Source organism: Ambystoma mexicanum, chromosome 4q (genome assembly GCF_040938575.1).
Source record: "Ambystoma mexicanum isolate Mex_15411 chromosome 4q, UKY_AmexF1_1, whole genome shotgun sequence".
Lineage (NCBI taxonomy): Eukaryota > Metazoa > Chordata > Amphibia > Caudata > Ambystomatidae > Ambystoma > Ambystoma mexicanum.
This window is the reverse complement of record NC_090928.1, coordinates 106,392,732-106,969,447: the sequence shown is the minus strand read 5'-3', so window position 1 is coordinate 106,969,447 and position 576,716 is coordinate 106,392,732. Positions and strand designations below refer to the sequence as shown.

At 46.2% G+C, this 576,716-nt stretch overlaps 2 protein-coding genes across 11 annotated transcripts; one reads left to right on the top strand and one right to left on the bottom strand.

The window, feature by feature from the left end:
* Window positions 1–103,534: 103,534 nt before the first annotated feature.
* RRBP1 (ribosome binding protein 1) lies at window positions 103,535–545,383 on the bottom strand. Of its 10 annotated transcripts, none has more exons than XM_069607549.1 (32): window positions 545,199–545,355; window positions 507,629–508,403; window positions 478,801–478,949; window positions 440,064–440,186; window positions 422,475–422,627; window positions 414,241–414,359; window positions 412,987–413,140; window positions 401,203–401,341; window positions 373,754–373,941; window positions 363,385–363,422; window positions 336,490–336,580; window positions 322,773–322,810; window positions 322,575–322,665; window positions 307,342–307,379; window positions 293,891–293,981; window positions 293,730–293,764; window positions 286,964–287,054; window positions 274,296–274,333; window positions 264,193–264,283; window positions 253,831–253,923; window positions 228,945–229,037; window positions 203,328–203,408; window positions 186,558–186,647; window positions 184,647–184,739; window positions 180,437–180,508; window positions 180,133–180,228; window positions 142,608–142,691; window positions 140,294–140,386; window positions 115,307–115,390; window positions 108,636–108,731; window positions 108,270–108,455; window positions 103,535–104,027 (listed from the first exon to the last, which is right to left on the bottom strand). In XM_069607549.1, the coding sequence occupies exons 2-31, from the start codon at window positions 508,380–508,382 to the stop codon at window positions 108,303–108,305; spliced, it is 3,549 nt and encodes a 1,182-aa protein (XP_069463650.1). In that variant the 5' UTR covers window positions 508,383–508,403; window positions 545,199–545,355; the 3' UTR covers window positions 103,535–104,027; window positions 108,270–108,302. The 10 variants fall into 10 exon arrangements, with proteins under 10 accessions (XP_069463650.1, XP_069463654.1, XP_069463657.1 ...); XM_069607550.1 differs by lacking the exon at window positions 545,199–545,355 and adding an exon at window positions 544,148–544,229 and having other exon boundaries at window positions 103,844–104,027; XM_069607553.1 differs by lacking the exon at window positions 108,270–108,455.
* Window positions 231,648–237,545, top strand: LOC138468445 (octapeptide-repeat protein T2-like; the record flags this gene model as incomplete). The annotated part of the gene is made up of 4 exons (XM_069608997.1): window positions 231,648–231,716; window positions 234,029–234,356; window positions 235,550–235,632; window positions 237,525–237,545. Coding segments are annotated over 4 exons (501 nt in total), but the record flags the coding sequence as incomplete, so codon positions are not given.
* Window positions 545,384–576,716: the final 31,333 nt, after the last annotated feature.

Sequence of the window (576,716 nt, the reverse complement as noted above, 5' to 3'; positions counted from 1 at the left end):
CTTCTGAACCTCTGCCCCTCCAGGTCAGAGTTCAGAAATCCGTCTTAACAGTATCCATACCAAATTGGGAAGGTGTACTATTACAGCTAATTTAAAAACAAGTCCCAACAAGCCATGTTCTTCTTGCAATTCTAATATTTTTGACTCTAAAAACACAAAGTATTGGCCAATTTGTAATACTGATGTTTGCGGTATATAGCAGAACCGAATAAAAATAAGTGCCAACTCACCTGGTTCTCTGATGGAAAAATGTAGCTTTGTGGGAAAACATTAACTACTGTAGCCATAAAGTATCCTAGAGGTTTCCGTATCATGCCAGGCCATGTACACTGCTTACATAAATCAAACGTGGTTGATTATGACGTAATGATAAAATCATCACCCACAATGATCACAAGCTAACTTAAAAAATGCCTATTTTAAATGTTTGAAACCAAAGTTCCAATAAACAGGAGTTTGAATAAAACATTACACTAAAAGTGTAACCGTAATTCCCACTAAATGCTAGGTTAAAAATGATGGTGCATTGCAAGGTTTTATTATAGGCTATACCTTTCCTCCCTTTAAAAACGTGTACTTTAAAGAGCCCTTGAATTCCTATAGGAATTTCCTTCCAAAAGCATTACCAATCAGGTGTTACCTCAGTATCTATATAGCCACCATGAATATCTGAAATGTTCACTATGTAGACCTAATCAACTACCAACCAATTTCAAACATCCCATACTCTGCAAAACTCATAGAAATCTACGTCTACGAACAAATCCTGGAACATGTAGAAAACAACCACATTCTAGACCAAGCACAAGTCGGCTTCAGACCCATGAGAGAAATGGAAACAGCACTACTATCTATATGGGAGGATACTAATACCAATGCAGACTTCATCACCACTTTGGCACTAATAGTACTAGGCCTATCAGCATCGTTCGACACAGTTAACCATGAAACGCTCAACAAAAGAATCGAGGAACTAGTAATCAGCAATACATTCCTCTTGACAAGTTTACTTTATTGAAGAACCCCTGAGAGATAGTTTGCAAGAATGTACTTGCAGATTACTCCGTACCATTATATAGATCTGCCCCAAAAAGACATATTGGACAGAAACAGCATAAAATAGAGAATTTAGCAGATTACACAAAAATCCTCTCATTTGTTAGCAGGTCTGGGGTTTGGGTAGTTGCAAAATTGTACTAATTCGATCTCTAGCTTAATCTCTCTCAACAGCAGAGATATCAAGATAAATCTCTCTCACCAGTAGAGATAGCATGACTAAGATAGTGGACTTGGGTCTGACATAATTGAAGCTTTTCTTTTGAAGCTTCAGAGAGCGGGTACCAATAAAAGGGTGTCCGCACACTGAATCAAAATTACCCTTCCCCCCAATTTAAACACCAGCGGATAAAGATATTGTTGTAAAATTTAATTTGGGAAAAGGGAGTCTGACTTTCAACAGAGCACTGTGATAAACAAGTGAATTTATACTGTACCTTTTATATAAGTGAAGGCGAGTAAATGTTGACTGGCAGAATTTACAGACATAAAAAAGAAGGCAGAACATGAATCTACCATTGTGAAATGTGTATTTGCAGGAATGCAGTATACAATAGTTAAGGTATTGAGAACAAAGACAAGTTGGCTAAACTGCTGCTTTGACAGTGTAAGGGCATTATACAAACCTATATGTTTCTTTCCCAGCTTTCTTTACAGGTAACATACGAGTGTTGAAAGGGCTATGAATAGACACAATATTTCTGTGTTTGAGCAAGCATTCAATAACAGGTTTTATTCCATCTGCCACTTGTTTATATTGTGGAATACAGAGCAGAGGTTTAAGTGGGGTCAGAGTTATGCATGCAGGTTCAACATTCAATATACATCCAGCTTTGTTTGCATCTGTGGACCACAATTGCTGAGGAACGTGGTCCAACAATCCTTGTTGCTACATATTTGTAGTCCTGCAGCTCCTTTATGAAATGTGGAGACTTGTCACATAGATAAAATTATATTTCTCTATGCATGTTAACATACAAATACACACCATCATGGGAACAGTAAATAGTGCAATCCATTTTACGTAATAGATCCAGTCCTAATAAAGTCACTGGCATAGATAGGCTCAATAGAAAATCATAATCTTCAGAAATAGGACATCATCTAACAGTCCTTGGTCATGTAACTGGGTGAGGTGTCAGTCGACCTCCAATACCCACTGCATTTACCACTTCATCAGAACAAGACCATGTGGAAATTCAGAAGCTCTTAGAGTTGAGCGTGATGCCACAGTTTCAACTAAACAAGCCACCCTTTTCCCACTAAAGGAAAACTTTCATCAGGAGAAGGATCAAGTAGAAACAGTGATACCACAATATTACTGCCCCCCCGTCCCCCACCCGGCATTCGATTTTGTATTAAACAGAGCAGGAGGCAGTGGTGGTGGTTGTGGTAATTACTATAAAAAGGAGGGAGCTTCATCAGCCAAGCTGTCTGTTGAGGAAGTCACTTTAGCATTCATATTTCCAGTGTCCAAATTCTTTACAACAACATTGACAATTGTGCAGATTTGAGACCTACCTATTCTGAGCTCCACCTTGTCCTATGTTAGCAGGGATTCTTTTCCTACCCACTCTTGTCACCCAGGATTTGGAGCCTGCCTGACTCCCTGCCCTTCCATGTGAGGGTTGGAGCTGCTGCTGCTATCAGTCTAGCCGTGGTAGTCGCTTTCTGTCTCTGTGCTTTTTCATGGAAATGCTGCGCAACTGACACCCCTGTTAAATTCATGCCTTCCCAATCAAGAAGTACTCCTTTAATTCTCTTACAAATACTGCTTACCTCAGAGAACCTGTCCGTGCCCATAGAAATCATTATAGAACATGAATACTAGAATGTAAACGCCAACAAATGACATTAGTTTATGATTATTTGATTTTTAATGCATTGATCACCATGCAAACCTTTATTTTTACTCTCAGTATTGGAACATTAATTGTACAACGACCCAGGCAGAAGCATAATTGGAGTTGGCAACAAGTGGCCAGTAGATAAGAGGTACATTTATGTGTTTTATTCCTCCCTGAAAAAATAATGGGAGATTATTAGCAAATAAATACATGAAAATAATAATTGAATCATAGTTTGACCGAAAACAAGTAAACGCAAGGATGTGTTAGACAAAGTCAAACCTCTAAACCACATAGTTTAAAAAAGAAAAGGTTATGAACAGGGTACTTCACAGTATTAAATATGAATTTGCAAACCATTGATAAAAATCATAACTTAAGCCTATGCCCAGACAAACATCTCTAAATCAGGTCCACCGGAGAAGACTAATCTTTTGGAAAAATTGCGCGCCTAAGGAGGGAACGATATAGTTTTTGAGGGCTGATGAAAACCTGACTAAGTCGCGGATGACTTTGGGTCTAGAACAATGATTTGTCATCTAATTCGAAGCAGCAGATCACCTGACAAATAGCGGGTTTGTCATATTTGTCTAGGCAATAAGGGCCTTCGTGGGTAATCACTGGGCTTTTGAACAATTAGGGCCAACAAATATCGTAAAGGAAGTTTGTACCAAAATTATGTCCCTGATCACTTTTTGGGTGTCGCTAGACTATACAAGAGCGAGTAACACAGGGAGGATTCCCACTTCGTGGGTAACTGGAGAGTTTTGGAGAGTTGATTTGTGTTTATTGTTGGTCATTTTTGTTCAATCTTGTAAGTTAGTGTATCTTGATGTTTATGTTCCCCTTTGTCTAAATGATTGTGCAGTGGGTGTTAGTTTCTCTTTCTTGTGCCTTTCCTCATTTATTTCCATTTAAGGAATATTAAACAAAAAGACTGTTGTAGTTTAGCTTATAGTTGTGGCTGTAGAAGTATTTTCTTTTCCACTTATCTGGGGTTGAGCTTGTGGTTATTAGGGTTCTCGGCTTTACTTGGTTCACATGTTTTTAACCTTTGTGGCAATTTCAATGACTCGCTGGATGCCACTTGGAAGAGGGAAAAGGTGGGGCGGGGCAGGAGCTGCATTTCACCGCGAAGGAGGAAGAGGAGCCTGTACTCTTTGTGGATGCCGGATCACTGCCATGGCCAAGGAGTTCTTTGGGGTAGGTGGTGGTACTGGGAGAGGCCTCAGGAGTGTTCAAAAAGGTGGGAAATTGGGAGAGACTTTGCCTAGACAAGCAAATAAACAGGGCAGAGACTGCCTTATGTGGGTGCTGCCACTGAGGCAGGGGAGAGCAGGCAGTAATATCTGTCATGTGGGGGTCGGGGGTGTGGCTGCAGTAAGCACCCTCAGGAGATGTTTGGATAGGGCTCTGACTGAGTGGAGCAAAGATGAGGAAATTGTCTCCACCAATCAGCGCGAGGGTTCAGCTACAACCGAGGGGCAGAACTGTAGTAATGGCTCAGGAGGGAGGACCAGCCTGTGGTGGTGTTGCAACAGGAGGTGGACCCACTTGTAGGGTAAAGAAGGGGGGGGAGGTACAGGAAGAGGAGTCTCTGAATGCCATGGAGGTGGGGGTGCTACTTCAAGGAGAAGTGAGGTCAACTCCCAGACATGCGTCACACAGGATCCCGAGTGCGGGACTATTTTTCTCAAGTGACAAGGGTGCCCTCACCCAAGGAACAATGTCAATTATGGACAATGGCAAACAGGAACAATGTCCACCTCACAGGAGGATAACCAGGTGTACATGCCCTCGAGTCCAGCAAACATGCAGACATCAACATCACAACCTCGAGCGGTGGTGAGGAGCAGGGTCCAAGCACATGCCAGGGCTAGGGCACAGCACAGGCGTGATATCAGGCATGCCATGGCCAAAGGCCCACACCCATCCAGACTGTCTACTTATCAGTGGCAGTTGCAATTGTGGCCAGCAGCAAGCACCTTTTGCCAGCACAACCCCCAGAAGCAGGGTGGGGGGGTTGCGGTTGGGGATGCGCACTCCACAACAGTGCAAAATCTCAATGTGATAATGTGGCATAGGGGCACCTACTGCCTTTGCTGTGGGCTATCATGAGCGATGAACGGCAAAGTGAGACGGGCAACATAATGTGGCTCCATAACCCTTCCATTCTGTAGGGCATTCTGCAAAGGCGAAAGACTTGGGCGAGACTGGCATCGTATGGTGTGCTCCTCCACCCATGCCAGTGGCAGCAGTTTGAGGGAGAGCTGGAGAACTTTATTTAGTGTTCAATGGTAGAGCTTGAAATCTACAGTGGGAGGCTGAACCGTTTGAAAATACCCAAGAGCCTTCAGGGGTAGCTGTGCCCTGAGAGAAGAACCCAAGAATCTAGTGGGCAGCTACGTCCAAACCTTTGTCAAGTGTATGATTAGATTAATTCAGAAACATTACTTGGAGTATAGCCAATGCGATGGAACATGTAAAGGAGGAACTGGTCATTCACAGCTACTCAATCTCTACTAAAGATATCGGTTTCCCAACCACACATACCAGGAAACACACATGCTCCACTTTTCAGTGCCAGACATGTGCTGTGTAACAAATCATCATCTTTCAAGCTGGTGTGTTGGCTCTGGGTAGATAGCACTTCTCCTGGAACAAGCCTTCCCATAGATATAGTGTCGAGTAGCTAGCCATCAAGCATCTGTGCGGCCAATGGTCCACTGTCTGCTCCCAATGAGCACCTAGACGCCCATTTTGGGCCTTAGTTGCGCTTTATAAATTTTATATATAAATGAGCCATCTTTTGCAAGATGCTCGAGTCAAGTGTGTCCTACAGATTGTCCTCCCCATTGTACGCGGCTATTGCGCTGCTCTCAAATCTTTCAGCGGTGTAGGCGATGTACTGCCCATTGATGCTGCCATTATTTTTTACCTTTCCATGCCGGTCTCAATTGGCAACATTTGGGCTGGTTGGGGTTCTCCTGTTGTCTATATTATTGGACCAACTGATATTGCATGTGCTGCAGCAAAGCATCCTTGCATATTTGCAAAGTGTCTCTTTCTTGCGATGCTTGTTGTGAGACCTCAACTCCAGAGACATGTGGATGAACAAATCCCAGGTTTACTTTGAAACGTGGGTCCACAGAGGAAGCAGCAGGTGCTCCATGTGGTATTTAAATCCAACTACCCATCTATTACCATGCAAGGATGAAAGGCGGTCTCTCACTAACTGGTCAGCCTTAGGCAAGGTAGCAAGAGGAGCGACAGGGAGGCCTTTATGGGGAGAACCAGCAGGTGGCACAGACCATGAGGAGGCAGCCATGGTGGGACCTGATAAGCCGACACAGTACGCCAGCCAACATCCCATGTGTGGGAGTCTCCATATCACAGCAATACGCAGCTGGAGCTGAGAGCAAGGAGACAGGGCACCATCTGCGTCCGCCCAGAGGCATGAGATGTTCCGGCGAGTGCCTGACAGCACCTGGCATGTGAGCAGGGCTCGCGGATGAGAGCCTGCAGTCTGGGAAGCAACAAAGAAGCAGCCAGAGCCACAGAGGAGGAACGTCAGGACCAGTGAGTGATGGGAGGAGCCACTCTGAGACAGGGGCGTTCCCAACGGGCTGCACTTATGTTTTTTGAATACCAAACTATAAGAAACTTTGAATACTACGTAAATCATGCTTATTGAATACAGAATCATAAGAAACCTTGAATGCTATGTAAATCATGCAAAGTGAATACTGCATCATGAGAAACTCTGAAAACCATTTAAACCGTAAATAATGAATACCGCACTATAAGTTTGAAACTGTGTAAATTGAACTAACTGCAAAGTTGAAATTAAGCCGAGTTATGCAAAGCAAAATGACGAAAGAAGACACATTTGAAAATTAAGTACCTTGTATCCTAAGGGGAATAAAACTATGTGGGCCAAGCTTAAAAGTGATTAAATGGGAAAGTGCCCATTTGAAAGTAACCTGAGGAAAGGAGTGCAAGTGTGAAAGAGTACTAACAGGGGGTGGGCCAGGAAAGAATACCACCTTAAGTGACTGGTATGAACAAATGTAAAGTGGCTACACTTAAGGCTGTAAGGCCCATAAAAAGAGATTTAGGTTTATTTCATGGAAATAAATTGACCTTTTCCGAATTGACCTCATGTTTTTTTCATTTGTTTGAAAATGCAGGGGGAGACCCTGCGCCTCCCCCGCCACTTGCCCCTACCTTGACCTATTCCCTTACCTCACCCCACATCTATATTAAATCAAAATTGACCGAAATTCTAAACAAAAAAAAATTCTGTCAATTTAGAAAAGGTCGATTGGGCCACGATCAAGTATGCTAATACCTAAAAAGAGACTAAGCAAATCTGACTCGTTCCACAGGGGCCAGCACAGAAGAACCTGTGGAAACTACAGAGTCCAGGGATCCTGGATGCGCAACCTGTAATGAGTGGACTTTGTGGTCTGGCAACTGTGCCTAAACCAGTGAGTCCTACACTGTGAAAACCAAGAACATTGTGAAACAAGCCAAGACCTGGTTGCATGACCTGTGTGTTCTGACAACTGCGCCTGGACCAGCGAGTCTGAAATTTTGAACACAAAGAACATTGTGACACAAACCCAGGAACAAGTGGCTGAATTAACATCTTGGGGAAGGGACCCTGAGATTTGAGTCATTCCTAATATTGCCTTTAGGGCGAAGTCTGAAGCCCAGTTTCTTTTGACATATTGTGCTTGAAACTTGGGGAAGGGACCCCAGGGGACTGTGTGAACTATATTGCCTTGAACTGGAGAAAGGTAATCTTCAGACTTTGGGGAATTGTTTTGAACTTGGGGAAGGGGAACTGAAGAAGAGATTAAGAGCTGGAAGGAGCTCAGAACGTTATGTTGAACACTATTTCTTTGATTATTGACATCCCGACATGTTGCTTAACTTTAGTTGTGAGGGCAAGGATAGGTTTTGGACACAGACAATTTCTTAGTTGAACTGTTGGACTCAGATGGACCTTAGTTTCATTCAGGTAGGGCTATACGACCTTAGCATAGGACAAGTTAGGCCTTCTACCATCCTGACATTTACTTTAACAAATCAGTTTATTTTTAACATTGAACCAGTTGTCTGTTTTACTTCATGATGCCTTCACATGGTGGACTGCTAACAGAGCCTCTACAGCAAAGTAGAGTTCCAACAGGTGGCCACCAAGTCCTCCAGGTTTTGAAATGGCATCTAGTGTCACACTTGAAGTTGGCAGAGTGGATTATTGGCATGGTGGTAAGCACAGCTTAAATCGGAGCCGTGCATATGGGCCACAATGACCATTTCTTTGACAGGCTTACGATTGGTGATAAACCGTGGGACCAAGCAGCGGACAAGCTTTGTTTTGCCTATTTGTAAGAGAGCAAGATCAATTGAGCCATTGAATGCAATCACAAATCTCACGTGCAAAGTACAAGGCCTGAGCTACTGCACACAGAAGGTTGTTTTGGTACTGCATTGCACACACCTGCCATTCCCTGGAAATACTCCAGTGCCCATCTCGGCTATGGGGGAGGGGGTACATCCATTAAGCTGGGATAACCACTGGTCTGCCTGTCCAGGATGAAGTGGGCTTGTTGCCCACTGGCTACCACAGTGGTGCGCACTCCACTGTAGTCATACCCTCATTGTACAATGCTAGTGCCACTTTGTGAGAACAAGAAATATCATCCAGGAACATTCTAGCAGTGGTTGACTTTTCCTTAAAAAAGCATTGCAACCCAGCACTTTCCATAAATGAGCAGGGCAAGAGATCTATTGCAAACAATAAAAGCCACATTAACGTCAATAAGGTGCTGTCCGTCATGGCACCTATTTTATTTCTGGCCACACAAACAGTTCCACAGCAGTTCCTGACACAATGAAAAGGGGATGCTGCTGGAATTCAGGGGCTAAACCTTGGTGTGCTACTCTCAGTGTCAAGGTGACATTTTTAGAGGTAAAAGTGCAGACTGGTGGAAGTATGTTTCCGTATGACAGTACAAGGAGGCATGTACCTTTGACCTTTTGACTACTCAGTACTGTGCATGGTGTAGGGCCGCATAGATGTGGTACAGAGGGTTGTCCCGGCCTTTCCTTCGGCACACTGTTTTCCAGCAGAATGTGCATGTTGTCCGATTCAATTGAGCTTTATTTTCTGTGAAGTACTGCCATATTTGACTTTTATTGTGGGAGAGCAGCACAGAGGCTGTGGTCACGTGCTGGAGGTGGTGGATGCCACTTAATGCGATGCACTTCCCAATCTGCAACAAGAAATCTGCCTCATAAAGAGGCTATATTCAGGGAGGGAGGGGTGCTTCAATTAATACTGTAGATTATGTATCTGCGGCAGTGTAATTCCCCTCTCTGAACTCAGTATCACTGTTTTTCAACAGCAATGCTTGTTTCCACCTTGGCTCTGATGGAGCATGATCTCTTTCTAGGTCATCATCCATCTCATCATTATTATTCACTCACTGTGTGGAATGGGGCAGTAGAGATAGACCTAGGGTTTTAATTGTCCCAAACCGTTGAAGTATTGAGTCTGTCATTCTTCCATGATCTTCATTAGGGGAGATCACCACCTCTCGCCTTCTGCTGTGCAGATGCTGGGAAGAACTGAACGCTGTTCTTGGTCTTCCTCTTCCATACTGCTGACTTGCAGACTAGTCCTCCCACCCTCCCACTCTGAGATGTAAACACTCCAACTGAGTTGTCTAAAGCATCTGGACCATAAGTGGTGCTTCTTCCCAGCTGCATAGGGAACTAATAATTAATCCAGTATCAGGATCAGAGACAGAAGTAGTCGATCAGGGTAAATGCCAAAATCTGGTGAACTGAAGTAATCAGTAAAGGGGTGCATCTGATTAATAGTGGCATACGAACAAATTACATTGTGTGGGTCTCGCCAAAAACACACCCTCTGTAATTGTTGGTCTGGTCAACTGGAATTGAAGCGGGTTTGGTGCCGAGGACTGTTTTTATCCTTTTCAGGACCACTTAGTGGGGTCTCTGGAGTCCTAATTGTGAAATAGCAGGCAATGACATAATTAGTTATTGGTGGAGCGGAACCCAGAAATAATAATAACACATGTGTAGGGTACATCCTAAGGAAGTCCCGATAGCACCGAGGGTCTTGCCGGCATATTATAAATGCACCAAATATAATACACTCTCATGTAGAAGAACCAGCAACACCAGTCCCACTAGAGGGTACCTTTCACATTGACCAGTTGGCCAATTTAAAACATGCATTGGAATCTAAAAGAAGAGGGAGCCTATGGATAGGCATCAGAAAGACAAAAACCTAATTCACAGAAGTGTTTATAATGGCAAAGCCTCAATGGACAAGGTTCTGTGAATGCCTCCAGAATAAGGAGATTACAAGACGTAGACTTCTTCTTAGCTTCTCCTTCTTATGCCTTTAAACAAGAGACACGGGTTGAGCTCTCATTGCTGTGATCTGTGCTTGATCTGCGGCTTGCAGGTTCAAATTGCAGCAAGGTCAATTCCGCCTTTCATCGTTTAGTGGTTGATTTGTATTTGTATTTGTTTTATTTGTAACGCGCACCGTCAGGCCCGGAGGCATCAGGGCGCAATTTAGGACATGGTTACATAACGAGCATACATATATTCAAATTTAGATACAGTGCAAAGTATTCAGAACATACAGAAATATACATAATTTACAGAGTGGAGATTAGAGCAGGCGTTTTACTGGGACAGTGCTCCCATGTACATACGAAATCTGAGTTTCAAGGCTGATTGAAAAGCCAGGATTTCGTTTTGGACTTGAAGGCACTAAAGCATTCTTCTGATCTGATGGTGAGGGGAAGGACATTCCAAAGCTTGGAAGTTAAGACGGGGAAGCTTGATCCACCCGCTTTTTGTAATTTGAACCTAGAGATGGTTAAACAGTGGGTCTGGGCGGTTCTTTGAGGGCGGGTAGGCGCGTGGCGGGATAGCCGGCTGCAGAGATACGGGGGGGCTTGGTTGGCTAGGCATTTGTGGGTAAGGCCTAAGGCTTTCAGTGCAATTCTCTGTTTGACCGGTAGCCAGTGTAGATTGGATCTAGATTCCGAGATGTGGTGGTTTCGTGGGATGTTTAGGGCCGCTCTAATGGCGATGTTCTGGGAGATTCGCAATTTGTTCAGATTCTCTTGGCTGGTTCCTAGGTAGAGGGCACTACCATAGTCGATTTTAGCCATGATGAGGGTTCTGGCCAATGTGACCGAGTTTGGGGTGGTCAGAAATGGCCTGCAGGCTGCAATGAGTTTGCAGGTGTATGCTGAGGCAGATCTGACTGCATTTGTTTGTCGGGAAAGGGATAAGGTGGCGTCAAGGTAGACGCCTAAGGTTTTAGTGTCTTTCAAAACTTGGATGGTGTTGCCATCGATGACAAATGATTGGTAGGCCAGCTCAAGTTTACTAAGGCGTTGCGTGGTGCCCAAGATGAGGAGCTCAGTCTTGTCATCATTGAGGCATAGCTGTTGTTGTGCCATCCAAGCTTGGATGACCAGGTAGACATCATTCAGGGCCTTGGTGTCAGCCAAGTAGTCACCAGTGATGGGAATGAGTATCTGGGTCTCGTCAGCGTAATTCGTGTAAGAGACACCCAGGTAGTCAAGTACATCAAAGAGTGGTTTTGTAAAAACATTATTGAGTGTTGGTGACACGCAAGAGCCCTGGGGGACGCCGCAGTGAATAGGGGAAGGATCTGCAGCTGCAGATTGAGAAAAGACCCGCATAGATCTATTACTCAAGAATGATTTGATCCAGGGCGTAGCTGATGGAGAGAAATGGGCAGGAGAGTAAAAATGCTTGCATAAGATTTGGTGGTTGACCAAATCGAATGCCGCAGAAAGGTCAAGTAGAAGTAACAGGGCAAGTTTGCCATTGTCATTTAAGACTTCAATTTGAGTTTTTAGGTCTAGTAGAGCTGTCTCTGTTCCGTGTCTGGGGCAGAAGCCAGATTGTCTAAGACCTAGAAGATTATTGGCTTCCAAGTACTCTTGGATTTGCAAGTATGCTGCGCAGTCTAGGATTTTTAGCAGGAACGGGACAGTAGTAATAGGTCTGTAGTTGGTGGGTATGCTGGGGTCAAGGGAGGGTTTTTTGAGCAGCGGGATCACCCATGCGTCCTTAAGGTTGTCAGGGACAGTTCCGGTTTTAAAGGAGGCATTGATGAAGGAAGTGATAAATGGGGCCAAATCATGGGCAGATTCCTTAATGATTGGTGCAGGGCAGGGATCACCCTGGCAGGTGGACGGTTTGATCCTCAGGATAATGTTTTCCACCTCCGCAGTGGTAAGAAGGCGAACCGTTTGAGATTATGCAAATCAGGGGAGAGGGCCCCAGCTATGTTAGGGGGGCGATTGTCCAAATTCAGGGTGTCTTGTTTAGCTATGATTATAGCTTCAAGCGTGGTGATTTTATTCAGTAACGCTGCCTGAATGTTAGCACACCATTTGCTATCTTTAATTCAAGTGTCAGGAGGGGTAACGGGAGTTTCGAGCTCTTTTAGGATTTTAAAGAGTTCCTTATAGTTGGAGTCAGCTTGCAAGATGCGATTATTAAGGGACTTTTTTTTCGCCTCTATAATGGCTGCTTTGTAGGTGAGCGATGACAAGAAAAAAACGTCTTTGTGCGCGTCAGAAGGGTGACTTTTCCAATGATTTTCAGCACAGCGTTTGATTTTGCTGAGTACTCTTAACTGTGGAGTGAACCAAGAGTTAAGGTGTATCCGTGGTTTGGCCTTCCTCAGTTTAATGGGGGCAATAGAGTATATAGCTGTGAGCATGCTACAGTTATAGATGTCAGCTAGGGTGGTGGGGTCATTACAGGAGTCAGTGGACGCTTTAAGCGAAGGGAGTAGCAGAGGGAGAAGTTTCTCCTTGGTCATGTCCTTTTTATTTCTGGTCGGGAGAGCAGGCACTATCAAGGTTGGGATACGGAGGGAAGCTTCAATATTAAAAGTGATGATGTGGTGGTCTGACCATAAGCACGGGGTGTTGGCCAGGACGTTGATATTGCAGTTAGAGCTGGCTAGCCAGTCTAGGGTCCTGCCTTTAGAGTGCGTGGGCTCTTTGATGTGCACGGTGAAGCCAGAATTAGAAAGGGTGTTTTCCAAGTCTAGTGCAATGGAATCTTTGGGGTTGCCCAGTCCTAGGTTGAGGTCTCCAAGGATGATCATTTGTGAGTTTGTTTTTGCATTATCAAGGAGGAGGATAGAAATTTCGCTGACAAAGGAGAGTGCCGGGCCTGGGGGCCTGTAGATTAGGTGGAGTGTGGCTGTTTGATTATGTGTAAGTGCGAGTTTGACTGATAAAAGTTCAGCGGACTCGAGTTTAGTGTTGGTCGATACTCTTAAATCCAGAGTGGTTTTGTGGATGATGGCTAGGCCACCACCTCTGGTGTGAGAAGCAGAGGTGCGGTCACATCTCATGATGCCGAAGCCGGGTGGTATGGCAAGGGACAAGGAGGGACCAGATGTGGCATGAAGCCAAGTTTCAGCTATGGCAATGAAGTCAAGATCTGAAGATGTTATAAGGTCTGCTATATCTAGAACGTGCGCTGGGAGGGATCTGGCGTTGATGAGGGCGCCCTTGATAATCGGCAGTTTTGCCTCTGTAGAGGGGGGTTTGCCATTGGTGGGTGCAGTGGGTGAGCCCGGTGGTGTGTGTCGTGTTTGCTTGGGGAGGTTACTAAGGGTGGGGCGTATGCGGAATCTGGTGCCTAATCTTTTGTTTCTGAGAGATAAGGAACACGGTTGGTTCGGAGTGGGTTTACTGGTGATAAAGTGAGTACCAATTTCAATTGGGTAATAATAATGTATTATCTATGAGTTAATGCCCCACTTCACATGCGCATAATCAATAGATTATAAATCCATCGATTGGGGTTCATTGCGTGTCGAGAATGGCAATCTATTATATTCAATCCTCTTGAGAAAAAGACAACTTGTGTGTTCATTAGATTTGTCATAGAATGTAGGTTCTTAATGCCAATTCATGAACATCACATGCTCCAAGTGCCCTTTTGCTAATGCGTTTCAGCCTTTCTTTGATCTTCCTCAAAGCGGGGCTGGCTGCTGCTACTGTATTGTGAGGAGCAGTGCAAGCCCTCATTGAAGAGCTTGCCAAATAACCTCTTGTCCAAGTTATTACACCTGAATAATGTGCACTTGCTTGAACTCTCTACAGCATCCTCTGTTTTTGGTATAATAGTTAGATGAAACCTGAAAACTGCAGTATGCCTGAATGAGGCTTACTCCATGTTACAGTGGCCTGGCCAGGTTGGCCTCGGCGATCAAAAAATAATGTATGCACATTGGATAAAAAAAAATATATAAATAGGTTAATATTAACTTTCAAGGGACAAAAAGCTTCCACGCATAAAGTACAATCGTGTAGAGAAAGGGTAAATTATTTAGGGCACACCATCATGCAAGGACACGGTTTTAGAGCAAACTCGCACAGAGGCCATTTTAAAGGTACCCAAATCCCAGACAGTTACACAGATGAGGGCATTTTTGGGGATGATTGACTATTGTAGATAGTGGATATCGGGTGCTGCAGAAATAGTTAAACCAATACAACTGACTAGAAAACCCCAGAACCTTTGCACTGGGTGGGAGAAACAGAAAAAACACTGAAGTTGTTAAAATGTCAGTATTGAATATAACAGCATTGGGGCTGCCCAATTATACATTTTAAAAAAGAAATTCGTACTATGTTCCCACAACATAAATGGATTCGCCTCAGCTGTCCTTACACAGACCAATAGCTTACCACAGTATAGCACTAGACACACTTGCCGCCAGGTTGCCCCCATGCCTTAGGCCAGTAGCATATGCTGCCATAGCAGTACATCAATATGAATGCATGGTGTTCGGATCACCATGGCCAGTGGCTGTTCTGCATGCAATAACATCCCTAGTACTGACAACGAGAACATAGCACAGGTCCCCATCATGACGTACCAAATGCGAAATGTTAATGGTAAACTCAAACACCACACTCATATACTGCCCTGTCCAAAACCCAGCATCACTGTTACCCAATCCATTGGATGGAGAACCCCACTATTTGAGCCACATGACTGGGTTGCCGAATATTACTGCACAGACAGTACTGTTTGATCTGCCCATACAAAACACTGTCTTGGAGTATTTTGTAGACACATCTTGCCCTGGGGATAACAATGGCCAGCTAGTGGTTAGATATGATGGTTGCTTTGTTCACAGCAGGAAGTAGCACAGGTAGCAGTTAATTGCATCTACATGCGAGTGCCAATGAATTTGGTCAGCCGTGGAAGCAAAGACGCATCATTACATGCTGCGGTTACCCAATTTAAGAAAAAAACAATTATGTAGCAGCCCTTTTGGTCACCCTCATGTTGCCACGTCAGTTAGATATCATGAAGTATGCTGCACATCAACCTAAAAATAAGATTTCCCACAGGAACGCGTTATCCCATGATGCTGCTAAATCCATTTCCGACTCTCAGTCTGAATATGTTGTGATAACAAAACGTGACACACAAACTCCTCCCTTCAACATATTAGAAGAATGAACCTACACCCAAGGTTCTGCTCCAGGGCGGGAAAAGGACGAATAGTCAAGAAAGGGTTGCTGTCTGCACTTTGATAACCTTTGGCGAGACGAACCTTGTTGCCTTGTCACACCAAAGGTACTTTTGTCCTGTTTGGCTTGCATTTATCATGGATCCAGACCCATGATTGCTACACTGAGCGATGCCTGGTATGACACAGATCTTTCTGCTACAGCACACGTGTATTGCAATCTGTGTGCCATCGGTCAGCAAAGTCATGTGGCAACAGCTATATATGAAACACGAGGAGCACATGCGCAAACCTATGGTTCCTTAAAGAATCTGCAAAATTACATCATAGCATTCCAGAAATGCAACAATTGTCACTACATCTTAGTCTGTACTGACACCGTCTCGTCTCATGCTGGATCGAGGCCTACACATACAAGATAGCAGGCACTAGAACTGTAGTGTAACTGGTTATCAAAGCCTTCACACCATAATTGGGAGTGTCCATAAACCTAAATAGTGACAGTGCTACCCATTTTTCTGGGCAGTTATTAAAAGAACTTTGCACTGCACTACAGGTACAGCACAAGCTCCACTGCCCCCAGAGCCCCCGCCTTACACACACACTGAAGAGGGAAAATGGGACGATCCCTTCCCCCGATTCTCATCCAGACCATGGCCCTATGACGTCACGACGTAAGCACCCACCGCGTGAGGCGTTTGACCAGCCTACTGCTGCCCAGGATGTTAAGATCCACCGTGGCCACGCACCACACACCCAGATAGGCTGCCCGTCATCCCAACCTCAGGCTGGGACCTCGGGTGGAGCTGACACCAACCATATGGACCAACTCGATTAGACATCATCCACCAACATCGCCATCGTTAGAGATGCCATGACGACATAGCCAGCAGACGAGAACACATGTGCCACCAGGCACCTTGATCAGACACACACCCTCCCACACGAAGAACATACTCAGTACTATGACGTAGAGGACCACTCACACTCACATATGCATCGTTGTTATTTTTCACATAGGCCAACTACAGCACCGCAGAAACGCAAGACGCCAGAAGAGCTTGTGTACATGCTTGCAGATGCTTCCTCGCTACTAAAGCCATGAAAATGTAGCCCTAGATATGGACTAACGCATAAGAACACACGTCGCCCCCGTAACCCCCGTATTACGGATTGTATACCGCCACCCATGAGCTAGGCCAAGGTAGGCCACAAACCAGAGTCCCCAGACCGGAGCAGCTCAGACGAAGCTGCAAGATGCTGACCACGCAGAACAAACCCTAACGAGAGTCCACAGCCAAGGCCATGAAGTTACAATCTATGCGCCACACTCCCCGTGCCAAGGTTACACCTGCTACTGCTAAATGCTCCTCAGAGCCGAAACACAAATCAAATACTCGTAATTCTGCTCCAGCCATGGTCTCACCACACGTGACCAGGCTGACCTGATATGATGCCAAGCCCCAAGGATCAGAGAAGCTCTGGGGTCTCACGTCTGGGACACAGACTGCAACGATGAAGTGACAAATTAGACACCGACAGCGATGGGAAAGGGCCACCCAACAGCCCATAGTCAGACCTGTCCATTGTCCGCCACTGACACATAGTCATACATTGTTGCCAGCACCAGGTGCACCGCGAGCTGGGAACGGTGATGGTCCCAGGCTTGGGGGCTCACGGGTGAACCAATCAGAATACGAGGGGCTAACCACTGATGCCACTATAGTTTAGCCAATCACTAATTCTCCCCTTGTAGCAACTTTCTTGTAGCAACTATTAGGGACGACCCAAGCGTACCACCTGACCCTTTCTCCACCAATAACATCTTCTTCTATATGGGCTTATACTGACCCTACCACTCAGGGAGCCAACCCAAGATAGTGTTATAGGTTTTGGGGCTAGTCTTCCCAGGTGACGCACATAGCCGCGTCATACAGCTAGAAAAAGGGCCTGCAAGCCCACCATGGAGAGACGCTTCCTGGGTTCCTGTGATCCGAGAACTTGTCCCTGTCTGTTTGTGCAATAAACAGCAGTAACTCTTTTTGCTCTTGTGTGTGTCTCATACACCTTTGGGACGCGGGAGGAGTTGGGGCCTCCCCAATCCCGGAGGTCCGCGGACGGCCCTGCCAACCCACCGGGAAATTACTCTGAAAAGTTGGAGGCACTGCTGAGCTAGCGAAACAGACCACAGCGAGGCTGCTTGCGTCAAGGTGGCTGGGCAACGCAGCCCCCTCTGCCGTTGCCCCCTTTGGAGGACTCCAGGACCATCGCGGAACTGCGAGATGGCCGGACAGCGCAATCCAGAGATTGGCCGTCAGGAGTCGATTTCAGAAGTATCCCGCCCGCGGTTGGCGAGTGTCCAGACGTGGTCCATACGAAGGGAGGCGGCAAGCTGATTGGGAGGGGTGCCCGCAAACGAGCGGCGCGGGCAGGCGAGAGCCCGATGTGAGTATGGCACACATAACCAGCAGTGTAATGTTGTGCGGGTGGCGGGAGGCATTGTAAATAGGGTGGCGGGTGGCTTTCACAGTGTGAAAGGATTTTGGTCAGTGAGCAGCGATTGACATGTAAGGTGTAGCGGGGATCAGCACGAGGGCTGTCCCCGCTAGTGTTACAGAACAGCCTGGGTGGGGCTTCCAGCACCCAGGTGTGACTGGCGAATTGCGCGGATTGATTTAGATCGCGGACACTTGTATAAGGGGGTGTGGCATTCCTATGAGTTGGCGTTGTAGATCAATGAATAGATGAGGATCCCTATTGATTGAGTGTTTTAGCTCGGTGAATAGATGACGTATTCACGCAGGAGGTAGCTAGATTGTTTCTCAGTGCGGAAGACAGTTGTCTGGTTAAGTTCCCCTAGTGAGGGTGCGTATCACACGCGAGGCGCCGCAGCGTGCGCAGCTCAATTGTAATAACAAAGTGATTAATGAATATTCCACTCCAGGTGTAGTGGGAAGACAGCTACGGGGATTATGGGGAATAACCTTTTCGAAAACAGTGCGCATTTCATTTTCTGTTATAAATTGTACGTACCGCTAACCCATTGAAGTAGTTGGTGACGTCACCCATAGAGTTGCATAGGACACCGCGGTCTTTCCACACGTGATCGGGGCAGAGACACGTGGTAAAGGAGGGGCGCAGGAGGAGAGGCGGCCACGCACGGAGAACTCCCTCACGTCCTCCATCACGGGGGTTGCACTGAGAGGAGGGGCGACCAGTGGAGGGGGGGAAGAGAAGGGTATACACTGTGCAGGCAGTGAAGGTAGAGGGGAAAGAGGAAGAGTCAGAAGTACATTGCAGGTGCGCCGAGTAGCGGCGGCGCAGGAAAGGCTGGGCGGCTCAAAAGCACGCTGCGCAGGGCACGAAGCCACAGGGGGCTTTGCGCGCCACGGGTCAAAGGGGGCCCTAGCTCCAGAAGGAGTACACAGGAAAGTGATAGTGTTGTTAAGATCAAGAGGGTGGTGGCGCCCAGCACAAAGTATTGTAACAAAAGTTGCTTTTCCTTGCAGCGGAAAGTTGAAAGTCCCCAACGTACGGGGCCAGGTAACGGTGGTATTGAACAAGTGAAAATTTCAAAATGTCTATGTATTATGGGGCGGGATACAGAGCCACCACACTAACCACACCACTCCAGAAAATATGCGCGACATTAGCAACCCACAGAGATAGAATAGTAAAGTACAGTATTGAATGGACACAAGGGACAGATAACAAAATCAGGATACCATGGCCGCCCAACGGCAGCTTTGACATGTCCACTCAACATTCGTTGTTAGCATATTTACATAACACATATAAGGGGGAAAAGTTAGCGAGCCATCTAGAAGTTTTCAATCTTTGGAAGATGTTTCAAGGATTTGTACCAGGTGTACCAGGGATGTTCAGCATGCAGGGTGTAAAAGAGGAGAAAGTGAGCGAGGAGGCCGGGAGCAGCACACCCCAGCTCCTCCCAGCGCTAAAGGGAGTGAATAAGAGGCAGAAGGATCATACCCAGTCGCAGAGATAAAAATGGAGAGTGAGGAAGAGGTACCCATAACTAAAGATGTAAAGAAAGAAACAATAAGGGCTGTATCCAATAAGAGAATTGAGAGAAGCGACACGACAACAGTTAACAGCAGCTGAGGGATACTCAAACCCTACAGACAGCCCACCGCCATACGCGCCAGCAGACAACTACAAAAAGGGGATGGGTGCGGGGAGTGCAACAGACACAGAATTGGCACAGGTAAGCTCCAGGAGCATAAAAAAGGCACAGATAGATTTGGCAAGCATAGGGCCAGACGAATGGATCGCGGCACAGGTGTTACTGAAGCTTCGAGGGACGTTAACAGGAGAAGAGGAAGAAGCAGTAAAGAGGGTAGGTAAGGAAGAGACGGAACACACACACAGAGGGTGCGAGGTAAGTACAAGGGAGAAGGGAAGCATGACATGGGAAGAAGAGGAAGTTCTGGAGGAGAAATTAGCAGAGCTGAAGGAAGCGCGGAGCGTGTTGATTAGACAGCTGGAGCAGGAAGAGCAGGGAAGAGGAAAGAAGGTAAGGAGGATAGGGCGGGATTAAAACAGCAAGAGGAAGAACAAAGGAAACAAGAAGAAGATCGCATAAGGGGGATTGCAGAAAGAGTGGCCCGCATGGAGCAACGGGAGATAAGGAGGAAAGAAGAGGAACGAGAAGAGAACGACAGGGAAATGACACTATGGAAGAGGAAGATTATATCAGAGAGTGCACGAAAGTACGAGGAGGGGAAAATTATAGAGAGTATGCTGGCAAGAGAAGGCGGCATATGGAACGAAAAGGATCAAGATGCAAGGGTACTAGAACAGGTAAGTGACGCAATAATGAACAAACTTTGCAGAGCAAGAACGGGGTTAGAGGATGATGGGAGCAAAGAAAGCAATACAGGACTAAGAGGGACAAACAAGGAACATGGGGTCAAAACATACATACGTGGCAATAACCAGGCAACAACAACGCCGGCACAGGGAGACACAGGAAAGACATGCGAGTACACAGACATACACTTAGAAACTGTAATAGTAGGGGGAACACGCTCAAACACGAAACTGACATTCTCAGATGGATTTTGCAGTGAGGAGGAAGAGGGATCGTGCGAAGGACAAAGTGATGGAAGTGGGGAGGGGCTAAGTAAATTATGCATAACACGCACAGACTGCGGGTCATCATGGGAATGTAAGACACAAGAGGAAGGAATGACAGGAAGGGAGGGCGGAACAGAACAAAAGGCAGGAACACAACGACCACTAACACCACCAGCACAACACACGCCATATAGACTTAGAGACCTCCCAAGACGCAGAATGGAGGGAATAGCCACACCACACAAGAAGAGTCAGACTGGTCAACAGAAAGGACATAAAAACATAGGAGATAACAAAATCACACAACACCTTACAGACTTTCTTGAAGAACTTTCTGACATGGAAGAGAAGAGCAAATACACGCACACATCACTGTACAGACGCACGCCAGGGGAGATAAAAGAATGCACGCTAATGCCATTACTAGAGAGAGGGGGGGGGGCAAGGCCACAATATGTCCCATGGAAACATGCAGACAAAGAAAACATTAAATGCAGGCTACCATCTTTGAGTGGAGGGGGTGGGAAATGGATATATGAAATGGAAAAACAAACTGTAGGACAAAAGCTAACAGTGGGCGATTTCAAGGGGTCGTTAATTTCCATACTGGGTGACGCAGCTGATGATATTTGGAAGAGGGCGGGATTCCCAGGGGTGACAAACAGTGACAAGTCACATGATGGGGCATCATTTGCAAATTGCAGGCAGGCACTGAGGGTGCAATATCCAGACACTTCAGACAAAGGGGCAATAACGTCACGCAAAATGCGTGAGAATGAAGATCCCGTTGATTACATCCAGGAAATACAGGAGAAGTGGCGCCTGAAAACGCAGGAACCCTGGGACAAAACACTAGCAATATTTTACCACATACTGATGCAGGGACTCCCAGAACCAGTACAAAGGCAGTTGAAGAAACTGGTAGGAATGGATGCCAAGGCATGGCCAGAAATACAGCTGACAGTAGTCCATCATTGGTCCAAAAGAAATCAAAATATGCAATGGAAGGTGCGCTAAATAACAAGGCCAACCCAGGTCACTAACACCAGACACAACACAAGAACAACAACACACAGCAGCACCACCACAGCAAGCACAAATAATAACACAGCAAATGCCACCTCCGCCTCCGACACAACCCAAAACACATCTGCTCCTCCGATGGGGGGTGGGGACAGACAAGTGGGAAATGGCTAAACAAACAACTACAGGGTGAGGGGTGGGCAAGTAAGAAGGAGGGATTTGGACCAGTAGCACCACAGCAAGGAGGAGGGTTCTGAGGTAACAACCAATATGGACATCAGGGGTACTTAGACAGCACTGGAGTGTACCCATGGCAAGCACGAGAGCCACCAACGTGTTGGACATGTGGGCTAGTAGGACACGTATCACGCACCTGCAGAGCAAGGCTGGCAGAAGCAGGGTAGGGAGAGCAAGGGCATCAGGGTTACAATGGGGGACAACAGTACTACCAACAACCACAGCCACAAGTGACAGAAACACAAGCACAACAACAAGTGCCACCTCAGCAGCAACAGCAAACATACACAACACCCCCTGCACCACAAGTGCAGTACCAACCAGCACAACAAGCACAACAAGCAGCACAACAGCAAATAGCAACGGCACAACAACACCACGTCCAGACAGTACAACAGCTCACACAAATACAGGACAGTAAGCAAATACCTGCAGACACACCAATACAACAGACACAGTTGGGAAAGGTGACGATACTGGGTCACAACCCATACACAGGGAGCGGACAATCACTATACCCCCAAAAGGACAGCCCACAGATATCCTTGTTGTGTCCCATCCTATTGGTAACACCTAACTCTGCGGAGGAACCACGCATAAAGGTGGCGATAGGTGACAAAACATTCTCTTTCTTAGTTGACACGGGGGCCACTAGGTCCTGTATTAGGGAAGGGAAGTTCAACTTTTCAGGTGAGGCCATGCACACTCAAGGATTCTCTGGGGCTTGAGGGCTGGTTCCTTTCACTGATAACATCTCCTTATCTGTTGGAGATCACGATCTATCACTACCATTGTTGTTTTCAGAACAATCGCCAATAAATATACTTGGGAGAGATATTATGAGCAGACTGAACATGACCATATCCTTCACTGACAAAGGAATAGTGTGCTCCACACCAGGCATATATATGCTAACAGCACAACACATTCTCCAGGCTTACTGTGGTAAAACAGTGGCAAGGGCAGAACCAGTGGATGGAGACTTTTTCCAATATGGGACAGACATGTCAATAGCATGGCTACCAGGAATTGAGGGTAAGGTGTGGAGGAGACCAGCAGCATACCTTTACAGGCCAGAAACACCCACTAGTGAGGACGAAGGGGCAATAATATCAGTGGACATCGAAAGTATTGTGGCAACGGCAGATTACATTGCAGTTCACACCCAGGATGGGGGGAGAGAAAGCATGGAGAGCAGTAATAGCACTAGCAGAAGGGTGCAGGCTGACGCAGGTGTCAGATGAGGAGCTGTTCTCAGATGGAGCAGAAGATCGGGAAATGGTGTTCCAGATGAGCGTCTACATTTGGTTGAGAGTGACATAGAAGGAAGTAGCGCAGAAAATGGCAATGGCACTAGAAGCACCCACCACTACCCAAGTACCATTCTATGAGGAAGACTTAGCAGCTGTACCCGCCTCTCTATGGACTACTAGTCCCTATGATGTGGGTTGCATAAAAAGCATTGGAGGAGTATAAATAAAGCTAAAGAAAGGTGCAATGCTGCCTAGAGTGAAACAGTACCCACATCTAAGGAAGCTGATGAGGGGATCTACGGGACAATAACAGCCCTAATAGTTAGGGGAATATTGGTACCATCAGAGTCACCGTCCAACACTGCGGTGTATCCTGTGCGCAAGGCAAAGGGAGGGTCTTGGCGTTTCATACAAGATTTGAGGCCTTTTAATCATATTGTGGAGGCAGAGTACCCGATAGCAGCTAACCCAGCCACCATACTGTGCGTAATACTAGCAGAGGCGTCACAATTCACTGTGATTGACCTCAAAAATGCTTTTTTCTCAATACCACTACGCCCTGACTCACAAGATCTAACAAGCTTCACATATGGCAAACAAAAAGTAGAAACACACTAGACTACCCCAGGGGTACTGTGAATCACCATCGATCTTCAACAGGGTGATACAAATGGACTTAGGAAACAGAGATGGAAAGCACAGTTCTGCAGTGTGTAGATGATATTATCATCTGCAGCACCACTGACGACAATTGCAGGAGGGACTCTGTAAAGATGCTCACATAACTGGCTGAAAAAGGATACAAAGTGGACAGGGGGAAATTGCAGTACTGCCAAGAACAAGTACTTTACATTGGGCAGATCATTTCATAAAAAGGGAGGAACATTGCTCCACAGAGGGCATAAGCAATAAAAAACACACCACATCCGCAGACAGTAAGAGAATTGCAGAAATGTCTCGGCCTATGCAACTACTGCAGGGCATGGGCCTTTGATTACAGCTCATACATAGGACCACTGCTAGAAGCTCTCAGAGAAGCAGAGAGAGGGACAAAGAAGTTGGGATGGACAAGAGAGATGACAGATGCATTCAATGAACTAAAACACGCCATTTCAACTGCACCAGTACTAGCTACCCCTAATTACGAAGAGGAATTTTACATCTTCTCACATTGTGATAGCGCAGTAATGAAAGCAGTACTGACACAAAAGACAAGCATGGGACACAAACCAGTGGCCTTTTACAGTGGCCATTTGGATCCTGTAATGATGGGACACTTCCCATGCGAACAGAGCATAGCTGCAGCAGCATTTGCAGTAGAAAAATCATCCTCAATAACTATGGGATGCTCCACCACACTGTAATTGGAACAAGCCCTCTTTGCAATATTAAACAAGCCAAAGTCCACACTGACCAATCAAAGAGCAACAGGGTACGAAAGAATACTGTCCAGACCTAAGCTAAAGATAGGAAGGTGCAGTAACGTCAATCCAGCACGGTTCATAGCAGAAGAAGTGTAAAATGGAGAGTATGCACATGACTGTACACAAGCGATTGAAATTTACTCAGGCACCAGAAAAGTGGAAGAAAATGCCCTAGGGGGGTATAATGTACATCGATGGGACATCAACAATTGATCAAGGTGATGGAATAAGAAAAACAGGAACAGCAGTAGTGCGATTGAGGGAAGACTGGACTTACACTCCAGTAAAATGTGTCAAATTACCCCAACACTATTCAGCACAAGCAGCAGAACTAGTAGCACTTATTTTGGCCTTAGAAGAGAGCAATGGAAAAAGAGTAACAATATACTGTGACAGTGCATAAGTTATGTTACGTCAACAGTACACTCAGGATTGATAAAATGGCAAAGAAGAGGATTCAGAAGAGCTGATGGCACTCCTGTCCAACATGCTCTGCTACTGGGTGAACTAATAAAGGTTAATTACCCAGAAGAGGTAGCACTGGTAAAATGCCAAGCACACACTAATGGTGACAACCCCATATCAAGAGGTAACGAAACAGCAGACGCACATGCAAAATATGCTGCATACTTTGGCGACACATGGACCCTCCCAGAAAAACAAAAAGATAAGGGGGGCGAGGCAGATGTTAATGAAGGATGAGTACACACACATCCCAGAGACACAGATTATGGAGCTGCAAGCAGCAGCACCCATGGCAGAAAAAGAACTGTGGGTCAAAAGAGGATGCACCATGTCCCCAACAGATGCACTATGGAGACAGAACAACACAGGGAAGGTTGTGATACCTCTTGCCCCACTGCAAATAGTTCTGACCCAACTACACCATCCCACGCACACAAGGAAAGATGTAATTGCAGTAAGAATAAAAGAATCATGGTTCTGCCCCGAACTAAACTCACACGTTACAAATTTCATTATCAACTGCCTCACATGCGAACAATACACAGCCGGTCACACGCTGTAAGTGATCAAAGGTACAATACCCCGACCTGAAGGATCCTTTCTGCACCTACACATTGACTACGTTGACATGATCAATGTATGTCAGGGTTACAGATACATGATTGAAGTCGTGTGCCCATTTTCCAGGTGGATCGAGGCCAGTCCATGCTCTCATGCAGATGTATTCAGAGCTGGACATTTTTTGGTGAGGGAAGTATTCCTGAGGTGGGGAGTATGCAAAGTGCTGTGGCCAGACAACGGCCCACACTTTGCCAAAGACCTGTTCCAGCACGTAACTGCCCTTTTAGGATTTAAACACAAGTTTGCCTGTGCATACCACCCACAAGCCAATGGAATCTGCGAACGCCTCAACGGTCTCCTAAAAGGAGAAATAGCAAAGATCCAGCAAACAACCAAAAAGAGTTGGCTGTACTGCCTTCCCTTGGCCTTGTTTGAGGTGAGGAATAGACCAGGGTCGGACCGCCAACTCATACCCCACAAGGTGGTGACCGGACGTCAGATGCACCTCCCTCTCACACCAGCATCAAGGGCTATGACTGATTGTCACAATACAAGTACTGTTTTTGGTGAGGAAATGCACACGTATGTCTCTTCTTTGGCTACTAGTGCCGCTTTTATCTCTCAACAGATCCAACGGACACACGGTGGGTCGAAGAACAACCAACAGGGAGAAGCACCCACCGAGGAACAGGAACTGACTACACAGTGGACAGTGAAAGAAGGAGATAAGGTTCTTCTAAAGAACTATCGCAGGAAATGGAACGCCCCTAGATTCACTTGGCCCCATATTGTCCAAAGAATCGCACCTAGAGCCGTTAAGTTGCAAGATAAGGACGTGTGGACACACATCCACGACATCAAGCCCTACAAAGCACAGACCCCCCCACCTCTGCGAAGGGGCCAACGCTTCGGCAACAACTGACAACAACGACACAGCGCAAGAGCAAAATACCCCTAAAGACACAAATAATCAACCCCCCATAGGCCACCCAATGATCACGAGATCCCAGACTAAATAAATAAGCTTAGCTAAAATTTGCACTCACCAGTCACCAGTTAATGAAGAACTTTGTCGAAGGAACCTGCAATATACACCACGATGTGTAAACACGTGCATGCTCTCTTTTCTTTTTGTCTCGCACATGCAGGTATTGTACATTATTATTGCATATGTTAGTTGATAACAAAGAATACATGCCACTGCCCAGGGGCAAATGCTGCCCATAGACGATATACCAGAATCTCTTTCACACCAGTTTGTATACATTATCAAAAGGCCAAAATATTTAAAACCACGGAGGATACGCATCTATTATGACGCGTTTCTCCTGCTAATTGTACGATTGTTTCCACACCTCCACGCATCACTACCAGCCTTGAGAGAAAGGACGGTAAGGAAAGCGTGGGAAGAGCTTTTCGCCTGGGCATTGAACGACCACTTGATACGCAGGGCTTGAATATAAATACTAACAGCAATAATGCACCTTTTGAGAGATTTTCAGGCGGGCACCTATATCATCTAAAGTAAAGTAGCTGCATGACCGCAGCAAAGGTAAGAATAAAAATGCCAGTGGTAAGAGCAACTGTAATAAAGATAATAGGGATATTTTTCACCACTGTTCTGATTACTGCCGCTGTCTGGCAGGCCTACTATGCTTTTTATAGGCAGCATCTCCCACTACTAACATTTCCCCTACCATGGCTGCAAGGAGCACAGTGTCAGGTGGTACCAGTAGCACGGGGCAAAACATAAAGAGGAACAAACGTAGTGTTTCTATTGATATACATGAGGTGGACACATCTCACTGAATCAGTACACGTCTCCAACAACATGTGGAAAAAGCACATGTCCAAAATTGGTAAGGAAACGACAAAGGACAACTGCTATGTGTGCTCGTTGATCCCATATGCCATGAGTGCATCAAGAACATTTGTGGCAACTGAAGTACCTGCACCCACTGCAGAATGCCTATTATATTTAGCTTTATTTCAAACACGAGGATGATTTCAGGGGAAGAGAGCAACACTAAGATGGAAATCAAGATCGACATAGCCCTATGAAGATAACTCCTTCAAAACACTACCAATGTTTGACAATTACTGACAGCTAACAGAAGGACTTCAGTACATAACAGATGGACCCGACAAAGGAGAAACAAAAGAAGTTACACTGGGCGACCTGCCATGCCAGTGGAGCGCAAGAGAGATTGGGGGTGAACCAGGGGGCTGGGAAAGGCCACTAATATTAATATATGGCAAAGTATACACGAAGAATGGATGGGTGGATGGACTTGTGGGAAGTAAACCCTTGACGTTGACAAAATCATCAGTAGTAACAGTACAAGAAGAAAAAGACAAATGCTACGAAGAATGGACAAAGAGTGCAGCATTGGTAACATGGTTAGATAAAGAAGAAGAACCCATAACAATACTTCCCCTTACAGCACCCACACTATGTTACCAGCATGTTGGAGAAATTGATGTTGGAACGAACGAAGGATGCAAAAGAACAATCAAGCTTCCTGAGGGGGGTGCAGAAACAGCAGTATTGATGGACCACTATTGGGCCTACAGAGCCAAGGCACACAACAGCTTGCCACTGTTGTGGAAAGGAGTGTGCACTATGGTACACATCAACGTGCCATCACTAGTAGTACCACAAAAGCACGTCAACATGGACAACTTCCCTAAAATGGACGAAGGAAACAAAAGGAAGACGAGATCACTGAAGGTGATAGGAAGCAAGACACAAAGCGATACTTCACATTTATCCAGAGTAATAGACAAGGTGAACCACTGACAGGAAATTACTTGTGGGGAAAGACAGAAACAGCCCACCAGCACACAGACTATTTAGCAGAGCAGCAATGTTCTTTTCCTCCATCATACATCCAGGTGTACAGGCATATGCAAATGCAAAATGGTTACAGATCACATGACGGGAGCTAATGATGACAATTAGCTCCACAGTTAACGGATTCAACGCAATAAAGGAAGAATTGAGAGCAATTAGAATAGTGGCCCTACAAAACAGGTATGTACTGGACCTCTTGACAGCTATGGAAGGAGGTGTTTGCGCAAAGATTGGCAGCTCATGCTGCACGTTCATCCCTGCAAACGAAGAGGACAACAGTAGGTTATCTGAAGCGGTCTCACAGATGGCCAAGATGCATGCCAAGATGGAAGAAGAAGCAAAGGGAGTGAAAAAGGACGGTAGCTGGTTCTCATACATCTGGTCCTGGATGCCATCATGGCTCTCAGATGGCCTCAAAGTTGTAGCAGGATGTGTGATCTTGGGAATGGCTTCCCTGAAGGGAATCAAACTTTGGAAGGTAAGATCTAAGCGTACTACTGAGGAGATGATCGGCATGCACGTCCTTATGCCAGCTGAAGACTATAAACACACAGACGTCATCACCAAGGACTGTGAACGATTGTGCCAGCAGATAGTAGAGGCAGATTTGTACCCACCATGCATTAAAGTTGAGAATCCAAGGAACCCGAAAAGCTATGTTGGAAAATGGGTTTACTGCAAGCCCGGTGGTGGATGTGTATATATGTACTGGTCATTTGAAGACCATGTGGACCGGTATGGTCACTTGGCAGGAATAACAAAGGTATGGCGAGTACGAGGAGATAAGAGAGTGGATAATTTTTTGGTCGACAAGTCGACCAGAGGGGGGACTGAAGAGGGACAATAAGATGATCCCTTCCCTCGATTCTCGTCCAGACCATGGCCTATGACGACACGACCTAAGCATCCACCACGTGAGGAGTATGACCAGCCTACTGCTGCCGGGACGTTAAGATCCACTGTGGCCACACCCCACACACCCAGGCAGGCTGCCCGTCATCCCAACCTCGGGCTGGGACCGCGGGTGGAGCTGACACCAACCATATGGACCAACTCGATTAGACATCATCCACCAACATCGCCATTGTTAGAGATGCCATGACGACATAGCCAGCAGACGAGAACACACGTGCCACTAAGCACCTGAATCAGACACACACCAACCCACACAAAGAACATACTCAGTACTATGACGTAGAGGACCACTCACATATGCATCGTTGTTATTTTTAACATAGGCCAACTACAGCACTGCAGAAACGCAAGATGCCAGAAGAGCTTGTGTACATGCTTGCAGATGCTTCCTCGCTACTAAAGCCATGAAAATGTAGCCCTATAAATGGACTAACGCATAAGAACACATGTCGCCCCGCGACCCCCGTATTACAGACTATATACCGCCACCCATGAGCTAGGCCAAGGTAGGCCGCATACCAGAGTGTCAGGCTTCAGATCTTCTTCCCCATCCTCCTCACCTGAATCTTCAGAGGTGGACTCCTTAGGAACAGCCTCCGTCTTCCTATAGTCCTTCTTCCTAGGAGTCTTGTCCTTGGGTGTTCGGACCTTCCGTTCGTGTAAATAGGGTCTGGCCCCTCCGGAGGCCACCTTGGCAGAGAGGGAACCTTGTCTGCGGGGACCCCCAGGGGGCCAGCCCTAATTCCAGGGAAAAAGCACAAAGGCGGAAAAAACCCTGGTTTCCAGATGGGTTCAAATGGGTGAAAGTCTGTTCTCAGCTCAAATAGGTGAAAGTCTGTTTCCAGCTTAAATAGGTGAAATTCTGTTTCCAGCTCTGGATGTACAATGGAGAATGTACTGGATTCCAAAGTATAAGAATAATAGGAAATCCCACACCAAGCACTCAGTCGCAATAGGTATCACAAGGAAGTGCTGGAAAACTTGGGAGAGGATTGGGGTAAGGACACGGTTAAACAGAGATGTAGGAATAACTCAGACAGGGAAAAGTAATGAAAGAAAAGATAGGCAGAGCCAAAAGATGTCAGTATAAGGAAGAACAGAGGAAGGAACAAGGAAACAAAATACTGAGAACGAATAAAAACCAAACTATGATAAGAAGGGCTAAGAAAAAATGCTTACAGAGCGAGGGAATACTCTGCAAGCTTGTAAAGTGGCTGGTGCTGGGTAGCAGAATAACTTAAAGGTGCCGTAGACTCAATATGCTGTCCGTAACAGACAAACAGAAAAAGACAGAAATCAGAAAGGAACCAGTGTACTTCACAAGGGAAAAAGGCACTGAGCGGTTAAGCGGAAGAGAGGTTAAGAAATCCGTTATCAGGAAGAATAGTCAGAGAAAGTAAGACATGGACAGGAGGCGGGAGCAGTATGAATGGAGATAGGTAAACAAAGGAAGAGGCTACGTGTACACAAGAAAAGAAGTACTTGGGAGGCTGCAGGGGAAGATGGCCAAAGAAAGGAACACAAGGAAGGTAGGAAAAAATGGTACAGGGGAAACTAGCAGGAAGAATGAACGGACGTAGTAACAACACGATCCAGAGCACTGAAAATACAGGTACAACGCGTCGGAGTGTGGGAGGAGCCAACATTTAAAGAAACGTCCGCCATATTGGGTGAGGACTGGAATGCGCGCAAGGCAATTCAATGCCTCCAGCGCTTCCATTCACCGTTCCTGAAGCAGAGTCCCCAGGCCGGAGCAGCTCAGACGAGGATGCAAGATGCTGACCATGCAAAACAAACCCTAACGAGAGTCCACAGACAAGGCCATGAAGTTACAATCTATGCGCCACACTCCCCACTCCAAGGTTACACCTGCTACTGCTTAACGCTCCTCAGAGCCGAAACACAAATCAAATACTCGTAAGTCTGCTCCAGCCATGGTCTCACCACACGTGACCAGGCCGACCTGATACGATGCCAAGCCCCAAGGATCAGTGAAGCTCTGGGGTCTCACGTCTGGGACACAGACTGCAACAATAAAGTGACAAATTAGACACAGACAGCGATGGGAAAGGGCCACCCAACAGCCCATAGTCAGACCTGTCCATTGTCCGCCACTGACACAGTCAGACATTGTTACCAGCACAAGGTACACCACGAGCTGGGAACGGCGATGGTCCCAGGCTTGGGGGCTCACGGGTGAACCAATCAGAATACGAGGGGCTAACCACTGACGCCACTATAGTGTAGCCAATCACTAATTCTCCCCTTGTGGCAACTTTCTTGTAGCAACTATTAGGGATGACCCAAGCGTACCACCTGACCCTTTCTCTACCAATGACATCTTCTATATGGGCCTATACTGACCCTACCACTCGGGGAACCAACCCGAGATAGTCTTCCCTGGTGACACACGTAGCTGCATCATACAGCTAGAAAAAGGGCCTGCGAGCCCACCATGGAGAGAACTTGTCCCTGCCTGTTTGTGCAATAAACAGCAGTAACTTTTTTTTGCTCTTGTGTGTGTCTCATACTCCTTCGGGACACTGGAGGAGTTAGAGCCTCCCCAACCCCAGAGGTCCGTGGATGGCCCTGCCGACCAACCGGGAAATTACCCCGACAACACACACAATCCCAAGTGTGTTGGGGCAGTGGAGGAACAGAATGGCATACCAGAATTGCCTACTAAAGAACAGGCTAGCAGAATTGTGTGCAGATGTGGGCCTCCGGTGGCCAGAGGCACCTTCCTCAGTTATTTTCTCGTATGTGCAGCAGAGCCAAAAGGAAAACCAGGTTAAGGCAACACAAACATTTGTTTGGTTACCCAGGTCACCTCACTGCATCACTATCTGTTAAGCGCTTGTATAGTAATGTCCATCATACTGATAATAACCAACTCGACAATGGCAAGAAAACCTGTTTTACCCAAAGGACCTGAAGAACTGTCACTCCATCAAAACGGGGCAGTATGTGATGTGCAAGGAGCGGAAGACCACACTGAATCCTAGGTGGCGAGGAAAACACCAGGTATTGCTGGTTACCAACAATGCTGTGAAGGTCAGGGAATTGCTGCCTTGGTCCACACTAGTCACTGTAAAAGGAGCATGGTGCCCAGGAATGGAGGGCAAGTTGAAAGTGGTTAACCTACTATTAGGACTTTGGTATTTCACTATGTTTCTCAGAGAAGTTCAACATCGGGTCAAACGGAACTAGAGCATTTGATAAGGGAGGCTAAAGAAAATTAATCTGACCAAAATTTCAACACCTCTGAAATACAGGCTTGTATTTCTTAGATAAATAATATTTATTGGGTGGTATCAAAACACTGGACAGGTAATGGTGTGGGACAGAACACCTTATCAGGTATTCTGATCAGAGGCCCGGTGAAGAGTGAAATTAATTCAAGCATTGGGCATGGTGACCATACCAGGTTATTGCGTCAGATTGTGAAACAGATCATTATTACTGTCCCTTTTGTATTCAGTGATTTGTGTGACAACTAAGAATGACACGTTAACAGAAAGAATTTGTAACAACAAGCCACTGCTATGGTGCTTTTACACGTGTGGTCAAGTACATTTTTCATGCTCCTGTCTCAGGTCACAAGCCCATTAGAGTTTCAAAATCTCACCACCAAACCTGATCCAGAGTTGTGTTATAATGTAGTAACTAGAATAGATAAGTCTGGCTATATGATATGATGTGGCATTTATCATGCACCTGTACACAAGTGTTTCTAGGCGTGACAAGACAAGGAGGGGGAAACAAGGGAGGACAGAATAACAATCTTACTAGGCCTTGTGTCATTCAGATTGCACAAGTGCAGGGAAGGGGATTATTGCCAGGGGGAGGGGAAGTGCAGTTAACTCACAAGTGCATCCAGCGGTTGGCTCATAAGTGCAGGGAGAAGGGACTGTAGGGTTGCAGATACAGACCCTTAAATGCTGGGAGCCCTGAGACAATGCAAGCCAATAGGTATACTGTGCTTAATGCTTAAGAGATGACGACATTCTCATGCTCTATCTTCATGGCAGGTAATGTCACAATTTACAAATTAGTCCAGGGGTTGGGCAATACGTCAAATGCAACATCAGCAAGATTGTAGGTCCTGAAAGAGTATGTGGGATCTGGGAGATGGGGTTGGGTTGGGAAGAATAAAGCCCTGCAGCTTGAAACATTTATAGAGGCCAGTCTCTTAGTGATTGTTTAGGCCATCTGCAAAAGGGGACGGGACTCATCATTGGTGCGCAACTAACCAACACCAATGCAAATATCAGAGAACTAAAAGTAATCTCTGCCCTGAGGACTGTAACAAGGAACTTGTATTGAACCTCTGTCATGAGAGATGGGCCACAGGTTCATCCATACAAGGAGCAAAGTTATTTGGGGCCAACAAAACTTGCATATGGGTGAGTGGAACACCTTTTGTAAACCTATTTTCTACTTAGCACACATGTCTTTTGACCGATGGCAAGCTCCCTATATAGGTTTGTAATGCAAAACGTTCCTAAAGTGGCCAAATTTGATTCCACAAAGGTCTGAAAATCTTCTAGAATGTTTGCTCAATTTCCAAAGAATCATTGATGTAAAAAAGGGACCTCTTTGAAACAGCTTTTGATGAGGAAAAGTAAGCCACATTGTCATGCCACTTTCTGCACTCCTCCTTTTTTATGTATGGTAACTAAATAAACCTGCCATCGATGTAATGATATGTTTAATACTTATTTTTTCTTAACACGGCTGACAATTATTTGCTGTTAATGCATGGGTAATGTAATATTTATGCCACCAGACCTCCAATAACTGCAAAAGACAAACTGTTTTATTTTGATAATCACAAAGACACAACACTGACTGGCGTGTCACCCACCACCAAGTTGGCCCCCAAAAAAATTGATATAAATAAAATGTTGATATCAATTTTGATATAACATGGCTATCACTGTTATATGAACTGGACCTAAAGTCTGTATATAGCATTCCAGACAATCTACGGGGTCTAAAAAAAACCCCTCTAGAGTTGAGTTACCTTCATCGCCTAGTAACACTAGTATAGAATTTATATAGAATCTAAATTGAGGCTGGCAGCCAAAATACAAATGGCAGAGTGCAAAGTATTTGTCACAGAGTCTATACAAAAGTCAAACTATTTAGTTTGACACTGCATGTTTCTTTTAAATAATGAAAGCGGCTTGTTTATAAGTAAATTGTCTTCACCAGAGTTATATAAAAGTCCAAACTATTGCTATGGCAAAATATAAATGACAGAGTGTAAAGGGTCTTCCCTAGCGTTACACAAAAGTCTGCTGATCTGGACAGTATGTGCACACAGCCCGGTTCTCTTAGAATTAATGCTGTTTAAAAGGGCTGCAGGGCCATGTAGAGAGAAATGACAACGCTGTGTCAAGACACTTACATTTTTGCAAGATTGGAGCAGAAAAAGACAGACAGGCCTGATAAGGCTTGATAAGGCCTGTTGAGCGGGACGGAGCATATGGGGAGGGGTCCCGCAATAAACAATTATCAGTCATTATGTATGACTGATCATTTTAGTTTCTTTATAAAGGTCTGTTTTTGCAAAGTAGCCATAAATATATTTATGTGCTTGTGTATAAGGGATTTTCCAAAGAGATGGGCCCTACTTTTTAAATAATATATCAAGCTAGAGGTGCTGATAAAGCCCAAATTCACAGTGTCAGCATTGTCAATATTCTATAAAAACACAGCAAAGCATACAAACTGTCATAAGCTGCTGGTGCCCAATATCACCCACCTAACTCACAATTAACAAAGCACACATCAGCTTGCACGTGTAAAAATGGAGTCCTAGCACTCTGATCTTCCCTAGCACATAGAGAAAAGGCACACTTTTTTTTTGTTTTTACTGCTTTGCACCCAGTGCCAAAACTGTATCAATTGTGCAGTTTGCGTGCACAAAGCAAGCACGGTCTGTTATACTGCTTTGCTCCCCCAAACAAAAATTCATGTTGTAGCACATACTTAAAAATACATAGTGAGCCCATCACCAGGTATAGCATGCACTAACTGTCCTAAAAACTGTTGCAAAGACTCTGATCATGTCCTAATACCAACACAGCACACTAGCACTTGTACCATTTTAAAATAAAAACAACATTTTCATCCAATTGTGTGAAAGAAATCTTGCCTGCAGCACTGCACCAAATGTGGGATCTCGGACACATACTCAAACCCTGTTGTTCCCGGTCTGTCAAACTATACTCATATTGTCAGCACTGTAAATACTGTCATTTAAATTGCTAGCACACCCTATCACACTTCTAACTTGCAAATAGCAAAACACACATTACAGCTTTCACATGTAAAAATTGAGTCCTAACACTTTAAGCCTTTCCTAGCACACAGAGTTCTTTACTTGCACAAAACACAATAATGTCAATTGTAACGCTTTGTCCATGCCCCAAGTCTACATTGCAAATATATCTTTTATATTTTAGTGCTGGTTGATATATCAAAACAGGCTGACACTGCTCTCAACCTCTAGGATGTGAAACACTCTTTATAAAATTGCTTAAAACAAAGTGCCACTCATTTAAAATGTGAAAGAGCACACTGACTAAAGGTTACAAAAAAAATTCATAATAACTGCACAACATTTTAACACTGAAATCGTAAGCCCTGTTAATACAGAGCCCAATCCTAGTAACATATTTAAAGGTCTAAATACATTATCACAGAATTCTACAAATACTTTTTTAAACTACAAACTTGTCATTAAATGCCCACATTTGTTTAATTTTAAAGTAAATGCAACAGACCTTTTTTCTTTCTTTCTGGAAATAATCTTGCTAAAAAAGACTATTCCTGTTTTCAATCAAAAGCCTCCCAGGGGGTTCCGCTGGCCCAGGATCTCCGATACCAGGTTTCCATGCAAAGCCAGCAGCAATTCAAACCAATTATCTACACCGCAGGGAATCATCAGGTCCTGGAGATCTCCCGAAACTCCAAAGTGGTATTTCTTCTGGCGTCTAAAGTCTGCTTTCAAACATTAAGACTTACATTCACTCGCATGCTGCTTTGTTATCAGCACCACCAGCTTGATGTATTTCTAAATATGTTTGTCCCATCCCTGTTCAAAATCCCTTATCTACAAGCACAAATATATTTATGCTTACTTTTACAAAAATAGACCTGTATAAAGAAATAAAATGACCTAGCCACCACTGAGCAGTCATAGATAACAATATTGTTTATTGCAGGATCCCTCCCCATATGCTCTGTCTGGCTCACCAGGCAATATCAGGCCAGTCATATGTCTTTTCTGCTCCACTCAGCAAAAATTAGTTTGGCAGATAAAAACCCCTCCCCACAGCGGCCCTGTTTCACAGCTGATCAGTGTAATCATTTCTCTCTGCATGCCCTGCAAACTTTGTACTGTGTCATTTGTTTTTTGAGCCGTCAGCCTCTATTTAAGTCTATATAAAATCTACACCAGTCTTACTAGGCGGTGAAGCTAACTCAACTCAAAAGGGTTATTTTTAGACCCTGTCGATCATCTGGATTGCTATGACCTCATCTATACTATATATAGACTTAAGGTCCAGTTCATATAACATTGATATACATTTTAAATCAAAATTGATATCAAACATTTTTGATAAACATTTTTTGGGGGCCAACTTTATATACAATTGTTATATTCATTTTATATGAAACATTTATTTGTATATCCTAAAAATATTAATTTATATATTCATTTTATATAAATTTTATTAAAAAAAATATGGATTTTAATTTTAATTTACATATTCATAAAAAAAATATTAATGTATATAATTTGTAAATACATATTTATAATGATAATATTCATTTTATATAGATTTTATATAAAAAAAGATGGCAAAATGTGTTCATATAATGTTCCACTTCTTATCACACTAAAGGCCAAACCCCTCCCTGACATCATCGCCACATCACGCCGCAAAACCTGTCTTCAGAGCTCACTTCACCCTTCATAGTCGACCAAGCAACACTGTCGCTGACTGCTCCCATCTTTACATCATTTTTATATGAAATGTATATTCAGTTTATATCAAACTGATATAAATGATACCTGTTATGTCACACTCTTCAGGCACTGCCTGAGCCAGCTGAGCTAGCCACTTGGTACTGTGATGTCATGCAAGTGCCAAGTGGAATGTTGATGTATGAGTGAGAGAAGGCTGTGCTGTGTGTTCTGTTTATGGGTCAGTTGGTCCCTCCCTCCCTGGGTGATGGTTGCCGGTGATCTATCTTAGTGTCCATTTTAAGTCTTTATGTCCTGTGACATGTAACTGAAGAACTGGAAGTAAACTTACTTATAAGCAACCTATCTCAAGCATGGACATTGCTTTACTACAATACCCACTTAATAGCAAATATACATTTTATTTCAAATCGATATGTTTTGTATATAAAATGTATATTAACTTGATATCAAAGCCGTACCAAAATGAGGCAGGACTAAAGACAGAAAAGGGGCGTGGCCACCCATCAAAATGTACTTGATGTGGAAAGGCGGCCCCATTAACTACTGAGGGGAAAAACAATCTGAGCATTGTCCATAGAATCGTTGCCTGCCTAGAAAGCCCTGCCTAAGCTAGACAAAGAAGTTTTAATACTTTGAGCCCAGTGCTAGATGGCAATCTATGCATAACATATGAATTGAATACAGATCCACAGGCTATTATTAGTATAATGGACATTTATTGCGAGTGGTGCTGTTTGTTTTATTTTAAACATCATCACATTTTCAAAGGAACTGGTTTATACCCACTAAAAATATGCTGTCCACTGTGTGTTATTCAAAACTTCAGCCTGTTAAAAATTGTGCCTAAAGACAAACACATAAGCCAAAGCCATATTCAAACCTACCCCACTAAAAGACACACTATAACCAGAAGTCGCCGTTTTAATGTACTTGGTTATGAAAAAGTTCACGGTTCATAAATTGTAAAAGAAAATTCGATTTGGCTGCAGTTATCTGGCGTTGCTCAAGCATTCCATGTGAAATGTATTCATTACAAGAAAGGAACCCACACATCCAACCCAAACTCACTGCTGTACTGTCTTTAACCAACACGTTTAGATCATCAGTCTTGTACCACAGAAAAGTATTTAAACATGCAGTCTTTGTCTTCTATTAGCGCTTGCCCAGTGTTAATCCAAACATGAAGGCTGAAGGAAACAATCAGGAATGGGGCCTGGAATTTGGATATGCCCGACTACAGACTACTGCCAGTTAACTTTTGAGGAACACATCTTTCAATTCTGGAACTCTCTGCGATATAGCAGGGTATACACAGAATGTAAATTTAGAACCACATGACAAAAAATGAATGATATGTCTGCAGGTCCAGCTGGACTTGTATCGTTTTTTATTTCTCAAATGAGCCAATATTTAGACACCCATCACCTTGTAATTCTGAAGGCTACTTTTTTAAATGTTGAGCCTTGGTGTGCAAAGCTGCTGTTGGAAGTGTGCGATTACTGTGGCCTGCTTTTGGTGAGCGATCCAGTGCTGGCCCATCTACAAGCCTATGGTGCGTTCACTATTGTGGTAAAGGGAGGGAGAGGCATGCACAAAGATCATCCATCTGCAAACCTCATTCTGCCATTGTGTCTTCAGCAGGGACAACCACCCCAGAATCAAAATACAAGCAGAACCTTTATGCACTCAGATTTGTAGCTCCAGGCAAATCCTCAGAACAATGTCATAATCAGAGGCACTGGTAGCAGGATATATTGAAATACATTTGGCAATTTATTCCAGAAAGGCAACTATTTGGACACAGCATATCCAAGCATCCCCAACGTAAGACTCACCTGTAAAGGTAACACTAGATTTGCAGTCAGTGAGATGGAAGGCTCCTTCAGGGCCTTGTTGCGCTGCTCACACTTGTGGGAGATGAATGGCTGCCAACAAGACATTCGTCATCACTTAACACCAGTCCCGTGGCCCCATTGCAGAGAGGAGATGACCACCCCTCTTGATGAGGTAATGGAAAGCCAAGGTGTCGGAGGACAAACACACTTGCCCATCGCTGTTGGAAGTAAAGCTATGAGGGCCTCCCATTCACTGATGGAAGTAAAGCTATGAGGGCCTCCCATTCACTGATGGAAGTAAAGCTATGAGGGCCACCCGTACGGCTTGCAGTTCCAGGGGATTGATGGTCCAAGGGCCTTTGAAACGTTTTGGGCTTCAATTCGCACAGGATGATCAGTTGCTTCTTCGCTGCTATGGTCACAGCTTTTTGGAACCCCAACGCAACTAATAATTTCACTCAATTCGGTGAGCCTATTAAGAACAATACTTTCTCATTTGATTTTCTCTGATCCCGTTCTCTACCGGGCCCATTCTGTACATATTTCCCAGCACCAGTGTGAAAATATTTTCAGTTTAGGTGTCCTGTAGATATGCATATTGGCCTAAGCACATTCTCATCCCGCTACACACTTACTGCCAAACTAATGATGGCCACGCTGCCATTTTGTTCCATTCGCCATCTTAGATGCAAATATCAGTTCAATTCCCTGTTCATCTCGCCTTCCTCACTCTGAACACGATGGAAGGCTGCGACATGAACACTCTACTAATTGCTAAGCAGGAATGCACATTCTGCTGAGCGCTTTGGTTGTCTTACACTGTAGAACCTTGAAGTATCTGTGGAAGCATTGCTAATCTATAAGTTAGGTGCCTGCCTGTCTCAACCATGTTTTCTCCACCACTATACATTGTATTAGTACCCGGCGAGGGCGCAATCAGAATGAAACAATCATTCTGATTGGCCCTTGACAGAGTTTTACCCGGCAGAGAATCCATCGATTCTCGGCCGGGATTTCAGCCGTCTTTTCCATGACGGGGGGCTGGGCAGCCCCTCATCCAATGAGGAGGCTCGAAGCTGGGCCATCCCCCGCTCCGAGCCTCCCCACGGCTGAGAAGCTGCCTTCTCCCCCCGTCTGGGACTCAGGTATGTTTTTCTTTTGTATTCCCTTCCTGCCTACCTCACCCCACTTACCTTCAGCCTGCTGTGTCCCCGGTGGGGGACGATGGCAGCCTCCAGCCGTGTGGATACTCACGATGGAAGGCTGCGACATGAACTCTCTACTAATTGCTAAGCAGAAATGCACATTCTGCTGAGCGCTTTGTTTGTCTTACACTGTAGATCCTTGAAGTCTCTGTGGAAGCATTGCTAATCTATAAGTTAGGTGCTTGCCTGTCTCAACCATGTTTTCTCCACCACTATAAATTGTATTAGCACCCGGCGAGGGCGCAATCAGAACGAAACAAGCATTCTGATTGGCCCTCGCTGGGGCTTTACCCGGCCGAAAATCTGTCGATTCTCGGCTGGGAATTCAGCCGCCTTTTCCACAGCAGGGGGCGTGGCAGCCCCTCAGCCAATGAGGAAGCTCGAAGCTGGGCCATCCCATGCTACGAGCCTCCCCCCACAGCTGAGAAGCTGCCTTCGCCCCCCATCGGGGACTCGGGTATGTTTTTCTTTTGTATTCCCTTCCTGCCCACCTCACCTCACTTAGCTTCAGAGCCTGCTTTGTCCCCGGTGTTAAATAATGCTTAAATATTTGCTTAAATAATGTGCAGCTGCTACGTGCTCCTTTAGAGAAAATCCCTATTCCCAGGCTTTAGAGCAGACTGACCTCAGGCTTCAGGAGTAACACAGATAAGCTGTACAGCAAATTTTACCTTGTACCAGGGAATACGATATGCCCCCAAGCACTGTTTTGCCCCGCTCCCAGACAGTTAATTGTCAATAGGAGGACGGGGTTGAAAATGCAAACTCGTTGCTTTAGTAACATTACCTACGTGGAAAGGTCACAAACACTATGGACCCTGTCACATGAGGAGGCTGGTGAAGTGTTTCAAATGTGATTCTGTTCAGTATATATGTGTGTAACTTTGGTTGTTGGAGGCTCTCTCCCGCCACGGTGTCTGTACGCATGCGTCGTGGGGCGCCGAGACCCCAGTCCGGGCTGTAATAAATTAATCTGTAAAACCTTGTGACTTGCTATTTCCATTTCTTTGTAGTAAGCCTACTTTTGTGGTCTTTCACCAGAATCACTCTGGGTGTGTGCGTGTGGTTTAAATATGGCTTTCACATAACACAGACCATCAATTGTAAGTTCTTCCAGGTGTGCACACTGTTCCTGTTTGACCACTTTCTCCCCTCCCTCTGGACCTCCGAGTCCAGGGATGGCAAACAAAAAGGTTCTCGTTTGATCCCTGAGGGTGCACTACAGGGAAACCTCTGGCAGGTAGTTCAAGACCTCTGAAAGGTCTTGTCACCCGGGAATTCAGATCTCTATCATCGCAGCACCAACGCCCACTTGCACAAAAATACATGCAGGAGGCAATAAGGCCCAGAAGACACATAGGGCTGCTTCTGAACAATGCTGAACCAAAGAAGTAAACACGGTCGTCGAGGGGAAAATGCATTCCCGAAGAGCATGTCTAGAACCATCCCAATTAAATTTTGAAAGTGAGTGAAAGGCCCAAACTGCACTTCAAATGGCACGTGCTGACATTTTCTGAAACAGACACCGGGTAATGGGCCTGTGCCAGTCAACCCTCCAGGTAGTGAAAGACATGAATCAGTCCCCCCTGAGATGAACGCTGTTACTACAACTAATAGCTTGGTGAAAGCCCTGGAAACAGAAGATCGAACAGCAGGAGTGCATCTCACTACAACACACATCTTGTGCTCCTAATGGATAGGCACTTGGACATAGTGCTCCTGGTCGTCTAGGGATATGACCCAATTGTGAAAGACTTTTGCGTTTCTACCTATATTTTGAACTTTTTCTTGCAGAGGTACATGCTGACCAGTCAGAGAGGGCCTCACCAAACCCTCTTGGATGCAGCACAAGCTCTATGGGAGCCTGTGCTGTGAGTTAAGTAACGTCATCCAGTAGCGGGTATCCAGGGGCAAGGGAGAGAAGGAGGCGTGTCTGTGATGTGTTGAAGGAAAGCAGCAGTGTCCTTACGTGCAAGGCTCAGACAGATGTTTTTGATCTACTCTGGATAAATCTGGGAACTGTCAGGTCCCCACCAGTGAAAAATGGTAGAAGGGCAAATTAAAGAGTGATTGAGGGTGGGGTGGAGAAGGGGTAAGAGTGAGCATTACCTATGGGTACACATTACTCTTGAGGGTGAAAAGTGTAGCGTATCTGCTCGCCCTAGAGAGGCTGACGAAAGCCTCTGTTGGCAAAGTAAATGAAGGGGCGAAAGGAGTGGCCCCTTAAACAGAATTGTCAAAAGATGAGTAACTGCCAGAGCAACTGATTTGGCTGGGAGTTGAAAGGCCTTCAACTTCTCTAGAGACACATCCCTCATGATGACAAAAAAGGTTTGGACACAAACTGGTAAATACACTTGCACACCAAATTAATAACAATTCAAATTTGTAAAATGAGGACTGTTCCAAATAATGATTACAGAGTTCAAGGTGCAGGGGAGAAAATACACAGCCTTGGTATCTAGGCTGGAAACATATGCAAAAAAGAGAAAGCAATCCGTGAGGGATAGCCGCGTCCCCTGCACACTGTCTAACAGGCCGAACGGCCTAATGGAGTTGATAATCCGAAGATTATTTTGAAAGTTTATGAATTTCTTTATATTCAAAATACAGAAGATTTAGGAAAAACACATTCAATAGACAATTAGTGATCATCAACAGTAAATTCTGTTATTTATTTGTGTTTTCAAGTGCCCAACGCGTTTCGAGTCGAAAAAACTCTTCATCAGGGGCGACATATTCATCAAACAATTTCTATAAAAGGAAAATTATATACAATATATTAGTGCTTTAGATAGACTTAATGGTGAACAAAATCTAACAACAAAATCACATTTGTTATGAAGACAGTAATTAGCTTAAACATTTTAGCTGTATTGGTGGGTAACACATTCTATTGAAAAAAAGCCCAACATTACCCTAGTCTTTCCACATTCACCAAGTTAGTGTGATTATGCCACATATGTGTCTATATAGAAAATAGGTAGCTGCCCCTATATTTTGCCTTTGGCGCAGTGAATTTTGGGGGGATAATTTATTACTAAGGAGTGCAAATTATTGTGCTGCATTGATGCAAAATGACCTCTTACCTTGAGTTATGCTAATAACCAGCAAGGACTCAGAGGGTAGACGATTGTGTATTGTCCACTAGGCTCACGGTAACTAGTTCTTTTAAATCTGTGACCAATGGGGACCGATGGCAGAAGCGAATCTCTCAAGCCTAGAGAGAAGGAAAGATATTTTATAACAATGTATGTGAAAAGCTTTCTAAAAGAAAAAAATAGGCTTAGAGCCCAAAGTTAAGTGCGTTTACTAAGTAGTTTTAAAGTCCGGTCTAAATACTCACTTCGATTCACACCAGCAATCTAGGAGGAGTTCAGGAGCCGTAGAAAACGGCAGTTGAAGGAGCCTCTCTCACATTTTGCGTGTTTTTACATTGTTAAGTGTTATGACGTCACTCGCGCATGCGTTGGCGGCGTCACGCTTACGCATGACGTCACCCGCGCATGCGCGGAGTGATGTAAACAATCCCCCATGTTGTGTATGAATTAAAATGCAGCATTCTACCATAGGCGATCCATATGCGGAAGCAACGATATCGATTTTTAATTATATGGCGTTACTTAGTAAAAAGTGATGGCCGTAGATGTGTATTTCTAATCTAAAATTTGAAATAGCGGTAATCCGTGAACCTCGATATGGGCAAAAGTGGGTCAAACGGGCTAATGATTAGGCTTTTGTACTAGGGCAACTGAAGAGAGTAGGTTGCTCTCTGAATTGTGATGTTATGTAATTATAATTTGTGTATATATCATCAACAATACTGTCGTGGAAACTTTGTTTAACACATTTAGCATTTTTCAGACCTTTATAAACGTTTCTTAGTTAATCAGTGGAGCATAAGGAAAACACACATTTCAATCACAATGACATAGCAGAATCCAAAAAAGGATAAGGTTTTGAATGTAAAGAATTAAACCGAAAATAGCTTCTAAAAGACATGTCATTGGTTCGGAAAGTTATATCTAGTGTAAGGTTGACCTATGTGAGTGAGACTAAGATGGCTACCTCCTTGTAGTGGGAGTTCATAGGAATGGCCCTAGAAAATAGTCCTCATTAATTCCCAGGGGTGTCATAGCGTCCAATTTGTTGATCCAGAAGAGTTCTCTTTGTGCAAGCTTTTTAGGAAGATTTCCACCTCTACTTGATGGTCGTAGGACCTCCAAAACCACAAATCTCAACTGTGAGATATTGTGTTTTTTCTCTTCAAAATGTCTATAGACTGGGGATCTGCAATTTTTGGTCCTGATGCAGGATTTATGCTCCGTCCATCGGTCTTTAACTTTCCTGTTTGTTCTCCCCACGTAGTATATACCGCATGGGCAACGTATAGCATAAATTACATTCTTGGTATCACATGTTGCAAATTGTTTTAACGAGATTTTCTTGCCGTTGTAGGGGTGTCTGATATGGTCTCCTTTTATTACATTATTGCAATGTTGGCAATGTAGACATGCAAACGTACCAAGTTTTTGTTTACTGAGAGTTGTCTGTGATGGTTGTTTTGGTTTCTCTGCCTTAATCAGTTGATCTTTCAAATTTCGCCCTCTTTTGTAAGCCATCATAGGTGGATCCGGGAAAAGCTGAGCAAGCGTATTGTCTGATTTAATAATGTCCCAGTTTTTGTGTATAATTCTTTTGATCTGATAGCTTTGGCTTGAGTATTTAAGTGTATGGATTAATCCCTTCTCGTTCTTCTTTGGATGGCCTTCCAATAGTGCATTTCTTTCCTGGGTTTCTGTGCGTATTATGGCTCTTTCTACCACTTCCGATGGGAATCCTCTATCCAAAAATCTTTGTTTCATAGTGTTATATTCTCCCTGGAGTGTATCTGTTTCTGAGGTGATTCTTTTGAGCCGTAATAATTGGCTGTAGGGTAAATTGTCTTTCAAATGCTTTGGATGGTGGCTTGTGTGGTGAAGACAACTATTCACATCCGTCGGTTTTCTGTATAATTTAGTTTTAAGTGAAGTCCCTGTTATTTCAACAGTGACGTCAAGAAAGTTCACATGTGGTTTGCCGATATCCATAGTGAAACCTATTCTTGTATTACAGGTATTTAGAAATTTCCAAAACTCTTGTAGTTCTGTTTCTGTGCCTTTCCATATCCCGAAGACGTCATCTATATACCTCTGCCAGCATTTGATCTTATTCGTCCAGGTTGGATTGTCCAATACATAATGTTTTTCAAAATGATACATGAAGATATTGGCGTAAGATGGGGCCACGGAGGACCCCATTGAGGTACCAGAAATTTGTAGGTAGAACTGCCCATTGTGTCGAAAATAGTTATTGTAGAGTATGATGTTAATTAACTCCAGTGCCAGAATCTTGTGGATTTTTACTTGTCTATTGGATAATAAAAACCATTCTAGAGCTTCAATTCCCTCGGAGCTTCTAATATTTTATCTGAAGCTACAACCAGTGGATCCACAGTAGTCACTCCACAGATTCCTTTTTTAGGCGACGTAAAACCAGAAGAGGACAAAAGAAAACCCCGCCAGAAAAAGAAATAAAGAATAATTTGGTGATTAACATCTCTTCCAAACCTCTTACCTCGGCCCAAATAGATGCACTCAATTTGGGTATTTCATTTATACCAACTAACTCCACTACGTTCTTCGAAGAAGAAGTCAACCTCTTTACACTTATAAGGAAGATGGAATTAAAGGTCTTTTTTAATAACATTGAGGATAACATGCAAACCAGAACAAAATCAAAATACCTAGAAATGAAAAATAAAAGCAACTTCTACCCGCAGGTCAATCACCCATTGATTCATCTATTTAAACAAAAAACCATAAAAGACCTTAAAAGATTGAAGTACACCCAGCCTAAAAAACAGAACATCCGCAAGCACCAACTGAAACTAATTAAACAACTGGCAGAGGACAGCAGCTTGACTCTCAAACAAGCAGACAAAGGTGGAGCTCTGGTACTAATGGATACAACCCTCTATGATTTAGGCTGTTCCAAACTTTTACAAGATACTAGGACCTACACACCACTGGATAGTGACCCAATACTTGGGATAACTAACATTATCAATACAACTGTGGAGAAGGCTCTCATGATGGACTGGATAACAGATAAAACAGCTGACTTTTTGATACAGAAATATCCCATAACACCGGTCTTTTATGGACTGCCGAAAATACACAAAAACCTTCGAGATCCACCATTTCGTCCAATTGTGGCCGGGACAGAAAGTATATTTCAACCTCTTGCTATCTATCTAGATACAGCCCTACAACCATTGGTCCAAGCAACATCGACTTATCTTAAGGATACAACTCATTTTTTGAAAATTTTACAAACATTACAACTAACAGAAGACAACCTGATACTATTCACCATGGACGTGAACAGTCTATACACCTCTATTCCACACTCCGAGGGAATTGAAGCTCTAGAATGGTTTTTATTATCCAATAGACAAGTAAAAATCCACAAGATTCTGGCACTGGAGTTAATTAACATCATACTCTACAATAACTATTTTCGACACAATGGGCAGTTCTACCTACAAATTTCTGGTACCTCAATGGGGTCCTCCGTGGCCCCATCTTACGCCAATATCTTCATGTATCATTTTGAAAAACATTATGTATTGGACAATCCAACCTGGACGAATAAGATCAAATGCTGGCAGAGGTATATAGATGACGTCTTCGGGATATGGAAAGGCACAGAAACAGAACTACAAGAGTTTTGGAAATTTCTAAATACCTGTAATACAAGAATAGGTTTCACTATGGATATCGGCAAACCACATGTGAACTTTCTTGACGTCACTATTGAAATAACAGGGACTTCACTTAAAACTAAATTATACAGAAAACCGACGGATGTGAATAGTTGTCTTCACCACACAAGCCACCATCCAAAGCATTTGAAAGACAATTTACCCTACAGCCAATTATTACGGCTCAAAAGAATCACCTCAGAAACAGATACACTCCAGGGAGAATATAACACTATGAAACAAAGATTTTTGGATAGAGGATTCCCATCGGAAGTGGTAGAAAGAGCCATAATACGCACAGAAACCCAGGAAAGAAATGCACTATTGGAAGGCCATCCAAAGAAGAACGAGAAGGGATTAATCCATACACTTAAATACTCAAGCCAAAGCTATCAGATCAAAAGAATTATACACAAAAACTGGGACATTATTAAATCAGACAATACGCTTGCTCAGCTTTTCCCGGATCCACCTATGATGGCTTACAAAAGAGGGCGAAATTTGAAAGATCAACTGATTAAGGCAGAGAAACCAAAACAACCATCACAGACAACTCTCAGTAAACAAAAACATGGTACGTTTGCATGTCTACATTGCCAACATTGCAATAATGTAATAAAAGGAGACCATATCAGACACCCCTACAACGGCAAGAAAATCTCGTTAAAACAATTTGCAACATGTGATACCAAGAATGTAATTTATGCTATACGTTGCCCATGCGGTATATACTACGTGGGGAGAACAAACAGGAAAGTTAAAGACCGATGGACGGAGCATAAATCCTGCATCAGGACCAAAAATTGCAAATCCCCAGTCTATAGACATTTTGAAGAGAAAAAACACAATATCTCACAGTTGAGATTTGTGGTTTTGGAGGTCCTACGACCATCAAGTAGAGGTGGAAATCTTCCTAAAAAGCTTGCACAAAGAGAACTCTTCTGGATCAACAAATTGGACGCTATGACACCCCAGGGAATTAATGAGGACTATTTTCTAGGGCCATTCCTATGAACTCCCACTACAAGGAGGTAGCCATCTTAGTCTCACTCACATAGGTCAACCTTACACTAGATATAACTTTCCGAACCAATGACATGTCTTTTAGAAGCTATTTTCGGTTTAATTCTTTACATTCAAAACCTTATCCTTTTTTGGATTCTGCTATGTCATTGTGATTGAAATGTGTGTTTTCCTTATGCTCCACTGATTAACTAAGAAACGTTTATAAGGGTCTGAAAAATGCTAAATGTGTTAAACAAAGTTTCCACGACAGTATTGTTGATGATATATACACAAATTATAATTACATAACATCACAATTCAGAGAGCAACCTACTCTCTTCAGTTGCCCTAGTACAAAAGCCTAATCATTAGCCCGTTTGACCCACTTTTGCCCATATCGAGGTTCACGGATTACCGCTATTTCAAATTTTAGATTAGAAATACACATCTACGGCCATCACTTTTTACTAAGTAACGCCATATAATTAAAAATCGATATCGTTGCTTCCGCATATGGATCGCCTATGGTAGAATGCTGCATTTTAATTCATACACAACATGGGGGATTGTTTACATCACTCCGCGCATGCGCGGGTGACGTCATGCGTAAGCGTGACGCCGCCAACGCATGCGCGAGTGACGTCATAACACTTAACAATATAAAAACACGCAAAATGTGAGAGAGGCTCATTCAACTGCCGTTTTCTACGGCTCCTGAACTCCTCCTAGATTGCTGGTGTGAATCGAAGTGAGTATTTAGACCGGACTTTAAAACTACTTAGTAAACGCACTTAACTTTGGGCTCTAAGCCTATTTTTTTCTTTTAGAAAGCTTTTCACATACATTGTTATAAAATATCTTTCCTTCTCTCTAGGCTTGAGAGATTCGCTTCTGCCATCGGTCCCCATTGGTCACAGATTTAAAAGAACTAGTTACCGTGAGCCTAGTGGACAATACACAATCGTCTACCCTCTGAGTCCTTGCTGGTTATTAGCATAACTCAAGGTAAGAGGTCATTTTGCATCAATGCAGCACAATAATTTGCACTCCTTAGTAATAAATTATCCCCCCAAAATTCACTGCGCCAAAGGCAAAATATAGGGGCAGCTACCTATTTTTCTATATAGACACATATGTGGCATAATCACACTAACTTGGTGAATGTGGAAAGACTAGGGTAATGTTGGGCTTTTTTTCAATAGAATGTGTTACCCACCAATACAGCTAAAATGTTTAAGCTAATTACTGTCTTCATAACAAATGTGATTTTGTTGTTAGATTTTGTTCACCATTAAGTCTATCTAAAGCACTAATATATTGTATATAATTTTCCTTTTATAGAAATTGTTTGATGAATATGTCGCCCCTGATGAAGAGTTTTTTCGACTCGAAACGCGTTGGGCACTTGAAAACACAAATAAATAACAGAATTTACTGTTGATGATCACTAATTGTCTATTGAATGTGTTTTTCCTAAATCTTCTGTATTTTGAATATAAAGAAATTCATAAACTTTCAAAATAATCTTCGGATTATCAACTCCATTAGGCCGTTCGGCCTGTTAGACAGTGTGCAGGGGACGCGGCTATCCCTCACGGATTGCTTTCTCTTTTTTTTTAAAAAAGGTTTGGACATCAGGAGTGAACCCGGAGATGGAGTTTCATCCACCAGTTCTTGCTTATCAATGCAATTGTGTCACTGGATCTCACCACACAATGTGCCGTGGCTAAGCCTGCCTAGTAAGTTTGATTGCCCACCACTTTTCCATTCAAATCCAGTTGGTAAAAAGATCATTTAACTTGAGGCGCAAGTTCAGAGCTGCCTCCCCGACGACATCCCTACGGGTGTGGGGAAAGTGTGCCAGGTGAAGAAGACACATTCACAGACTGAAGACCGAATCTATTTGTGGCATCAGAAGGTACAGCAGTTTAGCAGGGAAGTAGAGTCTGTCTGGATTGCGGAACTGAGATCACAAGTGTGTGGTTTCAGGGTCACAAAGGTCTGCTACCAGCTTACAAGGCCTAGCGACTTGGGTTCTTCCACTGAAGCCTTTGTGACAATGTGGAGCAATTTCTGCCTGAATTCCTCATTGTTCTGTGTTGGTGTAGGTGGTAGGGAACAGGACCTAGATAAGCTAAAGTGGTGATTCCTTTGACTAAGTCTCCCGAACTGGAAAGTGGCTTGGTCTTCTCTGGAAGAGAGAGGTATGGTGCTCGGAGGATGAGGAGTTCTTCTAGTCCGACCTCCAACAACCCTTCCTCTTGTATCTTTCCCCTTAGAAGGTTGCAGCAGGGGCAAAGATTAATTTAGGCCATTAGCTCTGATGGGGCTGTTGTCTTAGTAGTAGGGTTGCTAGTCTTGTGATGTGTTTTAAAGACCTCCATAACACATTCCCTCACTACCTTAGGATGCATGGACTGGCAGGAGCCACACTTGATGTGATGATTTGGTCCCACACAAGAAAAGTAATTATGGATCTAGTGTCTACTTTCCAATGTGCAAAGTCTGAGGCATTATAGGGGATGCAGGGCACAGTGACCATTTATATGGCGTTGAGTTCCAAAAGCAGTGCTGGGAGCAGGATGAAAAAAAAGGTTCAGAGGTCTTTGGCTGCAGCCTGCGCCATCTATGCACCCATGAAATGCCACCCAGAGTCATGGGCACCAAAGGCACAGAGTACAGCTGAAGCAGAGCCAAGATATTGTCTGAAAGTGTCAGAGGCCAGCCTTACACCTGGGACAATATATACTGCAATATAGGACTATTATATAGTAGCCAGGGGCTGTAGCATCACTGCATTTGTGTCCCCCAAAAACATAAATCAAAACAGCAATGCCACTTGTAAGCACCAATATACATATATCTCTAATTGCTAGTTATTTATTATTATTGGTTATTGATAGGCCACAATGTCTTCTATCAGACGGTATGTCAGCATGAGGAAATGTGTGCAAATACAAACACACAACTCTGCCAAGGAATGAACATACAGTATACTTGCTGAAACATAATTACATGTCGTGCTGTTGGAACATGTTTCAGCTGGACAAAAAAATGCCTTTTTGCCACTGTAAGAACACTCATACTTTGTCAAATATTACCAGCATTTGCCCCTGTAAGGACACACCCATGATAGCTCTGTCCCAAAAGGCCAGTTTTTGTCACTTTAGAAATACTTGCGATGGCTTTACCCCAAAGCAATATCAATGGTCCTGTTAAGGGCGCAGCATATGAAAGGCAATGTGCCTTGAACTTCAATGTTGCCTCAACCAATAGACTGTTGTAAGGGTCCAGGTTCAATGCTGCCATGGGGGCCGCACATACCAATTGTGAAAGTAACGTGGCAGCATCGAAAGTGACATCAGTAGTGGGAACGTCATTGAACATGGCGCAGCTTTGTGAGGGGTCAGTAATGCGAGGCGGACAACTTTGTAAGCTTTCCTCAGGTTGCATCGTGAGTAAGTCTAAACAATAGGCACTGCGGAAGGCACAATGGTGCGGGCGACTAAACTGTAATGTGGCAAGAAGCGGTGAACAGGAACTCAGACCAGGGTGGAAGCTTGGAGACAGTTGATTGCGGAGCTGGCTACGTCCACATTGGATAACCGGGTATCAGAACACAGTCCTGCCCAGGAGTGTGCAGACAGCAGAGTGGGTGGGGGAGAGTAAGCAAGAGATCATAGAACTGTGAGGTGCAAGGTAGGCCGGGGTAAGGGAGGGCGGGTCTTGGGGGGTAAAGGGAACAAACAGACAAGATTTGTGTAGTGACATAAAGAAATGTATGTGGTAATGTCTGTAAGTTATTGTGGTGTAAAACAAAAATAAAAAATTGTTTTAAAAAAGAACTGCAGGCAACTAGAGCTTACTTTGGAATCAGGACAAATCAAAGCCAGGAAAAGGAGAAAATTCAAGAGTTCACCGAAAACTCATCTCACTCTAACCGGCACTAACCGGCTTAGTTGCGCCAGGCGCAGACGCGCCTGCAGCCAAAATAAAAAGTGCGACAAACTACAAAATATCTGGGAATTGTAGTTCTCACTCAAAGCGTGCAGCGCGACTCAAAGAACCACGCTGTTTTAAATCACCTTGTGCAAACAAATGTAAACAAAGCACTAACAGAGGTTGCACAATGTCCAAGGCAAATTTTAAAAGTATTACTAAAAGAAATGTAAAATGTTCATAAGTTGATAATTACAGTGATACAAATAGCAGTAGAATAAAAAGAAGACAAAAACAATGTGCACGCTAATGGAGCATGACTAAATCGATGTGGAATCGTGAATACTGCTATGGCCTTGCTACTGCAATGACTACTTGGTTTAATTGCCTGACTACTACATCTGCATGCCTCTTCAGCCCTCTTCCTCGTCTCAGTCATTCTAGGATTTTGTCAGTTAGTTTTGCCAATATTTTAATTACTTGCAAGAGTAGATTTTATTCCCCTAACATTTTTAAGACAGGGGCTTTGAGGATTAGATGTTACATTTCCATACTCCTTTACATTGTACCCTTGGGATTGAGGACAGTGTTTAATTTGTGATACCAAAAAAGATCTTCCTTTTAATAAAGTTTGCTCAGATTTTATAACCTTAGTGTTCACAACTTTAGATTTAGATTTAATGTGAGGTTTGGAAACATTAAAATGACAATAAGCCATTACCTCTTTAGGTACACTGGAAAGAGTCTTCCTGTCAGAGAAAAAATGATGTGTCTCATCCCATGGAATCTCCTCACCACCCTGGGCCCGGTCTCCTCCCAGGTGATCCTCCCGCAGTACACCACTGCCAGGGCTGGGATCAGGAAGCGTCTGCCTTCCCCTGGCCACCTGGAAGGAGGCTTTAGACAGGGTTTCAGTGGGGGATCGGTAGGATTCTTCACAACTTGCAGAGGGAAACAGTAGCAGGGCGAGAAGTCCCACAGGGGAATGCAATCCAGGGAGGGTGATTTGTTGTAATGATAGGGTAGTTCACACAGCGCAGGCACCGGGTGGGGGTGCAAGGTGCCTTAGGGGGTAATGTGGTAGGGGGCTTTGTCTGGGGCCAAGTTCGAAAGCATTTTTGCAGACAGCTCATAATAAAAGTGCTGCAGGTTTTTGTGACAGCAGTATGTATTTTTTTAACATTCAGCAGAAATAATGTGCAGAAATGTTGCAAGACTGAAGCTTCCCAGCGAACACAGTCCCATCGAAGTCACCTCCTGAGATACTTTCGAGGCCACCAAGCTTGGCGCCTGGGTGTCCAAGAAGAATTGGCAGAAAAACAGAAATCAAATACATTTAATTTAAATTTAGCCATGCTGTGGTCGTTTTTTCAGACATTTGGCAGCAAGGCGAAAGAAGGGAGCTGAGAGCCAGAGTGCTGGGGAAGGGCTGGAGGGTGTGTGACATGGAGCCAATCAATGAAGAGAGTTTCTGGTGTCCCCAGGGTGCAACATTATAAAGTGTCCTCACTGATGTCCGCAGGGCACATCATTGGTCAGATTTGGTGCGAGTGCCTCTCCCCTTACCATCTCAAGATGCCCTGTCCAATCAGTATGCAGCAGTTTATCCAATTGTATATTGGCCAATGGCAAACAAGTGTTTTTGACTGATTAGCACAATCACGTAATTGTGGAGCAGAGTGGGAAGGTTTGTGACATGACAAGGGGTGTCAATGTGATTTTCTTTTAAGAAATGTTTTACCCAATAAGGTTCATGTAATACATACATTCCTACAGTGGTCTGACGTAGTTCCGCCAATCAGCTCCTGTGATCTGCCCTCAAAATGTAACTAAAATGTTGTATGGGAATAAAGTAATTTTTGAATAAAATATTCAGCCACAGTGGTGGCATTGAGAGCTCATTTCATTCAGTTCCACAGGGCTATCTGAACCGTGTCTCACAGCTGTCTTGGGTCCAATAAATTTGCGTTACTTCTTGCTTGGTAAACACTCTTTTTTGGATTACTTTAATGCCAAATCCAACACCAAAGAGCTCTTCAATATCCTGAGAGACCTCGAGTCCCCCTCCCCAATCCCAGACACATGTACCAAAGACATCTCTTGGTGTACCAACATACAAGAAGCACTCCTTGGCAAAATTGCTGTTGCAAGCCAAAATTGAGTCAAAGAAAGTAAGTATCACCTTCGCTGATAACCCTATCCCTTACACCCACACCCCACAAATGGATGACAATAACCTATTTGAATTCTCCACCATAACTTCCAAAGAGGTTGAGGATATAATTAACTCTCTGAAACCCTCAAAATGCCAAGGTGATATCTGCCCTGCGCCAGTCATCAAAGAAGCAGCCAAATATCTTGCTCCTTTCATCACATCGCTTATAAACTCATCTTTCACATCCAGCATAGTACCTAACAACCTAAAGGATTGCTGGGTTTTACCCCTTCTCAAGAAACCCACCCTAAACTCTAGTGTCCTCACGAATAACAGACCTATTCCGACTGTGCCCTTCCTCCTAAAAATCCTTGACAGAGCTGCCTACCTGCAGATACAGAACCACCTTGAGAAAAACAACTTACTAGGACTAAGATAATCAGGCTTCCGCCCCAAACACGGCTCAGAGACTGCCTTGATTGACCTCAAGACACAAATGGACAACATCAAAGACAATGACAAACTAGCACTTCTTCTCCTCCTCGACTTGTCGGCCACCTTCGACTTGGTCAACCATGACATCCTCTGCAAACATGTAACCTCAGCAGCCAAATTCTCTGACAAGAATAATGCATGGATTTAGTCCTTCCTGAACAACAGATCCATGAGGGTCTTTGCTCCCACAGCCGCTGCCAAACCAGTCCCAGTCACATGTGGCGTCCCTCAGAGCTCCTGCGTTTCCCCCACACTATACAATGTGTTTACAAAACCCCTCTTCAACATAGTGGACAGTTTGGGTGTCATCTACATGAATTACACAGATGACATTCAAATACTCATCCCACTAACAGGTGACTATTCCACCGATAATACAGTATTCAACAACATTTATTCCATTATCCAAGAATGGATGGCCAAGCACGGCCTTTGCCTCAATGACGACAAGACTGAGCTTCTTCTCCTAGGCTCCCAATCCAGACTCAATAAACTCGACAAACTTTACCAGACATTCACCATCGACAGCAACAACATTTCCATCTCCAACAGCGTCAAAACTCTTGGGATTTACCTCGATTCCTCCCTTACACTGACAAGACAGATCAACGCCATCTCATCCGCCACCGCTTACACATGTAAGCTCATCAATGCCAGCAGACCTTACCTCTCGTCTTCCAACTGCACCACCTTAGCCAGAGCACTAGTTCTCTCCAAAGTCGACTATTGCAACGCTATCTACCTGGGTACCAGCCAAAGAACATCAACAAGCTGCAAGTTATCCAAAATAACGCACTAAGAGCAGCTCTGAACATACCGAAACGCGAACACATCTCTGACGCCAGACGATCCTGCCAATGGCTAGTTATACCTCAGAGAATTGAATACAAAACTCTCTCCCTCACTCACAAATGCTTATCCAACCAAGCACCCAGATACCTCTCAGACAACTTCACACGCCACACCCCATCTCGACCAACTAGATCAGCCCAAAAACACTGCCTAAATATCCCCAGATACAAACTCCAAAAAGCAGGAGGTTCAAGCTTCCCTGTGCTTGCCACTAAACTCTGGAACTCACTACCAGTCGATCTTAGATCCGACCCATCCTTTCACCAATTCAGACATAGTGCCAAAGCCTGGCTACTGGCCAAAGAAGCCTAGAATGGCAAGTATTACCTTGCAAATGTACCTACTGCCTGCACAATCTGCACAACTTCAACCCTTGCACATTGTGTCATACTATGTACATTACCAGTAACTGTTTTATAATGTCTATACTAACTGCATTGTTTACCTACTGACCATGTTTGCAATATATTGATACATTGTAACCATGCCAAGCGCCTGGATGCCCCAGGGCCAGGCGGGGTTATACAAATAATAAACTAAACTTCTTTGTGATTACTTTTGGCAGAGGTCCCCATGTAAATTGTGGAGGCTCCAGCGAGATCCTCTGTAAACTGAGGGTGTTCTTGCTGCACTCCTGCTGGCGAGCGGCAGGCAGGCTGAGACCAGTTCGAAGTGCACTAATGAGGAGGCCCTGCAGATGCCAAGTTTGAAAAGGTCTGCCTGGTCCCGAACGCTGCCCATGCTCAAGGGGAGGTGCAGGCCGTGGGGGAAGACTCAGCACAGAGAGGACCAGAAGATCTCTAGAGCATGCCATTGCACCCTTGCATGAACGCGTAGCACCGTGCATGGGCACACACTGTTTTTTGTAATGGTATATCAGATGCATCCATGCTGTCTGAAAGGCACATCTATAGTGGAACAGATGGTGCCAGAGTTCCATTAGAGTGGTGCATAGTGTAGGTGATTGTATAGTTGTGTCATTCTTTTTTACTATGGGGTTTGAGAGGAGGGGAAATTGAGATAAGTATTGATTATTGTTAAGGAGAATGCGCAGTAGAGTTGAAATATTGTGTTTGCGAGGTGGAAAGGATGGTACAAGAATGTTGGTGTAAAAAAAGTATCCTTATTGTTGTTATAGTTTATAATTTCATATCAGTATGACAAAATGTGTTCAATGCAGTTAATCTCAACCATAATCTCAAATTGTGCTATCGCCCAATTGTCTCATACATTCTCTATTGTAATCAGCAGTATTCATGACTAAGGCACCACCCTTATCTGCTGTAAAGATAGTCAAATCTGTGTTGAACAGGTATTTCCATGTCTGCACTGCTCTAACCGCAGGTCTGTAACCAAAGATAATGTGATCCTCTCCCCCGTCCCCCGAGATGAGGAGAAAAGATAAAAATTTGAAGTTTTGCAACTTGTGATGCAAGCAATGCAATATACACATTAAGATGTCCTTGCGGAAATTATTACGTGGGTCAATCCACGAGACAATGTAAGCTAAGATGGAATTAACATCGATCATGTAGTTGGACAAGAAATGCTAATTCAGCGGTGGCAAGACATTGTATTGAAAAGAGGCACGATATTTTACAGATTCGTGTCCAGGTTATGGAGGTGGTAACTAAGAGAGGACACTGATTTGGCTCTGAGATTGGACCAAAGAAAGACATTTTGAACTGAGCAATTGGATTCTATGGCCCTCAAACGGGATAAATGAAGAAATCAATTTCCTATGTTATTTGTGAAACTGACATTGTTTTTGATAGTGCTTTTGAGATTATGGTTGAGATTAACCGCATTGAACAACATGATGTCACATTGATATGACATAAACTGTTTGCAAGAACAATTGTGCAAGAAATGCTACATATAATAGCATACTTTGCTCTTCATTCGGCTAGATCTCCAAGAATGATTGGGCAAGACACGTTACATTAGCTCATGACTTTTAAGCTTTCTAATTGATTTGTTATACTGCTTTTATGGTTAATAATGCTGAATAAAGCTTGTTTGAACACATGGAACATTAAGGGCAGCAGGCTACGTTTGTCAACATGACCCAATAGATTGATGCAGGATGAAAAACCCTGTTGCACAGTGTGTGTTTACAACTTTTCTATAAGTGTTTAGGTTAAGAACATGCCTTGCCTTATACCACACCACACTCTGAATTTAGAAAAAGGTAGATGACAACATTGCCTCATATTTGATACCAGGATGCATGCAATACATTCAGCACTGTGCTGAAAGCATTTATGCGGGAGGTAGAGAGAATGGTTCGGTTAACTGCAAATTGAGGTTACTGCTCCCTCGAGAAATAAGGATACTGAATACATTTTGACAATAGTCTATCATCACTCAGTTGAAAAACGAGCACCGGCTTCCAACAATTTAGGCTAAGCTTCTGACCATAGCGTTCAGTTCCGAAATTTTATTCCAGTTTATTTACACAAATAAACTGGATAACACTTGCAAAAGCGTTCACTTTGGAAACGTTATTCCAGTATGCATATACAAACAGTAGTGATAGCATTGAAGTATTGATTACAAATGACGTGATGCCATTGCGCACATGATGTCGCACACATGATATCAATGGGAAACGAAGATAAACATGCACAGGTAGGTGCGGGACGCTAAAGGCTGCTGTCCTCGAACTCTGAGTGTTGACTTCTGCTGAGCCCGCATTACTATGGAACAAGAAGAGGTAAATTAGGAACTAAAGCAGAAAGGGATTATGTACGAGTGCCTATTCATTTGGAAACACGATGGCAAATAGAATCTGCTTTTATTTTATGTCTAGCAGGGAGACGAACATGTACACACTGGCTTCTAGCCACAACATGTGAAGCACAGGTGAACAGTAAATTAATGCGTTGTTCAATGTTTGTATGCATCATTCCACAGACCACTGACATATGGTTAACTTTGAATTCTGTATATTTTTGTTCACAGTTGACTCCAGGAAAGAGTTACACAAAGGTACCAGAGTGTTAGATTCGTTAGATTTAGAGTTCAGGAGGTTGGTAATGTATTAACAATATTTTTTATTTGTTTTCCTTTTATTCTTGCTTTGTTTTGGCTTATTGAACTAAGGGCCCTGGACATGCACAAATGTCTGAAATGCATTGGCCAAGACAGATGTGTATTGATACTGCTTCACCCATATTTATTTGCGATATAAAGGCACCAAATTGAAGAGTAGACAGAAAATGTTACGCTTATGGAAGTTATATGAAGAGAAAAAAAGAGGAACCCGCCAAAAAGGTGGGGAAAGGTAGTGATGCAGCAGTGCAGCTCACCGCACCACCCCGCACCACCCTCCTTCCTATGGGCTTTGCCCTACACTGAGCCTACAGCGGGGTACAGAAACCCATGACAGGTTTCCCCAAGTAGAGACAAGACAAAAAAAAGGGAAGGGGAAGTCAGAGGCTAGAACCACTACTACTACTGAGATAACAGCAGCAAGTAATAAAAGGTACTTAGCGGAAATAGAAGAAAAATTGCAGTGGCAATTATAAACTGTTTCTAGCAGCAGAGGATAAAATAGAGAAGGCGATCTGAAAAAAAGAGGAGCGAGGGTCGGCTGGAACACCAGGTGGCTGGATGTCCATAAAAATATTGATCAAATTATATAAAAAGACTCAGGAGGAGGAGGAAGAGGGCTCCGTGAGGTCCAAAGTGGACCCAGAGGGCACTGTTGAGGATGGAAGAGCAGGGCCTGACCAATGGGGATGTGGGACGATGGGGTATTAGACAAAGACTGCGAAAAGGAAAGGGCAGAAGAGAGAAGGTAGAGGAGAGAAAGAAGGAGAAAGAACAGGAGATAGATTGGGGAAGTAGGGACTGGTCCCAGATGCTCCAAAGTAGGGCAGTAAGGATGGCGGTAGCCAACGCTGCAAAGAGCAGGTCTGCCCCAGCACCGCAAACACAGATGCCCGTTACAGACAGGCAGGGGAGGAGCGCAGTATAGCATGGACAGAAAATCTGATGTGTACCTCGCAGAGGTTGTAGGCAAATGGATATATACTCTCGAGAAAGACAGCAGGGATCAACTTGGCAATATGAAGAGTCTATTTGAATGTTTATTAGGCGAACAAAGGTGCACAATATGGGAACAGGCAGGATATGACAGAGTTAAATGGAGTAGTAACATTCATGATGGGGTGACCTTTCAATAACTGCTGCACACATGTGTGGAAAGTATTGAAGACTATGTATCCAGAAACGTCAGACATGCAAGTCATTTTGGCACGCAAAATTAAACCAGACCAAGACCCTGCAGAATATATACAACAAATACAGGTGATATGGACATTAGAAACACAATCGTACAACATGAACATACCAATATTTTATCACATATTACTCCGGGTCCTCCCCTCAGATATTTAAAAATCCCTAGAGACGGTGGTTGGGATTGAGGCGAGAGGATGGCCAGATATGCAGACCCACATTGTACATTTTTGTAAAAGGAAACAGGAAAGACATGGCAGACAATGCAGTTAAGGCAGAGGCGAAATTAGTGCAAAAGAAATTTGAAAACATATCAATGGAAGGGGCTGTACTTGCATTGTCCCAGGGCAGCTTAAAGTAGCATCCGCCCAACAAGGAAGCGGTATGGGGGCAAATCCGCAGGGGGCATGCGACAGAGAGGAGTGGATCCAAAACCAGTGGCGGGGGTGCAGCAGCACGGAGGGTTATCCCCAACAGGGAGTGTATCAGCAACAAGGGGGTTATTACCAACAGACAGGATATGACTAATAGGGCAGAGAATACTCTCAGAGAGGGAAGGGCAATGGATATGGAGGAGCAGGACCCCCCAGATTTGGAGGGCCATGTTTTATAGGTGGGCAAAGGGGAAACTTTGCATGAATGAACCCACATGGACAACAGTGCAGTATGGTCAAGGGGTGCCCGAGGTATATGTTCAAAGATGCAGCCACAGATGCAACGCATACAACCACAGATGCAGCCACTGCAAGCACAGATGCTACCACAGCAAGTGCCGTCACACAGACAATGCAACCTGTAGGGCCCGTAGTTGCCCAGACACCACAGGCAAACATCCAGCAGCAGGTGACAGTACCACATAATGCCTTAAGGTCCAAGCACAAAAATACACACAGGGGGACAGCACATTTATAGCTCAAAATACAGTGCCACACTACATAGCAGTGACTATACTTGGACAAGGTCCAAATATCCAATAGGCCAGCCCACAGAGGACACATGTGTGCCCAATCCTTTCAGTAACTGAAGACCTCTAAGAGGAACCTGAGGTAGCAGTGAAGAGTGGACAAAAAGATTTATCATTTTTGGTTGATACAGGAGCCACCAAATCCTGCATTAAGGAGGGTGCTTTTTCCTTGTCGGACAAAGTAATGGCCAAAGGGATTTTCTGGCGCTGTGGTAATGGTTCCAATCACAGAAGAATTGACACTCACAATAGGCACACAGCAAATTGTAGAGCCCCTGTTGTATTCAAAAGACACGCCCAGCAACATATCAGGGAGAGACATAATGAGTACATTAAATATGACCATATACTTTTCAGGAAAAAGCCTTTTCTGCTTGATGCCCAGCATTTTTTATTATCGGGTCGCAGCAATCATGCAAGCATTTTGTGCATACATCACTTTGCGTGTGTCACACAGTTTTATTCCTCTATGGGCTACAAGTATTGCTAGGGTGGGTACCGAGAATGAAAGACAAGGTATTCCGATTGGCCACAGAATTCCTGTTTAGACCAGTAGTACACAGAGAAATTGCACCGGGTATGACACTCACAACACACTTAGCAGCAGCACTCACAAGAAAGGGCATGGTAATATTGTATGGGACAACGAAGAGTGTACAGAGTGGCACATTGTCTGATGTATTGACCAGACATTAAGAATGACAGACTTCATAGACAAACAACTGTTTTCAGAGAACGAAGAGGGGGAAATGGTGCTCCAGATATGCACCTCATGTTATGTGAACATAGAAGAGAGAGAGGTCCCCAGAAGATGCAGCTAGTGAGCACAGTATCGGGTTACTTGCGGAATGATTTGAAAAAAGTACAGAGATACTGTGGACCAGTGGGCCTCGTTATGTTGGGTTGCTGAAGGGAGTTGGGGTAGTCTGCATAAAATTGAAGGAAAGGGGCAGCAGCTTCCCAGGGTAAAAAAACAAACCACTAGGACATGAAGCAGATGAGGGTATATATAACGCACTCCTTGCACTATGGCGACAGGGCATAATAAAAACCTCGGAATCCCTGTGTAATATGGACATTTACTCTGTTAAGAAATAGAAAGGCGGGCGTGGAGCTTAATTAAAGATCTCTGCTTCCTGAACCAAGTAGTGGAAGCAGAGTTTCCACTCGTACCAAATCCAGTCACCATATTATTTAACATCCCCACAGAAGTGACATGCTTCACAGTTATTGATTTGAAGAATGCATTCTTTTCCATCCCATTGCACCCAGTTTCACAGTATCTCACTGCGTTCACATATTGTGGAGCATACACACTCATTTACCACAAGGGTCTTGAGAGTCACCCAGTGTGTTCAATAGTGTGATCCATATGAACCTAAGCAACTTGCAAATGCTCAGCACAGTCATCCAGTATGTGGATGACCTCCTACTGTGCAGCCCACCGGAGGACCAGTGCAGGAAAGATTCAGTGACACGCCTGACATTGCTGGCAGAGAAGGGATACAAGGTGGACAAGGAGAAATTACAGTACTTCAAAAAAGTAGTGTACCTAGGACCGATAACATCAGTAGACGGCAGCAGGATAATTCCAGAGAGGGGAGAAGCAATACACAGCACACCAATGCCATGCACAGTCAAGCAGATGCAGCATTTCTTAGGCCTGTGCAATTATTGCATGGCCTGGGTCTTCAGCTATTCCACATTTACAAAGCCTCTCCTTGAGGGATTAAAAGAAACACAGAAGGTAAAAGGCCCCATAATATGGACATCTGAAAGGATTGACTCATTTATAAAACTGAAGGAAGCGTTAGCACATGCATCAGTTTTAGCAACCCCAAACTACAAAGACAAATTCTATTTGTTTTCACATTCTGATGGCACAGTGATGACAGCTGTCCTCACACTAAAGAAGCCACAAGGACACAAGCCGCTGTTGTATTACAGTGGTCTTGTAGACCCAGTAATGCACGGCCACTTCCCATGTGACCAGGCACTTATAACAGTAACATTTGCCATGAAATTAGCTACAAGAACCATGGGCTGAGCAGTCACACTATGTAAAGCATTAGCTTTTCGCAATACTGGAAAAATAAATGTCCACACTGAAAACTCAGACGGCGTCCCGGTACCAGGTGATATTGTCCAACACAGCAATCGAGATAGTGAGGTGTCGAGTCGTCAATCCAGCAACATTCATAGCACAGCCGGCACATGTAGGGGAGTACGAGTATGATTGTGCCACATACATGAACTAGCTCAGGGGGGCGGGGGTTAGAGTACAGGAAGAGCCCATGAAATGGTCTTCATTGATGGGTCATCAACGATAGATTTAAGCAGGGGCTTTCGACATATAGGTGCAGTGGTGGTCTGTCATCATGACATAGAATTTAAGGTGTGAGCTCAGATGAGGTTACCACTACACTGTTCAGCACAGTCGGCTGAGTTGACAGCTCTGATAATGGCCATAGATATGTCAGAAGGGCATGCAGTCAACATATTCTCTAATTCCGCATACGTCACATCCACGGTGCACTTTGGATTAGCCCTATGGAAAAGGAGGGGTTTCCGGAGAAGCGATGACTCCCCGTACAACATGCAGAATTATTGTCCTGACTAATGGACATAGTGCACCTACCAGCAGAATTGGCGTTAATAAAATGCACCGGCATACCATCAGCACATGTGTGAATTCAAAAGGCAATGACAGGGCGGACACTACACACAACACTATTCATGCCCTTTAAAAAGCATCAAACGCCCTTGATGGCATTGCTGCAAGGGTAGCACCCCACACTGGCAGAGCCATTCAATGCATTACCCATAGTTCAAGTAATGGAGTGACAGTGGCGTGCACCCCAGCAGGAGTTTGTGGAAAAAGAGGGGTTATTCACGGCCATCAACTGATTTGGTGCCGAGACTGAACAGCACTGGGAAACCGGTGATGCCCCAGGGTTTGCTCAAAACAGCACTGGATCAGATGCATTACCAAGTCTTAAAAGAGCATGTTGCAGCAGAGATTAGCAAACAATGGTTTGTGCCCAATTTACAAGAATTAGTAACCGAGTTTGTAAATATTTGCGTGACCTGCCAGAGCTCGACAGCTGGTCATACACTCAAAACTGCCAAGGCAACATTACCACATGCACAGAGGCCCTTACAGCCTTTTCATATTGACTACGTCGATATGCAGGATCGACATAGCTCTTATAAGTACATAATTGTTGTTGCATGTCCTTTTTCATGTTTGCTTGAGGCTGACCCATTTGGTCATGACGATGCACAATCTGCAGCCACATTTTTAGAGCGTGAAGTATTTCCCAGGTGAGGAGTATGCAAAGTATTGAGGTTCAACAACAGACCACACCTTGCCAATGATCGTTTTAAGGAGGTAACCTTACTGGGCATCAAGCACAAAGTGTGCTCTGTGAATAACTCTTACCTGGTACTCTGCGGAAGCGCCTGGTCTCTCCGTTGCATATCCACACCACTTACCACCCAAAGCTTGTGCAGCGTTTAGCTGTGACACACTGCGGGACTTGGGGTGGAAGGGTTGGGGAGATTGGTGATTGAATGATGCCCCATGGCGAATGACTGGAGCCCGGTGGTGGAACGTGAGTTGAGGGTTGCCAGATGGAGATGATTGTTCCCTTTGACGGTTTTGTGCAGCGGAGTGTCAGGACGGAGGGCATCCGTCTGGAGGGATGGAGTGGAGGGGAAAGAAAAGGAAGGGGTGGGGGAAGGAAGTTGATGAGAGAAGACAGGAGCCAGTCAAATAGGAGGAGATTGGCCTGAGGGCCTTGAACCAAGAATGTGCCTGTGATGTAAACATTGACACAGCAGCAAGTAGAGGAGAAGCCTGCAAGGAGGACATCCCACTTGGTGCCGCCTTAATAGAAGTTGAAGAATAAGGTGGCAGAGTGGCAATGAGGTGAAAGGTCCATATGTCGGGAGATGGGACGGAAAAGAGGATGTCAGTGAAGATTTCTCTTGAGGATGCACGGATATAGGTGTCTGCAATTGGGAGCCCTGGGTTAGCAGCAAGGATGTCTTTTTTATGCTTTTTCCTCTGGGTGATTAGCGGTTTGAGGTGGTGAAGTAATTTGATGTGGTATGCTGATGCCACCACAATGCTGGATACGTGGAATTCCATGGATAGAGTTTGATCTAGCGTTACTCCCTGAATCTTAAGTTTTGAAACAGGGACAATGAGGTCCGTTCCTAGTCTAAACAAACCAAAGTTGCTGTGTAGTTCTTTTAGAGCAGCAGAACTTCCAACTATCATGAGTTCTGTTTTGCTTTTATTGAGGGCCAGGTTATTATTAAGCATCCAGGTCTCTATGATGTTAAAAGTTCTGTTCAGCTTCTGTTCATCCTGGGGGTGGCTACCTGAGAGTGGGACGACAAACTGTGGGTCGTCCTCATAGTTGCATAACATTATTCCCTCCACCTCTAGCTCGGAAAAAAACGGTGTCATAAATAGATTGTAGAGGCAAGGTGAGGTGCTAGCACCCTGCGGTACCCCAAAGTGAACTGTGATGGGCGAGGCTTCCGCTATTTCAGAGCAGACTCTACTTACTCTGTTCTGCAGAAAAGAAACTATCCATGAGACAGCCAGAGGAGAACAATTGGCAACCTCTATGAGTCTGTGCTTCAAGATAGAATTATCAACCAGGTCGAACGCTGCGGACTGGTCCAGCGAAACTAGCAGGGAAAGTGACCCATTATCAAGTCGCTTAAGCAAGTTCGATTTTCATTCTAAAAGTGAGGTTTCCATACCGAAACCCTGTCTGAACCGAGATTGATGATCATTCAAGATGGAGTACAAGTTTAAGTGTTATGATATTTGTCCATATACTACCTTATCTAAAATCTTAAGGAGAAAAGGTGTATTCGATATAGGGTGGTAGTTAAGAGGGTTGCCCCTGGCCAGTCCATTTTTTTTTTAATATAGGTGACTCCATAGTTTGTTTTAAGTGATCCGGGACTGCACCTTTGTCAAGTGACTCATTAACAAAAATGCAAATAGCTTTTATCAAGCGTGGAGGACAAGTTTTTATAATCAAGGAGGCACATGCTTTGGCTTTACATTGAGAGGGTTTTAGTTTCTCGATGACTTCCTGTAAAGTCTCTTCTGTTATGGGAGGAAAATTGAATTGGGGGATAGGCAATTGACAACTGGTTGGCTTCTGTGGTTCACTTATAATTTTAGTAGATAGGTTCTGCTCTCTTTCCCGGGCCCATAATCTAAGCCAGCACTGGCACAGCCAACAGACCTAGATTTCTACATATAGCATGTATGATTTGCGTTTTTATCAAGCCTGGCCGATATTGCACTGTACTTTAATGAAGCTATGACAGCTCTGCTCTGTTGGCAGATAAACTATGATATATGATATTTTATTTGTATTGCGCTCGTACACAAGTGTTTCAGAGCGTGACAAGGCAAGGGAGGGGAACAGGGGAAGAACACAACAACGATCTTACTAGGCCCAGTGATATTGAGAACGCGCAAGTGCATGAAAAGACAAGATGGACACCTAGCTCACATAAAAAGGTGTTGGTGTGGGGGGATGGCACAGTTGCCAAGGCAGAAAAGAGACAAGCTAGAACAGCATCCGACCACCACCTGCAGCATGTGACCCACGCTGTAACATGATCGACCGTATTACATGCTGCCAAGTGACCTGCACAACCGAGAGACATGTGAAGTGGGAGAATGGAACAAAAGGTGCCTGCGGCATGGATGAACTCGACTGAACCATTTAACAGTAAATGAACACATCGTTAGAGATGCCATGACGACCTAGCCAACGGTCAGCACACCCGTGCAAACATGCACACTGGACACTCCCACACGAAGAACATATTCAGTGCTATGACGTAGGTGACGGGCACACCCACTGACGTGCATCTTTATTATTTTTCACATAGCTTTTTCAAAATGCAGAAACGCAAGACGCACAACGAACTCATCTAAAACGCTTGCCGACGCTTCTCCTACCCCATGTCACACCTGCAAACTAAGCCAGGCACACAGTGGAAGATGCAATATTAAATGTGCATAATTCTGCCTCAACCACGGTCTCTCCTCACGTGACCAAGCCGAACCTGACAGGGTGCCAGGCCCAGGAGGAGGGAGGCGCCTGGATCCCACGTTTTGAGACACAGGCAGCAACAATTAAGCGACTCAATGGACATCTGCGGCAGTGGGAGTAGTCTGCCCTCCAGCATATGAACAAATCCTCGCATTGTCTGCACATACCCATAGTTATACATTGTTGCAAATGACAGGTGCACCGCGAGCTGGGAACAGCGATGGTCCCAGACTGGGGGGCTCGCGAGTGGACCAATCAGAACATGGGGCTCTTATCACCGACGCCATTAACATTAGCCAATCCTCAGGGGTCTTCATGTAACAATTTTCATGTATCTAATTGAAGGGACAACCCAAGTATACCACCTGACTGACCCTCAACCACTAACAACGTTCTCTATACGTATGCTATACTAACCCTACCACTCGAGGAACCAATCCAGAGTGGCAATAGGTTTTTTGCTAACTTTCCCAGGTGACGCAAGTAGCGCGTCATACTAAGGTAAAAAGGGCCTGCGAGCCCCACGAATAGAGAGAGTGTATCAGGACGGACGCGTACGATCCTTGACCCATCCCTGCCGTTTGTTTAATAAACAGCAGAATCACCTTGCTTCTTGCGTGTGCCTCATACTCATTTTTGGGATACGCGGGAGGAGTTGGGGCCTCCCTGCCCGGAGGTCCGCGGACGGCCCAGCCGGCCCCGGGAGAATTTAGCCCCGACAAGTTGGAGGCACTGCTGAGATCTGTTTAAGATGTGCTTTTATTTTATTTTTCCGAGTGCTCCCGTTGCGAGGAGGCCCGGCGGCGCGGCCCCCTCTGCCGCTGCCCCCTTTTGAGGACTACAGGACCATCGCGGAACTGCGAGACGACCGGACAGCGCAATCCGGATATTGGCCTTCGGGAGCCGGTTGAGAAATATCCCGCCCGCGGTTGGCGAGTGTCCAGACGTGGTCCAGACGAGGGGAGGTGGCGAGCCGCTTGGAGGGGTGCACGCAGTCGAGCGGCCCCGCATCAAGAGAACTTGGTGAGTATGCCACGCCCAACAAGCAATGTGAAATTGTGAGGGAGGAATAGAATACGGGAGGCAGGTGTTACACAGGTGCGCGGCGAAGGTTTGATATATTAGTGTTGACGGTGAAGTGAATGGTAGCTGGACAAGTGCGAGAGCAGTCCGCTACATTACGGAAGAGGAGGGGGCGGAGCACGAAAACATCACGTGCAGCCGCCCGTAGACACTGATTGGCCTAGGTCGCGACCACATGTAAGGGTGTGTGTGTGTGCGGTTTCCTACGATTTGGTGATTATTGATCAATGAGTAGATGAGGATCCCTATTGATCGAGCAGGAAACTCGATAGATAGATGACGTTTCCCTGTAGGCGGTAGCTAGCTGGTTGCCTAATACGGAAGATAATTGGCTGGTTAAGCCCTCCTGTCAAGGGGCGTATCACACGCGAGGCGACGCAGTGTGCGCAGTCCGATTATATTGTTGATTACCTTGTTCCAGGCGTGACAGGAAGACAGCTGTGGGGTTAACAGGGGTAGATTACAAGCGTATTTTGAACTTTTAAAAAAAACATGAAAAGAACTTACCAGTAGTTTTGGAAGAGATCGGTGACGTCACCAGTAGGGCCTTCATAGGATATCTAGAACGCGAGGAATTTTTCGGAGAGTGGTGGGGAACAGAATAATGGTAAGGGAGTGGAGACGGAGATAAACGGTAACGAGTAGATCGGGGCAAGGTGAAAAGGGGGATGTGGCCGCGCACGGAGAACGCCGGCCACGACAAGTGAAGAAAGAAGAGGAGGGGTAAAAGAAAGTGGGACGGCTGTAAAAGAACGTCACACGGGGCACGCAGCCGCAGGGGGCTACGTGCGCCTCGGCCGCAGGGGGCCGTAAAGGTGTTCGGTAAAGGAAGAAAGAAAAGAATATACAAATGCAAATGCTATATTTTACTATTTTGTTTTAGCGGACAATCGCACCCCCCAAAATTACGGGGCCAGGTAAGGATCTGAAATTGTATAGCGTACACTATTAGCAAGATAACCACTACTATATAGAGGGAGAACAACAATTGAAGTGCTACTATGTCACACGGGACAGGATCGGGAGGGTGGGGAAACACCCTCACTACCCCGCTGCAGCATATATGTAAAACACTGTCACCCCATAGGGAGAAACTGATCAAATACAGCATAGAATGGACACAGGGGACGGACAACAAAATGACGACACCATGGCCGCCTAATGGCAGTTTCGATCCATATACCCAACATCCACTATTAACCCATCTGCATAACACATACAAGGGGAAGAAGTTGACACACCACGTGGAGGTGTTTAACTTATGGAGGATGTTCCAAGGGTCCCGACCAGGACCAGACGGCATGTTCATTGTGGGGGAAACAACGGAAGAAAAGGAGATTAAGGAGGAAGGAGAGAATGGGGAAAAAGAGAGTGAAGGCACACAGAACACGGGGAACGGACAAGAGGGAGGAGAAAAGAGTAACAACTCCAAACGAAAATGAAATAAAAAAGGAACAGAGCAACGATATACCCCTAGCGAAGGTAGGGAAAAAGGAGGGAGGGTGGTTGTATCCTTTAAGAGAACTAGGAGAAATAGCAAGAGAACAATTAAGGGCGGCTGAGGGGTACTCGAACCCGGCATACAGCCCGCCACCATATACAGCTACAGGTGGCCACACGGGAGGGGAGCGGACTAGTACGACAGGATCAGCTCATAGGAAGATGCTCGCAGGGGAGGGGAGGACTGGAGAAGAGCAGATCGCGGAAATAGGACATGAGTGGGTAGCTGCGCAGGTACTATTAAAATTACGAGGTTCATTAACAGGAGAAGAGAAGGAGGTAGTAAGGAAAATGGACGAGGATAATACCAGGGAGAGTGAAATGAAAGGGGAAGAGGGGAAAAGGAAGGAGGAAGAGCTGTTACGACAAAAGGAAGAGATTTTGGAGGAACGATTAGCAGAATTAAGGGATGAGCAGAATGCACTGATCAAGCAGCTCGAGAGAGAGGAAAGAGAGAGAGCCCGGGAACGGAAAGAAAGTAAGAATGAGTTGGACAAAATGAGGGAACGAACTGAGGAGCAAAAGAGAGAAGCCGAAAGGGAAAAGGCAGTAGCAGAAAGGGTATCCAGAGCAGCACTGCGAGACAGGAAAAGAGAGGAAGAAGAGAAAGAAAAAGAAATGGCAATATGGAAGAGGAGATTACTATCAGAAACGACAAGGAAATACGAAGAAGGGAGGATGATAGAGAGTATATTAGAACGGGAAAGGGCGAGATGGGAAAGGAAGAAAGAAGATGAAAGGATATTGGAAAAAATGAGTAGTAAAGTAATGGAGGAATTAAAAAAGAAAAGAGGAAATTGGTAGAGTAATAGCTGAGAAAAATGAAGGGAAAAGAAGATAGGAGAGGGGAGAGTGAAGTAAGGAGGTATGTGCACAGAGACACAGAAGTAGCAACAACATCAGCACAAAGGGGAGCAATTGGTAAAAAAGAAACGGGAGGAACGGATCTAATAGACTTAAAAACAGTAAGGGGGGAAAAGACAGATTGGGGGTTGCCATTCACGAATGACTTTTGTAGTGAGGCAGAAGAAGGAATGGAGAAGGAAGGAAGAAATAGTGAAAGGGAAAGCCTAGATAAATTATACATCACCCGGACAAATAGAGACTCACCATGGGCCTGCAGGAGAAAGGAAGAACTGGAAGGAAGTGAGGGGGAAGAGCAAGGATTGGCGGGAAGGCAGACACGTGCAGCTACACCCTCATCATCCCGTCCAACATGCTCCACCACCCCACACTCATTACGTACAACATGCCCACCTAAACTCGCACCCTTCTCCCACGAACTGACACCCTATGCAAGCAGGCTTCGAGACCTCCCTGGACGCAGGCAGGGAGAACGAATACACTCCCACATTAAATAAAGGAAATGATGAAAGAAGGGGAAGAGATGGAGGAGAAACAGTTACGAGCAGGGGAAATATGGACACAATTGACGATGTAGAAGACACGGAAGAAGAGGAGGGGTGCGCGGACTCGATTTTGTGGAACCCAGGGGGTCGAACAGGACACAACTTAATGCCACTTCTGGAGAGGGGAGGGGTTAGACCACAATACGTCCCTTGGAAGCATGCAGACAAGGAAAATATAAAGTGCAGGCTCCCATCATTAAGTGGAGGTGCGGGAAAATGGATATATGAAATGGAAAAACATACCGCAGGACAGAAACTGGCAGTGGGGGATGTAAAGGGCCTTCTAATATCAATATTGGGGGATGCAGCAGATGACATCTGGAAGAGAGCAGGCTTCCCCGGGGTCACAATAACAAACACATCACACGATGGGGCACCATTCGCAAACTGCAGACATGCATTATGGCAAGCGCTGAGGGTACAGTACCCAGACACATCAGACATAGGAGCAATTACCTCACGCAAGATGCGTGAGAACGAAGATCCTGTTGATTATATCCAGGAAATTCAAGAGAAGTGGTGTATGGAAACTAGAGAACAATGGGACAAAACACCAGCAATATTTTACCATATACTAATACAAGGGCTCCCTGAAGCAGTTCAGAAACAACTGAAGGAGGTAGTGGGGATGGAAGCAAAAGCATGGCCAGAAATACAACTGACGATAGTACATCATTGTAGGACATGGCAAGAAAAAATGAAACAAAAGGAAGAGGATAGAAAATCGGAAGAGGCTAAATTGGTACAGAAAAAACTTACTAAATACACAATGGAAGGTGCACTAATAACTACACCTGCAACAATGACCCAAAACCCCACACAAGTAGTGGCTGCACAAGATCCCTCCCAAATACAATCATCACAGATTGTAGCACAACAGCTGCCACCACCCCAACCATACACGACTAACATGGGAGGAGGATACTCCACGCCAGGAGCTGGATATTATAATTGTAACAGGGGAAGGGGAGGAATGATGAGGGGGAGGGGATATGGCTATAACACACAACAGCAAGGGGGAGGATTCAGAAATGTCTACCCCTCCGGGCAACCAGTATACCAGGACAATTCAGGGAGCTTTCCATGGCAGAACAGGGAACCGCCGGTATGTTGGATTTGTGGATTACTAGGGCACATGTCACGCACATGTAGAATGAGACCAGGCACACCATCATGGGGAGAACAGGGACAACAAGGGCCTACAAGAGAACAGCAGGACACCCAACAACAGCAGGCACTGCCACCGGGAAATGTGCAGCAACAACTAGTAACACAACAACAGCCACAGACATAATCACTACCACAACAACAGGTAGCGATAACACAACAACATCAAGTGCAGCAAGTACAGCAACCTGCCCAAATTCAAGACCATAAAATAACCTCTACCAATACACAACTACAGCAAACACAACTGGGAAGGGTGACGGTCCTGGGACACAACCCTTACACAGGAAGTGGTCAATCATTATATCCACAATAGGACAGCCCACAGACGGCCTTGGTGTGTCCCATCCTGTCGGTAACACCTAATAGTGCGGAGGAACCACGCCTAGAGGTAACGATAGGTGACAAAAAATTGTCATTCCTTGTTGACACCGGGGCGACCCGGTCTTGCATAAGGGAAGGTAAATTTAAGATGTCAGGTGAAGCCATGAACACCCAAGGATTCCCTGGGGCTAGGGGGTTGGTTCCCTTTACTGATAACATTCCCTTATCAATAGGGGATTATGACATGTCCGTACCGCTTTTATATTCTAGGGCCTCACCAGTAAACATACTGGGGAGAGACATAATGAGCAGGTTGAATATGACAATCTCCTTTACGGAGGACGGCATAATTTGCTCCACTCCAGGAATAAACATGCTCACTGCACGACAAATTATGCAAGCCTATTGTGGACAGACAGTGATTAGGGCTGAGCCGGTAGATGGCGAACTATTCCAGTACGGAACAGACATGGCATTTGCATGGATGCCAGGAATAGAAGGAAAGATCTGGAGGAGGCCAACAGCCTATTTGTTTAAAACAGAAACACCAGCCAATGAACCAGAAGGAAAGGTGATCTCAGTGAGCATGGAGAGCATTATAGCAACTGCTGATTACATTGCAGTACATGCCCAAGACAGAGAAGGAAGAGCATGGAGGGCAGTGATAGCCCTAGCAGAGGGATGCAGGCTCACCCAGGTGTCAGACGAGGAGCTCTTTTCAGAAGAAAAGGAAGAAGGTGAAATGGTATTTATGATGAGTGTAGACATATGGCTAAGAATAACATACAAACAAGTGGCACAGAAAATTGCAATGGCACTTGAAGCACCCACATCCACCCAGTTCCCTTCTTTGAGGAGGACATGGCAAAAGTCCCAACATCATTATGGACTACTAGCCCCTATGACGTGGGGTGCATAAAGAGCATAGGGGGAGTAAGAATAAAATTGAAAAAAGGTGCAATACAGCCTAGAGTGAAGCAATACCCACTATCAAAAGAGGCAGATGAGGGCATATATGAAACAATAACGGCCCTTATAAACAATGGCATATTGGTACCATCAGAATCACCATGTAACACAGCTGTATATCCAGTGCGTAAAGCTAAACGAGGGTCTTGGCGCTTCATCCAGGACCTCAGGCCCTTGAACAACATAGTGGGAGCAGAATACCCCATAGCAGCAAACCCGGCCACAATTTTGTGTGGCATTCCAGCAGAGGCATCACGATTTACAGTGATCGACCTCAAAAATGCTTACCTCTGCACCCAGACTCACAAGATCTAACAAGCTTCACCTACAGAAACACAAAATGGAAACACACCAGATTGCCACAAGGGTACTGCGAGTCACCCTCAATTTTCAACAGAGTAATACAGATGGACTTTGGTAACATTGAAGTGGAAAGCACAGTGTTACAGTATGTTGATGAAATAATAATTTGCAGCACAAGCGAAAAAAGATGCAGAGAGGACTCATTAAAGATGCTGACAATATTGGCTGCAAAGGGTTACAAGGTAGACAAAGAAAAGTTACAGTACTGTCAGGAACAGGTACTATACATTGGTCAGCTCATATCCCAATACGGAAGAAAGATTGCACCACAAAGAGCACAGGCCATATCAAAAACGCCGTTGCCTCAAACAGTGAGGGAACTGCAGCAGCTCCTGGGACTGTGCAACTAGTGTAGAGCATGGGTATTTGATTACAGCTCATACATAGGACCCCTTCTGGAGGCATTAAAAGAAGCTAACAAAGGGGAGAAAAAATTGGGGTGGACAATGGAAATGAAAGAGGCCTTTGATGAACTGAAAGATGCAATATCAACTGCTCCGGTACTGGCCACCCCAGATTATGAACGACAATTCTTTATATTTTCACATTGTGACTCAGCAGTAATGAAAGCAGTGTTGGCTCAAAAAACAAGCATGGGTTACAAACCAGTAGCATTTTACAGTGGTCACTTGGATCCTGTGATGTTAGGACATTTCCCTTGCGAACAAGGTCTCGCCGCAGCTGCGGTAGAGAAAGCATCATCAATCACAATGGGGTGCCCAACCACACTATTTGTGGAACATGCACTATTTGCAATATTGAACAAGCCTAAGTCCACACTAACCACGCAGAGGGCGTCAGGTTATGAGATCATCTTATCTAGACCAGAATTATCAATTGTTAGATGCAGCACAGTTAATCCTGCAAGGTTTATAGCGGAAGTAATTGAGGAAGGAGACTATGCACATGATTGTACACAGACTACCGAAATGTACTCATGTACTAGAAAAGTTGAAGAGAACGCACTAGATGGAGGAGAGCTCTTGTTCATTGATGGATCATCTACAATAGACCAAAGTGATGGGATAAGGAGAACTGGGGCAGCAGTGGTAAAAATGACAGAGGAACCGGTGTGTGTGTGGCGGTGAAATGCGTACAATTACCACATTACTCTGCTCAAGCAGCAGAATTGGTTGCACTGATCTTGGCGTTAAAGGAAAGCTTTGACAAAAGAGTGACTATATATTCTGACAGCGCATATGTCACGTCTACTGTCCACTCAGGATTGTCCAAATGGAGGAGAAGAGGGTTTAGGAGAGCTGACGGCACCCCAGTGCAACATGCTCTCTTATTAGCTGAACTAATTGAAGTAATAAATGACCCACAAGAATTAGCTTTGGTTAAATGTACTGCACACACTAATGGAGAAGATCATATCTCAAAAGGAAATGCAGCAGCAGACGCACATGCGAAGTATGCTGCATATTTTGGTGAGATATGGAACCCCCCCAGAGTCAGAGAGAGGGAGAGGGAGGGGGAGGGGGATAGCTAAAGAGATGTTGATAAGAGAAGGGTACACCCATCTCCCAGCCACACAGATAATGGAGTTACAAGCGGCTGCACCAATGGCAGAAAAAGAAATATGGGTAAAAAGAGGATGTACAATGTCACCAACTGACGCACTATGGCGCCAGGGTAACACTGGAAAGATGGTAATGCCATTGGCACTATTGAACACCGCCCTGAGCCAACCCCACCACCCAGCCCACACAGGCAAGGAAGTTATTGCAGCACGAATTAGGGAAGATTGGTTCTGTCCCGAGTTAAATTCCCATGTGACAAATTTTATCAGCAATTGTCTCACATGTCAACAGTTTACGGCCGGTCACACGCTGAAAGTGATCAAAGGTACTATACCCCGGCCAGAGGGACCATTCCTGCTCATCCATATTGACTATGTTGATATGATCAACGTATGTCAAGGAAATAGGTATATGATTGTAGTAGTATGCCCATTCTCCAGGTGGATTGAGGCAGGACCCTGCTCACATCCAGACGCATTTAGAGCAGCTAAATTTCTAGTGAGGGAGGTTTTCCCCAGGTGGGGAGTGTGCGAGGTACTGCGGTCGGATAATGGCCCGCATTTCGCTAATGAAATGTTCCAGCACATCACATCCTTACTGAACATCAAGCATAAATTTGCATGTGCATATCACCCACAGGCCAACGGTATATGCGAACGCCTGAATGGCCTACTGAAGGAGGCAATTGCAAAGATACAGAAAACAACAAAGAAGAGTTGGTTGTATTGCCTTCCGCTAGCTCTATTTGAGCTGAGGAATAGACCAGGCTCCGACCACCACCTCACTCCTCATGAGGTGGTGACCGGACGACAAATGCGCCTTCCTCTAACGCCAACATCAAGGGCATTTACAGACTATGAAAACACTGCAACTGTTCTTGGTGATGAAATGTACCAATATGTGTCTTCTCTGGTTACTAGTGTAGTGTTTGTGTCTCAACAGCTCGAGCGCACGCGGGGCGGGTCTAAGAGTTACCAGCAAGAAGACGAGGACCAAGGACCGGAAAAGGAAAAACTGTGCAGAATTGCTAAAGGTGACCACGTGCTACTCCGCAATTTCAATAGGAAGTGGAACAGCCCACGCTTCACTGGTCCCCACCTTGTAGAGGAGGTATCTAGGAGAGCAGTAAAGTTGCAGGACAAACGTGCTTGGAATCACCTACACGACGTAAAGATCTGCAAACTCCAGACCCGCCCTAGCGTCACCGACAGGGCCATTGGAAGAACAACGACAGCGTCACCCACGGAGGAAGAGACTTCTACCACAGCTGATGACCTAAGTGTCTCCATACCCTGCCACCCCCCAGATTCCCCAGAGACAACTACTGAAACTGGTAATTCCTATACCGCCCACCCCATGGTCACACGATCAAAGAGTAAAGAGACTTCCGCCAGTTGAGCCCCAAACCCTCTGCCCATCAACCCCCTACCCACTACAGTAACCACCCAATTGAAGGACATTGTCTTGCACATATACACATGTAAACACTTGAATGTTCTCTTTTTTCTTTCTCGCACATGCAGGTGCCGCGTATTATTGTATTGCTAAGAAAACAGATAACTAACAAAGTTCATTGCCCAGGAGTAGATGCTACCCTCAGACGATAACTACCCTGAAGAGCTATCACACCAATTCGTCTATCACATAAAAAGGCCAAAGTACCTGAAAAGAAGGGGGGTACGTGTCTACTACACAGCATTTATCTTGGCCATAGAACAATCAATGCCCCATCTTCACCAACACTTGCCTGCCCTAAGAGACAGATCGCTTAGATTGGCGAGGGAACAGCTCTTCGCCTGGGCACTGAATGACTACTTGACAGGGAGAGCTTGAAAACAACACCAATAACAAGCCTATTGACAATTTTCAGGCGGGCAACTTTAACGTCGCAAGAATAAGCTGCCGGACTGCAGCAAGGTAAGAGCAAAATGCTGGTGAGACTAGCCTCTGTAATAAAGATGATAGGGATTTTGTTGATCACCGGGTTTTTGGCTGCCTCTGTATGGCAGTAAAGTTATGCTATCAATATTTTGGCTGTACCCAAACCTAATATGCCCCCACCCACGGCTGCAACAGGTGTCACGTCAGGTGGAACTAGCAAGATCACACATAAGGGAAATAGAGTTAAACGCAGCACATACTCAGATAATAAAGGTATTGATAACTACATAACAGAATCAGCACACGTCTCGAACAACATGTGGTACCAACACATGACCCAAATAGGTAAGCAGACAACAAAAGACAGCTGCTACGTCTGCTCATTGATCCCATACGCCATGAGCGCTTCTCGAACATTCGTTGCCACGGAAATAGATGAAAAGACAGCACGATGTATAATATACTTGGCACTGTTCCAAACGAAAGGGAGATTTCAAGGGACGGTGGTGAACCTGGTGTGGAAAAGGCGAGACACATATCCATACGAAAACAACTTCCTCAAGACTTATTTGAGTTACCACAAGAGCAGTTTGCATGCTGAAGCATTCAGATACATGACAAGTGGCCCTGAAAAGGGAGAAACAAAGAAAGTAACACTACAATACCTACCATGTGACTGGTACGCCACTGAAGTTCCTGGTAAACAAGGATGTTGGGAAAGACCACTGGTAACAATAACAGGGAAGGTGTACATGGACAACAAATGGGACATAGGAGTGGTTGGCAGCAACATGGTAACAAGAGAAAATATTACAACTATTAATGAACACAATGACAGATGTTGGACGATTTGGGTCAAGTATGTACCCATGCTAACGTGGATAGAGAAGGATGAAGACCCAATAACCATACTGCCGCTGTCTGCACCTAAGGTATGCTACCAACATAGAGGAGAAGTGGACGTGGGATACAACACCAACTGTGCAAGCGTGATGGTTACCTGAGGGGGGAGCAGGAACAGCAGTACTAATGGACCATTACTGGGCCTGCGGAGACAAGGCATACCACACACTGCCCCCTCTGTGGAATGGTATATGCACAATGGTACACGTTAATGTACCATCACTAGTGGTGCCCCAGAAACATGTGAACATGGCAAACTTCCCTAAAATGGATGAAGGAAACAAGAGGAAGAAGAGATCTGTAAAACCTCAGAAGGGGCCAGAGAACGAAGACGACAACAACAACAATGTCCTGAATAGAAAGAAAAGACAAGGAGAACCTCTGACAGGAAATTACCTATGGGGAAGGTCGGAAACAGCACTCACTTCAATCCCACCTGAACACAGACTATTCAGCAGAGCAGCAATGTTCTTCTCGTCAATAATACATCCAGGACTACAAGCTTACGCAAACGCAAAATGGCTCCAGATAACTCGATGGGAGCTAATGATGACAATTAATTCTACAGTAAATGGATTCAACGCAATAAAAGAGGAACTGCGAGCAGTGAGGATGGTAGCACTACAGAACAGATATGTATTGGATCTCCTTACAGCAATGGAAGGAGGAGTCTGCGCAAAGATAGGACAATCATGCTGCACATTTATTCCTGCTAACGATGCTGACAATGGTACACTGACAGAAGCAGTATCACAACTGGCCCAGATGCACTCCCAAATGATGAATGAAAGTAAAGGAGTGAAGAAGGAGGACAGCTGGTTTTCACTGTTATGGTCATGGATGCCATCTTGGCTGTCGGACGGACTGAAGATTATAGTTGGATGCATAATACTGGCTGGAGCTGTACTGATCATAATACGATTCTGGAAGGCCCGGAAGGCACGCACCACAGACGAGATGATCGAAATGGTTGGTATGCACCCCTTGATGCCGGCAGATGATGGCCAGCACACAGGCACAATAATAAAAGAGAGAGTGAAAAACTGTGCAAACAGATCATCACCAACAACCTGGACCCACCATCTGTGAAGCTCGAAAACCCAAGAAACCCAAGGAGCTACATAGGGAAATGGGTATACTGCACACCTGGAGGAACCTGTGTATATATGTACTGGTCATTTGAAGACCATGTCAACCACTATGGGCATTTGGGAAGAGTAACTAAAATATGGAGAGTAAGAGGAGATAAGGAAAAAGATATGTTTGTGGTCGACAAGTCGACCAGAGGGGGGACTGAAGTGGGAGAATGGAACAAAAGGCTGCCACCAATCCCCTCACGCCCCTGGCCTAGAGGATCGCGGCCCAGACACCCGCCACGAGAGGAGTTTGCCTATCTACCAGACGACCAAATACCCTGGTACAGGAACATACGGATGTGTCCACCAGCCTACCCTGCTCATGCCGACGCCTGCGGCATGGATGAACTCGACTGAACCATTTAACAGTAAATGAACACATCGTTAGAGTTGCCATGATGACCTAGCCAAAGGTCAACACACCCGTGCAAACATGCACACTGGACACTCCCACACCAATCCACACGAAGAACATATTCAGTGCTATGACGTAGGTGACGGGCACACCCACTGACGTGCATCTTTATTATTTTTCACATAGCTTTTTCAAAATGCAGAAACGCAAGACGCACAACAAACTCATCTAAAATGCTTGCTGACGCTTCTCCTACCCCATGCATTGCAATGAGAAATATAACAAAGACATGATACTGGGGATAAAGCAATATGATACCATAACCTAAAGCGCCGTGCCTCAAACGTCCCCACCTATGCACCAGGCCCAAGTAGGCCGCAAGCAAGAGCCTCCATGAACATTGAACGAGCAAGAGTACAATTGCTGACCCTGCAGAATGCGCCTGGCAAGAGCAGACAGTCAAGGGCACAATGTTGCAAACTCGCATGCCACAAGCCGAAGCCAAGGTCACACCTGCAAACTAAGCCAGGTACACAGTGGAAGATGCAATATTAAATGTGCATAATTCTGCCTCAACCACGGTCTCTCCTCACGTGACCAAGCCGAACCTGACAGGGTGCCAGGCCCAGGAGGAGGGAGGCACCTGGATCCCACGTTTTGAGACACAGGCAGCAACAATTAAGCAACTCAATGGACATCTGCGGCAGTGGGAGTAGTCTGCCCTCCAGCATATGAACAAATCCTCGCATTGTCTGCACATACCCATAGTTATACATTGTTGCAAATGACAGGTGCACCGCGAGCTGGGAACAGCGATGGTCCCAGACTGGGGGGCTCGCGAGTGGACCAATCAGAACATGGGGCTCTTATCACTGACGCCATTAACATTAGCCAATCCTCAGGGGTCTTCATGTAACAATTTTCATGTATCTAATTGAAGGGACAACCCAAGTATACCACCTGACTGACCCTCAACCACTAACAACGTTCTCTATACGTATGCTATACTAACCCTACCACTCGAGGAACCAATCCAGAGTGGCAATAGGTTTTTTGCTAACTTTCCCAGGTGACGCAAGTAGCGCGTCATACTAAGGTAAAAAGGGCCTGCAAGCCCCACGAATAGAGAGAGTGTGTCAGGACGGACGCGTACGATCCTTGACCCATCCCTGCCGTTTGTTTAATAAATAGCAGAATCACCTTGCTTCTTGCGTGTGCCTCATACTCATTTATGGGATACGCGGGAGGAGTTGGGGCCTCCCTGCCCGGAGGTCCGCGGACACCCCAGCAGGCCCCGGGAGAATTTTGCCTCGACACATGGATGGAAGCTTTTGAATTAATCATAACCAAGGCTCCCTGTTTTACGCGTTTACTGATTTTTACACAGAGGAAAATTAATCTGCTTTCTGTCTCCGTTTTAAAAAAAAGAGGAAGAAAATGGAAAAAACGGTCTTTCTACTTAGTCCCCAAGTTGTCAATCACACACTGCAAGTCAATGGTATTGCAGACTGGCGTCAAATACATTGTTAAAGTTGAGTGAAAAATAATTTTGAAGTACTTCTGTTTGCTGACAATATATATCTCAAGTCCGGGCCATCTGCTCTTATAATAATGGAGTGGGCATTGATGCAGGAATACCCAAGTTCAATTTCTGTCTTCTGTCTCTGAGTGTGTACTTTAATTAATGTTTTTTCTTTTCCTTCGAATAAATGCAGACAAATACTGGTTGCAAACTTTTTGTTTGTGTGATAAATAGTAAATGTGGATTAATACCGATAAAAATGGGAACGATACAGATGGAAAAATAAATTCTATAAAACCGGGAGCCTTAACCGTAACCACTGACTTTGCTCTGCTAAGCCCCCCCAAATCACTGTTTTGCATCCTGCATCACTGCTGAAGTGAAAAGAAAAGAAAAAAAACCACCTAAAAATCAGCGTTCGACCCAATCTAAAGTCAAGCTCAAAATGCTAGGTCCCATCTCTTCTATGTGATATGAAGGGCTGGGCTACCGCCAGGATGTGTTAGCCTCGAGCAATCTGGCGGCCCCACAATCGCCAAGCACATGTCAGACATTAATGACTGACATGCCATCCTCAGTCTCTATGTGAAAGTCAGGTCTAAAAGTCTGATTGATGGATGGTAAGGATCTTATTTTTATCCACACAAATGGTATGGTAATGTTTATTTGTAAAGCACCTATACACAAGGCCAGTGTTTCAGAGCGCTCAAGGAGGAAGGGAACAAGGGGAGAGACAACAGTCATTCAGAGCCCTCGAGTTTCTGAACGATACCAGTCTGCCCAGGCAGTGTAAGTGCACATGATACAATTAACAGTGTAGATTACAGCAAATAGGTTAGACAACGATTCTGCAGTTTTTCCAAGAGTACAGAGGCGCCACCATGCAGGAGGGGAGACGGGGAGGAAGACAGACTATCTTCAAGGCATGCAGACGGTAAAGGAGAGGGGGGGTAGTTGTGGTGGAGGACAAGTGCAGGGGGTAGGGAATCCAGGTGCACCCAGTTAGTCAGAACTTGGTAAGTCCTGAGATGCCATTCTCAATGTGTCATTGACCAGGTGCAGTGGCAGTGAGGCAAGTGCTGGAGGACTGGCGAGGGTGCCGGGGTCCTGTGAGACTGAGGTACGCCCAGTCGACATGCTGTGTGGAAAAAGAAGGGATAGGGCGGAGAGAGAGGTTAGGAGGGTAGAGAGGGAGAGAGGAGAAGAGGAATGTCTTAAGGAGTTTCTGGAACTTAATGAGATCAGGCTCAAGACGGAAGGGCGGCAGGGAGGCTATTCCAGAGGGAGGCCCCTGCTGAGGATAAAGATCTCCCTCCAAATCTCTGCTTAGAGAACCAGCTCACTTGCAAAAGATTGTAGGTGATGAGGAATGCATCAGTGTACATAGGTGGGTCCCAGGCTCCAGAAAGCCTTGTGGACAATGCAGACAGGGTTGGACTGGAACAAGAAATAGGCCCGGACACCCAAAGAAAGTGGCCCACCCCTCGCCTCAAAAAGGTGGCCCACCCCTCGCCTCAAAAAGGTGGCCCACCCCTCGCCTCAAAAAAAGTGGCCCTCAAACCATCATTCGTGAATTGCGTCAATTCACAACTTTACAGAAAATGCTACTTATGGAGGGTTCATGTGTCTGTTGCATGTTATGTTTTGTGTAAACGCATGAGAAAGTGATAACATTTTTTTTTTTTTTTCAAAAGGAATCACATAGCTAAATACCTAGCAGGCCACAGCAGTCCTGGGTAAACAGATCTTGTTCTAAGATGCAGCACCAGAGAACCCCCGCCTGGCCCAGTTTAACACTAGTGTATTTAATCTATTTACTTCATACAGAGGTATATTTATATAATTAATCGTTCATGTCTGCATTTATATTACTGTCCCAGAGTGCGGATTATGTCTTTTCCTTTCTAAAAATAAATGCAGCCAGCATCAAATCAGCATTTAGTGTCTATGAAAGGAGAAACATCATATACATCAAGCTCTGGTTAGAGGTTGTAGGAGGTTTGGGGAAGGACGGAGCCTTCCTCGATGGCCTGGTCTGCAGACAGCAAAAACATCAGTAGAAACCCCTTTTGTGCGCGGTTTGGCTTGAGGAACGGGTGACAATCTATTTTTATTGCTGTGACATTTTTTTCCCTGACATAACTCAATGTCACGCTGTTGTTCAATAACTTGTTTTTCTCCAATTTACAGGTATTGGAGGGAGGTAGAGCGATTTTACTATGTACAATACAAGCTGCAACATTTACAGGTCATGTGTACGACAGAAATAGCAAATCTGCATAGATGAGTGTCTTTGCGCGTCTTTACTGGTGGCAACGAGAGACCTGCCTTGAGTCTGGTTCTGAAAAATAGGTATTTAGCTATGTGATGTTGATTTTTTTTTTTAAAAGAACAAAAGGATCACTTTCTCAAGCATTTACACAAAATATAACATGCAAATGAAACCTCCATAAGTAGGATTTTCTGTAAAGTCGTGAATTTACGCGATTCACGGATGATGTTTGTGTGCCACTTTTTTTGAGGTGAGGGGTGGGCCACTATTTTGGGTTGGCCGGGCCCATTTCTTGTCCCAGTCCGACTCTGCTTATATAGCAGGTGTTTCCAGGTATTTTCTGCTACGTGCTTCTATTTTCTCCATTGTTTCTTTTTTTCACATGTGGACTCGGCTATTTTGCACCCAACTTAGGTTTTTAATATGTATCAGACAACATGGTTATAAAGGTAAGGCTATAAAACTTTCCCTACCTACAGCGTTCCCCGTTAGGAAAGATTCCCATTTATATGAAGTTTTCCCTCCAGTTGTGTACCCGCCAAATATTTGCTGCTGTTTTACACCATAGTCTGACTTTGCCAGTGGAGCACAGCCTTCTGCTACACTCCTCTGTGCATTTTGCTCACTTTGTTATGGGGAAACTGACATGCCCTTAAAGACAGTCAGTACTGAGAGACTTTGTTTCCCTTAGTCCTTGTCAATGTTGCACCTTTTCTGCAACATGTTACAAGTGCACAATGTACCTTACAGTACAGTGAACTTGGGTCTTCCTGTCATTTCTAAAAGGCCCTAGTCTCCCTCAAAGGATTCTTTAGGAGAAGTGCAGCAGTGCCTTGAAAAGGGCTGGTGGCAGCTTATCTTTTCATATATATTTTTCATATATTTTTAACCCTTTCCTGCCAGATAAAACGTGTTTACCACGTATGTCACAAATAGGTGGCCTGGCTCCAAAATGGCCATGCCACGAAGTTCTTTGTCCTGTCCTTTGGCCATTTTGCCCCTTCACCTTCCCCAGGTCGAGCCGACCCAGGTCAGTCCTTATTTGGGCATACATTCTCCCACGAAACACCAAGCTTTTGCAGGCTTCGGCATGCCTTGTGTGTGCGCTTCCAGGATGTGGGTTGGACTGTCAGGTTCCAATACACATCCTGGGTGCCAGAGTCGTGTGCTGCGAATGCCTGGGACCACCGTGGTCCGTGATTGGTCCACATATGGTGTGCTTGCATGTGAGAAGATCTCCCATTGGGTCCCCTTAGTTTTGGCACGAGGGAGATTCTGGATAAAAGAAGGCTCCAAACACCCATGCAATGTCGATCTCTTGAATTCTCACTGAACGAAGGATAGGATCCAAGTATCCTGAAACTAAGAAGCCAAGTCGAGGAACCGCTGGTGTCCCGCTGGAAGGTTTGGCACCCTGAGCACGCTGTCGTCCCGCTGGACCCCTCTGCATCTGATAGAAATAGAAGGTCTGCAAAGACGCTTGGACCCATTGGAAGTGGGACCAACTATTCTCAGCACATTCATCAAACCCTGCAAGTAAGCCTTCTCGGCAGTGTCCCTGGGCCAACCAGTGGGCTGACCAGCTTGCGCAGGACCTTTGCTCTGACACTGCCACCGTTTTGAGGAGACCCTTGAAACTTGGTACATCGCAAGCTCTGTGTTCACGACACTCTCACACTGAATTTCGTACACTTGGCGTTCCCAGGTCTGAAGTAAAGTGAGAGCGCCCGAACCAGAGTGCACACGGTTACCGTGTCGCCCAGCAGTGGTGACAAACTTGGCAGGTGCCTTTCTGCTGTGCCCCTCCACCCCCCGTGCCCTGAAGCCTGCTACAGTGAAACTAGCCCGATCCATCCACCAGGAGCAGAGAAATCGCCATAGTCCCATTTGAGAATCATTGATGTACCTTCGCTGCTGAAATCCGCAGAGCCACACAATTGCTGCATTTGAACCTGCAACCGAAGTGGACTCGACTGCCGAAGTTTGGTCCGGAGTGCGCCAGGGCTCGGTGAGTACTTGCAACCCTTACTGATGGCCCCTAGCGTATTCATCAATTTTTACGAACAAGTGGCCCCTGAGGGCCCCTCTCCTTTCCACAGATAGCCTGAGCGACCTAACTATTCCCAACTTCTGGAACCTGTTCTGTCCCATCAGGGAGGCCCTCCACAAATAGTGGGAACTTATTCTGCATCACCGCACCCACCTTCCTGAGCTGCTACAGAACCTACAAGAGACCGCGTTTACGCCCATCTGTACTACCGCATGCGCCAGCATTGCAAGTACATTTGAGCAATAGGCCCCTCTCTTAGGGACTGGACTGCCTTTCAGTTAGGATTATGATTACTGCAAAACTGCCTAAAGACTCTTTGCACTACCTGCTTCCTTCCCTTTTTAGGTTGTGGACCCATTCTGTGCATTTAACCCTTCAGGCAACTTGGTCTTGTATATGTATTTTAGTAGGATTGTGTTGGTTTGAAAGTGTTACTGTTAATAACTATTGTGTTGAAACTCAAAAGCCTTGAATAAATGTATTTGTATTTTTATTGTATATACACCTGACTGGCAGTGATTTGTAAGTGTCCTTTACTCTGTGTGCTCATTGAAGTCTTCCAGTCACCCTCACCCTTCCTGAGTCCTAGTCTTGACCACCCCCAATGCTACCTTGATTGGTCTGGCTTGTCCAGAAGGTTACCCTCTTTCAAGAAACTAGGATGGTCTTCGGAACCTCTGCCCACCATGTCAGAGTTCAGAAATCCATCTTAACATTCCCGCCATGCAACTGTCCACCATGAAGGCTAAGCCCCATATTCAATGCAACTTTAATACCCATGTCTCCAGGCTTAAAGAGACCTTCACCTGAAGTGCACAACCAAGGCATGCACATTCTAACCGTACTCCTCAATCCAACTGCAATATGCACACTGAATGTATTCCCTAAATAATTCCACCCACAATGCCCCAAAAAACCTTTAAAATGGCAGGGACATGGGATTTCTTGCTGAAACTGTTGCCCCACTCCAACCTCTCAGTGTTGGGTGGTGACCCTGAGGTGCAGGGGCCCACTACAAGCTTTCAAATGCAAGCAATGGTGATGTAGCATGATATTAGTCAAACATGAGCGACCTATCAGCACACTCCGTGAAATGACCGAGTGCAGCCACTCGCACCAGTATGACCAAGCACAGCCTACCAGTAAGCTTATCAGATCAGTTTGAGAAACGGGAGAGCTGCATATTTGCCAGAGCAAATCAGATTTAGGCCAATGTCTCATTCTTTGTGGTCAACATGCCAGAATTTGACCCTCTAAGGATGTTCTTAGAGGGGCAAATTCTGGCATGTTGACAACAAGGAATATGTGATTCCCCATCAGATCAGCAATTGCCCCTGTAAGAACATTGTAAGGAAATTGACCATCCTCACAGTCGGTGTGTGCTTGCTTAGGCTTTTTTTTGACATTTTAAATGAAATTGAATGATGGTAGATCAACCTCTAGAAATGATGTGGGGCTAATCTGCCCACATTTTCCTATGCTCACCGCATGACATACACAGACACGCGTACTCTGGATGGACACAGCCTACAGGCACAGTCCACTCTTCATTCAGCTGGGATCTGGCAGATGGAGTACACAATGCATCCCCAGAAGGGGGAGGGCCAAACCTTCCCTCTTCCATGGCCAGCCTAATTAGCAAAGGCTCCATTAATCCACCCGGTTCAGCCCTGTAGCTGGTGGCAGCATTCACATACTAACTAATCGGAGTTTAATTCAAACAGGCCCACATGGGGACTGGCTGCAGAGGCAAACAAAGGAAACCGCAACACCCTTTCCTATGCACTGTGCCAATCTGAAGCCAGCTCCCGCCCTCAGTATTGATAGACAGTGAAATGTCATGTCTGGGACTGCCCGTTTACAGTAGTTATCCCTGCAGAGAAACCCCATTCAGAAGGTACGAGTATGTGGTTTGATGGAGCCAGAAAGCCTGGTCTCGCCACAGTTTCAAGGGAGAACTCCCACTTTAATCAGAAACCACAGAGAGCTACATTTATCAGAGGGACCCTTTGATCCACAAAGGATAGGAAGGTGGGTCAGACTTAGTATTACATGTTATCACCACTTTACCTTTTCTGTTGCAAAGCTCTCTGGTTATGACTTCACAAAAGAGGGCCCAACCCTTCTTTTGGCAGATCTGAAGGCTTCACCAGAAGCAGAAATGAAGAACTCATCATTGCACCCTGGCTGAAAGTATAGTCCGCCTTCCATCTTCCACCAGTGAAGGAAGGCCAGGACCTCCAAGAGGGAAGAAAGATCCCCCCCCCTAATATCCCATGGAACAGAGGGAGATATCGAATCCAGAGGACCCTCCAGCAGCTCCAGAACCGGTAGCGAGCCAGCACACACTGTGCCCTGCTAGGTTCAGTAGCAAGCTTACTAGGTGGGATGTACCAGAGTCTCTCTGAACCAAACCAAGGCAGCTACCTGCAACACTCTCCTCAGCTTTGGGCCATCCACCTTAAAGGACCATACAAGCCCAGTGAAGAAGCTAGGAGTTAATCGATAAGCATCTACCGACTTCCGCCTTAAAGGAATTTTACGAGCCAGTCGAGACCCTCGAGCTACAAACTACTGCACCGCGGACTTTTATGCTGCAGTCGCTAAAGCAGTCCGAGACGCCTCGTCCAGTGCTTCAGAACCATCGACCAGCACAGATGATTACTGACACCGGCCGACGTGAAGGCCAGCCTGCAGCTGTCCGTTCAGCTTCGCTCACCGAACTGCCTGCCACCTGATGCCCGCAGCTTTCTCTCATCTTGAACTCTGTCACAGAAGCTGCAAAGTGCCCTGAAACAAACTCGACATGGTCGAACACCAAGTACTCCTACAGCACAAGGTACATTGTGGTTCTGTCCCTTTGGTCCTTTTGTGAAGACCCTTGTGAAATGTTTTGACCCATTGCTCCCTTTGTGTTGGGACCTATCATCCTTGAACTATTGTGATTAATTACTATACCGACTACCCTCCTGTCGGTATCCAGAGTGGGGAATGGCCCAAAATGTCACCCTCACAATTGCGACGGCCGAAATGCCACACTTTTCTTTTTAAACAACCCCTTATACATTAAAAATAAATCTGCATTTTCGGCCGTCGCAATTATGTGTGTTCGCAGTGATCACATAGATCCTCCAGAGTGCATCCCTTTTCATTCTTTGAAATGGTCTGTCCTCTGCATTCCTTTTCAGGGTAGGGTGTATTTTGTAGTGTACTAGAACTATCTTGTGATTTTATACAGCATTTACTAGACAGTCAAAATTCGGAACCGAGACGGCCCTCCTAGTAGTACAGGATGAATTACTGAAGGCCGCGTACCAGGGGGAGCTTACACTTTTGGTGATGCTGGACCCGTCTGTGGTCTTTGATACAGTGAATTACGAAATCCTCCTAGAACGACTACAGGACGTAGGAAGAGTCTCGGACTCAGCATTGAAATGGTTTAAGTCTTTTTTGACTAACCGTCAGCAGCGTGTGAGACTGGGAGAGTTTTTGTCAAACCTCATTTGTTTAAATTGTGGAGTCCCACAAGGATCCTCTTTGTCACCACTACTGTTTAATCTATATATTCGACCCCTCCTGGAAATCCTAAGACGCTATGGGTTGGATTTCCATTCATATGCCGATGGTACCCAGATATTCCTACGAATTACTAATTTCCAGGAAGCATTTAGCAAACTGGAGCAATGTTTGACAGAGGTAAGCAGCTGGATGTAAATAACTATTTACAGCTTAACGCTGCTAAGACCGAACTTATATTATTCAGTCCTAAACAACTGCTGACAGCTGCCAAAAAATTGCCTGTTCCAACATTGCTGGGTAAAAATGTACAATTTGTTTCAAAAATTAAAAATCTGGGATGTATGTGGCAAAATGATCTGGGTAGTGAAACACAGGTGGGAGCAAAGACTAAAGCAGTCTATTCTGTTCCGAGAATGCTACGTCAAGCACTTCCTTACGTTCCCAAAGAGGCTCACGCCGCTGTGGTAGGGGCGCTAACTAGTGCCCACCTCGACTACTGTAATAGCCAATTGATGGGCATCCCTACCAAACAACTTCAGAGAGCCCAGAATGCAGCCATCAGACTGATATTTAAATTAGGTAAATTCACCCATGTATCATTATATCGGCGAGAGATACATTGGCTCTCAATTGCTGACCGCATCTGATTTAAGACAGCCTGCATTATCTTCAAATGCATAAATGGCATTGCCCCTCTGTATCTGAGAGAGCTAATTCAGCCATATCATCCAGTAAGACAACTATGCTCTAGTGAGTCATCTTCTGATCATTCCCCATTCAACCTATACCTCTCGAGGTGACAGAAGATTTTCTGTCTTTGGTCCTAGGCTGTGGAACTCTCTACCTTTGCAACTTAGGACCATGAGCTCTCTTCTGCAATTTCGCTGAGCATTGAAAACCTCTCTCTTTCCGTAGATAGCCCCGTTTTTTTGGCAGACCTGCCTTGAGTTAAACAGTCAACCTTTGATGTTGTTGACTGCGCCAAAATATGATTAAGTTCGTCATGTGCGCGTTACAAATACAAAAAAATCAAAAATCAATCAGTCCCCTTTATCAATGGGTAATTACATTTTTGCTGTGTTGCAACTTACCAATGAATGATCCTTTCGGAGATGAGCCTGCCGTCCCGTCCACATTACCAAAATTGGACAAGGATGTTTATAATTTGCTTGTGTTTATGATCTGTTCGGATCCCTTCTGGAGTACTACAGGTGAGGGCTGATTGATGGTTTAGAACCCGATCATTCCTGGACCACTGGTGCCCCGGAAGTTGATTCAGCACAAACATACTGTGCTGGATTTGCCCAAACAAGTTAGCATTGACCCATGTAAGAATATGCAATGTGTTCCATTAGGCATAGACAAAATAAAAGACTTCCTTTCACAGAGATTAAAGGAAGACTTTCAATGTATATTCTTAATGCTACAGTATACAAACCCTAACTTGCACACGTTTTAGAGTTAAAAGATGTGCACTTAATACATGGGGTTTATTTAAAGTGTTCTGTGATAATGTGGCTTATTTGAGATGGTGACCTAACCATCGTGGGAGGATAGCTCAGATGCAACGCGCTCGCCTTGGAAGCAAGAGGACACGGAGCAACACAGGTTTGATCCCTGGATTCGCACTTAGAAACCTCTGGGTATTAAGCACTTCATACATAACCAAATATTTATTTATATATCATACATTACCTACCATAATGATATTTTTGATTCACATGCTTTGCATAGGATGACATCTAGTGGTAGGTGCAGAGAATTGCATGACTTGTTCTCAAAGTTCAAAAAAGGATGTTAACTGGGCGTGTTTTTAATACTATCCCTAGCAGGACTGTACTGTCTCCATGGTCCTTCACGCACCTCGAGGTCCCTCCGTTTCTGACATGTGGGAGCATGAAGTGTATGCATGTGTACAGGAAGTAAAGAAAGGTGTAAGATGTCTGTGTGCCTTCAACTCCAAGAGGGAATGAATGGAGGGCGCATGTGAATCTATGCAGATACAATCATCATAAATACGATCGCGTTAAGTAATGTATGCCTTCTGAGGCTTGTGGATCTGCTTAGAATCACAAGCTTTGCATAAACTAGCGTGCAGTACCTGAAGAAGGTGGTGGGTTGTTGGAAGGTACAGTGGCAAAAAGATGTTTTAACACTGCTTTGCAAACTTGTGAATCACCCCTTGAATGTGCATCCGATTAAGTAATGCTGTGTGAAAGTGTGAACTGAAATCCAAGTAGCTGCTTTGCAAATAGCATCTAAGGGCACCGCGAGGTAGTGTGCTCTAGCTGTGAACGGTTCTTTTCTCTTGGACATTGAATAACAGATTTGGATGCATTTGACAACCCATTTTAAAATGGACTTGGAGACAAGATCCCCGTCTCTTACTGCGGCAGGGGAAATAAAGAATTGATCTGTTTTCCTCAATGGTTTTGTTGTGTTTAGGTAATACATCACTGAATTTGGAGCATTTTTAAAAAATGCTAAGTTTGATGGATTGATTGACATGGAATTTTGGAAATACATATAGGAGAGAAACATGTATGTAACACAATCTTGTCTTTGTGAAGAATAATGTACAGATGTTCAACTGGGAGAGGTCGTAGTTCGCGAACCCTTCTAATTGAAGTAATAGCAACAAGAAAAGCAGTCTTATAAGTGAGATGTTTAAGACTGGGTTTATGAATTGGCTCAAAGGGGAACTCCATGAGTTTTGTGAGGATAAAATTAAGATCCCAACCAGGTGAAGGATTGGAAATTGGAGGGTATAGTCTCTTAACCCAGTCTATGAATGCTTTAACCACTGTTATTTTCCACCACAATATTTTACCTTGAGATGTTGTATATTTTATTGGTTACTTATATAGCGCCCTTTCCCAGTTTGTATGGCCTCAATGCGCTTTGTGGTTCAAACGCCCTCTGTGACCGCAGTACATGTGAAGGAGGTTTTAAGAGTTTAAATTTAGATGATGCATGTGTGCATTTTTGCCGGTTTAGGACTTGGGTGGTCTCACTAGGCTCCAGTAAGCAGCCCAGAGGTCACGGTCGTGGGTGGGTGCTGTTGGTAATTTAGGATAGAGTGCTAGTGCTGAACATTCAATGTGTGCCCAGCTAAACCAAATTTGTTTTAGTTGGTTGTCGCTGTTTGCTAATGGCAGAGGTGTAGAGGTACGTCAGTGGTTTCAGTGTGGACGGCTATGTGTGCTGCTGTACCGCAAATAGCACAACCATAGCTACATTCTTGGGTGCATGGATGGGTGGCCGTGCCCGTGGCATGTGTCCACAGATGTGGTGTAAGGTATACGTACCATCCACTTGGAAGTAGTTCGACTGCAGTGTTCTTTTTCTTGGTTCGATGCGATTGGCCGGTCTCACAATTCGTGGTCTACCTGGAACGAGTCTGAGCAGTGGGAGAGTGGTCCGGAGGGACATGGATTATAAGGGTAGAATGATGGTTTCTTACGGTGTGCTTCTGCAAATGCTGCCGGCGTCTGTGGGGTATTGGTGGATAGGAGTGTTGTTGAGTTTGGGTCTGCATTTCTGTGCGCCTATTGAGTGTAGAGTGCAAGAGGGTTTCAAGAGTAGGGAGGGGAAAAGCCAGGTTTTGAGGGCCTTCCTGAATGGCAGTTGACTGTCAATATTGCGAATGTGCAGCGGAAGGGAGTTCCAGATGATTGGCACTTGGACCGAGAAAGAGGATCCACTCAAGTCTGGAGGAGCTGTAATGTGGAACTGGGAGAGATGCTGTGCTTGATTTGAGTCCTTGAAGGGTGGTAGCGAATTACTGTCTTGAAGGAATTCTTGGCCGGTGTTGTGGATGGCCCAGTGGGTGATGCACATGGCTCTAAAGGTAGTGTGTCTAGCAATAGGGAGCCAATGGAGGACTCAGTGTAGGATTGATGTGTTCTCTGGGAAAGAGGTTAATGAGCAGGCAGGCTGCAGCGTTTTGGCTTCTTTGCAGTTTTCTTAGCTGAAACGCTGGTGTGCCTAGGTAAATGCAGTGTGCGTAGTCTAAAGGGGAAGAGGATTGTGGAGATGGCGGAGAAACAGTGAAGATAGCTGAGGTAAGGGAAAATATGCCAGAGGATGCATAGATGGAAGAAACAGGTTCTGGATACAGAGCTGATGTGTTGGGAGAGGGATTGTGTCCAGTGTGTATCCGAGGTTTTTCACCGAGGTGGAGGTTGCCGGTGGGCGGCATAGGGATTGAGGCCAGGATATTGGTTGGGGGAGAAATGCTGTTTTCCTGAAGACTAGGATTTCAGTTTTCCCAGGATTGAGGAGGTGTCTTCCAGAAGTCAATATCCAAGCTGCATGACGACAGATCTAGGCGTTTGGAGCCTGTCGATTTTGGGATTTTAATAATATCTGGGTGTCGTCTGCGTAGTTGTAGCAGGTAAGATTGTGGGAGCGGATCACTGCAGGCAGAGGGTTTAGAAGGATGTTGAAGAACAGGGGCGATATGGATAATCATTGTGGGACCTCTTTTGTTACTGGTCGGAGGTGGAGGTGAACGGGTGGAGGAGTATGAGTTGAGAGCGATTAGAGAGAGCAGTGTCTGATTCCAAATGAGTGTCGCCTGTCTAGGAGGATGGTGTGATCGAGGGTATTGAAGGCAGCAGAGAAGTCAAGAAGGAAGAGTACAGCGCAGCCTTCAGCATCAGCAGTACTCTTTAGGTCGTCCCAGACATTCTTGGAGCAGTCTGAAACCAGATTGTGCAGGGTCCAGGAGGTTGTTGGCTTCAGTGAAAAGGCCAAGCTGCGTGTAGGCTGTGCAGTCCATGAGTTTGACCTTGAAGCAGGTGGAGATTAGCCGGTAGTCCTGGGGAGCAGTGGGTCAAGCGTAGGTTTGAGGAGGGGTTTGATGTAGGAGGTTTTTAGGGCCTACGGAAAGGTTCCCGATGTTCGGGAGTGGTTGAGGATTGAGCGTGCGATACTGCCTACACAGGTCAAGGCTAGGATGTTTTTGAGGCAGGTAGGAGTCTTCACGGGATTCCGATGGGCGGCTTTGTGCTAGGAGTGAGACAAACTCCTGGTGTGAGATTGGAGAGAAAGAGGCGAAGGTTAGCTTCAAAGGAGGGGAAGAGGCAGGGGGTCGGCTCAGGGCGAGTAAGTGGCATGTGTTCAAATTTAGGGATGATGGTGTAATGTCTGTTGAGAGCGACTTTGTGGACGTCACACAGGTATTGGAGCTTGGTGGGGAGAGAAAAAAAAATGAAAAAGACATTCTCAATAGGTGTGAGAACCAAGTTTGATATGCCCACTTTGGTGCTATTAGGATCATGTTGACATGTTCCTGATGCATTTGGAACAAGTTACTTACCTGTAACTGTTGTTCTCCAGCATGGGTCTGGCATGGATTCACATGCTCATGAATAAAGAATACATAGCAGTACACACATGCACAACCACGGGAGGTGGCAAGGCACAACATTAAGCATCTCTTACCTCCTCACCAGGCTCACCTTCAAGCGAACAGGTTGCGCAGCACTTCTTGGCCTACTCTGGACTCCTCCCTGGAATCCCTGTTGATGCAGTAGAATTTCGTGAAGGTGTGTGTTGACCTCCACGTAGCAGCCCTGCAGATGTCCAGCAGGGGCAAACCAGATAGTAACGCCGTTGTAGCAGCGATCGCCCTGGTGGAAAGGGCTTTCGGATGGTCAGGCAGCGGTCAGTTGGCCAACCGGTGACAGTGGGTGATACAGCCAAAGAGCCACCTGGAAATGGAAGCCTTGGAGAGGTCCTTCCCATGATTCACAGGGCCAAAGTTCACAAAAAGTTGCAACGTCTTCCGGAATCCCTTTGTGCGGTCCACATAGAACTTCAGCGTTGTAGCCACATCCAGCGAGTGCAAAGTCCTTTCAGCCGGTGACAAAGGCATCGGATAAAACACAGGTAACACCAAGGGCTCGTTTAGATGAAAATCCGACGGCACCTTGGGCGTGAAGGAGGGCTGCGTCCACAGCACCACCCTCGTCTTGTTGAAAGTCAAGTACGGAGGCTTAAAGGGTAGGGCCTGGATCTGACCCACTCGTCGTGCAGAGGTGATGGCCACGAGAAAAGCAGTCTTCCACGACAGAAACTTAAGTGGAGCTGAACACATAGGCTCGAATGGAGACCCCATGAGCCTGGTCAGCACCACATTGAGTTCCCACGCCGGGGCCGGAAGCTTCACTGGCGGGAACGAGCGGAGCAGTCCTTTGATTAACTCCTTCACCAGACGGTGCTACCACAAAGAAGACCGTCCTGGAAATTTGGTGTAGAAGGAGATAGCTGCAAAATGTACCTTAATGGAGGCATGGGCCAGTCCCGATTTGGCCAATGACAACAAATATGGAAGTACTTGAGGAGCTGTGACCCGCAAGGGGTTAATCATCTGAGACTGACACCAAATCGCAAAACGCTTCCATTTGTGTCTGTAGCATTTCAGAATAGACGATGCTCTAGCCTTGGCGAGAACTTCCTTGCAGTCCACAGGGAGATCGTAACCACCGAAATCTAGCGCTGCAGGAGCCAGGCCTTCAGGTTCAGAGACCCTAGATCATGGTGAAGAATGGCACCACCTTCCCTGGCGAGAAGACCCGTGACCACTGGGGACGCTGACATGCTGAGTAGGTCGCCGGTGCAAAGAGAATCATCCGGGCACCGGCACCGTCTGAGTTGAATGATGACTGAAGTAACAACGGCAACAGAGGGAACACGTACAGAAAGAGGCCTTCTCAAGGGAATGAGAATGCATCCCCTTTGCTCCCCTGCTGGGGAAACCTGATGGCAAACCTCCGGCACTTGGTGTTCGTAGCCGTCACAAACAAGTCGATCTGGGGATTGCCCCATTTGACGAAAAGCTTCTCCACTAGGTCCTGCTGAAGTTCCCACTCGTGGCAAGAGCAAAGCTCGCCGCGGAGAGAGTCAGCGACTGTGTCCTTTACTCCTGCCAGATGAAAGGGAATGAGGAACATCCCCTGGGCGAAGTCCTGTGCCTCTTTGCAGAGCGCTGGGGATCTGGTGCCCCCCCCCCCAGTTTCCTGATGTAAAATATTATGGTGGTATTCCCTGTGAAGACCTGCACCACCTTGCCCTTGAAGGACAGCAGGAATGATTTGAGGGCCCAAAACACTGCTCGCAGCTCCAGAATGTTGAGGTGCAACTTCTTCTACTCAGACAGCCACAGGCCTCTGGCGTGAAGAATTCCGGTGTGGACGCCCATCCTTCCAGGAAAGCATCCATCGTGACCGTCTCCTGGTGCGGTGGGGCATGGAAATCCGCGCCTCCGGTCAGATGAGAGCGCACACCCCACCAACTTATTGCTCGACAGAACCCCTCGTCGAGCAAGATCCTGTCTTGGAAACTTCTGGACCCTTGGACCCAACGGGCGTCGAGGAACTCCTGCAGAGGGTGCACCCGTAACCTGAAGAGTTGGCTGCAGTAAATGCATGACATCATGCCGAGCAGAAACTTGATGGCCCTCATTGTGGCGATTTTCAGTGCTAGCAGCCGCTGCACCTTGCCCAGGATGGCTGCTATCCTCTCGTCCGACGGTGATGCCTGGCATGCCACTGTGTTGAGTTGGGACCCCAAGTACAGCGTGTCCTGCAATGGAGTCAAGCAGGACTTTGCATAATTCACCGAGAACCCCAGATCCGTCCGAAGGTGGACGGTCCTCGCCGTGTGGTTGACAGCGATTTCTCTTGTTCTGGCCCGGATGAGCCAGTTGTCCAAGTAAGGGTAGACGTGGATCCCCTGTAGCCATAGATGGGCTGCCACAGGTGCCAGGCACTTGAAGACTCTGGGCGCTGACTTCAGTCCAAAGGGAAGAGTCTTGAATTGGTAGTGCTTCCCTGGAATGACGAAGCGCAGAAACTTGCAGTGTCCTTTGTGAATGGGGATGTGGAAGTACGCATCTTCAAGGTCCAACGATGACAGATAGTCTCCCTCGTCCAGCTGTCCGAGCACGTGTTTAAGAGTGACCGTACAGAACTTATGGGACTTTATGTATTTGTTCAGTTCAGTGGTCGCAAGTGGAGGGCGGGCCTCCACCCCCTGTTCTTCTTTCGTACGAGGAAGTACCTAAAGTAAACTCATGAGCCCCAAAGCCGCTTTGGAACCAGCTCCATCGCCCCTTTCTTTATCATGGCCCGAACCTCCAGCAGCAGCTGAGGCACATGGTTTTCCTGCTGGGCCACAGGTGGTATTTGGGGACGCTGTCATTGGAACTCTAGAGTGTGTCTGTGGGCGAGAGCGTCCAGCATCCAACGATCAGTGGGGACGGTCTTTCACACGCTAAGTTTGCCAGCCAGCCTCCCACCGGGGTACACGGGTGGGGGCCAGACGTCCTGGCCAGTTAATTCCTGCTTGGAGGTCGACAGGCCGCCTTGCGGTTCCCGACGACGTCCTCCTCCGAAGGCGTTGGAGCAGCACCTGTTGGTTTCCTGGGCCGAGAAGCAGGAGAGTTGGTGGTAAGATCAGGATCAGGTATACTTGCCTCCCGAGGACCGAAAAGACGGGCGCCGCTGCTGTAGCGTGCCCAGGGTACCTGCTTTCTCCAAGTCTGCCTTGATTGCCTGTACGGACTCATCCACCGCTTTCACAAAAAGATTGTCCCAGTCGAAGGGCATGTACAGAACCCTGGAATGGACCTCCTGTCGGAAGTTGTTGGCCTTGAGCCAGCCACGACGGCAAAGGCAAACGCCATTGCCCATCTGGCAGAACCCCGTGTCCACGATGTCTGGCCACCGTGATGGCATGGTCTGACGCCACCTCGCCCTCTTGATGAATCTCCAAAGTCTCTGACCTCTTATCGTCGGGAAGGAAGTCCAGTAGAGGTGCAAGCTTGAACCACAGCTCCCGGTCGTAGCGCGCAACGATAGCTAGGGCCTTGGCGGCATCGATGGTCGTCGCCGCAGAGTAGATGACTCTCCTACCCATCGCATCCAACTTCTTCCCTCGTTTTCAGGAGGGGTGGACGCTGCAGAAGACGTCTATCCGGAAGACGACTTCTTGGCTGCTGCAGAAACCACTGAGTCCAGTGACGGTTGGGCCCGCAAGCACTTAGGCACAGAGTCCAGCACTGTGTACTTCTTCTCTAGGCGGTCCCTCTTTGCTGGGGCTGTAGAAGGGTGCTTCATAAGCGTCAGTCCTTCATCCCAAATGTCATCCAGGAGTGGTACTGAAAGGATGGTCCTCCTCTTCGCCTCGTGGCACTGGTATAAGAAACCCTCCTTCTCCTCCGGCGTGAGCTGGAAAAGTACTGATGCTCTGGAGATCATCGCATGGAACGATCCTATCTCGTCCGGCGGAAAGGATCAGGGCGGTGGCGACGGAAGGTCTCCCATTCCGCCGTCATCCGTGCCCATCATCGCCATGTCCGACTCAACCTAACCCGCGCGGGGCAGCAGAGAAGGAGGCAAAGGGTGACAGGGAGGCAGCGCGTGCCCCTTCCCCTTTGCTGGCGGTTCCCCCGTCGTCAGCGGGGCAGCCGGCACCGGTGCCGCTGGGTGGGTGGCAGCATCACTGGCATCCTCCTCTGTATCTCAGCTAACAAAGTATGCAGGGTAGAGAGAATGTCCACAGAAACATCTCTAGGTTGCAGATGAGGAGAAGGGATAGGCAGCTAGGGCGCAGGTGCCGGGCTATGGCCCTTGTCCTGTGGCTCCTCGGCGGTATCCTCGCTATCGCCCTCGTTGTAGGGCGAAACTCTGATGTCTCCCTCATCGTCATCGCCTTCCTGGATGTCTGGAGGTAAACAAGTTCCTCCTCCTCGGCAAAGGAGATGTCCATGCCCTGGAGGACCTAAACATCCCACCACTTTCTTTGCGTCCAGAGGGGACTGTCTCAGGGAGATGATCAGCATCCTCTTCTCCAGGGTCTTCTCAATGGGCTTAAACAAAGACTCCCTCCTGGGAGCAAGGGAAACCCTTGCAGTCAGGGGGAGGCACCCTGCGGTCTGCCCCTGCGGCCTTCAAAAAAGGACACAACCACCACCTCGATGAAAGGCACTACCTTAGTCTGGTGCACCTGGGCCTTCACGGTCAGGCCGGGCCCTTTGTCCTGCTTGGCTTTAACGGTTACTACGAATATCTTTTCCTTGGCCTTCTCCTTAGGGTTTGGGCTCTCACTCCCCCTTGCCCTTGTCCACTGCGGGTAGGCCAGACGCTGTACCCTGTGTGGTCTTCTCCTTGGTCATCTCCGGGGCCACCTTCAGCTTGCCCCGGTGATCAGACTTCCTCTTGGATGAAGATCCAGAGCGTTGACTGGAGACCGATGCGCACTGCCTGTTGAGGAGCCTGCCGCAGCAGCGCTCCTGACGGTAGCGGTCTAGCGATGCTTGGCCTTTTGTTGGACCCCCGCGGGAGGGGTTCCCTTAAAGGACTTAGAAGCCCACCCAGCTTTCCCAGATCCGGGGGAGGCATGCTCCTGGGAACCACCCGGTGCAGAGGCCTTGGCCTGCAGCCACTCTTCCGGCCATTTACGCCGACCCTTCAATGTGCGAGCAAAACGCACAATCCTCCTCCCTATGCGTTGGGTAAAGGCAGTACAGGCCTTGGGAATGCTCAATGTTTACATGGACGATGAATGCTCATCGTCCATGTAAACATTCTGCAAACCGCAGTCGGAACAAAGCTCGAAAAGGGAATGGGAATCCTCCTCGTCCGACATGATCCACGCTGTGAAGGCCTGAAGACTCTTCTGGAAGATTCTACAAAGAAATGTGATTAAATCCGCCCTTGAGGGACTCTGAAGAACCTGAAAAACGGGTCCCAGTTAATCAGAAGGAAGATCGATGGAGCAAACAGGCTCGATTGACCGAAAAATAGAGTAAACACTTCCAAAAAAGTGAAATACACAGTAACAGCTCGAGAGCTAAGCATGAGGTCTCCCAAAACTTGAACGTGCAGTACAAATCTGAAGATGGCTGCCTGAGGGGCTTAGATAGAGGGCAGTCATTGACTGTGGACAGTATGCCTCAGAGCTCAGTGATTGTTAGGAGAAAGAGTTCAGAAATTAAACTGAAACTGATTTTTTCTTTTACTGAGGATTCCCAGTCTGACGATGGGGAATATTCATGAGCATGTGAATCCATGCCAGACCCCATGCTGGAGAAGTATGCATCTTTCATGTCCAATGTTACCATGTAATCCCCTTGCATCAGAAGTTGAATTACCTCCTGCAGTGTGGTCATCCTGAATTTTTGCAGCTTGAAATATGTGTTTGTAGGGGGCAGGTCTAAGACACAGCACATGCTTAAATCTTTTTTGGAAACAAGGAAGTATATTGAATAAATATCTTTGTTGACCTTTAGAAGGAGAACCAGCGCGGCCTCTCCCTTCTGGGGTAGTGTTCCCATTTCTGCTTGTAGAATCAAGCTCATTCTTCTAGATCACAGCAGATGATGGCAAGGGGTTTCCAGGAATTTGATAGAATATCGTTTGGCCACTGTTGATAACACCCACTGGTCTGAAGTTACGTACTTGCATGTGTTGGTGAAATGAGTAATGCAACCCTCTACTGGGGAAACATGGGAGGTAATCTGTACTGGCATGTCATTTGCTGGAGGGGGCAGTGGAGCAATGGCTGCACTTCTACCGTGACATTTGCCTCACCTGCAACCTCTGCTGTGCACTTTAAAAAGAGGACATTTGGCCTTGAGAAATGTACCACAGAGAGGAGGTTGACCCAGACCCTGGCTGCACAGACATTGTAAACCATTGCCAGCGAAAGTAACGCCCGATTTTTAACACCCTGCATTGAACATAGGGTGTATTTCTAATCAGACCTAACGTTTTTAAGGCCTCATGTTCATTTGTAGTTGTTTCTAACGGGTCATCTACCACCTTGCCGAAGAAGACCGTCTTCTACAGGCATGTTGATGAGGGTGGCCTTTGTCTCAGGCTTCAAACCTGAATTGCAAAGCCAGGAATGGCTTTTCAGCAAGGTACCCTGTGCTATAATTCTGCCTGCAGTTTCAGCGAAATAAAGGGTTTTAAGGATTTTCTGGGCCACCCATTTCCCCTCTTCAACAATATTAAGTAATTGTGACTTAATTCGTTCAGGGACCGAATGTACATTTTTGCACCGAGTGCCATTGTGCACTGTTGTAACTGGCGAGCAACGTAGTGTTCGCTATGCGAGTAGAGAAAGCTGCACATGTGGATACTGTCTTCCCATGGGCGCAAAGCCTCTCGCACTCTTAATCAGGTGGTGCTTCATCATTAGACAACGGGACACCTGCCCGTTTCTGGTAGTAGTAATGACAAGAGAATGCTGTTTGACATGCCCCCTAATATGAAGAGGGTTTGTTGGAGCGCGTTTAATAACTTTTTCCACCCTGGGGTTAACTACAAGTGTAAGGGATGGTGTAGTTATTGATTGTTTAAATCTCTTTTTAATGCACTGAAGCAAAGATTGACACTCGGCTTTTTTCTCGTTTAAAATATCATCCACAAAGTCTGTCTTCAAGAGACTCCTGAGTTTGTATTTAAAATGATTAGCTGCAAGGTATTGACTAGCTTTTCTTCATTCTCCCTTAATCGTGATGTGTGTTTTTTTTTTGTTTTGGTGCCCTGAGACCTTTGGGTGTGTGGCGCCAAATATAAATATTGAAATCATTTCTTACGCAGTTCATTGAATAAAGGTTGGTTGTCAATTGGAGATGTGGATCCCAGTTCAGGGTCATAGTAGGTAGGATCACTAGGATCATCAACAACTTGATCTTGGAATAAGTCTTGCTGTGGCTGCGATGGTACGAGTGGGAATTGTGTGTAATGTGTGTAACCTAGGAGACTTTTCAGGTAGTTCTTCTGCTAGTAGAGACTTCTATCTTAAAGGTTAGCATTCCATAAAGGCTACAAAGGAGGAAACCGTGTCCATAGTCTCCTCAAAATGCGCCCTGTTCCGGGAGTTTTTGCAAGTGAGAAACGATAGCTTCCGTATCAACACTGTTTTTTCTTATGTAGAGACTGTGATAAAGGAGAGGTGCCCCCAGTATACTCCAGGGTTTTTTGTGTAGAGGATATTATTGAAGCACTTGTAACAGTTATAGAAGATAGGGTGTCTGTGGAGGGTTCTAAGAAGTTCCTGTGTGTTTTCCAGTGTTAATAGCAGGTTTTTGTGTTTTCAACAGTTGTTTCGACAGATGCAAATTATGTTCAGTCAAACGTTTTGCATGGCTGTCTGTGCTTGTTTTTCTTTACTGCCATGCACTGGACACGAGAGTGGAAGCGCACTGTGCTTATGGCAAGTGGAGTCAGAAGGCCTTGAAGGGACTTCTGTTGCCGGGCTGCCTTTTGCTTATGGATCCGTCGAAGAATGGCTAGTGGATGTGTATTTACGATGTTTGTGACCTCCATGAGGAGTGTGCTCATCTGTGTCTTTGTCACCAGGTGATGTCCCCATTGCAGTGCGCTGAGCCTGCCTACCGGGGTTGAGAAATGACAATCTGTTGACTCCTCTTGAATGGCTTTGGCATCCGAAACGTAGCCGTAGCTGCCTTGGTCTTCCTCATCTGATGCAAAGGCACCAGTGGGGCTCCAGCCTCAGCCTGGATGGCATAGTCCGTGCACAGTTTAGTATAGTCCGTGCAGAGTTTAGTACGTCTTCCTTTGAGTGTCTTGGGCCAAAGTTTACACGACGCACAATGCCTCTCTGAATGGTAACCGGGAAGACAGTGGTTACACACTATGTACGTCTTTCCACTGGAATTTCCTATTGGACGACAGACAACTTGAAGGAGTTCTTTCTATAATTATATGTAAAACTAAAGGCAGCTAGACAAATGAAGAAGAAAGAGGAAGTGAGAAGATGCATTCTCGAAGAGAAAAGAATAATGTTAATGTTCAGACCCCCACTCTCCATACTGTCAGGCCGAAGCCTGGTGTAGGCCGAAGCCAGTTGTCGAGATTGGAAGAAATACTAAATGTTTTCAGTCGATGGTGTTGAATATCTCTTGTCGAAACGTGCGTTGAGGATGTGTCTGTCGAAAAACACAAGAAAGTTAACCATTTACTTAATGAACAATATCAAAGTAGTGAAAGCTACAGACTCTGCATAAGAGTGACCAAACACGATGGTGGGAACAAAACTATGAGGGACCTCGACGCGTGAAGGACCATTGGTACAGTACACTTCGCACTAGGGATAGTTTCATAGATGTCGGCCTATGCAAAGCATGCGATTTTAAGCAGATCCGCAAGCCTAAAAAATGGTAATTGTTTTGAAAGCTGAAAAACATGTGCAATTTATAGATTACATACCATTTTTTTTCAAGCATAGACAGATTTCTGTTCACCACAGTGAACGGACATCTTTTACAATACTTGCTTTTGTATTTGTGGTCAAACAGTAACCTTTAGGCACCCTTCACATACCTCTGCCATGCATGACGGGCACACAGCAGCAGTCCCTACAGCAATCTCTCCATTCGGTACACAGCCTCCTCAAAAATTGTATCTGTCTGCCCATTGGATTCAATGTGGACAGGCAATTTTCCATGGAAACCAATGGCTTAGGGGTGTGGGGGAGGGAATCCAAAATTAGGCAGGGGGCAAGGGGTGTATGGAGAAAGCAGACCGCCAAATAAGGTTCGCTGTTGGCACCCAATAAAAAGTAAGCACAATACAGGAATGGCTACAATCAGGCTTTAATGGCATTAGACATCCATAAATTGAAAAGATGCTTGAAAAGTACCCTCTTAAAACAAGATTTTATGGGGTCACTTTAATTGCAGCAGTGTACCTTACATTCAGGTTTCCTTTCGCTCAAAAACAAACAAAAAAGAAACAATTGCACAGATTAATGTACATAAGTACATTGTATTCCCTTTTCACACATTCATGTATTGAGTTAATACATAAGGTAGCAGTTTGGATTTGGTTTACTGACACAGTCAGAGCTTTCTTACTGGAATGTCATTTAAAAAAACATTATCAAAAATTCATGCCTGCAGTGTTTTATTTTTGTAACAAATATTTTGGCTCACTAATAGCTTTATTACTTTTATCTACAGTCAGTTGAGCGTATGCTTCAGGAATGTGTAAGGCAATATGGTAAATTGATTGAGGCGTTCAGATTCCCAAAAGGATTAGACTGATGTTCCGTCCTTTGGCTTTTCATCCCCCTAGAAGAGAAACGTATTCAGGTTAATTTGAATGTCAGAGTCACTATACAGAAGCCATCAAGCTGGGGTTCATTGCATTTTGTAGAGAAACCAAACAGTCTTGCCCACGAGTGTCGTAATCTTCTGATTAGACATACCAAGCCAGCTACCCTTAACAAAACCACTTGTAGAGTGGGAGATGAATAAGCACATCCCCCCCCACCATGGTCAACAGCAATCTTCAAATAGCGGATATGGCATCTTAGTCAGTGGAGAGGGATGTGCCCCAGGGTGTAAATTGCTTTAAAAAAAGAATGGCCATGACTGTGGTGCGAGAATACGGTTGCAATACCAGACAGACATTCTTTTACTCATGGTGGGTTCAACATTTCTTAAGCGGCATTATATTTTACATCACATTTGGGTAGTAGATTCGACATAATTATGTTTATTTTATTTTATACTTCTCTTTGAAGAGAACAGGGTGGTGGTTTGACAAATCAAGGCACATAACAAGTAAACCTTGGTTTCACCTCTGAATGTGCATTACTTTGAAGGGAACTCATTAACCGGTCCATGGAATGCTTCAAAGAAATCATAATCAAAATTATTTTACACATCAGCAAGTCATCTATTGGATTTATTATTTCAAGAAGTATTTCTATGGCTCAGTTCCGGTGCTTGCCCACGGAAGCTGTGGATTACCGTATCCTGTACACAGCAGCTGGTACACATGTGCAGCACGTTCATTTTATGAGAACCCAAAGTAAAGCTTTGAAACCAGAGTTTTACAATGGGAGAAGTAACTACATTACGTAGTGTTAAAAAAATAAATTACAAAATTAAGGACTGGGTGCTACAGGTGTGCCAGTGTTTTACTCCTTTTCTTATTGACTACCAGCGACTAATCCACTCACACCTCCAGAATATCTTTCTTGAAAATACAAATGTCAGACGTTCAGAAAAAATATTCAAATTGATACTCTCCTTCTGTACTTCTTTCTCTCCATTTCAAGTCACCCCCCCTTCAGCTCTCCATCTTTCTCACTCTCTCCCTGTGTTTCCCCCACCCCTCCCTAGATCCACGCTTCCGTTTGTCAGATTGCAACTTCTGCATTTGTTTCCAGTACTAATCGGGTGCAGTTTACATTAATTCCAGAAACCAGTTAATGGGCCTCTCAAACTTTCTTCCTGAGATTTGGGGAAATTCCAGGTTGCTCGGAACCATATATACGTCCCTCAAATCCTCTCAAGACGTGGACCTCAAGAGAAGCTCACAGCAACTTAAGTACGAAAAGGGAAGCTCAAGGAACTCTGTGTGGGCCCAGTAAAACAGCCCATATGATCAATGCACCTACTTCAAGCTTTTGTGTCAGAGCGGGTGAATGCCGCTTTTCACTTTTCAAGTCAATCAAATTAGTATCCCTTTCTTGGGAACACCAAGAAACAATTCCTTTAAGGGGTATAATCAACGCAGCCTCCTCTTAACACTTTGAAGGTACAACACAAGCAATAAGGTACAAACAGGATCTGCATAAGAAACCAAGAATTCTCAAGATAAACACTAGTTATGAATCCCAAATAAATGTTGGGCTCTTTTACACTAGCCACCATGGTCAATTATAGTTGCAGATCTCTGGGAATTGGCTAGTAAAAGTTGGCTTGTGGAGGGGACATGCATATACAATTAATTTTCCCCCATTCTGCTGCCACATCTACTTCCCAAACAGGAGTTTTGGCAGCCTTTGTAGCTGTTCCAGCACAGGCGCTTAAGTAGCTATGCAAAGAGCAGAGGCCGGCTTTTGTAATCCGGCACCTTCTTTTCTTTGCAATATTTATTTACAAAGTTTCTCAGATCCTCCATGTTATGTTCTTGCCAGGGTTTCAAACTATAGTCCCTAAAAGAGCAGTGCCATTTTCTGGTTTTCTGTTTGAAAGTTGGTTTATGCAGGGGCAACCCAATGATTATGAAAGCCTCATAAGGGTTGAATACAGCATTTGTGCATGATTATTTAGTCTGCAAAGGGCTTTGACAAACTGTACATGTCCCCTTTCAACTCGGGGGATACTTTTCCAGTTGTGTTTATTTGCTGTATTGCGAGACATTTAGTCGTGGATACATTTTATAATGGTAAAAACAGAACTAAGGGTGGCAAAATGTTCTGAAAATAACAGGATTAGGAAAGCATCTGCTGAATGGAGTGGAGCATGCATCTGTAAAAACAGACGTAATTAGTCCACTTGCTTAGACCAACTGAACACCTGCTTGGACACTTTCCAACAATTTATGTACAGCATATATAACGGTCTCACAACCAGACACCTTTTAACAGGAACTTCCTAGAAAGTCTGAGTCATTGACCTGGTAGATACCACTGAAATTCTAGGGATTAGGGTTTTGCTCAAATCAGTCATCCCCCTACCAATGAGGAGACGGAAACTCAAAATCTATGAAAAATGTGATAAAATCTGTAGCCGTTATTTCAGTCCCTTGCCAGCCTGGATATAGACTGCTACCACCATACTTTCTAAATCTCTGCTAACTGAGCTCAGTCCTAATTAGGGTAGAACATGGAGGCCGGCACTAGATAGAAACAATCAATTTGGGAACCTAAGGTTAACAATGGCAGTTTGCGTTTATCCTGTCCAGTTTAAAACGTCATTGAACACAAATGGAGCACTAGACAAGTGGTTCTCTCCACAGTAATGCAGACTTTCTCTTGCTTGGCTCCCCTTGTGTAAGAAACCAGCATAGAGTCAATATTGGTTTATATGTATTAATTTGATGATTTTTAACATTAAACAATGGCAATTCCTATAGTGCACAATGGAGAGGGGAGGGTGAAGACGGCCACTTCCGAAAACCATGTTGGCCAGGTCACTCCTATACTCTCTAAAAAAACACTTCACCAAAGTGGCAAAAAAAAGGTAATCTTCCTCACTCTCAGTTGCCTCTTCGTCCCAGTACTGTTAGGTGTTATATGTGAAAGATTGTGGGAATTGGTTAGTAATAGCCCATAAAAGTCGGGGAAGGGTTAGGTTGACTGTTACAAGAGAAAGGGTGCCAATCCTCAAGGACCCTCCTCCCTGGTGATCCTCCCTTGCCTTTCCACCCCCACAGTCATGATCCAAGAGCAATGGCCTTTCCCTGGCCACCTGCGCAGAGGATCCCAGGGGCGAAGGAGTGAGAATATCCTCAGGTTTCTCACAGGAGCCACAGTGTAAAGTTTCAAAACAAAACTCAACCTCTAGATAGAACATCTTGGTCATTGACAAATCATGATTTCTGCATTCTATTTTGGGGAAGGTACTATCAACCAGGAGTCCTGGCACAGCATAGAATCAAAGTATTTTAGGACTTCTTCCAAAGGTCCGTCTGGTACAAGGAACATATCTGCAACAAAATGTATTAGATTTTGTTTAAAACGGGCCACACAATGCATTGCTAGCTCCTTTTTTAATTGTTATTAAATTTAGATGCGATTGTTGATTGTGCTTTTTTGTCTTTTGCCCACCACCTTCCGATTATATTTGACCTCTAAGTGAACAGAAATTACACAAACTGTCAGTTTGGAGCTAAATATCAATTTGACAGGGTTTGCAATTTGCAAATTCACATGTAGAGAACGGATTTTCCTCGGAAGCCAGTTGCTGCTCTATTTTTATTGGAACACAAAAAAGTGTTTATTAATGTATCAGAGGTCAAAGATCACCGGCTCACCTTAATCAACAGAAAGGTCGAAAAGAAATAACACACAAGAAATCCCAAGCCAAAATCTTAGAACAGTCGCCTTCTATACTTTAAGATGTTTCGGCAAGAAGTGTTTCAGAGTGAGAGGGGGTTGGGAGCAAAACATGTTATGCCAACATGTTTGTGTTAAAATGCTTTGTATTAAGCAGTCACCTTTTGGGTATGTGTTGGAAAAATTGTATGTGCTAAGACTCTGAATTATCATTAATAAAAATATTTCCTACAAAAATAAATGTGTTTAAAAAAAATAATAGGATGCATCTTGCCCAAAATACAATAGTTTCAATACTATTTGGGAATGATTCTGAAAATATCTGCCATACAGGGTTCTTTAGCAAAAAGCGAAATTGCTTTTGGAAACATCATTGGTTTCCTTTTTATATTTAAAGATGCTTTTGAATGTTCTGTTGTTATCCCCTTCTCTTGCGTTTTGACCTTCAAGCAATCACGTGGTTGGTTGCATGCAACACAAATGAGTTTTTGCAATTGTTTGTAGAGAAAATGACTTGTACCGTATATTGTGGGGGGAGGAGAACCGTAAAGAGCTAGCAGACTGTTTCTTGGAGTAGACCTTGAAGTTTCTTTACATTTTCTCTTTCCTTAGCTAATTGATCCTGAGTAGCTTTCAAAAGCTGTTGCAATTTGGTAGCGGCGTGCCCCAAGTCTTGGGTTAGTTTCTTTTCTTTTTCAAGTCTTTCCTATAAAATTGCAGAGTGGGGTATGTGGTTATTTTACACAATATAGCCACATGCTTGAAAAGGATCAAGTTACCACAGGAACACTAAAATGAAGAGTGGATAAGAATCCTTTTTGTTCCAGAATGAAAACAATCAAAAATGCCTATTGAGGCAATCATTCATTCAGCCAGTGACAATTACCTTTAGCTGGTTGGTCTCTTCCGCATCAGAAGTAAATTCTTGTTCAAACCTCAGTTTTGCCAACTCTGTTCTGACGCTTAAAGCAGATTCTGCAGCCTTCAATGTTTTGGAGAAATAAATATAAAAAAATAGTTTAACTTGTATAGCAAGTGCAAAACATTGTGTAAGAAAATAAAAATACAGTCAAAGCCACTGTCAATTAAATAAAACTTTCTGGATGCAGACATTGCTTGACCTTTAAAGTCGTTCAGTTGACTTTTGGTGAACATGCTACACTGGAGTAGCTACTGAACCAGGTCTCTGCCTAATACACATAAGTAATGTAAAAAGTTATGGCTCATTACGCCATTGCAATGTTGGATGCCTCATTCAGAACAATATCCTGGGGGCAGGCAGAAATTGATGCCCACATATTATGTTAGGTGATAACGCAGTCCTTTTATTACTACCATAAAGGATAAAAAAATCAGGTAGATATAAACAAATAAATACTTGTACTAGAAATCTAAACGGGTAAACTTATTTACAGTTGTCTGTGGTACCAAGTCAATTGTAATGCACCAACTGCTGAAAGCTATTAAAAAGCACTTAAATTATTAGGCAAGGGTTAACTTCATAAAACATTGCTGTAGAAAGGCAGGTAATTAGAACATTGGCAGGATGTTTTCTTTACAATAGAAATGCAATACTGTGTGAGGAACCCCTCCCCCAACCTGGGCAACATATAAGGAAAAGTTAAGGTGTACTTTATGTGTCTATTACAGCCCAGTCCAAATATGATCATTAATAGTCTGCTTCACTTTCTACAGAAACCACTACCCCAAAGTACCTGAGAAGCCACAGGAGAACTGTATCCAAGATAAATCTGGGACCCCTTGATGAATCCTGGGGATGGAAGATGCTTCCCTCATCACAGTACCTAGTGTGCCTTGGCAGGCAAAATTGTGGAGTTTATTGGCTTTACTCGACGAGACCCCTCGAGGACGGACCACCCTTTTAAGGAGGAGTCGATTGGATGTCAGTGTCGAGAATAAGAAGGGAACCAAGCAGTGTTGAAAAGGCAGCAATGCAGGTCTTTTGCAGTGGTCTCCAATGTCTGGTTGTTATGCCAGCTGTGGATGTGCCACGAAGGCGAAAGTTACTTCGGACCTCGACAAGGCCTGGCTGAAAAAGATAAGACCCTTTTGGGCCGTGGATAACCTTCGGTGGCAATGGTTGAAGTGGCAGAATTTGGTGTGTGGTTTCAGGATTTAAAATTTCCCCACCTTCCAGTTCTTCACTGGTGCAGTCACAGCACGGACCTCAGGATGGCTTCCTGGACAAGACCACTGAACTGGTCTGTAGACCATCCCCATGTCCGGATCCTCAGGACATCGTCTTTGGATTTTGGCGGCAAGAAATCCACCGGCGAACACTCCTCTGCAGGCAATGTCCCTGGATCTTCTCTGGTGTTGAAAAGTGGACAGATGTCATGGCAGAGGTGCCCCTTTCAGAATTCTTTAGATGGTTGAACCTTTCGCAGCTCCGGGTGTTAAGCAGCATGAGGGGACCGCCACCTCCCTTCTGGGCGATGCGATAGCAGCTTTGCTTCCAGCGATCACAAACACTCCTCCGGACACTGGGTGACACAGATGGACTTCTTGGTTTCAAGATGCCAAGGTACTCCTCTTCTAAACCCATGAAGATCCCTTCTCTGGATCATAGGCACACAGGATTGACTTCCAAGATACTTTGGATGAAGAGCAGCAGTTGCACGATGTCCCCTCATAACTACTGGAAGAGATTGCCTAACCAGGTCCTCTCTTGTTCAGTCATCGAGTCAGAAAGCAGCTTCTGGATTACTTGAATATTTGCAGCCACCGACTTCTTCCTCCAGTTGGATTCCATGATGCATGATTAAGTACACCAGATTGTGTGCGTTGCTTTAAATCGGGCCCGAGCGCCAGGAATATCCTCCGGACTTCCCTGAAGCCAGACTGACCAAGCCTGAGCCACCTCAACAGAGTACTAGACCCAAGATGCGAGGAAAGTCTGAAGTGGTATCCGAGATCCGCGGTGTTGCCATTTGCTGTCAGACGCGAGGAGCTGAAACACTGAAGGCACGCTGAATTTAAGTTTGCCCATTGCTGCCGCGGACCTTCCCATTGCAGAGCATGAGTCCCCAAATGTCCCCACGATTGAGTCTCATGAACAGGATCTGCAGAGCTGTACAGGAACAGAAGCCAGCTGGAACCATTTCTTCTAACCAGAGGTACTGTAAAGTCTAAGAGAACTTACCTCTTGTTGTGTAGCCTTGCTTGCTCTCAGTTGAGACCCGTCTTGGTTACCTTGCAGAGTTGCTATAGCTTTGCCCCTCACAAGCCTCTCAGTGTGTGGCTCCAGTGTTCTATTTTCAACAAACATTTCTAAAAACATTGTGCAAGACTTTTTACCTACCTGCAAAGATGATCTTCAGCTCCCCTAGACATTGTGCAATTAGCATTGGCTGCCCTGGCTTCCTGAGAAACTCTTCTTCCGCCTGACTCTGTGATTTATCTTTTCCTCAGGAAAAGGTTAAATATATTTGGCATTGGAAGGTTTTTAAAAGGTACTTACCTGTATGTGAATTATTTGTTAACCCTTGTTTAATTTCTCTCTATCTTTTACAAACTCAGTTTTGCCGCAAATATATCAGTGATAAATCAGTGTTCACAGTTGCCTAGCTATTTAAGTCACCTGAGGGTGTACAAAGTGTCTGTGTGTCATCCCCAATGGGTATCAGTGTGTTTTGAAGTGTATTATAAGTGTTACATATACATATGCTCAGCCACACTACCAACATGTGTAGTTCAGATTTGTACCAAAGGTTGGGTTCTTATTGCCAGGAGGTCAAGGTTATTGTAGTACACCCAAAAGGCACTGCACAGAATCTTGCCTAACAGGGGGTGAAGTCCCTTTACTCAATCCATGAAAGCCTTCACAGGGACTTCCCACCAGGACACCTTGTTTTGTGAAGTGGTGTACGTGGACAGAGCCGCTAGGTGAACATTGATGGAGTTGAATACTAGGCCAGAGTGTAGTAAGTGGAGCATGTAGTGAAGATGTGATGAGTACATTCAATAGGGTTAAACATTTTGGACTGGCACCATATAACAAATCTTTTCCATTTGTTGAATTAACAATGTCTGGTGTTATGTTTACGTGCCTCCTTGAGGATTTCCATACACCTATGAATAACCAAACTATGACTTCAGGAGCCAAGCTGGCAAGTTCATAGATTGAGGATGTGGGTACAACGTTGCCGCCCCCGCTCGCCCCTGTGTTGGGTGAGCATGTGGAAGGGGCACAGGAGCTTGATTGGGTCGCACATCAACAGTTTGAGCAGATGCGAAAACCAAGGTTGTCTGACCCACATTGGAGCAACCAGGATGTTAGGGAGAATTCTCTGTTTAGGCTGAATTTCCTAACCTAGTGAGTCCCCCAGCAGCTTTGCTGGATTTTTGGGGTTTATTTTTTTCTCCTGCCAAGAATGAGACTCTTTTACCCTCACTCTTGGGCATGATTTGAGTGTGTTTCTTTGAATCTAGATGTGTTTAATGGGCTATGGGGTCTTTTACTCCATAGGGCTTAATGTGTTTTTGTGATGTGTGTTTCACAGCACCCTCAGTGCAGTGACACAGGGGTGTCATAGTGGCCCCCCAGTATAGACTCCATTCCCTGGGACTGACTACTGTCTCCCAGGGTATGTAAAGTCACCATTGACTTTACTAGTCTTAAATTCTGAACAGAACCAGTACAAACCATCATATTGTGGACGTACTGGCTGGGGCAATTCGATTGCCCCGGGGTCTGTTAGTCGAGGTGGCACGTCTCCGTCCCCCCTGATCGAGTTTTGGCTGGTGGCAGTGGATACTACTTTTTATATTCAACCGCGAATATTTTCCTATGGGATTTCCCATGGTTTTAGGCTACTATCTTTATTTAATTATTTACGGTAGCCTCGAACATACCGCCGGTTTGTTTAATTAATATTAATTCTCCGGTTGGTATTTTTTGCCAAAACTTGATTCTAAAATGGCATTTGTGTTATCTTCTGTGACTCCAACCCAAGTCGAGCCCTTTGTTCCACTTTTTGGTGGGCTTCTCCACAGAAGCCCTCCAAAGTGTGCCACTCTGTCTGCCTAGGCAACTCAAGTCGCACTCCATCCTGATTGGCCCAAGTGGTGAGCCGGCCGGCTCACCACTTAGCATGTTTGAGTGACAGCTAAGCTGAGTGAATGGGGGTTTGCTGATTAAAAGCAGGGCTTTGGGGACTGGAACTTCAGAAGACGCCACAGGACCTAAGAATCCGACGAGGGAGAAGCTGAGCCGACCTGCCACAACACCACCACCGGTGGAGCCCTGCTGAACTGCCTCACCACTTTTCCCAACGACAGAGGAGATCTCCCGCCAGAGAGTCTTCTTCCTTTGTTGGGATAACCAGTTTCACCGTCTTTTTGCCTTCCCGACGTACCTCGTGGCCGCATTGTCCGTGCCAAGCACCCCGGCAACCGGGATACCACGTTTTACCACGACCGCGAAACAAAGGTACCACCTTTAACCGGAAAACTCTGCGGCTGGTTTCTGCCTTGGTAGTGCAACGACCTTCATCTTTCCTCCAAGTCGAGATCTTCTCTTCCCCTGGACGACGACGCAACTTGCACCCACTACCAGGAACAACTACCACCGCTGGAGGATCCTTCCCACTTAAGGTACCGTGTCCCGCCTGGCTTCCCTTGCTACCGACTGTACGGGGTAGATTTAGCCCCCAGCTTTCGAACCTGGGTTAGTCTGGGACACCCTGGCTAAACTTTCCTAAAGCCTCTCTAAACTCTTTTTGAACCCTCTGCAAGACTTTCTAAGTCTAGTGTAACTGTGATCGTGGGCGCATTTGTGCTCTGCTCTCTCTAAGAGTGGGCCCAGCCTTTGGACTTTGGCTCACCAGTGACTTTTGCTCTTCTGCCTTGCTAACAGTGTTCCTGAATCTTAGAGTGGTGTACCTTTCCATATTCTGTCTTTTTCCCTCCCTTTCTCACAAACTTATTGGAGTGCAATCTAGTTAAGCGCTCATCTCTGTATGAAAATGAGTGGTGTTTTACTGTGACTTATCTGATAAGGAAAAAGGGGTGTATATACTGTGTTTAGAATATTTTACAATAAGAGTGCTGGAGTGTTTCAACTGTGTGTTTTTAAATAAATAATTATATACTTTGATACCAAAGCTCTGGTCAGTGTTTGCTTGTATTATTGTATCGGAGTGCCTATTGTGTATACTCTGCATACTGCCTAACTCTTCTTGAGGGAAGTCTGACTGCTCAGCCACAGCTACCAGGTAAATCTGGGTGGTACAGACTGCTACCAAGTGGCTTTACTGCCAACACCTGTAGTCTTAAATCTTTTGCAGTGGTCCCAGAGGGAACTGCACAGGTTTCTGAGGTTTCTGCCTAACACAGGATTAGAGTGGCTTGTTTCCGCTGCATTCTGTACACTATCCTGCTCAGGAGCGGTGTCGGTGGTAAAGCGTAAGCATATTTCCCTGACCAGCTCATCCATAGGGCGTTCCCCTTGGCTCTGGGTTGGGGGAAACCTGGATGCAAAGGCTGGGCATTGTGCAGTTTGGCTTGTGGCGAACAAGCCTAGGATAGCCGGTGGGGGAACAGATATTGTCTAAAATTCCTCTGTTGAGTTGACACTCGTGTTCTTCGGGTAGCGGATCTCTGCTTAGAGAGAATTTAGTTCGCCTGGAATGTGTTGACACTAGGAACATATTCTGCTCGAGTAAGAACAAAAAAGGTAGCAGGCGCCCCTCTCTAGAAAGAACATGGCATGAGAACTTGTTCTGTTGTATTTTCCACTATGAGAGTCCGCAGACATCGCTATTTGCTCACTATACATTTTACAAAGGAGAAATGTCCATTTGCTTTTCAGTTTTTGTCCCGCCCACAATGGCAGTCCAGCACCGAAATGCCAGGCAAACCTCCTTTGAACAAGAGTACCAACAGCAACCCCAGACACAGGTTTCAGCCTTGTTTCACCACTCTCACACCAAGTCTATGCTTTGCTGCTCAGTCACACTAACTGGACAGAGTTTGGCCAGACAATAGTACTTCCCAGCTCACTAGAAGAGATTGACCTCATCTGTCCACAGGGCTAATTCTGTAATTCCATATGAATGCCTGGGAAAGCCTTCGTTTTACTGGAAGAAGGCCAAAGTACAAGATGGTCAAAGGACAGTTAAAAAAATCTCACGGCACAGCCGTTTTAGATTTACCAAAAAAAGAAAAAGTTAAGGGATACAATGCATCACTACTGCACTTCACTGTAAGGTGATGCGTGCAGTTTAAGACAAACAGGGAATTTTGTAATTGAGGACGGAGTCCCTTTGAACAGAAAGCCATAGGCACATATAAGTGCATCCAAAACGGAGGAGGACAGAGCTTTGCACCAAAATGCCAGGACATATCAGTGCAGCCAAAACAGATGTGATTTACAAGGTAAATTAAGTAGGAAGGCTCATTGCAAATGTGCCGTTAGACAGGTAATCCTTTCCACATAGCGGTAATACAATAAATCACGTATCATAGGCAATGTAATATACTTAATCTTTGTAGCAAAATAAATTCTAAAATATGCATAGGTTTTAAGGAAAATACCTCATCAAACTCGTCTGCCAATTTCTGCCTCAGCGTTTGCTCGTCATTCAGAGTTGCCTCTGTTTCTTCCAGCTGGGATTTCAACTACGCAAAAACAAACACAGAGGCAAAATTAAGGCTCAACGCACTGCTGCAGTGGCAGACCCAACGTTATTTTAGACAGCACAATAAACAGGTTTACCTCTTGTTAAAAGAAAAGAAAGCTTAAAGAAATAAAAGTAAGTCTGTATTTAGCGGTTTTCTGACCTGCAGACCAGAGAATAATACTGGTTAAAGTGCGGTTATCAGTAGGGTGCAGCTAAGGAACACAATGCATAATAGAATGTCTTAAGTGAGCAGTGTGAACAAAGGGAAGGATGTAGCAGTGTGCTGTGGTATCCAGAAGGATAGGAGTGCAGTCTCTAGTGGTCAATTAGTGCTCCCAGTCATGCAAGCAGCCCACAGAGTCGCTGTAAATACACAGTCACAGATGTGAAGGAAACCGGGACTGGTTTGATGAGTAATCTATACATGGCTACGACTAAACTATAATCCATTGGGAAGAATGCACGCATTTAGGAGGCTGCATCAATGACTGAACATTAGAGAGGCATAAGGGATTGCCTAGAGGACCACGTGTACTTCTAGAGTAAAAAAAAATAAAAAAAAATATGGGATGGGACCTTGGGTAGGGAGGTGGTTTGGGATGGGACACTGGTGTCGGCAGACAGTTACAAGGTGCGCATGCTTAACTTCAACTCTACAATGAGATGCAATACCTGCTCAATTGTGTGCAGGTGATGATCCCATACAGGGTACCAGCGACGCATGACTAATCATTCTTTAGATCAGACGGTCCCCAACTTGTAAAATAACTCCTAACATTTTTCTGAAGAGGTAGAAGAACGAATGTAATCTCCAGACCAAAACTTGGAATATGCACATAATCTTGACAAATTGCGACTATACTCTGGCATATCGCTTTACTTGACATAAAAACGTTCTACAGTAGCAAAGGTATTTTTCTAGGGAAAAAGTAGCATGGGTAGGCAAACTAATAAAAGATGGGACAGTAGCATTTACAAGTACCAAATTAAGAGAACAAAACCTGATAAAGAACCAAAGGTCCTAAACTGATGGGACTGCATGAATAAGACTGCTATAGCGTGACCGTAGCTGCAAGTGAGTACCTACACAAGAAAGGGGCATGGTGTAAGATTATTAACCGATCGAGGGAGAGCAGGTTAAAACCAGGACAGCAGAGCAAAGTGGCCCATCAGTGTTAGTAAGATTTTAACTTTGGTGCTAAATCTCCCTCACTTATAAATCCCCCAGAACTGTTTGCTGGACTTGTGGATTATTTTTCCCTATACCTCTGTGAGTGGGAACCTTTTTTATGGGTGAACCTTTTCCCACACTCGCAGATCCTTTTGCTCTTTTTATGGGTGTAATTTTTAAAGACTCTCGATAGTGTTCTTTTAATTGTATCCTCCGACAGTTTTTGGTATATACTTTATTGTTATAGGGTTGCCCTTTGGGCTCCCCTTTTACTTTCTCTGGCTAACCTCGTGAGACCTACAGTTCACCAGTGTAGAAAGGATAGTTGTATCCCTTATACATTTTGTTAGGTTAAACCAGCACACCACACCTTATGTGGAGTACTGGGGAGATACTATGTATCCTCTTTCTCACTAGCACAATTCTGTTAGAGGGACAAGCTTACCTTTAATGGCTGGTGGCAGTGAACCTTTTTATAAATTTCACAGCTGCGGTAAAGGTACGCATGTGTGCCCATTTTACCAAAATGCCCCCGTCTTCTTTGGTTGCCGTTTTCCCGCTTCTCGACCCTTCTTGCATCTTCCCCTGCCCTCCAGGCAGGGTAGCACATTTGTGTGATTTCTATATTCTTCGGGAGGCCTTAGTCAAGCGGTTAGGCAGAATTGAAAGCAGTATCCTCTGGGACCACTACACACAATTAGGACTACAGGTGTTAGCCAAACCAACGTTTGGTAGAAGTCTGTACCACACAGTTGGTAGCGAGCTGAGCAGCCAGGCTTATCTCGAGAATGAATGTGAGCAGTATAAGTAGTTACACAGAGGACTTTCAATCACAGGGGTTCAAGTAAACACTTATACTCAAGGTTTCTTTTCTTGGTAAAACACTTATTAATTTATTACACAATCATTTCGAAAACATTTCACTAGCAGAAGACCACTTAATATTATATACCAATACACTTTAATACAAAATTCTAAGGTTTTGAGACAGTTTGAGCTCCCCTGAAATAGGAGCCAAATGACAGTTCAGTTACTTAGAAGTGAGCAAAAGGAACAAGGTAAGTATAATAGATCACATACTGGTTAGACAGTGCAAATAGCTTCAGTTCACCAGAAGAGTTAAATTCAAGTCAATAGGCCACACCAAAGTCAATGGGATAGTGTTCTGGATAGGAAAGAGCAGTTCTGGAATCAAATGGTAAAGTCTTTGCAAAAGTTCTCAGAAGTAGTTTAGGTGAGAAATAATCATTTGTGGGGTCACAAGCTGATTAGGCCTGCAAGTTGGGAAAGTTTCACAAACTTTCACTGCGAGAGTGCCGTTCTCTCAATCGGGTGGGCACAGTACCTTTGTATGAAGAAACAAATGTTGCTGAAGTTGTGGTTCCTGCCAGTTCCTGCAGATCTCACTGTTCCTGAGCCTCAGTTGTGGGGACAAGAGGGAGGACATCGGGGGACTCCTGCACTGCACGGGGTCGTTGAAGAAGCAAACAAAATGGAGTCACTTCAGTTCCAGTAGCTGTAGATTCAAGAACACAAACTGGTGTCCCTCTCACTGGTTAATCCTAACCAGCCTTGAGAGTGGTATCCAGGTGTCTTATGAGTTGATTGGTCCCACCAACCCAAAGGAAGAAGCCGTCCTTGAAGGAGCTTCTCTGTCGATTGGAGTTTGGCAATTCAAACCTGCAGCAAGGCTTCACCGGGCAAACAAACCGTCCAGGAGTTGCAGCAGCCGTCCTCTTCCAGTTAGTCTTCGGTTCTTTTGTTACAGTGGTCGGCTCTGCTTTCCAGTCCAAGAGACTTGCCTTTTAAACAGTTTTCTCCCTTTCATTATAGCCTGTCACTCACCCAGCAGGGTGGCTGTCCTTGCCGGACAGTCAGCCAGCCAATCACATCACAGTGCATTTCGGTCTCCTAATAGAATAAGCACAGGGAGTTTCGGGCAACTCCCTCACTTCATGCCCACCCTAGACAGTCAGACGCTAGAGGCAGTCTTCAGTCATGAAGCCCCGCCAAAGGCACATGAACAAAAGGACCAAACCTGGTTTGGTGCGCAGAGACAAACACTAGAAGGACATTTCCAAAAGGAAACAGCGAAACAAAGAGGACCGGGACCTGTTTAAAGGGGTGTCATGATCTCTGCTTCCAAAAGATCAGGACTTGCCCGACTCCCTTGGAAGCAGACCCATAACCCCGGTTCCGAGTGCCAGCCAGTCCCAATTGGGACCTTTTGGACCCTGTCCTGGCGCCAGTGGCACCAGGCTCATAAAGATGCCCAGTCCCAGCGCTGGAAGCGCCGGGCTCATAATGCTTGGGTGGACTTACCTGCAGCAGACCATGCTGCTTACTTACCTGCCAGTTGAACCCCTGATCCTCTTCTGTTTGGGACTACTTTTCCTGTTGGGTGGGGCAGGAGCAACTCCCTAGGTTCAGAACACTGGAACTCTTCTGCAAAGCAGGAAGTCTTTTCTTAGGTGTGGCTGTGGAAGGAGACACCTAAGCACTACAGGAGGCTATTTAAACCACACCCGATGGATGAATCTTGCTTTGCGTTATTCTGCATTCTCTGCAGCAGAACGCTCATCGTGTCTTCTGCTTCTGATCCTGGGCCTAAGGGAACAAAGGCTTACCATCCTGGAATCCAGTCTTCAGCAGCACCTGTAAAGACAAAGAAAGAACAGGTTAGCACTACGGTCTTCAGTGGCAGCGCATCTCTTACCTGGTCCATCGGCTGTCACCAACGCCTCGCGCTGCATTCCGGCATCTGAAAGACAAAGGCTTACCTACTCTTCGCATGCTCCGGAGGTCTTCGCACTGCATTCCGGCATCTGAAAGACAAAAGCTTACCAGCTCTTCGCACGCTCCGGAGGCCTTCGGCGCTGCATCCCGCATCTGAAAGACAAAAGAAGGTGCGTTTAAAGACATTGGGCAACTTTATTACTCACGTGCCATTACTCCTTCCCACGCCGAATCCAGTGGGTATTCCAGCACGCTTCAGCTTCTCTAAAGCTCCGAAATTGTACCTGCAAGATAAAAGGGACAGTTAGTGCGCATCGTGAAGCAGGCTACAAGCGCTTACTTACGTGCTTCCAGGCGCTTCTATTCCTCACGCGGGTTCGATCCTCAACTCTCATCAGCCCGCCATCCGCCATCGTCGGAACCCTGCAAAACAAGAGATATCATTACAAAAGACTTTTGACATTTGAAGTGCCCAGAACTTACCGTTCGTGCAGTTAACGACGGACAGCAGTCCTCTGAGGTCAAGAGGCCTGCACCCTTAACCAGTGAAGAAACTGGTTACGGCACCCTGCCCCGAGGCAGATGGAGAGCTCGGCGTTCACTTACCTAAGGTGAGGGTGTTAACCTTTGGGGTTTTACAGGAGAAGAGAAAGGGAAGAGGAGAGAGGCACCCAATAACCCCAGTTCATTAATCCCATATTTTCTATCTGCAGACATCTTACTCTTCGAGTCAGACATACAGTGCACAGAGGTCCAGCCCAAAGAGCCAACCGTGTGTTACACATCAACTTTGAAGATACGGCATTCACCCAGTCAAGACCGGCGCCTCTGCGGGAATCAGGTGAGCGTTACAGAACGCAAAGCCTATTGCAAAACTCCCACCCAGGCGCTATGGAAACCTCGGATACCGACCAGCTAGCCCAGTTACTTGGGGAACTAAGAGCAGAAGTGCATGCAGCCCGTCAGGAAACAAATGCTCTAAGAAGGGAACTGATTATTTCCAAGGAGCGAACAGACGATCTCGCTAGACAATTGCTACAGTCACAAGCCGGACAAACTCCGTTACCCGCATCAGGGGCAAATCTTCCTTCAACATCCTCTACGAACCCAGTGCAGATCAACCTACCTGGGAATGTACCTCTGGCTCCGCCCGAACGATTTTCTGGTGACCCAAAGAGGTTTGCAGTATTTATTAATCAGTGCCGGTTGCACTTCTTATGCCGGCCAGCAGCCTTTCCAACTGATCAAGCTAAGGTAGCTTTCGTACCTTAGTGGCAATGCGGCAGACTGGTCGATCCCTCTAGTTAATCAAGATAATCCGGTTCTCCATGATTTTCAAGCTTTTCAGCTCAGTATGGAAAAACTGTTTGCAAGACATTCACAGGGGCAGGCCTTGGACAATGAGCTCCTTTCATTGCGACAGGGTAATCAAGACCTTTTGGCTTATATTGCGTCTTTCAACAGACTGATAGTGGAAACTCGATGGCCTGAGGACCAAAGGATTACACTGTTTTATAGAGGTCTACGTGGAGAGCTCAAAGATGTGTTAGCCCAAGTAGTGAATCCCCCGCAAGACTGTTCGGACTATATTGACTTAGTCGTTCAAATTGACCACAGACTGCAGAACAGGAAGGCCGATCGTTCCAAGTTTGATGCTCGAGTATTTTCCAAACCACCAACTCCTACCAAAGGAGTAGACTCCGGGAAACCCATGCAAATAGGGGGCCTGAAAGGACCACTAACACAAAAGGAGCGGGAAAGGAGAAAACAGCTGCAATTATGTCTCTTTTGCGGAAACCCGGGACACTTTCTTCGAGACTGTCCGGTGAAACCAGCCAAGAAGGCAGTAGGAGCTGCAGTTACCAGGGTCACAAACTCTGAGCAGGGAAACGACCTCGCCCGACAAGAATAGAGGTCCTCTTGCCGAGCGTTAAAACCAGTTCCGTGACCTCACATTTCGTGATACCTATGGTCCTCATTAGCCCTGAACATCCGGATCGATTACATGCGATTGAAGCTTACGTCGACAGCTGTGCCATCGGCAATTATGTGGATCATGAAATGGTTTTGAGGATGAATCTGACTCTTTGTCCAAAGGCTGTAAAGGACGTCATTACTACGGTGGATGGTACGGAGATAGCCTCCGGACCAGTAACGCATACCACCCAAGAAGTGACGCTAGTAAGTCAAGATGGACACCATGAGAAGATCGTGTTCGATGTGATCAAGGCCCCCCAGTTCCAGATTATTCTAGGAATTCCTTGGTTAGAGAAGCACAATCCTCAGATCGATTGGCGTGCAAGAACGGTTCAGTTTCCAGAATGTGTCTCCACTTGTCACCCTCGACCTGGTGTTGCACTGGCAGCAATTTCCTCAGAGGCTCCTCAGTTACCTCCTGAATACCTAGAATTCCAAGATGTTTTCCGGAAGGATCAGGCTAACTCTCTACCGCCTCATAGGTCTTATGACTGCCAGATAGACCTGATACCTGGATCTACTCCTCCTTGTAGTAGAATTTATGCCCTCACCAAGCCTGAGAATCTTCACCTCCGACAATACCTGGATCAATACCTAGCGAATGGGTTTATTCGTCCTTCCAAGTCCCCTGCTTCCTCAGCTTTGTTCTTCGCTCCAAAAAAAGAAGGGGACCTTAGGACTTGTATAGATTATCGCGCCCTGAACCAGATCACCGTTAAGAATAGATATCCGTTACCTTTGATCCCTGAACTCCTGGACCAAGTCAGAAAAGCATGCATATATACAAAGCTGGCTCTTAGAGGAGCCTACCACTTGGTACGAGTAAAAGAGGGCGATGAATGGAAGACGGCCTTCCGCACCAAGTATGGGCTATTTGAATATCAGGTCATGCCCTTCGGACTTTGCAATGCCCCGGCCGCCTTTCAATATTTTATGAACGATGTCCACAGAGAGCTCATAGATGTGTGTGTTGTTGTTTACATTGACGACATCCTTGTTTATTCTTCATCGGAAACTGAACATCGGAAACACGTGAAAATGGTCCTCGAGAGATTGCGTCAACACAAACTTTTCGCTAAGTTGGAAAAATGTGTTTTCAACGTGACTGAAGTTGAATTCTTGGGATTCATATTATCACCTAGCGGAGTGCGTATGGATTCAAAGAAGGTCGATGCAATTCTCAAATGGCCATCGCCATCCTCCGTAAAAGGTGTTCAAAGCATGTTAGGCTTCGCTAACTTTTACCGCAGGTTTATCCCCGAATTCTCTCGAATAGTCCAGCCCATCACCGCCTTGTTAAAGAAAAACAAACGTTTTGAATGGTCTACCGAGGCGGAACAAGCTTTCCAGAATTTGAAGACTAGATTTATCTCTGCACCGATCTTAAAACATCCTCGCCCAGAACTCCCCTACATCGTTGAAACTGATGCTTCGAGCCTTGCCATGGGGGCAGTTCTATCACAAAAGGACCCAGTAACCAATCAGTTGCATCCCGTGGCATTTTGGTCCCGCAAATTCTCGCCTCCTGAAATCAATTACACTATTACTGATAAGGAACTTCTAGCTATCAAGTCCGCCTTTAAGGCTTGGCGGCATTATCTTCTGGGGGCCCGACACACCGTTACTGTGATTACAGATCACCGAAACCTGCAATATTTGAAAACCGCAAAAGCTCAATCCTCTAGGCAACTCCGTTGGGCACTATTCTTTGCCGAGTTTGACTTCATAATTACCTATCGACCTGGTACAAAAAACGGTAAAGCTGATGCCCTTTCTCGGATGGGAGTGGAAGAACATTTGATCAATCCTAAACCTGTACCTATCATTCCCGAACAAAGAATTCTAGGTGTAATCGCCACACAATCCATAGAGGAAGTTAAGGATAAAGCCAGGCTACTGGTAACTCCAGCAGACATACAGAATTGGCATCTGCAGGGAAAGGACTTTACGGTGAAGGACAGCCTATTATATTTCCAAGAACGGTTATACCTGCCCAGCACAGATTTACAGAAAAAGGTAATCTCTTGTTATCACGATTCTTTAATGGAAGGACATCCCGGTATGACCAAAACCTCGGAAAAGATCAAGCGCTACTTCTGGTGGCCGTCTTGGAAAAAAGATATCAGAGACTTTATAATGTCCTGTGGAGTATGCGCCCAAAACAAGAGTCAAAAGGAAAAACCAGCCGGCCTCTTACGCCCTATTGACATCCCGCCTCGCCCTTAGCATACGCTTTCTATGGACTTCATCACCGATCTACCTCCATGCTCCGGATACAATACGATCCTAGTAATCGTGGACCTATTCTCCAAGATGGCGCATTTCCTTCCACTCAAAGGCTTACCAACAGCAGCAACTCTGGCCCGAGAATTTCTCGAAAACATCGTCCGACTGCACGGTTTTCCTTCAGTTCTAATTTCGGATCGAGGTAGTCAATTTATTTCTCATTTTTGGCGAAGTTGCGGTCGGTCGGCTCAAATTGATGTGAGACTTTCGACCAGCCACCACCCTCAAACCGACGGACAAACCGAGAGGACCAATCAAACTCTAGAACAGTATTTGCGCTGCATGCTACAACAAACGGAAAAAACCTGGAAAGATATCCTTTGGATAGCCGAATATGCCTACAATAACTCTGTCCACTCGGGAACTGGGAAGACCCCGTTTTTTCTTTTATACGGTAGTCACCCTCGAACCTCGGAGTTGGATCAACTCCAAGATCTTGGAACACCAGCAGTAGACCACCTGCATTCTACAATCACCCAAGCCTTTAAGGAAGCCGTTTCTCACCTTCAAAGGGCTAAAGAACAATACAAGAAAGGAGCAGACCAACATCGGAAGGAAGCCCCCCAATATCAAGTAGGAGATCAAGTCTGGTTATCCACCAAATATCTACCTCTAAAAGGACCACGCACATTCAACCCAAGATACCTTGGTCCCTATTCCATCACTACCATAGTAAATCCAGTAGCGGTCAAGTTGGACTTGCCCCCTCACATGAAGATACATCCGGTCTTCCACGTCTCTCTATTAAAACCTGTGCAACCTCAAACCCGACTAACTACATCTCCAAAACCTATTCTAGTTGATGGAGAACTCGAGTTTGAAGTCAAAAGCATCCTGGATTCCAAGATCTCCAAATCTAAACTATTTTACCTGATTGACTGGAAAGGCTACGGTCCCCAAGAAAGATCCTGGGAACCTGCAGAATATGTCCACGCGCCTCGTCTAATCAAAAGATTTCATCGAACATTTCCTAACAAGCCCAAACCCCCGGAGAAGCCCGGTTTGGGAGGGGCCTTGAGGGGGGGTGCTGTCATGATCTCTGCTTCCAAAAGATCAGGACTTGCCCGACTCCCTTGGAAGCAGACCCATAACCCCGGTTCCGAGTGCCAGCCAGTCCCAATTGGGACCTTTTGGACCCTGTCCTGGCGCCAGTGGCGCCAGGCTCATAAAGATGCCCAGTCCCAGCGCTGGAAGCGCCGGGCTCATAATGCTTGGGTGGACTTACCTGCAGCAGACCATGCTGCTTACTTACCTGCCAGTTGAACCCCTGATCCTCTTCTGTTTGGGACTACTTTTCCTGTTGGGTGGGGCAGGAGCGACTCCCTAGGTTCAGAACACTGGAACTCTTCTGGAAAGCAGGAACTCTTTTCTTAGGCGTGGCTGTGGAAGGAGACACCTAAGCACTACAGGAGGCTATTTAAACCCCACCCGATGGATGAATCTTGCTTTGCGTTATTCTGCATTCTCTGCAGCAGAACGCTCATCGTGTCTTCTGCTTCTGATCCTGGGCCTAAGGGAACAAAGGCTTACCATCCTGGAATCCAGTCTTCAGCAGCACCTGTAAAGACAAAGAAAGAACTTCAGTGGCAGCGCATCTCTTACCTGGTCCATCGGCTGTCACCAACGCCTCGCTCTGCATTCCGGCATCTGAAAGACAAAGGCTTACCTACTCTTCGCATGCTCCGGAGGTCTTCGCACTGCATTCCGGCATCTGAAAGACAAAGGCTTACCTACTCTTCGCATGCTCCGGAGGTCTTCGCACTGCATCCCGCATCTGAAAGACAAAAGAAGGTGCGTTTAAAGACATTGGGCAACTTTATTACTCACGTGCCATTACTCCTTCCCACGCCGAATCCAGTGGGTATTCCAGCACCCTTCAGCTTCTCTAAAGCTCCGAACTTGTACCTGCAAGATAAAAGGGACAGTTAGTGCGCATCGTGAAGCACGCTACAAGCGCTTACTTACGTTCTTCCAGGCGTTTCTATTCCTCACGCGGGTTCGATCCTCAACTCTCATCAGCCCGCCATCGCCGGAACCCTGCAAAACAAGAGATATCATTACAAAAGACTTTTGACATTTGAAGTGCCCAGAACTTACCGTTCGTGCAGTTAACGACGGACAGCAGTCCTCTGAGGTCAAGAGGCCTGCACCCTTATCCAGTGAAGAAACTGGTTACGGCACCCTGCCCCGAGGCAGATGGAGAGCTCGGCGTTCACTTACCTACGGTGAGGGTGTTAACCTTTGGGGTTCTACAGGAGAAGAGAAAGGGAAGAGGAGAGAGGCACCCAATAACCCCAGTTCATTAATCCCATATTTTCTATCGCAGACATCTTACTCTTCGAGTCAGACATACAGTGCACAGAGGTCCAGCCCAAAGAGCCAACCGTGTGTTACACATCACCTTTGAAGATACGGCATTCACCCAGTCAAGACCGGCGCCTCTGCGGGAATCATGTGAGCGTTACAAGGGGCTTAAGGTGCCATCTTGAAAAACATGACTGATTTTTAGCTACTGGTGTTCATGGTCGGGGAAAAATCATGGTAGTTTGTTGTAAAACCACATCCAGCATGACTGCGACTAACCAACTGGGAGGCTGGCTGTCCTGGAAGGACAGCAAACCCCTCAGGTTTGAATGTTGAACACCTGTTTGATTGGCTGGTTTCCTGCAGAAAAGTCAGATCCTGGAAGCTGAAGAGGTCTTCGACCACTGGACCTGAATTTGAATAGGAAGATTAAGAAAACATGGCTGAGACTATTTCCAGCGACCGGAGAGCCTGCTGTGTAACCAGAGCCTGTTTTACCCTTCTTTCCAATCGACCTGAGGACTCCGAAAACGACAACCCAGAGCCTGGTGAGATTCACTAGACTCAAGAAGACCTGCATTTTGAGCCATGCAGCGTCGTTCTGCGACTTTGCAAGGCTGCAATAACCCAATACCCTGGGACCATGAGCCATTGTGCAGTACATGATCTTCTGAATTGAGTTGAAACTTGGTGGCATCCTGCTGGACCTCTAGAGACGCGATTCCAGTCCTTGAAGTCCCCTCACCAGATTAGTGACGAGAATCCATTCAGCGATATTCTGTCTTGTTCAGGCTCCTGAAAAGGGCGCCAAAACTACAGAGCCGCATCCAGCTGCAAAGGAACCCTTGCCAAGAGCCTTCCCAGTTTATCCCTGCTGCAGAAGCCCTTGCAGTGTCCTATCTTCCATTTTCATGACAAAGGAATCAATTGATCAGGTTTTTGGTTGCAGATCCTGAAGTCTACCCCACTGCAACTCTTCTGCCGTGCGGACGTACTGTGCTGGATGGGGTATTTACTTACCTTAAGCCAGTATGATTTCTGTAAACATTTGGGGTGTTCCTTGTGATTGGGAGTGGGAGTACTCTCATCCACTTCACCCAAGCCCACTGCTGGAATCCTCCTAGGGCGTCTTCTCAGAAGTCCCTGGACCCTTTCATCAACCTCTCTAAAGTGAGATACTTACCCGTTTTAACAGTTTTCCTTAGGAACTCTGACTTTTCCTACTTCTGTGCCTATCCTGAACTGCCTGTTGGACACTAAAGTCCTAGTGAAACACCCCCCCCCCCACACTCCCCTCTCTGCCACTGAGACCAGTCATGCTCCAAGAATAATGGAAATACTTTCTAAGGATTGGACATGTTGCCTAGAAAAGAGAAAACGTGTTTAAAAGTGTACTTACTCGTAAATGAGTTGGTTGGTAAGTGTAAGCAGTTACAACGTATCTTGAATGTGTGTTGTGCCATCCTGAAAATTATATGCAAGTTTATTTTACTCACCAGTGAAGTGGTTGTGCATTTTCCTAAAAGTAATGCTGCTGGCTTCACTTAACTATTTCTTCAAGAAAATTAGTGTGTAAGTTCACCAAATGGGTCTCGTTGCCCCTGACCTGCTGTATAGCCTGTCTAAATTGAGTTTGCCTGGGGTTTTACCTACCTTGAATAACATTGGATCATTCTTAAAGTGTAAACTTGGGTTTTGCATTCCCAGGTCTGTTTTATACAGATTCTAAAATAGACTTTGGTTTATACCTGCCTCGAAGTTGCTGGTAGCGCCTTTAAAATGTATAGGGGCCTTACTTACCTTGAATAGCTGTGTGCAATTCTTAATAAGTTACTGTGAGTTTTACTACCCTGGCGCTGCCTTGTGCCATCCTGAAATAAGTTAGAAAGTTATAGCTTACCTTAGTCTGTGTTCCACTGACCCGAAAAGCACCTGTAATAGTATATTACAACATGCTGTGTGCCATTCTTAAAGTGTCCTGTATGTGTAGCAGACCTTGGTCTGCCTGGTGCAATCCTAAATTAGCGTAGAATTCTTGCTTACATTAGTCTGTGTTCCACTGAGCTGAAAATCAACTGTAATTGTATATTACACCAACATGTCTTACTCATCTAGTATAACTGTTATACTGAATGTGGTTATAGGTTTCTACTGATCCTTGAATGAGGGTTCCACTATTCAGAAAAGTATACTTGCAGGTTGGTTTACTAAGTGATTCCTTAACTGAGTGTCACTGCACAAATGATTGGGCCTACTACCCTTGACTTAACTGTAAAGTAATCTTAAAGTAACTCATTGTTTCACTCCCCATTAATAGTTGTGTCCTATACCAAATGTGCATAGGTCCTTTCTTGCCTAGAAATACTGTTAGTTTTCTAAACAAGGTGTATGCTTTGGTCTGTGTACCTTCAAACATTGTGTTGTTTTGTTTTTATAATGTGTTTATAACTGACAAAATTATGTAGCCAAGACTTAACTTTGCATAAATGTATTCATATTAAACCTTTATTTTTTTTAAAATGCTACTTCTGGTTATAAGTGTTTCTGTTGAACCCTTGGTATACAACACATTCTTTGTACCTTCTACAGCCCTCTCTCCCCCCACCCCAAGATAAGCCTGGCGACTGTCTACACTACCATATACTCAGGTGGTACAGCCTTATACTAAGAGTGGAGTCTTGTACTGTATCAGTTGAATGATTTTACTTAACCCTTAGCTGGACTTCAGAAAACCTTTCATAACAATCATCACTACGTGTTTATGGCAAATTAAATCGTTGATGCACAAAAACGTGTTAAAAAGTAGACCAGCTTAATAATGCACACCGAACTTAAAATAATCTACAATCTCTAAACTTAGTAGAAACTAAGGAACTCATTCTCTTAATAGGAGTCGCAGTGATAGCTTTTCTAGCCAATGACAGCAATTTATAATCTGGCCATCAACTAAGGACAAGTGATTTCTACAAAACTAACTTTGTGCAAGACTTTTATTAACTAAGAAGTGCCTCAGCTCCATAGACTACTCCAATTGACTTTGGCTGTCCTGGCTCCATGCAGACTCTGAGTCCATTGACTGATATTTCCGTCCCTCACAGGTTGCAACTCATTTTTAGACTGTTATTGCTGGGAAAGGATTGTCTAGATTTCATTGGTAGATTTAAGTATACTAACATGCCCTGAGAACCTGTTTAACCTTTTTCCTTCTTTTAACCTAGTGATATATAAATGCCTTTACTGTCCTTTTGAATGAAGTCACCTCCATGTGTAGGAAGCGAGTAAATAGCATCTATAAAGAGGATCAACTAACTTGTGCTGATTCTGGAAAAGTACTTTAAAGTATATTTGATGGTTACATATTTTGCCCTTTTTAAAGAACGCTTATTTAGAAATGGATGTTAAATAAAACATTATTTATAACTGAAGCCTTGAGTGTGTTATTTGGCTACTTGTATTTGCAAATTTCATTGTTACAGCTCACATTTACACCTCTCTGGCCGCTCAGTCACACTACCAACGTGTGTAGTACAAACCTATACCAAAAGGTGGGGTACCTAATACCAAGCAAATACGTGTTGTTTAGTCTCAACAGTGTTAATACATCAATTCTTACCCAACACAGACCAAAGCATAAACCTTCAGAATAACTAACAATATTCTTGGGATGTCAGACCTTCTGAAACACATTTAGTATAGGACACACCTATTCATGGAGAGTCAAACCAAAAGTCATTTTTCGATTAGTTTATAGTAAGTCAAGGGTAGTAGATTCTGTCAGTCATGCATTGGCACTTAGTTAAAGAATCACTTAATAAACCAACCCTGTTACTAGGATACTTTTCTGAATAGTGGAACACAAATTCAAGGAACAGTGGAAACCTATAACTACACTCAGCACAACACAGTTATACTAGGTTAGTGAGACCGTGTGGTGTAATATACAATTACAGTTGCTTTTCAGATAGGTGGAAAATCCAATAAGGTAAGCAATAACTAACTTATTTCAGGATGGCACACTATTCAAGGAGAGTAAAACCCAAGGCAGACTTATTCTAGATCAGCTATAAAGCAGGTCAGGGGAAACAAGACCCAGTTGTTAAATGTTTACACTAATATTCTGAAAGAAATAGTTAAGTGAAATCAACAGCATTACTTTTGGAAAAGAGGCATAACCAATTCACAGATGATTCAAATAAACCTTTCATTTACTTTTCAGAATGGCACAACACATTCAAGGTAAGTCAGAACTTTAACTGCTCACTCTCAGAGAGGCAGTTACCAACCAACTCTTTCCCAAGTAACTTTTAAACTTGTGTTATACTTTTCAAGGCAGAATCCTTTTCTTATCCAGTCCTTCCCTAGTCTATTGTATGAATTCGCTCAGAGGCAGAAGAGGGACCCTAGTGGTCTAGGAGCCAGAGGTAGGAAGAGTGATATAGGGTTCAGTTGCAGGGAAAGTCAGAGTTCCTGTGGAAGTCTCTGCAAACAAGTATTTCACTTTAGAGTTAGTTAGGGGCCAGGGACCTCTGTGAAGACACCCTAGGCGGATTCCAGCCGTGGGCCTTAGTGAACTGGATGAGAGGACTCCCAACCACAAGAAACACCCTAAAGCTATACAGAAATCACACAGGCTTAAGGTAAGTAAATACCCCATCCAACGCAGTGCCTCAGCAGAGAAGAAGTTTGCAGTGGGGGAAACTTCAGGATCTGCAACCAAAAACCCAGTCGATTAATTCCTTGTCATGAAGGCTGAAGACATTACACTGGTAGGGATTTTGCAGCAGGGATCAACGGGGAAGGCTCCAGGCAAGAGATTCTTCATGGGTGGATATGGCTCTGTGGTTTTGGCACCCTTTTTCAGAAGCCAGGAAAAGACTGAATATCGCGGGTCGGATTCTAGTCTCTAATCTGGTTCAGCACTCTGGTGAGGGGACTTTAAGGACTTAAAATCGTGTCTCTGGAGAGTCAGGAGGAGGCCACCAAGGTTTATAGTCATTAATTCGAAATCAATAAAGTCGAAAGTCATAAAGTCGAAAAAAAAATGTTGAAAAAAAAAAACGAATTTCTTTTTTATTATGTTTTTTTATTCGAAATGGGGGTGTTCACCCCCAAACCACCCCCCTTTTTTTGTTTTACCCGTTTTTCTTACTAGCGGAACCCAAAAAACACAAATAAAAAAATAAGAAATTAAATTTTTTTGTCTTTTTTTTTTAAGACATTATTATAATTCGACTTTATTAATTCGATGTTATGACTGCACACCGGCCACCAAAAGTTTCAGCTCGATTCGGAAGACCATGCACCGCATGATGGGCCGAGGTATTGGGATATTGCAGTTCTGCAAGGTCGCAGCATGATGTGGGATGGAGTTTGCCTAAAGTCCTACTGGTATTACAACTTAGTAAGCTAGCCCAGTGGTTTGTAGATCTCCAACTCTAAGTATCAGTCTGTACTAACTCATAACCTTGGTAGAGTGGTAGATCAGTCAGGCTCATCTTAAGAGGACGATGTGAGCTGTAGGTAAGTACACTGAACCTTAGACATGCACACCAAATAAACTTACACTTGTAATTTATATACAATTACATATTTATTATAAACACACCAGAATCACTTTAAATACTTCAGATGTTTACACTATAACACTTTAGAATACTTGAGACTACACTTCAAAGGACACTTTCACTTTTGTGTTTGTTCGAAGTTACATTTGTAACAATGTTAGAAAGGGAAAAGGCAATTGTCCTCATGCTGAATTTGCCGGCCTGGAAATAAGGGTGGCGGTAAGCTCACCGGCACCCTTGTTTACAGACCGGCAAATACGAGTTTGCCTGCCGGAGCCGCTGTGCCCGACAGGTCTAACCCTGCCAGGTACAGCTGTCACGTTAGGCAAAGCTGTCACGGAAGCACCGGCACTGTTAAATACGGTGCTGGTGCTTCTGTGTCCCCACTCCCATAGAGTCATGTGGGACTCTATGGGAACGGGGATTAACAAAATTACCGGTGCCTGACTTCCCGGCCGCCGGACTTGTAATTTATGTATTTCCATTTGTAAAGTGCACAATCGGCCGTTGGACATCGCGGCGCTGTTGCAGAGAGCTTGCTTAGTTACATGAACACAACATTGTATACATCCATTTGAGGAGGGACACGAATCGCAGGAGTGTTTCATTTGGTTAACAGGTTACAGTGTGTTCCTTGGTTACAGTGGAACAAGTGGTGCATGTTAATTAAACAGTTTAGTTTTAAGAACTTTTCGAAAGATTGTGTAGGATGCTTCACTTCTGAGCTCTGAAGGTAAGGTGTTCCAGTGTTTGGGTGCTAGATGTTGGAAGCTGGCTCCGCAAGCTTTAGCTCTTTTGAAAGTGGGGACAAACATGTTTACATGGTGTGACCAAATAGGTCTGGAGGAGGAGGGGTGTGGGGGCGGGGGGAGTGATATTTGCTGTTAAGTAGGGCGGTGCAGTGTGTGATATGCATTTATGTGTTATTGCCAAGGTTTTGAATAGAATCCGTTCCTTCACTGGTAGCCAGTGTGCTTCCCTCCTAGCTTGTGTGAGATGTCCCCTTTTAGGAACGCTAAGGACAGCTCCGAGAGCATTATTTTGGGTGACTTCTAGTCTGTGGATGTTTTTGTTAGCGGTGACAAGGAGTAGGGCATTACAATAGTCTAGTTTTGCACCAACTGTGGCTCTGGCTATTGGTAGTCGGTTAGTCTTGGACAAGTACGGTTTTACCGCATTGATTATTTTGGTAGACAACGCGGATGAGGAGGCAATGGCGCTCACATGGCGTGTCATGGATAAGGTAGAGTAAATGTAAACGCAAAAACAAAGGGGTGATGGCTGGAAGGTTTAGACTGAATCTTAACCACTGGCATTGCTCAGGGCAACCCTCCAGACCATCGTTCTTCGCCTGCCAAGCCATTACAGAAGGGGAAAGACCATATGCAAATCAGGCATGGCCCCACCCCAAAAGGGGCAGTCCCGCCGGAACTGCTAGGTCACATCCCTTCTGCACGAGACCACAAGCATCCCCAAACATGTTTCGCCCTTGTTGGGGCTCATCAGTGAGGAGCAGCTTGGGTCTCTAGGCCCAGCAGGCACAGGACACACGTCTGGGCATACCCGTCCCACTCGGGGTGACAAAGCAAAAACAAAGGGGTGATGGCTGGAAGGTTTAGACTGAATCTTAACCACTGGCATTGCTCGGGGCAACCCTCCAGACCAACCCAAGAGTTTTGACAGCAGGGGAGACCTTGATAGGTGTTTTGTCAATTGTGAAGGTCTGGTATAGGGGGTCCAGTTTGTTAAGCAGTTCTTTGGTACCTACAATAACGATCTCTGTTTTGTCTGCATTTAGACATAGCCCGTTTTCTGATATCCAGGTCTGGATGGCAGTACAGATGTTGTCAAAGGCTACAGAGTCTTGTGTCGTCAGCATAGTTGGTGTAGGCTATGCCACGCTGATCCAAGTCCTTGAAGAGGGGGAGGGTGAAAATATTGTACATCGTGGGGGCTGTGCAAGAGCCTTGCGGGACACCGCAGAGCAGTGTGGTTGATGCTGCTTGTGCTTGGTCTGAGAAGACCCTCATGAGTCGTCCTTTGAGAAATGAGGAGATCCATGCTTTGGCATCGGTAGAAAAATAACAGCGCTGGTGAGGTGTTTACAAAGGTTGTCATGGTCGACAAGGTCAAAGTCTGCCGATCGATCTAGAAGGAGGAGGAGTGCTGGTTGGCCTGTGTCCACTAGGTCGCTTTGTTGGATCTTTAGATCTAATAGGGCAGACTCAGTGCCATGGCCTGGGCGGAAGCCTGATTGGCGCATGCCTAGGATGTTTGCTGCTAGAAATTGTTGGATTTGGGTGTGGGCAACCTTGTCTAAGATTTTTTAGAAGGAAAGACGGTGGTGATAGGTCTGCGGTTATTGGGAGATTCAGGGTCTAGGTTGGGCTTTATTAGTAGAGGGCCAACCCACGCTTCTTTGAGGCAAGAGGGGACTGTATTAGTCCTGAAAGATACGTTAATGAAAGAGGTCAAGAAAGGTGCAAGGGAGTCTGCGGAGTCTTTGACTAGTCTTTGAGAAGCTGGGCAGGTATCGCCTTTGCAATTTGAGGGTTTGATTTTCCGGACAATATCTAGGACCTCTGGTTCCGTAACTTCCCTGAAGGAGAAGAGAATGTTAACAGCAGGTGGTGTGACAGGTGTATGGCAGGTAGCTGTCTGAGCTTTAGAAAGGAACTTATGGTGGTTGTTGATTTTCTTTTGCAGGAGTTCACTTTTGTGGATCATTGCTTTTTGTGTATTGGTGCACCAGGACTCAACTTTAATGACTGTTAAGACTGTTGGTGACCGGGGTGGCCAGTTCCTTGAATATGGCAGACAGCTCCTTGGATTCGGAGGTGGAATTGGCGATCCTTTCATTGTAGGATGCTGACTTAGCGAGAATGAACGCTTTTTTATATTGTTTTAGCCAGGGATTTGTAAATATCCAGAGAGAAAGTCTGCGGTTTCTTGTGCCAGTTCTTCAAGGCAGTACGTTTGCATGAACGAAGTTCCTTGAGTTCGGCAGAGAACCAAGAATTGGTGCATTTCTTATTTTTTGCTTTCTTAACCAGCAGTGGGGCAATGGCATCCACAGTTTTGCTGAGGGTGGTTTTGTAGATATCGGCTAGTACAAATGGGTCTGCCAAGAGTGGGAGTTGGAGGGAAGGGCATTCTAGAAATGGCAGTATCCTTTCTTTGGTTAGATTGCGCGCGCTTCCAGTCAAGGCAGGTGGGATAGTTGGCAGTGTGGCATTGAGTTTTTTGTTGGTGAGAATGAAGAAATTGATACAGTGATGGTCAGTCCACAGGGACGAAGTGATAGAACTAATGTCAACACCACAATTGTGGTCTGCAACCCAATCAAGGGTGCGCCCTTTACAGTGGGTAGGTTCTGCAATTTTTTGCTGGAAGCCTAGTTCAGCCTGGCCTTTGGCTAAGGCCTTGGCATGTGTGTCTTTTGGGTCATTGAAGCCCAGATTAAAATCTCCTAGAAGAATGGACTTAGTGGAAATTTTAATGTTATTGCCCAGGAGATGTATTAGGTTCTCATGGACGTCTACTAAAGGGCCAGGTGGGCGGTAGGCAAGGTGAATGTCAATGGTGGTGTTGGGAGAGATGGCGATTTTGACCGATATGGAGTTGACATTCTCACATGCAAGTGGTAAGGTTTGTCTGACTGTAAGGCTCTCTTTGATTAGAAGGGCTACTCCACCACCTTTGGAAATAGGTTGGTCTTTGGGGAGCAAGGTATACCCTGGCGGCAGTGCAAGGGAGATGGCTGGTCCTGAGGCCTCATGGAGCCAGCTTTCTGTTATGGTCAGAACATCTAAGTCTAGGTTTGTGATGAGGTAATTAATCTCTGTTGCGTGTGCCGAGAGTCACCTGGCATTGATGAGCGCACATTGTAGAGGGCAAGGTTCACCTTTAGGGAAGGAGGGCTGCTGTGGGGCCTGCAGGTTGGTTGAAGAGAGTTTGGGCTGCGAGTGTGGTCTGTGGAGGTGCTTCGTTAAAGGTGTATGGTTGAGGTTGAGATTGTGCCTGGCTGTGTGTCGAGAACGCTGGCCTAGACGTGTATTCCTGGTGGAGGTAGGTATGGGGCGATGGTTGAGATGAGCGGGTTGAGTGGAACTGCGAAGCCTGTCAAGTCTATGTGCTAGAGAGTATGTTGTGTGTGTGGTGGATGCAGTGAGAGTAGGTAGGTGGTGAAAGCTGTATTGAGTGTTGAGAGGGTGCGCGGGGCATGGTCGGGGGGGGGGCTGTTGACTTGGGTAGACCTGGGGTGGCCATGGTATGCATGTGAGGTGTGGTTGGAGGTGGTGTAGTCCTAGCAGTGAGAGTGGAGTGATGCTTGGGCTCAGAGAGTTAGGTTTTACACATTTTGTGTATACATATATATCAGCACAAGACAGGGCCTAATAAGTGGTATACATGCAGCTAAGAACAGTTTTTTTTACAGAACAATGTGGCCACATTACATAGATACTTCAGAGCTAGGATATACACAGTGATATGGATGACAATTGTCGAGTACGGGAGGGGGATAGTGATCCACCTGTAGAGGGCGTGCAGAACAATGCAGGGAACAATTATATATACATTTGCAAAGAAGGCCCGGTGGCACTGGGAAGTCAGGCGCCGGTAATTTTTAACGGGCCGGCTGCAACCCACCGGCAGGGTTACCGCCGGACCCGTAATGAGGGCAATGTTATCGTATTACCCGTTACTACGCGCACCTGCATTTTCTAACAGTTCATACGGTAATACATTTACTCTGTAAACACATATAGTAAAGTCACATTAATGGAGGAAAATAGTTAGTGTAACATTAGCATGGTTCAAGGTTCTAGAGGGTTTCTTCGTACAGCAAGTCTTTTAAGTCCAAAAACGCAACCCTAGCTAAAGGCAGTTCGGAGAGAGCTCAAAGTCGTGACAAGCAGCAGAATATGAAGAGTTCCAGAGGATTTCTTCCAGTCTCTAGTGTTGTAGAAGCAGCAAGTAAACAACTAACAAGGGAGACCTGTAAAAGGAATCGAAGGGACACAAGCAGTGGCGTGAGTTGAAGGTCAGAGGGGGGGGGGGGACCTTGGACACCTCTAGGTGTACTCCAACGCTCTGGGGCGATTTCTTGGAATCAGGTAAGTAATACCTTTTTCCCCACAGTACCTTAGGTTAGAACAACATTTTCGTGCAGGATGCTCTGACTTGTTGAAGCTCTGGACCCGACCTCCGGATTCCTTGGTCTGATGACTGAAGGCAGGACAATGGACAGGATCTCTCAGCATCAGTCTCGAGGGAGGACCTGGGGCACGCTTTCAGCAACTTCTTGGTTCACTCTGCGGTTTTGCTGCTTTTTCTGCAGCACCAACAAAGGACACAGTTTGCTCGGTCAATCTTCTTTGCTTTCTGCAGTCCCACACTCTGATGAGGAGATATAGGTCAGTTCGATAGGATCTCTGGAGTGTCCTTACAGATTCAGTGAAGATTTGGATGGATTCAGCCTTTCCACAATTATGCACTCGAAATGGGCAGCAGGTCTACTGGTATTGGGGCTCTGCAGCTCTGGAAACTCCTAGGACCTCGGCAGATGGATCAATTCAAGGTTTCTTGGGAATGGCTGTTCCCACCAGCCAAAGGAAAGGAGTCGTTCTCCACAGAGCTCTTCTGCCGCACAGAAAACAAGGTCAGGACAGCAGTGGTCACTTCACGGTGTTGCAAAGGGTCTGCAGGTGTCTCTGGTTGTCGTCTTCTTCAGTTACTTCAATTTCAGTGGTCGACTTGCTTTTCACTCCAGAAGCCTCACCTTTTATATGGTTCCAGCATACACTTCTGTAAAATGCTGAGAGATTTTGCAGAGAAAGGGGCGTTTGGCTGTCAAATCGGGACAGCCAGGCGCCCTGTCGGAGCTGGTCCTATTCAGGGACTGTAGCAGACAAAGGACAGGGGGTGGAAGACTCCTCCCCCACTTCCTGCCTTCCCACTCTGGAGCCTAGGCGGGGACACCCAAGGGATCCTGTCGCAGGCAAAACACACATACACCACCCTCTCCTGGTAGAAGAGCTAACAAAGGACAACCACGCTAGTAATGGCAAAAAAAGGGAGGTGCCAAGTTGGTACTTGGGTGCCCCTATTGTGCACTAGCGGGACTATGGGCATAGCCTGCAGAATACATATTACACAATAGTTGGTAGAACACGTCCACTGCCTCCAGCCATATCTAGGAGATTTTCTGTGTGACTAAAAAGTCACAGGAGTAGAGAGAAGGGGGAATACTAGGTATCAATCTCTCAAACTGTAGAGATATGAGAGATACTAACCTGAAGAACTGCAGTTACTCAAGGATATAGAAAAATTATCTTAAAGGAGGACCCAAGGGTCCCCAGAAACACTGCCCATAAGGAGTTGTGTGCTGCAGTAGTAAAACAGAGATGCCTTTAAGAGCTATGGAGCAGACAGACTCCATAGTACAAGTAGAATACAAAGAATAGAGTTCCAAAAACACAGCTCACACAAAATGAATGAGTGGAAAAAAGGCTCCACTTATTCAAGATTGAAAGAAAAAGGTACAGAAGTCCAGCAAAAAGTGTTGGGGGGGGTGGTCTCACTAGGAGAGGGAGTGTAGCATAAACATGATACATCTACCCAACACTGGGTTAGGGCTGTCGTTTTCAGGAACTCCGGAAGGAAGGCTAACAGCAGGCTCCGGTTACACTGCAGGCTACCCGGTCGCTGGAAATCGATAGTCGTATTTTCTTCATCTTCCTCTTTGGGCTTCAGCTCATGTGGTCGACTTGTCCGCAGCTTCCAGGTTCTGAGTATTTAACAGGAACTGTAGCACAACTTCTCTCTCCTTGCAATTTACAGAAAGGGGCGGTCGGGCTGTCCAATCAGGACAGCTAACCCCCCCCCATTGAGACAGAACTCCATTCAGACAAGGTGAAAGACAAAGGGCTGAAGAGTTTTGGACTCCTTCCTAGTGTCCTGCTTTGTCAGACATTCTGGAGCCTTGGCGGGGAATACAAAGGATTCATGCCAAAGACAAAACTCCCACTAAGGTGGTTCCTACCTAGAATAGCATCGCAAGGCCCCAGAAACTACAGACAAGCAAGAATGGTGAATAAAAGAAGGAACCCATCATTTTAGAGAAATGGTTGCCCTTCTGTGCATTACCGAGTAGAATAGCCTGCAAGTAAAAATTACTAATAAAGGTAAAACCACTGCCACCAGCCATTCCAGCAAACCTGCAGTCATAACATAAATGTTACAGGTAACTAAGAAAAGGGGATACATTGTATCCCCTCAGCACTCCACATAAGGTTGGGTGTGCTGGCTCATAAAATGTAAAGGGGGATGAAAATCCCTCTGTACTACTTGGGAACTATAGGTCACCAAAGTAAATGAAAAATTAATCGGGGAGCCCACCTAAGCTCCATAATTGTAGCAAACTAACTTCAACCATACACCACGGAGACACATAAAAAGGTCACCCATAAAAAGAGTAAAATACTAGGCGAGGGGGAAAAAGATTTCCCTTCACCTAGGGACAAGGTAAAATAATTACCTAGTCAAGGCAAAAGGTTCAGGGGTTGACACAGCTCCGGAAGATTCATCATAAATATGAAAATCTTCACCAACAGTGGCAAATGGCGAGGCGAACAGATTCGGAATCATCCATTTGCGATAAACTGATTGCGACAAACCGTATTGTATCATAGCTAAAATTTCTTCAGGCAAGCCAAAAAAGGTCCATGACGGATTTCCTCACATTGAACACAGCAGAGAAATCAATGTAGACCATGAAGAATTAACAGACTGATTTACAAACATTAAGGTGAACAATGAAGAAAGTTTTAAGAGATAGACCATAGTTATTTACTGACTCACAAATGTGTGATTTCTTGTGTACTTTGTAGGTTTCAGGAATAATTGGAAAGCTTTGTGAAATTTAATATTCTTATGGTAGTGTTGGATATTATTTAACCAGTATGATCTTGCCATATTTCTAATATATCTTCTGTATAACTTTTAGACCCAGTTAAAATAAATTGTGCAGCACATAATACATATTCTTTCCCATTATACTGCTGTGGACCTTGCATCGCTGAAAACAACAAAGTATATCTCGTAAGAACTTCAATAGGGCAATGAAAATAAGCCCCGAGGTCATTCAGAGAAACTATTGTCTTTTTGAGAGCGGCACTGGCAGAAGAGCGATTTTCAGCACAATGTGATCGAAACTGAAAACATGTTAAATTGTCAGCAGTTTCTGTCCCCAGAAAACATTACTGTACGTGAGTGAATGGCATGCGTATAGCAAAAACACAGCTAGAGAGAAGGCAGAGCGGAGGGGGAGTGGAGGCTGGGGATGGGGGTGGTGAAGTGCTTTTAGGGCCCTGGCTGTACTTTGTCTCCCTAGCATAACATTTGGCAATAAGAGTCTATCTACTTAGAATGCAAAGATATGGCTATGAAAGTGTACAGTGAATCAAAGATCAGTCAGTGAAATAGTTGAACACAAATTCTGCTCCTATTCTATTGACCTTTTAAATTCCAGTGACATTGTCATCGTGGGGACTAACGTCTCCAATGAGATTTACTTTCCACTTGGTTAATGACAGGCATGCCCCCACCACCAATTCCCAAAGTATTTAACATAAATTGCACGTGCTGTTAGTGAAGATGTTAGATGGCATTCCCTAATCTTAAAAACAATATGCACATTTTCACTTAAAAATCAAACATGCATAGGCCATGAAATAATTTAATGAAATGCATGAAATTGTGTTAAGGGTCAAGCTAAGATGCGTGCAGGTGCACAGTGGGAGACAAAGCAGATTTGTGAATGGAGAGTGACTTTGGGCAAACATGGTCTCACCGCCCTGACCTGGTTAGGTTCTTGCTCAGTTTGGTCAGCCTGTGACCCAACCACTTCTCCGTCATGTACGTGAATCTTCATCTCACTCAAATGCTTTCTGACCTGCAACAGGGACCAGCAAGCGGGGCTCAATATGTGAAACTGCCATGGGCAGGCTTAAAATTGCAGAGCCAACAAAGACCATCAGGGACAAAGGTATTGCATAGCCCAAGTGATGGTCAATGAACAGAGGAAATACAATTCTTACAATCAGTCCAGACATCAATTTACAGATTTAGTTGTTCATACATGAATACAATTATGCATAGGTACTAGTAGATTGGTTGCTTGGCCCATTACAATTGAGCAATAACAGATATTATAACCGGTGCATTCCTAGAGAACACGGTCATCCTCTACAGAGGTAACTTGACAAAAGAGACCAACAATCGATGCTTATTGTTAAGCTACTCCATGCCAATCATTGAATCAAATGATGGGCTGAGTCAACCTTCCGGGATTCGAACCCATGATCAGAAAGTCAAACACAGTTTGTAGTGTATGCATTAGTCCACGGAGCTACACACCACACTATTACAACACTAAGGAGATGGAGGAATCCCTCTTGAAGTGCTAAATACAAATCATCAGTCATAGGTTTTAAAACAAGAGGAGTGCACCCAAACAACGCTAGGAAACTCCAACAAGGAATGGTGTACCTTTAATGCTTATGGGGTTTGCACCTCTCATGGCAACACAGATGAGGCCACATATCAGGGAAAAGACCAGTTCAAGAGTCAGAACAAGTGCCCAGATTCACGCTCCCCTTGACAAAAAGGTGTACTTTAGGCCTTTTGACCTTACAGAGGGGATGGGAAGTAGCTTGAAAGAAGTTAGCTGGAAAGGGTGCACGGTTGAGAGGTAAGTTCACAGTGGCTTTAACTGTGGCTTTAACTAAAGGTAGACTGTATGTGCCACATTTGCAAAAATGGAAAATGGAGTTCATGATGAATTTGGGAGCATTGGAGACTACAATGGACACAAACAATAGGGGTTGGAGTGCAACTTCTTTTGTATGGAAGCAATACTCCTAGGTACAATTGAAATGTTCTATTTAAAAGTGGTAAGATATGGACTTGAGCCGAGAACTACTGATTGAAGGTCTCAAACTATTACACACCCCAAAGACCTTAATGAGAGTCCATTAAATCTTCATGGGCCGAAACCTCCACAGATGTCAGTCAACACCAGCTTTATTGGAAAGGATGTACAAGAATGTGCTGGGATTGGCTGGACAGGGTGCACTGCACCTATAGGCATTTATGGTGCAGTGCTTTAATAACAAAATAGAAAGGCGATGACTGGAGGGTTTTGAACTAAACCACTTCCATTGCTCTGGGCAACGGTCCAAAACTACTTTATTACAGCCTGCAATGCTATGAGAGAAGGCAAAGGATCATGTGCAAACCTGGCTTTGTCAGCACTCTTGTGTTGCCTGAACAGTTTCATTATGCAGATATATTGGCCCACTGTGTTTTGATGGATTAGAGAAATGGGAAAGGGCAGTACCTATTAATCCACTATGGGCCCTCTTCATTCTCCACACACCAGAGATGGGAGAGGGAGGAGATTACTCCATAGGTTCCTGGCAGGTAGGCCCGCGCAGCAGAAAATGGCAAATATCCCCACAAAAAGTATTTGTGGCTCATGAATGTTATGAGTGTTAATTGTATTGGAAGAATCAAAGTATAGGGTTATGAGGACGATATGAGCCCATAAAGGCTTTATCCAAATCCCCCTAAGGGGATTGCAATGTGTAGCAGGACTTGCTTGCATGGGGTGTGAATAATATGCCACATGCCAGAGGCAGTGCGTCGGTAGAGCTGTGCGATCTTCATTCTAGATCAAGGTTTCAATTTAAAATCTGCAGTCTAGCTTTTAAGGGTGAGGGGGGTTGATGGTGATACCTAATTTGATGGTTATAAGACTATGGTCACAGATGGGGCTTTAGTTTGAGGCTTGCCTGATCAGGAATACCTGAAGACTATTGATCAACTGCAATAGTCCACTAAAGTTTTACTTTTTGGAATTGTTTGTCCAAGGTTTTGCCTGTCTTCTTATACTTAATAAAGAATTTGGCAAAGAGTCAAGAATTTAAGAGGTTACATTTTATAGTTACTGATCATACCAAAACACCTTGAGATGACTATCAAACATGCCAATGTTTGACTGTATTACCACAGAAGCAGCTGAATTCCGTCAGCTTTGTCTTCACATCTTTTAAAATACAAACATTTAATAAAAATGTTTATTGAACATGCAATATACACAAAAATAAGGTTACCAGAGAAAGTTCATTGCTTTGCTTCCGTGCTTCATTTTTTGTTAATTGAAGCTGTTCTTGTGTTTCTTGTAAGAGCTGTTGCAACTACAAAAAAAATTACAAGTTAAGAAACGTTTATAAACTACAATCGATGCATATTTACAAACGGATGCGTCATATCCTTGTGACATTCATTGCAAATCTTAATATTCACAATTAAACACATAGAATTTTAAAAAGCAAAAAGTAATGCGATTTTATTTAATGGAGCACTGAGAAAAATCGGGTTGTCAAGGCGAGAGGCCACCTCCATGTTAACCAGGACCTGGGCTGCAGCTTGCAGGATGACTCTCCGGTGTATTGAGCGTGGCCAGATATGGACGGTTCAGGAGTCTGTATGCAAACTGTTTCCAGTGCCTGTAAGCCATGGTTTCATAATCAGATGGACTCCGTAACTTCAACAAAGTTTTGACCAGCCTCGACATTTACAGAGGGACTAGTTTTGCATTATGTATGTCCAAAGCATTCTCTTTGCAATCTGTAGCAGGCCAAAGGCCGAACAATGAGTTAGGAAGAATTCTCAAAATGTGCCAATTCCTCTCTACCTTAGAGACCCCCAGCTCTTTTGCTGGCCTTTGGGACTTTGTACTTTTAATTAATTAATCCAAACCAGCATCGAGAATGGTATCCAGGTGGCTTACGAGTCGATTGGTCATACCAACTCAAATGGAGAAGTCGTCCTTGAAGGGCTTCTCTGTCGAGATGAACTTGGCAATTCGGAACTGCAGCAGGGCTTCACCAATCAAATCAACGGTCCAGGAGTTGCAGCAGCCGTCCTCTTCCAGCTCGTCTTCGGTTCTTACATTCCAGTGGTCGACTCTGCCTTCCAAGCCAAGAGACTCACCTTTTAAACAGTTTTCTTCCATTAATTCCAGCCTAACTGCCACTCACCCAGCCAATCACGCCAGAGTCGATTTGGGTCTGCTAGGAGACTACAGCACAGGGAGTTTCGGGCACCTCCCTCACTTCCTGCCCACTCAGACAATTGAGCGCCAGAGGCAGTCTTCGGTCCTGAAGCCCAACAAAGGGACCAAACCTGGTTTGGTGCGCAGAGACAAACCCTAGAAGGACCTTTTCAAAAAGAAATGGCAAAAAAAGAAGACCGGGACCCGTTTAAACAAAGGGGGCTCATACGCCATCTTGAGAAACATGGCTCCCGCAAATTAACGCTACCGGTGTTCGCAGTCGGGAAAATCATGGTAGTTTGTTGTAAAACCACTGCCACCAGCCATTTCGAGGGGAAAAGGGTAGCATTTGACTGCTACATGAGTTTCTAGACATAGGGGATACTAAATAACCCCTTCAGCACTCTATTGTAAGATGGGGTGTGCTGGGTCTAGGAATTTGGAAACACTAGTAAAGTCAATTTCAATTTACTTTCTCTAGGAAACAGTAGTTTATCCCAGAGAAGGTATTTCAACCTTGGGACAGCTTAACAGGCTTCTCCAGTGTCACTGCACTGAGGGTGCTGCGTGACAAATGAAAAGATGATGCCTATGGAGTTGTCTAAAACTCCATAATCAAACACCACAAGAGTAAAACACACATCAAAATACATGAAAGAGTGGGAACGAAAAGGCTCGCACTCTTTCCAAGAAAAAAAATCAAGTCCTCAAAATTCAACAAAGTTGCTGGAGGTCTCTAAGGTGAAGGGAATAGCACATTTTTGAGAATTCTCCCTAACACTTTCTACAACTCAGAGTCTACATAAATGTATTGGTGTGATATATAAATGCAAATACTATCCTTGTGATTGAAGTCACCTCACGGTGTAGGAGTAGGGTATGAAGCATATCCAAAGATTATCCACTACCCTTGTTTGACTCGGAAAAGTAATTTTAAAGTATATTTTAATTGTTACAATGACTAGCCTTTTAAAGAATGCCTATTTAAAAGTGACGTTAAAGAAATAAATAACTATTTATAACTGAAACCTTGAGTGAAAATGTTACTTGGCTACTTGTATTTACGGATTTCAACTGTACAGCTTTACTACTCACATTTTTCCCCTCTTGAGATAGGCCTGGCTTCTCAGTCATGTTACAAACTTGTGTAGTACAGGCCTATACCAAAAGGTGGGTCACCTAATACCAAGCAGATAAGTGTAGTGTAGCCTCACACAGTGTGACTGCACCAATTCTTACCTAAAAACCTGGACAAATCAGAGTCAGGGGGTAAGTAATTGCAACACATTCACATCCCCTGGGTCTCTTTAGAACAAACCTCAGACTAAACTATGGTAATTCCATCGCTTTTTTATAGTCTGATCTAAAAGCTTGTATCTAAAAAGATAGGAATATCATTTTACTGACCTGTATCATTGTTGAAATATCTTCTGCAACCTTTTCACCACCACAAGAACACTTCCTACATCTGTCCCCTCTCCGAAGAAGCTTTGCGACTTTTGGGCATGAAGCACTATACATTATAGGGATTGGACTTTGAAACTCGTTCAGTGGTCGAAAAGTAGTGGAGCAATGTTCCCCTCTCTCCACAAACCAGATTGCCACGCCCCATCCCATGCACAATCCAAACCCCCCAAACAAACATTTATTTAAGAGAATGTTAGATGCAGTGAAACATTTAACTTCTTCCGAACTGTTCCTTTTTAAAATAAAAAGTATAGGAACAGTACACTTAACATAGAGGGGCATCTCTCCCGAGCGCACACGCCCACTTCGACCCCTGAACTAGGTTCACAAGAATTGTGGGCCAACTTTATTTCCACTGCTTACTTCTTACCGTCTTCTAGATGTCCAAGTAATTGTAGTCCAGGTTATTGTATACATTCCTAAAAACCTAAATGTGACGCATAAATGCTTGATAATGGGGTATTGTGTGATATTACTATCAGTTTGAATTATTTTATACTGTGCTTTCACGGGCTATAAGAGTATTTTTTACTTATCTGTCTAAATTTAATTATTGTGCCCTTCACTTTGTGGACCCCTAACCCCACTCAGAGTCTCCTGATACTAAGTCTTGAACACTCTCCATGCTTAACTTGATTGGGTTTGGCTAACCTCAAGAGTTCCCCATTTCACTATAACTAGGGTGACCTAAAATCTGTCCACCAGGCCAGATTCTAGAGATCCATCTTCCCAGCTGGCGATCACCGAAGTTCCAGACTTGAATGCGGAATGGCGATGCTTCTGGCGAGGTAGTCCATGAGAGAGCTGGTCAGTCCACTGAGCAGTCCAGGGCCATATCCGAAGGCTCAGAAGGGAAGGATCTTTGAGAAGGCACTGAGACTAGTTGGTCCCACTAGTCCAAGTGCTGGGTCATTGGAGATCAGGTAGTCACACAGGAACGGATGCTAGGCCCTTTCAGGAGTAGTCTTCAGATCTTCAGCAGGTTGTGTTTCTTCAAAGGATTCTTGGCTCCAACAATTGACAGAAATGGCTGCAGCGGTCTTTCTATTCAAGATCTGAGCTGGAAGCAAGTCCAAGCACACCAATGGTAAGGATCTGCACCAATCAAACTGCTCGTAGTTGCCCAATGAGGGACAACTACTGGTTTCACATTTGTCCCACACCTAGACTTTCTGGCACCATGTTCATGAGATTGTTACTTTTTATGACAAATCCTCTCTACCTGCGATACCCACAGTACATTTTGCTGGACTCCTGGATCTTTTGTCTGTTCCCCTGAATGAGTGGGACCCTTTTATTCCCTCATTCATTCTTTTGCTCCGACTATGGAAACCTGTGGTAAACTAAGCCTCCTTCATAGAACAGGAACCACAGAAGGTAAGTCGTTCAAATGTAGGTTTATTCTACAGTTAATAAGTAGAGAAAGCACTGGTACATCCATCTAGCCCAGCACATTAGGTTCAACTGACACCAGTAGAACCCAGCACTCCAAACCCCCACTAACACTCCACATTCTAGGTCAGTGACATCACTACACTCCAATAGCAACACAGCCATAATCAGTCCCCAGCACAGATTATGACACATCTCCCTCCTTACCACTGACTCAACACTAAAGCCATAATAGAGACCCAGCACAAACAAAGTTGCAAGAAAGGTTATGAACAACCACTAGAACACCACACTTCGGTTGCGACTGCTCAACAACTACAAAGATGAAGAAACGCCCCAGTCGTCATACAGAAATACCTAGCTCACGTCCGCTAAAAAACAACTACCAACCGAGCCAATCCACTACACCACAAAATCTAGCCAAGATCTTAAATGGAAAACACAAGAAACTAAACCCAAACCACAGGCCCTGCCCAAAGCCTGAACGCCACTCGGCTATAAACCCGCTGAAGAACAACAACAATGGAAGGAACCAAACAATAAATCCTTCCCCGGTGGAGACCCCACACACCATAATCAAACTAGCCCACTCGACTTCTAAGACCCACACAGACATGTGGCCACCATGTCCATGTCCAACTCAAAAACTCCAAACCAAACTCTGTTCCTACATCACATCAACATACTATCCCCATAGCTTAACTAGACAGCACCCAACTGCCCCTTAACCCCATAGACAGCACCCAACTGCCCCTTAACCCCATAGACAGCACCTCACTGCCCCTTACTACAACATAGACAGCACCTCCCTGCCCTTACTACAACATAGACAGCACCTCCCTGCCCTTACTACAACATAGACAGCACCTCACTGCCCTTAAAAATACCAGAGCACCTCACTGCCCTTAAAAACAGCACCTCACTGCCCTTAAAAACAGCACCTCACTGTCCTTAAAAATAACCAGACAGCACCTCACTGCCCTTACTACAACACAGGCAGCACCTCACTACCCTTAACCACACCATAGATGGCACCTCACTGCCCTTAACCACACCATAGATGGCACCTCACTGCCCTTAACCACACCATAGATGGCACCTCACTGCCCTTAACCACACCATAGATGGCACTTCACTGCCCTTACTACAACATAGTACAAGACACTCCTCTTCAGATAAGATCTCTAACGCTAGTGGCTGTCAGGTCTTCCATGCCAACTGTTTCGCGTCTCTTTATGCCTGCTTACTTCTCTTCTATGTTGTAATGTTCAAGCGCCCTGATGCCCTAGGGCTACCGGCGCTTTATAAAAATATATACATACATACATACATACATACATACATACATACATACATACATACATACATACATACATAGGCAGCACCTCACTGCCCTTAACCACACCATAGACAGCAACTCGCGGCCACTAAAAAAAAAAACAGACAACACCTCACTGCCCCTTAAAATGACAGACAGCTGCACTGCCCTTTAAAAATCACTGAGGGCACCCCAAAAATATGACCAATGGACATGCCCCTAAGAACAAACATAAAAGATCACAGGACAACACAAACCCCACAGTAGTCAATAACCAGATAAGGTCCATGGCGCCAAAGTCCCTGCGCCTACCCCAACCCACATGACCATGGAATGCAGGCAATAAATGCGAATAAAAAAAATATGACATGGCGCTAAAGACCCGTTGTGCCAAAATGTCCACAAAATGCAAGGCGAATAAATACAGGACAAGTAAAATTACATGGCGCCGAAGTCTCCGTGCCAACCCCACATGTCCATATCAACCCATCCTGCAAGTGAAAACATTGTATAAAATACAAAAACATTACCACTGCCAGTGTACCCCGCACCTACAAGTCCATACCTGAATGCAGTGGAAATATCCTAACAGCAGGCCACCGACATATACACAACAGTGAATAAAACTCCACAGGCCTTTAACAACTAAATTTACCCAGAGCCCAAACCAATAGCTGTACTAACACAGAGGCCACAACACGAAACAGCAATATTGACACCGGCCTCCCTGAACACCCACCTTACTTAGATCATTGATGGTCCTTCATAAGGATACATGAGCCCACTGATCTGGATACAGCGCTCGCCTCCTTGCCCGCCTCCTTGCCCACCTCCTCGCCAGATCGCCACGTCCTTGCAGCCTCTGCTTACTTCCATAACACGCCCAATAAATGGGCATACATCCAGGTACGCTCCCTGCACTATCCAACTGTGCAGAAAACCCTCCGGCGTCACCGTTTACACCCACGACAATCAACTTTCTATACTTCAACCTCCTCTCCAAAGCACAACAACTCTCACTGCCAGTGCCCGTGCTGTTCTCAAATAAAACGCTGCGTTCCAAATGAACACCGCCGAACGTCACCATGTTGGTTTCCATGATACCAATGCGGAACGTATGTTCAATGCCCGCACACATCATCATTTCTACCGCCAGCAGCACAAGGCAAACACTGCTGTCCCTCTGCCCGACTGCTGCAACCAAACCCTCCATGCCTTGTATCCTGCAGATATCCGTACCAATTTCTGCAGAAACAGCAAAGGCGGAATCCAGCAACATTCTTCGGCACCCGACCTGCACCAGGACAACAGCCAGCTCACAACAAACTGTCTTCAGCACTTGACAGCTCCTCATCTGACTCCACAAACCCCACTGTCCCGGCCCCTCCGCAACCACCGCGACGACCCGGCAGCCACACACAACAGCCGCACCACAGGATGCCTGGACTGAACTCCCGGGATCCTCCACCAAATCCAACGCACTCCTCTGTGCTCTCCTCCGTGGCGACCTAGCGAGAGCCAACACACGGACCTGGCCACCTCATTCCAGTGCCTCCTCAGCCCAACGCCTCGTGGCCGTCCCACCTTATGAACCCCGAATACGTGCTCCGCCAAAACAGGTCCCCAGCCTTGGACCTTCACTGCACCGCCTGGCCTGCAGCTTCCTGTTGCTAAATGGATGTCAAACTGGAAGGCAGCACTTCTCACCCACTGCCTCTTCCCGGCAGGACCATGCTCGTCGCCAGTGTGGTAAATTAAGCCTCCTTCACAGAACAGGAGCACCAGGAGGTAAGTAGTTTACATGTAGGTTTATTCTCTGTAGTTATACAGTAGAGAAAGCACTGGGACACCCATCCAGCCCAGCACATTAGGTCCAACTGACACCAGTAGAACCCAGTACTCCAAACATCCATCAACACTCCACATGGAATGTCGGTGACATCACCACACCATCATACCACACATAGCGATAATCAGGCCCAAGCACAGATTATGACAGAACCCCTGTTCATTATGTTTTTACTTTATTTTAAGGAGTCATGTTTTCCTCCATATTTTCCAAGGCATCTGTACTTTACTTTTGCAGAACACAGCACCTTATGTGCAGTGTTGCTGGGAGCTTTGGGATTTCCTTTTTTATATTCTTTTATTTTCCTTGTGAGAACTAATGTTCCCAGGATAAGGGATACTTTTTATCCTTCTTACTTTTTCTTTTGTAATGTCAGCACACACCACCTTAATGTGGCGTGCCGAGGGGTTACACTGTATCCCCTTTTCTCACTGCTCCTGTAACATTTCTGTTACAGTGACAATCATACATGAATAGTCAGTGGACATGTTCTACTGACTTGCGAGTAAAAATTATACACATGCTGTTATCACAGCTGCCATAATTCACAGAAAGATCACCATTGACCCAAAATTAAGGCTGTATTCAATTCTTGTGTGCTTGTCCTTTCTTGGTCCTTCTGCCATGCTGGGTGGGGGAGGTCCTGGTTTGACTCTTGTCTTCGGTGGAATCCTTTGTGAAGCCCGAGGCGCCAGTGTGTCTGTGGAAAGTAAGCGGTGGAGGTGTGCAAAACTCTTCTGTTCTTTGTCTTCCGGCATGTCTGCCTTGAACCAGTTCCAACTGGGAGACTGGCTGTCCTAAAAGGACAACCACCCCCCAAAGTTTTAATACAGCACGAGTGTTGACTGGATGAAAGGTGAGGATCCTGAGGCAGAAGGCAAGTCTACCACTGAAACTGAATAACCAAAGAAGACTACCACAGATGCCTGCAGCACTTTCCAGCGACCAGAGAAGTCTGCTGAAGTACCACTGCTGTTCTGACCCCATTTTCAAATCAACAGGGAAGCCCAGAAGAAGACAATTTCCTCCCTTGGATTGGTGAGCATTACCAGTCCTAAGACAACCTTTGATTTGGGCCATCCCTTGACATGCTATGACCTTCCTGGGCTGCAAACTGCCAATACCAGGGGACCTGCAACCACTTTGTGGTGCATCATATTGCCACAAACTAATCTTCCTGAAACTCTGGTGGAATCCGTCCGGATGTCGAGGCAAGATCCTCCTCCTCAAAGAACCCTCACTAAAGTGCAGGATAGAGCAAGCAGGGAAAATTGATCAGACTATAACCATTCTACATTGGTGTGTGAAAAGGCTCCAAAACCACAGATCTGCGTTGGAGCACAAAGAATCCTTTGCTGGGGGCCCCTTTACTTGACTGCTGCGACATTCCTTCAAGAGTCCCTCTTTTTGTCTTCACAACTAAGGAATAGGCAACCAGGTCTGAAGCTGCTGTGTCGAGAAGGCGTCCTGTTTCATCCTCTTCTTCATCACTCCTAAGGTACTGTGGGCCGCTCTGTAATACTTACCCTGTGTCGTCATATCGCTCCTTTTTCGCTGGAGTTCTGATTCCAGTGTTTGGCTGTTTGCTCATACATGTTCACCCAGGCCTAATGCTTGTGTGCCTTCAGGGAGCCTTTTCCGAGGTCCCTGAACCCTTTTTTTAACCAACAAATGCTTACTACTTGTACCTTACAAATCCTCTGGAACCTCGTCATTTTACAGCTGTGCCCGACCGGTTTAGGACCTTTTGATCTAAAACTGCTACCACCAAAGGTTTGAACACCAAAAGTTCGAACCTTTGGTGGTAGCATTATAAAAAAAAAAGAAATTAAAAAAGGGGTCTGTGGGGGTGTCCCCCACATCACCCTGCTCACTATACTTCATGTTATAGTGAGCGGGGCCTGCAAAAGGACCCTGCAGCGCCGGTTCCCGATCACAGAAGTGAAAGCGAATTGGCGCTGCAGGAACCTAGCGTGAAGACAAGGTAAGTGTGGTTTGTTTATGTTGGGGGTGTGGGTGGGAGGCGTGTAATGGGTGTGAGAATGTATGTGTGTTCGCATGACAAAGGTGCAAACCTTTGGTAGTTTGCACCTTTCTCATGCGAACGATTTGCCCGCGGTAATTTCAGCCGCGGGCAAACACTCGGATTCTGCCCTACCTGCTTTTCCCCTTCAATCTGGCTTTGAAGAACTCATACAGATAGGTTTGAAATCTTTCCCAACAGTAGCCATACTCAGTAATACCAGAAATAATGCAAAAATGAACAGAATTCAAGTGTGTAAGAATATGGGGTGATATGCAAATATCCCCTTTGCACTGCATAGTAAAATGCTGTGCATAATGTTAAAAATACAAGAATCGAAAAGTGAAACCATTTCTCAGCACTCAGTCTGAAGGACTGGTCACTTTCCCCACATGTCAGCAAAAGGCAAGAGAAGCTAAAGGCTTTACACTTATCTCCAAAAAGTCAGGACGGTATAAAAACAGAGCAAATAGAATGGGGTTCCTGTCTGGGAGTTTTGTAAAAATCCACCAAAGGTAGGACTTCAGAGGACTCGCACTTGGGGCAAGGGGGCTCCAACTCTTAGCATAGGTTTTCAAAAGATTTGCCAGTACTAAAAGCAACAAAAAGAAAATTACAAAATGTATGGGGAAAAAAAACCACAGTAGAGAACAAAGGAAAATGGAAGACTATAGAGTCAAGATATAAGAAAGATAACAGAGGCAAAAAACTGCACTACAATAATCAAATCACATTAGCGGGTAATGTCACAGGTAAACTATTTAGCATCCAGTCCATCGAGAAACCTTAGGGAATCTCCCGACTCTTCACTCTGTCTCAACAGGTTTGCGGGAATACACAAAAAGCTTTTTTCCCCCCCTGAAAATCGAAAAAGCTAGAGACATAATCATGAAGTCACAATTACACAATAAAAAACTTTTTTCAGGGATCAATTAGTCCCCCAGGATATAAACTATTAACTAAGAAACACTGTATTACTGTATCCTGCTAATTGACTAAGATTCCTGGTCTGGGTTACCTAACAATATCTGTGTAACGACCAGGCAAAATCGTGGTGACTGTCGCATGTTGTCCACTGGCCAAACTAGCAAACTGCACGCATATGTTATAGCAATGTTTATGCATACAACTGCAAAGATCTTAATGTGATAACTGTTTATTAGGCCATACTTGGATAACTGCCTAGAAAATACAAATCCTTATCATAACATCAGCCATTTGATGCCAATATTATTGCTTATGACAATTTACATTAACCAAATTACATGCATAGTCCACCAGCGATTGCCTCCGGCCACCTATAGTATCTAGCCTTACTTTATACAAAGATAGCACCGCTATTGTCTAACCTTTGCACCTCATATTGTACACTTTACCAATATGTACCTACGACCTAATCCACTTTACCTGTGTGCCACTCATGCTAATGATACCAACCAGGATAGCAGATATATTGGATAACCATACCTTGTCTCCAAACCTACCCTCGTATAAGTCCAAAATACCCTTCCTATCGACCCCTTGCAACACTATGCTTAGAAACGCTAGACTCCGAGCACGACTACCCAGAATATTTGACCCGCTCATCATACATGAGGCCATCTCTAACCTCCAGAGTAAAGTATCGTACAAACACTCATCTAAACTCAGTCACATTACTAATAGTAGCAATAACAAACCCCACACTAAAAGAACTAGAACCTATGTCTGCCCAACCGATCCAGACAGCTCCACCCTACCACCCCTAGATAAATCCACCCCTCAGCTTAAAGGAGCCTTTTTAAATGCTAGATCTTTAGTTGCTCATGCCACCGAAATAGCAGAGGCCATCATAACAGAAGACTACGATTTTATCGCAGTCACAGAATCCTGGCTTCACGGGGCAGCAGGCCTTCCACTGTCACCAGCTGTACTAAATAACTACACAGTCCTCAGAGTTGACAGCGGCTAAGAACGAGGTGGAGGACTAGCTATTATTGCCAAAGCCAATCCATCTATGAGAATTTCACCCTCACCTAATATTAACTCTTGTGAAGTTATGTCTATCAAAATACAGACAGCCAACTCGCAAACACTGAACATTCACCTTATATATAGCCCCCCTGGCCCTATTAATACTTTCACTGAAGACCTTTTTCACGATTTTATCAGAAAATCTAAAGGATAACTCCCAAACGCTACTGTTAGGAGACCTTAACATAGGCTTCAATGATGCTAATGACCAACATGCCACGGCAGCGGCCAACACCCTGTCAGAACTCGGCTTCACCCAGAGAGTGAACAAACCAACTAACAACAAAGGGAGAATTCTGGATTGGGTTGCAGATCATAACTAATATCTCCATTACCTCCATCTCACCCCAAATTTGGATGGACCACTACCTCACGACAGAAACTAAAAAGACCCACCCTACAGGCACCTCTTGCCCTTCCCGCACTTACGAGAAACAAGAAAAATATTACAGCAGATAAACTACTCTCTTGCATCCTGCCTACCCTCAACTCCCTACCGGACAATATGGATCCCAGCACCCTAGTCGAAGAGTATAACAAAGCTATAACCACAACTCTCGACAACATTGCCCTGCTAAAACTATAGTAAGCCTAAAAATCACCTCAACAATTTGTTTACTCCTCATCTAAAAATTCTAAGACTAGACAAAAGAAAATGCAAAACTGCCTGGAAACTCCATCCTACTGCAGAAAACAAATCAAAGTTAACAAAAATCGCATCCCAATACAAGAAGGATATACTTCTGGCAAAGCAAAACACCTACAATACTAGAATCTTGCAGGCAAACTCGAGCACGAAAGAACTCTTTACAATGCTAAAAGAATTAGAAAATCCCATCACAGCCCAAGACAACACATGGTGCTACGATATCCAGCATGCGTTCGCTAACAAAGTGGCTAACCTTCAAAACAAAATAGCACTAAAGAAAGCCTCACTAACTGTCACCACACCACTACCCAACAAAACAACTCCACCTACAATTAAGCATGCCAGCCAATTTCATTTCTCCAAAGTCTCCATTATAGAGGTTGAGAAAGTTATACTGGGTCTCAAACCATCTAACTGCAAAGGTGACCAATGCCCAGCACAATTTATCAAGGATGCTGCTAGGGACCTAGCACCTTTCATTACCAAACTTATTAATGCTTCCTTCACATCCGGCACGATACCTAGCAATCTTAAGGAATCTTGGGTACTCCCACTTCTTAAAAAACAAATCGATAGACCCCGCCATACCGACCAACTATAGGCCCATCACCACGGTGCCATTCCTTTTGAAAATCTTAGACAAGGTAGCATATATCCAAATCCAGAACTTCCTAGAACTCAACCAACTTTTAGGCTCTCATCAATCCGGTTTCGGGCCACTTCACGGCACAGAAACTGCTCTCATTGATCTTAAAGCCCAAATAGACAAATTAAGAGACAATGGAAATCTTGCATTACTCCTCCTCCTGGACCTGTCGGCGGCTTTGGACCTGGTGGACCACAACGTCTTATGTAGCCACCTGGACTCAGCTGCCCACTTCTCCAGCGAGGCTATAGTGTGGATACAATCCTTCCTCAGTGATCGAACCATGAGGGTCTTCTCAAACTCTGCAGCCGCGGACCGCATCCCCATCACTTGTGGGGTGCCCCAGGGCTCATGTGTCGCGCCAACCCTGTATAATATATTCACCAAGCCCCTGTTTGATGAGTTGGACCGTCTGTGTATCACCTACACTTACTATGCAGATGATACCCAGATCCTCCTACCACTTACCGGGGACTACTGCAAGGATTTAACATTGGTGAATAGAATTTACAGCATCATTCAGACATGGATAGCTACTCACAGCCTCTGTCTGAACGATGACAAAACAGATTCTCTTCCTGGGATCTGCATCTCTTCTTACTAGACGTGGCACAAACTAATCATCATTCATCATTGATGTGATCCTCATCAAGGTTGCTTAGGATGTAAAAACATTAGGTTTTTACTTAGACTCCACCTTAACATTCACTAAACAGGTAAACTCCCTAGCCTCCTCGACAGCATACACATGCAAACTAATCAGAGCTGGCAAGCACTTCCTCTCAGCCAACAGTTGTATGACCCTAGCTAGAGCTCTCATTTTATATAGACTAGACTATTGTAATGCCCTATACATTGGAGCGAATAAATATATTACCAACAAAATACAGACCCTCCAAAACAATGCCCTTAGAGCGACACTCTATCCTTAGGAAAAAACATTTCTGAAACAAGAAGAAAATACAAGTGGCTATCCACACTGGAGAAAATCCAACTAAAACAGCTTCCCTCATCCATAAAAGTCTGAACAAAGCACCATGATATCTAATAGAAATATTTTCTAGAAACATATCTACTAGACCCACAAGACTACTCAACTCTAACTGCCTTCAGGTGCCTCGCTTAAATCTATCCACTATTGGAGCACCAGTTTCCCAGTCAAAGCAGCTCAACTATGGAACTCACTACCTACCACACTCAGAATGGACCAAACCTTCACTAAATTCAGACAAATTTGATTATATGGCTCTTACAGAATGCTAACAAATGAACATGTAGAACTCGACCTCATATGTAAATAACTGTACATCTCTTCTGTATATTGACTATCTATGTTTGTCCCACCACTGCCTACTGTATGTACTATACACTAATAATTACTAGATTAGATGTTTTGCCATTACCTTGTAGCTAATGTAACCTGTATACCAAGCTGTATGACTTCTTATTGCCTGTGCCCTAATACCTTTGGGTCTGGCACACATAATAAATATCAAACAAAAAGGGTCACTGTCGCTCCTTTCGTCAAGAAACCAGGCTTGGATCCTACAGACCCCAGCAACCTCAGGCCCATTACCAATTGTAACTGCCTACTAGAAATCATGGATAGGATAGCTACCTCAAAACTACAGGCACATGTAGAAGTGTCAGAATCCCTTCATCCTCAACAGTCGGGTTTTAGACCTGCACATAGTACTGAGTCGGCTATGATAGATCTTCAAAGATGCCCAGTATTATGGACAAAGGGAAAGCATGCCTCCTTATCCTATTGGCTCTCAGTGATGCTTTCGATCTACTTGATCATAACCTCCTTGAAATCGCTCTGGGTAAAACGGCCAATTGCTCATCAGCAGCTAAGGGGTAGATAATGTCATTTTTAGAAATTCTCTGCGGGGTCCCACAGGGAGCCAGCATGTCACCCCTGCTGTTCAATCTATATCTTAGATTTCTCTGCCACGTACTAGATCAGATAAATATTTTTTTTTTTACAAATTACGTTGATGACACTCAGCTAGTGATGGAACTGTGGAGATCACAAAAAAGATAACGACAACCTACTTAATATCTATTCTAGTATAGAACAGTGGACGGACACAAATTGGATGTGCCTAAATGGAAAGAAGGCTGAGTTAATGGTCAATACACAGATTAAGGTTCTCGACAAAGTTAAAACACTGGGCATGATGATGGAAGCATCATTTGGAGCCGAAGCGCAGACGCAATATATAAAGAAAACTTGTAGCTACTATCTTAGACTCCTTAAAGCCATCAGACCATATCTATCCGAGGACAAATGTGCTACCGTGGCTAGGGCAACCATTTTGTCTTGTCTGGATTATGGCAACGCCCTGTTGGTAGGGGCAAATAACAAATGTCTCCAAGTTTACCAGATCATACAGAACAATGCAGTCAGAATCATTAAGCGCATACGCACATTTGATCACATTGGCAACTCTAGGAAAGAGCTGCATTGGCTTAGTGGAAAATAGAATTCAGTTTAAGGTCCTCACCATAACACACTGCTCTATCTATGGCAAGGCACCATGGTACCTGAAATCAAAAATACATATTTACGTACCTACCCACACTCTAAGATCAGCAGATCAAAACAAGGTTGCAATAGCCAAGCAAACACATGCTAGGTCTAGGTAAATCCTTTCCGACTGTCACAGCAGGATTATGGAATAACATGCCCATCAACATAAAAAAAGAAACAAACTACTTACGCTTCCGTAAGCAGGTGAAGACTCATCTTCAACTAAATGCCTCTTTAAAACCATCAAGAGGCCTCTTTCTGCTGTCTCGTTATATGTTATTGTACCATGGGTTCATGTCTCTGCGCCCCAAGACTTGCGAGTTACTGGCGCATTAGAAATGTATTAGAAATAGAAAATAGGCCAGAACCACACAAGTATTTTGGTAGCAACAGGCTTATCAGAGGAGGAAGCACACACACACACACACACACACACACACACACACTAATAAAAAAATAGTTCTTTAGAAAGATAAGTACTATAACATACAGGCGGTAGAACCTTTGGCCTGGGAGAACTCCAAAATGCACAAATCACTACTCCATCAACAACACAGGAGCAGCATAACAACTCTGGGTAAGTTCTACACAGAGTCTTACAGTACCTTAGGAGTGAAGACGATACAGCGGGATGCCCTCTCTGTGAAGCGGCAGCAGACCCAGTCGCCGGATTCTTGGTTGTGGTGACAAAAGAAGGGACAGTGGAAATGATCTTGCTGTAGCAGTCGTGTGGAGGACGTCCAGCAAAGGATTCTTTGATTTTGGCACCCTTTTCAAAGCATCAATGAAGTACAGTTACCGCCCGCTCGATTCGCCTCACTCTCTCAGTCCAGCATTCAGGTGAGGGGACTTCAAGCCATCCTGCCTCTTGAGGTCTGGAAGGAGCCCAATGTTTTGGGAGGATTTAATCTTCGAACGACGATGCACCACACAATAGTCCCAGGGTATTGCCAAATTGCAAGCTGAGAAGGTCAGAGCTCATCGTGGTATAGCTCAAAATGCATGTTGTCTCGAGACAGATTGGCCATACCAGTCCAAGGGAAGGAGTTGCCCTCTTTGAAGCTCCTCTATTCCATGGCATACTGGGTCAGGACAGCAGTGGTCACTTAGCAGGCTCCGGCAGTCACTAGAAGTTACTGCAGAAGTCTCTGGACATCTTCATTCCAGTGGTCCTCAGGATCCATGCCTAATATGCATTCAAATTATGGGTGCTGGCTGTCCTTCTAGGCCAGCCAGCCTGCCAGTTGGAACTGGTTCCAGGTAGGTACAGAAAAAGAGACTAGCAGAGTTTGTGCCCTACCCTGTTTCCATTCCTCAGAGACACACCGGCATCTTGGCGAACTTTCCCATGGAAACCCGCCGAAGACAAAAGTCAAACGAAGGCCTCCTTGAATTGGCGAAAAAGAACACTGTCACCATTTTGCGTAAATGGTGACCCTTCACTGTAGTACCACGGCTGTGAGTGCAGCCTGCGAGTAAAAACTACAGAAAAGGTCAGTAGGATTAACCATTGCCACCAGCCATTCAGATTAGCTTGTCACTGCAACCAAAATGTTACAGGAGCAGTGTGAAAGGGGATACATTGTGACCCCCTCAGCACTCCACATAAGGTGGGTGTGTGCTGATCTCACAATAGAAAAGATAGGAAGTATACAAAGTATCACCCCTGCCCTTGGGGACATGTGTTCTCACAAGGAGAAGAACAGAAAATAAGAAGCGAAGCCCAAGGGGCTCCCAGCAACACTGCACAGAGAATGCTGTATGCTGCAAAAGTCAATGACAGATGCCACAACACTTGGGAGGAAAGCAGGACTCCAAGAAAAAGGTATAAAAAGAAAAACTGTTCTCTGTAAGGCAGGATTGTATGCAGTACCCTGTGAGAGACTGCACCAGCCTTGTCCTCTTGGCAATAGGTCACCCAACCTTTGGTATGTCTGTACTACACACATTGGTGGAGTGACTGAGCAGCCAGAGCAGCCAGGCTTATCTCAAGAGGGGTCAATGTAAGCTGTAGGGTTACAACACAGTGACAAGTTTCCAAATAACACTTATACTCAAGGTTTCTTGATTAAATTATTTATCTAACAGTCCGTTTTAGAATAAGCCTTCTTTAGAAGGGAGCAAATATGTAACACTTAAAATACACACTCAGTTTTGATAAATCAGTAGATACCCTTTGGGGAGGGCACACATACACTTCCTACACCCCGAGGTGATTTCAATAGCTAGGACACTGTGGACATTGATATATCACTGGTACATTCATAGCATACATTCATAGCAATACAGAGTTTGGTCTCAAAAGGGAAAATAGGTTAATAAGGAATATAAGGAAGGGAATAGTTTCTTACCTGTAACTCCATTTCTCCAGCATTGGTATCTTTCATGGATTCAAATGCTTAGAATATTCCCCGTCAGACTGGGAACCCTTGGTACATTTATAAAGCCGTTTTTCCCTAGGAAAACCTCAACACGTTTGTGTCCTACCCACGTTGTTCCTGAGGCTGTCCACGCATGCCCCAATAGGTCTTGGCCGTATAAATGCCCCGTGCCCGCGGCTCCCTTCAGATTTTAACCCCTCCAAAGCAGCATGGGGGGGAAATACAGTGGGTACATTGCATTCAGGGGAGGCCAGCGGGCACATGTGAATCCATGAAAGATACCAATGCTGGAGAAATGGAGTTACAGGTAAGAAACTATTCCCTTCTCCAGCATTGGATCTTTCATGGATTCACATGCTTAGAATAGATTGCACAGCAGTAACTCTGATATGGCGGTGTGAAAGCAATTAACATCAATTTTAACACATTCTTTATATACCCACATATATATACATACATGTATAAAAATTATATATACATATATATACACACACACAACACTACCTGCGCTTAAGTACAAGCATATCTCTACATATCTTTACCCATATCTACACATATGGAAAGAAGCAAATACACATATACACACACATACACATACATTATATATATATATATATATATATATATATATATATATATATATATATATATATATATATATATATATATATATATATATATATATATAGTCATTCCCGCTGGACGGGGCTTACCTCACTGAAACAGATGGCGCAGGACTGCTCTTCCCATCTGCACATCGTCCGCATGCTGCCTTTCAAGGCAGTAATGGTGGGTAAACGTGTGGTGTGTGGCACTGACCAGGACGCCGCTTGGCAGACGTCCGTCAGCGGAATCCCTGCCCACAGTGCCGCCGAGGACGACGTTGATCTCGTGGAATGAGCCCTCGGACGTCGTTCCAGCGGTTTTCCCACCTTGGAGTGACAAAAAGCAATCGTCGTCGAGACCCATCTAGCTAGACCTTGTTTTGAGATTGCCTTTCCTCTCGTCGAGGGGCCATAAGCCACAAACAGTTGCTGCGTAGTTCTGAATTGCTGGGACCGATGAAGGCAGAATTTCAGAGCTCTCTTAACGTCCAAAGTATGGAGGGCTTTTTCCACAGATGATGAAGGAGTTGCGAAGAAGGTAGGTAGAACAATTGACGAATGTTTATGATAAACAGTAGGCACTTTCGGAATAAAACGAGGATTAGTCGACAGTACCACTTTGTCCTTAAAGACCCTCAAGTACGGTGGATCTATGACCAATGCTTGTATCTCTGAGAGCCGTCGAGCAGGCGTGATAGCTACTAGAAAAGCCAACTTCCAACTTCCACAATAAGAACTTCAAAGACGAGGAAGCCATTGGTTCGAAGGGAGCTTTCATTAGCCCCGCTAACACCAAGTTAAGACTCCATGTCGGTGGAAAGCGCTTAATCGGAGGGAATGTACGGAACATACCCCTCATGAAGTGCTTTATCAGCATATCACTAAACAAGGGAGACGACTGCCTTTTCCTCGTGAACCTTGAGATGGCCGCCAGGTGTACCTTTGTCGAAGAAAAAGACAATCCGCTCTCTGCCAAATGCAACAGATATGGTAGAAGTTGTCCCGGAGTTACATTCAAGGGATGCAATCCTGGCTGGCTTTGACAACACCCACAGAATCTTCTCCACTTGTATGCATACGATGTGTTCGTGGAAGGAGCTCGTGTGGCCTGCAGGATTCTCCGACAATCCGACGAAACGCTTAGGGCACCAAACTCGGAGAAGTCAGGAGCCAAGCTGTGAGATTGAGACTGTCCGGGTTGTGATGCCACACTGTCCCTTTGTCCCGGGACAGGAGGTCCGGGGTTTTCCGAAATGTTATCGGCTGCTCTACTGACATTTGGAGCAGGTCGGAAAACCACGCTTGCCTCAGCCAATGCAGAGCCACTAGGATGACCCGACAACTGTATCTGCGAATGCATTGTAGGGTCCTCCGTATGAGAGGAAACGGGGGAAAGGCATAGAGAAACTTGTCCGTCCACGGGAATGAGAAGGCTTCCCCTCCACCCCCCTTCGTTGCAAAGAGATCTGGGGGGGTTGCCCCACTTCTCGAAGATCTTCGATAACTGAAGGCTGTCTAACTCCCATTCGTATACCTGGTCCATTTTTCTGCTGAGGGAGTCCGCTTGTTTGTTCCTTACTCCAGGGAGATGGTGAGCTACGATGGTTATATCGTGCTTCAGAGCCCAAAGCCATACCTTCTGAGCCTCGGTGGAAAGGGTTCCGGACCGCGTGCCTCCTTGTTTTCTCAAGTAAAACATTGCTGTCGTGTTGTCTGTCAATATTCTCACTACTGAGCCTTTTATGTGTTACAGGAAAGATTTTAGGGCCCAGCGCACTGCCCTCAACTCCAGAACGTTGATGTGCAGGAGAGATTCCTTGGGAGACCACGACCTTGTGTTTGGAGAGTACCCATATGTGCTCCCCAGCCGGTCTGGGACGCGTCCGTTACTATGGTCACGTGAAATTCCGGTTCCTGCAGGGGTATCCCCTTGGATAGGTTCTGAAAGGTCTGCCACCATCGAAGAGCTCGTAGGAGCTTGTCGTCATCGACTATCAGTTTGTCCGACCAGTGACCTTGGGTCTGGGTCCACCGATCCACCAGGAACTCCTGGATTGGCCTCATGAACAGGCTGTGTTGTTCACCAGAGGAATGCAAGACGCCATAGCGCCCAGAATCGACATGTATTTCCTCGCCGACACTTGGTATTGAACCTCCACTGACCTGCCATCCGATTGAGTCTGTGGATTCTGTCGACGGATGGTTTCACTAACCCCGACTGGGTTTCAAACTGTGCATCCAAGAACACAGTTTCTCGACGGAGTCAACGAAGACATCTCGAAGTTTCCTGCAAATCCCAGCCGTCGTAGCAGCTGCATGGTGGCCTGCAAACTTCTTTGAGTTGCCATAGAAGAGGATCCTCTCACCAACCAGTCGTCGAGGTACAGGTACACGTGATGGCCTTGTTTTCTCAACCAAGCTGCAACTGGTGCTAAACATTTCGTGAACGGCCTGGGAGAGGATTTTAGTCCAAACGGGAGCACTGTGAACTGGTAGTGAGTTCCGTCCTACCACAAACCTTAGGAACTTTGTGTCGCCGAAGCATTGGTATGTGGAAGTACGCGTCCTGAAGATCCAGAAACGCCAGAAAGTCCCCTCCTTGGACAGACCGGATCACTTCCTGGAGTGTGAGCATCTTGAATTTTTGCCTTTTCAACGTTTTGTTGAGGTCGCGAAGGTCGAGAATGGGACGCCATTTTCCGTTTGGCTTTTTCTCTACGAAGTATCGGGAATAAACCCCCTGACCCCTCTGCGACCCAGGGACCAATTCTATAGCCCCTTTTTGTAGCATAAGCGCTACCTCCTGTTGCAACACGCTCAGGTGGGGTTGAGCCAAAAACGCTGGTGGAACATGCGGAGGGTTGCTCTTGAATTGCAGGGCGTGTCCAAGCCTTACGGTGTCCAGCACCCACTGATCTGTGGTTATTTGCTCCCATTCGTCAACACAATCCGATACCCTGCCTCCCAGGACGTTCTGACGCCCGTCATTGTTGGTCTTTGGGCTTATCTCTCGACGACGAGTAGGCAGTCTTCTTCCTGGATGTCTGGTAGTCTCGGCGTTGCTTCGCCGCTTGCGAGGCCCGTCTGTAGCCCTGCGACGAATACGTCGGCCTATTAAAAGGCCTGCCTCTTGATGCTGAGTATCGGGAGTTCCCTGATGCTCCCCTGAAGGGGCGAAAAGAACGAAAATGTATTCCTCTCTGGACGGCACCCAAAGAGCGTGCTGTGTCAGAGTCCTCCTTCATGCCCTTTAAGGCCTCATCCACCTTTTCGCCGAACAGGTGGTCTCCCTCAAAGGGCATATCCAGCACCTTGTATTGCACCTCAGGTCTAAAGTTGGTGCATTTTAGCCACGCTTGCCTCCGTAGAACCATCCCGTTGTTGACTGGTTTAAATCCTGATTCTGCGAGGTCCACAGCGATGTTAACAGAATGATTTGAGGCCTCCTCACCTTCTCGGACGAGTAACATCGCCACCTTCCTATGTTCTTCTGGAAGATGTTCTAATATAAGTGCCAACCGGTGCCACATCACTATCATATCTGGCCATTATAGCCAGAGAGTTTGCGGCCTTCACTGTCGTCGCCCCCACCGACAACACCTTCTTGCCAAAGGCATCCTGTCTTCTGGCCTCGTTCTCCAGGGGGGGAGGGAGGGGATCCTCGAGCATTTTTGTGCTGGGACCTAGCTTTTCTCGCCGCCGCCGTTGACCCTACCGAGTCTGGGGCTGGTTGGGAGGATAGACACTTGGGGGTGGATTCAGGAGCCTTACATTTCTTCTCCAGCCTACCTTTAATTGCGGGCTCCGAGAAAGGATGACACATCGTCTGTAAACCCTACTGCCACACATGATCCAGGATGGGCACAGAGAAAACCGACCTTCTCTTCCCCATGTGGTCGAATAGAAAACAGTCTTTTTTCTCTTCCTCCTGAGCTAATCCGAACTCGGTACACGCTTTGCTCATCATGGCATGAAACGACCCAATGTCGTCCGGGGGGGGACGGTTGAGCTGGGCTCCTTGGGGGTTCGAATTCTGCCTCTGACTCCCAGGTTGGATCCCTAGAGGGGGACAACGAAACATCCGATAAGGACCCTCCCTCTGAGTCTGACAGCTCCCCTTCCTCCTGGCGTGCATCTGCGAGGCCCTCACACGTCGGTACAGCCGTCGACATCGTCAGAGTTGGCTGACGGGAAGGGCCAGGTTCGTCGACGGTCGATTTCGGAGTTGCCACCTGATGTAATCTTTCATCCAATTTCTTTAACAAGGTCTGCAATGTGGATAGAACTTCTAGTGATAGCACAGACTGCGGGTTAAGAAGAGGGGTTGTAATTGGAATATTAGTTCCACTGGAAAGAGTTAACTTGCTAACCCCTTGTAACCCGAGCTCTGCAGGCCCAGCTATCCTCTCACACTCCTCTTCCAGAGAGGACACCGACAAGGCCGCCTCTTGCTGTAGCACAGACTCCGGTAAAACCGGGTCGAATACCTCCAGTCGCCAAGCTTCGTGCGGGATCTCGGTCGACGAGGCTAAGGTTGGGCAAGCCGTCGTCGTAGCCACTACCTGTGGCATAACAATCGATAAAACCAACTGCGTCATTGGTAGCGAGGGAGTCGACGATCTCCCCGCCGTCGTCGGTGGTGCCTGCGCAGTTCCTTGAGGCGTTCCCACCTTTTTTGAACTTGACCTGTGCTTCTCAGACTCTCTACTCGTGGATGATCTATGGTGATCACCTGAGGAGGAGGATTTTGACTTCTCCTTTCTCGCCTTAGACGATGGTGATGAGGTTTTCTTCAGCGAAGACTCCCTTGCGGAATGGCTTCCTGATGACCCTTTCTCCGTCGGGCGTGGTTTCTTCACCGGGTGTTCGGCCGATGCTGAACGGCGGGGGGCCCCTGAGGATATTGATGCTGAGGCCACGCTGCGCGTGGAGCCTACCTCCGAAGGCAGATACGCACCCAGCTCCATCTATCAACCAGGCCACTAACCGCCGACTCTGGTCTTTAAGAGTCTTTTGGGAGAAGCCCTTACATAGGTCGCACTTGTCTGCCGAATGGTGAGGGTGTAGCATATATGCAGTCCATATGTCCATCCCCCTCATACACTTTCTTTAGCCCGCATGTAGCGCACGGGCGGAACAGAGCTTTTCCAGACATTAGGAAAAATACAACGAACAACCTTGACAAAACAATAGATGACGCAAGGTGATCCCACTGCTTTGGAAGACGGTTGAAATCTAAAGGGAGCCGCGGGGGTAGGGTTGTAACGGTAAACCGGTATACCGGTATAAACACTGTTGTCAATTTCATTTTGCTTCAATAACCGTTACTGTGCTTGTAACGGTAAACCGAGTGAATACACTTCAATTAATGCATTGCAAATAGGGCTGGGCTGGCTGTGTGTTGTTCACTGACCCTGGGGGACTGGAGGAGGTGGAATTTGCCTGGGCCCAGGCTGGGCTGGCTTCAGCAAGCCTGTTTTTGTTTTCCATGTGTACTGCAGTGCACTTCAATTAATGCATTGCAAATAGGGCTGGGCTGGCTGTGTTGTTCACTGAACCTGGGGGACTGGAGGTGGTGGAGTTTGCCTGGGCCCAGGCTGGCTTCAGCAAGCCTGTTTTTGTTTTCCAAGTGTACTGCAGTGCACTTCAATTAATGCATTGCAAATAGGGCTGGGCTGGCTGTGTTGTTCACTGAACCTGGGGGACTGGAGGAGGTGGAGATTGCCCGGGCCCAGGCTGGGCTGGCTTCAGGGAGCCTGGACTCCCTGGAGGAGGTGGAGTTTGCCCGGGCCCAAGCTGGGCTGGGCTGGCTTCAGCAAGCATGGGAGTGGGAGGAGGTGGAGTTTGCCCAGGCCCAGGCTGGGCTGGCCTTAGCAGCCTGGGAGTGAAGGAGGTGGAGTTTGCCCGGGCCCAGGCCCAGGCTGGAACATTCCTGAATCATGCACGTGTCACTGTTTGGGCTGCATACCCTGCTGTCACACTTCCAAACTCTACGTGCTGTGACTGCCTGCGCCACGGATTTCCAAGGTTCCAGGAAGGTAAGCAGCCCCCAAACCAGGACCGCTATCCTCTTTTTCTTCTCTCCCTTCTCATGGCCTTCTTTCCCTCTGTCCTGCTTCTCCCCCTTTGTTCAAATCTAGTGCTGTATGATTAATGCCCCCTTAATACGTGTGATTGATACTTAAATGTGTTGTTATTATCTATCTACTATTATTTGAAATTCCATATTTTTAAACAATTGAACCGATTTGGGTGCATCACGCAAGGAAATTTGGCCGTCACACTAAGTTGTCGGCACCAGCTCGTAACAAACTGTCCCCTGAGCTGCACGCTCCACAGACTGATAATGAAGGACATGTTGTTTAATGAGCAGGTCGTAAATAGAGGAGGGTTCTACTAGTGCTGCGGGAGAAAAAAGAATGGCATTGCAGTTGGAAGCACGAGAAGGGGTGTGTGTGATAGTGTCCCAAACTGAGCTAAAGGAAATGTGCCTATTGAGTTGCAATTAAGTGGTACGAGGGTGGACTTCCTACTTTAGGGTTCATACATTCACCAATGTTCCCAATAGTTGGGGTGACTGAAAGTCTGTCAGGTTCTGAGACCTGTTGTCTGTACCACATGCAGTGGTCGAAGTGTGCAGGAGCAGTGCTCCCATGCTTTTCTTTTTTGCATTTCACTGTTCCTATACTTTTACTTTATAAAGAAACCGCTCCGGAATGGTTTCTTTTTTAAATAAAAGTATAGGAACTATTAGAAAGTCTGCGTCTGCTGTCTGACCCGGGTAAGGGTCGTGATGTCTCAGCTGTGCCTGTGCTTTTCTACATTAAATGCATACGACCACTAGTGCGCAGGTCGTGTTGGAGTAAAGCACTCACTTTATGTGCCTGAGTTTCCCTGAAGTCTGCAGAGTGACACAGAACCTCTTAAGATTCTGCTGCTAGTGTGCGATTTCAGCACACCCCAGGGCACCTCACACTTAAAGGTAAGCCTGCCTTATAATTAACCAGTCGTTTCATCCCTGGGCCTGGCCAAGTTCTATGGTAATCTGTCAGCAAACGCACGAATGTTAATTTTTATTTTTGCATTTCATTACCGTTGGGTCCCACATGGCATATGAACAGAGATCTTTGCATTGCCAATGCCAATTCTACGGTCATGAAATACAAAAGTTAAAAGCTCACTTTATATGTGTTTTTTTTCCATTCCATGAAAACCCGTGTTTCAATTCAGTTGTGTTGCTGTGGTGGGCGGGAGCGGTGCTCCTATACTTTATTTTAAATGTTTTACTTTTCCCATGCTTTTATCTTAAAAAGAAACCAATCCGGAATGGTTTCATCTTAAAATAAATGTTGTGGTAGAAGTTGAAATTTGCACCTCAATGCATGAATGCACTGCACTCAACATTCCCTTAAACAGCAGGTGTCTTGTTTGGGGTTTTGAATTGCGTGTGGGAGGGAGTGGGACGATGGGGTTTGGGGGAGCGTGGTTCAAGTCAGCAGGAAGCATAGCTCCACTACTTCTTTTCGCACACTTCGACCACTGATCCATCCTCCCTTACTTGTCTCTTGGGAATGGTTTTCGTTTAGAGACCTGTATTTATATAAGTGATTTGTTTTTGAATGAGCATCATGGTCACTTTTGGTGGTTAAGTGATTGCCGTGTGTGGCCTTGCAAGGCAGTAACAAGCCTGTGCAATAAATAGTATGTTCTAATTTCAATTATGTTGTATGACAAAAAGTGTTGTCGTCCAGTGTGTGGCCAGGCACTGCTCCTCGGTCTCTAATGGCAGAATGCAGTTGCTGGTGCTAGGCAGTACTTTGCATCCCAGCAACTAGTGTTCCTTCTGAACGTGTTTTTAGTAGCAGTGGCTACATATCACCTTTTAGGAGCAGGCTATCTACAGAACATGTAAAAATGCTGGTATTTCTGCATCATAATTTGTGAATTTTTTTATTTTTCTAAAAAAAAGTTTGTTTGCTGCTTACTCAGACTTGCGTTCTAATACTTAAAATCTTTTCAGACTTTGAATGTAAGCAGATATATGATCCTTTTGACAGTTTTACCTTGGTAGTGTTGCTAAAACATAATTCAGCAAACCAAAAAGGTTTGGCATAACTATGCCTGCAGTTAATTGATTTTAAAACCTTCCAGCTATCATACTTGAGACCCTACGGTCATATACGTCTTGGCCTCCTACTTCTTTAGTTAAACTTCTAAAAAGGTTGTATTGGTTTACAAAGTAAAATTGGACCTCCTGCTCCGTTGAGTTAAAACTAAAATAAATGTTTGTAAGAAGAACTAAGACAACTTCTTGGTGAGGTTTTCTTGTTTGTGTATTGTGTCTTGTTGAAAAAGTGACTTTTCCAGTCAAAATAATATTTAAAACCATGCTTATAAACACATGTGCACACTATACTGCAATAACCGCGGTATACCGTCATTTCAAATGAAGGTTATCATACCGTCAAAAAATCAATATCGTGACATCCCAACGCGGGGGCGGGGCATTTATACGGCCACGTCCTATTGGGGCATGCGTGGACAGCCTCAGGAACGACGTGGGTAGGACACAAAAGTGTTGAAGTTTTCCTAGGGAAAAACGGCTTTATAAAAGTACCGAGGGTTCGCAGTCTGACAACGGGGAATATTCTAAGCATGTGAATTCATGAAAGATCCAATGCTGGAGAAACAATGGTTAACACATTTCTCAAACAGGTAAGCACTTTTGAACCCCTCAATGCAATGTAGATTAACCCTTTCCCAGCTATACAAGTAAGATATGTATGACTTTTTGGAGCGATAGTTAAAACACAAATTCAAATTCAGAGCTTAGAATATTCTTTGGGGAGCCAGGAGAGCCAATGTCAATTGAGCAATGTCTAGGAGAGCTGAGGCACTCCTTGAAGGTAAGCATAAAGTCTTGCATAATGTTATAGTGAGTGTTTGTTGAAAAAGAAATTACTGTTGGGCCACAAGCTGGGAGGCTTGTGAAAGGCAAAGCTGCAAGCAACTCTGCAGAAGGCAGCAAATGCAAGTCTCAACTGAGAGCAAGCAAGCTACACAAGAAGAGGCAAGTACCCCTTGTTGGGGGATTGTTCTATACAGTAACCTTTGGGTGCACTACAACAACCCTGACCTCCTGGCAATAGGAACCCAACCTTTGGTATAAGTCTGTACTACACAGGTTGGTAGCGTGTTGAGCAGCCAGGAGCTAATCTCAAGAGGGGTCAATGTGAGCTGTAGGGGAGTTACACAGAGATTCACAGTGACAAGTATTCAAATAAACACTTACACACAAGGTTTCTTGAATAAACAAGTATTCATTTATCAGTCAGTTAGAAGCCTTCTTCAGAAGGGAGCAATATAAAAGCAACACACAAATACACTCCAAAACTACACACTCTTAGTTTCTAAATCATTAAAGACCCTTTTGGGACAGCAAACAGTTACAACCTACACCCTCAGGTGACTTCAATAGCTAGGGTGCTGGGGACATTAATACCTTACTGTAGCATTTAGAACATGCTTAGGAATTGGTCAAAGGAAAAGGTCATTAGAACAAACAAGAGATCATCTATATTCTTAAGCAGGCAAATACTTTTGGATCCCCTAAGCAGATTGCTTCAGTATAACAGGTTAAGCCAAAGTCAATGGGCAAAAGTCTATATGAGTTGAAGCACTTCTGGTAGTTAAGTAGAAAAGTCTTTGCACAATATTTTAGAAGTATTTGAATAAAAGAAGAATCAATGTAGGGCCACAAGCTGTTTAGGCTTGTGAGTAGTAGAAGATGCAAGCAACTCTACAACAAGAGGCAAGTTCGCACAAACTTTACAGTACCTTTGGATTGAAGAAAAAGTGCAGCAGATGACTCCTGTTCCTGTGCAGCTCTGCAGATCTCATTGTTCCTGGGCCTCAGTCGTGGGGAAAAGAGGGAGGACTTCTGGGTACTCCTGCACCGCAATGTGACGGTCACTGCTTGCAACTGGACATCTACAAACAAGTGGCACTTCGGTGTTGCAGCTCCTCGCGACTACCGCAAATAGCAACACTGCAGTTCCTGGCTGTCGATATGGACTTTCCCGGCTTCTGGGGTCCCACAATCTGTTGAGGGGGCTCGGTCAGTCCTGCTTCCTGGGAGTCCGGAGTATCTTTCTGGAGCTCTTGGCCAACTTAAAAGCGACACACAATCTGGTGTTCCTCTCCCTGGCAATTCGGTTTCCAGCAGCAACTCTGGAAATTCAACCAGCTCGGAGAAGATGTCCAGGTGTAATACTTTGGAGTTGATTGGCCCCACCAACTAAAGAGGAGAAGTCGTCCTTGCAGGGGATTCTCTGTCGATACGAATTTGGAGTTTCAGCACAGCAGCAGGGATTCACCAGGCAAACCAACGGTCGAGGAGTTGCAGCAGGCGTCCTCTTAAAGTTCTTCTTCAGTTCATTCGTCCAGTGGTCGACTGCCTTCCAAGCCAAAAGCCTTGCCTTTTATTCAGGTTTCTCCTATTCATTCCAGCGTAGCTGTCAGTCACCCAGCAGGGTGGCTGTTCTTGCCGCACAGTCAGCCGGGCAATCACCACAGAGTGCATTTGGGTCTCCTAGGAGACTAAGCAAAGAGTTCCGGGCACCTCTCTCACTTCCTGCCCCCGCTAGACACCCTGGAGCCAGAGGTGGGCTTCACTCGTGAATCCTGCCAAAGGCAAAGCAAACAAAGGGACCAAACCTAGTTTGGCACGCAGAGTAAATCTCAAGAAGGACCTTTCCACAAAGAAATAGTGAAAGAAAGACGACCAGGGCCATTTTGACAAAAATGGCCCCCTTGGGTGCTTTACTGCAGCTGCGAACGCAGCCCGCGGTAAATGCACACCACGATAGTTTAAAGTAAACCACGGCCACCAGCCATTCAGTGAGGAAAGGGTAACAAAAATATTACCTGAGGGAGCCACCAAGGGGCGCCGAGATGGCTTCACGCATCCGTCACTGGCTCCTCCGTGGGCTGAGAGTAAAGGGAACTAAGCCACCCCCCAAACTCCCCCCAGGAGTGAGACTGGGACTCGGGGTTGCCCCCCAGAAGGTGGGGTGCTGCCCAGGGGCGTTTCTCCGGCTGTTTTTGGTGTCTGGCAGCCCTGGATCCCGAGGAGTATCGGCTTGGGCGGGAAGGTTCCTGCCATTAGGCCCGCTCTGGGGCCATCGCTCCCAGGTTTGCGGAGCGGGGAAGCAGTGTGTGTCCGCTTCGGCTCTGGACAGTGGGGGTCCCTGTAGTAGGAAGACTGCGTGCCCCCAGTCCCTGGGGTCGGAGCGCCTGGGAGAGGTTTTGCTTGCTGTGGGACCCGCTGGACAGTAGGAGAGCGGCTAGCCGTGGTCTCTGGGGTGCCCCCACCCGGATCTCTGCCTGCGGCTGGAGCGTCCCCCACGGGTTGGGAGTCAGACGGGGGAGGAGTCGTCGGCATCCTTCAGTGAAGATCGGGAATGGTGGGGGACGCCCCCCACGGTAGACGGATGGTGTGAGCCCTGGACGCTTGCCTGGAGAGGGGGAGGTGGGGGGGGGGGGGAGCCGCAGGTCCTGCGGGGTGGGGGTGCCAGGGTCCTGTCTGGACGGCCTTGGCGCTCCGCTCAGGGTGGACCTGGCAGAGGAGTGGAGGCAGCCGTCACTTAGCCCATCTCTGCCTCCCCCTCGCCCCCTGCTCCTGGCGCTTGGTGCAGCGTCGGATTTGTGCCTCCAGTGAGCAATAATTTTGCTGGGTGGCTTGGAACCACCCACGCCAGGCTCCGGATTGTGGCACCTTTTTTGACGGCGCCTACTTAATGTGGTTTGTGAACTGGCTTCTTAAGTTCCAGTTTAATAATAACTGTTTCTTGGATGTGGAGCCTGGATGCACATGAACTGCTGTACTGTTCAGGAGAATCGTCACAGCCCTAAGTCGGAGGAGGACCACCAGGCCCCAGGTGTTTTCCTAGTGGGAGAGCGCTGCAGAGCGGGGTTGAGTGGCTCCGGAGTCATTGCTGCGTTGGGAAGTAAGTGGGTCGCTCCCTGCCTGTTCTGAGGGGAGTTGGGATCCTCCACGTGGAGCAAGAGTCGGAGCCTACGAGGGTGTGGAGGGCATAGGGGGGCCCACTTGCCACCCACCTGGCCCCTCCTCACCCTGTGGTCTCTTCTGTTGGTGAGCTGATCCTATGGGTGCGAGGGGACTCCCCTCCCCCTTCTGCAGCTAGTGTGTTTTTTCTTCTCCTTTTTTCTTTGGGGGGTGAGGCCGCCCAGTCTAGGAGGATTCCGTTGAGTGCCCCCGGAGCCGTGGCCCATGGAGGGGGTCTGTTGGGACAGATGTCCTGCTGTTGGCTCAGAGGGGGTATCTGGAGCCCCCCTTTAGTCGCTCCAGAGCTGAGGAGGGGTCCCTGTCGACGGTGGTCCTCGCCCCTTGGGAGCTTCCCTGGATGAGCTGGGCAAAGTCTCTCCAAAAGTACTGTTATTCTAACCCGCCATATCAGGTCTTGCCCGTCATGTCTTCCAAGGCGCCAACCGAGCCTCTAGACGCCCAGGAGATTAATAGGAACATGGCTGCTTTATTGGAGGAAATCTGTGGTTTCCAAGCGGATATATGTAGACCTCTGGAGTCTTTGGATAAAAAGGTGGACGCTGTGGATGAGCGGGTTGAGGCTCTGGAGGTGAATCAATCTTTGGTGGACATTTTGGAATCTCAGATCGACATGCGCCTGTTGGAGCTGGAGTGGAGAGAGGAGAAATGCTCCCTAAAGCTGGATGATCTGGAAAATAGGGAGTGTCCGAGTAATCGGAGGTTCCTCGGGGTTCCTGAGCGGGAGGGTGAGTCTAAGGGGGACATTCTAAGGATTGTCAACTCAGGGATCCGCAAATTGTTTGACGAGGGCAATATTGATGAACCGACTATTGACAGAGCCCACAGAGCGGGTAACCCTGGTTCAGGCCCCAGGTCTATTTTGGTGAAATGTCATTATTCAGAGAAGTCCAAGATCCTTGACCTGGCTAAGAAAAAGGGGCCCGTCACTTGGGAGGACTCTGAGGTGGCAATCTATCAGGGCCTCTTGGCCTTTACCCTTGCACGTCGTCGCCTGTGTGCTCCACTAACTAAATGGCTTCGGTCTAAGGGAGTGCGGTACAGATGGGGCCACCCCTTTGCTCTTACATTTGAGTTCGATGGGTATAAGTATTCTTTGGTCACTGAAGACGACATTCAGAGGGTCTCTGGTGAGATCATGGGAGATCTCAAGCAGGAGTCTGCCCAGGGGATGGACAATGTGGAGCTGCCTCAATCACGTGCCCCAAGTGGGCCCTCGGAGAGACGCCGAGTGCGAGGCCACAGGAAAGCCTCGCCGAGCACATCCACGGCCTGAACTTCAGTGCTTTTCCCTGCTATTGGTTGTGGGGCGGAGGGGCCGTGGTGATGTTGCGTTTATCAGTGCATCTGTACCGGCCCTGGGGTCAATTAGTCGGAGTGAGGGAGGTGGTTGAGTCATTGTTTGTGTTACTGTTTCGGGAGAGACGGGGGGGGGGGGCGAAGGGGTATCCTTGTGGTGGTATTATGGAGCATGGGGGGCTCATAATGAGTCAGGTTTGTTAGGTGTCTATGTCCATTGGAGGTGGACGCTGGTGGCCTGGATCTGGTGGCATTCACAATGTCTCAGGTATTCCAGGCGCTCAGGGGGAGGCAGTCGTTGGGGACTGTTGTAAAATTGGGGTTGTATTTGTGGTTTATTTATTTTTTATTTTTTTTTACAGAGTAGGGATCTCCTCTGTGTGGCGTTTATCAGACCTTTTCGAAGGCAGGTTTTTGAGTGTGGTCTGGGGAACTCGGTTTTTGAGTTCTTCCAGGTGAGAATTGGTGGTGCTACATGTTTCCCCGATGGTCGATTCCGATCAAGCGCTGACCCTGGGTTCATTGAATGTTCGGGGCTTGAATTCTCCCCATCAGAGATCCCCGGTGGTGCGAGAATTTAAGCGGTTGAAGTTCCATGTGTTATTCCTTCAGGAAACTCATTGGGTGAGGGGTAGGGAGATGGCCCTTAAAGCTAATAGTGTGCAGGAGGTATTTCATGCTTCGTGTCGGGCTAAGAAGAGGGGGGTGGCAATAGTGGTTTCTTGGAGTGCTCACCTTGTTCCACAATCCATGCGAAAGGACCCAGAGGGCTGTTTCTTAACGGTGAAGGGGGAAATTAATGGTAATAAACGGGACGTTGGTGTCCATCTATGCCCCGAATGAGGCCCAAGATAGGTTCTGGGAAGAGACCAAGTCTTAAATCATTGATTTCTCAGAAGGGGTTCTCTTGGTGGGTGGGGATTTTAATATGGTTCTTGACCCCGATGTGGATGGGAAGGCGGAGCACCCCAGTTTGGTTTCCAGCGCGCAAAGGAAGATTTTGGCTTTGTTTCGTAGTACGAACAATGTCTTGTGTATCTCTGATTCTCACTCCTCCAGGGAGGGATGTGAACCCCTTTTAACCTTCTTCTCAAGACATCATGCTTCCTTCTCCCGTATTGATTATATTTTGCTGGACAGCTCGTTGAGGGAGAGGTTTTCCTACTGTGGGGTGGAATTGGTCCCTTGGTCGGACAATGACCTGGTGCGTGTTCAGATAGGTATCCACCCCGCCCATCCGCGGAGCTTGAGGTGGTCTTGTAACGACCTTCTCCTGCAGGATAAGGTCCTGTATCAGGATCTCTTGACTGAGATTAAAACCTTCAACGTCAATGATAATGGGGAGGTGGGGGAAGCTGGAGTTTGGGAGGCGTTTAAGGCCACTATTAGGGGGGTACTCATTGGCATGGGATGGGAGTGAGAAGGAAGCGTGAGAGGGGTAGGGAGGAGAAAGTCCTTAGAATCAAAATCAAGGCTATTCAGCCGGATGGGGGGGGGGCAAGCTTAAGACTTAAGCTTAAGACCGGGCAAATGGGAGGAACTCCATCAGCTCAAAGCCAAATTGGCGGCCCTCCTGGTGGGTCAGACCGAGGGAAAATTTGCGTTTCTAAACCAAAGATTTATGGAGAGGGGAGAGAAAGCGGATAAGATTCTCGCTCAGAGGCTTAGGGAACTCAGAAATAGTAAGAGAGTTCATGTACTGTGCACTCAGGGGGTAGGTAGATGTACGGAAGATTCTTGTATTCCGCCTCTATTATGAACATCTCTATGCCTCAGAAAGCTGTGAGAGAGGTCTCTGAGGTTGATGCGTTTTTGGGTGATCTTCCGATTCCCTGCCTCTCGCCCGAACAAGCGGATTCCCTGGAAAACCCCATTGCGCCTCAAGAAATTGTGGATACGATCAGCTCAATGAAGGGTGGGACCACGCCGGGGGACAATGGATTCACTATCTCCTAAGTCTTTTGGGTCTTCTCTTGCTCCCTTTCTGGGTGAACTATTTAACTCCGCTCTCAATTCGGGGGCCCTGCCGCAATCTATGCTTTCAGCCCTCATTGTTGTTATCCCGAAGGAAGGGAAAGACCCCACTCTATGTCATTCTTACCGCCCCATTTTGTTCCTTAAAACCGATGTAAAAATGTTGGCAAAGCTCCTAGCTACCAGATTAGCCCAGTATCTCCCCTTCCTGGTTCACGGAGACCAGGTGGGCTTTATTCCAGATAGGCAAGGGACCGACAATATTAGGAAGACCCTGTACCTTATGCATGAGGCCTCGGTAGGAGGCCTGGATGCCTTTTTGCTTTCCATCGACTCGGAGAAAGCTTTTGACCGGGTCGAGTGGCCGTACATGGGGAGGGTGCTGCAGCGGATGGTGCTGGGGACTAGGTTTCGTCGGTGGATTGCTGCACTGTATAATGGCCCCTCAGCTAGGGTTTTGGTGAACGGTACCATCTCTGATTGGCTCTTTCTTTCTCAGGGGACTAGGCAGGGCTGCCCCATTTCCCCCCTGTTATATGCTCTTGCAATGGAATCCCTCGCCATAGCAATTAGGCAGCATCCGGTGATATCGGGGATAAAAGTGGGGGATCTGGATTTCAAACTTTCTCTCTTTGTGGATGACATCTTTGCATACTTAATATATCTGGACGTCTCCCTGCCCAACCTTCTTTCTTTGATCCGAGCCTTTGGGGTTTTCTCGGGTCTGAAGATTATTCCATCCAAATCTTGTTTAATGCCGATGGGGCGGAGTTCCTGGGACGTTGAAGAGGGGGCAATAGTGGAGGGTATCAGGGTGGTGCTCGCAGACATCCTCTATCTCGGGATTCACATCCCGAGAGATATGAACTACTTATTTGAAGCCAACTACATTCCGATTCTCTCCAAAGTTAGGGCTGACCTTGCTAGGTGGGCTCCCCTGACCCTCTCACGGTTTGGTCGGATGGTGTGTGTTAAGATGAACATTCTTCCCCGCTTGCTTTATCTCTTCTCCTCCCTTCCTATTACAATCCCAGAGTCGTTTTTTAGGTCTCTTCACTTCGCGATTCATCGGTTTGTATGGAGGGGCAAGAAATCGATGATTAGACACGATACTTTGACTCTCCCGAGGTGTTTTGGGGGTTTCGGGTTTCCTGACTTCTGCCTGTATTATAAGACAGCCCAGCTTAGAGTCTTGCTGGAACACATGAGAGAAGACCTGCGTACCAATTGGACGTATATGGAGGATAATCACACGCACCCTCGGAAAGTTAGAGACTGGTTGTGGGCTCCAGGAGGTGCGCTCCCGCGCTGGGTGAGGTCGCACCCTACGTTGGCAGTACTGTGGGAGCTATGGAGGTCCTCTGGGGAGAATCTTGCTCTTTCTTCGTGGCCTTCCCCCCCCTTTCTTCACTTTGGGGTCCCCCCCCTAGATCCGGGTAGTAGGGGGCTCCAACACTCAGAAATGGTCAGATATGGGCCTAGAGAGGGCAGTCCAATTATTTCAACAGGGATCCTTTGTGGACCATGACTCCTTGGTAGAGGTTATGGGGGATAGCCCAATGTCAATCTTTGAGTATCTATGGGTTAAAGGCATTCTCACCTCTCTCTCTGGGGTTGCCGACCTGGCGCGTCCACTTTCCGCCTTCGAGAGGGTGCTAATGGAGTTGCAATCTCGTAAGGGATCCCTTTCCAGAATGTATAGAGTCCTGATAATCGCCCGGCTTCAGGGTAGGCAGGGCTTCAAGCACTTTTGGAAAGAGAAGCTAGGGTCTACGATAGACTATTCTACCTGATCTAGAATATTTGACACCCTTTTCTCAGGCTCTCTGTATACAGCGGCATTGGAACATAACTTCAAGATCTTGCATACGTGGCATCTCCCCCCCGGCAAGATTGTCAAATCTGTATCAGGGTCTCTCTCACCTGTGCCCTAGCGAGTGTGGCTTCCGGGGTACGTGGTTCCCTATGTGGTGGGAGTGCCTGTGTGTTCAGGTCTATTGGTCCGAGCTCCTCAGTTTGATTAACGACATCATGGGTATCACTGTGGCTAACGGCCCCCTGGAGATTTTGTTTGGGGTTACGAGATCAGAGGATGATTCGGGGGTCCTCCCGCAGGCAATTGGGGGATGTTGAGAGCAGGGAGGTTAGCCCTGGCGCAAAATTGGAAAAGTAAACTGATTCCATCCAAACCTGAGTGGCTATCTAAACTGTGGGTGATATTTACATATGGGAAACTATCTGCAATGGCCCACGATAAAATGAGTTCCTTTCTGCAGGATTGGACTCCGGTACTGTTGCATGAGGACTGACTCGCTGAGCCTTTGAAGCCATTGTCTACCTATCCCAATTTCCTCGCCGTGGTTCAAGGGCCTAAGTTCTGGGTCTCCCTTTGAGTTTGTCTAGCTTCTCCTGTAACATTCAAAGGAGATACTAAGTAACCCTCCAGCACCCTATTGTAAGTTAGTGTGTGCTGGGTCTAGAAAGTTACAAATGTAAGTAAAGTCAATTTCACTTTACTGCTCTGGGAAACAGTAGATTATCCCAGAGAAGGTATTAAAATCTTTGGGAAATCTGGAAGACTTCCCTGTGCCACTGCACTGAAGGTGCTGTGTGACACAATGTAAAAGATGATGCCTATGGAGTTTGTCAGGCTCCATAACCAAAAGAAACACAATGTTCAAAATCACATTAAAATACATGAGAGAATGGGAAAATGGGGTCTCACTCTCTCCAGGTAAAAATCCAGCAGAGTTGCTGGGGGTCTCCAATGTGGAGGGAATTAGCACATTTCTGAGAATTCTCCCAAACACTTACCTTAGGTCAGTACCTTAGGTCTGAAGAAATTGATAGCTGGATTTTATTCCTGTTGTAGTATTGGCGATCCTATTGCTCCATGGCCTCAGTCATGGGGACAAGAGGGACTACATCTGGGGACACCTGCTCTACGATTCAAAGGTTAGCGGCAGCAATGGGCAAAGTTCAGATCAGCAGCACATCGCGGTTTCAGCTTCTCGCGAATAGCACCACTGCAGTTCTCGATACCCTGTTGGCTTTCCTTGCTTCTGGGGTCCAGCACTCTGTTGAGGTGGCTCAGGCTTGGTTAGTCCTGCTTCAAGGCAGTCCGGAGGATTTTCCTGGAGCTCGGGTCGGATTTACAAAACTATGCACTCAATTTTGGCGTTACTGTCCCCTGGCACTCAGTTCCTGCAGCGGCAATGGAAGTACGGCCAGCAGAGAGGGTTTCCAGTCGAGTTCGTCTTGGGGTCGATTGGTCCCACCAAGCCAATTGGAGAAGTCATCCTTTGCAGGGCTTCTCTAGTCGAGGCGAATTCGGAGCTTAAGAACTGCAGCAGGGCTTCACCGGGAAAACCAACAGTCCAGGAGTTGCAGCAAGCTTCTCTTCCAAGTTCTTCTTTGGATTATTTCGTCCAGTGGTCGACTGCCTTCCTTGCAAAAGACCTCGCCTTTTATGCAAGTCTCTCCCATTCACTCGCAGCCTAGCTGTCACTCACAGCAGGGTGGCTGTCCTCAAGGGACAGCCAGCCGGCCAATCACCTTTCGGTGCATTCCTGTAACCAAGACTAAGCACAGGGAGTTTCGGGCACCTCCCTTGCTTCCTGCCCTGCCAGACACGCTGGAGCCAGTGGCAGGCTTCAACAGTGAAACCCACCAAAGACAAAACGAACAAAGGGACCAAACCTGGTTTGGCGCGCAGTGTAAATCTCAAGAAGGACCTATACAACAAGAAATGGCGCAAAAAGAACACCCGGCGCCATTTTGACAGTAATATTATGGCCAGAGCTTGATCCACAATGAGGGACGCCCTTTTCCTTTATCAAGGTTTTATCGGAGCAAGCAGCTTTACTATAGTTTTTCTTGAGCATTTGGCTCACAAGTCCAGAGCAAGCTGTGCCTTCAACGAGAGCCATCTCATTCCATCTTCTTGACCCAATAGAAGTATTGTCAAACAAGATCTATACTGACCTCCAGGAGGGAGAGTTACAGAAAGAGGATAAGAGGACTTGTACCTATTGTTTCAATGGTAATTCTAGGTGACAGAGTGGTAAATAAATATGTGCCCAACTCAAATCTCATTGTGAGCCATTCAGTGATGGTTTGTCAACCACGTACAAAGATAATAAGTAATTCATACTTTCATCTAATAGACCACTTATAAAATTAACAAACAATTTGAGCTGAAGTTACATTTCTATTTTTATCCAAGTACCTCTAAGGGAGCACATTTAAAGACAATAATTCAGGTTTCCGCAGACCACAAAAGTTAAATGCTCCTGCATGTGCACAGGGCACCAATTTGTTACACAACAGAATTGAAATACTTACACTTTCCACCTCTTTTGAATAATTCTGGGATACTGCGTTTTCAGAGTTCATCTGTGCCTCTAGTTGTTGCTCCATAAGGGAAATGCATTCCCTCAACTAGGAGGAAAAAAAAAAAAACAAGACCTTTTTTAGCAGATTTTTTAAAACGAGATTAACGCAGACACAACAGAATGATGCAGGTGAGATTTAGGGGAGGTGTGTCCCAGATTGTGTAGATGTTCTTTGCCACCACTGAGAAATATGAAGAACAAGCTTTAGAGGCCAGAAGTCACATGTAGGGCACAAAATAAAATTACAGCTATACCTGATCAGAGTTTTGAACTTCCAACTTTAACTTTTCCACAGACTCCTCAAAATTTCGGATTTGAACATGTGCCTTCAAATAAGAGCATAATAACAAATGTTAAGAACAAATTCAGAACCTTTTAGCAATGTCCACTATTACCATTTAGCAAAATATTCAGTTGCAAACATAGAAAAAAGAACAACTGAGACAAGCTAAAAAAAGGTTCGGATTTATTTGAATATTAGACTTTGTTACGCATTTCATTATGAAGCTAAATCTTTGGCAAACGCTTTTCCTAAAATTTGATAAAGTAAGGGGATCATTGGGATTTATAAATGGCACTGTTGAGATAGATTTCCAAAGTCAACCCGCGGGAGGCCAACCTATTCTGGTGTACAGGAAAGACACTAAACTCTAGCCAAACCGAATAATGGTAGGTAACAGACCTTGGTCTGCCTGGTGCACCCTAAATCAGTGGTGCACCCTAAATCAGTGTAAAGAGTTCCTGCTTATCTTAGACTGTGTTCCAGTGCACTGAAAATCAACCGTAATTGTATATTACACCAAAAGATCTTACTCACCTGGGAGAACTGTGTTAACATAAATGTAGTTATAGGTATATACCGTTCCTTGAATTTGTGTTCCACTAATCAGAAAAGTATCCTGGTAACAGGGTTGGTTATGTGATTTATTTGCCGAGTGCCACAGCATAACTGACAGGGTCTACAACCCTTGTATTACTGAAAGTAATCAGAAAGTAACATGTGGTTTGTACTACCCATGAACAGGTGTGGCCTATACTAAATGTGTATGGTATGGTCTGATGTCCCTAGAATTACTGTTAGATGTTCTAAACAAGGTTTATGCTTTGGTCTGTGCACCTTCAAGCATTGGTTTGTGTTCTTATAATGTGTTTATGACTATAACCAGTACTCACCCCAATACTTAAATTAGGCTACTTATAATTATAATAAATCTTTATGTTTTAGAATAGTTCTGGTTGTCAGTGTTTCTATTGAATCCTTGGTACACTACAGATTAAACGTACTTTCCTACAGCCCCCTCTCCTTCCAAAGATAAGCCTGGCGGCTCTGTCTCCGCTACCATATATTCAAGTGGTACAGCCTTATACTAAGAGTGGAGTTTGAATCCTTGGTACACTACAGATTAAACTTACTTTCCTACAGCCCCCTCTCCTTCCAAAGATAAGCCTGGCGGCTCTGTCTCCGCTACCATATATTCAAGTGGTACAGCCTTATACTAAGAGTGGAGTTTTGTACTGTGTCAGTTGAATGGTTTTATTAAGCCCTTACTTGGACTTCAGAAAAACTGTCCTAAAACAGTGGCCTTTGGCCTTTGAAAAGTATTTCCAAGTATTTCCCACCATTTGGTATAGGTCTGTAATACGCAAGTTGGTAGTGGGACTGAGCAGCCAGGCCTATCTCAAGAGGGGTAAATGTGAGCTGTAGAGCTGTACAGCTGTATAATTGAAATCTGTAAATACAAGTAGCCAAGTAACACTTATACTCAAGGTTTCAGTTATAAATAATTTATTTAACGTCAGTTTTAAATAAGCATTCTTTAAAAAGGCAAAAGATTGTAACAATACAAATAAACTTTGAAATTACTTTTCAGAATCAAACAAGCCAGTGAATAATCTTTGGATACGCGGAACACATTTCTCCTACACCCGGAGGTGACTTCAATCACAAGGATGGCATTTGTATTTATATATCACGCTAGTATATTTTGCAGATTCCGAGTTGCAGAACGGATATGTTAAGGGAAGCAAAAGGGTTAGATCAGTTTCTCATAAAATGTGAGGACAACTAAATCCTCCAATGAAGTCTAAGCCTTTCCCAGCAGTACCAGTATACAACAAGCTGCCACCTATGAGGGACAAACACTATCAAAGTTAATGTATTTAGAAGAGTGCCTTTAGGGAGCCAGGACAGCTAAAGTAATTTGGACATCTCTGGGTCTGATGCAGTACTTGGATAAGTGTCTTGCACAAAGTTAGAGAGTTCAGAAAAATCACTTGTATGGTAACAAGCTGTTAAGCCTGTTTAAAGGGAGTTGAAATCTCAAGTAAGACAGTACGACTTAAAGCCCAGAGAGTACCTCTGGTTAGAAGAAAAAAAGTGGTCCAGCTGGATTCCGCCTTGCTACAGCCAAGCAGGTCCCGATCCTGAGCCTCTGTCGTGGGGACAAGTGGGAGGACGTCTGGCGGGCTCCTGCGGCAGTACTCGAGCTGGTAATTGGAAGCTACGGTTCTTTTCATTTCAGTGGCCCTTCGTGAACAGCACTGATGCAGAACGCTGGACACTGGTTGAACTTTACGTGCTCCCTCTGTCCTGTACTCTGGTGAGGTTACTCTGCGATCAGGATTTCCTGCTTCTGGAGGGTCCTTAGGAGGCTCCGAACTTTTGGCCGTATTCGTTCCACGGCATACAATACACTCGATTACGGATACTCGGGCATTGGGCCTTCTGCAGCAACAGAGAGGCACAGCAAGTTGGGGAGGACACCAAGTGGAGTTTGTCTCGGGGTTAGTTGGTTCTACCAAGTCGCTGCTGCAGAGCTTCTCTGTCGAGATGAAAAAGGAGGTCAGCACAGCAGCAGAGCTTCACCGGGCAATTGAAGGTCCAGGAGGTTGCAGCAAGCCTCGTTCACGGATTCTTCTTCGGATGTTTCTTCCAGTGGTCGACTCTGCCTGTAGTCCTAAAACCCTTGCCTTTTAAGCAAGATGTTGCATTCATGCACAGCCTAAGCTGTCAATCAGCTATTCGGGACTAGTTTCGTTCAGGCACTCCTACAGACAAAGGACACCCAAGAAAAGTTATTTAAACCTTTGCAGTGACACTGCACTGAAGGTGCTTTGCATCACCATACAAAAAGAAGATACCTATAGAGTTTGTCAGACTCCAATAAACTGAAAATACAAAATACAAATCAGGAAAAAAATACATGAGAGCATGAGAAGAAGGTCCCACTCACTTGAATGAATGAAAAAGTCCCAAGTCCAGCAAAAGAGCTGGGCCTCTCTAAGGTGGGATGATTTTTGCACAGAATGGAAAATTCTCCCTAACAGGGGTCGGCAGTCCTTTCAGTACAGCCAGCCTCCCAGTCTGAACTGAATTCTCACAGGCAGGCTGGAAAACTGGATTTTGGACTCCTCCCTCGTTTCCTGCCTTCACAGACACTCTGGAGCCTGGGCGGGCGTGACTGAGGTCTCCCGCGAAGACAAAAATCACAGAAAGGAATTTCTCACCCTGGAGGGGAGGGGAAGATCCAAGAAGGGACAAGAAGCACGAAAATGCCAGTGCCATTCTGGTAAAGTGGGCACACGTGAAAGTGCCTTAACACAGCTGTGAAAGCAGCCAGCGGTAAGGGTGCACTGAATTTGTAAAAAGGTTCACTGCCACCAGGCATTTAAGGTAAGCTTGTCCCTGTAACAGAATTGTTACAGTACCAGTGAGAAAGGGGATACATTGTATCTCCCCAGCACTCCACATAAGGTGGGGTGTGCTTGTTTCACCCATCAATATGTAGACTGGTTAGAAATATCCTTTCTACCTTTGGGAAATGTAGTCCTCACAAGGTTAGGCAGAGAAAGTAAAAGGTGAGTCCCACAGGGCAACCCTGTAACAATAAAAGGGTATAAACCAAAAGTTGCCAAAGAGGATACAATTAAAAGGACACTATGGAGAGTCTGTGGTAATAAATAACAATAGTTGGTAGAACACGTCCATTGCCACCAGCCATAACTGTAGGGTTGTCAATGACTAAAAAAGGCACAGAAGCAGGTGTAAGGGGTTCGCAGAAACACTGCACACAAGGTGCTGTGTGTTGCAGAAGTTGAACACAGATGACTTTAAAGGGTATGGAAGAAATCAGAGTCCATAGTAAAGATAAAACAGAGTTCCAAAAGTCAGTGAAAATAAGAATAATTGAGGGGGGAAAAAAGGTCTCAAGTCCAGAAAAAAAGTGCTGGGGTTCCCACTAGGAGAGGGGATGAAGCATGCAAATGATAAATTGTCTTAACAGACCATAACTCAAACATAATTTCATACAGTATTTTGTATAATACAATTCACTGACACATACAAATTCCTATGTAAGCTAGTAAACTAGTGTGGCTGCAATGTGAAATCTCCGAGCCCACTACTCAGTAAGATGTAACATGCATTACTGACTGGCAAAAATAACACCAGCACCTAAAACATACCTCCTTCAGTTCTCCCTCCGTTTTAGATAACTTTGCTTTCCACACTAGTTCTTCTTGTTCAACACTTCTCTGAAGATGTCTGAGCATTCCTTCCTGTGTTAACAAAACCGAACAACATTTTAAAATGTAGTTTCAAAAATTACATTTTGCAAACGTTAGACTGCTGCGGTGTTCTACAGGAGAAGAGTTTATAACATTTTACAAGAACGCCAACATTCAGGCATGTTCATGCTATTGCCAAAGTGAAAACTATTGGCCCTCCTTTTGGACAGTAACTTTCAATTAATAAAAACTAGGTGCTCGGGTGAGCACCTTCCTACCAATTTCTACAGGTCAGACGGCCATGGATGCTTGAACTGGAAAGATTTTCATAGAGCGCAATGCAGCCAATAGGGTACTCACTTCAACTTTGGATAACTACCACTCCTGCTCACAAAACAAGTTATTTGAAAATCATTATAGGCCCTAAACCCTCTTAAAAACATACTCCTTGCTCCTCCTTCCAGGTCAACAACTTACATAAAATTCTTTCTTGCAAAATGACATTAGCTTTCAAACTACTACAAAAGCCCTGTTCATCAACCATAGGGTTAATTCCACTGGTTGCCTTAAGAGGAAAAACAGATGCCAGACCAGTGCCTCCAAAAGAAAAAAAAATAAATGTAAAAATTCAGAAAACAGCACAAGCTCCTCCCCATCAAAGAAAGTGAGCAAGAAAGCACACAACCTAAGGTATAGTCATAATGTGCTCACATTAAAACCCATGACTGCCCAAATTTCTCCTACATATGCCAAAGAAGGCTGCATCTTTCCCAGTGATGGCTCACAGTTCTGTAATTAACCCAACACCCCATACATCCAATCCAACAGAATGAGGATAGCTTTTAAGTTAACAATATTGATATATACAATTCCTATTTTGAAAAATCCAAAATTATTTAAGATATTGTGTTGCTTTCCTCCTTAGTTTTGTCAATTTAAGGACACAAATTGCAGACCAGGAAAACCATGTTACAAGAATGAAATCGTGTTTTGATCTGTGTGCAAGTCCAACCTGTAAGCAAGAGGCAGTGCAATCTCTGCTTTGCAATCTGTGGCTAAGTGATTGCATTGCACTATTTCACTCAATTTATTTCGACAGGCACATTTCTGTATTTTTTTAAACAATATTGCCAAGGGAATGTTAAATGCAGGTATATGACTGTCTCTGGACTCTTGTATATTTACGTATAGGAGGTTGGAGGAAGTGCCATGCCCTGTATCCATTCCGTCACAATTTTGTCACCTTGCATTGATTTAAAGTGAAAAAATAATGTGAACAGGGTCATTAATAAAAGGAATGCTGCGTCAAATTCAATCTAGCCAGAGACTCCTTGCCATTATTGAAGACTTCACAGGAGCACACTGTGGTGTAGCAGACCACTGCCTGTGCCTGAAAGGACCATTGTGCTTCACATGTGTGCATTCATTCTGTACTAAATTGGTCGCAGGCTATAGATATGTTAGGGCCCAGTTACCAATTGCTGCCAGTGCATACTGTGTAGCACATTCAAACCCCATTTTTGATTAGTGCACTGCACTACTCAAGGGTAATGACATCAGCAAAGACAAAGGCCCTTTGAATAGACTACATAGCATGTTAGCATTTTAGTTGAAGCTTTTTTCTCCACCCCCGCCAATGCATTTGCACTTGGTCAAGAGGTGGTCTCCCAATCTGTCAAACCACTCATAACATCCGCTCTGCATACATACTGGCTTAAGTCATACCCACAACATGGCACTGCACTCTTCAGTTAAAAATACCTTTGCTAAGATAAAAATAAGTTTTAGGGCAACTGGAGCACGCACCATGTATGTATGATATTGTTTACTCTACACTGAAGTGAACTGAAATAGAATTTGCAAGCCTACCGTTTCTGCGAGAATGGTCCTGTACTGATCACATTCTGCCTGTAAAGTGCTGTGAGCTTCTTCCGCCTCTCGTAACTGGGACGACAGATCCTACAAGCAAGCAAACGTAGAGTTCAAACCCATAAAGAAAATTCAAGCAAGACAAAGAATAAAGGGAGAAACCACCTGTAGACAGATATGCGCATAGTACCATCACACAATTGTAGGATCTTGTACGTCCGGGTTAAGATGGATTTCTAGAATCTACCCTGGCGGACAGCTTTTAGGAGGACTCCCAAGTTATGATGACCCGGGAGAGCTCTGGGAGGTTGGCCAAAACCCAATCAAGGTACGTGGCTGAGCAGACTAGGCTTATCTCAGGAGAGTGAGAGTGGGCCCAGACACCCTCAATAAATTCACACAGTATGGCGCACAATAATTCAATTTAGACAGTCTTGTATAAAAATACACTTATTTATTATAAGCCTTCTAAACACACTGGAAACTGAATCTAACCGGTAGTATCGCAAAACACTACGAAACAAAAATATACAGAGCCTCATTACACGGTAGGCGGTAAGGGTTTACCGGTACCGGTAAATCCTTACCGCCTTACTACGAGGTCCCTTTGCGGGTTGGGGATTTTAACGCCTGCTTTTTGCAGGCGTTAAAAACCAACCCGCAAAGGGACCCAGGGAGCTAATTACGGTACCGCAATTTGCGGTGCCGTAATTAGCGCCTTCACCATTCCCATTATGCCCTATGGGGAAAAAATGGGGAAGGGCAATGGTGGAAGGGGGAATTACCGCCCCCCAAACCTTGGAATGGGGCGGTAATTCCCCTTTCCACCAAGGTGGTGCCGGTATTTTACCGGCATGAACCATGGCGCTGATTGCGCCATGGTTCACCGCCTACCGTGTAATGAGGCCCACAGTCACCGTAGCTTAAACTATACATCAGATTACTATATTAGCAAAGCTGGTAAGTATTTTATATGAAGTAAATGATCACAAGACGCCACATAAATTTGGTGGTATCCCACCGGTAAATCTGGCAGGATACCAACAAACAGTAATACCGTTACCGGCACTTCACTTGGTCTGCCGGAATTACCGGCGGATTTTAAGTGCCATGGAGTGTTTTAGGATTTTATGGGGGAGTAATCTGTATTACCAGCACAGAAGTTCCACTTCAATTTGAATGAAAATTCTTCTTGTGCAACCTATGCAGCGCCTTCAATACAATTTGTCAGGATGCTTCTTTTAAACGGGGGTTGCTTTTCCTGAGCTCAAATGGCACTGTGAAAGCAGGCTCCTTTGCCTCAGTCTACTATTACTTCAACTACATTTAACTAAAAATGTAGTGACAACATTATAGACAACTACATTTCGGCTGCAACTTGCTTTAAAAATGTATTCAGCCACTTTATACAAGACTCCTCAACCCCTACAGGTTGGCAAGGCACTCATCTCTGTTTTGTAAGAAAGGGCAGCCTCTTTTACTTTCCTTTCAGTCTTGCAGCTACCACACAAATCTGTCTGAGCTCCTGGACAGCTTCTGTCTCTGCTTTTCCAGTCTCAGCTTCACAGATTCTCGATTAATTTTTCAAACAAACAGCCAGCTCCCTTTCCCAGCTATAGATTCACCTTTGTGTCCAGTAGTTAATCCAAAACTGTACTACCACTCTTCCAGCCTTTGATATCCCTGTCACCCTTGTATCAGGGGACCCAGGGTTTACAACAGCTTCAACAACTCCAAAACCACAGTGTTCATTTCTTAATTGGGCTGGTTTAACCTTGGGAATGCTGTGTCTAAAAGGCTTGGGTAATGCTTGTCTTTTCCATGACTTCAACAATTATAAACAAAGTTTGTTCTGGAGCGTGCTTGCGGCGCGACTGTGCGGTCGCATCACTGATGGCCTCTGTGCAAAGCCAGAGTTCGCAGCAAAAACTCCCGTTCCCACCGGTAGTGAAGGAGGGGGCGACAGGCGGTGATGCAGACGGCGCACCAGGCCTGGGCACCGAAGCAGTAATAAGCCAGAGTGAGGAGTTATTGCAGGCATGGCAGTTTTCCAAGATGGCACCTACCCACTGAGGAAGATAGCCTTCCATTGCCCGACCTGCTCCTCCCAGAGTCCCGCGGAGCGGCAGTGGGGCTACAGCGACAGACAGCTCATCTTCCCTGTGATCAGGGAGCGTCTCCTGCACACAGTCTTGGAGCGGGTGATGCCGGCTCCTCAGACTTGGGAGGCTCGGGGATCCAGCCAGCAGCACCATCTAGCTGTGGAGTCCCCTAGTGGCCGGAATGCGGGAGAAACCCTCCGGGAGAACTGCGCTTATCGCGCGCCATAGCAGTGAGTCAGCACCATGATTGCAGAGTTAGGTGGATATCAGATTAACGCTGCCGGTTGGTCTGCAGGATTGGGGGAGAAATTGATAGTCGAGCCCAACGAAAAGCATTGGAGAGGGAGCAGTGACTGGAGGTGTGCCTGATGCAATCTTGTCCTCGCTGGTCCTCCGGATCGCAGGGTGCAACGGCCTGGGAGGAGGGAGTCCTGGGGAAGTGGGGAGCTCCTGCTCTTCACCATCTAGCCCTGGTGGTGCTGGGGCGGATTGGACCCCAGGGCTGTCGCCTGGGTAAACACAGCTGGACAACCACCGAAAGCCCAGTGGAGGGATCACTGTGGTGCAGGTACTGCTATATAGCCATGTCCAAGCAGCAGAAGTCACAAAAGACTGCCCTGATGTGGCAGCCACAGGATAGAGAGAAGAAGGTGGGGGCAGCGAAGGCTCAGGCTCAGGCTCAGTCTCCAGACCGTACGCTGCACAATTAGCCACAAAGGATGATTATACTCTCCATGACCAAAATCAAGGCAGAATTTCGAAATTGAATGGCAGTGCTTTCAACAAAGATGGATTGTTTGGATCATCAAGTCCCGGAGTCTGAGCGAAGGCTTGGGGAAGTGGAGGACCAGATGGTGGACCATTCATCAACGATAGAGATGCAGCACAGGATCCAGGCACAAGAAGAGAGAAGCAAAACCACGGAAAATAAGCAGGAGGTTATGGAAAACACAGCTTGCACACACAACCTAAGACTCAAAGGGGTGCCCTCCTCGGTCTCAGATCAATCATTGGTCGAATATATAGGTGACTTTTTCCAGACCCTTCTGCCGCACTTAGCAAGTCGATGCTGCTTTTGGACCGCACTCGTAGGCTACTAACCTGCAGGAGTTTGTCCTCGGATGCCCCGCCAGATGCCATAAGGCAAGTTCACTTTTTTACCGCAAAAGGAGAAATCCAGATGGCTAGCCATTCACGAGATGGAATAACTTTCCAGAGGACCTTTTTGCAAGTATTTACAGACCTGGCTGCGACGACAGTACAGAAGAGGTGGTCACTCAGACCACTGACTATTTCTGCAAGATCAAAACGTCGGTACCGATGGCTGTTCCCCCTCGACCCTGCAGTTCACGCTGGATATGAGAGTCGCAGGATTGGCTCCCTGGAAGAAGCAGAGTAGATTCTGATGGGGTAGGAGGGGCCTAGAAAAGGAGGAGGGGCAGTTAACAAAACCTTGCACATACCCTGGGAAAGACGTTCCTAAACCAAGATGCACTACATGGGCAAAGGTGACCAAAGGAAGGAAGCCCGGAAAGCCCCTTCCATAGACCTGACCAATGCCCAGCGGCCTTTAAGCGAGGTTCCCCTGCCCGGTAACCATCTAATGAGGAGCCGGCATCGTGCAGTACTTAAGTTACACAGGGACTCTGGCATCACATGGTCCATGCACGGCCACACGTGCAATGTCACTACAAAGCCACTGGGGCCTAATGCTCACGTTTTTGTTCAGTTGGCCCTCGACTGATGCCCCGTAGCCCATCGGAAGCTGAATTTCATATCTCTCTCAGCGTAAGAGGCCTGAACTCACAGATGAAACGTCAATAATCTACAGCGCCTGAAAGATTTGAAAAGCTCAGTGGTATTTTTACAGGAGATTCATCTGGTCCCAGTTGACTTTGTCCCCCTGCAGAGCAGAATCTTCCCAAGCCAGTTCCATGCCTCCAGCGGCTCGAAAAAAAAAGGGTTCTGCAATCCTCTTGGCCAGTGGGACCTTGTTTATGGAACTGGAAACCTTGCATGACCCAGAGGGCAGCAACACTGGGGTTAAGGGGCTGCTCGATGGTCAACTGTACACTCTGATCTCAGTATACACCCCCAAGGAGGGGCAAGAAACCTTCCTGCAAGAGCTGGAATCCACACGTCTCCCCTTTCTAGCAGGTCAGATAATTACGGGAGAATTCAATGGGGTCCCTGATCCTCATTGATCCAACGTCAAGAGACTTTAAAATCGCCTTGTGCCTGCTCCATTTCTTCGGTGCTTTTGGGGTGGTCGACACCTGGAGGGTGCTGCATCTGGGTGAAAGTGACTTTTCCTTTTTCTCACTCATGTCCCCTGCACTTCTTTCCGAATGTACCTTCTTAGCTACTCCTCAGCTTATTGCATATTTCGATGGAGTAACTATCGAACCTAGAATATTGTCGGACCACACTCCGGTTCTCCTAGGCATCCGTATCTGTGACCCTGCCCCTCGTCCCTGGCCTTCCCCCTCCCTTCCACACCCCCACACACACCCTGGGGCACCCACTACCCAATTCTAAATGACATGGCTCTTAGGGATGGGATAGCAAAAGCTATTTATGATCATTTCAGAGAGAATCCCACCAAACTCACATCAACGGCAGTCACATGGGATGCTATGAAACAGTAGTAAGGGGACAACTCCTAGCACACACTGCTGCTTACCGGCAGTGTAAACTGGGGATGCGAACCTGTTGGGGAGAATTCTCAGAAATGTGCCTATTCCCTTCTACCTTAGAGACCCCAAGCAACTTTGTTGTATTTTGAGGACTTTAATTTTTAACCTGGAGAGAGCGAGACCCTTTTCCCCTCTCTCTCATGTCTTTTAATGTGATTTTGAACTCTGTTTCTTTTGTTTGTGGAGTCTGACAAACTCCATAGGCATCATCTATTTACATTGTGTCACAGAGCACCTTCAGTGCAGTGGCACAGTGAAGTCCTAGATTTCCCAAGGTTTAAAAACCTTCTCTTGGATGAACTACTGTTTCCAAGAGCAGTGGAGTGAAATTGACTTCACTTATATTGTAACTTTCTAGACCCAGCACACACTATTTTACAATTACTTATTATCCCCTTTGTCTAGCTTCTCATAACATTTTTAGGTTACTCTTTCCTAAATTAATGGCTGGTGGCAGTGGTTTACTTTTAACTACTGTGGTGTGCTTTTACTGCAAGCTGCGTTCAGAGCTGTAGTAAAGTACCCAAGGGTGCAATTTTTGTCAAAATGGCCCTGGTCGTCTTTTTTTGCCATTTCTTTGTGGAAAGGTCCTTCTTGAAATTTACTCTGCGCGCCAAGGCAGGTTTGGTCCCTTTGTTAATTTTGTCTTTGGCGGGATTCATGCGTAAAGTCTGCCTCTGGCCCAGGGTGTCTGGCAGGGCAGGAAGCGAGGGAAGTGCCCGAAACTCCCTGTGCTTAGTCTACAAGGAAGCAGGAATGCACTCTTAGGTGATTGGCCGGCTGGCTGTCCGGCAAGGACAGCCACCCTTGCTGGGCGACTGACAGCTGGGCTGGAATGGATAGGAGAAACCTGCATAAAAGGCTTTTAGGCTTGGATGGCAGAGTTGACCACTGGATGAAGGAATCCAAAGAAGAACTTGAAGAGGATGCCTGCTGTAACTCCTGGACCGTTGGTGTGCCTGGTGAAGCCCTGCTGCAATGCTGAAACTCAATTTAGTTTTGACTGGAGAAGCCCTGCAAGGACGACTTCTCCCCTTGAGTTGGGACCAATCAGCTACAAAGTAAGCCACCTGGAAATCCTCTCGGAGCTGGTTGAAATTCCACTGTAGTTGCTGCTGGAACCGAATAGCCAGGTAGAGGAACACCAGATCGTGTGCGTTGATTTTAAGATGGCCAAGAGCTCCAGGAAGATCATCCGGACTCCAAGGAAGCAGGACTGACCGAGCCGGAGCCACCTCAACAGAGTGCTGGACCCCAGATGCAAGGAAAGCCCATCTCGACAGCCAGGAACCGCAGTGTTGCTATCAGCGGTAGACACAAGGAGCTGAAACGCCGAAGTGCCACTTGTTTGAGGCTTGCCGGTTGCGGTCGGTGACCATCCCATTGCAGTGCAGGAGTCCCCTGAAGTCCTCCCTCCTGTCCACACGACTGAGGTCCAGGAACACCAGGATCTGCAGAGCTGCACAGGAACAGAAGCCATCTGCTGCACTTTTCTTCAACCTAAAGATACTGTACAGTCTAAGAGAACTTGCCTCTGGTCGTGTAACTGCACGTGTCCTCAGAGACTTGTCTTGGTTACATCTTTAAAGTTGCTAACAGCATATTTACCTCACAAGCCTAATCGGCTACACTATTCTTAGAGAGGCGTAGCTCCTCCCTACTGATGAGGTCCAACCAGACCGAAACACGTGTCTGGGGATGCTGTTGGTACTCTTGTTCAGAGGAGAATTGCCTAGCATTTCGGTGCTGGACTGCCCCAGGGCAGGACAAAGACTGATATGTTTAGGATATTTCTGCTCTGTGAAGGATAGTGAGCTAAAGACTCTGGGTAAGTCTCTCGTAACCAGGACTAATGTCTGGCAGAGGGACTCCCAGGACCCCCCTTGTTAATTTGCCTACTTTGATTTCTTCTTATTCTACAAAGACTTCTAAAACATTGTGCAAGACTTTCTTACCTGCAAGAAGTGCTTCAGTTCACCTTTACTTTCGCTAACTTAACATTGGCTGTCCTGGCTTCCTGAATGGCTCTTCTCTCCTCTGCTTATGTGTTGTCTTACTTCCAGAAAGGCGTTAACTGACTTTGCATTGGGGGGTTATTTTAAAAGTACTTACCTGCTTAAGAATAATTGTGTGAATACTTGTCTTATACCTTTTCTTTTGACAATCCTCTCAATAATATTATAAATTGAACAGTGATCTATTATTGTCCCCAGCACCCTAACTATTGAAGTCACCTGAGGGGGTAGGTAGCGTCTGTGGGCCATCCCAAAAGGGTATTTACTGATTTAGAAAACTAAGAGTGTGTATCTAGAAGTATATTTGCGTGTTGCTTTATATTGCCCCCTTCTGAGGGAGGCTTACTCTGACTGTTTAATAATTGCTTAATCAAGAAACCTTGTGTGTGAGCTTATTTAAATACTGGTCACTGTGAATCTTTGTAACTCCCCTACAGCTCACATTGACCCCTCTTGAGATAAGCCTGGATGCTCAACACACCAACAACCTGTGTAGTACAGACTTATACCAAAGGTTGGGTTCCTATTGCCAGGGGGTCAGGGTTGTTGTAGTGCACCCAAAGGCATACAATCTTGCCTAACAAGGTCTTCAAGGGCTGAGACTGTTTGTGAAAAGAGACTTATCCAAGGAAGAACCTGATACTTGCAAGGGAGCCTTCAGCTCATGCTGGGAAAGCTCGAGCATGTGCTGTGCCCAGGAGTGCCACCTTAACCCGTGCTTAAAACTTGGGGAAAGGAGACCCCTGGCTAACCCCATCCTGACTTATTTGAGAACACTGCTTTCTTTATTGAAAACCCAATCCCATAGTCTTTCTATATTAATTGTAAGGACTGTCTATAGTTTTTTGTTTTTGCATAGGGCCTTTTACTTTGACCAGACGCCACAAGGACTGCCTTATTTTTCATTTGATGGTCGAAACTTCTTCCCATCTTAGATTTAGGTTAGATTAGTTGTTTTTCCAACCCGCCTACTGTTTAATAAACACCCTTTAATCATATTCACTTGTCTCTTTCCTGTTGCCACCATGAGTTCCTTACAGCAGTTACATTTGTAACAACGTTAGAAAGGTAAAAGACAAGGTTAGCGTATTATCAGTGACCTGCGGTTTTTAACAGTTCATACAGAAATACATTTACTCTGCAAACACCTACAGTAAAGTCACTTAAAGGGAGGAAAATGGTTAGTTGGTGTAACATTAGCCTGGTTCAAGGTTCTAAAGAGCGTTTCTTCGCACAGCAAGTCTTTTAGGTCCAAAATTGCAACCCTACTTAAAGGCCGTTTGGAGAGAGCCCCAAAGTCCTGACAAACAACAGAAAACAAAGCGTTCCTGTGGATTTCTTCCTGTTTCTAGTGCTATTGAAGCAGCAAGTTATCAACAAACAAGGGAGACCTTAAAACGGACTCGAGAAGGGGACACAAGCAGCGGCTTGGGTCTGAGGTAAAAGGGGGTTGCCCTGGACACCTCTACTTGCACTCCAACGCTCGGAGCAACTTCTTGGAATCCAGTAAGCAATGCCTTTTTCCCCACAGTACCTTAGGTTAGAAGAAAATGTTTGTGCTGGATGCTCTGCGATGTTGCTGCTCTGGACCCGACCTCCGGATTCGTTGGTCTGATGGTTGAAGGGAGGACAATGGACAGAATCTCTCAGCAGCAGCCTCGAGGAAGGACCTTTAGCACGACTTTCAACAACTTCTTAGTTCACTCTGCAGTTTTGGTGCCTTTTCTGCAGCACCAACAAAGGACACTGATCGTCCGGTCAATCTTCTTCGCTTCCTGCAGTCCCACACTCCGGTGAGGGGGTCTGGGTGAGTTGTATCGGATCACTGGAGTGTCCTTATGGGTTTAGCAAAGATTTGGATGATTTGGCCTTTCCATGATGATGCAATCGAAATGGGCAGCAGATCTCTTGGTATTAGGATTCCACAGCTCTGGAAACTCCTAGGACCTCGGGAGATGGCTCAATTCAAAGTTAGTCTTGGGACTGGTTGTTCCCACCAGCCAAAAGGGAAGGAGCCGACCTTTTCGGGGCTCCTCTGGCACACAGAAATTTGGGGTCAGGACAGCAGTGGTCACTTCACAGTGTTGCAAAGGGTCTGCAGGCGTCTCTGGTCGTCTTCTTCAGTTACTTCAGCCTCCAGTGGTCAACTTGCTTTTCACTACAGATGCCTCACCTTTTATACAGTTCCAGCACACTCCTCTGCAATCTCGCTCAGTAATTTACAGGACAGCCAGACCCCCAGTGGGAGCTGTTCTTATTCAGGCACTCTGGCAGACAAATGACAGGGGAGTGGAAAACTCATCACCCACTTCTTGCCTGCCCAGACACTCTGGAGTCGCTAAAGGCAAAACGGTAGAAGGGCTAACAAAGAAAAACCACGCTAGTAATGGCGAAAAAAGAAGGGAAGCACGGTCATAGCTTGCAGTATAAAAACTACACAATAGTTGGTAAAACACAGCCACTGCCACCAGCCATAATTAGGAGTTTGTCTATGTGACTAAAAAGTCACATGAGCTGAGAGAAGGGGCATACTAGGTATCCAGTTGGCACTCCACTGAAGGTGGTGTGTGCCAAGCTCTCAGACTATAGAGTTTTGGGTGAGATACTAAGTATCTCTCCATCCTTAAGAACGGTAGTTACTTGAGGATATAGAAAAAGGAGTCTTAAAGGAGGACCCTAAGTGTCCTCAGCAACATTGCCCATAAGGAGCTGTGTGCTGCAGTAGTAAAAAAAACAGATGCCTTTAAGAGCTATGGAGCAGGCAGACTCCATAGTACAGGTAAAATACAAATAGACTTCCAAAATAAAGAGCCCATAAGAATGCAGGAGTGTAAAAAGGCTCCACTCATTCAGGATATAAAGAAAAAGGCCCAGAAGTCCAGCAAAAAGTGCTGGGGGTCTCACTAGAAGAGGGGATGAAGCATAAAAAAGATAAATCTCCCTAACAGAAATAAACTACACTAAATCTGCAGCCCTGGGGGTGGGACTAACCACACGAGAGCTACTCTCTTTACAACCGATCTGCCCAATTACTTGGAGCAAGAAATCCATAGAATACCTGGTGGTCCATATCACAGCTTTCCCAGGTGAGTTGTATGCAGCCAATTTCCCTCCCCTCTTCAAGGAATTGGAAGCAGACCTTGAAAGGAGGTCCGTCCAGGAGATTTCATTGATGGGACGGATCACGGCTTGTAAAATTAATCTCCTCCCTCGATTCCTCTACTTCTGCTCGACCATACTGGTAGAGATTCCACAGAAACCTGTCTCACGCCTGCAACAAAATGTTTTCCAGTACATATGGCAAAGGAAAAAAAGCTAGGATACCCAAGAGGGTCTAGCCAACCCAATTACATGGCTTACAGGAAAACAGTAAAAATATAACAACAAAAGTGGTGGATGGAAGGTCTTATATGAATCAATCGCATTGCTTTGGACAACCTTCCACGCCACCGTTTTTTAGCCCATATGTGCCATTGCAAAAGGGGTCCAGCCATATGCAAATTAGTCCGGTACTGCTACCAATGGTAGCAACCCAGCCCGAACTGCTAGGCCAGGTCCCTTCTGCACGGAAATACAAGCAACCCCAGACACCTTCTGTGGTAGCGTAATGCTGTACTGCTATGTATTCATTATTCATGAGCATGTGAATCCATGCCAAACCCCATGCTGGAGAAGGAACAAGTTACTTACCTGTAACTATTGTTCTCCATGGGTCTGGCATGGATTCACATGCATACCCTCCCTCGTCGCCACTGCGGCTCTTCTTGGTCATACTGACTTTAACGTGCTTAGCAAATCTGAAGATGGCTGCCAGAGGAGGGGCTTAGGGAGAGGGCAGTCATTCGATGGGGGCAGTATGACCCAGAGACAGGGATTGGTTTAGAGAATACAGTTTGTAAGTGAAAGTCAAGCTGTTTTTTCTTTTACCAAGGATTCCCAGCCTGGCGACGAGGAATATTCATGAGCATCTGAGCGAAAAGACCACATTTCCATCATCCCTTTTGGTATACTTTTGGCATTGGGGAGGATATCTCTTTTTAGAGAGGCAAAAGACTTGTTCTTCAAATATGGTACTTTGTTGGGTTATACCTAGAGTTTATCTTTCCATCTCTAGCAGGAGTTTGAGATATTTTAAATTGACAATAAGCCAATTTCTCCTTTAACCCAGTGGCAAGAGTATCCCTCTCCAAGGAGAAATACTGCGTCTTACCCTGTGAAATCACCCCACCGCTCTGGGCCTAGTCTCCACCAAGGTGATCCACCCACAGTACACCACCCCCAGGATTGTGATCAGTTAGCGTTTGCCCACTCCTGGCCACTAGGCAGTGTTCTAGTGGGTCATCCACAGGATTCTCCACACCACCAACAGTAAGGATTTGAAGCATTCAAACAGCCAGTACTTGTCGAATTAGTGACAACTACTGCTTTCACATGTGTCAAATACCCAGACTTTCTGGCACCAATTGGAACTAGACCGTTACAGCCCACTTCCAGGTCCCCACACACAAATGCTCACTAGTCCATGAAGCTACAGCTTTCCTGGGCAAGTGCATGACCTTAGCTTTCCTGGGCTGAGAAGGCAAGAAGAAGGCCAAACTACAAAAAGGCCAAAAAACAAGCAAAATTATTGCAGCACAGCCATTTTAGAACACTAGCCACGTTTAGTAGCCAAAAACAGTAAACACAAATGTGCACACCAAAAATAATGCAAATGGTACAAATTTATTTGCTGCCATTAGCTTGTCTTTAGGCACTGTTAGAGTTTTAGAAAAGTTGATGTCTGTGAAAGCACTTGGAAAACACAACCTTTGGTGAACACTTCTTAGTTCAGGCCTGAACCACAGAAAGGTTTGGTAAAATGGCAAGCAGCCGTACTTATTCTAAGGAGGGAGGAGGAATGTAGTGAGGTACAAAGAACTTAAAACACGAATACACCTACGAGTTATATAAAAAAAATACATTAAAGGCAGAGGTGATAATTCACAAGTCAAGTAAGTACTTCAAAACATTAAGGTAATATAAGATCACTTTGGAGTTTTCTTTGGATAATAAATCACAGCTCTAGTAACTTTAGAATAACATTGGTAGTAACAAATCATTTAGTAAAACCATCTAAAACAGATGCAAACTGTTCCAAACTTGTATAACTTTTAATAACATTATTCCAGCATGCCTTAATGAGTCCAACCCCATCTTATGTGTGTCTCCCGGTGTTCAGCTGGGCCACTGAGCCACCAGTGGCCAGGGGTGGAGCAGGAAAGGCAGGGTAAAAAGGTTCAGTATGGCAAAGTCCAGCAGGAGTCTATTTCAATATTTCAGGTAAGTAAAGTTAGTTTTACAAAGGCAAGGGAATCAGGGTATTCCCTTGTAGGATTGCCCCAAGTACCAGTGTCCTAAGGGAGGGTTGTAGTACAATGGGTGGTCCACCCCAACATAACACTATGGGAGACCTGGATGATTGCGAGATACAATTATCTGAAGACCCCAGGACGACACAGGGTCAAGCAAGCAACCCACAGGTAAGATGTACCAGCGGTAGGACAGTACTTTTAGTTGAAGAAAGAGTTGCTGCAGGACGGTTCCAGCCGTGAAGCGAAAGCAGACCCACTCACTGGTTTCTCAGGTTTTGGCAACAGATGAAAGGCACTTCAGTGGATCTGGCAATAGCTCTCGTGCAGACGGATGCCAGTTAGGGAGAATTTTCAGATTATGTGCCAATTCCCTTTAACCTTAGAGACCCTGAGCTCTTTTGCTAGAATCTCAGATCTTTTTGATTTTTAACCTCCTGAGTTAATAGTACTTTTTGCTACTCAAGTGTTTTTCTCGGACTTAGATTTTTAACTGCATAGTCTGGTAAATTCAATAGGTAACTGTTTCTTGCATAGTGACACACAGCACCCTCTGTGCAGTGCCACTGAGAAATCCGTTGGACTTCTCTTCATGTTTAAATACATTTTCTTGTGTGAACTACAGTTCCCAAGAATAGTTAAAATAGCTTTTAATCGTACTTACCTTTTCCTTTTGTGGGTCCAGCACACACTACCCTATCTGGATTGCTGGGTGGTTACATAGTAATTCCTTATGCCACTTTTCATGCAACTTTTTGTTACTTTAACTAAACTTGAATGGCTGGTGGCAGTGGTTCCTTTTTACAACCTTTGCGCAGGGTACTAGCAGGCTGATTTCTCAGCTGCAGTACAGCGCCTATGAGTGACCAGTTTTCCAACTTGGCCCACGTATTCTTTTCTCGCCATTTCTGGGTTGTTTGTCCCTTCATGGCTTTACTCTGTTTAATCTAGGTTTGAGTTCTTTGTGTGTTTTGCCTTTGGTGGGCATGAGCCGTGAAGCCCGCCAAAGGCTCCAGTGTGCGTGGGAAGGCAGAAGTGAGGGAGGAGCCTGAAACTTCACTGGCCTTTGTTTGTAGGCATGTCTGACCGAAACCAGTTCCAACTGGCCGGGTGGCTGTCCTAGAGGACGACCCCCCCTGTGTGATTGACAGCTGTCGGGCTGTGAATCAATGGGACATTGCATAAACGGGGAGGCTTTTGGGACTACACGCAGAGTCAACCACTGGAACATCATACTCGAAGAAGGGGACGAGCAGAGACACCAGCAGCACCTGCCAGGGCGCTAGTGTAGCCTTGAAGCTGTGCTGATCCTTTTTTCTTTTTGACACAGAAGATCCGTGCAGGACGACTTCCTCCCTTGGGCTGGTGGGTCCAATTAGCCTTGAGACACGCTTCATTTTGGCTCATCCCCTGACTTACTGCGACAGCCAGACCGCCCCTTGCTGTAAAATGCAGGGAGGGAATGGCGAGGTTGTGCTGTAGTTCCTGATAAAAACTCATAACCTGGAAGCCGCTTACAAGTGGACCACGGGAACCGAAAAGGACAAGGAAGAAAATGCGGCTGAGGGGATTGCCACCAAACAGAGAGCATGCTGTGTAACCAGAGCCTGCCGTTATCCTTCCTTCCAATCGACCTGGGGATCCGGAAACAGACAATCCCTGACAGAGCCAAAGCTTGGTGAGACCCACTAGACTTCAGAAGACCAACATTTTGAGCCATCACACGTCGTGGTGTGACCATGCGGAGCTGCAATACCCCAATACCCTGGGACCTCAAGCCATTGTGCAGTCTTCTGAATCGTGCTGAAACTTTGTGGGCATCCTGCTGGACCTCCAAAGACATGAATCGAGTTCAATATAAAAGTCCCCTCATCAGAGTGCTGGACATTACAAATAACGAGAATCCTTCCAGCGATATTCAGTCTTCTTCTGGCTCTTGAAAAGGGCACCAAAACCAGAGCTGCATCTAGCCACAAAGAGAAATCTTGCCTGCTGCCTTCTCCATTGATCCCGGCTACCAAATCCCTTCCAAAGTCCTGTCTTCCATCTTCATGACAAAGTAATCCACTGACTGGGTTTTTTGGCTGCAGATCCCGAAGTCTTCCTGCTGCACCTCTTCTTCTGTGCTGAGGTACTGTGTTGGCTGGGGTATCTACTTACCTTAAGCCTGCGAGATTTCTGTAAAACTTTTGGGATTTTTTTTTGTGATTGGAGTCCTCTCATCCAGTTCACCTAGGCCCACTGCTGGACTTCTCGTAGGGGGTCTTCTCAGAAGACCCTGGACCCTATCTAACTTTAAAGTGAATTACTTGCTTGCTTGAACAGTCTTCCACAGGAACCCAATCTTTGGCCTGAAACAGAAGCCTGACTCACCGTGCCTACAGCTGGCTCCTAGACCACTAGGGTCCCTCTTCTAGCTCTGAGTGAACTCATGCAGTAGACTAGGGAAGGACTTGATAAGTAAAGGATTCTGTCTTGAAAAGTATAGCAAATGTTTAAAACTACTTACTTGTGAAAGAGTTGGTTGGTAACTGTCACTCAGTGAACAGTCACTAAAGTTCTTACTTACCTTCAATGTGTGTTGTGCCATTCTGAAAAGTATATATAAGGTTATATACTCACCTGTAAATTGGTTGCGCCTCTTTCCCAAAAGTAATGCTGTTGGCTTCACTAAGTATTTCTTTCAGAGAATAGGTTTATACGTTCCCCAACTGGGTCTTGCTTCCCCTAACTTGCTGCATAGTCAATTTAGAATGAGTCTGCCTTAGGTTTTACCTACCTAGAATAACATTGAATCATTCAATAACATTTAGAACAGGGTTTTGCTTTCCCTGGTCTGTTTTATACAGATTCCAACAGTCTTAGACCTATACAAATCTTTAAGTTGCTGATAGTTCCTTTAAAAAGTATACAGGTTTTACCTACCTTGTATTAGCTGTGTGCCATCCTACAATAAGTTAGTTATTGCTTACCTCAGTCTTTGTTCCACTGATCTGAAAAGCAACTGTAATAGTATATTACAACATTATGTTTTACCTGCCTAGAATAGCTGTGCGTCATTCATGAAATGTGTTCTTTAAGTGTAGCTGACATTGGTCTGCCTGGTGCATCCTAAATTAGTGTAAAGAGTTCTTGCTCATCTTAGACTGTGTTCCACTGAGCTGAAAAGCAACTGGAATTGTATATTACACAAAAAAGGTCTTACTCACCTAGTATAACTGCGTGTTAACATACATGTAGTTCTAGGTATATACTGTTACTTGAAGGAGTGTTCCACTATTCAGAAAAAGTATCCTGGTAACAAGGTTGGTTGATTATGTGATTCTGAGTGTCACTGCATAACAGACAGGGTCTACTACCCTTGGATTACTACCCTTGGATTACTGACTGTATTAAATAAGTATGTTTAACTTGGTGTTCCTCCCCAATAATAGCTGATTGCATTCTGAATGTGTTATAGGTTAACCCAACCTCGACTTCTTTTCTTAATGTAATACTTTGGGTTAAGTCCCTAAATTATTTTAAAAACAAATTATAATTGTGTTTATATATAATGTGATAGAAATTATTTACCCAAGATTCATCTTGGCCTACTTGTATTTAAATAAACCATTTACTTAGGGGTCCCCCATAGAGTACCCCATAAGGACAAAGCTGTTTCCGATCAGCAGGAGGAGGAGGGGAAGAAGCCAAAAAAGGGAAAGAGGATGGGACTACAGATAAAACATCCTCCTATAAGGGCCACACAATGTTTTAAAAAGATTGTGTCACATGAGCATGGAAAGGGTAGTGGACTCATCATCCCAGGCATGAGAGTGGCTGCTCTAACCCTCCCTACATTCACAGATACAGTGGATCATGTGTGACCTGTGCAGCAAGGGACCACGTGAAGGGGGACCCCAAATGGAAGGGTAAGACTTTACGGGTGCTCTTTGTGAATCTGGCTTTTTTCTTATGAAGACGAGATCATCACAGGGGTGTCCTTCTATTTAGATACCTTGCCCAATGGTGAGTTGGTTTCCTTGGAATCTAGCAATGCTAGAGCATCTGCTCCAATACCTGTTCAATCCCAAAACTATTTTCTTAAGGGTAGTATACTGGTCGCAGGTGTAAGTGCCTCTACTATTAGGAACACCGGGCCCTGTGCAAATGTGGTAGATTCAATTGAGGTACACCCCGAGGCTCTTGCAGAGCTCCTTTGAGGACTACTCGCTTGACGGTAGGGCCAGCTCTCACATTCACAGTACTGCCCGTAATTGTGAAGTGGATAGGGCATCTGCCAGTGAGAGGAGAAGGGTTCCTAGAAGAGTTCCGTCAGAAATCAAGACTTAGGTCTTGAGATGTATATAATAATTGGCTCAAGTGAAGATTGTACATGTACAAAGCTTACAAGGACTTTGCACAAGCATTACACAGGTGCTCACTATCACTCAAATAGAAAAATGCAACAAACAACATAGGTTTAATTTTGTAGCAGTTATTTTGACAACATGTCGGAACAATTAAAATGACAGGATCTGCTGAAATTACTGTTCATGTTTTAGGGTACAGCACTTCAAAAATTGGTTTACTTCTTTTGTGCCATCAGTAGATTTGACACAGTACTTACAGGATACTCTGTCTTCGCTGTCTGCTGGCTGAGAATTTCCTGGGCTTTTTCCTTGAATTCTTGCAACCATTCACTATACACCTGAGATCAAAGGAGAAGAATGAAAGTATTTATATGCCAATTACAACCAATTTACAGGTTACGAAAGCATTCATCTATGGTCTACAAAAGCTACAATGTATGATATAGCTACAAAGCCGTTACTGAACTTCGCTGGAAAATTTAAAGAAATGAAAAAAATTAAGCAATACGAATCCCTAAACATAATCAAAAAACTAAAATAATCACGCCAACCAAGCATTTGAAGAAGCACTTTAAAAAAGGATATATTTTTAGATTTTTACAAACCAAGTATCAAAAGAAGTTCAAATCCAACGATTTTCAATCCTAAAAGGGCATTTAAGTTTGAATTTAAAAATAAATTAATTTTTCTAAAATCAGTATAAGAGATTGAGGCCCAACAATTGGGTCCTTTTACCCTCACACATTATCTTACCACACAAAAAGGATGCACTTCATTGCAATATAACCCTCAACGTCACAGACTAGAATTGGGTGTTAAACACTCGTTGTTAGGCAAGATTGTATGCAGTACCTTTTGGGTGCACTACAATAACCTTGACCTCCTGGCAATAGGGACCCAACTTTTGGTATAAGTCTCAACTACACAGGTTGGTAGTGTGGCTGAGCAGCCAGGCTTATCTCAAGCGGGGTCCATGTGAGCAGTAATGTGACAGAGTTTCACAGTAGCAGTTATTCAAATGAACACTTACACTCAAGGTTTCTTGATAAAACAATTAGTTTATTTCACAGTCAGTTGTAGAAGCCTTCTTGAGAAGGGAGCATTATATGTAACAATTAAAATACACTTCAAAACACACTCTTAGTTTCTCTAAATCAGATGATAGCCATTGGAGATGACACACAGACACTTCCAAAAACAAAGATGTGATGGCTGGAAGGTTTAGAATGAATCTTAACCACTGGCATTGCTCTGAGCAACCCTCCAGACGACTGTTCTTCGCCTGCCAAGCCATTACAGAAGGGGAAAAACCATATGCAAATCAGGGGGGAACCACGCATGTAGGCTGAGTGAATCCGGTATCGGGTGGAGCACTAGATCCTCCGACTGGGTCAGGCGATCCGCAAGCCAAGGCAACCAGTGAGGTGGACAGATGGTTGGATCCAGGAGATCTGAGTACCACGTTCTCATCGCCCAATCCGAGGCAATCAAGATTATGATTGCTCCAAATCTATTCAACCTCCTGAGAACCCAAGGGATGATGGGTATCGGGGGAAGGCATAGTGGCGAGGGAAGCTCCAATCCACCAGAAACGTGTCCCCCAGTGCGCCGCTTGCTAGGACCTCCCTCAAGCAAAACTGTTTCCACTTCCCGTTGGACTTTGCGATGAACATGTCCACTGCGGAGGTGCAACAGAGAGCGATGACCTCCTCTAGGACTTCCTGGCGCACTTTCCCCTCGTGAGACAGTGCACTGCCTGCTCAGAGCATCCGCCAAGGTGCTCTCTGCCTCTGCCAGATGAGACCAAGATTTCGTTCTCTCGTAACCAGAACCACAGCTGAATTGTCTCTGTACAGAGTGGGCAGGAGTGCACACCGGCCTGCTTGTTGAGGTAGTATACGGCCACCGTGTTGTCCGTCAGGATGAGGACACGCTTCCCTCTGAGAAACGGGGTGTAAGCCCTCAGGGATAACCTGATGGCCCCCCACCCCAGCCTGTTGATGTGCCACCTGGCTTCTAATGGAGACGCATCCGTGACCACTCGGGCCAAGGAGGCCAGAAGGGTTCCACCGCTAAAAGATAGCTGCGCATGTTCCACCAGCCGAGTTTGCAGACTATCTGGCTGGACACTGAAAGGTGATCCATGAGCGCTCGCAGATACTGAGACCAATGGCTCCTCAGGAGCCACCGGAGGGATCTCATACGGAGCCTGACCTCTAGGCACAAAAAAATACAGGAGGCCATGAGACCCAAGGGGCGTAGGAAGGAAGCCGCTGGAAGGGTGATGTGGTTCTGAAACAAATGCACCATCTGGGCTAGGCTGCAGACTCTCCTCGGGAGGAAAAGCCTTCCCTACCAGTTTCTAGGAATGCTCAGATGAACTGCAGCTTCTGAACTGGTGCCAAGGGATTTCGTCAAGTTGAGCGAGAAGCCCAGCCTTTTCAGTAGGAGGCAGGTGTTCTCTAGTTGAGAAAAAGCCTGCCTGCCGACTTCCCTCGGACTAGCCAGTCATCCAGGTACGGATGCCTGGCTGCCGTAGCCCACGGTAAGACACTCGTTCGACTGCTTTTTGTTCAAACCCCAGCCCCATCCTACTCTCACCCCTACTGGCAAACTACCAACAACACCTACTACAAAGACACATGTGCCTGCATTTGTACTACGCATAAGCGGCTACACATGAGGCAACCAACATTAATTCACACATGTGTGCCTATCCCTCACCTCATACACTCTGAGCGAATGCCATGATTATTTGAACATGGTATGCCGACCTCCCTGTTTATGCTGATAGGTTATGGCGATATACTTCCAACACGCTGCCACACATTACTAGCCTGCATATACCACTGCTAGCCTATGCCCTATACAGCCTGTGTCCACTATGCCTGAATTTGAGCGTATATTAAATTGAATAAGTATATTCATGTACTGCATAGTTGTTGCCTATGCTCCTTACTTGCAAAACTGCTGATACTTATCTGTCTAGTATATTCATGTACTGCATTACCACGTGGTGTCCAGCCTCATTCATGCGCAACATGCATCACTATGTATAGCTTATTTATGCACCGCTTCTATATAGGGCGGAGACTTATAAGTGTCCTACCCGTTCAATGTTGCCCAGCTTACTGCGGTTGGATTTAGCCGATTAGTATAACTGTAGCACTATCCTACTTTAAGGTTTTTAGCATACCTAATGGTAGCCGGATCTCCCCCGCTAGATTGCCATCATTCACTCAAGTACATTATCGGAAATTAGTTTATTTTAGACTAATTATAACAGCCATTGCCTTGAGCCCACCTTAAATTAGTTTAACATATTCTATGCCTCACACTACCTCATACCTTGGTACTAGTAACTAAAATACTGTTTCCATTTCCAAGCGTAACTTTGGTCCACTTTTCAACAGTTCCTTCACCTAAAAATGCACACACTAAGGAATCTACGACCTTCCTTACTATCTTAATAGCTATTGCCTATTTAGTGATAATACTGATAGATCACCTCGACCATAACAACCAGAACGTCACTATGGCCATACCCCTTACTAACATGAGTACACAACGGCCATCAATACCCATCACACAAGGACCTCTACAGAATGCCCAACCTCGCTCCACCACTGATAGAAATGGAAGACTCCATTCAAGACTAACTAAACTCCATGAACCACTAGCTAGAACCCTTGCTACTAATAACAAAAGATCTAACCCTACCCTTCCTACTTGTATTACCAAAACTAAATGCCGGCCTACAATTACTGCCACTAACCACCATACCTCTAAAATCCAAACTGCAATAGGCTCCCCAATACTAGCCTCAGCTAACCCCAGTCTCAAGGGCGCTTTAATAAATGCAAGATCTCTGGTCGTACATGCAATTGAGATAGCAGATATCATACAATCAGAACACCTCGACTTCCTAGAAATCACTGAATCCTGGCTACATGCCGCTGCAGGACCAGCCCTTTCTCTGGATACTCCCAACGGATATACCATCTTAAGATCAGACAGGGTTGAAACTCGGGGAGGAGGTATTGCACTTATAGCAAGAGACAACCTACCGATTAGACTAGTGCCCTCCCTGGATATCGAATCATGTGAGAACCGGACAGCCAAGCTTAATATAAACAGCTCCCAGACTCTCACTATCCATCTGATATACAGACCCCCAGGCCTGATCGGAACGTATGAGGACGAATATTGTATCCAATAACCTAAAAAACTCATCTGAAGTCCTACTATTACGGGACCTGAACCTAGGCTACAATGACCCTAAAGAGACATGCAGTAAGTGTGGCCAATATCCTAATGGAACAAGGTTTTTCCCAAAGAGTGCTCCAACCCTCACATAATAAAAGGAAGAACACTGGACTGGGTAGCAGACCACAATTGCAAGGTCTTATCTCCTCCATATCCCCTCAGATATGGACGGATCACTAGCTCATAACCTTTACCTTAGACACCGAAAAACCCATCTCTGTGCCGGTATCGCCAGCTTCACCTATTCCTACCCGGAATAAAAAGAATATTACCTGCAATAACTTACTACCTCTTATCCTCCCTACACTCAATCCCAGAAAACCTGGTACCCGACGCAAGGATCTTGGTCAAGGAATATAATATGATCACTTCCCTAGACTCAATAGCACCACTTAAACTAAGACAAAGAAAACCTAAGGCCCATCTTAACTCCTGTGACACACCTTACTTAAAAACACTACTTACCAAAAAAAGGCAATGTGAGATATCTTGGAGATCACAACCGTCCAAGGAAAATAAAACCAATCTCAGCACCATCACAGCCCTATATAAAAAGGAAATACTCCTAGGTAAACGTGAAACCTATAATGCTAGAATATCTGAAGCTAACTCGAGTATGAAGGAACTCTTAGTTATCCTCAAAGAATTAGAAGCTCCCATCCCAGTGCCAGACAATTGTATTAAGGATAAACTTTGGTGCTCGAACATAAAGCAAGCACTAGCTAATAAAGTGACGACTTTGGAAGTAAAAATTGCTATAAAAAAAGCCTCATTAACCAGCTGCACACCGACCAAAAATCACCGAAGAACCTTCTAATAACACCACCAAACCTTCCCGCTTTAAGTTCTCCAATGTCACCGTAATTGAAATGGAAAAGATCATATCACTCAAACCCTCCAATTGTCAGGGTGACCAATGCCCTGCTCAACTCAAGGATGCAGCCAAGAGACCTGGCCCCCTTTATTACAAAACTCATCAATGCCTCATTCTCTTCAGGTTGGAAGGGATTTTACTTGAAGGAATCCTGGGTGCTCCCTTTATTGAAAAAACAGACTCTAGACCCTTTGATACCTACTAACTAACTACCTACCACTACACTGCCATTTCTTTTGAAAATCATAGATAAAATGTCCTACTCCCAAATACAAAAGCATCTGGACTCCAACTCTCTACTAGGAGCAAGGCAATCAGGTTTTCGACCCCAGCACGGGACCGATACAGCATTAATAGACCTGAAGGCCCAAATTGATGAACTCAGGGATAAAGGGGAATCAGCCCTTCTTCTCCTGGACCTATCGGCCGATTTTGACTTGGTCGACTACCGGGTCCTATGCAGTCAACTGGATTCTGCGGCATACTTCTCAGCAGAAGCCATAGCGTGGATACAATCTTTTCTAAGTAATCGAACAATGAGAGTCTTCTCACCTATGGCAGCTGCTGACCCTATTCCTATCACTTGCGGAGGGCCCCAAGGATCTTGCCTCTCACCTACCCTATACAACATCTTCACTAAGCCCCTTTTCGATGATCTGGATCATCTGGGTATCACCTACGTTAACTATGCAGATGATACTCAGATCCTCCTACCTCTCACGGGGGATTATGACAAGGATTTGGCCTTGGTGAATAGGGTATATCTCATCATTCAGGCATGGATGGCCACCCATGGCTATGCCTGAATGATGACAAGACAGATGATCCTGGGGACCCCCTCTACCCTAAAAAAACAGAGTCCCGAATACTCGGCCTTTAACATAGACCATAATATTATTACCGCTGCTAAGGAGGTAAAAATACTGGGGTTCTACCTGGACTCTACTCTCTCCTTCAACAAACAGGTTAACGCCATGGCCTCGGCATAAACCTGCAAACTGATTAGAGCAGGCAAAGCTTTCCTGTCGAATACTAGTTGTATCACCCTGGCCAGAGCACTCATTTTATCAAAGCTCGACTATTGTAATGCCTTGTACATAGGGGCCAACAAACAAATCATTAAGAAAATCCAATTTCTGCAAAACAATGCTCTTAGAGCAGCACTGGGTATTGCAAGGAGTGAACATATCTCCGAGACGAGAAGAACTAATAATTGGCTGTCCACATACGATAAAATCAAACTTAAAGTCGCCTCCCTCACATAGACATGCCTGAACAATGCGGCAACCCGTTACCTGTCAGACAGACTAACTACAAAACCTGCAATAAGAACAACCAGACTCTCTAATATGAATTGCCTCTTGGTCCTTAGATTCAAGTTATCTAGAGTTGGAGGTAGCAGTTTCCAGGTTAAGGCAGCCCAATTGTGGAACTCGCTACCCACCTCACTAAGAATAGATCAAATTTACCAAAATTTCCGTCGGAGCATAATAAACTGGCTCAAAGACGCTGGCCTATGACACCTTAGACTAACTGGCCTACCTTCCTTACATACTCTAGCCACCAGCGACTTCTATGATTTGTCTCCTGCATATCATATACTACCACTCCATGAAGCATGACTCCCTCAAGTTCTATATGTGCCTGCCTGCTGCCTGTAGTATGAATCGCATATGACAATGCATTACTTACCGTAAAAGCATTTCTGATGGTTGTATCTGCTTAGATTCACATGCTGTGCATAGGTCCGACATCCAGTGGTCACTGCGGAGTATTGCATTTTGTTTTTCGTAGTCGAAAAGGGGACGTTGACAAGGCGTGTCTGTAACACTATCCCTATAGTGACGTGCGTTGTACCCATAATCCCTCATGCGTCGAGGTCCCTCTGTTTGTATTTTTCTGCCCTGAGGGAGCCTTCTAGACGTGAGTGAGTACAGAAAAGAGAGAGATATAGAAAAGCATGTCTATGTTCCTTCCATCCGAGCGGGGAGGAAGGGTGGGCGCATGTGAATCTAAGCAGATACAAACATCAGAAATGCTTTTACGGTAAGTAATGCATTGTCTTCTGATGTTTGTTAATCTGCTTAGAATCACATGCTGTGCATAGACTAGCGAGCAGTACCCGGAGTTGGAGGTGGGTTGTGAGAAGGAACAGTAGAGAAAAGATGTCTTAATACTGCTTGTCCCACCTGGGAATCAGATCTAGAGTGGGCAGCTAGACAGTAGTGTTTTGTAAAGGTGTGTACAGAACTCCAGGTTGCCGCTTTGCAGATGGACTCAAGGGGAACATTTGCAATGAATGCTATGGGTGCCCCAGTGCCTCGAGTAGAGTGTGCTCTTGGCTTGAAGGATAGTTCTCTCTTAGCAAGAGAGAAACAGAGAGTGATGCATGTACAATCCATCTAGATATAGTGGATTTTGAAACTGCATCTCCTTCTCTTCCTGCTGCCACCGAGACAAAGAACTGATTAGTCTTTCTCAGTGGACTAGTTCTTTCCATGTAAAACATGACAGCTCTGCGTACATCAAGTGTATGCAGGCTTTTTTCTCCTAGATTTGAAGGATTTTGAAAGAACGTTGGTAGTTCTATAGACTGGTTGACATGGAATTTGGAGATGAATTTCGGTGCGAACCTTGGGTGTGTGCGTAGAACCACTTTATCTTTGTGAACTGTTACAAAGGGGTCTAAAACCGAAAGGGCCTGTAGTTCACATACTCTCCTAATGGAGGTAATAGCGATTAGGAAAGCAGTCTCAAGAGTGAGATCTTTAAGAGTTGCCTTGTGCATGAGTTCAAAGGGTGACCCCATGAGCCTGGTGAGTACCACATTTAGATCCCAGCCAGGAGCTGGGTTTGCTATTTAGGGTGTATTCTCTTTACCCCTTCCATGAAGGCTTTGATTACTGGGATCTTCCACCACGATACTTTGAGTTGTGAAGTGGTTTAAGCCGAAAGCGCTGCCAGGTGTACTTTAATAGAATTGAATAATAGACCAGAGTCCAGTAAATGGGTCAGGTACAGAATAATTTGTGTGGGAGAGCAGTCAACGGGGTTGATACTCTTCCCTCTACACCAGATGACAAATCTTTTCCATTTGCTAGAATAGCAGTGAAGAGTGTTAGGCTTTCTGGCCTCTCTGAGGATGTCCATGCACCTCTGTGGAAGTTGTAAATGTCCAAATTCTATGACCTTAGGAGCCAGGCTGCTAAGTTCATGGTCTGAGGGCATGGGTGCAGTGTCCTGCCCCTGTCTTGTGACACCATGTTGTACGGGCAGGGCAGTTTCACTGGAGGAGATAGAGACATCTTCAACAAGTGAGCGAACCATGGCTGTCGGGCCCACATAGGGGCCACCAGTATCATGGTAACTTGTTCCTGGTGCATCTTGTGCACTATCTTGTTGAGAAGGGTTTCGGGGGGGAAAAGCGTAAACAAATTTCCCTGACCATGGAATCGATAGGCCGTTCCCCTTGGACTGGTTCTGGGGGTACCTGGAGGCGTAATCTTGGCATTGAGAGTTTTCCAGAGTTGCAAACAGGTCTATTTCTGGGAAACCCCACTGTGTGAAGACGTCGAAGACGATGTCTTCTTGTAACCACCATTCGTACTCTACGGGCAGTGGGAAGTCTCTGCTGAGTTTGTCTGCTAGCAGATTGAGTTCCCCTGGTACATGTTGTGATAGTAGGAACATGTTGTGTTTAAGAGCCCACTTCCAGATGTTCTGGGACAGCTTGGACAGTCCTGGAGAGTGAGTGCCCCCTTGCTTGTTGAGGTAGTACATGGCTGTGGTGCTGTCTGTGAGGACCATCACTGTCTTTCCTTGTAGGTGTTCCTGAAAGGCTTTCAGTGCTTTGAACACCGCTAGTAGTTCCAGCAGGTTTATATGCTTGGATGCTAAGCTCGGAGTCCACGCTCCGTGATCAGTCTGATGGGATAGGTGAGCCCCCCATCCTGTAAGGGATGCGTCTGTGGTTAGAGTGGCTTCCACTGCGGGTGTGGCAAAAGTTTTCCCTAATAACAGGTTTTCTTTTGTCCACCACCGTAGCGAGAGAACCAAGGCCTGCAAGACCACCACTAGATCGTCCCATTGTCCGCTGGCCTGACACCACTAGCTGTTGAGCCACTCTTGCATTGGGCGCATGCGCAGACGCGCGTGAGGTACCAAATAAATACATGACGCCATCATTCCTAGCAAGCGCATTGCTTTGCGTACCGTCACCTCTCGACCTGCCACATAATGGGGGATCTGAAACAGCATGTTTTGGACCCTCTCGTTGGAGGGGAAGACGAGGCCGTCCTTTGTTCGAATTAGAGCCCCTAGGAATAGTTTGATTTGGCTGGGGTCTAAGCTGGACTTCTTTGCGATGGAGAAGCCCAGTTGGAACAAAAGGTCTACGGTCTTTTGGGTGTTGGAGAAGCAGGTTTCGTAAGAATCCCCTGTTATGAGCCAGTCGTCGAGGTAAGGGTATACCGGGATGGATAACCTGCGCAGGTGGGCCGCTGCCACTGCCAGTACCTTCGTGAATACCCTTGGTGCAGATGCTATCCCGAAGGGTAGTACTCTGAACTGGTAGTGTTTGTTCTCTATCTTGAACCTGAGGTATTTTCTGTGCGCTGGCAACATTAAAATATGAAAGTATGCATCTTTCATGTCCAGTGTTGTCATGTAATCCCCCTGTGATAACAGTGGGATTACTTCCTGCAAGGTCACCATACGAAACTTTTGGGGTTTGACAAACTTGTTCGCTGGGCGCAGATCTAATACAGGGCGCATGGTTAAGTCCTTTTTGGGTACAAGGAAGTACACTGAATAAATACCTTCTGTTACCTGAGATAGGGGGACAGCCTCTATAGCTTCTTTTTTCAGTAGCTCTTCTACTTCTTGTAGAAGAATGGTGAGGTGTTCCGGTGTCATGCGTCGGTTCCGTAGGGGTCTGTACTTCGGGGAACCGTTGAATTCGATGCAGTATCCTTGGGCTATGGTGGATAATACCCAGCGGTCTGACGATATTCCCTCCCATGCTGAAAGGAACGATGTTAGCCGGCCCCCGACCGGTGATGCATGGGAGGGGACCCGAATCTTCGGGTCATTTGTTGGTATTGGGCGTGGAACCTTTGGGGCTGGAGCCGCGACCTCTTCCCCTGCCACGGCGTTGGCCTCTTTGACTGAACTGGGTGTTGTTACCCTGGTTAGAGGGCCAGTTGGTAGCAGAGTAAAATTGCTGTTGGGTTTGCTGCTGGCGTTGGCCACGAAAGGAGCGTCTATTGCCATAGCCGCGTCTGTTAGGGGGCCTAGAAATTTGGTCAAGAGTTTTGATGGTATCAAACTCTTTCTTCGCATGTTCTAGGGCCTCATCAACTGCTTTCCCAAACAGATGTGTTTCTTCTAAGGGCTTATTTATCAGGGAAGCCTGGGTTTCCGGCTTAAATCCCGAATTGCGCAGCCAGACATGGCGTTTGAGAAGTGTTCCCTGAACCAGGGAACGGCCAGCCGTCTCTGCGGCATCTAAGGAGTTCTTTACGATGCCCTGGTTTACAAGAGTTCCCTCTGAGATTGTAGCTAACAGGCGTGAACGCAGGGGTTCTGGTGCGTCCTCTGCTTCGCTGTGCAGCTTGCTCCACTGTGCATCTGCGTAGCTAGCTAGTAGGGAATTGTTATTTGCAATCCTAGTTGAAAAGGCGGCGGACGTCGCGATTCTCTTCCCAAGTGCGTAGAGCTTTTTGCCCTCTTTGTCAGGTGGTGCCTCACTAGTGGATAGTGGTACCCCTGCTTTTTTCCTTGTATTAGTAACTACGAGGGAGTCCGGAATAGAATGGCCTCTGATGTACAACGGGTCAGAGGGCGAAGGGCTGAAAAGCTTTTCTATCCGAGGGTTGACCCCTTGACTAAGGCAGGATTGGAAAGGGAAGGAGTTATTCTTCTCTTTATAGAAGCCAGGAGCGGAATAGACTGACTAACAGGGGCTTTTTCTTTAATAACTTTCTCTACAAAGTCTATGTCAGGAAGAGTCTCCCCTGTGTCTATTTCAAAATGTGCTGCTGCCTTGCGCAATAGTGCATTAAGTGAAGGTTGGTCATCTATGGGAGAGGTGTTTCCAATAGGTGAATCCTTGGGAGGAGAAGGGTGAAAGACATCAGGGTCTGAGTGCACTGATGGGGATTGCCAAGGCTGTATCTTCTTCGAAAGCTCCTGCACTAGTGTAAGGATCTTCTGCAAACCCTTCTTCCTCATGTTCTTCCTCTCCACCCAAACACTCATCATCCTCCTGGAGGTATTGCTCCTCTTCCGTGAGGTCATATACGTCTGTAGAAGGGGGAAACAGCCTAGGAATTTTGACCCTAGGGTCATCCTGGGGCCATTCCCTTAGTCTTTTGGGTGTGGGTGGGTTTTGGTTTCCCAAAAACCTTTCCATTTTCTCCATACAAGAATGGAGTCTTTCAAGGGTCTCATGGGGGACCCCTGAATAGTCTAGAGGGGGGAAATCAGTGTTTTCACCTTCAAAATGCTTCGAACGCTCCCACAACGTCGAAGAAAGGTTTCCGTTGCCATCTGAAAAGCCCTCAGGTAGTTCCGAAGTGCCCTTAGATGAAAGGGGCAGTTCCTGGCTACTCTTATGCTTTTTCTGCGCTTCTATAGCTTTTTGTGCGGTATTCGACATTTGTTTCGTCGTCCGCTTACGTGTCTTCGGAAACAATTCTCGCCAGGCTCTCGACAATGAGTTTGTCAGTAGAGGACTCTGGTGTCGACGTTGCCTGCGTTACGCGTTGTTCCTCGACGGCCGCTCTATGGAGCGTTACGTCGGATGATTTTGGGGTAGCGCCCGAGTTTGATGAAAGCCCAATCGCTGGTCGCGGCTGCGTTTGCAGGTGGGGCTTGAGACCCTTACGGTCTGAGGTAGACGCCGGAGTGCCCTGTGTCCCCCTTCGGCGCTGATGGATCCTTCGTCTTCGACGAAGAAGAGCCGTGGGTTGTGTGCTTAGGCCTATGGGGTCTGTGTGCGTCCTTGTCGCCGGGGTGTTCATCCCCATGAGCAGGGCGTGAGCCGAGCCCGTCGGGGCCGGGGACGGACGCCAAGGAGCGCGAGCGCTCCTTCTGGGGGTTAATGACTTCCGTAACGGACGTCGAGTTATCACCCTCCTTGTCACTTTCTGTAACAGCGGCAGCGGGTGAGGAAACTGACTTCGACATAGCGTAGTCCGCCCACCTCTTAACTTTGCGTTCTTTAAGAGTTCTTGGTTTCAAGAGCTTACAAGGTGCGCAGCTGTCCTCCTTATGATCGAGGGGCAAGCAACGATTACAGAGCTTGTGTTTGTCCTTCCAAGTGTATTTGCCCCTACAGCGTGGGCAAAACTTAAAAGGTGTCCTCTCCATAGCTGAGGCAATAATAACTGGTGATAACAACCCCAAGGGAAAGATGGGGGAGAAAGAAAGACATTCTCAAAGAGAAGATAAAAGTTCGAACCCCCACTCTCCCTACTGTATGTTGGCCGGCGAGGCCAGGCCACGTGTTCGGCAGCGCCGAAGGATCTCCTCCGTCTCTTCCCCTCCGTCAAAAACTTGCTCGGCGGAGAAACAGCTTCACAGCTAACGTCGAGGGGAGGGATCTTTAACAATATAATAAGTATAATTAAGGACCGAGGTCCGTAGTAAGTATTTGCAATGTCTCTCTAGGAGCTCCGCGTAAGGCGACCAGAAGCTGGGCGGAAAAAAACAATCTGAGGGACCTCGACGCGTGAGGGATTATGGGTACAACGCACGTCACTATAGGGATAGTGTTACAGACAGGCCTTGTCGACGTCCCCTTTTCGACTACGAAAAACAAAATGCAATACTCCGCAGTGACCACTGGATGTCGGACCTATGCACAGCATGTGATTCTAAGCAGATTAACAAACATCAGAAATGTATATATCATGTATGTACATAATTTGCCTGTGTGTATATAACTTGCCCATGTGTAACCTAATTGCATTAGGTAAATGTACATTTGAGTGATCTTATGCAATGCACCCATATACCCACGGGTCTGGTGCGCAATACAAGTAATAAAACAAACAAATGCACGGATTCCGGATGTCCCGAGGTGAGCCGCAACTATCGCCATGAGCTTGGTGAAGACCCTTGGTGCAGAGGTCAACCCAAAGGGAAGCACTTTGAACTGACAGTGCTTGCCCCCTATGAGGAACCTTAAGAACTTCCTGTGCTTTTGGTGTATCAGCACATGGAAATAAGCATCTATTGACACTAGCCAGTCCTGAAGTTCGATAGCGTGGAGAAGCTATCTCAATGTCACCATCCTGAATTTGTCTTTCCTCAGGAACTTGTTCCAGGATGGGACGGAGACCTCCTCCCTTCTTGGGCACCAGAAAATACTAGGAGTACCAACCTGACCCTCTGATCGGGAGGTACCTCTTCCACGGCACCCTTTGACAACAGAGCACCTGTATCGATTGGATTGGGTGTCTGGAGGCCTCTTTAGAAAAGGCAAAACAACCCCACCAAATCAACTGCAGGACCCAAGCATCAGAAGTTATCTCCTACCGCTGGGGCCAATGCTCTGGCAAACATCCACCAACAGGTGCATTGTGGGAGGGGAAAATCAAAGGTGCTTAGAGGGTATGGGTGTCCCTGCCGCTGTTGACGCTTGTTGGTCGCTAGAGGTCTGTCTGCCACTTCAAGGACGTGAGAAGCGGCTGTGCCATTGCCTGGCTTGCGGGACCTGCGCCTTCCTGCCATAGGGTAGACAAAGATAAAGGCAGACTTGGCCGGCTGCGCCGCTAGGTCCAGTGTTTTAGCAGCCAACTTCTTGGATTCCTTAAACTTCTCCAAGGACACGTCTGCTTGCTGACAGAAAAGCATGTGCCCTTCAAAAGGGCATATCCAACCTTCGGAGAGAAGCCAAGAGGTTTTTAGGTAGGCTTGGCGTCTCATTAATACTGCTGAACCCATTGCTCTGCCAACACAGTCCGCTACATACAGGCCCGTTTGCAAGGACTGCTTGGCTACCTCCTTCCCATCCTCCACCAGCTGTAAAAATCTATCCTTTATGGCAGGGACATATTCAGCAGCATGTTCCACAGCCTTCCATAAGCCAAAGGAGTACTTGGCGAAACCACAGGCTATGTTGTTGGCTTTGCGCGCCCCATGCTGTCAGAACTGAACACCTTTACGGCCAATGCGTCCAATTTCTTTCCCGCTCTGTCCGTAGGCAGATTGGAAGTGGATGCTGCTAGTCTGCTGTAAATAGTGGCAGCCTGTATAACCAACCCTTCTGGGGAAGGGTGTGTGGCGAGGAATGAAGGGTCTCCTATTGCCGGTCTATACTTCCCTGCAAAGTTGGCATTCACAGGGGAATAGTACAAGGATGCTGCCATAAGGACGCTAAAGGGTCCACAATGGCTGGGTTGAATGGCATATTATGCTTAACTGAGGGACCCTCAACCAAAAGGACAGTGAGCTCATACTCCTGAAGAGGTGTGGTGGACGCCTTCAACCCAAGGTTGTCAACAACCCTGTGATCCAGATCCCTGAACTGGATATTTGCATGTGTATAGGGCTGTTATTATTGTAACTCAAGATCCATGGAAATATCCAGATCAATAAATTAGCCTGGTCATCGAAGAAATTGACGCCGCTGGCTCCCCTGTAAACGTAGCTGACTAGATCGGGGTCATTGCTGCTAAATATTCATTGCATCGAGTCGAACAAACTTGATCTCGGCAGTGGTACAAATGAACCGTCGCCGACTGACAGCGCAGAGGGCTTGAGAATAGGCTTTGAAGCCAAAGCTTTCTGTGCCGAAAGAGCCTTTGGCATTGAGTGACGCTCTGATGACCGATGGGTATCATGGGCCTCGGCCTTAAGGCGACTTATGCCTGGTAAGCGTGACACCCAAATGTGTTTTTGATGTCGACAGTGCGGCTGGCTTGGGAGTACTGAGCGCCGCTTTTGCTGCCAAAGCTTGCTGGTTGGGTGCCGGTGCCACACCTACAGCAGCTTGTTGCCTAGACATTTAAAGCATGGAAGTTTTAAAGCTTTTCTACTCTTCACGAGTGGTCGGCCCCGCCGAGGGCTTACCTCGTTCCAATGACTAGCTGGACTTCCCTCGATAGCGGTGGTGCCATTTCTTCTTCTGTGAAGACGAGGGATGGCTGTTGGAGTGCGACTGTTTTAGTCTTCTTGTGATGTTGTTCCATCCCTTTGTCGGGTGCGAGTTCCTCAGTCTCGGCATCCGAAGACCGGACAAGGGACCGCGCCAAAGTTTTGGCGACTGGGCGGCCCAAAATCTGTTTTCCAGCCTTCTCACAAAGGGACTTCGGAAGGATCTTTGAGCATGCCGCGCAGGCCTCTGTGTCGTGACCAACACCTAGGCAACACAGACACACATGGGGGTCGGTCATGGACATTTTGTCCTCGTAATTGTAGCATCGGTTGAAGCCTGAAACCCTGTGAGATGACATTGTGTCCAGGTTGTCTGAGAAAAAGTACAACTAGGTACAAAAATGTGTTGGGTAAACGCGAGTCGTCTTCCCGATGCAGCGCGCAAGCGCACGGATAAAAGGAACTGAAACATGGGGCATACTGACATGCTATATATACACGATGCCAGACTTCCGGAGCTGACGATCGAGAGCCGAGCAAGACGAATCGAAGGCCGAGTCGAGGTTCACTACGCCCCATGTCAAAATGTTTCCAAACAGCAGAGCTGGATAAAGGATATCTAGCAAAATGTGGAATCTTCGGGAGAAAAGCAAGCCATTGGAGTCGGATAAGGAGTTACCATGTAGCCCCCGCAGCACTCCACATAAGGTGGTATGTGCTGGATCCAAAAAGGAAAAAGTTAAGACAAAAGTTGTCTTACTATTCATGGGAAATGTAGTTCACACAAGAAAATGTATTTAAACATTTAGAGAAGTCCAAGGGACTCCTTAGTGGCACTGCACAAAGGGTGCAGTGTGTCAATATATAAAAAGCAGATGCCTATGGAGTTTCCCAGACTCATCAAATCATAAGGAACACAACATCTTTGTCAGAGGGAAAAGGCATGAGTGGTTGAGAAAAGGCTCACTCATTCAGGAGGTTGACAAATCAAAAAGCTCTCAGATTCCAACAAAGGGTTGGGGGTCTCCAAGGTTAAAGGGAATTAGCATAGAAACTGTAAATTCTCCCTAACAGGAGGCTATTGTGAAGATGCCTGGCAGCTTGCCCAGTTATTGCACTGGATGTCCTTTTCTGCATTTAATACATGCAGTAGCACAGAAAAATGCATATAAAGCTCAGCTAACCCTTGGAGCCAGAGATCCGAAAGTGTCTAGAGAACTTCAGGTCAAGGCAAATAAGACTATAAAGTGTCAATCTGACTAATGGCTGCAAGAGATCTATCTTACCTGGAGTCACAAAGTGGGACAGGTGGCTGATAACAGGAGTAAGATTTAACTGTTTGATGCTAAGGGCAAATAAGGTGAGTTGGGCTGGCTTTCCAGATACCCCAGGCGGTCCTTTATGCGGGTAATCTGTGGAAGAGATTTTGCATTTGGTACTGTTTTGTCCAGCCTACCAGCATATCACACAGGCTACAATCCTTCTTGTCCTTAGACATTTTAATTTTACACAATGCCGCCCAGCTTTATTTTATTTTGGCAGATTCTCGCTCCGTATGCAGCTTGGGCCTTGTTACATTTTTTAAAGAGGGGCAATCTCTGTCAGGAAAGCTGCGATCTGTAACAAGTCGTGAAATGTTAAGTGATTGGACATGGACTCATTTGTTTCTATTTTTTGACCAGAACCGAAGTTTGTTTAGAAAGTGGTCTAATGTATATCAATTTGAGAGTGGAATTCCTGGTCTATTGTGTATGTGAAGTATAGCCACTATAGGGGTACATCTGGCATAATTTGTATAATCTATAGGATGTTGTATTTTATGGATTGTATTTCATGTGATTTATATCTGTTCTGTATGGCTTTTATGACCATTGGTCGAAATAAAGTGGAATGATGATGCATTCATGTCTAATTTGAATTATTGTGTGCTTCACTGTGTGCACTCATTGTGGACTCTTTCCCCCCCTCACCCCCCACACACTTGATTGGATTTTGGCTACCCTCGCAGAGTTCCCCTGTTCACTATAACTAGAGTAGCCTCCTAAAATCTGGCCTCTGTTCTAGATTCCAGAAATCAATCTTGGCAAGCAGTACCCATGACACTATCTGGCCACACACATCCCACTCACTGTTACAAACACTATCTATATGTTGTTTTGCAAAGGTAGCGGGCGCCCCTCTCTCGAAAGAACAGACTTGATAACCTGTTCAGTGGTTATTAACCACTTGAGAGTTCGCAGCCACTGCTTTTACTCACTGTGCCTTTCACAGATGGGAAATAGCCATTTGCATATCAGTCTTTGTCCTGCCCAGGGGCAGTCCAGCACCGAAATGCAATGGCAATTCCAACCTGAACGAGAGTACCACCAGCAACCCCATACACGTGTTTCACCCTTGTTGGGGATCATCAGTGAGGTGAAGCTGATGCCTCTCTAAGCACAGTGAGAGGGAGACCACGTCTGGTTGCCCCCAGGAGACCTAGGGTTACCAATGCCAGGTTCCTTGAAAAATAGTTTTGCAAAGGTGGCGGGCGCCCCTCTCTCGAAATAACAGACTTGATAACCTGTTCAGTGGTTATTAACCACTTGAGAGTTCGCAGCCACTGCTTTTACTCACTGTGCCTTTCACAGATGGGAAATATCCATTTGCATATCAGTCTTTGTCCTGCCCAGGGGCAGTCGAGCACCGAAATGCAATGGCAATTCCAACCTGAACGAGAGTACCACCAGCAACCCCATACACATGTTTCACCCTTGTTGGGGATCATCAGTGAGGTGAAGCTGATGCCTCTCTAAGCACAGTGAGAGGGAGACCACATCTGGTTGCCCCCAGGAGACCTAGGGTTACCAATCCCATTTCGGTGCTGGACTGATTTGCAAATGGATATTTCCCATCTGTGAAAGGCACAGTGAGAAAAAGCAGTGGCTGCGAACTCTCAAGTGGTTAATAACCACTGAACAGGTTATCACGCCTTGTTCTATCGAGAGAGGGGCGCCCGCTACCTTTGCAAACCAAATTTCAAGGAACCTGGGATTGGTAACCCTGGGTCTCCTGGGGGCAACCAGACGTGGTCTCCCTCTCACTGTGCTTAGAGAGGCATCAGCTTCACCTCACTGATGATCCCCAACAAGGGTGAAACACGTGTATGGGGTTGCTGGTGGTACTCTCGTTCAGGTTGGAATTGCCATTGCATTTCGGTGCTGGACTGCCCCTGGGCAGGACAAAGACTGATATGCAAATGGATATTTCCTATCCTTGAAAGGCACAGTGAGAAAAGCAGTGGCTGCGAACTCTCAAGTGGTTAGTAACCACTGAACAGGTTATCACGCCTTGTTCTATCGAGAGAGGGGCGCCCGCTACCTTTGCAAACTATCTATATGTTGGTTTCATTTCTGAATTTACATAGAGGGTCCCACTATGAACATCCCCAGTGTATACCAGACAATAGCCCATAATAGTCATGTGAAGGCTGCCTCCAACCAGTAGAGCCTACCTCGATGGTGTGGCTTCTATAGAGAAGTGTACTTGGTGTAACACAACCATGAGGAACTTTAGGTTTCACAAGGGCAATTGTGAGTTTTTGCACCGCTGATCAAGCATTAGATGCAGTCTTATGGGGCAAGTTTGGTAAAAAAGGTAGGGTACATACAAAATGAGCAGGAAACCCCTTACAGTAGTAGGATGGAACTTATTTCACCTACACTTTTGGCACCAGCAGAGCATGGGTGCAGGGAACTTTGGACAAACACAGGAAGACTGAGCACAGAGAAGTTGCACGTCAATTACCCATTACCGGTCCTCACTAACAAATTTCATGTGTACCAACTGAAAGGACTCTTTGATGACAGACAGTGCGAGGTTCAAGTAAGAATTTAATTTGTATTAAATTGGGTCTAAGAGGGGAGAAGTAAGTATTTAATGCAAAACCGTGAATACAGTGACAAAAAAAAGCACACACTTGAGCGGTAGATCATAAATGCATCTTCATTTCCCGGGACCAACAGAGTACTTGTCTGAAAAAAATGAGCACTTGTTCTTGTGTCAATGAACATTTACTTAAATCTCTTCAATGTATTTATGAATATCTTTCTAGCAGCGATTACCACAACCATGGCGCTTGGAATATGCTCAAATGTCAGTGACTAGTTCTACAGGAATAACACTTAAAAATTCATAACGAAGGATCAAATGAACCTTCAAACTCCAGACCTAGAAAAACAGGGAATTACTCAGAATAGATCAATCTGCTCCTTGCTATTTTCTCGAGAGCCACTTGTCTGACATCTTAGACCTCCCCTTTACCTCATGCATCCCAAATGGAGAATACATTCATATGACATGCATTACTTACCGTAATAGCATTTCTGATGATTGTATTTGCTTAGATTCACATGCTGTGCATATAGTCCGACATCCAGTGGTAACCGCAGAGTATTCCATCTTGTCTTTCGGGGACCGAAAGGGGACGTCGGCATAGGCGTGTCTGTAACACTATCCCTATCGTGACGTGTAGTGTACCCAAAATCCCTCACGCGCCAAGGTCCCTCCGATTGTATTTCTTCTGCCATAAGGGAGCCCAAGGCTATTGTGAGTGAGTACATGAAGAAGAGAGAAGTAGTAAGACGTCTATGATCCTTCCACCCGAGCGGGGAGGTAGGGAAGGCGCATGTGAATCTAAGCAGATACAATCATCAGAAATGCTATAACGGTAAGTAATGCATGTATTCTAATGCTTGTTGATCTGCTTAGAATCACACGTTGTGCATAGACTAGCGAGCAGTACCCGGAGTTGGAGGTGGGTTGTGAGAAGTAACAGTAGAGAAAAGATGTCTTAGTACCGCTTGTCCCACCTGAGAATTAGACCTAGAATGAGTGTCTAGGCAATATTGTTTTGTAAAGGTGTGTACAGAACTCCAGGTTGCCGCTTTGCAAATGGACTCTAGGGGAACATTTGCAATGAATGCCATGGATGCCCCAGTGCCTCGAGTAGAGTGTACTCTAGGCTTGAAGGGCAGTTCTCTCTTAGCAAGAGTGTAACATAGTGTGATGCATTTGACAATCCACCTTGTGATAGCCGACTTAGAGACAGGATCTCCTTCTCTACCAGCTGCCACTGAAACAAAAAATTGGTTTGTTTTCCTCAGTGGTTTAGTTATTTCCAGGTAGAACATGACTGCCCTGCGCACATCTAGCTTCTTTCGGCCATGCTAGTGGGATTCTGGAAAAAGGTAGGTAGTTCAATCGACTGGTTCACATGGAACTTCGATATGAATTTAGGCGCAAATCTGGGATGCGTGCGTAGAACTACCTTATCCCTGTGGACTGTAACAAAGGGGTCTAGAACAGAAAGAGCCTGTAGTTCGCTAACCCTTCTGATAGGAGCGATAGCCACTAGAAAGGCTGTCTTATAAGTTAGGTCTTTTAGACTTGCTTTATGCATAGGCTCAAAGGGAGCTCCCATGAGCCTGGTCAAAACCACATTAGGTCCCACCCAGGAGCTGGGTGAGAAATAGGAGGATAAATCCTTCTAACCCCTTCCATAAAGGTTTTAATTACCAGTATTTTCCACCACAGCACTTTTTGTTGTGATGTGGTGTAGGCCGACAATGCAGCCAGGTGAACCTTTAGGGAATTGAAGACCAACCCAGTGTCCAACAGATGGGTTAGGTACAGCACAATGTGTGTGGGTGAGAAATCGATGGGATTGACACTCTTGGAATTAGACCAAAGAACAAAACGTTTCCATTTGCTGGCATAGCAATGACGTGTTTTCGGTTTCCTAGCTTCCCTGAGTATGTCCATGCACCTCTGAGGGAGCTGCAGGTGTCCAAACTATGACCTCAGGAGCCAAGCTGCTAAGTTCAGAGTTTGTGGGCATTGGTGTAGGGTCTCCCCCCTGTCTCGAGACAACATGTTGTACGGGCAGGGTAGTTTCACTGGTGGAGAGAGGGACATTTCCATCAGATGAGCGAACGAGGGTTGGCGGGCCCACATGGGGGCCACCTGTATCATGGTAACTGGTATCTTGTGCACTATTTTGTTGAGAAGGGGAGTCCGGGGGGGGGGGGGAGCGTAGACAAATTTCCCTGACCATGTTATCCATAGACCGTTCCCCTTGGAGCGGTTCTGGGAGTACCTGGAGGCGTAGTCTTGACATTGGGCATTCTCCTGAGTTGCGAACAAGTCTATCTCTGGGAAGCCCCATTCTGTGAAGACGTTGGCTACAATGTCTTTGTGTAGACGCCATTTGTATTCTTTGTGAAGAGGAATATCTCTGCTGAGTACGTCTACCAGAAATTGAGTTCCCCTGGAACATGCTGGGACAACAAAAACATCTTGTGTTTGAGAGTCCATATCCAAATGTTTTGGGACAGCTTGGATAGCCCTGGAGAGCGAGTGCTCCCCTGTTTGTTCAGGTAATACATTGCTGTAGTGCTGTCTGCTAGAACCAGCACTGTTTTCCCTTGTATTTGAACCTGAAAGGCCTTCAAATGCTTTGAACATCGCTAATAGCTCCAGTAAATTTATATATTGGATGCAACCTGAGGGGAGCACACTCCATGTGCTGTCTGGTGAAGCAGGTGAGCCCCCCCCCACCCCAAAAGAGATGCGTCTGCCGTGAGAGAGGCTTCCACTGCAGGGGTGGTGAAGGTCATCCCCTTCAAGAGGTTCTCTCTTGACCACCACTGCAGAGAGAGAGAACGAGGGCTGGCGAGACAACTACCAGATCTTCCCATTGTCCGCTGGCCTGACACCACTGGCTGTTGAGCCACTCTTGCATGGGACTCATGCGCAGCCGCGCATGGGGAACCAAGTATATGCACAATGCCATCATTCCTAGCAAGCGCATAGCTTTGCGTACCGTCACCTCGCGACTGGCTACATATTGAGGAATCTGAAAAAGCATGGTCTGAACCTTTTCGTTGGAGGGGAAGACGAGCCTGTCTTCCGTCCAAATTAGAGCTCACAGAAATTGTTTTGTTTGACTGTGGACTAGACGATTTCTTTTCGTTGATTGAGAAACCCACACTGAAAAGAAGATCTACTGTTTTTTGGGTGTACAAAAGACATGTGTTGTAAGAGTCCCCTGTGATGAGCCAGTCGTCGTATTGGGACTGATAGTCTGCGCAGGAGTGCTGTAGCAACTGCCAGGACTTTAGTAAACACCCTTGGCGCTTGGGTGATGCCGAAGGGGAGTACCGTGAATTGGTAATGCCTGTCCTCTATCATGAACCTTAGATATTTCCTGTGCGCTGGCAACATTGAAATATGAAAGTATGCATCTTTCATGTCCAATGTTGCCATGTAGTCCCCTTGTTTCAGCTGTGGGATCACTTCCTGAAGTGTTACCATGCAAAACTTTTGGGGTTTTATGAACTTGTTTGCTGGGCGCAGGTCTAGAACAGGGCGCATGGTGAGGTCCTTTTTGGGTACAAGGAAGTACACTGAATAAATACCCTTGTTTACCTGAAGAATAGGGACGGATTTTATGGCGTCCTTTCCCAGCAGTGCTTCCACCTCTTGCTTCAGGATCTCCAGATGGTCCAGTGAAAGGCACCGTGAGCGTGGCGGTCTGAACTGTGGAGGTCGGGCAAATTCCATGCAGTACCCTGTGGGCGACTGTCTTTAAGACCCACTGATCTGAAGTTATCCCCTCCAATGCAGTGAGGAAAGATGTCAATCGCCCCCCTCGACCAGTAGTTGTTGGACCTTCATGGGACTGCCCTTGAAAGGACCGTTGAGATGTTACCTCTCTTGGGGGGGTGGGGGGGAGGGGGTTGTGTGATCTGTTGCAGAGACTTAAGAGTGTCATGCTCCTCCTTGGCTGTTTCCAAGGCCTCATCAACCGCTTTCCCGAAGAGGTTAGCTTCTTCAATTGGCTTATTGATGAGAGACGCTTGCGTTTCGGGTTTAAACCCAGAAGTACGCAGCCAAGTGTGTCTTTTTAGTAGGGTCCCTTGGGCAAGAGACCTGCCTGCTGTTTCAGCCGTGTTCAGGGCGTTTTGGATCACATTCTGGTTCACTTGTCTTCGCTTGACAATGCTAGCAAGAAGCTTGGATTTGACGGGTTCGGGACCCTCTTGAACGCCTTCCTGGAGCAGGTTCCACTGAGCGCCAGCATAGCTTGCCAATAGCATGGTATTATTTGCTATCCGCATAGTGTATGCAGCTGCCGAGGTGACACGTTTGCCTAGCGAATACAGTTTCTTTGACTCCGTGTCCGGAGGTGCCTCCCCTGTGGCAAGGGGTACCCCTGCCCTTTTTCGGGTGGTAGTTACTACCAGCGAGTCGGGGATGGCGTGCCCTTTCAAGTATAGAGGGTCGGATGGAGACGGCCAAAATAATTTTTCGACTCTCGGGTTCACTGCTCGGTTTTGAGCTGGTGATATCAAGGAAGGGGCCAACCTTCTCTTGATGGAGTTAAGGAGGGGAATGGCCTGGCTAGATGGAGGTTTTTCCTTAAGGATATTTTCTACAAAATCCTGCTCAGGCACTGCCTCTTGAGCAGATATATGAAAATGTTCAGCGGCCTTTAACATCGAGTTGAAGGCCATTTGGTCATCTACAGGCGAGGCCCGACGAGCCGGAGTGGATGGAGGGGAGTCTTAACACAATACATCTGTGTCTTCAATTTGAAGTGGAAGTGTTTATGGTTCTGTAACCTCCTGTTGGGTTTCTTCCCAATTGTCTGTGGTATCCTACTATTCTTCATAAGCTTGTAGAAATTAAGCTTCTTCAGTGTAGATGTCCCTATAGGTGTCCAAGTGGCCAATGTCTTCAGATTGGACTGGGACAGAGGGCTGCTCCTCTTGATAGTGAGAAGAGAATTGAGGGACAGGGTCAGAAAAACTGATAATTCTTTCCAGCTGCACCCTTTGAATTTCTCTCTAGTCCATTTAAAGGACCCAGATGGCCCTATGGGAGGAAAAGCATAGTCTCCCACCCTACAGCGTCGAAAAGATTGTCTTAGGGTGTCTGAAAGAGTTTCTTGGCTATCCTCAAAAGTATTGTGAGAATCAGGGCCTGAATCCGCATCCGAAATGTTTTCGGCGGCATGGCCCATGTTTTTAGGCAGAACTGGGGTAAGACCCACCGCTGACGTAATCCTCTCAATGCGGTCTTCGATAACTGCCGAATCGGCGTGGGATAATTGTTCCGATGGTCTATCGGTGGGTATAGTACCTTCCGTGACGTTAGAGGGCCTAGCGGTCGGTTTTTCGACTAGATGCCTAGTCGTAGTTTTCAGGCGTACCGCGGCCTTCGGGACCGTCGGATTTCTGTGTTTCGACGTGTGAAGTTTTTGGAGTAATGCCCTTACTCGATTTAGATTGCCCAGTCGCAAGACGCTGTTGCGGATGCGGGAAAGGCTTTGGATCTGCGCAATCCGAGGAACCCGTTGAAAGTTTCGGCGGTCCTGCTGGTGCTTTCACCTTTTTCAATGCGGATGCCGAAACTGGTGTAGGGCTTGTATGCTTAGTGTGAGGCGTTTGTACGCCCCTCTCGCCGGGTGTTTTCCCTGCAGCGAGACCAGAGTCAGGCCTTAAAGGGTCGGGGACGAGCGTGGTGGACCTAGAAGTGTCCGCCTTGAGGTTTATCACATCCCCAATGGATGTTTGGTCATCTGCGGTGCCCCTGTCACTCTCAGCGGGTGTGACGGTGGGGGAAGGGGGTTCCACCCGCGACATACCGTATGCGGCCCACCGCTTTACACGGCGCTCCTTAAGGGTCTTGGGCCGAAGGAGTTTGCAAGCCACATACCGCTTTTCGTCGTGCTCTAAGGGGAGACAGGCGTTGCACGTCCTGTGTTAATCCTTCCAAGGATATCTAAGCCTACACTTAGGGCATAACCAAAAAGGAGTCCTTTCCATAGCCAAAGGGAAAGATGACCAGACCGAAAGAGTAAAGGGGGGGAAAGGAGGAAAGACATACCGAAAATATGGCCACCCGACCCCACTCTCCCTACTGTAAAGGTCGACCAGAGGGCCTGACCACGTGGAAAGTCCGGCCGCCGGATCTTATGCGCCGAAATCCACTGCCGTAGACGAATCCCCGAAATCTTTGTCGAAGGTGTTCTTGTAACCAAAGTGACTTAACGGGGAATAACCAACAAGTCGGTATAAGATAAACAATGACTCTTCTGAAAGAGCTCCGCTATAGGGCGACCAGTTATCTGGGTGGAAAAAACAATCTGAGTGACCTCGGCGCTTGAGGGATTTTAGGTACACGTCACGATAGGGATAGTGTTACAGACACGCCTATGCCGACGTCCCCTTTCGGTCCCCGAAGGACAAGATGCAATACTCTGCGATTAGCACTGGATGTCGGACTATATGCACAGCATGTGATTCTAAGCAGATTAACAAGCATCAGAAATGCATTAATTTATAAGGCATCAGTGCATATAATGCTTTGTGAAGCCTAAGCAACAGATCAGGGGACAGCAGAGGCTATGAAATCTGGCAGTCAAGATGAATATGGTGGTCTTGATCAGTCAAAATACAATAAGTGTCGTTTTCCATACTTTGGAAAAAATGCATTCATACAGATTACATAATAGGCTACCATTTTTTACATGAATCAATTTTGAGAAGCAATTAAATATTAGAGAAGCCAAAAGAAATATACGCCATACCTGGTCCGACACCAGAGTAACGTGTGGGAACAACGACTGCAACGCCTCCTTTGTCTGCGTCTGTAGTGCACCGAGCTTCTGCTCCGTCTCTTCCTGTGACATGGTCAAGAATTAAAAAGGATGTTAGAAGTACATTCCAAATTGTGCTCCACTATAACATGTGCCAAGTCAAATGAGCATTGTATTTTTTTTATTTTTATTTTATTTTTTTGGAGCATCCGCAAATGGTCTCTTCATAAAAATGTCAAAGGATCATACAAAACAATTGAATACAACGCAGAAAGTAACATCAAAATTGATTTGAATACATTTGTTTTCAGAAAAGTGCGCATTACTCTACATCTATGGGGAAGATTTTGATGGTTTCCACAGTTTCAACTGCTCCCCTACAACTACAACATAGAATACAATGGGCCTCATTCCGAGGCTGGAGCTATCCATGGAGTAAAGAGCACCATGGTAAGCAACCATGGAGCTATTTACTCCATGGAAATCCGGCATGGTGAATGGAGTAATTACCGGTCCATTCCAAGGTTGGAGGGACCGGTAAATCCCCATTCACCATACCGGTTCCTCATCCCCATTCCTGCCCCCATAGGGCTCAATGGGAAAGGGGAAGGAGTAAATTACGGCACCGTAAATTACGGTGCCGTAATTTACTCCAAGGTCCCTTTGCGGGTTGGATTTTTAACGCCTGCTAAAAGCAGGCGTTAAATGCCAACCCGCAAAAGGGAACTCGGAATATGGTGGTAAGTGTTAACGGTCACCGTTGCCATTAACGGTGACCGTTAACCCTTACCTCCAGCCTCGGAATGAGGCCCAATCTCTGTACAGGAATTCACCAGTTCAGAAGATTCAGCGTAACAAGTTCCCTAACCGACTAAAAATCTACGCATGAAAGCCAGTTTGCACTCATCCCAGATTTCGAATAAGGATTTATTTTTAACAGAAGCTAAACGATGGTCACGAGTACCCAGTTTCTCCCAATAAACCAGAGCTACAACGGGGACGAAGGAGCTTGTACATAGCTATTTGCAAATGTAACTTCCACATGAGAAGTAACATAACCTTTTGCCCATTATATAAGGCACATTAATAGTTAACTGTCTTCTATATGTGGTTTTAAAGTGATATTTATATGCAATGTATCAATTTCTAAATGATTGTTAATGGCTAACACTGAATACACTTTTTACTACTAGATGTGCCCTAATGCTCCTTAGACACATTCCCAAACACTAGAATTAGTGTCACGTTGATATGTTTCTATGGCACCAGTTGCCTTGGTCAGTGAAAACATTATTGGTATGGAGCGATTCAGGTTCTTCTTGGCACAGATTTACTACATACTGTAAAACTGCAAACCAGTTTGCATGAGTATTGAAGACTATGAAATATGTTCCCTTCTCTATGGAACCTGTTTTTAATCCTGTGAGGGGGGGGAGGGGGGGAGAAAGAGAGAGAGAGAGAAAGAGAAAGAGAGAGAGAAAGAGAGAAGAGCGAGAAAGAGAGAAAGAGGCGCGCGCGCGAGAGAGAGAGAAAGAGGCGCGCGCGCGAGAGAGAGAGAGAGGCGCGCGCGTGAGAGAGAGAGAGAGGGCGCGCGCGAGAGAGAGAGAGAGGGGGCGCGCGCGAGAGAGAGAGAGAGAGAGAGGGGGCGCGAGAGAGAGAGAGAGAGAGAGGGGGCGAGAGAGAGAGAGAGAGGGGGCGCGAGAGAGAGAGAGAGAGAGGGGGCGCGCGAGAGAGAGAGGGGGCGCGCGCGAGAGAGAGAGGGGGCGCGCGCGAGAGAGAGGGGGCGCGCGCGAGAGAGAGAGGGAGCGCGCGCGAGAGAGAGAGGGAGCGCGCGCGAGAGAGAGAGGGGGCGCGCGAGAGAGAGAGGGGGCGCGCGCGCGAGAGAGAGAGGGGGCGCGCGAGAGAGAGAGAGGGGGCGCGAGAGAGAGAGGGGGCGCGCGAGAGAGAGAGAGAGGGGGCGCGAGAGAGAGAGAGAGGGGCGCGCGAGAGAGAGGGGGCGCGAGAGAGAGAGAGAGAGGGGGCGCGCGAGAGAGAGAGAGAGAGGGGGCGCGCGAGAGAGAGAGAGAGAGGGGGCGCGGAGAGAGAGAGAGAGAGGGGGCGCGCGAGAGAGAGAGAGGGGGCGCGCGAGAGAGAGAGAGAGGGGGCGCGAGAGAGAGAGAGGGGGCGCGAGAGAGAGAGGGAGAGAGAGGGGGCGCGCGAGAGAGAGAGAGGGGGCGCGCGAGAGAGAGAGAGAGGGGGCGCGAGAGAGAGAGAGAGAGGGGGCGCGCAGAGAGAGAGAGAGGGGGCGCGCGCGAGAGAGAGAGAGAGGGGGGGGCGCGCGCGAGAGAGAAGGGGGGGCGCGCGCGAGAGAGAGGGGGCGTGCGCGAGAGAGAGAGAGGGGGCGCGCGCGAGAGAGAGAGAGGGGGCGCGCGCGAGAGAGAGAGGGGGCGCGCGCGAGAGAGAGAGAGGGGGCGCGCGCGAGAGAGAGAGGGGGCGCGCGCGAGAGAGAGAGGGGGGCACGCGAGAGAGAGAGAGAGGGGGCGCGCGCGAGAGAGAGAGAGAGGGGGCGCGCGCGAGAGAGAGAGAGGGGGCGCGCGCGAGAGAGAGAGAGAGGGGGCGCGCGCGAGAGAGAGAGGGGGCGCGCGCGAGAGAGAGAGAGAGGGGGCGCGCACGAGAGAGAGAGAGGGGGCGCGCGCGAGAGAGAGAGAGAGGGGGCGCGCGCGAGAGAGAGAGAGAGGGGGCGCGCGCGAGAGAGAGAGAGAGAGGGGGCGCGCGCGAGAGAGAGAGAGAGAGGGGGGCGCGCGCGAGAGAGAGAGAGAGAGGGGGCGCGCGCGAGAGAGAGAGAGGGGGCGCGCGCGAGAGAGAGAGAGGGGGCGCGCACGAGAGAGAGGGGGCGCGCGCGAGAGAGAGGGGGCGCTCGCGAGAGAGAGGGGGCGCTCGCGAGAGAGAGAGAGGGGGCGCGCGAGAGAGAGGGGGGCGCGCGAGAGAGGGGGGGGCGCGCGAGAGAGGGGGGCGCGCGCGAGAGAGGGGGGCGCGCGAGAGAGGGGGGCGCGAGAGAGAGAGGGGGCGCGCGAGAGAGAGAGAGGGGGCGCGCGAGAGAGAGAGAGGGGGCGCGCGAGAGAGAGAGAGGGGGCGCGCGAGAGAGAGAGAGGGGGCGCGCGCGAGAGAGAGAGAGGGGGCGCGCGAGAGAGAGAGAGGGGCGCGCGCGAGAGAGAGAGAGAGGGGGGCGCGCGACGTGGCAGAGAGAGAGGAGGCGCGAGAGGAGGGGGTGTGCGCGCGAGAGAGAGGGGGTGTGCGCGCGAGAGAGAGGGGGTGTGCGCGCGAGAGAGGGGGCGCGCGCGAGAGAGAGGGGCGCGCGGGGGCGCGCGCGAGAGAGAGAGAGGGCGCGCGAGAGAGAGAGAGGGGGCGCGCGCGAGAGAGAGAGGGGCGCGCGCGAGAGAGAGAGGGGGCGCGCGCGAGAGAGAGAGGGGGCGCGCGCGAGAGAGAGAGGGGGCGCGCGCGAGAGAGAGAGGGGGGCGCGCGAGAGAGAGAGGGGGGGCGCGCGAGAGAGAGAGGGGGGCGCGCGCGAGAGAGAGGGGGGCGCGCGAGAGAGAGAGGGGGGCGCGCGAGAGAGAGAGAGGGGGGGCGCGCGAGAGAGAGAGGGGGGGCGCGCCGAGAGAGGGGGGCGCGCGCGAGAGAGGGGGGGCGCGCGCGAGAGAGGGGGGGCGCGCGCGAGAGAGGGGGGCGCGCGCGAGAGAGAGGGGGGGCGCGCGCGAGAGAGGGGGGCGCGCGCGAGAGAGGGGGGCGCGCGCGAGAGAGGGGGGCGCGCGCGAGAGAGGGGGGCGCGCGAGAGAGAGGGGGCGCGCGAGAGAGAGGGGCGCGCGCGAGAGAGAGGGGGCGCGCGCGAGAGAGAGGGGGCGCGCGCGAGAGAGAGAGGGGGCGCGCGCGAGAGAGAGAGGGGGCGCGCGCGAGAGAGAGGGGGCGCGCGCGAGAGAGAGGGGGCGCGCGCGAGAGAGAGGGGGCGCGGAGAGAGAGGGGGCGCGCGCGAGAGAGAGGGGGCGCGCGCGAGAGAGGGGGCGCGCGCGAGAGAGAGGGGGCGCGCGCGAGAGAGAGGGGGCGCGCGCGAGAGAGAGGGGGCGCGCGCGAGAGAGGGGGCGCGCGCGAGAGAGAGGGGGCGCGCGCGAGAGAGAGGGGGCGCGCGAGAGAGAGAGAGGGGGCGCGCGAGAGAGAGAGAGAGAGGGGGACGAGAGAGAGAGAGAGGGGGCGCACGCGAGAGAGAGAGAGAGAGAGGGGGCGGGCGCGAGAGAGGGGGCGGGCGCGAGAGAGGGGGCGGGCGCGAGAGAGGGGGCAGGCGCGAGAGAGGGGGCGGGCGCGAGAGAGGGGGCGGGCGCGAGAGAGGGGGCGGGCGCGAGAGAGGAGGGGGGCGCGAGAGAGAGGGGGGGGGCGAGAGAGGGAGGGCGCGCACGAGAGAGAGAGGGCGCGCACGAGAGAGAGAGGGCGCGCACGAGAGAGAGAGGGCGCGCACGAGAGAGAGAGGGCGCGCACGAGAAGAGAGAGGGCGCGCACGAGAGAGAGAGGGCGTGAGAGAGAGAGAGAGGGCGCGCGAGAGAGAGAGGGCGCGCGAGAGAGAGAGGGCGCGCGAGAGAGAGAGGGGGGCGCGCGAGAGAGAGAGGGGGCGCGCGCGAGAGAGAGAGGGGGGCGCGCGCGAGAGAGAGAGGGGGCGCGCGCGCGAGAGAGAGAGGGGGCGCGCGCGAGAGAGAGAGAGGGGGCGCGCGCGAGAGAGAGAGGGGGCGCGAGAGAGAGAGGGGGCGCGCGCGAGAGAGAGAGGGGGCGCGCGCGAGAGAGAGAGGGGGCGCGCGCGAGAGAGAGAGGGGGCGCGCGCGAGAGAGAGAGGGGGCGCGCGCGAGAGAGAGAGGGGCGCGCGCGAGAGAGAGAGAGAGGGGGCGCGCGCGAGAGAGAGAGGGGGGCGCGCGCGAGAAGAGAGGGGGCGCGAGAGAGAGAGGGGGCGCGAGAGAGAGAGGGGGCGCGCGCGAGAGAGAGAGGGGGCGCGCGAGAGAGAGAGGGGGCGCGCGCGAGAGAGAGAGGGGGCGCGCGCAGAGAGAGAGGGGGCGCGCGCTAGAGAGGGGCGCGCGCGCGAGAGAGAGGGGGCGCGCGAGAGAGAGAGAGAGAGGGGCGCGAGAGAGAGAGAGAGGGGGCGCGAGAGAGAGAGAGAGGGGGCGCGAGAGAGAGAGAGAGGGGGCGCGAGAGAGAGAGAGAGGGGGCGTGAGAGAGAGAGAGAGGGGGCGCGAGAGAGAGAGGGGGCGAGAGAGAGAGAGAGAGGGGGCGCGCGAGAGAGAGAGAGAGAGAGGGGGCGCGCGAGAGAGAGAGGGGGGGCGCGAGAGAGAGAGAGGGGGGCGCGCGAGAGAGAGAGAGAGAGGGGGCGCGCGAGAGAGAGAGAGAGGGGGCGCGAGAGAGAGAGAGGGGGCGCGAGAGAGAGAGAGGGGGCGCGAGAGAGAGAGAGGGGGCGCGAGAGAGGGGGCGCGCGAGAGAGAGGGGGCGCGCGAGAGAGAGAGAGAGGGGGCGCGCGAGAGAGAGAGAGAGAGAGAGAGAGAGAGAGAGAGAGGGGGCGCGCGAGAGAGAGAGAGGGGGCGCGCGAGAGAGAGAGGGGGGGGGCGCGCGCGAGAGAGAGAGAGGGGGGCACGCGCGAGAGAGAGAGGGGGGCACGCGCGAGAGAGAGAGAGGGGGGCACGCGCGAGAGAGAGAGGGCGCGCGAGAGAGAGAGGGGCGCGCGCGAGAGAGAGGGGGGCGTGCGCGCGAGAGAGAGGGGGCGCGCGAGAGAGAGAGAGAGGGGGCGCGCGCGAGAGAGAGAGAGAGGGGGCGCGCGCGAGAGAGAGAGGGGGCGCGCGCGAGAGAGAGAGAGGGGGGGCGCGCGCGAGAGAGAGAGAGAGAGGGGGCGCGCGCGAGAGAGAGAGAGAGAGGGGGCGCGCGCGAGAGAGAGGGGGCGCGCGAGAGAGAGGGGGCGCGCGCGAGAGAGAGAGAGAGAGAGAGAGAGGGGGCGCGCGCGAGAGAGAGAGAGAGGGGCGCGCGCGAGAGAGAGAGAGGGGGCGCGCGCGAGAGAGAGAGAGAGGGGGCGCGCGCGAGAGAGAGAGAGAGGGGCGCGCGCGAGAGAGAGAGAGAGAGAGAGGGGGCGCGCGCGAGAGAGAGAGAGGGGGCGCGCGAGAGAGAGGGGGCGCGCGCGAGAGAGAGAGAGGGGGCGCGCGCGAGGGAGAGGGGGCGCGCGCGAGAGAGAGAGGGGGCGCGCGCGAGAGAGAGGGGGCGCGCGCGAGAGAGAGAGGGGGCGCTCGCGAGAGAGGGGGGCGCGCGCGAGAGAGGGGGGCGCGCGCGAGAGAGAGGGGCGCGCGCGAGAGAGAGGGGGCGCGCGCGAGAGAGAGGGGGCGCTCGCGAGAGAGGGGGGCGCGCGCGAGAGAGGGGGGCGCGCGCGAGAGAGAGGGGGGCGCGCGCGAGAGAGAGAGGGGGCGCGCGAGAGAGAGAGAGGGGGCGCGCGAGAGAGAGAGAGGGGGCGCGCGAGAGAGAGAGAGGGGGCGCGCGAGAGAGAGGGGGCGCGCGCGAGAGAGAGAGAGGGGGGTGCGCGAGAGAGGGGGTGTGCGCGCGGGGGCGCGCGCGAGAGAGAGAGAGGGGGCGCGAGAGAGAGGGGGCGCGAGAGAGAGAGAGAGGGGGCGCGCGCGAGAGAGAGAGAGGGGGCGCGAGAGAGAGAGGGGGGCGCGAGAGAGAGAGGGGGGCGCGCGCAAGAGAGAGGGGGGCGCGCGCGAGAGAGGGGGGGCGCGCGCGAGAGAGGGGGGGCGCGCGCGAGAGAGGGGGGCGCGCGCGAGAGAGGGGGGGGCGCGCGAGAGAGGGGGGGGCGCGCGCGAGAGAGGGGGGGCGCGCGCGAGAGGGGGGGGCGCGCGCGAGAGAGGGGGGCGCGCGCGAGAGAGGGGGCGCGCGCGAGAGAGAGGGGGGGCGCGCGCGAGAGAGAGGGGGGGCGCGCGCGAGAGAGGGGGGGCGCGCGCGAGAGAGGGGGGCGCGCGCGAGAGAGAGAGGGAGGGGCGCGCGCGAGAGAGAGAGAGGGGGGGGCGCACGCGAGAGAGAGAGAGAGGGGGGCGCACGCGAGAGAGAGAGAGAGAGAGAGGGGCGCACGCGAGAGAGAGAGAGGGGGCGCACGCGAGAGAGAGAGGGGGCGCACGCGAGAGAGAGAGAGGGGGCGCACGCGAGAGAGAGAGAGAGAGGGGCGCACGCGAGAGAGAGAGAGGGGGCGCACGCGAGAGAGAGAGAGGGGGCGCACGCGAGAGAGAGAGGGGGCGCACGCGAGAGAGAGAGAGGGGGCGCACGCGAGAGAGAGAGAGGGGGCGCACGCGAGAGAGAGAGAGGGGGCGCACGCGAGAGAGAGAGAGGGGGCGCACGCGAGAGAGAGAGAGGGGGCGCACGCGAGAGAGAGAGAGGGGGCGCACGCGAGAGAGAGAGGGGGCGCACGCGAGAGAGAGAGGGGGCGCACGCGAGAGAGAGAGGGGGCGCGCGAGAGAGAGAGGGGGCGCGCGAGAGAGAGGGGGCGCGCGCGAGAGAGGGGGCGGCGCGAGAGAGGGGGCGGGCGCGAGAGAGGGGGCGGGCGCGAGAGAGGGGGCGGGCGCGAGAGAGGGGGCGGGCGCGAGAGAGGGGGCGGGCGCAAGAGAGGGGGGGCGCGCACGAGAGAGAGGGGGGGCGCGCACGAGAGAGAGGGGGCGCGCACGAGAGAGAGAGGGCGTGCACGAGAGAGAGAGGGCGTGAGAGAGAGAGAGAGAGGGCGTGAGAGAGAGAGAGAGGGCGTGAGAGAGAGAGAGAGGGCGTGAGAGAGAGAGAGAGAGGGCGTGAGAGAGAGAGAGAGGGCGTGAGAGAGAGAGAGAGGGCGTGAGAGAGAGAGAGAGGGCGTGAGAGAGAGGGCACGCGCGAGAGTGAATTCCAAGCAACAGGGAAGATCTCTTAAAGAAGACTTCCTCCAATGGACTGGTGGGTCTAACCAGTCTCAAGACCACCTGCATTTTGCCCTATTCCATCAAGAGCTGTGACCTTCCTGAGCTGCAAACTCAATACCTGGGACATGTGCCATTTTGCGATGCAACTTCTTGTGAAGCGCAGTTTTGTCTGGAACCTTGTGGACATCCTCCTGCAGTGACTTTTCCGTTCCTATAGATTCCCTCAGCTGAGTCGTGGACCGAGAGTCAAAGAGGTCTACCGGATGACATGAAGGGCTCCAACACACCAGTTCCGCGAAGATCCACTGCTGGGTGTCCCACTGCTAAAGTGCATCTTTGTTTTCCTTCCAAAGTTCCTTAAGTAGCCCAGGCCCAGAAATCTGAACCTGGGGCAACTGTCGCCTCACCTTGGCGGCCAGTCTGCTACACCAAGTTCTTCATTGCAAAGGTACTGTTCCGAGCCAAGGTACTTACCTTGGTCTCGGTGCGTTGTTCTTAGAGGGCCGAAATTAAGCTGTTACTTGCAGCCCCCCTCCAGGACGCCACAAATTCCATTGGGCTCTAACTTAATAAACTGTTACTTCCCTGCAACCTGAAGAAACCTTCATAGACTCTTCTCTGTCTAACACTTATCCGTTTCCTTCCTCCTTAGCCGTTGGTCACTGGATCCTGAGTGCCCACCCCCCACTCCTGACTCTGAGAATCACCTAGTGTAGTGTTGGATTTTGTAAGATTGATGTAGCAGTGGTTAAATGAAGTAGAACAGTTCATATAGAATTTGCTGAGTTGGTATCAGCTTCTCTCATTTTATGTTGCTTTACATTAATTTAAAGTGTACTACCTTTTATTCTACTGTGATACTACTGTGTAAATAGTACTTAGCTGATTTAATGCTGAAGCCTTAGTCTATATAAAATAATTCACTACATTTATATAACTTCTAGCGTGTTAAATGTTTCCTTGAACTAAGCATATGCACCCCTCACTGCAGCCATTCTTCCTCCGTCTTAGACTAAGCCTGGCTGCTCAGCCATTGCTACCAAATCTTTGGGTAGTGCAGGCTAAAACCTAAGGGGTACAACTCTGTCACCTAAGCAACAAGTTACTTACCTATACCTATTGTTCTCCAGCATGGGTATGGCATGGATTCACATGCTCGTGAATATTGCCGGTCATAGGCTTGGAATTCTTGGTAAAAGAAAAACAGTTTCACTTTCAGTTACAAACTGTATTTCTCCTTTAAACCAATCACTGTCCTCTTGGTCATACTGCCCCCATTCAATGACAGTCCTCTCCCCAGCCCCCTCCTCTGGCAGCCATCTTCAGATTTGTTAAGAATGTAAGTGGCAGTATGACTAAGAAGACCCGCAGAGGGGTAGGAGGAAGGGTTTGCATGTGAATCCATGCCAGACCCATACTGGACAATATATACAGGTAAGTAACTTGTTCCTTCTCTAGCATGGGGTCTAGCATGGATTCACATGCTCATGAATAACGAATACATAGCAGTACAACATTTCACAACTACAGAGGTGGCAAGGCTCAACAGAAGCAAGTACACTTACCCCTGGAACAGACTCACCTCAAGCAAACAGGCGGCGTAGCATTGCTTGGCCGACTCTAGACTCCTCCCTGGAATCCCTCTCAACACAGTAGAATTTCATGAAGGTTTGAGTGGACCTTCACGTAGCAGCCCTGCAGATGTCTAGCAGGGGCACGCCAGACATGAACGCTGTTGTTGCAGTGATTTGGTGGATCAGGCTCTCGGACGGCCATGCGGCAGTCAGTTAGCCAACCAATGACAGTGCGTGATGCAACCAAAAAGCCACCTTGAAACAGAAGTCTTGGACAAGGCATTCCCATGGTTCACAGAACCAAAGTTTATGAACAGCTGTGAAGTCTTCCAAAGCTTGTTGTGCGTGTGATGTAGAACTTCAGGGCACGAGCAAAGTCCAGCAAGACCCTTTCTGCCGGCAACAAAGGTTTCGCAAAAAAAAAACAGGTAACACCAAAGGCTTGTTGAGGAAGAGTTCCGACAGGACAGTTGGCATAAAAGAGGGGTGCGTACGTAGCACCCTCAATTCGTGGAAAGTCAGGTAAGGCTGTTTGCAGGATAGGGCCTGGTTCTCACCTACCTGCCTGGCAGAGGTGATGGCCACTAGGAAAGCTGTCTTCCACGAGAGAAATTTGAGTGGAGCTTGATTCAGAGGCTCAAAAGGACGACTTCTTCCTTTGAGTTGGTGGGACCAATCAACTCGTAAGCCACCTGGATACCATTCTCTAAACTGGTTAGGATTAACCAGGGGGAAGGACACCAGCGTGTGTGCTTGAATTACAGCTACTGGAACTGAAGTGACTCCATTTGTCCATGTTTTCCAACGATCCCGTGCAGTGCAGGAGTCCCCCGACGTCCTCCCTCTTGTCCCCACGACTGAGGATCAGGAACAGTGAGATCTGCAGGAACTGCCTGGAACCAATGTCTTCAGCTGGATCTTTTGCTTCATACTAAGGTACTGCGACAACCTGATTGAGAGAATGCCTCTTTCGCAGTGAAAGTTTGTGAAACTTTTCCAACTCGCAGGCCTAATCGGCTTGTCACCCCACATCTGATTCCTTTTCGCACAAACTACTTCTGAGAACTTTCGCAAAGACTTTACTGTTTACTTCAAGAACTGCTCTTTCCTATCCAAGACACTAGTCCTTTGACTTTGGCCTAGGGCTATTGAACTGAATCGAGTCCTCTAGTGAACTTAAACTATGTGCACTACCTAAGAAAGTATTTGTGATCTATTCTGCTAACTTGTGCCTTTACTCCCATTGAAAGTAACTGAAATGCCATTATACTCCTATTTCAGGAGAGCCTAATTTGTTCAGAAACTCATTGGTTTGTTATTGAAGTGTGTTTGAGTATAATAAGTTGCCTCCTTCTAGTGAATGTTTTCTAAATGATTGTGTAAAAAAATAAATGTTTTACCAAGAAACCTTGAGTGCAAGTGTCTACTTGAACCACTGTGCTTGTAAGACCTCCGTGTAACCTCTTGTACTGCTCAGATTCCCTCTTGAGATAAACCTGGCTGCTCAGCTCGCTATCACAAAACTGTGAAGTACAGACTTATACCAAAGGTTGGTTTTGCTTACACCTGTAGTCCTAATTGTATGTGGTGGTCCCAGAGGGTACTGCATGCAATTCTGCCTAATACAAACCACTGCCACCAGCCATTCAAGTAAACTTGCAATTGTAACAGAAATGTTACAGGTAAAAATCAAGGGGATACAGTGTATCTCACCAGCATTCCACATAAGGTGGGGTGTGCTGGCTCACTGTAGAAAATGTAAAAGGAGATGAAAATCCCTCTTTACCCCTTGAGAACAGTAGTTCATCAAAGTACATTAAAGCAAAGTTAACAGGTAACCCCAAAGGGGCAACTCGGCCTAAGGCCAAAAGTTTTAGGAAACTATAACTCCAACCATATGCTATGGAGAGACATACAAATTCACCCATAAAGAATAAAAGACTAGGTGAGAAGTGAAAAAGATTCCCCTTGACCGAGAGACAAAGGAAATTAATCACACAGTCCAAGCAAAATGTTCTGGGCTTGACAGAGGTCAGCAAGACGTATCACAAATGAAAATCTTGGCCAACATAAGGTGAAACAAATTAACCATGGGCAACAATAGAAAGCCTAAGAGGCACCCCTGGGACTGGGCACATTTGGAGCGACGCAATATCATGTACATTAAGTAAGGTGTAAAGGGAGTTTAAGGGATTTTCATTTGACTAAACATGTGGGTTGGAATAAGGCCTAACTTGCCCTATGCTAAAGGTGGGATTTCCCTAGCTAAAGAAAGTGAAGGATAGTCCATGTAAGGAAGCACAAAGTAAATGTCTGGCCAAAACCTATACTTACCCTCACATCTAAATGTATACAATGTGTAGGGATGTCAGCATCAAAATAAGTAGTGTTCGAATAAGAGCTCAGAGCTTCTTCTAGCTCTTGGCTTGTAACCAGCTTCCCCTTGCCCAAGGTCAAGAGTTCACAAGGCACAGGGGTTCCCGTCTCCGTTATCTTTCACCACTTCACACATGCAGCTCAATCCCTTGACACTAAATCACATAAAGGTTCCTTTGTAATTCAGTCACAAGTTTCCTTCAGTGGCTTTTCCATATAGGGGTGCATTCGATCTAGGCGTAGATGTCGGACCACACGGTCCACCCATTTGAGGTCACGCAACCGATACACTATTTGACTCTTTTCCAACAACACATGGACACTGCCTCAGCTTGACAGTGGTGCTTAGCTAGCATCAAGTTTAGCAAAGGGTGAGGAACCTTTTTGGGTGGGTATTCCTTAATTTGGATCATGGGGGTGTAACCTGAGTGTCTGGTTCCTCAACTCCGTTGATTAGTAAGTGATTCCAGATGGTTACTTTAATATATTACCCATGTGCCCATATTCCGTTGAGAAAAAAAAAGACAAGTAGCTGTTTCCTCAATTTTTCAATGTAAATGGATTTAATTGTTCTTTTATTCAAATAAGAGTGCCCTCTGTGATTACACATGTTTCAACGGACCCACCGTCTTTCTCAAATCAGGGCTAATTGTAGTTCTCCACAATAATACTTTCTTACTTTCTCGAGAGGACGGATTAGCACGAGATTTGATTCAGGAAGGCTGGGATTTAACCCATGACTGGACACACATGACAGAAAGTATAATTTCTTTGCAGCTACATTGTGCTGCAGGAGTTGCTTCTTTTTGTGTGTGGATGTTGGGGTTTTGTATGTATTGGGGTTCATTTTTGGTCATGGTTCATTTTTTTGTTTATTGCCTGCTTCCAACTCACATTGTGTGCATACCTCATAGCCCATAGTTAGAAAGAGAAAGACAAGGGAAAGAAAGAAAAAGAAAGGAGAGAAAAAGGGAAAAAAAGAGGATAGAAAAAGAGAACGATTTCTCTAGTTGTTCTCTTCCTCGTCACAGTAACACACTGGTGTTTCTTGGGGAAGATTTTACAGGAAGAACAGGGAAAGGATTGACAATAGCCTGTAAAGGCTTGAGGGACAGAGGACTCATTATGATAGGGAAACAGGGGATACCATGTCTCACCCAAGGACGTCCTTCCCCCACTCCCCAAGCCTCCTCTACCCAGGTGATCCTCCCTCACATCTCCACCTCAAGGGTCAGGATCCAAGATTGATAGCCTTTTCCAGGCCACCTGAGAGGAGGACACATGGGTAAAAGAAGTGAGAAGGCCCTCAGGTTCCTCACAACAGGGACAAACGTTAATGTCTTGCAAAACTATCTGGGTAGGGTGACTGAACAGCAAGGCTTAAATTTAGGGGGGTAACAGTGGTGAAGAGCCCCGTTAATCACACACAGAGCACTCACAATACAAGTTAGGCCGAATGTATGAAAATGTAGTTATTTATTTAGTCCTTGGACACTGCTTATCAAAGAAAAACCGCAGGTAAGCTAAACACAAACATGCACCATTAATGTATACATCCACCTTGGTGTGCTCCGCCAAGAGCACTAACCCTTCGCTTTTAAATAGTTAAATATGTTTTTAATGTACTGTAAATGTAGTAAACCAAATGAATAAAGAAATAAGACAATGCAAGTAATCACAACTTTGAGAACGAACAGGTTGAAAAGAGAAAAGTGGGGAAACGCCACATACAACTTTAGAACTAAGGTTACAACCACAAGAAGACTGTCGATAGCAATACACAAAGGAGCCTACTGCAAATAAAGGCACAGGTACCAATACAAGTTTTCACAAGGCTACGAGTCTCTTTAAGAAGATTGAACAAGTGTGGCTTGAGCCAACAAGTAGTTTAAAGTATAAAGACAGGGTAGTATACCAGGCCAGAACTCCACTGTTCAGGGCTAGGCAAGGGAGAGCTAGGGATAGGACTTCATGACCATACAACACAGAGAAGAGGGGGGTACACAGGCATGCTTACCCCCATCCCCGTTAGGCAGAATCCTGTGCAGTGCCCTTAGGGACCACTAGGCACAATTAAGACCACAGGTGGCAATACAAGTTTTACCTTTGGTACAAGCCTGTACTACTATGTTAAAGTGGTAGCAGTAGCGGAGCAGCCAGGCTCATCTCAAGAGTATGAGCAGTAGCAGAGATTACACAAAGGGACCATAAACACTGACTCAAGCAAACACTGACTCAAAGTTTCAGGTAAAAAAAATATAAGTACATTTATTTTTAAACCATTTGTTATAAACACAACACCTCTATTAATTAAAAATCACACGTAAAATACACTACAACCAACCAATTCACTTTGGTACACTCTAACTCAAGGTAAGTACCCTATGTTTTAACAGACCGGTGTTGCGAAACAAAAGACGTTACCGGGAATACGTATGCGATCACTTTTTGACAGTAATGACAGTTCGATCTTACTAAAGAAACGCGTATCCGCGGCAAGAAGTGTTACTGGGGCAAAAACACACTTAGCACCCGAGTTAACCAGAGAGAGTTGAGGGCAAAAATCATAGGCAATACTTTTGTCAAGGCAGTCAGAATCAGAGAACACTCGTTGACCGAAATTCAAGAGTCAATAGGCCGGAGCCAGTTCAAGTGGAACCGGGTTCCTGTTGTCGAGGATCACACAGTCGGACAGTTCAAGATTCAACGTTGCCAGGAGTACTTAGATATTGTCAACAGGGGAAGCAAAAGTTATAAGAAGGAGGGAAAGACAAGGGCAAGCCTTGGAGGCGAAGAAAAGGGGTTCACCTAATTCTTCAAGCAGAACACAGTACCTTGTTCAATGAAGAAGCTGGTGCCACGGCAGTTATTCCTGGTAGTTTCCTGCAGACCCATGGTTCCTGGAGCTTCGGTGCAAAGGAGGACGTCTGGAGGGGTCTTCACCACACAGGGATGAGGCCGGCAGCAGCGACAGTGAATAAAAGGTGCACTCCTTAAAAACAAGAGAGGCTCTTCAGATGGCTATCCGGACCACTACAGCAGTGTGCAGTGATTTCGACCAAGAAGAGGATCCTCTGGCTGTGGAAGATGAGCTGGTTATCCCCACCAGGCTCAAGGGAAGAGGACTCCGGACTGGATCTTCTCTGGTCGTCGAAGGGTAGATAGCTCAGGACTGCAGCAGGGCTCCACCAGGACGGGGTAGTTGCAGCAGCCGTCTGCTTCTCCGCTTCTCTTCGGTTCCTTGTAGTTCCAGTGGCGACTGACTTCTAGCCCAAGAGACCTGCCTTTTATGCAAAAATCCCCCATTCACACAGCCTGGCTGTCAATCACGCAGCAGGGGGGTTGTCCAGCCCAGACAACCACCTCAGCCAATCATAGCAAAGTGCGACTTGGGTTTCCTAGGATACCCTGTGCAGGGGTGACTACACCCCTCCCTCACATTCAGCCCACCTAGACACCCAGGCACCTGGAGGAGGGCTTCTTGGCAGAAGCCTGCCAAAAGACAGTGAACAAAGAAGGAAAACCTGGTTTGGCACGCAAAGTAAAACACAAGAAGGACTTTAACAAAAAGAAATGGCGAATAAACCCGACCGAAGCCAAAAGAAAAAGTATTTGGTCAAGCTGTTTAAGTTTGAGGCTAATATAATAGCCTAAAACAATACATCGTTTATCTAGTATATTCGCGGTAGAAAAGTTAGGGTAGATTCCACTGCCACCAGCCAAGTCTAAATGTTAAAAGAGCGAAACAATGCTCTAGGAGGTACAGATAAAAAGGGCTAAGGATTAGCCCTTTCCAGTACTCCATGTAAGATGGGGTGTACTGGATCTGTGGTTAAATGACTAAGTAAAGTTAATGGCAACGTTACCCTTTTCTGAGGGACTGTAGTCTAAAAGACAACCCTGTGTCACTGCACCGAATGTGTTGTGCAACACACAAAGGAAGGGGGCTACTGATGTGGTGTACTCCAGAGTCCACAATCACAAAAACAGATACAATACACATGTCAAAACACAGGTCAGAGTGGGAAAAAAGAGGCACACTCTTACCAAGTGAAAAAAATAACACCAGAAATCCAGCAAAGCTGCTGGGGGACTCACTAGGTGAGGGAAATTAGCCATAAAATGAGAATTCTCACTAACAACCCCCAACCCCATATTTAAATTCACTCTGGGCCCCCAGTGACCGTTACATGATCCACAATGACATCTCCGAAACTCAGATTCGGGGGGGGTAAGTAAGCATCATTGAGCCTGTCACCCCCTCCTCACCCCGTCCTCCATAAAATAACATTGGGAACAAGTCCCTTTGTCTCCCATCTCCCTTCCACTTGCCTCTGTTCTTCAAACCTGGATCTGGTCTCCTGCCCCTTGACAGGGCTATTGCAGGGTTTTATGAGGCCCGAGGCAAGCCTATTAGTGAGGCCCCCTCGCTATTTTTTTCACTGGCCCAGCAGCTTCACAAAGGAGACTATGCCTTTCATTTTGTGTATGGAACAACCTGCATTCAAATGTTTGGACTATGAATACACACTTTTGTTAAGTGAAGCTGAGATTTCAGCCCAGTGTACAATTTTGACCCATGACTAAATTGTTTTATAGTTCTTGTCATACAGCAAACTCAATTATTTGTGAATGTTTGACATCCATAAACTAAAGTACCATGTTTTGTAGATCTGCCATAGAAAGTACACACATTACATGATCAACCAACATGGCAATGTGTTTAAAAATCCTTTTGGAAACATGTTATGCAAAAGGAGTGCAATTGTAGATTTATTCCTCCTTCATAAATGGAAGTGCACATGTGCCAAAGTCCTAAAAGCTGCTGTTGGATACGTTTTTCTAAAGTCTAATTATGGTAACTCTACCAGACTATCCCTTGGTTTCAGGGCCCCCAACTTCTAATAAAGGCCTGCACTACCTAAGGGTGGTAGAATTGCAGAGCAGCCAGGCTTACCGTATGAGGAATGTGAGTTGTAAATCAATACAAAGAGCTCAGAACATACATAGAGCCAAAGAAGCACTTAACACATTTCGTTATATCAAAAATAGTTATTTATTTTATATGAACACAAGGCTAGCAATAGAAATTCAGTATCAACTAATACTGTTAAACGCACACCAGGATAATAGGAAGAAATAAAACAGGTAAGAAACCAACATTAGTAAGTACGTGCCACTGTACCAATGCATATTAGCACTTGTAAGGCTTAAGCAGTCTTTCCCAAACTATAAAAGAGTTCTGCAATTGAGGTTTTGGAGGGAAACAAGCAATGCCAAAGTCAATAGGAATGGAAGGGTTTCCGTTTAACAAGCAATGACAAAGTCAATGGGTGTGCAGCAGTTCTGATGAAAATCATCTCTGCACAGGAAAGTAACCATTTAGTTGGATACAAAAAGGGCACAGGTGTCAGCAAAGCCTCCCTGTAGGTACTCAAGCTATCAGGCCTGGGTAACTGAATTTGGGCGAACCCCGCAAACAGCAGAAACAGCACTCCAACAACAAAGGAGCGATACAAATGGCTCATGATAAGTTTACCAAGAGCCCCACAGAACCTGGAGAGTGAGCGAGATGATGCAGCTGGACGCCTTTATGATGCACAGATGCTGACCCAGTCTCCTATTCCTTGGTTGTGGAACGGAAGGAGGGACTCTGAATGGGACATTGCAGCAGCAGCCGAGAGACTCGCCAACAAAGGATTCTTCTTACTCCCACGTCAGTTTGCAGTTTCAGCACCTTTTTTATCAGCACCAGCAGCGAATGATGACCGCCGGTTAGAATCCTCCCGTTTACTCGGCCCTGCACTCTGGTGAGATGACTGAGGAGAGGAGTCTTGCTTCTGGAGATCCACATGGATGCCACCGAAGTTCCAGCGAGATTCGATAATGGCAAGACGATTCACTTTAAGTTGGTCGAGGTACCCCGGCATTGGGATTCTGCAGTCCACGAAGGTCTCGGGACGTCGGGAGGGTGGGGGGGGTGAAAGGGGAGATGAGGGCTCAAAATGAAGATGGTTTGGAGGCTGGTTATATCCATCAGCCCAAAGGAGGAATTCATCCTTGGCAGAGCTTTCCCGACGATTCAAAAACTGGGTGCTTCTTCGGGTGCTGGAGGAGCTGCAGGCATCTCCAGTCATGGTCTTCTTCAGATCTTCAATTCCAGTGGTCGACTTAGCCTTCTGTCCCAAAGACCTCACCTTTTAAGCTGGAACCCATTCGTTCAGTCCTATGTCTCTGTCAATCACCTCGTTGTGGCTGTCCTTGCAGGACATCCAGCCTCCCAGTTCAAACTGGTCCCAGCCAGGGATACCATCAGACAAAGGCATACAAAGTTTCAGCTCCTCCCTCACTTCCTGCCTCAGCAGACACACAGGAGCCTTGGAGGGCATCACAAAGGAATCCCGTCAAAGGAAAACCTCAGAGTACCCACCCCAATCTGCAATGGTAGAAGAAGGGCCAAGAAGGAACACACAAATGAAAAATGTTGATAAAAGAAGGCTGGGGATATTTTGGGAAAATGGTCACGCAAGGGTGCTGTATTGCAGCTGTGTCAACAGCCTGCGAGTAACCTGCACACTAAGTTGTGTGCTCTGAGGCCTATGGCGCATAACAAGAAATAAAATAAGTGGTAGAAAAACGTATCCACTGCCACCAGTCATTTAAGCTTGTCTGTTACTGTAACTAACAAGTTACAGGAGCAGCGCGAAAGGAGTTTCTGTGGAGCACCTCAGCACCCCACATAAGATGGTGTGTGCCGATACTACAAAAGAAAAAAGTTAAGATAAAAATGTATCCTACTAACCTTGAGAACAGTAGTCCTCATGGACTCCCCGCAACACGGCACATAGGGTGCTGTGTGCTGCTCAATTACAGATGCCAGCAGTGAAATATATGGAGAAAGTATGACTTCATTAAAGTAAAAATGAACAGTAGCAGTAAAACAGGGTTCCCATGTCAGAGGAAAAAGAATGAGTGGGAAAAAGTTCCACACACTTAGGAGACAAGATTAAAAAAAATCCCAGATTCCAGAAAAAGTGCATGGGGTCTCACAGGTTGAGGGGGAATTGGAACAGAAACTGAATGAAAATTATCCCTAGCAGTTGCATTTTTTAGATGTAACCATACCACAAAAGAAACGAGTGATAATGACACTTGGTTATAGTCATTGATAATGCCTACTTGCAGCTTGCCATTAATGATATGAAGACCATTTGAAATGCTAGAAAAAGCTAAGAGTTTGTGCCATATAAGCTTACCAGAGGCCTTTACCATTTGGCTTATCATCCTGCATAGGACCCTTTTTCCTGAAATAGTATAGATGAAAGGACGGAGCAGGCAATGGGCCACATCATTCCACCAGAACGTGATTAGGCAAACCTTTTAGATGAAGATAGCCCACTACTATACAATAAAACCTTTTAGATGAAAATAGCCCACTACTATACAATCAATGAAGATCTGCTCATGGTCACTGTATTGTTTGGCGGACACTTGATTCTGCATGTTGGTTTATTTATCTCTAAATTCACTGCCTAACCACCTCTCCCAAATAATGCATTATGCTTTTCACAGTTGAAAGTAAATAGATGATGCTATTTTAGGTTACACTGGTGATGTTTTGTTTGTTTGCAGGTATGTTGTTTAGTAGCACAGCAAGTGCCATTATAAAAATGTATATACACAAATATCAAACTCGGCAAAGGAAAAGGTGGAGTTTCACTTATCAGGATTTGGTAGTGTGGAATGGCAAACAAACAGATCTCTACAACAAGTGCTCAACTCACCAAGCTATCTTCACCATAGTGAAACTGAAATGTATCAATATTAATTTAAACTTTCATTATTGCATTTTGTCAATCTGTTCTCCAAAGAAAGATGAAAACGCCACAAAGGTTGTGCTGTAGTGAATGGTGGGTGCACTACAGTAAACAGAGTGCATTAGAGGATCAGTTGATCTGAACTTAGTTATCAGCCTAATCAACACACTTTACATTATTATGACGCGTTTAAGTCTTAAAACACTGTGCAATAACGTCTCTGCCTCTGGTAGTAAGGTGGGGGCCCCTCCCAGGGTGTGACTTCCCAGTGTATGCAGACAAATAAACCAAACGTGTCCTGTTATTCACGCGCTTGGAGCAGCGGAGGCTCCAGGTAGCAAAGATGTGATTTCAGTGTGCAGAGCATAGCTCCACAGGGTGACCTGTAATTAATCTCCTTTTGTTGTCAGCCATCACTTCACCTTGGCCTTGCTTGACATTTACGAGTTGGTAATGTCACTAGAGTGTGGGTGCCATCCTGATGGCATGAAAGAGTAACCCCTGTAACCTGCTTGCTGCAAACAGCACGTACGTATTGAAGTACGTAGGACAGTGTTTTTCTTTTTTTAATATGACTGCCTAATGTTGAGCAGCAGGGAGGATTACTCCACCCCTGCAAGGCCCCGCTACCCAGTGGGGCGTGGGGCTCTGGCCCTCCCCCTTGTAACAGCCCTGCCCCTGGGTTAGTATTGGGTCTATAAGGAAGGAGCCAACTTACCAATCTTCTGGCAAATGGTTGTGCAACTTTTAATTCGTTTGAAACTAATCACTGCAAGCACATTTCATCCTTTTTAAAGAAACTAAATACTGCTGAAAAACATTGCGTTGGACCCTGTGACGTTTGGACACAAGGCCTCACTCATTTTGGCTGTGGACTTTTAACTTTAGGAGATTGTACTCATTTAATTGCATCTACATTACATACCTGCATTACTGGATTAACTCATTTGATGTCTATAAAGTGAACCTAATGGTGATTGTATATATTTATATTAGAATGTTGTGTGATCGTACTACCTGCTAGATGAATTTTTCAGTGTGTTCTAAAGGCCTAAAATAAATTGGAAAATTGTGTACAATACTGTGTGGAGTCATTGAACCAAACTCCACACACTCTTCAGAGACTACGCCTTGACTGCTCATTCACATACCTTGATTGGGTTTTGGCTAACTCTCGCAGCTCCCGGTTCATCTTAACTTGGGTGGCCTCCTGATATAAAAATACATCTGAACAGAGGTGAAGACTTCTGCAGAGCAGGTGACCTCAGGGGACATTCCGGGAGCGAAGAAGACCGATTACAATGGGAGGCAGCGACAGACGATTGACAATGGACGGACAAAGGAGCAGGTCCTGCACAGCCTCCATTGATGCAAGAAGGCTGAAAATCCAGGAACAGGCGTCTTGTAGTACAAGCTGAAAACCCTCCAATTTCCAAGGAAGCACAGGGAACAGTGACGGCTTCAGCAAAGTAGCCCTGGGGATAGCTTGTCAGTCCACAGGTTGGTCCAGGAACACCTCTGAAGGCATGGATCCTCGAGCAGGGGTTGACACTGGTTGTTTCACCTGTCCAGGTATCATATCAAGGTAAAGGGTCTTCTTGAGATCAAGCAGAGGAGCAGGGCTTCACTTGAGTTGATGCTGGCTAGCTGCAAAGGTCGTCCTCGGGTCGTCAGCGGCTGCACTTCTTTGTAAGGGTCTTGGCTCCAGCGATCTGTGGAATGGCTACAGGAGTCCTCTACTGTGCCAAGATTGTGATTGGAAGCTTGTCCAGGTTCACCAATGGTATGAATCTGCACCATTCAAACTGGCAGTGGCTATCCATCCAAAAATGGATGGCCACCAGCCACACAATCTGCCTAGCAACAGAGATTAAGCAAGCAAGATGTGGACTGGGACATATATATATATATATATATGTATATCCCTTAGCCCATGGAAACATCAGTTTTCCATGGGAAAGGGCATTCGATATATGGCAATTCCAGCCCTGAGAGGGCAGGCGGAAGGCCAGACAAGAATTTGTCCAAAGGACAGGCAAGCATCTTGTGGCACTGCCATCTGGGAGTACTATCCACTCTTACACTCTTAGTAGCTGTCTGCGGTAAATGCAAAGGTGCACAAGTAAACAGTTCAAAGCACGGTAGGAACATCTTTGCTACCACCATCCCATTCTGGACATAGTGCATGTTAGGGAGAATTCTCAGAAATGTGCCAATTCCCGTCTACCTTAGAGACCCCTGTTTTGCTGGACTTTATCTCTCATGTAATTTTAATGTGATTTCATTTGTGTTCTTTTTAACTTTGTCAGACTCCAAACTCCATAGGCATCGTCTTTACGTTGTGTCACAAGAGCAGTGAAGTGAATACTTACATTTTATAACTTTCTAAACCAAGCACACACTATCTTACCATAGGGTGCTAGAGGGGTTACTTAGTATCCCTTTTGTCTAGTTTCTCATGTAACATTTATGTTACCCTTCCTACAATTAATGGCTGGTGGCAGTGGTTTACTACCATTGTGTGTCATTACCGCGGGCTGGGTTCGCAGCCACGGTAAAGCACCCATGGGTGCCCATTGTGTAAAAATGGCCCTGGTCTTTTTTTGCCATTTCTTGTCAGGAAGCTCCTTCTTGAGATTTACTCTGCGCACCAAACTAAGTTTGGCCTCTCTGTTCGTTTTGTCTTTGGTGGGATTCAAGAGCGAAGCCCACCTCTGGCTCCAGAATGTCTGGCAGGGGCAGGAAGTGAGGGAGGGGCCTGAAACTCCCCATGCCTAATCCACTTGGTAACAGGAATGCACCCAAAGGGGATTGGCCGGCTGGCTGTCCGGCAAGGACAGCCACCATGTTGTGTGATTGACAGCTAGGCTTGAATGAAAGGGAGAAACCTGCATAAACGGCAGGGCTTTTTGGCTTGGAAGGCAGAGTCGACCAATGGACGAAGAAATCCGAAGAAGAACTTGGAAGAGACGCCTGCTGCAACTCCTGGACCGTTGGTTTGCCTGGTGAAGCCCTGCTGCTGTGCTGAAGCTCCAAATTCACCTCGACTAATGAAGCCCTGCAAGGACGACTTCTCCCTTTTGAGTTGGTGGGACCAAATCAACTCCAAAGTAAGCCACCTGGACATCCTTCTCAGAGCTGGTTGAATTTCCACTTGCTGCTGGAATCGAAGAGCCAGGGAGAGGAACACCAGATTGTGTGTGTTGCTTTTAAGTCGGACCCGAGCTCCAGGAAGATCCTCCGACTTCCCTGTTGCTGGACTGACCAAGCCTGAGCCACCTCAACAGAGTGCTGGATCCAAGATGTGAGGAAAGTCTGAAGTGGTATCGAGACCCGCAGTGTTGCCATTTGCTGTCAGACACGAGGAGCTGAAACACCGAAGGACCGCTGAACTGAAGTTTGCCCATTGCTGCCGCCGACTGTCCTATTGTAGAGCAGGGGGTCCCCAGACGTCCTCCCTCTTGTCCCCACGACTGAGGCTCAGGAACAGGATCTGCAGAGCTGCACAGGAACAGAAACCAGCTGGAACCATTTCCTCTAACCAGAGGTAATCTAAAGTCTAAGAGAACTTACATCTTGTTGTGTATCCTTACTTGCTCTCAGTTGAGACCTCCCAGCTTGTGGCCCTTCAAGTGTTTTATTTTTCAACAAACATTTCTAGAAACATTGTGCAAGACTTTTCACCTACCTACAAAGTAGATCTTCAGCTCCCCTTGACATTGTGCAATTAACATTGGCTGTCCTGGCTCCCTGAGAGACTCCTCTTTACCTCGGACTTTGTGCTTTGAAGGTGTTTAAAAGTACTTGGCTGTTTACGAGTTATTTGTTACCCTTTGTTTATTCCTCTTTTCTATCTTTTTCACCTAACTCAGTACTGCTCTAAATGTACCAGTGATAAATCAATGCCCACAGTGTCCTAGCTATTTAAGTCACCTGAGGGTGTAGAAGTGTCTACCTGCCATCTCCGATGGGCGTCATCTGATTTAGATAAACTAATAGTGTGTTTTGAAGTATATTTAAGTGTTACATGTTTTGCTCCCTTTCTGAAGGCGGCTTACATAACCGACTGTGAAATAAATGAATAATTGTTTTATCAAGTAACCTTGAGTGTAAGTGTTTATTTGGATAACCGTATTGTCAAACTCCGTCACAACATTACTGCTCACTTTGAACCCTCTTGAGATAAGCCTGGCGCTCGACCACACTACCAACCTGTGTACTTCAGACTTATACCAAAGGTTGGGTCTCTACTGCCAGGGGGTCAAGGTTATTGTAGTGCACCCAAAGGGTACTGCATACAATCGAACACGGAAAAGAAGAAAAAAAGGATACTAAGTACCCCCGGTACACTTTACTTTAAGGTGATGTGTGCATCTTATAAACCAGGAATTGCGTAAATCGGGGAGAGAAAACCCCACAGCACTGACAGTCATAGGAACTGATCAGTCTGCCAAAATAGAGTAGGTAAGCAACCAAAGTAAAGTAAACGCTTTACTCATCTTCAAAAGGTCAGCTCAGGTTCCAGACAAAAGCAAACCGTGATGGGGTCCCATAGAGGGAAAGCAGCAAGAAGCGGCTTCCCCAGCAAAAAAACAAAAAGCCACAAATGTATGGAGGTACGGGATCTACTTAAGGGAGCAAAAGGACACCCACACATGAAATTCTGACTTAATACTGACACTTCAGGGTGGTCCTTGTAAACCCTCAGCAGAGGACACTTAAAAATGCCAGATTACTCCAGCTCCAGAGCACTATAATGATAGCAGTTATTACTCAACTAAATGTTGGAAGGGTGAAGGGCTGCGTGGGATGTTTTGGCAGTCGAAACGGTTACTGTAGACTTGACACTTTAAGTGTTTAATGTGTTCAGCTATCTTTTTGCGGCTTAGCAATAATCCTTTATCATGGGGACAGGGTGCAAACGCAGGGGGCGCAACTACACTCAGAATTAGGTTGTCAAAGGTTTCCAGCGGAGCAGACTAGCAATGTGTAATCAGGGGCACGACGTAGTGGGGCAAAGGGCTTTCTTCTGACAGTCCCAGACAGGTTTCAAAACAGGCAGTGCAAATTCAAAACTTCCATAAAGATGGGAAAGCCACAATAACATTTACTAGTAAAGGCAACATGGAGATGTTTAAAGTCAATGTATAACTGGTAACAAAGCACATTGAAACACAGGAAATGCACAAACCTGAGCTTTTTTACAAGATGCCACTTTTTCTGCACAGGTTTTTTCAGCTAACCCTAAAGCTTCCATAGCTTGCCAGTTTTTCTCACGCAGATCCTGGGAAAAATAGATTGATACCACATATGGATTGCGTCCCTCAACTACATACACTGCAGGAATTAAAAACAAGGAGTGCACAATGGACCTGCAAAGCGTTTTAAAACAGTACACACTGAATGGGTTACTTACCTTTAGCAATTGTTTTACAGCTTAATCTTAACGATTCACACGCCTCGTTTCTTCTGCTTCCACTTTGTGGCTACATTGCAAGCAGCCATTTGAAAAAACAAATGAGGCGTCATCAGTAGAAATTGGGTAACTGAGTCCACAGTGCTCTTGGACTAAATGGTGTGACCAAATCATTGGTTAAAGGGTTGTGTTTTAAATCAGAGAGATTCCCCAGAGTTCCTCTGGGGAGGACATGGGAAGACCAATCTGTGGTTTCATGCGCAGGGGGTCTCACAGTTGCTAGGCGTGCAATCATGGCTACACCCTCAGGCAGGGAGACGGGTGGTAGTGAGGAGCAGTGAGCGCACACACCAAAGAATGTCTACACAGTGTGCATATTCATAAAGGTGAGCATAGAAAAATATCCATGTGATTTCAAAAGGTTAATACACATTTTATATAATTTGGCAAAGTTCAGATAGTTAGAAAGTGTGGTCCATGGAAACAAAACCGGTAGCTCCCAATTACAAAACAAAAAAGCAGGTTACATGTTACCAAGTTCTAGGGGGAGCTACAGAAGAGGCAACCTTCGGGCTGGTGATGAGCCTCAAGTCTGCATGCAAGAGGATGCAGAGGAAGTGGCAGTATTGCAGCCATGTGCCCGTTTGCAGTGAATGTTGCAGTTCAAAGGCCGTGGAGAAAGGACTGTATGCTTAACTGCACTGTACAAAAGAACAGGACCACGTATGGTCCAGGAGTCACAAAACCCCCTACATTTTGCAAAGACTACTGAAAGGCATTGGTGAAGTCGAGGACCTGTGCGCGCAGGGGCGAGTTCAGACATTGTGACTGAGTCAAGCATGGGGGGTGGGTAGGGATCTGCTAAGAGTGCAAGGTTGGGGAGAAACTGTTCCTAAAAGGGTGGGCACCCCCACAAATTGGTGGCCTACAGTAACAACGAGCTACCATGGAGCTGGAACTTTGAATCAAATAAGTGGATGCTCCAGTCAGGACTTGGAGCTTAGAGACAGGCCGATGAAGGCTCCCATGGACAAAGGACAGCAGAAGGGTCTGGCCAGAATAGTCCAGTGATGGAGCAGAGCTAATGGACATCAATGATGTACTGTCACCAGCAGTTCAGTATGCCACCCCGCCCCCTCACTTATGCGTCAGTGATGTGTATGGTCAAGGAGCTTCAGGAGAGAACACATACTGCAGGACGATGACGATCAATCTACACCCATTGGATCAACGCAAGAGAACCTGAAGGATGTGTGACAAATCCAAGGAGAGCCACCCCATTTGGTACAAGTGAGGTGAGCTGGCTATGCTTAGCATTCCATCCGGGACAGTATGCAGGATCACTCTAGAGGAGGCTCCCCTTTAGGGGACAGTAAAACCCCAGTGAGGGACTTTAATAAACATCCCTTTTCGCCTAGACACTAACAACTTTGTGAGGTATTTAGGAATAAAGGGGTATGCTAATAGCCAAAAGGGCTTCTGTTCCCAACCAATGCAGATCTCCTCATGGAAAACTGAAGGATGGACAAACCAGCCTCCTGGAACACGTCAAACTAGGAACCAATAAGGGAAAATTATCAGAGCATCCAACTGAGTTCAAGACTACTGCAGTAAACATTGGGTATCCTTACCTACACTCTCCTACCCCCTTAGAATCCCGGCTGATCTTCCCAAGGGTCGCAATGGATAGTCTGGGGTTTGCTAGAATTGCAGTCATTCGTCTTTGGTTCGGTGGCATCAGTTCAGGGAATGGAGGTTCGAGTTCCTCCGCACAGGTGCCACTGCAAGATGCAAACCCAGTTAATCAATAAATGCAGACTTTCGCAATAGAGACCCGTTAGGGAGAATTCTCAGAAATGTGCTAATTCCTCTTTACCTTGGAGACCCCCAGCAACTCTGCTGGATTTTGAGGACTTGAATTTTTAACCTGAAGAGAGCAAGACCCTTTTTCCCCACTCTTGTGTATTTTAATGTGATTTTGTACACTGTTTCATTTGGTTGTGGAGTCTGACAAACTCCACATGCATCATCGTTTACATTGTGTGTGTCACGACACTTTCAGTGCAGTGGCACAGGGAACTCTTTCAGATTTCCCCAAGGTTTAAATACATTCTCTTGGATAAACTACTGTTTCTAAGAGCAGTGAAGTGAAATTAACTTTACTTACATTTGTAACTTTCTAGACCCAGCACACAATATCTTACAATATGGTGCTGGAGGGGTTACTTAGAATCCCCTTAGACTAGCTTCTCATGTAATAATTTATGTTACCCTTTCCTCGGTGAATGGCTGGTGGCAGTGGTTTACTTTTAACTACCGTGGTGTGCTTTTACTGCGGGCTGCGTTCGCAGCTACAGTAAAGCACCCAAGGGTGCCATTTTTGTCAAAATGGCCCAGGTCTTCTTTTTTCACCATTTCTTTGTGGAAAGGTCCTTCTTGAGATTTACTATGCGTGCCAAACCAATTTTGGTCCCTTTGTTTGTTTTGTCTTTGGCAGGATTCACGAGTGAAGCCCGCCTCTGGCTCCAGGGTGTCTGGCTGGGGCAGGAAGCGAGGGAGGTGCCCGAAACGTCCTGTGCTTAGTCTCCTAGGAGACAGGAATGCAGTCTTACGGGAATGGCCAGCTGGCTGTCCGGCAAGGACAGCCATCCTCCTGGGTGACTGACAGCTAGGCTGGAATGAATAGGAGAAACCTGCATAAAAAGCAAGGCTTTTTGGCTTGGAAGGCAGAGTCGACCACTGGATGAAGGAATCCGAAGAACTTCTTGAAGAGGACACCTGTTACAACTCCTGGACAGTTGGTTTGCCCGGTGAAGCCCTGCAGCAGTGCTGAAACTCAATTTTGTATCGACTAGAGAAGCCCTGCAAGGACGACTTCTCCCCTTGAGTTGGTGGGACCAATCAACTCCAAAGTAAGCCACCTGGACATCCTCTTGGAGCTGGTTGAAATGCCACTTGCTGCTGGAACTGAATAGCCAGGGAGAGGAACACCAGATCGTGTGCATTGCTTTTAAGCTAGCCAAGAGCTTCAGGAAGATCCTCCGGACTCCCAGGAAGCAGGACTGACCGAGCCTGAGCCACCTCAACAGAGTGCTGGACCCTAGATGCAAGGAAAGCCCATCTCGACTATCCAGGAACCACAGTGTTGCTATTTGCGGTAAACGCGAGGAGCTGAAACACCAAAGTGCCACTTGTTTGAAGATTGCCGGTTGCAGTCGGTGACCGTTCCATTGCAGTGCAGCAGTCCCCAGAAGTCCTCCCTCTTGTCCCTACTACTGAGGCCCAGGAACACCAGGCTCTGCAGAGCTGCACAGGAACAGAAGCCATCTGCTGCACTTTTCTTCAACCTAAAGGTACTGTTAAGTCCGACGGAACTTACCTCTTGTTGGGCCACCTTGCTTGTCCTCGGAACCTGTCTCGGTTTCCTATGTAGAGTTGCTAACAGCTTCTTTACCTCACAAGCCTAATCAGCTTGTGGCCCTACTTTGAATTTCTTCTCATTCTACAAAGACTTCTAAAACAATGTGCAAGGCTTACTTACCGGTTCATAGTGATAATACCGAATACATAAATCTCGAAAACAAAAATCTCGAAAACAAAAGGCTGAAAAAAAAAATATCGAATTTTTTTTTCAATGCGTTTTTTTTCAAAATAGGGGGGTTCCCCCCCCCCCCACTCCCCTTTTTTTCATTTTTTTTATTTTACCCCTTTTTTTTACTTACCTGACCCCAAAAACATATATAAATAAATAAATAAAAAATTCGATATTTTTTTTTCCGAGATTTTTGTTTCGTGCTTTTTGTCATTCGAGATTTTGTTTTCGGCCTTTTGACTGACCACCTTACTTACCAGCAAGAAGTGCTTCAGTTCACCTTGACATTTGCTAACTTAACATTGGCTGGCCTGGCTCCCTGAATGACTCTTCTCTCCGCTGCTTAGGTGTTGTGTCTTCCTTCCAGGAAGGGGTTAACTAACTTTGCATTGGGGGTTACCAAAAGTACTTACCTGCTGCAGAATAATTTTGTGATCTCTTGTTTTGTTCTAAATAACTTTTTCCTTTGACATATTCCTAAATCTGATTCTAAATGCAACAGTGATACATTAATGTCCCCAGCACCATAACTATTGAAGTCACCTGATGGTGCAGGTAGTGTCTGTGGGCCATCCCAAACGGGTACTTTCTGATTTAGAAATCTTAAGTGTGTATTTTTGAAGTGTATTTGAGATGTTCCTGTTATATTGCCCCTTCTGAAGGCGGCTTATTCTAACTGACTAATAAATAAATTAATAAAATTTTTTTCAAGAAACCTTGTGTGTAAGAGTTTATTTGAATACTTGTCACTGTGAATCTCTGCAACTCCCCTACAGCTCACACGGACCCCTCTTGAGATAAGCCTGGCTGCTCAACACGCTACCAACCTGTGTGTAACAGACTTATACCAAAGGTTGGATTCCTATTGCCAGGAGGTCAGGGTTGTTGTAGTGCACCCAGAGTACTGCATACGTTAGTGAGAATTCTCATAAAAGTGCCAATTTCTCCCACCTTAGAGCCCTGCAGCTCTTTTGCTAAACTTTGGGACTTTGAACTTTTTAATTCTGTTTGTTTTCAGTGTTTATTTCCTTCGGTTATGGAGTTTAAACAACTCTTTAGGCATCATCTTTTCGTTTGTGTCACACAGCACCCTCAGTGCAGTGGCACAGGGAAGACTTTCAGGCTTTCCCCAGGTTTAAAAACCTTCTCTGGGATAAACTACCTTTTCCCAGAGTAAGTTAAGTGAAATTGACTTTATTAGTCATTTAAATTCCTAGACCCAGCAGACCCTATCTTACAATAGAGTGCTGGAGGGGTTACTTAGTATCCCATATGTCTAGATACTTGTGTAGCAGTCAAATGCTACCCTTTCCTCTCAGAATGGCTGGTGGCAGTGGTTTTACAATGAGCTACCATGATTTTTCCCGACCGCAAACTATTCGTAGCTCCGGTAACGTTAAATCACGGGAGCCATGTTTTTCAATGTCCACAATGTCCTAGTTATTTAAGTCACCTCAGGGTGTAGGAATTGTCTGTGTGCCATCCCAAATGGGTATCTACTCATTTAAAGAAACTGATAGTGTTTATTTTGAAGTATATTTTTGTGTTACATATATTTGCTCCCTTCTAAAGAAGGCTTATACAACTGACTGTTAAATTAATAAATAATTGTTTAATCAAGAAACTTTGAATGTAAGTGTTTATTTGAAGAACTGTCACTGTGAAACTGTCACAACCCTATAGCTCACATTGAACCCTCTTGAGATAAGCCTGGCTGCTCAATCACTACCAACTTGTGTAGTACATGCTTATACCAAAGTGTGGGTTAACTATTGCCAAGAGGACAAGGCTGGTGCAGTCTCCTACAGGGTACTGCATACAATCTTGCCCAACACAGGCCCTGCAGTAAGAGTCCCTGGAGACAGCTGGGTGAAGAAAATTGTGCGATTGAGGTTTGACAAACGCTCTGCTCGCCCCCCCTCCCTTTTACCCCCAAATGAGATGTCCCACAAGGAACTAGCTCAACAGTTCGTCCTCAGCAGTGAGGACGAACACTTTAAAACAGGTCACACGATGGTGTTGTCAGAACAAGACTGCAGGAGGGTCCTTAAAGGAAGAAAAGCTTTAGACATCAGTGCAAAACATTTGAGAACAGTAAATAGCATTCTGTTAGGACAGTTTTTCTGAAGTTCTACCCAACTTCATCAAAACCATTCAACTGAGGCAGTACAAGACTCCACTCTTATTATAAGGCTATACCAACTGAGAACATGGTAGCGTAGACAGAGCAGCCAGGCCTAGCTTAGGAGGGAGAGAGGGTTGTAGAATCAGTACAAGTGAAATTTTCATACAAATGGTCCAAAGAAACACTATGTATTGTAAAAAATAAAGGATTTATTTAAATACAGGTAGGCCCAGATAAATCTAGGGGTAAATAAGTACCAACAATTATATGCAATCACAAATATAAAAACACAACACTATACTTAAGGTACACAGACCAAAGTATAAACCTTATTTGGAATACCAAACTGTAGTTCTAGGGAAGTCAAAACCTTTTCATACACATTCAGTATAGGTCAAACCTATTCTTGGGGAGTAAAAACCAACGGTTACTTTCACAATTACATTCACTAATGCAAGGGCAGTAGACTCTACCAGTTGTACAGTGACTCTCAGTACAAATCACATAATCAGTCAACTGGGTAATCTACTTTTTGTGAATAGTGGTACACTTATTCCAGGTACAGTAAAAACCTGTAAATACTTATGTGATAACACAGTTATACTAGGTGAGTAAAATCTAAGGATGCAATATTCAATTACACGTGCTTTTGAGATCAGTGAGAAACAGATTGAGATAAGCAGTAACTCTTGTAACTTATTTTTGGGGTGGCACACAACTAACTCAAGGTAAGTAAAACCCATGTGCTTTTTATATCTCACAAGGAGTCCAGGTTGGATCTTTCCCAACTATACAAGTGACTGATGTAGGACTTATAAGGGACAGTTAGAACCACATACTCTGGGTTAGATGGCACAGGGACAGTAAACCCTAATGTTACACTTTACTGAATGACTCAGTTATTCTAGGTAGGCAACAACCTAATACAGACTTACTCTGGACAGGCTAGCAGCAAGTCAGGGGAAGCAAGGCCCAGTTGGGGCACACTCATACAATTATCCTAACAGGAACAATCTGGTGATAGCAGCAGTTGGAGGACACTCATACAATTATCCTGCAGGAATAATCTGGTGAAACCCAACACCTTACTTTTGAGAAGAGGCACAACCTAATCACAGGAGAGTAATATACCTTCACACCTACTTTCTATTAGAATGGCAAAACGGTTTCTAAGGAAAGAAAAGATGTTAACCATACTTTTAAGAATAGTGCATTACACATCCAAGGTAAGTAAGAACTTTTACTGTTCACTCTTAAGAGTTAAAATTACCAACCAACTATAAGTAAGTAACTTTTAAACACTTCATTTCTTTTCTAGTTAATAGTCCCAATCCCTTAAAAGTCTTTCCCTTATTCTTACAGCATGAGTGTTCTCAGTGGCAGGGGGGGAGAGGGGGGATCACTGGATCTAGTGTCCAACTGGCAGTGTCAAGTCAGAGTTCCTTAGGCAGACTGGGTGAACAGTTAGAAGAGGGTCCAGGGGTTTTGCAGAAGACACCCTAGCAGGATTCTAGCAGTGGGTCTGGGTGCACTAGATGAGAGGCCTCCCCATCACAGAAAACAGCCCACAGCTACACAGAAATCCGGAGAGACAAAGTACATACCCAAGCCACCACAGTACCTCAGCATTGAAGAAGATTTTGCAGCAGGAGAACTTCAGGATCTGCTGCCTAATACCCTGTCGGTGTATTCCTTGTCGTGGTGACTGAAAACAAAAGGAACTTTGCAGCAGGGATCGATGAAGGCTCTAAGCAAGGTTTTCCTTGCGGTTGAATGTGGTTCTGCGGATTTGGCGCCTTTACTAGGAGCCAGAAGACAGAAAATCGTGGTTGAATTCTCGTTGTTACAAAGGTCCAGCACTCTGTTGAGGGGACTTTTCGGACTCAATTCGTGTCTCTGGAGATCCACCAGGATGCCCACGAAGTTTCAGCGAGATTCGGAAGACTGCACTGCACAGTGGCTCAAGGTCCCAGGGTATTGGAGCAACGCAAGGTTGCAGCAACGGGTGGCATGGCTCAAAATGCAGGTCTCCTTGAGTCTAGTGGGTCTCACCAGGCTCTGGGTCAGGGTTTTCGGATTCCCCAGGGCGATGGGAAGGAAGGGCTACAGCAGGCTCTGGTTACACAGCACGCTCTCTGGTCGCTGGAAATGGTTTCTTCCACTTTTCCTTCATCATCCCCTTTGGTTTCGGTTCCAGTGGTCGACTGGTCTTCAGATTCCAGGCTCGCAGTATTTATCGGGAATTACAAACACAGCTTCTGCATTCTCTCCCTGCATTTTACAAGCAGGGGCGGTCTGGTTGTCCCATCAGGACAGCCAGCCCCCCACTGGGATTTATCCCCATTCAGGCAAGGAAGAAGACAAAGGGCTGTGGAGTTTTGGACTCCCCCTCACTTCCTGCCCTCAGACTGGAGCCTGGGCGGGGAGTCCAGGGAACTCCTGCCGAAGATAAAAAATCACCCAAAGGAATTTCCCACCCTGGATGTCAGGGAAGGAACTATTATGGACAAGAAACACTAAAATGAGCACCCTTAGGTGCCTGTACTGCAGCTGTGAACACAGCCCGCAGTAAAGGTGCACCAAATTAATAGAAGTTATCACTGCCACCAGCCATTGAAGGTAAGCTTGCTCCTGTAACAGAATTGTTACAGTTTTAATGTGAAAGGGGACACATTGCATCTCCCCAGCATTCCACATAAGGTGGGGTGTGCTGGCTTCACAGAATAAAATGTAAAAAGGGATCCAAAGATCCTTTCTACCCTTGGGAGCTGTAGTTCTCTCAAGGTTAGCCAAGGAAAGTTAAAAGGGGAGCCCATAGGGCAACCCAGCAACAACAGGAACGTATTGCCAACATTTTCTTAAAGAGGATAACTTTAAAAAGACACTATGGAGAATCAAAAAATGACACCCATAAAAAGAGTAAAAGATTCTGTGAATGTGGAAAAAGATTCCCACTCACAGAGGTATTAAGGAAAAATATCCCACTAGTAAAGCAAAACGTTCTGGGGTTGACCCAGGTCGGGAAGATTTACCAGTTCTGTGAAAATCGTACCTAACACACACTTGAGAACAGTAAATAGCAAGCCATTCGTTTCCAGCCGAACACAGGTCTGGTTTCTGTACCAGTGTAGCACACAGTTTAGAGGCTTCTAGAAGAGGAAGCTGGAATGTGGGTTCAGAAAATCCAGCGGTCCCATCAGATCAGAAGGAGACACCCTCAGGAGACTCACGTGTCTACAGCACAGCTTCAGCAATGAGTCTCCAGTGAGGCTTTTATCCCTTCAGTTACAACACATAATTACAGGGAGGTTCTTTCAATTGGCTATGGGTCCCAAAAAGATAACTATCACCATCTATGGACCATTCAAAATGTCTGCAACCGCACAATTTGAGGAAGCAAGTGAAACTCAGGCCTACGCAATGTTCTTTGAGGTTTACGGTTGGCTCACAGTCATTTCTGAACAGGGGTCAGGTAGGCAAAAACAGCCAAAAACTGGTCCAGCAGTGAAACACGCACAAATGGTGACTAAGAAGAAAACTGCCAGGTCATAGGACTTCAAAATTACTTGTCAGCCATATTGCTCCTGTTTAGGTAGCAAGTTAGTGGCTACCAATATAATGCAGCACACACACAGGAAACTCACCCAGGGACCAAATGGTGCACTTTACAGCACCCCTGTACAGCTTGCTGTGTGGGCCACTTAAGGCGGCAGACCAAAATAATTCAGTTGCAGATTACAGAGGAACTTTGGAAAAAATAAATCTGTTTTGCATATTAAGTAGCTTTGGGTTTCACCCTAAGTTACCAGAGGAATCCAGACGTGGACCCCTTGCTCACTGTTCTTAGAGAGACACAGCTCCACCTCACTGATGAGGCCCAACTAGGCCGAAACACGTGTCCGGGGTTGCTGTTGGTAATCTTGTTCAGAGGAGTATTGCCTAGCATTTCGGTGCTGGACTGCCCCTGGGCAGGACAAAGACTGATCTGCAGGGATATTTCGCCTCTGTGAAAGGGATAGTGAGCTAGAGACTTGGTTGAGACTCTCCCAGGGGCCATCCACCCAAGAAAAGGTCAATGGGCCGTGTTTGTGCCGGTAGAGGGACTCCCAGAACCCCTCCATTGTTCAGCTATTTAGTTGCCTAACAAAAATAGCAGAAGGAGACCCAGGAAATGTAGGTCTGGCCTAACAAATACCATATACATTAGTGAAATGCACAGTAGCAGCAGAAAAGAAAATGACTTAACAGCAACCCAACATGTTGTGAAGAAAGTAAAATGAGTCATCCCAACCATGCTAAATGATGCTTCATGCTAATGCACCGGAAACCAACATCCTTTCCCCATCCTTTAGAACATTTGCTATTGTGCTACAAAGCCTACAAGAGCTTCCCTGGATAAAAGGGCTACAGTGTCACTTACATTATTTTTTGATCTTTGCTGTTCCACAGTTCCTTTGAGCTCCGCAGTTTCCCTTTCCAATGACGAAATAAAGTCTTCCCTCTCTTGAAGCCTGAAGCAAAAACATTGACTTGATTTTACAACATTCAAAATATACTTCCAGGTTGCAATAACATTTTAAATGGGTGACCAACATACAATACACCCTTTTAAAGAGCAGAATTGGTAACAAGACCCATTTACTGAATTGGGTGTGTATGAAGATGGATTTCCAAAATCAGCCCTGTGGGGAGATTATGGGAGGTCACTGTGGTAAGTCAGAATCGTGAGACTGACCAGGTGGCATTTTGGGTCGATTCTTTATTAGAACCACCATAACATAATATGTCCCCCCAAGTTTCTCATCCCTACTCTGAAAATAATGGTGTCAGGAAGTCCTAAAAATAAGCAGTTAAGCAAAGTTCCACTCTCAGAAACCTGTTCCAACTTGATTTTTGTCCCTTACACACAAAAAAAGAAAATACCCAACTTTAACTAAGTTTTGCCCAAAGGAAAGGATGGTGGATGGTTTCTGACCACACCCTGAAGTCCATCAGAAAAAGAGGCTCCTTGCCCCATTGCACAGCAAGTTAGAACACCAAATGTCTTTTCAAGCTTCCCCCACTCAGGTTGTGTGTTAGTCCCTCTGTTTTGTCTTTGGCGGGATACACGGGATTCACGAGTGAAGCCCGCCTCTGGCACCACTATGTCTGGCAGGGGAAGGAAGTGAGGGAGGTGCCCGAAAGTCCCTGTGCTTAATCCCCTTAGTTACAGGAATGCACCCGGCTGGCTGTCCAGCAAGGACAGCCACCCTGCTGTCTGATTGGCAGCTAGGATGGAATGAATGGGAGAAACCTGTATAAAAGGTTAGGCTTTTTGGCTTGGAAGGCAGACCACTGCCTTCTACACCCTCATGTGACTTAAATAGCTAGGACACTGTGAACACTAGCACTGGTACATTTAGAGCAATACTGAGATTGGTATAAAAGATAAAATAGAGGAATAAAACAAAGGTTAACAAATCATTCACAAACTGGTAAGTAATTTTAAAAATCTTCCAATGCAGAGGAAATTAACCTTTTCCTGGGGGAAAGGCCAAATCACAAAGTCAGAGGTAAAGAAGAGTCTCTCAGGGAGCCTGGACAGCCAAATTTGACTGCACAATGTCAATGGGAGCTGAAGATCTTATTTGCAGGTAGGTAAAAAGTCTTGCACAATAATGTTATTAGAAATGTTTGTAGAAAATAGAACACTTGGAAGGGCCACAAGCTGGGAGGCTTGTGAGGGGCAAAGCTGTAGCAACTGTGCAAGGTAACCAAGACAGGTCTCAACTGAGAGCAAGTAAGGATATACAACAAGAGGTAAGTTCTTAGACTTTACAGTACCTCTGGTTTGAAGAAATGGTTCCAACTGGCTTTTGTTCCTGTGCAGCTCTGCAGATGCTGTTGTTCCTGAGCCTTAGTTGTGGGGACAAGAGGGAGGACGTCTGGGACTACTGCTCTGCAATGGGAAGGTCAGCGTCAGCAATGGGCATACTTCGATTCAGCGGTTCTTCAGTGTTTCAGTTCCTCGCGTCTCACAGCAAATAGCAATTCAGCGGTTCTCGGATACCACTTCAGACTTTCCTTGCTTCTGGGGTCCAGCACTCTGTTGAGGTGGCTCTGGCTTGCTCAGTCCTGCATGTGGGAAGTCTGGAGGATCTTCCTAAAGCTCGGGTTCGACTTAAATGCAACACACACAATCTGGTGTTCCTCGACCTGGCACTTCGGTAGCAGCAGCAGTGGCAATACAACCATCTTCGAGAGGATGTCCAGAGGGGCTTACTTTGGAGTTGATTGGTCCCTCCAACTCAAAGGGAGAAGTCGTCCTTGCAGGGCTTCTCTAGTCAAAGTGAATTCGGAGCTTCAGAAAAACAGCAGGACTTCATAGGGCAAACCAACGGTCCAGGAGTTGCAGCAAGCTTCTCTTCCAAGTTCTTCAGATTCCTTCGTCCAGTGGGCGACTCTGCCTTCCTTGCAAATGACCTTGCCTTTTATGAAAGTCCCTCCCATTCATTCGCAGCCTAGCTCTCACTCACAGCAGGGTGGCTGTCCTCCAAGGACAGCCAGCCAATCACCTTTGGGTGCATTCCTGTAACCAAGTGGATTAAGCACAGGTCGGGCACCTCCCTCACTTCCTGCCCGTGACAGACACGCTGGAGCCAGAGGTGGCTTCACCAGTGACTCCTGCCAATAACAAAATGAACAAAGGGACCAAACCTGGTTTGGCACGCAGAGTAAACCTCAAGAAGGACCTTTTCAATAAGAAATGGTGAAAAAAGAAGACCGGGACATTTTAACGAAATGGGCACCCATGGGTGTCTTACTGCAGCTGCAATTACAGCCTGTGGTAAAAACCCACAATGGTAGGAAAAAGTAAACCACTGCCACCAGCCATTAATTGTAGAAAGGGTAACAAAAATGTTACATGAAAAACAGACAAAGGGGATACTAAGCAATCCCCCCAGCACCCTATTGTAAGATAGTGTGTGCTGGGTCTAAAAAGCTACAAAATGTAAGTAAAGTCAATTTCACTTCACTGCTCTTGGAAACAGTAGTTTCACCAAGAGAAGGTATTTAAACCTTTGGGAAATCTAAGACTTTCCTGTGTCACTGCACTGAAGGTGCGATGTGTCAATGTAAAGATGATGCCTATGGAGTTTGTCAGGTTCCAACGTCAAAAGAAACAGACCAAATCACAGAAAAATACGAGAGTGGGGAAAAGGTCTTGCTCTCTCCAGGTTAGAAATGAACAGTCCTAAAGTCCAGCAAAGAGAGCTAGGGGTCTCTAAGGTAGAAGGGAATTAGCACATTTCTGAGAATTCTCCCCAACAACCTGTATAAATCTTTTTGGTGCCGAGGCGATGCCAAAAGGGAGTACTTTGAACTGGTAGTGTACTCCCGCCAACCTGAAACGTAGGTTTTTCTGTGCGCAGGGTGCATTGAATTGTGAAAGTATACATCTTTCATGTCCAACGTCGCGTCGCCCTGTAGTCTCCCCATTTCAGGAGTGGAATCAATTCCTAGAGCGTGGTCATGCAAAACTTTTGTGGTTTCACATATTTTTTCTTAGTGCGTAGATCTAAAACTGGGCGCATGGTAAGGTCTTTTGGCACAAGGAAGTACATTGAATAAATCCCCTTGTTTACCAGGAGGATTTCTAAGGCGTCCTTCTCGAGCAGCGCCTTTATTTCCTCATGCAGTATATTTTCTACTGTCATTTTCTTCTGTCTTGGCAGGCGGTAAGGGGTTTTTTGAAATAACTCTGCAGTACCCGCCTGTCGCGGTAGACAACACGCACTTGTCTGACGTTATCCCCTCACATGCGTGGGTGAAGTGACAAATTCGGGATCAGCATCGGAGGAGACCTCAAACTGTGCGTCATTGTTTGGGAGGGATTGAGCATCTCCCAGGTGAGGTTCTGCCCCATCCTCTGCCCCTTTGATTTAGTCTTTGAAAATAGGATGAGGAACATTGGCCTTGTGACTTGCCCGAGGGCGAGGACTGTCCTCCTTGAGAGCAGCCCGAGGAGCGTTGCACACCCTGACCCCAGAATCTCCTAGTTTGGGGAACCCAGTTAGGAATAGGATTTGTTAGTTAACTTCCCAAGGGATTCAAGAGTGTTGTACTTGTTAGGTAAGAATTGATGCAGTCACAGTGTGAGACTACACAACACTTATCTGCTTGGTATTAGATAACCCACCTTTTGGTATAGGTATGTACTACACAAGTTAGTAATGTGACTGAGCAGCCAGGCCTATCTCAAGAGGAGTAAATGTTAGTTGTAGAGCTGTACAAATGAAATCCGCAAATACAAGCACCCAAGACGTCTTTAACAGACATTTCCCACGACTTATCAATTTCCTCTCCTCTCCTGCTATGCCCTCCCTCCCTTCTTTAGCTTCCATGCCTCCACCCTCTGCCACCCTCTTCCTCCTCCCCGGCTACCTATCCCTCTCCTCCTACCTCCTCCGCCCCCTACAGGCTCCATCACCTCTGCAGGGAGTACCTCTAATTTGTACCCCTCCCGGAAATCTTTCAAGGATGGCAACCTTCTCCACCTCGCCACTCAGCTGTCAAACACTCCTCTGACATCTGCGGTCTCTTGGAAGAATTGGACCTCGAGGTCATTGGTCTCATTGAGACATGGTTCTCTCTCTCTCGTTCTCTCTCTCTCTCTCGTTCTCTCTCTCTCGTTCTCTCTCTCTCTCGTTCTCTCTCTCTCTCGTTCTCTCTCTCTCTCTCTCTCGTTCTCTCTCTCGTTCTCTCTCTCGTTCTCTCTCTCTCGTTCTCTCTCTCCCTCCCTCCCTCCCTCCCTCCCTCCCCCCCCTCCACCCCCCTCTCCCTCCCCCCTCCCCCTCAGGCCCAGCCCTCCCCTACACTGCCACCCAACTTCCCAGTCATTCGACCCATGAAGCGAGTGTCAGTTGAGGCTTTCACTGCCTTTCTCTCACCCCTCCTGCAACCCTGGCTGACTTGCAACCTGACACAGCACTTTCCATGCTCCACTCGCCCCTGTCATGATGATCTGCATGAAGCCTAAAGGCAAGTACGACTCAGACCTTGTCACCCCTTAAACGCAAGTAAAGGGTAGCTGAGAGGAAATGGCTGGCATCTTGTACATCCTCCAACAAACTGGCGTGCCGCCTGCCTCAAAGGAAATACTGACTCTGTCCTCACTAAGAAGAGAGCTCAAATACAAACCTGCATTTCTGTGGCATCTAACAACTTGGCCAAATTCTTTAAAATCGGCAAGGAGCTGGCCAATCCTGCTGCAGTCTTTACCTCTCCTGTTACTTCCCGGGCCCTCTCTATGGCCCTGGCTTCTCACTTCATTTCTAAAGCCGAGGCCATCCGGTCCACCCCCTCCGCTTCTCCTGCTTCTCCCTCCAGTCTCTACTCTTCCTCCAGCCCCCCCTGCGGCCTGCCCCCCCCCTCTGCTCTCTGCCTTTCCTCTCTTCTCCCCCGACGAGGTTTCTAGACAAGTTAGATCAATGAAAACCTCATCAAAAACAGTTCTTCCAAAAGCAGCAAGGGCCACATTGACACCCTCGCTCCGGCCCTGGCTGACTTCTGCAACCAGTATTTCGCCTCTGGAACCTTCCCCTCCCCCTGAAGCACTCTCTTGTGCACCATCTTCTCAAGAAAACCTCAGCCAACCCCTCCCTTCCGGCTTATTATCGCCCAATCTCCATCACTCCTTTATTGGGCAAACTCCTGGAAAAGCTGGCCATCTCCCAGCTTAATCTTCACACTGAATCTGTTGGTTGTCTCCATGACCATCAGTCTGGCTTCAGAGCAGCCGGAAGCATGGAAACTGCCTTCCTGAACATCTGTAAAGACCTGCTCTAACCTCTATCCCAATCTCCCCTCTGTCCTCATCCTACTTGATCTCTTCTCTGCCTTCGACACGGTCAACCATGCCATCCTGCTCAACCGGCTCTGTGACAACAGCTCTGGCCTGGCTGACTTTTCTCCTCCCTGACCGATCCTCCCAGGTCCAACTTGGGTCCTTCCTCTCCTCTATCTCTCACCACCTGTGGTGTTCCCCAGGGGTCTAACCTTTCTCCCTGGTTGTTCAACCAATACCTGCTACCTCTCCCCCACTGCATTGCTGCTCTCCGCGCTAACTTCCAGTGCAATGCAGATGATACCCAGTTCGCCTTCAGGCTCCCCTCTACTGTCTCTTCTCCTCTCATCCCTGAGTGACTGTCTGCAATCCAGGACTGGTGCACCACCAATGATCTCTGCCTGAATGCCAGTAAGACCGAGATCCTCCTCATCGGCACATCTGCACCGCTCTTTGCCCCTACTCTCTGACCGGCCTCCCTTCGCCCTCTTCCCCTCCCACATTTGAGGCTAAGAACCTCTGAGTTATCTTTGTCTCGCTCTCCTCACATTTCTGATGTCTCGAAGAAATCAAATTACCAACTGCACCTCCTCCTACTGTAACAGCCGCTTTCAATCTACCCACCTCTACACACCATCCTCTGCGACTCATCCAGAACAGGACTGCAAGACTTGTCCTTGGCTTTAAGCCCAGAGATCGCATCTCTCCAGCACTTAAATCTCTCCATTGGCTCCCCTTGCAGCAAGGATCAAATTCAAGACCCTTTGCATTGTCCACAAGGCCTTCTGGGGCCTGGGGCCAAAATATCTCCAGCTTTCTCTTCAGAAATAACTTCCTTTTCAAGCTCTTTGCTCCGCCCCCTACTTGCACTTATCTAACCCCTGTCGTCTGCACTTAACCCCTTCAATGCCACTGTCGGCCGCACTTCTTTTTTTATGTCTCCTATGACTTGCACTTCTCCCCTTCCCCCAGTGCTTTTTTTCCCCTTCCTCTCCCCTGCACTTGCGATCTCAATGTCACTTGGCCTAGTAAGAATGTTGTCTTATCCTCCCTTGTTCCTCTCCCTTGCCTTGTCGCACCTTGAAACACTCGTCTATAGGCACCCTATAAATAAAATATATCATATAACACTGTTAGTTATTTAATTAACATACATTTTTAAATAAACATTCTCTAAAAAGGCAATTCATGTAACAAGGTAAATATACTTTAAAATTACTTTTCAGAGTCAGAACATGTTAGTAGATAATCTTTGGATATGCTTCTTACACAATTCCTACACCCTGAGGTGACGGCAATCACAAGGATAGTAATGGGCTTTATATATCACACTAGTTCTGAGTGTGCAGAAAGGAAAGGTTTAAGGAAGGAAAAAGGTTAAACAGGTTTTCAGTAAATGTGAGGGCAACTAAATCTTCCAATGAAGTCTAGCCAAGTTTTTCCCAGCAGTATCAGTTCACAACAAGCCTACCACCTATGAGGGACAAACAATATTAGAGTCAATGGACTAGAAGAGTTGTCAGGGAGCCAGGACAGCCAAGGTCAATCTGAACACAGTCAATGGAGGACAGGCACTTCTTAAATCAGAAACAGTCTTGCACAGAGTTAGAGAGTTTTTTAGAAATTCACTTGTAGGATCACAAGCTGGTAAGCCTGTGAAAGGGAGTTGGAATCAACTTTAAAAAGGAAAGCCACTGCAAATTCCCACCTGAGAAAAGCACAGCTATAAGACAATGAGGTTAAGTACCCCCAAGTCTAAACAGTACCTCTCGTTTGAAGAAAAGTGGTCCAGCTGGATCCTGTCCTGTTACAGTGTTGCAGACCCCTTGTTCCTGAGAGGTAGGATGTCTGGAGGGCTCCTGCAGTGGTAGTTGGGAGGTCGTCGGCAGCTACGGCCTCTTTCCGATTCAGCAGCACTTTGTGGTTTCAGCGCTTGGTAAACAGCACCGTCGCAGATCGTAGATACTGGTTGGGCTTCCATCATTCCTTGGGTCCTGTACTCTGATGAGGGGACTCAAGCTCCGGTCGTCCTGCTCCTCTAGGGTCCTTGGGAGACTCTTGGAGCTACTTGCCAGATTTCAGACGTTGGACTAGACTATGGATTTTGCGACCCCTGGCACTCAGTTCTCGCAGCAGTGAGGAAATACAGCCAGTCAGAGAAGGTGGTCCAGTGGAGTCCGTCTCGGGGTTAGTTGGTCCCACTAACCCAAGGAAAGAAGTAGTCCCCCGCAGGAGCTTCTCTGGCCAATTGAAAAAGGAGTTTCAGCACAGCAGCAGGGCTTCACTGGGCAATTCAAAGGTCCAGGAGGTTGCAGCAAGCTTAGTTTCACGGTTTCTTCATTGGGTACTTCTCCCAGTGGTTGACTGCCTCTAGTCCCAAAACCCTTGCCTTTTAAGCAGGTTTCTCCCATTCATGCAAAGCCTAGGCTGTCAATCACACAGCAGGGCGGCTGTCCTAAAAGGACAGCCAACCAATTAGGACTGGTTGCGTTCAGGCATTCCTAGAAACAAAGGACAGGGGAGTATCAGGAGCCTCCTTCACATCCTGCCTTTCCCGACACACTGGAGCCAGAGACGGGTTTCTGGGCTGAAGCCTGCCAAAGGCAAAATGAACAAATGGCTCAAACTGGGCTCAACGCACAGAGTAAATGCCAAGAAAGACCTCAAACAGAAAATGGTGAAAAAGGAAGACCAGGGCCATTTTGATGAATAGTCAACCATGGGTGCTGTACTGCAACTGAGGATTCAGCCGGCGGTAGAAAAGCACAATGGTTGGAAAATTAAACCATTGCCACCAGCCATTAAAAGTAGTGCAGGTAACAAAAAAATGTTACATGAGAATGTAGTGTAAGGGGCTACTAGGTAACCCCCCCAGCACTCCACATAAGATGGGGTGTGCTGGACCTACGAAGTAAGGTCAATTTCACTTTACTATTCTTGGGAACAGTAGTTCACACAAGTAAAGGTATTTAAAACTTATGCGAAATCTAATAGATTTCTCTCTGACACTGCACTGAATGTGCTGTGTGTCGTCATACAAAAAGTAGATGCCTATGGAGTTTGGCAGACTCCAAAAATAGTGGAAGCACAAAATCCAAATCAGATAAAAACACGAGAGTGAGAAAAGGGTCTCACTCACTCATGGGTTAAAATTAAAAAGTCCTAAATCCAGCAAAAGAGCTGGAGGTTTCAAGGGTTCAAATGAATTAGCACAGAAATGAGAATTCTACTTAACAGTTGTCGTTGAAGAAAAGGTTCCAAATCCACAAAGCCGCTGAATCGACAGAAATCCATTGCTGCCGAGTCCCACTCTCGAGTGCTGCAGCATGAGCCTGCCAGACATCCTCCCTTTCGTCACCATGATCAAGGACCAGAAACAAGGGTCCACTGCATTGCATCGTGAAGGCAACCAGCTGGAAAACTTTCTTCATTTTCAAGGTACTGTGGGGCTTGGTGTGATTTATCCTTTTGCCATTGTGTGTGCTTCGTATCTTTGAGAGTGCGATTTAACCCTACACTAAGTTGACCTCAACTTACATGCACTGGTCTTACAGCTTGTGCTTACTGAAGTTGACTGCTCATGAGTTGATGTGATTTTTCTTTTGAACACTGACTATTTAAGAATATATTTCAGACGAGCATCAGAACTTGACTTTGTCCATTGACTTTGCCTGTCCTGGCTCCCTAAAGGCCTTCTTCTGAACCTATTGGCTTTGGTAGTGCTTGTTCCCTTACAGGTTTTAAATGCTGAACACTAATGCTGAGATAATGGACTGCCTGCATCCCTTTGGGAGAATCTAACTGTTCTTATAACCTATCAGTCTCTTCTCATCGAACCCTAACCTTTCCTACCTTGAAGCTAAATATTGCAAAGGTGCTACTATATAAATGCGATACTGACCTAAAATGTCACCTGTATGCCATATGAATTAATTACTCACCTGCTTTATTGTTCACTGTTTGAATTGAATGCCAATTTGGGATTCATGTTACAACTAATTGCTGCTTTTTAAAGAATGCTTTAAATATCTTTGTACATAAATAATTAATTTATTAGAACTTTAGTAAGTAAGTGTTCACTTGAATACTTGCGTTTACTGATTTCATTGTACAGCTCACAATACCCCCTCTTAAGATAAGCCTGGCTGCTCAGTCACACTGCCAACGTGTGTACTGCAGGCCTATATTAAAAGATGGGTTACCCAATAGCTAATACTTGTGTAGTCATGTACCAGTTGGACTGCATTAATTCTTAACTTACAGTATGTAAAAAATCAAATAAAAAAGGAAGCGTGGCATAGATAATCTTGCTATAAAAGCTACTCGTCACATCTAATAGATGCTTACAAAAAATGAATAGCTGACATACAAGTTGATTGTGCCATGTTTACATATAAAGCTGAATCAATGACAAATAAATAAAAAGGGGTTTCTCTGTGTTAAATCATTAGGGTGCTTCTAGCCACTGCTGTCAAGTAGATGTTACAATGGGGAGGTACACGCGACTGCAGAGGAAGAATTCAGAAAGACTAACATGATGAAAGGACTTGAGAATAATCATTCAGTTTGCTTACAAGACAGGCACAGCAACACATTGTTGCTGCTCACATAACTGAGCTATCAGCTTTTCAATTGATCACCTTTCAAACAATTTGCATCAATAATGTAACCTTCGGTATTCAATAAGCGAAACTTACCTTGTTTGAAGTTGATTAATTTCTGCTTGTTCTGCTGCCTAAAACAAACACAAAATGGAAGACACTAAGAAAGGCAATTTACATTTTCACCAGATACCAAAAATACAATGTTTTAAGAGGAGTGAACCAGTATCCTATAAGCACAGAAAGAGCTACTGAAGTTGAATTGGAACGCTACACTTTGGAGGTCTCCTACTGAAAGTCACTCATTTGCATACTGGGCGAGAACACCTCCAAGTCAAATCAGAATACTCATTCTGTGCTGGTGGAGGGAGCATAAGAAGGCAAACACCATATTTAAACTCCCAATATATTGTTATGTGATGTTATTTGTATAGCATCCACTGCCATTTGTATGACTAATGGCCTTTAAGAAAACTATATTCTGTGCAAACACAAAAATAAAAAAAAGGGGAATAATACATTGCATGCACATAGTAATTAGGTGACTATTCAATAACTAGCAGAGCTGACTAGTTTAAGACATAAAAATCAAGCAGAGCATTGTGTTAAGAGACAGTCAAGAACGAGAATCCCAAACCCAACAGAACAGAGCCAAGTTTAGATATTTTGGGTATTTTTTTGTGTCTCCAAGATGTAAGAGGATACAACCAACAATAGAGACCCTGGTAAAGGACTTGCTAAAGGGACACAACCAGTGGCTTGGGCACAAAGGGGTTGAACTGGACAGCTCTACGTGCACTGCAATGCTTTGGAGTGACCTTTCGGATTAAGGTAAGCAATACCAATACTTTTTTCCCCTCACAGTACCTTTGGTTTGAAGAAATGCTCATGGCTGGTTCTCCTCGATGTGGCAGCGCTGGACCCGACCTCCAGATTGCTTGGTCTGGTGATGAAAGGCAGGACAATGGACGGGATCTCAGCGGCAGGCTCGAGGGAGGACCTCTGCCACGGGTTTCAGCAACTTCTCTGGTGTCACTGCGGTTTGGTGCCTTTTCTTCAGCACCAACAAAGGATGTGATTTGCCCGGTCAATCTTCAGTTGCTGAAGTCCTGCACTCTGCTGAGGGGACTTGGACAGGTCAGATTGTGTCTCTGAAGGTTCACCTGGAGGTTAGCAACGTCTTGGGCAGATTCGACCTTTCCACAACAATGCACTTCAATTCGGTGAGAGGTCTCCTGGTATTGGGGTTCTGCAGCTCTGGAAGCACACAGGACCTCGGGAGATGGCTCTGATTAAAGTTAGTCTTGGGACTGGTTGTTCCCGACAGACAAAAGGAAGGAGTCGTCTTCAGAGTTACTTTGTAGCACAGAAAACAGAGGACAACAATGGTCGATTCACAGTGATGCAAGGGTCTGCAGGAGTCTCTGGTAGTCCTCTTCGGTTAATTCTGCTTCCAGTGGTCGACTTGCCCTTCACCTTTTTATTCAGTTTCAGCACACACTCCTCTGCAATCCCTCACTTCACAGAAAGGAGCGGGTGGCTGTCCAATCAGGACACCAAGACACCCAGTGGGAGCTCATTCCACTAAGGTAGACAAAGGGCACGCGAGTGAAAATCTCCTACTCAACAACATCCAGCCTGCCCAGACAAACGGGAGCCTAGGCAGGGATACCCCGAGGAATCCCACCAAAGGCAAAAGAGACACAGACCTACCCCTTCCAGAATGGTAGAAGGGCTAACAAAGAACAACCATACCTAGAAATGGTGAAAAAAGAAAGGAGCCACCAAGTTGGTACTCAGGTGCTCCTATTGTGCCTATCCTAGCCTGCGGTAGAAAAATCACAATAGTTGGTAGAACATGCCCACTACCACGAGCCATAACTAGGAGGATGTCTATGTGACATAAAAGTCACAGGAAGAGAGAGAGAGTGAGTGGTGGGGTGACCAAGTAACTGTAGTTACTCTGTAGGATATAGAAAATGGTCTCCAAGGAGAACCCAAAGGGTGCCCAGCAACACTGCCCCTATGGGGCAGTGTGCTGCAATAGTAAAATACAGATGCCATAAAGAGATATGAAGTCTACTTTCCTCCATAGGACAGGTAAAACAGAACAGAGTTCCAAAACACAGAGCCCATCAGAATGAATGAGTGGAAAAAGGCTCCACTCATTCGGGATATAAAGAAAAAGGTCCAGAAGTCCAGCAAGAAGTGCTGGGGGTATCACTAGGAGAGGGGAGGGGATGAAGCATACAAATGATAAATCTCCCTAACAATGACCGTATTGGGCAAATACAAAAGAAAGACCACTGAGTGCTATTCTTATTCTACCATAAAAAAGGTATAGACCCCCGACTTGAGCATCTTGTATCTTTGTAGATTTTAGGAGTCTCAACACATCCACCATTTCCAGAACTCTGACAAATTAAGGGAGCAAGCGTTCGGTAAGAATTAGTGCAGTCCCACTGGTGTGGGACTACACAGGACATTAGGTAACACCTTTTAATATAGGCCTGTAATACACAAGTTGGTAGTGTGACTGAGCAGTCAGACCTATCCTAAGAGGGTAATGTGAGTGTTAGAGCAGTGCAATGAAACCAGTAAATACAAGTATCCAATTAATCACTTAAAGTTATAGGATACATTCATTATTTATACTCAAACTTATTTAAAGCCCTCTTTAAAAAGCAGTAATAAGCTGTAACATTAATCCCGAGGTACGTTTTAATTCAAACCGTAAACAATAAAGCAGGTGAGTAAGTCATTCATATGTTAAACATGTTCCAGCAGCCGGAGGTGATGTCATTTGAGATCAGTATAGCATTTATATAGTTTCACTTGTGCAATATTGGTTTTTCAAGGAAGGAACGGTTAGGGTTAGATCTGAACAGACTGATAGGTTGTAAGAACAGTTAGATTCTCCCAAAGGGATGCAGGCAGTCAATTATCCTAGCACTAAAGTGTTAAATATTTAAAACCTTTAATGGGAACAAGCACTGCCAAAGCCAATGGGTTCAGAAGGCAGCCCTTATGGAGCCAGGACAGCCAAAGTCAATGGACAAAGTCAAAGTTCTGATGCTCCTCTTCCTAAAAACATGTTCTGAAATAATCAATGTTAAAAAGAGAAATCACAGCAACTCAAGAGGAGTCACCTTTAGAAAGCACAAGTGTAAGGCCAGTGCAGGTAAGTTGAGATCAACTTAGTGTAGGGTTAAATCACACTCCCAAAGATAGGAGGCACCCCCAATGGCAAAAGGATAAAGCACCCCAAGCCCCACAGTACCTTGAAAATGAAGAAAGTGTTCCAGCTGGTTGCCTTCACGGTGTAATGCAGTAGACCCTTGTTCCTGGTCCTTGGTTGTGGGGACGAAAGGGAGGACGTCTGGCGGGCTCCTGAGGCAACGGCAGCACTCGAGAGAGGGACTCTGCAGTGATGGATTTACGTCGATTCAGCAGCTCTTTGTGATTTTGGCACCTTTTTCTCAGCACCAATGAACGACGAAAAGCTCTGGTTAGGATTTCCTTGATCCCTCGGTCATGGACTCTGGTGAGGGGACTTTGGCTGTGGATTTCTTGCTTCTGTAGGGCCCTCTGGATGCCCACTAAGATCTGGCAGGATTTTGACTTCGGAAAACAATGCACTCACAAGTGGTTGAGGTACCCCGGGTATTGGGCTTCTGCAGCCTTGGAAATTTGCAGCAAGTCAGAGGTTATGCCAAATTGAGTTTGTCTCGAGGCTAGTTGGTCCCACCAGCCTAAGGGAGGAAGTCGTCCTTTACGGGTCTTCCCTGACGATTCGAAAAAAGGGTCAGCATAGCTGCGGGGCTTCCCCAGGCACTTTGCGGTCCACAAGGGTGCTGCTGGCATCTTCTGCTTCGAATGTTGTCCTCCAGTGGTCAAGTCAAGTTCCCATTCATTCACAGCCCTAGGGTGTCAATCACACCTCAGGGTGGCTGTCCTCCCGGACAACCAGACAGCCAATTGGAACTGGTTTCACTCAGACCCTCCATCACTTCCTGCCTTTTTAGACACGCTGGAGCCTGGGTGGGCTTCGGGGCTGAAGCCCGCCAAAGGCAAACTACACAAAGGACTCAAACCTAATGCAAAGAGAGTAAAAGCCTAGAAGAAACTAACAAGAACTGGCAAAAAAGAAGATGGGGGGCCATTTTGAGACAATAGTCACTGTTGTGTGCAACACTGCAGCTGAGTTATCAGCCTGCAGATGCATGTCATTAGCTAGTAAAAAAAAGAAAGAAAAACAAGAAAAAAAAACAGCACTGCAACCAGCCATTCAAGTGAGGTCATGTGACAAAAATGTTACATGAGGAATGGGTTAAAGGAATAACTATGTAACGCCCCCAGCACCAGCACTACACAGAGTGGTGTGTGCTGGGCCCATTAAATAAAGTAAGTAAGTCAGGGGTGATCTTACTATTCTTGGGAACGGTAGTTCACCCAAGGATATGTAGTTAAACATCAGGAGAAGGCCAAAGGACTGCTCAGTGGCACTGCACAAAAAGGTGCTTTGTGTCTCAATGCAAAAGCAGATGCCTACGGAGTATACCAGACTTGTAAGGAACATAGAAAATCATACTCTGGAAAACACATGAGGGAGCGAGAAAAAGGTCCCACTCACTCAGGAGTCAAAATTAAAAAGCCTTCAGTATAGCAAAAAAAGAGCGGGGGATCTCAAAGGTTAAAGGTAATTGGCACAGAAATGAACAGCAAGCCCCGTCTAGCGTGATAAATCGCAGTTTAGGATTGCAAGGGGAGGGGTGTCAGACAAGTAGGTGACTCCAGCTAACTAAACCCCTTTGGACACAGACTGTCCTTGCAAAATCCAATAACAAGCCAACAAGGCACTTTTTGATTGGAAGAACACAGTTTTCCTTTTCAATGTCCATTAGCTATATTTGTTTCTATAGGTAGAGCACCTTAAGCACTTTCAGAAGGCCATTCCAGGGCTATGCACTAAAGGTGTCAGACCCTGTTAAGTAGAATTCTCAAAAATGTGCTAATTCCCTTCACCTTAGAGACCCCCAGTAACGTTGCTGGATTTTTGAGGACTTGATTTTTACCTGGAAAGAGTGAGCCTTTTTTCTCACTCTCATGTATTTTGATGTATGTTTTACTCTTGTGTTCTTAAATTATGGAGTTTTAAGATAACTCTAGGCATCTTTTCATGTGTGTTACACAGCACCATCAGTGCAGTGACACAGGGATGTCTTTTTAGACTTCCCAACGGTTTAAATACCTTCTCTGGGATAAACTACTGTTTCCCAGAGAAGGGAATAGTTTCTTACCTTTAACTCCATTTCTCCAGCATTGGTATCTTTCATGGATTCGCATGCTTAGAATATTCACACTCGACAGACTGGGAACCCTCGGTAAGCTTACAAAGCCATTTCCCATAGGAAAACGTTCAACACGGTGCCACCAGGATGACTCGGCACCTGTACCTGCGTATCCACTGCAGAGTTCTCTGTATCAGAGGAAACGGAGGAAAGGCGTAGAGGAACTTGTCCGTCCAGGGGAAGGAGAACGCTTCCCCCAGCGAACCTTCCTGTGGCCACCTGCTGGCATACATCTCGCACTTCTTGTTCTTGTTCCTCTTCGTGGAGAAGAGATCCAGCGGAGGCCGCCCCCATTTCTCAAAGACCTTCGACAATTGACCAGTGTCTATTTCCCACTCGTGAATCTGGTCCATATTTCTGCTGAGCGAGTCCGCCTGTTCGCGCCTTACTCCTGGAAGGTGATGAGCTACAATGGATATATTGTGTTTCAGAGCCCAGTGCCACACCTTCTGAGCCTCGATGGAAAGGGTTCTGGATCGTGTGCCGCCCCGCTTCCTCAAGTAAAACATCGCCGTGGTGTTGTCTGTCAAAACTCTCACTGTGGACCCTCTGATGTGAGGCAGGAACGCCCTCAGGGCCCAGCGCACTGCTCTCAGTTCCAGAACGTTGATGTGCAGGAGAGATTCCCTCTGAGACCAACGGTCTTGTGTTTGCAGAGTGCCCATGTGTGCCACCCAGCCAGTTAGGGACGAGTCCGTCACTGTCGTTAACCGAAACTCCGGCTCCTGTAGGGGTACTCCTTTGGATAGATTCTGGACACTTTTCCACCACTGAAGAGCTAGTAGGAGCTCATCGTCGTCGTCGACGGTCAGTTTGTCTGACCAGAGGCCTTGAGCCTGCGTCCATCGGTCCGCCACAAACTGTTGCACTGGCCTCATGAACAGGCGGCAGTTGGCCACCAGAGGAACGCAGGACGCCATAGCGCCCAGAATCGACATATATTTTCTCACTGACAGTCTGGTATTGATTTTCAACTGACCTGCCAATCGACTGAGTCTGGTGATCCTGTCGAAGGAATGGCCTCACTAACCCTGACTGGGTCTCGAACTGTGCGCCCAGGAACACCAATTTTCTTGACAGTGTTCACGAGGATTTCTAAAGTTTATCGCAAACCCCAGCCGTTGTAAGAGGTTCATGGTGGCCTGCAGACTTCTGTGCGTCGACATAGGGGAGGACCCCCCTCACCAACCAGTCGTCGAGATACGGGTATACATGATGGCCTTGCCTTCTCAGCCAGGCTGCCACCGGGGCCAAACATTTCGTGAACGTTCTGGGGGAAGATTTCAGCCTAAAGGGAAGTACTGTGAACTGGTAGTGAGTCCGTCCTACCACAAACCTTAGGAACTTCTTGTGTCGCCGACACATCGGTATGTGGAAGTACGCGTCGTTTAGGTCCAGAGACGCCAGAAAATCTCCTTCTTGAACTGACCGGATCACTTCTTGGAGCGTGAGCATCTTGAATTTTATGCTTTTCAACAATTTGTTTAGCTCGCACAGATCTAGGATGGGATGCCACTTTCCGTTTGGCTTTTTCACCATAAAGTATCGGGAATAAACCCCTTGACCCCTTTGTGACGACGGAACCAATTCTATAGCACCTTTTTGTAGCTTAAGTGCTACTTCCTGCTGCAACACGCTCAGATGGGATTGAGCTACAAACGCTGGTGGAATGTGCGGAGGGTTGCTTTTGAATTGCAGGGAATGTCCGTATCTTACAGTGTCCAACACCCATTGATCCGTTATTTGCTCCCATTCGTTGATGTAACATGATACTCTGCCCCCCAGAACGTTCTGATGCCCGTCATTGATGGTCCTTGGTCTGCTTATCCCTCGTTGACGAGTAACCTGCTCTCTCCTTGGGGGCCTGGTAGTCCCGGCGACGTTTAGCTGCTTGCGAAGCCCGTCTGTATCCCTGGGAGGGGTATGCTGGCCTACAGAAGGATCTATCCCTCGATGCTGAGAATCTGGAATTTCCCGATGCTCCCCTGAAGGGACGAAAAGACCGGAAACTCCGACCACTCTGGAGGGCCCCCCAAGGAACGTGCCATGCCAGAGTCCTCTTTCATGCCCTTCAGGGCTTCGTCCACCTTCTCGCCAAAGAGGAGGTCTCCTTCAAAAGGCATATCCAGTACCTTGTACTGCACCTCCGGTCAGAAGTTGGTGCATTTTAGCCATGCCTGCCGCCTGAGAACCACACCGTTATTCACCTGCTTAAACCCCGACTCTGTGGTCCACTGCGATGTCTATGGCATGATTGGAAGCCTCTTCACCTTCCCTGACCAGCAACATTGCCGCTTTGCGATGTTCATCCGGAAGGTGTTCCAGTATAGGAGCCAGCCGGTGCCACATCTCCCTGCCATATCTGGCAACTATGGCTAGAGAATTGGCCGCTTTTACTGTGGTAGCACCTACCGACAGCACTTTTTTGCCAAAAGCATCCTGTCGTCTGGCATCACTTTTCGGGGGCGGTCGTGCACTTGTGCTAGGCCCTCGCCTTCCTCGCCGCCGCCGATAGCACTGAGTCAGGAGTTGGTTGGGAGGAAAGGCACTTGGGAGTAGAGTCCGGGGCCTTACATTTTTTCTCTAGATGACCCTTTATCGCTGGTTCCGAGAAAGGGTGGTGCATGGTCTGCAATCCTTCCTTCCACACATGATCCAGGATGGGTACTGAAAACATCGACCGTCTCCTTTTCCCCCCATGTGGTCGAAAAGAAAACCGTCCTTTTTCTCTTCTTCCTGGGCCAGCACGAATTCTGTACAGGCCCTGGCCATCATGGTGTGAAATGACCCAATATCGTCTGGGGGAGACGGCTGAGCCGGGCTTCTCAGGGTTTCCAATTCTGCTTCGGACTCCCAGGTTGGATCCCTGGAGGGGGAAAGGGAGACAACTGACGAGGCTCTGCTGTCCGAGTCCAAATCCATCAGCTCCCCTTCCTCGCTGCCTGGGGCCGAGAGGTTTGCATCCGGCGGCACTGCCGCAGGGGTGGACGGCGATGGTCGACGAGATGGGCCCGGGTCGTCGATGACCGACCTAGCCACAGTTGTTCGAAGTAGTCTGTCATCCAGTGTCTTCAGCAACGTGGATAAAACTTCCAATGACAAAAGTGAGAGGGGTAGAACCCGGAATGCTCCCTGAGAGAGGCCTGGTAACCCTACTTCTGCAGGGCCAGCTATTCTCACATCCTCGTCTCCCGAGGACACAGGCAAGGCCTCTTGCTGCAGGAGTGTCTCTGGCAAAATTGGGTCGTATACCTCTGGACGCCAGGCCTCTTGCGGGATCTCTGTCGACGAAACGATAGTCGGCTCCGTCATCAACGTCGTCGTCTGCGGTCCAGGAACGGTTGAGGCCAACTGCGTCAGCGGCAGAGAAGTAGTCGACGGCTGCCCTACCGTCGACGACGTTGGTGGTCGTGCAGGCCTATGAGGCGTTCGCGCCTTTTCCGAACTCTACCAGCGTTTTTCTGCATCTCGACCTGAGGCCGATCTATGATGATCGCCCGAGGAGGATTTAGATTTTTCTTTTCTGTCTTTCCTCGTTGAAGATGAGGATGACGAGGCCTTCTTCGATGAAGAGTCCTTGGAATGGCCTTCTGATGATTCTCTCTCCGCCGGTTGCGATTTCTTCACCGGGGGTTCTGACGACGTTGAGCGGCGCAGAGCCCCTGAAGATTTTGACACGGAGGCCGCGCTGCGCATGGAGCCCACCTCCGAAGGCGGGTATGCCCCCGCTCCGTCGTTCAACCATGCCACAAGTCTTCGACTCCGATCCAAGCGTGGATGGCCCAACACGGCCTCTGCCTAAATGATGAAAAGACAGAGCTCCTCATTCTTGGTTCACCACAAAAACTCACTAAACTTGACCCTGCTTTCAAGTCTTTCACCATTGATGGGAACACCATCCCTATTGCCAAGGACACGAAAACCCTAGGGATTTACATCGACTCAACCCTATCCTTGACTAGACAGTCCAACGCAGTCTCATCTGCAGCAGCGTATACTTGCAAGCTCATCACCGCCTGTCGCTCGTTCCTAACCACTGCCAACTGCGTAACCTTGGCCAGGACCCTCGTACTATCCAAGGTCGACTACTGTAATGCCCTCTATCTAGGTACTAATCTCCGCAACTTAAACAAGCTACAAATTGTCCAAAACAATGCGATCAGAGCGGCCCTTAACATTCCTAGGCGCCAGCATATATCTGACACCAGGCGCAACCTGCACTGGCTCTCTATCCCTCATCGCATCTCCTTGAAGTCCTTGGCTCTCACACACAAATGCCTCCACAACCAAGCCCCTCGTTACCTGGCAAACAGATTCTCTTTCCACAATTCCACCAGACCTCGCAGAGCGGCCCAAGCCAACTGCCTTGTCATCCCGCGTTTTAATCTCCAAAGATCAGGTGGAACCAGCTTCCCCATCCTGGCAGCCAAACTTTGGAACTCACTCCCCAATGACCTTAGAGCAGAACCTTCCTTCCTGAAATTCAAACACCTTACCAAAGCTTGGCTATCCGCCCAAGACAGCTAACACCAGCTTACTGCCCTACTTGCACTTTGACCTACTCTGCATCCATTATTAACTATCCTGTAAATCACTGCCTTATCTATATTCGCTTGAATGTATATTTTGTAAATTTTGTAAATCTTCTTGTAATACTCCTGTAATACTCTGTCACATGCCTTGTCATGCCTTCATCTTGTTGTAACTAAGTTAAGCGCCCGGTTGCCCCTGGGCCTGGTGCGCTATAGAAATAAATAAAATACTAAATACTAAAGAGTCTTCTGGGAGAAACCCTTACATATGTCGCACTTGGCTGCCGAATGATGAGGGTGTAGACAGTATATGCAATCCATATGTCCGTCCCACTCGTACACCTTCAACCCGCACGTAGCGCACGGGCAGAACAGCGCTTTTCCCGACATCAGGAGAAAACTGCAACAGCACAACCTAAACAAAATAGTAGACTGCACGAGGTGCTCCCACTACTTTGGAAACGGTTGAAACCTGAAGGGAGCCGCGGGGGTGGGGCATTTCTACCGCTACGTCCTAGTGGGGCATGTGTGCGCGGCCCAAAACGACCTAGATAGGACACGAAAGTGTCGAACGTTTTCCTATGGGAAACGGCTTTATAAGCTTACCGAGGGTTCCCAGTCTGTCGACGGGGAATATTCTAAGCATGTGAATCCATGAAAGATCCAATGCTGGAGAATGTAAGGTTAAATTGACTTTACTAGTCTTTTTAAATTCCTAGACCCAGCACACACTATCTTCCTATAGAGTGCTGGAGGGTTTACCTAGTATCCCCTGTGTCTAGAAACTCACGTAGCAGTCAAATGCCACCCTTTTACATCGAAATGGCTGGTGGCAGCTAGGCTGGAATGAATGGGAGAAAACAGTTTAAAAGGAGAGTCTCCTGGACTGGAATGCAGAGTCGACCAGTGGAACGAAAGAACCGAAGACAAGCTGGAAGAGGATGGCTGCTGCAACTCCTGGACCGTTGGTTTGCACTGTCAAGCCATGGTTCAGGTCCGAATTGCCAAGTTCATCTCGACAGAGAAGCCCCTTCAAGGACAACTTCTCCCTTTGAGTTGGTTGGACCAATCAACCCGTAAGCCACCTGCATACCATTCTCGAAGCTGGTTAGGATTAACCAGGGGGAATGACACCAGCTTGTGTGCTTGATGAACAGCTACTCGAACTGAAGTGACTCCATTTTGTTAGCGTTTTGACAATCCCGTGCAATGCAGGAGTCCCCCCGACGTCCTCCCTCTTGTCCCCACGACTGAGGCTCAGGATAGTGAGATCTGCAGGAACTGCCAGGAACCAATGTCTTCAGCTGCATCTTTTGCTTCATACTAAAGCTAGCGTGCCAACCCGATTGAGAGAACGCTTCTCTCACAGTGAAAGTTTGTGGAAATTTCCCAACTTGCAGGCCTAATCAGCTTGTGACCCAACATATGATTCTTTTTCATACAAACTACTTTTGAGAACTTTGGCAAAGACTTTACCGTTTACTTCAAGAACTGCTCTTTCCTATCCAAGACACTAGTGCATTGACTTTGGCCTATGCCTATTGAACTGAATCGAGTGCTCTAGTGAACTTTAACTATTTGCACTGCCCAAGAAAGTATTTGTGATCTATTCTGCTAACTTGTGCCTTTCTGCTCCCATTGAAAGCAACTGAAATGCCATTTTGCTCCTATTTCAGGGGAGCCTAATTTCTACAGAAACTTATTGGTTTGCTTTTGGAGTGTTTGTGTATAATATTAAGTTGCCTACTTCTAGTGAAGGTTTTCTAAATGATTGTGTAATAAATTAACAAGCGTTTTACCGAGAAACCTTGAGTATAAGTGTCTACTTGAACCACTGTGACTGTAAGAACTCTGCGTAACCTTGTGTACTGCTCACATTCCCTCTTGAGATAAGCCTGGATGCTCGGCTCGCTACCACAAAACTGTAGCACACACTTATAGCAAAGGCTGGATTTTGCTTATACCTGTAGTCCTAATTGTATGTGGTGGTCCCAGAGGGTACTGCATGCAATTCTGCCTAACAGAGCCATAATAGAAAAGGGTCAGATCACACCTCTGCCAGTTCACAGCATAGAAAGATCAGCCAAAGTTACATATTTCTTGGGTTCTTTCTGTACATTTAAATATGTACCCCGACAACAAAAAACAGAATAAAAAACCATCACTTCCCGGAAATTGTAAATCTTCAGAACTACACAGCAAGCCATCAGGTGAACTCTCAAGTTTTAATAGCTGACCTTTGTACATCCTATGAAATGAACACTCCAGACTTCAATTCTGTATAGATTAATGAAGTGCATCTGTCCACACTATGACTGACACCAATGCCTGTGATCTCCAATGTGTGTGGAGGAGAGAGGGGTGGGGAACGGGAGATCGATCAGAGGCTTAACCACCAATAAATAAACTTTCTATAGAACTATTGGACAAGTGGCAACCAAGTGTGCATTCAAATCTATCGGGATTCAGACTATATTGAATACATTCTGTTCAAAAAGATCAACCACCCCAGTAGTGGTTGAGGGTGAAATAGTAACATTTCAAATCTGGGAGGAGGAGAAAATGCAATATATGAAAATAAGGTTTGCGGTTTATGCCCCGAGCACTGGAAGGTGGATACATCCCATAACTTGAGGAAAAGGGTATTGAAGTGCCCTCCTTGAGACCCTTAAATAGGAGGGCTGGGAAAAACCCCATCATACTGCTATCAAAACATTTTACACAACAAATGAAATCTGTGTACAAAGCGCTTTGCATTGGATTTCACACTTCTTAAAATGGAAATCCACAGCCACCCGCCATCACTTCTGCTTGAGTAATTTAGCATATTTAATATTCATTCTGTAATGTCATTCCTACTGCGAAAATACAACTTTCTTACATGATTTGTTATCCTTTGCTGTTCCATTGTTTCTTTGAGTGTGGCAGCTTCCTTCTCTAATGACAAAATTAAATGTTCTTTTTCTTGAAGCCTGAAAAAAATGACATCCAGTTAGAAAAATCGAACCTTGTGCTACTAACATCCACTGTATTCAAAAACAACAGAAGATTTCAAAGTGCCACAAAATTGACATTATGTGTCGAAATATGCTTTTCCTAGAGCAATTTCAAAAAGGAAAACATTACTCATCTGTACTCCTCTGTAACTATAGTCCTGCAGCTTGAGGTCTGAAGAGATCAAGATGCTGTACATACTTCTGCCCCCCTAGGAGTTTGATACAAGTTAGGTAAAAGATTTTTGGAAAGCAAAATAATGGGAGCCAGCCTGACGGCAGATCTATTTGGACCTCACATCAACAGTTCCATGTCATTTCGCCGACCCCCTTTTTTCCCACTGGTGTTTTGCCGCGGGAGTTTTGTCAAAACACATAATCGACATTGTTTTTACATTATTTTTGCGGGATACCCCACCTATCCCCTTCCTCTAATTTGTTTGATTTACCTTCCCCCAAACCCTTTATTTAACCTTTCCCACCCCCCCCAAAACATTTCAGCAAAACTCCAGCGGCAAAAGACCAGTCGGAAAATCTGTTGTCGGCAAAAGGACGCAATACCACATCAACTGTAACGCCACTACGATTCTGTTATGCAAGATCTGATGCAGGAGACTACACCAGTCTTGTCCTCTTGGTATAAGGTAACCCACTTATTAGTACATGTTCGTACTACACAAGTTAGTAGAGTCACTGCTAGGACAGTTTTTCTGAAGTCCAACTGTTAGGGAGAATTCTCAAAAATGTGTTAATTCCCTCCACCTTAGCGACCCCCAGCAACTTTGCTGGATTTTGAGGACTTGATTTATTTTTACCTGGAGAGAGCGAAACCCTTTTTCCCCACTATCTCGTTTATTTTGAATGTGATTTTATACACTGGTTCTTTTGGTTATGGAGTCTAACCAACTCCATAGGCATCATATTTTACAACTGTCTCACACTGCACCTTCAGTGCAGTGCCTCAGGGAAGTCTTCCAGATTTCCCAATACCTTCTCTGGGATCAACTACTGTTTCCCAGAGCAGTAAAGTGAAATTGACATTACTTAGCATTGTAACTTTCTAGATCCAGCACACACTACCTTACAATAGAGTGCTGGAGGGGTTACTTAGTATCCCCTGGGTCTAGCTTCTTATGTAGCATATTATATGTTAGCCTTTCTGCAATTGACTGGCTGGTGGCAGTGGTTTCGTTTTGAACTACCTTGGTTTACATTTACCGCGACCGTCGCGGCTCCGGTAAAGTAACTGCGGGAGCCATCTTTTTCAAAATGGAGAACAGCCATCTTTGCTAAAAATGGTGCCCAGTCTTTTTTCGCCAGGTCTTTGTGGGAAGGTCCTTTTAGAGAGTTTGTCTGCGCACCAAACCAAGTTTGGTCTCTTTGTTCATTTCGCCTTTGGCAGGGTTTCTGAGAGAAACCCGCCTCTGGCTCCAGGGTGTCTGGGATGAGCAGGAAGTGAGGGAGGTGCCTGAAACTCCCTGTGCTTAGTCTCCTTGGAGACCCAAATGTACTCTGTAGCGATTGGCCAGCTGACTGTCTGGCAAGGACAGTCACTCAGCTGGGTGACTGACAGCTAGGCTGAAATGAATGGGAGAGAACTGAATAAAAGGCGAAGCTTTTGGCTTGGAAGGCAGAGTGGACCACTGGACGAAGGAACCGAAGAATAGGACGCCTGCTGCAACTGCTGGACCGTTGGTTTCCCCGGTGAAGCCCTGCCGCTGTGCTGAAACTCCAAATTCGTATCGACAGAGAAGCCACTGCAAGGACGACTTCTCCCCTTGAGTTGGTGGGACCAATCAACTCCAAAGTAAGCCACCTGGACATCCTTCTCGGAGCTGGTTGAATTTCCACAGAGTTGCTGCTGGAAACCATATAGCCAGGGAGAGGAACACCAGATTGTGTGTGTTGCTTTTAAGCTGGCCTAGAACTCCAGGAAGATCCTCTGGACTCCCAGGAAGCAGGACTAACCGAGCCTGAGCCCCCTCAACAGAGTGCGGGACCCCAGAAGCAAGGAAAGCCCATCTCGACAGCCAGGAACCACTGTGTTGCTATTTGCGGTAGATGCGAAGAGCTGAAACAAAAACACAAAACAGCCACTGATTTGAAGATTGCCGGTTGTGAGCAGTGACCATCCCATTGCAGGAGTCCCAAGAAGTACTCCCTCTTTTCCCCATGACTTAGGCCCAGGAACAGTGAGATCTGCCGAGCTGCTCAGGAACCAAAGTCACCTGCTGCACTTTTTTTTCAATACAAAGGTACTGTAAAAAGTCTGAGAGAACTTACTTCTTGCTGTACAGTTGCTTGCATCTTCTACCACTCACAAGTCTATCGGCTTGCGGCCCTACATTTGATTCTTCTTTTCTTCACAGACTTCTAAAACATTGTGCAAAGACTTTTCTACTGTGCTCCATCCTATATAAGACTTTTGCCAATTGACTTTGGTTTAGCCTATTATACTAAATGACTATGCTTAGGGGATCCAAAAGTCTTTGCCTGATTTAGAATATTTGTGGTCGCTGGTTTGTTCTAATAACAATAAAAACTTCTAACAGTATTCTAATGCAAACAGTAAGATATTAATGTCCCCAGCACCCTAGCTACTGAAGTCACCTGAGGGTGTAAGTTGTGTCTGGGGGCCATGCCAAAAGGGTCTTTACTGATTTAGAAACTAAGAGTGAATAATATTGAAGTGGGTTTGTGTGTGACTTTTTATATTGCTCCCTTCTGAAGAAGGCTTACTCTAATTGACGGATAAATATATTAATAATTGTTTATTCAAGAAACCTTGTGTGTAAGAGTTTATTTGAATAATTGTCACTGTGAATCACTAACTCCCCTACAGTTCACATTGAACCCTCTTGAGAGAAGCCTGGCTGCTCAACACGCTACCAAAACTGTGTAGTACAAGCTTATACCAAAGATTGGGTTTCCTATACCTGTAGTTAGAGTTGTTGTAGTGTTCCCAAAGGGTACTGCATACAAACTTTGCCTAACACGAAGCTATAGAAGAGGGACCCTGTGTTTAAATGGTTTACCCTGTTAGGCAGGAAGATCGCCGTGTGCGTGACATGTATATCATTGCCTTTTTTGTGATTAAGAGAGGACATACATATTGAAGGATCAGGTGTTAGGACAGATTTTCTGAAGTAGTAAAACCATTCAACTGAGACAGTACAAGACTCCACTCTTAGTACAAGACTGTACCACCTGAGTATATGGTAGCGTGGACAGAGCATCCAGGATTATCTTAGTAAAGAGGGCTGTAGAATCAGTACAAAGAAATTGTAATACAAAATGGTCCAATGAAACACTAGGTATTGTAAAAATAAATGATTTATTTAATTACAATTAGGCCCAGATACATCTTGGGGGAATTAAGTACTATCACATTATATACAACTAAAATTATAAAAACACAACACTATGCTTGAAGGTGCACAGACCAAAGCATATAACCTTATTTAGAACACCTAACAGTAGTTCTAGGGAAGTCCAAACCAATAGCTACTTTTGGATAACTTACAGTAATACAAGGGTAGTAGACCCTACCGGTTGGAATGTGATGCTCAGCAAGAAATTTCATAGTAAGTCAACGGGACAATATAGTTTCCTGAATAGTGGAACGTTTATTCCAGAACAGTATAAACCTATAACTCGGATTCAGAATAACAGTTATTCTAGGGCAGTTGACCCTTGGGTGTAATGTTCAATTACAGTTGCTTTTTAGTTCACAGACTAAGTGAAGCAATAACTCTTACTTATTTTAGGATAAGACATTTATACTCAAGGTAAGTAAAACCTATATACTTTTCTAAGGAGTTACAATCAACCTAAAAGGCAAATATGACCTAGGCAGACCTATTCGGCACAGGCTAACAGCAAGTCAGTGGAATCAAGACCCAATTGAGGACACTTGTACAATTATCCTAACAGGAATAATAAAGTGAAACCAACAGCATTACTTTTGGGAAGATGGGAACACAATTCACAGGTGAGTAATTTAACCCATCTACTCTGTTAGAATGGCGAGACAGTTTCTGAGGAAAGTTAGACTTTAGAATACCTTTTTAAGAAGGAACACAGCTTATTCAAGATAAGTAAATGCTTTATACACTTTTCAGAATGGCAGAACATATATAAGGTAGGTAATAACTTTGTGCAACTATTCACTCAGAGTTTAAAGTTACCAACCAACTCCTTTAACAGTAAGTACTTTTCAGCACCTATTCTACTTTTCAAGGCAGACCCTTTAAATTATCTAGCATTTCCCAATTCTAGTACGTGAGTTCTTTCAAGGGCAGAAGATGGACCCTAGTGGTCTAAGAGCCAGCAGTAGGCAGGGTGAGCGAGGGCTCAGTTTGGCAAAGTGAGTACCTGAGGAAGACTGGGCAAACAAATGAGTAGTTCACTTCGAAAGTTATTCAAGGTCCAGGGACTTCAGAGAAGACATCCTAGGAGGATTCCAGGAGTGGGCCTGGGTGAACTGGACGAGAGAACTCCAAATCACAGTAGCACCCCAAGAATACACAGGAATCACACGAGACTGAAGACAAGTAAAAACCCCAGCCAACACAGTAACTCAGCATAGAAGAGGTGTTGCAGCAGGAAGACGTCAGGATATGCAGCCAAAAACCTGGTTTATGGATTCGGTTTATCTAGAAGATGGAAGACAGGACTTTGGAAAGACCTTTGCAGGGATCACGGAAGAAGGGTCCAGGCAAGATGTACCTCACGGCTGGATGTGACTGTGGATTTGGCGTGTTTTTCAGGAGCACAGAAAGCGCCAGAATATCGCTGCTCGGATTCTCGTCATTTGCAAGGTCCAGCACCTGATGAGGGGACATTATGGACTCGATTCAAGTCTCTGGAGGTCCAGCAGGATGCCCATGAGGTTTCAGCAAGATTCAGAATTTGGAAGACTGCACTGCACAATGGATCACCGTCCCAGGGTATTGGGGTATTGCAGCGCGCAAGGTTGCAGCATGATGTGGGATGGCTCATAATGCAGGTCTTCTTGAGTCTAGTGGGTCTCACCAGGATCTGGCTCATCCGTTTCATGATACCGAAGTCGACTGGAAGCAAGGGCTACAGCAGGCTCTGGTTACACAGCAGGCTCCCTGGTCACTGGAAATCTTCTCAGCTGCGTTTCCTTAATCATCCTCTTCAGTTTTGGTTCCATTGGTCGACTTGTCAGCAGCTTCATTTTCAGAGTTTTTATCAGGAACTACAGCACAACCTCTGCATTTGCTCCCTGCATTTTACAGAAAGGGGCGGTCTGGCTGGCTGTTTAATCGGGATAGCCAGCCCCCTTAACCCCCCCACTGGCAGTTCTCTTTCAGGAAAAGTGGAAGACAAAGGGCTGCAGAGTTTTCGGCTCCACCCTTGCTTCCTGCCTTTCCAGACACTCTGCAGTCTGGGCAGGGAATCCACAGGATTCCCGCCGAAGACAAAACAGCCACTAAGGTCGTTCCCACCTAGAATGGCAGGGGAAGACCTCAGAAACAGCAAACACACAAGAAATGGCAAAAAAAGAAGGATCCCACCATTTTTAGAAAAACAGTGGCCCTTCTGTGCATTACTGAGGCTGAATTAACACAGCCTGCGAGTAAAATTGACTAAAAGTCATGCAGATAAACACACTGGGCCCAGATGCCCCTGGGCAGGGTGCGCACTATAAATAAACAAAATACTGCCAACAGCCATTCATGTAAGTTTGCAATTGTAACAAAAATGTTAAGAACTAAGAAAGAAAGGGGGTACATGGTTAGGGAGAATTCTCAAAATGTGCTAATTCTTCTCTACCTTAGAGACCTCCCCGCTCGTTTGCTGAACTTTGGGACTCTCTACTTTGACGATCCCATGCAGTGCAGGAGTTTATCCCAGAGAAGGTATTTAAACCTTTGGGAAGTCTAAAAAGACATCCCTGTGTCACTGCACAGAGGGTGCTGTGTAACACACATGAAAAGATGCCTATGGCGTTATCTTAAAACTCCATAATCAAAGAACACAATAGTAAAACACACATCAAAATGCATGAAAGAGTGGGAAAAAAGGCTCACACTGTTTCCAGGTAAAATAAATCAAGTCCTCAAAATCCAGCAAAGTTGCTGGGGGTCTCTAAGGTGAAGGGCATTAGCACATTTATGAGAATTCTCCCCAACATCCCCATTGCACTGTACTGTACTACATAGGTGCTGTGTGCAATGTAAAATTACAAGAATTAAAGCGACTGTTTCCCAGTACTGACAGTGTGAAGGACTATTCAGTTTCCCCATAACAAATTATCAAACGGGAAGGCAAAATTAAGCTGAAACTTTACTTTGCATCAAAAGTAAGGTCAGGGTTAAAAACAAAGCAATAAGAATAGGGTTCCATTGCAAACTATGGAGGGAAAGTTGTAAAAAGAAAACCTTTCCCCAACAATGAGCAGTAAAAGACTGGTTGCCAGATGCGATTAGGGCTACATTTGAATGGTTGACAGATATGCAGTTACACAAATTTCCAAGGGATCCTCTCAGAAGACTATTATCAGAGAATTATAATAAATGAGCATAAACACACTTTGTGGTTCTAGGAGAAATAAATATAACTTTCCCCTTTGAAAATAGATGTTCTTATTAATGTGACTTGTGATCTCGCATTCACTAAACTTACCTTGTTTGCAGCCGAACTTCGGCATCTTCTGTTGCCTGAAATTAAAAGCATTTTTTTTTAAAAGTGTTGCTATTAAGATAGCTAATAAATACAAAAAGTATTTTCTTCAGCAATCATTTTTATAGTGCCTCCCTCCAGAGAATAATAACAGTTTCACTTACATTCTTTGTTAATTGTTGCTGTTCAGCAGCTTCTTTGAGCTCCAAAACTTGTTTTTCCAATAAGGAAATAAAGTCCTCCTTCTGTTGTAGCCTGAAAGAGGAAATATCAGTTTGTGATTATCAGCATTCAAAATCCATTGCTTATTGTACTTATATTTTGTCATCCTTGTGCGAAAGACGTCAAGTGCACCAGTTTTTCAAGACCGACTTTGACAAAAGCACCACTACTACATACATTTGCCACGCAGCTCCCTCATGTGGCAACAGACAGGAGAAAATGAAAAACAAAAAAAAAGGATCCCCGATATAGGCGTGCTTAATTGTTTTGATCAGCATTCCTAAATTAGAATTCAGAAGCATCACTCATCTCAAATTAGCACCCTCGATATGGCAGCCAGCCAATCAGGTGGCTGGGAACACAGGCTCGCCCCGCCACCTTCTTCACCACCCCCCCCCCACCTTCTGCCCAGTTTTTCTTGTTTTTGTTCTTTACGAACGCCACGCGTGTCCCGTTGGAAGATGGGGAAATCCTTTTTTTTTGGTAACCCAGGGTGCTAATGGCCTTCATCCCCCCCGTTCCAGCCACTATAATGGGGGATAACGGCCCAGGGCCCTTACTATCCTCCCTCACTTAGCTTGGGGCCAATAACTTAGGCTGCCGGGCTGTTATCCCCCATTCCAGCCCCTGGAACGGAAGATGAACGCCACACCAACATGGCCAATAGACATATGCTTAAAGGGTTTTAAAATCTGTGAGCTGCACTTTAAAGATACATTGCGCTTATTACCCCTACTGCAAAGATAACTTACATTTTGCACTATGCCCGTTAAGATGGATTTTCAAAATCAACAGTCGGGTGGAGGGGCTTTAAGAGGCACCCCATTGTGGTGAACAAGAAAGACACTGGCAAACCCAGTTGGGGTAGGTAGTAGAGCAGTAAGGCTTCGACAGAGGAGGGTGTGTGAGTGGTCTAGGTCTACAAGGCCACAGAGAGCACCAACAATTCCAGTTAGACAGTGAAGTACAAAAATATATAATGATGTATTAAGCCTTTAAAATAAAAGAACACCAAGCAAATGAAAGATTTAGGCAAATATAGTCACACTGACTATATAACAGTTTTATACACATTCACCCTTAGGATAAAAGTACTCTGATGCTTAAAAGTCTTTGGGGCAACACCAAATCAATTTCTTGTCACTTGGGACCTTGTGCCTTAAAGTCATCGGGTCCCAAGTTATACTTTTCAGTTAGCTTTACTGTGTGTTAGGAAAACGTTCTCTTTTGACAACTTTCCCTCCATAGGTTCTATGGACCCACATTTTCTTTGCTTTGTTTTCGAGGAGAGGGACACTTCAGAAGGCTGAAAAAGGCACAGATCCTGCTGCAGGGGGTTGAGATTGGTAGTCGAAGCGCAGACCAGGGTCTCGTTGAGATCAGGCAGAGGAGCAGAACTTCACTGGAGTTGGTGCAGGTCAACTGCATAGGTCATGCTGGGGTCATCAGCAGCAGCACTTCTTTATAGGGGCATTGGCTTCAATGCTCATCTCTGAGCTGGTTGCAGGGGTCCTCCTTTTATCACAGGAATGGACGCTTGGCCAGGTCCACCATTAATAAGTATCTGCACCATTAAAACTAGCAGTGGCTATCCAATCATGGATAATCTGAAAAGCAACAGACATTGAGGCAGCAGGATGGGGACTGGGACAAGACAGTCCCAACCTCGACATCCAGCCACACATACAGATCACCCTTTAGCCCTTGAAAGCAGCAACCTTCCCAAAGAATTGCATTCCAAATAAGGTAATTCTGGCCCGGAGAGGGCAGCAAGAAGGCCAAAGAAAAATATGGCCAAAGGACAGGTGTTAGGGGAGTTTTCCTAAAGTCCCACTTGAAGGTAAGCTATTCCAGTAGTTTGTAGATCCCAAACTCTTAGTATCAGTCTGTACTACTCAAGGACCTTGGTAGAGTGGCAGAGCATCAGGCTTATCTTAAGAGGAAGATGTGAGCTGTAGGTAAGTACACTGAACCCAGTTAGTAAAGCATATTCAAAGAAACACAAACTTACATAAAAATATAGATGTACACACAAATCACTGTTGAATACTTTACACAATAAACCAACATACATAGGTATACCTCAATACTTTCAAAGGGTCACTTCTTAGTTGGTAGTTGCTGAACACATACAATTGTTACATGAGTTTGATAGTTCTATTGGTAATACTGGGAACCCACAAAATAAAATAGTAATTGTATTTAGTCTGCACACACATACAACAGTCATTTCTGGGAAGGAAAACTGTTGGGTGGGGTTATCCTAGTAGAGCTTCATGTTATAGAGGCAGTGTCACAGCACAGCAAGTCTTTCAAAGTCAAAAACAGAACCCTAGCTAAAAAGGCAGTTCACAGCTTCTTAAAGTCTTGCAAAGCAGAAGAATTCAAAAGTATCTGTGGATACGTTCTAGTCTCTAGGAAAAGAGATACAAGAAGGCATAACCAACTTTTGAGACCCAGTTAAAGGACTCACTAACGAGACACCGGCATTAGCTTGAGTTGGTGGGTTGCCCTGGACACCTCTACGTGTACTCCAATGCTCCAGAGTAACTTTCCGGAATCAGGTAAGCAATACCGTTTTGCCCACAGTACCTTTTGTTAGAATAAAATGTTTGTGGTGGATGCTCCAAGATGTTGCAGCTCTGGAACCAACCTCCAGATTCCTTAGTCTGATGACGAAAGGCAGGACAATGGACAGGATCTCTCAGCAGCAGTCTCGAGGGTGGATCTCTGGCAGGACTTTCAGCAACTTCTCCGATAACTGCAGTTTTGGCACCTTTTCTGCAGCACCAACAAAGGACGTGGTTTCGCCCGGTCAATCTTCTCCGCTTCCTGCAGTCCTGCACTGTGATGAGGGGGTCTGTGCGAGTTGGATCGGATCTCTGGAGTGTCCTTGAAGGCTCAGCAAAGATTTGGATGGATTCAGCCTTTCCACGATGAAGCACTCGTAATGGGCAGCAGGCCTCCTGGTATAGGGGTTCCACAGCTCTGGAAACTCACATGACCTCGGGAGATGGACCAAATCCATTCAACTGAGACTACCCAAAATTCCATTCTTAGTATAAGGCTGTACCACCTGAGTATGTGGTAGCATAGACAGAGCAGTCAGGCTTATTTTAGGAGGCAGAGAGGGCTGTGGGGGAGTACAATGGATCTGTAGTACACAAAGGATTCAATAGAAACACAATCAGAAGTATTATACAAAATAAAGATTATTATTTTAAATACAAGTAGGCCAAGTTAAGTCTTGGGGTAAGTACTAGTCAGTCATAAACGCATATATAAAAAACACACCACTATGCTTGCAGGTACACAGGCCAAAGCATATAACCTTATTTAGAACACCTAACAGTAGTTCTAGGTCAGTCAAAACTAATAGTTACTTTTAGATCACCTTCAGTAATACAAGGGTACTGGACCTAACAGTTGTACCATGACACTCATCCAGAAATCACATACTAAGTTAACTGGGCAATATACTTTCAGACTAGTGGAACACTTATTACAGGAACAGTATATACCTATAACTCTGATTTAGAATAACAGTCATTCTAGGGGAGTTGGACCTTGGGGTGTAATATACAATTACACTTTCCAGCTCAGTGGAACACAGTCTAAAATCAGTAAGAAAGTATTACACTATTTTTGGATGGCTCAATGCAGACCTAGGTTAGCTACACTTAAGAACACTTTTCAAGAATGGCACACAGCTATTCTAGGCTGGTACAGCCTAATGTTGTAATATACTATTACAGTTTGCTTTTTTGATCAGTTCAACACAGATTAAGACAAGCAATAACATGTTTTAGGATGGCACACAGCCAACACTGGGTAACTAAAACCTGTATACTTTTTAAAGGGCCTATCAGCAATTTAAGAGGCAAGTATAACCTAAGGCAGACTTATTGTGGACAGGCTAACAGCAAGTCAGGGTAATCAAGACCCAATTGGGGACACTCATACATTTATATCCGAACAGGCACAGTACAGTGGAACCGACCAAATTACATTTGGGAAGAGAGGGACCCAACTAACAGGTGAGTAAATTAACCTATCTACTTTGTTAGAATGGCGAGACAGTTTCTAAGGGAAGTAAAACCTTATACTTTTCAGAATGGCAGAACATTTCTAAGGTCACTGGAAATCATCTCAGCCGTGTTTCCTTCATCATCCTCTTCAGTTTTGGTTCCAGTGGTTGTTACGAGTGGCCGTTAGGGAGATTTTTCATGCCTGTGCTAATTCCCTTCAACCTTGGAGACCCCCAGCTCTTTTACTGTATTTAGGCCTTTTTAATTTTAACCCTGGAACGAGTGAGATCTTTTTCCTCACCCTCATTTGTTTTGACCCGATTTGGATTATGTGTTTCCACTGTTTTTGGAGTCTGACAAACTCCATAGGCATCTACTTTTTGTATGATGACGCACAGCACCTTCAGTGCAGTGTCAGAAATCCTTTAGGTTTCTCATAAGGTTCAAATACCTTTTCTTGAACTACTGTTCCCAAGAATAGTAAAGTGAAATTGACTTTACTTACCGTTTCTCTTTGTAGGTCCAGCACAAACCATCTTATGTGGAGTGCTGGGGGGGTAACCTAGTAGCCCCTCAGCCTACGTTGTACTGGAACATTTTTTATGTTACTATCACTACTTTAAATGGCTGGTGGCAGTGGTTTAGTTTTCCTACCATTTTGCTTTTTTACCACAGGCTGAATCCTCAGCTGCAGTATAGCACCCATGGGTGACCATTTTGTTAAAATGGCCCTAGTCTTCTTTTTTCACCATTTTCTGTTTGTGAGGTCTTTCTTGGGTTTTACTCTGCGCACCAAACCAAGTTTGAACCCTTTGTTTGTTTTGCCTTTGGCGGGCTTTAGTCCTGAAACCCGCCTCTGGCTTCAGTGGTGTCTGGAAGGACAGTAAGTGAGGGAGGTTCCCGAAACTCTTCCTTTGTCTCTAGGAGTGCACCCAGTCCTGATTGGCTGGCAGTCCTTTTAGGACAGCCCCCGTTCTGTTTGAGTGACAGCCTAGGCTGTGCATGAATGGGTGGAACCCTCTTAAAAAGGTGAGGGGTTCAGGACTAGAGGCAGTCTCAACTACTGGGAAGAACACCCGAAGAAACCGTCAACGAAGCTTGCTGCATCCTCCTGGACCTTTCAATTGCCCGGTGAAGCCATGCTGCTGAGCTGGAACTCCTTTTGCTGATCGACAAGAGAAGCGCCGGAAGGGACGACTTTTTCCCTTGGGTTAGAGGGAAGAACTAACCCTGAGACGAACTCCATTGGATTCTGCCCCTCTACGAGGTTTCCATGAATAATACAGACTGATAGAGTTGGGCAGGCGTATGCCATTGGGAAGGTTTTATAAAGTCGTACCTCAAGTGGAATTTAGGATACCTCCCCCAACACCTGTTAGAGGAATAGTTGATGACCAATCAGGTTTTACTCACCTTGAATAGCTTCTGCCCTTCTAAATGTGTATTCCGAGTTCTTATCTATGATTTGCATACTGCCCCTCTGAAAAGTAATTCACAAGTTATTGCTTACCTTAGAATTATGTTCCACTATTCTGAAAAGTATTGCTAATATAACTATCATTCCTGAGAGAAGAATGTTGTATTTGTTGCAAGGGGTTTACTTATAGAAATAATTTGTCATTTAATATAGTGCTTTTATCCAAAGCACTTTACATAGCACATATTTACATACATTATCTTAGACTGTATTCCGCTGATCTGAAAAGCCACTGTGATTGTATATTACACCAGACTCGGAATGGTATGCCGGCCAATCTTCGCACAGAACAGTCTTGCTGTGTTTTGCAAGAGGCTCAAGACCCTGATATTTGATTAATTAGTTCTGTATTTACCTTGCGATCTCCCACCGGCTCTGCGTCATTTTATTTTTGTTGTTGTCTTTCTATTCCTGCGCTTTGATGCCTGTGGGCTTAAGCGCCATATACATTTGTAAACAAACATAAAAAGGTCTTCTTCACCTAGTATAACTGTTCTCCTCAAAGTAGTGATAGGTATATATTGTCCCTTGAATCTGTGTTCCACTATTCAGAAATGTATCCTTGTAACAGTGTTGGTTGATTATGTGATGTATTTGCTGAGTGTCACTACATAACTGACAGGGTCTACTACCCTTGTATTACTGAAAGAAATCAAAATGTAACAATTGGTTTTACTCCCCATGCATAGGTGTAACCTACACTAAATGTGTATGAAAAGGTCTGACTTTCCTAGAGTTACTGTTGGGTATCCCGAAGAAGGTTTATGCTTTCATCTGTGTATCTTCAAGCATTGTGTTTTGTTTTTCGAAATGTGTTTAGGACTATGACTAATACTTACCCCAAGACTTAACTTGGCCTACTTGTATGTATAATAAACCTTTATGTTTTATAGTACTTCTGGTTTTAAGTGTTTCTATTGAATCCTTGGTATACTACAGGTTCTATGTACTTTCCTACAGCCCTCTCTCCCTCCTAAAATAAAACTTGCTGCTCTGTCTACACTACCATATACTCAGGTGGTACAGCCTTACACTAAGAGTGGAGTCGTGTACTGTCTCAGTTGAATGGTTTTAATAAGCCCTTATTTGGACTTCAGAAAAACTGTCCTAACATAAGGCAAGCAAAAACTCCATCAAACTTTTCAGTAAGGTAGAAAGCAGTTCAAGGTAAGTAAGACCCTAGTAACATTTTGTAATGTATTCGGTTTCAGGAATCAAAGTTACACACTAACACCTTTACAAGTAGTCAGAGGCCTTATACCGAGTCCTTCCCTATTCTAAGGCATGAGTGATATCCGAGGCAGAAGAGGGACCGTGGTGGCCCAGGAGCCAACAGTCGGCAGGTCAGTATAGGGCTCAGTTGCAGGAAAGTCAAGAGTTCCAGAGGATTTCCTAATAAGCAAGTACAGACTTCAGAGTTAGTAGCAAGCATTCAGGGACTTCGTAGAAGGCTCCTTAGATGCGTTTCAGCGTTGGGCCTGGGTGAACTCCCAAACACACTAATCACCCACTCGGCTAAACAGGCGCAGCACAAGAATTTAGGTAATTATTACCCTCAGCCACAGTACCTCAGCAGTGAAGAAGAGATTGCAGACGGAAGCCTTCACAATGTAGCAGCACAGGACCCATTCTCTGGATTTGTGGGGCCGAAAGAAAGGACACTGGATGGAACTTGCAGCAGCAGTCAGCAGAAAAGGCTCCCACAAAGGATTCTTTGGTGCTTCTCGCGACTCTGGATTTGATGACCTTTTCAGGGTACCGGATGAAGGATGGTCGTCGTCAATCAGATACACCTCGCTATTTAGGTTCAGCACTTTGGTGAGAGGTAGGAGTCCACCTAAGCATCACCAGAATTCATTCTTCGGAAGACGTTGCCCAGCACACAGGCTTGAGGTCCCAGGGCGTTAGGGAGAATTCTCAGAAATGTGCTAATTCCTTTCTATCTTAGGGACCCCCTGGTCTTTTGCTTGACTTTAGGACTTTTAATTTTCATCCTGGAGAGAGTGAGACTTTTTTCCTACTCTCTCATGTATTTTCCTGTGATTTTGAACTCTTTCTTTTGGTTTTGGAGTCCGACAAACTCCATAGGCATCCTCTGTTTACATTGTGACACAAAGCACTGTCAGTGCAGTGGCACAGGGAAGTCTTATATTTCCCAAAGGTTTAAATACCTTCTCTTGGTAAAACTACTGTTTCCAAGAGCCCGGAAGTAAAATTGACTTACTTATATTTTGTAACGTTCCAGACCCAGCAAACACTATCCTACAATCTGGTGCTATAGGGGTTACTTAGTATCCCCTTTGTCTAGTTTCTCATGTAACATTTTTAGGTTACCCTTTCTACAATTAATGGCTGGTGGCAGTGGTCTACTTTTTCTTCCATTGTGTGTGTTTACCGCGGTCTGTAGCTGCAGTAAGGCACCCATGGGTGCCAATTTTGTCAATAATGGCCCCGGTCGTCTTTTTTCACCATTTCTTGTTGGAAAGGTCCTTCTTGAGATTAACTCTGCGCACCAAATCAGGTTTCTTCTCTTTGTTAGTTTTGTCTTTGGCGGGATTCACAAGTAAAGCCCGCTTTGGGCTCCAGCATGTCTGGCAGGGGCAGGAAGTGAGGGAGGTGCCCTAGACTCTGTGCTTAGTCTCCTAGGAGACCCAAATGCACTCTGGCGTGATTGGCTGGCTGACTGTCCGGCAAGAACAGCCACCCTGCTGGGTGAGTGGCAGCTATGCTGGAATGAATGGGAGAAAATTGGATAAAAGGCGAGTCTCTTGACTTGGAAGGCAGAGTGGACCACCGGACAAAGGAATCCGAAGATGAACTTGGAAGAGACGCCTGCTGCAACTCCTGGACCGTTGGTTTGCCTGGTGAAGCCATTGATGCTGTGCTGAAGCTCCGAATTCGTCTCAACTAGAGAAGCCCTGCAAGGACGACTTCTCCCTTTTTGAATTGGTGGGACCAATAAACTCCAAAGTAAACCCATCTGGACCAGTGGTCGAAGTGTAAGAAAAGAAGTAGTGGAACTATGTTCCCTGATGGCCTGACCCGCTCCCAACAAACCCCATTGCCATGTCCCCTCCCACGCACAATAAAACCCCCCAAACACATGCGCCTGCTGTTTAGGGGAACGTTCAGTGCAATGCACTAAAAGGGAAAGTTTCAAACTCTTCCTACACTGTTATTTTAAAATGAAACCTTTCCGGAACGGTTTCTTTTTAAAATAAAAGTATGGGAGCTGTAAAACTTAATTTTAAAAAGTAGAGGAGCACCGCTCCCGACCGCTCCCGCTCACTTCGACCACTGATCTGGACATCCTATCGAAGCTAGCTGTACTTCCACTGCACTGCTGCTGGAACCAAAGTGCCAGGGAGAGGAACACCAGATTGTGTGTGTTGCTTTTAAGTTGGACCCAAGTGCCAGGAAGATCCTCCAGACCTCCCTGATGCAGGACTGACCAAGCCTGAGCCACCTCAACAGAGTGCTGGACCCCAGATGCGAGGAAAGTCCAGAGTGGTATCCGAGAACCGCAGAGTTACCATTTGCTGTCGGACGCGAGGAGCTGAAACACTGAAGAGCCACTGATCCGAAGTTTGCCCATTGCTGCCGCGGACGTTCCCAATGCAGAGCAGGAGTCCCCAGACGTCCTCCTTGTCCCCACGACTGAGGCTCAGGAACAGGATCTGCAGAGCTGTACAGGAACAGAAGCCAGCTGGAACCATTTCTTCTAACCAGACGTACTGTAAAGTCTAAGAGAACTACCTCTTGTTGTGTAGCCTTGCTTGCTCTCAGTTGAGACCGGTCTTGGTTACCTTGCAGAGTTGCTATAGCCTTGTCCCTCACAAGCCTCCCAGCTTGTGGCCCTTCAAGTGTTCCATTTTCTACAAACATTTCTAAAAATATTGTGCAAGACTTTTTACCTACCTGCAAAGAAGATCTTCAGCTCCCCTTGACATTGTGCAATTAACATTGGCTGTCCTGGCTCCCTCAGAGACTCATCTTTACCTCTGATTTTGTGCTTTGGCCTTTCGCCCAGGAAAGGGTTAATTTACTCTGCATTGGAAGGTATCAAAAGTACTTACCGGTTTGTGAATTATTTGTTGACCATTATTTTATTCCTCTATTCTATCTTTTACACCAAATTGCTCTAAATGCACCAGTGATCAATCAATGTCCACAGTGTCCTAGCTATTTAAGTCACCTGAGGGTGTAGGAAGTGTCTGTGTGCCATCCCCAATGGGTATCATCTGCTTAAGAGAAACTAAGATTGTGCTTGGAAGTGTATTTTAATTGTTAAATATATTGCTCCCTTCTGAAGAAGGCTTACACAACTGACTGTGACGTGTTTATTTGAATACCTGTTATTGTGAAACTGTGTCACAACCTTACTGATCACATTGACCCCTCTTGAGGTAAGCTTGGCTCCTCCGCCACACTACCAACCTGTGTAGTTCAGACTTCTACCAAAGGTTGGGTCCCTATTGCCATAAGGTCAAGGTTATTGATGTGCACCCAAAAGGGTACTGCATACAATCTTTCCTAACCCTAACACAACCCTATATTTATGACTGGTGGCAGTGGACGTGTTCTACTGACTTGTGATATTGTTTCTCGCACGCTGTATGCGGCTATGCACATGTGGGCTCCTTTGATTTTTTGCCGTTTGTGTGGTTGTTCTTTCTTAGTCCTTCACTATCCTGGCAGGGTAACCAAAGGGATTATGCACAGGGAGTTCCTGGCACCTCCCTCACTGCCTGCCCCTGCCAGACATACTGGAGCCAGAGTCGGGCTTCACTCGTGAATCCCGCCAAAGAGAAAACAAACAGAGACCAAACCTGGTTTGGCACGCAAAGTAAATCTCAAGAAGGACCATTCCAACAAGAAATGGTGAAAAATGAAGGCCGGGGCCATTTTGACGAAATGGGCACCCATTGGTGCCTTGCCGTGACTGCGAATGCAGCCTGCAGCAAAAACACACAATGGTAGTAAAAAGTAAACCACTGCCATCAGCCATTAATTGTAGAAAGGGTAACAAACATGTTACATGAGAAACTAGACAAAGGGGATACTAAATAACCCCATCAGCACCCTAGGGCAAGATCGTGTGTGCTGGGTCTAGAAAGTTACAAAATGCAAGTAAAGTCAATTTCACTTCACTGCTCTTGGATATAATAGTTTATCCAGGAGAAGGAATTTAACCCTTGGGGAAATCTAAGACTTCCCCTGAGCCACTGCAATGAAGGTGCTGTGTGTCACAACATAAAGATGATGCCTATGGAGTTTGTCAAACTCCAAAGTCAAAAGAAACATAATAAATCGCATTAAAATTACATGAGAGATAAAAAGTCCTAAAGTCCAGCAAAAGAGCTGGGGGTCTCCAAAGTAGAAGGGAATTAACACATTTCTGAGAATTCTCCCCAACAGGTTGTTACTTTAAAATGTTACAGGAGCGGAGAGAAAGGGGATACTAGGTAACCCCCTCAGCACTCCACTTTTTGTGGTGTGGTGTGTGCAGATTGTTAGGTAAGAATTGATGCAGTCACACTGTGCGAGACTACACAACACTTATCTGCTTGGTATTAGGTAACCCACCCTTTGGTATAGGGCTGTACTACACAAGTTGGTAGTGTGACTGAGCAGGCAGGCCTATCTCAAGAGGGAAAAATGTGAGTAGTAGAGCTGTACAGTTGAAATCCGTAAATACAAGTAGCCAAGTAACACTTACACTCAAGATTTTAGTTATAAATATTTAATTATCAATTTTTAAATGAGCATTCTTTAAAAAGGCAATTTGTTGTAACCATGTAAATATACTGTAAAAATCACTTTTCAGAATCAAAACAAGTTAGTGGATAATCTTTGGATAAGCTGCTTACACAATTCCTACACCTTGAGGTGACTTCAATCACAAGGACAGTAATGGCATGTATATATCGCACTAGTTCTACTTTGCCAATTCTGAGGTTGTGGAAAGGAAAGTTTAGGGAAGGAAAAAGGTTAGACAGTTTCTCAGTAGATGCAAGGACAACTAAATCTTACAATGAAATCTAAATAAGCCTTTGCCAGCAGTAACATTATACAACACGCTACCACCTATAAAGGACAAACAGCATCAAAGTCAATGGACTAGATAGAAGAGTCTTCAGTAAGCCAGGACAGCCAAAGTCAATTGGGACACAGTCTATGTATCTGTTGCACTTCTTAGATCAAAGTCCTGCACAAAGTTTGTTAGAAAAATACTTGCAGGGTCACAAGCTGTTAAGCCTGTGAAAAAAGTTGGAATCAACTCTAAAAAGGCAAGCCAATGCAGTTCCCAACTGAAAAGAGAACGGCTACAAGGCAATAAAAGGTAAGTACACCAAGCCTAAACAGTACCTCTGATTTGAAGAAGAGTGGTCCAGCTGGATTCTGTCTTGCTACAGCAGTGCAGACCTTTGTTCCTGAGCCTCAGTCGTGGGGACAAGACGGAGGACCTCTGGAGGGCTACTGAGGCGGTACTCGGGAGGTCGTTGGTAGCTGCCGGGTCTTTTGGGTTCAGCAGCACTCAGTCTGTAGTCCCAAAACCCTCGCCTTTTAAGCAGGTCTCTTCCATTCATGCACAGCCTAGGCTGTCAATCACACAGCAGGGTGGCTGTCCTAAAAGGCCAGCCAGCCAGCCAATCAGGACTGGTTGCATTCAGGCATTCCTAGAGACGAAGGACAGGGGATTTCGGGACCCTCCCTCACATCCTGTCCTTCCAGACACACTGGAGCCAGGGGTGGGCTTCAGGGCTGAAGCCCGCCAAAGGCAAGACAAACAAAGGGCTCAAACCGGTCTGAACGCACAGAGTAAAACCCAAGAAAGACCTCACAAAATCAACTGCGAAAAAAGACGTCCAGGGCCATTTTGACAAAATGGGCACCCATGGGTGCTGTACTGTAGCCGAGGGTTCAGCCTGTGGTAGAAGAGCATAATGGTAGGAAAAAGTAAACCACTGCCACAAGCCATTTAAAGTAGTAAGGGTAATATAAAAATGTTACACGAGAATGTAGGACAAGGAGCTACTAGGTAACCCCCGCAGCACTCCACATAAGATGGTGTGTGCTGGACCTACAAAGAAAAAAGGCTAAGTAAAGTCAATTTCACTTTACTATCCTTGGGAACTGTAGTTCACCCAAGAAAAGGTATTTCAACCTTATGAGAAATCTAAGGGATTTCTCGGTGACACTGCACTGAAGGTGATGTGGGTCACCAGACAAAAAGGCAGATGCCCAAGGAGTTTTTCAGACTCAAAAAACAGTGAAACCACAAAGCACACGAGAGCATGAAAAAAGGTCTCACTCACTGCAGGGTTAAAATTAAAAAGTCCCTAATCCAGCAAAAGGGCTGGGGTTCTCAGGTTGAAGGGAATTAGCACAGAAATGAGAATTCTTCCTAACACTGATCTCGCTAGAGAAAAAGATAAGAAGGATAAAAGGGGGATCCAAAGGACTCCCAGCAACACTGCAAATAGTGTGCTACAAAAGTGAAACAGATGCCTTAAAAAGGTATGGAGGAAAGCATGACTCCATAAAATAAAGTAAAACACAATGAACGGGGTTCCCATGGTCAGAGCAAAAAGGGGGAAAGAATCCCCTCATTCAGGAGAGCAAGAAAAAGGTCCAGAAGTCCAATAAAAGGTGCTGGGGGTCTCACTAGAAGAGGGGACAAAGCATAAAACTGAAGTCTCCCCAACATAAATATTCTTATAGTTCCCCCATTAAGAATGCATCTTTCTTCGCACATGCAAATCAACCATGCTATAGTTTCACTTTTGTATAGAACAAAATGTATCTTTTGATTTCAGATAATCTCCTGTAAACAATACAACTGTTTCATGGATGAAACCTTTCAGGTATAACATACTGGTCTTACCTTTCTTGCAGCTGTACAACATTTGCATGTTCTGTTGCCTAAAATGAAAACATAACAGTTCCTTCAAGGTATGCAATAAAATACAGCGCCGGAACACTATGTTCCTTTTTATGAAGATACCATAAAACATGATTACATATAATTATAGCAGAACGTGACAACACTTTCTGATGATATGCATTACTTACCATAAAAGCTTTTCTGATGGTTGTATCTGCTTAGATTCACATGCTGTGCATATGGTCCGACAACCAGTGGTAACCGCAGGTTGCCAGTCATTTGGTCGAAATCAATTGGTCGACTGGACAACTGGTCGAATCAATTTGGTCGAAAACCAAATGGTCGAATTTTTTTTTTTTTTTTTTTTTACCCCTTTTTTTTTTTTTTTGGGGGGGGTCCCCCCCCCAACCCCCTTTTTTTTCTTTCTTTTTTTTTTTTTAACACGAAAACCCACAAAACACATATATAAATAAAAAAAAAAAAATTCGACCATTTGGTTTTCGACCAAATGACGTCGACCAAATTGCAGTCGACCAGTTTGTAGTCGACCAAATGACTGGACACCGTAACCGCAGAGTATTGCATCTCATCTTTAGAGAATTGAAAGGGGACGTCGACATGGGCGTGCCTGTAACACTCCCAACGTGACGTGTAGTGTACCCAAGATCCCTCACACGTCGAGGTCCCTCCGATTGTATTTTTTCTGCTGAGAGGGAGCCTTATGACTATCGTGAGTGAGTACAGAAAAGAGAGAAAATAGTAGATGTCTATGTTCCTTCCATCAGAGCGGGGACGAAGGGTGGGAGCATGTGAATCTAAGCAGATTCAACCATCAGAAATGTTTTTACGGTAAGTAATGCATATCTTCTGATGTTTGTTAATCTGCTTAGAATCACATGCTGTTGATAGACTAGCGAGCAATACCCAGAGTTGGAGGTGGGTTGTGAGAAGGAACAGTAGTGAAAAGATATCTTCGTACTGCCTGTCCCACCTGATAATCAGACCTAGAATGAATGTCTAGGCAATCGCGTTTTGTAAAGGTGTATACAGAACTCCAGGTTGCTGCTTTGCAAATGGACTCAAGGGGAACATTTGCAATGAATGCTATGGACGCTCCGGTGCCTCAAGTAGTATGTGCTCTAGGCTTGAAGGGCAGCTCTCTCTTAGCAAGACTGTAGCAGAGTGTGATGCATTTGACAATCCATCTAGATATAGTGGATTTGGAGACTCCGTCTCTTTGCCTGCTGCCGCCACTGAAACGAAAAACTGATTAGTTTTCCTTAGTGGTCGAGTTTGTTCTATGTAGAACATGACAGCTCTGCGTACATCCAGCGTGTGCAGGGTTCTTTCTCCCAGGCTTGAAGGGTTTTGAAAGAACGTTGGTAGTTCCATCGACTGGTTCAAATGGAACTTGGAAATTAATTTTGGCGTGACCCTAGGGCGAGTGCGTAGAACCACCTTATCTTTGTGAACTGTTACAAAGGGATCTAGGATTGAGAGCGCTTGTAGTTCACTTACTCTCCTAATGGAGGCAATAGCTATTAAGAAAGCAGTCTTATAGGTGAGGTCTTTAAGACTTGCTTTGTGCATGGGCTCGAAAGGAGCCCCCATAAGCCTAGTCAACACCACGTTTGTGGCTGAGGGGGAGTGTAGACAAATTTCCCTGATCATGTTATCCAGAGTCCGTTCCCCTTGGAACAGTTCTGGGGGTACCTGGAGGCGTAATCTTGGCATTGAGCGTTCTCCAGAGTTGGGAACAGATCGATTTCTGGGAAGCCCCATTCTGCGAAAATGTTGGAGACAATGTCTCTGTGTAATCACCATTCGTACTCCATGGGCAACAGAAAGTCTCTGCCGAGTATATCTGCCAGAAGGTTGAGTTCCTCTGGAACATGTTGCGTTTGAGAGCGCCCTTCCAAATGTTCTGACAGTCCTGGAGAGTGAGCGCCCCCTTGTTTGTTCAGATAGTACATGGCCGTGATGCTGTCTGAGGATCAGGACCGTCTTCCTCTGCAGTTGTGTCTGGAAAGCTTTTAGTGCTTTAAACACTGCCAACCGTTCCAAAATGTTTATGTGGTTGGATGCTATGTCTGACGACCAAACTCTGTGCGCTGTTTGTTGAAGCAGGGATCTCCTCACCCTGTGAGAGGAGTCTGTAGTCAGAGTGGCTTCCACTGCGGGGGTGGTGAAGGATTTCCCCTTCAAGAGGTTGTCCCTCAACCACCACTGCAGCGAGAGAACGAGGACCGGCGAGACAACCACTAGATCGTCCCAGTGTCTGCTGGCCTGACACCACTGGCTGTTGAGCCACTCTTGCAATGGGCACAAGCGGGCGCGAGGAACCAAGAAGATACAGGACGCCATCATTCCTAGCAGTCGCATAGCCTTGCGTACCGTCACCTCTCGACCGGCTACATACTGAGGGATTTGAAACATGTTTTGAACCCTCTCAGAGGGGAAGACGAGGCTGTCCTTTGTTCGAATTAGAGCCCCTAGGAACTGTTTGACCTGACTGGGATCTAGGCTGGATTTTTTCTCATTGATAGAGGTTCCCAGACTGAATAAAAGATCTATTGTCTTTTGGGTATTTGACAGACATGTTTCGTAAGAGTCCCCTGTATGAGCCAGTCGTCGAGATAAGGATAGACCAGGATGGATTGCCTGCGCAGATGTGCTGCTGCCACCACTAGTACCTTCGTAAATACCCTTGGTGCAGATGCTATGCCGAAGGGTAGTACCTTGAACTGATAATGCTGGTCTTGTATCATAAATCTGAGGTATTTTCAGTGCCCTGGCAACATTGAAATATGAAAGTATGCATCTTTCATGTTTAGTGTTGGCATGCAATTCCCCCTGTACTAGCAGGGGAATTACTTCCTGCAGAGTGAGTATGCAGAACTTTTGTGGCTTTACAAATGTGTTCGCTGGGTGCAGATCTAAAACAGGGCGCATGGTAAAATCCTTTTTGGGTACAAGGAAGTACACTGAATAAATACCTTCTTTTACCCGTCACAGAGATACGATTTCTATGGCTTCTTTCTCTTGTAGCGTCTCGACTTCCTGGTGAAGTATGCAAAGATGGTCTGGTGTCCGTCTTGCTCGTGGAGGTCTGAATGTTGGGGACCGGTTGAACTCTATACAGTACCCATGGGCCACGGTCTTCAGCAACCAATTGTCTGTAGTTATCCCCTCCCATGCCTGAAGGAACGATGTTAGCCGGCCCCCGACCGGGGAGGAACGGGAGGGGACCCGAATCTTCGGGTCATTTTGAACTTGAGGCCGGGGAGCCTCTAGGGGTAGAGACCCGGCCACTTCCTTTCCCATGACGCTGATCCCTTTGGGGATACAGGGTGTTGTAACCGGTGGTTCCCTGTGGAGAGTTCCAATTGTTTCCCGAGGAGTATTGTTGTTGCGGAAAACGTTGGCTACGAGAAAGCCGTTTGGACCCAGATCCTCGTCTTGTAGAGGGTTTTGTGTAATTTGGTCCAGTGTTTTCAGGGTATCATGTTCCGTTTTTGCAGTCTGGAGGGCCTCATCGACCGCCTTCTCAAACAGGTTGGATTCTTCCACGGGTTTGTTTATAAGTGACACTTGCGTCTCTGGCTTGAATCCAGAGTTCCGTAGCCACGCATGTCTCTTCAGAAGTGTGCCCTGAGCCATGGATTGACCAGCCGTCTCGGCAGAAGCCAAAGTGTTCTTAAGTATGCTTTGGTTCACTTGTCTGCCCTCAGTGACTGGTCAGGAGACGAGTTCGTAGAGGTTCGGGAACCTCCTGTAGGTCTTCTTGTAGTAAGGCCCATTGAACATCCCCGTAGCTGGCCAATAAAGTTGTGTTGGCAATACGTGTTGAAAACACTGCTGCGGTCCTAACCCTCTTCCCAAGGGCTCTTTTACCTTCCTTATCCGGGGGTGCCTCGCCAGTTGACAGAGGGGACCCCCTCCCCTCTTTCTCACAGTAGTCACCACCAGAGAGACCTCTTGTGAGAGCAGGTGTTAAGGAGGGAGCCAGATGTTGTTTATTTGAATTGAGGAGAGGAATAGCCTGGCTGGCCGGCGGCTTCTCTTTGAGGATGTCCTCCACAAAGTCAGCTTCAGGGACTGTTTCATCTGTGACAATTTTAAAGTGTTCATCTGCTTTACCAACATGACGTTAAATGTCAATTGATCATCCACCGGCGAGGGTTGTCTAGTGGGGGTATTTGGTGGGGGAATCCAAAAGATAGGGCATCCGGATCTTCTGGAGACTGCCATGGTTGAGGGTCACCCATATCCGGGTTCTCCTCCCATCCCTCGGTGGGATCATGCATGTCCTCAGGATGACGACCAATTCTCTAATCCCGAGTGTCCGCAGGAATGTCTTCTTCAGTTAGGTCATAGTTGTATATATCCTCTTCTAAAGAGGGGTCAAAAAGTCTTGTGAATTTTGCTTTGGGTTCCACAGGGCTCTACTCCCGTGGCCTTCTTGGTGTGTGATGTTCTGAACGGGAAACAAACCTGCCCAGCCTTTCCATGCAGTTTTCAAGTTTCTCCCTAGTCCAAACCGAAGACCTAGAATGGTCTTGGGGTGGAAAGGGTTCTTGTACACGCTCTTCCATCAAAAAACGGCGAGAATGTTGTCTCAGTGTCGAAGATAGCCTTTCTTTGCCCTCGGAGAACTCCTCCTGAGGGACGGACAGAGGTGGGACGTGCCTGTGCCTCTCTTTCGGCTTACGAATGGGCTCCGGTCCTCCCGTTAGGCCATCCTTGGACAGACCTTGGCGAATCCTTGGCCTTTTCCGTAAGCCTCGAAGTATCCTTTGACTGCCTTTTCTGAGAATCGACGGAAACAATCCTCGCTATACTATCGGCGACGTCCTCCACAGACGGGAGGCACGTAGCTTCAGCCTGTATTTGCGACAGAGTCTTTTTCAGCTGAACTGTGGCCTTATCTTTGGCGGCAGCCTTCTTTGGCGGTGCCGTTTTTTCGGCGGAACCGGAACCCTATCGTCGGACGCCTTCTTGTGATGCGTCTCAATGGAACTTGGCATATTAGGAGTAGCGCTCTTTGTTTTTGATGACCTGGTCGCTAGGCGCATATGCGGCTGCGGGGAGGGCTGCCGAAACAGACAGTCGGCGTGAGCCGCCACAACCTCTGGTGTACCCATTGGCGCAGAAGTCTTTTTCGACTTGGCCAAGGATAGACTTGGGGTTGTGTGTTTAGTGCTCTGTACATGTTCATCTTTGTCGCCGGGGTGTGACTTCCCCATAGCAGTGCCTAAGCCATGCCTAGCGGGGCCGGGGATAGACGATGCGGAACACGAGCGTTACGTCGAAAGGTCAACAACCTCCGGGTCGGAGGTCTGATCGTCACTCTCGCCGTCGTCACATTCGGTGGCTGCGGCAGCGGGAGAAAACTCGGCCTTCGAAATACTGTAGGCTGCCCACTGCTTGACTTTACGCTCCTTTAAGGTCTTAGGACGGAGGAGCTTACAAGCCGCGCATCCTTCCTTCTGACCGTCTGTGCTCATCTTTCCAAGGGAATTTGCTTTTACAAATGGGGCAAAACCTGAATGGAGTCCTCTACACAGCTGAGGATGGGTAGGGTGACGAAGACCAAAAGGGAAAGAGGAAGGAAAGGGAAAGATATTCTCAGATAGTATAGAAATGTCCACCCTGACCCCACTCTCCCTACTGTGTAGGCCGGCGGAAGGCCAGGCCACGTGGTCGGCAGCGCCGACTGGATCACCGTCTGTCGAAGTTCTGAAGGTCTTCAGCGGAGATCTGGAACAACCGTCGAAATAAGGACGGGTAGGGTGATCTGAATTATTTTATATAACTATTCGACCAAAGGTCGAGGGGACAATAAGCAATATCTTTGACAAGCTCTGCATAAGGCAACCAGTATGCTGGGCGTAAAAAAACAATCTGAGGGACCTCGAAGCGTGAGGGATCTTGGGTATACTACACATCACGTAGGGATAGTGTTACAGGCACATCCATGTCGACGTTTCCTTTCGATTCTCAAAAGACAAGATGCAATACTCTGCGGTTACCACTGGATGTCGGACCATATGCACAGCATGTGATTCTAAGCAGATTAACAAACATCGGAAAAAGACATACTGGTAGGGCAAGCAGGGTGTACCACAGTTACCCATACACAGTGTATGATTAAGTGCAAATATTCTAATTAGTCCAGTTCTAGAATCTGTATTAATGAATATGACGAAGTACTAAATAAAAAGTATTTATCCAAATGGACATTACAAATAATGAATCCAACCCCGGGACAGCAAATATTGAAGCATTTCCCTGGATCTCAGAGCTCTCTATAGTGAACAGCGTCGGGTTACCATCATAGTGTTACCGTCAGAAGTGGCCGACATCTGGCCCTCTTCTGTGGGCTGTCCTTCCTGCCCTAGTGCATACTGTTAAAAACATAGGTCTCAAAATTGTCTCATCTCTTTCAGTTGAGCCCCAGATTAAGGCCAGATGTAGTGCTGCCAATTTTAAGATGAAAATACTCAGAAAGATTATTCTATTTGTGCCGGATAATCTGCATGGGCTGGTGGTTTCCACCTCTGATTGAAATGTTGGACTACTGTAACGGCACTGCTAGCGCAAACAAAAGCCTTTCATTGTCTGCAGGTGGTACAAAATTCAGCAGCCCGCTTGCTTATGGGGCTTGCTACACCGGCCTTTCATGGATGTGGAGCCACCTACATTTGTCAAAAAATCATGCCCCTTTCATAACCTTCACTCCACCAACTTGTATCTGCTCAGTGTTCCCCAGTTTCGTAAATCCACTGTGGGTGGCAGAGTCTTTTCGACTACTGCTACACATTTGTGGAATTCTCTTCCGCTGCCCAGTAGAACCATTGTTCTTCTATGCTTTAGAAAAGCTCAGGAAACATTTGTTTAATTTTGTGAACTTACTTGGCTGTTTGCTCTTCTCTCTGGCCTTCTCCTTTCTCTTCTTGTCAGTTTTCGGGCCTACTCTCCAAAAGGCATTAGCTCAGGGATACCTTTTGGTCACAGCAGCGCTTTACATATTTCATTAGCAGAACAATATCTTGACCTTGGTCTCGCTTGTCAAATATGCTTGAAAAATTAGGGGTTTGCCAGTATATGTTTTCTTAATTGATTTTATTTCAGCATTCAACACCGTACTATGGCATGAGCTTTGCGAAAAATTGGTAGCGTGGGGTATTCCACCTTGTTTATTAGCCATAATTTTACATCTTTATTCGGATACTAGAGTGATAATTCAGCTACATGGGCATAGCAGGGTTACAGACTAGATGCCAACTACTAGGGGAGTGAAGCAAGGCTGCATTTTGGCCCCCAAACTTATTGGTTTAGATTTGACTAACTTCGACAAGGTAAATTGTGTTGTGTGTCAGGTGAAATATGGCAGTTTGAAAGTAGGTTGGTTGGGCTATGCCAATGATTCGTTAATCCTCGATTTTACTCCACATGGCTTACAGATTAAACTAAATGCTTTAGGCAACTTTTCAAAGGAAAACGTCCCGAGAATCAACATAAATGAAACAAAATCTAGGGTTTTCAACCCCTCTGGGAAAATCAGTAAGAAGCATGTTTAGTGGCTGAATGGCAGTCAACTTAAACAAGTGTTTATTCACAAATATTTGGGAGAGCTGATAGATGATAAATTACAGTGGGCAAAGTGTTGTGAAAATGTAATTCTATGCAGCAAGCCACATTATTAGTAAATTCATCAGACGGCAAGAAGGGTTCTCTCCACACAGGATATTGTTATAGAACTCAAAAATTGCATGTGTCATCCATTATGGAATGGAGGTATGGGTTGACAAACACTGAAAGAGATTAGAGATCCTGGAATGGAAAACTGTAAAATTATTCAGATTAGCCAAATCATTACCACTGGCCTACTTGTGTTTGAAATTTGGTTTTATGGGTTCTGAGATAACCCGTCAAACATTAAAATGGAAAGTTAAAAACATCTGCAAGATCTATGGTAATGAGGTTAACATAGTAAATCTGGATACTAAGGTGAATAGTGCCAGTTGCGTTCAATGTATATCAATGCATTTCCCACTAGCTACACATTAGGATATTATTTTAGAATTCCATTTAATGATGCCCAGTCCCTTGAAATAGTGGGGGCCAGATTAAATATCCCCCACTCTGATAGATTGTGCCTACTGTTTGGGAACCATTGTATAGAATCAATTGAACCTTCGTTACTATGTTGCGTGAGTTTAGATTCTATTTGTGGGAACATTTGGAGAAAGTATGACAAGTGTGACTTATGGATGATAATTATCTTTATTCTATTTATTATATGGTGAAACTGTCTAATGCATTTATGCACATTTTAGATGTTTCAACTGAAGGAATATCTTTTTTAATTGGACTTGTTTTAATCTTCATCTATTTTGCGATTTGACAACTAGTTTTCATCTTGATTTTTTGGAAAACTCCTGTCTCATATGACTCCCAGACCTGCTCTATAGTCAAGACGGTCTACACATCCTAAGAGGGGAGCTCAACCTAAATCTGGAAACTGAGAAGCTGCTCCCTGTGCTGTGCGACATGGAGGGGCATCATTGTGGCTCTGCCTGATGGCCATAAGCAGCATCAGAGTTAGCCCACCAGAGTTGAAGTCCTTTATCTCCTCCTCATTGCCAGCAGGCTCTTTTTGGGTCAGTTGAAGATTGCTCACTGCTAGTTGCATCCTATCTTCTTCTCCAGCATCCTGGGTGTCCTGCAGAAGTCTTCCTATGTGGGGAACCTGAAGTCATGCTACAGGGAAAATCTGTAACCATATGATCTGAAATAGAGATGGGAACCATTTCAACCAGACCCAATTCCCAACTCCAAAACCCACTGCTGCACATACGACCCCCAAGACCTTTGTTTTTACGAATGCCTCGTACAGTTCGCCCAGCTCAGAGGACGATGGTTCAATGAGTGAGCCCAACTCGAGGAAACTACCATGGGGCACTGGAAGAAGTAGAGGCAATGGTAATAATAGACAGACAACAGTTCCAATGTATTTATTTTTTAGACAGGGACATGATGATGTGGGATTACAAACCTAGACACACACGAAGCAAGACAGCCTATTGATTAACTTGTCTTCATATATACCAACTAAAGAGGAAATGGCTGTATTGGACAAAGGGTTCAGGTTTGTTGCCACTTCAATTTATGACAGCTTTAATTCCCGTCTCAAAAATGCAACATTTTCAGAAGATTCACCTAAAACAATACTTTAAAGATAATCCTTTCAAGATGGAATCAAGCAATAGTGGCCTCCATAACCCATCGAACATTTGCCCCCCCTGTAGCCAGCCACAGTCCGGAATCAATTGTATTTGAGTGGAGGGTACTATCCAAACTTAATCTATTAGAGAAGACTAATAAAGATAGTCTCCCAGAATTGCTCCAGGTTGCAATGACAAGCTATTTTCACACAAGAACACCACATCTACAGTCATAAGGAGCCATTGTACTCCTGGACCGTTTAGACTATATCACAGAGTGTGACAGACAACTAGCAGAGACAACTTTCTACAAAATTGCTAGATGGTGACCCCACCATCCGTCTTAAATCACTTACAGCAAATAAAGTAGAAAAAGCAAGGGAGCAGAATTGGATAACCAAAAAGGAAGCAGAATATCTGGTGAAGATTGATCCCAGCAATCCAAAATTCTACATAAAATGCATAAAACCTTGGTTTATCCACCTGGGAGACCCACAGTTTCAGATACTAACTCAGTGTTGGAACCGATGGCAAAGTTTGCTAATCACTTTCTCAAAGAGTATGTGAAGGGCATGGTGACATATGTACAAGATTCCATCAGTGTTATCAATTTAATTGAGAATATTTCGTTCAACGATGAACATGATATATTGGTGACTCTTGATATAGTCTCCTTATATACGAAGATCCTCCAAATGGCTACCCTGGAGATGAGAGGAACTGTTACTCAATACAAGGAAGTGGGTTTGACACCAAATTCTTTTATACTGTGGTGCACAACTATGTCATTGATAGAGAACTACTTCATGTTCAACAAAGATCTGCGGCACACCATGGGGTCAGCAGTGACACCTACATTAGCCAACCTCTATGTTGATTGTGTTGAAAAGAGTAGGATTTTCAATAACACCAAACCGTTTCTACATCAGACCTTTTGGAAGAAGTACATCGATGATGTGCTGATGATCCTGCACGGAGAAGAAAAAGACCTACTATCCTTCTTTGATTGGTTGAATGAGATCATCCAGTTTTTAAAAGTTCACTATTGCTCATAGTAAAACCCAGATTGATTTATCTTTGTGCACACAGATAGGAACATTCTGGAGGTTAAACCATTCCATAAATCCACATATCGAAACTCACTGCTCATGTACGATAGCTTCCATCCTAAAGCCTTAAGAGATCATTTGCCCTTTGGGCAGTTCTTAAGGCTTAAACGGAACAATCAGCAAGAATGTTTTTTTGAAAGAATCAGACATTGAGCGATAATTTAATTTGCAGAGGGTACCCGAGAAAAGTTGTGAAACAATCATTAAATCGGGCATCAAATAATCATTGTGGAGCCCTGTTGGAATACAAGAGGAAAATGCCAACAGATGAAGCAGACCGTTTAGTTTTCGTTAGCACTTACAAAGCCTTATCTAACTAAATTAATACGCTTGTTAAAAGAAATTGGCACATCCTTTCTACAAAGTACAAATGCGGTTCCGATCCGCAGATGTGCCTTCAAGAGAGGGAAAAGTCTGAAATAATGACTGACCACCAACAATATCTTTAATGCATTCACTCAACAGCTCACCTTTATGGAACAATGGGTCCTAAAAAAAATAAATAAACTCAGACGGACATGCCCCATATGGCATGTGTAGATGTTGCCCACAGACCCTTAGACCTTAAAGTGTAGACCTTGGTCTACCGAAGGCATGGTAACAGAATGGGCTTACAAATTGCAACACCAGTGGGGTAGTTTATACCATTTGGTGTCTCTGCCGGAAGATATACATAGGGAAAACAGAACAAAAAATCTAAATCAGAATCAATGAGCATAAAAGCTGCATTAGAAATAAAATGAGGACCGGCCCTATGGTTGGACATTTTGTCTCCAATGACCACAGATGTGATCAACTCATTTGGTCAGTACTGAAAATTAGTCTGTACTACCAACAATACCAATACAGAAAAAAAAAACACTAATGAGGGAAGAGATGAGGCTGATTTTCTTTTTTTTTACTAAAAGCCTTCTCACTGGTCTTAATGAGCAGCTAGATTGGCATATTGATACCAGCTGAATTAGAAGGCTAAATTTTTTGATCACTGAAATTTATGGAATCATGATATTATGGTGGCTACCGAGTTTGTCACTCTCGTCAGTTTTGAAGGAAAATTGAAATTAAGAACCCTTGGGGCATTATATTAATTGTAGAAGACGATCTACAGCCTTTCTGTTACTTCAGAAATGAGTGTAGTTCCTCTCTTTAAAATACGGCTACAATTCACTGGCTAGCATATAAGCTGCTCTAGTAGTGGCTTAATTATAATGCTTATTGTTGAAGGCATTTAAAGATGTCTGCCGTGGATTTCATCTGATCAGCAGAACATGTGTTGATAGAGGAAGGACTACTATTTAATGGGCATCAGTATGTCCACTAAGGTTCAGTGGAGAGAATCATTACGAGTCTCGGTGCTGACGAAAATTCTGCTAAGAATACTAAAGGGGAGTGCTCCCGATGGTTGGGATTTACGCGGAATTACTGTTATATATGAAGGCCGTGATGAAGGCGGTTTATGAATTCAGTGGCTTATCGTCACTGGCGGCCTGAATTCTTGTAGCAGAAGTGTAGAACAGTCTCGAGACCAATGTTTTGGGATTATACGTGTTGGAGAGCACAGCAGCAACACCAATATCGAGACCAGTGTTTTGGGATTATACGTGTTGGAGAGCACAGCAGCAACACCAATATCGTAACTACGTTGAACAGTAGTAATTACGAATTACCCCCGTGGGGTTGCATTATATGATGCGGTTCAGCTATTAGGTACAAGTAAAGTTTCATGACACTCCATCACTGACGGAGAATGAGTGTTGCTCAAAATGAACATAACGAGAAATCTGAACGGCTGCCTGCATATGAAGAGAGGGTTTGCAGCTCAGGAGGTTTATTACTGAGGAGTAGTCATTTCACGAGTGTTAGCCATTTAAACAATCTATTGGTTAAACCCCATGCTTGATGAGATTATGTATAACGAACTTGACTGATTCCAGGCTTGCGAGTGGCAGTCTAAATTTGTGTTTACACTTACAGCTTTGATGAAGCTGTAGTGGAATCGAGCCCAGAAGAGAGTATCCATTATCTTTTCTGAGAGAGGTGGGGGCTACTGAGACTGTTTTTTCACCCCAGGAGCCCTAACATTAAGTAAGCATTTTCTAATATGACATTAGTGATGCTATATTGCAGAGGTTATACTGACCTGATGGGATTGGATAATTAGATTGACAGATGTCTTATTCCCCTGCATCTGTAGGACTGGCTGAATAAAGATATATACCTGTGAAGGTTGATTACCTTCATGCTTGGGTGTGTATACGCTGAACCTCATGGGATTTGAAAAAATGAATACAATTTCACCTGTGGTGATTAAGGTGTAAGTATCTGTTCCGAAGAGATTATCTTATAACATGTTTAGTCATCGTGTGGCATTTATTAAACAGAACTGCCCTCGTAAACTTCCCCAGTACTTTCTTCTTCTTGCTTTTTTTCCTGTTTTGTCCCTTTATGGTCCTTCTTGTCTCTTGTTTTTTTTGACACAGTCCCAGCCTAATGAGGAAATTGATATTCCTGCTAAATTGCCTTAATTGATTAATTGTCAATAGGGTAAGTGTGAGTCTCTTCTACTTGGTCGAATTTGTCTTGATCTGTACGTGACTCATTATGTCACGTCTAGTAACTTGAACTATGAATGATACAAGTTCAGTAATGATGTGCATCTCTATGTGTAGGTGAACTCAAGGAGCAATACTACCAATGAATAATTGTTATCAAGTGTCATACCAGCAAGACCCCCAATGCTATTAAACCCCTGAAGAATTTCCATATAGCAGAAAACTTTGGTTTAATGGAAAGAAACATGTTGTTATCTTATGGGTCCTATTTAGTGTGACCTGGCTATATACACCAGCTAGACTTTGTTAGTTAGGTAGCCATTACATTTAACAGTTTTCAATTGTGTTACTTTTTTGTTATTTTTCCTCTCTTTTTCATAGTGGGAAATAGATTAATCTGATTATTGGTATCATTTATGTTTGATTTAATTTTTAGGTATGTTATACACTTGTTGAGGTGTGTCCAGTTTATTTTCTTTGAATGTTTGATTTAGTTGAGGGTAGTTTTGTCTGATATGCGTATCACTCATGAATTGCTTTGGTGAATTTGAGTTTTTTTACTGTTTAAATTGAGATTTCGATGTCGGTTATACATATTTCTTATTGTTATTGTTATTTTGCATTTATATAGCGCCTTATATACCATTGGTATGGTCTGAAGGCGCTGGTAGATTGAACGGCCTTGGGAACCGAAGTTCAGATCAGTAGAGGGAGTAGAGAGAGTCAAAGGTGCGTGTGGGCACCATGTATGTGTGCAGCTTGTGCGGTATTCATGTAATAGCTGCTTCTTAGCGGTAGGTGTGGTGGTTGAGGGGTCAGGAGTATATGTTCGTTCTGGCAGGATTTATCCAGTCCGGATGTGGCTGCGTTAGGCCTGAGGAGAACGCCTGGCTGGGGGTGTGTAACCAGCAGTGTTTACATAGAGTGATGTGGAGTATGTGACGGATGTTGGTATGTGAACAGTTATACCGAATGGTGTCATAGTATCTCTGTGTTCTAGTTGAGTGGTGGTGTAAAGGAGAGAGTAAGTATATGGTGGGTTATATGGTCATTCAAATGTTTTCTAAAATGTTCTAAAGAGGCTATTGTGAACACTTCTAAATTCTACTTTCTCAGAGAGGCTATTGGGGACACTTCTAAATTCAACTTTCACAGAGAGGCTATTGGGCACATTTCTAAATTCTACTTTCACAGAGAGGCTATTGGGCACACTTCTAAATTCGACTTTTCACAGAGGCTATTGAGGACACTTCTAAATTCAACTTTCCACAGAGGCTATTGGGCACACTTCTAAATTCGACTTTCACAGAGGCTATTGGGCACACTTCCAAATTCAACTTTCCACAGAGGCTATTGGGCACACTTCTAAATTCAACTTTCACAGGGGCTATTGGGCAACTTGGCTATTGGGCACACTTCTAAATTCAACTTTCTCAGAGAGGCTATTGTATCAATACCAGACTGTGCAGGAAGGAAAGAACCAGAAGACAGGCATTCTCCGTCTACACTCCTAGACTCTGAAAGCTCTTCCCCATCAACATCAGACTTGCCTATCACTTCTACAATTTACAAAAGAGCTCAATACCTTCATCTTTAAGGAATGGCTCCTCCACACCATCTAGGTCCACACATCCTGCACGCCCCACCCTACCTGACACTCCATGATCTGCTCCCCGCTGTCCCCACCCTGGTTGCTTGTAGATCTCTTGTGGCAAATTGTCCACCCTCGCCCCCCTGATCCCCTAGTTCCCTGCTCCTTTTTTCTCAGCTTCTCTCACCGTGTTCTTCCCCCTATGATTGCAAAGCGTTATGTTGCTTCCTGAAGTCAGGTCTGCGTTCAATAAATACCCTAAAAATGATGAGATGTCTTAAAGTAGCACCCCTGCACATCTCGCTCTTTAACAACTAAATTCTTCAAAGTATTTCACTGCTGTACATGTGGTTTCAAAATAGGACAAGTGAAAAAATAAAGTACTGTGCACTGCCATTCTTCAGGAGTAGAGAGCAACCAGCAAGAGAAAAAATATAAAAAGGGATATCCAAGGAATTACTGAAAATCTAGCCCAATTCTGCAGGACTCCTCCTCTAGCTCTCCAGGTCATCTATTAATGTGGCAGCATGGCTAGAGAATATGTTCCCACACTCACTACAAAGAGTGGTGATGTGAGGAGTGATAAAAGCAGCAACAATCCGCACAGCTCACGGCAGGGCAGGGGAGGTGTTAGGGGGGGTTGAGAAAAAGGCCAGTCAAGCCCTTCCTGTATTAGACGGCTTACACTTGCATATGCTGAAGACTACCACTGACACTACTTTAAAGGTACAACACAACTGGCTGAACTTACATTATTTTGAACTGTTTGATGCTCCACAGTGGATTTCAGTTCAAGGGCTTCTTTCTCCATTGAGGAAATCTGTGCCTCTTTCTCTTGAATTCTAAGAAGGAACACCATGAATGTGAATTATTATCCTCTTCTCACCACAAGTGGAATTATTTGACAAAGATTAGGCCAAAACAGCAGTACCTCCCGAACTCCATTTACCTGGTTTGCAGCTGAACAATTTCCTCGTGTTGTGCTGCCTGCAGAAAATAAAGATGTGGCGAGTTATAAGGTGCACAATAAAAACAGCACAAATGAAACATTACAAATTAAACACTCCATATGGATCTACAAGGTAATGGGCACTTACGCCTAGCCAAGCTAACAAGATAAGTGAGCTAAGCAGTAAGACAAACTTCATGAGCTAGTGGTGGAGTAATGGAACAGTGAGACACAGAGCACTCTACACAAAGTCATAAAAATACTATATTAGGCTAGGAAAGCTAAGCTGTAAAAGTTGCAACTATTTATTTTTGGTATTGCAAATTGACACTTTGTCCAAGGTGCTGTACAAGGTACAAAAGTACAAAAAGGCATATGCAAACTGGCATGAATGCATGAGGAAGAAAGGCCTTTACCAAATGATCGGATCAAATAATCAAAGAGATGAATGACTATAAACATGATAAAGCGTTCCGGTATACACAAGAGGGCTACATCCCTAACCAACAACATGACGGAGCCCAGAGAACAGCTAAGAAAAATGTCCGTTTTGCTAATACATCCTATAGCTCACACAGTTCAGAGGAGGATGGCTTTCAACAAGATTCTAATTACAGATTCCAAAGACGCGGTCCAGGTCGAGGTAGGGGCAACGGTAACAATAGACGAAGAGCTCAGAACTTCCGTTCCACACAATGAGGACGGGGTCCCTCTACTGGTTTTTTAGACCAGGACGTGCCAACATGGGACTACGAACCCAGGGTGACAAGGAGCAACACAGCTTACTAATTAACCTCTCCATGTACATACCCACTAACGTGGAGACATCAGTGCTTGAAAAGGGGTTTGGTTTTGTACCCACTGCCATTTATGATAAGTTTAATACACGTCTTGAAGTACACAACCTTTTCAGAAAAATACATCTGAAACAATATTTCAAGGAGAACGCGTTTGATTTGGAACAGGTTAATAGTGGACTCCACAACCCTTCCACTTTCTGTCCTCCGAGCTCCAGCCATAGCCCCGAGTCTGTGGTCTTTGAACGGAGAGTCAAGTCAGAATTAGATAAGTTAGACGCCACAGCTATGACACGTACCTATCAGAATTGCTCCCATTTACAACGTCTAGCCATTAATGGCCTTAAAAACAACAATAAATCAGTTGTTATTCGCAGTGCTGATAAATGGGGTGCCATTGTTTTACTTGATCGCATTGACTATATATCTGAATGTGATAAGACAGTTGGCTGATACTAGTTTCTACAAACCTTTGAGTATCGATCCTACGACCTGCCTTAAAGCCATAATTACAACGAAGGTAGAGAAGGCAAGGGATAGGAAATGGATTACTAACAAAGAGGCGGCATACTTGGTCAAAAGTGACCCGAGAGTCCCCGAATTTTATATTTTACCTAAGGTTCATAAGACTTTGGTTAATCCACCCGGAAGACCAATAGTTTCAGGTACCAATTCTCTTCTAGAACCTCTGGCCAAGTTTGCGGATTCCTTCTTAAAAGGTTATGTGCCAAAGATGCAATCATTCATACAAGATTCTACCAGTGTTATTAATCTTATTGAAAATGTTCCTTTCAACAGCAGTGAAGTGAATATTGGTGACTTTAGATATAGTCTCCTTATATACCAAGATCCCACAATCATCTACTCTAGATATGATTGAAGAATTGCTGTTGTCCACACACACATCTGGCATCACTCCAAATTCTTTTATACTTTGGTGTACTGCACTAGCCCTCACGGAGAATTATTTTAAATTCAACAATATTTTTTTCCAACAGATCCATGGGACAGCCATGGGCTCAGCTGTGGCCCCTACCCTAGCTAATCTGTATGTGAACTCAGTAGAACTTCAAAGTATCTGTAGTGAGACTAACATTTTCCGTCGGCACCAGACTTTATGGAAAAGGTATATTGATGACATGCTTATGATCTGGCATGGAGACGAACACCAACTGTTGGCCTTTTTTGATTGGCTCAATGGCATCAATCCTTTTCTGCAGTTCACGATTCATCATGACAGACACAAAATTCATTTTTTTGAAGTGAATACCAGCAACAACACATTACAGGTTAAACCGTTTCATAAACCCACTGACCGTAACTCTTTATTAAGGTATGACAGTTTCCATCCTAAAACACTCCGTGACAATCTTCCTTTTGGCCAATTTTTGAGGCTGAAGAGGAACAGTACCAATCCCGAAACATTCCGGGAAGAAGCGGCTATTTTAAGTGAGAATCTCATCCAAAGAAGTTACCCTCGCAAAATTGTAAAACGTTCTCTTAAAAGGGCTTCTAACAACCATCGACAAGCCCTTTTAGAGTATAAGAACAAATCTTCTGCATCAGATCCTGACAGTTTGGTGTTTGTGAGTACTTACAGTCCTATGTCACACAAGATTGTGAGTATAGTCAGGAAGAACTGGCATCTTTTATCTAAGGGCGAAAACCCTATTCCGGCACCCAGATGTGCGTTGAAACGCGGACGTAACCTCAACGAACTTGTAACCAGGAATGACATCAGCAACCAGTCCGAACCACAACTTACCATCACTGAACAATGGGGTCTAACTAGACCAAGAGATCATGCCCCGTGTGGCACTTGCAAATGTTGTTCATCGACTAAACGTACCACATCTGTGGATATAGGTCTTGCAACAACTTGGCAACAAGATTCCTTCACCAATTGCAATACCAATGGAGTGATATATGCCATTTGGTGTTCTTGTCCTAAATTGTATATTGGACAAACTGAACGTAAAGTGAAGACCCGTATCACTGAACACAAGAGCTGTATCAGGAATAAAAACATTACAGCTCCCATGGTCGGTCACTTTCTGTTGAACAACCATGACTGTGAAGATCTAGAATGGACAATTTTAAAGAAGATACGCACTGCAAATGGCGGCAATACAAGCAGAAGTATCTTGGCGAAAGAGGAAATGAGGTTAATATTTTTAACTAAAAGCCACTTGATTGGTCTGAATGAACAACTAGACCTTATACTGTGAATCTAGTTCTGTGGTTATTACATTACAACAGGCACCACTCTTTTTCACCGTTCCCCCGTGCTCCATTGTTTATTCCGGAAGCGTATAACTAATTTTTTGGTTTATTCCGAATTCCTTCTGGTTCACTTTAGCATGCCATGAAACGGTTTAGTTTATTCCATTATGTTACCAGAATATGTTTCGTACACTGATTTTTACTTTCCGTGTCTTTCTATCATCCTTTTTACAATATACCACTGCGTTTGGTTTCACCTTTTCGTAATGGCCGCCCGCATTTCATTTCTACTAGTTGTTCTATTCGTTTGATACCAGGATGCTGTGCGGTTTGTATTGAGCAGGCGCATCGAGGTTTACTAGTCCCTCTTTTATTTCCGAGATGTTGTTTTCACTCGCAGAATGGACGGGAGTCGAACGCTAGCTTTCGGTAAGTACGTGATCTCAGACCAGCGGTAGAGCACACGGGTACGCTTAACATACTTACGGTGTTAGACGTGTTATGCACTCTTCTTGCACAGTTGCATCATGGGGACTAGGGCACATATTTGCTCGTTTTGTTTTTTTACTACCTCGATACACGTCATATGGTCCATATTCCACACGGGCTAATGAGTCTTGCCGCTTTCATGGTGTTGAGACATTTTCTTTCCCATAGCATGCGTTTCACTATTGCTTGCATTATTTTGACACTCTTCGTTACGTTAGGTGCATATACCTTTGCTGGCGACATGTTGCGCATGATGCAACGTCTTGATGATTTTTTTAATTTTTCAATCTAGTGATGGCATTTTTTGCCATGGATTTATCTACTTATTAGGCACAATGAACAGCCGGATTGGATATACGTCTATAGCAGCATCTTTCTCCCGTATGAATTTCCCATAATTATGGGATTGGACACATTACGGTTCCACTTTAAACCACGCCTTTGCTGATACTGATTTAGCTAGTAAGTGTTTTTGGTCTTCATCATTTTTTCATCCGTTACTGATGATATTCGAGTGTTACCATTCTCTGGTTTCAATATGATGCTTGGTACTAGTTTGTGGCATTTTACTTGGACATCATATATATCTAATACCTGCAATCCTTTTGTTTGTTGTTGTGCTCTCTTCCCTTGTAGGGTGAGCCTTTCCAGGAATTGGGCTTGGTGTTGCAGTGCGCGGTTTAACACTATACGACTGACTCACTGTTTTGCACAGTTGAATCCGGATCACAGCATAGTAAGTCCCATTCGATGGAATTTCTACTCTGCTGTGATTACTACACAGATTCGTGGTACTTTTTCAGACGTTTCTATGCCTGTTTTTTCTCAGTTTATAGCATCTTTCTGACATTCCCCTCTCCCTTACCCATGTCCATGGGGATTTGTTACATTAGTAGATCGATTTTCACTTTCAATGTGCTACTTGTGTTCGGATTGTATTATTTTGAATACAATCGAAGCAATTCCCTTCCATCCTATGCGGTTTGGTATTATTAGATTGCGTTTGATTTGTGGTGCATTTGAACCTGATGGTCTTCCAACATGTTCCAGACCATTCATGGGATATTTTTAATTGTTTTTCGCTCTCTTACAATGTACATTGGGCTGGAACTGTATTGATTTAGTTTCCATGCCCTGTTGGTCTGCTCATTCTTTGCATTTGACCACTTATAGGTGAATTTTCTCTCAATATGGTCATTTGATCTTGCATTTACGCCCATTGACTGAGCGTTATAGATGCATTTACTGAACCTATTGAATTGATTGATATGAGAACAGTAATTGTTACTCCTTTGTTTAGGTGCTAGGTCAAGACTGGTATACACAGAGTTGTGTAACTGCCCAGTACCATTCACCACTGAAGACTTCAGACCTCAGCTTACCCTGATGAATTTCCACTCAATTATTTCAATCATGAAGATGGAAACATGTCGGTTCTTTGATTGGTCTTTCTCTGTGTTGATCCTATTGTCAATTAATATGACATACTAAGGTCTCCTATTTCCGGACACTATCTTCTAGTATCACAGTACCTGTTACTGACCAGAATTCATTTATGGTGCTAGAATATTTTGTATAAGTTGTTTGCTGATGTTGATGCACTTCTTGTGTATTTTTGAGATCATTACTGTTTTTGAAGTATGCACTTTAGTTTTGTATGAGTTTAGTATGAATGGAGTGATTGGTGATGTGATTGGCTCTGGTTGTGTTGCACATTATTTCGAGTGAATATCATTTGATATTTATGTATCAGTATGTTTTGAATTGTATTTTATTATCTCAATGTTTTTGATATATTATAAGATTTTATAATCCTTATGGTATATTTTATCCAATTATTAAATCTATTTTCTATTTTGTAGAGGATGTGAATTGAATCCTTTCACCTCCCAGCTTGCGGTGTGTTTTATGTATATTTAGCTGTATTAGCAACCGTATATGTCTAAACTTTATCCAGTCTTGTCCCTTTACCTATACTAGGTTCCATATCCCGGCCTTTGGTAGATTTCTTGCTTGGAGTCCCTCCCTTTTTTTTGTGAAGAAAGAACATGAGACAGCCAAAAATCAAATACAGAATGCAAGAGATGTAGTTAACATTTTTTGTAAAAGAGCAAGATTAGAATAAGATCGAATGTCGGGAGGAAATCGCATTATTTAGGGGCAAGTAATTGATAGGAACGAAAGCGTGATGAAGCACAGGGAGGACAAAGAACAGAAAGCAGAAACAGATGAGGAGCGAAGAAAAATAGGGGGACAAAGGGAAATTAGGGAAGCCAGATAGTCAGGAGCCATTTAAAAACAAAGCAAATTAAATTCAAACCTACATCCAATAGGAAGCCATAGAAGTTGAGTCAGAAACAGATTAGAGGAATACTGCAGTCCAAACAGAAGTCTGATGGCTGAATGGAGAACACAACTAAGTGGGAAAAGGGCATATGCCGGTAATCAAATATACAAGGAACAGCAATATTTAAAAAGAGCGAGAACATCGTTAGAGGAAAAAGCTAAGAGACGGCAATTTTTCCTGATATTAAGATAGAACTGGCAATATTGAGAAATTAGAATGCAGAAGCAAAATTAAATACTAAATTCCAAGCGTAACGAGAAATAGAAATATCATTGGGGGGGCAGAGCGGGGGAATAAATAGAAAGCAGCAAGATAACAAAAGGAGAAGCAGGAAAGAATTTCAAATTTTCTTTGGGTCAAGACATAAGAACCGAGAAGCCATCCAGTTTTTCACAGTCAGGAGGTAATAAAAGGCACTGATGAATAGTGTTTTCAAAAGGAGGTAAGAGAAAAGGATGGGGGTGACTGTGGCATAAAGGTGCATCAAACATACAAGAAGAAATCTAGGAAGACATGGGGTGAAGTGTAAAGAGAAGGGACCCAAGAACAGACTCTTGCGAACACCAAAGGACCAACTATCTACCCAAAAAACCTATAAACATGTAAACACTAACACAGATGGTCTCGGAGCGAGATTGCTGCCTATACGTTCCACTAAAAGTTTAAAATTAATGAGCAAATAAAAACTACAGGCGGTAAGGTGAAGAAACAGTGCAAAGCCATCAGAAATCGAACACCCCGCCTTATACCTGTAAGTTCTCATCACTTAAGACGACCTTCCCTGCTAGGCAAGTAGGCTTTGTGCCTCAGCAAGAGTCAAAGTCCCAGGTAAGTATGTGTTGCCAATCAAGACGTACAGGATTCTCTGGCAAGGTGCGAGCATAGTCCATACACCACTAGAATACACGGAGAAGGGTAAGAAGCAGGCCGCTTGTTGGCATGGCTTATAAAGCAGGAGCACCCAATGTTAGGGAAGATTGGCTGAAGTAGCCCTGTGGGAGACTACACCAGCCTTGTCATCTTGGCAATTGATACACAACTACTGGCATAGGTCTGTACTACACAGGTTGGTAGAGTGACTGAACAGCCAGACCTCTCTCAAGAGGGGAAATTGTGAGCTGTAGAGATTTAACAGATGACGGGTATTCGAATAACACATACTCAAGTTTTTCTAGTAAAATATGTATTCATTTAACAGTCAGTTTTAAAATAAGCCTTCTTTGGAAAGTGCAATATGCAACAATGAAATACACTTCAAAATACACTTCCGCAGCTTTAAGTTAAGTAGATACCCTTTTGGGACGTCACACACACACTTCTTACACCCTGAGGGGACTTCATTTGCTAGGACTATGTGGGCATTGATATATCACTTAACACTTAAAGCAAACTTGAGCTTATGGGAAAAATCAAAAAGGTTAGGGAAGGAAACAAAGTGTTAACAAGTTCTCTGAACAGGTGAGTACTTTACAATGCCCCAAAGAAGTATAGGTTAACCCGTTCCCAGCAATACAAGTAACTTATGTACCACCTATGAGCGACAGATAACACAAAGTCAGAAGGTCAGAAGAGTCTGCAGGAAGCCAGGACATCCAGTGTCAATTGAACATTTCTAGGGACCTGAGGCACCTCTGGAAGATGGCACAAAGGTTTTGCACAATGTTATATAGAGAGTTTGTAGAAAAGAATCACTGTTGGGCCTCAAGCTGTAAGGCTTGTGAAAACTGTGCAGAAAAAGAAGCTACTGCAAGTCTCAAGTGAGAACAAGCAAGCTACAGATAACAAGCGGTAAGTACCTCTTAGTTAACACAGTACCTTAGGTCTGACGAAAAGGATCCAGCTGGCCTATGTTCTGGTTGCAGTTCTACAGATCCTGGGTTCCTGGGCCTCAGTCATGGGAACAAGAGGGAGGACGTTGAGAGCACTCCCGCACTGCAGCTTGAAGGTCCGCGGCAGCAATGGGCTTACTTCAGATCAGCGTCACTTCACGGTTTCATCTACCTGTCAATAGCACCACTGCGGTTCTTGGACACTTGATGGGTTTCCCTTGCTTCTGGGGTTCAACTTTGTTGAGGTGGCTCAGGCTTGGGTCATCCTGCTTCAGGAGGGCCCTTTGGAGCTTCCTGAATGTCTGGTCCGGTTTAAAGACTATGTACTTGTTCCTGGTGTACCCGACCCCTGGCACTCGGTTCCAGCAGCAGTAAGGAAATACAGCCAGCAGGGAGAGGAGTTCCAGTAAAGTTCGTCTTGGGGTCAGTTGGCCCCACCAACCCAAGGGAATAAGTTGTCAGTTACAGGCTTCTCTAGTCGATACGAAATTTGGAGCTTCAGCACTGCAGCAAAGCTTCACTGGGCAAGCCAACGGTCCAGGAGGGTGCAGCAACCTTCTCTTCCAGTTTCTTTCTTCGGGTCCTTCGTTTAGTGGTCGACTTTGCCTTCTCTCCAAGAGACCTCGCCTTTTATGCTGGGTTCTCCCATTCATTCGCAACCTAGCTGTCACTCACACAGCAGGCGAGCCAGCCAGCACTGGGTGCATTCAGGTTACCATGGGGACTAAGGGCATGGAGTCTTCGGGCACCTCCCTCGCTTCCTGCCCTGTCAGACACACTGGAGCCAGAGGCGGGTTTCAGCACTGAAGCCAGCCAAAAACAAAATGAACAAAGGGACCAAACCTGGTTTGGCGCGCAGAGTAAAACCCAAGACCGACCTCACAAGCAAGAAATGGCAAAAAAGAAGACCGTCAATTTTGACAAAATGGGCACACATGGTTGCAATACTGCAGCTGAGGATTCAGCCTGCGGTAAAAACGCACAACGGTAGGGAAAATAAACCACTGCCACCAGCCATTAATTGTAGTGAGGGTAACATAACATGTTAAATGAGTAAATAGCAAAAGGGGCTACTAAGTAACCCCCCCAGTACTTCCACATAAAATGGCCAGTACTGGACCTAAATATGAAAAACTGGTAAGTGAATTTCATTTTACTATTCTTGGGAACAGTAGTTTACCCAAGAGAAGGTATTTAAACCGGAAGAGAAATTCAAAGGACTTTTCTGCGACACTCCACTGATGGTGCACTGTGTCACAAGACAAAAAGATGATGCCTATGGAGTTTGTCAGACTCCAAAACCAAAAGAAACACAAAGTCCAAACCAGATAAAAATACATAAGTGAGAATAAGGTCCGACGCACTCCAGGATAAAAATTAAAAGTCCTAAAGTCCAGCAAAAGAGCTCGGGGTCTCTAAGGTAGAAGGGGAATTGGCAGAGAAAGGAGAATTTTCTCTAACACCCAAGGACATGAATTACACAAATCCATGATGGTGATGGTAATACAGTAGTGTTGCAACAGGGAATAAATGAAGTACTTCAATTGTATTACCAAACACTATATTCCAGTGAAGGGACTTATTCAGAGCTGGAAGCTACAGACTTAGTGTCTTTGGTGAAGCCACCAAGATTAACTGGAGATTTGAAAGACGACATAGATGCACCTATTGAGGAGGCAGACATTTTGCGGGCTGTTCAATCCTTGAAACATAATAATGCACCCGAGAGGGATGGGTTTATGGTAAAGTTTTATCAGACGTGTGAAGACATTTTAGTACCACAATTGAAGAGAATCTATGATAATGTTTTTCAAATGGGTATATTGCCAGAAACTGAGGGAAGCAGTGATTATGGTCCTTCTAAAGGCAAAGGAAAGGACCCAGTTGAATGTGATTCATATAGACCCATCATTGCTGAATGCAGATGCTAAGAATTTGTAGAAAGTGTTAGCCACGAGTTCAACTAAGATGGCACCTAGTTTGGTACATTCGGACCAATGTGGTGTCATAGGAGGGAGTAACATGATCATTAACATATGCCCTCTACATAATATAATGGATCAGATGAATGGTTGGGTGAGGACCTTACAATCACATCATTAGATGCGGTTAAAGTGTTCGACTCACTGGAATGGCTGTGATTATTCAGAGTCAGAGGGTTTCGGATAGGAGGCAGGTGTGTTGGGTTGTCTTTAACTTCCCTATAATGCCCACATGGCAAGAGTGAAGAATCGCGAGTGAGTTTTCCTAACGTCCACTTGGAGGTAAGGCTCACCATCCCTTGGTGTACAGGTCCCCAACTCTTCGTATACGTCTGTACTACCGAAAGAATTGGTAGAATGGCAGAGCAGCCAGTCTCATTTTATGAGGAAGTTGTGAGCTGTAGGTAAGTGCAAAGAACCCAGTCAATACAGTAGCCCAAAGAAACTCTTACACACTGAAAGTTCTAATAACATATACATTCATTTTATATACACAAGGCAGGTAAGTAAATACTATTTTAAACTAAATCAATACAAATAGGAAATATCAACAATACTTTTCAAAAGGTGACTGCTTCAATAGTAACTACTTGTGCTTACAATGGTTACAGAAAATGACAGTATTGACAGTTCAACTGTTCAAAAGTAGAGCTTCGCACCCACATTTGTTACAGAGAAGTGACAGTTTCATTAATTTACAAAGTCACACAGTCTGTCTTAAGGATAAGGAGGGTTATCCAACACTTTCAGTAGAGATTTACTTTCTAACAAAACTTTCAAGGCACTTAATGCTTTAGCAGTCGAATCCCTAGCTATTCAAGAGTTCATCGAAAGTCATTGTATGATGGGAGCAAAATTCTTATGCAACAGCAGAAAAGGCAATGTTCATACTTTAGTAGGATAACTTATCACACTTAGGGACCCTGCAAAGGACTCCCTAAAAGAGCACAAACTGCTAAGCCTGGGCAAGAGGTATGGGTGGACGACACCCAAACACCTTGTAACTCACTCCTGTCCCACTGGAGCGACTATTGGGCTTGAGGCAAGTTCTAACTTGAGCCCCACAGTATCTTAGGGCTGTTGGCGAAAATTCAGCTGGATTCTTTCCTGTGCAGCAGCGACGGATGCGGTCTCCAGATTCCTGGGTCTGGTGGTGAAAGGAACGACTCCGAATGGGATGTCACAGCAGCAGTCGCAGGAAATGACCCACAGCAAGGCGTTCTTCGGTCTCCCACGTCGGCCTGTGGTTTTGGCACCTTTATCAGTGCCAAAAAGTGAATAGTCCCCGCTGGTCGATCTTCCTCGATTCTATAGTCCTGCACTCTGGTGAGGGAACCTGAATGAGTGGGATTGTGCCTCTGGAGGTCCAACTGGATCACACCAAGATTCTGCAAGGATTAATTCACGCAAAGATGTTGCACTACAAATGGGTCAGAGGTCCCCTTGTATTTGCGGTTTACAGCTCTGGAAGGTCACAGCATGGGGGATGGCTCGATCTGCAGTTCGCCTCAGTGGTTGTTGGTCCCCACCAGCCAAAAGGGAAGGAGTCTTCTTCAGAGCTCCTCAGTCGATAGGAAAACAGGGTCAGGACAGCAGTGGTCACTTCACGGTTACTGGAAGAGTCTGCAGACATATCTGTTGGTCTTCAGCTTCAGATCAACGGTTCTAGTGGTCGACTTGCCTTCTGCCTTAGGAACCTCGCCTTTTATTTGGTTTTCCCATTCACTCCTCTGCAAACCCTCACAGCAGTTTACAAAAAGGGGTGGGTGGCTGAGGAAACATTTGTTACCAACGGCAAAGCATTATCGGGTATAGGGGATGCAATACATGTCTGGAGTACCTTGCCTCTTTCTTTAAAAGGATGGGTGGCTCTATGCAAAGTGGTGGTACTTCCTAGGCCATTATATTTTTTTTTTTACAAATAGTCCTTACTTAATCAAGAGGGTGTTTTTTAAGATGCTGTATGAAAAGATAGGTGCACAAATGTGGAAAACTGAGGCATATAGTAGCTATAAGTACCTTGAGATGTAAATGTGAAGGGGGTGCGGGGTTGAACCTTCCTGATTTGGAGTTGTATTATGGCATCACAGCTTAAGTCGGTAGCCAAATGGGATACCTCGCCAGAAGGAGAGTTTGTAGGTTTATTAGGTGGGATACCGGCCCATAGGCAAGAGATTGTAATACTGCTTCATCCCGCAGGGATGAAGGGCACCTCCAATATATTTACAGAGGTGCCGGAAGAATGGAGGTAATTGCTAGTTAAGTTAGGAGTAAAGGGCTTATATAGCACTGAACTGCCCATGGGGTTTGATGTGCAGATACTGGAAGCAGGGAAGTATTGAACTGGCTAACTTGGAGAGACGACAGACCCTGGGGGGGGGGGGGGTTCCTTTTTGAGGGAGGACAATTGATGTCATTTGATAAATGGAAGACTACATATGGTATCACAACTGATCATTTCCCTGCATATGCCAGCACAGTTAAGAGGTTGGCTGAGTTGTGGGGAAATCTACCAGAGGAACCGGAACCAACCTGGAAGCAAACCCTACTTGAGAAGGGAAGATCGGGGATTTCTAGGGTATACAGGGCTTTAAAAACTGTTCAATTGCAGGAGGATTTAGTAGTAAAGGACAAATGGGAGAAGGACGTGTGACACTTAATAGCAGATCAACAATGATTTAAGATATGGATACAGGTGAAGGAATCTCCTAATGCTCGATTTCAATTGATTCAGTTTAATTATTTACATAAGGTGTATAGGACTGCGGCACAATTACATAAAATGAATCCTGCCCTGAAGAAGAGGATCAGCAGATTTCTGGAACATGATTTGGGAAAGTGTGGTAATTGTTTGATATTGCGAGGGGGTGGTGGAACACTTAAATACCTTGTTGAATGACTATTACACCCGCACTCTGGCAATTTGTTTGTTGGTGTGGATTCCGGGAGGAAGCCGCATAAAATCTAAAGAAAAGATGGCTCAATTTATGTTGGCATTGGCCAAACGAAGTGTAGAGATATCCTGGAACAGCGCTGCTGTTCCATCTATGAGGAAATGGCTGAAGGACCTACAACGATGGCGGGTGGCAGAGGTGGAATGGCTGAAGAAATGTAGGATTTCGGAGGAGGGAGATGGACCAGAATTGGACTGGGGACAATTGCTGAACAAACTGGACTCCGCCTCAGACTTGAAACCTCTGTGAAATGGAGGGAATGGTGTAGTCATCAAGATGGGGTGTGATGTACGGTTTAAAGCTCAAGGATTGTCATATGAGAAGGATTTATGCCAGGAGTTCCGAATTTAGGGCCGGGAATATGAATAATGGGTGTGCGTTAACAGTTTGGTTGATTGGAGGGAGAAAAGTTATGGTGGGCTGGATGTGGAAACTAGGGAAATGGTACGTTTCCATGTTTTGGCAAGCACTGGAGATATCTTAGTCGGACCGCTCATGTTGTGGCACTTCATGTAATTAATGGATACGATAGGTTTTGTTTTTTTAAACATGTATTTGTTGCTAGGAGTTGGAAAACTTGAAAGATACAGGGCAAATATTTGTAAAGCAAATCAGTGAGTAAATGATCCAACAACAAAGCACTTGACAGGATATGAAGGTAAGTAAAGCAGTTCAGGGATAAGCTCCCAAAACCACCAGAGTAGGTGATACCTTGGAGGAGTGGGGTATTAGGAGAGATTAGGAAGTGGGCTTTACACCCATTCACATTGTTCAGATGGATTTTCAGAATCAACACCGGGATGGATTCTGAGAGGCCCCATTATTAAAGCGAACAGGGAGAAGGCATTGATGTCTAGCCAAACTCAATCAAGGTAGGGTAGCGGAGCAGTAAGACGGACTCAGCAGGATGTGAGCGGTAACGAGCTACAGTAACATACTTGCAGAGTTCATACTCCCGGAATGGACAATGTACAACAATACACAATTATTTATTAGGCATGTGATTAAACTCGAAGCAATAAAAACCTTGTGTCAATGTTGTCACAAAACGTCTACTGATACACGAACCCTGGAATATATGATGTATAAAACTTACGTGATTGTGAATGGTCTGCTGTTCCAGGGTGGATTGAAGTTCAAGAGCCTTCTTCTCCAGCGAGGAAATCTCTGCATCTTTTTCTTGAAGCCTAAAATGAGGATTGTACATTTGTGTTAATGCTAAATGGCATCAGAAGATGTTTGAGATAAAATGCTAGACATTGCCAAACAGCAAGACTAACTTGAGCAGTGGAGTAATGAGTGTCGGCCCTTGCTTAAGAGATAGATTTTTGCCCTCATTACAAGTACTCTGTTCCTTGGTGAACAGTAATTCCATCCACAGAGTGGAAATACCCAGGTAGAGATCACAAAAAGTAATTCCACACAGTCCTGTTTGGAGACTGCCTATTTGCCCGCCTGTCCAGCTACATCCGTACAACGGTACACAGGACCACGCAGCAGTGTAATAACCAGATTTGGGGAGGATGCCTCACTGGCCCCTCCATTTGGGTGGCATGAATACTGCTGTGCCCCCCCACTCCTTGCAAAATCAAATTAATTTTAGGGGAGCCAATTGCTGGCACACAGCTGGGAATTTTTCTTATTGCACAGTCTGCTACATGGCTCCAAACCAGCTATTGGAGGCGTAGCGGCGTGGGATGAGTTAGCATGTCACATGTTGCCAACTGGCATAGCCATGCTTATATAATACGTGGTATCAAAACCCCAACCCCATCAACCTATCAAGTTCAGGCCATCACCACCATTTATAAAAGGATGCCCTTTGCCGATAAACTGTTCCACGGTAAGAATGACCAATATATAAAAAAACATTTTAAGTCAGTATTTTGTGCGTTTCTCCTACGAGTAAGGAGGTTTCACTGCTGCAGTCAAGCCTGCCAACCTTATACATTGAGTCAGGAGCACTTGTCGTGCCCTTTAGTTCTCCCCCCACTTTGACCCCTGTGTAATGTGTGTGTGAATGATGGGGCTGGAAGTGCATGTAAACGAGTGAGTGTATGGTCAATGGGATGTTTAAATGAGTGAGTGAATGTGTAATTGTGTGTGTGTGTGTGTAAATGTGTCCGCTCATGTGTAATCCTGGGCCGAGTAGCGGATTCTGGGGGTAGAGGGTTGGAGGTGGCGAGAGTGGGGTCGTTGGTGGTAAAGGGACGGGTGGAAATGTACATCTGGGCTCCGCGCCAGACAACCCTTTGGGTAGAACAGAGGTGGCGTAGCCTCCAAGTATGCCCCACCCACTTTTTGAAGTGGCCCTACCCATCACCAGCTAGCCCCTCCCTCAGAAGTGTAGGTTTCGTAAATCACTTCAACTCCTTGCAAGACTAAAGTGTTACTTTCGAGACCACAAAAAAAAAAAGTAGAAACAAATAACGGGTGGTGGGCAGAAGACATGCATTACTCACCGTAATAGGAGGCGAGTAATGCACATAATGCAATAGGTCGATCGAAGCACCAGTCGCCAAACAGTAGCAGATGTCTAAGGCGTAGGGGTCCACGAAGCAGTCAAAGACTAGACGACCATCGGCCGTGGGACATCGAAAGAACTATTTTGCAATATCTACTCTTGTGAGCTCCGCATAAGGCGACCAACTAGTTGGGCAGGAAAACAAATCTGAGGAACATTGACACGCGAGGGATTTTGGGTACACTACACGTCACGTTAGGGATAGCGTTACAGTCACGCCCGTGTCGACGTCCCCCTTTCGATCCTCGAAAGAAAGATGAAAATCTGCAATTACAACTAGAAGTTGGACTATATGCACAGCATGTGAATCTAACCAGATTAAGCATCAGAAAGTAAGGTTACCAGATGTACCCGTTTTGCCGGCAATGTCCCAGCATTTGGTGCTCTGTCCCCCTTTCTAAAGATTATGTTCCCATTGGAAACGGCATGGGTCCCGGTTTTTTGGTAGTAGGTCTTCATAGCTGGCAGGCAGGAATGCACAATCTCGCACAGAAGAAATGCTGCATTTTACAACTTAAGATAGTGTTAGTTTGTGATGAATTCAATATTATATGCGTTTCTTTAAACAGTAAGGAACAAGTTACTTACCTGTAACTGCTGTTCTCCAGCATGGGTCTGGCATGGATTTGCATGCTCATGAATATTCCCCGTCGTCATGCTGGGAATACTCAGTAAAGAAAAAATCAGTTTCAGTTTCGTTTCTGAACTGTCTTTCTACTAGTAACTAATCACTGGTCTCTGGGTCATACTGCCCCCAGCCAATGACTGCCCTCTACCTAAGCCCCTCCTCTGGCAGCCATCTTCAGATTTGGTAGCACGTAAAGTGGCAGTAGGACCAAGAGAAGAGCTGCAGAGGGGTAGGAGGGAGGGTTTGCATGTCAATCTATGCCAGACCCATGCTGGAGAACAACAGTTACAGGTAAGTAACTTGTTCCTTCTTCAGCATGGGGTCTGAAATTGATTCACATGTTCATGAATACGAGAATACATAGCAGTACACACATACACAACCACGGGAGGTGGCAAGGCTCAACATTTAGCATTTCAACAACTCAACATTAAGCATCTCTTACCTCCTCACCAGGCTCACCTTCAAGCGAACAGGTTGCGCAGCACTGCCTGGCCGACTGACTCCTCCCCGGAATCCCGGTCGACGCAGTAGAATCTCGTGACGGTGTGCATCGACCGCCACGTAGCAGCCCTGCAGATGTCCAGCAGGGACACACAAGACAAGAACGCCGTGGCAGCAGCGATCGCTCTGGTTGAATGGGCTCTCGGACGGCCGGGCAATGGTCAGTTTGCCTACCGGTGACAGAGCATGATGTGGCCGGAGAGCCATCTGGAAATGGAAGCCTTCGAGAGGGCCTTCCTTTGGTTCACAGGTCCAAAGTTTAAAAACAGCTGTGATGTCTTCCGAAGACTCTTCGTGCGGTCCACGTAGAACTACAGTGCTCTAGCCACATCCAGCGAGTGCAAAGTCCTCTCAGCCGGCAACGAAGGCGACAGGAAGAAAACAGGTAACACCAAGGGCTCGTTGAGATGGAAGCCCGACGGCACCTTGGGCATGAAGGAGGGGTGCATCCTTAGCACTACCCTCGTCTCGTGGAATGTCTACAGGAGAGGGCCTGGATCTCTCCCACTCATCATGCGGAGGTGATGGCCACACAAAACGCTGTCTTCCACGACAGGAACTTCAACAGTGCCGAATGCAGAGGCTCAAATGGCAGCCCCATGAGCCTGGTCAGCACCACGTTGAGCTCCCAAGCCGGGGCCGGAGCCTTCACCGGTGGGAACAATCGGAAAAGTCCTTTCATGAACTCGTTCACCAGGCGACGAGACCACAGAGATGACCGCCCCGGAGTCCTGGTGTAGCGGGAGATAGCCGCCAGATGGATCTTGATGGAGGCATGTGCCAGCCCCGCCTTGGCCAGCGATAGCAAGTACGGCAGCACTTGAGGGGCCGTAATCCGCAAAGGGTTAATCTTCTGTGCATGGCACCAGACAGAAAACCTCTTCCATTTGTGTCCATAGCACTTGAAAGTCGAGGACACCCTGGCCTTTGCAAGCACCTGGATCATCCTGCACCGGGATCGTCCGAGTTGACTGATGAGTCGCAGCAGCAACGAGGGGGGTGGTGCATACAGGAACAGGCCGTCCCAGGGGAATGAGAAGGCATCACCCATGCTGCCCGGCTGGGGAAACCTGCTGGCGAACCTCTGGCGCTTGGCGTTCATCGCCATCGCAAATAGGTCGATCTGGGGATTGCCCTACCGTCGGAATAGGAGATCCACTTGATCCTGCCGAAGTTCCCACTCGTGGCAAGAGCGCAGCTCCCTGCTAAGTGAGTCTGCGATGGTGTTCTTTATTCCTGCCAGATGGAAGGGCACCAGGAGCATCCCTTGGGCAACGGCCCAGTGCCACAGATCCTGCGCTTCCTTGGATAGGGCTGGGGACCTGGATCCCCCCTGCTTCCTGATGTAGAACATTGTGGTGGTGTTGTCGGTGAAGACCCTTACCACCTTGCCCTTAAGGGACAGAAGGAATGACCTGAGGGCCCAGAATACGGCTCAGAGCTAAAGATATTTATGTGTAGTGACGTCTCCTCCGGGAGCCAAAGGCCTCTTGCGTGGAGATCTCTGGTGTGCGCTCCAAATCCTTCCACGGTTTCCTGATGTGTCGGGGTCTGGAAGTCCATCCTTGCCGCTAGATGCGCGCGGGTGCCCCACCATCAGATCGCTTGGCGGAAAGTCTCGTTGAGTGAGATCCCGTCTTCGAAGCTGCCTGCTGCTTGCATCCAACGGGCGTCAGCGAACTCCTGCAGTGGTTGCATCCGCAACCTGCATAGGCACACGAGGTAGATGCACGAGGACATCATGCTGAGTAGGGACTTGATGGACCTCACCCTGGCCACGTCCATGGTCAACATCCGTTGTACCTTGCCCAGGATGGCCTTCGTCCTTTTCTCCGACGGCGAAGCCAATCGCGCCACTATGTCGAGTCTGGCTCCCAGGAACAGGGCATCTTGCGATGGTACCAATTGGGATTTTGTTAATTTGATCGAGAATCCCAGATCCGTGAGCAGTTGGACGGTCTTCACTGTGTGATTGACAGCGAGTTCCCTGGACTTTGCTCAAATGAGCCAATCATCCAGTTAGGGGTAAAAGTGGATCCCCTGCAGGCACAGCCGCGCCGCCACTGGTGCCAGGCACTTGAAGACCCTGGGCGCCGACTTCAATCTGAAGGGAAGGGCCTTGAACTGATAGTGTCGCCCTTGGACCACGAATCGTAGGAACTTTCGATGTCCTTTGAGAATGGGGATGTGGAAGTAGGCATCCTCCAATTCCAGCGACGATAGGAAGTCTCCTTCCACCAGCTGTCCCAGCACGTGCTGGAGGGTGACCATCTGGAATTTCTGGGACTTGATGTATTTGTTAAGACGACGAAGGTCTAGGATGGGTCGCCAACCACCGGTCTTTTTTCGTACGAGGAAGTACCGTGAGTACACCCCGGAGCGTCTTAAGGACGAGTTCTATCGTGCACTTTTTCAGCATTGCTCGTACCTCCAGAAGTAGCTGTGGGACATGGTTTTCCTTCCTGGCCACAGGCAGTAAACAGGGACACTTTCTTTGGCATTCCAGAGTGTGCCCGTGGGCCAGCACCCGACGGTCAGTGGAGAGGGACTCCCACACGCCGACAAACTTCACCAGCCAGTCTCCGACCGGGGTGCGTCGGTGGGGGCCCAACGCTGCAGCCGGTTCAATCCTGCTTCGCCGAGGCCTTGGCACCCTGGCCTCCTTGGCGACGACGTCCTCCGGCCTTGCTGCGGCCTCTGTAGGCCTCCTGCGACGATGAACGGGACACTTGGCGGGACAACTAGGAACCACCACCAAATCTGGAGGCACCTTGAGACTTGCCTCTGGGGGTCCGAAAGGGCGGCCGTCGTTGGTGGAGATAACCCAAGGCCCGGGCCATCTCGAAGTCCAGGAGGGGAGCAATCTTGAACCACAGCTCCCTGTCATAGCGCGCCACGATCGCGAGGGCGTTGGTCGCTTTGATGGTCGTCGCTGCCGACGAGATGACTCGTCGCCCAATGGTGTCCAGCTCCTTCCCCTCGCCGTCCAGTGGGGAAGTGGAAGTTCATCCTGTCTCCCATGCCGATTTCTTCTTGGCCGCTATGGAGACCACCGAATCCGGGGACGGCTGAGCTCTGAAGCACATCGGGGCGGAATCCGGTACTACTTCTCATACCGGTCCTTCTTCGCAGGAGCCGTGGACTGGTTCTTGAGTAGCGATAGTCCTTCGTCCAAGATGTTGTCTAGGAACGGTACTGAGAGGACGGTCTTCCTCTTGGCCTCCCGTCGTCGGTAGAGGAAACCTTCCTTCTTCTGTTCTTTGGGACAAAGTTAAAAAAGCTCTGAAAGCCCTGGCGATCATGGTATGAAAAGAGCCAATTTCGTCAGGGGTGCGGGGGCCCGGCAGGAGGTGATGGGAGATCCATCCGGTCGTCCCCACCGTCGTTGTCCGTCCCCGTCGTCTCCGTTCCCGTCTCGTCCCTCGGTGAAGGGGAAGGAGGTGAGGGCTGGAAAGGAGTGGGAGGATGGATTCACCTATGCTTGTTCGGTGGGCTTCGCGATGGTCCAGGCGCCCATGGATCGTCCGCTGGCGTTAAGGGCAACCTTGTCCTCATCTCCGTACACAGAGCCTGGATAGCCAACAAGATTGCTCCAGAGTTGTTCTGTGGCATAGGCACCGGTTGCGACGGGAGCAACGGCTGAGGAGTAGGGTCCTCTGTCTCCTCCACGATTTGCGGCTCCTCGTCGGCTCCACTGTCTTTCTACATCCGCCTCGTCGGAATCCCTCCCGTAGGACCGGGCTTCCTCGAACTTCTCGTCCAGGATCTTTGCAACGCCAACCAGCTCATCTTCAGTAGGTGGTATCAGTGTCTGTTATGGCTACCGTGCCCCACCCCTTTCTCCAACCAGGGTTTCATGGGGGTCTTATCGATGGGCTGAAAAGAGGATTCCCTCCGGGGTGGCAGGGAAACTATAGGTCCAGAAGTCGTCTCCACCGGAGTAGCCTCCACAGGCTTCGCCAGGGCCACCATGACTCCTTCGATCGAGGCCTTAGCCGGGTGAATCAGGGCCTTCACGACTTTGGGCGCGCCTGAGGCCTTCACCTTGGGGGAGGAGGGTCGCTGCCTCGCTCCCACTCTGCTGTCATCGGGATCGACCAGGGCTCCTCCCGAAGCTTACCCGGGATCTCCGACTTCCTCTTCACCGAGCCAGAGCGTTGGCTCATGGTTGATGGCGTCAGTGACATCGCACCCTGCCTTGCAGCCAAGGAGCCAGAACCATCAGCGCTCCCAGTTCCCGCGGTGATTTGCCTTTTGTTGGGCCCTCGTCGCCGTAGCACCCTCAAAGGTCTTTGAAGGGTGTCCAGTGAATAAGTCGAAAACATTATGTCGAAAGATGTCAAAAAAAAGTCGGAAAAATTAAAAAAAAATAACATTAGAAAATTTTAAAAAATGAATTTTTTTTTTTTATTATGTTTTTTTTTGGGTTCCGGAGGTAAAAAAAAATAAAAAAAAAAAAAAAAAAGGGGTAAAACAAAAAAGGGTTGGGGGACTGCTCGGACTTCCTCTTCTTATCATCTGCTGCTGGGCCTTTCCCCTCCAGCCAGTTGGTGAGTCGAACGTGACGATCCTCCATTGTCCGTTCGGACATTCCTCCAAAACGCACAGTCCTTCTCCACGTGCGATCTGTCATCGTGAAGGCAGTAGAGGCACCACGAGTGCTCATTGTTAGGGAGAATTCTCTGTTTAGGCTGAATTTCCTAACCTAGTGAGTCCCCCAGCAGCTTTGCTGGATTTTTGGGGTTTATTTTTTCTCCTGCCAAGAGTAAGACTCTTTTACCCTCACTCTTGGACATGATTTGAGAGTGTTTCTGTGACTTGCTATGTGCTTATGGGCTAGGGGGTATTTTTTCCCCATAGGCTATCATTGGTTTTTGAATGTGTGTTACACAGCACCCTCAGTGTAGTAACACAGGGGTGTCATAGAGACCCCCAAACATAGACTCCACACCCTGGCACTGACTACTGTCTCCCTGGGTCTGTAAAGCCACCATTGACTTTACTAGTCTTAATTTAGGAACTTAACCAGTACAAACCCCCTTACTGTGGAAGTACTGGTAGGGGCAATTAGATTGCCCCTGGGTCTGTTGTCGAGGGGGTACTGTCCCGTCCCCCCTCGCCGAGTTCTGGCTGGTGGCAGTGGATACCACGGAAATATTCCACCGGAATATTTCCCAATGGGATTTCCCATTGTTTTTAATGCACCACTTTTTGGTGCAATGTTTAAGATACCGCCGGTTTATTTATTTAATATAAATTCACCGGTTGGGATTTTTTGCCAGAACTCGCCGCCAAAATGGCGTCTAGGTTCACTTCAGTAACCCTGAACCCGAGTCGAGCCTTTGTTCCACTTTTTGGCGGGCTTCTGCACAGAAGCCCTCCACAGTGGTGCCATTCTGTCTGGGTACCACAGGGGGTGTGGGAGGGGGTTTAGGCACCCTGGACTGAGTTGCCTTGCCAACTCATGTCACACTCTGGTGTGATTGGCCCAAGTGGTGAGCCACCCCACTCACCACTTAGCATGTTTGAGTGACAGCTAGGCTGTATGAATGGGGGTTTGCTGCATAAAAGCAGGGTTTTTGGGACTGGTTCTTCAGAAGTCGCCACAGGACCTAAGAAGCCGAAGAGGGAGAAGCCGAGACGACCTGCCAAGACGACACCACCGGTGAAGCCCTGCGGAACCGTCTCACCACTTTTTCCGACGACAGAGGAGATCTCCCGCCGGAGAGTCTCCTTCCCTTAACTGGTGGGGACAACCAGTTGCTGCCTTCTTTTCGCCGTCCCGAAGCATCTCGTGGCCGCCTTTCCTGTGCCAAGCACCCCGGCAACCGGGATACCACTTTTTACCTCAACCGCGAAAGAGGGGCAAACTCCTTTGTGACCGGAAAACTCCACGGCTGGCCTCATCCCTGGTAGTGCAACGACCTGCAGCTTTCCTCCACGTCGAGATCACCTCTTCCTCTGGACGACGCCGCGACTTGCACCCACTACCAGGAACAACTACCACCGCTGGAGGATCCTTTCCACTTTTAAGGTACTGTGTTCCGCCCGGCTTCCCTGGCCACTGATTGTACGGGGTAGATTTAGCCCTCGGCTCTCGAACCTGGGTAAGCCTGGGACAACCTAACTAAACTTTTTCTAAACTCAGTAAAACCTTTTCTACTCACCTGCAAAGACTTGTGACATTGTGTGATCTTGGGCATATTTTCGCCTGGCTCCCTCTAAAGCGGGCCACAAACCAATTCTCCTTGTTCCACAGTTGACTGCCTTTGCTAACCTTATGTGAAAAGTGTTTTACCTTGCTGCTTTCATTACTCCTGCTTTTTCCCTCCCTTTTCTAATAACTTGTTGGAGTGCCATCTGATGTTAAGCGCTCACCTCTGTTTGGAAATAAGTGGTGTTAACTTAGACTTGTCCAACAAATGACTAGGGATGTACACATAAGTAATAGTGACTGTTTTGACTTACTTACCTTTTTCTGTGCTAGTGTAATTTATGAGTGTGCCTTTAAAATAAATAAGTATATACTTTTACACCTAGCTCTGGTCAGTGTTTGCTTGTACTACTGTGCCTCTGTAACTATCCTGTATCCTCTATATACTGCCTAACTCTTCTTGAGGGAAGTCTGACTGCTCAGCCACAGCTACCACAGTGAATCTGTGTGGTACAGACTGCTACCAAGTGGGTTTACTGCCAACACCTGTAATCTTAAATCTTTTGCAGTGGTCCCAGAGGGAACTGCACAGGTTTCTGCTTAACACTCATCTTCCTTGAAGACATTCTGTAATCCGCATCTAGGGCAGCTCCTGAACAGCTCGGATCCAGGCGGCGCGTTTCCTTTGTCCTGGACCATTTCCACGTGGCGTAGGCCTCAAAGATCTTCCGAAATCCTCCAAGAAGCGAAATCTCAACAAAAATTCGCCCTTGAGGGTGTCATGATTCCTGCCCCTCATGTCCCCAGCCCTCCAAGATGTCAGACTGGAGCCAGGCCACAATCACCTACATGGCCCTCAAGGGCCTCTCCATCCCTCCAAAGACCCACTTGGAGTCAGACTTGGTGCTTGTGGCACCAGACTCACTCACTCCCATATGATAACATTGAGGATTGGACTTGTAATGCTTTGATGGGGACAAGATGGATGCCCCCCACATATTTCGGTTCCCAGAACTACATGTGCAGTCTAGTCTTTTGGGTGTGGTTCAGCCCAGAGAAACCTGGGATATCCAGAGACTATTTAAGCCACGCACAGGCTGAGAAACATGCTTTGTGTCTTCTGCACCTGCAGCGTGACACTCATTGTGTTCGGATCGGTCTCCAGTAGGCCTGCATCTTTCTTCTGCACTCAGCTCCTGCAAGAACAAGAACGCCATTAGGAACAGCCTTACCTTGCGGCGCTTCTGCCCATCATTCATCACTTCTGTTCCGCGGGCATCTTCGGCGGGGTCATTCCCATCCCGGCACGCCGCTTCCTAAGGAAAAGGGAAAAGAACAGAAAAAAGGCATTAGTAAGCATTCAGCAAATCTTCGCTTATTTTTAAAGACTGTACTAACTTCTAACGCTTACCTGAATCCCAGCCGCTCTGGGGGAACTCTGTCTTCGGAACTTCTCATCCATCTGCAAGAGGGAAAAGACACTCCAGGTTAACGTTGAAACATCTAGAGGCGCTGCATACCGCGCTTACTCACCGCATTTCTTCTTCATAACCGGCATCCACGCTGAAAACGTCGCGGCACCTAAAAGACACAGGAAAAGAACTCCGTTCAATACAAATACGAAAGGGTCGCATCACGCTCACTCACCTTCAGCGCTACTCATCTCAGCAGCACGTCGCCATCCCCGGACGCCGGCCATCATGTAAGGAAGGAAAGGAACGAAGTTAGAGAACTGTTCAAAAGACTCATACTTACCTGTCAGACTCTTGCCAGTGAAGTAACTAGGCAGCAACGAGCATGCATCAATCAACGCGCCCCTGCGCTGAAAGCAGGATGGAGAGCACACTTTCCAAGAAAACAAGGTGAGCTGTGGATCAAAGGGAAGGGTTGGACCCCGGGGAAGAAGGGGTTCAAGCACACAGAGACAATAGGGAGTTAAACTCTACCAATCCTGTGTTTTAGGCCCAGTGTCCAGTCGAGTAGACTCCAGGGAAGGGTTTGAGGTCATAAGAGGTCAGAACAGGCCGAGTGACGTCCCCGTGGATACCAGGTGAGCGTTACAGAGGGGCGTAGAAAATTCCAAAACGGGTCCCCGTTGATCGGAAGTAGAATCGGTGGAGCTTGAGGCTCGATTGACCGAAACAATAAGAGTAACTTCAACAAAAAAATAATAATAAATATCGCAAAACGCAGTAAAAGCTCGAGAGCTATAGCACGAGGATCCCAACACTTGAATGTGCGGTAAAAATCTGAAGATGGCTGCCAGAGGAGGGGCTTAGGTAGAGGGCAGTCATTGGCTGGGGGCAGTATGACCCGGAGACCAGTGATTGGTTACTAGTAGACAGACAATTCAGAAACGAAACTAAAACTGATTTTTTCTTTACCGAGGATTCCCAGCCTGGCGACGGGGAATATTCATGAGCATGCGAATCCATGCCAGCCCCCATGCTGGAGAACACAAACTCCCTTCTCCTCCAAATGCTACTGAAGTGTACTGCTTCGACAGTCACTTTCAAAAGTTAATTTTTTAATTTGTTGACCCTAGCAGAAAGTCATGTGCTGCACCGCTAGAAACAGTTCAACAACCCATAGCTCTCAACTCACTGCTATTGCCCCCCCCCCCCCCCCCGGGCCACCCTGCTAGGTACGCCACTGGCGACAACGCACTATGCAACACCTGCCACAGGCCTCCTGGTCCTTGTTGGCCATACAGAAACTATTCCATAGATCCCAAGTGCTGCTTGCATAACATCACAATTTCCATCCCCATTGCTACTAGTGGCAAAAATGCCCTATGTCCACGGCTTCAGCACCCTCTTACACAGAGATTGACATACTGCCTCTGTGCCACTATTTCGAGTTTAAACATCATATGAGCACAGTTGGTTTCTTGCGACAGTTGTGCATTTATTTTTAGGCAGGTGCACTTTTTGGGGGAAAAAAACTGTACAGAATGAACATGCATTTGTATTTTTTTTAAACTGCGTTTACTTGGTACAATGGTTGCATGCAAAAGGGCCTAGGGTTGAGGCACGCTAGTTGGTTAACATTGTTATTTTTTGCGCACACCTTTGTGATGTCACTTCCTCTAACGCTGGACGCCACCTCCAGTGTCCAACACAGGCTCTCACCCTCCAAGGAGTTGCGAAAGGTTGAGAGCTAGGACAACCCTTTTTAAAATATTGTGTCAAAATGTGAGACCTCCATAGGGGCATGACTTATCAGATCCTTCCTGAGAGACCTTAAGCCACTCGGGAGCGGTACGGTACCCCAAGATGCGCTCTTTCGGGGAGGTGGGGTAGGGGGTGAGGGATCGGTGGGGGGGGCAACGTGCCCAGTTCGATGCGCGGACTCAACAGCACCACTTGGTAACAAGGAATTCTGAATGTGCTTACTTACAGTTGGGGGGGGGGACAGACTTGTTCCCTGTAAAAGAGCCACTTAATGGTGCTCTTTCGGTTGGAAATGCCGGTTTCCTTCAATAAAAGGATATGCCTTGGTCAGGCAGGGAAGATGAGGTAGGGGTGGCCTCGATATGCCCAGTGACTGAACAGGGTGTCTTGGATTCAAGACTGAAAATGACATCCTTGAATCCTTCATCTATTCCAGAAACTGCCACCAACCAGCGACCCTCAAACACTAAACTATCATCCCCTCTACAACAAAACCTGGATTCATAAACTAACCTCTAGATGGCAGGGTAATGCAAAGCAAGAGAATGTGTTAGATTCACGACACAAAAACAGCTTCACCCTGCACTTCTGCAAATCAATGAGAAGAAAACAAAATGTTGCAGATCATATGGGTGAACGCCTCAATCTGCATAGAGCGTGCAGTACTTTGCACTTGAAGTTTAATAGAGAAAAAAAAATACCCGAATGGAGAAAAAATATATATATATACCATTGCAACCCGAAAGGAAACAAATATCGGAATTGTCTTAGGAAAACTCGTAGAAAAGGAATTCCGATGGGTCCGATTTATGAACCAAATGGTGAACTCAACCAAGGAAGGTCTCTCCATTTCAGCGACGGCAATATCTAGACTGGAGTTAAATCGTGGGTCTTGCTTCCCAAACCAAACCGGTTGAAGGCATTGAAGGCTGACGCGGCGGCACAGGAGGGTGCAGTGCCCTTTATCGACCGCAGAGGCATAGGATAGGGCAGCAAAGAAGCCACGACAGGGACACCCACACTTATTCCAGCACCGGAACAAAGTTACTCGGGGTATGCCACCGCAAACATAGATAATGTATAAGACTGCGGTCAAAAGGCGACATAAGCAGCCCCGCTTCCATATCCAGGACGACAAACTCGAGCAGCGTCACTGGAGAATGATGCGCCGTGACTGGGAGAAATCATTGAAGCGCTTCGGGAGGTGTGGACCCAACACCTACGTTCAAAAATATGGTCCTAATTTTATTTTTAATCGCATATTTGTATTAACAATTTAAACTCGGTAGGCTCATTATGATACAAATTACTCATTCCACATGCAAAGCCATATGCTGAGAAATATACTTTGAGATAATGCGAAGGAAAAAGTCCAACAAATGAACCGGAAAAACTGAACACATTCTCTGTGCGTTGTCCAGGGGTGAGATTGGGTTTGTACCTGTCTGGGGTGACAGATGAGGACTTATTCCGTTTGGGAAAAGGTCCCGGGATGATAACTCAGCGGCAACGTGCTCGCCTTGGAAACAAGACGACAAGAAGCAACAAAGGTTTGATCCCCGGGTCCGCGCTTAGAAATCTTATAAATACACAACTAAGAAACATTCCTGTAACAGCGCATCGATGCCCCCGGGCTGTGCGAGCGCTTTAAAAATGCAAAATACAACAAGATATACACTTGAAGGAGTGTGTGGCAATGCAGGAGGTGATGGTGGCGAGAGGGTTTGGAGTTGGGATTGGGATCAGATTTTGAAAACCATGTGTGTCATCTGCATATTAGTTGAAATGGATAGTGTGTGTGTGTGTGTGTGTGTGTGTTAAGTGTCTGTTCAAGCAAATCTACATATAGCTTGAAGAGGAGTGAAGACAGGAAGGAGCCTTGCAGGACCCTCTAATTGACCAGGGTGGGTGGGGTCTGATAGATAAGGGGGCATGGAAACAAAGTGTGTCCTGTCAGTGAGGAAGACTAAACCAGAGGAGGACAGTGCCTGAGGGTTTCATTCTGTGGTATAGCATGTTCAGAAGAATGATGGGGTCAATGGTGTCTACAGCTGCAGAGGTTGACGCGTACGAGTGGTGGTGTGTGCTCTTTGGCAGTGATGTTGGAGGTCACCAAGGATGTGAAGTGTAACAGTCTCAGTCCCGTGTCAATGTCAGAAGTCAAAACTGCAAGGGGCTGAGGAGGTTGTTTTTGGCGATGGGTTGTTTAAGTTGGGCATTGGCATGTTCCAGGATTCGGACGAGATTTGGCAGGATAATAATGGGGCAGTAGTTTTCAGGGCATGTGAGCGGGCAGGTCGAGGTGAAGAGGGGCGAGATTTATCCAGTTTTTAGTGCAGAGTAGATAGTACCATGTGAGAGAGAGGAGTTGCCGTTGAGTCTGTGTGGAGAGAGGGTTTTGATGCAACTGGGTGCGGCTTCACGTGGGCATGCGTCATCCAGGAAGTGTGCAGGTTTTGACAGTAACAGATGCAGGTGTCTGTTGATGGGGTGGAAGGTGTCCCAGATTTTGGAATGGGAGAGGGGTGTGTGGGGAGCAGAGAGGTGGGCTTGCCCGATGTGCATTATCGAGTTGAAGTCATCCATGAGTGAGTTGCATATTGAAGTAAATGGGGATTTGGAGAGGAATTGTATAAGGTTGAATAGTCTGTGTACGATTGCTGGTAGATTGTAGGTCTTGAGGGTAGTGGGTGTCTTTGACATTGCTTATGGCTGTTTTTCATTTGTACTGCTAGTGTTCGAGAGTTGCCCTGGTGGCAGGGCATGAGTTCTTTATTGTTAAGGAGTTTTAAAAAAGTCCACTCTAGGTATGACTAGAGAAGATTCACCCTTGGGATACAGGGCTCCAACTCTTAGTATAGGTCTAACCACACAGGTATGTTGGTAGCAATGGCCGAGCAGCCAAGCTCATCTTGGCTGTAGGTGGTACAAAGAACCTAGGGAATACACATAGGCCCAAATAAATACTGACACATTAAGAGTTATACATAAATTGTTCATTTTATGTATATACTAAGGTAAAGGCAAAGGGTACATAAAACCAATGCATTATTCACAATAAGTAAAACACTTTGGTAATACTTTTACAACAGCAGTATACAATTCAAAAGGAAAGTACAATTTTCTAATACCAACTTTTCAGAATATCGGTTTCCGGTCAGAACAGAGGAAACAAAACCAACACAAGGTAAGTAAATACTAAACAATAATTACACAGAGGTCGAACACTTTAGAACTCCATCCCCAAAGAGTTAGGAGTGTCCTAGAGTCCGTTTGGAGGACAGGGCAAAACAGGCAAGGCACAGCTGTAGAAAGGTCAAATGTTCCAGAGGAAGACTTCTGTAGCAAGTAGCTATTTTGGTTGGAAAAGGGGTCAGGGACTTTGGAGAATTCTCCCTGAAGGGTTACAGGCGTTAGGCCTGGGTGAAAGCATATGGGCAAACTCCGAAAAATCGCCACTCAAGCAACACATGAGCATCTAGACAATGCTAGTTAAGTTCTACCTTCAGTTTCATACTAAGTTATGAGTGAAGAAAAAAGAAAAAGTTGCAGCACAATGCCTCTACGATACAGCAGCAGCAGACCCGGTCACCTGATTTTTGGTCAGGCAGACAAAAGGAGGGACACTGGAGTGGATCTCGCAGCAGCAGTCAAGGGAATAGGCTTCCAGCAAAGGATTCTTTGTTTCTTCTCACAGCTCTGATATTGGAGCCCTTTTCAGGATACCAGATTATCACCTGATCGATTCACCGTGCTTTCTTGGTCCAGCACTCTGTTAAGGGGACTACAAGGAGTGGAATCTTGCCTCTGGAGGCCCTGAAGGAGTCCAATGTTTTGGGAGGATTTGATCTTTGTAAGACGATTCACTGCACAATGGTTGCAGGTCCCAGGGTATTGGCAGTTTGCAGCCCAGGAAGGCCGCAGTTTGTCGTGGGATGGCTCAAAATGCAGGTCATCTGAAGAATGATTGGTCCTACCAGTCTAAAGGGGCGAGTCATCATCTTCAGAGTTCTGCAGATGCTTCGAAGAAGGGGTCAGACAGCAGCGGTTAATCCAAGGGCTTCTCCGTTCAAATGGAAGTGGCTGCGGATGCTTCTCTTCTTTCACGTTAGTGCTTCTGTTTCAGGGGTCAGCTCGTCTTCAGCCAATCAGCACCCATGCACCATTCAAACTGTGGGTAGTGGCTATCCTTTCAGGACAGCCACCCCTCAAATCCCCCACCCAGTTGGAACTGGTTCTAGACAGGCACACCAGAAGAGACAGAACAGCAGAGCGAGTCCTCAACCATTTCCTGTCCTCACGACATACTGGAGCCTTGGAGGGTTTCACAAGGGATTCCCGCTGAAGACAAAGGTTTAACCAGGAACTTCGCCATCCATGATGGCGGAAGGACCAAGAAGGGACAAGAAAACCATAAATGGGGAAAAAAGAATAGAGTCCCCATTTTGGGTCAATGCTGACCCTTATGTTCACTACCGTGACTGAATACAGACTGGAAGTAAAACATTGCACAAAAGTAGGTAGGAGAACACCACTGCCACCTTCCATCCAGGTTAGCTTGCAACCAACTAAAAAGTTACACAAGCAGTGAGAAAGGGGATACTATGTAGCACCTCAACACTCCACAAAGGGTGGGATGTGCGAATCTCAATATAAAAAAGGTAGGAAGGATACTAAATATCACCCTGCCAATGAGAACATTAGTTCTCACAAGGAAAAAAAGCAGAATAAAAACGTGAAGCACAAGGGGGTCTCAGCCACACTGCACAGAGGGTGCTGTGTGTAGCAAAGTCAATGACATATGCTATGGAACTTGGAGGAAAGTATTTCTCCAAGAAAGAGTTACTAAATAAATACAAAGTATCCCAAAAGATAGAGTAAAAAAGAGGAGTGTGGAAAAAGGTTCCAACTCATTCAAGGGAACAGACCAAAAATCCACAAGTCCAGCAAAAAGTGCTGGAAGACTCGCATGTAGAGGAGATTGCGTCAGGTGTCTGGCTGTCTGCTTGATAGAGAGGAGGGAATTGTTGTATTACTTGGTTGTAGACCCTAAGTGTAAGTGGAAGAAATTCCATAGAACAGGTTTTTTAAACCATGTTCGTTCTCAGTAAAGGGGGCTCCCACACTCGTTATAAAATGTGTAAAACCTGGTTCCCAGGGTGGTCCAGACGTGCAGCCCTTGCTCACTGTCCCTTAGACACTCTCAGCTTCACCTCACTGAGGAGGCCCAAAAAGCCTGAAAAACATGCATCTGGGTTTGCTGATGGTACTCTTGTTCAGGAGGATTGCCTAGCATTTCAGTGCTGGACTGCCCTTGTAGATGGGACCAGACTGTTTTGCAAATTGATAGTTCTCCTCCATCAGAGTGCTAAAACGTGGTTGCAGACTCTCACATGTATAAGAAATTCTGTAGAAAGTTTATTTAAACCAAGTTCGTTCTCAGTAGAAGGGCTCCCACACTCCTGTTAAACAGGGTTTATGGTGCAAGTTGCTTTTTTGTTTTTATTTGAGGGGCCACATTTTTGTCAAGTGCCTGTGTAATTTTTTTAAAATGTATTTTATTGGTCATTTGTAAGCGCCCTGGTGTTGCAATTCTAGAGGCGAATGGAGGGATGCGTTTGTGTCGTTTGAGTGGTGCTGAGGCTGTGTCTAATGTGTTTGTATTGACTGGCCGAATGGGCAGGGGGTGTGTGGCATGTGGAGCAGATGTTGTCTCGAAGAGTGAGCATTAAGGGATTGCAAAATGGTCAGACCACACCCAGATTACGTTCTTTCAGAGATGCACGACTTTTGCTTGAAATAAAAAAGTCCAGGGTGTAGCAAGATGTGTGGTGGCTAGATTATGGGTTGTGTGAGGTTCTAGGGGACAAGTGGAGTGAGGATAGTGTTTAATATGGGGTGTTGTGTGAATGAGCACTACCAGGTTTGAAGGGGCCAAGGTAGATAATGATACAGTAGCAGATGAGGTTAGCTGTGTGTTGGGCGGTAAACAAAGTGAAGTGTGGTTTGTGGGTGTGATGGATGGGAGCAAGGAAAAGGGTGCTTTAAAGGGAGTGTATGGCAGTGTGTGTCTGGGGTAGCGAAGTGTGGATTACTTTATATAGGATGGGGGGTGAACCCTGCTCCTTTGTCCGATCTCTGAATACCACCATTGATGCTTCAACCCCATGACCAGTGGGAACAAGCAGTTTAGACCCCTGCTCCACGATCCAGCCCTTGGAAGCCTTCAGAAGTGTCCTAGGACCACCCTGTGGACTGACCAGCCTACAGCTGAGCTTCCTTGCTGCAACGGTCAGCGTCCCAAGTTCGAACTTGGGAGTCTGATGACCCTCGACTAGTGAAACAAGTGAACTTCCCCTACAGTTACAGCTCTCCAGCATGAGGGCCCACGGGACCAGCTTCTTTGTTTCCACAAAGATGGTCATCTTTTGCATTATGGTCAAGGTGACCATCGCTTTATCATGCCTGAATCATGTCTTGGGGGGCCCATCCACAACAATCAGCATTGTTGTTGTCCTTTCTTCATGCCAGGATTATCCAGCGCCAGGAACGGTCTTGTCAGAGCACAAACTGCTGACTAACCAGACCTAAATCCAGACGCCGTAAGTGACCTCTGCACCAGCAACCCCTGACCTCCTCCAGCGGAACCAAGACATGTAAGTGGGGCCAAATGATTCCGAAGCCTCTGAAGTGGTTACTAGCAGAATCGGAGTACAAGAGGTGAGTTAACATACCCGTTTCGACCGCCCCACCTCCATATGGCAGAATATCTACAAAGTCCTTTCCCTTGCTTAATGGTGATCGGTGGCCAAATATCCCTCCCCCTGAGCTTCCCCTATGGTGGTGAGATGGGGAGAGGACTTGGATTGCTTTGGTCTTCACAACTCAAGACAATGACTGTTAGGTAGATGTTTAATTTCTATGCCAAATCTCCCTCACCTCTGAGACCCCAGCACTTTTTGATTTTTTGGTATGTTCTCCCGAGTAAGTGGGACCCCTTTTCCCACTCACTCATCTTTTGCTCTGTCTATAGGGACCCAAGTTATTAGTTGTACTTCATTTTATAGAGTCATGTTTGCCTCCATATTTTTAAAGCATCTGTAATTTACTTTTGTAAAACACAGCAACTTGTGTGCAGTGCTACTGGGGGCCCTTTGCATTTTCTTTTATTCTCCTTGTGTGAGCTACTGTTCCCAAGGGTAGAGGGATACTTTTTATCCCCTTTATATGTTCTCTTGTGAGATCAGCACACCCCACCTTATGGGAACTGCTGAGGATCTACATAGTATCCCATTTCTCACTGCTCCTGTAACATTTGTTACAGTGGCAAGCATACCTGAATGGTTGGTGGCACTACTTGTGCGATTTTTACCCACGGGCTGCGTTTACAGCCGGTTATGCACAGAAGGATCACCATTGACCCAAAATGGTGGCTGTATTATTTCAACCATTTTTTTTTCAAACAAATTTTATTTAAGTCAACAGGTTGTGAGTACAGAAACATGCTTAATTTCAGGTATGGTACAGTGTAACCAATTTTGGGGAAAGGCCCCTGGATCGCCAGGCTTGCTAGACATCAATGCAGTACAGGCATGGATTAGATTCACTCAAATCCGGTTGTCCCTCCCCATGCCTTCTGGATCCAACCACTCCCTCCCTGCATCTTGGGGCGGGTGGGATGACAGAAGAGAAAAATGTTGCAACATTGGGGGCCTAGCAGCCACTGCAGGGAATCTCTCAGGAAATCAATGAATGAGGCCCACACCGAAACATACCTTGGGTAACGCCCCTCGCACAGTGCCATGATTTTGTCGGCCACCAAAATGTCCCAGGCCCTAACCCACCACATCCGGGCCCCCAGTTGCCTTCCAAGTACGGGCGATGACAAGCTTTGCTGCCAGTAGGAGATGACCGATTAAGGTAGCCAATGGACCGGTAAGGGGAAACGCCCCGCCACCCGTATCCCCCAAAATCACAACATGTGGGTCCATGGGAAGGCCCAACTCTGATCTCTTTTATTCTAGACCCACCTTGGAACATACCCACACCATGTGGAACAGGGGAGCCCACTTCTTCGCAGCCCCACCAGTAAGTGGCAGGGTAACTACTGTCCATGTGGTGTAGTCTCTCAGGGGTGGGATACCACCTGTAGCAAAACTTATGAGACCATTCCCCGTCTGTGACACACCAGGAGGACTTGAGCATCCGACCCCATATTCTCAGCCACGCCTTATCCTTAATGGGGCTCCCCAAATCGTCTTCCCATTTAGACATATGGCAAGCCCGTGACAGGGTCTCCCATATCTAGAAGCTTATTAGATCTGTTCCCCCATTGTCCCCTCCTGTAGTGTCAACTCAAGTGGCAACTTCCCTGCTTCGTGTTGGGAAGGAGGCCCAATGCCTTAATTGAGTATCTGAAACACTCCGACTCTTGTATGTTGAAAGGTAAGCTGGCATTTTTCAAATGTCATTGGCCTATTGGCTTTATAAAGCCAACATAGGCATTCCAGGCCTCCTTCCAGCCCTTTACGAAAGCCACCCCTCCCCCTCCACACCCTGGACGGAAGCCTGGGTTATTCCACACAGATGAGCAGGGTCCCAACCCTCTAGATATTCCCCATCTGCAGAAAGCCCTCCCCAAGTAATAAAGTGTACTTTTGGTTGTTGCAAGGAGAATCCCAATTGCTGCACCAAGTGTCTCCCCTCGATGTAAGGTAACCGTGATAGGTCGACTAACGAATGCACCAGTTCAATGAATTTCCACTTCGGCGGTGAGGTGGCCCACCCCATGTGAAAGCATGCGAGAGTTGAGCTGAGAGATTATAGCAGGACACACACCCCCTCACCCCCACCCTTGCTGGCTTTAGCAAGACCCTCCACAATAGTCTAGCATGTCAGTTCCCCCAGATGAAACCAAGAATCCTCCCCAGAAGTGTATAACGGTCCGAGTCCAGGGCCCTCACTTCCTGTGCTGAACTCAGGTAGAGCAAACATGGAATTAAATAAATGTTGACTGCTGCGATGCGGGCAAACCAGGAAATCTCTTGATGTCCCCCACCTCCCCAAATCCCGAATCCAGTTCTGCGAACAGCAGGGGAAAGTTGTTCAGTATATTTCTGATGTCTTGCTCGGGATCCAAACTCCCCCCTCTAGCCTCCCCCTCACCCCAAGTAAAGGATAGAGTCCTGGGTCCATTGTATAGGGGCAAACGCTTCTATAGTTGCTTTTTCCTGGGGCCTGAGGGACACATCCAGTACGTGTCACTTGCCATAGTTCACCTTAAAGCCCGAGGACCAGCCAAACCCATCCGGCTCTTCCAACACCGCTGCCAGGGAGGAGGCAGAGTTGCTTAGAGTAAGCAGGAGGTCGTCCGCATAGAGGGACACCTTATAGTCTGTGTCCCCCACCCTCACACCCTCGATTGCCTCTGTAGACCTAATGCAGATGGCAAATGGTTCCATGCATCTGCACGGTTCTTTCCTCATCCTTCTGACATCCTGGGTGGGGGAGGTCCTGGTTTGATTTTTGTCTTCAGTGGGAATCCTTTGTGCAACCCTCCGAGGCTCCAGAGTGTCTGAAGACAGGAAACGAGGACAGAGCCTTAAACTTCATTCCTTTGTCTTCAGGCATGCCTACATGGAACCAGTTCTAACTGGGAGGCTGGCTGTCCTAAAAGGACAGCCACACCCAAAGTTTGATTGTAGCATGTGTGCCGATTGGCTGGGTTCCTAGTTAAATGGTCTGATCTGGACGCTGAAGACAAGTCTACCACTGGGGCTGAATCCGATGAGGAAGAAGAGAAGACGCCTGTAGCTGACTCCAGCTACCAGCGAGGCCTGCTGTGTAACTGCTGCCTGTGCTGATCCCTTCTTCCATGCAACTGAGGCCCGAATATGACTCAGACCCTTATACTGGTGGGACCAATCAGTTTTAAGACATGCATTTCGAGCCATACCACAACAACATGTGACCTTCCTGGGTTGACAACCGCCAATACCCTGGGACTTTGTGGCTGAATGCAGTGCATCGTCTTCCGGCAAAAAAATCACGCTGAGTGCTGGACCAAGAAAGCGAAGCAAATCAGACAACCGTTCTTCATCTGGTACCTTGAAAAGGGTGCCACAACCACAGAGCTGCATAAATCACATGTAAACTCCTCTTCTTGTGGGGTTAGTATGAATGAGCATGGCAACCCTGTTTATTGGGCCATGGTTTATTTCCAAGTCTATTTTGTGCCTTTCACGTCACTGTGCGCTTCTGGCGCAAGGCAGTGTTTGTCAGGCATGGTATGATCCACCAGCAAGCGGAGCGGGCCGGTCTTTGAGGATAAATCACCTCAGGTGCGGCTGTAGATCCCCTGCAGGCTATCTTGAGTGGAAAGGCCCTGGGGGAACATAAAGCCGGCAGGAAGCCTCGGACAAGAGAGCACCGGGGAGAACACGAGAGGGAGAGACAAGGACACTGGGATAGCAGCGACGCTACCCCTAAAGAGAAAAAGAAACAAAAACAAAATGAGATGTCCCCATCGGAGGTCCCACACCAGGGCCGGCAGCTCGCTCTGCCTTCCACAAGGTTGAGGGCTCGAGCGGTGCTGATGCTGGGAACCGAAGTAGCGAGAAAGTGTAGCGGTGTCTATCCCAATAAGCCGGCGCGGCTGTGAAGGACTGGCTCAGGCCTCTACTCCGAAGTTCGGGGTACGGCTGAGGTAGGAGTGGGAAAAGTGTGGAAGGTGCACGCCAGCCACCACACACACACACACGTGTTGTGTTTGTTTTTCCTCTCTCACCGCTGCGGACAGACTTGACTGCGGTTCAGCCTAAGACACTCTGAGGCAGTGTTTAACAGGGTTCGCTTATGGGGGTAGGGAGGGCGATACAGAGGCGATTCCCCAGTCAGTCAGATGTTGGGTGCCTTTTCCGAGGTCCCTGTGGTGACCAGGGTGTTTTGGGTGTTTTCTTCAACGGCACCCTACCTTACACGGTACACCCACTCCATGATACAGGTCCTCACCCCTCCTCGGGGATAGCGAAGTGGTGAATGCAGGGTTAAGAGTGTTATATAAAGGAAGGCGAAGCCCCTGGCGGTGTGCCTGGTTGGGTTACCGCTCACAACCCTTTTTGGTTATGGTGTTAGGGCGGGCTCGGTGCCCGTTTTGTACTACCTTCATTCACTGTGATTATCATGCGCGGTGTGAGGGATGTTTTAGGGAGCGTATTACAAGCCCCACATGAAAAAAGAGTAACTGAGCAAATATTTATTGGCATAAGCTAACTGTATGGGTGCACCTGTGGCCAGAGTGAGGTGAATATAGGTGGTAGTCTGCAGCTACCAGGAACGTAGAGAGTTGACATTGTTTACGTATTCTTTTACCAAAGGTTATGTACCATTTCTCTCATGTGGCACAATGGATTCTATTTAATTAGCTAGTTACCAAGTGTGAGTTACTATGCTCCCAAGTGAACCAATTGATGCTGGTTAAATATTTGTTTACCAAATGTGAGTTACCTTGCCCCAAATGGCTCAATGGACGTCGTGTAATCAGTGATTTACTAAATCTGATTTTATTGGCGCCCAGGTGCCCATTTAAGTGTTTGTTACCGGAGTTATTGGAAAAGGGACATTTAAGTATGTAATAATCCATGAACTGACCGAGAGTGCCTCAAACAGGGGCCCTGTGATGTAATATTACTCTGGCATACCGAAAATTAGTTTTTTTTCATCTTTTGGTTACATAAATACAGCTGCTAAAGGGCCAAATGAAATAAGACTGACTGGTTATTTTACCTGGTGCTTCACCGATTACTGCTAGTCACCAAGGCAGATTAGCCATTAGGAGAGGGCCGACTCTCCCCACTGGGGCTCCCGCACACAGGGGTCTGCCACAGGCCCGCTTATGAGGATACAGCAATCATCCCCCTGGGTTTTCATTTGAACATGTAGTAAGGTGTCTGTATCCCTGACTCAGGACTCCTACAGGTTGCTGCTGCTTACGCTTTCTTTCAGAAACACAGGTAAGAACACCTTACACACAGAAGAATCCTTTGCTGGTGCAATCTCCCAAACTAGTGTCCTTTCTTTTGTGTGAAACCATCCAGAGACCAGGTCATGTAGCTGCTGCATCGTGAAGGCATCAGTCTGCAACATCATCTTCACTGCTGAGGTAGTGTGTGGCTTGAGGTAATACTTGCCTAAAGTATTTGCGCCAGTCCTGTGTGGCTACAGTGGTAATTTGTGTAGTTGGGAGTTCGCCCATACTGTAAGCCCAGGCCTAATGCTGGAACATGCAGGGGTTCTTCTACGAAGTCCCTGAACACTTCTACTGACTATAAAGTACTGTGCTTACTTGTTCTAAGACGATATCCTCTGGAGCTTGGATTTACTACAGTTTGCCTGTTCCTGTTCTGCCTACTGGGCCACCAGAGTCCCCTTCTGCCTCTGAAAACACTCATGCCCTAGATTAGGGAAGGACTGCTAAAGTACAAGGCCTACGTGGAGGAATTCTTCTTTGAAGTGTCTTCACTTACCTGTGTGATACTTTTTAGAACGGCAGTTTACACTTGAAGGTTATTACTTACCTTTCAATTGTGTTTCACTATTCTGGAAAGTAACAGTTATATTAACAAGTATTCCTGATACGTAATCCATTAGCGTTTACTCACCTTGAATTGCATACTGCTATTCTAAATATGTTTTATACTTAGGTTTACTTACCAGAAGTATTGTGTTGGCTTTTATAATTGTGTTCTCTTTGCCTGATTAGATCTAAAATAAAGCATTATGTGTACAATATATCAGTGTTTCTTTGGACCAAAGTTCTTTGTACCTCTCTCTCCTTCCTAAAATAAGCCTGTTTGCTCTGCCATACTATCATTGCCTTGAGTGGCACAGACTTGTACGAAGAGTTGGAGTTACTGTTTTGCTCAAGGTCTTATAAAGTCCTTTGGATGACCATTCGAAAATCTCCCTAACCAGGACACCTACACATTGGCTTTGCTAACACTTGTTCAGCCTTCAGATCCAACTATCTGCAAAGGGGTTACTGTGGGACTTCTGCCTCTTAGTGTACTGGTCCCATCTCCTTTAGCAAGAGACAGACTTTTTGCCTATAGGGCGCTATTCTTATGAGGCTGCGCATTGCACAAATCTCTTGGAATGGCTCGCCTGTTCTCAAATTGCTTTATTATTTACTTTATCTTCATTTGCTTCACCATTTTACAGTGCTCTATCAAACGGATATACATTCACAAAAAATTAGCTAGAGCACCCCAAAGTGGATGTACATGAGTTAATAGTGTACGATAAGTCGTGTTTCTTGCCTTTCGTCTTAATTGATAAGAGTTTGTCCAAGGTCCAATAAATGTTCATGTATTTGTATCCATTCTGCCTACCTTGAATTATTAAGTATGCCCTGTGTGTGCTTAACTGAATGCTTCTCTGGTTCACAGCAATTTGACTTTACAGGTGCAGCACACCTCCCTATCCATTTGGCCTATGGGGCGGGGGTGGTAGTTCCTATGCGGATTGTTCCTGGCCTGGGGCAGGGATTGCGCAGTACCTGGCCCAGGTTGAAGCCAGAAACAGGAGCTACATTTGTCACTTTCCTTCCCTCGGCTTCCACTTGCTGCCCAGGCTTCACCTTCCACATGTCCTCCTGCACTGTGGGGTCTTCTGGGAATTCTCCTCGCCTAGCACTCCTCTGCCCGTCTCCACTCTGGCTTCTCTGCTCTTCACATTGACTAACCCCATCCTCTGGCCTTCTTCCCCATGCATCCCTGGCGCAAACCCGCATTTCTTATTTATCACATCTGTAAAGTGTTACCTGTACTATGCAAGAGTACCCCCATCCAGCCATAGTTCAACCTGACTGCTCAGCCTTGCTACCATCAAGAGAGCAGTTGTGTTTAACTCTGGCTGAAGAACCTGCTTTCCCAAGTTGGCTTCCCCAAGTGCTACCCCAGGTAGAGACTTTGAAAAAAACTTTCTAACACAGCTTGCCGTAACTCAACATGCAACATAAGCTGGAATTTACCAATGCATTGGTGTTGGCAAAAATTGATAATTTCAACATTTTTTACTTGGATCTCCCCAAGTGCCTTATGCACATCTTGCAACCAACACCTCATAAGGCAGAACGGCGTGTTGAGTGGCTAGCACCCCATGATCACATCTCCCCAGCACTGAAGGCCATGCACTGGTTTCTTTTGAAGAAAATAGAAGTTTTCAAAGTAGGGTGCACCATAGGCCATTTTCTAGGGGCCGCTCCCCTCATATCCAGAAACAAAAACACATCCCCTCCCACTGAATCCAGCATGGGCAGAAGACTATCCACTACCGGAAATAGAAACTGGGATTGTTGCCAATCAGCTCAGGAGGCTCTGCTCTCAGGTACAACCTACCTTTAGATATCAAGTCTAGAGAAAACCAGACGAAATGTTGAAATATGCTATAAATGTACCTATACAACCAGCTTTTACAATGCAACCTAATGGAGGTAACCCCAGACACGAAGTTGGTGGATTTATAACTGAGGTTTCAAGCTGACCTCAATGCCCACTTCTGTGCTTAATTGAGTGGTTGCACTTACAACTACTTGGCCACTTGCCTATTCTTGCGTCATCCTGTCTTTACTATCTTCCGCCCTTCTACACCGTTCTCAGCCATGGATATTTTATGTTCTGAATGCTGCAATAACAATTTCCTTCATCTCCCCTACACCATTCTATTTATCTTACTGCCCCTCCTCCTATTGGAGCATCAGGTAGCTTTCCATGGCATAAGGTAATGAGTCACTAGAAGGTGGACATAGGTGGACACTAGTAATCCTAGACTTTGTTAATCTACAAGTACCACCCACATGAAAAATAAACATTTTAATCTCTTCAATCAAGTGCAACCAGCTAGATCATGCACCATTTCTCTGCCCTTTCTCTTTCAGGTACCAGCTAGATAACATTTACCAAAGCTAGACGATTTCATCAGGCCTTCAGTATCTGGTTAATAATGCGTACCTGTTTTGAAGATGAATTATTTCTGCCTCTTTCGCTGCCTAAAAAAAAAAAAAAGAAAATGTGATTACATTTATTAGGAATATTCAATTTAGCAGAGCTTCATTTTTGTTAAACCCATTGGAGAAAAACAAACATGTATCTCAATTTATTTTAGGGTTGTAACATTTCACTACAGCACTTGATGGGACCACAGTAAATATAAGTAGCACTTCAGTATTCCAACAGGTATCTAAACTGTATACAGCAAAATGCAGTGTGAGTAGGGGGTGTTAGTTTTGTCTTTGGCAGGATTCACAAGTGAAGCCCGCCTCTGGCTCCAGTATGTCTGGCAAGGGCACGAAGTGAGGGAGGAGCCCCAAAACTCCCTGTGCTTAATCCCCTTGGTTACAGTAATGCACCCAAAGGTGATTGGCTGGCTCGCTGTCCGTCAAGGACAGCCACCCTGCTGAGTGATTGACAGATAGGCTGGAATGAATGGGAGAAACCTGCATAAAAGGCAAGGCTTTTTGGCTTGGAAGGCAGAGTCGACCACTGGACGAAGGAATCTGAAGAAGAACTTGGAAGGAGGCGCCTGCAACTCCTGGACCGTTGGTTTGCCCGGTGAAGCGCTGCTGCTGCGCTGAAGCTCCGAACTGGCCTCGACTAGAGAAATCCTGCAAGGAGGACTTCTCCCTTTGAGTTGGTGGGACCAATCAACTCCAAAGTAAGCCCGTCTGGACATCCTCTTGAAGCTGGTTGTATTTTCACTGCAGCTGCTGCTGGAACCGAAGTGCCAGGGAGAGGGACACCAGATTGTGTGCGTTGGACCCGAGCACTAGGAAGATCCTCCAGACTTCCCTGATGCAGGACTGACCAAGCCTGAGCCACCTCAACAAAGTGCTGGACACAAGATGCGAGGAAAGTCTGAAGTGGTATCTGAGAACCGCAGCGTTGCTATTGGCTGTCAGACGCGAGGAGCTGAAACACTGAAGAACCGCTGAATCGAAATTTGCCCATTGCTGCCGCTGACCTTCCCATTGCAGAGCAGGAGTCTCCAAACGTCCTCCCTCTTGTCCCAATGACTGAGGCGCAGGAACAACAGGATCTGCATAGCTGCACAGGAATAGAAGTCAGCTGGAACAATTTATTTTAACCAGAGGTACTGTAAAGTCTGAGAGAACTTACCTCTTGTTGTGTAGCCTTACTTGCTCTCAGTCGAGACCTGTCTTGGTTACCTTGCAGAGTTGCTAAAGCTTTGCCCCTCAAAAGCCTCCCAGCTAGTGGTCCTTCAAATGTTCTACTTTTCTACAACCATTTCTAAAAACATTGTGCAAGACTTTTTACCTACCTGCAAAGAAGATCTTCAGCTCCCCTTGACATTGTGCAATTAACATTGGCTGTCCTGGATCCCTGAGATTCCTCTTTACCTCTGACTTTGTGCTTTGGCCTTTCCCCCAGGAAAGGGTTAATTTACTCTGCTTTGGAAAGTTCCTAAAATACTTACCCGTTTATGAATTTGTTAACCTTTGCTTTATTCCTCTATTCTATCTTTTACACCAAACTCAGTATTGCTCAAAATGTAGCAGTGATAAATCAATGTCCAGTGTCCTAGCTATTTAAGTCACCCGAGGGTGTAGGAAGTGTCTGTGTGTCAGACTTATACCAAAGGTTGGGTCCCTATTGCCAGGAGGTCAGGGTCATTGGAGTGCGCCGCAAAGTTACTGCATAAAATCTTGCTAAACAGTCTTCGGGCAGGAAATCCAGAACCGGGTCCAGTTTGTACTAGAGTTCTCAGTCGTTACGGTCCGGGATCGCCAGTGCGTTGGCCGCCTTGAATGTCGATGCTGCAGAGTAGATGACCCTTCTCCCCATGGCATCCAACTTCTTCCCCTCGCTGTCCGGAGGGACGGAGGACAAAAATGAGGGGTTAGATCTTGTCCTTGCAACCGCCAATACCACAGATCTGGCGACGATTGCCACCGTAGGCAGCTGGGTGTGGACTCCATCACCTGGTATTTTTTCTCTAGCCTATCCTGCTTGGATGGACCGGGAACCGGTTTCTTCATCAGGGCCAGGCCCTCTTCCCAAACGTTGCCCAGGAGGAGCTCCGCCAGGATAGTCTTCCATTTTGCCTCGCGCCTCTGGTAGAGGAAACCCTCCTTGGTCTTCGGGCATCAGCTGAAAGAGCTCAGACACTCTGGCAACCATGGCATGAAACGACCCCAACCTCATCCGGTGTGGACGCCCTTGGCTGTGGAGAGCCGCCCGCCATGACAATATTGTTGTCGTGGCCTTGTACGTCCCAGTGTCCTGGTCCCTTGGGGAGGGGACGGGGGGAGGAATGGGGTGTAGGTGCGGAAGTTGATGAGGTAGTGCTGGTTGGCGCATCCTCTTTTTCGCCAGAGGTTGATCCTTGGCCATGGGCATCATTTTCTGAATTTCCGACACCAACGTGTGCAGGGTCGAGAAGATGTCCAGCAATACATGTCTTGGAGTTGGGGCGGTAGGCCTACTAGGACCTGCGCCGGCGGCATTTCCACCGCTGTCATTTCCCCCCTCCTCCCTCCCAATGTCCTCGTGGATCATGTATATTGACTCCTGGTCCTCTGGTCCTATCGTCCAAGCAAGTAACATTGGTTCCTTGGAGCATGACTTGCCCAGAGGACTCGCATGACTTGCCCCGAGGACTCCTTGTGCCCCCCCCCCTTTTTGCATCCTGAGGGGTAGGGTTCGTCTTTGCTACAGCATTCTCTTTTCTGGTGCCTCATGGTCAGGGACACTCTGGGCGCAGCCGGTGATACCTTGACCGGGTCAGCCACTTTGGCTTTCGAGAGAGCGGCCCCTACTATCTCGATCATCAACTATTTTTCCCGCTCTGCCCGGATCTTCTTAGGCCAGTCGGTCACCTTTTCTTGCACCTTAAGCTTCTCTGGCTTCTCCCGCAGCTTAGCCGAGTTGGCCGATTTCCTCTTTGAGGAGGAGGTGGATTGATGGCTGGAGACGGAGGCAGATGGTGAGGTTGATCACGCCCTGCCCATCGTGGGACCCACTTGCGCAGCGACCCCAACAGAAATTGACTTGCGGTGCTTGACCTGGTCTTGGGCCCATACGGATGGGGTGCACTCAAAGGACTTAGAAGCCCACTTCTCGGACTGGCCGATCCTGGATGAGGTATGCCCCTGCTTGGGGCACGGGGTAGAGGCCTTGGCAAAGAGCCAGGTCTACTGCAACTATCTTTCATGGTTCTCTTGCTGAACCCAAGGTAGATATCGCAATCACCTACTCTGTGGTCTGGGTGGAGACACTAGAGGCACTGAAGGGGTCTGTCCTCTACAAACACGTTCTGCAGTTGGAACAGAGCCTGAAAAGGGAGCTTCCCTCTTTCTTCTCTTCCGACATAGTCCGACGATCCTTGAGGGGTGCCGAAATTCACCAATAATCGGATCCCCGCTTGTCAGCTGTTGGAGAGAAAGAGCACACAGGCTCTGTTTGACAAAATAGGACTTTCTTGAAAAAGTGCAAAAAAACGTAGAATAGATCACGGAGCAAATCTTGAGGACTATAACATTTGAACGTGCGATAAAAACCTGAATATGGCTGCCAGAAGAGGGTTTTAGGGAGAGGGCAGTCATTGGCTGGGGGCACTATGACCCAGAGTGCAGTGATTGGTTTAGATGAGAAAGGCAGTTTGTAAGTGAAAGTGAAACTGTTAATTTCACCGATGATTCCCGGCCTGACAACGGGGAAAAAGCATGTGAATCCATGCCAGATCCCATGCTGGAGGAAGAGCAGCTAGTCACTTTTTTTGATTCAATGTAGTTTTAAGAATTCACTTGGCTTAACATCAGCACATCACACATGGCAATCTAGAATAGAGTGCAAAGCATAATGAGCCAAAAGATCAGTTTGAAGAATTGTGTGTGCGGATTGTTTTGACATGGAATTAGGGAAAGGCTATTCTCGTTCCTCGTTCCATGATTGAGTATTCACTAAAATACACTAAATATCTAGTCCATTGTTAGGACAGTTTTTCCAAGTCCAACTAAGGGCTTCATAAAATCATACATCTAAGGCAGTACCTAAGCTCCACTCATCTTAGAAGGGAGAGAGGGCTGTAGCATGGTACAAAGAAATTGTAGCATTCATATGGTCCAGAGAAACACTGAAACATTATGTATTGGAAAAATAAATGGTAGGCCCAGATAAATCTTGGGGAAATGAGTACTATAACATGATCAGATAAACACAATTATAAAAACCAACACAATACTTAAGGGATACAACCCAAAGTATAACTTTATTAAGAATAGCAATCAGCAGTTTAAGGTTCAACACCACACTAGAAGACCACTCGTAATCTCACGCCCCCACGCGCGCTGTGCTGAACTAAAGATTTTATAACAGTTCAGGCGAAAGGTGCACACAGGTTCTGCCTTCCAAGAAGTAATTACGGAAAAAAGACCATCACCAACACCACACCAGAAGACCACCCATCTTCCCACTCTGCGCCTTCCCACAGCCCTTACATTGAACTTTGGCTAATCCTGGAAAGATGCTCGTTTTGCGGCTTCCCTCCCATAGACTTCTATGGCACACCCTTTCCTTTTTCTTTACTTTGGCTGCCTTCACTTTTTGGAAGTAATTTACTTCTCTAGCTTTGTGCTCATTTTTATGATGACACTGATCTGTCCCCAAGACTATTAATACTGGGAGGATGTCTCCCTTCGTGAATTTCTTGTATTTTAAAAGTTGTGCACGTCACCTCCTTAAAGTGAAAAGCGGTAAGGATACTTGGCATTTGTAACCACGCAGTTGCAAAATAACAAGTTGTAAGGTTACAAAGTGTCCAGGATGGGCTGGTGGCAGCGGATATTTTTCTAGCATGTTTTTGACTTTTTACTTTTGTTCTATAGTGAGGATGAGGGGGACAAACCTGCTACTACGCTGTAGGAGTAAAGGAAGAGTAGTGGCTAAAGTACCTACTCCTCCCCATGCTACAACAAAACCAGTAGGTATTCACAACCATAAACAGGTACAGCACAACAAGTACACATTCTTTGCCTCTTTGGGTTACGTGCTCTTCAGGTGGGGCGTGAGCAGCCATAAAATCAACAGAAACCAATAGTGTGGGGGTTCCAAAACAAAAGCAAGTCCAGCAAACATCTCATGAACATAGGACCTTTATTTAAACTACCAAAAATGCTAACTACTAAAAAAGGAAATGTAAAAAAATACATTAATGGGTTCCCCCCGTTTAAATGAAGATACAGAGAACCCAGACTTTAAAAACAAAGGGTCAGTCTGGGTTTGTAGACTGGGGTGCTCAGGCAGCGGGAAGGAGGATTAAGAGTTACTAAGGTCCTTTAAGATCGAACAAGGAGACAGCCTCTTCCAATACCTTTGGTTTCTGGTATTTGGGTCTTAACAGTGTCGAGCCCGCGGCTGGGGATGTCAGACAGCCCCAGCAAGATACATGTGTGCATTATGCTTTTTGGCATTAAACATAAAAGTGGGGTCTGTTTAGCAGAACCTGCTTCCAGAAACATTACCAGAATAATTTTACTACAAAAAAAAACAAACATTTCACCCTCGCAGGTTGCAAAAACATATAGTGTTCTCCATTAGCTTCCCATACACCTGTTCAATTTTCACAACAGCCATCAGGATTCAATCATTGAATTATTTGATAAAATGTGGTGATCTCCAGAGCTTGAAACTGCAGGAAAGCATTAATTCACATACACTTTTCCCCAAGCTGCCATGATTAAAGTTCATAAAAGGCATTATGTTTGAATTAGACATGTGGCAAGATCCATATCATACTGTTGACATTCGTGAGCAGACCTGAAGCAAGCAGCGAAGGGCTGGCTCTTATGCGAATGCATGAAAAGATGCAGAGTATATAGCTACTCAATAGATGTAGGGCACTTATCGTTCATGGAGGGTCTTTAGACAACACGAGTGGCTTCTAGAATTTGGTTTGCAAAACATTGATCCGGTGCATTGCCTCTAGCCAATTTTTCATCTCGGTATTAAGCAAACAGATTTTGCGCTTACTTTGTTCATCCAAGGGAAATGTAATTTATTTGAGGATTTAGTTTGCTCTGTGACAGAAAGATTGTAAAGTTATGACCATTATGGTGCAACTTGGGCATGAGATTGATAAATGATGGGCGCCAAGCTGCTAAATCCTCACAACCACCATAAGTAATAGTTGGGGTATCAAATCTATAACACAAGGGTTGGTTGGTGAGGAGGAAATATTTAAAAGCTTGTTTCAATACAGGACAGTATACAGATTGGAAAAGTAAAGGAGATAAAAGCGGATTTAATATGCAAATGACTGATTTTGATAGTATTGGGAAACATATGGCCCAGCTGGATTATATATTAGTTAACCATAGGACACAGACACAAAGACTTGTTAAGAGATTAATATTACTATATTAAAAAGGAAAGACGTGCACATCCAGGTCCTACTGCTAGTGCTACCCTATGCTAAGAAAATAATAAAGAAGGTTCTTGTCAGGAGGTCTTTGAAATAACCATCGTCCTCTGTCCAAAGCCTACTCCATCCTATTGCCTGTCCTACCACTAACAATGAAACACAAATCAGCCTACAAAAGTGTTCTGCGCTCCCCTCTTAACTTAAGATGACTGGTGCTAGACCCCCACCCTGTTAGTATCTCAAGTTCTACTGCCCTTGTGGGTTTCAGTCTCAGTCTCTGAAGACGCTTAAGCTTTTCCTAACATGATTAATATCAGAGACAAATCTCTAAGTGCAGGACCGGGACTCGAACCTGTGCTGCTCTGCGTTGTCTTGCTTCTAAGAAAAACGTGTTCACCCTGAGCTATCCAGATAGTCCAAAGATCAAATGTGTGTTCCTCAGGTATTCTAAAAAGGACTCCCATCCCCCCGCCCCTCCCCCATGAATACCCCTACCCAATCAAGCTGGAAGGCAGTTCCAAAAATCCAACGTCTGTATTCTCTTGACACACTGTTAAAAAAGGATGAACACCCTTTCCCTAATTCAAGAATCTTTTCCTTTAGGTGATCGCTATCCTGCGTTCCCATTACTCTCAGCCTCTCGTGGGCTATTGGCCCTTATGTGCAATACTGGTCTCACCCCTCCATGTGTCCTCCAATCTCAAGACTCTCCCTGGCTTCTTGCAACTCCAATAAGGCCAAACAAGACCAACCTTGTCCCCTTCAGCGCTTCTGATTCACTCAGCCTCTCGCGGGCAGCTTGCCCTCCTAGGCTGTGTGTGAGTTGCAATGTTACTATAGGGCTTCCGATTCCTCCAACCTCATGTGAGCTGCTGGGCCTCGTCAGCCTTATGCGAATTGGTGTCTCTAACCTTCAGGGATTTTAGTTCTCCCTGCCTCTCGTGGGCTGTATGGGCTCAGTGGCCATATGCGAGTTGCAATGCAACTACCCGTCCAGGACTCTGGTTCACTCCACCTCTTATGGGCTGCTTGGCCTCTTCGGCCATATGTAAGTGGTAGTGTCCAACTACTTCAGGGCTTCTGTTTCGTTCAGCCTCTCCTGGGCTGCTGTATATAAGTTGCAGTATCTCTAATCCCTTCAAGGTTCCCTCAAAGTCCAACTACATGCCTCACCTTTCTCTGTGCTGGTCACATAGATACTAACCCATAAACAATGGAGATTTTATCTCAGAGGAAGGTGTAAACACATCCCTGCTTATGACCTCTTTGTCGTCTTAGGGGTGGTGTCACTTTCCCTGTCCCCAGGGGAGTGTCTTGCATAGCAGTCTCACCTCCCTAGTCCCAAAGAGGGTAGCTCCCTCTAGGACAAGGGATACATTCCCTGGATGCGTCACAAATGTCGCTGTAGGAATGTGTATGCACCCCTTTTCTTGCTCATTCACATGTTTTATTTAAATTGTTAATTGCTGGAACAGTAGAATATTCAACCAACCTGATATAAAAAATAAAATGAAATGTTTTTACTCATTCTGAAAGCATACTTTGAAACTGTCTCAATGTACTAAATGGTGGATGGTCATTTTTTGTATTGTGATACATGTTTTAAAGGATTTGTAATTCCAAATAAACTTAGTGTGAGGATTGTTTCTCACACACTCCACTTAACCCACAAAGGAAAATCACATTAATGGCTACTTCTATTGTTTAATAGTCGCACCAACACGTAGAGTTTAAATGTGGTTTCATTATTTGGCCAAGAAATTCTTCTCCGCAACAATATATTTTTTAAAACACCACACAGGGAGATGGTCTCAATTGTGTGCAATGTAAATGGCTAACAGACTTTACTGTACCTCTGCTTAGAACAAATGGTTCTAGCAGGCTTCTATTCCTGTGCAGCTCTGCAGATCCTGTTATTCCTGAGCCTCAGTCCTGGCGACAATAGGGAGGACGTCTGGGGACTCCTGCTCTGCAATGGGACAGGCAGCGGCAGCAATGGGCAAACTTCAGTGTTTCAGCTCCTCGCGTCTGACAGCAAATAGAAACACTGCGGTTCTCGGATAGCACTTCAGATTTTCCTTGCTTCTGGGGGTCCAGCACTCTGGTGAGGTGGCTCAGGTTTGTGGTCAGTCCTGCATAAGGGAAGTCCAGAGGATCTTCCTAGCGCTCGGGTCTGACTTAAAAGCAACGCACACAATCTGGTGTTCCTCTCCCTGGGTCTTCGGTTCCAGAAGCATCTGCAGTGAAATGCAACCAGCTTCGAGAGGATGTCCGGATGGGCTTACTTTGGAGTTGATTGGTCCCACCAACTCAAAAGGGAGAAGTCGTCCTTGCAGGGCTTCTCTAGTCGAGGCGAATTCGGAGCTTCAGGACAGCATCAGGGCTTCACCGGGCAAACGAATGGTCCAGTAGTTGCAGCAGGGGTCTCTTCCAAGTTCTTCTTCAGATTCCTTTGTCCAGTGGTCAACTCTGCCTTCCTATCCAAAAAGCTGTGCCTTTTATGCAGGTTTCTCCAATTCATTCCAGCCTAGCTGTCAATCACACAGCAGGGTGGCTGTCCTTGCCGGACAGCCAGCCGGCCAATCACCTTTGGGTGAATTCCTGTAACCAAGGGGATTAAGCACAGGGAGTTTCAGGCTCCTCCCTCACTTCCTGCCAGACATACTGGAGCCAGAGGCGGGCTTCACTCGTGAATCGCGCCAAATACAAAATGAACAAAGGGACCAAACCTGGTTGGGCGCGCAGAGTAAATTCCAGGTAGGACCTTCCCGACAAGAAATGGCGAAAAAAAAAAAACAGGACCATTTTGACTAAATGGGCACCCATTGGTGCCTCAATGTGGCTGCGAATGCAGCCCGCGGTAAAAACACACAATGGTAGTAAAAAGTAAACCACTGCCACCAGCCATTAATTGTAGGAAGGGTAACATAAAATTGTTACATGAGAAACTAGACAAAGGGGATACTAAGTAACCCCTCCAGCACCCTATTGTAAGATATTGTGTGCTGGGTCTAGAAAGTTACAAAATGTAAGTATAGTCAATTTCACTTCACTGCTCTTGGAAATGGTAGTTTTACCAAGAGAAGGTACTTAAACCTTTGGGAAGTCTAAGAGACTTCCCTGTGCCACTGCACTGAAGGTGCTGTGTGACACAATGTAAAGATGATGACTATGAAGTTGGTCAGACTCCAAAGTCAAAAAGAATACAGAAATTAAATCACATTAAAGTTACATGAGAGATAAGAGTACTAAAGTCCAGCAAAAGAGCTGGGGGTCTCTAAGGTAGAAGGGAATCGACACATTTCTGAGAATTCTCCCTAACAGCAACCAACACAACCAAATACCATTTGTGTCACCAACTACAACTTCTAACAGGACTTGTGCAGGGCTCGAAATTAAGGATGGATAAGCAGGAGCTAAAAGCAGCTCCTCGGCAGTCAGCATTAATCAGTGCTCAGGAGCTATCGCTGGGGTACGAGGAGCTAACCGCGTTCCACAAATGTAACTTACACATAAGAAGCAAACATTTCACTCTGTCCATCATGTACGACCCCTTATGTTGCAAATGTCACAGATGTGTCATAATGTGTATTTGTAGGTTGTTCCAAATGAAGAGTTAACTTCACATATGTGGGTTTGTTCTGCATCAGTGGGATTGGGGAGCCAAAAGTAGCTTCTGCTAGCTGTTGGTGTCAAGCCAACCAGGCTCTTCTAAGCTAAGAGCAGGAATCTAAGTTAAGAGCAGAAGCTAAATAGCTCCCCTCAATTTCGAACCCTGCTTGTGCCACCATTTTTCAAGGACAGCCCCATAAATATCGAAGAACCTTGGCTCGCCTTTGATTTTGAGCAGTCACAAAACCATTCTACCCACCAACACAAACTACACAAGTTCTTGTGTATGATTTGAATTATAAAGTTTGGTTGAGATGTATGCAATCTGACCTGCAGCTCTTTATTGTGCTCCGCTTCGGAGTTCGCACTGGCTTCCAGTAGGGTTTCAATAGTTTTTATTCTCTCTGTGAGCCGTTCCTTCTCAGTGGTCACTGCCTGCAGTTGATCTTTGAAGTGGCCCAGCTCCTCCGTTTTATGTTTGTTTTCTTCTTCGGAACACAACAGTTTTATCTGTAGATCTATATAAAAGAAAAAATAAGTATTCAAAAATAAAAAAAAGTGCAGGAATGTTGTGCATTTCTTTAACAAAATGATTTCCATTCATGGGTTCCACCCTTGCATTAGAAAATCTTTTGGAGAATTGGGGTGGTGTGTACTGCCTTTCTTTTTTACAATAAGCCCCTTCCTACTTAAGTGCGAAGAAAAGGAGGGGGTCCTAGACACAGTAGACTAAAACATTAATAGTCCTACCCAGAATCGCATGTGCCCACATAAAACAAAGCCACAGTATTCCTAAACCTCTTCGACATAGTATTAGAAATAATGAAAATGTGCAACGTATTGTGAATGTAGGACAAAGAAGCAGGAAAACGAGGACACGAGATAAAGCTGGGGACCGCCAAAAGGCTTTACCAACTGTTAGGGGAGTTTTCCTAAAGTCCACTTTGGAGGTAGACTTTCCAAAATAAACACAATGGTTTGTAGATCCCTCCTCCCCCCACGCCAAATCTTAATATGAGTCTGTACTACTCATGGAACCTTCGTAGAGTGGAGGAGCAGTCAGGCTTATCAGAGGACAAAGTGCGCTGTACGCAAGTACACAACCTAGTTAGTAATGCACTTCAAAAAAACACTTCCACATAAATGTATATTAAAACACTTTAGCATACTTGCAGGCCACCACACGCAGGCCACACACACACACAAACACACACACACACACACACACGCGCCCCCCCCCACCCCCCCCCCCTTTTTTTGGAAGAAAAGCAGTTGGTTAGTGTAATACTAGCAGAGCTTAAGGTTCTAGAGACAGTTTCTTCACACAGCAAGACTTTTAACGTCCAATACGCAACCGTAGCTAAAAGGCAGTTCGGAGAGGGTCAAAGTCTTGTAAAGCAGCAGAACTTCTGTAGATATGTTCTAGTCTATACTCTTAAAGATGCAGAAGATCAAACCTAAAGGGACACAGACAGCAGCTTCGGTCAGATGTAAAAAGGGGGGGGTACCCTGGACACCTCCAACGTGCAATCCAATGCACTGGAGAGACTTTTCGGATTAAGTTAATACCTTTTTCCCCACAGTACCGTTGCTTTGAAGAAATGTTTGTGGCTGGATTCTCCTTGATGTGGCGGCGCTGGACCAGACCTCTGGATTCCTTGGTCTGGTGACGAAAGACATGGCAATGGAAGGGATCTCAGCAGCTGTCTCGAGGGAGAACCTCCGCCATGGATTTCATCAGATTCTGTCAGTCTGGGGATTTGGTGCCTTTTCTGCAGCACCAACAAAGGACACGATTCGCCCAGTCAATCTTCTTCGATTCCTGGAGTCTGTGCACTCAGGTGGGGGGACTTGGACGAGTTGGATTGTGTCTCTGCAGGTTCACCCAGAGCTCAGCAAAGACTTGGACGGATTCGGCCGTGGCAAGACTTTGCACTACAATTGGGTCAGAGGTCTCCTGGTATTTACAGTTTGCAGCTCTGGAAAGCCACAGCACCTCAGGAGATGGCTCAGATTGTAGTTTGTCTCAGGGTTGGTTGGTCCCACCAGCCAAAAGAAAGGAGTCATCCTCTTAGGAGTTCCTATGTTGCATAAAAAACTGGTTCAGGACAGCAGTGTTTGCTCACAAAGTTGCAAAGGGTCTGCAGGAGTCTCTGGTTGTCTTCTGGTAGACTTGCCCTTCACCTCCGGAATCTCATGTTTTATTCAATTTCAGCACACACTCCTCTGCCATCTCTCTCAGCAGTTTACAGAAAGGGGTGGGTGGCTGTCCAATTAGGACAGCCAGCCCTCCAGTGGGAGCTGGTTCCATTCTGGCACTCACACAGAGCAGGGGAGTGAAAAAATCCTCCCCCACCTCCTGCCGGTCCAGACACACTAGAGCTTAGGCGGGGACACCCAAGGGTTACCACCAAAGGGAAAACAATCACGCAGACCTCCCACTCCCATAATGGTAGAAGGGTTAACAAAGAATAACCATGCTAGAAATGGCGAAAAAAGAAAGAAGCCCTCCCCCCCTAAGTTAGCACTTAAGTGCCTGTATTGTGCACAACCGGGACTGTGAATACAATCTGCGGTAAAAAGAAATTGCACAATAGTCAGTAGAACCCGTCCACTGTCACCAGCCATAACTAGAAGGTTGTCTATGTGACTAAAAAGTCACATAAGCAGAGAGAAGGGGGCTATGAAGTATCTCCTTTGCACTCCACATAAGGTGATGTGTGCCAATCTCTCAGAATTTAATGTTTTAGGAAAGATACAAAGCCTCTAAGAACTGTAGTTACTTGACGATAAAGAAAAGAATCTCAAAGGAGAACCCAACGGGAATCATTCCCCATTGGGGTCTGTGAAAAGGCAGCAAAACTGCGGACAGACGTTGGAACATGAAGAATCCTTTGCTGGGAGTTCTATCTCTCGACTACTGCTGCGGCATCCCTTTCAGAATCCCTCCATTTGTCACCTCAACCAAGGACCCGTAGACCGGGTCCAACGCAGCTGCATCGGGAAAGAATCCAGCTGCATCTTCAACACTCCTCAGGTATTGTAGGACTGATGGTAGTACAAACCTCTGATCATTCTGTCACTCCTTTGTTGCTTGCTAGCGTCCGGATACTGGTGTTTGGGTGTTCGCCCAGGCCCAATTCTAGAGTGCCCATAGGGAGACTTTCCCAAGGTTCCTGACCATACAGCCCTTTACTTACTTGTAATTGAAGAATCCTCTGGAGCTTTGCCTTTTCTGCATCTGTGCCTTATCTGCTTTACCTCAAATCTGGCTCTGAAGAACTCATACCTAGATAGGGATGGACTGCTAAAGCCTTAAGACCTCTGAAAAGTAATACAAGTCTGGATAATGAAGGACTTTCTATTGTTGGTGTTGCTTAATCTTTTTATTCCTATAACAGAAAATGTTCTAGGTTGCTATAACCGGTGATTTTACTTACCCTTAAACGGTGTTCAATTAACTGTATAATGCTTAACTTATGGCTTCCTCACCTGAAGTATTGAATTGGTTTTCTATTGTGTTTAGAAGTTCGGAATAGTACTTACTTACCTGAATACAACTTAACCTTGTGTATTTAAAATAAATAACTATTTTACTATAATGACACGTGTGTAAGAGTTTATTTGGGCCTATATATTTACTGAGTTCATTGTATTTGCCTACAGCTCACATCCTCCTAAGATAAGTCTGGCTGCTCTGCCGTACTACCAAAACCTTGAGTAGTGCAGATGTATACTAGTAGTTGGGTCTCTGTACACCAAGGGATAGTTTTATAAAGTTTTAGAAAAACTGCCCTAACAAGGAGCGTGAGGTAAGAAAAGAGGTGAAGGAGATGATTGGGAACGTTACAGCAGGCTGAGGGAGAAGGGAGGGATTTGGGCACAGAAGGTTTGAGTTGGTGGTGAATGTAAGTGGGAGAATGGGTGTGAGGAAGGTAGTAAGTACAAGAGGTTTTCCAAGCGATGGTAGGGGGAGTCAAAGCTTAATATGCAAGGGGGGGTACATGTTAGGCAAGAATGTATGCAGTACCCCGTGGGAGACTGCGCCAGCCTTGTCCTCTTGGCAATAGTTAACCCAACCTTTGGTATACGTCTGTACTACACAAGTTGGTAGAGTGACTTAACAGCCAGGCTTATCTCAAGAGGGGTCAATGTGAGCTGTAGGGTTGCAACTAGAGTTTCACAGTGACAAGTATCCAAATAACAAGTACACTCAAGGTTTCTCGATCAAACTGACTGTTAAATTAATAAATATTGTTTAAATAAGCCTTCTTTAGAAGGGAGCAGATATGTAACACTTAAATATACTTCAAAATACACTACGTTTCATAGATACCCTTTTGGAATGGCACAGACACTTCCTTGACCCTGAGGTGACTTCAATAACTAGGACACTGTGGACATTGATATATCACTGGTTTATTTAGAGCAATACAGAGTTTGGTGTCAAAAGGAAAAGGTTAGAGGAAGAAACAATGGTTAACAAGTTTCTCAACCCTTTCTAAGCTATACAAATAAAGAATGTATGACTTTTGGCGGGACAGATCAAAACACAAAGTCAGAGGTTGGAAGAATCTTCAGGGAGCCAGGACAGCCAATGTCAATTGAGCAAAGTCTAGGGGAGCTGAGGCACTTCTTGAAGGTAAGTAAAAAGTCTTGCACAATGTTATAAAGAGTTTTGTAGAAAATGAAATCACTGTTGGGCCACAAGCTGGGAGGCTTGTGATGGACAAAGCTGCAAGCAACTCTGCAAAATGCAACAACTGCAGGCCTCAATTGAGAGCAAGCAAGCTACCCAACACAAGGTCACCTTAGGTCTGAAGAAATTGGTTCCAGCTGGCTTCTGTTCTTGTGGTAGTATGGCAGATCCTGTTCCTGGGCAGATCAAGGGCACTTCGCCGTTTCAGCTTCTCGCAAATAGCACCACTGTGGTTCTTGGACACCTTGTGGACCTTCCTTGCTTCTGGGGTCCAGCGCTCTGTTAAGGTGGCTCAGGCTTGGTCAGTCCTGCTTCGAGGGTGTCCGGTGGATCTTCCTGTAGCTCTGGTCTGGCTTACAGACGATGCACTTGATTCTGGTGTTCCTCTCCCTGACACTCGGTTCCTGCAGCAGCAATGGAAGTACAGCCAGCAATGAAAGGACTGCCAGAGGAGATAGTCTTGGGGTCGATTGGTCCCACCAACCCAAGGGGAGTAGTCTACCTTTGCAGGGATTCTCTAGTCGAGGCGAATTCGGAGCTTCAGCACTGCAGCGGGGCTACACCAGGCAAACCAACGGTCAAGGAGTTGCAGAAAGCGTCTCTTCCAAGGTCTTCAGATTCCTTCACCCAGCGGTCGCCTCTGCCTTCTGTCTAAAAGACCTTGCCTTTAATGCAGGTTTCTCCCATTCACTCAAAGCCTAGCTGTCACTCACAGCAGGGTGGCTGTCCTCGAAGGACAGCCAGCCGGCCAATCACCTCTGGGTGCATTCCTGTAACCAAGGAGACTAAGCACAGGGAGTTTTGGGTTCCGCCCTCGCATCCTGCCCTGCCAGACACACTGGAGCCAGAGACAGGCTTAAGCAGTGAACCCCGCCAAAGATAAAATGAACAAAGGGACCAAACCTGGTTTGGCGCACAGAATAAATCTCAAGAAGGACCTTTCCAACAAGAAATGGCGAAAAAAGACGACTGGGCAATTGCAGCCTGCAGTAAAAGCACACAATGGTAGGAAAAGGTAAACCAATGACAGCAGCCATTAATTGTAGAAAGGGTGACATAAAAATGTTACATGAAAAAGTAGACAAAGGGGATAATAAGTAACACCTCCAGCACTTTATGTAAGACAATGTGTGCTGGGTCTACAAAGTTACAAAATGTAAGTAAAGTCAATTTTACTTTACTGCTCTTGGAAACAGTCTGCTGCAGAGTCTTTTGGTCTTTGGGCTCTGCAGGCTCCGCAGACCCGCTCCGCTCATAACCACCAACAAAGGTCCCTCGCAAAGGAGAAATCCCAGCTGCCAAGACCGGACCAGCACATCATTGGTCTTCTGCTTCAGCGGTGAGTGACAACACGACCGCCCTCGGTCTAACCGGCCGCAGCCTCGGCGACGCTCCCTCACCCACCTGCAGGTCCCGCCGTGTGACCTGCTGTCAGCAGCAGCGAGATTCCTTTCCTCCCCGCCGCCTCCCACGTCACGTCTCCTAAAACAGCACCGGCACCCTCCCATCCCACTCCCCCTCCCCCTCCCCCTCCCTGCCCCTCCCCTGTGCTGCCACCGTCCCCCTCCCCCTTCAACCTTCCTTGCCTGCAAAATCTGTCCAGAATCCCTGCAGCGGTAAAGAATCAACACTGGGCCACCAGCGCCCTCCGCAGAGGGGCGTGTTCCCTGCTATACGCCTCCGAAGCACTGAGCCGCTCGCGCACACCGGCTCCTGTTAATTCCGCTAGCTACTGTGTAACCTCGAGGCCCACGGGACTCATCCACACCTCCTGGACCGCCTGTGGATGTAACAGGCAAACACGGGACTCCCTCCGACTCGCGTAGCGAACCGTGAGCAACATAGCATCAGCGTCCCATTAGAAGCGTGAGCCTCACCCCTCACCCCTACTCTGCCTCATCGTTGCCGGAACAGATACTACCCAGAGGCAACCCGCCAACATCAGCGAACCCACCTCCAACTCTTTCAGTTCATCCAATCATACAGTGCCACTAACAAGACTGCCTGGCTTTACCAGCGTATCGATCCTCAAGTGCTGCAATCTAAGAACAACGGTCAGTCATAGCACAAGACTCTACATTTCACGTCCACTCACCAACACTATCCAGGTCTTGTATAAAGAAAATTTCCCTCAATCAAGGAAAAATTGAACTCCAGATAAGACGGGATTTATCGGGACTTTCTCCTTGTGATCACGCCCACCTTGGCCTTCCACGGGCCCCGCAAAGAAAACGACACCCAACAAAAGAAAAATTGAAGCTCAAACAAGGCAGGAGACTGTTGGGGCTCTCTCCCCTTTGATCCCGCTTTCCACTACCCCCTTTTACCGCCCAAAGAAAACAACGTACAACAAAAGAAAACTTGACCTCCAAAACAAGCAGGAGACTGCTTGGGCTTTCTCACCTTTGATCCTGCTTCCCACTACTCGCTGGTGCTGCACAAAGAAAAACACTCTCGGCAAAAGATATATTGCATCTAAAATAAGGCAGGAGATTGCTTGGGCACCTTCCCCGTTGATCCTGCTCTTCATTATCTTCCGGTGCCTCTCAAAGAACATTGCAAGAACATCTGAAACAATCACAACACAGGAGACTGCAGGGGCTTGCTCCTCTTTGATCCTTATCAGCACTGACCTCTCAGTGCTGCACCAAAGACGATCTCGTGCACAAGTACGTTGAAGCACCCAAGAGAGATTCAGTACCACAGTGAGAAATCAGACCTGGACAGGAGACTATAGGGGCCCTCCCCCTTTGATCCTGCTTCCTCTAGTGCAACACCAAGAAACTGATCGCCCTTGAAAGGCAAACCGATACTTTCCCAAAACAGAAACTGGCGCAAAATCTAGTCCGAATGCAAAAAAAAACAGTCAACAGGGCCCAATACAAGACTCAGAGGAAAGCTTCATGCCGACCCCTCTCAACCAACGATGGAACAAGTATTTCAAAAGAAGAAGACAAATAAACACATCACTGAAAATGGAATCTTCGGAAACACATCTCTGAACATGAACTACACAATGAACCTGAAGAAATGACACAGATTTCCTCAGCAAGCCAAAGCGACCCTCTATCCCACTCAATATGCGAACAAATCAAAAACCTGGATGGAACAAACCAAAGTAATACACCCCCGTGACCAGAAAAGCAAACCATCCAACAACCACAGATACCAACCAACTGGGATCAAAATGAAAACCACTCAATAACAGGAACAAACGACCAAAAACATCAACTGATCCCTAAACCTCATACAGAGAGAAACGAAATTCAACTAGAGGGAAAACATCCGCAAATGCAACAGTAGCTGAAAGACATCCACAGACAACAGTGCAAGACAAATAGTCAACAACCTCGCAAAACCCCCACCAAATCAACTGGCGCCTGCCACCAAGGATCCCACCAGAGATACACGATTAAACACAAATACGGACCCGCCGATCACAGAAGCAATACCAAACCTCAAACACCAAATTGCGACTTCTAATAACGAAGAATCACGAAAACATTCAAGCCGAACGCATACTCCAGGCCCAACAACGAATGGCTAACCAAAAAAGAAAAAGTGAAACACGCCAAACTACAATGGCTACAAACCCACACAGCCCAAAAACTATTGAAGGAACCTCTGAAACTCCATTCGAACACAACAATAGGCAAAGCAGCCCGTCTATCTTTAGACATTACCGAAATAGAATCCATCATTAATAGTACGGAAAGAAGGAAAGAAATCTTCAGCGAACCAACAAACCTGACAACACCAACCTGCACTTCGACGCCCCTGCCAAAAAACACTATGCACCAGAACTCTGAAAATGGCAAAGATCTTAGATCACACAGAGAACCATCCTACCAACTGCACCCTAAAATAAAAAAAGAACAAAAAAACATGCAATTTGAGTATGAAGCCGAAGAATCTTTCCATACGCCAGCACAAGGAAATGAACCTCACCATCCTATCTCGTCCATTGGCGACACAGGAAAACACATTTCAACAAACGATGACAACCAAAATCAGAGATTACCAACAACATTGTTAGAACCGCAAAACATGCTGCTGGCAGTGGTATCCCAATCCATGATACCCTTCCTCAAATTACACGAAGCAATAAAGACAATATACGAGATCAAGCTACACTCCTTGCAATGATCCATACCAAACAAACACACACAGAGGAGTTCATAACCACGATAGAAAAACGCTTAGACTTCGAAGCTGAACAATCCTGTAACTGGCAACAAAGACTGTTTGAGATAGCACGAGGAGACAGAGAAGAAAAAACCCAACTCACTAAAGAACTTATGACAATGCTCAAATACCAACAACAAAAGGCGCCTCAGAGTTCACCTAAAGTAACGCCATTATGCATGATACCAGAAAAATTGAAACTCTATCAACGAAGATCTACACCACCCGGAGCGGCAACCTCCTCACCGACTCACACAACAAATCCACCTAACACATGCAAAGAAAAAACAAGGCCAACAAATGACCAAACAAACACGCCCGCCGACGACATCTTCGAGATCTTTGGCGTGGCAAAAAAACCCAACAAAGTAGTACCAAAAAAAACAAACAGGGTCACGTGCCTTTCTACGAAATCTGACAACACCAAAGCCGGCCACAGAAAAAACACTGAAAAACCAACCGAAGAAGCTCACATCAAACCAAACCAAATAATCGGTTATACTTTCAAAAATCACAAGCAAAAAACCGGTTCTTGAAATAGCGACAATACACAAGGAACAAAGTCTAGAAACAGACGACCTACTCGACCTAACGACACATGAGGACCCACCAATACATGAAAGAATAAATCCGAAATCACAAATGAACGATTCAAGCCTAATAGTAATTGATGAATATCATTCAAACTACTCTACCAGCTACATGATCTCGTGTGAAGAAATCTCAGAAACACCAATGACCGATCCAACATACGATTCAATCAACCACTCAATATAGGAAGAAATATCCTCAACCTCACTAGCCAATGAAACAAGATGTAACATCGAAACAACCTATTCCACCACTCATACAGCACAAGAAATCTCCCACACGAAAAGGCCAAGTGAACCATCTCAACCAATATTCCTGAATCCATTCCAGGCAACTGAAAATTACACAGTGCAAATAGAAAACATCATCAACAGACCCTCCCAACTAGTCCTAAACAGGACGAACATTCGAATACTCTTCCAGGCAATCCCGAACCTGAATCAACTCTGCTCCAGAGACATCGAGCTAGTCATCTTCGCAGACACAAAATTTAACGACAAAATATCGTTAAAACTATATAACAAAACAACCATGGATCAAATCCTTACTGCAAGCGATGCGCTATTTAAACTTGGATTCAGTTGCACGTATGGCACAAAAATCTACGTAGGAAGACATCACCCTAAAAGAAAATCACAGGGACACTTTCAGATCAACCAAAATCCATGATCCCCTTAAGAATCAGCAAAAAGAGCAATATGCAGCGAACATTTTTGCAACCGCACCCGCTAACCACCTTAAGAAGCCTCTGAACTACAACTCGGAAACCAAACATAGTGACAATCCACAACAACGAGGACCTCACACCAGACGACAGTACACTTCAGAAGACAGTCTAAACCATCCAGATGAAACAAAGGTGAGCTACGACAATGATTGCCCGATCAGACGTCAATACGCATCGGAGGACAGTCTAAACTATTCTGATGAAAAGGGGCTGAGCAACACCTCATAACCACCAACCGATCCAATAAACATCTGGACCCCTGTGCTCATGGAATACACGGGGCAATTCTCACCTGTTTAACAAACCATCACCTGAATTCGATTCGTACCAGATCTGCTTCCAAGAAACTTGGTTTACCAACACCCCATGTTGTGACGGTTTCCTGACCTTCCTCAATCCCGCCCCCACAAGAGCAAAAGGAAGACCAACTTCGGGTCTACTAACGTTGATCAAGATCGACCCAGCATGGTCCATACTGCAAGCCACAAACATCAACCCATGGATACAAAACACAATCATAAAAATAAACAGAAGCTCAAACTCTGCCTCCTTAAACCTTCATCACGAAAGACAAATTTCAATTACGAACATGTACTGGAATCCTGCTGCAATCAACGACGAAGCTTTCTTAGATGGGGTCTTCCTAACATTTGATAACCTCATCCTCAGGCATCCAAGAATTGAATTCATATTATGCTGCGATCTAAACCTACATCTGTGGCATAAAGACGGACAACCTACTCCTAATGGAAAACTAACAATCCGAGCTAAAAAATTGACAAAAGAAACTAACATCCGTAACCTTCTAATTATCGATTACCCGATGGACAAGACAAGCAAACACATACCAACCTGGTCCAGAGGCAAATCGTCTGCCATAATTGACTACATCTATCTCTCGAAAGAACTGAGATCCACAGTAGAAACAGCCAGTATAATTATAACGACAAAGAGTGATCACAACCAGCTAGTGATACATAGGCAAAACATCTTACGGAAACCTCAACCCATTTGACCCACTCCGCTAGAAGTCTGCACAGCTGGCAGAAAGCTTTGTACAACTGAACAAGCAACAACCTCACTCACAACTCAATTTCTCCAAACCACTCTACCCGACGAGCAGAAACTAAACTATCAATGGCTACTCCAACCATTCTACAAACCTGCTAGCCAGCAAATCACAAAGACCCATCGACACTGCTACAACAAGGAACTTACAGAAAGGAAAAGAGCCCTGAGAAATACTGTTCGACAACTAAAGAAAACGATTCGTTGAGTAAAATAAAAGCGGCCAAACAAGACTAACAACTGGATCAAAACACATCGTATGACACTACTACAAGCAGAGGCAATTCTAGAAACGTATAAAATACACAACCTTCGAGATTTATGGAATCTGCTGAACAACAACTCAGCACACCAACAAAAACTCACAGGAAATGTCACAGAGCAGCGTTGGATTCAACATTATACAAACATATACAAAGCCCGGCCAACAGAAACTAAAAAAAAAAAAACATCAACACAGAAGACAAAGTGGACAGTAATCTGTAACCACCAAGACATTCTTGACATGATACAAAAGCTTAATATATCCTGTGCTCCAGGCCTTGACGGGACTTCAACGCGATGATCAAAAAAAACCCACACGCTTGGGCAAACCTCATGAGTAATATCATCACACTTGTTAACAAGCTAAACCGAATACTGTCATGGAAAACCGCAACCATCATGCCCATCCACAAACAAGGACTGAGAGACGATCCGACAAATTTCTGCCCAATCGCGCTACTTGACCCCCTTGGGAAGCTGTTCTCATCGATCAAACTGAACCAATGGGCAAACAACACACAACGATTTTCTGCAAGACAAACTGGTTTCACCCCAAATGTGGGCACAAACATCAATCTACTTCTCCTAAATCTGATCAAACACGAAGCGATTCACAACAAAACAAGCATCTTCGTGGCTTTTATAGACCTTCACATGGCCTTCGATGGAATATCTCGGCAAAAAACTGTGGAATAAACTTGAAAAGTGGAAATGCCCCATTGACATCTTGGGTCCTATCAGACAACTTTACTCAAATACATCAATAACAATAAGATTCACAAGAGAAGGCCACACCACACCAAAAATATCAGATGAAAATGGACTAAAACAAGGATTCCCCCTAGCGGCCATATTATACAACCTCTTTACCGCAGACATTGATATTCACCTACAACCGGATGCCCTCAACCCTCCAAAGCTCAACTCAATACCAGTCAAAACCATGATATATGCGGATGACATCATCCTGGATAAGACCCCTTCAGGTCTACAAAACAGTCTCACTCAGCTAAATCACTACGTGAATCTCAACGAACCTACCATCAATACAAAGAAGACAAAAATCATGCAACCAAGTAGAACAACTAAAAACAATGAGAAACAACTAAAAATCAATCTAAAAGGAAACCAACTTGAGGAAGTCACAACATTCAAATACTTGAGAATCCATATTAATCAATCCAAATCAGAAAAAGAATGGACAGCGAACCTAGAACAAAAGATCCAATCTCTCGCAAGACAAGGATGCATGATCCATCGAAAATAGGGTAAATACTCACTTAAACCGATATTAACCTATTACAAACAAAAAGCAATAGCAACAATAGTCTATGGAACAGAAGCCATGCTAAACGCAACGAATTACGGCTGGACAAAACTGGAAGCCTCCTTCTGGCGCAAAATATTACACTTGCCACCCTCCTTCCCTATGACCAGAATCAGACATGAAGTTGCAATACAGTCCATCAGCTCCATTATTTTATGGAAACAACTAGACCTATACCGCAAGATACTCACCGACGAGAAAACACCGGCAATTCAAATCCTAAGGTCTCATGAAGGAGCAACGAACAAAATCCTTACCAAGTGGAAAGACAATCTTGAGCAACTCATGAAAACAGAAGAAATTTCACACGAAATGCTCACACTGCGTCCACAACATGCAAAAATAAAAATAATGAGAAATGACTGGATGAAAAACCATCGAAGAGAAAACAAAATACAACTTGAATATACAATGTAAAACAGACATCAGATCCATCAACGAACTGCCAGCTTGACTTTATTTCCAGATCCCAAAATGCGAGCAATCTACCTGAAAATCCAAATGAACACAATACCAACGCGCTTCTATCTGACCAAAACCAGCCAAATCCCACCGACGGAACACTTCCGTTCAGACGAACAAAAGTCAGAAACGCTTTTCCACCTACTAATGGAATGCATTGAACTTTCCGAACAAAGATCCAGACTCGGCACCTACTATAAGATTAGAGAACAGATGATGGAGACTGAAGAAAGATGGACGGAGATGCTAAACGGCACCTCAAACTAATTTTCACAATATGCCAATTCCTACAGGAAATTCTAAAAATTGGCACACACGCAGCAAATTGAAAGGAATCTTGGCAAGTCTGGGGACAAATGAAGTTTAAAATTAAACTAACATTTTATAAAAAAAACAAAACCGTAGTTTAACCAAGAGAAGGTATGTAAACCTTTGGGACATCTGGAAGACTAACCTGTGCCACTGCACTGAAGGTGCTGTGTGTCACTATGTAAAAAGATGATGCCTATAGAGTTTGTCAGACTTCAAAACCAAACGAGAAACAGTTCCAATAAAATAAATTTTAAAACAAAGTGAGGCAAAAGGTCTCTCTCTCTCCAGGGTAAAAATTAAAAGTCCTAAAAGTCCAGCAAAAGAGCTGGAGTTCTCCAAGGTAGAAGGGAATTAGCATATTTCTGATAATTCTCCCTAACAGTACACAAAGAACATTTCTTGGGAGAGGTGAATAAGAGGAGCGTGAGGTGCATTGGGGCAGGGGGCCTGAAACCTTTGGCTCTCCAGATGTTTGCAGTACAACTCCCATTCATTCTTGCAATCATGCTCAATGGTGAGGGGACATGGGAGTCATAGCCCAAAACATCTGGAAAACACAAGTAGCAGACCCCAGCAACAGGGGCCAAGGAGGTTAAGAGTGTAGGTTTATGTGAGAGAGATGATTGAAAAAGCATGGGAACAGGAGAGCAAGAGGAAGTTAAGTGGAAAGGGCACGAATAAGGCAGGAGGAAGTAGAGGCCAGTTTAGTCAAAGATATGGCAAAGAGTGATAAGAGAAGGAGGAAAAGAGACATGAGAAGGAAATATTGAAAGTCCAATTAGGGAGAACTGGCAGAATAGACATTGAGGGCGAGAGTAGAGGTAAAGGATGAGACTAGAGAGAGAAGATTTACTGAGTATCAAAAGTAATGGGTGGGAGGGAGTGGCCCATTTTGTGCATCTGCCTTGGCAGTCTGATAACAGGCAGATTCAGTATCCAGTGATTTTAACGATACTGAAATAGAAAAGAAGAACAGGTTACTTACCTGTAACTAGTGTTCTCCAGCATGGGCCTGGCATGGATTCACATGCTCATTCCCCCGTCAGGCTGGGAATCCTCAGTAAAAGGAAAAAACGGTTTCACTTTCAAACTGTATTTCCCCTCTAAACCAATCACTGTACGCTGGGTCATACTGCCCCCAGCCAATGACTGCCCTCTCCCTAGGCCCCTCCTCTGGCAGCCATCTTCATATTTGGTAAGTACATACAGTGGCAGTATGACCAAGAAGAGCCAGAGAGGGGTAGCGGGAGGGTACTGATGAATCCATGCCAGACCCATGCTGGAGAACAATAGTTACAGTTAAGTAACTTGTTACTTCTATTCACATGCTCATGAATAAAGAATACATAGCAGTACCACATTACACACCCACTGGAGGTGGCAAGGCTCAACAGAAGAAACACTCTTGCCTATGGAACATATTTCCCCCAAGCCAACAGGTTGTGTAGCACAGCTTAGGCGACCAGACTCCTCTCTGGAATCCCGGTCGATGCAGTAGAACCTCATGAAGGTATGTGTAGACCTCCACGTAGCAGCGCTGCATATATCCAGCAGGGGCACAGCAGACAGGAACGCCGTCATTGCTCTGGTGGAATGGGCTCTCAGACGGCCAAGCAGCGGTTGGTTGGCCAACCGATAACAGTGTGTGATACAGTCAGAGAGCCACCTGAAGATGGAAGCCTTGGACAAGGCCTTCCCATGGTTCACAGGACCAAAGTTCAGACAGTCAGATGTCTTCCGAAAACTCTTCTGTGCATGCCACGTAGAACTTCTGAGCCTGAGCAACGTCCACCGAGTGCAAGGCCCTTTCAGGCAGTGACGAAGGCTTTGGGAAAAAACACAGGTAACACCAAAGGCTCATTGAGGTCGAATTCCAACTGAACCTTTAGCATGAAGGAGAGGTGAGTCCATAGCACCACCCTCGAATCATGGGATGTCAGATATGGTCGATTGCAGCATAGGGCCTGGATTTCACCCACCCTCCTAGCAGAGGTGATGGCCACAAAGAAAGCCGTTTTCCACGGAAGGAACAAGAGTGGCCTGATGCATAGGCCCGAAGGGGCTCCCATGAGCCTCGACCAACATAACGTTGAGTTCCCACGCCGGGACAGGAGCCTTCACCAGTGGGAAAGACCGAAACAGTCCTTTAAGGAACTCCTTGGTGGGACCAAAGAGAAGATCTTCCAGGAGACCTGGTGTAGCGGTAGATAGCCACCAGATGCACCTTGAGAGAGGCCTGCACCAGCCCCACATTGGCCAAGGACAACAAGTATGGAAGAATCTGTGGGGCCGTGACCCTCAGAGGGATGATCTTCTGCAACCGGCACCACGTAGTGAAAAGCTTCCACTTGTGAGCGTAGCACTTAAGAGCTGTCGACGCTCTGGCTTTGGCAAGCATGTACCCGCAGTCCGCCGGCAACTCATATCCTCCAAACACTAGGGCTGCAGGAGCCAAGACCTCAGGTTCAGTGATCCTGGGTTATGATGCAGGATGCACCTCCTTGACAGTCTAGTTACCAAATCTGCCTCGGCCACGCAAGTATCATCCTGCATTGGCACCGTTTGAGTGGACTGATGACTCGCAGCAGGAGAGGCAACGGGGGGGAAACGTGTACAGAAACAGGCCTTCCCACGGGAAGGAGAATGCAACCCCCATGCTCCTCCGCCGGTGGAACCGTCTGGCAAATTTCTGGCATTTGGAGTTAAACGCCGTTGCAAACAGATCAATCTGGGGCCTGCCCCACTCAAAGATGTGGTCCACCTGGTCCTGCCGAAGTTCCAACCCAATTGTGGCAGGAGCACAACTCCCTGCTAAGGGAGTCGGCGATGGTGTTCTTGACTTCCGGCAAGTGAAAGGGGATGAGGATCATCGCTTGTCCGACGGCCCAGGGCCTCAAGTTCTGCGCCTCTTTGCAGAGCTCTGGGGATCGGGTGGCCCACTGCTTCCTGATGTTGAACATTGTAGTGGTGTTGTCCATGAAGATCCTCACCATGACTCGATGGCCCAGGACACTGTCCGCAGCTCCAGGATATTGATGTGGAGATCCTTCTCCTCCGGCAGTCACAGACCTCTGGCTTACAGATGTCTGGTGTGGGCTCCCCAGCCCTCCAGAGAAGAGTCTGTGGTGACGGTCTGTTGGTATGGGGGGTTTTGAAACCCTGTGCCCCAGGTGATGTTGGAGTGTACACCCCATCACCTTACCACCCAACAGCACTCCTCGTTGACAGGGATCTTGTCTGCAAAGCTTACAGACACTTGTATCAAGCGAGCATCCAGAAACTCCTGAAGAGGCTGCATCCTCAACCTGCATAGCCGGATAAGGTAGATGTACAACATGCCGAGCAACAATTTGATGGTCTTTCAACACAGCAGTTGTACCTTCCCCAGCACGGTCAATATCCTCTCCTCTGAGGGAGACTGTCGAGCCTGGCTCCTAGGAACAGAACGTTCTGCGATGGCGTCAAGCAGGACTTTGGATAATTGACAGAGAACCCCAGATCCGTCAGCAGCTGGACGTCATCTCCATGTGTTTGACTGCTACCTCTCTTAAACTGGCCCGGATGAGCCAGTCGCGGCACGGGTGTGAGCCAGTCATCGAGGTAGGGTGCATTTGTATCCCTAGTAGAGGTAGATGGGTCGCCACTGGTGAACCCTGGGTGCTGACTTTAGGCCAAAAGGGAGGGCCTTGAACTGGTAGTTCCTTCCCTGCACCACGAAGCATAGGAACTTTCGATGCTTCCTTTGAATGGGGATGTGGAAGTAGGTGTACTCCAGATCCAGCAATGTCAAGAAGCTGCCTTCCTCCAGTTGGCTGAGCACATGCTGCAATGTGAATTTTTGGTAATTGAGGTACTCGAGATGTTGCAGGTCTAAAATGGGTCTCCAGCCCCCCAGTCTTCTGTTTGACTAAGAAGTATCTGGAGTAGAATCTGGAGCCCCAGAGTCATCTTGGAACTAGCTCCATCACCCCTTTGTTTAGCATGGCCGGTACCCCCTGCAGGAGCTGAGGGATGTGCTGCTCCTGCCGGGTCCCCAAAGGGATCCATGGACACTTTTGCTGAAACTCCAGGGTATGTCCATGGGCGAGAGGATCCAGCACCCATCTGTTGGTGGAGAATCGCTGACATATCCAGTCAGCTGGCCTCCCACCGGGGTGCATAGGTGGGGGCCTGACGTCCTGGCGGGTTCAGTCCTGCTTTGGTGCCTGCGTCCCGCCTTGGGGGCGACGACGGCGCGGACCATCGCAACCGAAAGCCTTGGAACCGCCTCTGTAGGCCTCCTTGGTCATGGACCTGGAAGGCTGATGGTACGACAAGGAGCCTTTTGTCGATCTGCCCGACTTTCCAGTGGAGGAACGAAAGGAAGAGTGGTGCTGTTGTAAATTACTGGAGGGCATGAGCCCTATCCATCTTGACTCATCGACGGCCTTCCCGAAGACGTAATCCCTGTCGAAGGGCATCACCAGTACCCTCGTCTGGACCTCCTGGTGGAAATTGGTTGTATTCAGCCAGCCTCAACGACAGAGGGAGACACTGTTTCCCATCTGCCGGAAACCTGTGTCAGGGCGATGTCCAGGGCCACCATGATGGCATGGTCCGACGCCACTTCACCTTCCTGGAGGAGTGCGATCTCCTCCACCCGCTTGTCGTCGGGTAGGAACTACAGAATCAGGGCCAGCTTGTACCACATTTCCTTTTGTACCTGGCCAGGATCGCCAATGCGTTGGCTGCCTTGATGGTCGAGGCCGCCGAGTAAATTACCTTCCTCCCCATGGCGTCCAACTTCTTCCCCTCACTGTCCAGAAGGACAGAAGATAAGGGGTTAGATGACTCTTCCTCGCAGCTTCCAAGACCAATGAATCTGGTGACGGTTGCAACCGTAGGCACTTGGGTGCGGACTCCCGCACCCAGTAACTTTTCTCCTTACTCTTGGCCTCGTGCCTCGGTATAGGAAACCCTCCATCTTGGTCCCTTCAGTCAGCTGGAGAAGCTTGGATGCTTTGGCGGCCATGGCATGAAACGACCCCATCTCATCCAGTGGGGACGTCCTTGGTAGCAGCAATCCGCCCACCGTGATGATGGTGTCATCGTAGTCGCAGTGGCCATGTCCATCGGGGGGAAGGCACCTGGCGTGGGTGTGGTTGTTGAAGCGTGGCCGTCGGATGGCGCTTCCTCTTTTTAGCTGGAGGCTGATCCGGACCCACCAGGGGCCTCCCGAATCCTTTTATGGATTGCTGACACCAGCATGTGTAGGGTCGAAAGGATGTCCAGGGATACATCTAGAGGCTGAGCAGGCGTGGTGGGCACTCTAGGCCCAGCTCAGTCATTGCAGCCTTCATCCTCAACGTCCTCATGGACTGTGTGGAGGGACTCCCAGTCCTTGTCGTCCAAAGACAAAATATCCATGTCTTGGGGTACTGCCTGTGGCTGGCCTGGGACTAATCGCCCCTCCTCCTTTTTGCACCTTGAGGGGTCCGAGCCGTGCTTAGCGACTGCATCCTCTTCTCCGGTGTACCAACAGACTTTACCACTGCCCCGGCTGACGCCTCCCGCCTCGGGGGCAGGGACACCCTGGGCACAGTAGGGGCTTACCTTCACGGGGTCAGCCCCTTTGGCTTTCGAGAGAGCGGCCGCCACCACCTCAATCGTGGATGAAGGTTTCTCCTGCGCCGCCTGGGCCTTCTTGGGCAGGTCACACGTCTTTTCCTCCACCCTAGGCTTCTTGGGCCTCTCCCGCAGCTTAGCTGGGTTGGGAGACTCCTTTTTGAGGAGGAGCTCGATCGAGACCGATGGCGACGTTAATCACACCCTGGCCATTGAAAGACATGCTTGCGCAGCAACCATGACGGAAGCAGACTCGCAGTGCTAGGCCTCATCTTCGGCCCTCACGAATGGAGTGCCATAAAAGGACTTAGAATCCTGCCCTTCACACCGGCCGGTCCTAGGTGAGGCATGACCCTGCTTGGGGCAGAGGCCTTGGCGCTTAGCCACATCGACAGTCTACTGTGTCAATCCTTCATCGTTCTCTTGGAGAAGCCGAGGCAGATATCGCAATCTCCTTTGTGGTCTGGGTGAATGCAATAGAGGCATGGAAGGTGTTTGTCCTCCACAAACACGTTGCGCAGTCTGCATCTGGTGCAGATCTTGAAAAGGGAACTTCTTTCCCTCTTCTCTGTCATGATCAGAGGTGGGGAGTGGGCCTGATGGCCTTTCTGGAAACTTTGATGAAAGCTCAGTGATCCTTGCCCTTGAGGGGCATTGAATTTCACCGACAAACGGGTCCCTGTTTGTCAGCAGATGGAGAGAAGAGCACACAGGCTCTTTTGGACAAAAATGTGTCTAAAGTGGGAAAACCGTAGAATAGCTCACAGAGTAAAACTCTGACTTCCCAACATTTTAATGTACAGTCAAAATCTGAAGATGGCTGTCGGAGGAGGGGCTTAGGGAGAGGGCAGTCATTGGTTGGGGGGCAGTAGGACCCAGAGTACAGCGATTGGTTTAGAGAAGAAATACAGTTTGTAAGTGAAAGTGAAACTGCTCTTTCCTTTACCGAGGATTCTGTTAGGCAGAATCCTGTGCAGTGCCCTTAGGGACCACTACACACAAATAAGACTACAGGTGGCAATACAAGTTTTACCTTTGGTACAAGCCTGTACTACTATGTCAGAGTGGTAGCAGGGGCGTAGCAGCCAGGCTTATCTCAAGAGTATATGAGCAGTAGCAGGGATTACACAAAGGGACCACAATTACTGTGACTGAAGCAAACACTGACTCAAGGTTTCAGGTAAAAAAAAAAATATAAGTACATTTATTTTGAAACAATTCGTTATAAACACAACACTTCTATTAAACTCAAATAAAAACCACACGTTAAATATACTACAATTAGCCAATTCACTTTGTACAGTAAGTCTCAAGGTAAGTACCCTGTGTTTGAATGAACCGGTGGTACGAACAAAACAAGTTACCGCGAATACGATTGCGATCACTTTTTGACAGTTCGGTCTACTTATTAAACGCGTATCCGTGACATGAAATGCTACCGGGTAAAAACACACTGAGCACCTGAGATACCCAGAGGGAGTTGGAGGCAAAAATCCCAGGCAATATTTTGGTTAGGCAGGCAGAATCAAGAAACACTCAGAGACAGGAGTTCAAAAATCAAAGGGCCGGAGCCAGGGTCGAAAGACACCGGGGCCTGTTGCCGAAGATCACAGACAGTTCATGATTCAACGTAGCCAAAAGTACTTCGATATTGTCAATGTTCGGAAGCAAAAGTTATAAAGAGGGAAGACAAAAGGCAAGCCTTGGAAATTAACAAAAGGGTTCACCCAGTTTCTTCGAGTAGAACACAGTACCTTGTTCCCATGGTGCAGCTGGTGCCCTGGCAGTTGTTCCTGTTGGTTTCCCGCAGACCCACGATTCCTGGAGCTTCATTGTGAAGGAGGATGTCTGAAGGGGGTCTGCACCACACAAGGATGAGGCCGGCAGCAGCGACGAGGAATAAAAGGTGCGCGCCTTAAAAACAGGAGAGGCACTTCATGTGGCTATCCGGACCACTACAGCAGCGTGCAGCGATTTCGACCAAGGAAGAGGATCCTCTGGCTGTGGAAGATGAGCTGGTTATCCCCACCAAGCTCAAGGGACGAAGACTCCAGACTGGATCCTCTGAGTTGTTGAAGGGAAGATCGCTCAGGACTGCAGCAGGGCTTCACCGGGACGGGGTAGCTGCAGCAGCTGACGTTATCTCTACTTCTGTTCGGTTCCTTGTAGTTCCAGTGGCGACTCTCTGACTTCTAGCCCAAGAGACCTGCCTTTTATGCGAAAATCCCCCATTCACACTGCCTGGCTGTCAATCACCCAGCAAGGGGGTTGTCCAGCCCGGACAACTACCCTGGCCAATCATGACAAAGTGCGACTTGGGTTTCCTAGGATACCCTGTGCAGGGGGGGGGGGGGGACTACACCCCTCCCTCACATGCAGCCCACCTAGACAACCAGATGCCTTGAGGAGGGCTTCTGAGCAGAAGCCCGCCAAAAGACAGTGAACAAAGAAGGCAAACCTAGTTTGCAGCGCAAAGTAAGACACAAGAAGGACTTTAACAAAAAGAAATGGCGAATAAACCCAACCAAAGCCAAAAGACAGACAATTTGGTCAAGCGGGTTTATGTTCGAGGCTAATATAATAGCCAAGAACAGTACCACGTTTATCTAATATAATTGCGGTAGAAATGTTAGGGTACATACCACTGCCACCAGCCAAGTCTAAATGTTAAAAGAGCGAAACAATGCTCTAGGAGATACAGAAAAAGGGATACGAATTAACCCTTTCCAGTACTCCATGGAAGATGGGGTGTACTGGATCTGTGGTAGATTGACCAAGTAAAGTTAATGGTAACTTTACCCTTTTCTGGGGGACGGTAGTCGCCTCAGAAATGGAGTCGAGGGAATTCTCAAAGACAACCCTGTGCCACAGTACTGAAGGTGCTGTGTGACACACAAAAAGAAGGGGGCTACTGAAGTGGTGTACTTCAGAGTCCACAATCACAAAAACAGGTAGAAACGCATAGCAAAACACGGGTTAGATTGGGGGAAAAAGCTCTCACTCTAAGTGGAAGAAAAACTCCAGAAGTCCAGCAAAACTGCTCGGGGACTCACCAGGTGAGGGAAATTAGCCATAGATGAGAGCTCTCACCAACAGATTCCCAACCTGACAACTGGGAATATTCATGTGCATGTGAATCCATGCCAGACCCCATGCTGGAGAACTTATTTAACAAACCTACAATACCGCAAACTGCATGTTTATTAAAAATATATATATATATGGGGGTGGGGTATTTGCAAAGCACATCATGTGAATCACTCTCGCTTCTAAGCACTGTAACAATAGCGGTTATTGTTACCTAAAAGACAATTTCCAAAACTGACTGAGTCTGCATGCTGGGAATCAAACATGCCTATTGCAGGCAAGCCCCATGTCAGGGGTGAATGTCTTGCCTACAAGCTATTCATTGCAGAGTCAGACAGTCAGTGTGTCAGATCTTCCAGATTTAAAGAACCACACCCCTGCCCAGAAGGACTTCCAACTTCTAGATGCTAGTATGCAATCATTTACAGAGCTGTAAACCATGAATTTTTCCAGGAAATGAAACTCGTATGTCAGAGTTAGCCATGCGAGAGAGAGGAATATGCTGGTTACTATAGATAGGGTGCTTTCAAGGTCATATTCAAGAGTCACTGATGGAACTAAATTGACCAGCATAAATAAAGCACATGGGTCATGTAAAGTGCAATCTGGAAGGTATTAAAGGGTACTAATGACCAAAGAGTCCAACGAGTAAACAGTGCTGAGAAAACAATGCCACAATTTACAAAGCATTTTACTCTAGGTAGGACGAGATTATAGAAACCCTGTCACTTTATTGTTAATGAGATACAATGTTCCAGTTACTCGCATTTAGGAAGAAGTCCAGAAACACCCGCCAGTCATTGTCATTCACACCATCTCATGTCCCAACTGACACTTTTAGAACACACCAGTCGGACATTAATCGAACGGTCATGTAGTACAATCACCACTGCAACGCCGCCTGGGAGGCCATACTCCCGTTTGCCCAGATCACTGTGGCCGTGCAGCAGGTTCTCCTCCCACTGGTTTCCTTCCTTCGTTTGTGTTGTGTGTGCTTACTGGACCTCTTATCCCCCCCTTCTTGCCTCCCTCAGATCCCCTTGCCCATTCCCCTCTCTACCCACCTCCCTTCCCACGCAGCACTTCCCATTGGCCCGTGTGGCCCTCTGAAGAGCCCTCCCATGGAAGCCCCCTGCCCAGCAGTCCCCACGGCTAAGGGCCCCTAGGCTAAGGGCGGCTCCCATCTTGGCAGCTCCTGGTTGTGTCCGCAGGGGACGCCTGTTGCCAGTCACTATCCTTCAGGCTTCCCTGCTTACCCCCTTCCACCTGCAGGTGTGGACCCTCCCCCCTGCGTTTACAACTTGCACAGTATCAATAACTAAAATTGCACTGTGAAACAGTCCTTTCTCCCTCTATTCAGGATTCTCCTCCTGTCTTAAAGCGTACATTTGGATAGTTCATTTAAATCCAGAGTGTTGTCATCTTGTCCTATTGCTCAACCTTCTTGCCTCTCGCTGTCTCGTCTGCCTGCACCCTGCCCAGTGTCCTTCTCTAGTGTCCCCACCCCCCCTTCCCCTCTCCCTTCTTCTCTCCTCCACATACCTACTCCATGGTGCTCTCGGTCTTTACCATCTTTTCTAACTTTTTCTCTATTGACTATCCTGCTCTCCTCAATAAATCTGGTAGGAAAAAGTTTAAAAAGAACATCCTGGTCTCCAACCCAGGCCTCCCCATCGCCGACACCTGTACCAGTGCCTCCTCCAAGGAAACTCTCACCGACATCCTCTGTCATTCCCTCGTCAGACCTATGGACCCTGCATATGGTCTCTGTGCTCTCTCCTTTCTCCTCCTCTCCCATTAATGGGGGCACCTGGTGGGATGCCCTCCTGCCCTCCTTCCGTTCCTCTAAGGTCATCATTAAGTTTTATTCGATTGGGACCGTCCTGGTCCAAGGCCCTCAGGCCACCCTTCACCTCTTTCTAGACGCTTCCAGTGCCTCATCAAGTTCCTTTCTTCTCCTGCTGTCCCCTCTCCACAGCCTCCACAGCCTCCTCACTTCCCCCTGTTGCCTCCTCCTCGGCTACCTTGCCCTCTCATTCGCTCACTCACTCAGCCCCCTCTCGTGCTACCTCCACACCTCCGCAGGGCGTACCTCTGATCTGTACCCTTCCCCGGAAGTCCTTCAAGGATGGCAACCTTCTCCACATTGCTACTCTTAACTCTCGCTCAGATGTCAAACACTCTTCCGACATCTGCCGCCTTCCTTAAGAACTTTACCTCAATGTCCTCATGCTCACCGAGACATGGTTCCCGGCCAGCTCTGCCACAAGCTTTGACACTCTCCTCCCTGACGGCTACAAGATCCTCTCCGCGCCCAGGTCCAACCACTCCGGAGGGGGTGTAGCCCTGATCTTCCCCAAGTAGATTCCTGCCTCTGTCATTCCCAAGCAGGCCTACTCCTCTTTTGAATGCCTCGTCTACAGGCTCGCTCTCCCCATTCCCTTACTGTGGCTACTATCTATCGGCCACCTGGTCAGATTTCCTCCTCCCTCTCTGAGTGGGCTGACCTATCCTCCTCACTTCTGGCTTCGACCACTCAACTCCTCCTTCTTGGAGACTTCAACATCCACCTGGATGCCTCCTGTCCTCCCTCTGGACTCTTTCTAGACATCCGCGCCTCTCTCACTCACAATTCTCCTCTCTGGCCCGACTCACTCTGCAGGGCACACTCTAGATGTTCTGATCGCTTCACACCCTTCCCTTTCGGTCCCTCTTGCCACTCCACTCTGCTATACCTGACACTCTGGACATCCTTGCCCGCGTTATGAGAATCCGCCTGAAGCCCAAAGTCAAGTGCAACTCCTGGTATGACTCAGACTTCATCAACCTTAAATGCAAGTGCAGGGTGGCCGAGAGGAAATGGAGTGCTTCTTGTACATCCTCTGACAAACTGGTCTGCCGCCTGCTCCAAAAGGCAATACCGGCTCTCGGACCTCACCAAGAAGAGAGCTCATATCCAAGCCCACGTCTCAGCGTCATCTAACGACTCGGCTGAACGCTAAAATCTGCAAGGAACTGGCCAATCCTGCCGCAGTCTCTACCTCACCTGTCCCTTCCCAGGCCCTCTGCACGGCACTGGCTTCTCACTTCATGTTTAAAACTCAGGACATCCTGTCCTCACTCACCTCTCTCCTCCGTCACTCACTCCCTCCCCCCTCCCTCCCTCCCTCCGTCCGTCTACTCCCTGCTCGTCTTCTGGCCCTTCTGCAGCCACCTCTCCTCCCTGCTTCTCTGCCTTTCCCCTGTTCTCCGCAGACAAGGTTTCTAGACAAGTCCGATCTATGAAAGTGTTGTCAAAACAGGTTCACCCCTGTTCCTCCAAAACCGTCAAGGACCACATTGACACCGTAGCTCCTGCCCTGGCTGACTTCTGCTACAATCCTTCACCACTGGAGTCTTCCCATCCCCTCTGAAGCACTCCTTTGCGCACCCTCTTGAAAAACCCTTTGCCGATCCCTCCTGCCGAGCTAACTATCGTCCAATCTCCATCACTCCCTTCCTGGGCAGGCTCGTGGAGAACCTGGCCATCTCCCAGCTTAATCTCCACACTGAGTCTGTGGGTTGTCTTCATGACCATCAGTCTGGCTTCAGAGTTGCCATAAGCACGGAAACTGCTCTTCTGAACATCTGTGAAGCCCTGCTCTCCAACCTCGACTCTAACACCCCCTGTCTCCTCATATAGCTTGATCTCTCTTCTGCCTTTGACACCGTCAACCATTCCATCCTGCTAGATTGTCTCTGTGATAACCTGGGCACCGGTCAGGCCCTGGCGTGGCCGACTTCCTTCCTCTGACTGACCCTCCCAGGTCCAACTTGGGTCCGTCCTCTCTGCTATCCTTTTATCTACCCGTGGTGTCCCCCAGGGGTCTAACATCTCTCCCTGGTCGTTCAACCAATACCTGGCACTCCTTGCCCACCGCATTGCCGCTCTCTGCCCCAACTTTTAAAGCTATGCAGATGAAAATCCACTCATTTTCAGGCTTCCTTCGGCCACCTCTTCTCCGTCCCTCATCTCCGACTGTCTGCTATCCAGGAGTGGTGTACCGCCAATGACCTCTGCCTTAATGCCAGTGAGACAGATTCTCCTCATCGGCACACCCACTCCCTCCTTTCCTGTAACTCTCTGGCCGGCCTCTCTTGGCCCTCTTCCTGCTCCCACCTGAAAGGCTAAAAACCTCGGGGTCATCTTTGACTCCACACTCTTTTTCTCTCCTCACATCTCTGATGTCTGAACTACCAGCTGCACCTCAGAGGTATTCTTCCTTTCCTCTCCTTCCCCCAGAAGCTCATGGTCTCCAGAGTTCTGGTTCTCTCTAGGCTGGACTATTGCAACAGCCCCTTTCTAAATCTGTCTGCTTATACTCTCCGCCCTCTGCAACTCATCCAGAACAGGACTGTGAACCTTGTCCTTGGCCTCAAGCCCAGGGATTGTATCTCTCCAGGACTGAAATCTCTGCACTGGCTCCCAGTGGCTGCAAGGATTAAATTCAAAACACTCTGCATCGTCCACAAGGCCTTCTGGAGCCTCAATACCTTCAACTCTCTCTTCCTAAACATCTTCCTTCTCGAGCTCTTCGCTCATCCACCTCCAACTGCCTCAGGGTCAGTCGCTTCTCAGGGTCAGTCACTTCTCCAAGCAAAGAGTTGGAGGTAGGTCTCTCTCTTCGGCTGGGGCCTCCCTCTGGAACAGCCTCCCTGAAACTTGAGGAGAACCACCGTTGGTTCTGGAAGCACCTTAAAACCTTCCCCTTAGCTTCAGATTTCTCTCCCCTGCTGAATTCCTGGCTGATACAGAGACTGCACTGGCAACCCTTCTGATCTCTCGGCAAAGCCCTACAAGTTGCACGCCTGCACTGCCTCCCTGGCAACCCGTGCACCTGGTGACTGTTTTCTGTATCCCTACAGTCTCCCCACCAGCACTTATGTCTGCACTCACCTTGCACTTGCCACCTGCTGGACGTTCTTTTATTTATCTTGTTTATTTATTATCCCATGCACTGCACTTTCAACTCTCCCTCCCCCCTCGCACTTTTTCTTTTCCCCCCTCCCTTGCACTTGCACAATCTGAATGACACCTGGCCTAGTAAGATCGTGGTCTGTCTTCCCTCTGTTCCCGCTGCCTTTGCCTCGTCGCGCCTTGAAACACCCGTCCATAGGCGCGTTATAAATGCCATATCATTCTAACATGCTGCAGGGGTGACCAGGAGTACACCTGCAAAAGACACATGATAAATGTACATCACTATCATGTTAAACAAGGACACTCGGGGGACAATGGTCGTGAACTGGATCCATAAAATCCAGTAATTCAGGTTTTGTTAGAATGCCATGGATAGATTAGCTTCACTCTGGTCCCATACCAAGGCAGTACAGCGAGCTACTTGGCAAGAGGGTTAAGAGGTAACAAACAAATGCAACTTTGTTGCATTAATAACAATTAAGGCCCTGCTTACCCGCCAAGCTCTCCTGTTCTCCTTTGGATTTTTCGGTTTCTGCCTGCAAAATATTGTAGCTGCTTTGAGATCGGCGTAGTTCTTCAGTCATTTCTTCAATTCTTTTCTGCAAGGTATCTTCCGTTTCTCTTTGAGAGACCTAAAAGAAGATAAGGAAATACAAGAGCCGGTCAGGGAGATGGTGACATTAACTTTGATGCCCTTTTGGGGCGTCATCTTATTAGTACTCAACTATCACAAAAGTGCATGCATGCCTTCCAATCAAACACCAGGGCTTTGCCAAGGTCCATTTTAACCACTCTCCCCATGCCAAAATGGGAAAACTGCCAGAAAGACATTCAGATCTGCTAGTTGTTAGGGAGATTTATCAGGGTTAGCTGAATCGCCCCCCCCCCCCCTGGTGAGACCCCCAGCACTTTTTGCTGGACTTCTGGACCTTTCTTGTTCTCCTGAATGAGAGGAGCCAGTTTCCTCCCATTCATTCTTATTTGCAGTGATGTTTGGGAACTCTTCTTTATGCTTTACCTTACTCTATGGAGTTTTGCATTCCTCTATATCTCTTAAAGGCATCTGTGTTTTGCTGCACAAAGCACCCTCTGTGTAGTCTTGCTGGGTACCCTTTGGGTTCTCCTTTTTATATTCGTTCGTTTTCCCTAAGAAATACTGTTCTTAAGGAAAGAGGGATACTTTGTAGCCTTCCTAAAACGTTTACTTATGAGAGATTAGCACAACCAACCTTATGTGGAGTCCTAAGAGGATAGCTAGTATGCCCCTTCTCTCTGCTCCTGTAACGTTTTGGTTAGTGACAACCCTATAGTCGTGGCTGGTGGCAGTGGACTTGTTCTACAGACTTGGCTATTTTCTACTGCAGACTGCATTCAATTATGCACTAAACGGTCACGTATGTTTTGACATGCTGGTTCCTTCCTTTTTTTTGCTATTTCTGGTCTGGTTAGCCCTTCTAGCATTGTGGGAGGGGGAGGTGTGAATGGGAGTTTTGCCTTTGGCTGGAACCCTTTGTGTCCCCGCCTAGGCTCCAGTGCATCTGTGAGGACAGGAAGCAGGGGAGGAGTTTGACACTCCCCGGTGCTTTGGCTGCCAATGTGCCTGAATGGAACCAGTTCCTTCTGGGGCGCTGGCTGTCCTGATTGGACAGCCACCCATCCCTTCTGTAAACTGCCGGTAGAGTTTGCAGAGGGGTGAATGGGAAATCCCAATAAAAGGTGAGTTTCCTGAGGCAGAAGGCAAGTAGACCACTGAAATGGAAGATCCGAAGCAGAAGACTACCAGAGACGCCAGCAGACCCTTCCAGTAACCGTGAAGAGGCCACTGCTCTCCTGACCTTGTTTTCTTATCAACAGAGGACCTCCGAAGAAGACCCCTTTGCTTTGGCTGGTGAGACCAACTAGCCCCAAGGCAAGATGTAGAACAAGCCCTCCCCTGCCATGCTGTGACCTTCCAGGGTTTCAAACCGCAAATACCAGGGGACCTCCGACCCAATTGTAGTACATCATCTTCCAGTGCACAAATCCTCCCAGAACTTGAGCTCCAGTTGGACCTCCAGAGACATGATCCACTCTTCAAAGTCCCCTCACCAGAGTACAGGACTGCAGAATCGAGACAGATCAACCGGGCAGTAACCATTCACTGTTGGAGCCGATAAAGGCACCAAAACCGCAGCCAGACATTGGAAATCGAAGAAGTCCTTGCCAAGGGTCCTTTCTCACGACTGCTGCTGGGATATCCTTTCCAGAGTTCCTCCCTTCGTCACCAGACAAAGGAAACAGGAGACCGGGTCAGTCGCTGATGCACCAGAAAGAATCCATCTGCATTTTCTTCAAACATCCTAAGGTACTGTAGGGCTCAAGGTAGTACTTGCCTCCGGCCAAATAGTCGCGCCAGTGTGACTGGAGTGCATTAATAGGTGTTTGTGTGGCCACCTATATTCTTTGACCAGACCCAACAGCTTGTGCACCCATAGGGAGTCCTTTCCAAGGTCCCTACTATATTTTTATTCCACAACAGCATTCTACCTAGAAATAATTAAGTATCCTGTGGAACATTTGCCTTTTCTGCTGTTACATGACTTTTGCATCCCTCCTCAACTGACCTTGGAGAACTCTTAAGTTAGGTATTGAACAGGGTAAGGAAAGATTCCTCTCTACTGCACCTTTCCTTCCATTTCTATGGGGCCCCAAACTTTTTGTTCTTTTTTATCAGAGCTGTTCTTTTTACAGTGCAGTGAGCCTTAGGCTTCACTACACTGTCTTTTGCTCATCTGTTACGGGGAAACCGACATGTCCTTCAGGCTGTCAGTACTGGGAAACATTGTTTGTCTTTTAGTCGAGTTACGTTGCTACTACTTTTAGTAACTTTTTACAATGCAGTACAATAGGTTACACTTTCTTTTGCCCTAGACTAAAACTAGCTGGTTAGTCTAGGTGTGCTAAATGGACAAGCTGGTGGCAGCAGTGAGGCACTTTTTACCATTTTTTGGTGCATTTCGTTTTAGCCTGACCACGTTTGGCTACCAACTGGGGCAATCGGTCAAACATGGTCATGCTTTAGGGAGAATTTTCATTTCTGTGCCAATTCCCTTTAACCTTAAAGACCCCTAGCTCTTTTGCTGGACTCCGGGCTTATTCATGTTAACTCCTGAGTGAGTGGGACTTGACTCCCTCATGTGTTTTTCTGACTAGGATTTTTGTGTTTCTTATTATTTTATGGAGTCTTGTAAACTCCATAGGCATCTGCTTTTTACATTGTGACGCACAGCACCTTTTGGGCAATGCCACTGAGAAGTCCAACGTTTAATTACATTTTCTTAGGTGAACTACTGTTCCCAAGAATAGTAAGATGACCCCTGTCTAACTTACTGTTACTTTATGGGTCCAGCACACACCGCACTATGTGGAGTGGTGGGGGATTACTTAGTAACTCCTTTATCCCACTCCTCATGTAACAATCTGTTACACTAACTCACTTGAATGGCTGGTGGCAGTGGTTTCTTTTTTACTACCTTGTGCCATGCATCTGCAGCCGATACCTCAGCTGCAGTACAGCACCCAGGGGCCGACCATTTCCCCAAAATGGCCTCCATCTTTTTTCACCATTTCTTGTCCCAAAATGGCAGTCTTCTTTATTCGCCATTTCTTGGCAGTTTGTTTATTCTGGGCTTTTACCCAGTTTGATTTGTGCTCGAGTCCTTTGTGTGTTTTGCCTTTGGCAGGCTTCAGCCCTGAAGCCCAACCAGGCTGCAGTGTGTATGGCAAGGCAGGAAGTGGGGGGAGGGTCCCGAAACGTCCCTGTCCTTTGTCTCTAGGTGGGCCTGAGTGAAACCAGTTCTGATTGGCCAGCTGGCTGTCCTGAAGGACAGCTACCCTGCTGGGTGATTGACATCCTAGGGCTGTGAACAAATGGGAACTTGCTTAAAAGCCAAGGTTTTTGGGGCTAAAGGCAGATTCGACCACTGAAGAACAAAATCCGAGGAAAAAGTGAAGAGACACCAGCAGCCCCCCTCCTGGGCCACGAAGTGCCCGGGGAAAGCCCTGCAGCCATTTTCATTTCGACTGGGAAGACCCATACGGGACGACTTCCTCCCTTAGGCTAGTGGGACCAACTAGCCTGAAGACAAACTATTTTAGTGCAACCCCCAATTTACTCTGACTTTGCAAGGCTGCAGAATCCCAATAACCGTGGACCCCTCACCATCTGCGAGTGCAAGGTCTTCCGAATTGCGAATCCGGCTAAAACTGTGTGCACCCAGAGGACCCTACAGAAGCAGGAATTCTTTGTCCAGAGTCCTGTTACCAGAGTCCAGGACCGAGAAACATCTAACCAGAGCTGTTCATTCTTCCTGAGAAAAGGGTGCCAAAACCACAAAGCCGCTGAATCAAGAACAATCAATTGCTGCCGAGTCCTTCTCTCTCTCTCTCTCATGTTGCCGCAGGAGCCCGCCAGACGTCCTCCCTTTCGTCACCACGACCAAGAACAGGAACATGGGTCTGCTGCACTGCAACCAAAAGGCATCCAGCTGGAACAAATTCTTCAGTTCACAGGTACTGTGGGACTTGGGGTACATCAACCTTTTGCCATTTGGGGTGCATCCTACCTTGGCGAGTGCTATTTTACCCTATCCTGAGTTGACCTCAACTCACTTGCACTGGCCTTTCAGCTTGTGCTTCTTCAAGGAGACTCGTCTTGAGTTGTTGTGATTTTCTATTTGAGCTACTGACTATCTGAGAACATTTCCTAAGAAGAGAGCATCAGAACTTTGAAATGGCCCATTGACTTTGGCTGTCCTGGCTCCCTAAAGGCCCCCCTCTGAACCGATTTTGGCAGTGCTTGTTACCTTTCATGTTTTCATTGTTAAACACTATTATTGCTCGGCTAAAAAGACTCCCTGCATCCCTTTGGGAGAATCTAACTTTTTTTAATAGAATACCAGTGTGTTCTGATCTAACCCCAACCGTTCACTCACGCAATACTGCAAAGGTGAAGTGTTATTACGGACCTCAAATGACATCACCCTTGGTGCTGGAAAATGTATAACATATGAAAGAATTACTCACCTGCTTTATTGTTCCCTTTTTTAATCTTAACTTGGGATTAATGTTACTGCTTTTTAAAGAATGCTTTAAATATCTTTGTGTATACATAAATAAATGTGTTACATAACTAAGTATGCAAGTGTTTACTTGGATACCTGTATTTACTGACTTTGTTGTACAGCTCACATTACCAGTCTTGATAAGCCTGGCTGCTCAGTCTCACTACCAACTTGTGTAGTATAGGCCTGTATTAAAAGGTGGGTTACCTAATACCAAGAGATAAGTTGTGTATTCTCACACCAGTTGGACTGCGCCAATTCTTACCACAACACCATGCCACAAGATTTTCTGCTTGTCCTTTGGCCATCTTGTCTTTAGCCTCCTCCGGGCGTGTGAGGCCCGGGAAATCCTTATAGAGTTCCAGTGCCCAGAAAAGCAGAGGCTTTTGGCGGGCTGCTGGAGGGCTGTGTGTGTTTGCTGCCAGGAAGTGGACTGGGACGGTCTGATCCCAATCCACAAACTGGTGCCAGTGTGTCTGAGTGCTATGCATGAGTTTTGCCACCAGTGGTCCCGACTGGACGTGCGTGTATGTGCGTGTGCGTGTATCTGTCATTGGCTAGTGGGAGCTGCTGCTCTTACCTGACTTTTAGGAGAAGAATACCCCTGCACCCACTGGAGGGATCCTGGAAGAAACAGAAGGAAGCATGTCCCCTGTCGAGCTACAAGACTTGCGAGGAGACCGTGGACCCATCAGAAGTAGTCTTGGACACCAACATCTGCTGCCCTGGTAGACCCCTGTCTTTGGAACATCGCCAGCAGTCCTGTGAAGGAGCTGCGATCCTTGGAGTGGAAGGAACATCCCTTGTCAACGTCGGCTCGGAGTCCTCCTACAAAGAAGAACATTCTGAAGTGCCCCAGGACCACCCTGTTGCTTACCAGCTCTGAGTTTGGCCTACCGGGCTGCAGATGTCGCTGTTCTGAGTTGATGTTTGGAACTTGGAGGGGCTCTTCAGCTTGTACAACAAGACTTACCTCTGCGAAATGTCGTGGTCCTAGCATCAAGGGGACCAGAGATAGGAGGGAAAAGTCTGACTGCAGTAAGTGAATCCCTTTGCATCGTAGTGCATTGGTGGCCATCATCCGAAACTGCTTACCCGTGTCCATTCCAGTCCTGAGAGGGGGCCTGTATCGGGGTCTGCTGCATTCCTCAACTGGGAGACCTTGCACCAGCATTAGACACGGACGCATGGCTGCTCGAACCTGCAACCCCTGGGAACCAAGGGCTGAGGATGATGGTGGGATAACTGACCTTGGACCCTCTTCAATCGACATGCCAAGTCCTGTGAAGAATACGAGTATGGGCAAGTTGTAGAAATACTTACCTGAACCTCTTTACTCCCTTTCAAAAGTTTGGTAACTTTTTTTGGTTTTGCCATTGCTTGTTCACACAAGCACTACGAAAGTTGGGAACACATTTGTTAGCTAGTTTACCTCGTCCCCTGACACTTGGAACTGTTCACTGTACCCCAGAGGCCCCATCTCATAATTTTCCAGCTTCACCAAACTGTATGGAACTTAGCTGAACTTTTGGGCACAAGGCCTCATACGTCTTAGGGATGGACTTCTGAAGTTCGGATTGAATCACTGTGGACTAGTACTGCTAATCCTAATCTGTACCTTCCTTTTCAGGGGTTTGATATGTATTTTGCCCTACTCCAGTGATTGTATATATGTATCTAATGTTTAGTATTGAGTGATAATATTACCTGTTCGTAGTCATTTTTCACTGTGTTTGGTGATAAGTAAAGTAGTATTTTAATACCGGATTGTCTAAGAAGTATTCCTGATCTATTTCACTGTGTGTGCTCATTGTGGACCCCTTACAAGCTCACCACATCTTAAGACTTAGCCTAGACCACACACCTTGCTACCTTGAACTGGTTTGGCTACAGCTCCCAGATTTGTCCCAGTCACAATACTAGTTTGTCCTTCAATACATCTGTCCACCAGTCCAGAGTACAGAAGGTCAGTCCTAACTGCTAAAGTGCTAGAAACCTCTAAAAGTATTACTGAGTAGTATATTGCTGATGCCAGTGCTGCATAACCCTTTTTCCTTCCAACAGACCTGTGTCTGAGTGACTTTACAAATGTATGGAACTGTAAGAATTGCTGGTGCAAGCCACTGCTAGATAAACAGTGGAACTATCATCACTGTCATTTCTCTGTAACAATTGCGGGTGCGAGCCACTACTGCTGAAGCAGTCACCTGAAAAAATGTTGCTATTGTTTTATTTTTATGTTAGTCTAAAATAGTATTTACTCTGTGTATCACATAAATGAATATTTTACTATAGCTTCAATTGTGTAAGAGTTTCTTTGGGCTAATGTATTGACTGGGTTTATTGTACTTACATACAGCTCACATCCTCCTCATAAGATGAGCATGGCTGCTCTGCCATTCTACCAAACCTTTGGGTAGCACAGACTTCTACAAAGAGTTGGGGCCTGTATACCAAGGGATAGTTTTATAGAGTCTCACACTCAGGTAGATTTTAGCAACCCCCCCACCCCCCAACACCAGCACCAGCACAACCCAATTTCCCTTTACAACTTTTGAGGCAACATTCCGAGATGTCTGAACTTTTTTCACATGAAAGGCATCTGAGGGAACATTTAGCATGGACAGATTTGTGGACAAAAAAGATACCAGCAGAAAAGATATATAAAAAATAAGGACACTTTTTGTGCAGCCAGTGCATGTTCAGTGAAACTGGAGAAAAAACACCTATGCGTTTGTCACACCAAAGTGCTATGAAGTTTGGGGAAAGAAGCCCTGCTAGGGACAGCGCATTACCAAATAACCCAAATGCAAAATTTGAGTTTAGACAGAGCACGTTTGGCAGGCCTATTATTGGTTATCTGGCAGACTGTGCCCTAAACGCAACCAGGACTGGCACAGACAATAGGTCTGCCTTTTTGAAATGGCAAAGTGTTTGTGTGTTGTAAAAGATGCAGTGTTCTTGGGATGAGACTGAAAAGGGTATACTAAGACTGACAGACCAAGGAGATCGCCAATCACAACCCATCCTTTACTCTTCCAAGCAGATAAAATGCATGTTGTTGGGGAGCAAGGACAGTCCGCAGCATTTCTCAGCAGGCTGGATTTACATTTTATTGAATACTGCTGTACGATGTAGAGATGTGGGTGGGCATCTAGTCTGAACTTCCCGTTTACATTCTGACACAGATATAAGTGGGATGTTACTTAAAGAAAAATAAAAGGGAAACCAAGAACTCTTGCAGCACCTCACTGAGCCAGTGTACTACTCTGTTAAAAAAGGGGGCAGGGTGGTGAGGGGAGGGGGGGTGAGAGCACACAAACAAATCTTTAATGCAAAAAGGAAACACTAGCCATAGGTATGGACCACTAAACCCCATAATAAAATCAGGCGAGTGAAGCAAAAGGGTCTCGCTCACTACAAAAATCAGCCCAAATCCAGGCAAAAAGCAGATATGTTGGAGGAGCAATTGAAGTAAAAAGTGTAAAGTTGAAAAAAGAAAACACTTTTCTAACAAGTATGTTACAGCGAGTACAGCTTATTAGGCAGTTTTTGGATGAGGGGGCAGCTATGCAGAGGGTTAACTTCTAGTCCCTTGGGTGATGGTAGAGGAGACATGACCCATGCTCGACTGTCTACGACCCATTAAGTTAGATACTTTTTAAGTTAGAATGTTATGCCTAATGCAAGTCAATCGGGGGGGGGGGGGGGCGTGCTTGGAGACACAAGCTAGCTATCACGCCTCACAGAATCAGACTTGGATAACCGGGAACACAACAGAACAAGGAAGCTGTGGGCACAACATGCATCACTGTAAAGATAGTTGCAGAAGCCTCACAGGGTCTAGATTTGAGGATCTCTCCGATGGTTAGTGCAGGCCCTTGGACTCACAATAGCAGGGTGAAGTGTTCAAGATTTTGGTACAAGCAGTAACAGAGGAACCCACATGAGCAGCAGACTGACCCAGGACAGGGTCGGCAGGCCCTTTGCAGCAATGCAGATCGAATGAAAGTCCCAGCAGGACCTTCCATGTGGTGGGAAATGGCAGCAGCATGTTGGCAAGGCCCCAGTACAGCAGCAAGGAGGCAAGCAAACTTTCCAGCAATGACACAAATAGGTGCTCATGTAACAGGTCAGACCAGTGCCCTGTGGATGCATGAGTGATGTCTCCCACCTCAGATGTGGTGAATGCAGAGCAGGGTTCGGATTGGTTGGTCCTCTAAGTCCAGAGTAGGTAGGAGCCTGGTTCAGGTCATCCCTGTCAACTTGGCGGATGGAGGTCCGTTATGTGCTGGTTAGCTTTTCTGGTTGCTGCAACAGTCCTCAGAGTATCTGGTGGTCCTTCGGCTTCAGATGGTTGGTTCCTGTGGTCGACAATCTTAAAAAGGCTCCAGGCACTTGGCTAGGAACAGTTTTCTTTTTGCTGCTTCCATTCCATATACGACTCAGGACAATCAGGAGGCTACAAGAGATCTTCCAGAGACGAAAAAGGAGCAGTTCCTGCAGGGCAACCATTAATGCAAGAAAGCCGACAGTGCAGGAACAGGCATCTTGTTATACAGGATGAAGATACTCCAAGGTCTAAGGATGCACTTGGAACAGCATTGGCTGCAGCAAGGTAGTCCAGGAAAGAGCCATCAGTGGTGCAATTATTTTGTTTTTTAAATGCACTTTTGTTTCCGAAAAGTATCAAATTAAATATGGAACAAACTGGCCACACCAGACCTAAATGTCACTAAAGGCATTCTCAAGGGAAAAACAAAAAATTAACATGAAATATTGTAGTCAGCACAAAAAATTGACACATCACCACAGTATGGTATGTGACAAACCAGTGTCAAGCTAGCACCTTTCTATTTTAAGTAAAAACCCATTTGTCTCCCCCTGTCCGCCATAGAACAACATTGGGAGCCAGTCCCCTTGTTTCCTAACCTTCCATTGCAGTGCCTTTTGGTCGTCATACGACGGTAGTACCATCTGAAAGATTACACATTTTACTAACCTACTAACTTTGTTGCATCTCTTGTTATGAACAATCACCAACACAAGTAACATACCTGCAACAGATGCATTCTGGGGAAGAGGCAGTGTGGCTTCTCTGACTTTTTGGCACTAGGCCCTATTCCAAGGGATCTGACTGCTAAAGTTAGGGAAAAATCACTTGTGACGTGGTTCCATCTTTAGTCCATTACTTTACCTCTTTCTTGTGCTGCATAAGCTATTTTAATGCATTTTAAGAACCTATGGTGCATGTTTATATGCTTATTGAGCATTGTGTGATATCGCCTGCTAGTTTCATTTTTTAGTGTGTGTTCCAAACCTAGAATAAACATTGTATTTTTACATATTTCTGTCTAAAGTGAATGTTTCATTATATTGCCATGAGCATCAGAAATTTGGTGGCTGAAGTGCCCATTTAACCCAATCACTTTCCCCCTTTTTAAGATGCACTTGAAGGACCGGGAGATGGACAATGTATCATTCTAAAATCCACACAGAGGGTGGGTATTTATTGCACTAAAATGTGACATTAAGCACTGCTCTTTGTACCTAAATGGAACCTAGGTGGCAGACAATGCTGAATGTACAGCTAACCCATTTATTCCTTTCGCACTACGCACCTTAACTGAAGGTGCGGCCTCACTCCCACACACATCTTCTCTCGCATAACTGAAACACTGTTGCACAACATCCCTTCCATAAGAATGCAACTACCTTTCATGAAAAAAAAAACAAAAACTGAACTGTAGCTACTGGCATAATGTTGTAATATGCACGGGCTCGTGCATAGGCACACTGGTGGAATGTTGATGCATGTTCAGCAGACAACATTCCACAGTGGCCGTTGAGTTGAGGAAGCCGTAGCAGCAGGCAGCGGGGTCTCGCAATAAAGATACTTTATTCTACATACCTGTGTTGGAGAGATTGTGTCATTGGCGACGAGGATTTCGGCGAGACCCCGTCCCACGTGTGCGGGCCAGCTGTCCTGGCTCCCTGCTCATCTCCAGTGTTGTTCGGCGAGGACGTGGGTTGACCAACGCTGGATCCGTCGGGAGCTGTCTGCTGTACGCTCTGCCCAACATTGAGGGCAACGCTGGCCACAGGTGGGCTCTCTTGACGGGCGTGCGGTTGTGCAGCGGAAAAAAACTGTCTGGGTGCCCAGTCGGGGCATTTCAACAGGCCAGTTCACGGCCGGCTCGCCGCGAGCAGCTGGAAGTGCCAGGGAGTCCGCGTTGCCGGCTGCCTTTCATCAGTGTTCCCAGCGGTGGCATCGACGGTGGCAGGTGGGCTCTATTTGTTGCGGGGAGTCTTTGGCTGCTCTGGTCCAGTCGAGGCCTCGGAGGGAGAGCAGCCGTTGGGCAATACGGAGGCCTGCACACCGGTACACGCTTGCATCCGTCTAACAAGCAGAGCGCCGGCTGCTAGCCCCGCCCCCGACAGCGTCTCTACATCACGCTGCTCACTGCGGTCCCGAGTCTCATCAGGGAAGGAGGAGGGGCAACATTCCACAGTGGCCGTTGAGTTGAGGAAGCCATAGCAGCAGGGTCTCGCAATAAAGATACTTTATTCTACATACCTGTGTTGGAGATATTGTGTCACATAACCTCTATCCTCTTACACACACCCTCCTGCTTAGCTCCTAGTAGACCTCCTTCCACCCATCCACAGGACATTCAGACATGGGTGACTAGCAGCTTCATGGTCACCCTCTCACTTTAATAGCCAAAATGCACAATGCATAATAGCACCTCCCAATTTCCCTCCATATTTTGAACCCTCCGAGGGCGTTGCACCACCAGCTCATTGAGACCATAATTATGGTGAAAGGCGCTATACAAATGATAAAATGAATGGCTGAATCATGAAAAGCTTCAGTCATCAACTTAAGCCGAAATCTAGACTTTCTATCTGTTTACCACTTTTAGACTGTATACAGTTGTATAGAATCCCTTACTGAAAATAAGTTTCAATTACCTACTTCTCACCCAGAATTGTACAGGGTTTATGTTAGACAAAATTGAGAGTAACAACGCTTAGTGACAATTTATAAACATGAGGAAATTTGCACCGAAAGTTTAGCATTCATAAATGCAGTAGTGAAGTGAAAACGAATGAGAACAGATGTCTGGTGGTGTGTGTTCTGAAGTGTCACAAGCTAGGTTAGTCCCACTGACCTGGAGCTGGCCGACTTGTTTCTCAAAGGCCACCACCTTTATGTCAAGGCTCTTCCTCTGTTGCTCCTCTTGCTGCAAAGTCTCAGATTTCTCAATCAGTTCTTTTGTAAGCTTTGCACATTCCTGCCGCAGTTTCGCCAACTCTGCATTCTGCCTGAAAATGCACATAGTAGATTTGAATTAATAAAGTCAAGTACAAATAAACTGTATCCTGTTGTACTGAACCTCAGAAGTGGAGTGTCCTGATAATTCCATCAACTAGATTGATTGTCCTGGACAAAGGTACTAAAAACAAGGCCATGCTAACTAAGGTGGAAATGTACAAAAAAAAGATTTGTTACCTCTAGGCAAACTACAGAAAATGTTACTTTTCTCTGGCAGCAGACCACTTCTTCCATGGTTCAAACAATAAATCTAGGTTTATACCCTTTTCCACCAAAAACTCAAGTGTCTCAGAAAGGAAACCCATCCATACAGTTTTAATCCTTGCACAGCTTGGGCTAATTGTTACTACTTCTGTTATAAAAATCTGTGCCCCACCTTTTGCACATCACTACGCCATCCTCCGCATCACCTGACTTAGTTGGTTCTCGGTTTAGCTATTTAATGTTCTCCAGTCACCACTGACCCATAAATCATGCAAAGCACTACCTCTATTGCAAATTTTAAGATGATGCGTTACTCAATTTTACAGCATAGGTTTTGCAGAGTGGGTGCAACAGATATTGGCCGAAGGAGAAATACAGTTTGTTTTTAAAGAGATACATAATCGATGTGGAGAAATGTCTTCGGTGGAGAGTTACTACTGCTACCGTTTTTGTAAGTGTGCATATCCACATTTGCGGACCAGGATTACTGGTACTTCTGTACTAATGTACATTTAGAAGAATATATGTAATTAGCGCAAAAATACAAAAAAAATATAGCTATTAACTGGGCTATACAAAATTCAAGCAACCTGATCCTATGACCATTTCATAAAGCATTCAATGTTCGGGTGATCATGTTCAGTTTTAATAGTGCCATGAATAAGTGTGTAAATTCAATTTGTAGTCCTGAAAAAAATCAACAAAAGAAAAAAGTAGCTCTACTCCGCCACCTCCCATCCCCCCCATTTAAACATTCTTTAGGATTTATGATGTACCTTTAATCAAAAATCATTTGACAGATTTTATAGTGGGCCATCAAGAAGATTAAATTGGCTATTCTCAATGCAATGTGGGGTTTTAACAATAGGTGACCATGTGCTCTTACTTGCTCTCCATTTGGCTGGTTGCCTGGTTCAAGGCATCTCTTAAAATTGAGTTTTCTTGCTGCAATCTGGTAAGCTGGGCATTAGGGCCATTCTCAAGCTGCTCTTGCAGTGATCGTATCTGAAAGTACAAATATATTTAGTTTCATATGAACAGGTTACAGCTATATAGCATATTTCCAATATGTATGCTCAGAATAAAGGCAAACATATCAAGATACATACATTCGGGGGGGGGAGAAGGGGGTTAGGTTTAATTTGAGTCAAAGTTATGGGTCCTGCATGTTTCCACCCTTAGTATTAGCGAATGCTCTTGCTTCTGGGGTTAGTTGAAATTCCAGTCAGTTCTTGCCCTCAACAGCTGCAGTTTAATCGGCCCTGCAAGACTGCACTAGAGCAGCTAGACACTGCAAATTGCTTATTGTCAGCACCCGGGGAATCATTGAATAAAATATTGTTTGCTTACTGGTGCTTATTCTCAAGATGTATGTGTGATGGGATCATCAATTCCTCAATAATTCCTAGTGCATTACAACAGCAATGATTGGTTCGGCTGCAAATGGGCCACCAAAGAGAGGTAGTACTGGGTACTGTGGTGTTCACCGTCGGACTTTAAAGACTTCAGAACTTTGGACAACAATTGGAAGAGAAACCAGATTTGTAATGTCCCGTTTTGGACTAGGAAATCATTTTGGGATTGAATTCATCTACCTTAATAAGAAACGCACCGGCAAATGAAAAAAAACAGCAGTAGAGCCTTCTTAATTAGCATAACAAAAAAGCGCATAATTCAGTTTGCTTGGCCATAATCCCATGTCTGTTTCATAGCTCAGCGTCGTGTAATTTACAAGAGCCATTATTTTGTGACAAGGCCAAGACAACAAGAAAAAAAGAAATGCAATAGCAAAGACGTTGACATCATAGCAACATACAGCACTTTATATATACAAGGAAACCACAAATTCCAAATTATATGCAAATTGGTTTTCAACATACTTCAGGCCACGCTCGCTAGTTCTGAAAATGAAATTAAATGTAAAATATAGGAGCAATCAAAAGAAAGATTGTATCATACACTTTTGGAAATGTATAAGAGAACCATCTGTCAGTTAAAAATGGCCATTGGTTAACCTTTTTTGTCCAACATGTCCAAAAAGCTAAATGAGACCACTTTAAGATAACACATGTTCTATGTGCCAAGGAGGAGCAGTTAGTAGGATGAATAATATGAGTCATCGTTAGGGGGATTTATCAGTTTTAGGCTTAATCCCCTCTTAGTGTTACTCCCAGCACTTTTTGCTGGACTTCTGGATCTTGTTCTCCTGAATGAGGGGAGCCTTTAACCCCTCATTCGTCCTTATTTGCTCTAACCATGGGAACTCTGTTTTACCTTATTGTATGGAGTCTTGCTATCCTGCATATTTCTTAAAAGGTATCCGTTTCACTTTTTCAGCACACAGCACCATATGTGCAGTGTTGCTGAGGGCCCTTTGGGTTCTCCTTTTAGATCCTTTCATGTTCTTTCAAAGCTACTGTTCTTAAGGAAAAAGGGATACTTTTCACCCTTCCTTCTCTCTGATCCTGTAAATTTTTCATTACATTAACAACCCTATAGGTATGGCTGGTGGCAGTGGACGCGTTCTACAATATTTTGCACAACTTTCCACCGCAGGTTGTATTCACAGCCTGCGGTTATGCACCAAAGTGTTACCTATGTTCCAACATGGTGGCTTTGTTCTTTTTTTTACCATTTGTGTGGTTGTCCTTTGTTAGCCCTTCCAGCATTCTGGGATGGGATGGGATGGGAGGAGGTGCTTGATGGAAAGTTTGGTCTTAGGCAGGAACCCTGTGGGTAGTCTGACAAGGCTCCAGTGTGCCTGAGGACAGTAAGCAGGGGAGGAGTTCAAAACTCTCCTGTCCTTTGTCTGCTGATGTACCTGAATGGAATTAGTTCCCACTGAGGGAGGGAGGGGGGTGCTCACTGCCCTGATTGGACAGCCACCCACCCCTTTCTGTAAACTGCAAGGAGAGTTTGCAGAGTAAAAAATGGGAAATCTTAATAAAAGACAAGGATCCTGCGGCAGAAGGCAAGTCGACCACTGGAACAGAAGATCCAAAGCAGAAAACAACCAGAGATGCTGGCAAATTTTTCAGTAACCACTGGTGTCTTAACTCCATTTTTGAATCGGCAGATGACCTTCGAAGAGGACGACTCCTTCCCTTTGGCTGGTGGGACCAACTAGCCATATGATGACCTGCAGAACAAGCCATTCCCTGACATACTGTGACCTTCGAGGGCTGCAAACCACCAATACCAGGGGACCTTCGACCCACTTGCAGTGCATAGTCTTCCCGTGAACTGATCCTCCCAGAACTTTAGTGGGCTCCTGTTGAACCTCCAGAGGCAAGATTCCCCTCAAGAGAGTACAGGACGGCAGAATCGAGGCAAATCTGTTAGATGAGATTTTCATAGTAATGATAAACCTTCCTGACCTCTGTCAACCCCAGAACTTTTTTGATTTTATGGTGGATTATTTTTCTTTATACCTCTGGGAGTAGGAACCTTTTTTCCACACTCCCAGAATCTTTTACTCTTTTTATGGGTGTCATAAGACTCTCCATAGTGCCTAATAAAAGTTATCCTCTGACAATTTGGCAATAAGTGCCTATTATTATTGGGCTGCCGTAGGGGCTCCCGTTTTAACTTTCTCTGGCTAACTTTGTGAGAACCTCAGTTCACAAGGGTAGAAAGGATATTTGCATGCCTTTTACATTTTATTAGGCGAGACCAGCATCACCCCGCCACCACCTTATGTGGAGTGCTGCGGAGCTACCGAGTATCTCCTTTTCTCCTTTTAAATGTAGCAAACCTACCTTTAATGGCTGGTGGCAGTGAACCTTTTTATTAATTCGGTGCACCTTTACCACTGGCTGTTTCACAACCCTCGTAAAGGGACCCATGGGTGCTCATTCTCCCAAAATGGCCCCAGTCTTGTTTCTTCTCATTTTAGTGTTCCTTGTCCTTTCTTGTTATTTCCCCCGACATCCAGGGCGAGAAATTCCTTTGTGTGATTTCTATCTTCGGCGGGAGTCCTCTGCACTCCCCGCCCAGGCTCCAGAGTTCCTGTGAAGGCAGGAAGTGAGAGAGGAGACCAAAACTAAGCAGCCCTTTGTCTTCCAGCCTGACTGCGAGATTCTAGTTCAAACTTGGAGGCTGGCTGACCTGAAAGTGTGATGGTACTTATTTCCCCCAAGATGCATCTGGGCCTACTTGTATTTAAATAAACCGTTTATTTTTTACAACACAGTGTTTCAGTGTTTCTCTGGACTATTTGTACTACAATTTCATTTGTACTGATTCTACAGCCCTTTCCCCCTGCTAGGATGAGCCTGGCTGCTGTCTACACTAGCATTAACTCAGGTGGTACAGCCTTATACTAAGAGCGGAGTCTTGTATTGTCTGTTGAATTTTTTTACTAAGCCCTTAGTTGGACTTCAGAAAAACTGTTATAACAGAATTGACCGGGCGGTAATCGTTCACTGTTGGAGCTTTAAAAAGAAAAAAAAGATTCTCTTAAAAAAAAGGCAGCAAAACTACAGACCAACCTGGGAGTCCAAAGAATTCCTTGTTGAGGGTCCGTTCCCACGACTGCTGCTGAGACATCCCTTCCAGAGTTCCTCCTTTCATCAACACGACCGAGGAACAGGAGACCAGGTCTACCACTACTGAACAAGCAAGAATCCAGCTGCATTTTCTTCAATACTCCTAAGGTACTGTGTGACTCAAGGTAGTACTTGCCTCAAGCCGAATTGTCAGTCCTGTGTCACTAGATTGTTATATCCAGGAGGTTGGGTGTTCACCTATACCCAGGCCTAACAGCTTGTGCACCTATAGGGAGTCCTTTCAAAAAGGTCCTCATCAACTTTATTATTCCACTAAAGCATTCTACTTGTAGGACTGTGCCTTTTCTGCTGCTGCACATGACTTTGCACCCCTCCTTAAATGGCTTTGAAGAACTCTGGACTGCTAAAGTATTAAAACATTGAAAAGTATTACAAAAGTAGTAGATTACTGTTGCCAGTGCTGAATAACCCGGTTTTCCTTACAGCAGAACATTGTCTGAGTGACATTACAAGTGAACTGAACTGCTACTGAACTGTGCTCACTAATTGTTGGTGTAATCCAATACTATTGAAGCTGTCACCTGAAAAAGTGTTGCTTAGGTTTTCCAATTGGTGTTTGTTAGTCTAAATATTATTTACTTTCCTTGCCTTGTGTATGAAAAATACATCTATATTTTACTATAACTGAAAGTGTGCGAGTTTCTTTGGGCCTATGTGTTTATGGAGTTCATTGTACTTGCATACATCTCACATCCTCCTAATAATATCAGCCTGGCTGCTCGGCCATTCTACCAAACCTTTGGGTAGTAAAGACTTATACTAAGAGTTAGGGCCTGTATACTAAAGGGATAGTTTTATAAAATCTCACCTGCTGATAAACTTTAGGAAAAATCGCCCAACAGTAGTGTCCTCCAAAAAGTAAAGATTTTAGCTTTCCCTCTTACTTCAGTGGAGCCACAGGATATCTTTCAACTGTTTCTGTGACCCCCCCCCCACCCACCGCCAGACTGATTTATGGGAGTAGAGTCTTGATCACCCACTCCCTGGCACACCTCTTGTTTTGAGGGCACTAGTCATTGTTTTGGTGTAACAGTATGTTAGGAAAGTAGGAAAGATTCCTCTTTATTCAAAAACTCCCTCCCCTCTATTCACCCCAGTACCTTTTGCTTTTGAACCAGTCCTGACTTATTACAGGAAGTGAAGCCTTCAGCTTCACTCCCCTGGCATTTTGCTAATTGTGTCAGGGCGAAACCAACAGTCCGTCAGACTATCAGTACTAGGAAACTGGGTTTCCCTTTTGTCTTTTCACCTTTTTGGTAACTTCCAGTGAGCAATGTCTGGTTTCCAGTGCAAGTTTTGGTCCTGTAAGGAAGGCATGGTACGATATCAAACGGTGGTATGGTATCAAACAGTGAAGACAGACACAAGTGATCACAGTTCTGGGGTGTTGATTGAACTTCTCTGGGTTGGTTGAATGTCTTCTAACCCTAAATCTAAGGATGGAAGCAAGCTACAACCATCAAATAATAATAACAGTCCTAGTCGAGTCTCTGTGAAAATAAAAGGGCCTATACGAATAAACCCATTGCCAATCCCTTCTTCTAAATACAAAATGGTGTGGGACAACAATGTATGCAAAAAGAAAAAAAAGTGTTCAAGAAATATGTCAGGATAGTTGAGCAGTTGGCTTCTCTTCCCCACGTTTTCAGCACAGGGCAAGGCGGCATGTTCGAGCTTCACATACACTCTGGCTTCTCTGCCACAAGGATACAGTTCAAAGCATGGGTATCAAGGCCGTCTGCCAAAGCCTCTTTCCCAGTTACAGCCGCTTACTTTAGAGGGCCCGTCTTAACAAACGAGCACTAAAGTTCCTTTCTTATCAGGGTTTTCACATTCAAGTTTTTGCTTTCAGTGTTCATCATGGGTCTCCCTCAATCAGGCTTGGACCCCTTTTGTATCACAATGTTCATAATCGGTCTCCCCCTTTCGGTCTCGGACCCCTTTAGCACAATATTCACATTTGGTTTCCCCCATTGGGTCTCGGACCATGGATCTCCCTCGTTCGGGCTCGGACCATGTAATCTCACTTTCCATGTTTTCCTCTTGATATGAAAAATTGAAGAGTTTCGAATGTGCGATGGGTTTTGCTTAAACCGTTACAGGACCACTTCAATTCACACAATGTTCTTGCCAATCTTCTACATTTGTTTCTGCCACTTCTTGGCTGGATACCTTAGAAGCATTCGCTTGAGCACCCTTATGGTGCCGGATCATTCCTTCATCGGTATTGCATCTTTTCCTTTAATGTTCAAACATTTATCAGCAATTAACTTTTCCTCGTGTCTTTCATCACACACATTTCAATCTTCGTTCTTTCGCTCTTTATACAATGTTGCCACTTACAACCTTGACTACAACACGGACCGGCCTTGCATCAGTCTCCACAACTCACAGGCTGTGTTGATTCCTCTGGCACTGCTTTAATCTTGGAGCCAAAGACGGTGCCTGGCTGCTGCTGTTCCTCCCAGACTCGATTAGCTGTGTAGAAGGGCCCCGAGTATCTCCATCAGACCATACAGGATTCCTCAGTCGGTTTCCTGGCCTTATACTTTCCAGAACCCTTCAGATACGAAAGAAAGTCTCTCGCCGAAAAGGTCAAGGGCATTTCCCTTCCTGCATACCTTTCTTGGTTTGCCGTCTTCCCTCCTTCATTCAGCTGCCGTCGGGAAAGCGGTGTTCCTTCGTGTACTTTGCCTCGCTGAGAGTGTGCTCTTGTGCTCTGCCTTTTATCCTTATGGGGAAGTTTAATCGAAGTAAGTGTGAGTGATTACCAGTAACTGCCTGACCATAGTAGTGGGACATGTCAAATACATTACTCAGGTTGGAACATTACTCAGGTTGGAGTCTGTTTTCTCTCAGAGTGGGCTGTCTGTGAAAGTGTTCACGAGGGAAAGGGGAGGGCAAGGGTAGAGTTTCTAAATACCCTATTGGGGTAGGATGGGGCAAAGGTGTTACAAGGAGCGGCTACCACGTCTCACCATCCAGTGTCACACTGCCACTCCCTGAAGACCCTCACCCAGGTGATTCTCCCGCACTGTGCCACCCCCAGGAAACTCGATCCAAAAGCGATGGCCGTGTCCCAGCCACCTGGATGACAGATCCCTGGGGACTAGCGGGTGAGACACCTTCTGGTTTCTCAGTCGACAGAATCGTCACCTCCAAATGTTCCTCTGGGATGTTTGAGAAAATGAGCTTGCAATATTCCTGGGGTGCCTGTGGTCTTCACCTCTCTGGCAGAAGAATGACTAGTCCCAACCAGATTACAGTAAATCCTTCCTTCAAGAGACCAAAAATGATCAACTAAGGGGAGGGTCTGCCCTCCTTATGTGGGAAAAATGCCATAGCGGATCAATTCCCTTCTACTCTTCTGTAAGGGAACCAATTAGGGCTGCAGTCTCAAATGTCCTTTTGCCCTGTAAGGTCATACCCAGAGTGCTCTGTCTGCAGGAAGTGGAGACGGGACAGGATGTTTTGGAAGTCCCAGCAATCTCCATGATAATGGAAATCTTCGGTGGGCTAACTCTCTCCTCTGCTATGCTAGCATTTCCCCTTCCCTCTGACTACTTCAAAGAGTCTTCTGTTATCAGAATACGATATTAATAAAAGGAAGGATTACAGCAAAAAAAGTAAAAAACACGCACAGCTGTGCATGGGGAAAAATATTTTAAAAATGGTTCAATGGCACTGCCCTATTTGGTGCACATCACAACATTAACTGGCTTGTTCCTTAAAGAAAAATAAAAGTAACAAAAGGTGTTCCTGCAGCACTACACTTAAGGTAGCTTGTGCTACAGCGTACAATAGTGAAAAACTAAGGGGGACACATAGGGACTGGTCAGTGCTCCCCAAATGAAATGAGTGAGAAGAAAGGGAGGCGAAAGGGCTTCACTCACCCCAAAAATCTGCAGGGATCCAGAAAAAACGCCGATATGCTGAGTCAATCAAGAGAAGTTGTGAAAAGAAAAAAATAAGAGGAAAATCTTCCCAAGATAGGCATGTGTTATATACAAGTTTTTACTTATCAGTAGTGTGTTTTACTTCTTGTCTGTGTCAATTAACAGTATATTTTTGGTTCTTACCTATGTGGATCTCGGTTACTTAACTGACTTTGCTCTTGTTAACTGTACTTAACACAAAGCCTACCTCCTCTTGAGTATAAGCCTAACTGCTCAACCACTCAACTATTGAAAGTTTGGTCAATGACTTTAGTACGAAACGGCCTGGGCCTCTGGGTTGGCTTTTCACAACTCCTCAAGAGAGCTCTGAAAAACCCACTTCACACACAAAAAATGAAATGTTTCTATAGGCATGTTTTCAGAAATATCTACAAAGTTATGAGATTACACAGAACGATGGCCAAACCCCAAACCCCATGTCAACAATGCAGTTATCTGCAATATGTGAAGTAATTGCAAGTTGCGATTGCTCCCTCTCCCCGACATGCCATTGAACACAACATAAGCAATTATTTTAAATACATTTTGGTCAAGTTTATTTTTAAGTAGGATGCCAGCATAGACACGTTGATGGTAAGAGTCAATGTGCAACATACCTTGCCCTGCAGCTGCTGAGTCTCATCAATATGGTCCTGGTATGTTGCCTGCATTCGAGCCTGTACAGCATTTATTTCTTGATCGCGAGACAGAAGTTGTTCTTTAAGATTTGTTTCAACACCAACGGCTTTAAGCTTCTCTGAGGCAAGTTCCTTAGGAAAGAGAAAAAGGAGGGTTGCCTACAATTAGGTATATTTCCATACAGCCACAATACGGCATTTAAATGTCACAGGGTAAAAAGCAAACTTCATGCTGCCATGGTCTTTTGGTATAGTCTGGTATTGTCGGAACAATACAAAAAACAAAAAAACTCAAACAGTGCCATATGAAGCCCTTAGCCAATAGGCGAAAAGCCTTTGAGATATTTACAATTGCCCAGCAGAACATTTTAAGCCAGGTTATTTTATATAATTGGACAAAAAGGAGACCTGTAGTCCTGTAAAGCAAAAACAGGTTTGGGACATGCCAAAAATGAATTACATAAGCTGTTTTTGCAGGATAGTAGTTTAATTCCTATAGTGCTCTTTCCAAATGGTCCACACTTCTATAAAGTGAAGGCTACTACGTTTCTGTGCTTGTAAAATGAAGACAGTACAGTGATCAGCCCCCCCCCCTCTCCCATCCCCAATGTGGACTCGCCCAGAGTAAGGGGGCGGAAAGGTGAGTAGTGCATTACATATGCATGGCATTTACATAAATTATTGCAAGCATTTCTGGGTGACTGTGGGAAGTAACTGACATGCCTGATCAGCCTATATATTTTGTCCCGTTTCCTATGGGGCAACATTTAACTCTAACAAGTGATACTAGAAGGTACTTACCTGGACTCCTGCATGTGTCTAGCGCCCCACCCCCCTAGAATTCTTGTAATTCTTCACCAAGCCCTGTATTTTTAGAGACCGATTGTTAGGTAACATTTTCATAGCAATGATACATCTTCTTGACCTGTGTCAACACCAGAACATTTCGCTTTTACTGGTGAATTATTTTTCCTGATACCTCCGAGTGGGAACCTTTCTCCACACTCACAGAATGTTTTACTCTTTTTTATGGGTGTTATTGTTAAGACTCTCCATAGTATCTTAAAAGTTACGCTCTTTGACAACTTCTTGGCACAAAAGGCCTATTGTTGCTGGGTTGCCCTAGTGGCTCCCCTTTCAACTTTCCCTGGCAAAGCTTGTGAGAACTCAGTTCCCAAAGGTAGAAAGGATCTTCAGATTCCTTTAACATTTTATTACGTGAGACCAGCACCCTGCACCTTGTGTTGAGTGCTGTGGAGAGACCGAGTAGTCCCTCTCTCATTTTAAATGTAACATTTACGTTACAAAGAAAAACGTACCTTTAATGGCTGGCGGCAATGAACCTTTTTATTAATATCAGTTCACCTTTACCGTGGGCTGTTTGCACAGCCCCGGTAAAGGCACCCATGGACGCTGATTTTACCAAAATGGCCCCTCCAAACCCCAGTCTTCTTTTTTGCCATTTTAGTGTCTCTTGTTCCTTCCCCTGACCTCCAGGGTGGCAAATTCCTTTGTGTAATTTTTATCTTCAGCGTGAGTCCTGTGGACTCCCCGCCGAGGCCCCAGAGTGTCTGAAGGCAGGAAACTAGGGAGGAGTCCAAAACTCTGCAGTCCTTGGTCTTCCAGTCGGAGTGTGGGAATCCAGTTCAAACTGGGAGGCTGGCTGTCCAGAAAGTATTTCCAACCTCCCCCCCCCCCGCCTCCCAAGTTCGAATGTTGCAAGGCTGTTCGGTTGGCCGAGTTCCTGCAAAAAAAGTACAATCCTGGAAGCTCAAGAGGTAGTCAACCACTGGAACCAAAACCGAAGATGAAGAATTCACGGCAGAAACTTACGATATTCTGTCTTCTTCTGTGCTCCTGAAAGGCACCAAATCCACAGAGACGCATCCAGCTGCAAGCATAACTTTGCCTACAGCCTTCCTCGCGATCCTTGCTGCAAAAGTCCTTCCAGTGTCCTGTGTTCTGTCTTCTTGATGAAGGAATTCAATAACCAGGTTTTTGGCTGCAGATCCTGAAGTCCTCCTGCTGCAAAATCTTCTGTGCTGAGGTACTGTGCTGGCTTGGGTATTTACTGACCTTAAGTCTCTTGTGATTCCTGTATAGTCCTCATGTCCAGTGCACCCAGGCCCGTTAGGGAGAATTTTCATTTTAGTGCTCAATTCTTCCTCCCATCTTAGAGACCCCCAGCTCTTTTGCTGGACTTTAGAAGTCTTTAATTTTAACCCTTGAGTGAGCGAGACCTTTTGCTCACGCTCTCGCATGTTTTGACCTGATTTGGATTGTGTGTTTCCTCTGTTTTTGGAGGCTGACAAACACCATAGACATCTACATTTTGTATGGCGACACATAGCACCTTCAGTGCGGTATCACTGAGAAATCCTTTAGATTCCTCATGAGGTTTAAATACCTTTTCTTGTGTGACTACTGTTCCGAAGAAGAGTAAAGTGAAATTGACTTTACTTACCCTTTCTATTTGTGGGTCCAGTACACACCATCTTATGTGGAGTACTGGGGGGTAACCTAGTGTCAGGGCAAGATTGTATGCAGTACTCTTTGAGTGCACTACAAAAACCATGACCTACTGGCAATAGAACCCAAATGTTGGTACAAGTCTGTACTACATAGGTTGGTAGTGTGGCCGAGTAGCCAGGCTGATCTCAAGAGGGGTCAATGTGATCTGTAGGGGGGTGGGGGGGTACACAGAGATTCACAGTGACAAGTGTCCAAATAAACTCTTACACGCAAGGTTTCTTGATTAAACAATTATTTATTTACCAGTCAGTTATAGTAAGCCTTCTTTAGAAGGGAGCAATGTTAAGCAACACAAAAATACACTCTTAGTTTTCTAAATCAGCAGATCCCCATTTGGGATGGCTTACAGACACTACCTACACCCTCAGGTGACATCAATTGCTAGGGTGTTGTGGGCATTAATATATCACGGTTTGCATTCAGACTTTGAGAGTCAAAGAAAAGAGGGATCAGAATAAAACAAGTATTCACACAATTATTCTTAAGCAGGCAAGTACTTTCAATACCCCCCAATGCAAAGTCAGTTAACCCTTTCTTTTAAAAACACTAAACACAGGAGAAAAGAGTCATTCAGGGAGGCAGCCAGCCAATGTTTAAGCTAGCAAAAGTCAAGGTGAACTGAAGCGCTTCTTGCAGGTAAGTAGAAAGTCTTTCACAATGTTTTAAAAGTCTTGGTAGAATAGAATAAATCAAAGTAGGGGCACAAGATGATTAGGCTTGTGAGGTAAAGAAGCAGATAGCAACTCTACAAATGCAACCCAGCAAGTCTCCAACGAGGGCAAGTGGCTACACAATGAGTTCTTAGGCTTTAGGTTGAAGAAAAAGTGCAGCAGATGACTTCTGTCCCTGTGCAGCTCTGCAGATCTCGCTGTTCGTGGGCCTCAGTCGTGGTGACAAGAGGGAGGCCTTCTGGGGACTCCTGCACTGCAATGGGACGGTCAGCGCTTGCAACCGGCAATCAGGCAATCATACTACAAGTGGCACTTCGGTGTGTTTCAGCTCCTCGCGTCTACCGCAAATAGCAACACCGCGGTTCTTGGCTGTCGAGATGGGCTTTCCTTGCATCTGGGGTCCCGCAATCTGTTGAGGGGCTCAGGCTCGGTCAGTCCTGCTTCCTGGGAGTCCGGAGGATCTTAATAGGGCTTTTGGCCATCTTAAAAGCAACACACATGAACTGGTGTTCCTCTCCCTGGCTATCAGGTTCCAGCAGCGACCGCAGTGGAAACTCAACCAGCTTCGAGAGGATGTCCAGGTGGCTTACTTTGGACTTGATTGGTCCCACCAACTCAAGGGAGAAGTCGTCCTTGCAGGGGCTTCTCTGTCGATACGGATTTGGAGTTTCGGCACAGCAGCAGGGCCTCACCGGGCAAACCAACGGTCCAGGAGTTGCAGCAGGTGTCCTCTTCAAGGTCCTTGGGATTCCTTCGTCCAGTGGTCGACTCTGCCTTCCAAGCCAAAAAGCCTGGTCTTTTATGCAGCTCACCCCCATTCATTCCAGCCTAGCTGTCGGTCACCCAGCAGGGTGGCTGTCATTGCAGGACAGCCAGCCGGCCAATCACCTAAGGGTGCATTCCTGTCTCCTAGGAGACTAAGCACAGGGAGTTCCGGGCACCACCCTTGCTTCCTGCCCCCACCAGACACCCTGGAGCCAGAGGTGGGCTTCACTCCTGAATCCCACCAAAGGCAAAATTAACAAAAGGGACCAAACCTAATTTGGCGCGCAGAGTATATCTCAAGAAGGACCTTTCCACAAAGAAATGGTGAGAAAAAGACCTCAAGCGCCATTTTGACAAGGCAGCCCTACGAAGGCAGCCCGCAGTGAAATCCCATAATGGTAGCAAAAAGTAAACCACTGCCACCAGCAATTCAGTGAGGAAAGGGCAACATAAAAATGTTACATGAGAAGCGAAACAAGGGGATACTAAGTAACCCCTCCTGCACCCTATTGTAAGATAGTGTGTGCTGGGTCTATAAAGTTACAAATGTTAGGTAAAGTCAATTTCACTTTACTGCTCTTAGAAACAGTAGTTTATCCAAGAGAATGTATTTAAACCTTTGGCAAATCTGTAAGGCTTCCCTTTGTCACTACACTGAAGGTACTGTGTGAAAATGTAAATGATGATGCCTATGGAGTTTGTCAGACTCCACAACCAAAAAGAAAGTGTACAAAGCGGGAAAAAGGGTCTCACTCTCTCCAGGTTAAAAAAATCAAGTCCTCAAAATCCAGCAAAGTTGCTGGGGGTCTCTAAGGTAGAGGGCATTAGCACATTTCAGAGAATTCTCCATAACACCTAGTAGCCCCTTAGTCTACATTCTCACGTAACATTTCTTATGTTACCCTCACTACTTTAATGGCTGGTGGCAATGGTTTCATTTTCCTACCATTGGGCTTTTCTACCGCAGGCTGAATCCTCAGCTGCAGTATAACAACCATGGGTGATCATTCTGTGAAAACGGCACGTGTATTTTCGTCGCCATTTTCTGTTTCGGAGGTCTGTCTTGGGTTTTACTCTGTGCGTCAAGGTCAGGGTGAGCCCTATGTTCGTTTTGCCTTTGGCAGGCTTCAGCCCTGAAGCCAGCTTCTGGCTCAAGAGTGTCTAGCAAGGTAGGAAAAATACACAAAAGTTGGTATAACACGTCCACTGTCAATTGCCATTCCAGTATACTCGTCACTGTAACATAAATGTTACATGAGGAGTGACAAAGGGGATACTATGTAACCCCTCAGCACTTCATACAAGGTGGTTGTGTGCTGATCTCACAAAAGAAAAAGGTAAGAAGGATAAAAAGAATCTCCCCCATCTTTGGGAACAGTAGTCCTCACAAGGATAATAAAAAAATATAAAACGGAAAGCCAAAAGGGCTCCCAGCAACACTGCACAAAAAGGTGCAGTGTGCTGCAAAAGTGAATCATAGATGCCTTAGAAAATGTGGAGGAAAGTGGGACTCCATTAAAAAAAAAAAACAGTTTAAAAAAAAAAGGTTGCTATGGTCAGAGCAAAAACAATGAATGAGGGGGGGGGGGGGATACCCTCATTCGGGATAACAGACAAAAAATCCAGGAGTCCCGCAAAAAGGGCAAAAAATAAGGCCGGGCGCATTCACTAAACTAAAAAACCTGTCCCTGCAGCCCCAAGTTGAGCTATAAGGGTCCATCTGGAGACATCTAGCTACAACCACACCCCAAGTAATGGATGTAACTTGGTCTTGGACAGTGTTCTGCCGACACCAAGCCAGGCCAGAGGCTCATTAAGAAGCCCATTTTCTCCCAGTCCCTGCATATGGCTGAGAGCGTGGGGCGGCTAACCCTTGTAAGATCAGATCACATTGCATTGGAAGAGTGGACCCCTCTGGCCCCCATTTCCCTACCCATGGGTTCCCTGAAAGGCTAATGAATCTGCAGGCTTACATTGGAAGTGCACAGTAGTCCCAGTGATTAAGGCTATTCTCCAAATGGCCACCATTTGTTTGGTTGTGTAGGTGCATCACAGTCATTGACAGGAGTGTCAGGTCATGGTCACATACTCTACATGGATTAGTCAACAGCAGTTTGCCTTAATGATGGGTTGGCCTCCAGGTCAAACATCAGGTGGTTATAAGGCTCCTCAGGGTCAATGAACATACATGGGTAGTAGAACTTTAAGGAAAGTTTTGGTTCACCCAAGTTCCTTCATAGATGTGGGGTGTACGATCGGCTGAGCGACACTTTGTTGAAGCGATCTGGTGTGCAGATCCTCTCCTGGTGAGAGGGTTACTGGCACTTCTTCAGCTGGAAGAGCAGTTCACCTCTGCAGTTTGCCTGGGCTAACAGTGTAGGTTGTTCCGCTAATGTGTTTGCCTACTGCCGACAGCATAGGGCAAAAACAGTGCCAGCTCAGGTGCTCTGGACTAAAATGGATCCCCTCGTGAACTAGGTGACATGGGGTGGGGGGGGCAAGGGGAGGAACGGTCATCCACCTTGCAAGAAGCAAGTTGGGGGAGAATGCGCAGTAGTGGCACATAACCTCTACTGTACATATTTGGTATGCTCAAAAGGGTCATTTCTGGTGAGGGAGGATTGCGAGAGTCCCGTTATGTAAGATTTTCATATCAATGATAAATCTTCCTGACCTGTGTCAACCCCAGAACGTTTTACTTAATTGGTTGATTATTTTTCCCTATACCTCAGTGGGTGTCATTTTTACGACTCTCCATAGTATCTTTTAAAAGTTAGCCTCCGACAACCTTTTGGCAATAAGTGCCTGTTGTTGCTGGGTGGCCCTAGGGGCTCCCCTTTTAACCTTCTCTGGCTAACCTTGAGAGAAATACAGTTCCCAAGGGTAGAAGGGATCTTTGGATCCCTTTTACACTTTATTTAGTGAAACCAGCACACCCACCCTATTTGGAGTGCTGGGGAGATAGAGTGTTATTGTGAAAGGTGTGAACGCGGATACATTGTACAATTATGTAACAGGGACAAGTTTACCTTTAAGGGCTGGTGGCAGTGATACGGTTTCCAAATTCAGTCCACCTTTACTGCGGGCTGTTGTCACAGCTGCGGTCAAGGATCCCATGTGTTCCCATTTTACCAAAATTGCATGGTCATCTTTTTTTGCCATTTAATTGGTCCTTGTCCTTTCTTGTTCGCTCTCCCAACGTCCAGGTTTAGAAATTAATGTGTGTGATTTTTTTTTTCATCTTCGGTGGGAATCACTTTGATTCCCCGCCCAGGCCCCAGAGTCTCTGTGAAGGCAGGTAGCGAGGGTGTAGTCCAAACCTCCACATCCCTTTGTCTTCTACCTTGCCTGAATGGAGACAAATCCCAGTGGGGGGCTGGCTATCCCGATTGCACAACCAGACCGCTCCTTGAGGTAAAGTGCAGGGAGAAAATGCAGGATTTGTGCTGTAGTTCCTGTTAAATACTCCAAACCTGGAAGCTGAAGACAAGTTGACCATTGGAACCAAAACCGAAGAGGAAGATGAAGAATTTGCGCTGAGATTATTTCCTGCTGTAGCCCATCCTTCCAATCAACCTGGAAATTCTGGAAACAAAAAGCCCAAACCAGAGCCTGGCGAGACCCACTAGACTCAAGACCTGCATTTTAAACCATCCCGTGCCGGGCTGCGCCCTTTTGGGGCAGCAGTACCCCAATACTCTGGGACCTCGGGCCATTGTGCAGTGCACTGTAATCCGAATTCCAAATCTCGCAGAGATTTCGTAGGATCTCCAGGGACACGATTCCAGTTTGAAAAGTCCCCTCACCAGAGTAATAGACTTTGCAAACGATACGTATCTGACCAGCGATATTCTGTCTTCTGTGCTCCTTAGAAAAGGTGCCAAATCCAGAGCCACATCCAGCCACGAGAAAAACTTTGCCTACAGCCTTCCTCGTGATCCTTGCTGTAGAAATCCTTCCAGTGTCCCGTCTTCAGTCTTCTTGATGAAGGAATTCAGCAAACAGGTATTTGGCTGCAGATCCTGAAGTCCTCCTGCTTTAAAATTTTCTACTGTGCTGGCTTGGGTATTTACTTCCCCCCCAAGTTTCTTATGATTCCTGTGTAGTTTTTGATTGTTTTCTACGATTGGTAGTCCTCTCATCCAGTGCACCCAGACCCCCGGTGGAATCCTTCTAGGGTGTCTTCTATGAAGCCCCTGGACTATCAACTAACTCTAAAAGTAAAGTACTTACTTCTTCTAACAGTCTGCCGTAGGAGCTCTGACTTTTGCTTGCTACAAAATAACCTATCCTGACCTGTCAGTTGGACACTACACCCTAGTGACCACCCCCTTCTGTCACAGAATACTCATGCTCCAAGAAGAAGGGAAGGACTTCTAAGGTTGGGGACTTTTGCCTAGAAAAGAGAGTAAGTGTTTAAAAGTGAGTTACTTGCAAAAGAAGTTGGTTGGTAACTAACACTAAGTTAACAGTCACAAAAGTTGTTCCGAAAAGTATATGTAAGGCTATTACTTACCTTAGAAACGTTCAGCCATTCTGAAAAGCATATGTAACATCTTTCTTTCCTTAGAAACTGTTTCCCCATTCTAATAGAACGTAGATGCAAGTTTATTTTACTCACCTGTAAATTGGATGTGCCTCTTTCTCAAAAGTAATGTGGTTGGTTTCACTAACTATTTCTTTCAGAGAATAGGTACATAAGTTTCCCAACTGGGCCTCGCTTCCCCTGACTTGCTGTCAGCCTGTCCAGAATAAGTCTGCATTAGGTTTTACCTACCTAGAATAACCTTAAGTCATTCATAAAGTGTAACACTGGGTTTTGCTTTCCTTGGTCTGCTGTAGACAGACACAAAAACAGTCTGAGGTTTATACCTGCCTTGAAGTTGATGATAGCTCCTTTAAAAAGTGTATAGACTTTACTTACCTTACCTTGGGGTAGCCATTTATATCCTGAAATACGTTACAAGAATGATTGCTTATATCAATCTGTGTTTTACTAATTTCAAAAGCACCTGTAATTAGAATAGAACATCCTTAAGTTTTACTCACCTAGTATAACTGTGGGTTATCACAGAGGTTCTAGGTTTTTACTAGTCCTGAAATAAGTGTTCCACTATTCTGAAAGTATATTGCCCAGTTGACTTGCTATGTGATTTCTTGCAGAGTTTGACAGTAAACCTGACAATATCTACTCCCCTTGAATTACTGTAAAGTAATCAGTAATTTATGGCTTTAATCCCCAAGAATAAGTGTGACCTATACTGAATAGGTTGGATAAGGACCGACTTACCTAGAAATACTGATTGTTTTCTAAATAAGGTCTATGATTTGGTCTGTGTACATTGAAGCATAGTGTTGTGTTTTTATAATTGTGGTTATATATGTGACAGTACTCATTTCCCCACCCCCCAGATCAATCTGGGCCTACTTGTATTTAAATAAACCATTTATTTTTACAATACATAGTGTTTCAGTGTTTCTTTGGACCAGTTGTATTACAATCTCTTTGTACCGATTCTAAAGCCCTTTCTCTCTCCGATGATTAAGCCTGGCTGCTCCGTCTGCACTCCCCTGAACTCAGATGGTACAGCCATATACTAAGATATATGATATGATGTGGCATTTGTAACGCGCCTATACACAAGTATTTCGAGGCGCAATGAGGCAAGGGGGGGGAACAGAGGGAGGGCAGACAACGATCCTACTAGGCCAGGTGTCATTTAGATCGCGCAAGTGCATGGGAAGGGGAAAGGGTTAAGTGCAGGGGAAAGGGGGTGGAGAAAGTGCAGTACATGGGAGAGTAGAATAAATAAGATAATAGAATGGCTGGATGAAGGCAAGTGCAGGTAAGAGCAGACATAAGTGCTGGTAGGGGACTGTAGGGATACAGAACAACAGTCCCCAGGTGCGGGGTTGCCAGGGAGGCAGTGCAGGTGTGCAATAGGCAGGGCCAGGGCCCGAAGATCAGAAGGGTGGCCAGGTAGCCAGTGCAATTAAAGACAGGAATTCAGCAAGGGAGAAGGGGAGAGAAAGCAGAAACAAAGAGGAAGGTTTTGAGGTGCTTCCAGAACCGGAGATGGTTCTCCTCAGGTTTCAGGGAGGCAGGAAGGCTGTTCCAGTGGGAGGCCCCTGCCGAAGAGAGAGATCTACCACCAACTCGTTTTTTGGAGAAACAACGGACTGAGGTAGTTGGAGACTGATGAGCGAAGAGCTCGAATAGGAAGATATTTGGGAAGAGAGTGTTGAAGGTATTGCGGCCCCAGAACGCCTTGTGGACAATGCAGAGGGTTTTGAACTTAATCCTCGCAGACACTGGGAGCCAGTGCAGAGATTTCAGTTCTGGAGAGATACGGTCCCTGGGCTTGTGGCCAAGGACAAGTCTCGCAGTCCTGTTCTGGATAAGGGCGGAGAGCAGAAGCAGGCAGATTTAGATAAAGGATGTTACAATAGCCCAGTCTAGAGAGAACCAGAGCTCTGGAGACGGTGAGCTTCTGGGGGAAGAAGAGGAAGGGAAGAATACCTCTGAGGCGATGTAGCTGGTAGTGTGACTTCTTAGAGATGTCGGAGATGTGAGGAGAGAAGGAGAGTGTGTAGTCGAAGGTGACCCCAAGGTTTTTTGCCTTGCAGGTGGGAGCAGGAAGAGGGCCAAGGGAAGTCGGCCAGAGAGCTGCAGGGAAGGAGGGAGTGGGTGTGCCAATGAGTAAAATCTCAGTCTTACTGGCATTAAGGCAGAGGTCATTGGTGGCACACCACTCCTAGATTGCAAACAGACAGTCAGAGATGAGGGAAGGAGAGGTGGAGGAGGAGGAGGAGGCGGCGGCGGCTGAGGGTAGCCTGAAAATTAGCTGGGCCTCTGTTAGGGAGAATTCTCTCTTTAGGCTGAATTTCCTAACCTAGTGAGTCCCCCAGCAGCTTTGCTGGATTTCTGGAGTTTGTTTTTTTCTCCTGCCAAGAGTGAGACTCTTTTTCTCCCACTCTTGGACATGATTTATGGTGTTCCTTTGACAGTTAATGTGTTTTATGGGCTATGGGGTCCTTTACTCCATAGGGTCTCATGTGTTTTTACTATGTGTGTTACACAGCACCCTCCGTGCAGTAACACAGGGGTGTCATAGTGACACCACACCATAGACTCCATACTCTGGGACTGACTACTGTCTCCCAGGGCATGTAAAGTCACCATTGGCTTTACTAGTCCCAAATTATTAACAGAAACCAGTACAAACCATCCTATTGTGGACGTACTGGTCGGGACAATTCGATTGCCCCAGGGTCTGTTAGTCGAGGGGGCACGTCTCCGTCCCCCCTGATCGGGTTTTGGCTGGTGGCAGTGGATACTACTTTTTATATTCCGCCGCGAATATATCCCTATGGGATTTTCCCATTATTCGAGGCTACCAACTTTAATTATTTAATTCTCATAGCCTCGAACATACCGCCGGTTTATTTATTTAATATTAATTCGCCAGTTGGTATTTTTTGCCAGGACTCGATTCTAAAATGACGTTTGTGTTCTCTTCTGTGACTCCAACCCAAGTCGAGCCCTTTGTTCTACTTTTTGGCGGGCTTCTCCACAGAAGCCTCCAAAACGGGTGCCACTCTGTCTGGGTACCACAGGGGGTGTGGGAGGGGGTTTAGGCACCCTGGACTGAGTTACCTTGGTAACTCAAGTCGCACTCTTGTGCGATTGGCCCAAGTGGTGAGCCGGCCGGCTCACCACTTAGCATGTTTGATTGACAGCTAGGCTGAGTGAATGGGGGTGTGCTGCATAAAAGCAGGGCTTTGGGGACTGGAACTTCAGAAGTCGCCACAGGACCTGAGAATCCGTCGAGGGAGAAGCTGAGCCGACCTACCACGACGACACCACCGGTGGAGCCCTGCGGAACAGACTCACCACTTCCCGACGACAGAGAAGATCTCCCGGCTGGAGAGGCTTCTTCCCCTGACTCGTGGGCACAACCAGTTTACCTTCTTCTCTTCGCATCCCAGACCGTCTTGTGGTCGAATTGCCCGTGCCAAGCACCCCGGCAACTGGATAGCCACTTACCACTGGACCGCGAATAAAAGGACCCCTCCTTTTACCTGAGAACTCCGCGGCTGGTTTCTTCCCTGGCAGTGCAACGGACTCCCGTCTTCCTCCCCGATGAGATCCTCTCTTCCCCCGGACGAAGCACCGACTTGCATCCGCTGCCAGGAACAACTGCCCCCGCTGGAGTATTCTCCCCACTTTAAGGTACCATGTCCGCCAGGCCTCCCTTTCTAAAGATTGCTACAAGGTAATAATAACCCCTTAACCTTCTGGACTGGGCTGTCCGCCTTGACCCTCTAACTGGTCCCTTTCTTTTGGTCCAACTCTTTTTGAACCTTTGCAAGACTCTTGTGCACTGCAACCGTGTGACCTTGGACACATTTTGTTTTGATCCCCTTAAAGTGGATCCGGCCTACTGACTCTAAACTCACAGTGTTACTTTGCCTTCCTCTCTTGTTGTGTTCGTGAAAAAGTGTTGGGATCTGTTTCAATTTATTGTCTGCTTTTCTCTCCCTTTTAAAACGAATTATTAGCGTGCCATCTACGTTAAGCGCTCACCGCTGTCTGAAAATAAGTGGGGCTTTACTTAAGACTTGTCTAATATTCTTCTAAGGGAGTGTATATCTTTTAGTGGCCATGTTTTTGAATTGCTTACTATTAGTGCATGTCTGTTTTTCTAGATGTGGTTTTAAATAAATAATTATCTCTCTTTTACAACAAGCCCTGGTCAGTGTTTACTTGTTCTACTGTGTTCTTTTGACCTATTGTGAACACTCTGTATACTGCCTAACTCTTCTTGAGGGAAGTCTGACTGCTCAGCCACAGCTACCAAGTGAATCTGTGTGGTACAGGCTGCTAAAAGTGGGTTTACTGCCAAACACCGGTAGTCTTAAATCTTTTGCAGTGGTCCCAGAGGGAACTGCACAGGTTTCTGCCTAACAGCATCATCTGCATAGCACTGAAAATTAGGGCAGAGAGCGGCAATCCGGTGGGCTAGGAGTGCCAGGTATTGGTTGAACAGCCAGGGAGGGAGGTTCGATTCCTGGGGGACACCACAGGTAGAGAAAAAGATATCAGAGAGGAAGGACCCCAGGATGGCATGGTTGACAGTATCGAAGGCAGAAGAGAGAGATCAAGCAAGATGAGGACACAGGATGTTGGAGTCAAGGCTGGAGAGCAGGTCTTCACAGATGTTCAGGAGAGCAGTTTCCATACTTCTGGCAGCTCTGAAGCCAGACTGATGGTCGTGAAGACAACCAACAGATTTAGTGTGGCGATTCAGCTGGGAGATGACCAGTTTCTCCAGGAGCCTGCCCAGGAAGGGAGTAATGGAAATTGGACGATAGTTGGCCGGGCAGGAGGGGTCCGCAGAGGGGTTTCGTAAGGAGGGGGGTGCACAAGGGAGTGCTTCAAGGGGATGGGAAGACTCCAGAGAAGAAGGAGTGATTGCAGAAATCAGCCAGGGCAGGGGCCAGGGAGTCAATATGGTTCTTGATAGTTTTGGAGGAACAGGGGTGAACCTGTTTCGACGAGACTTTCATAGACGGATTGGTTCTAGAAACCTTGTCAGCAGGGAAAAGGGGAAAGGCAGAGAAGGAGGGGGGGTGGCTGCAGAAGCACCAGAGGAAGAGCAAGGGATGGAGGGAGTGAGGCGATAGGAGGAGAGTGAGGACAGGATGTTCTGAGTTTTTTACATGAAGAGAGAAGCCAGTGCTGTGCAGAAGGCCTGGAAAGATACAGGAGAGGTAGAGACTGTGGTAGGATTAGCTAGTTCCATGTAGATTTTTAAGAGTTCAGCCGAGTTGTTAGATGCTGCAGAGATGCGGGCTTGGATATACGCTCTCTTCTTGGTGAGGATGGAGAGCCGGTACTGCCTTTGTAGCAGGCGACAGGCCAGTTTGTTAGAGGATGAACATGAAGCACACCATTTCCTCTCGGCCACCCTGCACTTGCGTTTTAGGGTGTAGAGATCAGAGTCATACCAGGAGTTAAAATTGGCTTTGGGCTTCAGGCGGATTCTCATGACAGGGGCAAGGATATCGAGAGTATCAGATATAGAAGAGTGGCGCAGGATAGAGACAGCCAAAGGGGGAGGAGGGGGTGAGAAGGTGGTGGCGAAAGCCTCAACTGACACGCGCTTTATAGGTCGAATGAGGGGAGAATGGTGAGTGAGAGAATCGCAAAGGTCGTGAAAGAGTCCAGGGGTGGGTGAGGAGGGGGAGGGGGGACAGGAGGCATCCAGGTGGATGGTGAAATCTCCAAGTAGAGTCAGTCTCCCTCTCCCTTCCTCCCTCCCTCCCTCCCTCCCCATGATGGTCTACTGTCTACATACAACTCTGGCCAACAGAGCATGGAGAGGGTCAAGTAATGGGCTTTGCACAATGTGCAATTAAGGGGGTGTTTATCAAAGAATTGGTGATTGGGACATGGGGACAAGGAAAGGGGTGCGTGCAAGTTAATGGAAAGGGGATTGAGGTAAGTGTTAATGTATAGAGGGGGAACGGAGGTCTGAAAGTTAATCGTAAGTAACAGGAGGGCACTGAGAATGTGGTGCAAGGGAAGGACACAAGGAGGATAGGAAAGGTAACTAGGGTAAATTAGACAGAGGAACACATCTGAAAAGGTCAGCAAGTTGATTGACTGTTGATTGTTGCATAACCTACATGCCACTGCTCCAGATTGTGATGCTGGCTCAATCGCTTTCTGATGAAGTGATGTATATTTGCTTTATGAACATTGGTTTCAATTAAGACTTCCCTTATATTTTGCTTTACCACATGATTTGGTCCTTTTAAAATACACACAAGTGTACAGACTAAGATTATCATTTTAGTGCATTTTCATTAGAGTAATAATCTTAGTCTGTACAACTGCATGTACTCTCATAAGTATTTGCCTCAGAATTCAGATAATTAATTGGCTTCCCTCTTGTAAATACATTGGTTCTTTGAAAGCTAGATGTATTGGACTGTGATAGTTTAGCCCTTGAATAATTAGCCCTTGAATAATATCTTTGCTGAACGTGTTTTGTTGTTTCTAATATTGAAGATGGAATAGGAGAAGACAGTCTCCCCTGCTCACTAAATTGCAAACAGGAAGACAGGGCTTGAAGCCTCGCCTTCCACCCTTCATGCATTGTGATCCTGAGCAAATCACTTTCTATCACTGTGCTTTATTTTCCTTCACTACATGTAGAGAAAGTCTCACTTGGGTTTGTAGTCTATAGTGTTAATTTATAAATAATTATAATTGTAACCGTTTAGAGAATGTATTCTGGTGGGGACGCAGAATGCCATGTGAAGGTATTATGTTGTGTGGGTTGGGTAGACAGGGTGCCAGCTATTGGTTTCGTGTTCGGGGCTGGGGAGGAAGGAAGCCAGGTAGGGGTCTTTTGCCATGCCAGCTCGTTTTCGGCAGTTCAAGCCAAATCAGAAACCCTGGTTCAGCAATGGCTCGGCTGTAACAATGAATTATGTAGCTTCGGCATTGCTTTACATTTTCTAAAACCATAGAGATCGGATGGGAAAAGATGCAGCATGGTTTCAAATTTCAAACTGTGTCACGATGAAACCTGGGCTCAAAATCCAACTTTCAATTTCACCAATTACAATATCCTGGTGAAATCATGTTGCTATGTTTGGTGTGTGGGAGAGTTTCCTGGGGTCTGGGGCTCGTTGCATAAAAGGAAAATAATGTGGAGTATACATACTAGAGAACGTGTGGGAGGAGGAGAGGTTGGAATTGAGTGTATTTGTTGTGGAAGTTGGGGCTGTTGCATTGTGGGTGTGCGCCACTGCACTATTGCTAAGCAAATTACACTTGCCACCTCCCCCCAGGCGAAATGTTGCCAGTCCTCCTCTGCTAGAAGGGTTCAAAGTGTACCTCACTTTGGCCACCCCCTGCAGATAAGCTACAAATCAGAAGTAAGAGGCCCACAAGGGGAGTTGTGCCCACTTTCAAAAAGCACTCCTAACGGCTCTCGCACACATTTAGCGCTAATGGGACTCTGAGGAGACACTTGTGATAGAGAACAGGGTGCCTTCAGTATTTGCAAGCCACACAGTTCAAATGGCCGTAACAAGCATTTCATTTATTTATATTTCTTACAAAGTAGATTATACCCTGGTCAATGTGCTTGTATGTACACTTTGGCGAAGAAAAGGAGCGTCAATGCTTCAAGAAGAGGAAATGACTTTGGGCATTAGCCCTATATACCAGTAAGGGTGTAATATGTGCGAGTGTCTCATAGTTTATAAACTTCACATAGTCCGGTCTAGTGCCCCTTTCTTAAACCGGCCTGGTCACACATGGGGATTATTTGCATCAAAATAATTTGGCGGTGCAGGTCCTGACTTGTCTGGGGAAGAGACTAGTGTCTGAACTGACATTTGATGCTCATGTTAGGTTGCAGTTTAGGAGTGCAATCCAGCACTCAATAGATCAGGCAGCAGTAGTTCAATTATGTTAATTTCTACAGCTGGAGAGTGCTTTCAAGCTATTTCGGAAAGAACAAGGACTCCTTCACAATCGGTGGCCCAAATGACTAGGCTGGACTACACAGCAGACTGTTGCAAATTAGTTGAGGGCACAAGTAATGTTGACTCTTAGTGTGTGGTGGGGCTACCGAATTAGAATATGGACATGTTTCATTTGTACCTAAACTGCTAGTTGAATCAAGTTTGATATATGGGGAAGCGGGGTGAAATAAAAATATATATATATATATATATATATTAATAAATTTAAAAAAAAAGACTCCCTCCCACCCTCCAAAGAGCTCCTGTTAGAATTTCAGAAAGTAAAAAGGGGGACGGAAGGTGGTTGTCAGTCTGTGGCAAAGACTCACATTGACAGGCGTTACAGAAGATACAACCCGCCTAACACATTTTACCAAGTATTTCATCTAGGAAGGTTCTGATGGGCAACCAGTATAGAAATTGCAGTGTGGGGGACACTTAGCCGGTCCGATAGCACAGCGAGTAGCGCGCCCGCTTTGACATCCGTGCAGAGCCTGCTGACGCAGGTTCGAATCCCGGCGGGGCCAAACTCAGCCTTTCATCCTTCCAAGGTCGATAAATGAGCACCACAAACTGTGGGAAATAAGCAGCGCTCAGATACCAGAGGGTCCGTAGCGCTATATAAATGCAAAAAGAAATTTATGGGTATGTGAGGATCTCCGAGACTAGTTTCTGCTGCGTTTTACACTAGCTAGAGGATGGGAGGGTCAGCCTTGTTGAAGCAGGCATGTAGAGAAGGGGATGTACCTTGCGGAACACTCACGGGGCCAGATCACTCATTTATTGGATGAGGGCATCAAAGAAATCAAGTCACAGAGGATGCCTCGGGATTACTTGCTCCACAACACGCTGAACCCTTCGGGTGGATTCTAACAACATTTCATCAGGACGCATGACATTGCCATCAGTCTCAGGGAATGATGATCCGTTATTGAAGGAGAGGCAGCAAGACAAAACACAGCGTGAGTTTCCATAGATACAAAGGAATAATTGAAGTAGCCATGGGAAGCAATTACAAGCATTGCACAGGCTCAGATGACGAAAAATAGACTACCTTGCTAAGTTCCCTCAGTTTATTCTTGGCAGCTGCAGTGTCCTCTTGTTCCGCAGAAAGTAGCTTCTCCTTCTCCTCCAACTGGCGCTTCAGCGTGGATACTAGGTCACCTTTCTGTGAAGCCTGCATTGAAAAAGTACCATTAGTATGCAGGCACACTATGCAGCAATTAGGTAACATGTAATAGAAGGCGACCCTGCAACCATGTATCATAATGCAAAAGAAGACTGAGAATTGCATGAGGGGACCGATTGCTGGTCGGGGATGAAGGCGGTCACCTACCTTCATGGAAGGCATCTGCAGCCATTGGCCTTCCGGAGTTTTGGACTCGGGATACCCCCTTAGCCCCTGGCCACAAAAAACAATGGTGACCGACTGTAGGAGTCTTAATCCAAAACATTTGGAGGACCGCGAGTTGTAGACACCTTGATTTTGGTAAAACCACATGGAATGTGGCAAAGTGTATGCTTAAAACAGGACATTTGAAATTCATTGAAAGCGCACGTATACTAAGTGTACGTCTCCTTTCAGAACACTTGTTTTAAAAGGGTAATAATTTAACATAGAATTGTTTTTAATAGTTAATTCCACTAGTGATACAGCCGTACACTGTTCCGATTCTTGCGCTTGGTCTTGAGCCATTTAAAAACGTGCAGCTAAGGGCAAATCACTTCACAGATGTAACCAAACCGGGACCTCTAACCCGGAAAAACACTCAATAGGTGCGCGACATACCCCAGAATTGCTGTCGGAACATGAGTAGCAGAGCTGGACGAGAACAGTTAAGAGTAGCTTTATGTAACAGATATACGGTTTCCCATAATCTACCATGTAGCTGCTCACGGCAATTTTGACGAGGCCTCCACTCAACAGCTGTTTTAGCACTAGTGGAATTCGCTATTAAAAACAATTCTAGGTTAAACAGGTGTTCTTAAAAGGAAGACGTACACGTGTACGTGCGTTTTTAATGATTTTCAAATGTCCTATTTTAGGCATACACTGCCGGAAATGCAAATCGTAGTGAGATAAATAATTTAGAATGTTGTGAGGATCTTCTAGGGGCAGCCACATCCATGGCCAATAAGAATAAGAACTCAGACCTACAGCCCCTGTCTACATTGATGGGAAACCCATCACCATGATAGTAGACTCTGGAGCCAAGTATCACCTATAGCCAAAGTCAACCAGTGATGCTACCTTTGTCGTCAGAACCCTAAGAAAAGTAGACAACCCTGTTGAATCAAGTGCATTGTGCATCATCCTACTAGGCTGGGTCCATGCAGAGTTGGAATTCAAAAGGAAGACTTGCAGAGGGGAAGATATACGCATCTAGGAAAGGTTCCACGGCACTTTCGAGTTGGATACATCAAAAGAGCCTGCAAATAAAACGGAAATCAAATGCTGTCGAAACCAGTGATAGGCTGCAACAAGATAACCTGCTGCTGCAACAAGATTGCCAGCTGCAACAATAAGGAAAGCAATCTCAGAGAAGGCCCTTTTCAGGCAGGGCGTGGCTGGTCTCAAATGATTCATGCAACAAATCAGGGTGCACGCAAAGTCAAAATTAGCAGTACAGAAGTTAAAACACGTTCCAGTTACCATGAAAGCTGAAGCGAAACTTGAGTGAGAGTACCCGAAAAACAAACAATCATATAAAAGAAGCAATGATCAACCAGGAAAGACTATTGATCAGTCTCAGGGCCCTGAACAAATAGGTTAAACTGAATCATCATCCCCGTCCAAACATACAAGAACTATTATTCTCAATGTGGTCATCTAAGCTATTTGCAAGTCTGGATCCCACCTCTGTATACCACCAGGTTAAAATACCCAGGTCCTCATGACATTTGATGGCCACCATTATTCCAGAAGCTTCATACTAATACACTTTGGCCTTGTGTCAGCTTATCTGCATTTCAATACATTGGTACACACTGTTCAGAGACAAGAGAGTCCTCTTCTTCCAATAGATTAGAATATGGTGAGAAAAAAATAGCACAATGAGAGTCTCAAAGGTGTGCTTAAAAAATTAGCAGTGGCTGGTAGGACACTCCAAGGCACTACATGAAATATCTTGGTCACATAATTGCAGAGAATGGCATCGAGCCTTGGTCAACACAATAGAATGGGCACCCCTTCTGGCTAATGTTAATTCTAGGCATGCCAAATTCGTACAGGTTCAAACCAAATTTCGAAGACAACAACATTGCTATGAAGCCTGGCCACGTCTAGTGCCACGTTCGAGTGGGACGATAAGTACAACCGAGAATTCAGAGCGGTTAAAACTGTGTTCATTAAGGTGTTAGATAATTACAAAAAAGGAAGGTGTACTGCAATTGCAAAAGATGGTAGCAACGTTGACTTAAGGGTAGCACTTCTCCAAAACAGACGACGAAAGGGAAGGAAACACCATTGCCTTTAGTTTTATATTACTTTAAAGGAGCACAGATGCCCTATGCAACCAATGAGAAAGAAATGAGGACAATAAAATGAGCAGTGGAAACATTCAGATAATTTGTGTGGGAGTTCCAATTTAGAATGTGTATCAAACACAAACCACTGAAGAAAAGTTTGGCTTTAAAGGCCTGCACAAAGTGTCCTCTAAAATAAGAAGATGTGTCATTGCCATGCAAGAACACACTCTCAAAGTGATGTACGTTTCTGGGGTAAATTATTAAACAATGGACTGCATCACAGTTAAAGGGGTAGTCCACTCAAACATTTTATGCTTTAAAAATTTGGCCATAATAAAAAAAAGATATATTGGCATGGTTTAAACAAAAAAAATAAAAAAAAAGTTCAAGTGGAAAATAATTTTAATGACTTTTAAAGTCTTGATTTTCGAACACTTGGGGCAGCTATTTTCTAAGCTGAAGCAGTTTCATATGGAAAAGTTAATGCTGTGCTCTCCCGGCAGCAATCAAGTAAAAGCCCCCTATTGGGAACTTTTGCTTATTGCCGCTGATGAACAGAGCATTTTTCAATATGAAAACATGGAGACAGCTCCAGCAGTAGTAATAAAGGCAGGCAGCTCGGGAGAAGTGTGCCCACTTGAACTTCCCCCTCCATTTTTTAAAATCGTTTTGCTGTAGTTTTCTGCACTGCATGCCTTGTGTACGTCAACTCTGTGCATGGTGAGGCCACGTTCTTCCCGGCAGATTTAACTCTTAAAATTACGTTTTCTCTGCACCACAGACATCGGAGGTAACTAGGTTAAGAGCTGAAAAATCCTAGTGCCCGCAACCTACACCAGATCCAGGAGACTATGCACTCTACTACCCGACCTTGCTGGTGTGGTTACCCTTTCCCTCATGCTGGAGCACCACTTAGAGCTAAACTTTTTGGTAGCATTTAACGCTATCTTTTTCCTGGCATTTCTCCTCTTGGGTGAGAGACTCAACTTTGGTGCACTCTGCAGCACTCTGTAACCAACCAGGTAGGTGCTGTGCGGTCAGGGGGAAGCAATCATTGCACCCCACTAAAATGGCACACTCCTCAAATGACTATTTCGCTTAGCGCACCTCCCATAAGCATTTCAATTGTTTTGTTTAGCCATCCCTTTCATCTCCCTAGGAAAGTTGCATTATTTTGCATTGCTGCTGTGTTTAAAACCAGGCCTTATTCCCTCTTCTGGGAGGGTTTAATCTGGGTGTTCTCGCAGTGTGTTGTCCCCCCCCTACCTGTCCTCACTGATCCTGCATTCCCCTGTGGTGTGTTCCAGCTTGTGTCTCCTGTGCGCCTCCTTCTGTGTAAACCCTCCCTCTCTGGTGCTTCCTGTGGTGGATGGCTCTGGGCTGTGCTTCTCCCCCCTCACTCACTCGCTTTCCCATCTGGCCTCCTTGCACCGATGGTGCTCTCAATCTCTCCCATCTTCTCAAACTGCTACTCTATCTCCTATCCTATCGCTCTCAATAAGTCTGGAAAAAAGAAGTTCAAGAGGGATATCCTGGTCTCCAACCCAGGCCTTCCCATTGCCGATACCTACACCAGCGCTTCTGCCAAAAAGACACTCACCGACAGCCTCTTTGTTGTTCCCTCTCCAGACCTCTGGACACTCATATGGTCTCTGTTCTCTCTGCTCCTCTCCCATTAATGGTGGGACCTGCTTGGAGGCCCTCTTGGCCTACTTCCAATCCTCCAAGACCATCATCAAGGTCCATCTAAATGGTCCTGTCATGGTCTAGGGCCCTCAGCCCAATCTTCTTAGTAGGCGTCTCCCATGTCTCATCAACTTCCTCCCTTCTCAGGCTACTCCTTCCTCCTCTCTGGCTCCTCTGCTTTTGCTCTGGCACCCCCCCCCTCTCTGGCCCCTATGCCTCCTTGGTCTACTGCCTCTGCCCACTCTCTGGCCCCTCTGCCGCTTCCGCTGGGTGCACCTCAATCCTGTACCCCACCCCAGAAGTCTCAAAAGTGGCAACCTGCTCCACATTGCTACCCTCAACTCTCGCTCTGCTGTCAAACACTTCTCTGACATCTGCCACCTCCTCGAAGACCTTGACCTGTATGTCGTCCTCCTCCTCCTCCTCCTCCTCCTCCTCCTCCTCCACCTCCTACTCCTCCTACTCCTCCTACTCCTCCTCACAAGTCTGATCTATGAAAGTGTTGTTAAAACAGGTGCTCCCATTGTCCTCCAGAACTATTAAAGACCATGTTTCCTGCCTCGCATCAGCTTTGGCACATTTCTGCAATAATTCTTTCACAACTGGATCTTTCCCCTCTCTCCGCAAGCACTCCCATGTGCACCACTCCTAAAAAAAAGCCTTCTGCCAATCCTACCTGTACGGCAAACTATCGCCCGATTTCTATCACTCCTTTCCTGGGCAAACTCCAGGAAAAGCTGGCCATCTCCCGGCTTACTCTACACACTGAATCTGTTGGTAGTCTGCATGACCATTAGTCTGGCTTCAGAGCAGCCAGAGGAACAGAAACATGACGATCTGCTCTGCAATCTGGATTCCATCTCGACCTCTGTCTTCATCTGCCTTCATCTGCCTTCACCTTTCCTCTGCTTTTGATATGGTCAATCACACCACCCTGATCAATCAACTGATTATCGACCTGGGCAACACGGATCAGGCCCTGGCGTGGCGGACCTCCTTCCTCTGGGACCGACCCTCCCAGGTTCAACTTGGGTCCTTTCTCTCCATCACCTCTCTCCACATGTGGTGTCCACCAGGGCTCTATCGTCTCACCCTGGCTCTTCAACGTCCATCTGGCCCCCTTTGACTCACCTGATCTCCACCTTCTCTTCTAACCTTTAGTGTTATGCGGATGACACTCCGCTCTCTTTCAGGCTTCCCTCAGCCTCCTCTCCTTCCTCGCTCATTCCTGATGTCTATCCGCGATTCAGGTTTGGTGCGCCTCCAATGATCTCTGCCTGAATGCCAGTAAGACAGAGATCCTTCTCATTGAGACCCCTGCTCCCGCTTTCCCTCCCTCACTCACTCTGACCACCCTCCTTGGGCCCTCTTCCCTCACCTTCCTGGGAGGCAAAAAACCTTGGCGTCAGCTTAGACTCCACGCTCTCCTTCTCTCCTCACATCACGGACCTTGTCAAGAAGGCCCACTTCCAACTGCACATCCTCAGGAGATTCTACTTTTTCTCAACTTCCTCCTCCAGAGCTCTGGCTCTCTCCAGCGTGCAACAGCCTCTTTCTCAATCTTCCTAACTCTACTCTTCGCCCCCCTGCAACTAATCCAGAACAGGACTGCAAGACTTATTCTTGGCCTCAAGCCCAGGTACTGCATCTCTCCTGCCCCGAATACTCTCCACTGGCTCCCGGTGGTGACAAGGTTCAAGTTCAAGACCCTATGCATCATCTACAAGGCTTTCTGGGGACAGGGCCCTCACTATATCCAACTCTCTCTGCCAAAATAGCTTCCTTTTAGAGCCCTTTGCTCAGCTACCTCCAACTCTGAGGGTCAGACGCTTCTGCAAGCAGAGAGTGGGGGTTAGATCTCTCGCCTCTGCAGGTGCCTCCCTCTGGAACGGTCTCTCTGCCCCTCACAAACTTGAGCCAGACCACCTTAAGTTCTGGAAGCAACTCAAGCCCTTTTTCTCCTCTATCTTCTCTCTTGCTTCCTTGCTAACTTGCCCGTCTGCTGCGCCGACTGGTTGCTTGGGATCATTTGTCTTGCCCCCCTCTCTCGTCTTACGGCATCTAGAAACACTTGTGTACAGGCGCGTTATAATATATATCATATCTCCATTTTGTTTTTCCTTAAGAGTTAAACACTCGGGTTGGAGCTGCATTCACAAAACAGGGTCCTGACCTAATCACACTTTAAACGTAAAATGTGTATCCTTTCTAATGCGCTGTGGCTAGCCAAGTCCAGTCCAAGGAGCTGTCTGCAGGCCTGACACATTTCCGAGCTAAAACCATAATCAGTCGTAAACGGAAACAAATGGAAAAAGGCTCCTGCACCCTATTTGGCGCTTGGGAGCAATGCATCGATCTCTGCGAGAGGGCGGGATGGGTGGGATTTAACACTTCCAGCAGTGCCCTGGGAAGGGTTTCCACAAATCCTTAACAAGGTGCCCCGCGGGCAATGCAACGCTCACCACACCCACCATGCAAACTACCCCTCCACACCACATCCCCATTGCCCGCTAAGCCGGACAATGAGGATGTGGCACCACCCTTCACCGCCTGCACTCGCTGCACACCAACCCCCCCCCCCCCTGAACACCCTGCACTGCCCCACAGGGGGAAACACTCCTCTCAAACTGCACTGTCCGCGCACTCCGCATTTGTAGCAAGAGGGGCAAGGAGGAGCGCAATACTATTTCTGGTAACTGGATGTTGGCATGGGAAGCAACAACTTTACAACGTTAGGGACATATTAGGTTCAGGTGTGTAATCTGGAACCCGGAGAATTGATTTCTGAACACAGCTTCTCTGTTGTGCCAAACAGTGTATGTCTGGGCAAATCGCTGTTTTCTGTATGTTACCTCAGTCCATAACAGCAAACTTAATTTACTAGTAGGGGTTATGTAAAATAAAAACATTTTGTTATGCTCACCTGGTATCCACGGGGACGCCACACGATACTGGATGGAGGTCTAAGCGCTATCCCGGACCCCTCTCTGGTTGGTTATGTGCCAGACGTTGGGTAGCGCCTTAGGTTTTTGTGTGTTGAACTCTCCATCCTGTGTCTGTGCAGGGGCATGTGGTTGGTGCTGGCGTTCCATGGACCTAGTTGCTTCACTGGTCCGTGTGCCCTTATCTCGGGTCCAGACCGGCTGTTACTCCAACTCTGCTTGCTGTCTTCCAGGTGAGTTATAATATCTTTTCCGTCTTTATTCTGTCTCTCTCTTTCCCTCCGTTTTCTCTTGTCTTCTCGGCGTCTTGCTCCACTACGCTGTACCCTAACAATGTCTCTTGTTTTCACAGGGATGGTTGCGATTTCGGAGTTGCCATGCCGATGGCGAAGACAACGGTGAGTCATTGTTGCGCAGAGCACTGCGCTGTGTATTGGTGTTAATTGCTAACCTGTGTTCTCTTCTCTTCTTTGTACAAGTTGCGGTGATGTTCCGGAGTGATGAGCGATCGAAGTGCTGCTTGCCCAGGTAATTGCTTTGTTAATGCCGACTTTGTTCCTTCTTCCTTGCAGTGAAACCCGGAGATGGGTGAGGTAAGAAGCACAGGGTGCTGCCAGGACTTGCTGCTTGCCCAGGTAAGAATTGCTATTAATGCTGTACATGTTTCTTTACCTTTGCAGGTTGCGGCGAACTCCGGAGATGGGTGAGGTAAGCGAAGCGCAGGATGGATTCAAGGCCGGTTACTTCACAGGTAAGCGTTCTTGCTCGCTAATGCGGTTCTTGTTCTTCCAGGTTATTAATGGAATCCAGATCTAGGGCTTCAGGATTGGGCCGCCGGAGAAGCAGATGAGCAGGAGCTGGACACAGTGAGCGTTACGCTGCAGGAGTGCAGAATAACGTGAAGCGTATTGTGCTGTTTGGGTGTGGTTTAAATAGCCCAGGCCAAGTAGTTCCAGGCCAAGTAGTTCCAGGCCCAGCCACACCCAAAACACTAGCCGCATGGCTTGGTTCTAAAGAACTGAGCTGTGTAATAGGCCTCCATGTTGGATTAAGGTCCAAAACTGATATTGCTTTATTCCTGATAATGAGCCTGGCACCAAAGACGCCAGGACTGACTCCATGTATGTTTTTGATGGAGTTTTAAAGGCCCTTGGGGCCAGTGTGAGCAGCTTTAGCCCCACTGCTGCCAGAGGGCTGTTATACCTGAGGGGGTCAAGGGCATGGATCGTGATGCATTTTTAAAACTGCCAATTTTTCAGAGTGGGGTGGCTGCAGTGGCATTTTTAAAAGAAATTCTGGAATGAGAAATCTGGCACACTCCTACGAGGAACAGACTGACTGTAGGGTCCCCCCCCACCCTCCCAGCCTCCCGTACCTCCCGAGGATAAAAGACAGAACTGCTCCCCCTCGTCTTTTACTGCCTTACTGAATGAAGCATTGCCTACATATCGTGCAATCCCCAATCTACATCACCTCATTCCACTCCTGCCAGAATTAAACTTGGGGCTGAAATCTCAATCCTCGGACGTATGTACAGGGCTTTAAGTGGGCCGGGGCCAGGCCTGTGGCAGTCTACAGAAAGGGCGCCTGAGCTGGCGCCCACCCCCGACTAGCCCCAGCCAGCCGACACCTCAGGCAGCGCGTGTAGAGGCTGCACGATTACACGAGCTGCCTGCAGGTGTCAGCACTTCCGTTTAGAAAAAAGAAAAGGCACCCGCTTTTCTTTTTTCTAACCTGAAGTGCTGACACCTCCAGACAGCTTGTGTAACCGTGCAGTGCGGGCTGCCTGATGTCTACATACTTGAAACAGAAGGAGGGATAGAGGGCCCAGTCTCTCCCTTTGTTTCCGAGTAACTAGTCATCACCTTTGGGTGAGGACTTGTTACTCGGAAACAAAAGGAGAGACTGGGCCCTCCAGCCCTCCTCCTGTTGCAAGTACAGAGACACTTTTATTCAAGGAGCCCGTGGTTAAAGCGGACTCCTTAAATGAAAGGGCTGTATGCTGGGTGCGAACTGGGGCACACTGGTGTCACACCTTCTGGTGCGGCCAGCCTTTTTTTTTTTTCAAAGGAAGGGCTGGGCACATTAAAGAAGATCATGCCAGTGTGCCAGAGCTCCACCTCTTACCAGCCGCCGCTCCCCCCCCTTAATCGAAAGAAGGCTCTCATTAGGCCACACACCCCCAACCGGTGCCCTCGACTCGATTTCCAATCCCACTTAAAGCTGTGTATGTTACATTGCCCCCATTTCACATTTATCCTATTTATTATTATTTTAATACATTTTCCCGTTACATCCTCTCCTTCTTAGCTGTTCTTAGAAGCACATGCCTGGCCAACAACTAGTTAAGATTACTGAACTTACAGAACAGAGGCATCGCCATTACCACAGTAGTTGAAATGCAGAGCAAAAGCAAAGTCTAGTGAGACCAAGCCATCTCAGCAAAACACACCATGTATTTCACAACTTATTAATGCTCTCCACCAAATTAAGGAGACAAATGAACCTTCTGGGGTAAACTTTGCAAGGGCTTGAGACTATCCAACTTCATGTTAACAAAATGGAAGATCTTTGCTTCATTTTAATAGCCTTGCGTTCTTTAACAATTATATTGCAAAATAATACGCTCACCATTTTCCCTGCAGATTTTCGATACATGGACAGATTACGTTGCAGACATCCAGCAAAACACATTACGCTGCCAACATCATAACCAAGCAACCTATTGTGCTGCAAACAACAAAGCTCTTCTATTGTTCATGTCTGCCCTCGGGACCTTCTTCACCCTTAACCACTCATTGTGTTGTTCACAAAAACAGGGAGGGTGTGGGAAGCTGCAACCCGACCAAGATGATACACCCAGTCACACTGTGGGTCTCACCCCAGCCCACCAAAATGAAATGTGCTAGAAAAGCGTGACCGCACAAACATGTCCGTGCAACACAAATGTATGCTGAGAACAGAGAGCCCGGCCCCACCAACTCCAGGCCCCTCTGGCCCGCTGCACAACCACAACGGCTGCAAATCCGTGCACACATGGCCAGCATACCTGCCTAACCTCCGGGTTTAACCCGAAGACTCTGGGTTTTTACGCTCTTCTCTGGGTCTCTGGGGAATAGCGTAGAGTCTTTGGGTTTTCCGGCCGTCCCCGAGTCTCCACTAGATGTGTGCTTTGATCCCTTTCCTGCCATGCGTGCAATATCAGCAAGTAACGCTGTGTCCATCGGCGCTTCCTAACAGCACATCTGATGGGAGTGAACGTTTCTTTGCTGCCCACCGCCCCTCCAAATGCGCTCATGTTTGCCTTTAATGCGAGTTAGCTGTAATGAAGGGTAGCCATTACGTTCTCAGCTATGGCAAAAGTGTGCTATGCCATATGTGACTATTTAAAAAATAAATAAAAGCTATTGTGGGGTATTCGAGATTAAACACACACACACACAGAATGGAAGAAGGGCTAACAAAGGTCGACCATGCTATAAATGACAGAAAAATAAATGAGCCACAATCTTAGAACATAGGTGACCCCATTGTGCCCAACCGAGACTGAATACAGTCTGCAGTAAAATACAGCAATATTTGGTAGAACACGTCCACTGCCACCAGCCATAACTAGAAGGCTGTCTGTGACTAAAATATCCCAGAGGCAGAGAGAAGGTGGATACTAGGTATCCCCTTAAGGTGGCGTGTGCTCATTTCTTATGGTACAAGGTTTCATGAAGGATTCCTTAAGAACTGTAGTTACTCCAGGATAAAGAAATTATCTCAAAGGAGAACCCAAATGGTTCCCAGCAACACTGCCCATAAGAAGCTGTGTGCTGCAAAAGTTAAACACAGATCCCTTAAGAGATGGAGGGAAGTAGACTCCATATTTACGCTAAAACACTGAGAACCGAGTTCCAAAAGTCAGAGCAAATAAAAATTAATGAGTGGACAAAGGCTCCACTCATTCAGGGTAGCAAGAAAAAGGTCCAGATGTCCAGCAAAAAGTGCCGGGAGTCTCACTAGGAGAGGAGATGAAGCATACAAATAATACATCTCTCCAACAGGCAATCCCTAAAATCAAGTGGGACAAAGCCATGGTTGGACAGCCCTACCAGAAACCTTTCATAAAATGAAAGTATGTTCAATGAACAGATGAACACTGAATAACCTCAGACTAGAAGCAATAGATTGCACAATTAAATGGCACACTTTTAAATTCACATTATTGAACAAAATATACCAGGACCCTGAATAATACAGCATAACAAGAAACTGAACCATAAAATAGAAACAAAGCATACAAAATGTAGAGTGTCTGCTATCAAAGGGATGCTTTTTCATATACCACCTTTTTCTGAAACTGATCAGAACCTTGAAATATTATGCAATTTATGAGAAGCAGTTCTGCCTCTACTAAACTGAAATGTGTAAAAACAGTTCCTGAATTCTTGTTTAGGCATACATTCATATGGAAGCTTTTTCCACATAACCAAGATGGTGAGGTGTTTTATCCGGAGAAAACCCACAGTAGGGATATGAGCCGGGTGTCCCCAATTGAGCAAGTATACAAGAAACTGAGATACAGCCCTGGTAGACTAGAGACAAACCAGAGGTTGGCAACAGACACACACAGTGAAAGGCTGAAGGGGCATTCAGTGTATTTGGCTGAACTGTGCATCCTGGCGATTAGCCCCTTTTGATTAAGGGGCACTGGGGTGGGGATCAGAAACCAGCCATTATTCTTCTATTTGGGCAAGGGCCCTACTTGTAACTTTGTGAAAGTTATCTTTTTCTTTTATAGTGTTAGGGACAGAACTCCGCTTAGCACAGGATTCTGGACAGAGGACTGGTCTTGTAAGATATCCTGACAAGCACCCTTTTAGGTTTTCCTTTGTAGAGTAGGGCAGAGAGGCTCAGGCCTTGTCATTCAACATGCCAGTGTCTGTCTGCGGATTCTGATCTTACACACCATTCATTCATGAGCTGGTCCAAGCTATCCTTCTAATGACAGTGCAGTGACAAAGGTTTTAGCAACCAGCCAAGGATCTGGCCCTAAAAACAGTGAACCGCAAAGTGTCCTGGCCTATCTAGGGTCAGGGATCAGATTAAACTAGTCGCAATCACAGGTCCACAACGGGGCTCAAAGCGAGCCCACGTTTACACAAAAGCCATTTCAGGCCTGCCTCGCGGTTTCCCCCAAACCAAGGGTTAGCCAAAAAAACAAACAAGCGCAAGAACTTAGAAACTGGTACCTTACTGGCTACCAAAAAGATGCATTGCACTACTATTGTGGTAAAAACCTGCTGTAAACACACGTTCACCAAAAGCTAAAAATTTCAGCTGCCACCAGCCTATTCTCTAAAACCAATGTAGGGTGGTAAAAGTAGCTTCAGGCCAAACTGAGGTGTTTAAAATCAACCCTTTTCTAGGAGACATAAGTGCCTAACAAAGGGCCATATATTTTCAAATAAATAAAATAGTTGCCGTAGCAGTGAGTCCTCGGTAGAGTTCTGACCACAAAAAGATCCAGGGCGCAAAGGAGGGGAAAAGAAGCAAATCGTTCAGAGGTCGCATAAGAATGGAAGCTGAACAGCTCAAAAATGGAGTGCTGCCCTAATTAACAAGGTGCTAGCAAGTATTGCCACAAACACCTAGATATTATACATACTGTTAGCATTGTCAGGTCCCTTTTAAGACCCCGAAACAAGCATGGATGCATGGATGCATGGATTAAACTAGGAGGTAGAACTGGAAACCAAAAGGAAACTCCAAAAGGGGGGTCTTGTTAAAGCACAAACTTCAATGATTCCTGTGCATCCCCATATCACACCAGATATTCAGAGTCTGGAATTCCCTCTCTGTCCACACACTCCAACTGAACAAAGAGCTTGGCAAATACAACCGGGAAAAAAAAGGATCGGCCCAAATTATCCTCCTCACTGAATACAAGGCCTCACTTGGAAGTCAAAAGTATGATTTGTGGTAGATCCCAAATATTGATAAACTAGTCCCATGAGCCATTCTTAGTAGTAACATTTGAAACATCACTTTCATCCCAGGACTGTGGCCATCAGTTGGTATAAATATGCAAGCCCGATTTGAGAGCAAAGGAAAATATTGGCAAAGAGGGAATCAACAAAAAGACCTAGTCTAACAATGTGCTTTGTTTGGAAGGGGGTGGAGGGGTAGTCACAACCACAATACTTGCATCCACCAAAACTGATTGGGATGATTTAGTTCAGACTGCGATAGACAGAGTGGGATTAAGTAAACTAATTTAAGGAATGGGCTGGACAGTCCAATTTCCTAGGAGGTGTAAAAGCACTTGCTGTGGGGTTAGGAGAGTTGAGAAGGTACGCTGGTTGGCTCTGCAGTCTAGGAATGGCCCATCTTCTTCCTTGACATCGTCATGCAGAATAACTCTGGGATGAGTCAAAAAGATCAAAGTACTACAGGTTCCTGCTTGCCAAGTTGCACACATGCACTGCCCCCTGGCAACTCCTGCACTTGGGTCTGTATCTGCAAACCCTACAGTCCCCTTACCTGCACTTATTAGACACCTGTTGTCTGCACTTAACCCTCGCACTTGCCACCTGCTGGCCGCACTACTTGCTTTTGATCTAGGTCTGGCACTTGCCTCCCCTCCCCTCTCCCCTGCACTATCTCCATGTCACTTGGCCTAGTAAAATCGTTGTCTTGGTCATCCTTCTGTTCACCTACCTTGCCTCGTCGCACCTTGAAACACTTGTGTATAGGCACATTATAAATAATAACATATTAATGGCAAAATGCAAATACGAATGTGTCTGAAGAATATACATGTCTGCTATCCAGGAGTGGTGCTCCGCCAATCACCTCTGCCATAATGCCAGTGAGACTGAAATCCTCCTCAACGGCACACCCGCCCCCTCCTTTCCTGTCACTCTCTGGCCGGCCTCTCTTGGCCCTCTTCCTGCTCCCACCTGTGAGGCTAAAAACCTCAGGGTCATCTTCAACTCCACACACTCCTTCTCTCCTCACATCTCACCAAATGCACCTCCTCAGAGGTATTCTTCCTTTCCTTCCCCCAGAAGCTCACCGGCTCTAGTTCGCTCGAGGCTGGACAACTGCAACAGCCTCTTTCTAAATCTGCCTACCTCTACTCTCCGCCCTCTGCAACTCATCCAAAACAGGACTGCAAGACTTGTCCTTGGCCTCAAGCCCAGGGATCGTATCTCTCCAGGACTGAAATCTCTGCACTGGCTCCCAGTGGCGGCGAGGATCATGTTCAAAACCCTCTGCATTGTCCACAAGGCCTTCTGGGGCCTGAGGCCTCAATACCTTCAACTCTCTCTTCCTAAATACAGTCCTTCTCGAGCTCTTCGCTCATCTGCCTCAAACTCCCTCAGGGTCAGTCGCATTTCCAAGCAACGAGTTGGTGGTAGATCTCTCTCTTCAGCTGGGGCCTTCCTCTGGAACAGCCTCCCTGCCTCTCTGAAAACTGAGGAGAACCATTTCTGGTTCCAGAAGCACCTCAAGACCTTCCTCTTTGCTTCTGCTTTCTCTCCTCCCCTCCCCTCCCCTCCCCTGTTGAACTCCTGGCTGAGACCGAGACTAAAGCTGCACTGGTCACCTGGCTACCCTCGCTTCTCGGGGCCAGGTCCCATCCCTGCCAGTTACACACCTGCACCGACCTTTGGCAACCCTTGCACTCTGGGCGGTTTCTGTATCCCTACAGCCCCCAACCAGCACTCTACATCTGAACTTACCTTGCACCCGCCTTAAGCTGGCCGCACCGCTTATTTATTGTTTTATGTATATACGGTCTATTTTATGTATTGCACTTTTCTCCTCCCCACTGCACTTGCGCGATCTCAAGATCACTTGGCCTAGTAAGATCGTTGTCCGTTCCTTGCCTCGTCGCACCTTGAAACACTTGTGTATAGGCGTGTTATAAATGCCATATTATCATATCATATTGTGAAATGGAAGAACTAAAAGAGGCTGGCCCCATGAGCTTACAATGAGGGGAATCCACAAACAAAAGATTATGTTTCTCCACCGAGATGCTCATTGCTTCTTCTCTGGAGGAAACATTATACCCAAACCATGGACATTAAATATGGCTATTGATAACAAGCAATTAATTAGGCAGCAAGGGAAGAGCCTGGCAGCTCTCCCAGAAGATCATCAGTCTGGAATTTACAACCTACAGATTCCCTGTACGACAGGGCACTCTGAAACCAAATATCCAAGGGTACACCAGTGTCTACAAAGGAAAAGGGAAAACCACATGTCAACAGAACTGTTCTGTTTTTGAGCTGCAAATATAAATGGTACATACACACTGGCGTAACAGGGGGCTCCCGCAGACCCCACGGTGCGGGGGGCCCCGCCAGCACATGTCCTGGCAGGGGGCCCCACTGGAGAAAAAAAAAGCATTTTTCCCCCCAAATTTATTTTTTTTCTTTTTGAATTCAGTCTTCATTCATGAAGAAATTATTTCTGTAACAGAAAACATTTCTTTATGAAGGCAGAGTGACTACAAAAAGAAAATGTCTTTTGAAGTCTGAGGGCTCCGCCCTCCCCATGGCATGGAAGACGCTAGGCTTGAGGCCTCCATGTCATGGAGTGGGGGGAGCCCTATGATTTCAAAAAGAAATAGGGCCTCATTATGAGGCAGGCGGAATGGGTTTAACGGCGCCGGTAAAGGTGCCGGTGCCGTTAATCCCATTCCGCCCTATTACGAGGTTCCCTTGTGGGGCCCGCTCTGGACGTCTGGTCAGACCAGATGTCCTTTGCGGGTCCCACAAGGGGACCAGGACCAGGGAGCTAACAACGTTAGCTCTCTCCCCATTCCCATTGAGCCCTACGGGGGCTGGAATGGGGAGGTGTTCCCTGAATGGGGAAATACCGGGGCGTCCAAGGTTGGAATGGCCCCGTATTTCCCCATTCAGGGACCACGGACCCGAGTTTGGAGGCAGCAGCCTCCAAACGCGTAATGAGGCCCATAGTTTATTTTTGAAGTCACTCTGCTTCACAAAGAAATTATTTCTGTTATGGTTTGGTCCATAACGGAAATGATTTCTTTATGAAGTCAGAGTGACTTCAAGAAGAAACAATAGACTTCATTACAGGTTTGGCAGTAACTGTGCCGGTGCTACCGGCAGGTTGCCGCCGGACCCGTAATGATTTACTGGTGCCCAACTTCCCGGTAACACCAGGGGATTACAACCACGGGGGTCCGGGAAGTCAGACGCCGGCAAATGGTAAGACCCAATTTCCATAGAGTCCTATTGGACTCTATGGGAATGGGGACCACGGAAGCACCGGCACCGTTAATAACAGTGCCAGTGCTTCCATGAAAACTGCGGGTGGGTGCCATTCTGCCCGGCAGGTCTGACCTGCTGGGTGGGACGGCAACCGCCTGCAAAGCTGTAATATGCCGGTCCAGAAACAACAGCGCCAGTAAGCTTACCGGCACCGTTGTTTCCAGAATGGCATATTTGTAATGAGGCCCAATTTCATTTTTAAGTATTAGGGCTCCCCTTAACCCCATGATGTGTGCGCGTGTGAATGTATGGTGAACGGGTGCACACTTAAATGTATGGATGACTGGGTGTGCATGTGTTTATAGGGTGATTGGTGAGTGTGTGCTTGTGTTCAGTGGCGCTACATTTCGGGGGGCTAACCTTTCAAATGTTGGGAGAGGCGCTAACTTCATGGGTGGTGGGGGAGGGGCAAACTTATTTGTTTGGGGGCATCTCATTTCTTTACCCATTCTAATAAGACTATTCTAGTGCAGCTTCAATGTTACAAGCAGTTAACTCTCTCCTTTAAGGTTGAAAGCACCCACTTATGGACTGCTGTGAGAATGAGTGGTCTCCTGTTCCCCCTCTACCCTTCCAATCACTTCCCTGGCATGCAAGTATTAAACCCACATCACGATTTCAATTGCATAAAACATTTGCCATTTGAAAGCAGGTACGAACAGTGAAATGCTTTGTTAGTATTAGCTATGCTCTTGTTAACAGCGAATCCCAGGTACCATTTAACATCTGTGCCCTGTTCTGTCTGGCAACTGCTCTAAAGGTCAGCCAGGTCGAGTCAACAAACATAGCCCAAAGTTTCAGGGGGGATTGCTGAATCCCAGTCAACTCAATGGTGTTGCACCAATACTTGTGTTTAATGTCTTGATTACTCATTACTACTAGCCCTATTCTTCCTCGTCCCAGTCTGCATACACAAGTACTGGGATGAGATAGAGGTAATGCCTGACTTAGCTAACTGTACTCTTCATTACTCCTAGTCCCACTCTTCCTCATCCCAGTACTTACCTATGAGACAAAGAGCCTCATACGTAAGCTCTGGGACAAGGAAGAGTGACATGGAGGTAATTCTGGGCCAAGGAGCTGATTTTGGAGGTTGGGGTAGGGGTGGTAGGGAGAGCGGATGTGTGGGGGAGGCAGGATTGTGCAACAAATCATAATGCTGTCCATGTCCAGGTTAAGCAGGCATGATATGTGGTATTAATGGCTAGAGGCATTTTGGTGCAGCCAGTCTAGTCATGCCTCAGTTTGGTATGACTTTTTTTTTTAACTGGGCATTTCTGATAAAGCAGTCCTGCTAAGTGAATTACTTGGCTAGACTGCCATTTGGGTGCTGCCAGTCTAGCCGTGTCTTAATGCGGCATTGTATATTTTTCTGGGCATCTGTGATCAAATGATATGATATAAGTCATTTAAAATGCACCGGTACACAAGTGTTTCTAGGCGCGACAAGACAAGGGAGGGAAGATAGAGGTAGGACAAGACAAACGATCTTATTAAGCCTTGTGTCATTCAGATCGTGCAAGTGTGAGAACGAGAAGTGCAAGGGGAAAGGGAGGGGGTGGGGGGAGTGCAAGGGAGAGAGGAGGGAAAACAGGGCAGCAATGCTCTGAGTAAGTGCAGCCAGGGCAGCGTGGCTCTGGGTTTTGCAAAGCGACCAGGGACTGTAGGGTTACAGTTACAGCCCCTAAGTGCTTGGTAGGCCCAGAGGCAGTGCAAGGGTGACTGATCAAGAAAGAGTCTGGACTCAGTGAGACTCTGAGGGTAGCCAAGCAACCAGTCGGTACAGCAGACAGGTAGGTCAGGCAGGCCAGCAGGGGAGGGAGAGAGAGGAAGCAGAGGAGAAGAGGAAAGTTTTGAGCTGCTTCCGGAATTTCAGGTGGTCCAGCTCAAGTTTGAGAGGGGAAGAGAGGCTATTCCAGAGCGAGGCACCTGCAGAGGAGAGAGATCTTTAAATTTTTTCTCTACGCGGCCTTTGACCGCAGGTTCCGAGAATGGATGCCGCATGGTTTGGACGCCCTCTTTCCATACGTGGTCCAGTATCGGTATCGAAAAAACGGAACGCCTATTCTTGCCCATGTGGTCAAAGAGGAAGCAGTCCTTCTTTTCTTCTTGTTGGGTCAAACCGAACTCCTTGCAGGCTTTTTCCATCATGGAATGGAAGGCCCCTATGTCATCCGGTGGAGATGGGTGAATGGGACTTTTCGGAGGATCCACCTCCACATCCGAAACCCATGACGGGTCTCTCGACGGCGAGAGGGAGATATCAGAAGCTGACCCCTGTTCAGAGAGGGAGTCCGAGAGCTCACCTTCTTCCTGGACTGTTGGCGCAGTTGGGCCCACGACCGATCTAGTCGGGCGGTGTGAAGGTCCGGGCTCGTCGACGAGAGGAGTCGTCGGAACAGGCGGGAGCCTTTCGTCCAGGGACTTCAAGAGCGAGTGTAAGGAGGAAAGTACCTCCATGGAGAGAGTAGCCTGGGCGTTTGGAGGCTGGGTGAAAACTTGAGAGCAGGTTGCACCAGAAGGAAATCTGGGCCGTAGCCCCAGGTCTTCCGGGCTCACTATTCTGAAGCCGTCGTCTTCTTTGGAGGCGATCGAAACTGGCTGTTCTTGTAGCAGTGTGTCGGGTAGCCCCATGTCGAACGTTTCTGGCCTCCAGGCCTGGAACTCCGTCGACGAGGGAATCGTCGTCGACGATGAGCCCGTTTGAAAGGCGGGGGACTGTGACGGAGTGGGCACTTGGATCGTCGCCGTCGTCGTCGTCGACGGAGGGCCTGCAGGTGGCTTAGGCGGTCCCGCCTTCGCGGAGCTCTCCCTGTGTTTATCCGCCTCTCTACTCGTAGCTGATCTTTTCTGATCGCTCGAGGAGGATTTTGGCCTGTCCTTGTCTTTCTTCGACGAAGAAGAAGAGGAAGATGATTTCTTCGTCGATTCTTTCGATGAGGCCTTAGAGGAATGACTTCGAGGCACGTCCTTCCCCGTAGGTCGTGATTTTTTGGCCGGAGGTTCCGACGGATGTGAGCGTCGGGAGGCTTCTGATGTTTTCGCTGAGGCGATACTGCGCACCGATCCTACCTCCGACTGCGGGTACGCTCCAGCGCCGTCGTTCAGCCACGAGACCAGTCGCCGATTCCGGTCCTTCAGGGTTTTTTGGGAAAACCCCTTGCAGATATCACATTGGTCCGCCGAGTGGTGGGGGTGAAGGCAGTAGATGCAGTCAAGATGGCCATCCCCTTCATAAACCTTCTTTAGACCGCACGTGGCACACGGGCGGAAAAGAGGCTTACCCGACATTATTGCCAGACTAACTAACAAAACTCGTAGGAGTTGGAAGCGGACCAAACAGACCAACTCGCAGGAGTTAGAAACAATCGATAAGTATTTGAAGAAAATACACGAGGAGATCCCACTATCTTTGGAGACGGTTGAAATCTGAAGGGACCCGCGGGGGCGGGGCTTATATACCATCACGTCCAACGGGGCGTACGTGGGCGGCCCCGTAGAGGACGCAGACGGGGATAGGGCAGAAGTTTTTCCTATTGGAAATGACTATATATATGTGTACCGAGGGTTCCCAGTCTGACGACGGGGAATATTCTAAGCATGTGAATCCATGAAAGATCCAATGCTGGAGAAGGAAGATATTTTGGAAGAGAGCGTTGGATGTAGTGAGGGCCCCAGGCCCAGAAAGCCTTGTGGACAATGCAAAGGTTGTTGAACTTGATCCTTGCAGCAACTGGGAGCCAGTGGAGAGATTTCAGGGCTGGAGAGATAAGATCCCTGGGCTTGAGGCCAAGGATAAGTCTTGCAGTCCTGTTCTGGATTAGTTGCAGAGGGTGGAGAGTAGAGGAAGGCAAATTGAGAAAGAGGCTGTTGCAGTAGTCCAGCCTAGAGAGAACCAGGGCCCTGGAGACATTGAGCTTCTGGGGGAAAGTGAGAAAGGGAAGAGTTCCTTTGAGGAGGAGCAGCTGTTAGTGGGACTTCTTGGCGACGTCCAAGATGTGAGGAGAGAAAGAAAGAGTGGATTCAAAGATGACACCAAGGTGGTTTGCCTCACAGGAAGGGCCGAAGGTGGGCAGCCAGAGTGAGAGAGGGAAAGCAGGGGCAGGAGTCCAAATGAGAAGGATCGCCATATTACTGAAATTAAGGCAGAGATCATTGGAGGCATACCAATCCTGAATCGCAGATAGACAGGAATGAGCGAGGGAGTAGAGGAGTGTAAGGGGAGCCTGAAGGAAAGCGGAGTGTCAGCCGCATAACACTGAAAGTTAGAGGAGAAGGTAGAGTTCAGGTGGGCCAAAGGGACAAGTAGAGGTTGAAAAACCATGGTAAGAGGATGGAGCGGAGAGAAAGGGACCAAGTTGGTCCTGGGAGGGGCTGTCCAAGAGAAAGGAGGTCAGCCATTCAAGGGCCTGATCTGTGATGCCCAGGTTCTCATGGAGTCGATTGATCAGGATGGCGTGGTTGACCGTGTCGAAAGCAGAGGAAAGATCAAGGAGGATGAGGACAGAAGGAATCCTGGAATCAAGGTTAGAGAGCAGATCTTTACAGGTGTTCAGGAGAGCAGTTTACGTGCCTCTGGCAGCTATGAAGCCAGACTGAAGGTCATGGAGACAACCAACAGATTCTGTGTGGAGAGTAAGCTGGGAGATGGCCAGCTTTTCCAACAGTTTGCCCAGGAAAGGTGTGATGGGGATTGGGCGATAGTTTGCCGGGCAGGCAGGATCAGCAGATGGCTTCTTGAGCAGTGGGTGCATAAGGGAGTGGTTAAGGGGAGAAGGGAACGTTCCAGTGGCAAAAGAGCGATTACAGAAATCGGCCAAGGCTGGAGCGAGGGTGTCAATATGGTCCTTGATGGTTTTTATGGAGCAGAGGAGCACCTGTTTGGATGACACTTTCATAGATCGGACTTGTCTAGAAACCTTGTCAGGTGTTGTCAGAGAGAAAGAGGAGGAAGAGAGGTAGAGATGGCCAAGGGGGGCCGTGAGAGGAAGAGGAAGGGGAGATGAATGACAGGGGTTTTAGCAGAGAAGTGCGATGAGAGCCATACAGAGGGCTTGGAAGGGAACAGGAGAGGTATGGACCGCAACAGGGTTGATCAGTTCCGTGCAGATTTTAAAGAGTTTGGCTGTGTTGTTAGAGGCCACAGGCTTGAATGTGTGTTCTCTTCTTGATGAGTGTTAATGCTTCGACTGGCATTTTGGCGCAACCAGTCTAGGTATGTCTAAATGTGGCCTGGCATGCTTTACTGTAACAATATTATGTGTCTACACTGGTCTACATTGTGTAGCCAGTTGGGCATGTTTTCATTGTGGCATGGCATTTTTAATAGCCAAGTATTAATGTTCCTGTGCACTGTTGGGGACTTGCATCGATGGGATTGGTGTTACCCTACAAAACAATTGCAAATTCTTTGGCTTTTTAGTACATTTTTCTCAGACAGTGTGCTGTATATTGCATTAAAACACATTTATATCTTTCGCCTAGTGCAGTGTGTGGCATATCCCTTCAGCAGCACGTCGTGCGTATTTCGCAAGCGTGATTATCTATGCCAGCCCAGAGTTCGGCTTGACCAGTGATTTGTTGCCGAGTTGGGGGGGCCCCCTCAGCATGGCTCTCAGGGGGGCCCACACATTTTGCGTTACGCCACTGTACATACAACGTGTGACATGACAAAATGACAAGGATTTACTTTGTAAGAAATGTAGTGCACTGCACATTACACCTACACAAGTGTATATAAATCAGGGTGGATAAAGAAAATACATTGTACTGCCCGGGAGTACAAGGTGGCATTGCGCAAAGTATCCCCGTTTTACATTTCCCATGCATTAAGTCAAGTGCAAGGTTCCACCATCATGAGAGTTCGCTAAAACTAGCTACTTGTCCTTGGGATTTACTCATTTTCTCCAAGGGTACCCCTATTTACTGAAGGAATTCACTACAGGGGTGTGGCTGGTACAAGAGACCAGCTAGGAAACTCTTAAATCAAAGAAGGGGCTGAGAGGGCACAAACACCCACCCAGAAAGCATTAAATGAAGGAAAGGGCTCCTCGTAATGGGTCTCAAAGTGAGGGGAAAATAATATAAGGCGGGCTGTGACAGGTCTTGGTAATCGTGGGGGCCATTTAGCTGAAAGAGAGGACTCTGAGCTACTGACTACTCAGGCAACAGTCAAAGTGGCACAGTCATTAAGGACACAGTGCTGAATAATTTAGTAAAGGCAGAGAAACGGACCAACTGAAAGATAAACTCTGCCGCGTCTGGGGAGTTTTCTGCAGTACCGCTTCCGTCTAGTTCTTTTTCTTGAACATCAGGCGAATATTTCCAGTCCACTTGGAGGATTACGCTAAGAAAATTAGGGAGCCCGTATGTTACCCTGGTTTGATGTGTAGGCTGTTTGCTGGTGGCTCCTCGGTGCCGGGGACCGGAAGGACAGCAAGACCTCTCAGTTGCGCGAGATTATTAAAAGATTAAATCCAATCCGAAAAAAAGCTTAAAGGCGTGCCCTCTGCCACTGCATTCCATGACGACAACTCTCTGGGAACTAAAGCAAAACACCCACCACCTTTGGTGAAAGGTCCTGGCATTACATCTCCAACATCCGCCAAATGCTATTCACTTGACACCTCCTGTGCTGCACCTTCCCTCCCCTCGCCCCTTTCTAAAACAGCCAATAATCCAGCTGTAGCACACTACTTTTAATTTTAGACAGATGGTAATGCAAACTGATCGTCTATTGCGTTCTAATGCCATTTAAATTGGTCTCGCTGGACATGTCCCTATGATGGAAAAAAAAATGTGCGGGCCAGGGGATCATGTTAGTGGCAAAGACGAGTAGAAGGACTAGTTTACCCGTGTGTAGAGAATGGGTTCTGTTGTATTAACGTGGCTTAACGACCTCTAGTGTGGGTTAGCTGTAAGCGAGGTAACAAGCTTAAGGGGAGAGTTATGATGGATTGGAGTGGGGTGCCGATAGGGAGAGTGCAAGACCTTGTGGGCTGTCTGCTGGGCAGTGGATGTGGTGAATAAATCGTTAGTTGCTGACGTCTCAGGAGTGTTAATGGCATGGTTGCTTGGTTTCAGGAAACTTGGCGTCTTTGTCAGGGTTCTGTAGATATTGGCGTTTGATGGAATGTAATATTTGTATAGCGCCTTTATCCCATTAATAGGGCCTCAATGCGCTGTAAGTGAAAGCCCTTGGGGGACCGTAGTGCAAGTTTTGGGAAAATTGGTCAGAGAAGTTTACAATGCGTTGTGCAATTTAGCCAAAGATTAGTTGTGTAGGGGTGGCCAGGGCCCAATAGCTACCCATATCGACCTGGCAAGTAGATGGGAGCTTTGAAGTTGGCAAGGGCGTATGCAAGTAGAAGACTCCTTATGTGTCCAGCTAGACCAAATTTATTGTCGTGGGCATAGCTGCATTCTAATGGCAGCAGTGTTGTGTGATGCGTCGTTCGGAGTGCTATTCGGTTGCAGATGTGTACGGGTCGGTGGCTTTGCCTCCTGCCATCTTCCATAAGCATGGAGTGCGATACGTACACATGTGATCTGGATGGCTTTTTTGGTTTCGTAGATGTGGCATGGACTCGGTCCTGTGTTCTGCTGGAGATGATCAGATTATTCTTGCCGTCATTCTGTGATTACATGGAAGTTCTCTGCTGCCATGACCTACCTGAAGTGTTTAACTCGCTCAAGAGGGCAAGGTTAGTCAGGGCTCTATGGGGAATAGCCATGTCTTGATTGACCAGCTGCTAAAACCGGATTGCAGCAAACGTGTGCTTATTAGCATTAAGTGTTATGATGTTTGGCAGCCAGCAAGAACCATCGTATTATTATTTACTTGTTAAAAATCCAGTTTTCATTTTAGCTGAAAAGCCATGTTTTTAGTTGCTTCTCAAATGTGAGGTGGTTTGCTTGAATGTGGAAATGTTTGGGTAGATGTTCCACAGCTTACTAGCCAACAAGGAGTAGGACAAGCCTCTTATCTTTTCCTCCTCGGGTTGAGACAAGGACCAGAGCAGTGCTACTTGATCGAGATTACCGATGGTTGAGCAGTAACATCCCTGTGAAGCCAGCTAGGCCCAGTCTATGGTAGGCGGAGTGCGCAATGCAAGAGATTTTCAAGTGTACCCTTTTGGCACGAGGCCAACACAGCATCCAAATTCTAGGGTTGATGTGTTGAAACCCCTTCATTTACCCCTTCAGCCCTAGGAGCAGTCTCGCTGGCGCACCTCGTACCCCATGCAATGTTTCTATGAGGCCCAGACAAAGGCCGCTTGTATAATTCATTCCCATTAGGACCAATCACATAACTGCCATGGTCCTGTAGGTGAAAAACAAAAAGGCATGGACTTTTCATCAGAAAACATGCAGAGTTGTCAGAAACAGCATCCAGCAATCGCGCTGACCCATGAATCCGGCATGAAGCCTGTGAGGAATCGACTTCTGCCCTGCAGGAGTAAGGTAGGCAGAGGCTAAAGTTTGAGAGCACCCTTTTTACCACTGGTTCATATGCAGATAAAAATGTCTTTAACATATGTATATCGAAAAAATGGAGCCCAACGTTCAGCCGTCAAAAATAACAAATTCAGACAGGAGTTACGCACCACCACTTGCAAACATGTGGGTCTGTACTAGCCTATAAAGCCGAGACCCCGGTCTATGCTTTAAAACCTCCCATAGAGCATTAGTCTTTTATGAATGCCCATGGTGGGGATGGATTGCAGATTCAATTCAAGCCGTATATACTGTATGGGCAAGGAATTGGGCAGCTTTAGAAGAGCTTTTCAATACTTTGCCTTACAGCTTATCCAAGACCTCTCTGAATTCCCATGCCCAGATTTTAGCGCCATATACCATACTAGGTAGAATTTCGAATCTATATAGAATTGCTAATGCTTTCATGGAATAAACGCCCACCACTCCCCGACCCCCTGGATGCCCACAAACCTATTTAGGACACCTAGTTGCTGAATAGTTTTGGAATACACAGACTTCAATTTGTCGTCAACCAGCACCCCTACGTTTTTGTATAGGGACACTTGTTCAAGTTTAACCTAGTTTATCATCCAGGTATATTTCCTCAGTTTTACACGTGGGAGAGGGGGAGGGGAAAGACAGTGATTTTTGGACCCATCTACATTTATCTTTATTTACCTGAGATAGCGTTGTCAGCCGATTGAAATCCTACCTTGCTAACTGGATTCTTCCAGATCACTATGCATTAACTGTGGAGTCCCGCAAGGATACATCCTGTCTCCCGTGATCTTCAATCTTTACATGGAACCGCTCTGAACCCTCCCAGGGCTCGCGAAATCTACTAGCCCACTAGCATTGGCAAGTCGTTTTTATGAAGGGCAAGTACCATTTGCATGATACACAACCTTGCTGGCGAGTATGGGGATGTTAGAAACGTATTTTGCATTTACTGCAAACACACTTTGTTTGCAGTAAATGGCAAATACTAGTTTCGCTGTGCATGCTTGACAGCATTGCACCAAATATGTAGTGAGTTTATGGCGACATACACCATTTTACAAAAAAGCACTGGTAAATATTTTGTCACCAGTCACGTTGGGGCCAAATGCATTCCAGTATGTCGAGTATGTAAACTAAGGAACTCACCCTGCCGGTCTAATTGGATTTTAAAGAATGTTCAAGTCTTCCCTCTCCTGTCTCCAGAAAACATCCAAATTCACCAATACGCAGATCTACCTCAAGATATCCTCCATCGAAGACATCCACAGGCTCAAGACCTGCTCACATTGATCTAGTCCTGATGTCCAGAGCTTATCTGTAGCTCAACCCTACTGCTGACCAACAACACTAACACCCCGGCATCCAGACCTGATTCTCTGCTATGAATCTCGTTCAACACCCCAGTTGGCCCACTGTGCCAAGTCCCTTGGTTTCAACATCGACAGACATCTCAGGTTCAAACAGCACATAGCAAGTATGACAATTCGCCTGCTACCATCTTTCGCTCCTGTGGAAAATCAAGCCCTTCATCTCAGAAAACAACTTCAGATTCACTGTCCAAGCTGTGGTCCTCTCCCACCTGGATGATGTCATGCTGAAGTCCCTAAGCTAACTCACTTAATTATGACCGTGCAGGAAGGAAAGAACCAGAAGACAGGCTTTGTCTGTCTATGCACCAAGACTCTGGATCCTCCTCCCCGTCAATACCGGACTTGCCCCATCCCCTCTACAGTTCAGGAAAGAGCTCATGACCTTCCTCTTCAAGAAATGGCTCCTCCTTAACACTTAGGTCCACACATCCTGCACTTCCCACACTACCCAAGCCTCTGATCTTCTCCCCACTGTCTTCCTTACCATGCTGCCAATTGCCCACCCTCCGTTAGTTCCCTGCTCCTTTTTACTCCGCTTCCCTCACTGTGTTCTTCCCTGTATGATTGATAAGCGCTCTATTGCTTTCCAAAGCTAGGTCCGTGCTCAATAAATGCCTGAATAATTTTAAAATAATTTTAATAATAACATGCTAGCAGACAGTAGTTCCTAGGGTCTTTCCAACTTCCCTTTTTGTAAATAGGGACAATGGGCCTCATTACACGTTGTCCGGTAAGGGAATACCGGTACCGGTAAAGAATTAACGGTACTGGTAATTTCCCAAGCCAATCACGACCCTGACCCACCGCTATTAGCGGACCCGGCAAGTACGGTGCCACTAATAGCGGCAAGGCCGTGGGCGCGCGACCCCCATACCGGAAATAGCGCCATGGCGCTAATATCACGCCATCACAAGCCATGCGGACATGGCATTAGCGGCATGGAAAAGACCCCAAAACCCCTTACCGGCATGGTGCAAATAACGGCATCTAAAAGCACCCGTTAAGAGACCTGAGCAGTGTTCCCATCTGTCACAGATGGACACAATCAGCACAGGTGGAGGCAATGGAGACACGCAGCACAAAAGAGCACACCACACCCCTTCCCACACCAAGATGGTCCCAATACCACCATCACGACATGGGCTTCAGTACATGATTGCAGTGCAGCACCAACAACAACAGGCCGCACCAGAGGTGACCCGTAGCATGTACCCATTCCTCACACCATACAGGCAATGCCATCTATCCACTGAAGAGGTGGCTCCTAACCCCTGTATGGAACCCACAGAGCCAGCAGAAAGAGACTACATTATTGCTCATACCCGTACCCACGTCGTGATAGAGCGTCATTCGGCCTTCCAATGACAGTGCGCTGGTGCCTAAACGGCCTGGGTGAGGCTCTCCTGTACGGCCGTGACAAAGTGGCAAAGACAACCATGGCATGTGTAGAGCATCACAAAATGTGCATCTGATGGAATGTGCCTATGCCACTTGACATTGACATTGACATGCAACCACCAGATGAGGATTATGTGGATGGGGCCGAGTATGGGTGAAATGCTCCAGCAGGACATGCAAGAGGCGATGTCAAGGAGGCACACGATGTGCGTCAGCATCTGAATCAGGAATTTCATCAGGTATAAAGGTGAAATTACATGGATGGAGATGGGTATTGTTCCCTGGTACATGTTTTGAGGCCCACAAAGGACCCTGTCCACAATAAATGACACATACACAATGATGGAGACGACGCCTGGTTTTCAACTTCAGAACAGTGTATTGTGAACATAATGTGATAAAAATGTGCATGACCCCAACTTTGCAAACGCCCCTTCCCCCCTCCCCCCACAACACCCCCAAATACACCCTCTCCCCCCACAACACCCCCAAATACACCCTCTCCCCCCTCCCCCCACAACACCCCCAAAAACACCCTCCCCCTCTCCCCCCACAACACCCCCAAAAACACCCTCTCCCGCCCTCCCCCCACAACACCCCCATGTGAGCCTTATAGTGTCTACGTGTCCTGCTCCACATGTGCCACCTAGTCCTTGCTGGACCTAAGCCACAGGGCCTCCTCCACCATTGGGTGGTTGTGACGTGGGGCACCTCAGGTTGCGCAGAGAGCGGCGCAGGGGGCGTATCTGCTGGGAACCCGAGGGGGAGCTGGTGCCGGTTGATCCCATGTTGGGGGTTGGTATTGCCGCTCCATGATGTCCCCAATACGGTTAATGGTCTGGCGGAGTTGGCCCATTTCCTGGCAGATCCTGTCAGTGCAGGCCTCAATGGCCTCCCTTGTTTGGCCTGCATATTTGCTGAAGTCATCCCTCAGACGGCCTGTCTCGGCCACATGCTGGGCGACCAGCGCAGTAATGTCTGCCTGCCTCCGGCTGATGGTTGCAAGGTCAGGTTGGGTGGTATGTGATGTTGGGCTGGCTGCTGTGTCCTGGTCCGTGCCTCGGCATCAGGTGAGGACACCCGAGGGCTCCATGCCCCTTCAACGGTGTGGGTGTCATGTGCTCCATGGCTACCTGATCTGGACATTGCCCTTGGACTTTCCGCAATGGAATGTGTCGGGCTGGGGGAATAGCTTTGTTCTAGAATCTCAATTGCGTCCTCCTCGTCAGTGAGCAGTGCGGTGGCTGCTGCCTCGCCAGTTGAACTGGTGGCAGCAGAGTGCGTGTCCTCTGTGTGCATTTCACCTATGATGGGGCACACTGGCGTGGGTTCAGCAATAACAGCAGCCGTGCCCTCAGGCTGTGTGGAACTGGTGCTCCTGCTGCCTTTGGGCCTCTGCTGATGGACACTCCTCCCAGTTCCCCTAGAGGTGGTGGCGGTGTCACCTTCCTCGTTCATCCTGGCCTTTTTGGCCGCTGGGGGGGGTACGTGTTGCAGTGCATGTGCCTTCAGTGTCTGTCGGTGATCCTGTAGAGGACGAAAATATGGTATATCAACGTTAATGGTTCTAGGTGCCTTATGCAGAATGTTCACGTCATGCTGCCCTATGCATTGGGGCCTCTTTATCATTGATTCTAGTAATGGGGATGTCGGTTTGGTCATGCATGGATGGGTCTCTGTTGCACGTGCATATGGTGATGCATGTATGTATGTGTGTGTGTGTGTGTGGCTGCATCAATGGCCTGGTCATGGACACATATTTGGGGGACCCCTCACCCTTCACTGTGTATTGTTTGATGTATACACTCACCTCCATCGGATGAAATGGCCACACCATGCTCCATATCTCCGACTCCCTCTATGGATTTGACTCCAATTGTGGAGGAACATGTCTCCTCCCACTCCTTCAGCTTCAAAGGGGAATCTGCGCCACCTCCTGTGGCCATTGCCAGGTTACGGTTGGCCATTAGTATGTTCCGCACACGGACCCGGAGGTCGTCCCACCTCTTGCAGCAGTCCTTGATACTGCGGGTGGTAGTGCCCACCGCACTGACTTTGCGGGCAACTTCGGCCCAGGTGGCCTTTTTCTTATTGATGGCCTCCCGCCGCATATCATTGGCGAAAACAACTTCAGCATTAGCTGCAAGTGTCCCGGTCAACATGATCAGCTCCTCATTTGAGAATTTTTCTTTCCGCTGACGATCTGAAGATTTTATTAGCGCCTTGGGCATCTTCGGCTTTCCTGGATTATTTCTTGTCGGAGTGCTCCGGAAAGAGGTCCTGGATGCAGAGGATGGCAATGGATTGTGTTTTTAAAGATGGCCGCCATGCTCTTTCCCGTTCCTGTGCGATGACGCTATTTCCGGTTCCGCTTTTTTACGGTGACCGCTAATAGTGGCGGCGCAGGTGCTATCAGCACTTTGGTCGAAGCCGGTAAGGGGCATTTTGGGGACTTTTGCGGCATGGCGGTACAGACTTACGGCATGGCGCTATGCTCGTGTCCGCGAACTCGGAATGGTACGCTATTAGCGGCCTCTTGCGAGGCTAATAGCACTAACAGCGCCATGCCGTAAAATTCCGATTTTTACCGGACAACGTGTAATGAGGCCCAATGTTACTATCACTCCAAGATAAAGGAAGAGCGCCATTAGTGCCAATGGCCAAAAATAGACAAGCACTGGAGCCCAAGCTTCAGGGTTAATTTTAATCAGGATATTGCAGGTGCCATCTGGGTCAGCTGCCCGAGATGAGTTGAAGAATTTAATATTAAGCACAAGATCACTAACTGCAATATTAAAGTTCCATGTCACGCTCCCATGAATCAAGAAGTTTGTTTGAGCCATGGTAACAGTGTTTGTCCAATGTACTCAACCTAACCCGCTGAGGTCACAATTTCTAGGAGTGATGTGTGAGGAGTCAGGAATGCGAGGCGGACAATTTCTGACAAACAGCCATTTTTTTAAAAAATAAGGGTGTAAAAAACACCTCACTTTACATAACCTAACGAGAATTTTCCTGCCTGTCAAACTAAGACTAAAGGAAAACACTTTTTGATGGTTTCTGTCCCTCACACTTATACATAGAACAAAATCATACAGGTAATTATATAGCCAATCAAACTCAACAAGATAAGTTCTATTCAAACAAACATTGTAAACATGTATCCTTGTAACACGGGTCAGATGCCCTTTCCCAGGATTAATACAGGATTTTCCAGACCAAAGTTCCAATCAAGAAAGTTTTTTTCAATATTCAAATTCTGTTCCAAAAGTTCTCTTCACGCCATACATCTTTCACTTGGCACTTGGATTTTCTAAACAAGTTGTATCACTCTTCAAAACATCAGGGTTTCAACAAGATGTTGCTTAATAAACCACAAAGACTGTCAGTAAGTTTTCAATATAACTTCTCTTCTTTGAAGAACAACCACTTTCACATTTCTTCTTTATACAAAATAATGTCTTGTCTGGATGGTTTTACCACAATTCCAATCAGACACATTAGTGGACTTGCCACTTACTAACTACTACAACCTTCCACCGCAGTGCAGTACTTCAATCTCTTCTTCCTGGACATGCCAGGACTAACCACTAATATTCCCATTCCTGGTATACTTGCCTGCCAGGATAAACCTCTTACCACTATGACAAGTACTTTGTGGAAAGGTTTGCTTCAAAACTTTAGGAAAGTCTTCCCTTCAACATACAAATTCACAACTTCTTCCATAAGGGTACAATACACATCAACAAGGTTTGTTCCACTGATTTGTTTGCCACATGCAGTCCAGGTTATATTCTTCTCCCCCTTGATTGCTACAAGGAGGGCCTCTTTCCTGCCACCTTTGAGTTCCTTCTACTACACCTGTTAACTGATGGTTATGTCTCTTGTTCAAGTTTCTCTCTTTAGGAAAACTGGTTTACTTTCATTTATAATCACCCTTCTTTGGTTTAGGCAATGCTGATTGATTGTCATCTTCCCTTTCAGGTAGACTAGGGAAAAGGTATCCCCTTTTATTTATAATTGCCTTTCTTTGGTTTAGGCAATACTGATTATTATCTTGTTGAACTATTGCCCCCTCTTGACTTTGGCAATGATGGTTAGAATCTTTCTTCATTCGTCTCACTCTCTCAATATAATTGGTGATCCAAAAAAGCTTTAATTCATAAGTTCAATATTCAAAAGGTTGATTTCCAGTCAGCGGTCTACTACAGAGTGCCCCAGGATAACCTAGCACAAGCCCACTCACCGGTCTTTCCCTGCAATTCCATTTAACCCACTGCAGCTTCAAGCTTCTTCTCACGTTGGGACTTGGGTGTCTGACAACTCCTGTCAAAGTCCGGTGCTTGCGCCTTCTGTACAGGGACTCTGCTTCACTCCTTGCGTACTCGGTGCTCTACAGCCATCGGAGCACGGTACAGAATTAGGAGTGCTCTGCTCTCGCATGGGACAGCCAATATCCGTACCGCTTGCCGCTGCACGATGTCTGCTCTTCCAATTCCCAGCCCCTAAAACTCTCTTAGCACCGCAATTTGTTGGAAATATGGCAGTCCCGGGATCTTCTTTCTGCTGCTCCCACTGCTGCAGACTTCTAAAGGCCTGCACCTGAAGGGACTTCAAATATTCAAAGGTCCTTCTCCGGTGTAGGTCATTAGAACCCCTAGACTGCACACTAAAGTACTGCACCTCTGAGCCCCTCTTCCTTGCCTCAGTACCTATTGCATTATGGGACTTAAACTCCCTAAGGTTTTGAGTTACCTTATTATATTTCATACAGCCTTTAAACAGAGTGAATTAAAGATCTTTAGGAGAGGATTTTTTAAAAAAGGTATTACTGGTTGGTTCTTGATTTTATACCTCACACCCAAGGGGAAATCATCAGCAGTGATATTATTGATCTTCTGATTCTTACACAAATCATTCCCATGATAACCATAAGGTTCTCAGCACTGACATTTTGGATGATTTTGGGAAGGACAGCCTTACTATGACAAGAAGCCATTAGGTATTCCGGTATTAGGGAAACCAAACCCTCTGAAGATTAATACTGCATCTCTCCTCAGTAACCCTATTTCCTTGGTGGCCTTCTCCTCCCCCCTTTGCACCTCCAGGGTTCGGATCAGGTAGCAGCTATCTTCCCCAGGCCAACTGGGAGGAGACTTTAGTCTGGGATTACCCGAGGACTCTGAAGGCTCATCGCAGGCGTCATTTGTGCAAGAATTTACCATCTGGCAGAATAATCTGCTTGCATTCAATGTCTTGTCCTGTGCATGCCAGATTTCTTTTTCTATGCACAAAGTATCTTCAAATCCAGATCTGGTAGTCCTTATTGAGGCACTTTATGATGCTACTGATATGTGCAGGATTCTGATCGCTCTGAACTGCGTGGAACACGTTTATCCCGTGCCTTAATAATTTCTTCCTCTCCTACAATCTTCCATCAAATTGCTGCTTCCTCTGTATGTTTTTGGTATTCTCTTCTCTACCTGTCCTGTTTCTTCTGTCATGCATGTGTGAGCTAATCGCCCTAATGGTGTGCTCAAATCTATCAATCAAATCATTAACAACTTTACTGTCGCCCTGTTCCACATCCGATACAAAATGTGCAAGTTCCAGGGAAGCAAAGGTGTTTGCTTTATGCAATTTGGTGGTATTCCAACACACCCTATATCGCCATGTCTTTAACTAATAGAAGAGCTTAACAAAAATTTAGTCTACAGTGCTTGCACTATTGCCACTAACTCTAGTGTACCCTCGCTGATTGTCACATATGTAAAAGCCATTTAACATTTTCAATTAATATGGATATAGCAAGGTAGCCCACGAGAGACCTTTCTGAATTATAAAACTCCCTACTAATCGGCAGGGAATGAATGACATCACTGAAGGTAAACAATTCGGCAGGTATTCGTGCATGGAAAACCCCACCCATAAATACCGGAATGCTGTCGTTCAAACTATCGAGTAGTATCCTCATTGTATTTAGATTTCTTGCATGTAGTGTCATTCCCAGGGGGGGGGGCAGAGGTGGTTGGAGGGGAAATCAAACATTGATAATTAAGATGGCCATTAAGTCAGCCAACGCTATCAGTGCTGGTTCCTAATACTCCAATGATTTTGTATTGAGGTTATTATACCTCCTTTTGGCCGCTTTAACGATCCCTTAACTGCAGGGATGTGGTTGGTAGATCTGCTGTCAAAACTCAAGGCTATCAGCCATCCATGTTTCCTGCAGTAGGAGACTGGGAAAGAGATCCATATATTCAAGTAGTCCATCCTCAGCGCTATGATGCAACAACTCTTTGGTGCTCCAACAGCAAAGCACAAACAATCCCTTTTGTTTGTCAGGGTCTATTTAAAAAATGTGATTGAACACCTTAGTCAGCCATTGCCAGTAGCCCTCTACCTCCGAGTGTTTTCCCACCAAACCAGCTTGATTGTCCAGTGCTTTGCGGCTTACATCACCCATGCAATGGCCATTACATTGATCAGCACCCTTTCCCTCCAGTCTTGTCCAATGAGGGTACCTCCCACCATCTTCTTCAAATTGCAGCAAACTCATCCCAGTTCTAGCAGAAACAGGTGGAAGCACCAGTCGATTATATCTAAAATTATTTCGGGGAATCTTCACTACTTGGCATTGATAACCTATTTTACAAAGCTCGAACTCGTGTAACATAATGAAATCAATTATAGTATCAGAAGTGAAGTGCACATTGGTTGAAAATCTGTTTGCATTCTCCACCTTTTCGACTATCAGTATATCGTCTGTTGTGCTGACCCTCAGAGAAATGACACTGGAGTGTTTGAAGGAAAGCAGCAAGATTAAGGAGGTGGGTGTCATGGCTGATGTGATAGCACTTGTACCTGAAGGGCACAGAAAGTATCCTCTGCCATCCCTAGCCCACCCTCCGATATAACATCAAATGATGCTTGACAGGCGATGGAACCTTTGAGTCTATCGGACTTCCCGCTTGTCTGAGCCATGTTATCCCTCAAATAAGTGTAGATTCAAGCTGTGTAGTCCAGAACAGCAGCTGCAGACCATCAATTGCTTCTTCCTCATCCCCAGGACATAGATTAACGGGGTCTAGTGCTTGACAGCTATCAGTCAGAGGGGACTGGTCATACCTAGACCATTTTGCCTTGCTCGAGAATGAAACCCTGACTACTGTTCACTTTGTCCATCAAGAGTGGGGTCCACTCAAGTTTGAATGTAAACTTTTGTCACCCTCTCCTAACCCCTTTTCGCTAGAACAGGGTCTACCCGTCATAGGTTTCCTGTTCCTGGCGTGCCCCTGGCATTTAGCTGTGCCCCTTTTGCCAGCATGCTCCCCATCCTTCTCTAGATCAAAATTGTTATCTGCATTCTCAATGACCCAGCATGTACAAGAGTCAGAGGCAATAATTGTAGCTTTATTGTTTATGAGTTCATTTCTAGTTTTATTAGCAATATACATAATCGTCTGCCGCACAACTCTATGCTTCTTGTTTGCACTGCATTTACCTGTCCCTTTAGATTGACTCCCCAGTGTCTGCACAGCGAGATCAACACAACCATCCATCCCACAAGTGTCCAACACATTTGTCACAATGCTCACTAATCACTCTCACTGTTCTCACTCACCACATGGATCTGCTCACCCATAATCAACCCAATAGTTAAACCCCACTGCATAATTATCCCTGTGCTAGTTATGGCTTTACTAATAGCAGGACAACCTCCCCCCAAGCAGAGATAGTCTTTTACACTTCATTAATGGATGTGTCAGCAGAAATGCACTTACAAATACATTTCTGTGGTATTTAATTCAAACTTGAGGAATGCTGATCTAATTTAACTTCAGCACCATCATATTTGGTAATCAGAACAGTAAGAAGATTTTCCAATGCTGAATACATCAATGCAGACGTTCGACTAACACGACTCGCAAGGGACAACAAAGAGCGCTTTAGATCCCCAGGGTCACTAACTGCTTTGTCATCAATCAACAGGGAGGAAGACATATGCAATTCAGAGAGCAAAGACAAAAAAGCAGTTCCAGCTTTGTAGGGTAAATCGGCAGGTGTGACAGTGAATTGTTACAGCCTACTAAGAGACTGCGCAGCAAACTCTCTGATCCCATCCCCCTCCCTCCTTTCAACAAAACAGGAAACAGGGAAGAATTCTGGATCAGGCAAAGGGGTGTTGTAGCCATACAGGAGGACCTCCAATGCTGCCATTGCAAGTGGTTCACCAGGCCCCACTATGTCCAAGGAAGGTAAATCAGACTGCATAGATATAAGGCTGGCAAGGATACTTGTTTAGAGCCTAGACAAGCAAGAGATGAAGACAGGCCAATATCGGTTGATCATGCATCATCGACAGACCCCACCCTCTCGCGGTGGCAAAAACCTAGTTATTTTAGTAGATACTTTTCCCTTTGATTAAACAGCAGATATCCAATAGTTATGGGAATACAGGCTCTAGGATGCCGAAGGGAATACACGAATTTTGTAGCGTCAGCTTCTTCAGTGCTTTCCACATTCCTTACCAGTTCATCATCTTCCAGAAAATAACTCATCAAGCACACCCGAACCAGCTCCCGCTACGTCATACCATGTGAAGTTAACGCATGCCTACGTCATACCATGTGAAGGCAACGCATGCCGTGCACTTGACTGCAGCGCCCCTTCAGCTCTTCCCAGTGACTTAATATGCAGCAGCTCAAAGGGATCACAACCATGCAGGCGCTGCCATGTCCAATGGGACTGGAAGTCCGATTCTGTTAGGATGGTATGCTGCCCGCACCAAACAGAATACACTGAGATATCTAGGAGGCTAAGAGCACACTCGCAGTGGTCATCCACCCAGATCGCACAGATGTTGTTCTAGCTGTTCCTTAGCGTCATAATACAATGTAGCGGTTGGTGCTCAAGAAGAAGCAGTGCATTTTAATGCCCATGGTCTGAGGTGTAATCGCAATTTTGGTGTTCCAGGTTGCTGCTAATGAGCCGCGTTTAACCTCAGCCTATTTTTCTTTCCAACAGCTCCTCCCTATTTTGTGTACGGAAATCTATCCTTGCACGTAACTTAGCGATGGGTACACCAACGAGTGGCTGGACGCTGTCGCTCACGTCAGTGGGGTAGGGGACAGAAACCTCACTGCACATTGACAGCCACTTCAGCACCTCTCCATTTCTCTGATAACTGCAACAAGACTAGGATGTTGAAGACAGTACTAACTCACCCACAATTCCTGCAGTTAAACAGGCCCTGTCCCCACTGTACATCTCACCTAGATATGGTATTTACTCAAATATAATGAATACCAGGTTAGGAAAAAGCTTGGCCTGCCAGTGAAGCACCTGTATCCTTTTCCTTGATCCTGCAGTAGTAACACTCGGCACTACAGATAAAGGGTGTTACAGACACTTCTAATCCCAGAAAATAGCCAAATACTCCCAAAAAATAAAAAGGAGTAAAAATTACTCCCAACAAAAATAAGAAACATACACAGCGGAGCATGTCCTCCTGCTTTTACCCACACGGCTTGATGGATAGGTTTGGACCAGAAGTACACATAATAGTACAAGAGAAATCTCTACTATTACTGCCTGATCGGAAGAGGCAGCAAGTTACCCTTCAATGTGCATTTGGTGGAAAGAAATATTTCTTTACAAAACATTTTTGTTTTACGAGTAAAACATTTTTACTCGAGTATTATACTACCACTGGGAATGGCACTTAGTCTTGTACTCTCTAAAAAATAATTTTACACCCAACTTTAAAAAATAGGGAGTAAAATACTCACACTTCAGAATCTTATCTGAAGCACTTGTAACACTGCCTACATTTCCAGATTCCTCCGTATTTTGCCCACTTTCCGGGGATAGAATTTAATCCATAGTTAATTTGCGGTCACCATTAACTAGGTTTCACTTGGGAAAACAGCACAAAAGCTCCAATCTCTTGAAAGATTATTAATTTTCTCGTGTGCTGTATCAAGGGAGTATGCACAAGACCCAGAAACAATAGTCACTGTCATGCACATACAGGATTAATTTGTACCGATTAGGACATGGGAGGAACGGACAGCCAATATGGCTCAGCAGATAGCCCCGGGCCAACTGGGACGGGACGACAACACTATCCGAAGGAGGGTGGCTGAGGGAGTGCATCAAAAGGATGACTGTAGGGGAATCTAAAGCATAAAGGACCAGAATTCATGATCCCCGGGATGCCCCATCGCTCACAGCTTGCGCAGTACAACACACGTCAGACATAGGACATTGTTTACAGCAGCAAGCCCCAAGGAACTACCTGTATCCACAGGAGTATACACCCGATGGCTTGGAGATTAGCTCTTGCATGGCAAAGATCCCTAAAGCTCCCGAAAGGAGCAGCTCTTAATTTGCTATTTTCAAATAATATCCTTCTACAGCTTCTCATGAATCCAGTCTAGCATTATGTCATGGGGCCAGCAAGCAGTGTGCAGTGACCATTCCTAGCTATAGCGCTGGAACCGAGCTGGATTTGCACCCAGCCTCAAGGTCTCAGATGGAAATTCTAATAACAGTGCATTCAGATATTCTCCTGGTGAGCTTCCACAAGCATTCCAGAAGCACCATCCATCGTTTTGAGAAGTGTCTCTAAAGAACCGAGTAAAATGAATACCAGGGCTTCCCACTTCCATGGCTGGCTGCATGCTACAAAAACAGGCAGTCTTCACAGATTGCCATAAACGTTCTGCCACTAAAGAGTAACATTCAGAGACAGTATTAAAAAAAAAAAAAGAGAGAAAGGATTCCGCTTCACAAAAGAAAATAGGTTGGCTCAGAGAAATCAAGGACATATTTCATAGCATAGCAGCCAAAGCCCTTGTTCTGAAATCAACCTTTTCAAAAAGGTGAAGCTCAAATACAAAGTAGAGAAGTAACAGGAGGTGGTGTAAGAGGGCTGCATGCAGTGCTCCAGAGCCATTAGAAGGGATGACTACATGGATGATTCTTGTGTTAGGCGAAGTTGGAAATCTGAAGCAGGCAATAATGTAAGAGGCATACTTTTGTTTTAAGCAGAACTGAATGCAACACCAAGATTAAACAAGCCATTTGGAAAATAGAAAATAAAAAAGGCTTACACTGTATGCAGAAAATAAATACAAAATCTACATTACCGTGTGCCAAGTGTCCTGAACAACGCCTGCTTTTTCGGTCAAAATTTCAATCAATCTTTGAGCCTCCCCTTCAGTGAAAGACATGCTGCCGACAGTGGAAAGCAGGGTGTTGTAAGGAAGGTAAATTGGGCCATCAGAATCTGCATGGACTGAAAGAACAAACTAAAATTACTCATTTTAGAAAAATGTCAACGTCTTCGAGACATAACATAGTAGCAGGTTTCACACAGAAGCGGAATAGACCACTTCATGTTTCTTCCTAACTTCGAATGCTTGTAAAAACCCTTCAGTAGTCCCTCCTCCAACTGTGGATCTAAACTGCTGGGAACTCTGTGATATTCATCTTCTGCGTGTAGCTTAAAACGACCTTATTATTTTGATAACAGCTACCAGAAGCCACTTCTGACTTCGCAAGCCGGCAAGTGCCAGGCACACCTACCTATGTGACATTATGTGTATAAAGTCAAATCGCAAAACAATCAAAGCACAATGTGGCATGTAGAATAGACAAAAAAAGGTTACACTTAGCAGCTCACAGGGAACTGATGCTTGGGGTGGCTTGCTTAGTAACTCCTCGTTTTCTAGAAGTAGCATTACTCTGATCACTGATCCCCTGGAGCTGCTTTTAGATCATCAAAAAATTACAAGGCAAGAGATCCAACTAATATCCAACTATCGACCCCAACTATGACCATTGCCGTTATACAAATATTTAAATAAAGTCCACAGCCTGTGTGGGATCCAGGCAATACTTCATTTCGATATGGATGTTATACAGCGCCAAGAACTCGACAATGGGGGAGGAAGGATAGATCAGGGGCAACACGTTGGTCTTGGAAGCAAGACAATGCAGCGCAACATGGATTCGAATCCTGAAAAGAACAATAACGATTAGAGTCAAAATTTGATATAGATTAATGCTTCAATTGTCACAGCTTATGATTGTGCGAGACTTTCCGTGCCCTGATGAGCCAGGGGAGAACAGCAATGATGGCCTGTTTCTGATATGAACCAGGCCTACAGCTGCTTTTTAAGTTTATCATCAACTGCATTTCCTTCACACAGATTGTTTGAATTAGGTCCAGTTCACAAATATTGCCAATGATATGAAGAGCCCCCTACTGAGAAGGAACCCTGCCAAAAACACTGTTCGATGGCACGCTGCCCACTCAGGGAGGCGATCTATACCCACTGTGCCTTGCCAGAGACAAAATATCCATTAGCAGATCCATCTCTTTATTGCAACGTTGGTCTTTTGTCCATTCAGTATGAAGTATGGCTTAAAATATTGCTATTTTGGGTTTGCGTCAATACAAGGCGTCTTTATTACTGGGTAAGCCCCAAACCATGTGTGGCAAGCAGACTACTTCACCTTGAAAAAGTCTGGTAACACCATTAGAAAATTGTTTGAGGAATGGTGAATGAGTCACTTTTTGACTGGTACAGAGTTGGGACCTAGGTCTATAGAGTATTTGTGATTTTCTGGGCTGTGAGAAATACCTGGGTGGTTATCATGCCTCAGAAAACGTGATCTGTACATAAAATGAAAGCTTCATCTTTTGCCAATAGCCGCTATAACTGCTAAGTGGGAAAAATCTAGGTCTGAGCTCGGTCTTTTTTAAAAAAAAACTTGTAATCAAACTTCACCCCACTTTTTATTTTCCTGTCCCACATAGAGACCATAGAAAGAAATGTTCGGTTACACACAGTATCCAACTCTAGAGCAGCTATGGCGTTTTTCAATTTCGAATGTGGTTAAGATGCTTTAGATTTATCTAGATGCTACGTGGCGCAGAACAGTGATTTTGATGTAATCGATTATCTGATCAACTGCAGCTTTATTTTTTCTATCTGATATTTAATGTGAATTGTGTAATGAATTTGTTTTCACAAAGTATTGCTTTTACAGATTCATGTATTTTATCTGAATAAAACAAATATAAAATCAGTCAGATTCCACCTAAAAGGACAGTTCGGTGCCAAAATGGGAGTCAGATTCCGCCTAAAAGAGGTGGAAGACTGTGGGACTCTGCCGTTTATGCGTGTTGGTGAAGGTTGTCTGAGGTGAAGCGTCCTGCAAAAAGGGGTTTAGCTGCTTCTGCTTTAGCTTAGATCACAGAAGAGGGGTCATGTGCAAGTAATTAGCACAAACAATCCATGTGCCACAATAAAGTTCTTACATCACACAGCCGGTATGTCAAAATACGCCACATCACACAAACCCACATGGTGGACGATGGCATGCATAGGATTCGTTACAATTTGCAAATGTGTCAGCAGTGAAAATTAGTCAGAAAACTATTCTATAGGATCTATGTATTTTGGAAGCTTGAACCCAAAAGTGTTAGCCTAAGCTCCAGTGGGGAGGAAGAGAAGCACCACGAGGGAGTTAAAAAATGAACATATTGTCTGGAACGAAGCCAAAGCTCGGCTTGAGGCCTGGGCAACGAGGCCGTAGGTTTACATGGAAGACTAAGATCTTGCTAGACACAGCCGCTGGTAGCAGTAGAGATGGAACTACAGGTTCATTGTGGGGAGTGAGGACCCCAAAGCGAGCATAACTGACATTCTATTGGAAGTACTGCACCGGAGAGAATATTAAAAAAAAAAATCTGAGAAAGTGTTAAGAACAGTGAACCATCGACAGACTTAGGAATGTACAAAAAGTGCCAATATGTCCAAACAGGACAGATCAGAAGTGAGGTTGTTTAGACGACGAGGAGCTGGATTGGAGCCCAGTGTCAGAGGTATCTTTGGCTGTTGTGGTCACAATTCGCCAAGCCCTCCCTTAAATCCCCACACCCCTAGAGAGGGCAGACTAGTTAGCCAAGGTGGACGCCCAAAACAAACAGGTCAACTGTTGCCCTCAACGTATATTTAGCTTGGAGTCGATAGACTCCTGCCTCATTTACGAATGCCACTTGTCGTCCATTTTCATGAGTCTATACTGAGCCAACAAACAGCAGCCTGTACCCATTCTACATGCCTCTGCCACCACACTGGAGCGCTAAGACAGTCAGCAGCTGCTTTGTGGGGTACAAATAATGCTTTCTTTTTTTAATAGAAACACACTTATGAATATTGATAGAATTCGGAATTTGTTTGCAGTCAACCATATTCTTTCTAGCAATGTCCTGCACAATTTAGTGTTCATTTTGGTTTAGGAAGCCCAAACACCAATTCACACTCCAAACCTTATCCTAGGCCTCAGCTGATCATCCATTGTGTACGGGAACATTTATCCCCAAATCCTACATTTTAAGCCTGGTCTAACCAGAACTCGAACGAACAACCTATTTTGTTTCAACATATCCAGGAGTAGAATTGTTCTTTAAAATGGCACCGTAAACTTGCTAGTAAAGTTTTTAAAAAAAAGTTTACTGCATCACCATGGTTTTTCAGTACCAAAAATACTATGCCTTCAAGTTCATGGGATGGGTTAATTTCATTTAGGTCTAGTATATAAAACTAAGTTACTTAACCTGCAGGTCTGGCAGGATTTTGAACACTTATCAAGGCCTGCACCCGACTACGTTGTTGGCGTCACCATAGAGCTCAAGCTGTGTTTCTCACGCCACAGAGAGCAATGGGTCTGCGTATGGATTACCCCAACTAATGTAGGGTGCACATATGGGCAAGACCACATGAATATGCAAAATGATATTTCTCCTCTGGTAAGGTACAATGAGACAAAACCTGACTGTAGAATCTTGCGAGTGGATACCATCCCAATGAACAGTTTATTTGGTTTTCATCATCCTAAACCGACATGCTCAGAAAGCCTGGGTACCACATTTGCCTCGGCCACGCCAGTGCGTCAAGGATCATCCTGTACCGGTACTGTCTAAGTTGACTGATGACTCGAAGTAGTAGCGGCAATGAAGGGAACGCATACAGAAACAGGCCTTCCCAAGGGAATGAGAATGCGTCCCCCATGCTCCCCCCCGGAAGGGGGAAACCTGCTTGCGAACCTCCGGCACTTGGTGTTCGCCGCCGTAGCAAAAAGATCAACCTGGGGACTGCCCAATTTGAGGAAGAGGTTGCCAACTTTATCCTGCCGAAGCTCCTACTCGTGGCAAAAGCGCAGCTCCCTGCTGAGAGAATCAGCAACGTTGTTCTTTACTCCTGCCAGGTGAAACAGGATGAGGAACATCACCCCCGGGCGACGGCCCAGTGCCACAAGTCCTGTGCCTCTTTGGAGCGCGCTGGGGGATCTGGTGCCCCCCCTGCTTCAGAATGTAAAAACATTGCGGTGGTATTGTCCACGAAGACCCTCACCATTTTGCACCTGAGGGACAGCAGAAATGACCCGAGGGCCCAAAAAACTGCCCGTAGCTCCAGGACATTGATGAGTAACATCTCCTCTTCCGGCAGCCATACACCTCCGGTGTAGGCTCCCCATCCTTCCAGGGAAGCATCCGTCATGACCGTTTCCTGGTACGGGGGGCTCTGGAAGTCTGTGCCTCTGGCGATGTTGGAGCGCATGCCCCACCACCTTATCGCTTGACGGAGCGCGATTTTGTCCTGGAAGCCTCTGGACACTTGGACCCAACAGGAGTTAAGGAATTCCTGTAGTAGGCACATCTGCAATTTGCAGAGCCGAATCAGGTATATGCATGAAGACATCATTCTGAGCAGCGACTTGATAGTCCTCACTGTGGCGACCCTTCGTGCCAACAGCCGTTGCGCCATGCCCAAAATGGCTTTATCCTCTCCTCCCGACGGTGATGCCAGGCAGGACACTAAGCCTGGATCCAAGGAACAGCGCTTCCTGCGATGGAGTCAAGCAGGAATTTGCATAATTCACAGAGAACCCCAGGTCCGTCAGCAGTCAGACGGTCTTTGCCGCATGATCAACAGCGATTTCCTTTGACTTGGCCCGGATGAGCCAGTCATCCAGGTAAGGTTGCACATGGATCCCTTGCAGTCGTAGATGGGCCGCAGCCGGAGCCAGGCACTTGGTGAAGATTCTGGGCACCGACTTCAGTCCGAAGGGGAGAGCCTTGAACTGGTAATGCTTCCCTTGATATTGATATTTTATTTATATTGCGCTCGTACACAAGTATTTCAGAGTGCGACAAGCGAGGGGAGGGGAACAGGGGAGAACAAAACAGCGATCTTACTAGGCGCAGTGACATTGAGAACGTGCAAGTGCATGGGAGAGGGGGAGGAGACAAGTGCATGGAAGATGAAGTGGAAAGTGCGAAGCAGAGGAGAAACGGATAAATAACAATAAATAAGGCAACAAACAGTGGTAGTGCAGCCAGCTAGGTTTAAGGCAGCAGACAGGGTAGGTCTGATAAGTGGCCCGGAGGCACTGCGGGAGGGTGGCAGGGTGAGCAGGTACCTGGGCCCGGAGGCCAGAGGGTGGCCAGGTGCACGGTGGCAAGAGAGAACAGATCAGCAGGCGAGGGGGCCAAAAGGCAGAAGAAAAGAGGAAGGTCTTGAGGCGCTACCGGAACCGGAGATGGTTCTCCTCAAGTTTTAGAGTTACGGGGAGGCTGTTCCAGAGGGAGGCCCCAGCCGAAGACAGATCTACCCCACAGCTCGTTTCTTTGAAAAATGACTGACCCTGAGGGAGTTGGGGGTAGAAATATGAAGCGCAGAAACATGCGCTGTCCATCGTCATTGGCGACGTGGAAGTACGCGTCATCTAGATTCGACGACGACAGAATTGTCTTGCTCCTCCAGCTGGCCGAGCATGTGCTGCAGCGTGACCATCATGAACTTCTGGGACTATGTACTTGAGTTGTCGTAGGTCAAGAATGGTCCTCCAGCCCCTGGTCTTCTTTCTTACGAAGAAGTACCTTGAGTAAACTCCGGAGCCCTGCAGTCGCTTTGGAATTAGCTCTCTCTCACCATTTTTCAACATGGCCCGAACTTCACGCAGCAGCTGAGGGATGTGCTGTTCCCGTCAGGCCACTGGTGGCCTTCGTGGACACTTGCATTGAAATTCCAAAGTGTGTCTGTGGGCAAGAGTGCCCAGCACCCATCAATCAGTGGAGATGGTCTCCCACACGCTGACTAAGTTCGCCAGCCAGCCTCCCACCAGGGGTGGGGGCCCGACGCCTTGGCCGATTCAGTCCGGCTTGGTGTTCGGCGCGCCGCCCTGGGAGCCTGGATGATGACGGCGCCCACCTCCGAAGGCCATGGAGCGATCCCCGTTGGATTCCTGGGTTGAGGACCGGGAGTGTTGGTGGTAAGAGAATGGGCCCCCGCCAAAACCCTTTGAAGACCTGCAAGTCCATCCTGAGGAATGAAAGGACAGCCAGTGTTGTTGCAGGGTGCCCAAGGCACGGGCCGGCTCTGTGTCGGTCTTGATGGCCTGGAGGGATTCATCAACGGTCTTCCCGAACAGGTGGTCTCCGTTGAACGGCATGTCCAGAACCCTCGTCTGGACCGCCTGTCTAAAGTTGGTGGCCTTGAGCCAGCCACGGCGGCGAAAGGCAAACCCATGTCTGCAATGTCCAGGGCCACTGTGATAGCGTGGTCTAACACCACCTCGCCTTCCTGGAGGATCTCCAAAGTCTCGACCCGTTTGTTATCAGGGAGTAAATCCAAGAGTGGAGCCATCTTGTACCAAAGCTCCCGGTCGGATCTGGCCACGACTGCATAAGCATTGGCCGCCCTGACCGTCATCGCCACTGAGTAGAGGACCATTCTACCCATGGAATCCTATTTTTTCCGCTCGTTGTCCGCAGGTGAAGCTGAAGACGAACTCAGCGACTTCTTCCTGGTGGCCGCCATGACCATACTCTCTGAAGACGGCGGAGACTGCAGACACTTGGGTGCAGACTCGGCACCCGGTACTTCTTTTCAAGCCAGTCTCTTTGCTGGGGCTGAGGCAGGGTTCCTCAGCAGAGCCAGCCCTTCATCCAAGAGTGGGACCGACAGGATAGTCTTCCTCTTCGCCTCCCGGAGATGTACAGGAAGCCCGTGTTTTGCTCTTCTGGGGTAAGGAACAGAGCAATGAAAGGATCCCGCTTCGTCCGGTGGAGAAGCTCTCAGCGGCAGTGATGCAGTATCTCGCATCCCTGCGTCGTCCTGGTCAGTCATTGCCATGTCCGTTCCCTTTCTGCCTTAGGGAGGATTTGGGGGGAGAGAGGGAACGAAGGAGGGAGGGCAGCAACAGTTGGAATGGAGGTGTAGGATGCCTCCACCTCTTTGCCGGTGGTTGGCCCAGTGTCAACGGGGTAACTGCTGGTGGTGCCGTCTGCATCCTCCTCTGAATCTCTGACACCAGCGTATGGAGGGTCGAGAGGATAGCCTACTATATGTCTGAGGCACCTGGGGGACAGGGTCGCTGGGCCCAGCGCCAATGTCGTCATCACCGTTGTCATCACCGTTGTCATCGCCTCCGACGGGTGCCTCCCCGACGTTCCCATAGTCGTCGTCACCACCCTGGATGGATGTGGACGGAAAGCATTGCCTCCTCGTTGGATGAAGAAATGTCCATGCCTTGGAGTTCTTCTATGCCCCTTCTTAAGATCCAGAGGGGGTTGGGCCCAGAGGGGTCGGCCCCAGGCCAAGTTCCGGCATCCTCTTCTCTGGAGTCTTCTCCACCGGCTTGGCCAAAGCCTCCCACCTGGGACGAAGCGCCACTCGGGTGCCGCTGGACCGATCAGCCCCACTCGCCTTCAAGAGGGCACCAGCAACCATCTCGATGGAAGAGGACGTCCTGGTCAGGACCACCTGGGCTTTAGCTGAAAGGACTGACACCTCGTCCTGCGTGGACTCCTCCGGTTTCTCCCGCAGCTTCCCTGGTTGTAGCTGACTTTCTCTTGGACGAAGAGCTGGAGCGGTGGCTGTAGATCAAGGCAAAGACGAAAGCGCCCTGACCATCGCGGGACCCGCTGACGCGGGAACCCCGACAGAAGCGGACTTGTGGTGCTTGGCCTTTTGTTGGGCCCCATGGTTGGAGCACGCTCAAAGGACTTAAAAGCCCATCCAGGTTGGCTGGATCCGGAAGAGGCATGCCCTGTGAATCTCCCGGGGTAGAGGCCCTGGCCTTGAGCTATGCTGCCAGCCAGACGGGTCGATCCTTCATCGTGCGCTTGGAGAAGCCACGGCAGATCTCAATCTTCTTTATGCGTCGGCTGTAGACAATAGAGGCATTGGGAATGCTTGTCGACCGTGAAGACATTCCGCAAACCACAGCTGGTGCACAGCTTGAAGAGGGAAGCTCCACCTTCTGTAGGCCTGAAGAACTTCTGAACACTCGATTTCTGCTGTTGAGGGGCGATGAAGGATGCTGAAAAATGGGTCCCTGTTAATCAGAAGGATAAGCGATGGAGCACACTGGCTCGATTGAACTGAAAGTTTTCCTAGCAAAAACGCAAAAAAACGCAGAAAGCTCGAAGAGCGAAACGTGAGGCGTCCCAACCATTGAACGTGCGGTAAAAATCTGAAGATGGCTGCCTTATGTTGAGGGCAGTCATTGGCTGCTGCACTATGACCCAGAACTAAGTGATTGGTTGTTAGGAGAAAGACAGTTTAGAAACTAAAGTGAAACCGTTTTTTCCTTTTACCGAGGATTCCCAGCATGACGACGGGGAATATTCATAAGCATGTGAATCCATGCCAGACCCCATGCTGGAGAAAGAACTACAATACCCAGAGTGCTTGGCAGCAACGAGCATTGCATGCATGCCGCCGGAGAACCCTTAAGACCGCCTCTACCCGTGCCCAATTACTGGCGATTTTGGGCTGGTGCCGCACAGGCAGGGCGTGAGCAGGCAATTTAGTGATGGCGGAGAACGGTGGAGCGGGCGCAAACACGGGGAGATGCTTCGGCGCCAGCCCGTGAATTCAGATCCAATGTTTGCAGACCACATGGATTTCCTTCTCACTCAGACTCCATCGGAGGCTCCCCCAGCCTCAGATATTTGAGCACTACATGTTATTGTTCTGCACATGTTAAGTTGCCATGCCTGGCAACACACTGCTTAGTTTTGGAATCGGGTTTTGGAATGGATATATATTTGTTTGCACGACCCGCCGCTGGAAGTCCGAGAGGGGGAGAGGGTTATCTTACTCTTTCCTGCGTTTGAGCAATGTTTGCTGTTGTGGATCATGGCAAGTGGGTTTTGGAACAAGACTTATTCGGTCCTCGCTTGGCCAGACAATAAGGAAAGCATGAAAAACACAATTGTATCAACATGAAATGAGTATGAATATTTACTAGCAAAAGTTTGGTTTACAGTCCCATACAACCTAGAAGGGGACGCAGTTTGTCAGCATTTGTTTATTGCGCTACATGTTCATTTCTTCTGCTTGCTAATCATGTGCATGCTTTGTGCATATCAGATTATATGCATTATGTGTGTTGCATCATTACGATCATCGCTTTGTGTGCGACACTCATAGCTTATCTGTGTAGGTAGTAGGTAACTGGTTCATGGTTCGGATTACTGCGCTACGTAGTCCTCCACACCCCCACCCCTCACACCCATCCTTCCACCCTCCCCCCCCCCATGGATGTGGCCCCTTGATCTGCGAGGATCTCTTTAGGGAAGTCAACTCGAGAGAAAAAAGGCATCACATATTTTAGTATCTGCTGTCAAGTTTTTAAGGAGAAGGTCTCAGGATATTGGGTGGCATAATTTAGAATAACCAGAACATATCGATTCCCCAGCTTAGGTGGTTCAAGAAGTCCCACTATATCCATACCAATATGGAAAAAATGTATATAAAAAATGGGTAAAGATTGGAGTGGGACCGGGGAAGGTATAGGATACGGGCCAACAAATCCTGTTTATCACCCGTCCTCGAGTCTATGCTGTTCCTAAATGTTAGCCCCTCAGATCAGAATGGGCAATTTCCTACAATATCCGCAATAAATTTAAAAAAGTCACTTCGATCGTAGCCAGCTAAAAGAAACCCGAGTAGCAGGATAGCCCCCCAGTCAGAGCCCAGATATCTCAGCTACACAAAGAGGTAGACAAGTAAACAACAACTTGAGCAAGCTGTAGATGAGCCAATTACTCGCGTAGTGAATTTTGTCACGTAGCATTTCAAAGACTCCATACCTTTGGCCACAAGGGTACTGCCACCAAAGTTCAATTAATTAAATCACGATCGGACAAGGTCAAGGTAACGCACATCTAAATTATGTTGCAAATGTTTATTTGTAAATCGCTTATACACAAATTAAGTGCTTTAAAGCAGGAAGGGAACAAGGGGATATAATCGTCATGCTTAGGCCTTGAAAATTCTGAACGATCAGACTAGCACGTCAGGCCGGGGCAGGATGCCAAGAAGACTATTTGCACGAGTTAAAAATCACATACCAAGTTGAGCCTTGAATGTTAAGCATATGAATGAATGTCCATGCTTCAGTCAGTGTGTTCTTTTCAGTGATGTTACATATTAGCGTCACATGGTGCATACATTACATTATTTCAACTCTATAATCATGCAGTAGACATGCGACAAACGGTTATTTGCAAATCTCTTTGTAAATGCACAATTTCAAGACTAAACCATACTCACAAACAGCAAATGCCTTCAGATCCCGAAAGCTACTCTTAAAAAGACCAGCACCGCCCATGACCTGGGGTGGTTAGTACAGTCCACACCCTGTATGGACCCATTGCTCGCCTGACATTCTACACTTTTGTGCAACCGAAAGAAGGCATTGGGGCATGAGAGGAATGTGCAAAAAGGTTCCAAAATGAGAGCCTAATTAATAGGGATGGACACCACAGGCTACACGCTGACAAGCCAAGTCCTACGAGATTTGGTGTGGACCTCCGGCGAAGGACTTCTTGTGCTGCAGAAGAGTAAGCTGTAAAATGCCGCTCCCATCCTTCGACGATCTGAAGTCACTCACGGCCCGGTGATGAGCAGCGGTTATCCCCTCCATCTGAAACCACACACCCTATTTGGGGGCACATCTTACATGGAACCTGGTTTCTTATTTAGACACAGAAAGAACCTGGCAATGGCCACGTTTATCAAGCACCACAGATGGAAGCAATGGCACTAATGAGATTTCCATTATTTGGGTAAGTTCAAAGGGAATAATGTGGGAGGCTATGCCGCAAGAGGAGACGCAGTCCAATTTGTATTTCAGGAGTCCATAGGGCAGTGCTATTGAAGTTTGTTTATCCTATGCGCCCGCCACCCCCGCCCCGTTTGAAAAACCCAGTTAAATTATAGCACAGACCCGTGCATTAAAGTTCAACTATTTTCCAACTGAGGCAGATCACTAGACTTGCAAAGGCTGAAATGTTCCCCAGGTGGGTTATTTTATAAAGTGTTACAGACCTGCACATTCAAAGAAGAAAACCGATTCAATGCATACACAGACATCATTCGGATGGTGTTTGCAGAATGATTTGTCATTCAAAATCATATTTACACACATACTAAACCCAGAACTGTTGTGTGGTGCCAGAACAAGTGAATATGAACCTACATCACCTACTACACTGCAGAGTCCAGGCTTGACATTACTATAAACAATTCAAAACAGCCAGCGTCTGCACTTCATTTCATATACACCCGTAAAGGGCAATAAATACCATTATAAAATAATTCACAGGGTAAGAAATACGGCAGGTCTGCTCTGAAGCAGATGGACGTTGTCTATGGGCGTAATCTGTACAATGCGAGTAAAGTGGAGGGCCAGTTCGAAGTACTTGTTAAAAATCCGGGGCTGCCTCGATCTCCACCTACTCAGTGTGTGGTTACATCATGAGATCGATGTCAAAATCAAAAAACAAAAGCACTTCCTTGATAACCAGTCTATATAAAGGAATTACGCAATCACTGTAAATGCTGTTACAGCCAGAAGCCAGGAAGCAGGCAGGCGGCTCCCACCGGCATTGCCAAGACCCAAATTCCACGACCCACGTCCCTCATGAGCGATCTAGTTAAAGAGATGCGATTCCTCCCTGGCGGCGGAGGGTCTGAGATTACAATAGTCGCTATACCACCAATCATTTCTGTTAGCTTGCATCCATTGCCTCCGTTGCTAATGCTGCAAGGTGGGGGGGAGAGGGTGTTGAAAGAAATGAGACAGCACTGGCCTGGAAACAAGTGAACACATTTGATAGGACTGCTTCTTTAAACATGGCATAGACTGCTTCTATAAGCAGCCATGCTTCCAGAAAGCATGCAGGGTCGCCTATTTGACTGCCTTGTAGATCACTGAAACGTGTTTATTTTGTAGGATCTGGTTTAGACATTAAACCTTACTCACAACATATCTACGTTTATAAAATACATCATCCATTCCAGAAAATAGGCCCAATAAAACACACACACACGCCCCACCCCCCTAAAAGCAAACCTAACCCAACAGGTACAGGTCGCTTGGAAGCGCCTAAGGGAGGGGACCGCCATTTACAATACAAATGGATGTTTTCTCAGAAGGAGTAACCTTGGTAGAAATTGCACTTCTAAATCCAGGAAACAATCAGATGGGACTATGTAGCAAAACAAAAGACAACGTGGTATGGGAATGTCCTCCATCCGAGTTGCAGAACTCGAGTTTATTTTGGTGTTCGTTTCGTATAGCAATGCACAGCTGTTCACATGTCCAAATAATAAAGTTCTATCCATGCCAGTAAAAAACAGTGGAAAAACCTATAGATTTAAGGCCTGGTTCACATAAAAAGTAGAGCCTCACTAGGCTCCGTGGGAGGGGCATCCATCAGAAAGCATCCCCTTCCACGACCACAGGGCTCCTTAATCAATGGTATGGGGGAAGGAATGTCTCTGGGAAGGTGGTCTTCCTACCAGCTTTATTGGTCTACTTGCTATAGGTTTTAGTAGCGGTTGCCACGGCACAGCCACAAAAAATAAATTCATACCGTGAATAAAGCTTTCCGACAGAGGAAACAAAATGCACCAGGCCCAAGAGTTAAAACCATCCTGAAGCAATATTCTCTAGTTGCCAAACAACTCTCGTAAATGGGAAAATAAATTAACTCTAATGATTAAATAGTTCATGCGATGGGTGTAATGACACTAATGTAAGTGGCAAGGCCAAAAGTTCTGCAGAGATGTTCTTGGCTTCGTTTGTCACCTGGATATTGGCAGCCGCCTAGTTAAAGGAAGGTGGTATTGCATACGCTGCACCAGGCCTTTGGACTCTAATTATGGGGACTACTGGTACGCGCGGGAGCGTCCGCGACACACATTAAAGGCGAGGCTTACTTCGATAGAACGTCCAAGGCGGTCTTCATACCGGCGCAGCCTTTTAACGATTTGTCACTGTGGTAAAATAGCAACACGTGGCAGAACCATCCCGCGGTAGAAGAAGTGGGGAAAGGGGTACGTGTAAGTATCCTGGAGCAAAGTCCATACCGGAGATGCTCGGGCCCCAGTGAGAAGGGGCTAACATGCTGCACTGTCCCTCCTCCCCGCTCCCTGGGTGGGCTTGAAGGTTGTATCCAAAGGGAGCCAGGAGGAAGAGTGCCAGCCATCGCGCATGCTCTTAACAATGACGCTGCAAGACGTTCCTCCTAGACAGGAAGTATCCGAGCCAATGTAAGTGTACAGGGCTCAGAAACCGGAGCGATAGGACGAGAACTAGTATCACCGCTGAATGAAAGCACAAATTATGGAGCTGCCTCGCTGGCTCGGCTTGACAGATAAAAAAAGGGGGTGGCTCAGAACAGAGGTCAGCCGCACCCGATCAGCAAGGAAAGGGTGCAATTAGGTTACAACAAGAAATGTCAACCTACCAGTCCCTCGTCTGACATTTGTAAGGGCTCATTAGGGAAGGGCTAGCACACGGAGGTGTGCCCTTTACTCAGCCCTCGTTAAGAAAAAACCTCGCAGGCTAGAGCAGCGTATATAGGGGGAATCCATGCCTCCTCCTCTACCAGTTTAATTAATGAGAGTTCACATTGCTTGTTAGACAAGTACAAGGGTAGCCTAATAAAATCCGCAGCAGGTACCTTGCAAAAACATTCATTCCGAGGGAGTTGGGGGAGAGGGGGAGGGGCAGTACATTGATAGACTGCATTGAATACAGCAAAACTGGACAACGCATACAAAGTTTGGCAAGTATGCCAACACATCTTTATTTCTAATCCAACAATGACTTTGACAAACGTTTTTATGGTAAGAGTGGATGAAAGAAAAAAAAAATTCGATCGATCCCATCATGCTTGCTGCATCGATATGAACTTAAACACGTTTAGACCAAAAAATGTGGTCAAAACCAAAAGAGTAACATTTGGTACAAATGAAGACCATTTTTGCTACTCAGGTGGAAATGGTGCAGAGTGGAGTATTTTTTGCCCAAATTATCATCATTCCACTGGAAGTAGTAGAGTTATGGTTTACAACTGGAAAATATTGTTGTAGCTAAAAAAGAAAGTATAATTGGGTACAATCCACTTTTACTCCTTAAACACCAGGCAAATACACCCCACCAAACAAAACAAAATGGAGAGTAAAAAAAATACTCCAAACAAAAGAACCAACGCCCCCGATTCCACTAATCGGTTTGGAGCAATTGGTACCAGCAGTCTTAAATTGAACCACACACAGAAGGCATTAGAATTAACAGGGAAATAATGGCGTATAAAACAGATACACCACAGGGCCCAGAAAGCTCAAAAGGCACAGGAAAGCTGTTAAGCCCCTCACCTCAAGGGTGAGGGGTTCAGGGAGACTATGGTGCCAGGGGATAAAGCAGTCCATTAGTCTGAACAAGGGGATAAGGGAGGGGCTTAGGAGGGGGGGGCAGTGGAGGCGGCATCATCATTAAATAGCCCCCATAACAACCGACAACTCTGCACAGAATATAGGAGATATAGGAGGGAGACGACCGAGGCACACCACAATACACAACACTATGCCACAGGTGGGTACGATAAAGCACCACCACGAACCAACCAGACAAAAACACATCCTTCTGCTTACACATCTCAAACTCGAAACAAAACACAACCATACCTATACAGCACAGACACGAGAGGAAATTGTAGGTGAAAAAAAATGAAATCACTCCTTAATTTGCATAATTGAACAGGTAAAAATTAGTAAAGGTCCCAAAAGATACCAGTTTTATAGTTGAAACTTTTTTACTGAAATAAAGATACCATCTGATTTGGAATGGAAATGAATTCTATACTCCATTACAATAAAACAGGTAGGAAAATACTCCTACTTCCGAAACCTTATTTGGAGCCCGATTGCCACCTTTATCATTCATCTTGCCAAGGCCGATAAAGGGAGGAGCAAGGTTACATGGAAGCAGCACAATGTGGTATATTGTCACTATACACTATTTTCTGTGCAGGTCCTAAGGTCGAACATTCTTTGCAGATCTTGGCTGAAGAAAGCCGGATCCGGAATGCGGCATGCACAGCAAATTACAGGCTACGCCTGGCGTGAATACCAACCTATCATCAGGAAATGCTGCACAGATCTCAAGCCTAAAACTACAGATCATTGGTCAAGCTTAGCACCGTCTTTGTCATTATGTGGTACGAAAAAAACCCGCCAGCAATATATCATCTGGAGAGGTACATTTAGTTAAAAAAAAAAGCAAAGACTGCGGGGCTAGGCAGGGGTGTCCATTTTAAAGAGGGGCGAATTAAGCAGCAAAACGTCTCTACTGTAGTACAAACGTTGGCCAAGAATAGACGATAACAGTTTAGGCTTTCTTGCACGGCATCGACATGTGTTGAAATCCAATTGTAAATCAAGAGAAGTAAAACAAGTCCCAAACCCCCATCCCTACTCACCCTCCCCTCTGTGTCCGTTTAGTTGGGTGCCCCGTGAGTTTCTAGCTCCCTCTTGTCCAGCACCCTGAGGGATTTTCATTGAAGTCTCAACACAAACCACAAGGCTGAAATTGGGATGTGTTGCGAGCAGCGATTAGTTCAACAAAAGATCTACTTTACTGCTGGGAAGGATTTCAAAAATCACCTTTTTGCAGCTTCGATAGATCACTTCAACACACACACAGATTCAGGCTGGCTACATAATCACAATGCCACACTGCGTTTTGGCAAGAACACAAATTCTTTCTTTAGACAATCAACCTTGCCAACACAACATACTATACAGTGAGGTTTCACCGATGGGATTCAAAAAGGCCCTCTACGAAAGATATCTATTCCATGTATATAGGCCATATGAATGAAATTATGAACTACTAGTGTACAGGCCAAAGTGCAGGTTGTCATTGGCACAGTAGGACCACTACATATACCAAGCCTACAGCTCCCTCTAAAGGCGGCAACAGGCGAAGCTACTGCATCGAACAAACATACAGGGACAAACATAGAGCTGGCCTTTTCTTATATTAACAATGATGATGGGACGGTGATATCCTAAGAGTAAAATATAGATCTGCATTTGGGAACGGAGCAAGTCCACAGCCTTCCTCACTCCGAGGCTGGGTTAACATTCGGCTCAGGAAAGGAAGGACCTCCAGACAGCCCTTGCATCTCCCGTGGAGTGACTAATGCTGCCGTCCTTTTATTCTCACAGCCTAATCCTGAGGCTGTCCAAATTGGTATAGTTCCACAATGTTAGGGTGAGTGCTGTGAAAAATTAAATGAGCACCAAGCACAGTGTGCATTATGCGCTTAGCGATTCAAGCATGCAGCCCTTTCATCATAGACCGAATATGTGCTTCTTATGTTGACAAAACGCGCTTTGATTTTATACAAAGCAGGTGGGTAACCTCACTGGTGTCACTTGCCCCTCCCCTTTTACACCAGTATAGATAGTGCTTTGTAAAACTAAGAATGATTTTTCAAAATGACCAACGTTTTTTTCCACAGTGGAAAAAGGCACAAGATAAGCAACTTGGCAAACAACCACCCTAAACAAGGTTAATGAGTAATTGATTTTGTAACTAATGATGGGGTAAAGGTTGATAATCTGGGAGGATTGAATAGAGAAGGAGAAACAACCAGCAGAAGAGAAAGCGACTTTGATAGTGTGTCACAAAGCCTCCTACGTCAGTGCACAAGCAGGTAAAGCGAGAAACGAATACCGCTTAGAACCAAGATGTGAAATACTGAATCCGACTTGCTCACCAAGATGTGCAGATTAGACTTTGCGCAGAGAAACTGCTGAATGGAACTCGTTTCCCCCTCCAGCTGTTAACCATTTATTTGCCTGCCTTCCAGCTAACCTTTTTGCACCTCTGCCACCAGAGCTGAATGTAAGGAGAAAACAATGGGGGTTTCCTTGCACCTCTGCCGCACCCGCAATTATCCTCATGGCTCCTCAACTAGAGGGAATTGTGCGGTGGACGTCAGCATTGGCACAGGGCCCGCCTCTCTAGCCTTAGCACCTTTGTATTGGTTGACGATGGACAAAGTGTGGCCTTGAAGTTTACCTGTGGATTCACTAGTCCCCATCCATGGGTTGGTGCGTTACATGATCAGTAGCAATGCTAAACCAATAACTCGTTGTTGGGGAATATCCCTGAATGTTTAGGGTGGCAGGTTAAAGTACCTTTCCAAACCTCTGCCAGCCAACAGGCAAACTTTAAGCTTTCCTTGGCTCAACCTATGATAGCTTGCGGTATGCAGCCATGGACAACTTACAGAAGGTGAGGAGGTTAGACAGGAATATAGGGCAACAGCATATTTTGATTTGAGAGAAGCATATATAGAAGCAATTGAACTTCGATAAGTAAAACAGTAACAAAGGCTTCGATGGAAGCTCCATGCAGATTACCCGGGTTCAGCTGGCTTCTAGAAGCATCATTAGGACTTGGCCCAAGCAAGAGTGCAGATTCCCAGGTTGTTGAAGATGCAGCTCCAGATAACGCAATGAGAGATGCACACCTTATACAGCCAAGCACCTCAGGTAGGAGTCCTGGCATTACTTTTGCGTTGCATCTTATTTCTTGAGCTTCAGCTAGCAATTATCTGCTGGGTCAAAGAAAAGGATCTAGATTACTCAAATCCTTGCGGCAAAAGTCTGGTGTGTGTGCTGATACCAGACAGTACTTGACCCCCTCATAAGAGCCCTTAGACGAGCGCAAGGACTGTTTTCAGGATTCCTCTATAGGATGGTGTCTTCTGTGCTTTCCGAGTCATACTCCTGTTCAACAAGGTAAGCATGCAGAGACTTTAGTTGTAATAAAGGGGCTGCATTCCATTAAAGACTGTGTAGCAACCCAATTGCTAGAAGGGAGCTACATTCAAATGCGACAGCCATCTTCCTGTGTGTTGTCTTTCAAGTGTGGATATGGTTCGAACCCTGGACAGCATTCATACATTGCTCAAGTCTAGTTCTGCTGCCAACAATGGCCTTCACTCTCAGAGGCAGGCATCAGCCATGAGGATGTGTGCCAATAACCATTGTGAGGAACCCGAGGGTGTTCGCACTGATAGACCCGGGGGTCCTTGGGGAATGCGGGAGGAACACCCTCAGGAGGGACATGGTATCCCCCCCCCCTTTTCGACACACCGTTCCCGACATTTCCTCCACGTTCATAGGCTGTTGTGAGTCATGTCCCATTGGCCCCTCTCCAATTCTAACAAATAAGATAACGGGGTGTCATGGGAGAACTGGGAAAAAAACACTACAACTCCCATAATCCTGTTCCCCTACTTAACTACCTGGAGATGAATAAGATCATGTTGGGAGTCATGAGGATTATCGATGGATTCCTAAGGGCAGTCTCCATTTTGTCCCGTTAACAAGGTCAGGCAGAGTCAGGCAGGGCAGGTCAACCACACCCAACTCCTGTGAAGTCTCCCAGCAAGTACAAAAAGGAGGAGCACACAGGCACACTCTGGGCAAGCTGGGGATGCTGCACAGAGGACAGGAGGGAAGAACAGCAGTTGAGGAACCCTGGAAGGCCTGGAGGAAGGACTGCCAGATCAGGGAGCCTCCGAGTATAGGGGAGGCTGCAGTGTCGCAAGGGAGCTGCGACTCCAGGGTGCCAACCCAGGGGTGGGGTTACTGGCAGCGCTCAAGCCAGAACTCCTCCGGTGGGTGATATACTGAAGCCCAGGCCTTTGAGGGGCAGGTGGTGAGACCCTGACCTCAGAAACATCCCATTGAGACAATCTGCTACTCCCCAAACCGACAGAATGCTTTTGTTGGAAAAGTTGAGCAAGGTGAGATAAGGAGCAGATCTTCCACGGTGAAGGAGAACCCACTGGAGCAGGAAGACCGATTGAGCGACCAGAGCAAAGGGTAGCTGAATCCTGAAAGTCCATGCAGGAGGTTGTTGCCTCTGGAAACCGTGAAGGATACACGGAGAAAGCCAAATCCCAGACAAGAAGAAGCCTGCATGGTGTGTCGAGGATGCCAGCGACCCTCCCGGGTGAACGACAAGAGTTGGGGAGGCAAGGCCAAGCCGGTGGTATAAACCTTGGCTCGTGAATCAAAGCCACAGACAAGAAAGGAATGCACACACCCGGTGAGTTAGCGGGAAGATGGACGTTGCACCAATGCATCTCACAATTGAAGGTTACGTGCATGCTGATGAGACACGAAAGAAAGCAAACCAGTATTAAACTCTTAAGTTTCCGATAAATTTGAAGCCAATGATACAGAGTAGCGTAGTGATCCGGCGAAAGGAAATAGCCCACTCGAAAGTCTCTAAAATATTTGATGTAGTTATAAAGCGGCAAAGTGAACCAACTCTGAAATGCGCAATGGTCAATATTAATCCTGATGAAAGGGGAAGTTAAAAAGGTGATTGCTTTAAGAAGAATATTTCTTTGAACTTTTCTGATTGTGATATGGAACTACCAAGACAAAGACAATGGGGCAAATACCATAAGGGAGAGAGAAAGTGAAAGTCAAAGTGGCCCTGCGGTGGTCTAGGGAAAAAGCATTGCACATTAGATAGTCTGACATCAGAGAAAGGTCCGAACCAGACTGAGCGATTGTAAGCCGCCTTTAAATTGCAAAGCCTTTAGAATTAAGATTTTCTTTGGTTTATAACAAAGAACAAAAGTTCAAAAACCTTTAACATTCTCACTGTAGTACTTTTAACTCCGAGAGGAAAGGCGAAAAGACAAATTAGAAAAAGAAAAAAAAAACAACAAAAAAAAACAGATTTGGCGAGGCCAACTTCTTAAAAAATAAAAAAAGAACATTTGCCCCTTAAAAACAAAATCAGAGCTAGAGAACAAAAAACAAAAAAAAAAGGGATACATGGACAGCAAAGGGAGGTATAGAATTCCTCATTCTACCAAACTTTCCCACTCCATCATCCTCTATTCCCTCCCATTTGTTTAATCAAAATTCCACCATCTTCATCACCTTACTGGTTTCCTCCCCCCCCCAAAAAAAAGGACCCATTCTGAAGGAGCCAATGTTTCACAAGCAATCATATGTCCAGCAATGAGTCACATACCGTTACCAAGTGGAACATTGCAGAATCTACATTGGGCATTCATAATCCCTGGCATTTTCCTTGCCCATCTTACCTCGCTAGTGCTTAGTGTATTTAACCGACATCTGAGGGGAAGGTCCCGATAGAACGGCAAGGAAAACTTTTGTAGGTACACTAGGAGACAATTAAGGCCCTTCCTTTCCTAATTTAGAGGCTGTCTCAATTTGTCCTGGCCCCATTTCTCTACCGTTGTTACCCAATCTAGATATTGGAGCTTCTTTTTCACTTTGGTTGGATTGGCAGCTAAAATCACCCATAGGGATCCCCTTTTCCGTCAGGATCCTTTCAACCTTCGTCCTCCACTGGGTTAAATATTTATCCTGCCCTTGTGCGCATCAGAAATAGCAAACAGGGTGCCCAGTAACTCCTAAGTGCATTTTCTATAAAGGGCAATTGTTTTCCACACAGCCATGGATTCTAACAATTGGAATTTTAGTTCTTGTCTAATCGTATTAATTGGCAGCGCATTTGGAAGCCTCAATACTCGCCGCCAGAAGAAACCTCCAGCCTCTCCCACATTTTCCAAGATAGGTGCATGCAAGCTCCCACCCCATAAATTAGTATCTGGGCTACCTTCTGCTTATAGAAGGAAATAATCGGGACCATTGAAAACCTCCCAAACAAACGATGGAAGGTCATTCCCTGGTTGGTTAGAGATATTAGCCTGGACCTTAAATACAGGTATTGGCCCTTTTCATTCATGTTCCCATTTATCACTAACCCTAGCTAAACCATGGATTCAACAATTTCCAAAGATCTTGCTCCCACTCTCCACGTAAACCCACTACTCATCTTATTTCGAGCGGACTTCATAGTCAAAACTTTAGACTTGGACACATTTATCTTCATACCATTCTCATTGAGGAAAGTAATGAATGCATCAATTCTTCTCTGCAGCCCACTAGGTGTTAAATCAAGAAAAAAACAAATTGTCAGCAAATAGTAACCATGGTACTGCAGCACGATTGATTGTGCGGGAAGGCGGTCACATCCTTTTGTGACCAAGTCAGAAATATATAGGCAGAATAGAAACAGAGTCAAAGCGCACCCCTGTTATAAACCTCAATTAGGTGGGAATTTCATTCTTCAGATGACCTTTTTCTGAGAGCCTTATCCACACAAAGGTGTTGGTTATTGGTATATAGGGCCTCCTACGGCCTCCACCAGGTTGCCGGGGCAATTCCAAGTTTAGTCCAAAGTTTTTCTTTAAATACCCCGTCGACAGCCTGTTCGAGGCCAATTGCAAAATAAACACAGGTATGCAACTTCAATGCCCTCTCTTTTAGAATGTTAATGATAAAGAGGTTAAGTGATGACCCAATCCCCTTGACATATCCGGTTTGTCTCGGATCGAGGATTCCACTCTTATCTGGCCAAGCCTTTAAATCCCTCAGTAAGACAGTAGCGAACAGCTTTCCCACTGAATCTAGGAGCGCAATGGGGCGATAATTCTTCAGCTCCGCCCCTTCTCCTTTTTTGAAATAGCGACAATATTAGCTTCTCTCCAAGTTGATGGCATTTCCTTTTTTCGTATAATCTGGGCAAATATTACTACCAAGAGCTTTACCCATTCCCCCTTGTTTTTCTTCAACTGTTGATTGGATGCACCATCTGGCCTCGCCACCCTGGATGAGCTTAAGTTTCCCCATCATGATCTCAGCATCAACCTCATCAAATGCAAAATTCCAACTTTTGGTTGAGGGCACGTTTCCCTTATCCATTACCCAACACAGGTCAGCAAATAGGGAGATATAATGGGACACCCAGGCCATTTACGTTACCATACTAATGGAGTTTGCTGGTCGAAATGCTCCTCCATTATTTATCAACTCCCACAAATTACGAGGGTTTTTGGTGAATACTGCTACAAGCATGTGCTCCGCATCTTTCTGGACTCTCCCAATTATTAGTAGCAATTTGCCAGTTTCAATATTTGTCTGGCTTTAAATATTCTTTCCTTCATTAGGTTTTCCCCATCCTTCCGAATTCTTGTAATAGTCATTTGCATCTGCCTTCTCACTGTTAAACCATACACATGCTTCTGGACACATTCTTCCCCCCCCTTCCTTTACCGAACCCTTTCTTGTAAAATCCCTTCAGAATTCCCAGATAGTAAGGGTTTTCATGGATATAAACCCTATATTGATCAATTATCTGCATCACCTCTTTAGGTCTTAACCTTGCACGTTTTTCCCCTATTCCAATTCAACCGCCCCCATTTTCTTCAAACATTTCCTTGAATTCCACCCAGATGTAGAGACTACCAACAGGCCATGATCACTAGACTTTGCTGCACTATCTCAAATTACTTCAACTTCTCCCAAATGTTCTGATAAAAAACAATCAATACAAGATTTTAAATACCCACATTTCCACGTACAACTCCCCGGAATATCGCCCCCATTTTGGGCGTTGCGCATATACATGTCCCCCTCTCTCTCATATTTTGAATCCACTTGCAGGCTCTCTCGTCCAAGTCACCATCTTTCAAGGGACTCCCGGCTTTACTAAGGAGTTTAATATTTAAATCTCCACAAACAATTCTTGGATCATCCCCTTTTCTCATTGCATCATCCATTGCCCTCGCGATTGACTATTAGATTGACTTCTTTGGACATATTCACTCTCCAATAGATGTTAATGAGAAATGAATTGGCTTGGTCATCCCCCGATCTTCGAGTCAGGATCTGAACATAGGGATTTGGACAGTCCATACTCACTACATTCAAAGCAGACTCTGCTTTCATCAGGGTTAGAAGTCCTGAATAGGGACATCCTGTTAGTCCTTTAGGGGCTGGGTTCAAATAAGCAACGTATCCTTCACAGAGGGGCAACATTCTTAACCATGTCTCTTGGAAGCAAAGTATGTCAAATTTCATATATCAGATGGTGGCAGTGAGCTCAAATTTCTTAAGGATGCTCTTGAGCCATGACTTTTTCTCTTAGTTGTGCCAGACAGTCCTTTGTTGCAGCTTTAATGACTTTGGGGAGCTTACATGATTTGAACATTGAAAAAACATTTGCTTCTGTGGTCGATTTCTGGGGCTCCTGCTTATCAAGCAAAGTCAAAATTGACTCTGTAAGCAGACTTTTCTCCTTTACTACCCCTGCATCCTGTGGGGGCAGATCTTTCCATTGATTGTAAATGGATGAGCGCACATTGCAAGAATTTGCAATCGGATAATAAAGTCTCCATCATCAAGGATTTGTCCAGAGTTTTCCCTCCTTGCAAGATCAGATAAGCAGATCTTGCCACTTTGCAGATGCTTCTGCCTCTTTATCCAACCGGGAGTCCACCTTGCTGGCTAAGGATTCCAGCCCTAACAACTTATTAGACATTGCTGCAATGAGGGAGGATTGATCCTGCAAGCTACAACATAAAGTGTCGTAGAGCTTAGTAAAGGGAAATAAAGATGTTTTTCGGCAGGCTATCATAATCTGTTGAAGGTAGGACGATCTTCAGTTCGCAGGAGGCCTTCCCAGCTCCATCGGTTCTCTCTAGGACACTCAGAGCGTTGATGAGAGGAAGCCGATGAAATGGTAGAAGAGGTATTATCCCCGATCATGAACTCTTGACCGTCCACACCTTGAAAAGCAGCGGCACAGCTTGTTGGTCATTCTTTACGCTGGCCCTCCTCACAATCCATACCCGGTCCCTCTGATACTTTCAGGTCAATAGCTTCATCCACCTCCTCCGGCAACACCTTGACCCATTCTTCAGTTTGCTGCTGAACAAAATCGCCACAGCACCGAGCTCACCACTCTACTTGGACTAGGGATTTTGATCTCTCCTTCAGAGGCTTGTAGCGCTGCAGCGATGTCTGCTTGTTTTAATGATTTATCCAGGTCTAGCAGTCAGTCCTTAACTAGGGATAAACCGAGTCGTTTCTGGTGGGAGATTTTAATGGTTAGATCAGTGAGCTCTTTCACCAAATGGGCTGCTAGTTCTGCGTTCTCGCCACTTACTGGGCGCCACATTACATCTCCCCCGCTCTCCTCTAGACCTGTTCACACTTGTGTATTTTTACAGACTTCGTCATGTCCTTTTTCTTGATCTTTCCTTAATCTGGCATTTTTCTGCCAATTACATCTCACTCGAGTTGATGGTTTCAATAAGACTCGAGCAAGAATATGATCTCTGGACAGTGTTCTTTCAACTCCTAAGCTTTTCTTCACTGGTTCGTCATCGAGCCCGTTATTCACCAATATTTCGCTGTGTGTGTCGGAGCACCTTTTATCATCGGAGACTGCTCCTCCTAGATGCTTCACGCCCCTACCTCTCCCTCCTCGTCACATTTCGCTCTGAGATTTCATGTTAGGGGCCGGGGTGGGGGTGCTGGGGGGGGGGGGGTCCTTCCTTGCATACATTGCAACATCTTCAGCCCCCTGGCAAATAATAACACATTACCATACATCAGTGGCATCTCTGACATGTATGTTATGCTGCACCCAACCCTGGACGCGCTAGGCGCTGCACTCATCCACACCCCTTCACCTGTGATGAGTTCTTCCTCATTGCTACACAACACTTATACTGGCTTCCAAAAGGCCAGACGCAACACCTCACTTAGTAAGCCTCGCCACCTCACATTCCCACATCGCCACAACACCCAAGACCTTCCTCCATACCTAATAAAAGGAGACAACCACAACTCACAATGCCCTCCTCCCCCCAACAACACCCAGAACCAGCCTCCTGCCATTGCCACTTCCCAAACAGGGCTCCCACTCATTTCTAACACTTTCAGCCGTACTTGAGTCACTCTGCCCTTCCTGACCTGCGCCCTCATGAACGTTCGCTCTCTTCCTGCCCATTCATTAGACATCTTCGACTTAATCACTAAACCGACACTCTAGCCATCTCAGAGACTTGGCTTCATGAGGCCCTGCCCTTCGGGTACACCATTTTCCGAAACGACAGACCTGCCTCCAGAGGAGTCACAGCTGCTGCACCGATAGTAAAAGATTCCCTCCCCCTCAGAAGGTGTAATACCTCCATAGAGGGAAACACTGACCGCCTCTCTCTCAAACCCTCACCCACATGTCACCGTTCACCTCATCTTCTGGCCACCCAGCCCCCTTCTGTTTCGGGGGCTTGTGTGGTGATCACGACGGCCCAGAGGACAGGGACATTTTGGGACCTTCCCCTCGACACTGTGTGGCCTTTGGGTCAGCCGCGTGGTTGACTTTCAGCTATGGGAGGTGTGCTTGGGTGGTGAGACTTAGTCGTGATAGTGCCGCCAGGGGTCGTCCCTGTAGCAGAACCATCGGCCTGCATGTTGGGGTCAGGGGCTTGCACACGGGTATCCAATGGATACTGATCGCTGTTGGCTTCATGCTGCCATCGCGGGAGGCTCCCTCAACGTCCATGGCAGCCTTGGCCTGCATGGCGTGTTGGGCCTAGCTTTTGGTTTTGCGGTCCTTGAGTGTTTGGCCTTAACAGTTTGCACAACTTGCACTGTCGCTCAGCATGATCCCTGGGGAGACATATTGCACACCCAGTGCAAGTCTTTCCAGGGGGATTTTCCATTACAAGAAGGGCAAAACTTAAAAAGGTGTTTACCATCATCTATGGGGGTGGCAGCCTGGCAAAATATGTGGGAGTAAAGGGGAATATGCATTCTCTTAGCGAGACTAAAGTATGAAGCTCCCCCCACTCTCCCTACTGTGAGGTCCTTCCGAGGCCATTTGTTTGTTTTATTCATTTGTAATCCGCGCCAGACCCAAGGGTATCAGGGCGCAGGAGCAACAAGGTTATTCTCAGCTCTGTTACAGTGCAGTACAGTAATTTACAGGTGTGCACATGTGTCAGTACAGGTAAAAGAACAATGCAGAAATATTAGAAAGCAATTTACAAAATGTACATAAGGTGCAAGCATGGGTGAGGTTAGCGGTCATTTTCCTTTATCCACTGAATGTAGTTGCGCCTAAAGTGAGGGTAATTTTGAGGTATCTTTAAGGTGGCAAAGAATCGTTGAGACGGGTTGTTGTAGTCATCGACGATAGTAACTTGTCCTTGAAGCCTTCGCCAAAGATCTTGTGGTAGATCGATTATCGAAAGGACAGAAAGAAATACTATAGTTAAACTTTCTAAATAATGGCGTCAGCCAAGAAGTAACTCCACTATATGCGTTCGACTATGATGGCGGAAAAAAAAATGTGAAGGCCCTCGACGCATGAAGCACCATGGGTACAGTAGACGTCACACTAGGGAAGGTATTACTGGGACGCCCTGTAGACTTCCCTTTGAGTTTCGAAAACAAACTGTAATACTCCACAGTTACCACTAGATGTCGGCCTATGCATAGCATGTGATCTAAGCAGATTCTACAAGCCTCAGAAGCTTTGGTACATAATAATAATAATTTGGCATTTATATAGCGCTACGAACCCTCGGGTATCTGCACGCTACTTATTATTACCCACGGTTTGTGGTGCTCATTTATCGACCTCGGAAGGATGAAAGGCTGAGTTTGGCCCCGCGTTAGCAAGCTCTGCACGGATGTCAAAGCGAGTGCTCTACTCGCTGTGCCACTTGACCTGGTATGCATATACGATATATTTCATTAGTATCAGGTGCGTTATTCTTACCGATTTGTAATGTTTTATTACCAACTTTTTAAAATGTGACATTTATTTTAGTAAGAGGCGTTTGTATTTTACTTCACTAGCACATCCTAATTCTCACTATGGGTTTGGCAGTAATCAGGTCTATGAGATTTGGTATCTAGCTGAACGAGTTGTTTAATCCCATCTAAAATTGAATATATGTTTTTCTAGTATATAATTAAAGGCAGTTCTGTGTTTGAGGTATTTGTTCCTGGTCTCCTTAAATAGGGCCCAGTACCGTGATGTTCGAGACTCTGTCCCACTGGGGCTCATGCAAAGCAAACTGTAGAGTTTCAGATCAGTGCATTTACATGTAGATTTTAAATAAAGAAAAAGGCATGTTAACTTATAAAAGGTAATATTTTAAAAATGACATTATGAACACGGATTAGATAATCACCAGTTCAGATAGTATGGACCCATCGGTGCTATATTAGGATTTGCATGTTCCTGAATTGCAGTGTTTAGAAAGAAAGACGAGGAACACTTAAAGCGATCAAAATGTGGAGGCTCAACCAGGAGCACCAGAAAAACAGAGCCATGGGTGGAGAAGTTCTTACCGAGGACTCCTTCCTCCTTGCACAGTGCTGGTCCAGTTACACACCAGAGGGCTAGGTAGAGGCAGGGTGGAGGACACTTCTGTGCCTTCCACATGTAAGCTCTGCTTGCAGACACTGCCACATTTCTCAGAGAACAAGAAATGTGAATCAGCCTATCACCGATGCCCTTAACTTAACCCCCCTCTCAAGAGATGCAATAGACCAATCAAATGTACTTTGCTCCGAGGGTCTACATATGGACTGTAATGTCCAAGGAAAATGGGTATGCATAAAGTCTACAAGATATTAAGCTCCCCCTAACCAGACCTTAAAAGCAACAGGGACTAGAAAAACATTTGGGTAGCACAGCCATTCGAACATGTATGACCTCTTTATAATGTGTGCAGCCTGAAAAGGAATTGGTACCATACACTTCAATGTCAAATACAGAATTGTCAATCATACTGGTCTCACACATTCACACTGGAGTGTCACACACATTCAATACATGTTAATTTAACTTGCTTGAAGCCTGCTTTAATACCCCAAAAGAGTTAATGGTATGTTTTATAGCAGATCACCATTTACAATCCGGATTTTACAGAGTATGTAATACAAGCAGCACACCATCATTACACCCATCCAACGGCGATCCAACCTCCAGGCTACTTCATACTTTGTGCTAGTCTAGCAGTTTATTTTTCTAAATAAGACTGTTCTTTTTACCACATCGGTACCGGATGTGCGGACGAAAGACTCCAGTTGAAGGATTTTACAATCTGTAGGAACACACGGGGTGGACACAATGAGAAATGATAGACCATGAAGGGGGTTGATGTTTTGAGGAGGGTTCCTTTGCTCCTCCTCATAATCCGACAGAAAAACCTACTGGTTGCAAAATCCGTAGTGGAGAAGAGGTGGTTGGGGAGTGAAGCAGGAAAGAGTTTCAGAAACTACAAAACTGGTGGACAATAAAAGGGATCCTGCAAAAATAAGGGGTTGGGGAATTGAACCCAGCAACAGGGAGAAACTGGACTAGTGAATATAACTAAGAGGTGAGAATTTAAATTTATTATGGTTGAGCATGAGAGTGAAAAGTGGGGTGAATGAGAAAGCTAGACAGAAGGCCCATCTATGATGTTTCGGTCACAGTCCAGTACACAGGAGCAGCCTTATTCTAGCAACTCTTAATGTTATTTGAACACTCAATCCTTACCTTGGCACCCTTTAATAGTGGATGCTAACAAGCAAAACAAACATCACATCACTGCGTATCCATTATCATACACTCTGGCATTTTTGGTTAAAATGCTATATATTAAAACAAGCTTACTTGGCTCCGCTTTTTTCTTGGGCACAGCCTTCTTCTTTACTGCTGCCTCCTGCTTCGGCTCTTCCTGGCTTTGGAAGACTTCAACCTTCTTTGTGGCCTGAGCTACAACTTCAACCTTCTTAATGGGCTGAGGAATGGCATCAATCTTCTTAGGAGGTGCAGAAACAGCAACTGGCGCACTAGACTGTGCAATGACTGGTACAGCAGCAACAACTGGAGCTTCCTTAATGGGAACCTCTGAAACAGGGAGAGATTTTGAGATGAAGGACTGGGTTGCAGCCAACACAGGCATTGGAGCGGGCTCCACCTTTGTAACTTTCTTCTCTTTTTTCTTCTTGTCTTTGGGTGAAGGGGCAGGCTTCTCATGAATTGCTGGAGATGGAGGAGAAGGAGCCGAGATGGTCACAGCAGGGGGCTCGGGCATGATGAATTCAGCAATGATTTCTGGCTCAGAATCCAGTTCCTTGGAAGAGTCGTTCATCTCTTGAGCGGAATCCTGCTCTGGTATTTTCCCATTGGGCTTGTCCTCCCTTTTCTTGGCTCTGCCTTTCTTTTCAAGGAGTTTCTCCTTTTTCTTCTTGTCGACTTTTGGGTGCTGGGACTTTTCAAGAACCTTTCTCTGCTTGGCCAGGGCTTCCTCATAAGAAGTCTCCTTCATGGAGAAAGTAGACACAAGAAAGATTCCAATAGCGGAGATCACCATGAAACCGCCAAAGACCATCACGCCCAACGTCTGAGGATCGTACAAATCCATTCTTCCTTAAATTTGATTAACCTGAAAAGAAAAAATAAATCAAGTTAAACCAATACTAAAAGTATTTTGTTGTACATTTAATTTCAAGAAGTAGTTAATAGGAGAATAAACATCTCAACTGGGTGTTTTATGCTCTAGCCAACAGTGGCAAGAGTTTGGGTGTCTGACTTCAATAGGTATAAATAACAACACGTGAGTTTACATGATTTGGGCTACCATCCTGAAGGAAATCCTGCATTCATGTGGTCAGCATGGAAGTAGGGCAGCTTTTCTAATAAAACAAGAAGTATGTGAAACCTTTTCTTGCATGTCCAGGTGAGAAATCAAGACGTGAAAGAATGTGCAACCAGGGTAAACACCAACCATACCCCGGGGTCATGTGGAAATCTTACAACACCGATCGGACACAAGAAAGTCGGTTAGAGGTACTGCAAATGTATTTAGATTTTCAGGTCAGACATCAGCAGCAGTGACAATTAAGAAAAGCCAGTGTTGCACAATCTGCCAGTGTTGCACAATCTGGTTTAATACCTCCCTGATGACATGGGTATACGGAAACACAACTGCACTACACGGCTTCACTGGACAAGAGCACCCTCAACATTTACTAAACACAATATCTGTTCAAACAGCCCAAAAGAGACACGAGGCGATGTGGTCTTTAGTATGCAGGTTTATGCAAATTGTGATGAGCCCAGGGTATTCATCCCTTCTGCCCAAGGAGGAGCCACCTTCTTTGAGACTAGCGAGGTAAACCTGCTATGCAAAACACTCCCTAGGGGATGGGCAGGCAGGAGCTCACTGGTGTGAACCCCTTCCCCACACCTCATCCCCGGTGGACAAGAGCTCCCTAGAGAGCATATCTAGAACATCTCTTAATATCAAATGTCCCAAGGTTTTTCAGCCTACATGGGAAGTGTGCTTGGTTGTGCAACTAACCCCCCTGCTCCCTCTTCTGGAGGCCTAACCCACAGGACCAATTGCGCTGGGTCTCTCGTTGCAGGTACAGACCTAAAAGGGCCAAGACCCCTACCTGGGGAGGAGCCGCCACTGGAAAGCCAAGCCACAGCTTGGTGAGGGCCAGCTCGAGCAATGCTGCGCAAAGCAGGAGCGTAGGCTGCAGTGCAGACCCCACAGTGCCTGGAGGAGGGAGCAAGTCCCATACAAAGACCCCGGTGGAGATATATGAGACAAATAGACTGACCCAAAGTGGGTGAACAGAAATGCAATACCCAGAAAGGGATCGATTTAAGGAAAGTAACCAGAGAAGGGGAGATAAAATCCCATCCCCCCCCTAGAGGGGTTGTCCAGAAAACAGAAGATTAAATGAAATACCCAAAGGGGGTATTTCATTTAAACAGCCACCCTTAAGAGGGGTCACTAGAAGCCAGATAAAAAACAAAAAGACACGGGAGGGTTGTATATGAGAAAATTATACCACAAGAGAGAAAACCTCAGCGAAGAGCTAAGAGCGCAATGCGCGCTGAGAACTAAGGATACTCGCAGAGGGTGCAAAACCAAAGCAAATCAGATGCTACAGTTGTCAGCGGGGTCCCTGGTGGACCACAAAAACCTGTCAGCTCGTAGAATCTGAGACACCCTGGACGAGCGAGTTAAAGCATCAGCTGATCTCTTGAAAAGCTTACAATTACAAGTAATACATTTAAGGGACAAACTGTTAACTAATTCTTTGTGGCAGAGCACAAGAATTCGCCCTTTTTAGTTGGCATTGAAAACCAAGGAATTTGCTTTTGGACCACTCGCCACTCATAGTGGGTGAAGAACCACAACACGTCATACCATTAACAAGAATCTGCCGGTCCATGCTAGACCCAAAAACCGATCACCAGAAAGAAGCTACGATACCCTGGAGGAATGAAGGGACATCATTCAGACACTTTAAAAACGTACAAATCCAAATAGCGAACAGAAGGAATTTTTGAACTGTTACCGTTAATCTATACTTTTTAGAGGGGCGTAGGAGTCCACCCTTTTTGTACATATTAAATACTAAGTATCGTGTGGGTTGTAAACTGTACCAGCATGCAAAAGCCTGATAACCCTCGAGGAACATTTCAGGGGACACTTTGGGCAAGGGGCCATGCCCCAACCAGCACAAACTAAAGGGGAGTAAAGAGCACATGTTGTGTTCCTTTATTAGTGCCCCAAGGCCTTTTAGTACCAGAGCATAGGTCTGGACAGCGGACAAGTTTCAATTTATGCAAGACATCCGGATGACCACCCTTTTGTTATTTTCCAGAATAGAGCAGCTTCATAGTAGTAGTAGGGGTAGGGGAGGCATTTTCTTTACTTGAATAAAGAAAAACAAGTTAAACCATGTTCAATTGTCGGTCTCCCGTATCTGACCGACCACACAATGTAGTTTTGATCCTGGTTATCATCAGCGACTCTGTATTCAAATAAGATGAAGACACCTTTGATAGACTATGTTCACTGGATGAGATGAACCTTTACATTCCTGGAATACCAAGGAAGGGTAGGTAGGCAGGCAGGAAGGTGCATATCTCTGTACCAACAAATTGGTCTATTAGCCCCACCCCAGGGTTTGGCACAAAGTTGGCCTTGCCATCTTTGATTACACGAGTCATGGCGGCAGTGTTTGAGCAAAAAACCAACTTGTAGGGAGAATTATTTAAAATGCTAGTGTCCTTGAGTTAATAGGAACCAGCTTTATTTTACAGGTCTGAATAGGAATAGGTCATAATCAGTAACTAATGTGTGAAATACAGGAAGAATAGGACATTTCAGATCAGAATGGACATACAACTCCAGGTGCCCACGGAGATGAACCAAATTACAGACTTGCCAGCCTAGGCAACCACTCGCCCTCAGAAAGGCAACATGTTCCATGTACTACACATTACAACTGTGTCAGAACTAAATCAAGTAAGTAGGTCACAATCACAGTGGGCCTGGAAGTCAGAAGCTACAGTGTAAAGATGATTTTTTATAACCTACTTTTGTGGGGGGGGGCTTATGGAATCCAACGTGAAGGTGCAAATAGTCTACAGGTCAGTTGTAGACCAAACTTTCAATGTTCACAAAGCTAACCAGTCAGCTTAGGATCAGGCATGGTGTGAAGTACCATGAACAAGAGAACGATCGGTTCAGGAACAGAGGTGCACACAGCTAAATACAAAATAGACTATTTTATTAGAAGCGGGCAATCAGTAAAATCAACTGATAAACACTGGGCTAAAAATTTCAAACTGAAAGCTACACGACAGGCACGATAAGTCACTCGCCGCCTGAATTCTCCACATACACAGACAGGACTAATTTCTTACTTGCTAAGAGAATCAGCCAACGGCAAGTTACATTTTTGAGGCCCGGTTCAGCGTGCGCACACACACACACACATCCCCCTACATCTCTCACCCCCCCCCCCCCCACACGGTTTTGGAACACCAGAATCGGTCACCTAGAACTAGATTATGTCGCCATTAAATGCAATATTCATTGCAAATCGCTAAGGGGGAGGGCGCAGCAACTTAAGAATGAAGCCTTGCTTAGGCTAGAAATACTTCAGTATCAAGAGCAACACTGCAACACTTTAGAAATCCATCCATAGATTTGCCATCGTTCAGTCTTTTAAGAGGTGTTCTCAATTAAAAAAAAGTCACCATACAATTTCTAGTGTTCACCAACTATGAAGTGGCTAGGCCAGACCGCCTCTTGTCCCCCCCCCCCCCCCATCCCCACCCAGCCATAGACAGCCAAAGAGATGACTTCTGATGCAGGTTTCACTGCCTTTGGCTCAATAAGGCAACTACTTTTAACTTAAGGGTTTTTACACACAAAGCAAGTCAATGGAGTAACGGGTGCATAAAGAGAAGGTATCTCGCCCCTCAGACGGACTTCTGGAGTGGTTAGGAACAAGTCTCGTAATCGGCGTTACCGTAGGAGGCTCAAAGGACTGGGTTTCAAGCTTGCAGCACCATTAGGTCATGCTCTGGCAGACACCAGGACAAGGCTCAAATTCAGTTCCTGCAGCAGGCAGTCCATTGGCACACCAGAGAACCAACACACTTTGGTTTGGTGTAATGAAGACAGTGGTCCAATTAATCCTAGAGGCAGAATGATAGGTAATGTTCAGCAATGCAAATTGCAAATTGATGGCTACCCAAACACTCTTCACATGCAATTGCAGACATTGCCGACATAACGGCCATGATGCCTGCCATAGTCCAATGTGCTGCAGAAAGCCAGGCAGCTCGAAATCAAAGAGCGGCCAACAGCAGGAGCACACCGGTCTGCTCGCCAGATGGTTTGAACTACCATTGCCATCAGCCATCGCCAGCATGGTCAATACTGACGTTTCGGGGGGAGACAAGGCTACGATTCCTGTAGATCTGGAGGATGCACTACATGAGCCAGTTTGGTGCCGATCGCCTTAAATTAGATCATATGAAGCCACATTGGGCTGCAGTGCCATCATTTCTAGATGCTAGGTTTGACTGAGGAAAAATCCTGTGGTTTTACAGCGCCTGCTAGAGGCAGGCATCTTTGGAGCACATTGATGACAGTGCGCATCACCCTTGAAACTGTGAATGGAACAACTGCAGAACTGAAAGGAGTTTAACCTACAAAGATGGCTCCAGAGAGAGAGTGGGCCACAGAAGAGCACCAAACACCGAAGGTTTGCAAATTAGGCTCCGCTAGAGAACTAGAACAAAAATGTGCAGGGGTGCCATCCTGCAGGGTAGCAGTGACCTTTGCTGGGGAATGCAGGCGCATAGCCGAGGCGGTTTGGAGTTTATTGAAAATATTTAAACAAAGGATTGGACGCATTACACTCCAAGTCGATCCACCATCACAGCAGACAATGTATGGTCCACCAATCTGAAGCACTGTATTAATACAAAATACACGTTTTGTGGTTTCTACTAAATGCTGGGGTGTCAGAGTAAAAAGGACGCCACAAAGTCGGCGACGTTTTCCCTGACCCCTAAAATTCTTAACCCAACTATTCTAGGAGGGGTATAATTATATGTTACCTCCAACCCTAGAATATTTGGGGATTTTTTTTTTTTTTTTAGGGAAAGCCCGGCACTTGGAGGCCATTTTCACTGCAACATCATCACTGGATATGTGCTCATGTCAGCGTGCAACACAGAATCACGGGTTAGAATTGCAAGATGTAAACTCTGAATAATTACAGTTGGTTAATAAATTAAATGCAGAGCTATGGGACAGCAAAAGCAACGGTGGTCGGCAACATTTCATCATGAACACGTTTTTCCAAATCTTATTAATAGAAAGTCTCCAGCTGTGAACACCTTTCAGGGGGGCACTGAAACGTGCTGCAGCTAGCCCTCTTCTGATCATGGAATGGTCAGACTATACATTTGTTTGCATTTAAAACAGGGTGTTATTTTTCTAACCGAAATGGCTTGCAAAGTTGGCAATACAAGAGCAGCGGCAGTTACAGAGTAAGGAGGCTTTACATAAAAGCACGGTTGGATTGAATGACGTATACCAGGTGGTACACAAGAGTAAGGCGTATGCCACGAGGTATATGACATTTTTAACACTGCCAGCCAGAGGCCAGCATTTACATATTTACAAAATTCATAGAGTACTCCTGGGGGCAGAATGCAGGCGAGGTGGGTTGGGTTGGTTGGTTGTTTGGATAGGAGGGTGGTGAAGAATTTGAGGAGCTCCTTGAATCGTTAGCAGGTGGATGGTTGAAAAGCCTCGTTTTAAGAGTTCACCCTTAAAAGATGGCATTGATGTCCAAGGGTGAGCATTGCAGTAGAGGGGGACGAATGGAGAAAAGGAGAGGAAAGGAGATGGCAAAGGTGGTGGGAGACTTCTAAATTGTACAGAGACACAGAGCTTGAGAGGGGGGAAACCAAGCGAGATGTGTTCAGCGAGGTAGCAGGGGAGGTCAAGGGGGGCGGTGGCAAGCCCATGGATGGATTTACAGCAGAAAATTAAAGGGCGATTATGCATCCAGCTTGGTGAAGGTAGGTTGAGATGAAGGAGAATTTGGGATGGCTGAAAGGGGTGCATGTTAGGACTCTGCTGAGGGGAGAAAGAGCAAAAGGGTAGGCCAAGAAGTGGGCTCGCACAGTAGTCCAGTTTGCCGTGGAGATCTGGATTTTACTTGAGTGGTGTGAGAGATGTGGGTGGGACTTTCTAATGTTCATGAGGTTTAATCTGGCTGGGGTTGGAAGGGGCTGTGATGAAATGGTAGTTTCTGGTCACTGCCAGGAAAAGTGAAGGAAGGTTGCAAGCCATGAATGAGGCGAGAAGAAAGGGGCAGGGGGGGTTTTGAGGGGGTAGATCGGGATGGGAGAGGGGAAGGAGTGGTTGGCCCTGGAGGCAGGGAGAAAAAGGACTTCATCTTAGCATTATGCAACATAGCGCCATCAAGTGGCAGATGGCAGTTAGCTACATGTACAAGCATCTCCCTATTTCAGTGATGAAGGAGGGGCAGGAGACAAATATTAGAGCATCGTCAGTGAAGGGGTGATGGTAAAGCCAAAAGGAGGAAATTGGTTTGCAAGGGGAGAAGGTGTATGGGGGGAAAGGAGTGGGCCTAGGATGGATCATTAAGGAACACACAGGGGAAGTGGTGTCAGGTAGGAGGTGCTGTTGTCCTACCATGGGCATGAAGTCTGCTCATCACGTTGACCCCTCCTGCGTTTCAAAAGGCTTCTTTAGTCATGGGCATTTCGAGAACTCTCAGTGAAGGACTTGATATGACATGGCATTGATAGCACACCTATACACGTGCGTTTCAAGGCGCGACAAGGCAAGGGAGGGGGAACAGAGGGAAGACACCGATCTTACTAGGCCAAGCGGCATTGAGATTGCGCAAGTGCAGGGGAGGGAGGGGAAGGGTAAGTGCGGGAAGGAGGCGGAGGCGGCAATGCAATACAGAAGATCAACAGTAAGGAATAAATAAAAACAATGGGTAAAAGTGTTGGCAGCTAGTGGCAAGTGCATGAGTAGTGCAGACATCAGGTGTCAAGAGCTGGTGCGAGCTATGGGGATAGAGAAACAGCCCTCAAGTGCAGAGGTTGCACGGGGGCAGTGCAGGTGGGCAGCTGGCGGGGTAGGGGACCTGGGCCCGAGATCAGAGGGTAGCCAAGTGACCAGTGCAGTTTCAGTCGGGAGTTCAGCAGGGGAGAGGAGGAGAGAAAGCAGAAGCAAAGAGGAAGGTCTTAAGGTGCTCCCGGAACCAAAGATGGTTCTCCTCAAGTTTCAGTGAGGCAGGGAGGCGGTTCCAAAGGGAGGCCCCAGTTAAAGAAAGATCTCCCACCAACTTGTTTGTTGCTGGGAGAAGCGACTGACCCTGAGGAGTTGGAGGTTGATGAGCGAAGATATTTAGGAAGAGAGAGTTGAAGGTATTGAGACCTCAGGCCCCAGAAGGCCTTGTGGACAATGCAGAGGGTTTTGAACTTAATCCTCGCAGCCACTGAGAGCCAGTGCAGAGATGTCAGTCCTGGAGAGATAAGATCCCTGGGCTTGAGGCCAAAGACAAGTCTTGCAGTCCTGTTCTGGATGAGCTGCAAACCGGAGGAGAGTACAATCTGGCCGATTTAGAAAGAGGCTGTTGCAGTAGTCCAGCCTAGAGAGAACCAGTGCTCTGAGACAGTGAGCTTCCGGGGAAGGAGAGGAAAGGAAGAATACCTCAGAGGAGGTGCAGCTGGTAGTGTGATTTCTTAGAGACATCAGAGATATGAGGAGAGGAGGAGAGTGTGGAGACGAAGATGACCCTGAGGGTTTTAGCCTCACAGGTGGGAGAAGGAAGAGGGCCAATAGAGGCTGGGCAGAGAGCAACAGGAAAGGAGGGAGCAGGTGTGGCGATGAGAATCTCAGTTTTACTCGCATTAAGGTAGGGATCGTTGGCGGCACACCGCTCCTGGATAGCAGACAGACAGAGATGAGAGAAGGAGAAGTTGTGGCGCACGGGAGCCTTAAATTGAGCTGAGCGTTGTCCGCATAGCACTGAAAGTTGGGGCAGAGAGTGGCAATACGGTGGGCAAGAAGTCAAGAAGTACCAGGTATTGGTTGAACAGCCAGGGAGATAGGTTAGAGCCCTGGGGAACACCACAGGTAGAGATAGAGGAGAGGAAGGACCGAAGTCTGACCTGGCAGGTCAGAACGGAGGAAAGAGGTCAGCCAAGCCAGGGCCTGATCGGTAATACCAAGGTTATCAGGGAGACGGTTGAGCAGGATGGCATGGTTGACTGTATCAACGGCAGAAGAGAGATCAGCTAAGGTGAGGACAGAGGGGGTATTGGAGTCAAGGTTGGAGAGCAGATCTTCATGGATGCTTAGGAGAGCAGTTTCTGTGCTTCTGGCAGTTCTGAAGCCAGACTGATTGTCATGGGGAACCCCAACTATTTCAGTGTGAAGAGTAAGCTGGGAGATGGACAGCTTTTCTAGGAGTTTGCCCAGGGAAGGAGTGATGGAGATTTGGCAGTAGTTAACAGGGCAGGAGGGGTCTCTCGGGGGTTTCTTAAGAAGAGGGTGCTCACGTGAGTGTTTCGGGGGGGGGGGGGGGAGAGACTCCAGTGGCAAAGGGCCAGGGTGGCAATGTGGGTCTTGATGGATTTAGAGGAACTGGGGAGTACCGGTTTTGACGAGACTTTCATAGATCGGACTCGTCTAGAAACCTTGTCTGGGGAGAACAGGGGAAAGGCAGAGAAGGAGGGAGGAGAGATGGCCTCAGAAGGGCCAGCGGAAGAGAGGGGAGGAGAAGGAAAAGGAGGAGGGGAAGAGAGGGAGGACAGGATGTCCTGATTTTTAGAGAGGAAATGAGAAGCCAGGGCCGTGCAGATGGCCTGGGAGGGGACAGGAGAGGTAGAGACTAAAGTAGGATTAGCCAGCTCCTTGCAGATTTTAAAGAGTTCGGCCGAGTAGTTGGATGCCACAGAGAAGCAGGCTTGGATGAGGGCTCTCTTCTTGGTGCAGACAGAGAGCCGGTATTGCCTTTGGAGCCGGCGGCAGGCCAGTTTGTCAGGCGATGTACATGAAGCAAGCAATTTCCTCTTGGCCACCTGGTACTTGCATTTAAGGGTGACGAGTCGTACCAGGAGTTGCACTTGGCTTTGGGTTTCAAGCAGATCCTCATGACAGGGGGCAAGAACATCAAGAGTATCAGATATAGCAGAGTGGAGCATGCAAAGGGCTGTGTCAGGGTGCGAGTCAGCCAAAAGGGGGGTGCGGGTAGGGTTGAGAAAGTGGCAGCGAAAGCCTCAACTGACACACGCTTCATGGGTCGGATAACCGAGAAGGTGGGTGGCAGTGCTGGAGGTGGCTTGGCCTGAGGGGTAGAGAGGGTGAGCTGGGACTTAAGTGAATAAAAACAATTACGCCATAAGCTACCACCAAATTGGCCCATTTTTACAATGTATGGCTTCCTTACCATCGTGCAGCTGAGTTCATCTTTAGCCATTATTGGTCTTGGGATTTTCGTGTGACTGGATGGCTGCTTTAACATTCTGGGCCATTTTAATTCTGTACATTGGCCAGGTGGCTTGGACAGCACTGTATACTACAGCTGGTAAACATGACTTGCATTTTGGTCGATTGCAGTGCGCTTTTAACAAAGACCGCTTCCTTCAGCCTCTTTGTCCCAGGTCCTATCCGCAGTCCTTTATAGTTCACTAGGGGCAAATACACCCGTTTACATGTTACAGCAGCTTTGCTGCTGATCACTTGCACCTGAAGAGCATTGCAGCCATGCAGTGAGCATCTTTTCTTTCTACACTTAGAGAAGGTGATCTTTTCAGCTGTATAGACTAAGTAGTATGAGGAATCAGCTGGCCCGAGGCCTGGTGTACTTGGAAGGATATTCCACAAATGCAGGTGCAGGATAGTGGCAAATTTGCAACTTGCGGAGCCAATGTAAGCATCGCCCTCTGGGTCGCGATTTTCCTGTTAGATTACAAAATCATGTCCCTTTTTACATGCATTATACAATTTGAGGTTTACGCTTGCATATTTTGCAGGTTCTCATACTGCATATCACCAGCTCACCACCAGAATGAATGCACACACAATATATCTTTTTTTAAATGTAAAAAAAAAACACAACAAAGAAACAAGTACATTGTACTTCTCGATTTCTAATTTAGGGCTTTGCAGGGTTTCGATTTTGCTGCCATGTTGGGGTAGGAGCTTTGCGGGCGTCCCTTTTGGCCTGTGTCACATGTTTTAGCTGTTTCAGCTGCTTCGCAGATAGGAATGTGTTTTTTCAGGATAAATTCCTTGCGTGCAGCAAGGATCGCATTGTACCATCAAACAGTATGCTGCCCACCACATTTCTATATAAACAGCAACCAGATGTCCACAGTCTGTGGCTCGAGTGTGCCGGGAGTTGAAAAAACGGTTTCCTTCCATTCTTGATGTACAAGGGATTCTTAAGCCTATATCGCCCACCCCCTTCAACTCGGTGTGCTGTAGACGTTCCTATGCTGGAATACAGAGTGCCAAAATACTCGCGTGCTTCGCCCTCTACGGTATTGCATGCTTTTTCCAGTGACATTTAGAGTTGAAACAGCCAACTCCGTCAATTGGAGTTGCCGGAGCCCCTGTTCTCTAGGGCCAAGAGTTCTCAAAGTAGCCACCCTCAGATTTTAGCGGTTATAAATTAGCAGAAAAGCCCCCCTTCAAAGTTCACTGGTTTCAAGGTGCTCGAGAAACCAGTCTCAAACTTCAGCAGTTTAGAGAAATGTGTAGACTCTTACAGAGGCGAATATGGGTTTTTCCTAGGGCAGGGGGCAGCAACCTTGGCGCTCTATAGGTATTGGACTACAGCTCCCATCAGCCCCAACCAGTATAGTCAAAACTGAGGAATCATAGGAGTCGTAGTCCAGAGACCAAAGTTGCAGCCTGCTATTCTAACGCAATAATTGATTCGTGGGGTGCCATCTTCGCAATGAAATCGGACAGCATCCTTTGAGGTCAGTCAAACGTGCCAAACTCATGGGTCCCGCCGGATTGCCTTGGTACTCATTTCCTAATGCATACAATCAGGCTAGATTCAAGACACACGTGCAGTCCTTTACATAAACCCACATCTGGAGTTGCGAATCAGAAGGTTATGTGGCTGAAGGAAGGCTGGCTTGGTGGTGTTTGATAAGATGGCTTTCATGCAGGCAGGACAGCACGCTTTTAGATGAGTCAGCACCGACACAACACCTGCGCAGCTCCAACAATCAAACAATTTGTCAATTGATTCTCAAAACTCAGCATGTTATAGAGGAAGAGAGAAAGAGAAAGATTTTTTTTTTATTTTTTTTTTAAACCAAGTTAAATTTTACGTGATCTGCAGAAGAGTAATACAGGTGCTTCTGGTTTCGCTCACATGGGCCAGATCAGAGCTCCCGTTTCTTTGCTTATTAAGCGATTACCGTCCGGTAGAAACTTCCACAAAATATCTTGAAAGTCACTGGGCAGTAGGGTCAAATAAAGAGAAGCTTTTGTTTCCACTCTAGCTGCCTTAATAATGGAAACGCAAAATTCTCCTCAAAATGGATAGTTGCTAGCCACATGTATAGGATTCCAAATTCTTTCGTTTCTTTTCCAAAGCATGCGTTTGTAAAGCTATGCAGAATAAGGCTTAAGCGTGATGAGGGCAGCATTATGCTGGGAGACACTGTGGGCAGAGAAGTGAAAAAGTGTCAATAAACCACTTCACCCACTGCCAATATTCAGGTTAAGCATCATATTTGAAGCTCCACAACATGAAACCGTTCCAAAGCAAAGTTCTACTCTCAAAGGTAATGACAGGCAGGTAGGTAGGTATGTAGGGATCCAAGGCACATTTTGGCAAGTCAGCCTCGGGATGAGCACAGGGCAGGAATCATTGCCCAGGAAGACGCTTAATCCCCACAGCCATGTCGAAACTGGAGCGTGTTTTTTTGTTGTTGCGCCTTTTAGTCAAGCTCCAAAATGTGTATTGCAACTTTTGCTGGAGGGAAACGGTAGCCACCCATTTTACTAAAGAGTGCATTTTTTCAGTGTTTGTCGGTTTCACGCTCTGGCTGGGCTGTGGAGCCCAAGGCTGTCCACGTTGCTCACGCTTGGATCACGAGGGCAATCTCCATTAACTGCTTCCCAACGTTTCTCCCAGCAAGGACGAGTTTTAAACCTATGCAAGCTCCATTTCATACATTCAATAGCACGTAGTGAAGACTCGGTAAGCCTGCAGAATGACAAATGTAGTGACTAGAACAGACTAGAACAGGAGATAACAGATTTCCAGGAATAGAGGAAGCGTGCGAGACAAACGAGGCAGGGATAAGATGGAGCGCGGGTTGACTGCTGGCGAGAGAAGGGGTGGCTGCCGCCTCCCATCACCAGAGGAGGAGGAAGAAGAAACAGGGAATATCTGTTTTTCTGCATATGACCGGCTTTAAAATTAATGATGCCCACAGATATGTTGACATATTGCAAAAGCAGGCTCATTATGGTTAACCACTCTGCAGCATTCGGCCGTAGTCTAGTCTAGTCTAGTTTTCATCGTATACCTTCTCGTGCCAACACTGCAACCCTCCCAGAAGCCCTTCAAAACAGGGCAGTAACCAAGCATTGCCACAACAAACATGGCAACCTTCCCATTTTATTTTTGTTTAAAGCGTGTGCCTAGCTTGAGAGCAGCAGAGCGGTGCGCCTAGGACGCAGGTTGGTACCATATGGTCCCAATCCACACTACTAGGGCCAGGATGTCTGGACTACCTGAATGGGCAGTGATTGGTCCACGACTGGGATGCCTGCATGAGAGCAGATCTTTGATTGGAATTCTACGATTTTGGCGCAAAGTTAACTTTGGGTAAGAGAAGGGGTTCTGCATCCATTCCAGGTCGATCACCCGAGTCCTTCCATTCAAGGTCGATCACCCGAGTTTGTACCGAACTACAAAAGGAGCCAAGTATCCTGCAACGAAGAAACAGGCTTGTGAATCCGCTGGAGAAACTGGAAGATGGGGCACTCTTCACCCCCTGTTTTCCTGTCAGACCCCTGTTTTCTTCATCGATCAAGAAGGCCTTCAATGGCGCTTCACCCCTACGGAGTAGTGTGAACAACTGTCAGCGCCCCCGATTTACCCACCGAAGGAGCCCTTTCAGACGTGTTCCTGAGCCATCCAGTGAACTGTCCAGCTCTGCCTTAGGGTATCCTGCAGAACCGCTGCCATCGAGTTGAAACCTAATACTTGGGACATCGCTTGCTTGTGGTCCCGTGCCCTCTACTGCCAAATTTCGTAGGCCTAGCTCTTCTGGGTCCCGAATTAGAAGAGTGCGTAACGCTGCACAAATCCACGATTCTTGCATCACTACCTGTTGGTAACAGGTAACTTTAGGTGCCTTAATGATCTGCTCTCCTGTGCCCCAATTTGTTTTGCATCCCTTTCAGAAGCTGAGGCAAGACAACTGTCGGTCACAAACCATCGGTCTATCCCGCAGCCACTGAGAGCCAAAGCGCCGCGAAACTGTAGTACTCGAACCTGCTTGCGACCTTGACTAAACTGGAAAAGTTTGGACCGGACTGCGCTGAGGGTCGGTGAGTACTTGCATCACTTACCAGTGGCCCCACCCTTGCACAACCGATCTCTTTTATGCAAGAATATCCCTGAAAAGGTATTCGCTTTTGCCTGGGTTAGCCTGCGCTCCCTAGCCATCCCCACCTTTTGAAAACCGCTCTGCTGGCAAGGGCCTACCAGAATATTAAGAACCAATTCTTCATCACCTCAAGCCCCTTCCGGACTTGCTACAGCTCTCCCAAGAACACCCGCTTTTCGTTCTACTTGCGCGATTGTGCATTTTTACGCACAGCTCTACTGTTGAGCACAAGGCTCCCCACTTCTTAGGGCTCAAAAGTTAGGGAATGCCTCAGAAGTAGTGTCCTAGTGTACTAACTCAGCATTCCCCTTACAGGATAGATATAGATATATATATATATATATATATATATATATATATATATATATCTAGAATTTATATAACTGAAGTTTACTTGTGTGTCCATTGGTCCGGGCACCAATAAATGTATAGCTATTTTTGATATACACTAATTTATGGTTCGTTACTTTGTGTTCATTGAGAGCTTCTGATCACCCTCACCCCTCCTGAGACTTAGGGCCTCATTACGGCTTTGGTGGTAGCCATGCAGCTATTGGCGGCATGGCTGCCACCAAAACAGGGTCTGGGTTCCCTGAATAGGGAATTACCGTGCCATTCCGAGTTTAGAGGGCCCAGTGATTCCTCCCTCAGGGAACCCGGGCCCGGACCTTCCCCATTCCCATTTGAGCCCGCATAGGGCTCAATGGGAATGGGTGCAGGGAGAAAACGGGCCGATCACGACCGGCCCGTTGTTAGCTCCCTGGTCCCCTCGCAGGACCCGGTAACAACGCCTGGTTTTATCAGGCGTCTTTACCGGGTCCCGGGAGGGGACCTCGTAATGAGGCGGAATGGGTTTAACGAGTCTGCATCCATTTGCGGCACCCGTTAACCCATTCCACCAAGGTTATAGTGAGGCCCTTAGTCTTGACCGCCTGCCAAGCTACGTAGATTGGTCTGGCTTGTCCAGAAGGTTCCCCCATTTCACAAAACTAGGGTGGCCTCCTAAGCCTCTGCCCACCAGGTCAGAGTCTAGAAATCCATCTTAACAACCAGTTTTGGAATTAGGTGCATTTGCTGGTGCCTGCAAGGAGGATGAGCCCTGTTTTGTTGGGGTGGAGTTTCAAGTAGGCACTTGACATCCAGGCCTTAATATTGTGGAGGCGGTGTTTCAGTTGGGGACTGTAGTAAAAGGTAGCCGACCTTCAGGTATAGCTGTGTCATCAATATGGCAGTGAATTTTGAGGTTCAATTTGGTCACAGGTGCCCCTGGAGACTCCATGTACAGGTTGACGGTGACTGGGCGAAGAAAATGGCACCCTGTAGGACTCTCCATGTCCCGGGTATTGTTGGGATCTGCAAGTCCCTATTTGGGCGAGCTCGTGTCTGTTGTGGAGGTAAAAGTCGAGCCATCCAAAAGGACTGAGGGATCGAGCCCCATGAGGCAGGACAGGATCTTAACTAGTTGATTGCATCGAATACAGCAGAGGTCAAGCAGGACCATGGGTCACCTTTGTATATGAGGAGTGCCTTGTCAAGGACCCACATGGTGGTGGACTTGGTGCAGCATCTTAGTAGGAAGCCAGACTAGTATTCTTGAAGTAGGTCATGTTGGATGATCTTTCTCGTGCAGTTGGAGCATGAAAATCTGCTCAAGGATCTTGCCAACCAAGGCTAGATGGGTATGGGGCATTCATTTGCAGGGTAGAGTGTGGACGTTTTACTAATGGCAGTTTCTTTCAGTACATACAGGAAGATGCCTTGCACGAGAGGGAGACCCCAGATACAGATAACTCGAGTTGCGTTTAGTGCCCCTTTCCCTTACTCTTCTCCTCCCCCCAACCCCCACCACCCCCTCATTCCCCTAAACACACAGAGGGTCATCTTACTCCCTTGGTCAGAAAAATTCACACACATTTATCCATACAACTGTTCATTCACAATGGCCTCACATTCATTCACTCACACACAGCTACTACACCATGTATGCACCTAGAACACCCCATCCAACCAGCCACTAATTAACCCACACCAGGGCACTTATCCAACCACCCACTAACCCATATATAGAACCACAAACAAACCCAGTTGTCCAAATTTCAAGAGGCAGTTGAATACGTAATTCATGGCAACTACCCCTCCCCTGCCCCAATACCGTCAAGGTGAGAAACGCTACACAGAGGCAACTATATCAGCTTTATCTCGGTCAAATACAAGAAGAAATGAACCCGATATAACTAAAGATGGAGAGCAAGTGGCCTGACTGCTGACAAGCGAGTACAACAGACATGAAGCAGATATGCGTTCACCATGAAGAAACATGAACCCTAGGTCAAACGTGCATTTAGACATGAAGAATATTACTTGCACCATAGAGACATGAAGAACATAACATAACCAATGTATACGCTGAAGTACAACACAAACAATATACATATAGAGCTTGCTTAACGCAGAAATGCAACAGTAATGAGTGGCCATCTTGTGTAAAATGGACGGCAAAGACACATAGCTTGAACGAGAAGCCTTGAGGCTGCAGAAATTCAACTTGCTGAAATACAAATCTGTGCAAGACAGACAGTGGCTGTGCAGCCACTCCAAGGTCATTGGAAAATAAGGGAGGTTTGGATGGCTCCAAAGAGATGATGAGATAATTCCTAAAGCGCAAGATACATTTCCTTTAGATTAAGTGAAGAACATATGGCCTTTGAATGCCAGGTGCTAATTAATTAGAAGTTTAATACTGCATAAGGAATGGATCGACTAAGTCTCCAGTGGCCAGAGAGGGTAACAACACTTATTAATATGAGCTAACATCACAGTAAAAGCTGGGTAGACCGATTCAAAACTTCTCACGTGTGAGTTATAACTGGAAAACACAGTCCATTCATTAACTCCAGACACAGATGGGCAACTGCCTCGTCTCCCCACAAATATCCAGAACAAAGGCGCCTCACAAGGCCAAGTACAAAGCAAAATTCCCTTGCTCGTGGCCTAGGAAATAATGGATGGCATCTTATTTAATTAGGAAAAGCAGTTCCTGGGTTTCTCTCCCCCTGCCCCTATTTTTGCTCATGTGCTGATGACCTGCCACGTTCTCAAGGTTGGTAAGACAGATGCCAACCAATCAAGGCTCTCAATGTGATGCTGCCTAGTACATGTTGCATTAGCCTATTTCTGAGATGATGTCCTTCTTACCTTTGTCAATTTAGGGATGATCTAAGGTGTGCCCATCAAATATCTATACCCAATGAAAAGACTAACCCCATATACATTGTATATGTAGACAATTCCCCTAACCAATCCCTCGGCCCTGTAGGATTTTCTAACCAAGACTGCAGGAGGACGTCAGCAATGACGTGTTTTTCCTTTATAATAGTTCACTGTTCTGAGAGCCCTTGAGGCTTGCGTGCTTATTGCTGCCCCTGCTTTATGTGGATTGCTAATAAAGCGGGCCTATGCCATTTACTTTGACAATTTTCGTTATTGGCTGCAGGATTTCCAGTACTTTCTGCTCCGCTTGCGCCGTGGCTTCCCGGCATGCACCTTTACACATACATCCAGTACTACAAACGCACATTACTCACCCAAGCAATAACCCATACATCGCCGTCCAAATACTAACCCGTCATCCATCCAATAGACCATCTACATCAGCACACAATGCACTCACACACTCACGCACAAAGAAGCCCTGTGTACACAAAACTCAGACCTACTGGCTTTACCAGTGCTTAGTGAAACAAACTGGCGTGCAAGTGACCTACAAACGCACCCAAACATATTCTCACCAACAAGCCAACCCTAAATTGCAGGGTGGACACTGCAGCTAGTGCGAATAAAAACAGTTTTCAGATATTAGGGGAATGGATGATTGAGGAACAAGACAAGCTAAAGTCAAAACATTGTTCTTTGACTCGAAAAGGTTTTGAGTCTATGCAATCTCTCCCACATCAACTCCGAGTACTTACAATAAAAAAAAAAATCCAGAAAATGATAAAAGACCACATTGCTTTCATGTACAGAAATAGTGGTATTCAATTCTCGAGCGCTGTCTAACCGATAACATTTCATGTTGAAAGTTTCAGGGCAAATTTAACATAAAAAAGGGCATCTTAAAAATACATCTATACTACATAACGGAATCATGGAATCAGTGTGCCATGAGAAGTTCTAGTATCCCAGAGTGTGATCATGGACAGTTTTAAGTACTCGCCCTTGTTTCCACCCCTCACACACCGAAATTACTACTCACTCTCAGGAGTCAGACGGATCAAGCTAAAAAGGAGATACCTCACTACATTAAAACTAATGTTCTTTGCATGTACTTCTTAAAACTTGGCTGCACACACAATTTTAATCAGCGCTCCAGATACAGCAGCAATTTCCATCTCTGGATATCACAGAAAGGCCTCAAGGTTGACCACCACATTGTAGCCCAGTCCATGAGGATTGATAAAGCGCCAGGTGCAAGGGTCAGGGTAACTACTGGAGAGAAGGCGGTGGCAAGAGTACACATCTAAAAGCAAGAGCCGGCATGGAAAGTGGCAGATCCCCAAAGGCTGAATGATAACAAGCGGTAGTCAAATGCTTACAGCACTTATCGGCTGATGGAAAGTATGCACCGAGCGCTGCCGGACCACTGATCAGAGCTCTGCTGCCTCAATCTCACCCTTTGAAGAATTCACTAAAAGCAGTACCCTAAAAAGGCAGGAAAAATGTGAAAGGCATGCCTGCCATGGATTAGACAAGTGATAGTTAGACTATCTCACAGCAAACCCACCTGTGAGTAAAAATATTGTTTCTGGGCCCCTTTCACATAGGAGTCGCCCCCCCCCCCCATCTCTCTCCCTCCCTTCGGGGCCCATTAGGACGTCCAGGAAACCCAAGGATCTTTAAATGTAATCAGATTTTCTATTAAAAGCAGTCATCTTAATCCCTTTCGTAGAGTCTGGGCCCCACCTGGACATCCTTAAGGCCCATCAGGGGAGCCATCCCCATCCCCTCTTTACAATTGCTACAAGTTGTCACTTGGGAAGCTTATCAGAGGTACAGTAATAAATAGCCATGCATAGTGAGTAAACAGAGACTGTGCTATGTAGACAGGCGGAGTTCCATAGACCACGAAAGGTGGAGGTTAATGTGCAACAAACAGGGTAGGGAGAGCAGGGATCGAAATTGATATTGGATAAGCAGAAGCTAAAAGCAGCTCCTGGGTATCCGGCAGTAAGCAGTGTGCAGGCGCTTCCACTGGGGAACCAGGAGCAAGTACACAGACTTCTGCAAATCTAACTTCCATAGAAGATGTAAACTTAACATGTTGTCCATTATTTACGAGCCCTTATGCTTTCGATCCCCTATGGATGTGCACAAAAGGTCTGGCAGCCCCCATTTTGAGAGCGAACACGGAAAAATAACCAGTTCTATGGTAAGGTGCCCACTCGGGAGGGTCTACAACCACGTTTTAGCTCACTGTACCTTTCAGAGGAAATATCTGCATTTGTATATCAGTCTGGTGCCACCCACTGAGGCAGTCCAGCACTGAAATGCTAGGCAATCCTCCTCTGAATAAGAGTACTAACAGCAACCCCAGACACGTGTTTCGGCCTAGTCGGGCCTCATCGGTGAGGTGAAGCTGTGCCCCTCTAAGCACACTGAGAAAGGGTTCGATGTCTGGATTACCTAAGGTAACTTTGGGTTTCACCCCAAGTTCCTAAAAGTGCACAAAAAGATCCGAGAGCCCCTCTACCAAGAACAAACATGGCCAAATAACCTATTCTCTGGGAAGGTGCCCACTAGGGACGGCCTACAACCCGTTTGAGCTCACATGGTTGTAAACCCTCCAGAGCGGGCACCTTCCCAGAGAACAGGTTATATGGCCATGTTCGTTCTCAGTAGAGGGGCTCTCAAACCTTTTTTGAATTTTCTTTTGGGAACAGGGTAATCCGGACGTGGACCACTTGCTCACTGTGCTTAGAGGGGCACAGCTTCAACTCACTGAGGAGGCCAGACTAGGCTGAAACACGTGTCTGGGGTTGCTGTTGGAACTCTTGTTCAGAGGAGATTTGCCTATCATTTCTGTGCTGGACTGCCCAAATGGGTGGGACCAGATTGCTATGCAAATGGTTATTTCTCCTCTGTGAAAGATAGAGTGAAGTAAAACGTGGTTGTAGACCCTCCCTCCCGAGCACCTTTGCAAAGAATAGGTTATTTGTCTGTGTTCGTTCACGTTAGAGGGGCTCCCAGAACCTTTTTTTGAAGCCATATGTAGGGGTCCCAATGCTCATTTATAGATCGTCCCAAAATGCGCAGAGTTAATGTCACATAGGTGTGTTTGTTATCAGTTGGTCTCCGTAGCAAAAGTTGCTCCTGGCAGCTGTAGGGGTGAAGCTCACCAGGCACGTCTGAGCTACAAGCAGGAGTTAAATAGCTCCCAGCTCCCCTCAATTTCGAACCATGTTACGAGAAGGATCACAGGTCTGTCTGTATGCGGTCTGGAGTTTGTTGGTTATGATACGTTACTGTGCTTTGCTTGTAACCAAAATGCTATAAAATGTCTTGTTGCATGTATTTCTCTTCATGCCACCATAAGGCCATCTTACAGGGTGCAGGGAGGGAATCCTTCCAGTTGGAAGGCAGCATCATTAACACTAGTGCACCCCAAGATCAGCACGGAGGCCACCCTCCTCCCCACACACCCACAGGGACCAGTCAAAGTGGAGACAATGGGAGCAAAACAGAAGTGTCCTCCAAAACGGACACACCAGCAAGAGAAATGTTTGTACACACAGATACCATTTCAATAAAAATAAATCTGGGAGGGATTGCATGTCAAAAATGTGTATTTGCAAGTCAGTTCAACAATACTAAAACGTCCATATTTGTTTTCTACCTTCATGATGTAAAGTGTTATATTGCATCCAAATCCACCGCTGCAGTAGTCTAAGAGCATCTAGTCATGTCCTTTGTTGCAAAGCATTTAAAAAACACTGAGCACTCCGTTTGGCTCAGCAGTGGTCAGCTGTTTAGGCCTTCCACACTGCCAGGGTTCAATTGGGGGCCTGGGCATGTTAAAGCCATGCCCCCATAAAACAAGAGGGAAAGGCACTTCTACATACTTCCCAACCTCTTGAATAGCCAGGTTCCATAAACAAAAAAGCTGGAAGGAAATATGGGCACTTTTAAACGATGGTGGGTTTTAGATCATGGCTTTTCGGGGAGCAAATCCCTGGTGAGGGCATCCTAGAAGTTCTGGAGGCCTGCTAGGAACTTTATGGGGATGGATAGTCAGCCCTATAGATAAGGGGTGTATCGGCCACTTTTACTCCCTAAAAATGGGCAAATACTCCCAAAAAATTAAAACGGAGTAAAAATACTCCCAACAAAAAGAAAAATCGGAAAAAGACATGTAGAATCTTGTGCCCCTGCTTTCACCCTCACAGCTCCATGGATATGTTTGGACAAGTCGTGCATGTATCACAGGAAGAAACTACTGTTATAACTACCTGATTGGAGGAAGTAAACCGTTTTTTCTTTTAATGTACATGAATAACTAGGTGCAAAGAAATTATTACAAAAACATTTCAGTTTGAATGTAGATTTACTCACTTATAGAATACTATCATTGGGAACTGGACTTACATTTTTACTCCCTAAAAAAATAATTTTACTCGCAACTTAAAAAAAATTGTGAGTAAAATACTCCCACTTCCAATTCTTATCTGGAGCACTGGATATAGTGTTGTGTGAGGCAGAACTCATTTTAGGGAGAGGCTGGGCTCGCCTGAAAGTTCATCCTCATAATAAAGTCCTGAATATATTTCTCAGCCTAGGCTGCAGTTGCCTTGTGCTGTTAAGGGTGAATGCAAGTCTTTGGGAAAACAGGGCAGTAGAGTCTGCTTACCAGATTACATTTGAAGGTCTGCTTTCAGTGCCCTTTTCATAAACAGAGCGTGAACATTAGATGTTAATGCAAAATGACAGAATGAAACATCAGATACTTCACATAACCTACCCAGCTAACATTAGGTCCCAATTAGAAATACATTTTAAAATATATATGAATTATCTGGTCAGAATCACCAACACCAGCAGATTCAACAAGCCAGCATTTTAAAGTAAATGCCCAAGTGTCCTTCATGCCACAGGTCAGAGACATTTTTCATTGAAACCACACGTTCCAGTAGGTGAATTGTTCCATTACAGAAGATCATCTATTTTTGAGCAACATAGGTAGTCACATTAGATGCATAGATTTATTTGCATCTTATCTCCAGATACTGGCGTATATAAAATCTATACAATCAAGTGCCATACTTGGAATGGCTTGATCATAAAAATGATAACCCCAGAGAGTCTGGTTAAGAAGACTGAGGTGGGGATAATTCATTTCTCCTATCTCCTTTTCCTCAACTACATCCAACTAATGCAGACTCTATGGCTATAGACACGCTAAAAAATTTAAACATCAAATTGTCTTATTAATTATGGAGGTTATCACACCTTGATGCGGTTTGTGAATATAGGACTCCAGAAAAAGTCGCACCAGCACCGATTAGAAACAAAGGATGTCAGGGTCAGAGTTACACTGAGAGACATGCAACAGGAGTTCAAAGAAACAAAAATCAGCAGCACAAAAGACATTTCTTGTTATCCAACATTAGACAAGATCCGATTTGTATCTCTCAAATAGCATTCACTGGATTGAAAGCCTTACATATAGAACGGGCAGGAGAAAACTATATAGCTTAAATCATGTTTGTTATTTCAATTGTTTTTGCACTCTAAAATTACATTTTCTTTTATAAGTGTCTAGGAGTATTCTTTGAAGAAACCTAATGAAGGTCTAATTAGGTTATAAGGTAGTCAAACGACTACACAAATTCTACCATATCACCCCAACCCTCATCGAACAGCACTGGCTCCCAATGCAAGCCTGTACCATCTTCAAACCCTGCTGCATCACCTACAAGACTGTATCCCCAGAAGTCACCAAGCCACCTCATTGAGAAACTCAATCTCCGGGGGCCTACAACATGTGCCGACTGGAACTTAGCCGGTGCAGAAAGGAACGAACCATAAGACAGGTCATTGCTGTATGCACCAAGACTCTGGAACCCCCTCCCCATCAACATCAAACTTCAATGAAGAGCTACTCTCCAACACCTAGGTCCACGCACCCTCCACTCTGCACCCTACCCGAGACAGGGTGATCTGCTTCCCACTGTTCCCCTACCCCGATTACTTGTAGAGCCCTTGCTGCACGACTGCTCAACCTTCCCATCCTCGTTTGCTCTCCGTCCCTTGTTTCGTTGCTTCACTCTGCTGCTTCCCAAAGCTTAGACCACGCTCAATAAATACTGCAATAATAAAGGTCTACGTGGGAGATTTTAGTGCCATCAGGTATATGAAAATCCAGACAGTCTCCCTCCTTTCATACCATTTAAAGAAGAAATGGGTCCCACCCCACTCATTTTATCAGTGTTTAGTTTGTTTACCACCATTCTGGGTGTGACAGGGTCAGTCACTTATCAACAGAGTATGGGAAGCTCCTCCCTGACCCCCCCATCCCCCCCCCATGTGCCTGGGGTGGGAGGACTACCAGAGAGCAATCCAGAGTCAGTCTTACTCCAGAGGCGGGCAGGGCAGTTGGGAGGGCCCCCATGTTACTGTGCTCACCCCATGTGCCAGTCTGTTCATGTGCAGTACCAAATTGCATCACCCGCATGTCCATGACCCCCACATGCAGGCATTTTTCTTCTCATTTCAGAAAACCAGCAAAACTGGAAAACGACCACCCACTATGCTGAGAACCAGCAATGCTCCACATAGAGACTTCTGAGCACTCAGGCGGGAAGAGGGAGAGACGAGATTTCCCCATCAGAAAACGTACACGAGAGGAAAACCAACACAGCGACAGTAAAACAAAGGAGACAGCAGCCGGAGCTCTTACGTGGTAGTCCACGAAGCCATGCACCACACAAACACACGCCCCGGGATCCCAGAGGAGGATGGAAAGTCGTCTCCTAGACCACCAGAGACTGAGTGGCAGCCACTCCAACAAACTACACCTACCTTGAAAGGAGCCGCCCCGTATTCCACAGACATAGCTATGAACACTTTTGCAAGGCAATCCACCAATCCTGCAGCATGACGTCCCTGCATGAACTAAATGGGTGGGGCTTAATCCACCTTTAGAAACATTCGGTAATTGATCCCTCCCAGGCAGGGAATAAAGGACCCGAATCAGTGATCCAGCCAAGAAATAGGAATGGGTTTAAAAGAGGCAGCAGCAAGCTGCAGGTTGTTCGTATGAAGTGGCGATGGCAGACAAAGGGATCAGGACGAGGGATGATGGTGGAGTGGATTGAGAAGTCAATTTCTGAAGCAGGTGAGTGCAAGTGGTACTGTGTGTTTAGGGGAGGAACGTCTAGGGAGTACATTTTAAGTCATTGCGAGAGTGGAAGCAGGGTGCTTGACCAGAAGGTGGGATGGAGTAGTAGAGTGGAGGAGAGTAGTAGTAGTATCATGGAGAGAATAAATCATGGAGGCAAGGCTTAAAAGGATGGGAGGCTTTGAAAGTAGATGCAGGGGAGTTGGAAGGAGGGAAGCAGGGAGAGGAGAACATCAGGGCGTGAGAAGGAAAGAATGGAGTGCCAGAAAGGAGACCGAATCCAGCAGATTTATCGTAAGGCACAAAATTAGGTTTTCTGCAGCAGATACATTCCTGGACAACTAATCGGTTGAATACTAAAATGTACTATTTGGAAAAGTCCTTTGCTCCGTTAAAACCCAAAAGCAGATTCATCGATTTTCTTGACCAGTGAGGTGTAATGGTGTATAATACGACTGTTAATCGGCCATACGGTGTTAAATAGGTTTGTGTGGAAGAGAGTAATACATTATTCATTATTGGGTCTACATCAAGGCCAAACAAAAACATTAAACATTTCTCTTTTGATTACGATGTAACCCAAAATTGAGGTTTAACATTTACAGCAGCAAGAGACTGATCGACTTGCAAGAAACGGGGGTGGAGATTTCAGTTATGTCAGCGGTCTGCTCTCACTAGTTAAGGCACAATCCCTCAAGGACAATGCATTCAGTTACCAGCGTGTGCCAACGACCTTTGAAACATATTTTTTGACTTCCTGCATGGCAAAGGATCACCTCAATTTTCGTTCTTAGTATTCCATTTGCCATCACTCCTATGGAGATAGGAAGGGCCCACTACCAGAACAACAACCTGGCTCTTTAACTCAATCTAAACAGAAAATACTCAGAGAACCAGCCAACCTCGACACAAGAAGACAGACTGCAAACCAGACTGCACCATCAAAACGGACTTAGTCGAACTGCCCTACCCATTGTTATGAAATGAACTGTGCAAGCCCAATACAACAAAAAGAAAGCACAATATTGCCAATGATTTTCTCTTGTTCAGCGCTGTGGTGCCTTTTCAAGGGGGATGATTTATACTGGATTTTACCATAACATACCAACTAGCAGCATATAATGGAATTTCAGCCTAAACAAACTAGCCTAGAAGGACACTCGGAACTTTCGCAGCACTAACCATACTAAAGCTTTCCATGTTTCCAACAAACACACTGCTCAAGCAGCAAATACAAGTTTGTACGATTCCAGGTTGGTGCTGTGGTAGATGTATGACACATACCTTTACCAAAGCACCAACTTGAAATCATACAGCAGATTGGATAACCCGCACTCAACCATAAACAACAGAAATCTCCAAAGTACACCACGGACACAAAACAATACCATGAAAACTTGCAGACTAAAATACCAAACCCATGCCGTCTAGAAGCAAACCCAACACATAGTGACCCGTTTTTCCCCAACTGTAGCTACCAACAGCACAGGAGACTGCGCTTGTGCACCCTCTCTCTCCGCCAGCCTTCTTTTTCAGATCTGCCTGAGCGCCAAGACCATGAACATGGCAGCGGTTTTTGGTGTAAATATCAATAACATGTACCTAAAAAGTGAAACTCCAGAAAAGTCACACAACGTCAAGAGAATTTGATAGCAGATTTAGGGATTCGAATTCAGATTGGATAAGCATAATTTAAGCAGCTCCTAGGTATCCAGCATTAACCAGCTACCATGGCTGAAGAAGGAGCCAGTACACAGTCTTCTGCAAATATAACTTCCACATCAGATGCCAAAAAATAATTTGTCCTTTATTCATGCTTCAATTGTTGCATAGATGCATCCTTGTGTTCATTTATAGATTGTCCCAAGCACACAGTTACATTCACATAGGGGTGCTTGTTCAGCAATAGTTGGCTCAGGGAGCCCAAAAGTTCTCCTGGTACCCGTTGGTGTCATGCTAACCAGGCTCTTCTAGGCTACAAGCAGGAGACACATAGCTTCCAACTGCCCTCAATTTCGAAACCTGCAGACTTTGACACTGGCAAACAAAACTCGAACTTCACAACCATCACAAAATATACGCCAGATACCACTCAACGAAACGAGCACACACAGCATAAGGTAAAGGCTTGGCTCAATACAGGCGAAAGTAGGATAAAATATATACTAGACAGTTAAAAAAACACAGAAATTAGAAAAATGTCTTTCTAGAGCAACCACAACTCAGACACCATCATGTACTCTGCTAATGACAGTCTCATAATGCCCGTCCCATAATGCCCCATTTTACCCGGAAAACAGCTTCAGCGGTACATTTGGGCTTTTTACATTGGCCCTCAAATTACAATAAAAATTCCACATAAGTAGTACAAGGGGATTTAGTTTGCGGTCTTAGTTTCTCTTGCCCTGTAGGACATGTGGTAATGGTCAGGTTAACTTTGATGTCATGTGTGGCATAATGGCACCCATACGGCATGGCTTAAGGCTGTGCCCATGAGAACTGGCTGAAGGCCATGTCCAATCAATATTGCCCCCCCACGGGCACATTTCACATACACACAGTGTTCCGCACATTTCAAGTAATATCCATGGGTCCTACAGGATCTGCAGATCAGGTCATTATCCGAAGATCCAGGCCTTGGGCTTTTTGGCAAACAGGCAATTTCTTTCAGTTTTAAGGGTATATTTCACCCCTACTAGCCACCCCTTCCCATACCAAGAAATGAGGTTTATCCCAGAGCGCTTCTATATGCCCCATTTATCTTTTTTGTAACGTGGGTGCTGTGGATTTACTGTAAAGTTCGTTTCAAGATGGTGGGCACTCAAAACAAAAATGTTCAGCCGGTCCAAAAGCAATCAGAATGACCTTTTAAGTATCCGTTCAGATTATGTTTTACTGAAATCCGCCTGACCATCTCTCCCCCCCCCCCTAACTCAAATGAACCAATCAGGTTCCAGAATAGCAGCATAGATGTTAGGGTACTCGAAATACCACCAACTCAACTATGGTCGTTTTTGGACGCTTTCTGGCGTTTTATGAAAATCACTGAATACCATTTCCACAGCCCAAGTGAAAAATCGCTAGTAGGCACGGCACAAGCTTCTCACGCAGGTTAACTTTTATCCCACTCTACATCCATCCCCCCCACAAACCCAACTTCACGAAACTATCCCAAAACAATCCACAATCTGGTCTATTTTAAAAAAATGATTTTGGGCACTTCTCATACAGGTTCCAAATGTATCATCATACGAAAAGGCTCATGCCACGGGGACGAATGGTCTTCCCCATAGGGAGAGAGCTTCTTCAGGTGTCGATCAATTTGGACCATACTATATATGTATTTTTAATTTTTTTTAAATTCCCATAATACCACCTCCCAAAAAAGTAATTGCTTATTTTATTTCTAAACTCGCTGCTGCTCTGCACGGATTTTTGCGAGTTTATCCAATTAATCTCCCTATTAGAGCATCCAAAAACCTTGAGGTGGTAATTGCTGGGCTTGTTCCTTTGAGCAACTCAACTGTTTGGATATTAAAGTGTCATGAGAGTACTGAAGCGTTGCTTCTGCTGCGAGGTACGCGCCGCACGTAAAGTGCGTCGCCGTCACACAGTCATCTGGCTGGTTTGGCTATGTTGCGCACTGGAATGGAGCTTAGAGCTGAGAACACTATTAACAACGAGGCTGCTAACTTGGACCGCTTGGAAACTACGGTAAGATCTGCCACACAAACTACTGAAAATAGACATAACCAGCCTTATGACCTCTGGCAGCGCAAAATTTGCTTGAATAAAATCATCAAAGTTCCCCAAGTAGTGTGCAGAACCGACTCCCCTAAAATTACAACATTCTTTCCTTCACAAACACAAAGTGAATCAGACTGCCGCTTATGGACGATAAACAGCTTATTTCTTCACTGAGCGGCATAGGCTCCAAAACGGTCGAACACGTGAATAACATTCTGACACAGGTGCCTTGTGAGGAGCTTACAGATACACCCCCCTGCGTGCATCTGCGGCACTGACGATCCAGAAGGACAACGCTTAGCATGTGTGCACCTATAAGGGCAAAACTCCACTAGGGAATTTAAGTTGAATCAAGTACAAATCCAACAAGATCTTGTTGAGGATTAAATCCCAGTTTAATGTGTACCCCTGATTTGCCCACCCTGAATTCAATATTGGAAGGAATAGAATTGTATCCTGGTGCTGAACATGCGTTCAACTAACAACCTTTTAGTCACTTCAGCCTCCGACTCCTCATTTACGCAATATACCTGGCATTAGTTTCACTCTTTAAATAAGTCATTGCTAAATGTGACAAGATTACTGCTACTCGCACTACTATGCTCCTCTAGATATCTGCACTATTGCCTATTTTTGGACCCAGGACCAACGTTGTCTTCTGAAACACTTGTGCATAGTCGCGTTATAAATGCCTTATCATATCCTATAAGCATCTATCCATCGAGCAGCTTCCTTCGCCGCCTGCGACTTCGCGACAAATATCTATTAATATTGCTACATCCTCGACTGGCAATGCAGCTGAAAACAACTTCTGGGATCAACGATGACCCTATTCTCGATAACTCTGCATGTTATAATACCAACTAGCCAATGAGACAACGCAACAACTTCTGGGATCATCGATGACCCTATTCTCGATAACTCTGCATGTTATAATACCAACTTGCCAATGAGACAACGCAACAGAAATAAACCAAGGAAGAAACACAGGAAATGTGGTGGGATAGTCATAGCACCTACTATGAGGTCGAAAATAAATCCACCTAAATGCCCCTTAGCTGCTAGATGGAAACAACCCCATACATATGAGTCTACCTCGAATATGGAAGTCATTGGCATAGATTGCTCTGGGAACGGTACCTGAAACACTCAAAGGCAGATGCTAAAATAAATAAATAAATATAAAAACAGGAACAATGCTCGCAACAATAAATTTAAAGGGCAAAAACATATTTGCTCCTTGTTTGGAGGGTATGTATCAAAGGTACTAATACACTGCCTAAGCCAGTAAAGCCTACATTTTCTATCGAACGGGACCCTAACAAGTCACGCATTTTAGAAGATCTACATTATATGTAGATTTGGAACCTGTATTAAAGAACCCCCCCCCCCACATGATCCCTCAACTCTACACTCATCAACCTGAATCTAGACGCTGCAATACAAGCTATTGTGAGCAATGACAAAGCAGAGCTGGATCGTCATTTCTTAGCTACTTTCTCACAATACACTATCGCCGATTATGTGAAATTTGGACGTATCACCAATATATCCCATTTGCCTGCCTTTAGTGGGACATCCATCAAACCCAGGTTTATCAAATGGCAACCGCCCCATTAGAGGCTGATCAAGGGGATTACTCTAAAAACCAGCAAGTCATTAAGATTTGTAATCTATTTCCCTGTTCCAACTCATATGTCCTTAATCGTTCTGCATTTGTGGCCCATTGCCATTTTATTCCTCTGCTTCGAGTTCTACTAAATACATTACATTTGCTGAAATTCTGGATAATTGTGAATTGGCTACTTCTTTGTGCACTTTTATCAAAATGCCATCCCTGATAAGTGAGGAAGACTTCTACAAGATGGGCTATGAATCTTCTGGAATCTACAGGGGTTTTGATTGCACCGCACAGGAGTCATTGGATCGCACAGGAGTCATTGGATCACACAACATAGCGCATAGGCGGGAATTTTTCCATCCATGGCACTAGGTCACCCTCTAATATGGCAACTTACCCCACAAACATTAGGGTGGCTACTAACCCTGATGACACCAGAGCGGGTAAACGCCTGGAGGCCCCTAAACAACAAGGGCCGTGGAAAGACGTTGACTAGACTTGGTTATCTGTTTTTTTGCTCTATAACCATTTCAAACAGCCCTGATCGTCTCATAAAAATCCTCTTGGAAAACCCGGGAGCCTCTCATCCGTTTGAGGAAAAAGGTCTATTCAGAAATGTGACTTTTATTTGATATCGTCACCTTACAGGAAACCTGGATGACAGGGTTTCTTTTGATGCTAAGGACACTATTCAGCAGCTCGCTACTAGAGGACAACTGGGTCACCCTAAAGAGGGTCTACTTATCAGCTGTTGACCAACGCCTAGCTTTACCAACCTTAACATTGATTGTGATTGTATTTTGGCTCGTCTCCTTAAAGGGATAACTGCTCAGGGACATAACCTGTCGCTCCTCATTATCAGTTTGTATGAACCACCTGGACATGTCCATACAAAGCAGATTAAATGCATTGTTACCGATTTAATCATTGCACATATGTTTCATTGATGGGAGATTTTAATGAGTACATTCCACCTAATGATTGTCTCCCCTTAGTTCCGAAATCCATTTTATTGCAAACCAAAGCCAATCAACCAGGATGAAAGTGGGCCAAAACTTTGGATATGTCCGATATGTGCATGATGAATGGCAGACGCCACGACTCCCAAGGCAACTACAATCGAGATTACAAGCACTACTTCCACTACAATAGATTCTGCTTTTAAACACTATCCGCTGTTGATATTCCTGTACTTTGATATTTAAGATTTCCTATCGAATGAGTTAAGTAAGACCAATTGACATTAACAGTTGTAAGAATCGTCTCACATGGAACCCTTCCAATATGATACTGGCTAACCGGTATCTGGATTCTACTGAGTTTTGGGCCACGTATACGTTGCATGATACTCGCATAGATACCGCCTTAACAGCTACCAACATTAACTTGAGTTGCTCAATGGCACAAGTTGAGTGCCTTTCTGGCAACCAAGTTTGCTATGGAGGATTACGCTAGACTATTATTTGATATGTTGACACACATGGTCCTGGCTCCTATATATGTCCAGGAATAATAATCGCGGTAGCCATAAATATAAGTTTGTTAAAAATATTTGTATTGCCAACGGAGTCCTAGGGAGGGAAAGCGATTCTCTCCTATAATCTTGAAGGATCGATAGCTGCTGAATTAACTAGGGCAAGAAAAGGGGACTATTTTAGATGGAGGAAGAATTACCCCAATAAGAGAAAACGCTCTCTTGTTTGTGTTGCAAAACGCTGATCATTGACTCTTTAGGCAATTGGTTAGATCTCAAACTAACCCTCTCTTAGTAATGGCTAACATGTCGAGTGCGAACTAGGCTCTATTTATAAAGTCTGCTTTGCGCAAAAATGAATATACACTTAATTTGGATATACTAACGCCAGGTGGCATTTTTTCCTCTCGCCTTGGCAAGAGAGTAAAATCATTTGGTCACTTAAAAAATAAATGTTTAAAAAAAATGTTAAAAAAAAAAAAACCTCCCCGGCCCGGACAGCACGTGCAACGCCTTGACTAAATCCAATGCCATTTTGTGAGGCGAGCTCTTATTCCATCTGTTTAAAGCTGTTAGTCTAACCAGCTCCATACCCGTCTTGGCGCAAAAGCACAATTGTGCCAATATATAAAAATAAAAAGGGTCTATGCAGAAGCCATGCTTGATGCCCCAGCAAAGATTTTTGCCAGAGTGCTGCTTTAGAACTCAGTACATGGGCGACCAAGCGTAACCTTATCCCTACGTATCAAACAGGATATGCCAGGGAAGCTGGTACGTTGACTAATATTGTAACTCTTGTTGACCCAATTTAATACTCTTGGAATACGAGACAGCAGCGCACATATGCATTATTTATAGACTTAGGTGCCGCTTTCAACATCATTTGCCAAGAGAGAATGCGCACAAACGGCACACTTGGGGCATATCACCTGGCCCCCTAATATGATATCACTCTACTGGTCCACTAAGGTTAGGATGTCTAACTCTCGTGAGACCAAGAACACCAATTTAGGCTTAAAGAAAGATGTATACTGGCCCAATACCATTTGCCCTGTCTCTTTCAGAACTCCCTGATGCTCTGGGGAACCCGAATATCAATCCCCCGCGTCTTGCCGGATAGCACCCCAAGTGGTTTGCAGCGTTCATTAGATGATCTTTCCATCAACGTTGCAAAAACTAAGAATATGATGTTTAGTCCAGGTAGTGCCCGGTCTATTAAGAAGTGCACTGTGAGACCTGGGGAACAAGTGGTGGAACACATTTCCACTTACACCCATCTCACCTTTGATACCCGTTCACATTGGGATATGCATGTGTCGGGATTCGAGGTCAAAGCTCATCAACTAACAGGGGTTTGAAAAGAGCAAGCAGGTTATTCCCTTATCTCTTTGATTGAGCTTCACAAATCTAAAATGAGGCCAGTCATTCTCTGTGGTGCCGAGATATGGAGCATAAAACCAACACAGGGAGCTGCTAAAATGGACCTCCAGTGTCTAAAAAATATCCTCAATGTGCCGGTGTCCACTACAATGGAGTACATTTACCTAGAATTCCCATGGAATACCATTCACAGTAACATCTTGATTAGCAAACTACATGATACTTAAAAGTGAAATATGCTCCTCTTAATTCACTCTTGGAGCTTAATGGCCAATTAATTAAGTTTGGCATATGTATAGGTGTACGCTTTATAACTGGTTCATATGGTTTGGAGTCCCTAGCATGGAATATTAGTCGACAAAAAGTTAAACCTAGTCACAAAGAGAAGATTTAAAATATTGACATGGAGCAATCCATTGTGAACTGTCAACCAAAGGTTTAGCATACGATTATCCGTCTCAATACATAAACCACTCTGCTATTGGCGACTATTTGAATGCATATCCTTTCAACTGGATTATAGCCAAATATCTCTGCATAAAAGTCAACCTATTTGCCTCTTGGGAGGTTGGATGGGACTACCGCCTTGGCATCTACGATGCTGCAGACTGTGTGGGGGGGGGGGAGAAGACATTTGATGTTAGAACGTGAAACGTTTTGCCATCTAAGAAGGAATACGTTAGCATGTGGCATTACATCCAGTCAACCTAACCTTTGTAATATATGGGAATATTACTTTGAAGATAATGATATGGGGACGATTTACCACATAACTAAGATGTGGTGAAGGATTGAAGATTTTATTTTGAAGTATACCTGATTTATTTTGTTACCTGTGATTTGTACATTTATTGATTGATCAGTGATTGATGGTTGTATAAAAAAAAAACATCTGTACATTTCACTGAATCCAATTTGGTAAGTAGGTAAATGTTAAAACATAGATGGGGCGGGGTGGTCTCCCACCTACATAATGGGGGAAAAAAATAATAAATCGAAGATTTCTCCTTTAGGTGAAGTAAATTCACTGAAATCATAGATATCCTATTAAAAAGCTATTACCAAGCTGAACACAAAAATCATTGCAATAAAGCAGGTTGGGCGGTGGGTGGGGTCAGTGGCTTACCAAGCGGGTTGGGGGGAGGGGCAGCTTTCCCCTCCACCCCCCAAAATTAGTGGCTCTTTCAAGAGTCAGACTGGGACATTTGAAGGCGGGATACTTCTCCCATTCAGCACCCTCACTGTCAGGTCAATGAGGGTCTTGAATAAGGAGGTGTCCCTCTGCCAGGGTGCCCGAGCAGGAGCACAAAGCAAAAAGGTGTCCGTATCCCACCTTGCTCTGGGCCACTGCAGCAGAGGTGCAGGACACAGTTGGAATGGACACCAGAAAGTGCTCTGTGCTCCAGTGGCGCAACACCATTGAGCTGATCGGGCTCTAGCCACCCCACCCCCCTGAAATTTTGGGTCATGTTGCCTCGACCTGGCTGACCTACAGAACTGTGGCTGGACTGAACAGGAAACAGCGCCTGGGCTTTTACTAAAAGCATTTCACCGTTAGCACCTGCATTAATATGCATACATTTTTAGGCAATTGAAATCGCGATGGAGGTGACTTGCATGTCAAGGGAGTGGGAGTGATTGAAAGGGTAAGAGGGAACAGCTCATTCTCACAGCAATCTTTAAAGGTGTGGTTTCAGACGTGAAGGAGAGAGTTAACGGCTTGTAACACTGAAGCAATCACAGAATTAGAATGAATAAAGAAGTTAGATGGCCCCACACAAGTCAGTTCGCCCCTCCCCCAGAGTCTCTGAAGTTGGCGCCCCCCCCCTGCAAAAAATGTGAGCCTAGGCGCATCCCTGGTGTGCTCTGCCTTCAGTCCCAATCCTGGGAACATTCACTAGTCTGACTTCAGACATGTCTTTCTATAGTTGCAATGCATCAGACCTACTTCTTTCCATGGGCGTAATTTTAGGGGGGACAGGGGTGTTTGTCACCCCCCAACTTTCATGGCACACCATTTTGTCGCCATTAATTTGGCTGGGGCACCTTTACACCTGATGTCATGTCCCCCCAACATTTTCAGCAAAGTTACTCCACTGCTTCTTTCTGAAGTCGAACTAGTGAATGCACCCAGGGGCTTAAGAAAGTTACGCTCTGGTTGCAGCGCGTGCCGCCCTGCAACTAGAACGTTACTTTCGTTCTGTCTTCAGCCCCACTATGCATGACAGGAAACCAGGAAGCTCTCATGCTTCCCTGTCTAGGTAGTGGAGGTGAAGTAGGCTGGCTGGCTGCATTGTGGAGACATGGCCTTGGTGAAGACGGAGCAGCACTGGAACAGGCAAGAAAACATTGTTTATGTGCATTTGTATGGTTATGTATTCCTGGTGCTGTGTGTTTATGATGTATGTGTAGTGGGTTACTGCTGTGCGAGTGGGTGGGTGCAGGCATGTGCTGGCAGTATAGGATTGGAAGTTGGCGGGTGGGGGCAACTGGCGGTGTGCCATAATGGCACTGCCACTTTTGTAACAGGCAAACATGATCAATAATGGCACTGCCACTTTTGTAACGGGCATTCATGATAAACCAAACATTGTATGCAAGATTACTTGGCTAGACTGGCATTTGGGGCACCCAGTCTAGCCCTTTCTTACTGCAGCATTACTTTTTCCTGGGCATCCTGTCTGGGACAGCAGTATTGGCATGTGTTCCTACTTGGCATGGCTGCCTGTAGAACAGCGGTCTGGGGCAGGAGACGGACAGTAGTGTGGCTGTATGCTCCTGCTCTGCACCCACCATGCACAATAGGGGGGCATAGCAGGAGCGCACCCTGTGTTCCACTCCATGCCCTTGACTGCACTGCAGACCCAATAAGGGGCAGAGCAGGAGCACACAGCTTCATGCCCCACCCCAGGCCGTTGACTGTATTGCAGACCCAATAAGGGGCAGAGCAGGAGCACACAGCTCCATGTCCCACTCTTGTCCGAATGTTGCAGAGAGGGTACTGCGTCAAGTCATCATATGGGGGCAAGAACGATCGTGTGCCAATTCAGCATTCATTTTCCAGGGTGCATTTGGGGGCAAGGGGCGTTACAGGACCGCCCTCCCCTACCCGCACCCCCACTCGTGTAAAGCTGGATAGTCCCCTGATGGGAGGTTTGAGCCCATGCTCCATCCATCAGGCGCGAGCTGCCTGTCAATGTGGACGCAGCTCTGCGGCTTGGGAAATGTGAACACGTCCCTTCTTGTAGTCTAGCACAGAGGCTCGCGAAACCACCTCACACTGCAACCTCATAGCGTCAGTTCGCAGCACTATGGCAAATTCTCGCCAATTGCTTCCGCCTGGAATAAGGCTCGCACGGGCAGAATGCCTTTCAAATAAGCGGTGGCTAGTCCATAACCTACACAATAGAGTTATAAAGACACTCCTCAGCGATTAGTCTTCCGATGCATGCTTTAATAATTAATAAAAAAGTGATACAGTTGTAAAAAAAGAAGGAGGGGACACAATCACTGTCAAAAATAACCCCGTGCGCATAAATTAGGTGTACTCACCAAGGAGCAGAAACGTGTCGTGTATAATGTCACGCTTCAAAAGGAACTTTCAATGAACGTGCAAGTCAGACAGGGCTGCAGTTAGGCAACGTCATCAGTAGCTGAGCCTATTTTAACCCCTTTCTCACAGCGAGGGGAAGGCTGGGCGATGGCATCGGACACGCAATGCACAGGCAAACCAATGGTTAACGCTAAAGTCCACGTCCCGAAATCTCAGCCAGACAGCTGTAGCATGAAAGCGAGCAGAGGAGAGCGGGCCAGGCACCGGCACGTACTGCCCTGCCGTGGAGTTCGATGGCTCAAGAGAATGCAGTAATCACCCAAGTAATCAATGCACGGTTATTATGCACGAGCTGCCGATTCCCGGCGGCCTTTACACTGCATTTGCCACCGGGGTCCCGCATCTGGCAGCAGAAAGGTTTCCTTTGCCTGCCCCTCCCCCTTGGTTTTGAGATTCCCCGTGAATTGCTCACTGCCTAAGAGCGAGTGGAACATCTGGGACACGGGCACAGACCATGGGCCAGCTTGGGGCACGGGCACGATTACTGGAACATACAAATGCACTTATATATATACACACACAATTAATTTCCAAAGATGGTGTTTCCAAAATGAAGAGGGGGCTGAAATCACATTCTAACGCCTAACACCCTAAACCCCCCAGCAACAATTTAGCAGATACATTAGACGTGTAACAGGGGGTGGGTTGACTCATACTGCAGTGCCTGCACGTATAATCCAACGTGGACCGGCAGCGGATTCAGCAATTGGAATTCGCCCCCACCCCCTTTTTTCAGGAAACCTTGGTGTGTCTGACAGAATGATCCACACGTCACCGCCTCAGCCACTCCAGGACCCACTCCTCTGCCTTCGGAGGGAGAAGCAGATACAGGAGTAAACCCCCCCGCCCCCCAAAAAAAATCAGTGCCAAAAAGGTACGGGTAATATCCGCCAACAGCCAGAGCTAGGCAGGGCAGGGACGTGGTGCATCTGCGTGGGGGCTCGGACGCGCCCATGCAAACAGCACCCCCTGGCAGTCCTGTTTTCTTACCTGCAGCAGGTCTGCTGAGACGGCTTCGGGGATGGCAAACGCAGCGAATCCGGCGAGAAAGAGGAGAAACTCCAGGTGTAGGAGAGCAGGTTTCAGGCGCAGCCCCACTGTGACCCAGCCGGCTCCCTCCCTCTCCTCGGCTGCTGAGGCTGACTCTGTGGAGTCGTGGCACTTTCTTTTTTTTTCCTTCCCCCGCCCCTGAAAGCTTTATTGAGCATTCGCGCCGCGCACAAACAAAGATAGAGCCGACAGAGCACAAGGGGTGGCTCGAGCCAACGCGCTCTCCTCCCTGCAATGTCAGTGAAATTGATTTATTTCAGGGGATCCGTGACTCGGCCTTTACATATGCCCGGTTCACAAAATGTATCCACACCTTGCTATATTTATTCTATGCCGACTGTTTAAATTCTAAGGATAATTATATGTAATTTCTTATCTCGTGCTGGGGATATTTGTTACTATATAAAGACGTATTTTATTTATTGTTTTAATTTCTTTTATTTTTTTGTTTTAGTTGTAAATTACAACTTTTTCAAATATTTCAAATTGTATACATTTATACATTTGAACACAACCATAATTTAATCTACTCACAATCAATAGAAGCAAGATGTCCCATTTTAAAATACAAAGCACTACACAAAACAGTAAAATACAAACATTAAAATCTAATATTTAGGAAAAAGGAAGCAATAAGATCACATAAAACCAGATAATAGTGTTCGAGAGCACACCATATTAATAAATATTACATAAAAAGTATTCTTTATAAGAGCATAGTATAGTTAGTAAAAAAATTTCGCTGGATTGAAAATATCTTTCCTTAGAACAACATAGTATCACCATGAATTTTTACGGCAATGATAAACCTTACAGCAGCAATATTCAAAGAAGCCGAGTTGCCATTAAACATATTTGCCCATAGAGTATCTTCTGTTAGCATTTTATGTTGACTAAAATACTTTCCTTAGTTTCGCTAGGGCTACACAGGAGACATATAGATGCATTAGACACTATGGGTTTCATTCTTACAAAAGCGGCAGGTTGTGTCAACATTTACAGTTTTTACGCGCTTCGCAGATTGAAGTTTCGTGGACCATAAGTTGAATCTTAGCCTCATAATAGTCGCAGCATACCTGATATCAGGAAATCTTTCCACATACAGAGGAAGTGTATGTAAGAGTTTCTGGATAAAGTCACCAAAGTTAAGCAATGAGTAGTTAGAGCACTTGTCCATTCTCATTATCCAGTCCCAGGCCCAGAGTTTTGATCTGGCCTTATCCAGATTGTTAATCAAAGTTAGGACTGAGATATCAGCAACTGTTAGATATTGTGAACAACATGCTTCCCAATCGTATAATGGGCTGTCTAGCTGCCCACTGATAGATGAGGCCAATAAGGGCAATAACGTTTCAATCTTAGTTGTAGTGCATATACATTTCCTACATAACAGTAGCGCCTGCCAGGCTACAATTGTTGCTAATGGCACCAGAACTCGGATCGTACTATAGCAATTGGTATATTCTTTGGGAGCCTTAACATTTTTCCAGTAGGTCCCTTCTAAGTAGGCCCAGTTCAGTTGGTTCCTAGGTTGCTTACATTGAGCACTGTATGTAATTACAGGCACAACTTTATGTTTATAGAAGGTAATTACAGGAATATGAGTGAATTTCCCATATTTCTTTTGGATCACTCTCCCTTGGGAAGTTAGGGTTTGCATTTTCATTATCAGTTCTTTACGATACGGGAGGTCTGTAGTGGCATTATTAATATTCAGGCCTAGATATTTGCATTCATTAATAACTACCAACAAAGTATTTGCAAGAACCCATCAGAATATATTGTTATTTTTCCGCCTAGAAGGCCAAAGTATCAAAGTATTAGATTTTTGAATATGAATAGTTAGTCCTTTTGCCTTCGCATATGTTTCTAGTGCTGACAATTATCTTTACAGACCAATAGGATTCTGATCCAGTAGAACTAAATCATCAGCATAGAGTAGCCATGCAACTCAGGCTTTTCCAATTTTAGGTGGGAATGAACAGATTTGGTTAAAAGCAAGGCTAATAACACTAATATAAATATTAAAAAGTATGGAGGCTAAGATACAACCTTGTTTAAGACCAGACAACGTTAAAACCGCAGAGGTGAGTAAGCCCTTTGCTGTTAGTTTAACCTTAATTGAGGTGCCCGTATAAAATGGACAAATTAAATATAAAATATGAGGTAGGCACCCTGCCAGCTCCACCTTTACCCAAAGCAACTTGCGAGGTACAGAATCAAAGGCCTGTTTAAAATCAATGAAGGCAAGGTATACTGGTTGATTTGTTTTAAAAGCTTGTTCTTTGATTGCAGATAAAATCATTAGATTTAAGGGTGTCCCTATTCCTTTTACAAAACCCGATTGATGGTTATCGCATAAATCTTCTTTCTGCGACCAATTTAACAGATCATTCAGAATAAGCCTCGCAAAGATTTTCTGAGGAACACCCAGGAGGGCTATCGGGCGGTAGTTTCCAGGGACGGCCCAATCTGCCTTTTTAAAAATAGGAATTATTATAGATTCCTTCCACGATTGGGGGATGAGGCCAGTGATGCATACATGCCTGTAGATTGTTTACAACACAGTGGCCCATTCACTAGGATATTTTTAAAATAATGTTGGACAGGCCATCGGGTCCCAGTGCTCGCGAGTTGGTGAATTTTTTAATGAGTAACATATTATCTGGGTGATCAAATCTAAAGATCATTAAGTCCGGCTTCAATATTGGTGGTGATGGATTGATAGTAGAGGATTTAGCAAACCGTGTAGAAAAAAGATTCACCCAGTCTTCCTCACTCACTGCATTGAGGAGTAAGCAGTCTGTGGCCGAGACAGGGTCTTCTTTCAACAGAGACCATATCTGACCAGTTGATTTAGTTACAATTGCTTTTAGCATACGTTCATTATCAAATTGTTTTTAATTATATCGAAGTTGTAAAACTGCATTTCTAGAGCATGATCTTAAACTAGCTGCACTGGTAGGGTTATATTTGTCAGAACACTGTCTGCGGTTTTTAGGAAGAGCCATTTTAAGTGCATGAATAGCTGCATTATAAGGATATCTATGTGTAAATTTAGGACGATTAAAAATAGAGGTGCTCTCGCTAATTATCTTCAAGGTGTCTGTGTATTCCAGATGATTAGCAGAGCGTGGACCTTGCAGCTGGGTAGCTAAAGTGGATGCTAGATATTCGATTTTAGGCAGAGACCACTTAACCCAGTTTCTACCATTTGTCAATTTTAAGGCTGGGCAATCCACTGTGTGTCTAGAATGTTATGGCCGCAGGTATCAACTGATATTACTCTGAATGAAGAGATTCTGTTTATAGCCTTAGAGGAGATATACACATAATCCCAGCACCCATGCAGCTGGACCAGCCACCCTCATGAGAACTCACCAACAAATGCTCTACAGTGACAGCCTCCCTGCCAACAATGCCCCCGCAACCCGTGCCCCCCTGATTGGCGTGCAAAAACAGCAAGCATAGACTCACCGGCCTACCATCACCAATGTCCCCTGTGAGGAATCGGAGGGTGTCCTCACTTCTTTCCTCAACATATCCTCCTTGCAGGTGGACAAGGAAAGGCTGTCACTACAGGATCCTGACCATGGGTGTGGATATTCGAGGGAGGACTACCTGGGTGGAGGAGACTTGGGAAGTGGAGGTGAGGCACCATTGGGTAAGAGACAGTATCCCATATTTCCCTTCCATAATGAGTCTGCCATCCCCCAGGCCTTTATAGGCTATTGCCAGTCCCTTCCCTATTTGTCCAGTAAATCATGCCCTGATAGACGCCAGTTAGGCACTAGGACAAGGAAGAGACAAACCAGAGTAATACGTCCTCTTTTTATTGACTCACCCACGTACACATACCAGTTAGGTACTGGGACGAGGAGGAGGCAAGCAAGAGCACTGGGGGAACTCCCAAATCAGCAGTTAACGGTCTAGTTCCTTTTTGACCAATCAACCGGCTGGGAGGTTTAAAAACATGAAGAATGTGGAAAAGGATGTCAGCTGTGGAAGCAAATCTACGGACTGCTGGAAGAGCACAGACATCTCCTGGAAGGCGGCTTGGCAGATGGAGTGCTCGAGAACGCCAGTTAGATGCAGAGTATATGTAGCGGGAAGCAAGACTGAGGGGAGCTGGAGGCCTGTGGCGGACTATGGAAAGGGAGATGGTGTGACCAGGCAAAGCTTTGGAGTTAGGCCCAAGCTGCGAGAGACACATCACTTGCAGGAGTGAAGTCATGGAGAGCCAGTGTGGAGGCAGAGTGAGGTGCCGCACGAGAAAGAGAGAGAGAGAGAGAGAGAGAGAGAGAGAAAGAGAGAGAGAGCTTGTGGCGGCTGGAAGCCTTGTTGCAGTGCTGTAAGCACAGACCAGTGAGTCAACCTAGGCAGGGGGACACTGGGACGGCAGGCAAGCATGGCAGACATGTGAGAACTTTAATGAATAACGATCTGAATGAAAGCAAGCACTTTTGAATACTGATCTGAATGAAAGCAGGTACTGTTGAATACTGATCTGAATGAAAGCAGTTTTGTGGAATCACTCGCCAGAAAAGAACTGTGTAACTTGAGAGAACCAGAATCGGCAAGAGCCATAGAAACATATAAAATTGCAACAAGTGAATAGTGGCAAAATAAACAATGCCAAAGCATCTTGGAAATGAGAATAAACCAAGCACCATTGTAGAGCTAAAACAGTGGCAACATGCATGCCAGGAAGAAGAGACAAGTAAGGTGTGTCGGTAGCATGACCTGTAATGGGTGCTCCATGAAGTCCGCAACTGTGCCTAAACCGAGTACACCTACCTATAGAAAAGCCTCTTAGAATACCCACAAAGAAGCTTGTGATTGAATCTAAAGAAGATTTTGTGCGAACTCAAATTAAGGAATTGTAATTTGTGAAATTGGTGAAAGGTAACCAAACCAGAAGAGCTGGGACTTATCACAAAGAATCGTTTTTAGAAGTGTCTTCGACTTACCTGCACAAAGTACCTACCTGTCTTGCATCCACAGAATGCCACCTGAAACAACATTCTGAACTTGCAAAGACATGCATTGCATCAATGTAAAGAAACTGAACAGCCTTGACAACTCCTGTATGGAAGAAGGACATAGCCATGGACCACCGAGTGTCAATGTCCGGAAATACAAATAACCAAGCGTGAGCAACTATCAACATCCCAACAGCAAAACTCACCAACAGAGAATTCACTGGCAGCGAAGCAAACCGATTGCAAGCACAGCATGACATGCACCCGAGAAACAGGTGTCAGTCAGCCCCGGGATGCGGGTACAAGTGGGGACATTGATTGCAGGCATACAAGTTCTGCACACTCACTGTGAGGTGTCACATCACATATGCCTTTGGGCCACCCATGGATGCAGGGGAGAAAAAGGACACCAAGTGAGGAGGTGATGGTCTCGGGGGTGTACGTACAAGTGTGGTAGCTGATGAGAATGATGACAGAGGGCAAGAGGGAGACAGGACACAGAGTGATGAATATATAGCAGTGGAGTGGAGGGAGAAAGAGAGAGAGAGAGTGAAAGAGAGAGATAGGGGAATCGCGGTGCAAAGAGGAGACCGGCGGGTGGGTAAATGAGGGGATATTTGTTGGACATTACAGTGTGTGAGGGCAGAGAGAAGGTGGGCAAGAGAGGAAGACAGAGACATAAACACCTGAAAAAAACAGCATAGTCAGAGAGCCTGGAAGGCACATAGATGGAAGAGTAGCACATGTTGGGAGCAAGGATGGACAAATGTGGGTGAGGGAGAAGGGCAGACTGGAAATGAAAGGCCACCTGTGAAAGGTCAATCAGCACCTTCACATTACAGAAACAACATGCTCAACCCACAATGCCACACAAACCAGAAATAGACCCATGTCCACAACATCCGCGTAAATAAGTGCCTTCAACCACATACTCATACCCTGTACCAACCCCCCCCCACTGTTGGACATGGACATGAGGACAATAGGCAGCTATAGACTCACCTTCCAACAGACCACACAACCTGGATGAGACAGTCCCAGTAAGTGTGCAGGGATCACAGGGTGCACTGGCAACACCTACAGGGACAACAAATGAACAGAAGGTGGCTGGAGTCGACGATGTACCACATGCATGTGCACACACACCTTGCAGTCACTCACAGTGCTGGATTTGAATAACAAGTAATGGAAAAATAAGTAATGCAATACAACCGGGTGGAGAGAACATACTGAACTGATTGGTGAACACAGGTACAGTCCGTCAGAGGTAGACATGTGCACAGCTGTACAACCCTAGATGCAGCAAGTGTGACAAACCTGTCCTGTGGAGTCAATGTACACATATGCCATGATCTGTGTCACCAGAGGCAAGGCCATGAAGTGAAGCAGTCGGGTTGTGTGGACCTGACAATGGACTTGTGTGTTAGATGTGGAATTGTAGCAGGGCAGGTCATGTGAGCGGACAAGGGAGTGGAGTGGTCACTGGCACAGGTCAAAGAATAATGTGGACAGGGAGTACACCTGCAGCACCCCATAGAACAGATGGGTTAGGGGAGGAGAAGGGTAACAGTAAGAAGATATCATTGAGGCAAGTGGTGAACAATTGAAAGTCCAGATGCACAGAGAATGCAGGACTTTAATGAGGATATAGATCCAGAATGTGGCAAATACTGGAAATGGCTCAAGTGTAATAAGTGCTGTATATTCCCATAATGTTTGTAGTCAATTGTGGAAGTACAAGCTCTGAAACAGTGCACACGCATCGAAGTGGAAGGGCACAAGCACACACATGCATGTGGAAAGACACACAGCTGCACTGACATTTACCGTGACTCACTGATAACACCCCTAGAAAGCACATTTGTGTGAATACATGCAAAGATTGTGGTGACCATTAATACAGATATAACACGAGAGACTGTGTGCATCCTTACCTGCTAATAGAGCTACCCTGATGTGATTCCCTCATCGCCGCCACTGTAAACTGTACCTCAACAGTTGTCAAAGGAGGTCCAGTGCCTGGCAGAGGGCATGGGGACTAGGGAGATGAAAGGGTGCAGGGCAGACCTCCCATGGAGTGCAGTCACTGGATAAATCTGGATAACTGCAACAACATGGGACATGGTATGTCATGAGCCATAGTAGCAAATCATGCATACAACACCTTTGTGGAAAAAGGCCATTAACCCGTTGTTTCCTGCACAAGTCATCCTGTTGTTCTCAAGGCAGCCATGACAGTTGACACCACTGTGCGTGGCTACATCTCCAGTACTGCACTCATTATTCCTTTGAGAGGGCAACAGCACATCTTTCAAGGAAAAATAAATAAATAAAAAGTCCATCTTGGATTGGGAAAAAAAACACATGTCTCCATCTGTTACGCTCACCTGGTATCCACGGGGACGCCACCCAGCCCTCGTTGGATGATTTTCACTCTCAAACCCTCTCCCGGTCCCTTGGTAAGGCCTCTAGTTAAAGATGGGTCTGCAATATAGGAGAGCTGGATTCAATACCAGATTGTCTTTATGTTTTCCCGCCTCCCTTGGCCTCATCTCCTTCCTCCCCCTTGGGCTTCTCCTCACCTTAATATTGTAAAAGGGGGATTCTCCGTCCTGCTCCTCGTGGCAGGGGCACGTAGATGTTGGGGGCGAGCAGCGACCAAGTTACTTCACTGGTGCAAGCCTTCCTGTGGGAATCCAGGCCTGCTGCGACTCTGTAGGTTTGCTGCTTTACAGTCTTTATAGGCAGTTCTTATGTTCCTCTTAGTTCGAATAATAATGTCTTGCTTCTTTCCTTTTAGGTATGGAAAGGTATGTTGATGTTGTCATGCAGTTTGAAGATGAGCATGGGCCGGTAGGCGAAAGCGCAGTGTGCGCGATGCTGTCCGGTGAGTAATGCGCGATGCGCCGCTCTGTTTCGCCTTTTATATTGCTCACCTGTGTCTTTTTTCTCCTTGCAGGTTGAGATGTTCCTCGCCGAGCGCCATAATGTTCCAGCAATGATACTGACCAGGAGATGACTACCCAGGTAAGAATTGTGTGGCTTTCTTCATTCGGGAGGAGACGTGAGTAAACGCTTCCTAATGCTGTCTTTCTTTCTCCTCTTTCCAGGTTATGGTATTCCAGGATGCATGCGGTGCCGGATGATGGAGTTCGTACCTTCAGGTGAGTGGAACTGAAGTCAGCGATGGATTGAAGACAGGATACTGTTCCAGGTAAGTTTCGTAGTGTTATTTCTCTCTCTCTGCAGGTCCTTGGTTTCAGGTAAACTGGCATCAAAGAACTGGGCACAGTGAGCGTTACGCTGCCCACACCAGAATAACGCAAAGCATGTTCTGCTGTTTGGGTGCGGTTTAAATAGTCTCAGGTAAAGTAGTCCAGGTAAAATCGTGCCAGGCCTGCCACACCCAAAGTAGTCCACGTAAAGTAGTCCCAGGCCTGCCACACCCAAAAGACTAGACCGCATAGCTCAGTTCCTTGTAACTGAGCTGTGTGTGTGCCTCCATGTTGGCTGAACCCCCCTATCCCCCCAAGTTAAATAGTCCCAAGTAAATAGTCCCATTCTAATGTTGGTCTTCATGATGGTTATGAGCCTGGCGCCAGGACTGATTCCAAGAGAGTCTTGGATGAGGTTTTAAGGCCTTTGACCTGACCCTAACTGGAAGGCTGACTTGCCAGTGAGGGCCAGGGGCAAGGGTCATGACACCATCCTGGTCAGGGGTATGAAAAAATAAGAAGAATGGATCCATCCAGGTCAAGGGGTGAAAAAAAATTCTGAACACACCGGTCAGGCAAAAAAAAACTAAGAAATTGCCCATCCTGGACTCGGGAAAGAAAAGTCCACCCTGGAGGGGACAGAGGGAGGGCGCATGTCAATATCCACATGCCTAGACCACAAAAAAAACTCTACATGTGCTCATGGACATCACTGCAATGGTGGTTGAAGAGGCATGGGTGTACTGGGCCCCCATCCGGCGGTTGATCTGCAGGTAGTTGTGGTGGTGGATCCATTCCACGCAGTGTCAAGGCCTGGTCTTCTTTGGCCAGGGCCAGCCGTGACACAGATGTATGAACCATCACCCCAAAGGTGGGGAGCCCATGATGCACTTCATCATGAATGGCCGCAGAGTCTGTATGCGTGCTCACTTGTGACGCATCAAGTGCTGGGACAGTGTCTGCCTCAAGGCATCCATCTGTGTCTGAGCTGTGTCCTTGTGGCTGAGAGTTCATCATGAAGGGCAGTCCTCAAGCTCTCCATCTCATGGTGATTGGATCTATGAGATGCCACCATCTCACGCCTAAGGGCCTCTCTATGTTCTCTAGGATCTGCATGCAGAGAACGGTGCAGACACTTCAAATCAGCTGGTCCACCCTTGATGTTGGCCTCCACGACAGTCTGTGGGAGCGGCTTGAGGACCACATCATCTGCAGCCATTGCGCATCCCAGGCCGCTGTTGAGGTCATGTTATCGACCAGTCGATCCATGCCCTCTTCAATTCAATCCAACATATTGCCATGCTGGATGGCTGTGCGCAACATTTGCTGATCCCACATTGTCTCTCCAGCCTGCACACATCCACCATGTGGTTGGGGTCCACTGTGTTGTAATGCAAGACACATTAGCCCCAGAACCTGACACCAACTCATGGGAGGATGGCCTTGCAGTCGTAACCACTGTGAAAGTGGGGCCTTGTGAAACTAGTTGCACCGCTGGAGACCCAAAGGCCCCACCCGACCTGCCTGTTGAGCCACTCACCTAGTCCCTCAGCTAGTCCTCCACTTCTGGTTCTTCATCTGCATCAGCAGAGTCAAAAGAGTCAGATATAGCCGGAGCACTACTGATAATGGCCTTTAGCACCTGTGGGTTTTCATGGTGCAGTACACCATGGCCTCTACTGGTGGACTGACGTGCCAGCACTTCTTCTTCCTCCTCCTCCTCTGTATCCGCTGCATCATCACCTGCACATGGACAGAGATTGACATTTTGAGTCGTGTGTCCTCACAAACATGCACATGTGTATCACAGGGTAAACAGACACAATATGACAAGACACCTATGCATCTGACACAGTGATTTGGCACACTGTGAGCTGTAAGCCCGAATATATGGCATTTGCTGACATGGAGCACCACCTCACCCCTGGTCCTGTCCATGCCGTTAGCAGACACATAGATGTACTAAAGTGGCAGACACAATGATGCGAGGGAGAAGCCATGTGTCTGTCATGCATCGACTAATGGACACATACAGGGCTTTCATGTCACACAGGTGGTAATATTTCAAACTGTATTTAAACATTTGTAATTCTACCCCGCACGTAGATGACATGCAATGCAGACAGGCACTCTCATTGGGATTATTCATGCCCCTACTCTTTTGCATGGGCTTTCTACAGACATTTCATATGGAGAATGCCAGACTGCCCACCTTGCCATGATGACCCACCATCAGCTATTATTCACCAAGTTTTGTCCAGTGTTTCCCCTTGCATTACACAAGTCAAGGTGCAACTCCAGAATGCCTGATACACAGGGCAGTGGTCTGTGGGCACTGATTCCCTGACAGGCTTCTCACAGCACAGCATGCCATGGCAAGAAGCTAGTATATGCATCCTGAAAACGCATCCCATAAGATCAGGTGATAATGCAAACATGAAACTGCAGCAAACGAAATGGGTGGATGACGGATATTGCATGTACTTAATGTACAATGGAAAGAGACAGGCCCCAAATGAGTGGAAATGAACTATACATGTGATATGGCATTGTTAGCCGTGACACAGAGGTGTGCCCGGTGGGTGATGTGTGCCTGTCAGGGATGCACGTTATGGGGTGTTGCAAATTACACATGTTCTGAATATTGAAACCATGCATGCAAGTACTGGCAAGGTGGTATGGGACAGCAGACAGTAATGTGAATAGTTGCGCTAACATGTGCCAGACATGCGGACCACACAGGTAAACCACTGAACGCAGGCCATGTGACAGAAGTGTTCATGGTAGCAAACATGCATTTCCCAAGGATGGCTGGCAACTGCAGCCAACTGTACTACTACTCAAATATTGGTAGGTCAACCATGAGTGCCCACATATACGATGCTCACGAATGCCACTCACCAGATGTGTCCTCATGGGTCTCTGTGCCTCCCACGCCTTGCACCTGCTCAATACTCATGAGTTGAAAAATTGTGCATGCAATACCCGGAAAGCCTCTGAAAGGTGAAAAAAGCAGTATGCAACATGCAGAGGCCCCCCAAAACTAAACAAAAAGCACAGGATTGAAGCCTTTACTTAAGGGGGACCTCGTACAGCTTTCCTGGGGTGCAGCCTTTATTTACGGGGGACCTTGCACAGGTTTGCAGGGGTGCAGCACTTACTTACAGGGGATCTCGTACAGATTTGCAGGAGTGCAGCTTCTACTTACGGGGGCCGTCACTCAGTTTCACTGGGGTACACCATTTACTTACGGGGGACCCTGAGCAGTTTCGCTTGGGTGCAGTATTTACTTTCGGGAGACCTTGCGCAGATTTGCAGGGGTGCAGCCTTTACTTACGGGGGACCTTGCGCAGATTTGCAGGGGTGCAGTCATTACTTACGGGGCACCTTGCGCAGTTTTGCTTGTGGTGCAGCCTTTACATACGGGGGACCATGTGCAGTGTCGCTGGGATGCTCGATGGTGGGTCAGAGGTGGACGCAGAGGTTTGCGCAAAGGTTGGTCTATGGCTATGTTTTTGTGGGGGTGTGTTGTGAACATTCCTCGTGCCGTTTGGTTTTCTTTGGGGGTCGAATTGCTTTGCAAATTGGATTCCATGAATATGCGGTGCGCACATTGGAAACTCTGCGCATAGGGATGAGCAAAGTCGTTTTCTGTGCAGGGACTTTGTGGGATCAAGGCACACTTTTCTGTGAATCTGTCTCTTAGTATTTTAAATGGGAACGGGAATATGCAAAATGTCTAGGATTAAGGATCCCAGCAAACTCTCAAAACATACCACCTTACACATCCACTTTATAACCACAAAGTCCAAGGTATAACATGGCATATGGCAACAACTGAACCTCGACCTATGGGGCAGGATCAATGCAATCAAAACGGTCATATTACCAAAACACTTTTCTTGCCCCGACAAAAAAAGTAATAAACCTAATCATTTTCTCACAGAAACTATCTTATAGCCGAGGTAGGGCTTGGAATAAGAACATGCTATTACAGGGCATCAGCTCCTGGAGTGGGTGTACGGTTCAAGCAGGATGCTCAGAACATGGGCTGCATCTAACAGTGCAAGATTGACAACATCAGATGTGTATTCTATGGCCTCTATCATACACTCGTTATCAGGCATATGCATTGGGTGGGTGGGGGCAAACAATCAGGTTGGATCGGATTGCGGCCTTTACCAGCCATATAATCCAGAATTCTGAACAAGCAGTTGGCCCCTCGAAACCTCTTCCCTGCTTCACGTGCACCTCTGCAGGCTCTTGTGCATCTGCTCTGCTCTCTCGTGCTGTGACACATTTCAAAGGAAGGAGGGTACCACCATCTTCGGATTTCCTAGGGCACTGGAACCCCTGTCCCCCACCCCCTCCATTTTCTGCAGACAGAGCACTCTGGGTATGTCATGGCAGCATGGATTGGCCCTTTGCAAAAGGCTTGGACTAGTTCATCTTCTGTGGCACTTTTCCTACATAAGGGAGAGGATGGTCTCCTTAGTTGATTCATCTCTGGGCTACTGAAGAAGAATTCACTTGCAACCAGAGATGGGGGGGACAGTCTGCTCCAAATTCGTTTCACAGAGTTGATGCCCAAGGCATCCAAGAAAAGGACAAGCCTTTTCCCTCAACCATCACAGACGTACATTTGGGGTGACTGATGAGCAGATAAGGCGTTTTCCAAGCTGAGATGATTGCTAACCAGGAACCTGCTCATTGGAGGTGACTGACAGCCCTTTCAAGGGCTCTCTGGAAATCGTCCTGGCTGGGAGGAAATGCAGGTCAAAGAACTACCATTACTTGTAAGTACAAGAGGGTCCCTGGGGGGAATGTGAAGCGTTTCCCCCCGGTTATTTTTGGCGCTGCACAGGCCAGCAAGCTGGCCCAAGCATAGAGTGCCCTAGGGGATATTTAAGGGGGCGGGAAAGTTTCTGGAGCAGGCGACGGTTAGGACGTGCGTTTGTCCAGGTCGCCTGCTCCCGAGCCTTCCCTGCATCTGGGCCTGTTAGTGGGTTGTGGAGGTGAGGAGGTGAGGAGTTTTACTAAACTCAGTTTAGTAACATAGGTGTTAGCGGGTGGCAGGTAGGTAGTTAGGAAAGTTATATTTAAAAAAAAAACGTTTGTATAGTCGGGGGTACCGTAGATAAGATACCACCCTTACCGTGTTTGGGGTCAGCTCCCTGGGGGGGTTTCCGCCTGTCGAGCAGCGGGTGGCTAGGTCCGAGGGGGTGAGATTCCCCAGGGCTTTGTTCGCTCCATGAGGTTTCCATTGAGCAGGGCAGCGGGTGGCCAGGTCCAGGGGGTGTGGAGGATCATTGAGGGCTGCGTTCGCCCGTGAGTGGAGCATCGGTTGTCCCCATTGTCGTTCTTCTGGGCGTGGGGGAACTTGTGTGTACTAAGGCCCGGCTGGTACTGGGAGTGTCATTGTGTGCTGCGCGGGCTCTGAATTTTATGAATTTTAGCATGTAGAACAGAGGAACTCACGTGTCTGCAGGTCCCAGCAGTACGGATATAGTGGTGGGGTGTAGATTTAGAAGGGGCATTTTTGGGAATTTTGCTAGGCAGGTGAAGGTATATAAAAAAAAAGAGACAGGACAAATAAACAAATAGGGAAAAATTATATCAATAAGGGGATTAAATAGGTTACTATTATCCCCATAATTATATTTTATTAATGCGGTTTTGTATTAGGGGCACAACAGTTAGTGGTACCCCACCCCACGCGTATTTTCCCTGGGTAGGTTTTGGCTCGGGGGTTTAGTGCAGGTAGGACGGAGGATCAAGAGCATAGTTTGGCGTTGAGCTATATTATATTAGTTTACCATGGTGGGACAGGGGGCCAAGAAGAAGGGACTAGTGGATGCCAAGGCCCTGAGGAAGCCTTGGAGATCATTAGCAGGGCTTCCAAAGCCCAGCTTGAGGGGGCTTTGGGTGAGGTTACGGGGAAGGGGAGGACGGCGGAGGAAGGCCACAGCGGAGAGCAGTGGCAGATGGGGCGCTCGCGGCAGTGGTGGCTTGTAGCCCTGCGGCAGGCAGAGGGGAGGTCTGGGAATCAAGGGGTAGGAAGATGAGGAGGGAGATTGACAGGAGAGCATCCAGGGGGGGAGTGCAGTGGGGTGAGCAGTCAGAAAGAGGTTTGGGGGATAACGAACAGGTGGATGAAGGGGAAGTTAGGAGTGTCCAGAAAGGGGTAGGTCAGGTGGGGCATGAAGATGGAGGTGATGGGGTGCAGAGAGGGGTATCAGGGCAGAGGGGCAACGGGGGTAAATACTTGCAGAAGAGTGCAGGTGGGAGGAGGAGAGAGCAGTCCCCATCAATTAGTGAGGTTAGGGAGGGGCGCGGAACGGCCCCGCCGGCTAGAAGGATTTCGGGCAGAGGGCACAGAGCAGCCCCGGCTGTTGCAGTGGAGGCATATGGAGATGGTTTAGGAACGGCCTGCCCACACTGCGTGAGGACAGTCTAGAAGGCAGAGCACGGCCCCTAGCGAAGAAGACCACAGGGTGGAGGAGAGTACCCCTTGCCCGAGAGAAGGACCAGGAAGGGGTTTTTGTGGCCCTGCCGAGAAGATGCCGAAGGAGTGGCAGGGCGGACGCCCCGGACTCACAAGAGGAGGATCTACACGGCCCGAGCATGTGCTCGCAACAGAAATGGTATTTCATGGGTATTGATGAAGGGATGGAAGAATATGTGGGGCAGTGGGAGGATGAAGGTTATAGGTCGGTAAGGAGGAGGGGGACGGGGAGAAGTGGCCTTAGGTGGGATTGTGAAAGACAGGAAGAAGGGGGTTGGGGGCACGAGGTTGGGGGAATAATTGGCTGGGTGAGACTGCTGACATGTTTTGTCCCCACAGCAGGAGCCACGTAAGGAAGGACATGAGGAGCATCGGAGTGGAGGCCAGGCTGCAGACGGGCGATGGCAGGACGGAAAGAGGTGAGCAGGATGGGGACTGGTCAACTGCATGACAGAGGAGAGACACGAGAACGGGGGCAAGAAGTGAAGGGTCAGGATTGGAAGGGTTAAGGAGAGAGATTGGTGTACAGGCTATTGGAGCCTTGGTTGGAGAAAGGGAAATTGCTTGGTGGAGGTACAGACAGACAAGGTGATTGAGCCATTGGCGCTCAAGGTACAGGTTTCAAAAGAAAAAGAGGTTGAGGTAAAGGGCAAGGAGAAAAAGCTACCATACATGGGCATCACAAAACCTTTGGGAGCACACTTGATGACAGCAACTAAGGATAAGATACAGGCAGGGGAATTTGTGGATGTGTTTATGTTGCTTCGTAGAGAAGTGAGAGCAAAAGAGGGTTCTAAGGAGGAGGAGAGGGAGCTGGCCTCGCGCCCAAGGGTACCGGTGACAATCAAAAATTGGACGTCAGCATTTATTATCTACGCCAGTGTCTGCTGCGAGAAAGTTCCGGAGAGCTGTGTGGCTCTGCTAAAATAGATGGATGTGATTAGAAAGGCATTTACAAGTTTTGGGGGCTTTGCATGGGTGCGTTACGATGAAGAATTTAGGGCAAGGATGGCAGGGGACAGCCAGGCGGTCTGGGGTGAAATAGACATGGATCTATGGCTGCAGTGAATGGCACCGACAAGGCCTGCCCCGACATTGCACACAGCAAGTGGTTTGCCTGTGCCTTTCTGGCCCTTTCCTGGTCGCCCCTCCCACGAGGGGGCAGGGGGAGGTGGCAGAGGGCAACCCTCATCGGCATGCTGGGCCTTTAATAAGGACGGCTGCACAAGGATTGTGTGTAGGTTCAGACATGAATGTAGCAAGTGTGCAGGGAAGCACCCACTTACTCAGTGTTTCCAACAAGGAGACAGTGGGAGGGGGAGAGGATCCGGCAGATGGGCTGTGGGGAAAGGCTTTCACTCCAATTAAATTGGAGGTGTTGGAAAAGTGGTTGGAATTTTATCCAGACAGGGAGGAGGCTGAGATTATGGGAGACGGTTTTCATCATGGTTTCAGGTTGGGTTACCAGGGGCCAAGGGTGCGTCGGTGGGCGGAAAATTTGAAGTCCGCCAAGGAAAATGTGGAGGTGGTGAGGGAGAAATTGGGCAAGGAGATAGCAGTGGGGAGGGTGGTAGGGCCATTTGATGATCTGCCAGGAGATTTAGTGGTATCCCCACTGGGTGTTGTACCCAAGAAGGTCTCGGGGGAATTTAGATTGATACACCACTTGTCATGGCCTGAGGGCATGTCTGTCAACGATTTTATTGCTCCGGAAGAGTGTGGGGTTCTATACGCAAGTGAGGATCAGGCAGTGGGTTTGGTGAGAAAAGCGGGGTGTGGGGCCTTCATGGCCAAGTACAACATTAAGGCACAGGTTGTTGCCGGTCCACCCGAAGGATTTTTAGCTGCTAGGAATGCAATTCGAGGACTGCATCTACATTGACAAAGCTTTGCCAATGGGGTGCGCAATTTCTTGAGCCTTGTTCGAGCATTTCAGTTCCTTTTTGCAGTGGGTTTTCTCATACAGTTCTGGTTGGGAAGGGGTACTGCATTACCTAGATGATTTTCTGTTCATTAGTGGGGCGGGAGTGCGGGGAGATGCTAAAGTTGTTTCAGGACCTGATGGGAGAGTTGGGGGTGCCTTTGGCAGAAGACAAAACGGAGGGACCGGCAGTGGTGTTAACCTTTTTAGGGATTGAATTAAACTCATTGGCCATGACCTCACGCTTGCCGCACAACAAGGTGAGCAAACTGGTAGGATTGCTGGAGAAAGCGGTGGGGGCTCGGAAGATGACGCTAGTGCAAATGCAGAGACTGGTGGGGCATTTGAAATTTGCATGCAAGGTGGTGGCCCCAGGGCGGACTTTTTGTAGAAACATGGCGCAAGCAAAGTGCCCACATCATCGGGTAAGGGTGTCAGGTGAAGTTCAGGAAGACTGTAGAATTTGGCTGTGTTTTTTGGAGAGTTAGGATGTTCATGTGGCTGTAAGAGGATCCGGTGTCATGGGAAGTGCAGATATTTTCAGATGCAGCAGGTGCCGGGGGATTTGGAGTGTTCTGCGGAGGAAAATGGTGCACAGAGAAGTGGCTATTGCGTTGGTTGAAGGAAGGGAGGAGCATAGCATTTCTAGAATTGTTTCTTTTGTTGGTTGCGATGGAGTTGTGGGGGAAGGAGTTGCAGAACAGCAAAGTGAATTTCAACATTGACAACAAATGCGTGGTTCATGTAGTGAACAGGCAGCCGGCAAGGGATCTGAGGGTGGCAAGATTGATGAGTTTGTTCTACGTTGCATGGAATGGAATGTGGTGTTTAATGCAACACATGTGCCGGGGAAGGATAATGGCATCGCTGATGCATTATCTCGTTTTCAATGGCAGAGATTCCGTGGATTGGCTCCAGGAGCGGAACAGTAGGGGCAGCGGATTCCGGAGGAGCTGTGGAAGATAGGAAGCTGAGAGCGCTTTCGATGGTGGAGGGTTTGCTTGTCCCTGCACCTCGGGAGGCACACAGGAGAGCATGGGAGGATTTCATAAAAGGGGGAGCTTGTAGTTGGAAGGGCAGGGAGGATGTGGAAGAGCAGAGAAGGGATGATGTAACAAATTTCCTCTTGAGGTGCATGGATAAGGGTTGGTCTAAGGCAACTATTTATTTATTTATGCATTTTTAAAGCGCTCACACAGCCCACAGGCATCGAAGCACTGTTACAGGAATTGTTTTTTTTTGTTACGTAATAGTTTTTTTTTGTCTTAGTTGCGTATTTATAACGTGCTTAAATACCCAGAGGTTTCTAAGCGCAGACCCGGGGATCGAACCTGTGTTGCTTCGTGTCATCTTGCTCCCAAGGCGAACACGTTACTGCTGAGCTATACTCCCAGGAAAGATGGCAGGGATCGCTTTCTATGGGAAATGGTTTTGGGGATTTTAGTGCCGAGCGGTGGAGAAATGGTGAGCAGGATGTCGGAAGGATGGGCAAGGGAGATTAAGAGGGAGAAGGACAAGAGGAGACCGGTTTCGGCGGATCTACTAGCCAGGTTGTGTTGGGCAGTGGGGGGGGGGGGGGTTGCTGGTTGGTTTGGGAAGGAGAGTTGTTTGCGACTTGCTTTACATGGCTGTTCTTTGGGGCCTTTAGGGTTTCTGAGCTGGTGGGAGGAAAGAGTGGAGTAAGTGGACTGCGTTGGGAAGATGTTTATTTTACAGAGTTAGGACTGGACATCAGGATTAAGAGGTCTAAGACGGATCAAAAAGGAAAGGGCTCTTGGGTTGCGCTGGATTGGGGGAGCAAGGATTTGTGCCCTGTGCGGACAGGTCTGGCGTGGAAGGAGCTATGTGGGGGAAGGACGGGTTTGGTTTTTCAGCATGAAGATGGGGCGGCAGTATCAGCAGCTCAAGTTTTGGGGGTGCTGCGGAAGGTATTGGTAGCGGTAGGGGAAAAGGCAGAGGAGTTTGGAACTCATTCATTTAGGATGGGTGCGGCATCTGAAGGAAGTAGATTGGGCTTATCGGAGGATGAGGTGAAAAGTTTGGGGCGGTGGAGGTCCGGGAAATACAAAGGGTAAGTCAGGGACCTGGGAAAAGGTGCTGTTTGAAATAGGGTTTGGGGAGTACAGGAGAGTTGAATGTGGTGGGGTGGTTGTGATTGGAGAGTGATATTGTAATTTCTTTTTCAGATGCTGCTCGGAGGCCGGGGGAGATGCCACAGATTTGGATTGTGGGCCATTCTATTGTTAAGTGGGAGGGGAAGGTGGCAGAGAAAAGAGTTTTTGGCAGGCAATTGGGTTGCAGCTACAAAGTGGCATTGGTAAGGTAGTCCGGGTTAGGGGGGCTTCGCTGGGATCAGTTGCTGCCTATGTTGGCGGGGATATAGGAATGCTATGGGTCTCCAGAGGGTGTGATAATTCATGCAGGGGAAAATGACCTGGTAAGAGATACAGGTGTGGCTCTTCTTAGAAAAATGAAAAGGGATTTGGTATGGGTCCAGGAGATGTGGCCCAAAGCACAGGTAGTTTGGTATAAGCTGTTGCAGCAGAGAGTTTGAAGGGGAGCGAGAAGTGAGGGAGCAATAGAGCGTGCTAGGAAGGAAATAAATAGAGAAATTGAAAGGTTTTGTGCCTCGGCGGCGGTGAAGGTTTTGGAGCACAAGGAAATAGTTTATGAAGGTTTCTCAAGGATGATGGAGTTCACCTGTCCATTTACGGGAATAGTTATTACTTGGTGGATTTGACCTTGCAGGTGGAAGAGATGGTAAGGAGTTGGAGGTAGAAAGAAGGGGTAGGGGTGGGGCAGAAATAACACCTCGGTGGAGGGTTTTTCTGTTGCCAGGGGCATGGCCCCTTTATATGAGGGGGGAGTGAAGCACAATTATTTATTTGTTGGGGGGAAATGAAAGTGTTGAATTATTAAATTGGTTGTTAGAACATTTTTGTTATTCTGTGAGGCCAAGGAACCAGGTTAGCGGTTAATTGTGAGCTTTGGCCTGTCACATTTATTTATTTATTTATGTATTTATTTATTTGTTTATTCAGTATTTGTAGAGCGCACTACAGCCCACAGGCAACAAGGCGCTATAAGGAACTTTTAAGAAGGCTTGCTTGCGGGTTACAATAAGCGGCCCCAGAAGGTATTCTTAAATACATTCACTTAGATACATTTGCTTGGTTCCAGATGATACACAGTGATCGTTACAATTGATTACTCATACTCTTGTCTAGGTAGCAGACGGCAAAACAGATAATATCATATACATGGTGATACAATAGTAGTGCAGACCTAGTATGAAACATTAAAGTGGCCTTTTCCACTACAGGTGAGTCTGGGTGTTTTGTGCAGTAAGCCAAAAAGGATGATGTGGAAAAAGATGTATGAGCATCCAGCTATCTAGGCTTACACACTTAGGTTGATAGATCACATTTGAACAGGGGTAAGGGCTTATGCCAGATACAATAGGATATTTCCCGTGGATGTTGAGGTTAAGGACCGTATTCATGGTTTTTCAAGCTAGATAGAAATAAACGACTTGGCAAAAGGATAAAACTAACCAAGCGCTCATCAACCCGTGGTCCCAAAACAACAACTGTAGCATCATTATTAAGTAACCTTGAATCTAATAACTTTATGGAAAATAAAAACACAAGACTACAGATTTGGCTACAGGATAAACTAAATTGCTTGTCAACATGTTGGCCCAGGAGAGCACCTGGCATCATTATTAAGTAAGTTTGTGTTTAATGACTTCATGCAAATCACATCTAGCGGACAGTCAGATGGCACCCGGACATGCACCCTGAACTGTTGCTGCCTAAAATAAAGGTAACTAAGTCTTTCAAAAGAAAAACCAACTAGAGCCTTAACCTTGCACTAGTCCTCGAAAAAAAATTATCAGCTCAATTAAAATCTAGACGAGTTCATATTAGGGAGTGCATTTATTTATTGCATTTGGTTACACGCCCAAACCCTGGGGTATCACGGCGTAGGTTACAAGGATATTTACATTCTTTAATGTTACAGGAATATTTACAGAATGAACTTGGGTTACAAAGAAGTTTACAATCTTACCGAAGCTCTTAAGAAATTTGCATGAAACCGTGTTACAAGGATCCCTACATATGGTACAACAAGGTAGCTTGATATTTACAGTCTGTGCAAGTGGGTACTCAGCAGGTTAGTATCTATTAAAGAGCCAGGTCTTTAGTAGTTTTTTGAACTGTGGGAAGGAAGGCTCGTTGCAGATATTGGAAGGTTGGGAGTTCCAGATTCTTGGAACTGCTATGGGAAAGCTGGAATTGCCTGATGTGGTGTTGTTCAACACATGAAACTGCAATAGCTGTTATTCTTGACAGAACCCATGACCACAAGTATTTCTCCAACATGTATGATAACCATCATTCCAGAAATGATGCCTTCTTCCTCTGTCAGCGTGGGCAGCTTCTTCCTTAATAGTCAACCATGGTTACAACCTTTCTTTCCAAAGTGTCTGCTTCAACTTATTAATTCGACTCTAAAGCCTAAAAGCTGCCCCTTTTGCTCATCCGCTAAAGAAATCTGGGGTTTGTTTCCAACAAATTTCAACAATGACAAATACTCAGTACCCCATTGGCTGAATGGGAATAGGCAGGGGCTGTTGAATGTACCCCACTGACGGGCCACTGCTTCATTGCTTTCTACGGAAGAGGGCAATAAAGCCTTTCTCTATTGTCTCACTACAAGCAGTGGTCGAAGTGGGCAGGAGTTGCAGGGAAGGTCGGTTCTCTACTTTTCAAAAAGATAAGTCATTGTTCCCTTCATTTTTTTGTTTTGGCTTTTAGGAGCTGCGAAAGCTCCACTTATAAGTCACAACGTTTGCATTGCAGTACAGCTAGAAGGGAAATGGGAGATGAGGCGGGCACATAGTTTGTGAGTTGTGTTTGGCTATTTATCCACCCATTCACTGTCCACGGCCATGCTAATCCCTAGGGCTATTCCCCACCCCATTTTCTGCCCTTCTCCATCCAAAAGTCATCCTCGTGGGATCTCTTTGAGCTAGCTTTATCAAGCCGTAACATCAATATGTTTGCTGTTAGTGCATGCCAGTGTTATTTCAAAGCAGTTTTCTGAGAGTTAGTTGCTTAATTTGACCTGTAATTTCACTACTGGTGTAACACAAATGTCTTAACCAAGTATTCCTTTGGCCATTTCATTTATAAGTAGTATGTGTGTCGTTGTAATAAAGTCCTGTTAAAAACAACCATTGGCGAAGCCAGCAGTTTTGTCTTGTGTTTTGGTATTGCATAGACAAGTTCCATGTACTTCTATTATAGGCTCAGTTACTTGCCCCATTTTTCAGCTGAAACCAATAATGGCCAGTTAGTACCATCATGGAAGTTCCTGGAAAATGCCGATCCCATGCCTAGGCAAAAGCCAAAACTGCTGGCATTGCCGGTTCCTGGACGTTGGGTGATGGGTACCTTTATTAAGTTGCCTTTTGATTTTGCTGAGGCCGGCCTTCCTTCACTGCTATGTGGGGCGGAGCCAGAGCCGGATGTTGGCTCTTGCAATCCTCCTAGTAGGCGAGAGGTGAGACCTGACATTTTTTAAAACCCTGTTTCCGCAATGATCCGGAGACTCCATATCTGATCCTTCCCACCTACTTCTGAGCCTCCATGTTTGCGGCACTTGCCTTTTGCATTTGTATATGTATTTATTGTAATTTATGGAGTGCTATCACCAAAGTGCTTTTACATTTTCAATCAGAGAAGGGTACAAAAACATGAATTCAGTCACAGATGAGCCATAGAGTAAACAATGATTAGCAAGAAGGCAATGAGAGAAACTGATTTTAAAGTAGTGAACGGAAGATGGCAAGGGAGGAGGCAGAATGAACATGTAGGGGAAGAGCGGTCCAGTGTTTTGGGGCTAGCAAGGAAAATGACTCAAAATAATGTTGAGCCCAGGACGGCGGGGGGTCGCTGTACAGTCATGAGAAATGGGCAGAGCGGAGAGCATGAGGGGGTGTACAGAGAAACAAGCAAAGGTGGAGATTTGGTTGACTGTGTAGACATTTATAGACAATACATTAGACATGAAAAAGAATACAATAGTGGAAGGTGAGCCAATGAAAAGAGTGAAGGGAGGCTGAGGTAGAGACCGAGAAGCGAGGGGAAAGAGAATGCGGATGGATCGGTTAAAAATTACTATGAAGGGGGGACCAGGGCATGGCAGGGAGACCGACCAAATGTACCGAGCAATTGTCGAGCCGCTAAAAAGACAACAGAAATGATAAGCATTTGAAATGTCAAAAGTTAGGAATATGGGCTGAAAAGAAGTAGGACGAGTCAAAGATGGCTGCAGGATTTTTTGCAGTAGATGCAAAGGAAAGATAAGAAGGGGGATAAGAGGGAACTGAACAGGAGAATATGAGCTGGGGAAGCACACAACTTTGGTTTGTGTAGGATTAAGGGGGAGTGAGACAGCATCTAGGTGTGAAGGGTCCAAGGACAGGCAGATAGAGTGAAGAAAATCTGAGCGAGAAGGGAAAGAAAAGAAGGTGTGTGATACCTGCATACAAGTAGCACAATAACCCAAAGGAACCCATCACCTTGTGTGACCCATAATGGGACAGTTTTGTGAATTGTACACTTCGGATTTTTAGTAGCATGCTGCGTTGCAGTACCAAACCCGCAACCCAGGACGTGTTGCTCTGGAATGTCTGCACTTGCACATGAAATGGGGCAGGCAATCCCCTGCGGCTGGCTTATTAGGACACACACGCTCAGGCAACTGAGAGATTAGAAGGGTCATATTACAAAGACGTTATCGCTCACTTGTGTTGATAAAGTATGGACAACATTCGAACAAAGATCAGAGGATGCGCCTCATCTTGGCACGCGCCTCATCTTGAACTGCAATGTCTGAGACAACTGTTTACAGTAGGCAACCCCGACAGGAGGACCCCCTTTCAGAAGGCTGAAAGGTGTTCGGCTGCAGCCAAGTGGGCTTTGCTCCTTTTAGAGGCTGGCCCTAGCGTTTCACTTAGTTGATGAGGGCCCAATTTATAGTAAGTAGTGCCTTTAGGGTGGGCAGGTTCTCAGCTGGTGTGATTTGCCCTAGAGTTTTTCATACATTTGGAAGGGGCGTTTGATGTCGAACTTGCAAAGTGCATGCTTTACCATGTCAGAAGCGAGTAATCCATGAGCTATCTACCAGTTGCACTCATCAAAAACTGTGCAATGAGATTCAATATCATGCAGGCTCGGGCTGGCCTATAGAGCAATAGGGCAATGCTCGAACCAAAAATGCAAAATGCTAGTTTGGCCCAGTTTTTTTGGTCAGAGTGGCTGACTTTTCTGGCCAATGTGGGCCCGTTTGATGAGTAACTTCACTATGCGTCTGGTCATTTTGACCGTTTCATGCGAAATGATTGAAAAGAAAATGCCTAAAGAGCATTTACTGCGCATTCGGCATGGGCAATTACAGTGAATCCTGTGTTGCCAAACACAGCAAGGGGGACTACAGGAGTCTCCCCCGCTCCCCTTGTTCAGCATTATAGGTGTGGGGGTTGCGGGGGCGTCCCCTGCATCCATTACACGGATTGCGGGGAGCATTAACAAAAAAAGAAGAAAAAAAGGGACCCTGCGGCAGAAGTTTCACCCCATAAATGAGACACAGAACTGACGCCGCAGGGAGAGGGCAGTTGCAGGGGGATATATATGATTTCTTTGAATATATTTCTAATGCAGATTTCACAGAATCCATTTCACTGAAAAACCACATCTTCTTTTTACTTTTTCTACTTTTTCTTTTTTTTTTCCGGGGCGGGACCCCCCACAGCCTCCCTCACCCCCCCTACCCTAACTTATATCCTTACCCCACACCCCACCTATTATGCATTACACATATACCATTTCCCCTACCCTTTTCGGTGAAATGTTTTCCGTGAAATCTCATTAGGGGAAATGGTATTCGAAGAAATCTACAGTAACGGTTGCAGGGAGGGGGCCGCAGGAGTCAGGTAATTGCTTTGCAGGAGTATGGAGGGGGGAAAATGGGTGGGGGGTTGTGGGAAAGCAGGCATTCGATAGTTTTGTATGCAAAGCTTTGGCCTTCGCAGTAGTTTGCGTGCAGTTTTTGGATACGTTATTTTAACACAGATCCAGTTTTAACCATTGCTGCTGAATAAATATTCTTTAAATTGCATAATTTTCTTTACATTTTATCAAAAAACTCCCCCTTGGGTACTATTCAAACAGTCCGTCACCAAAGGAATGAATTGCCATTTGCAACTGTGGGACAGTTTTTCATTGGTGCCCGGGACAATTTTATGCCCCCAGTCCGATCCTGATCTCCTTTAACTCCATGCTTCTTGTTAGTGACCTCGTGGCCCAAGTCTGCATGCATTTTTGCATTTAACAGCTCTGTAGGAGTCCATCGGTTCCGTTTTCTCAATGTAGGATAACTGAAGTGTGATGTAGGGAAATTCTTGATCTAACACTGCGTCATCATTGATACTTACAACGGGAAGCATGTTATTCCTTCTTCTTAGCCCCTACAGAATGGAAGCAAACACATGTCCTGTCTCCTCTCGAAAAGAGCACTTCCGCTGAACTAGTTACGGGTACTGCTGAGTCATGCGCCTAAGTGGAAGCACAAACTATGGCAGACCTATGTTTCGACCTTGTTCAGACTCACCAGGTGAAGTAGCGAAATGTCCATGGTGGGAGCGGTGGATTTCACCTATTTTAAATTCTGTGTCACGTCGCAGAAGGCGTGGTGCTCCCCAGGGCAAAATTCACCCAAGGGAAAGCCAGCTTTGTGCTGTGGGCAAGCAAAAGACATACAAAGAGTTCAGCCAAAAAGCAAGCTTGAATGCCAACCATGTCCGGATTAGCTGGAATGAGAGGCAGATTCTGCTCAGTCAAAGACCTGGACGAAACTTGGCGTAGTAGTAGATGACAGACTACATGTCCATTCCCTGCACGTGCTTCATTAGCAGTTGTGCCCACCTCCACCCAGGAGCAAGGTGCAGCTTGGTTCCCTGGGGATAGCGAGCAGGCCAGCACGTGTAGGCAGATACACTGTAATATAATGTAATGGACCTTGATCTGTGCTGGGAAGATGAGGGTTGGGTTGAGAGGGAGTTGGATAAAGGTGTAGCAGGAAACGTACAGTAAGAGGTAGGTAAGGAAGTGCATTGAGTTAGCATTGAGGTTTGTTTGTTTAAGGTTGGGTGTGTGTGCGGTTGAAGTCATATTGCCTCCCACATAGGCAGACTAAATGATGCTCTTCCTGGGTGGGGGTGGGTGCTGTATTGACGAGTTATTTGCATCTGTTTGGTCCACTTGTATTATTGTACAGAGTAGATTAAAAAAAAAATGGAATGGAATGGTACCCAGACTCATTGCCCGTGGCTATGACACGTTACCGCAAACATTTCTATTCATTGCATTTGGCCTTTCTTAATCTAGAAAAGAAACAATGTTGATGGCAGTAAAAGGACTGTGGGAGCTCCTGTCTTTAGTAGATAGCAGGATTCAGTGAGGACTGAGTTTCATTAGCTGTCCAGCAACAGTTACCAGTGAAAACACAATGTATATTATAGTTGTATTGTTGTAGGATCTTTGACCCAGATACACGGTGTAGAGCATGATCCGGGGCACCTAGAGATGGAACAAGCATCGAAAAGGCCAATATTTCGGACACGTTTTTAAAGTAAAAGGTTTTGGGTGTTCAGTATGGAGTTTTGTGGTGTGCCTGGTTTGCTAAGACTGTGGGCCTCATCAATACAAATAGTGTTACCGCTACTCGGTCCGGCGCTATTAGCGCCAGATCACAACTAGCGATACAGCAGTAAGTTCCCATTCCCCATTGGGTCCATTGGATCCAAAGGGGTTGGGGGACGCTATTACCGCTGGCGGTAATACCACCAAAAATGGCCGAAAACAGGCGATAAGGGGAAATGTTTACCTCCAGCAAAAAGCTGGAGACAAAAGTCCTACTTACCGCCCGACTCATGATTGGGCCAGCCCTTAAATGCGTCAGTAATAGCGTTATTTAAGGGCTAAGGCCCAACTCATGATGAGGCCCTCTGCATAAAGAGGACACTGGTATTCTCAGTAGAAAGGGCACCAACCGAATAACCTTGGCATCTCACTCCCGCCTTACCTTCCTGAGCAGTTATCGTGCACAGCGATGAGATGTGTAATAAGCCACAGGCACTTCTCGGCGAGGCGGCCATACTTATCAGGAAGTAGCTGCACTCTTCAGCAGGGCTGGTGTATGTTGACTGGGACAGGACCGACATTCACAGGCCACGTTCTTTATTTTTAATGGGCTATTACTGAACGTTTTACCAGGGCTGCTAAAGTTTTCATGTGACAACCGTTGAACTCCTCTTCAGGGCTGCTACACAATACTACACCAGTAGAGTACTGTCACTTGATGTAAGACTCAGCAGCAATGCCATGGGAGGAACGGGAATCAAGACAGAACTCCCCTTTTAGAATTCGACCCTGGAGTGAGGAGCACTCATACAGTGTGCAAGTGACAGCTTTGACACGTCGCTCACTGCCCCAGCAATAACAGCCTTTCAGAAATATCCTGTATGGAGGGGCAACAGCCATACAGGGGGTTGTGCAGGTGCAGATCTTTCTTGCTCCTACAGTAGATGCACCTCTATGTTTGCCCCCAAATAATTTGAATTAAAACGGGCATCCACAAGACAGTTACCCAGATCTTGAACACAGCAGATGCAAGGAATTGGAAAACTGAAAATCTCCAGATGACAACTTGAGACAGAAAGATGGGAGAGGGCAAGGGGTGGACTGGCCTACAGGGAACTCTGGAGATTTCCCGATGGGCCTCTGCACCCTAGGCCTCTTTGGTGTGGTCTTTCCAAATTTTCTCATAGGAAAAGCATTGGGCTGGCTGAAAATGTGTCATACGGGGCCACGTTGAACTTTATTTCGAGGGCCTCTTTTTGGTCCCCAGTAATTATTTCCAGGGCCTCTTTTAGTTCCCAGTCCACCAGGGAACCCAGAGAGGCAAACTGGGAGTGTGCAACATGAGCAAAGGTAGTGCCAGCGTTCCTAACACACATGACGGGAAACTGCAGGACGTGCAAGTATGTTTGTATGTAAGGGTTTTCTATCACATAAACCTAGCTAAGGAGCAAGTGAGCATTGAACTACAAAGGGGCAGTACAAGCGCGGAACCAGGAAGGTGGGGGGGAGTGCAAGAGCCCCAGGTCCTGTGATCAGCAGCTGATAAGATGTTCTTTGAAGAGTCTTTATTCCCTTCCTGGGGTGCAAGATGGGTGGTGCAATGTGCATTGGTTTGTTGTCCCACTCTACTAGTGCATAGTAGGAAGACAAGGCCTGCTTTATTGATTTCTCTCGTCTGCACATCTTAATTTCCATTCAGGTGAAGTCAGCTGCTTGTGAACCCTTGATGTCTGGAGATGGTTTGTGTTTCGCCCAGCTATGGTGTAGCCTTGGTTGACACTGCCTTGTAGGCAATGCAGCTTATTTTGAAGGTTATGTGGGTGTGGAGTGTGAAGCAGTGGAGCTCCTTGAGGATGAGTTAGGTGTGGGCACATTCCTTTGCAACTTTTAAGAATGCTTGTGAGAGGGAGATGTTGATGATGTGCACTATTGATGTGAGTGCTTCCCCTCTGATGGCTTTCACAATGGAGGATGAGAGGATGTCATCTTCAAAAGAGGTAGCTTTAATAGCTGTCAGACTGATTGTCACTTCTTCCCAGCTAATATCCTTGAACGTGGTCCATCTGTTGGTGTTTCAAAGAGGGATCGGGGGATTGTCCACTTTGATGTTAAAGTTGTTGATGTGTTGTCTGATTTTGACTATTTCGTCTATGAAGTACATGCAAATGACATTGTGTTTGTCTGTTGATTGAGGAATTGTTGGTTCTGGCAGAGGGTTGATGACATGTTTGACTGCCTTGAAGAGGATTCTCTTTTTGTTGTAGTTTTTGGTGATGTTTCAAGAGTAGTTGCTAGCTTTAGGCTTGGTGATGAGGTTTCGGCATGCTGAGTGGGGCTTTTTCAGGGTGATGAGATTTTTTTGTAGTTGTGATTTTGCCAGATTTCATCTTGTCTGCAGAAGGCCTGTTTGCTGTGAGTTAGCTCTTGCGAAAAACAGGTTGCAGATGGTGTAGGACTGTGGAGTGGTTGTTTCGTTGTTGTGTTCATGTTGACTGTGTCCATCAGGGTGTGGGTTGTTTTTGCTGAGAAGTTAAGAGTAGATGCCGGGAGATGAGGTCATCTTCTAGTGTACTCATGCAGATGATCTTGAAGGAACGTTGTGATGTCTTTATTGATTTGAGCCAGCTTTGGTGCTTATGGGTGTGTGGTGAAGTTATATATGTATGGCAGTTGTCCAACCAGATAAAGAGTTGAAGTAGAAAGTAGTAGATGTTTGTTCTAGTGGATAATGCCAGGTTGATGGCATTGCCTTCATTATATCGATGTGTGACAAGTCTGGTCAATTTGTCCCTTCTCCCCAGAGGGGAACCGCCCCTTGCAAGGCTAGGTCGGTAAGCCAACTCCACAAAACCCTCCACAGGGGTTTGGGCAAGTGGGAAATCACCAGGAGTGACTTCCTTTGTGGGACAAGGATTCACAGTATGAAGAAGACTTCCCCAACCACCATGTCCTCCTATATGAAGCTACTGACTTATTCCCATCAAACAGGGACACTTCTATGTGTTTTTCGACCAGGCAATGGTGATTTTTGTTTGGAAGACGCTGTTGACAAAGAACACACCCCTTTTTACTACAACAAAGTATTTGAAACCCTGACAGAACTGTGTACTGTAAGAGATCTCTTATGCATAGAAGAGACTGAGCCCCGCGTAGAAACGTATCCTTGCGGAAAAGACCTTGCGGAGAGGCGGAGCAATGCCGGACCACAGAGTACAGCGTTGGTGTGGACAGCTAGCTGATTGCTAGCCAAACACAGGGAGGCTGGTGTCCCCTTCGACCAAGCAACCATGGTAGAAGGGAGAGGCAGAAAGAGGGATGCCTTTGTTTCGTCTGATGGCACGACCACAAGTCCAGAGGGTGTGCAGTAATAAAATCACTGCAAAAGAGTCATCTGTAAAAAAAATCGCGGTAAAAATGCTATGGTTTGACTCGGTAAAGGTGTGCCCTTTATACCATTTATGGGGAGTGGGAGTTGTGGGGGAGTCCCCCGCTTCTCTTAAATGGTATAATGGGTTCAGCGGTTGTGGGGGTATCCCCGCATCCATTACATGGATTGCAGCGGCAAAACCACAGCCTTTTTGCCACGATTTTTTGTGTAAATGGCAATTTCTGCTGCAATTTTAACACATGGAACCATCCAAAGTGGTGGGCCCAGGACCTGGCAACTGACATCGAAATCAGATTGCCAGGGACGATGCTGATTCCCAACCTCCCTATTTGACGAACATCAGGAATCCAGGCATGCCGTATGTGGGAAGCAAACACTCCCACAAAGAGAGTATCAAAGAGATACAGACACTTTAAATTAAGCATCAGAGAACCAACAAAGTCACGGGTGCCTGAGAATCCAGAGAGAGTCGACACCCGGTATGTAGCTGGGGAAGAAAAGTATAAACATTTTGAATCAAGGGAACATATATCTTTGAGAGAGCCGGGCGGGCTCAAACAAACAAGGGTTCAGTGTGAAGGATTATATGAAAAAGAGAAGAATCTTGTATAACCGTTGGAAGAACCGCTGAGGCTCCATGAGCCTCAGAAGTTTGAATGGACATGCACCCTTGTGATACTGAGTGACAGGGAAATATACTCCTTTTACTTAAATTGGAAAAGTCTCCAAGCTTACGAAAGCCTGAAAGATTGAACAGGGCCGGGATCTCTGTGAAGCAACTTTGTACCTCCAGTTTGGAGAAGCCGACCAACGTTTGAGAAATTAAGGCATGGAAAGCAGATAAGAAACCTGTATGAAGCGAAGTAAAATGGAAAGGAGATTACCTGGCATCCCAAATCAGGGAAGAGGTGAGGTTGTAAGAAATTGAGTAATCTGAAAGAGCAAATACATCAAAGCAAACCCAAGAGAGAAATATTTTGCATTCAAGCCAGGGAAGCTGGCATGGTTACAAGAATCTGAGTAACCTAAGGGAACCTCATATTTTATCTAGAGAGAATATCAAGTTAGCAACAAATCGCAGAGAGAGCTACAATACTTTGGGGAGACTGATTGTCTGAGAATAGTTCCCACAAAAGTTGTGAGAGACATTTGGCTTTAACAAACTTTATTTTGTGTATCCAGACCTAAGGGTTTTTGGAACTTTTTGTTTTGAATTTTGAAAGACTTGTCATGTTGGTCCATGCAGAAGTCTAACTGTGAGACTGTGTCAGGGTCTCTGACTTTCTGTTTTGTTTCTTAAGTGGTAGGGCCAGTTTAGGAGGCAGGGTTCGGACAAACAACCTTTTAGTTTGATAGAGAACCTTAGTTTTAGTTCGATAGGCAGGGATTCTACCTCATAGCAATAGGGCAAGGTCAATGAACATGTTGCGGGTGGGATGTGGATGTTGTTGTGAGGGGCTCAATTCAAGTCAAAAGAATTAGATTTGGATTTCTCTATTAAAAAATCAATAATAACGATTAAAGCTTTTTTCACATGTCATACCAGAAAACACAATTTAACCTGCAGATACTTAAAACATGACAGAAGGTCTTCATCCTCAAAAGAACTTCAAAAATATAAGGGCCCCTCCTTGTCATAGCTATGCGCATCTAGTAGCTTTTATTTACAAGTAGTGTGAGTGTTTTTTCTAATATATTTATATATTTTAAATTATTTATTTATTTAATGTTTTCTGT

Coding starts and splice junctions, on each gene's coding strand:
- RRBP1 (XM_069607549.1), bottom strand. CDS start 508,382: ATGGATTTGTACGATCCTCAGACGTTGGGCGTGATGGTCTTTGGCGGT. Junction 422,628..440,063: donor AACTGAGGGAACTTAGCAAG/GTAGTCTATTTT, acceptor CTCTTTCCTAAG/GAACTTGCCTCAGAGAAGCT. Junction 140,387..142,607: donor AAAGCAATGAACTTTCTCTG/GTAACCTTATTT, acceptor TCCCTGTTGCAG/GTCAGAAAGCATTTGAGTGA.